General features: G+C 44.2%; 1 protein-coding gene across 3 annotated transcripts; it reads left to right on the forward strand.

The window, feature by feature from the left end:
• The first annotated feature begins 169,667 nt into the window (after positions 1–169,667).
• LOC144499613 (progesterone receptor-like) lies at positions 169,668–483,802 on the forward strand. 3 transcript variants are annotated; one of them, XM_078221768.1, is made up of 9 exons: positions 169,669–169,804; positions 170,289–171,519; positions 233,460–233,611; positions 336,610–336,726; positions 400,527–400,829; positions 434,089–434,233; positions 441,623–441,753; positions 477,689–477,846; positions 479,287–483,802. In XM_078221768.1, exons 2-9 carry the CDS (start codon positions 170,432–170,434, stop codon positions 479,440–479,442), a joined length of 2,250 nt encoding a protein of 749 aa, XP_078077894.1. In that variant the 5' UTR covers positions 169,669–169,804; positions 170,289–170,431; the 3' UTR covers positions 479,443–483,802. The 3 variants fall into 3 exon arrangements, with proteins under 3 accessions (XP_078077896.1, XP_078077894.1, XP_078077895.1); XM_078221770.1 differs by lacking the exon at positions 400,527–400,829 and having other exon boundaries at positions 169,668–169,804; XM_078221769.1 differs by lacking the exon at positions 169,669–169,804 and having other exon boundaries at positions 170,100–171,519.
• Positions 483,803–526,228: the final 42,426 nt, after the last annotated feature.

Here is a 526,228-nt window from a genome sequence, read left to right on the forward strand (position 1 = left end):
ACATGCATAGAATCATCGAATCCCTACAGTGCAGAAGGAGGCCATTTGACCCATTGAACCTGCACCGATAACAATCCCACAACCCCATTTATTTGCCCTGCTAATCCCCCTGACACTAAGGGGCAATTTAGCATGGCCAATCAACTTAACCCACACATCTTTGGACTGTGGGAGGAAACCAAAGCACCCAGAAGAAACCCACACAGACACGGGGGGAATGTGCAAACTCCACACAGACAGTGACCCGAGGCCAGAATTGAACCCAGGTCCCTGGTGCTGCGAGGCAGCAGTGCTAACTACTGTGCCACCGCACCGCATAGAGTAGCCCAATTCAATATGGTGGGTTTAAATAAAAGCAAATATTGCAGATGCTGGAATCTAAAACAAAGACAGAAAATGCTGGAAAATCTCAGCAGGTCTGACAGCACCTGTGGAGAGAGAATAGAGCCAACTTTTTGAGTCTAGATGACCCTTTGTCAGAGCTGGTTCAATATGGTTGATTCAATATGGTGGGTTCAATATGGTGGGTTCAATCTGGTGTCTGTTCACTTCCAGAGTGGTGCCGGCATGCTCTCCTACTTCAATTCACATTCTGCACACTGGCTTTGCATTCACCACCTTCCCATGCTCATTCCATTATACTTCCTGTCCAGCACTTAGCATATACACTATGTCCACCAACCCTACACATCCCCTCTTACCTTTTAAGTAGTCCCTCACTAACTCTCTCCTCTTTTGTTCTTAAGAATATAACTGCACGTAATGAATTGTGAAGCTTGTTAAATATTTTCTGAAGGCTTACTAGTAATATGCACACAACCTACTCAGATAAGCTGCAAACCTTACCATCCCTGATGCTCAAGGTAGCGGACAAAGAGAGGACAAAGACTCAAGAGGAATACCCAACATTGTAGCCTTTGTCCAAACAGAGCATTAAGGCCTGGAGAGTAATGACCTGAGTATAACCTTGAGCATCAGGGATAGTGAGGTTTGCAGCCTATCTGAGCAGGTTGTGTGCATATTACTAGTAAGCCTTCAGAAAATATTTAACAAGTTTCACAATTTTGAGCATCATTGTCAAACCTTACATGTACTGTTGCCCAGCCTCTCTTGCCTCCAGGTCCTTCCCAAAACCACCCTATACAGAAAAAGCCATCTCAGATGCTCCATCAAACACCTTCCAAGTATCAGCACAGATACTGACACGCCACATGTACTAGATATTGAAGCAAAGATGAAACACCCAGCAGCAACAGATAGGAGTGGCAGGGTCAGGGAGGAGAAATCTCGACAAAGGCCAAGGTCCTCTCTCAGCTCTGTAGATCAAGATAATACAAGGCCTCCCAGAGATAAGCCACAAAAAGAAAGCTGCTCATCTTTCAGAAGTAACTATATCAGATACTGGAAGATCTGTCAAGGATGTGGACCTCATAGAATACGAGCTCCCAGATTAAAGCGTCTGGGAGCCCCAGACGTGTTCATAATGTGGAATGTCAGGGTTATTGGTGCTCTGGGTTCAAACTCTGTACGAGGAAATACCTGTCTGAGTGTTGCTGACTATGTAAATAAAGTTAAATTTGGTGAAGGGACACCGGCTTCGGAGAAATTATTTCACTGAACAATTTGTCTTTCAGTTGATAATTTCATTGGAGGGCGCAAGCAATAGAAGCATGTACATGTGAGGCTGGACTCAAGTACAGCTCGGATCTGACACTGTAACAACTATTTGAAAATAGATATGCAAATATTGCTGATTAAATTGTATTGCCCAAGATTAAATATTCTCCTCTTTATATGCGTGTGCAATTGTTTCCTGCTTTGTCATAACTTTTCTTAGATGTGAGAGTTCGAGTTTAAAGAAAAGAGGTTGGATATTTCTTTTTGCTGCCAGGGTGATTGTTCCTTAGTTACGAATAGCCCATGTCTATTTTCCTGACCCTAGATGATTTCCCAGCATTAAAGTATTGTGGTTAATTCAGATAGCCTGGAGCAGTTTTCCATCACTGCCAGATTGCCTATCTTATGGTGAGAGGGCCAATTGGAGCAGCCTCTCCTAAAACCTACTCAGGCCTGCACTATACCAGCAGAAATAATAATGATTGAGAAACAAGCTGCTCTCAAGTTTAAAGACAATTGCTTGTATTAAACTTTTAATCCTGTACCTTTTCCTCCTGCCCACTACAATCCTGCCTCCCACCACCCAATGGAACAGCAACTTCAGGAACATTCAGCATTCCTAAAGGATAAATAATTGGGAATCTGTCATATGATAATGGGAATGTGACTAACCATATTTTGTCCTGCATCTTGTACAGGAAATCCTGGCACTTACATAGGCCTATCTGAAAAGATCATCATCCCCCAGCTGCTTTAGTATATCCAAACGGGTACTCCTTGAACATTGCTAGGCCTTTTGTATATCCACTGTGAAAGATGACAGTAATTTTAATATACTGATTTTTAAAAAATATTGCTCACTGAAAAAGGAGAATTTTGAGAATCCGCTCATCAGCCAAACTTGTGGTAGTCTTTTAGAAAGCTGGTAACAATCTGTCAATGACAAATGAAATATTTAATTTTTATTCAACGTAAGGGGAGAGGCTTTCATGGATTAGCTCTTTTCATAAATTTTGTACCACAAACTAATTTTCATTTAAATCAAAGATGTCACTGTAGCCATTTGTTAATAATCATTTCTTCAAAGTTGGACTCAGGATTTCTGCAGAGCAGTGTGGACTCCTCACATTCACTCCCATTGACCTGGTGGATTGCTCTGTCTGGCACACAGCAGTGTATTTCAGAATGGCACAGGGATTGAGGAGAACTGTGCCAGTATCTGGGATGTGAAATTGGATGTCCTGAAAGAGGAGAATAACAAGGAGGATGGAGGAAAGGTGTTACCTTACCCCCACTCCTCCCCCCTCCCCTGTTTGCCAACCACAGCTAGTGTTGGTTTACCTGGTATCACATCCTCCTCCCGTGCCTTATTCAGACTGCGGAGGATGTTTAGCAAAATGTCAGTGACCAAGCGCTTCCTATCTTCTGCTGACTTCTCTAAAGCATCTAATCCGGTGGAGTCGCACAGCACTTACTCTATTTAGGGGAAATTCTCAGAGAATTTCCAGAATAAATGGTGCCCTAGAAAGGTCAATATTGCCCTTCATAATTCCAACATAGACGGCGGAATTCTACCGCCTCACCCGCCACAGAATCGGAAATGTCCCTTGACCTCGGGTGGGAATTTCTGGTCTCGTTCAAGCGAGGCCATAAAATCCCACCCAGAATCTCTACAGTGCAGATGGAGGCCATTTGGCTGATCAAGCCTGCACCAACAACAATCCCGATCCCCGTAACCCCACGTTTTTACCCTGCTAATCCCCCTGACACTAAGGGGCAATTTAACTTGGCCAATCCATCTAACCCGCACATGTTTGGACTCTGGGAGGAAACTGGAGCATCTGGAGGAAACCCATGCAGACACAGGGAGAATATACAAACTCCACACAGACAGTCACCCCCAGGCTAAAATTGAACCCGGGTCTCTAGCACTGTGAGGCAACATTGGTAATCAATATGTGGTTATGAAATAGTCCTAGGGGCGGTACAGTGGCACAGTGGTTAGCACTGCTGCCTCACAGCGCCAGGGACCCGGATTCAATTCCGGCCTCGGGTCACTGTCTGTGCAGAGTCTGCACATTCACCCCATGTCTGTGTAGGTTTCCTCCGGGTATTCTGGTTTCCTCCCACAGTCCAAAGATGTGCGGGTTAGGTGAATTGGCCATGCTAAATTGCTCCTTGGTGTCAGGGGGATTAACAGGGTGAATGCGTGGGGTTACGGGGATAGGGCCTGGGTGGGACTGTTGTCAGTGCAGGCTCGATGGGCCGAATGGCCTCCTTCTGCACTGTAGGAAGTCTATGAAATGTAAGTCTCTTTAAGTTGTGCTCAAAATCATTATCAATGCCACTTTTACTCCCAAACAGAAGTAACTGTTAGGAGAGGATGTTAGTTAAACTGCTAGCCACCAAATGATTAATATGCTGACCATTCCTGGTGCTGCCATTATTTCTCCTTGCTAAACGTGGGCAAAATTGGCATTTTATCTTCAGACCCACATCTTACTTACCTCTTTTGTGCCTAAAATATTCAATGAAACTTTTACCCAATCTCTTTTCAAAAAAGATGTATGATGATTAACAACAAACTTGTAGCTACCCTTTCATTTGATTCCTGTTGCTACTTCAAGTGAATATATTTGTACCTGCAGTTATAATGTTTTACAGCAGCGTAGCACTGATCGCCTGGGTACATATCATTAGTTATTGAAATTATAAACAGGACTTTGGCTGCATCTGGTAAAACATCTTTATAGCATTAAAATAGCAATTACAAAGTGTGAAATATCTATGTTAAATAAATTATCATTTATCGAATTAAAGTGTAATTTAAAAGTTATTTTCATGTGAAAATATTATGGAAAGTATTCCTTTTTACAGGAATAGCAATGTTCTAATCATTACAAGTCAGTGAGTGTCCCTGTTACCAATCCTATGGAGCAATTAGAAGCAAAAGGTGCATAGCCAAAATAATCTCTCTATAAATGCGGACTCTCAGGATATGCAGTTCCAATATTTGCTGTTCGTTTCAGATTTTGAATAATTGCATTTTTCCCTTTTATTTTCCTTTTAATGTTAAACAAATAACAGGAAAGTTTTTTTAAATCTTGCATTTACAAATTACATTTTCACTTCCCCACAACATCCCAAATTGATTAATTTCAAAGTGACAGGAATCAAATGAAAAGCTAGCTGCAACTTTGTTGTGAATCATAATATGCAGTTTTTGAGAAGAGATTGGGTAGAATTTTCATTGAATATGTTCAGCACAAACAAGGTAGCCAGGAAGGCCTAATTTATCCCATTTCTCGCAATAGATACCATCTTGGTAAATAACCTAGCAACACAAATGGGTAGCTTATTAATTAAAGAGATGGTAAATTAGGCAGATAATATTTGTGCACTGAAAATAAATATGAACATGAAATCATCCTCGAATTTAACTTGGCTATGTGAAGGACAGATCTCCCTGGGGAAAATATTTATCTTCTTGTGGAAGATCACCCAGATAGAGCGCACAGAAGAAAACTGGGTGAGGAAGATCATCGCATCGAAAAATTCTGATCATTTAAATTATGTAATACAAAGTTGGCCTGGTTCTCGGAAGGATATGTGATCCTTCTTGCCCAGTTTTCTTTTAATCCCTGAGCCCAAGTAATCCTGCATGGAGAGGTAAATGTATCCCATAATATCCAAAACGTTACCCATAGGTTGCCAATACCTGCTATTAAAAAATTGTGAAAGGTATTGGTCATAGCTATTTGGATATATACCAGATGTCCATTGAAGCACAGGCCATCTTTCAAGCAGATTGGGTCAACGGACTCAAAACGTTAACTGTTTCTCTGTCCACAGATGCTGAATATTTCTAGCATTTTCTGTTTTTATCTCTCATGTTGGGTTTACTTATCCAAAGACAATATTCAGAAAATCAGTATTAAAAATACAAACTTATCTCTCTCAAAGGACAAGCAACCACAAAAGACTAGTCATTGCGAAAGAATGCATGGGATTAATAGAATCGCTACAGTGCAGAAGGAGACCATTCAGCCCATCGAGTCTGCACCGACAACAGTCCCACCCAGGCCCCATCCCAGTATTTACCCTGCTAATCTCCCTGATGCCAAGGGGCAATTTATCATGGCCTATCAACCTAACCTTACATGTCTTCCAGACTGTGAGAGGAAACCAGAACACCCAGAGGAAACCCACACAGACACAGGGAGGACGTGCAAGCTCCACACAGACAGTCATCCGAAGCCAGAATTGAACCCAGGCGCTGTGAGGCAGCAGTGCTAACCACTGTGCCACCGGGCCGTCCTATCCCACATAGGCTATATGGTACAGAAATAGGCTATTCGACCCAATCAGTCCACACTAGTGTTTTTGCTCAACTTTAGCCATTTCCCATCGTTCCTCTTTTAAACCTCCCTTTGAAATCCTCTATTCCTTTCTCCCTCATATGCTTGTCTGTCTTATCCACAGGTGGGATTTTCCAGCCCTGCAGTGGTGGGTTTTCCCACGGTGAGTCCTGATGAAGGAGCAGTGCTCCAAAAGCTCATGATTCCAAATAAACCTGTTGGACTTTAACCTGGTGCTGTGGGACTTCTTACTGTGCCCACCCCAGTCCAACGCCGGCATCTCCACCTCAAGTTTAGGTGAGTTAGTCTTTTCTCCAATTAAACATTCAGAAGACTGAAACTATTCTCTTCGGCCAAACCACAAATTCCATCCCCTTCTAAAGCAAGAGCTCTCTGGATGACTGTAGGTAGAATCATAGAGTCAGTATGACATAGAAGGAGAACATTTGGTGCATCAAGTCCATGCCGGCTTTCTGAGAACAATCTGCAAGTTTATTTCCTTCCAATTTTCCCATCCGATTTTCTTTTGAAATCATTGATTATCTCTGCTTCCACCACACTCACAGGCAATGAGTTCCAGATCCACTCACTGTGAAAACACTCTTCTGCACATCCCCCCTCATCTCTTGCCCAAAATCTTCAAACTTTATTCTCTAATTGTCATATTATCAACCACGGGAATCGATGATCTTGTCTAAACCTGTCATAACCAGATCAAATCACTCCTCCAAGAGAACAACCCCAGCTTTTCCAATCTCACCTCATTGTTAAAATCCCTCAATCCTGGAGCATTCTGGTGAATCCTCTCTGCAACCTCGCAAAGATCCTCATAAGGAGGTTAAAATGAAAAAGAAAAAGGAGGTTTATGATAATTCAGGCGAGATTCAAGCAGGAAACTGATTAAGGAAATAAAAGAGGAGGAGAGTGTTTGAGAAAATATTAGCAGGAAACATAAAATGGAACCTAACAGATTTTATAAACCTACAAATAGTTGAAGGAAAATCAAAGGAAGGATGGAATGGATTTGAAACAGAAAAGGACATTTACTTGATGAGGCGGAGGGTATGAATTAACTGATGAATGAGTATCTTTTTTCAAAGAACTAAGAGGATACTGTTAATATAGTAGTGAAAGGGCGATAGAGGAATGGGAAATGGTAAAAATAGATAAAGAGGAGGTATCAAAGGTTGGCAGCACTCGAAGTAGAAAAGTTGCCAGGTCCAGATAGGATGCATTCTATATTACTGAAGGATATAAAGATGGGGATAGCAGAGGCACTAGCCAAAATGAGAATGGTCCTAGAAGACGGGAGGATTACAAATGTTACGCTAGTGTTTGAAAGGAGAGGAATAAACACAATAGCCACAGCCTGGTCAGCTTAAAGTTGGTGGAAGGGGAAGACAATGTTATCTGGGGCAAAGTTAACGAGCTCAGGCTCAATCAGTCTGTTCTTAGCCCCAGTATTCTATTCAAACTCAAGCTTTGTTTCTGATCCTTTACTCTTTCCATTGCAAAGACTCCTTACTTTAACCTCTATAGCTTTGTCCATCTCATCCCCTACTTCAATCCCTCTGCTGCTGAGACCCACTTGATTGATTATTTCAGTGCATTCTAGGCTAGACTCCCTTCCACTCTCCACCCTCTGTAAATTTCACCTCATCCAAAAACATCACGACAGCATCCTATCTTGTACTAAAACTTGTTCACTTAACATCCATATGCTCCCTGACCTAAGTTCATGGCCAGAATTTTACCAGCACGCCAGACTGAGGCTCGTAAGATCGCGCCCGAGGCCAACGGAGAATGCCGTTCTGTGAGCATCGAGTGCCGGTAAAATCAGGGCCCACATCTTGGTTCCCCACATCCCCAGATTTAAAATTATCATCCGTACTTAAATCCTCTCACCCCCTATCCTTCCAATCTCTATAAGATTTTCCATCTCAAGAATCCCCCTAAACTCTCCATTCCTCGGACCTGCTTTCATTCCATCATTGGTGGACCACACACTTTGAATTCCCCTCCAAACTCTTTAATCCCCTCCTCCTCTTTAAAACGCTCTTTGAAACCTACTTCACAAACAAAGCTTTTGGTCAGCCCTCCAAATATTGCCTTCTTATCCTGCCATTGGTTTTCTGTTTGAAACTTGGTGAATCTCTTTGGGATGTTGTTCTATTTTAAAGATACCACTTAATTTCAAATTGTTTTTCCATCGTTGAACTCAAGTAATGCCATTGTAGGGTTCGAATTGGGGATCTACTCGATCTGTGTAGATTTGCTTCAGAGAAAGCACTTCATGAATGAAATAAAAAAGATCTATGCAGAAACAGCCCAAGTTTAGCAAATAGTACCACAGAGTAAAGGGATCCATTCTGCAGAGTTTCCCTCTCAAATTGTACAAACTAGGTATATGCCAGGACCAGGTATCTTTTTATTTGATAGAAACCCTACAGTGCAGAAGAAGGCCATTCGGCCCATCGAGTCTGCACCAACCACAATCCCACCCAGGCCCTACCCCCACATGAGATGGGAAGGGAAACAAAAATCAGAAGAGCTGCTAACAGATCATATAGCAGCCTGAAAAGAGGTGCAATTGGAATTAGACACAGGTCAGTTATAACATGGATTAATAAATATTAAACTACTAAACTTTAATTGCTAAGTAAAGCTTTAGAATACAATAAAACTGTTAATAATAAAACTAAAGTGTAATGAATTGTTAAGATACATGCTAATGCAGAATTTCCAGTAACTTAGCATTTTAAGTGAATTAAATTGTACTATTCTGTTAGAGATAAATGAAATCCATATAAACCACAGCCAGACTCCAGACTATTCTTTGATTCAAGCCCAGAACAAGACTGGCTCCAAACATCGTCAAACAAAATAGGGTAACAATGAAACAGAAATGAGGCATTATGCAGCGGGACTCATACTGTACCTGCAGAACATTGAGTGATGTCTTATAATGATACCTTAATAAAAAAAAATTAATGCTCCTCATGTCAGAGAAACTCCAAATTCAATGCTAGATTCATCTTTGTGATGGTGTAACATTTCATTTAATTTCACTCATGATGGTGAAGTTTTAAAGACATCAGTCTTCAGTTATATGTACAGATAGACAAGGCATTGTCGCAGGGAATCTTTTCAAGTTTCACTATAATTGGATACTCAGCATGAGGCTGAATTACTTTGAACTTTACCACTTAGCTCAGGTAAGTGGAAAGACTCTTGCGCAGTTAGAGTTTTTTTAACCTTTTGAGAACTGAGAGAAGATTTTAACAAAATAACTCAGTCTCGACACTGAAAATTGTTCTGCAGTTAATGTAAATTTTGAAACATTTGATCATTCTACATAAGAACGTAAGGGCCACATTTTTCCCAAAAAATGGGAGTTCTCCATGCCTGTGATCTGGGTGAGCTCAGCACTGCAATCTTCCAGCTCTCTGTCAATGTTTTTGACAGCTGGGAACTTTGCGCTGGGATGGGGAGGGGGGCGGTGGCGGGGTGGTGGTGGAGCCTAAATACGCTGGTGAAGCTGGCTTCAGAGCGCTCAGGCACCGTTTTGCAGGGTGCCCCAATCTGCTGGTGAACCAGGAGACTTCCTCTCACCACCCCCTACCCCTCCCGTCCCAAAGAACATTGGACCGACACCCCGCCTCCATCATTCCATCATTGGCTATCCCCTATCCCCACACAGGGGGGCATCAGGATCCTCCTGATGAGTCCCCTGGCGGACTCCCAACATGCTCCCCCCTGTCATGACCTCTGTCATGACACACCCCTGCATGATCCCTCCCCCTGCATGATCACCAACCCCACCCCCCCCCCTGCCCCCCCCCCCCCCCCCACATAGACCCCCATGCAGCAGCACCCTCCCATCATTGTGCATAACCCCCCTCCCCGGTCATTGTGCATATCCTCACCCGGTCATTATGCATAGTCCCCCACTGTGCATTGGCCGCCCCCCCCCCCCGCCACCCGCCACGCACCCCACCTCCGTCATATCCTCCCCGTCACAGCCCCACCCCAGCTCAGGCCAGACCCCCACTCAGGCCCCACTCCCTTGGCACTGCCCTAGCAAACTGCTAGAGTGCCAGGTGGGCACTGCCTGCCCATGCACCTGACCACCTGGGGGCTTCAATGGCCTCTGATCCCTCCCGGTGTTGTCATGGTGCCTGCTCTCTGCTACTGCAGAGCAGTAGCGATTCTCGCCAGAATGGGGCATCTCACCAGTAAGGTGGGAAGCATCCGGGAGGGGGGGAAGCAGCCATGCCAGATTCCCTAATACTATGGAGATCCAGGCAATCCCATGTAAATGAGCTTCACGCCCAGCCATTCTCATCAGTAAAATGGGGCCGAGAAGATAGCAATCTGATTTGTACAAATCGGATTTTCGGCCTCTCACGCCATCTTCCCGGCTCACCACACTGATTGATGGGTGCAGCGACCTGGTAAGATTGCGGCTAAGAAATAGAAGCAGGAGTTGGCCAATTGACCCCTCAGGTCTTCTTTACTGTTCAATAAGATCATGGCGGATCTGATTGTGGCCTTAACTCCACATTCCTGCCTGGACCCCCCCATAATCCTTGACTTCCTTATTGATCAAAAATCTGTCTAATTTAACCCTGAATATATTCAATGATCCAGCCTTCACTACTTCCAAATAACAACAACTCTCTGAGGGAAGAAATTCCTCCTCATCTCTGTCTCAAATAGGAGATCCCTTATTTTTAAACTGTGCCCCCTGGTTCTCAATTCCCCCACAAGAGGAAACATCCTCTCAGCATCTACACTGCCAAGCTCCCTCAGCATTTTACACGATTCAATAAGATTACCTCTCATTCTTCTAATCTCCACTTCAACTGGCCCAATTGTTCAACCTTTCCTCATAAGACAAACCCGTCAACCCAGGAATCAGCTCTGGGAACCGTCTCTGAACTGATTTCATTGCAAATACATCCCTCGATAAGTAAGGAGACCAAAACTGTGCACATATTCTTGAAATCAATTTTATATTCTCTGCTCCTATTGTGATCATCAAGGAAAAGGAGTTCGATGTTGGAACTAAAAAGCATCTTTTTATTTTTGGCATCCATTGTCAGCATCAAACACACTAAAGGTAGAGCATAGCTTTATGCAATAGCTATACGCCTTGTCCTAGCTGTGTGTCTTCAGACAATTCTATATGCAGAACTTTTCACAGCATCTCTGAATTTGTTTTTGTGTGCACCCTGAATTTCCACACACAAGCCATTTTTCTTTTTTGATGCCAACCAAATAAACCAAATTAAACAAACTCAGGGACAAAGCAACAAGGGCAGCAGCCCCCAAAAAGGGAACTGCCCAAAATAAAAAAACAAAGCAGAAAGGAAACTTAAAACATTAAATCAAAATGTGATTATAGGGGTTGATAACAAACCCCAATCCCCGTGGTGCCCAATGAGCTTGGAAGGCCTCGATGGTGCCCTCGGACACCACATTCTCCTCCTCCAGGGACACCCGGCTGCGAATATAGCCGCGGTAGAGGGGCAGACAGTCAGGATAGATAATCTCCTTGGCCGCCCACTGCCTGAACCTGTTTATGGCAAGCTTGGCTAGGCCCAGGAGCAGGTTCAAGACAAGGCCCTCTGCCTTCCCCACCCCTCCTCCGCACCGGGTGCCCGTAAATCAGGAGCATGGGGCTGAAATGCAAACAGAACATCAGTAAAAGGTTTTATTAGATAAAGGGAGTGTCATCACAAGCCATTTTTGTGTCCTTTGAGTCACAAATTATTGCTAATTAGTGTCAAATTAAGCAAGTGTGGGGTTGATTATGCTGTTGACTCTGATTAATAGTAACTGAATTGAGACTGTTACAAGCCATTTCAATTAAGATCCTTGCAGTCAGCAGACAGGGAGAATGGTTATTTTAATAGTGCAGTCTGAATTAAAATCACATCCCAAGAATGAAGAGATGATTTGCGAACTCATTGTGCCATCAAGTTTCCAACTACTTTGCTTTGCAATCTTCTATCCATTGGAGGTTTATTTTGGCTTGATGTCATTTGTTAATTTTTAAAAATCATGTCTCCACATACGCTGCAAATTAAATTCCGTCATCAGAACAATTTTGAACACATTCATTAGTGAAAACATGCTGCATTAGAATATATGTTACAATATGTGTCAAACTGAGATGAATGTTTCGAGCTTGTGGCATTTAATAAGTTACTTTAAATTAAAATTTATAGAATGTAATTTTTGTTGCAATACTGACAAAAATGTGACTAGAGTTTTGTAAAATGGAAGAAACAGTAATCCTAACTTGTGTTGACCAATTCAAAGTGTTAAGGACCGGATTAGAAACCCTGAGGTATTTTTTGACGTTAGCCTAGACCCTAACTTTTATATTTGATTTTAGCATTAGGGTGAGCATAAGATGTTTAGCTCCAGGTGTGATTCAAGTGACCCACTAGGAAGCTTTTATCAAAGCAAGCTTTATTTAAGAACATAGTTAGAATATAACAAAAATAATTAGCATAACTTTTACCAATTAAAATACTCAAACATGATAAAGTATAATTCCCAACAGCTAGCTGTCTGTTGTTTCAATTTAGCAGTATCCCCCACAGACATGAATCCCTTCTTTAGAACCAGTTAGCAGAGAAATCAAAGATGTTTATGTGGGTGCTGGATTTCGAGCCTTTTGACACTTCTGAAGAGTGATCCAGACAGACACGTGTCTTCAAATTCTCATGCAGCAACTTCCAGAGAAAGCTCCACCCAAAACAGTAGAATCTCAGAGGGAAAGGCTTATTTCTTGGCAGATTCCAGTCTCCACTTCAGACAGAGCAGAAAATACAGAGAAAGCTACATTGCTATAAAAATCCCAAAAGTGCACTGCCTTGAGTTCTCTGTGAAAGTCTGGTTGTACCCAGTCATATGACCTTGCCTGACAATCAAACTAATCAAGTCCCACTCTGCAATATCCCAGAGGAAAACACTAAACAACAGAACCCTGCATTAATTCAGATCAAAACAGACATTGCTTCAATTAATATCAGTTATGTTATTGCAGTAACAGTGCTTCTGGCTCCAGACAAAATGGCTCCAATAAAATGGAAGGGACTAGTAAACACATTCTGCATAGAAATATGACTAAAATACATTTCTTAAAGGCACAGTATCATCACAAAAGGAACATTACATCATTTGGTCAGTAATAAGACTCATTCAGACAACACTCTTTAATGACTTGAGCTTGGGTAGATGGCATAATTTCAAAACGTGCAGATAATACAAAACTGGCATTAAGCAATGTGGTGACAGACTTCAGAAGAATATAATGTGACATGGGTCTGAAACATGACAATTGAAATTTAATGCAGAGAAGTGCAGAGGCATGCATTATGGTTTGAAGAATGAGAAGAAGCAAAATAAACTAAAAAAGTGCCATTTCAAAGTGGGTGCAGGAATGGAGAGCTGCTGCAGGTATACGTACACAAATATTTGAAGGCAACAGAACAAGTTGAGAAGGTTATTAAAAAAGCACATGGGATCCTTGGTTTTCCTCATAGAGGGGCAGAGTACAAAGACAAGAAAGTTGTGCCAAACCATACAAAACTTTGTTTCGGCCTCAGTGAGTGCATTGTGTTCAATTCTGGGCACCACACTTTCGGAAGGATGTCAAAGACTTGGACATGGTGCAGGAGAGATTTGTTAAAATGATATCAGGCACAAAGGACTTCAGTTCTGTAAAGAGACTGAAGAAGCTGCAATTGTTCTCCTTCTAGCAGAGAAGGTTAGGGTGACATTTGATATTAATGTTCAAAATCACAAATGGATTTGATCGAGTAAATAGGAGAACAGGTTCCAATGCTGCAACGACACAGATTTAAAGTGATTGGCAAAAGAACTAGGGACGTCATAATGAAACAATTTACTTTAAAGAGAGAGAGTTGTCGTGATCAGGAATGCACTTCTTGATGGGGAGGTGGAAGCATATTTAACAGTAACTTTGAAACAAGAATTGGATGAAAACTTGAAGGATTTGTTTTCCTTTTGCAAGTCTACAAGGAAAGAGTGAAGTACATAAGAACATAAGAACATAAGAAATAGGAGCAGGAGTAGGCCATCTAGCCCCTCGAGCCTGCCCCGCCATTCAATAAGATCATGGCTGATCTGACGTGGATCAGTACCACTTACCCGCCTGATCCCCATAACCCTTAATTCCCTTACCGATCAGGAATCCATCTATCCGCGCTTTAAACATATTCAGCGAGGTAGCCTCCACCACCTCAGTGGGCAGAGAATTCCAGAGATTCACCACCCTCTGGGAGAAGAAGTTCCTCCTCGGTCTTAAACCGACCCCCCTTTATTTTGAGGCTGTGTCCTCTAGTTTTAACTTCCTTACTAAGTGGAAAGAATCTCTCCGCCTCCACCCTAACCAGCCCCGCATTATCTTATAAGTCTCCATAAGATCCCCCCTCATCCTTCTAAACTCCAACGAGTACAAACCCAATCTCCTCAGCCTCTCCTCATAATCCAAACCCCTCATCTCCGGTATCAACCTGGTGAACCTTCTCTGCACTCCCTCCAACGCCAATATATCCTTCCTCATATAAGGGGACCAATACTGCACACAGTATTCCAGCTGCGGCCTCACCAATGCCCTGTACAGGTGCATCAAGACATCCCTGCTTTTATATTCTATCCCCCTCGCAATATAGGCCAACATCCCATTTGCCTTCTTGATCACCTGTTGTACCTGCAGACTGGGCTTTTGCGTCTCATGCACAAGGACCCCCAGGTCCCTTTGCACGGTAGCATGTTTTAATTTGTTTCCATTGAGATAGTAATCCCATTTGTTATTATTTCCTCCAAAGTGTATAACCTCGCATTTCTCAACGTTATACTCCATTTGCCATATCCTCGCCCACTCACTCAGCCTGTCCAAATCTCTCTGCAGATCTTCTCCGTCCTCCACACGATTCACTTTTCCACTTATCTTTGTGTCGTCTGCAAACTTCGTTACCCTACACTCCGTCCCCTCCTCCAGATCATCTATATAAATGGTAAACAGTTGCGGCCCGAGTACCGATCCCTGCGGCACGCCACTAGTTACGTTCCTCCAACCGGAAAAACACCCATTTATTCCGACTCTTTGCTTCCTGTCGGATAGCCAGTCCCCAATCCACTTTAACACACTACCCCCAACTCCGTGTGCCCTAATCTTCTTCAGCAGCCTTTTATGGGGCACCTTATCAAACGCCTTTTGGAAATCCAAAAACACCGCATCCACCGGTTCTCCTCCATCAACCGCCCTAGTCACATCTTCATAAAAATCCAACATGTTCGTCAAGCACGACTTTCCCCTCATGAATCCATGCTGCGTCTGATTGATCGAACCATTTCTATCCAGATGCCCTGCTATTTCCTCTTTAATAATGGATTCCAGCATTTTCCCTACTACAGACGTTAAGCTGACCGGCCTATAGTAGTGGGACAAACTGGCACGATGGGCCCCTTTCTATGATACTTTGATCATTGCCGACATGGATTTATTGCTGTGTCATATACCAGATGCTTATGTAAATTTAGGATAAATGCATGCATCAATAATTTTTTTACACACACAGTGGTGACAAGTGTATGTCCATGATCATACTCCAGTACATTCTCTTCATTATATATCAATAGGCTTGCAGATTCATGCATTGATACAAAGCCTGTACACTTTTTGTCTTGACTGGACTATTGGGAAAGCTCTGAGCTATGACCACCTTTTAAAAGCCTAGAGGGAGAAAATCTACAGCCAACTTTCAGGCATTTCCTATTAGCTACCTCAGGACCAAACCTTTCCTGGTCTATTGAGGACTGGGAGTTAGTCACCTCTATGTTATTCAACTCAATGTTTAAAACCGGAAGGCTGTAACATGCCAATCAACTTTTATCTTTGGGTTAGTTTGAGTGTTGACCGCTCACATCGGGATTTTAGGAGTTGCCTAATGGGAAAGCAATAATGGGAGCAGCAAGGTGTGGTGACCTGGAGAGAATGCACAGGAAGAAGGCTGGAAAAGTCAGAGTGTGGGGCTTGGCACTTGGAAGTGTTCTGCCACTTACTTTTCCTGTCCTCCTGAGGTCATGGATTCTCCAGGTGCACCTGTCTCCAGGTTGGAGGAACTACATCCTTGCTGTTGGCTTCCCAAATGCACTTTCCCTCCTCATCCTCAGGAAAGGTCATAGAATCATAGAATCCCTACTGTTCATAAGAAGGCCACTCAGCCCATCAAGTCTGCACCAACTCTCTGAAAGAGCATTTTACCCAGGCTCTCACCCCGCTCTATTTACATAACCCCACACATTTACCATGGCTAATACACCTAATTTACGTATCATTGGACATTAAGGGGCAATTTACCATGGCCAATCCACCTAACCTGCACACCTTTGGACTGTGGGAGGAAATCAGAGCACCCAGAGGAAACCCATGAGGCAAACGTGCAAACCCCATACAGACAGACGGTCACTCAAGGCTGGAATGGAACCCGGTTCCTGGTGCTGTGAGGCAGCAGTGCTAACCACCCATGGTCACCTATTGCAACTCTTCAGATCCTACGGCAGGACCTCCAGGTAAGAAGGAAAGGCACAGGGAGCAGCCTTCCTATGTCTCCTCTCCAGGTTGCTGCAGCCTTAGAAATCTATGTGTAAGTGATGCATTTTAACTTATACTGGCATCCCTATAGTTGGAAAATCAGGTTGGCAGATTTAGTGAGTCACTCTACCTGCCCTCTCTAATTGGTCGGGGATAAGTTACCGAGCCACAGCAAAGCTTGCTGATGGTGTCAATGGATTCTAGACCCACTACATGTCCCATTGTCTTGCCTAGGCCTAAGTTTTTAAAATTCTGCCCAGCGAGTCAGTATTTAACTGGAATTTGCACAAAGACCAACCAAATGTTACGTTTCAAAGCTATCATTGCATATACAGCAAATTCTACTTCCAATTGAAGGCACAGCAGAAAGCTCTGGGTTAAATGCAAACACAAAATGGGTTTATGTGAATAAAACGTATTGTACTGACTGAGATCAGGAAAAATAATGTACCTTACTAAAATGGCTACATCTTCAAAAGCACAAAGTCAGGCATTCTGAATTAGAATGCTTCAGGCTTTCTGAACTAAAATTAAACTTATGTCCCACTTGATACCAAAAAAGAACAATGAGTCCTGACAACACAAACAAAGCGCAAGGGATGTTGCAAACCTTTGTGACCTTAAATTGTATCCAATGTGCTCCGTGCAAATTGCGAGAAACATTGCATGAGAGGTGGCAGAGTAACGCGGGAGGAAGATGTGAGCCGGAATTCTCTCAAAAAGAACTTTCCCAACATGGAAAATGGGAGTTTTTTTGCGTGATTTCCAGAATGAATCTCCGACATCACAGAGTGTTCCAGTGGGATTCGCTCTGGAAATCAGTGGACGGTGCCTATTCCCACCCAAGAGGCCGTCAGCATTGCGCTGAGCGGGCCACTGCTCATGTGCCAATTTGTCAGCGCAGCAATCAGTGCATACACAGTGGCCCCCATTGCAGACTTGCCGATCGCTGGCCAGCCTCACAACACCCCCCCCCCATCGCTGACTTTCTGACCTCCCCACCCCCAGATCACTGGCCTTCCAGACCTCCTCGACCACTGTTATGTCCCACACCACCACCCCCTGGCCAGCCCCGACCCCCGCCAACAGTCCCAACCAACCCCCTCCCCCCCGATGACCAGTCCAGACCCTCCGGCAGCGGGGTCCCCCCACCGATCATCCGCCCAATAGGTCCGGCCCCCCCAATATGTCCCTCCTCTGGCCTCACCCTCTTGGCACTGCCCGGTGCTTGATGGGCAGTGCCAAGGTGCTCCTTGGACAGTGCCAGTTTGCTTCTTAGACAGTGCCTAGGGCCAGGCTGGCACTGCCCAAGGGGCAACCCCCTTACGCCCAACCTCTCGGGATGGGCCTCAATGGCCTTGCTTTCCTCCAGCAGGGTCAGGCCACCTAGTTGGGAGCTAGCGTAAATCCCGCTGGAGTGAACCACTCCTGGCGGGGGGTGGGGGGGGACACTTCAGTCACGGGCCCGCTAATAAGATGTAAATTTGAATTTCAGTATTGAAATCAGCTCCACACCGAATTCCGGCGCGGAGCTGGTGACTCTGAAAATCTTGGACCTGGAAACTCTTGGAGGCCGTGATGCCCAGGGGGAAGCTCATGAAATAGCCGCCGCTGATGTCTCCCGGCCTGCTGCACTGCTCTAGTCGCACAACAGGCTGGGAGAATCGCCCCCATGGATTTGGGGAATAAAGATAAATTTAGGAAAAGAACCATTCTAAAGTTTTCAAATTTTCACTAGATTTTATGTGCACTTGTCTGAATGGTCAGATAATTCATTGAATTGAATAATTGAATCCCTAAGTGCAGAAGGAGGCCATTCGGCCCATTGAGCCTGCAGTGACAACAATCCCACCCAGGCCCTATCCCTGTGACCCCACATATTTACCCTGCTAATACCCCTGACACTAAGAGGCAATTTATCATGGCCAATTAACCTAACCCGCATATCTTTGGACTGTGGGAGGAAACTGGAGCATTCGGAGGAAACCCACGCAGACACGGGGAGAATGTGCAAACTCCATACAGACAGTCACCTGCGTCCAGAATTGAACCCAGGTCCCTGGTGCTGTGAGGCAGCAGTGTTAACCACTGTGCCATTGTGCCACCCTAAATTCCTCTATAGGTCTAACCTCTAGGATAAACCAGGTCGTAACCCCCATTTAAAAATAGGACTCATTATATGGTTTCTTAATCAATGGCCAATCAACTTAGTTAAAAAGAGGAATGCTATATGCTGGCAGCATGAGGTCAGGCCAGGTACAAAGGAGGCATTAAAATTGGTGGTAAAAACTATGCAGTCTACAATTTACCTGCTTAGTGCTTATTCTTCCTATAAATAAGCTTGAAAGATAGCAAGATTATTGCCTGTTAAGGAAGAATCACTTTTCATTCCTGTCATTTCATATTTTCAAATCACAGGATTTAACTCAGGAGGACAAACAGAAAAGAAAGAAGGCATGCCAATGAGATTAGATGGAACAAGAAACAGCTCCTATTGACCCAGCAACTATATTTACAGACACATATACAGCAGAACTGCTCAGGGTGCACAGGAGGTAATTGCAGAGCTGTGTCATCTACTACAAGAGGACTTTGAACCAACCTCCACTACAGGAACAACACTGCCACAGACAGAACTTTGATACCTATGCAGTTTTCAGGTTAGCTATGATTTCAGCCAATTTTCTGCACACAGATATATCACCACCATCCATCACCAGCCTTGGGTCATAAGATAGGACTTGCAGACCATGAAGGTACAAACAAGAGCTTTATTCCAAAGGTGTTCACTCTACAGGCTGTTGGGATAGACTGTCCGTTTGCCAGTTTGCCTGTGCAAGTGGCCAATGATGTCATCAATATGTCACGTGATCGGATTCTTAAAGTGACCTTGTTCCAACTAGGAATAAGCATGAATACGCAATACTGTAACTTTGTGGAGTCTGCATATTCTCCCTGTGTCTGCGTGGGTTTCCTCCGGGTGCTCCGGTTTCCTCCCACAGTCCAAAGATGTGCAGGTTAGGTGGATTGGCTATGCTAAATTGCCTCTTAGTATCAGGGTAAATTAGCAGGGTAAATATGTCAGGTTATTGGGATAGGGCCTGGGTGGGATTGTTGTCAGCACAGGCTCAATGGATCTTCAATGAAACACAATATAACGTTAACAATCAAAATTTACAATATGAACAATTAATAAACACAACAGTCAATAAATTAGACGTTCGAAGGATGCTGATTTCTGGGTGGTTGTTGGCAAACCTCATGCATCTGCTTTTTCGTACTGACTGCAACCTCTGGTGTTTTTAGGTGAGTTTGGATGTCTTCCATAGTTGTCTCAATTGGAGTTGACTTAGGATGTGAAGGTTTACCTTTTTTATGTGTTGAAGTGTCCTCAGCTGAGGTAATGTCTTGCACAGTTGTTTCTGGTATTGTCAGGTTCTCAGGAATGTCTAGGTCTTCACTTGGCACAGTTTGCTGTGGATTCTCAGTTGACTCTGTCACTGGCAAACTAGATCTAGCTAAAAGTTGATCAGCTTGTCGTCTCCACATTACATCATCCTGAGTTTGAATGGTGTAGGAGCCCAGTCCTGTCTGTGTTATGATTACTGATATCCACTTCTCACTGGTGGAATAGTTCCTTGCCAATACTTCCTGACCTTTCTGAAAAACACAGCGTTTAGCCCTGTTCTCACGTCACAAAACCCGACCTTACCGTTTCCATTGAACAATTTCTCTTGTCTTAGGTGGCTTCAGCAAATCAAACACTGTGCATAACTGACATTGAGTTGTTGCATGTGTTGCATTCCTGTATGTCATCAAAAATTGGCTTAGTCATTTATTCAATGATCCTTGCTCTTGAGTTACCTTCAATTATTGCGTCATTGTCTGAACAAATGTTTCAGCCAGCCCATTTGTAGCAGGATGATAATGAGTCGATCGGATAGCAGGGAAGACAGTGGAACAGCAATGGCAGGAGTTTTTGAGAATTACTCGGGAGGCACAACAGAAATTCATCCCAAGGAGGAGGAAACATGCTAAGGGGAGGACGAGGCATCCATGGCTGACAAGGGAATTCAAGGACAGCATTAAAGCAAAAGAAAAAGCATTCAAAGTGGCAAGGATTAGTGGGAAGCCAGGGGATTGGGAAGTCTTTAATAGGGAGCAGAGGACAACTAAAAAAGTAATAAGGTGGGAGAAGGTGAAATATGAGTGTAAGCTAGTTAGTAATATAAAACAAGATAGGAAGAGTTTTTTTTTCAATATATAAAAGGTAAGAGAGAGGCAAAAATAGCCATTGGACCACTGGAAAATGAGGCTGGAGAAGTAATAATAGGAAACAAAGCAATGGCAGAGGAACTGAATAGTTACTTTGCATCAGTCTTCATGGTGGAAGACACCAGTGGGATGCCAGAGCTCCAGGAGAGTCAGGGAGCACAGGTGAGTGTAGTGGCCAACACTAAGGAGAAGGTTCTGGGGAAACTGAAAGGTTTGAAGCTGGATAAATCAGCTGGACCGGATGGACTACACCCCAGAGTTCTAAAAGAGACAGCAGAGGAAATTGTGGAGGCATTGGTGGTGATCTTTCAGGAATCATTGGAGGCAGGGAGGGTCCCAGAGGATTGGAAAGTAGCTAATGTAAAACCGCTGTTTAAGAAGGGAGGGAGGCAGCAGATGGGAAATTATAGGCTCATTAGCCTGACTTCAGTCATTGGCAAGATTTTAGAGTCCATTATTAAAGATGAGATAACAGAGTACTTGGAAGTGCATGATAAAATTGGACTGAGTCAGCACGGCTTCGTCAAGGGGAGGTCATGTCTGACAAATCTGTTAGAGCTCTTTGAGGAGGTAACAAGGAAGTTAGATAAAGGAGAGCCAGTGGACGTGATTTATTTAGATTTCCAGAAGGCCTTTGACAAGGTGCAGCATGGGAGACTGTTAAATAAGTTAAGCGCCCATGGTGTTAGGGGTAGGATCCTGGCATGGATAGACGATTGGTTGACTGGCAGAAGGCAGAGAGTGGGGATAAGGAGTCTTTTTCAGGATGGCAGCCAGTGACTAGTGGTGTACCTCAGGGTTCAGTGCTGGGACCACAACTTTTCAGAATATACATTAACGATTTGGAGGAAGGAGCTGAAGGCACTGTTGCTAAGTTTGCCGATGATACAAAGGTATGTAAAGGACATGTAGTATTGAGGAAGCAGGGGGGCTGCAGAGGGACTTAGACAGGTTAGGAGAGTGGGCAAAGAAGTGGCAGATGGAATACAATGTGGAAAAGTGTGAGGTTATGCACTTTGGAAGGAGGAATGGAGGCATAGACTATTTTCTAAATGGGAAAATGCTTAGGAAATCAGAAACACAAAGAGACTTGGGAGTCATTATTCAAGATTCTCTTAAGATTAACGTGCAGGTTCAGTCGGCAGTTAGGAAGGCAAATGCAATGTTAGCATTCATGTCGAGAGGGCAAGAATACAAGAGCAGGGATGTACTTATGAGGCTGTATAAGGCTCTGGTCAGACCCCATTTGGAGTTTGTGAGCAGTTTTGAGCCCTATATCTGAGGAAGGAAGTGCTGGCCTTGGAAAGGGTCCAAAGGAGATTCACAAGAATGATCCCTGGAATGAAGAGTTTGTCATATGAGGAACGGTTGAGGACTCTGGGTCTGTACTCGTTGGAGTTTAGAAGGATGAGGGGGGATCTCATTGAAACTTACAGGATACTGCGAGCCTTGATAGAGTGGTCGTGGAGAGGATGTTTCCACTAGTAGGAAAAACTAGAACCAGAGGGCACAACCTCAGACTAAAGGGACGATCCTTTAAAACAGAGCTGAGGAGGAATTTCTTTAGCCAGAGGGTCGTGAATCTGTGGAACTCTTTGCCGCAGAAGGCTGTGGAGGCCAGGTCATTGAGTGTCTTTAAGATAGGGATAGATAGGTTCTTGATTAATTAGGGGATCAGGGGCTATGGGGAAAAGGAAGGAGAATGGGGATGAGAAAATTATCAGCCATGACTGAATGGCGGAGCAGACTCAATGGGCCGAGTGGCTTAATTCTGCTCCTATGTCTTATGGTCTTATGGTCTTATGGATGTGTTGGATTCTGTTCTTCTGAATTGTTGCTAGCAAGTTGTTCAGAGTGAACAAATCTTACAAAAATCTCACCTTGTCTTTCCATTGTTCACTCTGAGGATGTAGTCTTCATAATGGTGACTTCAGGCCATTTTGAGTGCAGGTCAACCACAATGAAATGGTTCAGCCTAATCTGTATGAACTCTTTGCCATGGTCCTTCTGACTATCCTCGTGGATCTAATAGCACTACTACTGACAGATTTTGAACTTTTGCACAAGCTGAATACATCCACGCCTTATCCTTGAGTTTGCTTTTGAACCCTGGCCACCAAAAATAGCTTCTGCTCTTTCTTTCTATTTCCTTCATCCTTACTATCCCACAATAACCTTCATGAAGTTGGCTGAGGACATGTTTCCTTAACAATGGTGGAATAATGACCCTCATTCCCCAGAGGAGACAACCAGCGTGTACAGATAGTTCAAGTCTTCGGGTGACATGTGACATGTGACCATGTGTTTGCTCCCACAGTCTTGCCCTGAAGTACAATGTCCATAACTCCTGACAGTAGTAGATCATTTCTGGTATACTTCTTAATTTGTCCTGTGGTTACAGGGCTGTTATCGACTTTGTCAAAATAAAAAGCATTGAATTATTCATTGATGTCTCATTAGGTAAAGGTATTCAGGAGTATCCATCAGCATTCCCATAGAGATTTGATTGATGATGTTTTATTGTGTATGTGTGTGCTGCCAACAGCAATGCCCATATCTGCATCCAGCTCACTGCTAGAAATGGAATACCGGTGTAGGGCCCAAGTATCATTGTCAGTGGTCGATGATCCGTTAGTAAAGTAAATTTCCTTCCATATAGGTATTGGCAAAAACATTTAGTCCTGAAAATGATGCCGAGAGCTTCCTTCTCTATCTGCTCATTTCTGCTTTGATGCAAGCACTATTGGCTTCACTTCACCAATGGGCATTATGTGAGAAACCATTAATTCCATCTCATAAGGTGATGCATTTCAAGCCAGTTGCAAAGTTAACTTTAGATCAAAGTGTTGTCAGTACTTCTGACTTTAATAATACCTCCTTAGCTTGTATGAAGGCTTTTGCGTACTGATTCATCCATTTCCATTTCCTGTTTTGACACAATAAGTTGTGTAAAAGCTTGAGAATAGTTTCTGGATTAGGGACAAATCTTCCATTCGAGTTTAATAAATCCATAAAAGATCAAAGTCGATTTATGTTTTGAGGTGCAGGTGCCTCATTTATGGCTTTTACTTCTGAAGCAATTTATGCAGTCATTTTGCACCTATGACATGACCCAGATATTCAGTCGAAGATTTTAAGAATTCACATTTATCCTTCCGTACTCGTAGCCCATAATCTTCTAACACCTGGAGTGTAGCACATAAGTTCTGAAGATGCTCTTCTTCATTCTTTCCAGTCACTAAAATATTATCTAAGTAGCACTGGACTCCTAGTCCACTTAGAATTTGATCCATGGCATGTTGAATATCATCATGCCAAATGGAAGCCTTTTATAACAGAAAAGACCCTTATCTGTCATGATTGGATGCCATTGTTTTTTCTTGGGGCAGCATGGTGGCACATGGTTAGCACTACTGCCTCACAGCGCCAGGGACCCGGGTTCAATTCTGGTCTTGGGTGACTGTCTGTGTGGAGTTTGCACATTCTCCCCCTGTCTACGTGGGTTTCTTCCAGGTGCTCCTGTTTCTGCCCACAGTCCAAAGATGTGCAAGTTAGGTGGATTGGTGATGCTAAATTGTCCCTTAGTATCATAGGGATTAGCATGGTAAATACGTAGGGTTATGGGGACAGGGCCTGAATGGGATTGCTGTTAGTGCAGGCTTGATGGGCTGAATGGCCTCCTTCTGTCCTGTAGGGATTCCATGATTCTATGATTGTCAAATATTGTTGTGAAGCTGGATCCACATTTATCTGGAGATAAGATTGACTAAGGTCAACTTTACTGAAATACTGGCTTCCAGCCAACCCATCAAATCATCAGTTAAAGGCAGAGAGTACTGCTCTGCACACAGCACTGGATTGATAGCTTTATAATCACCACATATGCTTACCAAATCATCTTTCTTCACCACGGGTACTATTGACGTGACCCAATCTCTTACATTACTGGGTTTGAGGACCCCTGTCTTGACTAGCCTCTCTAATTCTACCTCGACCTTAGGCCTGATGGCACACAGCAATGACCTAGCCTTTAAACACCTTGTTTGGCTTTCATCCTTAATTTTTAGCTTGACTGTGATCTCTTCCATGCTTCCCAGCTCTCCATTAAAGACAATGGCATGTTTCTTTAAATCTTCAGTAGACCGGCTTCAGACTCTGACATGAGATTCATCCCAATCCAGTTTAATTTGATTCTCTTCAGTCAGGATCTCCCCATTATGGCTAGATAGTTACCTTTAACGATGTGCAGGGACAAGTCCATGGTCTGTCCATTTAGCTGCACATTTGCATCGATACGACCCCTCAAAGGAACCATTTCACTAGTATAGGTTTTTAGTATTATCTTTGAGGGTTTTAAGGCGATATGTCATATTTTCTCTTGGTAAACAGTTTCTGGTAACAAAACTGCTGCTCCAGTGTCCACCTCCATTTTCACTGTTTGTCCATCCAGTAAAGGAGTGACCTAGTAATGGTTTGTTGCACCCGCAATGGCCAGTACGTTCACTGATAGCTCATCATCTGACTGTGACTCTGGCCCTCTTTCACGTCCTTTTTGTATCCCATGGATCTTTTTCCCTCTGTTTGTTTTTCCATTTGATATACTTGGTTCTTGTTTTTGATAATTAATATTTGGAACACGTTGTTTCTTTCTCTAACATACAAGTTTGATGTGTCCCTTTTTACCACAATTCCTGCATTTTGCCTCTTTGCACCAGCAGTCAATTGCTGTATGACCAATTTTTGCACATCAGTGGCAATATTGAACTTGTGTCTGTATTCGGGTTTCAGCTGATATCCTTAGTGTTCAAACTGAACTGTTGGATTTCCTTAGCTGCTAATTCCATAGAGATTGTGACTTCTAAAGCCTTGTTTAGATTAAAGTTGCTTTCTGTTAACACCCTTTTCTGGGTAGCTTTGCTTCTTAATGCACAGACTCATCTGTCTCTGATAGTGTCATTCAAGACATCTCCAAATTCACAGTATTCAGCTAATTTCTTCAAAATATCAAGGAAATGTGTGATTTAATATTTAGCATTTACACTAAACAAATAAAATATACTTACTAGGCATACTATAGCAGAAAAAACTCTTCTGAGTTAACTCTCTCAGGACATGGAATTCCTAATTGAAGAAATCTAGATAAATTTGGGTCCTGAGGTATAGAGAGTGAGTTTAGCTCTTTTTATGATGGCCATTTAATAATATTTTATTATAAGGTTAAATATCAGATTGCATCAGTAATGGTTGCAATATTACAAAGTGTAAAGTCAATAAAATTAACAAATCCATCTAAACTATAAATTCAAAATACAAATCCACCGAGAAGCAGTTGCAAGATACAAGTCCACCTAAAATAAATGTAAGATATTCAGACAAACAACAAAGTTTATGCTCACAATCAAAGTGTAAAGTGTATTTTCTGCCCTGTCTCAGCTAAGAGGATATTTATAAGATCCAACTCTATGGGCGGAATTTTCCAGCTGCGCTCGCCCCAAGATCGGAAAATCCCACCCAAAGTCATTTGATTTGATTTGATTTGATTTATTATTGTCACATGTACTAACATACAGTGAAAAGTATTGTTTCTTGCACGCTATACAGACAAAGCATACCGTTCATAGAGAAGGAAACAAGAGGGTGCAGAATATAGTGTTACAGTCATAGCTAGGGTGTAGAGAAAGGTCAACTTAATGCAAGGTAAGTCCATTCAAAAAAGTCCATTCAAAACAGCAGGGAAGAAGCTGTTCTTGAGTCGGTTGGTACATGACCTCAGACTTTTGTATCTTTTTCCCGAAGGAAGAAGATGGAAAAGAGAATGTCTGGGGTGTGTGGGGTCCTTAATTATGCTGGCTGCTTTGCCGAGGCAGTGGGAAATGTAGCCAAAGCCAATGGATGGGAGGTTGGTTTGCGTGATGGATTGGGCTACATTCACGACCTTTTGTAGATCCTTGCGGTCTTAGACAGAGCAGGAACCATACCAAGCTGTGATACAACCAGAAAGAATGCTTTCTATGGTGCATCTGTAAAAGTTGGTGAGAGTCATAGCTGACATGCCAAATTTCCTTAGTCTTCTGAGAAAGTAGAGGCATTGGTGAGCTTTCTTAACAATAATGTCAGCATGGGGGGACCAGGACAGGTTGTTGGTGATCTGGACACCTAAAAACTTGAAGCTCTCAACCCTTTCTATTTTGTCCCCGTTGATGTAGACAGGGGCATGTTCTCCTTTATGCTTCCTGAAGTCGATGACAATCTCCTTCATTTTGTTGAGGGAGAGATTATTGTTGCCGCACCAATTCACCAGATTCTCTATCTCATTCCTGTACTCTGTCTCGTCATTGTTTGAGATTCGACCCACTATGGTGGTGTCGTCAGTAAACTTGAAAATCGAATTGGAGGGGAATTTGGCCGCACAGTCATAGGTGTATAAGGAGTATAGTAGGGGGCTGAGAACATAGCCTTGTGGGGCACCAGTATTGAGGATGATCGTGGAGGAGGTGTTGTTGCCTATCTTTACTGATTGTGGTCTGTGAGTTAGGAGGTTCAGGATCCAGTCACAGAAGGAGGTGCCCAGGCCCAGACCATGGAGTTTGGAGATGAGTTTCAAGGGAATAATGGCTGAGCTGTAGTCAATAAGTACGAGTCTGACATAGGTATCCTTGTTATCTAGGTGTTCCAGGGTTGAGTGCAGGGCCGGAGAAATGGCGTCCGTGGGGACCTGTTGCGGCAATAGGCAAACTGTAGGGGATCAGGTAGTCCAGGAGGCTGGAATTGATTTGTGCCATGACTAACCTTTTGAAGCACTTCATAATGATGGATGTCAGAGCCACTGGCTGATAGTCATTAAGGCACGCTGCTTGGTTTATGTCTGCTGTGCAGATCTAATCTAATGTTTATCCCAGATCCTTACTAAAAGAAAATCTTGCGCTTTCAGAATAACATAACCATTATCTATCTTATTCTTAAGGGTTCTTTGTTTTAGAATTCCTGAAAGATCAGTTAATGTGCTTTCATGCATGCAGGTGTTCTTAGCTGATTGTAAACAGTCTCAAGCCTTTACTGGTGAAACCTTCTCAAGGCCTTTGTGACTCATGCTCCTGTACAATGGTGTCTCACTCTCTGCTGGTACAGATTCAGGTTTTTCATTAACCCTTTCATTTGTTGAGTTAATTCCTTAACAGAGCATGCTCCCAAGCAGTTAGGTCTGGGGGCGCTATTGCCTATTGGGCAAGTTTTTGCAGGAATATGTGGGGGCGGTGGGGGGGGGGGGGGGGCGGGTGGGGAGGCATGGGTGTGTGGGGGGAGACATAATGGTGATCTGGGTAGGCAGGTCAGTTGCCATGGCCATTGCCAAGTGGCCCCTTCCAGAGTAGTGTCCGAATGAGAGGCGAACCCTTGAGCCCACTGAGGGGGGCTGTGAGGGTTAATTTGGCAGTTGCCCCCTGTGGTGGCTTGCCCAGCTACTGCTGGTAAAATCTCAGTAGGCCAGGAAGAGCCCTATTTAAGTGGTCCAATTGGCCTCTGGTACTGTGGTCTGTCACCTTCCCCACCACTGGCAAAATGGCATTATGGCAAAACAATAACGTGCACTTTATCCTACCTTTCATTGCCATTTTACAGTGCACCCCCCCACCCCGCCCCACACCACCCACCCCTCTCCCATGGTTGTTCCCAGTGGGCTGGTAAAATTCAGCCCCTAATTTCACTTTGAACAATTTGTCTAACCTGTGACTGTCCTGATCTCAGCGAACCTGAATTTATTAGGTTATATCACTAGCATGGCTTAACTGGATGAGTAGCTCAACTATTTCACTAGACAGTGTCTTATGCCTAAAGGTAGAGGCAGTAATATTGGTGCTGTTGCGTGCTTGAGAGTAGGGTTAGGAGAGTTAGGGCTTGAGAGTTAGGCCCAACAAGATATATTCAGAGCAAAATGCCAACTTCTTCAACATGCCTGAAGCATGGCGTGCTCCCAGTAAGGTTTGAGGAACATGAGGTATGAAGGTCAGAAATATCCCTTAGTGTGGAAGCTCAGCCTATCCAGTTATAGAGGAAGGCCCATAAATCTCAAAGCAACGTAACAGGGACAGAGATCCAATATCACAGATATCTGCTCCATTTGCTGTACGTAGCACCCAGGGATTAAACGTTTCCAGGGGACAAATCGCAGGAATATTGTCTCCCTATTCATTTATCTTCACTCAGTTCCTCCAGGTAAAAGATGTTGCTGTGGGAACCCACATATGTCCCACCTATGCCTTTTTTGTCAGATGTTCTGAACAGTCTTTACTCCATCCCATTCAGGCCTTTCCTTGATGCCTTGTTTTGTTATATTTAGAATTGTGTTGCATTGCTTCCTCTGCCTGCTCTGATCTTAAAATAAGCAGAATTCTTACTTGCATCCATGGCTCATCTCTGTATGGCTTAGCTCTAGCTTCTCTCTTCTTCCAGAACATGTATGTGATGAAGGATAAAGACTCTCTGGATGTTCTTCCAGCGATATTTTAATGACGTAGAAATTGACATCCTCAAAGGGAATGAAGGGCTTGAAATTTCTGGGGCCTTTCTAGAGGGTCTATTCATTTCTACTGTGTCTGATTTTCTCTCATAGGGAGTAATTTTAAAGTGCTAAAACACATACCCAAACTGTAGCCTATACTGTATATTAGTAAGCTTTCCTGCATGAATCACCTTTAAGATTTGAGTGCAACAGTAGCTTAATAGGCAGGTTATGACCCATATGTGTGCTGTCCCTGTATGGTTAATTCACACCAACACTTAATAAGCAATAAGATTCCAGTAAAAGAACACATAGTTAAGGAAATGGTTTGCTGTGGGAAACTTTGGTACCTTTCCATCAATTATGCAAGTTTTTTTCTCTACAGTATTTACATTTAAATCTTCTGGATTTCACAAATAGCATTCACCCTGTCGGATATAACCTGCAAAGCACCTTTGGTAATTCTATTCTGTGTTTGAGTGCCAGTCTTCCTTTGTGTCAATAATAGAGTTCAATGCTCTTCATTGACTCTTGATTCAAATGGAAGCATTATGAATTTGGCCCTTACTTCAGATGCTTCAGATTTTGGTGCTAAATGGGAACAATTTCCTAAATGCAGCATGGTGGTTAGGAGCTTACATACATAGGAATTTGTGGTTGAGATCTTCTGCAGTGCATCATTCCAGTCACAATAAGGTACAAGCAAGAAGTTCAATACTTACCTTAGACACAGAAACACCTAATGAACTCTGAATTAATTTTCATCCTCCTCCTCTGTACTTTTCTGGCATGATTTTTCATTTCCTATTGAAGCCATAATATCAGGTAGATTTTGTTGTTTAAGAAATTATTTAATCATAATATTTATACTTGTGTTAAAGTTTAAAGAGGGGAATATCAGTGGTGTACTTTCTCTTGTTTACGTTCTTGGTAGTGGATCATTGTCTACTGGTTGATCATTTACATACAGAAAATAGGAGAGTAGGCCATTCAGCCCTCCGAGCCTGCTCCACCATTCATTATGATCATGGCTAATCATCCAAATCAATAGACAGTTCCCGCCTTCCCCTCATATCCTTTGATCCCCTTCACCAAGAGTTAAATCTAACTCCTTCTCGAAAACATACAGTGCGGGATTTTACGGCCTTGCTTGACCCAAAGCCGTAAAGTCCTGCCCGAGGTCAGCGGACCTTTCCATTGTCCGCCTTTCACCCGCTCCAATTCCCATGGGTGGGACAGTAAATTCCGGCCACAAAGGTTTGGCCTCAACTGCTTTCTGTGGTAGTGAATTCCACAGGCTTACCAGTCTCTGAATGAAGGAATGTTTCCTCATCTCAGTCCTAAAAGGTTTACCCCAAATCCTTAGACTATGACCCATGGTTCTGGACACTCCCACCATTGGGAACATCCTTCTTGCATCTACCCTGTCTACTCCTGTTAGAATTTTATAGGTTTCTACGAGATCCACCCTCCCCACCCCACCCCCTCATTCTTCTAAACTCCAGCAGATATAATCCTTACTGACTCAATCTTACCTCATATACCAGTCCCACCATCCCAGGAATCAGTCTGGTAAACCTTCTCTGCACTGCCTCTATAGCGAGAACATCCTTCCTCAGATAAGGAGGCCAAAACTGCACACAATGTTCCAGGTGTGGCTTCACCAAGACCATGTATAATTGCAGCAAGATATCCCTGCTCCTGTACTCAAATCCTCTCGCCATGAAGGCCAACTACTATTTGCCTTCTTTACTGCCTGCTTCATGTGCATACTTACCATCAATGACTGGTTTACAAGGAAACCCATGTCTCATTGCACACTCCCTCTCTCAATCTATAGCGATTCAGCTAATAATTTGCCTTCCTGTTTTTGCTACCAAAGTGGATAAGGTCACATTTATCCACATGATACTGTAATTGCCGTGCATTTGTCCACTTACTCAGCTTGTCCAAATCATACTGAAGCAGCTCTGCATCCCCCTCCCAGCTCACCCTTCCACACAACTTTGTATCATCTGCAAATCTGGAGATATTAGTTCCCCCCTTTAAATCAATAAAATATTTTGTGAATAGTTGGGATCCTAGTACCTATCCCTGCAGTACCCCACTAGTCACTGCTTGACACTCGGAAAATTAATCGTTTATTCTTATTCTTTGTTTCCTGTTTGCCAACTAGTTTTCTATCCATCTCAAAACACTACCCCCAATTCCATCGCTTTAATTTGACACGCTAATTTCTGATGTGGGACTTTGTGGGGAATATTGTTAGTTCTGCTAGGAGCTGTGAGTTGAGAATGTTTGCATTTTCTGGTGCAGAATAAATTCCTGAAAATGACTCCAAAAATGAGGGACTTGAGATATGAGAATGGATTTGAGAAGTTGGGCATATTTCCCTTAGAGAAAGGAAGGTTGAGGGGAGATTGGATGGAGATGTTCAAAATCATGAGGTGTCTAGACAGATTAGATAGAGAGAGTTTTTTCCCATTGGCAGAGAGGCTAGAATGAGGACATCAATATAATGTGAATGGCTAAAGAACCAGTGGCAACATGAAGAAAAACTTTTTAATTCAATGAGTAGTTAGGATCTGGAATGCAGTACCTGAGGGTATAGTAGATGCAGATTCAATCATGGCTTTCAAAAGAAAATCGGATAGCTACCTGAATATAGAACAAAAAAACAGAACTTCAGGTCAACAGCAGGCAGTGGGGTTCATTGATTTGCTCTTGCATAGAGCAACATGATGGGGCAAATGATATCCTTCAGGACTGTAACCATCCTGTAGTTCAATGATTCATAGAGCAACATGATTGGGCGAATGATATCCTGTAACCATCCTGTAATTCTATGATTTTATGGAAATTTACAAATTTACTGAAATTTACTGAATTCTGTTTTCAGATTTGAGTTTTTAAAAGCTAAAAATCAATAACTGCGGTTTGGATTGGAGCTTGTGCAGTTCTCTCAAACGACAAGTCGATGTCTCCACATTGCTATTCTGATGTCACTTTCATGTATCTCTGATGCACTATGATTTAGTGGTTGTAGAGATCAAAGTTAGAATGAATATCAGAGTTGTGAATAGAATTGTGTACCTTGAATTCATGCTAGATTGTGGGATATGATGTACTCATATTGGATTGTGTAGCATGTGCTTATTAAAGACCCATGTACACATATTCAATTGTGTAGTGTAGTGTAATGTCTCATTACAAATCCAATTCTGTGCTTGTTACAACTGATGCCTGTATTACTTGGTGTTTAAAGAAATGAAACAAATGACAAGAATCCCAGGAGAGATGGAGCAATTATTTTGAGGAAAACACAATTGAGATGGATCTTTCGGATGGATCTGTGAAGATTGGCTTTCTTCATATACGTCTACCTTATGATTTTATGGTTATGCTCACCAGAAAATCAGCCACTTCTACCAGTCCAAACACATTTCCCAGTCTCTCCTTTTTATTTTAAAGATTACAGTTCCTAATCTTCCAACCAACAGATGTTTGATTCTCCATAATCACTGTTTTAATCTCCATACAACCAGCAAGATTCTTTCCTAATCCACTGACATATGTCATCACTGCGATTTCTCATCGGAAACAATTTCATGTTTCTTTCCAGTCTCATTGCTGTCCTTCACAAAAAACCAATGCAGAGAAGAATGAGAGCTCATCGGACAGAATTTTACACTTCCCGCAGGCCAGTTTAACGATAGGAAAGCTTATAAAATCCACCATGTGGCCTTCCCACCACCTCCCCACCCACTCCCAACCTGTATGAAAAAATGGAGGTGTCAGATGGTCCACTTACTAAGGCTTAGAAGTGGCCAATTAATGGCCACATAAGGACCTCATCACATTCCCACTGCTATTTTACCCACCATAGGGTGAGACCCATGCCATGCAGGAAATCTGGCAGTTTTAAGTGCACAGACTGATGTCAGGCACATGGGGGAGCGACCTCTTTTGTGGCTCCCTTGTGCCCATTGAAGGAAAACCCTGAAGGTCACATTTTCCCCTGGGCTCTCGAACCTGGCTGCCTTACCCAATCACAACACCTTTCCAGGTCCTGTCAGCCTGGCTGCAGCGAAATCCCCTCTCTTAGATTGGAATTCTGCTCCAGCAACTAGCTCCACTGGGAACTGCCTGCAGCCCCAGCATGGCACCAGCTCCTGACTGGAAGTGTGGGATCCTCCCAGACATTTTAGCCGGTGGGTGGGGAACAGCTCCCTGTAAATTCCAGCCCATTGTCTCAGTTGCTTTTCACCTTCCACTTGGTTTTGCATCAAGCATGCATCCCTCGTACATAATCTTCTCAAAAACATCAAGGACAAAGCTATTCAAATTTCAGAAATTAACTAGTCTGTTAAGCAACCGTTGCTGATTTCTGTTAATCAGGCCTTATGTTTTGCAATGCTTTTAGGCTGAAATCTATCATTAAAAATTCACTCTCTGCTCTGAACTCGAATCTTTTTGACACGTGCAGGTTTCTCTCTCTTGAATTGCAAGTGGTACATTTTAGATCCAAAATGATGGTTTTAACTTAACAAGCTATGAAGACAGCTGGAAGATAGGAATTGTTGCAGTAATTATGTTCTATGGTCTACCGAGTGCATCTTTAAAGTTAAAAATTCAGATTTTGCCTTGCCTTTAATCTACGACTTTGAAAATAATCTGCTTCCTTTAGTTTTCTGCCCTGTAGCTATAGTTAAAACCGAATTCAAAGTATGTGGAGATGTTCTCTGGTGCTCATGTAAAAGCTGAGTGTATAATCCTGGAGATGTCAGTGATTCAATTTCATTGTCAATGTGTAAATTCCAATGAAAATTATTACCGATAAGTAAATGCTTAATAAAAATTATACATTTTTTCTTCATTTGTTCAAATTATTGAAGTGATCAGATTATGAATGGTAATTACTATGAATTCTTTAATGTTGTTGGTGTTCACTTTATTCCATCGCAGTGATCTTTACAGTAGGTAATCGATCATACATATTAACCCCTTATAAACATTACCCATGTAAAAGTCAACCCCATGGGCAAGCTTTTTCGCAAGCCCCGCCACTCGAAGAGTGGGCAGGGAACTTTTCCCCACCGAACACGACTGTCCCACATCCATTTGGACTGTTAAATTGGCTGGATCAGGACTTCCTCCCCTCACTTGAATGGAGGTCCTTCCTCAGAGAGCTGCTCACCAGTCTTGGAGTTTCCTGCAGCGCGAGTAAAGCTGTGGCCAAAGCTGGGATGACAAGCAGTCCACAGATTCTAAGGGCGGGATTTTCCAGACCCTCCCCACGGCAGGTTTAAAGGCAGGCGGGTAGGGGTAAGGGAAATAGAATCAGCACACGGGAGGCGAAAAGTTGGTTTCCTGCTGATGTAAAATAACAATGGGGAATGTGTGCTCCTGCCCATCATGGCTGGTCGGTATTCCTGCCCAGATACCATTGTAGATGAAGGCCCGACTGGAATCCTCCTTCTGTCTGGTTTACTGTACCTCCAGTGGAGTTTCACATCCTGTCCAGAACATGTCTGGGCCAATGTGGTGTGGAAATGTCTTATTTGCGAGGAGCAGCTTACGGAGATCAGAAGGGAAGGTGAAGGCATTGAACGATTGGACCCTGGAACACCATGTGGGGGAATGGCGCATCTACAACATGAATCTTCAATCTTCAGGATCTCAGGACATCTATCAGCCATCTTCAGGATCTTCCAGGAAGTGGATCTTCTGACTTCAATGCTGGGTCAGTTGATATCTGGGCGCCTTTTAAATATGATGCCCAGATATGATCATAGGGTGCAGGCCATCCAGCCTACCCACCATGTTAAACATCAGAAAACCCCTGATTGCATAACTATGCCAGCTTCATGCAATGTGGTATAAATTCCCAGTGGGCTCCGCAGCGGGAAGCTCTCCCCATTCTTCCCCCCTGCTGCAGGGGCAGGTGTCTCATGGTGGGGGAGGGAGGTGATGCTCAGGAGGCATAGGGAGGCCAGGGTAGGAGGAAGCTCATACAGGGACAGACCTTAGAGGAGGTAACTGATGTGGAAAGGAGCCATTGAGGACGATCCCCTGCAACCACCCCGCCCCCCCCCCCCCCCCCCCCCCCCCCACCTCACCTCCACCCCTGCCCTTCTCATCTGAGGCCCAGACAGGATGGCTGCTTAGCTTCCCCCCGTCCCCAAATTCCTCCTGAAATTCACAATATTGTGGCCAGGAGGGGAACTGCCCTTAAATGGCCAGTAAGTGCCCTGAAACATTGCCTGCTTCACACAAAGGGACAGACCGCAAACAGGAGAGCAGCATTAAGGGCACATGGGGAATTTTATGGGACCCACTGCCTGCAATCCCACTGGCAGGGGAGCAGAACATTCTGTCCCATGACTTTTGGCCTAAAAGATTGGCCTCAAAAAATAGATTTTCACATGAGTATATATGATAAATCTGATCTACAAGTTTAATTCTATGCCAGCTAACCATTTTCATTAATCAAGTATAGTTATTACAGTTGAACATTATGTACCAGTACCGCAACAAGAAATAAACAGCTTTCATTTATATAGCACCTTACAGTTTTATAGTTAATTAATTTGTTTTGGCAGCTGTCATTACTATGTTGATAAACCCAATGGCCAATTAGTGAAGAGCAAAACACAAACAAGCTAATTGCAACTTTTGGCAATCGTGTAAATATTTGTTATTGGATTGATACCCATGTCCCACAAATTAATTTTTTAAAATGCTGACCTTACCAGGGACAGAAAATAAAGACAAAAACACTGTTTTCACATTTATATGCTCCTGAGGTGATATAGTTCAATTTGATCTGCTTACTTGGACAATCAATGTGAAATTTTCTGTATACTTTGTGCCACCTCCGTGGATTTCGATTGCAATTCAGTTTCAGACCAGGCTTGCGGGGGATATCTAACAGGCAGTCAGCCTGTGCTATCCTCCAGTGGAGTGCCCAAAAGACAAGATCTACTGCAAGCTTTCACAGAGCACAAGAATAAGATTTTATTAAAGGAATACTACTTCCGGTCTAAAACATTCCCAAGTTCCTCCTGCCCAAAGCACCATTCCCAGCTGATTCTTCAGTCTTCCATTGTGCAGGTGGAGCATCAATTTGGTATCTGCAACTTGCGGGTTAAATTAAAAGCAGGCACAAACCTGAAAATGGTTCTGACATCTTTGTGGTGACGTTTGGGAGGCATCACAAATACACTGCCAACATTCTCGTCCAGACATTGAAAATTATTCCTTTATGCCAATCACTTGTTACCCATCCAGTTCACCTTTAGGTTTCTCTGCCATCCTTACCTGGTCTAGCCTACATGTGACTCCAAATCCAATAAAGTTGACTCTTAAATGCCCTCTGAAGTGGTAAGCCACTCAGTTCAAGGACAATTAATGATGTGCTACTAAGGGTGGCAATGGTCTAATGGCATTATCCCTGGACTATTAATCCAGAATCTCAACTAATGTTCTGGGAAACTGGATTCGAATCCTGCCACAGCAGATGGTGGAATTTGAATTCAACAACCAAAAAATATCTGAAATTAAGAAACTACCAATGACCATGAAACCATTGTCGATTGTCAGAAAAACCCATCTGGTTCACTAATGTCCTTTAGGTAAGAAAATTTGTCATCCTTACCTAGTCTGGCCTAACATGTGACTCCAGAGCCACAAGAATGTGACTGACTCTCAACTATCCTTGGGAAACCAGGGATGGGCAATAAATGCTGGCCAGCCTGCGACGCCATGTACCACAAATTAATTTTTTAAAATGCCGGCCTTACCAGGGACAAAGAATAAAGAAATAAAAAACACTGTTTTCACATTTATATGCTCCTGAGGTGATATAGTCCAATTTGATCTGCTTACTTGGACAATCAATGTGAAATTTCTGTATACTTTGTGCCAGGCAAAGCAACCTGAAAATGTGCTAATATCAGACCTGGTTCCCAAAGTCAGCACAAACATTAAAGTTTAGTATCCCGACTACCAGCCTGCTTCTTCTGGGATCAGTTTTGTACCAATCAAGGGTCAAATTTAAGAGAGGTTGGTCCAGTTTCACATTGAAGAGCTAGTTGGCAAAGCGCATAAATTTAGGTGTTAAATATAAAATAAAGTAAAATGGACAGGATAAGATAAATCTTGAGAATCTCATAAAAATAGAGCTGTGAAACTGTACGCCTGATTCATCAAGAATTTTCTGCCCATCGATTTGGCTGTGTTACTGACATGGATGGCCACATTAAAATATTGAAGTCCCATCGTAAATTATCAGTAGAGTTTTATGAGTTTGTGTGAACCTCTGCTTGAAGCATGAGACTTGTTCATAAAAATTCAATGTATTGAAATCCTGGGGAGCTTCACCGCTGAAGCTTCTTAAAGCAAAAAATTAAGTTTTCAATTTTTTAAATACATTTTTCTGCATCATTGTCAACGCTTGATGGGCCAAATTTACAGTCTCGATGGGCCAAATGGTCTCCTGCGCTGTAGGGACTCTATTGCCGGAATTTTACCGCCTCGCCCAAGGCTCGTAAGATCCTGCCTGAGGCCAACAGAGAATGCTGTTCTGCGAGCTTCACTCGCCCAGTTTTTGGGGAGGGCGTGTCGGTAAAATTCTGGCCTAAGATTCTAAGTTGGTTTTCACATCTTGCCTTACAAAGAGAACAAAAGAGATTATTCCCTGGAGCATTGAAAACTGCCGCATCATTGAGAAAAGGAACAACATTTTGTTAAGGGTTGAAAAATTGTATGCCCATCAATTCATGGGGAGTCCTGACTAACCTGCAACTACCCCAAACCTATACCTAGACCAGTAATAAGCTTTGATCTTTCAGAAGATAGGCTGGCAAAGAATCATACTATCTGCGGAAATGTGTTCTGTCATTAACATCGAAATCAGAGACTTCACTTCCATCGAAGGAACGGCCACAGCACGGAAATGTGATGTCGATGCACCCTTCACACCCCCTCACCCTTACATATTCCCCGTGCCTCATCCATGCTTCCCACTCAGTCCACAAGGCCCCTAATGTCAATTGATGGCACTTTCATGCCCATTCACCCAATATACATTCTGTAGAGAACCACTGAATCCTACATTAACAATAGCATGTATGAAGATTATTTTTTAAAAGTCAGCCATTTACAACGGTCCTCAAAAAGTGTCACTTATCCAAACTCTATAAAGTATCAGAAACAGCAAGCATTTGAAACCTCTTAATCTTGTGTGCGTAAACATTCTGCAATTGACAGAATAGATCAGAAAGAAAGGGCTGTCAATCAGGAAATGTTTTCCCTAAGATGCAACTATTTCAAGAAAGTAATGGATGTCTGGACTCTCAGCTAAGAAGGCATCATGAGGCTTGATGAATGGGCATGGATGTGCCACAGGTCGGCATGGAGGGTATAAAGGACCACGGAAGGTTGGATGGAAGGGCATAGATTGGCATAGAGTGTGTGAGGGGGCATGAGGGGTGGATGGGAAGATAGATTGGCAAGAGAGCAAGGGTAAGACTTTTTCAACTTACCTTTCAATGGGTTTTCTTTCCAGACAATTGTTAATGACTCCTCTTGAGCAGCCATCAAATTAGTAATTGAAAAGCTGGCCAGATTTCACAAAAATTGAGGAAGTCTAGAAGATGCAATAGTCCCGACAATAGAGCCAGCCAGGTTTGGAGTGCAGGCTCGCACCAGTTAGCACCCTTAACTTGCACTGGCGAAAATCAGGGGTACCGGGAATGGGGCCAGGACTCCAAGAATTGGGGCCCAGCTGTGATTTATAAAGGATAGCAGAATCTCCCTGACTCCGTGCTAGTCTGTTGGGCCTGAAGAGTCTAAACATTAAGCTTTATATCTGGGAAATATCTCAAAATGCATAGCTTGAAACATTTGATTACAACATGCACTTTCACCTGCCTGCTTCTGCCAGTGAGAGTGAAACAGCACAATTTCAAATCTCATCCTCAATCAGAGCTTCTCGGGAGTGGCTATGGCATTCCCCATGGATAGAATCTGTTGCCATTATTATGGCGCAGCATCAACATACAACGGAACTAAGGAGAATCAGTCATCCTAGAATTACACCAAGAATTATACCCCCACAGAAATACAGACAGAACAGATCGTATAAGGGCCATTCTACATCAATAGAATTAGCTTTGGCAGAGAAGCAATAGGATGGCACTGTGACATCTTGCTGGAAGACTTCAAACTGGACTCAGATGCTCAGAAGGAGGCCATTCAGCCCATCTTGTCCATGCCGATGCAAAGACACCGAGGTGCCCTTTCTAATCCCATCTTCTTGCACATGGCCCATAGCCCTGCAGCTTACAGCACTTAAGGTGCAGATCCAGGTACTTATTAAAAGAGTTTGGGATCGCTGCCTCCATCAGCAACTCAAGCAGCAAATCCAAAAATGTTTTTCCTCATGCCCCCTCTAATCCTTCTGCCACTCAGCTTGAATCTATGACCCCTGGTTTTTGAACTCTCTGCCAAGGGGAAAAGGTTCCTCATGTTTACTCTCTCCATACCCCTCACAACTTTGTATAGTTGAATCACGTCACCCTTCGGTCTTCTCTGTTCCAAGGAAAACAACCCCAACCTCTCCAATATCTCCTCGTAGCTCCAATTCTCCAGCCCTGGCAGCATTCTACTAAAACAAAAACAGAAAATGCAGGAAAATCTCAGCAGGTCTGACAGCATCTGTGGAGAGAGAATAGAGCCAACGTTTCGAGTGAGTCAGAGCTCTGACGAAGAATATCTAGACTCGAAATGTTGGCTCTATTTGGCTAATTTTGCCCTCATTGCTTCTATCGTCCCCTCAGTATGTTTAGGTACAGGTAAGAATCAAAAATTGGGACAAATGCCCCTTATTTTTCCTTCTCAAGACCTCCTTTTAACTTACACAAAGCAATGGAAAGGAGGGAGGTAGCTACCATGCCCCACTGTTAAAGGTAGTGAATGAGTCACATCTGGTGCAAATTTTAGATTAGCACTCAAAACAATTCCATTCAAGTAATACAAATGCTTACTCTTAATACTAGTGAAGAGTAAGTATTCCTGGCAAAAATTCCCACCACATTATCAGCACTTAAAGGTTACCATCGCAGAATAAACCTTGACAGAAATGACTTCAGTTCATACATATAGAATAATTCACAGGATTTACTGACTCTGTCTTGTCTTCGAGATCATTGGATTTCATTTGTAGGTTTTGCAGGAAAAGTTTAAACAAGTTCTTTGCTGCAATTTTCACCCACTATCTTTTTAACTGAGCTTGCCTTGGAATATAATTTCACTTCCTGCATATTTTAGACTTAAACAGTTACCGCCTTTCAAAGCAAATTGCAAATGAGCGCTTTAAAATAATTGAAAGATGCTGAACACTGCATCACAATGCAAAATTACATTTGTTCACTCCATTCCTCACCTTGTAATTTATTCCTCTTTAATCTAGATAAGAATCAGAATTCCATGTTTTTACATATCCACTCCTCATTAAATCATCTGATTTTCCACCGACAATTCCCCTTATGCATCCAAATTCATAGCTTTATCATTTAATGTAGCATAAATGGATGAATATGAAGACAACCTACAAATGTAATGGCGCTGTGCCAATTTTTCAGGCACCAACCCCCAATATGATTGGCAAGAAACATACACTCATCGTGATCTCGAAGTGTGCTGCCCGGCCAGTTGGTAAAGGCAGCAAAGCAGGCTCCCTGGGCCGGTGCTGAAATGGGTGATTGTTCACTCGCATCTGTAATGAAAGAGCCTTGTCCTGTTTGAAGGCCTCTGTGCAAAGTCATTTTTTCTTAAACGCGGCTAAGACCAGTCCTGATGCTTTCAGAAAAATCCAGTCTGCGTGCAACCTAACCAGTGGTCCTTAGTAGAACTCTGCCAAAGGGTCATCCAGACTCGAAACATTGGCTCTATTCTCTCCCCACAGATGCTGTCAGAACTCCTGAGATTCTCCAGTATTTTCTGTTTTTGTCCTTCGTAGAATTGCTGCAAGGCACCACACAAAAGACATGTTTTTTTTTTAAAAACCTGAATGTGGAGTTGGATAGTGTGATGGTGCTTTCCTCCAGCTCCATTGCGGTCAAACTGTTGCTAACCCCCCTGTCAGCACACCCACCCCTCCTGATCCCTTTCCTCTCGGTATTCACAAACCCCCACCAGCAATCACCTTTCCTCCTCCTTTGAGCACTGACCTGAAATCCTGCCAGCAATGCAGATGCTTGAAATTCCAAGCCTTTCTGCTGCTGAGCTACCTGAGATATCTAGCAGATGACAACATCACAACAGCCTCACCTTCATGAGGCTTGAAGCCTAATATAGTGATTGTCTTGGGGCCTACCTGTTTAGGCACAGTAGAAGATACAAATTACATTCCAGAAATAGAAGCTAACCAAGGGGCTAATGAGAGTGACAAACCTAAAGGAATTAATATCAGCAGATAAAGTATTTGAAAAAATTAAAGGACTATGCCTGCATTCTAGGGTTCTAAAGCAATAGCTGCAGAGATAGTGGATGCACTGGTTATGATTTTCCAAAATTCCCTAGATTCTAGAACAACCCTGGAAGAATTAGAAGTTAAAAAATGCAACTCCGCTAATCAACAAAGGAGCGAGAGAAAGAAAAACAAGCCAGTTAGTGTGGCATCAGTCATTGGGAAAATGCTGGAATCCAGTATTAAAGCAAACTTAATAATGCACTTAGAAAATCATAGTATGATCAGTCAAAGTCAACACGGTTTTACAAAAGGGAAATCATGTTTGTCATATTTATCAGGGCTTTTGAGGGTGTAACTGGTAGGGGAGATAAGGGGGAAACTATGGATGTAGTCTATTGGATTTCCTAAAGATATTCAATAAGATGCCATGCAAAAGGTTAATACACAAGATAGGGACTAATGGAATTGGGGATAATAGCACAAAAGATGGATTGGTTAATGGATAGGAAACCAAGAGTAGGGATAAAAAGGTCATTTACAAATTGGCAGCCTTTGAGTAGTGAAGTGTTGCTGGGGCCTCAGCTACCTATCCACATTAATGACCTAGACAAAGAGTTGGAAAGTAATGTTTTTAACTTCGCTGATTACACAAAGCATGATGGAAATTTAAGCTGTGACGAAGCAACAAAGAGGCTACAAAGAAATATAAACAGATTAAGTAAATGGGCAACAAGGTGGCAGCTGGTGTAAGATGTGGGAAAATGTGATGTTATTAAATTTTGTCATGAAGATATTAGAAATGTTAAAGATATATTTTTAAAAGTGGACCCTAAAAACAGTTTAAGATAGCTGAAGTATGTCATGCGGCTCATCAGTATATAGTTCCTGATACTCAAAAGAATGTCTAACCAAAGGATATGGACAATCACAGTTCCTTGTGAAGTTGATTTGTTGAGAATGGCCTATCAACAGAAAGGACGGTGGACAATAGAAACAACAAAACTCAATGAGCGCTAGACAAATATGAAATGGATTTTATCAACTTGTCATTGTATTGTGATGACTTCTAATCCCAAACACAAAGAATTTGTCTGTCTGAAACTCTCATGTGTGAAAAGTCACAACACACAATGTCTAACCTGCCACTCTATTTAGAAAAGAGCTTTGGACCTGTAACAGAAGCTGTTCTGTGTCAGATACCATCAGAAACATTATCTAAGCCACAAAACTAGCTGCGAGACAACTACCCAGCCAAGATAATATACAGCAATAACTTGAAAGTGGCAGAAGTCTCCCCGCAACGTCTTCCAGCCTCAAGTTCATGAGCAGCATGGTGGCACAGTGGTTAGCACTGCTACCTCACAGCGCCAGGAACCTGGGTTCAATCCCGGCCTCGGGTGGCTGTGTGGAGTTTGCATGTTCTCCCCATTTCTGTGTGGAATTCCTCTGGGTGCTGGAGTTTCCTCCCACAGTCCAAAGATGTGCTGGTTAGATTGATTGGACATGTTAAATTGTCCCTTAGTTCCAGAAGGATTAGTAGGGTAAATACATGGGGTTAAGGGGATAGGGCCGAAGTGGAATTGTTGTCGGTGCAGGCTCAATGGGCCAAATGGACTCCTTCTGCATTGTAGGGATTATATGACTTAAGAGTCACCTCCTAGCAATTCAATTATAAGACATTTTGCAGTTGACTGAGAATCCTCTGTTTTTATGAGACATTCCACTCCAGCTAAAGCATCAATTCATCAAAGAAACTATAGGCCTGTCACAAAAGAGACTGAAATAATTCAAGATTAGAATTGTATTGTTTTTTTCTTCACCTGTATCTAGTCTTTGTGTGAGTGATAGGGTGGTGAGGTGTTGTGTTTTAAACCTCCAAGGCAGGAATTTTACAATCCCAGATGATGCTACTACTGGACACTCAGGTACCAGAATGGAACACTGGCTCAATAGATTGTAGCCAGAATTTTCCAGCTGTTCCCGTGAGCAGAATCTTGCGGTCCCAGCGCCAAACCCCACCAGACGTTTCCTGGCATGAGGTGAAGAAAATTTAATCCCATAACATTTTTTTAAGTGATGTGGATGAACAGAGTCACAGGATTGCCAATTAGCTGTTAGCAAAAGAATAAAACATTTGTTAAAAGGATTGACTATAATATAATACTCCTTCACCCCACCTATATCTTCACAGATGTGCATAGATTTTTAAGGATAACACAAATTACAGAATATATCTTATACAGTGCACAATCCCTGTAAACCAATAGACCAACTGTGGTCAGGCACACACTACTCTGAAATCAACTGGCCAATGCTTATAACGCTGTGAGCCTACTGAACTCACTGGAACTCTGACTTCTACACAAGTGTTTCCAAACTCCATTCTTGAAAAAAAAACCCGCCTTGAAATCTTCTCCCAAACAATGCTTTTTCTCACTTGCCTTCACCAAGGATTCATTCCCAGCATTTTAATCTCCTTTCAGTATTCCTCTGCCTTGGATTTCCATGTTCATTCAAGCTTCCGTGCAAGCTCTCAGGTACCCAGTCATGCCAACAGAACTTCACTCCTTCACAGGCTGTATTAAGGGATCACAAGCCTTACGGTTACTTCAGATATCTGGCTTCTTGCAAACCAACTTCACCAGGTCTGCACCATTCAACTCTGTCTTTAACTGAGAGCCTTTCTCTGCCCTTTATTTAACTTCAATGAACAATACCCCATTCAAATTCCAATTCACTTTATCCATCAGACTTCAGTCTTCCTGGGATTTCTCTTTTCATTCTCTGGTTTCTAGAACTATCTGTTCTTTAGTTTCTGGGACTTACTTTCTGCCTCTTACTCCATTGTCCTATCTCTCCATTGACAGGTTCTGTGAGAGCTGATCATCTAAGGTGCCCGGTTCCAACTGCTCCTGGGTCCAACTTGAAACTAAACTCAAAGATACTTTCTAACCTGAGGTGGCTCCTGGTTTTTAAGCAACAGCCTAGTCTTTCTTTAAACTCTGTTTACTTTCACATTGCAAACCCTTTAATCACAATGCAGGAACAGTTTGAAATGAAACCAAAACCCCAGACATGCAAGCACATTCGTTTAACATGGAACTAACCAAAGTTTTAACCGTTTCTTACACAGAAATCTAAAATTAAACTCACTTAAAGCCATGCCTCATTTCTAATACCTGAAATACAAGTGTAATTATAACACTTTCCTGAGTAAAGTGTGATAATAAATAATCTTATTTATTTTTAAATTCACAAAATCCTGCTGCTTGAAATCATTTAAATTGGGACAAATCGCTCCGATGGTAAGAAAAGGCATTAACCTTACACGTTAAACACTTTGATCATGGAGGACAATGATATACATAAACTCTGCCATTGTGGTAGTAGAAATAGAAAAGCTGAATATTTTTTCAAGGCTTGACACATACCAATGTTGAAGTTCAGATAGACTTGGGTGGAATTGTACAAGGAACATTGAAAGTATGCAATTAGGCAGGCTACTGTCATACTTGCTTTTATTGCAAGGGATTGCAGTAAAAGAATAAGGAAGTCTTGCTGCAATTGAACAGAGTTTTGGGGACACCATACCTGGAGTGTTGTGTGCAGTTTTAGTCCCCATATTTAAGAAATGATATACTTGCATTAGAAGCAATACAGCAAACAGCGTTCAGTAGATTGTTTCCTGGGATGAGAGCATTATCCAATGATGAGAGGTTGAGTGGATTGGATCTATAGTTTTTAAGTTTATTTATTAGTGTCACAATTAGACTTTCATTAACACTGCAATGGAGTTACAGTGAAATTCCCCTCTGGAACTCAGAAGAATGAGAGGTAGGCTCATTGAAATATACAAGAATCTGAATGAGGTCGATACATAGAACATAGAACATAAAACATAACAGCGCAGTACAGGCCCTTCAGCCCTCGATGTTGCGCCGACCTGTGAAACCAATCTAAAGCCCATCTAACCTACACTTTTCCAATATCATCCATATGTTTATCCAATGACCATTTAAATGCCCTTAATGTTGGCGAGTCCACCACTGCTGCAGGCAGGGCATTCCACGCCCTTACCACTCTCTGAGTGAAGAACCTACCTCTGACATCTGTCCTATATCTATCACCCCTCAATTTAAAGCTATGTCCCCTCGTGCTAGCTATCACCATCCGAGGAAAAAGGCTCTCACTATCCACCCTATCTAATCCTCTGATCATCTTGTATGCCTCTATTAAGTCACCTCTTGACCTTCTTCTCTCTAACGAAAACAACCTCAAGTCCCTCAGCCTTTCCTCATAAGACCTTCCCACCATACCAGGCAACATCCTAGTAAATCTCCTCTGCACCCTTTCAAATGCTTCCACACCCTTCCTATAATGCGGTGACCAGAACTGTACGCAATACTCCAAGTGCGGCCGCACCAGAGTTTTGTACAGCTGCAACATGGCCTCCTGGCTCCGAAACTCAATCCCTCTACCAATAAAAGCTAACACTCCGTACACCTTCTTAACAACCCTATCAACCTGGGTGCCAACTTTCAGGGATCTATGCACATGGACACAGAGATCTCTCTGTTCAGCCACACTACCAAGTATCTTACCATTAGCCCAGTACTCTGTAATCCTGTTACTCCTTTCAAAATGAATCACCTCACACTTTTCCGCATTGAACTCCATTTTCCATCTCTCAGCCCAGCACTGCAGCTTATCTATGTCCCTCTGTAACCTGAAACAACCTTCCGCACTGTCCATAACTCCACCGACCTTAGTGTCATCCGCAAATTTACTAACCCACCCTTCTACGCCCTCATCCAGGTCATTTATAAAAATGACAAACAGCAGTGGCCCCAAAACAGATCCTTGCGGTACACCACTAGTAACTGAACTCCAGGATGAACATTTCCCATCAACCACCACCCTCTGCCTTCTTACAGCTAGCCAATTCCTGATCCAAACCACTAAATCACCCTCAATCCCATGCCTCTGTATCTTCTGCAATAGCCTACCATGGGGAACCTTATCAAACGCTTTACTGAAATCCATATACACTACATCAACTGCTTTACCCTCATCCACCTCTTTGGTCACCTTCTCAAAGAACTCAATAAGGTTTGTGAGGCACGACCTACCCTTCACAAAACCGTGTTGACTATCCCTAATCAAATTATTCCTTTCTAGATGATTATAAATCCTATCTCTTATAATCCTTTCCAATACTTTGCCCACAACAGAAGTAAGGCTCACTGGTCTATAATTATCAGGGTTGTCTCTACTCCCCTTCTTGAACAAGGGGACAACATTTGCTATCCTCCAGTGTTCTGGCACTATTCCTGTAGACAATGACAACATAAAGATCAAAGCCAAAGGCTCTGCAATCTCCTCCCTAGCCTCCCAGAGAATCCTGGGATAAATCCTATCTGGCCCAGAGGACTTATCTATTTTCACACTTTCCAGAATTGCTAATACCTCCACCTTATTAACCTCAATCCCATCTAGTCCAATAGCCTGTATCTCAGTATTCTCCTTGACAACATTGTCTTTTTCCTGCATGAATACTGACGAAAAATATTCATTTAGCGCCCCTCCTATCTCTTCGGGCTCCACGCACAACTTCCCACTACTGTCCTTGACTGGCCCTAATCTTACCCTAGTCATTCTTTTATTCCTGACATACCTAGAGAAAGCTTTAGGGTTTTCCTTGACCCTACCTGCCAAAGACTTCTCATGTCCCCTCCTGGCTCTTCTTAACTCCCTTTTTAGGTCCTTTCTGGCTAACTTGTGACTCTCAAGCACCCTAACTGAGCCTTCACGTCTCATCTTTACATAAGTCTCCTTCTTCCTCTTCACAAGAGATTCAACTTCTTTAGTAAATCACAGTTCCCTTACTCGACCATTTCCTCCCTGCCTGACAGGTACATACTTATCAAGGATACCCAGAAGCTGTTCCTTGAATAAGCTCCACATTTCAATTGTGCCCATCCCCTGCAGTTTCCTTCCCCAACCTATGCATCCTAAATCTCTCCTAATCGCATCATAATTTCCTTCCCCCAGCTATAACTCTTGCCCTTCGGTATATACCTATTCCTTGCCATTGCTAAAGTAAACATAATTGAATTGTGGTCACTATCACCAAAGTGCTCCCCTACCTCCAAATCTAACACCTGGTCTGGTTCATTACCCAGTACCAAATCCAATGTGGCCTCGCCTCTTGTTGGTCTGTCTACATACTGTGTCAGGAAACCCTCCTGCACACATTGGACAAAAACTGACCCAACCAAAGTACTCGAACTATAGCTTTTCCAGTCAATATTTGCAAAGTTAAAGACCCCCATAACAACTACCCTGTTACTTATGCTCCTATCCAGAATCATCTTTGCAATCCTTTCCTCTACATCTCTGGAACTTTTCGGAGGCCTATAGAAAACTCCCAACAGGGTGACCTCTCCTTTCCTGCTTCTAACCTCAGCCCAAACTACCTCAGTAGACAAGTCCTCATCAAACGTCCTTTCTGCCACCGTATTACTGTCCTTGACTAACAATGCCACACCTCCCCCTCTTTTACCACCTTCCCTGCTCTTACTGAAACATCTAAACCCCGGAACCTGCAACAATCATTCCTGTCCCTGCTCTATCCATGTCTCCGAGATGGCCACAACATCGAAGTCCCAGGTACCAACCCATGCTGCAAGCTCACCCACCTTATTCTGGATGCTCCTGGCATTGAAGTATACACACTTCAAACCACCTTCCTGCCTGCCAGTACACTCCTGCGACGCTGAAACATTATCCATGATCTCACTGCTCTCAACCTCCTGTACACTGGATCTACAATTCAGGTTCCCATCCCCCTGCTGAATTAGTTTAAACCCTCCCGAAGAGCATTAGCAAATTTCCCCCCCAGGATATTGGTACCCTTCTGGTTCAGGTGTAGACCATCCCATTTGTAGAGGTCCCACCTACCCCAGAAAGAGCCCCAATTGTCTCGGTATCTGAATCCCTCCCTCCTGCACCATCCCTGTAGCGACGTGTTCAATGGCTCTCTCTCCCTATTCCTCTCCTCACTATCACGTGGCACGGGTAACAAACCAGAGATAACAACTCTGTTTGTTCTAGCCCTAAGCTTCCACCCTAACTCCCTGAATTTCTGCCTGACATCCCCATCCCTTTTCCTACCTATGTCTTGGGTGCTTTTGTGAACCACGATTTGGGGCTGGTCCCCCTCCCCCTTAAGGATCCCGAAAACCCGATCCGAGACATCATGGACCCCGGCACCTGGGAGGCAACACACCAGCCGCGAGTCCCTCTCGTTCCCACAGAATCTCCTATCCCCCTAACTATGGAGTCCCCAATAACTAATGTTCTACTCCTCTCCCCCCTTCCCTTCTGAGCAACAAGGACAGACTCTGTCCCAGAGACCTGTACCCCATGGCTTACCCGTTAAGTCATCACCCCCAACAGTATCCACAATGGAATACTTGTTATACAGAGGAACAGGGGATCCAGGGGATCGCTGCTCTGACTGCTTCTTACCCCTTCTAGCCGTCACCCACGTATCATCATTTCTAGGAGTAGCTACCTCCCTGTAGCTTCTATCTATAGCTGCCTCTACCTCCCGAATGATCCTGAGTTCATCCAGTTCCAGCTCCAGATCCCTAACACGGTCTTCAAGCAGTTGGAATTGGGTGCACTTCCTGCAGGTGTACTCAGCTGGGACACTGGTGTCCCTCACCTCAAATATCCCACAGGAGGAACATTGCACTGCCTGCACTGACATCCCTGCTACTTCCCTTATTAAGAAACAAAAGAGAGAGAAAAAAATTAGCTTACCTGCTCTCACTCCGAGTCTTTTTTTTTAGGTTAGAGGAGGGGGAGGGTGGGGGACTCTACCCGTGTAGAGTCTCGGGTTACCTCCCCGTTCAAATTTATTGGGAAGAAAAAAAAACCTTCCCAGACTTCCCCGCGGCCTACTTCCAGTTTCCCGTTTAACTGAAAAAAAACTCCGCTAAAAAGTAAGATTTTTAAAAAATCACTCTTTCCCTCAGCCACTACTGACACAAATCACTCCCTCTCTACTTTGCTCCAGCGGAACAATGAGAGGTTGTTTTCACTATCTGGGGAATTTAAAACAAGGTGGTGGGTGGGAAGTCTCACGGTAAAGGGTTGATCATTTAGAACTGAGCTGAGGACAAATTTCTTCACCCAAAGGCTTGTGAATCTTCAGAGGGTTATGGATGCTTCATAGTTGACTCTATTTAAGGTTGGGACAGACAGATGTTTGGCCTCTTTATGGAATGGAGAGCAGGTGGGAAAATGGAGTTCGGGCCAAAGATCAGCCATAATTGTATTGATTGGTGCTCGAGAGGCCCTGTGATCTCCTCCTGCTGTTATTTCTTATTTTCTTATTTTCACAGGTATAAGTATCATCCCTTGCAGCCAATTTGTGGCGACCTACACATTTCTAGGCCATTTTAGGCAGTGACAGCACTCCAGAATTCCACCTATTTGTGAGTTCTCAGATAATAGCTGTGCAGACAAGAGTTCACTATGTATAATTATTTTTAAGGTCACATTGGAAGATCCGATTGAAGCAACTATGTGAAGTCAGCTGATTAAGTTTCTTACCATCCTCCTCTTCTGCCCAGAAGGGCATCATTACAACATCTCCACTCTTTACCACAATGCCAAAATCTAAATGGCTTCAGTATTTCAAACCATGATTTCCTCCATGTGCTTTGTGTAATAAAATCATATGTTCATTTATAAAGAACAGCCTTATGATTAGGCACTGTACAGCCTTCTGGACCCAACATTGAGTTCAACAAGTTTAGACTTTGTCTTCTCCTCCATCTTAACCCCTTTATTTTAATCTAAAAAACATGTCCCAACACAAACCCCACAGGGCCATCTGTCACTTGTTCTTACGTTTTACTTTCACTGAGCACTGACGTTTGTTCTCCCAGTATCAGATACTGCAATCTTACCTTTATGCCACTATCAGCACCTTCTATAGTCCTTCACACTGACATTAACACTTTCTTTGTCTTATGTCCTATACATCTTTGTGCAATCTCTGCTAGCTTCCACCTATCACTGATCTTCTACTGTGCTCCACCTATCCCACCCCCTCTCATACAATACAAATTCCATCACATTTCTCCCTCTCTCTAACTCTGAACAAGAGTCATACAAACTCAAAACATTAACTCTGTTTCTCTCTCCACAGATGCTGCCAGACCTGCTGAGTTCTTCCAGCATTTTTCTGTCTTTATTATAGCCGTATGATCTTGCTACATATAATGTCGGAAGAAATATTCCCTGTTAGATACTGGGCATGTGGTGTGATTTGAAATGCCAAATCTAATAACTTAGTACCTCAACATTTCTGAAGGGAACTCAGTGAACATCTTTTATGCAAACTTTGAAAACAGTCAATAAACCTAGGCTCACAAACATCCTCAACTATTTGACTTAACGTCATGTGTAAACAGAACAAACCGAATAGCGCAGCATTAAATAAATAACTGTAGCAAATCCCTCACTAATCAAAATCTTTGTTTCAATTTGAAAAAAAAATGCAAGAAGGAAAATATGGAAAATATACAGAGGTTAAAAAAAAAATCAAGTTAGTGTATTTCCAAATCCTGTCCTGACAGCCTTCACACGTTCAAATAGAGCAGCCATTGAAAAAAATAGTCTTAAGGTACTGGGGAAAAAGTCTGTCATTTGCAGAATAGGGAAAGTTATTGATTTGCTGCACTTCTGACAACTAACATAAAAACTCTCTGATAATATAGTGACATAACCTGATTGAAACAGCATAAATTTTAACAGCATGATTGCTAAAATAATAGACAAGAACCCTTCCAAAAAGGTGCAAAAAGTGCTGAAATGAGAGTCTAGTGACCACCAGATTTGATTTGATTTATTGTTGTCACATGTATTGGGATACAGTGAAAAGCATAGTTTCTTGTGCACTATACAGACAAAGCATACCATTCAGAGGGTGTTGTTAAGCAAGACATTGGCCTATTGAAGGTGCACGTCAGATGTCTAGAGAGGATTGTGAGAGCCTTCACCACCTAGATTGCAGTGATCCCCTGTTCAAAGACAACATGGAGTATAGAATAAATTCTGGCCTTCCCAACAACACTCCCACCCCAAAGAGGTTACTTTAATAATGCACATCATACATTACTCTTGATAATATACTCCATTTCCCAATTTCAGGCAAGAGCCATATAAAATAGATGCAAAGGGTATTCTGTGATGAAGCCTACTCAAGTAGATTTTTAAAAAGTAGATTAAAGTTGCACAGTTATAAAGAATGTGTCTTTTGCGGGTTCTGTGAATTTTTTTGTAACCAAGCTGAATTTTACCATGGACTTTGGGTTCCCATTGAGTCCCAAATGTGAGTCCCAAACCAACACTTGCCAGCAATGGGACTGGCCATGTTACCATAGATAAACTTCTAATTGGTTACCTGCGGGCACCCATCCAACTGCAGAAGGCAGACGGACAGTTTCCTGGTGCTGCCGGCCCCATCAGAGGGCTGGCTGCTCTGAAGCCTCAGCAGATAGATGCCAATCCTTGAACCCTGGATAGTTAAATAAATGAAAAACACAAGAATTCAGGGCACTGATAGTCATTGAGCAAATCCCTCCAAGGCGATCAAGGAAGCTGTCTTTTCTGCCCAGAGTCAAATCTTTGGCCCATCTGGCTGTCTTGGTTCTCAGACTTAACACAGGGAGGCCATCTCCTTTAAGTTGGTGACCCCCCTCCCTCCCCAATCAGTAGGAGCGCACTACCATTGGCAAAATGCCATTGGTGCTGTAAAATGGTCCTTTTTAGATCCTTAAGTATGCTAATTGCTGCCACCTCCTCAGAGAAGCAGGACTATTCAGGGAGATTGGGAGAGTGGAGGCTTAGATGAGTGCATTACTTTAACAGTTATTGTGAGAGCGTTAACGTTTTTCCAATGCTGAAGCCAGGGCCTTGGATTGCTCCAACTGGCATTAACCTGTTTAGCCATCTCTCTCTTTTGCTATCGAGTAATTTGGCTGCAAAAATATTGGAGCTCTGCATGCTCTATGAGTACGTCCATTGCTGCATCAAAGAATTGGGCAGAAGAGTCTGTCATCAACCATAATCACTAACCTTCTTTGCAAAGTTTATTTTTCCTTTAAGGCATAACAGGCGTCGACTGGCTTAACTCAACTACCAAGTATTGAGCTGCCTGTGAGAGGTATAATTAATGTTTCCTCGGCTTTTTGGCTAAGATCAAGTGTAGTTTTGGCATCCTGCACTTGGTTGAAGTCATGAGGTTACACTGAGGCTGCATTTGAAGCAATTTTTTAAAGCGGCACCTAGGCCTTTTGGCTAAGATGCAAATGAGATCAAGCCTTGGAGAAGGTGCAATGCCTACTCCAATCAGCTTGGATCATGTAGATCAAGCCCAAGACAGGAAGGGGTGAGCCTGTCTTGTCAGCTTGGATCGGGAATGTCTCACTTGCTGAGACTTTGAACTGGACTTTGATTGGGTTGAATTGGATATAAACAAACAAAAAAAAATTAATGTTTCCAAATGAAGCCAGACCACAATATTTGATTGAGGCTCCCCTGACCTAATCAGAGAGGCAGAGCAGTTGCCACCTCCTGCTTAATACTCCACTCAGTGGGGGAAATAAATGTTGTAAACTGCAAAATGACGCCAGTGGGCACAGAGGGTTTAAAACATCAGAGCTTTATTTACAGGTGTGTGTTCTCTTACATGGCTGCTTCTTCTCTGCCTGTTTCCCTCCAGTGAATACATGAATACATTAATACAGCAGAGCTCAGTAAGCTGATAAGAATTAATACTGTTGTGTATTCGGCTATTGGGGTGTATCCCAAGAACTGACTCCACAGATAGACATCAGGGAACATAGGTATTTATTTGCAGGTCTCACTCTAACTCCTACTGCCCTCCCAGGATGGTCGCCGGAAGATCTCCAGGCACCCAGGGTCACAGGAGCTATTCCCTTAAAGGGGTTACTCCCAAAACATGCATAATAAATACAAATACATAACATTTCCTCCCCCTCTTAAATTGAACATTCCCAGCAAGTTCAGAGCAAATTCAAAATGAACAATAATCAATAGGTCAGTAACAAGTAATAAGTCAGACGGTCTGGAGATTGTCACTCTCAAAACAGTTAATGGCGGACTTCTGCGTCTTTTTCTTTGCACTGGCGGTAACGGCGTTGGTGGTTGGTTTGACCAGTGTTGACATAGGCTCCAGAGGTTGTCTTTGTGTCTGCAAGAAGCTTTTTTTCAACTTTTCCTGACTTTTCCTTCTTCTCGGGTGGCTAGCAAGCACTGTTGGTCACCCTTACTGCCAGTTTTTATGTTGTATATTGGAGAATGGTGCTAGGGAGCATGGAGGGTGTAAAACAATGAAGCTTTATTTACAGGTGTGCATTCTCTTACGTGGCTGCTTCTTCTGTCTGTTTCCCACTCTAGGGACTTACGATGGCACTTCTGGTGAATACATGAAGACATTAATACAGCAGAGCTCAGTAAGCCAATAAGAATGAATACAAATACATAACAATAAGCTTACACTGGGTAGTGCCAAAGGGGATCCAAAAGTAATTGGGAAAAATTTAGCAGCATGTTCTCATAGAAAGGACATCAAAGAAACCGCTTGCCGGTGGTTTAAATACAAAAACCTGATTTTCCATTTGAAATGTTTAACTTTAAGGGAGGCAGAAATGTGTTTTTTTGGAAGACTTGTTTCCTGGAATAACTTGGTCCAGAAACACTTACTTCAGACGTGCCACACATGACGTCTCAGCAATTCTGCCACAGTGCAGGTCATTGTATTGCTGATCCCATCTTAAAAAAATAATGAAGTTACCAGATCCAAGCATGAGTCACCATCCAAAGAAAACTGATAAACCAGAGGGCAAAATATTGTCAAGCTGTACAATAGGAACAAAAATCAAACACAGTGAGACACTTGAATACGTTTTTCAAAATTGCTGAGCTGCAGGATTGTGCTGAGGTTTCAGTCGATGGAAATGTAATGGAGAACCAAAAAAGAAATTAAAAATCACCGTGGAAAGTTTATACAACATGGGCACTATAAGGGCACAAGGGTAAGCTTCATGAGCATACCAATATGGAGAGGTGAATAAAACAAGCTCACTCAGTAAGATTTTATGGAGTTCAGAGGTACAGTGGAACATTTTTCAGGGGAATGTTACTATTTGGGACAAAATGGATTTATTGGCGTCAGCATAAAAATGTAGGCATGTGACCGAACATCTGGAACATCAAATCCAGGCTGCAGAACAAAGGACAATTTATGTTGATCAGCACAACTGCTTATTTCAGCACAAGGGTTTTAATATATTTGTACACATGTGAACAAGAGGCTCTGCAAAAATTATCCCTTCTGAAGATTTTACAATGAGAAATATTCCTTGGTGAATCCATTAGTTCTTTGAGGATTTGTCTCAGGTCGGTCAGATGGAATCCTAATAAATATAACACACCTATTGTTTTGTTCTTTCATAAAATATTAATTCGGAGATTAGTTGCAAGGTCAAAATGGGTGGAAGAGAAGGGAAGTTTCGATGTGAATCATCAGCTAAATCAGAGCGTGCAAGGCAAACAAGAGGTGGTTGGCGGGATAACACAGAGATCATTGTTTCTTTTATTTGGAGGAAAGAACTTGTGGCAAAGCTTACAACGTTTGCCAGTGATACCAAATTAAACCAAGTCATAAATAATAATAGTCCAAGGTGAACAATTGAGCCAATAAAGTTGCAATGATGTAAAGAAGTGGAAAGGCATGAAGTTAGAAAAAGGGGAAAGGAAAGTAGGAATACAAAGTAAATAAAAGTTACCGGAAATGTGGCTGGAAAGGGATCTGTCAGTTTTAGAGAAGACATCCTTATATACTTTTTGCAGTAATGGATAAAAGCAGGATAGAAGATGGGATGGATTGTCTAAAGTCTTACCATAAAACAGAAGCTGAACCATGCACCTTGTGCTCAATACAGCGCAGGATCATGTTGTATTTGTACGAGAAAGGTAAAGCTATCATAAAGGATAAAATCCACACTCAGGAGTTGCTGAGTTGATAAGATATAAAATATACTTTTAGAATCCTATTGTATCCGATTGCTTTACTCCCTAGTAATATCCACAGGACCAGGCTGATCGTCTGTTCTCAATCTCATCCGTTTTCTTTTCTGTGCAGTTACCATGATGCTTTTGTAATGTGACAGTCCACCCTCCTACACTAAGGCATTGCAAACCCCAACAGCACATGCACACAGGGAGAAATTGGTCAAACCCGGGCATTGACTTGTCTCAGTTCTGAGACTTGTTTATTTCCCAATGCCAAATCCAAATCCTTCAATTTGCACGGTTGGACTGTTCCTTTAAAGACTGGTGATAAGATCGCAGTCTGCAGGTCCAGCTCATGTCCACTCCCTGAGCTGGGTGGAAGACACCAAGTAAAATGATAATAAAGTGGCTGAGTTAAAAATCCATGGACAAACACACCACACCTATGTCCAGGCTATCCAAAGGCTATTATCATCCCCACCCAGTCCCTAAAACCCAGCCCAATAAATCCAGATGCTTATACTGAGAACATCAGCTAAAAAAAACTGTGATTTTATACGTCATTATAAATGCACTTTAGAGTGCCACTTAATGATTGCACACGTATTTTAATTAATGTTTTAAGAAAGAGTACGTTATAAATTAAATGGACATCACAGTTGTTTCAGAATCAATAAAATCGAGTAAGATTTATTTCTCCTTTATTTCTAGGAGGATCTAATTTTTGTTAATGTTTCTTTAGTAAAACTTCAGTGTACTTACATTGGAGGATTTGCGCCATGATGGTTGTAAATGAATTGAAGGTAAAATTATCTGCATTTTGGTGTTTCTTATTTTATGGAGCATCCAACCAGGAAAACTCCAGATAATGGCGTTGACTCACCTCTAACTCCTTTAATAGGGATATCAGAGCTAGAATTAATGTCCAGTGCTCCAATTTAGTTGTGAAGTGTAGGTTTTGGTGCGCTAATGGAGGGAATTAAACTCATAAAACAATGCTTTGACTGAGCAAAGCCAGAAGCAACAGAGAAATGCAAGGAGCTGTGAACCTGTTTGAGGGAGTGGCAAATTGGGCAACTCTAATGCAATTTAAAGGCAATCTGCACTTTTTAAATGGGAAATTCCTTATTGCTGCCAGAGATAATGGGTAGAATTTTTCACCAGCGTGAATCTTGATGGGTGGGGGAACTTAATTTGACGTGAGGCCAAAAATCAGTTTGCCAATGTCGGAATTGTGTTCTCAGTAATTTAAAGGCATAGTAAAGGTGGATCAACCTTCTCAGAGAACAATATTGGAGAGCCCTCCTGGAAGTATTTGCATGTCATACATATGCATTAAAAGGCCACCTCGCTGGGATTAAGTTCTCCTGCCAGTGGGAAATTAGTATGTTCACTTCCACGACTGTACACAAGTGTTGTGCACCTGGCAAGCTTCAATTATTAAATGACTTTGAGGTCAGTAAAGATGTTTTCCCCTCCTTGGGATTGTTCATAACTTCAGTCAAATCAGGTACCAGTAACATAAGCTGCACCAAGGCCAGAGGGGGGGGAGAAAGTGGGGGTGGGAGGAATACATTCGGTGGAAGGTTGGAACTGAAGTTGGAGCTGGGAACCAGGCTAAGGTGGAAACTGAAGGAGACTATCTAGGTGCCTGTAAATATGGTGCCCAGACCTTTGAGCACATAAGATTATAGCATGGAGGGCCACTTCCTGCCTACCCCTACCACAAGATTCACTGTGCCCCACATGGATGCAAAAGTAATGAGATGAACAGGGTGAGATCACTCTAGCCCCACACAAATCAATGGGAATCATTCCCACTTCCGCAAGCACCGCTGAACTTAGACTTCAGAGCGGAAGTTTCCACCCACTGCTTCTGAAGAGGAAAAAATGATTGCAAGAGCTGTAGGAGAGGTTACCAGGTTGTGTGAGGTTGTTTTGGAGATACCGGTCCAGGCAGTGGATGTGCTTCTCTTGACTTGAACAACCACATTTACAGGAAGTGTTATCAACTTCAGCAGCCCGAGTTCTGGATTTCAGAGATTGAGCAGCAGCTGATGTCACTGAGGTGCATCCATGAGGTTGAGAGTTTCATGGATGCGTGTTTCTGGACGTGTGGAGTGATGCGCGATTAAATCACTCGGGAGGCTAGATTGTACCCGGGAAATAAAGGCTTTTATTACTAACAAGAATGGAGCATTCTATATACAATACAATCCCAGACTAAAGGGTCACCAGGCAGTGCAGTGACCTTTATACTCCTCCAGGTAGGCGGAGCCAACTGGATTGTTCCACAGAACAATATCAACAGGTAGAACAGCCCAACCCTAACCCCAACAGTGACAACAGTAACATATCTACAAACACCCATAGTGCTGACCAACTATGGTTCAGTACTCATAGTGGTAACCATCTATGGTTCACCACATGGAGTTTGCACATTCTCCCCATGTCTGTGTGGGTTTCCTCCAGGTGCTTCAGGTTCCTCCCACAGTCCAAAGATGCGCTGTTTAGGTGCATTGACCATGCTAAGTTTTCCCTCAGTGTACCTGAACAGGTGCTGGAGTGTGGCAACTAGGGAATTTTCACAGTAACTTCATTGCAGTGTGAATGTAAGTCTACTTGTGACACTAATAAATAAACTTTAACTTTTTTTCTCACTCTCAACCTGCATTCAGCCTGAATACTGGTGAGAGTGATGGTTCAAAAAACAAAGAACAAAGAACAGTACAGCACAGGAAACAGGCCCTTCGGCCCTCCAAGCCTGTGCCACTCCCTGGTCCAACTAGACCAATCGTTTGTATCCCTCCATTCCCAGGCTGCTCATGTGACTATCCAGGTAAGTCTTAAACCATGTCAGCGTGCCTGCCTCCACCACCCTACTTGGCAGCGCATTCCAGGCCCCCAGCACCCTCTGTGTAAAAAACATCCCTTTAATATCTGAGTTATACCTCGCCCCTCTCACCTTGAGCCCGTGACCCCTCGTGAACGTCACTTCTGATCTGGGAAAAAGCTTCCCACCATTCACCCTATCTATCCCTTCATAATCTTGTACACCTCTATTAGACCTCCCCTCATTCTCCGTCTTTCCAGGGAGAACAACCCCAGTTTACCCAATCTCTCCTCATAGCTAAGACCCTCCATACTGAGGAGTGCAGCCAGAGTGCAGTCCACAGAACCTCAGCTGTTCAGGGGAGCCGGAGGGAAAGGTCGGGAAAGCAACAACGATAGTGGATATTCAGAGAAACATTCAGGCATTCTGGTAATTACAGCGCAAATCCCAGATGGTGACTGAATGGCTGGGGAGGGGGAGTGTGAAAACAAGCAGTCATTATCCAAATCAATACTGATTACATAAGTAGAAAGAAGGTTGACGTTAAGGAGCTAGGAAAGCTTCAATGAGCACTGCAATTAATCTATCATAATTTTATATAAGTCTATTGTAAAATGCAGGGCCATCTCAAATCCAATACGCAAGCTCTGTGCTAGTTTCCCATTTCTGTTGTATCCAATGCATGCTTTGCCCAGCAGAATTTCAGCACTTCATTTAAAACCTTTTTGGGTGAGGCCACAAGGGTGTCTTTGTGAGGAAAATGCTAATGTGAAATTGTATTAGTACAGAGGGCTCCACTGAGTTAAGGGGCAAATTTTACCATCCCATCCGCCATGGGAATCAGAGCAGGGGAGGAGCAGACCATGTAAAAGTCTGTGGACCTTGGGTAGGATTTTCCCATTTCGGGCGAGCGAGGCCGGGAGATCCCGCCCTATGATTCAAGTAGCAATATATTGCTGTGCTGATGCAAAAGGAGCTTTCTACCGGTCTAATCCAGTCCACACCTTACTTGGGAGTGGTTTCAGACAATAGATGACCAGGAAATGTCAAATATTCTACTCCCCAGCACTGCCCTGATTGAAAATAACAAGATTGTCGTAAGAGCTTGAACAATGATGTCAAAAAGGGTCACAACGACATTTATCACAATGGAAAACAAATGAACTAGCTCCATGTGAAAATAAACCTGAAGCATTAGTTTCTTTTGAAACATGGGTCATGTTTGCATATTCATGTCTAATCTTCTGTTCCAAGTGAATGAGTTCTCGGATATGAAACAGAGAATGACATCTATTTATTTTTCAGACATCTTGGCTGTGATTCTCCCAAAAGCGCAGAATTGTTCTAGATCCGACTGTTTTCTCAGTTCAACTTCTCACCTGAATCTCCACACTCTGTGCACTGCAGAGGTCCCAGTCGGGAATATTATTAAAAACCCAGGGGGACAGGGCCTATTCGCACCGGAGTCTGACGGTACTGGAACTCTGCGCATGCGCAGTGTCTCCCCATTTGCTGGCCAGCTCCATTGCTGGCCAGCCCGGGATCCCTGCAGTGCTGCACCTCCAGCCCCCCCACAGCCCGATCGCGGCCCCCACAACAATTCCTGGGCCAGCCCTGATTCCCTCTGCCCTGGAACGCCCCGATGTCCAGACCCCCCCCCCTCCCCCCTGCAGTGGCGATCCCCCCACCCCCCCTCACACCAGCAGACAGCCCCCGGCTGACCGCCTCAGGGTCAGAGCCCCCCCCCGGGAGGCAGGCCGCCTCCCCCAGCAGACCACCCGCCCCAATCATTGCCCTCCCTCCATCCCAGACCGATCGCCATGCGGAGTGGCAGCGGGGCCCCCCCCATCCACACCGATTGCCCCTGGGCCCCGACCATAATAGGCCCCATCCCTTTGGCACTGCCCGATGCCCGGTGGGCAGTGCCAAGGTGCCCCTTGGGCATGGGCACTTTGCCCTTTGGCAGTGCCGGAGGCTCAAGCTGGTGCTGCCAGGGTGCCCATGCCCAGGGGACACCAACCTTCACCGCCCGACCCCCTGGGGGGCCCCGATTGCCCCCTCCTTCATTCCAGTATGGTCTCCCACTAGTTCCCCGAATGTGGGGAGCTAATCTAAACCCCGCCAGAATGAAGTACTCCCTGGTGGGGTGGGAGATTCAATCGGGACCATAAGTTCCTGATAATTAGATTTAAATGACATTTAAAACATATTAAAAAAAGATTCAAATGACTTACCTGCCTTGCTGCCAGTTCCCAGCGTGGTCTGACCAGCGATTGTTTGCCAGCTCTGGGAGATGCGCATGCGTTCCTAGCACATGCGTAAATCCCGGAACAAGGCTGGCGACGCGTATCTCCCACCCCGACCCGCCAGAACGGTTGTGGGTCTCGGAGGGAGAATCGCAGCCCTTGTTTCCTCAAATCAATTTGACTTAGTTCATCAAGTAACAATGCTCAAAGAAGAGTCAAACACTGAATATATTTTGGCAACTTTGTTTTCCTGTGACTCTGCTTTAACCTTTTAACCCACTGAATGCTTTTACATGGCTGATGCGCGATAAATCACACGGGAGGCTGGATGTACCTGGGAAATAAAGGCTTTTATTGCCAACAATAACAGAGCTACTATATACAATATACAATCCCAGACTAAAGGGTCACCAGGCAGAGCAATGACCTTTATACCTCTCCCAGGAGGCGGAGCCAACTGGGGTGTACCATAGGACTATATTAACAGGTAGAACAGCCCAACCCTAACCCCAACAGTGACATATCTACAGACTCAAAGTGCTGGCCAGACCATGGCTCAGCACTCCTGGTGGTAACCAACAATGGTTCACCACATTCACCCCTCCTTTTAAAACAAAGGCCGGCGGGGCACAAAAAAAACAGAACAACTGTTCATCTGTCTATAAGTTCAAACGGTTTGGGGGACCGCACCGTTGCTGCGACCTCCTCAACACCGGCGATGACACCGGTTCAGGCAATCGCGGTGACCCTCTCTCCAAAGCGGTGTCCAGTGACTCCTCCAGTTCCTCACGGGCCGGTAGACCACGAGGTGGTGACAATCCGCTGGACTCGAGCACGCCTCGAGGTGGCGACAATCTCCTGGACTCAGGCAAGCTGTACACGGGAGTAAGAGGGTTAAGTGGTGGTCCCGATACTGCCCGCGCCATGTCAGGAGAAGAGATAATGGTCGGGGGGTCCCTAACTGGGGGTGTGGGAGCGACTGGGGTTTCCAAGCCCCCTGCCGGCACCAGATCTCGAATCGAGACCGTGTCCTCTCGCCCGTCAGCATATGCCACATAGGCATATTGAGGGTTGGCGTGGAGGAGATGGACCTGTTCAACCAAAGGGTTGGACTTGCGGGTCCTAACATGCCGCCGCAGGAGGACAGGTCCCGAGTACATCAACCAAGACGGTAATGAGGTCCCAGAGGAAGACTTCCTCGGGAATGAAAACATTCTCTCATGAGGAGTGGCGTTGGTTGCCGTACACAGGAGTGAGTGGATGGAATGGAGCGCATCAGGGAGTACCTCTTGCCAACGGAAGAATGGAAGACTTTTAGACCTCAACGCCAGTAAGACAGCCTTCCAGACTGTAGCATTCTCTCGTTCAACCTGTCCGTTACCCCTTGGGTTGTAGCTCGTGGTTCTACTAGAGGCAATCCCATGTGAGAGCAGGTATTGCCTCAAGTCGTCGCTCATGAACGACGAGCCCCTATCGCTGTGGATATAACAGGGGTAACCGAACAGGATGAAAAGATCCCGTAATGCTTTGATAACCGTGGCAGCGGTCATATCAGAACAGGGAATGACAAAAGGGAATCGTGAGTACTCGTCAATCACATTGAGGAAGTACACGTTCCGATCTGTCGAGGGAAGGGGGCCCTTGAGGTCCACACTCAGTCTTTCAAAAGGACGAGTGGCCTTAATGAGGTGTGCCTTGTCAGGTCGGTAGAAGTGCGGTTTGCATTCCGCGCATACCTGGCAGCTTCTGGTTATGGACCTGACATCCTCCACCGAGTAGGGTAGATTCCGGGCCTTTATAAAGTGGAAGAGCCGAGTGACCCCCGGATGGCAGAGGTTATTGTGGAGAGCCTGTAATCGATTCTCCTGCACACTAGCGCATGTTCCACGCGACAGGGCGTCCGAGGGCTCGTTGAGCTTCCCTGGACGGTACATGATATCATAATTGTAGGTGGAGAGTTCGATTCTCCACCTCAAGATTTTATCATTCTTGATCTTACCCCGTAACGTGTTGTTGAACATGAACGCCACGGACCGCTGGTCCGTGAGCAGAGTGAACCATTTTCCCGCCAAGTAATGGCACCAATGCCGAACGGCCTCCACAATGGCCTGGGCCTCTTTTTCCACCGCAGAATGCCGAATTTCAGGGCCTTGGAGGGTGCGAGAGAAAAAGGCGACGGGCCTGCCCGCCTGGTTAAGTGTGGCGGCCAGGGCGAAATCAGATGCATCACTCTCCACCTGGAAGGGGATGGACTCATCAATAGCATGCATCGTGGCTTTCGCGATGTCGGCTTTTATTCCTGCAAAGGCTAAGCGAGCCTCTGTTGTTAGGGGAAAGGAGGTAGACTTGATGAGCGGATGGGCTTTGTCCGCGTAATTGGGAACCCACTGTGCATAGTATGAGAAGAAGCCTAAGCATCCTCTCAGTGCTTTGATGCTAGTGGGCAGGGGGAGTTCGAGGAGGGGACGCATACGGTCTGGATCAGGGCCAAGGACCCCGTTTTCCACCACGTATCCGAGGATAGCTAGGCGGCGCTTGCGAAATACACACTTCTCCCTGTTGTAGGTCAGATTCAGGCGAGATGCAGTGCGTAAGAATCTGAGAAGGTTGGCATCGTGGTCCTGCTGGTCATGGCCGCAGATGGTGACGTTATCCAGGTAAGGGAAGGTAGCCCGCAGCCCGCTCTGGTCCACCATTCGGTCCATAGCACGCTGGAAGACCGAGACCCCATTCGTGACACCAAAGGGAACCCTTAAAAAGTGGTACAGACGACCATCCGCCTCAAAGGCCGTGTATTTTCGGTCCTCTGGGTGAATGGGGAGCTGGTGGTAAGCAGACTTCAAGTCAATGGTGGAGAACACCCGGTACTGCGCAATCTGATTGACCATGTCAGATATGCGCGGGAGGGGATACGCATCCAGCTGCGTGTATCTGTTAATGGTCTGACTATAGTCTATGACCATCCGGGGTTTGTTCCCATTCTTAACCACCACGACTTGCGCTCTCCATGGACTAGCGCTAGGTTGGATGATCCCTTCCTTGAGGAGCCGCTGAACTTCAGATCGAATGAAGATCCGATCCTCAGCGCTGTAATGCCTGCTGTTTGTTGCGATGGGCTTGCAGCCTGGCACGAGATTCTGGAATAGGGAGGGTGTGGTAATCCTGAGCGTCGAGAGACTACATGTGGAGCGCGTTGGGCAATTTAGAGGCTGCAGTGCTCCCACTGAAAGCGGAGGGAGTGGCCCATCGTACTGCAGGGTTACACTCTTCAGGTAGACCATAAAATCTAGTCCTAGGAGTATCGGCGCGCAAAGGTGCGGTAACACAAGGAGCCTGAGGTTCTCGTAAACTGTGCCCTGCACCATCAGGTTGACCACGCAGCTCCCTAGCACGGTGACAGACCGGGACCTTGACGCCATCGAAATTGTCTGCTTGACAGTCCGAATCTGGAGACCGCACCGCTTCACGGTGTCAGGGTGAATGAAGCTCTCCGTGCTCCCGCTGTCAAACAAACAATAAATCTGGCGTCCGTTTACCTGTATGTCCATCATGGACTTGTCGAGTCTGTGAGGCTTGGCCTGGTCCAGGGTGATTGACGCCACCGTTGGATCGTGGGTGCAACTGCAGGCAGCTGAGATGGTTGATGACGGCCCCTGCTGGTCATTTGCGGTCGGTGCCAACCAAAATGGCTGCCCCCATAGGTCGCACATGGTCGACGGCGCCAAAAACGGCGGCCCCTGCAGGTCGCACGTGTCTTGCGACTCCGTCGTTAGGAACGGCGACGCTCTGGAATCGCATGTGGTGGAAGACCTCGAAGACGCAGAAGACAAGGAGGCCGGCTCCGGGGAACCACACGCCGCACTGCTATGTTTGGAGGGTGGTTTGGTCCGGCAGACTTTAGAATAATGCCCCTTCTTGCCACAGGCGGAGCACAATACCGCTTTAGCTGGACATCGCTGCCGAGGGTGTTTCACCCCCCCACAGAAGTAACACCGCGGGCCACCTGGAGCTGCTGCCGTCGTCAGGTCCGAGGCTGGAAACGCAATCGCGCAGTTTTTCGAACCCGCCGAATAAAGTGGAGTCTGCGGCTGCACCTGCCACAATGTCTCCACGCGATCGTCGGGGTACATCTCCAGACTTTTGGAGGCCGTTTCTAGAGCGTCAGCTAATTCTACGGTTTTAGTGAGGTCGAGGTTACCTTGCTCCAACAGCCGAAGGCGGATGTACGACGAGCCGATTCCCGCCACGAACGCATCTCAAACAAGGTCGCTCATGTACTGGGCCGCCGACACTGGCTTGCAGTTGCAGGCTCTGGCTAGCTGCTGAAGTTCACACAGGTACTGTTCCGTCGTTTCGCCGGGCTGCCGCCATCGAGTGGCTAGAAGGTGTCGAGCATGGGTCTCATTCGGCGGTTTGTTGTATCGCTTTTTGAGAAGCTCGAGGGCCCCTTTGTAGTCTTGGGCCTCACGGATCGCTAAGTATACAGCGTCGCTTACCCTTGCGTGGAGGACCCGGAGTCTGTCGGCGTTGTTGTGGACCGCTGTGGAGGCGTTGAGGTAATCTTGGAAACACTTCAACCAATGGTCGAAAGTGTTCGATGCTCCCGCCGCACGTGGATCCAACGTAAGCCGTTCGGGTTTCAGCATTTGCTCCATGGTTTTCTTTTGGTTTTTTTTGTTAAAAAAAAAAAATTCTTGTTGGCAATAAAATTGATGCGCGAGAAATCACATGGGAGGCTGGATGTACCCGGGAAATAAAGGCTTTTATTGCCAACAATAACGGAGCTACTATATACAATATACAATCCCAGACTAAAGGGTCACCAGGCAGAGCAGTGACCTTTATACTTCTCCCGGAAGGCGGAGAGGTATAATAGGACTATATTAACAGGTAGAACAGCCCAACCCTAACCCCAACAGTAACATATCTACAGACTCATAGTACTGGCCAGACCATGGCTCAGCACTCCTGGTGGTAACCAACAATGGTTCACCACAATGGTATAATGAGGAAATGGCAGCAGAACAGTTCCAATTACAAGATGGGATAAAGAGAGGGGTCAAAATGGAGGGAAGTCACAATATTGGTTAAAGAAACATCACAGCTGTCAGGAGGAGTGATATGGTCGGCAAATTATTGTGTGAAGGCACATGAGTGGATCTTAGCATTGTTATGGGGTGCCACGGTGGCACAGTGGTTAGCACTGCTACCTCACAGCTCCAGGGACCTGAGTTCAATTGCTGGCTTGAGTCACTGTCTGTGCGGAGTCTGCACATTCTCCCTGTGTCTGCGTGGTTTCCTCCAAGTGCTCCGGTGATGTGATGGAGTCCAAAGATGTGCAGGTTAGGGGGATTGGCCTTAGGAAATGTGTGGGTTACAGGGATAGGGCCTGGGTGAGATACTCTGTCAGAGTGGGTGCAGACTCAATGGGCCAAATAGCCTCTTCTGCACTGTAGGGATTCTATGATTCTATGATGATTCTATGACAAAGATAGGCCAAGATTAAAATTTCTAAATGGCAAAGGCCAAGTTGACTAAGTTGAGAAGTGATTTGGCAAAAGTGGCTGGGAAACAAGAGTGGGTGATATGCGAAGAGGAGATTGTAATAGTGGGGTCTGGCCCATACAGGGTTAATGTGGGACTGAGTACAGTATTGCTGCATAGTGATGTAAGGCACATGGCCCAGAGCCAGGGTCAGTTTAGAGATGGACAGAGATGTGTAAAGATCAGCGATGGAGTCAGCTCCATACCTGTACTCTCTACTGTATATGTCTATATGGAAATGAGTTGTTTATAAAGACTTGCTGTTCATAAAGTCAAGACTGATGGCAGCATCCACATCAACAACCTTTATCCACGCTAGAATACACAAACATTAAGAAAATGGCACCTTCAGTGGATTCTGAACCAAACTAAACTCCCAACTGAAGTTATAGATGTGGAGGAAATCGCTGGAAGGTAAAAACTCCAGAGAGAGAAGAGCCCGGAAGCAAAATGTCATAACTCAAGGCAAGTCAATGTAGCAAATAACAAACTAAATGATTTATTGAATGACAAGTACCATATACAATAAAGGTTTAACTTTTAGCAATGCCCTGATTCCAACTGCAGCCTTCAGCCCCGGGGATGCATGCTCTCACTCCCAATAAGCCCAGGATCACGCACTCGCACTCCATTGGTTCCAATATATTCCCACAAAGGAACCGCTTGGACTTCCAAATTGAGACCACCCTGGATGTCAACGAGAATACAGAGTAGGGTCAGGTGGAATAAAAAGCAAACTCTGGCAGATACTGAGAGCTCAACATCACAAAAGGCCTAGAGGAGTAAGGAAAACACAAGGAGAGAAATTGAAAAGAAAATTAGGAAAACGAATGGAAAAATTGGTCGGAAATCTCCAGTCTCGTAGCTCTGCCACCACTGCCAGTGAGAATGGAGAATTTGGTGCTCAGCCAAATCTCCATTCATAGCAGTGAATCTGGAGGATCACAGCTGCAGGTGAGTTTGGAGAATTCCGGCCATTGTCAGACGAGATCAAGGAAAACCCAAAGGGTTTCCTCCGGGTGCTCCGGTTTCCTCCCACAGTCAAAGATGTGCGGGTTAGGTGGATTGGTAATTTGTGTCAGAGGGATGAGCAAGGTAAATACAGGGGGTTATGGGGATAGGGCCTGGGTGGGATTGTTGTCGATGCAGGCTCAATGGGCCGAATGGCCTCCTCCTGCTTTGTAAGATTCTATTCTGTTCTTTGCTTTATTTTTGTCCATTTAAGGGATGTGGGCATCGCTGGCTAGACCAGCATTTATTTTCCAGCCCTGGTTGGACAGAAGGTTGTGGTGAACTGCCTTCTTAAAATATGCATAAATACATAAAGGGTAAGAGGATAACTAAGGAAAGTGGAGGGCCTATTAGAGGCTAAAAAGATAACTTGTGTAAGTTTATTCTTTCATGGGATGTGGATGTCACTGGCTTGGCCAATCAATATTTATTGTCCATCCCTAAATGCTCTTGAGAAGGGAGTGATAAGCTGCCTCCTTGAACCTACAGATAAGCCCTCCGTATACACAGGATCTGCTCAGTTGAGAAGGATCGCAACAGACACCTCCAGACGCTGAAAGACACCCTCATAAGAACAGGATATGGCGCTCGACTCATCGATCAACAGTTCCAATGCGCCACAGCAAAAAACCGCACCGACCTCCTCAGAAGACAAACACAGGACACGGCGGACAGAGTACCCTTCATCGTCCAGTACTTCCCCGGAGCGGAGAAGCTACGAAATCTTCTCCGGAGCCTTCAACATGTCATTGATGAAGACGAACATCTCGCCAAGGCCATCACCACACCCCCACTTCTTGCCTTCAAACAACCGCACAACCTCAAACAGACCATTGTCCGCAGCAAACTACCCAGCCTTCAGGAGAACAGTGACCACGACACCACACAACCCTGCCACAGCAACCTCTGAAAGACGTGCCGGATCATCAACACGGATGCCATCATCTCACGTGAGAACACCATCCACCAGGTACACGGTACATACTCTTGCAACTCGGCCAACGTTGTCTACCTGATACGCTGCAGGAAAGGATATCCCGAGGCATGGTACATTGGGGAGACCATGCAGACGCTACGACAACGGATGATTGAATACCGCTCGACAATCACCAGGCAAGAGTGTTCTCTTCCTGTTGGGGAACACTTCAGCGGTCACGGGCATTCGGCCTCTGATCTTCAGGTAAGCGTTCTCCAAGGCGGCCTTCACGACACACGACAGCGCAGAGTCGCAGAGTAGAGACTGATAGCCAAGTTCTGCACACATGAGGACGGCCTCAACCGGGATCTTGGGTTCATTTCACACTATCTGTAACCCCACGACTTGCCTGGACTTGCAAAATCTCACTATCTGTCCTGTCTGGAGACAATACACATCTCTTTAACCTGTGCTTAACGCTCTCTCCACTCACACTGTCTGTACCTTTAAGACTTGATTACCTGTAAAGACTCGCATTCCAATCATTATTTTGTAAATTGAGTTTGTGTCTTTATATGCCCTGTTTGCCACTCACCTGACGAAGGGGCAGCGCTCCGAAAGCTAGTGGCTTGTGCTACCAAATAAACCTGTTAGACTTTAACCTGGTGTTGTGAGACTTCTTACTGTGTTTACTTCTTGAACCTTGGCAGTCCATGTTGTATAGATACACCCACAGTGCTGTTAGAGAGGGAGTTCCAGGATTTTGACCTGAAGGAACGGCAATATATTTCCAAGTCAGGGTGGTGTGTGGCTTGGAGGGGAATTTGCAGCTGATGGGGTTCCCATGCATCTGCTGCCCTTCCCCTTCTAGGTGCTAGAGGTCACATGTTTGGAAGGTGTCAAAGGAACTTTGGTGAGTTGCTGCAGTGCATCTTGTAGATGGTACACATTGCTGCCGTGTTGCATTTGTGGTGGAGGGATTAAATGATGAATGTTGTGGATGTGTTATTAATCAAGTGGGCTGCTTTGTCCTGGATGGTGTCAAGCTTCTTGAATGTTGTTGGAGCTGCACCCATCTGAGCAACTGGAAACTACTCCGTTACACTCCTAACTTGCGCCTTGTAGATGGTGGACAGGCCTTGCTGAAGCAGGAGCTGAATTGCTACCATAAAATTCTGATTTGCTCTGGTAGTCGCAGTATTTGGTATGTCTAGTTTTGTTCGGTTTCTGGTCAATGGTAACCCCCAGGATGTTGTTAGTGGGGGATTCAGTAATGCTAATCCCATTGAATTTCAAGGGGCAATGATTTGATTCTCTTTTATTGGAGATGGTCATTGCCAGGCACTTGTGTGGCACGAAGGTTACTTGTCACGTATCAGTCCAAGCCCGGATATTGTCCAGGTCTTGCTTCTTATGGACATGGACAGTCTCAGTACTTCAGGAGCTACAAATGGTACTGAACATTGTCCCACATATGACCTTATGATATAGGGAATCTCTTGATGAAGCAGCTGAAGATGGTCAGCCCTCGGACATTACCCTTAGAAACTCTTGCAGCAATGTCCTGGGTGTGGGATGATTGATCTCCAACCACCGCAATCGTCTTCCTTTGTGCTATGCATGACTCCAACCAGTGGAGATTGGTTCCCCCTAATTCCTGTTGACTTTGTTTTTGCGAGGCCTCCTTAGTCAAATGCTGCCTTGACCTCACCTCTGGAGTTCAGCTCTTTTCTCCATGTTTGGACTAAGGTTGTAATGAGATCAGGAACTGAGTGATCCTGGTAGAACTCAAACTGAGCGTCAGTGCCTGAGAAAGTACTGCTTGATAGCGCTGTCAATGAACCCTGCCATCATGTTGTGAGTGAGAGTGGACTGATGAGGTGGCAATTGGCCTGGTTGGATTTGTTCTGCTTTTTGTGGACAGAAATTGGATTCTTGCTCCTGGTTCAGTAGTCCAGGCATCTGAATTAACCAGAACAATAACATAAACACTCTTCGACTGTATGGCTGAAATTATAATTACTTGACTGCTTCTTTGATAGCTGTGAATTATATGTGAAGTTGTTCTTATCTAATTTTCAAATCAAGGCCAACTTGGGGGTGGACATTCTTATTTTCTTTAAAACTGTGAGGATGTCACACTTGTCCCATAAATAAGATTATTTTCCACATCCTTCAGTTTTTGAGCTACAGATTCCTGGAAATACAGGCAAGTAACTGTGCATTGAAGTCAGTGGGACAGATAGAATCTTGATGAAAGTCAGAACTGATAGGCTATCTCCTTAACCAGTGAAATGTAAGGATTGAGAAAGGAAGAGAGAAATGTCAGAGAAGTCAAATTAGATTGAGAAGGAGAAATACAAAGAGGGCAAGAAAACTTGCAATAATATAGAGTAAAAAGCGAAACAATGGAAAAGTAAGAAAAGGTAGGAAGTTACAAATTTAATGCCATACGGGAACAATTTACAACATACAGGAGTGAGAATTTGCAGTTCCAATTATTCTTTTTCAAGCCTTCCAAATTTGAATGGCTTTGCAGAACCATAAATTTCAGCATTCAAAGAACACAAGTTGTGAATTTCTGCAACAAGTACAATTCATATTTATAGCGCGAATTCAGCATTTTTTGAAACTCATTGGTAAATTGTCAGTGAGATCTCATTGTTGCATGACTAACGGAATAGTGACACAAATTCTCCTGTCATCTGTGGCCACTCCGAACTCACCAGGTATCTTTTCCTTGCTCTTAATAGATTTTTTAAACTTATGAACTCTCGATTATTTTTCCCCGCAGATTCTGGGTCCACCAATCAGGCCAGTGTACTGATGGAGCATATTTTTTGATGGAAAGGATGATATGCAAAGGAGTGGGTCAGTGTGGGAGCAAAGGGAGAGATGGTGAACTCTGTGTCAACCACAAGAGAACTACGGCATAAAGAGGAAGAACTTGCATCATTTATGAACGAGCTGATTAGGAGTATGCACATCAAATGTTGTAATTTTAAAGATATTCACAAAATTAGCGGTGCTGACAAAGAGAAATGTTCCAGGAAGTGAACCAGTAAAGCATCCAACAAATGAAAGTAACAGGATTGTTCAAGTTTCAGCACATTTGCGGGAGATATTAGTGCCCAGCGGGCAGGAAAATGGGAGATTTTCCCACCCGTTCTTTGGGTGCACAGAGTTGAATGGATTTACAGCACTCTGTGCTTTACAGAGTCCGCCAGGGGGATTCATGTCAGAAAGTGGGGGGGAAGGGGGGGGCGGGGGCGGCGGGGGGAGGTCAGGGCCTAATCCCGCCTGAGAGGCCGGCATCAGTGCACTGAGCAGGCCACTGCGCATGCACCAATTTGTCAGTGGGGAGATCAGCGCATGTGCACTGGGCCCCCCCCCCACCATCGTCGGCCTCCCGATGTCATCCCCAACCCCCCCCTCCCTTGATCACCGGCCTCCCTGATATCCACCTCATTGATGGCCAGCCCTGACCCCTACACCCTCCCATGGCCCGCCCCTCCACCTTCTCCCTAATGCAGAGTGCGCAGCAGTTACCCCTCACCATCATGTTTGGCCCACCTCCAAGTACGTCCCACCGCTTCAAGCCCCGCCCACTTGGCACTGCCCAGCATCCGGTGGGGAGTGCCAGGATGCCCGGTGGGCAGTGCCAGGATGCCCGGTATGCAGTGCCAGGGTGCCAGGTGGGCAGTGCCAGCCTGGAACCCTGGCACTGCCCAAGGGGCACTCCCCTTCCCCGATCGCTGGGGGGGGCTTCAATTACCTCTGCCCTCACCATTGGTGGGGACCAGCTTTAATCCCCGCAGTTGGGAACCTCCCCTGGTGGGGGCTGAAACATTAGCGAGCCCAGATGATACCATCCCGATCTTGCCAAAGGCAGGGAAATGAAGATTTCCATATTGTAATCAGCCCTGCGCTGATTTCTGGCGTGAGGCTGATTATGAGAAAAACATGGCCCGGGAAAGTCGCGATTGGTTGGACGCCGGTCGCAAATCCCATTACACTTCCACCCCCTCTGGCTGACATTTCCTGGCCCGTTGCGCTACTTGAACAGTTCAGCGGGCCGGGAAAATTGCGCGTTTGGATTTGCTAAATGTCCAGATTATTTGCAATGATATAAACATGTCTTTGCATTTGAATTCAAAATACACTGGAAGCTGCCATGATACTTTTAGACTTTGCCAGTCCAGTTAACAGCTTTATTTTAATAACAAGAACAAAAGGCAGAATGGCTGCTGAGTGGCTAAGGATACTCCCCTGGATCCCATCTGATCGGACCATCACTGCTGCAGAGATAATGCTACAATGAAGCACATGTCAATTCAAAGATAAGAACTGACTAATTCATTGAGATGCTCAAAGGAAGATTCTAATGCTTGGAGAGGATAGCTGGCTATATGTACCTAGCATCATCTTAAGAATTATGATAGGACATTGTGTGCTTCATAGCTTGTCAATCAAGAAAGGATGGATTCTATGTACCCTGGGAAACGCCAGACAGTCTGATAAAAAGGTGGTGATGCTGAAGACCAGACTCACGAAGAAGCCAATGCAAGTACAATACCTAATGCTGCAAGATGATTGGCAACCTCCCTCATTTGGCACACTTTCACAGATGCATTGAGTGATATATTTTGAGAAGACTTGGTCCGTCAAAGATCTTTTTCCTCCCATCAAATACTCCATAATCTAAGAAAAATCCTTCTCGTCTCACAGCTATCCATCACATCCCAAACCTGAGTTTGAACATCAAGATATTACCTGCTTCCGCATTGTCTTACAAGAGATCCAACTCACAAGCAGCCCTTGCATCAAACAATCTATTGTTTACTCAAACCATTTACAAATACATTGGTCTGGATTTTGAGGATTTCTTGACAGTGGGAAGACTGTCAATGCTCACCATCATTAGTCCTGTGAAACCTGAGCCCAACTTCAAGCTCTAATGAGAGGCAACATTAATGAAGAATTCCTGCACTGTAATCTGCTATTCACTCGGTCGGTCACAGATTGTGCTGTGGATGACATCTCCCCTCCCTCCACCATCATCCCAACTCTACCTTGTTCACCTTGTGAGATCATTAATTATGTTTTGACACGGCTTTGGAGGTAACACTCATAACCTTCCTTTCCACATGGTTTCTTCTCAGCTCCTGCATCAATTTATATCCATCTGTTTCTAATTTCCAGTGGCACAACTTTAAATAAATATAGGCATTCACATGAGAAGCTGCCTTTGTTCTGTCACCTTCCCAAATGTTCTGATTGTGGTACATGCTCTTGTCCTGACAGAATGATGGAAACAAGTTGACCAATGGAATTCCAACAGGATCAGTCTTCTAATCTTTCAACATGAAGGCGGTACGGTGGCACAGTGGTTAGCACTGCTGCCTCATAATGCCAGGGACACAGGTTCAATTCCGGCCTTGGGTGGTTGTCTGTGTGGAGTTTGCACTTTCTCCCCGTGTCTGCGTGGGTTTCCTCCGGGTACTCCGGTTTCCTCCCACAGTTCAAAGATGTGCGGGTTAGGTTGATTGGCCATGCTAAATTGACCCTAGTGTCAGGGGGATTAGCAAGGTAAATGTGTGGGGTTACGGGACTAGGGCCTGGGTGGGATTGTGGTCGGTGCAGATTCGATGGGCTGAATGGCCTCCTTCTGCACTGTAGGGATTTTATGATTATATTTTTGCCATATTACATTCATGCTGTTGCATAAAGGAGACAAGGATTGTGGAACGGTAGCACAGTGGTTAGCACTGCTGCTTCACAGCTCCAGGGACCTGGGTTCGATTCCCAGCTTGGGTCACTGTCTGTGTGGAGTTTGCACATTCTCCCCGTGTCTGCGTAGGTTTCTTCCGGGTACTCTGGTTTCCTCCCACAGTCCAAAGATGTGCGGGTTAGGTTGATTGGCCATGCTAAAAAAAATTGCCCTTAGTGTCCTGAGATGCGTAGGTTAGAGGGATTAGTGTGTAAATATGTAGGGATATAGGGGTAGGGCCTGGGTGGGATTGTGGTTGGTGCAGACTTGATGGGCCGAATGGCCTCTTTCTGTACTGTAGGGTTTCTACGAACCAAGAGGTTTACTTAAAAGGAACAGGGATGGTGGCATCCATTCACCTTGGCAGACAATGGACTGTACCCATGGTGTATATCACCTTCATATTGAACATCGTCTGTCGTGGCTGTCAAGGAAGATTCATTAGTGGCAGTTGACATGAGTGAATAATGTTGGCCCAAGATCAACAAATGTTTTTTTTTCCCTTTCCGGTGAGCTCTCTTTCCCGCCATCTGGTAATTTCTTTTGTCTTCTACTTTTTCCATCCCCTTCCTCACTACTTGTCTCCAGGTACACCAGTCATCAGTGAGGACTTCCACACACCAACTTTGATCCTGGTCTACTTGAAGTCCTACTGTATAGCTAACATGGCTGACCATTTGGTGTCGTGCTGATAACAAGCTCACCATAGATCATGTCTCTGGGGATGCAGCCGTCATCCTTTCAGTTCACATGACCTAGCCATCAGAGTCACCACTGACTCGAGAGAGCAAACATGCTAGGGATCTCTACACGATGATGTACTTCCATATTGGATACCCTATCTTGCCAGGAGATGCCCAATATCCATCTGTGGCAGCAGAAGTGGAAGCCACTTTTTTTGGCTTGGGTAAGTTGTCCATACCTCGCTGCTGTAAAGGAGGCTGCTGAGAACACAAGCCTGGTACACATGGAGCTTTGTATTTTCAATTATTGTTACAAAACATTCTGCAGTTATCATGCCAAAACAAATTTATTGCAAAGCTAGTCAAACAGGAAAAGTGATACACAAATTCAATTCAAATTTGTCTTGATAATTTGTGTTTTTTTGACATACTTCAAGGCATTTTGCGTGGCTCACTTTTCTGAGAGGCACATTATATGATTTTTTTGTGCCTTGACAAGTTTACATTCATATCAAAAAACAGCATTCCTCTCATTTTTATTCACAAATGCAATAGCTTGAAAATGATTGCACTTAACTTGATAAAGCAGAGTATTAAAGAACTTTCATTATTGATTATGTTGCTGACATAAACTGACTCGATATCAGTGGTAACAACTGATACTGATGTTATAATATGGGTTCTTTGGACATCTCAGTGATGAGATCTTGAGACTTGTATGTTTAAACGTGAACCATGTTGTATCTTGAAGCACAGGTGAGCACCAAGTAGATGAATGAATAAATGCTTTATTGAGGTAAATAACTACTTACAGAGAGTGATGAAAGGGTTATCGTATTCCACAACTCCAGACTCCCAACAATCAGGGAAACCCTGTGTTCTATTCTTGTTCCAGCATGATTGGCCAACTGGGTTACATGACCCAAGGAGAGCTCGCTCCTTAAAGGGGCACGCTACCACAGCTACCCCCCTCCACCCCTCTGAAGTTACAGACCAATATTTCAATAACAATTGAACTATTTATATTATTATACATCAAATGGAACTCAAACACAGTTTCTTATAAAGAAGGTCAGTCCTTTTGGGAAGATTGCAATCCACTCACGGCTACCCCATCAATAGAGGTAACTTTGGTTTGAACCTCAGTGGATTGACTCTCAACTTGCAAAGATGCATCAATGCAGATAAGCTCTCCGGTTTCCATTGGAACATTAGTTGTCTCTTTCTCAAGGCAGTTTGCTGCAGCAGTAGTCTCATCCGTTGCAATGTCACTAACAGGCATACTATGGGCGGACTGCCCACTGGTTCAGTGGACGATTCTCTTCCTCTCAAATGGTCCAAGTGTTTCTTCACTCTTCTTCCCTGGACAACTATTTCATACAACACCAGACTGTCCTGGCCACAACCATTCCAGGAATCCAATTCTTCACATGTACTGCGTCGTCCACCTCAAATACTCTCCCAGTTTGTTTTGAGCAATGTCATTTCTTCTATATGTTCTGTCTTGCCTCCACCCTCCCTGCAAGATTTGGAAATACCAGATCCAGCCTTGTTCTAAGAAGTCTGCCCATTATTAACTCTGTGGATACGACACCCATGGTGATATGAGGTGTTGTTCTGTAAGTAATCAGGAAGTGGGCCAGTTTGATTCGTAGAGAGACTGATGACTGTTTTTTCATGGCAGCTTTGAATGGCTCTCTCGGCCAGTCTGTTCGAAGCAGGGTGATCACGAGTTATGTGACTATGTTTGCTTCGCATGAACTGCTGGAATTCTTCATTAGTGAAGGCAGTCCCATTATTAGAGACCAGCACCGCGGGCAATCATGAGTTGTAAATGTTGCAATTTCTCCACCATTGCAAATGAGGTCATAGATTTCATTTCATACATATCCAACCATTTGCCATTTGCACCTATTATGACGGAGGACATGCTGCCATGAATGGGCCAAGAAAATCAATGTGAAGTCACACCCGAGGCCAACCTGGCCACTCCTGAGGGTGTATTACAGTCGCAGGTGGCAATTTTTGCTGTATTTGATATTGGTCACATTGTTTGTCTATGTCGGTATCTATCCTGGGCCACCACATGTAACTACATGCAAACATCTTCATCTTTCTCATCCCAAAATGGGCACTGTGTCAGGATGGGTGCTGTGTAACTCTTGTAATAATAACCTTTGAGCGGGGATGGGAATGATCACCCTTGCTCCCCATAATAATACACCATCTTCACAACTTAACTCATCATTTCTTATCTGAAGGGGTCTGAATTTCTCAGGCCTGTTATCACAATGCCAGCCGTGGAGGACCATATGCTTAACTTAATATGGGGTCCTTCTGGATCCAAACCTTAATCTGTCGCATCAGTATGGCAACGTAGCGAGAAGGTTTAGAGCAAGAACAAGTTCCTATGGTAGAGGCAGCGGAGGTATACTGTCTGGTAAGGGAAGGTGGCTTGAAGCATTTGAGTTTGAAATGTGTGTGCCTGGCTTAAGTTGAAAGGTATACTTGTCGGCAGCTAACAATAGAGCCCAGAGTTGAACACTAGCAGAAGCTATGAGAGGAATGACCTTTTCCTCCCTAAATAAAAGACTGGATGACTGCAAAGCTACCTTTTCAAAGGCTTCTTTTTGATATTCTGTCTGGTGTTTCTTAAGCAATGTGTGTAGGGGTGCCAACATTATAGAAAGATTGGGACTAAATCTGCCATAATAGTTCACCATTCCTAAAAAAGATTTCCATTCTGATACATTTTTAGGAGCCGGTGCTTCCTTGATTGCTTTCATTTTTTTCATCTATATTGTGCAGTCCTTGGGTGTCAACTTTAAACCTAAGTGCGTTATTTCATGAGCTTTGAACTTGCATTTTTTCCTTTTAGGCCTTACTCCAGCCTTCTTAAATCTTTGAACAACTTCTTTGAGATTTAGTACATGCTCTTCGTAGGATGCTCCTGCAATCAGTGCATCATTTGGTAGATGACCACCTTAGGTAGTCCTGTCGTAAATTTTCTATTATGTGCTGAAAAATTGCATGCACTGATGAGCCTCCTGAGGGTAACCGGGTATACTGGTATTAGCCTTTGTGCGGATTTATAGTCACAAATTCTCTCGATGTCTCATCTAATTCTAATTGTTGATACTTGTGGCTCCTATCAAGTTTTGTGTATGTTAAACTTCCTGTTCATTTTGTATATAAATTTTCAATTCTTGGTATTGGGTCTAATTTAGCCACCTGATTTATGGCTAATTTGTGGTCCCCGTTTATCCTGATGGTTCTATCCGGCCTGCGCACTGGCACAATGGGAGCCACCCACTCCGAAAATTGCATAGGCTTCATGATACCTAATTGTTCCAAATGTTTGAGTTTAGACTCAATCTTCTCATGTAAGGCATAGGGTACTGATCAGGCTCTGTGAAACTTGGTTGTGGCCTCAGGACCAGTGAAAAGCTTTTTTTAGGCCTTGCATCTTGCCTAACTCATCTGGGAACACGTTCCTGGCATTTTTTAAGATGCATGAAAATCTCCTTCATTAATTGGACAATTTTCCCGATATCACAGCATTCTCTTTTCTCCTGAGCCTCTTTGAATCATGGAATCCCTGCAGTGCAGAAGGAGGCCATTCGGCCCACTGAGTCTGCACCAACTCTGTAAAAGAGATCTTACCCAGGCAGACTCCTACCCTATCGCCGTAACCCCACACATTAATCTCTTAATCTACACACTTATGGACACTACGAGGCAGCGATACTAACTGCTCTGCAACCGTGCTACTTATTACTCTCCGCACCCTCAACCCTGGCGCCATGACTCCTGGTGGCTTCCCACCAAATCTGGTGGACCTCATCTGCCTGCATGCTCTGCAGCTCCATCACCTCCCCCCCCCCCCCAAAGGCACTTTCCACAGCCTGGGCCATCTCTAAAGCAATTTCTGCTTCTGTTAATAATTTTTTAATATGGCCATGTTGTTAACACCACAGACTAGCCTATCTCTCAAAATGTTGTCGAGTGCAAGCCTGAACTCACACTGTTCAGCCATTTGTTTTAGACACACTACGAACACTGCTATTGCCTCTCCTAGGGCTCTTGTTGTTGAATTAAATTTGTATCATTGCATTATCACCAATGGTTTCAGGAGATAATGTCCCTTAATTAATTCCGCAAGCTCCATGAAAGTTTTGGAGTCGGGAGCATCTGAGGAAGTCAGGCTCCTTCTCTGGTTATAAGTTGGAGACCCGCAGGCTTTTGGTAGGATAACCTGATGCTTTTCTCCCCCCTTGCAATTTTATTGGCCTTAAAGAAATAATGGAGACATTGAACTGCAGCCCCCCACTGTTCCATGTTAAGGTCAAATGGGTCTAGTTTACCAAAAAGGATCATTTTGGCACTTACCAACTGCTGAAGGGATTTGCTTCAAAAAGCTGCCACACAAGATCTGCTCTCCTGATTTCTGTTGCAGTATAAAATGATTCTGTTTGATCCTCATCACCAAATGTAGTATCTCAAATGACAGGCAACCACTAGGTAACTTAATGAATAGACGGCTTATTGAGATAAATATCAATTTACAGAGAGTGATGTAAAGGCACTCCATAACTTCCGATTCCTAAACAACCAGGGAAACCTTGGGCTCTGTCCCTGGAACAATGCGCTCTAGCCCAATTGGCCAATTGGATCACATGACCTATGAAGTGTATATGCCTTAAAGGGGCATGCCGCCACCAACTATTTATTGTTAACCTTTAACTACTTACAGATCCCAGATATGGTCATGTGTGGAGCTGCTTCTCCTTGCAGGCTGCTTCCAGAGTGTTCTCTCTGAGTTTATTACCATGTGACTCTATGCATCTTACCATGGGTGCTGCTATTCTGTCCCATGTTAACCCTTGTTCTGCTAAGCAACTTTACATTACAATGACATGCAGGCATAGAATGCAACAATAGGATTTCAGAAAGAATTAATAGCTATGGTATTGTTTTTATTAATTTGCCAAAACCAATGCTTATGAATGTATACAAAGGGTGAAATTCAACTTCAGTAGAGAACTGAAATGGGTGATAAAGGACTGACCACCCATTCTGTACTTCAATTGAGTTCCTTTTCCATTAAAGTCAAGCAGGAGTACAACGGCCATTGTCTTTTTTGTGCCCCTGTTAAATTTGAATTTCATCTTCCCCTATATTTAAATAAGTAAATTCTACAGGATTTGGATTCAAATCAATGTGGCACTGAAGGTAACTGCTGTGATGAAAACCCAGTGTCACTTGGTGTTTCAGCTGATAGTAGCATGGAGCTCTGCTTTAATTGCAAATCCTAGAACGCTGCACGCTTCAGGAAGAGGTTTGAGTTCAAACAATGCTAGCACCATTTAAAACTATTTACAGAAGGAAAAAATAGGAAAAACTGGGAAATAAGAATACTATTCTAAACTGGTCTTGTATACCTTAAAATGGAATATTATTTTGGTGCTCTTAATTCCCAGTTTTTGCTGTTTTTTTGCTGAAGAAAAGGCAACAGTTACTGGAAGTGGCTGGGGATGGGGTTCTGACTTGGATGAAGAAGGAATATGACAGAGAGCAACCACCTATTTCCCTGATGTTGCAGTGAAGACCTTGATTCAGGAGGTTGACAGGAGAAGAGAGCTTCTTCATCCACAGAGATCCAGGAAGTCCTTGAAACAGATATTCAGGAGGCAGGGGGAGCGATAGCCATTCGGTTAGTTCCAGCTGTGTACCTCTGAGGACCTGGGTGCAGTGCAGGAAGGAGTTTAAGTACCTCACACAAGTGGTCAAGGTCAGTAAATGCATCTTCAAATGCCATTTGCTCACCAATGAGCCACTAGCCTCACATTCTACTCAATTCACCATGCTTACTTCAGTCAGCTGCCAACAATCTCTTATGTGACTTATAATTCCCATTCTTAACCTGACCAATATTTAGTACTAAACAAATCTCACACCCACAGCTCAAAGTCTGAACACACTGCCAGCTATTCAACAATGACAGATCACTCAAGTATGAACCACATTCCCATGGATGGCACAGAAATCATCGAAGATGATGGTGTGTTCCTTCTGTTCATCCATTTGGTGAATGTGGGCATCGTTGACAAGGTCAGTGTTTATTGTCTATCCCTAATTGTCCTTGAGAAGGTGGTGGTGAGCTACCTTCTTGAAACATTGCAGTCCATGTGATGCAGGTACACTCACAGTGCTGTTAGAACCATAGAACATTACAGCACAGAAACAGGCCTTTTGGCCCTTCTTGGCTGTGCCGAACCATTTTTCTGCCTAGTCCCACTGACCTGCACCTGGACCATATCCCTCCACACCCCTCTCATCCATGCACCTGTCCAAGTTTTTCTTAAATGTTAAAAGTGAGCCTGCATTCACCACTTTATCCGGCAGCTCATTCCACACTCCCACCACTCTCTGTGTGAAGAAGCACCCTGAATATTCCCTTTACACTTTTCCCCCTTCACCCTTAACCCATGTCCTCTAGTTTTTTTTCCCCTAGCCTCAGTGGAAAAAGCCTGCTTGCATTCACTCTGTCTATACCCATCATAATTTTATACACCTCTATCAAATCTCCCCTCATTCTTTTACGCTCCAGGGAATAAAATCCTAACCTAACGCGGCACGGTAGCACAGTGGTTAGCACTGCTGCTTCACAGCTCCAGGGTCCCGGGTTCGATTCCCGGCTCGGGTCACTGTCTGTGTGGAGTTTGCACATTCTCCTCGTGTCTGCGTGGGTTTCCTCCGGGTGCTCCGGTTTCCTCCCACAGTCCAAAGATGTGCGGGTTAGGTTGATTGGCCAGGTTAAAAAAAAAAAATTGCCCCTTAGAGTCCTGGGATGCGTAGGTTAGAGGGATTAGCAGGTAAAATATGTGGGGGTAGGGCCTGGGTGGGATTGTGGTCAGTGCAGACTCGATGGGCCGAATGGCCTCCTTCTGCACTGTAGGATTTCTATGATTCTATTCAACCTGTCGCTGTAACTCAGTTTCTCAAGTCCCGGCAACATCCTTATAAACCTTCTCTGCACTCTTTCAACCTTATTAGTATCCTTCCTGTAATTAGGTGACCAAAACTGCCACAATATTCTAAATTCGGCCTCACCAATGTCTTATACAACCTCACCATAACATTCCAACTCTTATACTCAATACTTTGATTTATAAAGGCCAATGTACCAAAAGCACTCTTTATGACCCTATCTACCTGTGACGCCACTTTTAGGGAATTATGTATCTGTATTCCCAGATCCCTCTGTTCTACTGCACTCTTCAGTGTCCTACCATTTACCTTGTATGTTCTACCTTGGTTTGTCCTTCCAAAGTGCAATACCTCACACTTGTCTGCATTAAACTCCATCCGCCATTTTTCAGCCCATTTTTCTAGCTGGTCCAAATCCCTCTGCAAGCTTTGAAAACCTTTCTCACTGTCCACTACACCTCCAATCTTTGTATCATCCTGTTGGACTTTAACCTGGTGTTGTTAAACTTCTTACTGTGTTTACCCCAGTCCAACGCCGGCATCTCCACATCATTCTTCCATTGAGCCAATGTCTAATCCAATTTACTACCTCTCCATGTATACCTAGCGACTGAACCTTCCTAACTAACCTCCCATGCGGGACCTTGTCAAAGGCCTTACTGAGGAAGAGAATTCCAAAATTTTGACCTAGCGGCAGTGAAAGAAAGGTGAAATATATCCAAGTCAGGATAGTGAGTGGCTTGGAGGGAAACTTGCAAGCAGTGGCATTCCCAGGTGTCTGCTACTCTTGTCCCTCTAGATAGTAGTGGTTTGGGTTCGGATGGTGCTGTCTAAGGGGCCTTGGTGAATTCCTGAAGTGCATCTTGTAGATGGTACACACAGCTGGTACTGTGTGTCAGTGGTGGAGAGAGTAAATGTTTGTGGATGGGGTGCCAATCAAGCTGGGTTATCTTGGATGATGTCAAGCATCATCCAGGCAAGTGGAGAGTATTCCATTACACTCCTGATTTATGTCTTTTTGATGGTGGACGTGCTTTGAGGAGTCAGGAGGTGGATTACTCACCACAGGATTCCTAGCCTCTGACCTGTTCTGGCAGCCACAGTATTTATATGTCGAGTACAGTTCAGTTTCTGGTCAATGGTAACCCCCAAGATGTTGATAGTGTGGGATTCAGTGATGGTAATGCCATTGAATGTCAAGGGACAATGGTTAGATTCTGTCTTGTTGGAGATGGTATTGCCTGGCACTTGTGTGGCACGAATGTTACTTGACACTTGTCAGCCCAAGCCTGGATATTGTCCAGGTCTTGATGCATTTGGATTGGACTGCTTCAGTATCTGAGAAGTTGTGAATAGTGATGAACATGGTGCAGTCACCAATGAACCCACTTCTAACATTATGATGGAAGGAAGGTCATTGATGAACCAGCAGTATATGGTTGAGCCCAGGACACCTATCTTCTCACTAACAATAGACTTCCTCTCATCCTATTACAAGCTTCAGCTGGTGTAAGCATGGATCACTTCCTCTCCCCCATTTTCTTCACTACAATCCTACCCTTGTGCTTTTCTCCTTTCAGATAAACAAGAATTTCAAACTGGCTTGGCAGTGGTGTGGGGCATGTGTTCCAAGAGGAGCAAGAGACTGATGATAATCAAACACCATCAATCAACCTTGCAGTTACAACCACCAGCTCAGATAGTGGAGTTGCGCAAACTCTAAAGTGTAACACAGAAGCAAGATCGGCACATGGTGCGTCACCAGAAGTGAGTGGGCCACAGCCAGGTGACGGGATAAAGGTTCATGCAAGTGCCTGCCTCCCAGAGGATAGGATCAAACAGGAGTTCTGCTCCAGAGCACTCAGTTGAGGACTTGGTGGGATAGTGTATAGAAAAGGACTGATAGTTATAAACAATGAAATGCTTACTGAAAGCCTGCATTCACTGCCAAGGAGCATGGAGGAGTCCAGGACCAATCTGGCACAATCCTTTTCATTGTGATAGTCATGACAAATTTCATGGGAACAATTACGCACCAAACCATGATATTATGTGTGGCAGCCAATGCTTTAACTAACATTGCAGCACAGGCAAGCAGCACTCATCATCAGAGTACTTCAGTGGATGCTGAGATTAAGATCATGCAATCTCAGTTTGTTGCTTTGCAACTGCAACTTGCTACCAAGTAGGTTTAGATTACTTTTTTTAAAGTTTAAAGTTTATTTATTTGTCACAAGTAGGCTTACATTCACACTGCAATGAAGTTACTGTGATAATCCCCTAGTCGCCACATTCCGGTGCCTGTTCGGGTAGACTGAATTTAGCACATCCAATGCACATCTTCAGACTGTGGGAGGAAACCGGAGCATCCGGAGGAAAACCATACAGACATGGGGAGAACATGCAAACTCCACACAGACAGTGACCTAAGCCGGGAATCGAACCCAGGTCTCTGGCGCTGTGAGGCAGCAGTGCTAGCCACTGTACCACCGTGCCGCCATGTCTGCTGACACCAGTGCTGAATGGAGTATTTGGGTGTCACAGCAGCCAAACATCTGACCTGCAGGTTACTCAATTGCTGAGGTAGTACCCAGGGGAGTGTCAGTGGCTCAGTGGAGGATGAATCTGAATTCTCTTTCAGGATGTCAGACTTTTCAGACCCAGACCTGCTTGAGGATGAAGTGTCGGGTCATTATAGTCTTCCCCAATCTAAGTCAACAGCCTTCCACCAGCCACTGGGGTAGCACATGCATAGCAGCACTCGGACAGGCAAAGGCACCCACAGGACAGGCACTAAGGGAGTGCACAAGGGTGGTTGGTTCACTTTTGTATGAAATATGGATGGTTTGTTTGAGAAAGTTAGTTTGGAATGATTGTTTTGTGGTAGCATTTGTTTCAGGGTCGTGTCCGAGAGAATGCTGTAATGGTCAGTGACAAAGGGCAGGGGAGTTGGGGGACTGGTGATTGGTGGGGAATTGAGGTCACCACAGTTGGATGAGGCAATCCCGGACAGCCTACCTGGAAAGAGGATATGTTGCTTTCCTCCTCCCCGCTCATGCTCCTTCGTTTCTTCCACCTCGCCCTCTTCCTCAGCTGCTTGCCATATATGTGATGCCATGAGTTATGCCCTCATGAGAGTGAAATTGCGTGGCATACAGCAGACCATAGCGAATCATGGCACATGAGGTGGCAGGTAGTGCATTAGAGGCAGTGAAACTGTTCTTTCAACACGCCAGTTGTCAACTCGCTGAAGTTTCTTGTGGCAGCATGGCTCCTGTGATAAGAATGTTGTCCAATTGTGATTGTGCACCAGAGCTATGAAGAAGGTAGCTAGTGGATAGCCCATGTCACCCAACAGCCATTCATTTGCTTTGACATGGTGGCTCAATTGCTGCTTGAACAACAGAGTGGTGCAGAATAAATGCATCATGACTGCTGTAGAATCCAAGCAGTGACCTGCATGATGAACTCAACATGGCCATACACCACTGAGGGACTGGAATCACCTGCGATTGCAGTACATCTCTACATTCAGATGTGGAGCTCCTAAAGATGGATATGTACAGTCGATGGTATCTAGAGATAGAGAATTGCAAAAGTCCTTACAGGAAACCGGGCTATGAGGAAGTTTAGTCAAAGTAGCTGTGGGAGTTACTGGACTTATCGTGCACATTGCTCAACAGCCTATCACTAGAAATAAAGACAGTAAGATAGAGAAGGGAAGAGTTGAAGATACACTGTTTGAAGGCAAGGATATGATTGAAATCAGAAGCAAATTTGATGACATTTTCCAGTTTGACTTGAAAACAGGAAATGACACTATTTCAGTCATAAATGTACTGGAAAAAGAGGTGAGGAAGGGGACCTGAGTATGACTGAAAGAAAGAATGCTCCACATATCCCTCAACAGGTAGAATTATGGATCTGCATAGCAACACCTTTTAACTGAAGTGAGAGGAGTCAAAGGAGAAGTAGTTTAAGTTGTGAGAACAAGTTTAACTAAATGGGGGAAGGTGGTGGTGAATGGAGACTGGTTGTGCCTCCTAACAAGAAAGAAGCAGAAAGCTCTCCGATCATCCTGGTCAGGGATGAAGATGCAGATGGATTGGATGTCCATGGTGAAAATGAAATAATCAGGAAATAAAAATATGAGATTGTAAGAAATAAAAGCTGAGATAGGTAGAAATTCAGTTGGAATCTGTATGGAACCAGCGGATCTGGAAACAGTTACGCTCCTCTTGTAAACATGGTGCTGATATGGCTGAATCAATTCAGCTAAAGGTGGGGGAACTCAGAATGATGGTGACAGTTAGCAGGAGGTAGCTGGGCCTTTGAATGTTGGGTTGTTGGATTGTGGTCATTGCCTGGAATCTAAGGGATATGCATCTTAGCTGCCATTTCACAGCCCAAGCCGATATGATGCCCTTTATATAAAGACACAAACTCAATTTACAAAATAATGGTACGCAGGGATCTTGTAAACAGGACGCAGACCAGCTGCAAAAATATTCTCAACATGTGAAACTCTGCCAGTGATATCTTGAGATGCAGTGATTGGCTCCAAAGTTGGAAAGAAGCAGCTTAGAAGCTGGAAACTCCTCAATTCAAACAGCACCAGAACAATCAACTTCTCTAGTCCAATAACCTGAAGGTGAGTGATCTTTATAATGCTTCTTGAGGAGCTTAAAGATCAATGCTAATAGGTTTATTCATGGCGAATTACATTAAGGACCCCAATTTGTAAATATCCATGCCTGTTAGAGGTAGTGCATTAGCTAATTGTGTGGTTAAAATGGCAATCAGTGTGAACACAGTAAGAAGTTTAACAACACCAGGTTAAAGTCCAACAAGTTTATTTGGTAGCAAAAGCCACACAAGCTTTCGAGGCTCTGAGCCCCTTCTTCAGGTGAGTGGGAATTCTGTTCACAAACAGAACTTATAAAGACACAGACTCAATTTACATGAATAATGGTTGGAATGCGAATACTTACAACTAATCCAGTCTTTAAGAAACAAAACAATGGGAGTGGAGAGAGCATCAAGACAGGCTAAAAAGATGTGTATTGTCTCCAGACAAGACAGCCAGTGAAACTCTGCAGGTCCACGCAACTGTGGGAGTTACAAATAGTGTGACATAAACCCAATATCCCGGTTGAGGCCGTCCTTGTGTGTGCGGAACTTGGCTATCAGTTTCTGCTCAGCGACTCTGCGCTGTCGTGTGTCGCGAAGGCCGCCTTGGAGAACGCTTACCCGAATATCAGAGGCCGAATGCCCGTGACCGCTGAAGTGCTCCCCAACAGGAAGAGAACAGTCTTGCCTGGTGATTGTCGAGTGTGAATGCAGAGGAGAAGTATTCTGAAGGGACTTTAACTCCGTGCCTTCATTGTCCTCACCAGGCAGGGTATGTTAAAATTGCCCCAAAGGATCCAGTTTTGCACAGCTCATAAAGAATGATGGAATTAGTTTTAACTTCATTGGGGGTAATGACAGATGAATGCTAGTTTGAATGACCATGATCATAAATGAATCACCCAATGAAGTTACCCATGGAACTCATCATGTTATCAATCACAAGGATGAATAATGTAAGTAATGCTGTAACATACACAGCTGGTTGATTGGCGCCAAAAACCTCATAAACTCATAATATATCATGGCTGGAACAAAGCAATTGGCCTCATGCCTGCTTTTACCCAGTGAGTACAAACCGATGACCCAGAACAGGTTGAAATCAGCATGCAAGCGATTGAATTTGTGTGATTCTGTGTGTGTGAGATGCTGTGAGTTTGGATAATTATTTGCATGGCAAAATTTTCTGAATTGTTACCAATAGGCAGACTTAATGAATAGCAAATATAACTGCATTGATCTCTATGGAACAAGAGTGCAGAATATATCCTATATTGCCTTAAATAAGAAGCAATCGAGGATACTCTCACATTTTAAATCAAGGAAGCTGCAGACTTAACAAATCATTTCGAATTGATGTCTAATTAAAATAAAGCAGTCTTTCCGTCTTTAATTCTTTTAATGCATTTAACTCCTTGTCCCAGATGCTCGCTGAACTGTTACATGGTGCCTTTACATGGGAATTCAAAACCTAGAATTCTGGACCACGAGTTGATAGCTACACTTAGGTCATCCACTTTTTTCTCCAATTACAATTTTGACTCAGGTATCTCAAACAAAAAGCAGCATATTGATGTAGGAAGAGGTTCTGTATTCAGTTTACACAGCCTGTAAACTATGATGTGAAATTAAAGGCAATGATAAAATGAATGCACGTACCAGCTGCTGGGTATAAGAAGCAGGCATCAGACAGGGTAGATGCAAGGATGTTCCCAAGGGTGGGAATGTCGAGAACCAAGAATCACAGTCTGAGGATACAGGGTAAACTGTTTAGGATAGAGATGCAGAGAAATTTCTTCACCCAGAGTGGTCAGCCTGTGCATTCACTACCACAAAGTAATTGAGGCCAAAACATTGTGGCTAGGATTCTTCCAGCCCACTGCACTTCCCAAGCAGCGCAGCGAGCCGGGAGACACGAGGTTTGAGACTGGAGTAACGGCAGTCACAAGTCTCCCAGGTGCTTTTTTGAGTGTAATCAGCTTCATGCCGGAAATCAGGGGTCTGCACATGCGCAATAGCTCCCTCGGCTGCTGGCTGGTGAATTAAGCCCTGCCCACTGCCTGTACATAAGAACATAAGAAATAGGAGCAGGAGTAGGCCATCTAGCCCCTCGAGCCTGCCCCGCCATTCAATAAGATCATGGCTGATCTGACGTGGATCAGTACCACTTACCCGCCTGATCCCCATAACCCTTAATTCCCTTACTGATCAGGAATCCATCCATCCGCGCTTTAAACATATTCAGCGAGGTAGCCTCCACCACCTCAGTGGGCAGAGAATTCCAGAGATTCACCACCCTCTGGGAGAAGAAGTTCCTCCTCAACTCTGTCTTAAACCGACCCCCCTTTATTTTGAGGCTGTGTCCTCTAGTTTTAACTTCCTTACTAAGTGGAAAGAATCTCTCCGCCTCCACCCTATCCAGCCCCCGCATTATCTTATAAGTCTCCATAAGATCCCCCCTCATCCTTCTAAACTCCAACGAGTACAAACCCAATCTCCTCAGCCTCTCCTCATAATCCAAACCCCTCATCTCCGGTATCAACCTGGTGAACCTTCTCTGCACTCCCTCCAATGCCAATATATCCTTCCTCATATAAGGGGACCAATACTGCACACAGTATTCCAGCTGCGGCCTCACCAATGCCCTGTACAGGTGCATCAAGACATCCCTGCTTTTATATTCTATCCCCCTCGCGATATAGGCCAACATCCCATTTGCCTTCTTGATCACCTGTTGTACCTGCAGACTGGGCTTTTGCGTCTCATGCACAAGGACCCCCAGGTCCCTTTGCACGGTAGCATGTTTTAATTTGTTTCCATTGAGATAGTAATCCCATTTGTTATTATTTCCTCCAAAGTGTATAACCTCGCATTTCTCAACGTTATACTCCATTTGCCATATCCTCGCCCACTCACTCAGCCTGTCCAAATCTCTCTGCAGATCTTCTCCGTCCTCCACACGATTCACTTTTCCACTTATCTTTGTGTCGTCTGCAAACTTCGTTACCTTACACTCCGTCCCCTCCTCCAGACCATCTATATAAATGGTAAATAGTTGCGGCCCGAGTACCGATCCCTGCGGCACGCCACTAGTTACCTTCCTCCAACCGGAAAAACACCCATTTATTCCGACTCTTTGCTTCCTGTCGGATAGCCAGTCCCCAATCCACTTTAACACACTACCCCCAACTCCGTGTGCCCTAATCTTCTTCAGCAGCCTTTTATGGGGCACCTTATCAAACGCCTTTTGGAAATCCAAAAACACCGCATCCACCGGTTCTCCTCCATCAACCGCCCTAGTCACATCTTCATAAAAATCCAACATGTTCGTCAAGCACGACTTTCCCCTCATGAATCCATGCTGCGTCTGATTGATCGAACCATTTCTATCCAGATGCCCTACTATCTCCTCTTTAATAATGGATTCCAGCATTTTCCCTACTACAGACGTTAAGCTGACCGGCCTATAGTTACCCGCCTTTTGTCTCCTTCCTTTTTTAAACAGCGGCGTAACATTAGCCGTTTTCCAATCAACCGGCACTACCCCAGAATGCAACGAGTTTTGATAAATAATCACTAACGCATCCACTATTACCTCTGACATTTCTTTCAATACCCTGGGATGCATTCCATCCGGACCTGGGGACTTGTCCACCTTCAGTCCCATTAGTCAACCCAGCACTGCCTCTCTGGTAACATTAATTGTATTAAGTATTTCTCCTGCTGCCAACCCTCTATCGTTGATAGAGGGTTGGCAGCAGGTAGTGGCTAGAAACAGTCTAGCCCATCTTTTTTATGGACTAAGTGCACAAGATTGGGTGTAAACTCACCCAAAAAATGGATCTGCAACTCTCCCATTTTCATGCTAGCTGGACACTTAGATTTTTTTCTGTAAAATTCCGTCCCATGGGTTTTCTTATTGGCACTGATTATCAAGTTCATCCACTTCATTTGTAAAAAGAAAGTGACTATAGCTTTACCTCTCAATTTCCCCTAATGTTATGCTAAGGGTTGCTAAACAATGTGCTGTGTTATTCAGCCTTATTCAGGTTAAAAAATATATTTTCTTCACAGCGTACACTGATGCAAAGTAACAGATTATATCTCTATAGCCTTTTACAACAGTAAAACATCACAGGAGGTATTTCACAGGAGGATTATCAAATAAAAATTGAATCACAGCTAAATATTAGGGCAAAAATAAGGTAAATTTTAAGGCACATCTTGAGATTGGATGGCAGAGAGTTTTAGGGGAAAATGCATAAACTATGCGAAGTGCTGAAATTCATACATTTTCTTATTGTTTCAATAGCTGATTTCTATCTAAATATAAAGTAATGGGGTGATAACATCATAGGTGAGGGAAAACATTTGTTCACTGCTTATTCATGTCTGAAATATGTTTCATGAAAATAGATGGAAATAGTCAGTGGTTTCATGACGGTAGAAATAATTTGGATTAAGGGGGAGCACTCTCCAGAGGCTGGAGACAGTGCCACTACAAAGGAAGATGGTTGTGGTTGTCGGCATCCAGTCATTTTAAACCCAGGTCATTGTAGTAGGAATTCCTTAGGGCAGTACCCTGGTCCAAATGTCTGCGGCTGCTTCATCAATTATCTTCCCTTCTTTAAACCATCAGAAGGTCATTGGGGAGAGGGCTGTTGCTGCTGATTGCACAGAATTTAGTTCCATTCGTAATTCCTCAGATAATGAAGGAATTCACATGCACATATTGCAAAACTTGGGCAACATTCGGGGGTTGGGATAATAAGCAAAAATAGCACTTGTGTCACATAACTGAATCCTCTTGAAGTTCAATGGCATTACCATCACTGAATTCACCAACCTCGTCAAGAACAGCTACTTCCCTGCTGCCATCAGACTTTTGAATGAACCTACCTTTTATTAAGTTGATCATTCTCTACACCCTAGCTATGAATGTAATACTACATTCTGCACCCTCTCCTTTCTTTCTCCCCTATGTACTCTATGAACGGTATGCTTTGTCTGTATAGCACACAAGAAACAATACTTTTCACTGTATCCCAATACATGTGACAATAATAAATCAAATCAAATCATCAATATCATGGAAGTTGTCATTGAATTGTAATTGAACTGGGGGGAGAGGGTTCAGTTGAAGGAAAACTTAGAAATCTAAAGCGAAAACTTGAAGCAATGAGCAATCTAGTGATTTGGCTAAAAATATGTGGGGCTGGAAGAGGCAGAGAGTTTAATGGCGATAGTGGATAAGGTCCACAAAAATAATAGTAATATAAAAGAAAAGTAAAGATTTTTTATCTGAATACACAAAGCATTCACAACAGGATAGATGAACTAACAGTTCAATTAGAGGTAAAGGGTTTAGATCTAATCATCATTGAAACATGGATACAGGGTGACAAAGATTGGAAAATGAATATTCCAAGATATACAATATTTTGAAAAGGCAGCAGAATGGAAAATAAGCAGTAGCCTTGATAGTAAAGAATGATATAAGGATAGTAATAAGAAAAGATCTAAGCTCAGAAAGTCAGAGTGTAGAATCAGCATGGCTGGAGATTAGGAATTACTTGGGTCAGAAAATGCTGGTCAGAGTAGTTTGTGAGTCCCTTAACAGTAGTATGATTGAACAGGGTATTAACAAGAAATAACTGGAGGTTGTAACAAAGGCAGTGGAAAAAAAATTATGGGGAACTTTAATCTTCATATGGACTGGACCAATCAAATGACAAAGATAGTCTGAAAGTTGAGTTTATAGAATGCTTTTCTGTCAGTCTTCTGGAGCAATACATTGTGAAACCAATTAGGAATAAAGGCATTTTAGATCTAGTATTGTGCAATGAGGCAGATTTAACTAGTAATCTCATTGTAAAAGATCTGCTGGGAAAAAGTGACCACTATACTTTTGAATTCCGTTTTATTTCTGGTAGCCATCCACCCCGTAAGACAATGGTTTATGCGGCAGTGGTCCACTCTGTGTCAACTATCGTATGGTGTGGCTAAGGAGTTCCACTTAGGCATGGCAATCTCTATTATATTTGATGAAAAGAAAGAGAGGGTTTAAACTAGTCTGGCAAGGGGGTGGCACGCTAAAGAATAGTGAGACAAAGGGGACATTGAGGCTAATACAGAATTTAAAGAGTTAAATAGACAAGGCAGGCATAAGCATGGAAGGGAACAAGGGAGGAATAATGAATTAAACTGCATTTATTTCAATGCAAGAGGCCTGACAGCGAAGGCAGATGAACTCAGAGCATGGGTGGATACATGGGACTGGGATATCATAGCTATTACAGAAACATGGCTGAGGGAGGGACAGGACTGGCAGCTCAATGTTCCGGGGTACAGATGCTATAGGAAGGATAGAAGGGGAGGCAAGCGAGGAGGGGGAGTTGCATTTTTGATTCGGGAAAATATTACGGCAGTACATAGGGAGGATATTTCAGAGGGATTGTCCAGTGAGGCTATATGGATGGAACTGAGGAATAAGAAGGGGGTTATCACTTTGATGGGGTTGTACTATAGGCCCTCCCCAATAGTCAGTGGAAAATTGAAGAGCAAATTTGTCAGGTGATCACAGATTATTGCAAGAATAATAGGGTTATAACTGTGGGGGGTTTCAGCTTTCCATACATAGACTGGGACTGCCGCAGTGTTAGGGCTTGGATGGGGAGGAAAAATTTCTCAACCAATCTATAGAAGGCCCTACTAGAGGAGCAGCAAAACTCAACCTCCTCTTGGGAAATAAGGCAGGGCAAGTGACTGAAGTGGTAGCGGAGAACACTTTGAGACCAGTGACCATAATTCGATTAGTTTTAAAATAGTTATTGAAAAGGATAGGTCTAGTCCACAAGTTAAAGTTCTAAGTTGGGGCAAGGCCAATTTTTATGATATTAGACAGGAACTTTCAAAAGTTGATTGGGGGGAGTCTGTTCACAGGTAAAGGAACATTTGGCAAGTGAAAGGCTTTCAAAAGTTAGATAACGAGAGTTCAGGGCCAGCATGTTCCTGTTAGTGTAAACAGCAAGGCTGGCAGGATTAGGGAACACTGGATGATTGAGATATTGAGACTCTGGTCAATAAAAAGGAGGAAGCATACGTCAAGTACAGGCAGCTGGGATCAAGTTAATCCCTTGTATTGGGGGTTTAGGAGTACACTTAAAAGGGAAACTAGGAGGGCAAAATGGGGACATGATATATCTTTGGCAGGGAAGGTAAAGCAGAATTCGAAGAGATTCTACAAGTATATTAAGGGCAAAAAAGTAACTAGGGAGAGAATAGGATCCCTTAAAGATCAGCAATGCTGTCTAGTTGTGCAGCCACAGGAGATGGGTGAGATCCTTAACAAATATGTATCATCAGTATTTACTGTGGAGAAAGACATGAAAGCTAGAGAACTCGTGGAAGTAAATAGTGATGTCTTGAAAAGAGTCCACATTACAGAAGTGGAGGTGCTGGAGGTCTTAAAATGCATAAAGGTAGATAAATCCCTGGGACCAGATAAAGTGTATCCCAGGACATTGTGGGGAGCTAGGGAAGAAATTGCAAGGCCCCTGGCAGAGATATTTGTATCACCAACAGCCATGGGTAAAGTGCCCAAAGACTGGAAGGAGGCAAATGTTGTGCCATTATTTTAAAAAGGCAGCAGGGAAAAGCTAGGGAACTACAGACCAGAGAGCCTGTCAGTGGTGGGTAAGTTGTTGGAGGGGATTCTGAGAGACAGGATCCACATGCATTTGGATAGGCAAGGACGGATTAGGGATAGTCAGCACGGCTTTGTGCATGGGAAATTGTATCTTACAAATGTCTTCGTTTTTTGAAGGGGTGACCAAACAAATAGATGAGGCCTGTGCGGTAGAATGTTGTCTACATGGACTTTAGCAAAGCCTTCGACAAGGTACTGCATGGTAGACTGGTCAGTAAGGTTAGATCACATGGCATCCAGGGAGAACTAGCCAATTGGATACAGAATTGGCTTGCCGGTTGGAGATAAAGGGTGGTGGTAGAGGATTGTTTTTCAGACTGGAGGCCTGTGACCAGCAGTGTGCCGCAGGGATCGGTGCTGGGTCCACTGTTGTTTGTCATTTATATAAACGATTTGGATGAGAATTTACCAGGCATGGTTAGTAAGTTTGTGGATGACCCAAAAATTGGTGGTGTAGTGGCCAGTGAAGAAGATTATCTGAAACTTATCTTATGCATATTCAGTTTGCAAATGACTATTCTGATCCAAACACAAATCGTAAACTTAAACAAAATCTATTGCAAAGGAATGAGGGGACAATATGGCAATAAATAAACATTTTAAAAAATAGTTCAATTAAGATACTCTATTGAAAAACAAAAAGTCTGAAGAAAGATCCTGAGGATTTGAAATTTTAGAACCCAGCATTGGGCTACCAAAACATTGATAAATAGGAGGGAGGGGAATAGAGCATGACAGTCAATGAGGTAGAAATGCAAGAAATTTAATAACTCAGAAGTTATTGCAAATATATAAAAGGAGATTAACTAAAATAAACATGGAGGCAAAATTAGAGGAATTATCATGGGGAATGAGAAAAGAGCCGAGACATTGAACAAATATTGTGTATGTCTGCACAATAAAAGACACAAATTATATACCAGAAATAGATGGTAACCAAGGAACTAAAAAGATTGAGGAACTTAGGGTAATATCAGCAGAGAAAAAGCATTGGAGAGAAATTTGAGGGACGAAAATCCAATATATCCCTGGGATGGTCTATAGGATCTAAAAGAGATAGCTGCAGTGTTGGTGGACGTGCTGGTTATATTTTTTTCAAATGCCCTGGATTCCAGCGTGGTCTGAAAGTTAGCAGATGGAAGTCTGCCTATTCAAGAAAGGAGAGAAAGAGAGGAACTACAGGCCAGTTAGTCTGACATTAGTCATCAGGAAAATGTGGAATCTCCAATAATGGCAGTCTTAACAATGCATTTAGAAAAGCATGGAATAATCAGTCAAGTAATTTTATGAAAGGGAAATCATGTTTGAAAATTTTACGAGAGTTCTTGAAGATCCAAAGAATAGGATGGAACCAGTAAATGTAGAAGATTTGGAATAATATATTAGTCTGCATTTGAGGATTGGTTAACTAACAGAAGGGATGATGAAAGATTGAGTCAATTGTATACTGTCTGGAGTTTAGAAGAATGGAGAGTGATCTCATCAGAACATACAAGATTCTGAAGAGTTTTGATAGGGTAAAGATTGAGAGGTTGCTTCCTCAAGTTGAGAAAATTAGAATGCAGCCAAGTCTCAGGATAAGTACCAATCATTTAGGACTAAGATGAGGGGAAATTTCTTCAACAAAATGGTTGCGCAGCTTTATAAATCTTAACCCCAAAGCATGGTGGATGCTTCATCATTGAATATATATAAGGCTAAGATTTCTGTCCTCAGGGAATCAAAGGAGACAGGTGGGAAAATGGAGTTAAGGCTCATGATCTGCTATGGTACTATTGAATGGAATGGCAGGCTAAAGAGGCCAAAAGGTTTACTCCTGTCCAAATTTCTTGTCTTGGATCAATTGCTGGTAGACACTGTGTACTCATACCAACGTGATCACTTCCTGATTCCCAAAAGTCTCGCCACCGCCTTCAAAACACAAGTCAGGAGTGTGGTAGAATACCATAGAATCCCCACAGTGCAGATGGAGGCCATTCGGCCCATCGAGGCTGCACCGACAATGATCCTACCCAGGCCCTATCCCCATAACCCCACATATTCACCCCACTAATCCTCCTGACACTCAGGGTCAATTTAATGTGGCCAATCAACCTATCCCATACATCTTTTCAGTGTAAGAGGAAACCGGAGCACCCGCAGGAAACCCACACAGGAAGAACGTGCAAACTCCACACAGTCACCCAAGGCTAGAAATGAACCTGGGTCCCCAGCGCTGTGAGGCTAACCACTGTGCCACCATGCCGCCTCTTGCCTGGACAGATGCAGCTGCAATAATACTCAAGAATTTCAATATCATCCAAAAAACAGTGTTCTACTTGATCAGCAGTCCAACTGCCATCTCAAGCAATTATTCCCTCTGTAGTTTACCCACCATGGTTTCCGTGTTTATTATCCACACCATGTACTGCAGCAGCTCACTGATGCATCGTCAGCAGCACCTGCCAGAATTGTCACCGACACCACCTCAAATGATAAGGGCAGCAGATGCAGGGGAACACCATCACCTCAAGTTCACTCCCAGTTTGGTTATACATCACCATTACCTCATGGCAGCGATCTACTGTGTAAGTATCTTTAGCACATGAAGTACAGCAGGTTAAGAAGTTTCCTGTTAGACCTGCAAGGTGCTCATTTCCCCACAATACATTTTTTAAAATGTGGATCCTAACGCTATTATGGAGGATGGCACTTATAGCATTTGATCAAGATCAGTCACAGCTTCAGGTCATCAAAAGTTTATTTATATTTATTACAAATGATAAAAACAGTATGCACTTTCCAAATCGGAAGGAACAGATTTCCCTATGCAATTAAGACAGAAAACGTTCGAAATACATAGTAGGTCAGGCAGTAGCTGTGAAGGGTGTAACAGAGTGAACATTTCAGGAAGAATCAAAAACCAGAGGCCACTGACTTCAGGTGGTTGGCAAATGAAGCCATGGCAATATGAGGTAGAACTTTTTTATGCAGTAAGGGTTAGGATCTGGAAAACACTTCTTCAGAGTGTGGTGGTGGCAAGTTAAATTGTACAGGACCAAAGAGGATGGTAATGTGACAAGAAATAAGTGAGATGTCCCAAGTGTGAATGGCAGAAGGAACAAACTCAAGCAGAATCTAGGGGAAAACAAGACTAAAACCAACATCAAAGGGAAAGGAAACAAAATGGGAAGAGAGATTGCAGTATGAAATTGTGGAACTCGAATGTTGAGTCCAGCAAGCTGTAGAGTGCCTAACCGGAAGATAAGGTTCTGTTCCTCATGTTTCCATTGAGCTTCATTGGAACACTGCAGTTGGCTGAAGACAGGAACATCTGTGTGAGAGAAAAGAATTAAAGTGTCAGGTGAACGGAAACTCAGGGTCACACTTGCAATCTCAGAGTTTTCCACAAAGCAGTCACCCAATCTACATTTGATCTCCCCAGTATAGGGCAGGCTGCATTGTGAACAGTCAATACAATAATTGAATTGAAAGTAATACACCCTGTTTCACCTGGAGGGAACATTTGGGGCCTCGGATGACGAGGAGAGAGAAGATAAAAAGCAGATTTTGTATCTCCTGTACTGAGAAGTAAAGCTGTCAGGTGTAGGGGAGGGGGCATTGGGGGTTCTTGAGGCATGGACCTGGGTATTGCAAAGGGAATAATCTCTTTCAAATGCTGAAGGGGGAGGACGGTGGAAGATGTGTTTGGTGGGGCAGATGTGGCAAAGGGTGATCAGTTGAAAATGACAGCAGTTGGTTTGGAAGATGAGGACAAGGGCAACCATAACATAGTACCTGGAGGGAGGGGAAAGGATGAGAGGAGAAGTGTGACATTTGGGACGGAGGTGGTCAAGGACCCTGTCAACGACAGTCGGGGAGAAGTGGGTGAAGATGTTTGAGATGTGGGTCGTTATATTAAGGGTATTAAGGGAAATGAAAGAATGGGAATTGAGGAACAGCTCAGACATGATCTGAATGAATGGTGGAACAATCTTGAGTGGCTGAATAGCTGACTCTTACTCCTATATTCCTGAACTCCAAAAGGTAACTTGCAGGATCTGCTTTTAATAACACCATTGAAAACAGATAATTGGAATCACTTTACTCAAAGGTGACATTTGAAAGTTTGTAAAATCCAAAGCCTGTGAACTCATGCACTTTCTTGTTTGACATTAAAGCAGGTTCTTCTTTTCTACATAGTTTCTTTAATTAGATGCAATACTGGTGTAACTGGCAGGATTTTGAAAGTAACTTATGCAACTTGGATTTTTGTACACTTTCCCATGAAAAGGATTTAGACATAAATTATATGCAAATGCACTAAGTTAAAGCATGATGTAATGAAGTAAAATTCACTGGTGTACAGGACCATATGTGGCTTATTGATTTTCACATGAAGCATTAGAAACCTGCATCCAGAGACAATATTGTATACTATAGTTTGATATTCCAGGTTGTTTCAGCGATTATATTAATTTGATGGATCTTTGCCATTGTGATGCTAGCCTCCTGGATCTCATTATTTTGTCTAACAGTTGATACAGTGGTCAGAATTTTAAATGTAAAAGACCAAAAAGTAGACACAAATCACAAACAATCTTTGAAAACAGCACCATACAAAATGTCACATAGCAAAATGTGATAAAGGGAGAGGATAGCTTCCCACAAATAAAGGACAGAATGCAGAGAGGTTAATCAATATAAATATAATTAAGATGGCCCACCACCGTGAAATAATAATGTGCATTCATCATTTTTATTTTATTGCACAAAGACAAGTTATATTTATTGAATTAAATGATTGTGACCTTACTTACCATCCTATATATGAACCATCTCGGCCTCCTCTGGATGTCAGTCTTCAGCCAATTTGATTCACTCCACATGATATCAAAAAATGGTTGAAGACACTGGACACTGCAAAGGCTATGGGCCCTGACAATATTCCAGCAATAGTACTGAAGACTTGTGCTCCAGAACCTGCCGCTCCCCTACCCAAGCTGTTTCAGTACAGCTAGAACATTGGCATCTACCTGGCAATGTTGAAAATTGTCCAGGTGTGTCCTGTGCAGAAGAAACAGGACAAATCCAACCCAGCCAATTACTGCCCCGTTAGTCTACTCTCGAATGTCAGAAAATGATTAAAGGGGTCATCAACAGTGCTATCAAGTGGCATTTACGCAGCAATAACCTGCTCATTGATGCTCAGTTTGGGTTCCACCAGGGTCATTCAGCTCCTGACCTCATTACAGTCTTGGTTCAAACATGGACAAAAGAGCTGAACTCCAGAGGTGAAGTGAGAGTGACAGCCCTTGATATAAGGCCACACTTGACCGAGTGTGGCATCAAGGAACCCTAGCGAAACTGGAGTTAATGCAAATTGGGGGAAAACTCTCCACTGGTTAGAGTCATACCTGGCATAAGGGAAGATGGTTGTAGTTGTTGAAGGTCAATCATCTCAGCTCCAGGACATCACTGCAGGAGTTCCTCAGGGGAGTCCTAGGCCCAACCATCTTCAGCTACTTTGTCAATGACCTTCCTTCTATCACAAGGTCAGAAGTGGTTATGTTCATTGATGACTGCACAATATTCAGCACCATTAGTGATTCCTCAGATACTGAAGCAGTTCATATCCAAATGCAGCAAAACCTGGACAATACCAAGGCTTGGACTGACAAGTGACAAGTAACATTAACGTCACACAAATGCCAGGCAATTACCATCTCTAACGAGAGAGGATCTAACCATTACTCCTTGACATTCAGTGGCATTACCATTACTGAATCTCCACTGGCAACATTCTGGGGTTACCATTGACCAGAAACTCAACTGGACGAGCCACTACTCTGACTACAAGAGTAGGTCAAAGGTTAGGAATCCTGTAACTCACCTCCAGATTCCCCAAAGTCTGTCCACAATCTACAAGGCACAAGTCAGGAGTGTAATAGAATATTCTCCCCTTGCCTGGATGAGTGCAGCTCCAAAAACACTCAAGAAGCTTGACACCATCCAGGACAAAGCAGCCCACTTGATTGCTACCCCTTCCACAAACAATCCCCTCCACCATGTCACAGTAGCACCATTTACAAGATGCACTGCAGGAAATCACCAAGACTCCTTAGGCAGCATCTTCCAAATCTATCTATAAGGGTAAGGGCAACAGATGCCTTGGAATACCAACACCTGGAAGTTTCCCTCCAAGTCACGCACCATCCTAACTTGGAAATATATCACTACTCCTTCACTGTCACTGAGTCAAAATCCTGGAATTTCTTCTCCATCAGCACGGTGGGTGTACCTTGAACTCAGGGACTGCAGCAGTTTAAGAAGGCAGCTTACCACCACCTCCTGTGTAATTAAGGATGAGCAAGGAATGCTGGCCTAGCCAGCAATGCCAACATGCTTTGAATGAATAAAACAAGTCTTGCAATGAAACAAAATGAGTTTCTAAAATGAAGAAAAATATGCCTTATCCACTATTCAATCTGTCCAGCGTCAAAGAAATTGAAGTAGTATTCATATATAAAATATGCAAATGTGGTCCAGATTGCAAGATAGTATCATTGTAACACTCCCGGTTCTGACTCTCATTTAATAAATAACGGGCATTGTGGGTGAAAACTTGTTGAGGTGTTGGTGGTCTCGTCTGCTGGCTATAGAACTTGGAATCATATTCTGATGTGGCAAGGAAACACCCAACCCAGTCAGCCCTGCAATTTCCTCCTCGCTATCATCTTAGGGCCATGGTCCAAAATTGGGACAGCTGTCAGAGACCGGTCAACCAACAGCCTGATATAGTCATGCTCATTGCATCATATCTTGTAGTCAATGTACCAGATCTTCCATCATCATCCCTGGGTATGTTCTATCCCAATGGCAGGACTGACAACCAATGATATCAGCACAGTAGTAAATAGCCAGAATTGAGGAAGCATCCACAAAATTGATTCTAGACAACAAGAAATCTCATGGCAACAGATAGTACTAATAATCACATACTGCCCTCCTCCAGATTACTCCTCCAGATTAATGCCACCTCGTGCTGAGGGCAAAGAGGTCCCAGAACTGGTTTGGTTGGGAAACCTCAAGTTCATCATCAAGAGTGGCTGGGTGGCATTGGTATTGATCAGGTCTGGAAGGACATAGCTTTTAGATTGGGCTTGCGGCAAATGGTGAGAGAACAAACATGGGAAAAACCTTCTTGATTTCCACCTCACCAATCTACCTGTGTCTAATGTCACTGCTCATGACAGAATTGATAGGAGTAACCAACATACAGTCCTCATTGAGACAAAGTCCCAGCTTCACATTAAGTTCACCTTCTATTGTATTGTATGGCTCTACCATTGTACCAAATGAGATGCTTTCAGAACACATCTGGCCATTCAACCTGGTCAGTTGTGTGGTCTTGTGGGCCATCAGCAGCAGCAGTATTGTATTCCACCACAGTCTGTAAACTTATAGTGCAGCATATCCCTCACTCTACCAATACAATCAAGGCAGAGGCCAACCCTGGCTCAATGAGGGGTGCAGAAAGTTATGCCAGGAACTGTATCAGGCACAACAGGACTACATGCATGCTGAACAGTGGAATCACAGAATTGTTACAGTACAGAAGGAGGCCGTTTGGCCCATTGGGTCTACACTGGCTCTCCAAACAAGTATCATGACTTAGCACCATTCCCTGCGTTTTCCTCATACCCCTGCACCTTGTTTCTATTCAAATAAACATCTAGTGCCCCATTGAATGCCTCAATTGAACCTGCCTCCGCCACACTTCCAGGCAGTGCTTTTCAGACCTGAACCAATTGTTGTGTAAAAATGTTTTTTCTCATCACATTTGCTTCTTTTGCAAATCACTAAATCTGTGTCCTATTATTCACGACCATTTTACAAGCGGGAACAAATTCTCCCTATCTATTCTGTCCATTCCCCTCATGATTTTGAACATCTCTATCAAATCTTCTCTTAGCATTCTTCTCTCCAAGGAGAACAGTCCCAACCTCTCCAATCTATCCTCATAACTGAAGTTTCCTATCCCTGGAACCATTCTTTAAACCTCTTCTGCACTCTCTCCAATGCATTCAGATCCTACCTATAATGTGGCATCCAGAATTTACATAGCATAGTAAAGACAGAGGTAAGCAACTCCACAACCAATCGACCAGATAAAACCTATGCTTTTTTGCCAGATCTTGTCATGAATGGTGATGAGGAACTCAAGAAGTAATGGGAGGAGGAGCATCCCAATCCTGAGCAAATGTGCTCAGCACATGTGGACAAAAAGTTTAAAGTGTTTGCTACTATCTTCAGCCAAAAATGTTGAGTGACGACCTAGCTTGGCCTCCTTCTGTGGTTCCAAGTATCACCAAAATCAGTCTTCAGTCAATTAGATTCATTCCACGTGATATCAAGAAATGGCTGAAGGCACTGCATATAGCAAAAGCTCTGTGTCTTGACACCATGCAAGGTGTGCTACTGACGACTTGTGTTCCAGAATTAACCCTGCCCAAGACAAACTATTCCAATACTGCTATAACACCTCCGTGACAAAGTGGAAAATTTCCCAGATGCATTCTATCCATGAAACGCAGAACATAATTCAATCCACCATCCTGTCAGTCTACTCTCAATCATTAGAAATTTGATGGAAGGTATGGTTGACAGTGCTATCAAGTAGCACTTACTCAGCTGCTCGCCAATGTTCGGTTCAGGTTCCAGCAGGACCACCTGGCTCCAGACCTCATTATGGCCTTGGCCCAAACAAGGACAAAAGAGTTGAATTCCACAGGGGAGATCTTAATGACTGAACTCAAGGCATCATCTGACCAAATGAAGCATCAAGGAGTCCGGCTGGAATTGAAGTCACGGGAAATCAGGATAAAAGCAGCCTGGCTGCAGCACGTACCATCTATAAGGTGCAGTCAAGGATTCTTCCACAGCACCTCCCAAACCTGCAACCTATACCATCTTGATCAGCAAAAGGAGCAGACCCACTAAAGTCGACCATTTGCTGCAGGTTCACTGGCGGTGGGGCAGACAAGTCACACAAAAACCAGCAGACTGCAGCGGGACTGGATGGTCCCACTGATGGCCAACAGCTCACTGCATCCTCCATGGGAAAAATCAACACGGGGGCCAGAAAATAGCAGCCTGAGACTAAATAAATCCATTACACCGCCGGTTTAACCATACTATTACACTCTCAATTTAACACTTTTATTACAGAACTGTGCCCCCAAACGCTATCCAGAGGATAGCAAGATGAAGGATTTTCCATCTTGTAGTTAGAATTCTTGAGGCAAGTATTTATTTCTTTTTTGCATATGACCATTGTGTAATCAGAGACAACTATCACAACATCTGCCTTGAATAGAGAAATAAAATGGAGAAATTGTATTGGAGTATCATGTCAGAGATCGCTTAGAAAACGCTTTACGTTTTAACAATCTTATTAGTGTAAGTGATGGATGGATCTGTCCTTGTCTTTAAACTCTATTCACAAAGAACCACAGTTCCAACTGATGACACTATTTGGAGATAATTCTGTGATCAGTAGAAGCAAAATGCAAATTTTTGATGCTGGTTGTTTGTGAAAACGTTTAGATTGGATCAGAATGCTGGGGTAAGTTGACAAAAAATTGTGTCCCTACGATATTCTGGCCGAATCATAATCTTGTAGATAGTATTCAAGGTCTAAATGTATCTCATCAGAGATATGGATGGTGACCTATGACGTTACCTTATTAACTCCACTGACGTATACGGCTTTACACTGCACTAAGTCTGGGAGAGAGATATGGATATTTTGCAGAGCTTATTAATCACAAAAATAAGTTTCTTCACTGGGGTCATGTGGACAAAGTTGGCAGATAACACTGTGTTTAGGAATGCTCCACTCTTCTCAAACTTTCCCAGTTGTCTCATCACTTGTTTATCCAATACAAATCAGAAATAACTAGCAAGTCAATGAGTTATATATCCATAACTGAAGACAATTTGTAACCTTATTGAGTTGCAATAGCTAACACGTATTATTGTTATAAAGGACAATATGGTTGATAATAGTGTTGCTGGAATTTTACCGGCACGCTCGCCCTGGAATCGGGGCAGGCAAGGCTCGCAGAACAGCATTCTCCGTTGGCCTCAGGTGGGATCTTACGAGTCTCGGGCGGGCGAGGCGGTAAAATTCCGGCAACTGTCCAATAAATTAAGTTAAGCTGACCTCCTGCCCCAGATCTGGAACTGGTTTCTCCTGCCACTATAATAAGTGAAGTGGGGGATCGTCACTTGTCAAAATGAATCTTGGAGCAGCTGCTGTTGTATCAGTTGATGCCGACTTTACCCCCTCACTTCTCTTGTCCTTTGGATTGGACAGCTCTCCTGTCTTGCATGAGTTAATTGGCCAGCTACAGAGAGATTGCACGTATCTGGTTGCTAAAGGACAAAATGGAAACATTGATACTTCCAGTACGTGCTGCTGGAACCAGAATCCTTACCACTAAATTCAGCCTGGGGTCTGTTTGGAAGTGCGACCACGGATTCTGGGTTCAAGTTAATGCATACTTGCCCTCCCCTTGAATAAGACAATTTCTCCTATCAGCATTAAGCATTTGCAAGTTATGTATATTGTGCATTGCATCATAATTTAAAACATCTTAAATCCAGGCAGCTCTCTGTCTCAGGAGAATGTTTCTACTTTGGTGGCCAACACTGTGTTAAATAACGGGAAGGATTCTCTGGTCTTGTTCACCCCGCTACAACTGCCAGTGAAAACAGAGAATTTGACATTCAGTCAAAACTCCATTCACTGCAGTGGGACAGGAGAATCCCAGCCACAGGCGAGGTCGGAGAATTCCGGCTATGGCCTGGTTTATCATAGAAATCATAGAAATCATAGAAACCCCACAGTGCAGAAGGAGGCCACTCGGCCCATCGAGTCTGCACCGACCACAATCCCACCCAGGCCCCACCCCCACACACTTACCCACTAATCCCTCTAACCTACACATCCCAGGACTCTAAGGGTCAATTTTTAACCTGGCCAATCAACCTAACCCGCACATCTTTGGACTGTGGGAGGAAACCGGAGCACCCGGAGGAAACCCACGCAGACACGAGGAGAATGTGCAAACTCCACACAGACAGTGACCCGAGCCGGGAATCGAACCCGGGACCCTGGAGCTGTGAAGCAGCAGTGCTAACCACTGTGCTACCGTGCCGGCTCCTTGCCACACTAGCTGCAGATGAAAGTAATGGGCTGAAAAGTTGTATGATTCATTGGCCTCTGTTTTCTCTGGACTCTCTTCTCAGCCAGCTCAGCTTTCTGTTTCTCCTGTATTTTCCATTGTCCTTCCGAATAGTCAGCTTCCAGAGCAACTTACTGGCGGCATCAATCTCCCTATCTGTGTTGGAGGCCACCATCTTCATTTGTAGGGGAGGTATGGTGTCCAGCAGGCTGAGGGCCCACTGGCTAGTTCACTGTACAAAGGTCCTTGAGTAAACGGACATGGTCCATCTGATGAACATGGCTGAAACTTTGTAGATGATATTGGCTTAATAATGAGTGTATGCTGATGGAATTGGCACTCTCCAGTGTTCATTACATAAATTAAGGGTAAGGATAAGCAAGTGCAGGGCATTCATTATTTGAGCATAGAGTAAAGAGACACTTATTGACCCTGGGATGGTGAGTAGGATTAGCAGCGACACACTAGTAAATGTTTCACTTTGTGAAAGAATCTAAACACAATGAAGATTGACTTCTGGACTTCTCATTCACCAAATGACTGTTAGGAAGTTCACTTGGAAACATAGATTGGTGTGCCTGCTTGACCAAGACCGCAAGAAAGGGCTGTGAACATAGCCCAGTCCATCATGCAAATTAGCCTCTCACCCATTGACGCCATCTACATTTCCCACTGCCTCAGAAAAGCAGCATAACCAAGGCCCCATGCACCCCGGACATTCTCTTCCACCTTCTTCTGCTGGGAAAAAGTTACAAGAGTCTGCGATCACATACCAACCGAATCAAGAACAGCTTCTTGCCTGCTGACGTCAGACTTTTGAATGGACCTACCTCGCATTAAGTTGATCTTTCTCTACACACTAGCTATGACAGTAACACTACATCCTGCACTCTCTTGTTTCTTTCTCACCTATGTACTCTATGAATGGTATGCTTTGTCTGTATAGCAAAAGAAACAATACTTTTCACTATCTCAATACATGTGACAATAGTAAATCAAATCAAATACTTTTTTTAAAAGAGAAAATTGAGTAGTTTTTGTGAAGAGTGTTTGAAAGCAACTGTAAGTTGTCAGGGTATGATTACCCACTGAGTCTCAGAGTCTGAATGAAGTGGAAATGTGGACATGGGTTACATCCCCACCAAAGAGGCGACAGGGTATAGCCTTGGCAATGTCGCTTCCCAACAGAAATAAAGTCAGAAATAAAGTATTTTGTGAGCTGGAAGCCCATCAGGTGGGTACTGATGAAGGTTTGGCCCTTCTATTAGGTTTCATGGATGAAACTTACAGAAAGATGATCTATTGGATGAGTACAAGGTATAGTCAGACTTTGGTAGCTTTCAAAAGGCTGTCAGTGTGGTAGAGTGGCCCTTCAAGGGCTTTTTCTGAGGGCCATACGATTAGCGAAGAGCCTATAGATCATCCGGTGGGAAGCTGAGCCAATCGGCAGGAGGGTGCGTACCATCGATTAAGTAGGGACTGTAAGAAGTCTCACAACACCAGGTTAAAGTCCAACAGGTTTATTTGGCAGCACTAGCTTTCGGAGTCTCAGGCTCCTTCTTCAGGTGAGTGGGAGTTGTGTTCACAAACAGGGCATATAAAGACACACACTCAATTTACAAGATAATGGTTGGAATGCGAGTCTTTACAGGTTATCAAGCCTTAAAGGTACAGACAATGTGAGTGGAGAGAGGGCCAAGCACAGGTTAAAGAGATGTGTATTGTCTGCAGCCAGGACAGTTAGTGAGATTTTGCAAGCCCAGGCAAGTCGTGCACATTACAGATCGTATGACATGAACCCAAGATCCCGTTTGAGGCCGTCCTCAACGGATGAATGAACACCACTCGACAATCGCCAGGCAGGAGTGTTCTCTTCCTGTCGGGGAACACTTCAGCAGTCACGGGCATTCAGCCTCTGATCTTCGGGTAAGCGTTCTCCAAGGCGGCCTTCACGACAACGCAGAATCGCTGAGCAGAAACTGATAGCCAAGTTCCGCACACACGAGGATGACCTCTGGCAAGTTTAAATGCTGGCTAACTGGACAAGAAGTGAGACTAACCTGGGATTCCTGACAATTGAGAAGTCTAGCTATCTGAAGCTATCAACATCCTGTAGTGTCACATTGTCAATGCTGATTGATGGCAGAACGGCAAAGTCCTGGACCATGATATCTTAAGCAGAACAGGAAAAGAAGCCTTACATTTAACTAAAGACCAGAATTCAGCAGAGCTCATGAATTCACACAAACTCCACCTTTTAATCTGTTAAATGATGCCACAACTACCAATCAATGAACATTTCCATAATTGCCTTTCTTCGGTGAAAATCAAGCAGTGCTTTTCCAATTATCACAGGAGATTGCTTGTTGATAATTTCACAAACAACCAACACTTCTTACAAGACTCTCATTAAACACAGCAGACAGATTCTAATTCACACCCAGGGAACAGACATTGTTGAATGTGAAGATATAGGGTCACTCCAACAGCCCATGGATGCCAATGACAATTTACAGGATGATCTTTCTCAGGCAGGTTGTTGCTTAAATATAGAAATCTGGCTCCCATAGCCGTTGTGGGGAGCCGGTTAGCTCAGTTGGCTAAGTGGCTAGCATGTGGATCAGATTAATGCCAACAAATTCAATCCTTGTCCTCACTGAATTAGATTCAAAGTCTGCCTCCTCATCTTAATCTGCCGTAAAACAAAATCATGGCATTTTAGTGTGATTTGGTGAATAAACACCAAGAACCTGCTTCAGTCAGAAAACTCAAGAAGAAGAGAGCAGTTGCAGAACCCCTATTGAAATGTTCAGGTAGAAAGGGGCAGAGGTTGCTCCTAGTTTATTCCACCCATTTGTACCAGGCTTAGCCAGTGGTCTTTGAAGGAAGCAAATGGAATCTGCTCCACAAAGGGCCCATAATTTTTTGAGGGGAATTTTTTTAGAGCTAGGAACAACTGACATAGGAGCCCAAGTTTCAGTTCGCCACAACCAGTGAACTGTAGCAGCTGTTTGCTGCTCACAACTTGGAGGCTGCATTCAAATGGGGTTTAAAGCAGAAAATGGTTTGAGCCGGCAGTTCTTCTTACATCATGCCTGTTTCAGGTAGAAGTCGAATATCCTTCCATGGTTATAACCCATGGTTATAAATTCACCGCACAGTTTGTTAAAACTCAAATGAAGCACTGACTTGAAGTGTTATGAATATATCCGATGTAAACTAGAAATCATAGAAACCCTACAGTGCAGAAGGAGGCCATTCGGCCCATCGAGTCTGCACCGACCACAATCCCACCCAGGCCCTACCCCCACATATTTTACCCACTAATCCCTCTAACCTACACATCCCAGGACTCTAAGGGGCAATTTTTTAACCTGGCCAATCAACCTAACCCGCACATCTTTGGACTGTGGGAGGAAACCGGAGCACCCGGAGGAAACCCACGCAGACACGAGGAGAATGTGCAAACTCCACACAGACAGTGACCCGAGCCGGGAATCGAACCCGGGACCCTGGAGCTGTGAAGCAGCAGTGCTAACCACTGTGCTTCAGTTTCTCATTGGTGATTTATGTATCACAATTGGGGCAGTTTCAGTAACCATGAAAGAATGGCTAATCTTTTAGAATATCTGCTTTTAAGATCTAATTTATTAACTTCTTTCCTAACTTATTTTCCAGGGCAAAGTAAATTACTTAAGGATACTGAAGCTGAATTTCTACCACTGATGAACATTTTATATTTTTATATTTTTGCATAGGGAATGACATAATTTGCTGTAAAGCAATGAGATCACACGAAGTTTGTATAAAAGCAAGGTTAAATAAAACAGAAATGCCAGGTGATAAGATTTAAATTCTTTAAGCAAAGAATCAATGAAATGCACATACATGTTGAGATGTTGGATGCGTTGACTGCCCTGCCAGGCAGTCTTCTGTCACAGTTAAGGAGCAGGGAGGAGTCCAGCTCCAACTTAGCAGAGGGGATGTTGCAGAGTTTATCCTCTCTCCAGCCTCTGCTCAAATCCTGCAGGCCTAGAGGCAGAGCCCCCCTACTTGTTGCAACCTTTCTATGGACAGGTCGCCTACTGCTCTGTGCCCCTGCCATCTCCCCCACCCTCCTCACCATCCACCTACCACTCCCCCATCCCCTTGCCCCACATCTCTGTAATAATGCTGCAATACTCTCTGGCAAATTCAGGAACTCATCAAAAATCTTCAAAAACATTCCAAGAATACTTCCAGATGCTTTACAATAGAAACAGTACCAAAATATTATCCAACTGAAAGTAGCACGACTACCTTTAAACAACAATAATACATGGCCCATCTTGCAGCTTCACACCATTTTTGGTCTGATTAAATCAGCCAGCTGCTACCTGGACATTCATTACCCAAATTTGGGATCTTGGTGGCCCAAGAAATAGCTGCTGGTGGTGGCTGAACACAGTAAAGTGGTGCAGGGCCTCCATAGCACTGCCAGAAATGACACTTCACAGACCAAATTCTTGCCCAAGTGTTCAATGGTACCGTGTTCCTGTGTATGTGAAAACTGCACTGGTATCATAAGTCAGCTTAAGGAGGGAAATTCAGAGCTAAGCCGGGCATCACAATGGAATCCTAATTCTATACAATTTTTTTACATTTTAATTCCCAGGCAAAAACTAGGGATAGCAAATTGACCAACCATTCCCTTTACAACTGCCTCATTTTCTTTCCTATCAATTCTTGTGCTTTTTTAACCTCTATGATTTCTATGGCAATTGTGACTGGGTACCGGAGAATTAGATAAACCATTATCTTTCCTTGTTTAAACTTACAAAAAGCCACTGGGGTCAGAGGCAGTCATGATGTGGAGATGCCGGCGTTCCACTCCATCTGACGAAGGAGCAGCACTCTGAAAGCGAATGGTATTTGCTACCAAATAAACCTGTTGGACTTTAACCTGGTGTTGTTAAAACTCTTACTGTGGTCAGAGGCAGTGCCAGGTTCATTTATCTTCACCACCAGTTATAAAGATGTACTCCCAGACGCTTCTTTACTTGAATGAAATAACTTTATTTACAAAGCTGCACACTTGCAGCAAGTCCATAATGCACTCTACTACTAAGGAACTCTTCCCCAGAAGGGGTTCCCTGTACTAAGTCTTGATTGGTTGTTCTGACCATGTGACCCTTATTCGGTAAGGTTGCTCTTAAAGGGACAATCACTACATCCCTTCCCGTTTAACTCCTTTTTACAATCCTCATCCAACAATTTACATAGTCCTAAATTCTAATTATACACTGTGTACGTAAGTCCGACAATTATAAATCGAGTCTTTGAGGGTATTTTCTGTTTCTTGCAGAGAGGTGTAATTCTGTAGCCCGTGATGCTTCAGACAGGATTGATAGTAACAGGAACTGCAATAACAGATAGCCCTTCTGGCACAGGCAGTTCATCACTATTTACTTCCATGGTGGCACTAGTTATGTTTATAACAGGTCACTCAAGCACTTTGGTGTTAATAGACTCCAAAACATTTTTGATGGCAATGTTGATTGCTGGAGTGTTTCTCTACTCCTCAAGTGGTCCATGTTTTAATGATCTATCCCTCCATGTCTACTTGGTATGAAAAGGGTCCAGTCTGAGAAACAGCAATCCTTAGGATCCGACTTGGTCTATTACCAAAACTCTTCACATATACGGCTTTATCTACTATAAATTTCCATGATCTATTCTGCGAATCATGGCTGGTTTGTTGATTACTTTGGCTGGACTCTACCCTCCCCATCAAATTTGGAAACATGAAACTAAGTCTCGTTCTGAGATAAAGTTCCATTCACAGTTGTGCTGTTGGAACTCCTGTTGTTGTATGTGCAGTGATATGGTAGTTAAGGAGGAAGCAGGGGACTTTGACTTCCAAGATTCCTCCAAGGTTTAAACCTGACTTGAAAGTTTGGACAGTTCTCTCAGCTAGTCCATCTGATGCTGGGTAGTGAGGTACAGCTCTGATATGTTTAATGCCATTGAGACTGGTGAAGTTTTGAATTACTCTCACACCACAAGAAATTGTTACGGCTTTAAATGTTTTAGATAAATTACCAGTATGTGCGGAGCAGATCAGGAACTGGACCAATTGAGATCCATTTCTGTCCAAAGTGAGAGACAAGGTACTTATAGGATGGGTAAATGAGCCAGTTTCTGAGAAAATGCAAAAGTGAATTGAGTTGTCAGAATGGCATCATATTCTGTAATTTCATTTAATTACAAACCTGTAAATACACTTTGATACATCTAATGAACTGATATAGATCTGCGACACCTCTCCATGTGGTGTTGGTGCGGTGTTGTCCCATGAGATGGGCGATAGCTCTTAAAGGCTGATAGGGTATGTGTTGGTGTTTTTTTGCATAATAAGCATCGACAAGTTGGGGAAAAAAACATCCATAGTAGTTTACTATCCTCAAAGGTTGTTTAAGCTTGTTCGTGGGGGAAGGCACCTCCTTTATTGTCCTGCCCTTGTCTTCCACCGTTTACACAGTGTCCCCTCAGTGAGGTGAACTTCTCTTTCTTGAGGTAAACACCAGCCTCTGAAATCTCTTTACAGAATCTCTACAGTTCAGAAAGAGGCCATTCAGCCCATCGAGTCTGTACCAACTCTCCGTCAAGGATCCCAACCAGGCCCATAACCCCACATATTTACCCCGCTAATACCCCTGTGCTACACACCTTGGAACACTGAGGGGGCTGTGGGAGGAACACCTGAAGGAAAGCCACACAGGGAGAACATGCAAACTCCACACTGACAGCCACCCAAGGCCAGAATTGAACCTGGCTCCCTAGCACTGTGGGGCAGCAGTGCTAAGCACTGTGGGGCAGCAGTGCTAACCACTGTGCCACCGTGTCGCCCTAAGTTCTTCTAAGTTTGTTAGATGCTTGGCCTTTGTGAATCCAGTTAAAAGGACATTATCAGCTCGTGGTAGCACCTATAGCAGACTTATCATCATCTTTTAAAATATTGCACATGCCGGAGACACTCCAAGAGGCAGGTGTGTACACTGGAATTGGCCTTTGTGTTTTTATTGTGACATACTCCAGGAACTTGCCATTTAAATTGAGTTGCTGGCACACATGACTAATTTCCAGCTTTGGGTGGGATTAAACTCCTTCTCGATTTTCATTCAGGTCTCCTGTTCTTGGGACTGGATACTTATCCAGCTGGGCAGCCTGATTAACTGTTTGCTTATAATCACCGCCTATGTCAAATATAGCCTTTGATTTTGTCTAATTAATCACTGAATACATTGTTGTATTTTCATGGACATAATGCTAACCTGGCAGTGCCAACTTGTGCCATGGGGCAGGTCCAAGTTGGAGCCTCATGGGGGAGGGGGGAGTCATTCAGATTTGGATCAGTGGAGGTTGGAGGAACCAGCGATGACTGTAGTTGGCGGGGTGGGGTGGGGGGGGGGGGGGGGGGGGGGAAGGTTGGTGGGGGGGGAGGTGTCGGGGCTGCCAGCTCTGACAGTAGGGTGGAGGGAAGGGGACATGATTGGGGTGAAGGAGGGTAAGGAGCCGATGATCTGTGTGGGGGTGTGGGGATAGGGGCCGATGATTGGGGGGAAGGGGGAGATGGGCCAATGATCCCGGGAAGGGGGGACGTGAGGGGAGAGGAGTGCCAACTCCGATCGGAGAAGGGGAGAGACCTCCGTGGTGGGCTGGGGGGGAGGTTTATCCTTTATGATTGGGGCGCCCTTCGAAGAATGCGTCCCGATCTCAGTGTAGTTGAGTTTTGCTGGCGTGTTAAGGCCCTGGTCCCCACCCCAGCATGACGGTTATTTTTGGCAGAGTGTCATAAGATCTGGAAAAGTCTCACTGGAAACAATACTCTGACATTTTTTGGTAAGATGTCTTCCCATAGTCTGGGATTTAATAGCATGCTGCGAGATGGGGACATAAACTCAGGTGGAATTCTGGTGCGTGCGTGCCTACCTGTCACATGCCTGTTGCCACTGGCATTTTACCCGCGGTGGGGAAAGCAGCTGAGGTCCCATCCAACATTAGGGAAGATGATGGCTAGTGGTATTATCGCTAGACTATTAATCCAGAAACTCAGTTGTTTTTCTGGAGATCTGGGTTCGAATCCTGCCTCGGCAGATGGCGGAATTTGAATTCGATAAAAAGTATCTGGAACTAAGGATCTACTGATGACCATGAAACCATTGTCGATTGTCGGAAAAACCCATTTGGTTCATTAATATTCTTTAGGAAAGGAAATCTGCCATCCTTACCTGGTCTGGCCTACATGTGACTCCAGAGCCACAGAATGTGGTTGGCTCTCAACTGCCCTCCAAGGGCAAGTAGGGATGGGCAATAAATGCTAGCCAGCCAGAAATGCCTCTGCCCCACGAATGAATTTTTAAAAAGTGATCAATTAAGGGTTACTTAAGGGCCTCTGCACTTCGCTGGTATTGTCCCAGCTGTGGGTAGGCACTTCACCGCCTGTGGAAACAGCTTGATGTATCCTGGAGGCCTACCTGGGGGCTCTGGTGAGGAGGGGCCTCCTAATCAGGCACTCAGTGGCACCATGGAGCGCATCCCAGCAGCAAGAGCCACTTTGCTGAAAGACCTCGGAAAGTCAGGGGTAACTCTATTTCAGCTGGTCATGGACTCCTGGACTGAATTTTATCAGTCTGGATTTCACTAACTTTAAGGATCCCAACCTCAGCACCTGCTAGAGCTGCTGGTCTTCCAATCAGACCAGCAGCTCTTCAGTCCCTGCAGTGCCACTGGGAATGGTGGCCACCATGACTGACTCTCCACCCGTTCCTCACTTTGAGCCCACCAACTCACCTTATTCTGGAGTTGTTCGGGACCTGCTGCAGTCCCAGCAATGGCCACCATTCCCAGTAGCACTGCAGGGACTGAAGAGCTGCTGGTCCTCTGATTGGAAGACCAGCAGCTCTAGCAGGTCCTGAGGTTGGGATCCTTAAAGCTAGTGAAATCCAGACTGATGAAATTCAGTCCAGGAGTCCATGACCAGCTGAAATGGAGTTGCCCCTGACTTTCCGACCAATGGCGGGGCAAATTCCAACTGGTAAAATGATGGCCATAATATGACTGTGACAGTGAAAAGTTATACTGTCACTTCAACAGACTCATGTGGAGAAAAACAATACTTTAGAAAATCCTAACAAATCCTAACAAAGAACAGGATCTCTTCCCTTATCCCACATCACTACATTAGGTATCTGAATATATAGGTTTGGTTAATGTAACTAAAGGGATTATTGATGGCTGTAATTCTTGACAAAGTGAAAAGCATTTCATTTAATTGATAGTTGGACTCAGCTTTATCACTCACTCACCCTTTTCAAAGTTATTATTGAATCTCCTTCCTTTTAGATAGGGCATTCCGAATCATAACTCACCAAATTATGCTTTCTGAATATTTGTAATTATCTTCACAGAATTATGAAATCAATACTTGCTTCACGATGTCTTAACTTTAAGTCAATCTCGTGTCTGCCTAACGGCTTCCCCATTAATACAATCCGCTACAGCGACTGCTGAGTGTTTGAGCTCCACCTTGGTTCATGCAAAATTGATAACTTTCAAGGACACCAGCTGAAAACAGATCAAATGAAATTCATACTTTGATCGGAGTGATGAGTGACTACATCGGCAGTATGCTCAAACACCTCGCCACGTCTGGTGGCACCATGCAGCGAAAGAGTCAAGGACAATGCCACTTGTATAACCCGAGCAGAATGTGCATTTTCTGGCCTATGTGTCAGGCATCAACATTGCAGGTGGGAGCTGGTGTGAGGTTATAGGGGAGGGTGGGGGGAGCAGTAGTCCAGACCCTGGCAGACTACCATCATCAATGTACATAGCCATGGCTATAGATTGGTGTGACAGTAAGTGAAGCCTTGCCAATGGCTCTTTTTACGCAATTGCTATTCCACTCTGGGACAACAGATCTCTCTGGTAACAATCAAGCAAAATTGCCAACTGCTCTGAGGACCTTTGACATAGTGATGGGTGTGAGTTAGGTGGACTATGTAGTGGAGTGGATTATAACTCTGATGTTGCCATGCGCTGTATGGTGGACAGTGCTGTTGTATATGGACATAAATGTGCATTTAATAGATTCTTCTTTCCAAGTCACCATAGACATCATGCTCCTTGGCACTGTTCCTGATGACTGCAGCAAAATGAATTCTCAGAAAGCATCAATCTTTACAGGCCTTTGAGTTGAGGATACTCAACAAACCAGTGAAGGCAGCACATGGTATTCTAGAAAGCCACTGCCTTATCCTCTACATCCAGTTCCTGTCCACTTGTGCCTCCCTCTCACCTGTGCCTTCCACCCTTCAACTCAATCTCTAAATTCCCTCATGTAGATGTACCTAAGCTAGTGCTTGGGAGTGATGGACTAAAGACTCGAAAGAGTTGGTAAGGACAGGTGCAGTGGGCCTTGACTTAAGAGAAAGAGATGAGAAGCAGAGATAACATTAGTATCCTTGACATCAACCTTCAACTTGAATGAGAGAGAGCACCCTGAGGAAACCCACGCTGACATGGGAAGAATGTACAAAGTCCACACAGACAGCCACCTGAGGCCAGAATTAAACCTGGTACCTGGAAAAGTGAGGCAGCAGTGCTAACCACTGTGCCATCGTGCCACCCTGGATCTGGAGAGGTTTGGTTAATCCACAGCTTGTCAGAAATCCCCATGGTGAACATTTTACATGAACTGAGGTTGAGAGAACTGCTCATTTGGGATGAATGAATGCAAGTTTGGTTAGCTCCTGTAATGAGAGCCTGAATGCATCTAAGATGTGAGGAACAATGAGATTTCTCAATATTCTTTCAATCTCACTGTCATATACCATGAAACAGACTTGTGTGTGTGAGTATGGGTGTGACTAGTTGAATTAAACTGAAGACAGTTTAACGGCAAGTGTCAAAACGTCAACAGGGACTAGGTGTGAATGCAAGTGGTTGAAGCAGAAATGCTCGGGGGTCAGCATGAATAGGAGGCAGATAGGAAAATGATTTAAAGTTAATGGTTATATTTCAAAAGGAACAATCAGGAGATCAGAAATAGGTGAGGTAAAGTAGTAAGTTTACCTTTATAAATATAGGGGGAGTTCTTGAGTCCACACTCTCTGTCCGTGGGAATGGCAGTGGGGGCTGAAGATGCGGCAAAATCCAGAAATTGCAAATCTTGCTGGCAAGATTGTGATTTCCGATTTTTGGTGCCACACCCTTGGTTACAACACATTTAAATATATTTTAATGTAACTAATACCCTCCTCGCCATCTATTGACCCCCTAGCCATATTTTCAAACCTTACCGATGTGACGTCATATCAGCGAGGTTTACAACAGATTCACCCAGACGGTGAACCTGTCGTGGGGATCCCACCAGGCATGTAAAGGCAAGTATCGACTCCCGGGAAACAGGGACATGGCCAGGCGGTGCTCAGACATCATCCCCTGGCAATGCCAACCTGTGCCAGGGTCAGTGCCTGGGGCAGACCCCAGTGGGAGACTCATGGAGGGGGAAGCTCATTTATTTGTGATGGTGGTGATGGGGGAGTGGACATGGGAGTGGTGGAGTGTTTGCGGGGAAGGGGGTCCAATGCTTATAATGTTCAGTGGGAAGGCAGGAGGGTTGCTGGCAATGGCAGTTTGGGGAAGGTGGGGAAGGAATCTGATGCTGGAGATGTTCGGAGGGAAGGGTGGGCCATATAAGTCATTTCAATGACAAAGAAATGCCCCTAAAGTATCAATTTTACAAAAATGGGATGTTGATTTTGCTCCTTATGAAATAAACTGCTGTTTATTTCTTGGATTGGTGGGAGTAAAATTCTATTTGTTCAATCATTCCTTTTTGAAAAGGAATTACTGTGATTATTCTGTGATTGAAGTGGAACTATTCTCCTGGCTTTGTGAGCTGGCCTTGTCTGCCTTCAGCTTTTTGCCACCATTTACTGTCTTTGGCTCTGAGTGCTTTGAGAAACGAATAATGCAGACAAGTGAAAGGTAATCATGCCCATACGTACACACAAGGTGCACTGCTTATCGGGTGTTCGCACTACATGCGTTGGGGAGGAGAACTGTAATTCATGCAGCAACTTTTGTGCACATTATAACAAATGTTGCTGCAATCCAAGAAGTGTTTCTATGAACTCATTCTGATTAACAGTTACAAAATCTGCTGGCTTTCTTGTCTTCTTTGAAACAGCTCATTTAATTTCCTGTCGACAATATGCCCTCCAGCTTCTTCAGAGCTTTGATGAACCAGCACCTCAAGTCCTGCACACAACTCACAAGCTGACGTATTGGTGCCCAAGCTAAAATATTGGTGCCCAACATTTTCTTGGCATGAATTACAACTGCATGCTGCAGTTGGCTTGATATTCCCTATCTACCATAGGATACAGTTAGTTAAAAGAGGTAAGGCAATGGAGTTTACTTTATCATTTAATTGTTTGCAATTCATAGAACCGGGGTCAAAGTCTGAGGATTCGGGGTAGACCACTAAGGATGGAGATGAGGAGACATTTTTTCACCCAAAGAGTGGTGAGCCTGTGGAATTCATGACCACAGGAAGTAGCTGATGCCAAAACATTGAATGTATTCAAGAGGCATCTAGATATAGCACTTGGGGCAAATGGGATCAAAGGTTATGGGGAGAAAGCAGGATTAGGCTACTGAGTTGGACGATCAGCCATGATCGTGATGAATGGCGGAGCAGAATCGAGGGGCCAAATGGCCTCCTCCTGCTCCTATCTTCTACGTATCTGTGTTTCTATAGCAACCGGGCCACAACTATTTGTGATTCAGCATTCCGTTTCAGCTCCTGTTATGATCCGTCAAGTGATCCATTTCCTTGAAATAAAAAAATGTATTTCCTACGTTTGGATTGATATTTCTAACAGAATTCATTCTTGTGTCCATTGGGAATGAGGAAATCGCTGCAAAATCTACAGTTTCAGAAAATATCCCGAAATTCCATGTATCCTGGGGTAGAATTTTACATCTGCCAAGTGGGCACCCAGAAGCACGTAGAATCGCCTGTGATGACGTCGGGCGCGTATTCCGATGTCATCGCACACTCGCGCGACATTTTGGTGGGCGGGCAGAGGCATGGATCGGCAATTGCCCAGCTTGTCGAGGGGATTAGATCCTCAATTAACCAAAATTTTACGTGCCCCATGCAATTTCACACTCGGGCAGGTGGACCAATGACTCGATGGGCCGAAGGGCCTCTTCTGCACTATAGTATTCTGCGATTCTGTAAACTCTTTTTTAACTTTCTGGATTCAAGGCAGGATGATTTGATTTGATTTATTATTGTCACATGTATTAGTATACAGAGAAAAGTATTGTTTCTTGTGCGCTATACAGACAAAGCATACTGTTCATAGAGAAGCAAGGGAGAGAGTGCAGAATATAATTTAACAGTCGTAGCTAGGGTGTAGAGAAAGATCAACTTCATATGAGGTAGGTCCATTCAAAATTCTGATGGCAGCAGGGAAGAAACTATTCTTGAGTCAGTTGATATGTGACCTCAGACTTTTGTATCATTTTCCAGATGGAAGAAGATGGAAGAGGGAATGTCCAGGATGCGTGGGGTCCTTAATTATGCTGGCTGCTTTTCCGAGGCAGCAGGAACTGTAGACAGAGTCAATGGATGGGAGGCTGGTTTGCGGGATGGATTGGGCTACATTCACGACCCTTTGTAGTTTTTTGCAGTCTTGGACAGAGCAGCAGCCACACCAAGCTGTGATACAACCAGAAAGAATGCTTTCTATGGTGTATTTGTAAAAATTGGTGAGAGTGGTAGCAGACCTACCAAATTTCCTTAGTCTCCTGAGAAAATAGAAGTGTTGGTGGGTTTTCTTAACTATAACATTGGCATGGCGGGACCAGGATGGGTTGTTGGTGATCTGGACAGCTAGAAATCTGAAGCTCTCAACAATTTCCACTTCGTCCCCATTGATGTAGGCAAGGGCATGTTCTCCATTACGCTTCCTAAAATCGATGGCAATCTCCTTAGTTTTGTTGACGTTGAAGGAGAGATTATTGTTGCCGCACCAGTTCACCAGATTCTCTATCACTTTCCTGTGCTCTGTCTCATCACTGCTTAAGATTCAACCCACTATGGTGAAGTCATCAGCAAACTTGAAAATCGAGTTGTAGGGGAATTTGGCCACACAGTTATAGGTGTATAAGGAGTATAGTAAGGGGCTGAGAACACAGCCTTGTGGGGCACCGGTGTTAAGGATGATCGTGGAGGAGGTGTTGTTGCCAATCCTTACTGATTGCGGACTGTGGATTAAGAAGTCTAGGATCCAGTTTGTGAGGGAGGAGCCAAACACCAGGCCATGGAGTTTGGAGATCAGTTTTGTAAGAATACTGGTGTTGAAGGTTGAGCTGTGGTCTATAAATAGGAATCTGACATAGTTTTCTTTGTTATCCAGGTGTTCCAGCATTAAGTCAAGAGCCAGGGAGATGGCATCTGCTATGGACATGTTGCGGCGATAGGCGAACTGTAGTGGATCCAGGCAATCTGGGAGGTCAGAATTGATTTGTGCCATGACTAACCTTTTGAAAGACTTCATAGTGATGGATGTCAGAGCCACTGGGCGATAGTCATTAAGGCATACTGCTGGCTTTTCTTTGGTACTGAGATGATGGTCATCTTGAAACAGATAAGGACCTCAGATTAGTGTAAAGAGAGGTTGAAGTTGTCTGCGAACAGCCCTGCCAGCTGGTCCGTGCACGATCTGAGTGCTCGTCCTGGTACTCTATCCGGGCCAGTCGCTTTCCGTGGGTTGACTTTCAAGAAGGCTGCTCTGGTCTGCGATGGTGACCTCGGATATGGGTTTGATGAGACTTATGGGGTGGAGGGCGTGGTCTCACTGACCTCTTGCTCAAAACGGGCATAGAATGCGTTGAGCTCATCGAGGAAGGGTGCATTGGAGCCAGCGATTTTACATGCTTTCATCTTGTTGCCTGTTATGTCTTGCAGACCTTGCCATAGTCTGTGCGATGCCGTGTGGCTAGCCTAGGACTCTAGCTTGGTCCGGTAAAGGGAATGGAGGCAGTGCTGGGTGAGGTGTTGGGAGTTTCAGGGAGTGAATTGAGTTGGTGGCTCGGGATTCTGAGAGAGTGATTTCTGTGTCGGGTTCAGCACAGTGTGGTGATGTCTGGACATTGCAATTCTCAGACACCGGATATTTGGTTCCCTCCGTCACCGTTTGTGCACGGGTTAACCCCACTAACAGGTATTGTTTATTCATCAGGGAGCTCCTCCTTCTCTGAGGATGACAGGGAACAAAGAGAGAGGAGACCTGGTGGTCACAGGCATCCCCCCCTCAGACAGAGGCCCAGACATAGGATCATGAGGGAGAGCAGGGAGTGTGTGACCCTACAGGAGACTCCATTACCCAGCTGCCAGGGTGTACAGGCCATGACGACCATCTGCCAGATGATTGGCCCAGAGATAACCTCCATTGTGTGGGTGGACATCCAAAGCCTGTGACTTTGAAGGTCATAGTGACACTAAACTTTTATGTCTCTGGATCGTTCCAGGATGCAGTTAGTGATCTTAGTAAAGTCTCGCAGCCAGCTGTACACAGCTGTGTCAAGTTAGTGACTGCTGCTCTGTTTAGATGGATTTCAGAATGTTATTGCCCGTGTGGAGGAAGGAAGCAGCATCCAGTCTCTCCGATGGGTGCCCATTGTTCGTTGGTGAGCAAGGAGGTGAAGATGCAGCCCGCAGTAGCAGATAATTTGGCTGTTGTCTCTGGGGGCCTCTTCTCCTGGCGGCCTTGATGAGGGCGGCATCTCCTCTGGCTCTCCGCCAGTCACCATACCATCCTCTGAATCCGCAGTGACTGAGGAGTGCCCGGCCATATTGCTGAGCGAACACTCCGAGGTGGAGCCTGCTCAGGCCCCACCCGCCAGAGGATGACCGCCACGGTCATCTACACCAACAGGGCATCGGCGTTAACAACTTGCCTTTCAGGCCACTGAGAGTGAGGGGGAGGCACCATGACATAACATCACAAACATAAGCTTAGACACAGTGAGCAAAGCTAGGGTGGTTTTGATTTCCTTCCCTCACACTATTTCTGTAGATTATTCAGCTTCAAAATGTGTTATGTGATTGTTGTCACCATTAAATCCTTATTGTTCACAAAACATCAGTGCCCTGTGTGCTCGAATGGTGTCAGCCTCATAAATGGACATGGAGAGACATCCAGAGTATCAATCTTTATTAGTAAGGCAATTAGGCTCATGGACTAGTTAAGTGTGAGTGAGGTGTTTGGGATTTGGAGTGGTGCCCACAGACTCTGTGGAAGAACAGGGCATGCCAGCCTAGCCAAAGCAGCACTGAATCAGGGTTGTATCTCTCTTCTGCCTCTGTCCTCTAGAGCCTGAAAAGCAACATCAGCCACCCCTTCAATGGATGCCCCTTGTTACCAATCAGCCACCCTTCGAGGCAAGCCGGTCCAGTGAAGAGCCTTGGCATGCGCGAGTGATGCAGTATGTAGGCATCGTGGGAGTTGCCCGGGTACCTTGCACAGAGCTGCAGAATCTGGGTCTTGTGCTCACAGACTATTCATGGAATCAAGGCACCAGCTGCCTGGCTGGTGCCTTGATGGTCACATGGGTACAATCAATGGCACTCTGGGATGCAAGGGGAAACTTGCAATGGCGATGAAGTCTCTGGCCCACTCAGCCTGGCTAACTTGGTCCATCCTGAAATGAATAACCTCCTGAGATCCATCTAAACAGAGCATCAGTCACTAACTTGACACATATCCTGAGGTTCATCAGCAATCCCATTAACCTGGCATAGCCATATGCCCTTTGTGATGACCTTTGAGCCGGAAGCAGTTACAGTCAGGAAAATTTGTAATTTATTTAATGTTTGAAAAGGACTTAAATGAGTTTGCATCAAATATAAAGGGCTCAGTTGTACCCTTCTTGGATAATAGGAAATACTAGTCTATATGGTGACCCTTGACCTGGATGAAGTCCCAACAGGAAGTTAAAATACAGAATTTGGGTGCGGTTAGTCATAAAGGAAAACTGGAGGCTGAAGGTAGTCAGTGCACAGATGCAGACACAGACAGACTCCAAAATCTTGCTGTGGTTTAAGCCGGCGGATCTTACAGTCCTGCCAACGGCGCATCCCCAACACAGGTTTCCTCGCGGCAAAGGGTACATTCAACAGGAAACCCCATTGACAATGGCAGGACGATAAGATCCTACCACGAGCAAGGGGTGCACCGCCTCCCACCACAATGAAACACACCACAGACGGAAAGTAAAATCCCACCCAAAAAGGAGAAAACAGAATTCATGTGAGGAAAAGGCAGAAAAACGCGTTATTGAAAAGGTCAATTTTGTGTTTGGCAGTACAAAGAAAAATAGTATCCCAGGTGCATTTGGGGAGCCAATGTGCAGGCGGGCTAGAGGGATTAAATCCTAAATGTTCTATAATTACCTCAAATGTGCAAAAGCGCAGAGAGTCTGTATCAGAGAATGAGATTGTGAATGGGTGTCATTGGTTGAAAAGAAACACTGGAAAACTACGACCCACATGACCCCAGTGAGAAAGGGTCTGTAGACATGTGGCTTATTGGTGTTAGGCATTTGTGGGGACCTCACTTAGAATACAGTTGTGCACAATCCAATAGATTTTTTAAAAACACAGAAGTATCGAAAACCACAATACAATCTTTTAACAAGTTGTTGCAGTGGAGGTTGATGCTGCAGCCATTTACATTAAACATTGTGCATGTTGCCAACCAAAACAATATTATTGCAGAATCCCTGCTGAGAGTTTAAAGAACAAGGGATGGTAACAATGCTTCAAGCCAGGAGAGTGTGTTAGAATTTATAAGACTGTAAAATAGCACCGTATGTTTGCAATGAAGCTTGTTTTGTAAATATGACGTACCATTGTGGTGACCTGTCGAATACGTACAATGTTTGTTGTTTATGTTCATGATTTTAAGAACTTGCTATATTTTATATATTGTTGCAAAGAAAATGTTATTGTGGTAAAGCTTTCTTTTTCCCAACAAGGACAAATGTAATGACTTTTGACCCAGAAGCAGTGCAGTAAAGGAAATTTGTAATTCCTTTAAAATGGCTGTGGAGTCATTGTTTTTGAGAAAACTTAAAAAGGACCTAAAAAAGTTTGCATCAATTTCAAAGAGATTAATTGTACCATTCTTGGCTAAAAGCAGCGCTGGTCCATGTGAACTGGTGACTGGTGACCTGGAAGCAGTACCAACAAGAAGGAAGTTAAGAAACAGAAGGTGGGTTTGGCCAGACACAAAGGAGAGCTGCGGATACAAAGAGAAAGTAGACAGAGACTGAAAGGGGAAAACAGAATTCATGTGAGGAGAAGCCAGCGGAGCTGTCCATCTGTAGAAGGGTCACTGGGGGCTTGAAACATTAACTCAGTTTCTCTCTCCACAATGCTGCCAGACCTGCTGAGTTTATCCAGCATTTTCTGATTGTACTTCAGTTTTCTGTTTGTATGTAAGGAGAAAAATTGTATCCCAGAAACATTTGGGGAAGCAAGGTACAAATGCCCTCAAAGGGACAAATCCTAAAAGTGCAAAAGAACTGAGAGTTTGTATTGGAGGAACAGACAGTGAACCAGGATTTGTTGGTTGGTTGAAAGGGGACTCTGGAAAGCTCTGCCACCAAGACTGATATGCCAAATCCATGCTGGTCCTCTCTAATCAGCTGAAAGTTTTCCATGTATTCAGTCACACTATCCTTATTTAATGGGGTTTATTCTCAACAACAGGCATTAGGTGAACACATCTATAATCCCCTGGTTTCCATTCTCTCATCTTTTGTAAATAACGGAGTGACAAGCATAAATTTCCAATGGTTCCTGAATTGACAGAACTTTGGAAAATTATATTTAGGGCATGTATAATGTTCTCGCCTACTTTCTTTAAAACTGGGATCACTGAACCCTGAAAATTCAATTACTTGCTCAACCGCTGCACAATGGACATTTGTTTTCTGCATATTGGAAGGCTCAACAGGACAACTGGCAATACGCTGGTCAATTTGATGTTCTGCACATCCAAATCCAAGCTGCAAAGCAAACTTAATTATACCAGGTATTTAATTCAGTTCCTCAGGGTGCGTTTTGGCAAAGAAACATGTCCACTGGTACACTCACTTTCTGCACTGAGTCATTAACATGGTCAATAGTATGTTTAGTTTTATAAATGGGGGCATAGAGTGGAACAGCAAATAGGTTATAATAAACTTTTACAAGAAAACTGTTGGGCTGCAGCTCAGAGTACTATGTACAGTTACAGTTACTGTGTGCAACTATTCAAACGGGAGGAGAAGGTGATCCATTTTGTAGAGAGCATTTGTTAAGCCCTTGTGCCACCTCACATCACCTGCAGATTTAGATAATAATCCTGGGGTTAATGCTTTGGTGGAATCCCTCCATCTCTCATGGATGACCTCTTTTTCTACCAATGGTTCACAAGGCATTTGGGTGGAATTTCCAGGGGACTTCTCTCAATCTCCTGCTGGAATTTCAGTGAAAAGTCCAGAACAACAGCATGATATCGACCACTTAGTGACCAAGATTGGCAACTAAATATTCCAGGGAGTCTGACGTTTGGAAAGGACAGACAAGATGGAAAAGGAGCAGGGATAACCAGGATAATAAATGATGACATGAGGATAGCATTGAGGAAAAGGGGGTCTGGAAAAGGAGGACAAAACCAGAATCAGTATGGGCGGAGATAAATAATAAAGGACAGGAAAATAAAGGCTTCACAACTACTCAGTATTTCTAAGTGTTTTACAGCCAACAAGATACTTTTGAAGTGTGGTCACTGAGGTATTGCAAGAATTGCAACTGCAAACTCCCACAAACCATGATATAATAATGGCTGGAAGTCTGTTTTTTGTGATGTTGATTTAGAGATAGATATTGGCTAAGGCAATTCTCTTCTTTGAAATAGTGCCATGGGATTTCTTACTCCCACCACAGCAAGCATCTGGGGTCTCCGTTTAATGTTTCAACCAAAAGACAGCACTACCAACAGTGCAGCACACCCTCAGCTTTGCACTGGATTTTGTGCTCAGGCCCTGGAGGGGGACGTAAACCTGAAACAATGTGACTTAAGAATGAGAGTGCTACCAGTTGAGCTACAGATAGAAAAAACACATGGAGATAGATTCTAGGTCCCCTAATGGTATCCATTCTATTGGACTGAATAGAGAGCAAGAAATAAGAGAAGCTTGTAACAAAGGCAATGTAATAATCATGGGGTCTCTAATCTTCATATAGACTGGATAAATCAAACTGATAACAGTAATTTGGAGGATGTGTTCATGGAATTGTGACAATTCCTTTGGACAATATGTCATTACTATAGATTTTGTCTTTTGTAATGAAATGGGTTAATTAGTCAATTTGGTAATCTCATAATATGGGATCCTCTGGGGATGAGTGATCATAATATTAAAGAACTTCATGTTAAGTAAGAATGCTATACTTAAGTTTGAAACTACAGTATTAGACTTGAATAAAGCTAATTACTTGGAATATGTGGTAGAGTTTGGCTATGATACTATGGGAAATTAGATCTAAAAGTACGACAGTAGATGAGCGATAATGAAGATTTGTTGAAATCTGTAATGTTCAGGTTTTGTCTATCAACTGTTTTGATTGATTAATTTAAGGGGTGCATCTGTTGATGAGTTTAGTTCATGGGCAATGCCTTAGTACATGCAGAGACATGTGAAACACATGGAGAATTGGAGCACGTGAGACACATAACAACTGTCAATGGTTAATGGCATCCAAGGCAGTGGTGGGATGGAGAGTTAGTGAATAAGAAAAACAGCAGAATCCAAGGGGAACTCAACAACAAAGATAATGTAGCTAAAGAGATTGTTTCCATGGGGAATGGGGTGGGATTAGATTAAAAAGAACAGGATGAAACTGACATGAGAAAGAAACAGAGGAAATGGCACAAGAGGAATAGCATGGAAAAGCAGGCGCTGGGGATGGCATGGGAGGGAGGGGGTGCCATGGGAGGGGTGAATGACATGATGGATTTTCTTCAAAATAGCAGGAACAAATATTTGATACAACTTAATATTTGAAAGATATTCTGTGCGCTGTAAATGAAGATTCACTAAATTTTAATTTTAAAAAAGTTTTAGAAAAATTATCAAATGAGTTAGAAAAAGACATCAGCATTGATTTTATAGATGCTGATTGATTTATACCCTCCAGATTGTCTACACAGTCCACCTCCAATGGGCATGTCACTGTACAAACGTGAACTCAGAGAAGGAGCACTTTTAATGTTGCCATGAAACTTGAATCCTAATCCAGGACTTTGTCATGGGAAAGGACAGTTAGTTAAGAAGCTGGTTTCTTTGGAGATAGATGCTGAAATTACAACAGGCAGATTTCAAGGAAATAAGTGCTTATTCCTCAAATAACATCAAGGTCAAGAGATATGAACCCACCTTTTCAACTCAGCAGAAAACTTTCAAATTCCACAACTAAAAATAAGTCACAAGGTCAAACTCTCACCAAAATTTAAATTTTTGTTTCTAGGCCTGTTTTCCCACCTGCGCAGCTTTAGGCAGCTTTTTGAAGATTTGATTCTGTTAATGTTTTTGGTGAAACAATAATGAGAAATCGTGTATTAAAAGAAGTATGATTGCAATAAAGATACCAACATGACTTCATATGTTTTGTGGGTCTCTGATAGTATTTCATAATTCTCAATGAGTACATCTTCCATTGAGAAATAAAACCTTGATGGGAAATGTGATCCATCCATGGTTAACTAAAGAGATTGAAGATAATTTGAATTAAAGAAAAAGAGGCTCATAAGATTGCCAAGAAGGTTAGTAATCATCAGGATTGGGAGAGTTTTATGAACCAGTGAAGAATAAGAGAGAAATAGAATGAGAGTAAACTAGCAAGAAATAAAAACATTACAAAAGCTTCTTTGTAAAAGATCTGTAAAAGGAAGAGTGTAGCAAAAATAAATGTGGGCCTTACCCTTAGAGGCTTAAACAGGAGAAATTACAATGAGGAATAAGGAAATGGCGAAGATGTTAAAAAAATATTTTAAATGTTTTCACAGTAAAACACACAGAAAAAAAAATGGAGAACCAACAATCTCTTGAGAGTGAGGAACCTGTAATCAAGCTGAATAGAGAAAACATCAGTAATTGTTGCCATGGAGTTGGCCACCACTTCCCTTCTGGGAAGCATAGGTTTTAACTACATGAAGTCAATTGTGCCAATTTGCCAGATCACCTGCCATGCATCTTGACATTGGCTGCAGAATTTCTGGCAGGTTTGCCAATGCACGATACATTCTTTGAGCATATTCACCAGCCTTTGTTTGTATGCTAGTCCATCAAGGTCTGCAGTAGAATTCATGTTAGACCATGCTCTAGAGGGAAATGGAACCTGTGTTATCCTTTCCCTGTTACTGGCTGCGGGTCACTCAAGCCCCATATTCTGATCCCACTTCTATGCCACTCTGTAAGGACATGCTGAGTGAATATGCAAGCTGGTGACTGCGGGCGTGAGATCAAATGACAGTGTTCCATCATCATCAGTATCTGGTCCCTGTTGCACTTCACACCCCTGTACTAATGCACAACAATGACTCTAAGCATGCAAGAAATGACCATCTTCGATAACAAAGGAAAACTGACAACGAATATAAGCCAATGCACTTTGTGACAATTAAAGGTTAATGTTTTACAACTGTTTATCTAGGATTCTTATCCAGAATAATGAAGCCTGGAAATTGGTATTGGTGATATTATTGGATGATTTTTTAGCACATTGATGTGACCTTCCTTTGTCTTTAAACCACTTATAATAAATGCATGCGTTATAATAGCACTGGAGAAAAAACATGAATAAATTAAGCATTTTACTGCTTTTATCACAAGCAGTATTTTTTATTCTATAATAATTTTTAAAATCTGTCACAAAAATGTATCTTTCAAATCTCTTGGAGAGATTTATCACAAGCAAGGAAGGCATGTTAGAGTTCAGAAGTAAAGATAAAAGTTTTTCTGTCAAATACTTGCCAAATAAATATTGATGTTAGTGAGGAGTACTTTTGTATGTCAGTTGTCTTGCCTGTAAGATAATCTTCTTAAATTTAATGCTAGTTACCTCGCCACTAATCTTCACATTCCCATTTCAATTCAACTTCATGTGAATTACCAAAAATATTCTGCCTGCTTCTTTCATCTCGTTCTCAAGGCACTGCTTTTGCCCTCAGGATTAGAAGGTCTTGTGCCATACTGGGCAGTATCCCGGCTTCTGCATCTGAAGCTCTGGTTTCAAGGCCTACACCATGGCTTGATGGCCAGGAAGGTGCAAGGTAGCATGGTGGCACAGTGGTTAGCACTGCTGCCTCACAGTGCCAGGGACCCAGATTCAATTCCAACCTTGAGTAACTGTATAGAGTTTGTATGTTCTCCCTGTGTCTGTGTGATTTTCCTCCGGGTGCTCCGGTTTCCTCCCACAATCCAAAGATGTGCAGGTTAGATGGATCGACCATGTTAAATTGCCCCTTAGCATCCCATGATGTGCAGGTTAGATGGATTAGCTATGCTAAATGTGTGGGGTTACGTGGATAGGGTGGGGAGAGGATCTGGCAGAGTGAGTCTGACAGAGAGTCAGTACAGACTTTATGGGTCAAATTGCCTCCTTCTGCACTGTAAGGATTCTACGATTCATAACATGACCAAACAGGTTGATTATCAACCTGCAAATCCTTCAACATATGCCAATGATAGGTGGTAAGAGAGGGGAGGTCCCTAGACAGCCATGTGATGGAAGAAAGCTGGAGCTTCTACTGTCACTATCCATAGCTCCAAATTCAAACATGTACAAGTGTATATCGCCACAGCAACTCAGACTCCCTGGTTGATATGTAACACACCACCACAATCTACAGGATTACTGCTAGAAATGTTACGCATTGCTATGATAAGTATTTCACTTTACACTCAGGCTTCAACATGATCAGCTATTCTTTTTGAACTTTTCCTCTAGGTGACATACCGGATATCTCCCATTCGCGGCGGTACATGCTAACAGTAATTTGCATGAACATTCTTTGCCAATTTCTCTAAAAGAGGTCATTGTGTTAGGAGGAAACCAAGCATAACACTAATAAATTCTTTAAGCAGCCAACAAATGTCATGACATCAAAGCATGAACTAGGAACAACATTTCAAAAACATCGTAACATGAATAATGGAACTTTTTCACAAGTACATTTTTGTATAAATTATTTGCCTGAGAAAATACTACAATGCTTTATTATATATTAGTGAGATCTAAATGAATCATTGTGAGCTGTCCTAATCTTTTGCCTCTGCAACTTTGTGCCTGTAACAGATTTAATAAACAAAAAGGATTAGAAATTGGCATGAAGAAATACTGGAACTAAAAAAATCAGCAGTTTTGGTTGATTTTGCCATTTGGAAGCCAACTCTGACATAAATAAAGAATACATTTCAAAATCTATGGCAGCGTAACAGCAAAACCATGTGTTTTGTGGAAAGTTTGAATTCAGCTTCAATTCCTATCTCACTTTGTTGTTCTTGCAAAGAGAAACTCAGCAGAACCACAAACTTTCTAAAAGTGAAGAGGAAACTCATAAGGAGTTTAATTTGCTCATACAACAGCAGGTTCAGCCTCACAGGTGAATTGGTGAAGAATAGAAGCAGAATAGATGCACTCATTTTTCTCTGCTTGGCTCCAATCAATGTACAGCCAAGTGAAAACATGAGGGGAGCACTAAATTTATCAATTTCACTAGCTAGACTTTCTACTCCGATTAATATGCAGAAAATTGATAAGTCTTTTTTCAAAAGGGCCACGTAAGCAAAATAATGCAATGGTGATGGTCTTCTCAAAGCATCTTGCAAACACAATGCAGATGGGTTAACAATTTTTATGCATGATGTGGTGATGCCGGTGTTGGACAAGGGTGGGCACAGTAAGAAATCTCACACCAGGTTGAAGTCCAACAGGTTTATTTGGAATCACGAGCTTTTGGAGCGCTGCTCCTTCCTCAGGAGAGTCTCTCACCTGATGAAGGAGCAGCTCTCCAAAAGCTCATGATTCCAAATAAACCCGTTGAACTTTTAACCTGGCGTTGTGAGAATTTTTATGCATGCATTGGGCATATTTGATATTGAATAAAATAAAGAAAAGAAACTATGGGGAAATAATTGACAGTAAGAAGTCTCACAACACCAGGTTAAAGTCCAACAGGTTTATTTGGTAGCAAATACCATAAGCTTTCGGAGCTTGCTGCTCCTTCGTCAGATGGAGTGGTCTCTGTTCTCCAACAGTGCAAGACACAGAAATCAAGTTACAGAATACTAATTAGTATGCAAATCTCTACAGCCAGCCAGGTCTTAAAAGGTACAGATAATGTGGTTGGAGGGAACATTAAACACAGGTTAAAGAGATGTGTATTGTCTCCAGACAGGACAGCTGGTGAGATTATGCAAGACCAGGGGCAAGCTGTGGGGGTTACTGATAATGTGACATAAATCCAACATCCCGGTTTAGGCCGTCCTCATGTGTGCGGAATAACATGCTCCAGCAAGATAACTACAAACGCACATTCGATAAAGATGTGTATTTTCATTTTCATAACATTCAAATTTGAACAGTTAATGAGATTGTCCTGCTGCATTTCCATTGCTTTAAGGACCCACTCTAACACCGGGCCATGTCTAGGCAAGGAAAGATTCCTTTCCCTTCATCCTGGCCTGTCACTGCATAATTTCATGCCCTTCAGCTGGTAGTGGTTGGTTCTGCATCACGATGACGCCTAATGTTCGCCAAAGGTTTGTCTCCCACTTTGTGACACTCTCTTTTAATGGTCTGCATCCCTTTAAATTTGCCTTACTCTCAATTTTCCTAACACACCTAATGATGTGTGAATGAAATTAGGCTGGAAAATTGAGTGCCTCGAGCACTTTGTGCTGGATTTCCCCATTGATGTCACAATTCCAACATGAGGTGGAATTTTCAGCTTTTCACACTTAAGTGTGGAGATAAGATCGAGATCAGCACTGATCATACTCATTGGTAGGTGGGAATAACTTCTTCAATTACACAGTTCTCAGCTTCTTACCTACTCATGTGCATGAAAGGCAGTGAATCTCGAAGTGGGACAGGAGGAAGTCGACACCACTCTGGTTACCTCGCAGGTTTGAAGGTCTGGATGCCCTTTTTAAAGTGAACCCAGAGAAATATTAATTACAATCCAAGAATGGCTCCTTTATCAAATACGCCCCCTCCCCATCTCAATTGACAGTCTTATATTATGTTACCCTCTCCTCTGTCAAACGTTGACCATGTCCCTCTGGACACACTCACCCTAATCCTGGGATCTTAACTCACACCCTTCCGTGTCCATTTGGCCATCACTGAAACTATCTCCTTGCCTTCCCAGTTGCCTGTGTTCAACCCCTGTGATCCATTTGCCAGCCCAACTAACCAGACCCATAATTCCATCCCTACTTGACACCCATATTGTCCCACATTTAGCTGCACTATTGAAGTTCACAATCACCTTTCTCCCTTCCCCTGGATAGCATTCCAGGCATGGGCCCATCCCCCTCGTTCCTTGGGCAGGTTGCAGGTTCCTTGGACAACAACCCACTCCATGCAACAATGTCCTGCCACCATCCATTATGAATAGTCCAGCAATGAAGAAGTCTCTGAAAAAAGCATGAAGCAGCATGCAGTCACTGGAGCATCCAGGAAGAAGTCTACTTCACCCTCCAACATATAGCTGGGTTTCTTATACGCAGTTTTTCTTGCTCATTTACTAATAAGATTGCAACCATGAACATAATACTGGTGGGCTGGGGTTTTAATGAGTATCATGACATGCTAATGAATGCTAGAGTTTCTCCACCATCAGCTTCAGGAAGGTCCACCCACCTAAGCATTCTCCTATCTTGATGTCAAAAGATTAATGTGACGTTGGGAATTGGAATTCTGTGCAACTAAGCTCTTCCTCCTGCCTTTCCTGCCAATCCATGAGGGCCTGAAAAATTCTGCCCATGGACCTTATCACTTTGGTGGTGACCCGCACCATCTTCCCAGAAGTAGCCAATTATGTAGCCACCTCTGGGAGCCCCGTCGAATTAATGATGATGGGCTGACCAGTGATGTTGGAGGCCCAATAGGAAGGTTCACAGCACTAGGAGAGGCAGGCACTGTGGGACAGGCAGCTGCATGGACACCTCGCATTGGAGGCACTCTCTGCAAGATTGTAAAAACTTCAAAATCCCACATTGTCACCACTGTTAGGCCAATCATGGCCACGGCTGGGGCTATCATATTCCAGCGAGTTTGTACTGGGGTGATGGACAGGAGGGTGTTGATCACCCCCTCGCTGCTGCCGGGAGACCACCTCCTGATAAATGAGAAGTTCTGGCCTCAACGGAGAACCTGGCAGCCAACAGAAAGACCCCAACAGTGGCATGTCTTTGGGAAATGGCCTGATAATGAACCTAACTGGCTATCAATTGCTGATGGACAGGTGGCCTTTGCCCCATCTCTGACAGGATTGCTCAGTGGTGGGAATGCATTGACAAGCTGACCCAGTGTGCTCCAATCTGATTTTGCTGCCAGTCGCACCTCCTAACCTGCCTTCATGGAAGTGGAAAAATTCAGCCCAGGTGTCAAGCAAAGTCAAGTCTTTAGGAGTGCAAACCAAATGAAAATGAATTTTCTCCTGAAAGCTCTGATGAAGGGTCATCTAGACTCAAAACATTATTTCTCTATTCTCTCCCCACAGATGCTGTCAGACCTGCTGAGATTTCCAGCATTTTTTGTTTTTGTTGTTGATCTGGTTTGCAAAATGGCTGATTCCAAACGGCAAAGCTGCCTGGCCAGATAGCGATCACTCAGATCATTGCAAACTTGGTATTCTCATTTCCTGGGTACAAAAAGCTGTTCTCCCAAATGAAGCTCAACTCTTGAAGAATGTTTCTCTTTCTTCACTGATTGAAAAATCAAAACATTTGCTGACGATTGCCATGATTTAATTGTGTTTTGAAAATGCACTTAGCTTTTATTTCATTTAATTTATACTTTTTTCAATTTTCATTGCTGCTTTCCCCATTTGATCAAAATTAATTCCTCAACAGGTCGTGAACTCCTTCATAAGCACCAGAACTACTGGTTGTGCAAACTCTTACACCCCCAGCACTTTAGCTGCTATCAAGATGCAACATGGGATGTGAGCACGCGGACTGCACGGAAGTTAAAAATACAAGCTTATTTTATTCTACCGGCATCAAAACTATATAAACTTGCAAGTTACAGAGAACATTCACCGCCAATGCTCCAGATCTCTGACCTATTAGTTGTTTCGGCTCCTCAAAGCAGTGACTCACCAAATTTTACTACTGTCCAGCTCCTTTGACTTTCTGGTTAAACTCCAAATAGCAGGTTAAGACGGTGTACAGTTTTTCACAGGTCTCTTTGAAAGTTCAGCCGAAGATAAGGATATCATCCAGGCAGAGAAGGAGGGACTGGAAATTAAAAATTGCCCAAAACCTTATCTATCAGACACATAAAGGTGGCTGCGGCATTACAAAGCTGTGTCCGGCAAAGAGGAAATCTGGAGCAGGGAAGAGATGGCGATCAACTCACATCCTTCAGCAAGATGCTCTTGGAAGAATTGATGAGCAATGGTTGACACAATACCTCCACTGTGCCAAATCTTACATTCAGCAGAGGACAAATCCCTATCTTTCTGCATAAGACCGAGCTTCTTTCCGAAAGAACCTTCTCTCCTCCCTCCGGCCGTTCAAGGGAGACCCAATTAATTGTTTAACAACCGTTGGGAAGGGGGGGCTGTTGTAGATGGGGTCTCTGTACTTTGCGCAGGATTGGCCAAGAGGTTTGCCTTGGAGTTAGGGCAGCAAAGACTGGATTTTGGATTGTGAAGTAATCTGTTCTGCTGGCCTCCTCAGCCTGAGATATATCCCTGTCCACACCAACAGTCACCTCCCGGATGGTGGCTTCATTCCTGGTCTTAGAAGTCCTTTTTTCCCCATGATCTTGATGATATGGTGCCTTGCACCAAAGAATGATTTGTCACTAATAAGCTTCCTCAACTCCATCCAGATGGTTCCATCCCTATGCAGTCAAACAACTTAACTGGCTGCAGGATACGGGGACCAGATACTCTCCCTCCTGTCCTCTCTCTCCATTTGCTTGTACGCATATAACTTCTGTAGTAACTGTGGCATGCTACTGACCAACCCCTTATCCCCCCACCCCACCACCACCCAGACCGATCGCAGCCCCTTCCCCCTTTCCCCCACTGATCTCAGGCAGAGTGGCAGCGGACCCCCCCCCTTCCCCCCCACTGATCACTGGAGAGTGGCAGTAGACCCCCGCTTCCCCTGCACTTACCTCTTCACTAACTGGAGCACCCAAATCGGACTTTGTGGAGCATGTCTGTTTCGTGCCGATTCTGGATGGGTGAACGCAATGGTAAAGGGGGAAGTGCCGGTAAGGTTGGGCGTGCAGCCCATTAAGTCAATTTAAATGCATGCAAATACATTTAAATGGCCATCATGCCCGTTTCAGGCATGGTCCCAATTGCGGCCATTTTTGGGTCTTGGAAAAGGGGAAACCAGCGCGAAGGTGGGCGCGGATCACACTACTCGCCTCACACCCGACTTTACCAAGTTTTCGCGCCCAAAATCGGGGCGCAACATGATGATAAAATTGGACCCTTAGAATCAATCTTGTAAAATTCCACCCAAGGAATTCCACCAGCATCAAAATGACATAAACTCTCAAGAGAAAGTACAAGTCCAAGAAATAAATTATTTACAGGGAATATTCACTGCCGATGCTCCAAATCACAACTGTGTAAACAGACAGCTAATGTTTCTATAAGTAACTGTGTAAAGACAGCTAATAATTCTATAAGTAACTGTGTAAAGACAGCTAATAATTCTATAAGTAACTGTGTAAAGACAGCTAATAATTCTATCGTTAAGTGTGTGTAAACAGACAGCTAATAATTCTATAGGTAACTGTGTAAACAGACAGCTAATAATTCTATAGGTAACTGTGAAAACAGACAGCTGATAACTCTATAGGTAATTGTGCGTAAACAGACAGCTAATAATTCTATAGGTAACTGTGTGTAAACAGACAGCTAATAATTCTATAGGTAACTGTGTAAACAAACAAAAGAACAAAGAAAATTACAGCACAGGAACAGGCCCTTCGGCCCTCCAAGCTTGCACCGACCATACTGCCCGACTGAACTAAAACCTCCTACCCTTCCGGGGACCATATCCCTCTATTCCCATCCTATTCATGTACTTGTCAAGACGCCCCTTAAAGGTCACTACCGTATCCACTTCCACTACCTCCCCGGCAACGGGTTGCAGGTACCCACTACTCTCCGTATAAAAAATCTGCCTCATACATCGCCTTTAAATCTTGCCCCTCACACCTTAAACTTGTGCCCCTTAATAATTGAAAACAGACAGCTAATAATTCTATAGGGAACTGTGTAAACAGACAATTAATAATTCCATAGGCAACGGTGTAAACAGACAGCTATTAATTCTATAGGTAACTGTGCGTAAACAGACAACTAATAATTCTACAGGTAACTGTGTAAACAGACAGCTAATAATTCTACAGGTAACTGTGTAAACAGACAGCTAATAATTCTATTGGTAACTGTGTAAACAGACAGCTCATAATTCTATAGGTAATTGTGCGTAAACAGACAACTAATAATTCTATAGGTAACTGTGTAAACAGACAGCTCATAATTCTATAGGTAACTGTGAAAACAGACAGCTGATAATTCTATAGGTAACTGTGAAAACAGACAGCTGATAATTCTATAGGTAACTGTGTAAACAGACAGCTAATAATTCTATAGGTAATTGTGCGTAAACAGACAACTAATAATTCTATAGGTAACTGTGTAAACAGACAGCTCATAATTCTATAGGTAACTGTTTGTAAACAGACAACTAATAATTCTATAGGTAACTGTGTAAACAGACAACTAATAATTCTATAGGTAACTGTGTAAATAGACAGCTAATAATTCTATCGGTAACTGTGTAAACAGACAGCGAATAATTCTATAGGTAACTGTGTGTAAACAGACAGCGAATAATTCTACAGGTAACTGTGTAAACAGACAGCTAATAATTCTATAGGTAACTGTGTAAATAGACAGCTAATAATTCTATCGGTAACTGTGTAAACAGACAACTAATAATTCTACAGGTAACTGTGTAAACAGACAACTAATAATTCTATAGGTAACTGTGTAAACAGACAACTAATAATTCTATCGGTAACTGTGTAAACAGACAGCTAATAATTCTATAGGTAACTGTGTAAACAGACAACTAATAATTCTATCGGTAACTGTGTAAACAGACAGCGAATAATTCTACAGGTAACTGTGTAAACAGACAGCTAATAATTCTATAGGTAACTGTGTAAATAGACAGCTAATAATTCTATCGGTAACTGTGTAAACAGACAACTAATAATTCTATAGGTAACTGTTTGTAAACAGACAACTAATAATTCTATAGGTAACTGTGTAAACAGACAGCTAATAATTCTATAGGTAACTGTGTGTAAACAGACAGCTAATAATTCTATAGGTAACTGTGTGTAAACAGACAACTAATAATTCTACAGGTAACTGTGTAAACAGACAACTAATAATTCTATAGGTAACTGTGTGTAAACAGACAGCTAATAATTCTATAGGTAACTGTTTGTAAACAGACAACTAATAATTCTATAGGTAACTGTGTAAACAGACAACTAATAATTCTATAGGTAACTGTGTAAACAGACAGCTAATAATTCTATAGGTAACTGTGTAAACAGACAGCTAATAATTCTATAGGTAACTGTGTAAACAGACAGCTAATAATTCTATAGGTAACTGTGTGTAAACAGACAACTAATAATTCTATCGGTAACTGTGTAAACAGACAACTAATAATTCTATAAGTAACTGTGTAAAGACAGCTAATAATTCTATAGGTAACTGTGTAAACAGACAACTAATAATTCTATCGGTAACTGTGTAAACAGACAACTAATAATTCTATAGGTAACTGTGTAAACAGACAGCTAATAATTCTATAGGTAACTGTGTGTAAACAGACAACTAATAATTCTATCGGTAACTGTGTAAACAGACAACTAATAATTCTATAGGTAACTGTGTAAACAGACAGCTAATAATTCTATAGGTAACTGTGTAAACAGACAGCTAATAATTCTACAGGTAACTGTGTAAACAGACAGCTAATAATTCTATAGGTAACTGTGTGTAAATAGACAGCTAATAATTCTATAGGTAACTGTGTGTAAATAGACAGCTAATAATTCTACAGGTAACTGTGTAAACAGACAGCTAATAATTCTACAGGTAACTGTGTAAACAGACAGCTAATAATTCTATAGGTAACTGTGTGTAAACAGACAGCTAATAATTCTATAGGTAACTGTGTGTAAATGGACAGCTAATAATTCTATAGGTAACTGTGTAAACAGACAGCTAATAATTCTATAGGTAACTGTGTGTAAACAGACAGCTAATAATTCTATAGGTAACTGTGTGTAAACAGACAACTAATAATTCTACAGGTAACTGTGTAAACAGACAGCTAATAATTCTATAGGTAACTGTGTGTAAACAGACAGCTAATAATTCTACAGGTAACTGTGTAAACAGACAACTAATAATTCTATAGGTAACTGTGTGTAAATAGACAGCTAATAATTCTATAGGTAACTGTGAAAACAGACAGCTGATAATTCTATAGGCAACTGTGTAAACAGACAGCTAATAATTATATAGGTAACTGTGAAAATAGACAGCTAATAATTCTATAGGTAACTGTGTGTAAACAGACAGCTAATAATTATATAGGTAACTGTGAAAATAGACAGCTAATAATTCTATAGGTAACTGTGTGTAAACAGACAGGTAATTATTTTATAGGCACCTGTGTAAACAGACAGCTAATAATTCTATAGGCAACTGTGTAAACAGACAGCTAATAATTCTATAGGTAATTGTGCGTAAACAGACAACTAATAATTCTATAGGTAACTGTGTGTAAACAGACAACTAATAATTCTATAGGTAACTGTGTAAATAGACAGCTTATAATTCTATAGGTAATTGTGCGTAAACAGACAACTAATAAATCTATAGGTAATTGTGCGTAAACTGACAACTAATAATTCTATAGGTAACTGTGTGTAAACAGACAGCTAATAATTCTTTTGGTAACTGTGAAAACAGACAGCTGATAATTCCATAGGTAACTGTGTAAACAGACAACTAATAATTCTATAGGTAACTGTGTAAACAGACAACTAATAATTCTATAGGTAACTGTGTGTAAACAGACAGTTAATTATTTTATAGGCAACTGTGTAAACAGACAGCTAATAATTCTATAGGTAATTGTGAAAACAGACAGCTAATAATTCTATAGGTAACTGTGTAAACAGACAGTTAATAATTCTATAGATAACTGTGTGTAAACAGACAGCTAATAATTCTATAGGTAATTGTGAAAACAGACAGCTAATAATTCTATAGGTAACTGTTTGTAAACAGACAACTAATAATTCTATAGGTAACTGTGTAAACAGACAACTAATAATTCTATAGGTAACTGTGTAAATAGACAGCTAATAATTCTATAGGTAACTGTGAAAACAGACAGCTGATAATTCCATAGGTAACTGTGTAAACAGACAGCTAATAATTCTATAGGTAACTGTGTAAACAGACAACTAATAATTCTATAGGTAACTGTGTAAACAGACAGCGAATAATTCTATAGGTAACTGTGTAAATAGACAGCTAATAATTCTATAGGTAACTGTGAAAACAGACAGCTGATAATTCCATAGGTAACTGTGTAAACAGACAGCTAATAATTCTATAGGTAACTGTGTAAACAGACAAGTAATAATTCTATAGGTAACTGTGTAAACATTCAGTTAATTATTTTATAGGCAACTGTGTAAACAGACAGCTAATAATTCTATAGGTAATTGTGAAAACAGACAGCTAATAATTCTATAGGTAACTGTGTAAACAGACAGTTAATTATTTTATAGGTAACTGTGTGTAAACAGACAGCTAATAATTCTATAGGTAACTGTGAAAACAGTCAGCTAATAATTCTATAGGTAACTGTGTGTAAACAGACAGTTAATTATTTTATAGGCAACTGTGTAAACAAAGAACAAAGAGAACAAAGAACAGTACAGCACAGGAAACAGGCCCTTCGGCCCTCCAAGCCTGTGCCGCTCCTTGGTCCAACTAGACCAATCGTTTGTATCCCTCCATTCCCAGGCTGCTCATGTGACTATCCAGGTAAGTCTTAAACGATGTCAGCGTGCCTGCCTCCACCACCCTACTTGGCAGCGCATTCCAGGCCCCCACCACCCTCTGTGTAAAAAACGTCCCTCTGATGTCTGAGTTATACTTCGCCCCTCTCAGCTTGAGCCCGTGACCCCTCGTGATCGTCACCTCCGACCTGGGAAAAAGCTTCCCACTGTTCACCCTATCTATACCCTTCATAATCTTGTATACCTCTATTAGATCTCCTCTCATTCTCCGTCTTTCCAAGGAGAACAACCCCAGTCTACCCAATCTCTCCTCATAGCTAAGACCCTCCATACCAGGCAACATCCTGGTAAACCTTCTCTGCACTCTCTCCAACGCCTCCACGTCCTTCTGGTAGTGCGGCGACCAGAACTGGACGCAGTATTCCAAATGTGGCCTAACCAGCGTTCTATAAAGCTGCATCATCAGACTCCAGCTTTTATACTCTATACCCCATCCTATAAAGGCAAGCATACCATATGCCTTCTTCACCACCTTCTCCACCTGTGTTGCCACCTTCAAGGATTTGTGGACTTGCACACCTAGGTCCCTCTGTGTTTCTATACTCCTGATGACTCTGCCATTTATTGTATAACTCCTCCCTACATTATTTCTTCCAAAATGCATCACTTCGCATTTATCCGGATTAAACTCCATCTGCCACCTCTCCGCCCAATTTTCCAGCCTATCTATATCCTGCTGTATTGCCCGACAATGCTCTTCGCTATCCGCAATTCCAGCCATCTTCGTGTCATCCACAAACTTGCTGATTACACCAGTTACACCTTCTTCCAAATCATTTATATATATCACAAATAACAGACAGCTAATAATTCTATAGGTAATTGTGAAAACAGACAGCTAATAATTCTATAGGTAATTGTGAAAACAGACAGCTAATAATTCTGTAGGTAACTGTGTGTAAACAGACAGTTGATTACTTTATAGGCAACTGTGTAAACAGACAGCTAATAATTCTATAGGTAACTGTGAAAACAGACAGCTAATAATTCTATAGGTAACTGTGAAAACAGACAGCTAATAATTCTACAGGTAACTGTGTGTAAACAGACAGTTAATTATTTTATAGCCAACTGTGTAAACAGACAACTAATAATTCTATAGGTAACTGTGTAAACAGACAGCTAATAATTCTATAGGTAACTGTGAAAACAGACAGCTGATAATTCTATAGGTAACTGTGTGTAAACAGACAGCTAATAATTCTATAGGTAACTGTGTGTAAACAGACAGCTAATAATTCTATAGGTAATTGCGTGTAAGCAGACATCTAATAATTCTATAGGTAACTGTGTAAATAGACAGGTAATAGTTCCATAGGTAATTGCGTGTAAGTGGACATCTAATAATTCTATAGGTAACTGTCTGTAAACAGACAGCTAATAATTCTATAGGTAATTGCGTGTAAGCAGACATCTAATAATTCTATAAGTAACTGTGTAAATAGACAGGTAATAGTTCTGTAGGTAACTGTGTGTAAACAGAGAGCTGATAATTCTGAGGGAACTGTGTGTAATCAGACAACTAATAATTCTGTAGGTAACTGTCTGTAATCAGACAGCTAATAATTCAATAGGTAACTCTGTGTAAACAGACAGCTAATAACTCTATAGGTAACTGTGTAAACAGACGGTTAATAATTCTATAGATAACTGGGTGTAAACAGACAGCTCATAATTCTATAGGTTACTGTGTGTAAATAGACAGCTAATAATTCTATAGGTAACTGTGTGTAAACAGACAGCTAAGAATTCTACAGGTAACTGTGTATAAACAGACAGCTAATAACTCTATCCATAACAATGCTACCAGACAGCTAATAACACTATAGGAACTGTGTAAACAGACAGCTACTAATTCTATAGGTAACTGCGTAAACAGACAGCCAATAATTCTATAGGTAACTGTGTGTAAACAGACAGCTAATAATTCTATAGGTAACTGGGTGTAAACAGATCATAATTCTATAAGTAAATGTGCAAACAGACAGTTAATAATTCTATAGGTAACTGTGTAAACAGACAGCTAATAATTCCATAGGTAACTGTGTGTAAACAGATCATAATTCTATAAGTAACTGTGTAATCAGACTGCTAATAACTCTATAGGTAACTGTAAACAGACAGCTAATAATTCTATAGGTAACTGTGTAAACTGACGGATGCTAACTGCCAATGTTAGAGTATTGCCAACAATGTGTTTTTGTGTCAGTAAATTAATAATGCAGATTACAGATCCATTTACATGAGGAATTTCTAAAGTGTGCTACCCAAAACATTCAGTACAAGCCATGATTTTGTGAAAAAAATGTAAATAAGATTTGATTAGTCTGGCAGCACCTAAGGCATGAATTAAAGCAGTCAAGAAAATAAAAGAAGCCTGCTATCCAATATAATCGTTACTTACTTGAATAGAACATCTTCAGCTCGCTACATTTCAGCCACATCAAAATCACTCAGTGTAAATATGTAATCTATACATAGAAACAATAAAGTGTGATCTTGTGCCTTATCCCAGAAGCACAGAATTGGGCTAAATTCCACTAACTTCAATTTTACAGCTGTCAGTGGCTTTGCTCACACTTTTCAAAACTTTTGCTGCAAAACTTGGATGTGTTGCACCCATTTCTTTGGCACTTCAAGTGGGACCAATATGGCCACTGAACTGTGCATGCACATTTCCCAACACGTCAACTGAACTGTGCATGCACATTTCCAAACATTGCAACTGAACTGTGCATGCACATTTCCAAACATTGCAACTGAACTGTGCATGCACATTTCCAAACATTGCAACTGAACTGTGCATGCACATTTCCCAACATTGCAACTGAACTGTGCATGCACATTTCCAAACATTGCAACTGAACTGTGCATGCACATTTCCAAACATTGCAACTGAACTGTGCATGCACATTTCCAAACATTGCAACTGAACTGTGCATGCACATTTCCCAACAAGGCAACCGAACTGTGCATGCACATTTCCCAACATTGCAACTGAACTGTGCATGCACATGTCCCAACATTGCAACTGAACTGTGCATGCACATTTCCGAACATTGCAACTGAACTGTGCATGCACATTTCCAAACATTGCAACTGAACTGTGCATGCACATTTCCCAACACGGCAACCGAACTGTGCATGCACATTTCCAAACATTGCAACTGAACTGTGCATGCACATTTCCAAACATTGCAACTGAACTGTGCATGCACATTTCCAAACATTGCAACTGAACTGTGCATGCACATTTCCCAACAAGGCAACCGAACTGTGCATGCACATTTCCCAACATTGCAACTGAACTGTGCATGCACATGTCCCAACATTGCAACTGAACTGTGCATGCACATTTCCGAACATTGCAACTGAACTGTGCATGCACATTTCCAAACATTGCAACTGAACTGTGCATGCACATTTCCAAACATTGCAACTGAACTGTGCATGCACATTTCCAAACATTGCAACTGAACTGTGCATGCACATTTCTGGATGGCCATGCCACAAGGTATTTCGAGTAGGTTGTTAGAGAAGCTTTGGGAAGTGCATAGTCAGGATGCAAGCTGTACACGTCATTCAGCCTGTAATGCTAATTTTACACCAGCAGTGGCATTTTCGACTTCAGCACTCCAGCCCTATCTTCACCTTGCCCAGCTCATCATCAAATCAGCAGCACAAAGGCCCCTTTTTGTCTCACCAATCCGATTTAAAGTCATTGTTAACCACTTTCAAGATAGTTGCTGATTGATTTCCATTGCTTGTTGTGGAATTAGAGTTGTGTGCTGGTTTCTGCGACACAATATTACTGAAGTCTACAGCAAGTGGTGCAGCAGATGGTAAAGGGCTGGGTTCTCAGTAAGGTTGCTGCCAGGAAATCTTGCTTCCAGTCCATCCCTCTTGGCCTACAGCATGACAGGAAGAATGAGCAGAGACAATACAGAGGAGGACAAAGTCCTCGAAGAGGATGGAGGAGGAGTAAGGCTCTCGAAAAAAGCCAGACACGTGGGCCGGAACTCTACCACCTCGCCCCCGCGGATTCGCAGCGGGTGAGGGTCCGACAACGGAAATCTCCATTGACCTTGGGTGGGAATTTCCGGTCTTGCCCAATCGAGGTTGTAAAATCCCACCCATTGTATTTAGGGAGCAATTCTGCTACTTCAACCTCAGCAAGGAGCAGGATGAATGATGTCTCTGCCTCAGTAAGGAGATGTTTGAATGAATGAAAAGCAGCAAGTGGTGAGGCAGAAAGAAGAGGGCTTGGACAACCAGCATTTTTCTTCACCTTGCTTGAATGTGGCATATCCCACAAGGTAGGGGAGTCTAAAACTCGAGGGCATAGGTTTAAGGTGAAAGGGGAGAGATACAAAAGGGTCTTGGAGGCAATTTTTTCACACAGAGGGTGATGAGTGTCTAGAACAAGCTGCAGAGGTAGTAGTAGTGGTGGTTACAATTTTGTCTTTTAAAAAGCATTTAGACAGTTACATGGGTAAGATGGGTATGGAGTGATATAGGCCAAATGAGGGCAATTGGGACTGGCTTAGTGGTTAAAGAAAAGGGGCGGCATGGACAAGTTGGGCCGAAGGGCCTGTTTCCATTCTGTAAATCTCTATGACTCTATATCCCAGCTTGCACTGATACGACTTGATAAGCTGGTCCTGATCTGGCCAGGGTGACAAGCCACAGGGCTGCTGGGGTCAGAGGGTGTAAGGACCTCAACATCTCTAGATCCAGGGTATATATAGCAATGTTGACTGTGAAATGAGCTGTCAATGCATGAGCTGTCTGTCAAGTTGTTATTTTTTGCAGCGGCAGCATCTGTTGACTGTCTCAATCTCTCATCAGCATCTTCTCTTATGTCTCCCGCAGGGTCAACTGCAGAAGGGCAGGAGCCCCCACGCAATGCCAACAATGATCCGAGAAGTCAGAGGAAAAGACACCTTGGAGCCAGTGTTATTACAACTTTCTTGTGCCCCTTCCACCAGCGCAAATACTCTCACCTCAGTGAGTCCTGGCAAAGTACTAGAGAAAGTGGCACAGGATGAAGAACACATTACTTTGGCGTTGGGGGTTAGAGGGAGGCAGGGTGAATTGTGGCAGGTCTCAAAGAATCGAGGACAGGGACAGCCATACTCAGCAGGCCAGAGCCTTGTAGTCACAAAACAGGTGGTTGGACCTGGAGAAGCAGTTTGAGATACGTGCCTACATGTTGGAATTACCTGAGGCACTGCAGGGCTATGGGATGAGAATGGAAGGAGTCCATTTTTCACATGTGCTCAACAACGTCTCAGTGCTTTGAGCACATGACCTCCTCAATTGAAAGAGTGGCTAACCGTATGGAGAGTTAATTCCCAGCGTGGCTGCAGGAACAATGCATTCACATGCACAGAGTGCATTGCCACAGTTAGTAGGAGAAACCAGTCAGTGTTGTAAATGGCACATTGAAGCATAGGATGGATGCCAGCTGATGTTTCCCTCCAGGTATCAAAGGTGCCCTAAAAGAATGAAGAAGACAGACAATGATGAGAGGCCCACCCCTCATGAGACCCCATCAGCATCTTCAATCTCCGTGTCCCCTTTGATGGAGGAAGCATCTGCAGAGCTACACCCTATGACAGAGGCTCTCCAGGGCCAGTGCAGCAGCCTTTGGAAATGCCCCTCTGGCACCTCCGTATTGAGGCTGACTGCCACAGACATCTCCGTCACTGACAGGTGCAGATACATGTATCAAGGGTGCTCAGTTATCAGCACCTTCAGAAATCTGGGCGGCGATTCTCCCAAAAGTGCTGAATTGGTGGGAAAACTGTTCCAAATCCCGGCTGTTTTGTCAGTTCAGCTTCTCACCTGAATCTCCGCATTCTGTGCTCTGAAGAGGTCCCAGTTGGGAATCTCATTAAAAACCCAGGGGGGCGCGGCGCCTATTCGTGACGGAATCTGACAGTTCTGGAACTCTGCGCATGCGCAGTGGCCCCAAACTGTCAACCTCCTGTTTGCTGGCCAGCCCGATCACTAGCCAGCCTGGGGCCCCTGCAAGTGCTGCCCCTCCAGCCCCCACCACGGCCAAATCGCAGCCCCTACAGCAATTCCCGGGCCAACCCTGACTCCCCCGCCGTCCCGGAGTGCCCCGATGTCAAGGCCCCACCCCCCAGCAGTGGCAATTCCCCCAACCCCCCCCCCCCCCCCCAGGTCAGACCCCTTCTGAGGCAGGCCTCCCCGGCAGACCACACCCCCCCCCTCCCCCGAACCTGCACCAATCGCTGCCCTCCCTCCAGCCCAGACCGATCCTGTCTGCAGAGTGGCAGTGGGACCCCCCACCCCCACCGATCACCCTAGGCCCCGCCCACTTGGCACTGCCCGATGCCCGGTGGGCAGTGCCAAGGTTCCCCTTGGGCATGGGCACTTTGTCTCTTGGGCAGTGCCGCGGCACAGGCTGGCACTGCCAGGGTGCCCATGCCCAGGGGGCACCCTGCCCGCCACCCAACCTCCTGAGGGGCCCCGATTGACCCCCTTCATTCCGGCGGGGTCTCCCGCTAGTTCCCCGAACATGGGGAGCTAGTCTGAACCCCATCGGAATGAAGTACTCCTGGCGGGGTGGGAGATTCAGTCCCGATAATTAGCAAATATGCATATTTAAAATACATGCAGAAAAGATTTAAATGACTTACCTGCCTTCCCGCCAGTTTCCAGCGTGGTCTGACCGGCGACTGTTCACCGGCTCTGGGAGATGCGCATGCGTTCCCGGCGCGTGTGCAAATCTCGGAACAAGGCCGCAGATGCGCGTCTCCCACCGTGACCTGCTAGAAATGTTGCGGGTCGCAATGGGAGAATCGTGGCCCTAGTTTCTCACATTTCTCTGACGTGCTGGGTGAAATTTTACCGGTTCACCCCGTCCATCAATGGGTGGAGCAAGCCGGCAAAATCACATGAGATCACACCCGATTTCTCAGCTCTCGCAATTTTACAAGACCAGATTTCTGGAGAGGTCAGCCTCTCACCGGAAATGGGCGAGAGGCCGAATAAATTATTTAAATTGATTTAAATCTTCCTTTATATCTGCTTCGCGAACCCGGCACTCAATTGTCCGGCCTTTGTGGTCTTGCCACGAGAGGTTCTCTCCAGCAAGAAAATCACCTGCTCTCCAGTCGTGTTGACCTCAACGGTGGAACCGAAGGCTATTGAGGCGCCATCTGGGAGGCCGCGGGAAAGGGGTGCCCCTTGGGCAATGCCAACCTGGCAGCCTGGCAGCTGGGCAATGCCCACAGGGCTCCTTTGGGCTGCCCATCGGGGAATGCCAGGCGTGAGGCCTATGGTGGAGTGGGGTCTATGGGGGTCGAGGCCCAAAGTGGGTGGGGCCTGAAGGGTGTGGCATGATGGGGGGGAAGGGGGCCCGCTGCCACTCTGCAGGCAATCAGATCAGGGAAGGGGGAAGGCGGCACTATTGATCTAGGCAGCAGGGGGAATGGCGGGGGCAGCATCTCAGGTGGTGTGGGGCTCACGATTGGCCATGGGCCCCTGTAATTGTGGTGAGGGGGAGAGTTTGTGAGGCTGCCTACAACAGCAGGGGCCTGACAGCTCTCTCTGTCTATCAGATCCCTGCTGTTGGAATTGCACATGTGCAGTATCAGAGGTCTGCACATATGCAATAGCTCCCTGTACGGCTGCTATTGTGCATGTGCAGACACAGAGGTCCTTCTGCAAGTTGGCTGGCGAATTAAGCCCAGCCCATTGCCTGCAGCAGCTGGAAACAGTCTAGCCCATATTTTCAGTGACTAAGTCCATAAGATTGGGCATGAGAATTTACCCAAAAAACAGATCAGGAATCACCCATTTCCACGCTAATTGGATAATTAAAATCAATCTTGTGTATGTGTAATTTGTAATTCAAGGATTTGTTACGATTCTACCTGATGTTCTGCTTTTTAAGATTGAGATCTATATTTTCTACACTACTTACGTACTCTGAGCAAAGTGCATGCAAGCTCCATAATGTATCTAAAATTAAGCATCTTGTCCGCAAGATGTTTTTTCCGCAAAAATGTCATCAATCCATTCACCTCTAATCACATGGGTTTGTGGTCATTGAGCTTCCGACCAATTAATTCATTCTTGATATTCCGTTTCGCACAGCTATGTGGATAATTTCAACTGCTCCAACCAGTAACATCTGCGCTTTTAATCAATTTGTGGTCTGGCTCTCTCAGCAACATCTCGTAAATGGCTGTTTCTGACTCCAAAATATTTGTATCACAAATCATGATTCTTTTAGTTTATTAACATCATTTTTTCTCTGCTGCCTTGAACAGAAAGCTAATTTCTCAAACTCCCTTTATCTGCAAAAGTCTTCTTTCCCTGAATGACTTGTAGTACCTTTCATTTTATCCACCTTGCCTTAACTTTGAGCAATTCTGTGCCCCGTTTCCAATTAAGAACTTGAATTATTCAAGAGGTGATCATCCTTACGCAGCCATTTCAATGAGCAATTTTAAGCCTATAAAGTGTTTATGATTCAGAATTCACCGAGTAGATTATTTACTCTTTTGTTTCCATTATTATGAACAACTGCTTCTTAAAGCAGGCAACTTAATTAAAATAAGGTGACTGGAACTGGTTTGAATCAGCTTGACTTAACTTTATTATGTACCGTGACTTATTTTAATGCCAGCAGTACAATACTATTTAAAATTCTTGAAGTGTCTAATTAGAACTTTGTTTAACACTGTTACAGAAATCTGCACAAAGGTTACATCTCTTCACGTGGAGCCTGTAACATACACTGTTCGTAACATTGCAAAACAGTCATTGCGATGAAATTGTGCCTCTATCACATCATGGTTGTCAACTAAGTTCTCATGACTTTTTTTGAAAATTCATTTGTGGGACATGGACGTTGCTGACTCGGAGAGCATTTATTGCCCATCCCTAGTTGCCCTTGAGAAACTCTAGGCTAGAATTTTCAATTGCCAGTAATGAGAAACAAACACATGATACACTCACGATGTTCAACGGCCATCATTTTAATGGTGCAGGAAGTCATTCAAGCGGGGTGAGTGTAAAGGAATGTGGTTCTGATAGGGGACAGTATAGTCATGGGGATAGATATTGTTCATAGTCATGACAAGGCTTCCAAAGATTGTGTCGTTACCCGATGTCAGGGTTTCCGATACTTCCTTTAGGCTGGAGATGGACTTGGAGTGGGAGAGAGAAGATCCAGTTATTGTAGTCCACACAGGAACTAACGACATAGGTAGAGCTATGAATGATCTTCTGCTGAGTGCATTTAAGGAGTTAGGGTCCAAATTTAAAAAGGGAACCTAAAACGTTATAATTTCTAGATTGTTACTGGAGCCACATATCACTTAGTATAAGATCACGGAGATCAGAGAATTAAACCCATGGCTCAACGAGTGGTGTGGGAAGAAGGGGTTTTGATTCATCAGGGAAGAGGGAGTTGTTCCGTTGGGATGGGTTCCTCTTAAACTAGCCTTGGTTGAATCAGCGTCCTAGCTGTGAAGAGAGAGCTTTAAACTAAGAGAGAAGGGAAGGGTTCAAGTGAAAAGAGATTTAGAAATCTGAAGAGAAAAATGTAGCAATTTGGATGAAGACATGCAAGGTGGGGCACAAAGAGGCAGAGAGTTTAATATGATCATCAATGATCCTTGACCTCAACACTATTTCGCTGTCTGTCCCTACAATTCCTTGATTCCATGTGGCCAAAATGTTGTCCATCTCAACCTTACATATATTCAATGATGGAGCATCCACAGCCCTGTGGGATAGAGAATTCCATGATTGTACTGACCGGCAGAGTAGGTTTGAGGGCCATGCAATATACTCCTGTCCCTGTTTCTTATGTTCCTGTAAGATAAACAGATTAATATCTTCATTGAAATACTGGATAGAGAATGTACATCAATAAGTACATTTGTTTTCTGTTATCGCCACAGTAATTGCTGACCTAACATTTAATTCTACTGTTCCACATTTAGCCACTTCATAGATATCATGACATTTTACTCATTGAAGCATATAAACATAACATGCAGTGACAATAGACCTCAGCTCTCGATATGAAAGTGAAAAAAAAACTATTATTTGGGAATTTAAGCATTTAATATAACTTACAAATTATATCAATTAAAACGTAACTGCTCTCTCCTATCATTGTAAAAAATGTCAGGACAGTCAAAGGATGGTAATTCCGCCTGATCAGCAAAACAGGAAAATAGTTTCTTTCCCAGTATTAAAGAGTTACGTTGAGCTGCCACAGGCTTTCTTAAAGCTGGAAAGTTAGAAAATTATAGCAGAAAGCTGAAGAGAAATGGAGTGAGGTGCACTATTACAACAGGGTGGTAAAATGAATTTAGAGAGCCATATAGAACCACTGCTTGTGTAATGAAAGCAGCTCCTCAGTCTTACAAAGTGCAGACTGATGGAGAACATAGGGGAACAATTTCTCAACCCATCTTCCAGTTGGGGAAGGATCCAGATCAATATCGAGGCTCAGTTTGTGAATCAGCCCAATCCACCACAGCAAACCTTGGAACTGCAGCAGTCCCACAAGCTCTGAATCAAGAAATAAACACTTTCAATAGAACAAAGATTTAATAAACAGCAAACCTCCACTGCAGCTGAAGATTTATTTCGTCATGATGGGCCAAGTTAACTAACAGCAGTGAAAATCAATTGGTTAATACGTGAATTGAGACATTGGACCAGCGTATACAAAGCTATTCCACTCACATTGAAACAGTTCAAAGTGAGGACAGTTTAGGAATCTTGCCATCATTGGATGGAGGAAATTCTCAACAATAAATTCCGGCCTAGTCCAAGAAGGGAGAGGATCAAACTGCAATCTGCCTTTCTACTGAGTGCATCCTCAACTATTTTGTAATGTCCCAGTTATATTGCACCAACTGATATGTTGCCAACGACATTTTAGCAGCAGAAACCACATGCTCATTGAGTCGGATGTTGAAGTTCAAATCTGCAGCCAGGGCTGGAATTGAACCCGGGTCCCTGGTGCTGTGAGGCAGCAGTGCTAACCACTGAACCATGTACCACCCATCTCTTAATCAACGTCCTAAAAACAGTCAAACTGGTCATTATTGCATTGCTGATTGTGGGAGTTTGCTGAGTACAAATTGGCTGTCCCATTCCCCGCATTACAAAAGCACCTCATTGGCTGTAAAGGGCTTTGGGATGTCCCTAGGTGCTATATAAATGCAAGTCTTCCTTCCTCCCATGGTTTTTCTATCAGTGCCAATCAGCATCATTCTAATCCAAGTTTCCATTGGTGTGACACAAAAGAATATATTGCAGAATTTCCAAAGTTGATTTGTGACTGAGAAGTAAATATATTCAGATCAAATCCTATTAGAGACCAACTTTTATTCTCCATTATGCATTAAATTAATAACCAAATATTTAGATTGAAATACACTTGATGGGGATACACTGGGGAGGTTTCCTAGGCCATTAGAGACAGGTTCAGAGTTGAGGGAGGCCAGGAAAACCAGGAGAAATGCTATTGGATAGGTTGAACACGTCCTGATGTGTCCCCATCTCCTCCTGCTTTTCTCAGATGTGGATTATGTGAACTGCCAGCCACTTGGCTGAGGGCAGTGAGAAACTAATTAAGTCTGAGAATTTTCCCAGCGCTGTCCCTCTTTGCTAACCCAACAGTGAGGAGAAGGTGAGAGCACAGCGGGAGGGCCTGTCTCAGTAACATTGACAAAGTGTGATGGCTTTGATCAGTTGCCATTCTAACATGCTCCAGATGTAGCAGTGCCAATGGCAACATCCCCTGTCTTCTATGCAGCCACATGTCCCTCCACAGAACAGAGGGAATAGTCACTGAGGTGCAGATGGAAGGTCCCCTCATGGAGGGTCTGAAGTCAGTGGAACATCCATCATGATTTGTTTGAGCAGCAGGCCCAGACTCTGAAGGCAGGTCACTGCTGACACCTTCATCCTCATGATGCCAGACTGAGGTCCTTCCGTGGACTCCTCCACAAGGTTCCAAAGAGTCTCTGGCACCTCTGTCAGATTTTCCCCTGCCTGGGCTGGGTCCCTAACAGTGAATCATTGCTCAGTGGGAAAGGAGATAACAATGGGGGAATGTTGGGGACACTGGGAGATGAATGGACTGTCAGAGTGGGAGGTTGGGGGAGGGGGGTTAGTAATTAAAGGGGGTGCCAGGGATTTGATTAAAACAGTGAGGGGGGAAAGATGGGGGTAGAAGTGTGACATCTTCCAAGAGGAATGAAGGCTTCGCTTGAGAAACATAAAATTCCTCTTCTGAAACTTTTAGCTCTGAGCTAACTTGTCCCATCTGCAGAACCAACATGCTTGTCCACTCAATTCTAACACAGACCATCCCAGACACGCAAATTAGTCACCTGACGGCATGCTCGAACACTTCTTGTTGAACTCCACCAAGTGTTTGCATGCACCCCATGTACTGCCAACTGTCCTTTATATATTTTTCAGATCCCAACACACAAGTGACACCCATTTCCATTTCCTCTTGTGCCACCAAGTCCCACATATTGTGTGTTGTTTGTCTGCAGAGGCAGAAAGGCATTTGCTAAATATTCTTCCATAAGATTACATGGATGATTCTCTGCCTGAATGTAAATTTTACACTTCCATTCTTTTGTATAATAATCATGTCACATTCAGGTAGTAGCAGCTCTGAATACAAAAGTTGATATCACGTAAGCACGCCAGCAAATTTCTTATATCAGTAGACTAAAAACACAATTGGTTGCTTTTCCAAAAACTCTTCCACTTCTACTGAGGAGGGTGAGTACCCCAAAACACCAAAGATCTGGTCCACAAAAAGGAAAGGAAGTTTTGTGTCATATAGTGTCTTTGATGACCAGGTCATAGCAAAACACACTGCAACTAATGAAATGGTTATTGTTGTAAAGTAGGAGACACCGCAGTCAATTTGTATACAGCAAGTTCCCACAAGCATTAAGGAAATAAATGATCAGATAATCAATTTTACTAACGCTTGTTGAGAAGTAAATATTAACTCGGACACCAAGAGGAGTTCCTCCGCTCTTTTCTGCATTAGTGTCATGGGATCTTTTCTGTCCGTCTGAAAGACGGATAGGTTCTTAGTTTAATACCATACGCAAAAGATTCATTGGTTGTTGAAACACTTAGCTCTGTCTATCACTTGCTGTATATGCTGTTCGGTGTGCAAGAAGCCCTGTGTTGTAGCTCCACCAGGTTGGCACCTCATTGTCAGGTATGCCTGGTGTTGCTCCTGGTATCCCTCCTGCAAATTTCATTAAACTAGGGTTGATCCCCTGGCTAGGTGGTAATGGTAGATTGGAGAATATGTAGGAAAATGAGGTTACAGATTGTGGTTGAGGACAATTCTGCTGCTGCTGATGGCCCACAGCCTAATGAGTTTAAAGTTTATAAGTTTATTTATTTGTGTCACATGTAGGCTTGCATTAACACTGCAATGAAGTTACTGTGAAAATCCCCTAGTCGCCACACTCCGGCGCCTATTTGGGTACACTGAGCGAGAATTTAGCATGACCAATGCACCTAACCAACACGTATTTCGGACTGTGGGAGGAAACTGGAGCACCTGGAGGAAACCCACGCAGACACGGAGAGAACATCTAGACTCCACACAGACAGTCACCGAAGCCAGGAATCAAAACTGGGCCCCTGGCACTGTGAGGTAACAATGCTAACCATTGTGCCACCATAATGGATAACTAATCTTAAGTTGCTAGATCTGTTTGGAGTCTATTTAGCATGGTAGAAGTGCCACACAACACGATAGAGGGTATTCTCGATGTGGAGATAGAGCTTTGACTCCCCAAGGACTGTGCAGTGGTCACTCTTACCAATATTATTATGGACAGATTAATCTGTGGCAGTCAGGTTGGTGAGGATGAGGTCAAGTATGTTTTTCCCTCTTATTAATTTCCTTATCATCTGCTGCAGTCTCAGTCTAGCAGCTTGAGTAGCTCAGTCAATAGTGGTGCTACCGAGCCTCTCTTGGTGAGCGACATTGAAGCCCCCACCCAGAATACATTCTGCGCAACTGCCACCCTCAGTGCTTCCTCCAAGAGATGTTCAACATGAAGAAGCACTGATTCATCAGCTAGGAGGTTCGGGATGGGGACAGTATGTAATAATCAGCAGGAGAATACCTTGCCCATGTTTCACCTGATGCCATGAGACTTCATGTAGTCCAGGGTCAATGTTGAGGACTCCCAGGACAATTCTCTTCTAACTTTGTACCATTGTGCTGCCACCTCTCCTGGGTCTGTCCTGCTGGTGGGATAAGACATACCTAGGGATGGTCATGGTGATGTCTGGGACATTATCTGTAAAGAGCAGCATGGTGGCACAATGATTAGCACTGCTGCCTCATATCGCCAGGGTTTAACTCCAGCCTTGGGTGACTGTCTGTGTGGAGTTTACACATTCTCCCCATGTCTGCATGGATTTCCTCCGGGTGCTCCAGTTTCCCCCCACAGTCCAAAGTTGTGCGGGTTAGTTTGATTGGCCATGCTAAATTGACCCTTAGTGTCAAGGGAATTAATAAGGTAAATGTGTGTGTTACTGGGATAGGGCCTGGGTGGGATTGTTGTCAGTGCAGGCTTGATGGGCCGAATGGCCTCCTTCTGCACTGTAGGGATTCTATGATTGTTTGATTCTGTGATTATCACTATATCAGGCTGTTGCTTGATGAGTCTATTTGGCAACTCTCCCAATTTTACACTAGCTCCCAGATATTAGTAAGGAGGACTTTTGCAGGGTCAATAGGGCTGAGTTTGCTGCTGTCATTTCCAGTGTCTAGTTTGATCCGGTAGTCCAATTAACCGGATAGGTGGTCCATCTGGTTAATTCCTTTTAGGATTTTTAGCAGTTGCTCAGCCATTTCAGAGGGCAATTAAGAGTTAACCACATTGCTGGGAGTCTGGAGTCATATGTAGGCCAGCCCAGGTAAGGATGGCAGATTTCCCTTTAATTTCAGACCTCTATTGAATACAAATTGCCCCATCTGCCATAGTGGGATTCAAATCCAGGTCCCCAGAGTATTACCCTGGGTCTCTGAATTACTAGTCCATGATAATAGTACTGCACCACTGCCTCTCCTTAAGAGCAACATATTTTTACTGATTGTTTTCAAAATTGAACTTATTTAAAACAAACTTTATTTCATAATTACCAGACTGCTGGTGCTCTGGGGCAGATTTCTTGTTTATGTTGTATATACAATGCTTTTTACTGTCTCAAACTTATGTGCTACACTGGATTTCACTTTGTGTTACCACACCTTTGAAGGTAATCAATTCTCTATGACCCTGGTACATTTGTGGTCTTCTGAAGGCTTTGTTAACTTTTATTCATTTCCACATTCTCTGCACATCTTTACACTTTTGTAGTTGGCATCATTGATTTCATGCTAATGGTCTGTCCATTTAATTTATGCTTTATTTCTGAGCAAAAAGGATGGTTTAGAATATGGTTATCATTCCACACTTTGCTTCTCCCTGTTAATTATATTGGCAATCCTTAGAATGTATTGTATTAATGGAGGATTTCAAATTTCTCCTTTTGATAAATCAAAAAGTACATTTTTTTGGAACAGGGATGGAGAGTGAGGACAGATTTCTATCCATATCAAACATTTTAATCATTAATCAAAAACGAATAATGAATGCTAACAAATAGATATTAGAATCCATTACTTTCTGTTAAGGGCCAATCATTTACAATATAAGACTCTGGCAAAAATAGGTAATTAAAGGTGGAGTCTTCTGAGTTTGTACTGGTAGCTCGGAAGTTCAGGCGCTAGTTTCATGATTTCCCTTTCATTCATTTTAATCAAGGTAAAATTATCGGCCAAATACCCACAAATTCTCAATGTGCACAGCTCGCTGGTGAGGTTCCTCACCAGTAGCACAAATTGAGGAAATGTCTCCCTTAATACCAGGTCAGACCTGGTGTGAATCAGTTTAACAACCGTGCGGAGTTAAAACCATCAGTACAGCAGTCACAATTACACAGTACAGTTTGGCATAATCCTATGTTCCAGCTGAGAACATTTTCAGCAATATGCAACATGGATTCAAAGAGCATTGTTGGCTTCCCTGTTGGAGAAGAGCAGTGTGGCCTTAGAGCGAAAGAAGTCAGCTGAGGTGTAATTTGGCACCATGAGCTACGCCAGGCAGCTGATTTACCACAACGTAGTCCGCTGCCGGGACATCATGAAGAAGCTACGCTAAAGAAGGTTAAGACAGAGCAGTAAGGCATTGACTGAGGTGTGCCATTTGGTTCAGCAAGAATAATCAAATAGTCATTCTGCCCTGGTTCCCGAATGTCCTTAACTTCTATGTCACAGTGAGATTCCAGGTTTTGATCGGAAATATCCCGGGAGTCTCAGGTACTGCTTCATTAAGCAGGTTACTATAACCCGATTTTCTCATTCTTCCATTTACGTACACTTAGAACATAGAACATAGAACATAGAAAGCCACAGCACAAACAGGCCCTTCGGCCCACAAGTTGCGCCGATCACATCCCCACCTCTAGGCCTATCTATAGCCCTCAATCCTATTAAATCCCATGTACTCATCCAGAAGTCTCTTAAAAGACCCCAACGAGTTTGCCTCCACCACCACCGACGTCAGCCGATTCCACTCACCCACCACCCTCTGAGTGAAAAACTTACCCCTGACATCCCCCCTGTACCTACCCCCCAGCACCTTAAACCTGTGTCCTCTCGTAGCAACCATTTCAGCCCTTGGAAATAGCCTCTGAGAGTCCACCCTATCCAGACCCCTCAACATCTTGTAAACCTCTATCAGGTCACCTCTCATCCTTCGTCTCTCCAGGGAGAAGAGACCAAGCTCCCTCAACCTATCCTCATAAGGCATGCCCCCCAATCCAGGCAACATCCTTGTAAATCTCCTCTGCACCCTTTCAATGGCTTCAACATCTTTCCTGTAATGAGGTGACCAGAACTGCGCGCAGTACTCCAAGTGGGGTCTAACCAGGGTCCTATAAAGCTGCAGCATTATCTCCCGACTCCTAAACTCAATCCCTCGATTAATGAAGGCTAGTACGCCATACGCCTTCTTGACCGCATCCTCCACCTGCGAGGCCGATTTAAGAGTCCTATGGACCCGGACCCCAAGGTCCTTCTGATCCTCTACACTGCTAAGAATGGTACCCTTCATTTTATACTGCTGCTCCATCCCATTGGATCTGCCAAAATGGATCACCACACACTTATCCGGGTTGAAGTCCATCTGCCACTTCTCCGCCCAGTCTTGCATATCTGTAGCCTTATCTGTAGCGGAAGCTCAGGCAGTAAGCATTTATCCAAATTCCTAGCAAATTCACAATAAAGGGAGAAAGAAGAAATTATATTTATTTAAATCCTTTCTGACCTCAGGATGTCGCAAAGCGTTTGTCAGCCAATGAACTACTTTCGAAGTGTAGCTTCTCTTGTAATGCAGAAGGTTCGGTGGCCTTTTGTGCACAGCAAGCTCCCTATGCAAGAGCAATTCATCTAATGCCACTCACCTGCCTTTTCCCTGGAGCTCTGCAGATAATGATCCAATTCCCATTTCTATGTCAGGATTGAATCTGCCACAACCACATTCTCAGGCAGTGCATTCCAGATTCTAATCACTTACTGTGTAAAAGGTGCCCCCCTCCCCTCCCTCCCGCCCCCCCCCCCCCCCCCCCCCCACTCGCCCACCTGCCCATGCCATCACTGCTTCTTTGGCCAATCACCCTAAATCAGTATCCTCTCCTCTATCCTTCCACCAATGGGAACAGTTTCTCTACTCTGACTTGACCACTCAATTTGGTACAGTTCTCTCAACTCGCTTCTCAATATTCTCCTCTTTAAAGAGTACAGCCAATCTATCCATGAAACTGGGAACACCACCACCTGAAGGTTCTCCTCCGTGTCACTCACCATCCTGACTTTAAAATATATCATCATTCCTTCACTATCGCTGGTAATTCTGAGCTGGTGGTACAAACTGTCCTGGAATTCCCTCCCGAACAGCACTGTGGATATACCTCTACCAAGGGACTGCAGCAATTCAAGAAAGCAGCTCACCACCACCTTCTGAATGGCAATTAGGGATGGGTTGTGAATGCTAGTGCAGCCAGCAATGCCCACATCCCATAAATGATTTTTTAAAAACAGTCCCTCATCCCTTCATTTCTCCACCCTGTGTCATGCCTTCACATCCTTCCTAAAGTGTGGTGCCCAGCATGGAAGTAATCCTTCTGTTGAGGACAAAAGGTTTATCATAATTGCTTTGCTTTTGTACTCGACACCCTTATTTATAAAGGCCGGCATCCCATCCGTTTTTTTTTAAACAACGCTCTTACCCTCACCTCTGTTTCCTTTAATAATGTGTGCACATATATGTTGTCAAGTTGTTTGGTGTCTCACAAAGTGGTCTGGAGCCTTGTGTGGTTTATTTTGCGCTGTTTATTGTTAAAACTCAGTGAAATACACATCTCCAAGCTATAGCCCTACAAGGTATTATCTTAATGCCAACTTCTCTCAGACTCTCTCTACACACAGGCTACCATCATGTAACTCTCTACAACACAATGTGGACAGTGCTATTCTCCAGTCCCACATTAACTCTTGCTATGAGGAACATCCTTATCCTCCAATATATCCCAAACTCCCTCTGCTTCTGTACTCCTTTAAAATTGTATTCTGTATTTTGTATTGCCTCTCCCCATTCTTCTAATCAAAATGAATAATTTTATGCCTCTGCATTAAATTTCATCTACCACTTGTCATCCCGTTGCATAAGCCTGTCTATGTCCTTTTCTTCCTTGCCCATTTTCAGGGAAGGAATTGGCAGCAGGAGCGGGAAACTCCCAGGAGAGTCCCAAAGTGCATTTTACACTAATGGAATTTCCTGTTGCGATTATCCCCTCCCACCCATCACCACTGACGTAACGTGCATCCTGACGTCAAATGTCAGGATCCCCTTTGACTCCTTTGAATACATTTAAATATAATCATCTGGTCTTTACGTCAATTATCATTTCCGCCCCCCCCCCAACTCCCCCCTCCCCATTAGATTGTCCATTCATGTTGGTGTGAATCTTCACAGGTCGCCTATGAGGTGCACCTGGAGACAGAACCCACTAGATATGCACAGGTGAGCACATCCCTCAGGAGGGAATGAGTCATGCCAGGGGGCAGTGGCCAGGATGGGGGGGTGGGGGCGGTGTTGCATGTTGGGGGTGGGGAGGATTTTAGTTCTAATTTCTTTGTATTGGGCGTCCTTAACCTCTTAAAAATCGAAGTTACTGGTGGAGCCGACCCTGCCCACTCCCAGCAGCATGACATCATGGGACACGCCCCTTTTCTTTGTCGATGTTCCTAAAAATACAGCAGGAGAAGCAACACTTGGAGCTGGCCCTCGGGACTGGCAGCTTCCACCCAGTTTTTCTCTCCCACTGTCCGCCGCCCCCCCCCCCCCCCCCCCACCCCCACTGTGGTTTACAGTGCTTATTTATTTATTAGTGTCACAAGTAGGCTTACATTGACACTGTAATGAAGTTACTGTGAAAATCCCCTAATCGCCACAGTCCGGCACCTGTTTGGGTACACTGAGGGAGAATTTAGCATGGCCAATGCACCTAACCAGCTCATCTTTTGGACTGTGGGAGAAAATCAGAGCACCCAAGGAAACCCACGCAGACACAGGGAGAACATGCAAACTCCGCACAGACAGTGACCCAAACTGGAAATTGAACCCGGGTCCCTGGCACTGTGAGGCAGCAGTGATAACCACTGTGCCGCCGTGGTGCCCTTAGTTTTAGGAGCTGCAGGAGATATGCAAGACTGGATAAAAGCAAATTACTGCGGATGCTGGAATCTGAAACCAAAAGAGAAAATGCGGGAAAATCTCAGCAGGTCTGGCAGCATCTATAAGGCGAGAAAAGAGCTGACGTTTCAAGTCCAGATGACCCTTTGTCAAAGCTCAATATACAATATGTTCAAAATGCTCGATATGCAAGACTGTTGCTTCACCAAGTCTGTCTCACAGTCACACAGTCAGCCATTCAATGAAATGTGCAGGAAGGCAGGCCTGGAGCAGCAGCAGGAATGCCTAAAAATGAGTTGTCAACCTGGTGAAGCCACAACACAGGATTGCTTACATGTCAAACAGTGAGAGCAACATAGAATAGACAGAGCTGTAGATTTCCACAATCAACAGATCAGATTAGAGCTCTTCAATCCTGGCACATCCAATCATGAATAGTGGTGGACAATTAAATAACAAACTGGAGGAAGAAGCTGCACAAATATCCCCATCCTCAGTGATGGAGAGCCAGCACATAAGTGCAAAAGATAAGGCTGAAGCATTTGCAACCATCTTCAGAGAAGATAATCATCTCAGCCTCCTGCTCCATCACAGATGCCCATGCTGAATTCACCCCAATGATATCACATTAACAGCTGAAGGCACTGAACACTGCTAATTCTCTGTACCTTGACAACATTCCAGCAATCGTAATGAAGACCTGTGCTCCAAAACTAACTGCAACTCTAGGCAAGCTGTTCCAGTTCAGCTACAACACTGGCATCTGCTCAGCAATGTGGAACATTGCCCAGGTATGTACCGTACACAAAAAGCAGGAGAAATCCATCCTGCGTAAAATCCACCAATCAGTCGACTCTCAATCATCAGCAAGATGATGGAAGGGAGCTACCCGGCAGCTGCAGCACAGTTTTTACTGGGAGAGACTACAGATTGTCTTGGAGGAAGCTTTCAAGTATCTCTGAGCCTCAAAGGCCTGGCTCTGGACTGCATCATCTCGGCCTGGGTGGCCTCAGTCTGGGCTAGTTGACTATGGGCAACAACAGCTGCACTGGCAGAATGGCACTGGTGGGGGTTTGAATGTTGCCATCCTGTAAGAGTCATGATGTGGAGATGCCGGCGTTGGACTGGGGTAAACACAGTAAGAGTTTTAACAACACCAGGTTAAAGTCCAACAGGTTTATTAACTATTAATGTACCACTAGCTATCCCTCAATCGCTCTTAACCCAATTAAAAAGCAAACTGTTGCAAGGCAGCCGCCTTGGAGAATGCTTACCCGAAGATCAGAGGCTGAATGCCCGTGACCACTGAAATGCTCCCCCACAGGAAGAGAACAGTCTTGCCTGGTGATTGTCGAGTGGTGTTCATTCATCCGTTGTCGTAGCGACTGCATGGTTTACCCAATGTACCATGCCTGAGGACATTCTTTCCTGCAGCGTATCAGGTAGACAACGTTGGCCGAGTTGCAAGAGTAGGTACCGTGTACCTGGTAGATGGTGTTCTCACGTGAGATGATGGCATCCATGTCGATGATCCGGCACGTCTTGCAGAGGTTGCTGTGGCAGGGTTGTGTGGTGTCGTGGTCACTGTTCTCCTGAAGGCTGGGTAGTTTGCTGCGGACAATGGTCTGTTTGAGGTTGTGCGGTTGTTTGAAGGCAAGAAGTGGGGGTGTGGGGATGGCCTTGGCGAGATGTTCGTCTTCATCAATGACATGTCGAAGGCTCCGGAGGAGATGCCGTAGCTTCTCCGCTCCGGGGAAGTACTGGACGACGAAGGGTACTCTGTCCACCGTGTCCTGTGTTTGTCTTCTGAGGAGGTCGGTTTTTCGCTGTGGCGCGTCGGAACTGTCGATTGATGAATCGAGTGCCATATCCTGTTCTTATGAGGGCATCTTTCAGTGTCTGGAAGTGTCTGTTGCGATCCTCCTCATCCAAGCAGATCCTGTGTATACGGAGGGCTTGTCCGTAGGGGATGGCTTCTTTAACGTGTTTAGGGTGGAAGCTGGAGAAGTAGAGCATCATGAGGTTATCCGTGGGCTTGCGGTACAGGTGAGGTGCTGAGGTGACCGTCCTTAATGGAGATGCGTGTGTCCAAGAATGCAAACGATTCCAGACAGTAGTCCATGGTGAGTCTGATGGTGGGATGGAACTTGTTGATGTCATCATATAGCTGTTTCAGTGAGTGTTCACCATGAGTCCAAAGGAAGAAAATGTCATCGATGTATCTAGTGTATAGCATCGGTTGAAGGTCCTGTGCGGTGAAGAAGTACTTCGTCGTCCAGTACTTCCCCGGAGCGGAGAAGCTACGACATCTCCTCGGAGCCTTCAACATGTCTTTGATGAAGACGAACATCTCGCCAAGGCCATCCCCACACCCCCATTTCTTGCCTTCAAACAACTGCACAACCTCAAACACACCATTGTCCGCAGAAAACTATCCAACCTTCAGGAGAACAGTGACCACGACACCACACAACCCTGCCACAGCAACCTCTGCAAGACGTGCCAGATCATCGACACGGATGCCATCATCTCACGCGAGAACACCATCTACCAGATACACGGTACCTACTCTTGCAACTCGGCCAACGTTGTCTACCTGATACGCTGCAGGAAAGGATGTCCCGAGGCATGGTACATTGGGGAAACCATGCAGACGCTACGACAACGGATGAATGAACACTGCTCGATAATCACCGGGCAAGACTGTTCTCTTCCTGTGGGGGAGCACTTCAGTGGTCACGGGCATTCGGCCTCTGATCTTCGGGTAAGCGTTCTCCAAGGTGGCCTTCACGACACACGACAGCGCAGAGTCGCTGAGCAGAAACTGATAGCCAAGTTCCGCACACGTGAGGACGGCCTAAACCGGGATCTTGGGTTTATTTCACACTATCTGTAACCCCCACAGCTTGCCTCCTGGACTTGCAGAATCTCACTGGCTGTCCTGTCTGGAGACAATACACGTTTCTTTAACCTGTGCTTAATGCTCCCTCCACTCACATTGTCTGTATCTTTAAGACCTGGTTGGCTGTAGAGATTCGCATTCTAATCAGTATTCTGTAACTTGATTTTGTGTCTCTGTATGCCCTGTTTGAGAGCAGATATCCACTCCATCTGACGAAGGAGCAGCGCTCCGAAAGCTAATGGCATTTGCTACCAAATAAACCTGTTGGACTTTAACCTGGTGCTGTTAAAACTCTTATCCTGTGAGACGACAGCAGCGTAGTGTTCCTTGGAACTACTGCCACACCCCTGGCTGGGGCAGTCCCTCAGCAATCCGAGTAATGTGTTGGAGCACAGGTTACTGGACTGCTGTGACAGGCTGCAAAGCCCTTTGAGCATCTACATCCATTGGAAATTTGCCTGACCTCAGCTTCAATGTGACACACTCCAAGTTATGCAAACAAAAAGGACTGACCTCACTGCTGACAAAAACTTATTTGTCCTTGGTTCTTCATCTACTTCTATTGTTTCCTATGTGTGCGCAGGCATTTCTTTTCCATGACCTTTGTTAAATTGTTGCTCTTTCCACACTTGTTGCACATCATCCCAAAGACTGGACACAGCACTCTCTTGTGGAACCTGTGTGATTTCTCACAATCCCAGCACTCACAAACGTTTTTGTTTCGCAGAACCATGCCCCTTTAAAGCTTTGAGATTTTCCCTGCCTTTAAGTACCAAACTCATTTTGCCCAGTGAGTGTGAGTTGCACCACCCTGTAACAAATCATATTCATCATTAACAAGGCTAGGTTAGTCTCCTGAAGTAGTTTCCCTCCCAGCCTAAAATCCACAATTCCAAACATAAATTGGTCTCAAGCTATGTCTTCTGCTGTTTTGGCATTGAACTTGCATCCTTCAGCAAGTTGCTGTACTTTACTGGTTATATGTTTCAACAGTACCTCCCATTGATTCTTCTTTGAACATGTGTCTCTCAAAAGTTACATTCTTATACAATTGGCAATACTGTTGGCTTCCTCTGCACCGGCTCCATCTAGATCCCGTCTCCTACAGTGCCCCAATACGTCCATGTGGAGTAAACTTTGTCAGCATCTTCTCCAGTCTCTGTGAGAACCTGAATGCTTTCCAACTCCTAGTCAAGTTCAATCGCAGGCTACTTTTCTGCAGCATTTGTATTGTGGATTGGGATAGTCATAGGTGGTAGAGCACCTCCTGACACCTTGTACACATGCTTTAGTTTTCACATGACTTTAAAACTGAGCTGGTTACCACAACGTCCACCAAAATAGTGAAAGTCACTTTAAATAATCACCACCAGCTCTGACACATGTGGTAATCAATACCTCTTTAATAGGCATAGCCCATGAGTGGTTAGAAAGAGTATCAATGTTTTATTAAGCATACCACATAAATACCTTATAATAGTTTCAGGCACTCCACGAGTCTGCTGCTTTACTGGGACATGTACACACACATATACACACACACAGGCAAAAGAGAAAACAACACAAACAACTTATATGATAAATCATGATGATAACTCAAATGGGATGCAAATACAGCCAGCATAGAAACCCAGCATACCCCAAGATATACTTGAGTTGCTTGTGGGATAAAGGTCACCAACTATGATATTAAAATCTATCAACACTCCTATAGCTTAAACAGAAATTGCTATTATTGGACCAAGGTGTAAATGGTATGTAAACATGAACAGAAAATATTACACGTCAATGCATACTTTCTTTTCATGTTGATGAAATTGAACTCAACAAGGGACTTAAAAAAGATGCTGGATGGTTCTTAGTGGTATGTAAGATTTGATTGTTAATAAAAGCTCTGTATAACCTTCTATTTTCACAAATATAATAATGCACATTTGTAACCAGCCACTGAACAGAAATTTTAGGTTGAACCAATTTAGTACAGCTAAATTTGCAGATGAAACTAAAATAGGTGGGAAAGCAAGTTGCAACAGAGAAATAAGAAATTTACAAATGGGTATGCTTAGGTTAGATGAGTGGATGAAAATTTGGCAGATGGAATTTACCATCGATAAGTGCAAGCTTATCCATTTTGGTCAGAGAATAAAAAGGCAACTTATTATCTAAATGGAGAGAAACTTCTAAATGTTTTGGTACAAAGGGATCTGGTGTCCCTGTACAGTCCAAAGATGTGCTGGTTAGATGGATTATCCATGCTAAATTGCCCCTTACTGTCCAAAGATGTGTAGATTAGATGGATTGGCCATGGTAAAAACAGGGTTATGGGGGGGGGAGGGGGTAGAGGAGGGGGTGGTGCTGGGTAAGATATTCTTTCAGGGAGTTGGTGCAAACTCGATGGGCTGAATGATGGGCTGCACTGACAGGATTCTATGAATCGCAGAAAGTTAGTATACAGGTGCAGCAGGTAATTAGAAAGGTGACATGTCCTAACTATGTTAGAGGTTGTGGGTTTTAAGCAAAAGTAAAAGATATGGTTGGCACATCAGAACATAAGAACTAGGAGCAGGAGTAGGTCATCTGGCCCCTCGAGCCTGCTCCGCCATTCAATAAGATCACGGCTGACCTTTTCATGGACTCAGCTCCACTTACCCGCCTGCTCACCATAACCTTTAATTCCTTTACTGATAAGAACATATAGGCAACTTTTCTGGCGGGTCGCGGTGGGAGATGCGCTTTGCCGGCCTTGTACCGGGATTTGTGCATGCACCAGGAACGCATGCTTATCTCCCAGAGCCGGAGAACAGTCGCCGGTCAGACCATGCTGGAAACCGGCGGGAAGGCAGGTAAGTAATTTGAATCTTTTTAAAATGTATTTTAAATATGTTTTCATGTGATTATCAGGAACTTTCAGGTCCTGATTAAATCTCCCGGCCCGCCAGGAGTACTTCATTCCGGCGGGGTTTAGACTAGCTCCCCACATTCAGGGAACTAGCAGGAGCCTCCGCTGGAATGAAGGGGGGCAATCGGGGGGCCCCCAGGGGGTCAGGCAGCGGGGGAATGCCCTCTGGGCATGGGCACCGCCAGCCTGTGGCCCCTGGCACTGCTCAAGGGGCAAAATGCCCATGCCCAGGGGGCACTTTGGCACTGCCCACTGGGCATCGAGCAGTGCCAAAGGGGCAGGGCCTATTGTGGGCAGGGCCTCAGGGCGATTGGTTGGGGTGGGAGGTCCAGCTGCCACTCTGCAGACAGGATCGGTCCGGGATGGAGGGAGAGCAGCGATTGTGACAGGTTGGGTGGGAAGTGGTCTGCCGAAGGGGGGGGGGGGGGAGGGGGGGTTGGGGGGGGGAGGGGGGGTTGGGGGGGGGGGGGTTGGGGGGGGGCTGCCTCCTGGGGGGTCTGACCCTGGAGTGAGGGGGATGGGGGGATTGCCACTGCTGGGGGGTGCTCTGGGACAGGGGGAGGTCAGGGCTGGCCCAGGAATTGTTCTGGGGGCCATGATTGGGCCATGGGGGTCTGGAGGGGCAGCAGTGCGGAGGTCCCTCGCTGGCCAGCAAACTGGGAGTCTGACAGATCAGGGCCACTGCGCATGTGCAGAGTTCCAGGTCTGTCAAACTCCGGCTGGGTTTTTAATGAGATTCATGACTGGGACCTCTGCAGTGCACAGAGCGCGGAGATTTGAGTGAGAAGCTGAATTGAGTAAACAGTCAGGATCTGGAACAGTTTTCCCACCAATTCAGCGCTTTTGGGAGAATCGCAGCCGTAGATTCAAACCAACAACAACAGGTTTATTCTCGGATCTTTTGTCTGTACAGCGAGAAACTGAAACTAAAAGCAGGAGCCTCTGAAGCACCCCAATGACTTCACCATCAAATCATGCAACCAGCTCTTAAAGCAATTATGCAACTATTTAAATATATAACAGAAGGCAAATGGAATTTTGGCATTCATGTCTAATTGAATAGAATAGAAAAATAGGAAAGTGCTGTTGCAACTGTATAGGGTATTGGTGAGTCCACATCAGGAGTACTGCGCAGAGTTTTTAGTTGAATTGGCCATGATAAATTCTCCTTCGGTGTACCCGAGCAGGCGCCGGAGTGTGGCAACTCGGGAATTTTCACAGTAACTTCATTGCAGTGTGAATGTAAGCCTACTTGTGGCTAATAAATAAACTTTACTTTACTTTACTTTGGTCCTCTTACTTGAGGAAGGATGTACATACATTATAGGCAGTTCAGAGAAGGTTCACTAGATTCTTTCAGGGATGAAGGACTTGTCTTATGAAGAGAGATGGAGCAGTTTAGACCTATACCCACTGGAGTTGAGAAGAATGACAGGAGATTTAATTGAGGGATATAAGATGCTGAGGGGAATTGACAGGCTAGATGTAGATTGGATATTTCCCCTTGTTGGACATTCTAGAATGAGAGGCCATAGTTTTAGGCTAAGGGGTGGCAGATTTAAAACAGAAATGAGGAGGAATTACTTCACCCAATTTTACCTAGGTGTTCTGCAGTTATTATTTATTGGGTATGCCAAGGCTGATTTTTAAGGTTTCCCTCAGCTGTAAGCCTTAAAACGGGCTAAAATTGGGGACATTTTCCTTCTCCATGTCGATGCCTTTGCATTTCTACCAGAATCTTTCTTAATTTAAAATGTTGCCTGCGAATTGCATATTGTGATATGTGTTTATGGTATCGTCCTTACCTCAATTATCTGGACTAAAAAAAATATTGGTAGGCAGACAACCATTGTGGCTTCTGAACATAGCAACTGGTTTTGTATTAAGTATCTGCTTTTAGAATTGAAATAGTCACAAAACTTTTGATGGCATTTGTAAAATATAATGAACAATGATGGTTCTGCAAATAAATACATTGCATGACATATAGCCCAGGGAAGTCTCAGATCAGTCCCGTGTTGTGTATTAAGTGGTTGAAAAGATTGTGGAATCTTAAGCATGAGTTACACGCGTAATTACAATATGTCCTTTAACCGAATCGTTTAGATCCATTCGTGCGAATGAATCTCTGCCTACAAAACCAACTCTGAAACGTGAGTGGTCTCCAATTGCGCTTGTTCCAGGGTATCTCAATTTGACAATCATATCTGGAGGGAAACAAAGGCAACTTGCTGCCTTATAATTGCAATTTTAAGAACGCTTTAAAAAAATAATGTATCACGACTGAAAACTGTATGTTTGTTTCTTTTAATCTGTATCGTAAAATGTAAATGAATTTTTTAAAAAAACTTCACTAATTAATTGCAGCTTCTTAAAATACTCTGCCTAATGTGAACGAATGGGAATTGTTAAATGTGTTCAATTTTATGCCTCAAAGTTTGGTGTTCCATAGACCCCTCCAACCGTTTCCGTTAGCTTGCACAATTTACATAGGTTTTGGGTTTGAGGGCGAATTCTAATAACTCGGGGGGAAATTTCCCATCATCGGCAAAATGAGTGCAACTCCAGCTCTGATTTCTGTGTTGTAGGCCGGATTGAAACTCCGGGTCTTCGGTGTTTAAATTTAAACAGCGAGCACGACAAAAACTTTCCTAGATGGGGAACATATTCATTGTTAGCCATAGCCATTGACCTCAGCTCCCTGCCCTGGGACATACGGTTAAGAGTACCTGCTCCAAATCACTATCCGCTGATCCCAGAGTGGAAAACCTGGAGAGACCAGAACACCAAGCTCACCTGTAACGCTCCCCTTATATGGCGTGACCTTGTTGAACTCGAAACATAGTCACTTGGTTGGATGTCAGTACTGGAATTCAAGAAATACTACATGGAAGTAAACTCCAGCATTACTTTCGGACAGCGGGTACGGGGGGGGGGGGGGGGGGGGCGGGGTGGCGAGGAGAGGATTAGAAAAAAGTATCATTTAAAAATTGTGCACTATACAGTCAACTATTTATTTCGCAACGACTCCAATATCTTTGATAAATAAATCCAGTGACAGGTTGTAATTGAGCGATTTTGTTATGTTCAGATGATATCCTTTTAGCGCTCATTCGTCCCCTGAATCTGGAGACATCTATTGTCTGAATCTTTCAAACGTGCAAACCTTGTCAAGCGCGTCGTCTCAAATCAGCGCTGTTACAGGGACATGAGAGGGATTGTTGCTTCACACATCACGTCTGTAGATCTTGGGCGAGACGATGTTAATTTCTAAGGGAGAGAAAGTCAAGTCCCTCCCCTTGTTGATCTGTTAAGTACAAGCCACCTTCTATGATCCATTGTTTTGCCCCTCAGGGGGCAAGACAAAACTTTCAATGTGCTCCTGGAACTTTGACAAATAGAAACAGCGGCTCTTTCTGACATACGACATTGGACTTTCACATGACGACTGCTGGTTTGTGAGTAAATCCTACATCCAGTGAACCCACAAGCTTCCGCCTTGTTAACAATCCGAGAGACAGGTGTCTGTCCCTCCCCCTCATGACTATTTGGATAATACGTGTGGCATTTCGGATTTGTGTTTAGAAAATACTGCGGCTCGATTTAAAAATATTCTAAACGGTAGCTGTACAGTTTATTGTTTTTAAATCTGGAGAATTGGCGATCCTCTCAGCCAGAGTACACCCAGTGCCTTATTCAGTCGCTCCACTTTTGGAATGGTCTCTCTCATCTTATGGAGCCGCTCCTCTTGTGTGTGGGTAGCTGAGTGAGTGGGTGGGGGAAATAAAGAGCTTGAAGGCAAGAGGAGGGGAGGAAGGAGGGTAACAAACAACAAAAAAAAGCCACCCCGGATGTTTCTACCTTGTCAGTTAAAATTTCAGGAGTAAACTTTTTTTGTGACGTGTGATGATCGCTGTACAGTACGTAAAGTCTCCCATCTTCATCAACACGTGACACAGGGAGAGCCGGAGACAGAGAGGGGGAAGCAGACAGAAAGCAGAGAGAGAGCAGGACGCCAGCACACTCTGTCATACCTTCAGGTAGGCACTCTTCAACCAGACTCAATAATTAGATCAATATATTTTACATGAACACCTTAGTTATGAGCGAGGAGATGGTAGTGTACTAATATATTTCGCATGAGTCTAACTCTTAAATAAAAAAAACTCTTCCAACAACACTCTGTTTGTTTAATTCTCTATGGGGGGCAGGGGGAGGTATCTGTAATAGTTAAATTGCAACAAAATATTCGGGGAGGGGCTTTCAATTGGGTTGACTTGTTATTTATAAAGATTGACGGGGATTTAAATGTTTGCAAACTTTTTAAGATAAGTGGCCCCCGAGGAGATGAGTGTAAGGCAGCGGCGTTTCACACTGACAATCAGCATTGGGAGCCTTAAGTGATGAACTTGCCCCATCTGGGCGACTTGGCCGCTCTTTAATGCCAGGTTTAATGGGAATGAGTTTACAAGGGTGACAGAGGGAGCTGGAAGTTTGGTGTTAAGATCTGTCTCTCTTTGCCAGGGGAGGTGACCAGCTCGTTGGGATGGAGTTGATGCGGGAGCAGAGTTGCAGAGTGGCGGTTGACGGAGTTGAAACTTGAGTGCAGGGGCCAGACAGCGAGAAAGCAGTATCCATCCCGCTGGCTATACTCTCCAGCCACAGAGATGGAGCAAAGCATGGAGGAGAAGGAAAGGACGGACAGGGTTCTCCCCTATCCTCCTGAAACTGCTTCCAGAGATGGGTGCAGCACAGACCTGCTGAAAGCCGTCTCCGACTCAATGGGGCTTTACATGGACGACTTGCTCCCCCAGACTGAGCTGGCGGCAGCTTTGGATAGGAAAGTTGAGAATGACTCTGAGAAAGGCAAACACCTGGATAGCATGGGCTTATCTGCTGTGTCCAATCTGAGTGACGCGGCTGAGCCTTCCACCTGGGCAACTTGTGGTCTGAGTTTAACTGACAGCAGCTCGGATGGGATTGGAGCGGCCAAACAGCCCTTGGCCACAGTCCCTGTCACCTCCTGGTCCCTCATGCACACCGATAGGAATCTCCCCAGTGAGGTCAAGCTGCGGAAAGTGTGTGCCAGGGAAAGTCTCAGCCCAGTGGAGGCGGCTGGATCTGCTGCCCTCCTCCAGCCCCTCAAATCGGAAAGCTGCCAGGACAGGGAGGAGGCCTGCAACCCAGCCCCCCGAGGCCAAGTCTCACCCCTCAATATCTTCCGTTTCCCCTTCCTGCCTCTCAACCCCATCTATCTGGCTGCTCGCACTCACCAGCTCCTGACCGCGGACGACTGCGACCACGCTCCATACATCCCGGACATTTCCAGCTCCTATGGTTTCTCTGAGTCCGCAGGCTCCCCCACTCCCAAAGCTGAACGGAACATCCAAGCCGAGTCGCACCAGGCAATGAACATGAACCAGGAAGCCAGCAACACCTTCGGCTACATGCCCAGCGGCTACTCCCCCTATTCAGACTATTCCGTCCCCACCCAGCAGCAGAGACCCCCCATGAGAGGAGAGCCACTGGAAGACGCTGTCATATTTAAGACCGAACCTTTAGATTCCTATGGCCTCTCGCACCATGAATCAGGACTCAACTGCAACTTCTTAGTTCAAGATGATACCATGCCGTCTACTTCAGCAGCCCCTGTGACCTGGTACCAACCCATTACATATCTGGGCTATCAAGGTGCAACTAAAGTAATGTCAGATACTTATTCGCAAGGTTACTCCCAGTACAGTGGTTTGATAAGGTAAGAAGTCCAGTATTATTTATATACCGCTTTCACATACTCGTTATTTTGATAACAACCCTTAGTTTATTTGTTTGGCTGGTGCTATTTTTTTCCACTTTTCTAAATCAAACCCCAAAGCGGCTCTGTTAAACTTTGGGTGAGCCCTATGTTTGGAAGCATCGAGACAGAATTCACCTCAAATTTCCAATGGCTACATTCAAAAGCTGAGATAATTGGCCACACTTTTCTAAGTGCCGTCAAAAGAGTTTGCACAGCTGAGTTTAGAATTATTCTTAAAATTAAAAACTTTTGCAGCCGACCTTCCAACGTTTTGCCCGTGTTTTCTGTTACTGGTAACTAGTTTACATTCCACTGGTTACTGATTTTAACTAAATATTGCTGTCCATTTGTAGGTGGCGGAGATTGCAGCTTTTTCCAAATAATATTGTCGAACGAATCACTTGTAGCGCTTTGATCTCAGCGCAGCTTTTTCAGAAGTTATATTGTCCCCTGGTTCCTCAGATTTCCTTAGCTCTCGTTCTCATAATTCTGCTTCCATCCACACCAAATATCCTTTTAAAAAAGACATAGGCAATTGTAATTTAGTGAGTAAAATTCTCTCCGTCTTGTACTTTGAGCCATTGTTAGTTCTACAGCAATGGTTGATGCAACTTAAAATAGTAAATGTTTCCACCTCTCTTCTGTATTGCATTCGGGTAAGATAGACAAAAGGGTTTTGCAAATGGGTTATGTTTGATTAGTTAAATCAGGCATTGAGAGTGGTAAGTAAGGACAACAATTGTTGACACTGACCAGCAACATAATTAGGATAAATACCGGTTACTTCATAGGAAATGAAAAAGGATGTGTAAATTCATTCTGATCAGACTGTTATTAATTTGACATCTTGGAAAATAAATATTTCCATTAAAAAACAAGTCACTTTAGAATGGTGTTACATCTGTATGACAACTGAAGCTGCTGTTTGCAAAGATTTAGAACAATTTAAGTGAAGACTGATTTGAGAAGGCATAAGTTTAATTATCCTTGTTTTGAACACTCCTTACCCTCGTAAATATGTTATTGTAAAAATAAAAATCAAGTGAACTTGTTAAATAAGACTCTGTTAAAGGTTAGGAATGAGTAACCAGTATAAAATTCATAATCATGGATACAGATTGAGAGCGGAGTTCAACATTGACAAAAATGAGGATGATAAATTTGAAGAATTATGAGTATTGCGACAATGATTAGTGCTGCTGCATTTTGAGTACAAGCATGGGTGCTGCAGCCCGTCAAGCATTTTATAATGGATAAAGTAGAGAGAGAAACAAAGTTGAGAACACACAGGTCATCAGGGGTCCCTAAGTCACAGTGAGTACTACATCACGCAACAAATCTACCACAACAGAACCAATTAAACTGGAATATAATGGAGAAACACTGCTTGAGGATGCGTGTGACTGAGACATTTACCTGATAGATGTAAACCTGAGGGCTAGTTGACCACCAGTAATGTGTGGTCGGTGGCAGCAAGGAGTGTTGCTACTCTTCACTTTGATGCCACAGACATCATATTGTTCCCTTGGCTCCTCAGATTTCTTTAGCTCTCCCCGTTCTCATAATTCTGTTTCTATTCACACCAAATATCATTTTAAACAAGACATAGGCAATTGTACTTTAGTGAGTAAAAGTCAGGAACTTTACCCCATTAAGGACGGAACTGAAGGCCAGTTTTGCCTCACATGCACCCTAAATATACCAACTACAGCTAGACCAAGTAACTGAACTGCCAGAGTAGGCAGCAGGAAGAGTACAATAAGGTCTTATTCCTCCATTCTTCCAGAGAGTTCTGCAATTTGGTGCTAATATTTTCTGTTGGATAGATTGACAGTCACCACGGTCATTCATCATCCCCATTTTTCTTTGCCAACACATGGGTCTTGTTTGTGTTTTATGATATTTTATTTTCTGCACGATGAAAGAATAGCAAATTACAACATAGAATCGGGGTGAATTAAGTTAAATTTTGCATTGCTTATGGCATATGTGTTTAATATGTTTTAAAGTGCTACTGCACTTATTCTTTGTGTTGTGAACTTCTCCGTGCTGGTTGTAGATGTGCCTTATTATTAAATGCTAGGTTAAAACAGTAACATTAGTGGCAGGACATAACTATTACTGAAGGGTCAACTTTAATATTGGCAACTTCAGATACCATCGGCACAGCTTTCAGATATGCTACATGGTGAAAGGCACCTTGTCCTGAGGTTGACCTGTTTGAGCGCAGAATTGTAAACATTTATGAGATTTTGGAGTTTCAACCCAAAAGTGTCCATGGCAGTAGCAAGAAGACTCCTATTATACCTGTGGCTTGAGTAACGACTGTCTCCACTGCATGTTTCCATATGTGGCAGTCTGTGCTACAAACAGTTGTTGTTATATGCCATTACACTAGTGTGACAATGTATAGCTGGAAGTTGGACTCCTCTAGACTGCATACCGTCGTGTCATGTTTAAGGAAGCAAATAGCTTCTCAGTCTGGGCATGCTGATCTAACAATAAGGTATGAAAGCAGGGACAGTAAAGTTTGAACCACCATATAAGTCCATTGTGGATTTTTTTCCTGTGCTATCTGGCTTCTTCTCCCAGTAAACATCAAGGCTGCTAAACCTTTCCTCAGTAAGAAGTTTAACAACACCAGGTTAAAGTCCAACAGGTTTATTTGGTAGCAAAAGCCACACCTAAACCTGTTGGACTTTAACCTGGTGTTGTTAAACTTCTTACTGTGTTTACCCCAGTCCAACGCCGGCATCTCCACATCAAACCTTTCCTCACCAGAGCTCAGTGCTTCACCAGAACCCAGTCCCTTACCCTGTGCTGCATTTTATTCTTTTACTTTTTAAAAATGTATTTATTAGTCACAAGTAAGGCTCACATTAATGCTGCAATGAAGTTACTGTGAAAATCGCTGAGTCGCCACACTCCGGCGCCTGTTTGGGTCAATGCACCTGACCAGCATGTCTTTCAGACTATGGGAGGAAACCGGAGCACCCGGAGGAAACCCACGCAGACACGGGGAGAACATGCAGACTCCACACAGACAGTGAACCAAGCCAGGAATCGAACCCGGGTCCCTGACGCTGTGAGGCAGCAGTGCTAACCACCGTGCTACCGTTAATCACCATCAACCTCTTCCGTAATGTGTTTACCTCTGATGCAGCCAGATTCGATTGGAGTTGTGACAATAGCTGACAAGGTCTGCTGCTCCTTAGATGTGGCTGTGCCTGACTGGGTTCTCTTTGATTTATGCAGACAACCGATAGTATATTAACAGTAGATGAAAATACTTATCCAATTTCTTATTAACTTTGCTCTTCTGAAATTAATAGTTGAGGCTTATTGGCATCGGCTGCATATCTTTTGCCCTTGTACATAACTAATAGCTGTGAATGCATTCATGAAGCACGCCACACAAGCCTTAGAATGGCTGATTAATTTAATTGATTAATTTGTCACAAATTCCTTGTGATATTCCAATTTCCACAGCCTCAATTCATTTCAAACTCTTAGCTAAACAAATTCATTTATTCCTCGTCCATTGTAGGTGTCCACCATTTGTTATATATTGTGAGAGTTTTGGCTTTAAACATTGGAGTTGTGAGTTTGGAGTCATAGTGATTTGCCCATTGAAAATTATTTTACACCTTGAATTTTTCCCGATGTGTAGGTAGGTTTTCTGTCCTGATTTACAGTGATATTCATCTTCCACTGTTGCACTTTTTTTGATTCTACTTTTGGCTCTCCTGCAAGTTCTTTTAAAGTGGAGAGAGAGACCACAGAGATGTTCAGTAAAAGTAATAAGAAAATCAGATGCAGGAGATGAGGTGGTGTCATCAGTTTAGCGCGTTGCCTTTTCACTTGGGGCCAGCATTCGAATCCAATCTAGTCTAATGGGATTATAATATAGTCTGTCTCTCCTTTGCTTATGTGAAATAATAATGTGAAATAATAGATTGCAGTCACAATCGGGCTTCTAGTGGAATATTATAGCCTACAAAAGGTAAAACTAATGGTAGCGCTAAATTGACGATCTTACACATAGAGTCCATTAGAAGGGCTTGTGTGGGAAATTGAAATGTGACAGGGGTGGGTTGTGGGGGGGCACTATTCTGAAATTAAAGATTAGAGGGGGCGATTCTCCCAAAGAAATTCTAAGTGTCGATTTTGTGTAAAAGCAGAGTAAACCAGGTTGTTTTTTCTCAGTGGGATTTTCAAAATGAATCTCCCACTGCTGAGTGCCCTAGCATGATTCACTCCAGAAATCTGTGGGCAGGGCCTATTCCTGCAGGAGAGGCTGGGAGGATAGCACGGAGCGGGCCACTGTAAGCCATCTGTCAGTGCCAAGATTGGCGCATGCGCAGTGACTCCTGTCTCCCAGCCTCCCAATTTACTGGCCAGCTCGAGCATGCCCATGCCAACCTTGACCCCCACACCCCCCCCACCCTCAGCCCACCTTGATATCCCCCCCAACAGACCCGACCTCCTGATCCCTCCTCCCGAGCAACCCCGACACCCCCAGCAGGCTGACCATACCCCACCCCGATGGCCAGTCTCAATCGCTGGCCCCCTTCCTCTGTTGCTCAACGTAAATACAGACTGGCAGCAGGACCCCCACCCCCACCAATTACCCTCAGGGGACCCCACCCCAGTAGGCCCCACTTCCTTGGCACTGCCCGATGCCCAATGGTTAGTGCCAAGATGCCCCCTACAGGAGAGGCTAACGGGCCCGGAGACCTTAGTCTCAGGATCGCTAATTGTACTTAAAATATATTTAAATTTGACTTTGCATAATTTACACCGGAAATTGGTGTGGTGCTGACAGCGCCGGAACTTCAGCTGCCAGAGACGCGGCGTGGCGCCCAGCAGGGAGCCCGTGAAACGGCCTCCGCTAGAATCTCCCAGCCCGCTGTGCTACAAAAACAGCGCAGTGGGATGAGAGAATCGCGCCCTATATTGATATGCCCGGTCAGAGGGATGTTTCTGCTGAACCCTTCAAGTCAGAAACAAGATGTTCTCAAGGCGTCACTCCCTGTTGATGTCATAAACTTCAACAAACTCATCAAATCACTAAAACTTCCACTAACTCAAACAGAACCAGTAGAAATTAACCTATTGGGGATGGTAGCTGAAGTGACAGTTTCACTGCCTGGACCAATTTGAAGTAGTCTTGTTGTACTTGTTGGAGCATGTATTCTGGTTTATGGTGGTCTGCTATATCCTCCACAGTCTGACTATCATAGGATATAGTCTATGCCACCAAGGATGGCATGATCAACTCATGAGGAGAAGAAACAGGAATACAAGCAGGAGGAGGAGGAGGAGGAAGTAAGGAGAGAGCCAGTATGTCTTTGTTCTGTGTCTGCTGTCTGTAATCATCTCATTTGAATACATTTCCCATGGACACAACCTCAAATCCCCTATTGCACAGCAATCCCATACCTTATCATCCCAGCATCCATGCCCATGAAGCTTGAAATAAAAACCACCAGAAAACAACTTTATTCACCAAAATATCCAATATTCTCCACACAAGTCAGCCAGTAACACGTATGAATCTCCTTAGTTTCTGTCATGCAGGTGCCTTTGTTGGCTTTGAACTCCTACACAATGCTATCCCTTGTGAACATAAGAACATAAGAAATAGGAGCAGGAGTAGGCCATCTAGCCCCTCGAGCCTGCCCCGCCATTCAATAAGATCATGGCTGATCTGATAGTGGTTTAGTTCCACTTACCCGCCCGCTCCCCATAACCCTTAATTCCCTTATTGATCAGAAATCTATCGACCTGTGATTTAAACATATTTAACGAGGAAGCCTCCACTGCTTCAATGGGCAGCGAATTCCAGAGATTCACTACCCTCTGAGAGAAGAAGTTCCTCCTCAACTCTGTTCTAAACTGACTCCCCCTTATTTTGAGGCTGTGTCCTCTAGTTCTTGTTTCCTTTCTAAGTGGAAAGATTCTCTCTGCCTCTACCCTGTCGAGCCCCTTCATTATCCTATATGTCTCTATAAGATCTCCCCTCAGCCTTCTAAACTCCAACGACTACAGGCCCAATCTACTCAATCTCTCCTCATAAGCTAACCCCCTCATCTCCGGTATCAACCTGGTGAACCTTCTCTGTACTCCCTCCAAGGCCAATACATCCTTCCGCAAATAAGGGGACCAAAATTGCACACAGTACTCTAGTTGCAGCCTCACCAGTACCTTGTACAATTGCAGCAAGACCTCCCTGCTTTTATACTCCATCCCCTTCGTGATAAAGGCCAACATTCCATTTGCCTTCTTGATCACCTGCTGCACCTGCAAACTGAGTTTTTGCGATTCATGCACAAGGACCCCCAGGTCCCTCTGCACAGTAGCATGTTGTAATTTTTCACCATTTAAATAATCGTCCATTTTACTATTATTCCTTCCAAAGTGGATAACCTCACACTTGTCAACGTTATACTCCATCTGCCAGATCCTCGCCCACTCACTTAGCCTATCCAAATCTCTCTGCAGACTTTCCACATCCTCCACGCAATTCACTTTCCCACTCATCTTTGTGTCATCCGCAAACTTTGTTACCCTACACTCGGTCCCCTCCTCTAGATCGTCTATGTATATGGTGAACAGTTGAGGCCCCAGCACCGATCCCTGCGGCACGCCACTAGTCACCAACTGCCAACCAGAAAAGCACCCATGTATTCCAACTCTCTGCTTCCTGTCAGATAGCCAATCCTCAATCCACGCTAACACTTTACCCCCAACTCCGTGTACCTTAATCTTCTGCAGCAACCTTTTGTGAGGCATCTTATCGAATGCCTTCTGGAAATCCAAAAACACCACATCCACCGGTTCCCCTCTGTCAACTGCACTCACTACATCTTCATAAAAATCCAGTAAATTCATCAAACACGACTTTCCCTTCATGAATCCATGCTGCGTCTGCTTGATCGAACCATTTTTTTCCAGGTGTCCTGCAATTTCTTCTTTAATGATGGATTCCAGCAATTTCCCAACTACGGACATTAAGCTAACCGGCCTGTAGTTACCCACCTTTTGTCTACCTCCTTTTTTAAACAGTGGCGTCACATTAGCTGCTTTCCAATCAGCCGGCACTTCTCCAGAGTCCAGCGAATTTTGATAAATTACAACCAACTAAGCTATTACTTCTGCCATTTCTTTCAGTACCCTGGGATGCATTCCATCCGTGCCCAGGGACTTGTCTACCTTTAGTCCCATTAGTCTACCAAGCACTACCTCTTTAGTAATAGTAATTGTTTTAAGGACTTCACCCCCTACAGTCCCACGACCGTCAATTTTCAGTAAGCTATTTGTGTCCTCTACTGTGAAGACCGACACAAAAAACTTGTTTAAGGCCTCGGCCATTTCCTCGTTTCCCATTATTAAATCCCCCTTCTCGTCTTCTAAGGGTCCAACATTTACTTTAGCTACTCTTTTCCTTTTTATATATTTGTAAAAACTTTTACTATCAGTTTTTATATTTTGTGCTAGTTTAGTTTCATAATCTATCTTTCCTTTCTTTATTGCTTTCTTAGTAGTTCTTTGTTGTTTTTTAAAGCTTTCCCAATCTTCTAATTCCCCACTAGTTTTGGCATCGGTTTTTAATTTAATGCTCTCCTTTATTTCCTTAGTTATCCACGGCTGGTTATCCCTTTTCTTACATTCCTTCTTTATCACAGGAATATATTTTTACTGAGTACTGAGAAAAATCTCCTTAAAAATCCACCACTGTTGCTCAGCTGTCCTACCAGCTAGTCTGCGCTCCCAGTCTACATTAGCCAATTCTGCCCTCATCCTATTGTACTCCCCTCTGTTCAAGCAGAGGACACTGGTTTGGGACCCTACTTTCTCACCCTCCATTTGTATTAGAAATTCAACCATATTGTGATCATTCATTCCAAGAGGATCCCTCACAAGAAGATCATTAATTTTACCTGTCTCATTACACAGGACCAGATCCAAGATAACTCGTTCCCTCGTAGGATCTGTAACATACTGTTTGAGGAAACTATCCCGACAGCATTCTAAGAACTCTTCCTCAAGTCCACCGCGTCCGACTTGAGTCAACCAATCAATATGCAGGTTAAAATCCCCCATGATTATTGCTGTTCTGTTATTGCACGCATCCATTATTTGCTTGTTTATAGCCCGACCCACCTCAAAGTTATTATTTGGGGGCCTATAGACCACGCCCACCAGTGACTTTCTCCCCTTACTATTCCTTATCTCCACCCACAACGATTCCACATCCTGCTCCTTAGAGCCTATATCGTCTCTCACTACTGCCCTGATATCTTTAATTAACAGAGCTACCCCACCTCCTTTTCCTTCCTGTCTATCCTTCCGAAATGTCTGATACCCCTGGATATTCAGTTCCCAGTCCTAGCCACCCTGCAACCACGTTTCTGTAATGGCCACTAGATCATACCCATTTGTACTGATTTGTGCCATCAACTCATTCACTTTGTTTCGAATGCTACGTGCATTCAGGTAAAGTGTCTTTATGCTAGCCTTTATATGGACCCGATTTGTTAGTGCATTCTTTTGATTGCACGCTCTGTCCCTACCTGTCGCAAACTGGTTATCCTTCCCCAGACCATCTCCTTGCACTGCGTTAACCACCTCCCTTTTTTGTTTGTCACCTTTTTTACTCTGCCTGAGCCCTTGACTCCTTTAACTAGATGAATGTCCTCATCATTAACCTGCACTCGTACTCTCTCCTTTACCTTTGGTTTTGTAATTCCCCATACCCCTGAACCCTCCCCCCCACTATTTAGTTCAAAGCCCTATTTACAGCTCTGGTTATATGATTCGCCAGGACTCTGGTCCCAACACGATTCAGACAAAGACCATCCCATCTGAACAGGTCCCATCTTCCCTAATACTGGTGCCAATGTCCCATGAATTCAAACCCATTCCTCCCACACCAATCTTTGAGCCACGCATTTACCTCCTTAATCTTATTGACCCTGCGCCAATTCGCTTGTGGCTCAGGTAGTAATCCAGAGATTACCACCTTGTTGGTTCTGCTTTTTAATTTGGCTCCTAGCTTTTCATACTCCCTCTGCAGAACCTTTGTTCCTGTTCTGCCTATGCCATTGGCACCTACGTGGACTACTACAACTGGATTCTTATCCTCCCACTCCAAGTTCCTCTGCAGCCCAGATGAGATATCCTGGACCCGAGCACCAGGCAGGCAACACAACCTTCGGGATTCTCGATCCTGGTCACAAAGCGCAGTGACAATGCCCCTAACTACACTATCCCCAATTACCACTACATTTCTTTTTTCTTCCTCCTGTGGCTGCAGCACAGCTAATGAAACTCATTAAGTCACCAGAGAGAGGCGAGACGAATTGGAAATTGAGATCTCCTTGGCAAGATTCTCATTTTCCAAGTCTCACGAGGTTTTGCACCCACATTGCTGTTTGTGCTGGCATATTTGAAAAGAAGGGATGCTTTGCTGGGGTCGATTAAAAAATACATCAAGTCAACGGTCTCCAGGGTAGAAAGGGGAGTACTGGGAAGACGGTAAAACAATGTACTGACAGTCTCAAGTTGCTAGTGCCTGAAAGAGAAATGGCAGGTCAGTTAGGATCCATGGATCTTTTCAATGAAGATAATAAATCATGGAGTTCCTATGCCAAGCATTGTACAAGCAAATAAAATTGCAAAATGCGTTGCTCGTCCCAGCTTTTCTCAGTACAGTAGGAAGTAAAACTCTCAATTTGCTCCAGTGCTTAGTTCAATCTGCAAAGCTAGGAACCAAACTAACGATGAGTTGACAAAGATCCTTGAAGATCATTACTCTCAAGTGACTGATCATCATGGAACGGTTCAGGTTCCACAGAAGGAATCAAGTGGAAGGCTCAATCTGCGGCAACTTTAAAAAGGCTGGTACAACATTGTGAGTTTGGCAAGTCATTAGAAGATACTCTTCGAGATCATCTAGTTTGTGGTCTCCAAAATGAGGCTATCTAAAGCAGATTGTTTACTGAACATGATTTTCCTTTAGCGGTGAAAGTAGAAATCACAGTGTCGATGGAGCTGGCTGCTAAAGAGGCTTCATAATTTGGCGCGGGAATGAAGATCCACGGATTGGGGACTGCCCATAACAAGTCAAAATAGCAACAAGCATTTCACAGATGCACCAAAATGGCTCATTCTGCGAGTGAATGCAGGATTAAGAATAGTCAGTGCCGGAATTGTGGCAAAATGGGTCACATTGCAAAAGCTTGTTGGGATATACCAGCTTCCCCTGAGAAGAATATTCAGAAGATGAATCTGGGTGCCTGCAAGAAAAATAACAAGTTGCATTCTACAAAAAGAATTTACAACGTGGAAGAAAAGAATTATGACTGTGAAGAAGAGAATGTCCAGAAATATGATGAAGAGCTCCAACTGAATGTCTTACCTATAAAGGGTGAATTCACATAGATTCTGGGTGATTCCGAAGTTAAGTAGACAAACTATTAGGATGGAGATTGAAAATGGTGCTGCTGTAACTTTAATTCCTAAGACTATATACCAATGAAAGTTGAAGCGTCTTTCTTTAAAACCAGCTGATGTGATTTTAAGGACATACATGGAAGAGATCATACCATTAAAAGATTACATCACCGTCAACATAGAGTTAAGTGGACAAACAGCAGAGTTGCCTCTCCATGTGATCCATTGTATTTTTCAGCTCCATTTGGTTGGAGAAGATAAAGCTTAACTGGAGTGCTGTCAACCGATTGGTCGATGCCAAAACAGACCATACTTCTGGATAAGTACAAGAGTGTATTCGAAGAGACATTTGGCTCAACAAGGGAGGTCAAATGGAAGGCACGATTAGGCATAATAGTCAACCAAAAAATCTCGAAGCAAGACCGGTGCTGTATGCAATTCATCCCAAGGTAAAAGAAGAATTCGTACAACTTGCTAACACTGGTGTGTTGGAATGGGTTACAATGGGTGACTAGGCTATCCCCACTATACTTGTCATGAAACCAGATGGTTCAGTTTATATTTGTGGTGATTTTAAAACAACCATAAATCCAGTGTTGTGTGCTGATTAATATCCGCCTCCTTTAATTGAAGATTTGTTTGCTGGATTATCAGCTGGGCAGAAATTCAGCAATATTGATCTTTCTCAAGAATATTTATAGATAAATGTAGCCACTGAATCTCAACGATTGTTTACCATTGTTACTCATAGAGGTCTTTTTCATTTAAAAAGATTGCCTTTTGGAATAAAATGTGACCAGCACTATTCCAAAGATCGATTGATCAGATTTTAAGTGGTCTCTCTGGTGTACAATGTTACCTGGATGATATTCTAATTACAGTGAACAGGAGCACTTGAATAATTTAGAAGCAACAGTGGGATGTCTTCAAGCACATGGTCTACAAATCAAGAAAGAAAAATGTGACTTTTACAGACATCAGTCCAGTGTTTGAGTCACGTTATTGATGGCAAAGGCCTAAACAAAGCACCGAAAAAGATGGACATTATTTTAGAAGTACCATGTCTGATGAATGTGACAGCTTCTCAAGCTCAGAGACATACCAGAAATTATCCCGTGATGGGGAAGGTGATGAATATCATATTGAAAGGAATGATAGCTGGAATGCATCTTACACATTCTGATTTGAAACCAGATGTGTCAAGAAAACCTGAGTTGACCATCCAAGGTCTATTTTGGTGAATCCAAGTGATCATTCCTCCAAGTCCGCACGGAAGAGTTCTTGAACAAGTACATGAAGGGCATCTTGGTATAGTCTGAATGAAGGAATTAGCATTTAGTTATGTTTGATGACCGGGTCTGGATACTCAGATTGATAAAAAAGTGGGACAGTGGCAATCCTGTGCACGAATACGAAATACACGACCATTGTCCCCTTTTCACACTTGGGGGTGGCCTAAAATACCATGGCAATGATTGTGTGTAGATTTTGGTCGTCCTTTTAAGGGTTACATGTTCTTAGTCATAAATGACGCACACTCTAAGTGGCCAGAAGTTGTTATTATGAGATCTGCTACAACTGAGCAAACCACTGAAAAGCTTGATGGAACCTTTGCAGGATTTGGTAAACTGCAACAAATTGTTAGTGATAATGGTTCACAGTTTACTTCACAAGAGTTTGAGGATTATCTCAAAGTAAATGGTACTCAGCTTATAAAATCCGCATCTTATCGTCCATCAACCAATGGATTAGCTAAAAGGATTATACAATCCTGGAAACATTCCTTAAAAGCTTCAAGAGAGCAAGGTTCATTATCACATTGTGTGAATAGCTTTTTTGACACCTTATAGAAACACTACTTGTGTGATGACCCAAAGTTCACCTGATACTCTCACAGAGAAATTTAAGAACTACATTTGATTTGTTATTACCTCCAGAAACTTCCAAGATAGTAGAGCCTCAACAACAATCTCAGGTTGCTAGACAAGAAATGAGGGCAAAACAATGCTAATTCCCACAAGGAGATCAAGTGTTAGTGTGCAATTACGCCACGAGTGAGAAATAGCTATCAGCCATAATTTTAGCAAAAACAGGTCCAATTTCCGACATGGTTCAAACTAAAGATTAACTAGTTTGGCGATGCCATGCTGACCGATTGTCATCTCAAATTGATTTCTTTGAATCATCTCCAGCGGTACCACTTCTTTAGTTCCTAGTGTTGTGAATACTAGTTGAAGCTGAGTTGCCTGATGATTGTATCTTACCTGCTACACTATGTGAGAATGATGCAGAATTGGTTCCAAGTGAAGAAATGTATACTGAAGATACAAATCATACTTCTAGGGTCAAAGACAGCCAAATTCCAGAAAACTTGTTTACAGCCAAAGACATCCTCCTAATCAACTTTCATATTGACCATGTATAATGATTGATGATGCATTGTACTGTGTCTAGAGTATTATTGATCCTATGTATAATATCGTAACAGTTTTTGTCATAACCACAGAAATAAAAGGGGAATCATGTTACGTATTTAAATGGTTGTATGATTGCTTTAAGAGCTACTCACATGATTTGATTGTGATGTCATTAGCGTGTTGCACAGGTTGCTGTTTAATTTCAGTTTCTGTTATGTGCAGACAACATCTTTTTCAATAAACCCATTGTGTGTTACTTTGACTCTACGTGTGTAAACCACATATTTTCTTTTTTGTTTAAAACCCACAATCCCTAACTTAGTTAGGACACTACAATAACAATGGGTAGAATTTTTTCCATTCTGGGAGTAAGTCCCATGGTGGAGCAGGAACCTGGAGCGTTTCCCATTGTGGAGGCCGGTGGGAAAACACACCAAATCCTCCAGCCCCAAACTCATTAGCTATGCAAACATGTGTTTTGTGCCTGTAGCAGGGCAGACCTGACTGACTGTCCCTAATCAGTCCTTGTCTCTCTAAATGCCTGTAGATCCTGTCTCTCAGAATACCTTCCAACAGCTTACCCACTACAGACATTAGGCTCACTGGCCTGTAGTTCCCAGGCTTTTCCCTGCAGCCTTTCTCAAACAAAGGCGCAACATTTGCTGCCCTCCAATCTTCAGGCACCTCACCTGTGGCTGTCGATGATTCAAATATCTGTTAGGAGATCTGCAATTTCCTTCCTAGCCTCCAACAATGTCTTGGCACACAGGGTTTTATCTACCTAGATGCTCTGTAAGACTTCCAGCACCTCTTTCTCTGTAATATGTACACTCCTCAAGACATCACTATTCATTTCCCCAAGTTCCCTAACATTCATGCCTTTCTCCACAGTAAATACTGATGAGAAATATTCATTTAGGATCTCACTCATCTCTTGTGGATCCACACATAGATGACCTTGTTAATCCTTAAGAAGCCCCACTCTCTCCCTAGTTACTCTTTTGCCCTTAATGTATTTGTAGAAGCTTTTTGGATTCTCCTTTGCCTTATCTGCCAAAGCAACCTTTTTTGCCCTCCTGATTTCTCTCTTTACTCCGACACCCTCTATACTCTTCAAGGGATTCACTTGATCCCAGCTGCCTATGCATGTCATATGCCTCCTTCTTCTTCTTGACCAGGGCCTCAATATCCCACGTCATCCAGGGTTCCCTACTTCTACCACCCTTGCCCTTCACTCTAAAAGGATTGTGCTTACCTTGAACCATGGTTAACACACTTTTGAAAGCCTCCCACTTACCAGACATCCCTTTTCCTGCCAACAGATTCCCCCAGTCAACTTTTGAAAGTTCCTGTCTAATACCATCAAAAATGGCCTTGCCCCAATTTAGAATTTTAACTTTTGAGCCATAGCTATCTTTAAACTAATGGAATTATGGTCACTGGTCCCAAAGTGATCCCTCACCAACACTTCTGTCACCTGTCCTTCCTTATCTCCTAAGAGGAGGTCAAGTTTTGCCCCCTCTCTAGTCAGGCCATACACATACTGAATGAAAAATTCCTCCTGAATACACTCAACAAATTTATCTCCATCCAAGCCCCTAATGCTATGACTACCCCAGTCAATATTGGGGAAGTTAATGCCCCCTACTATTACCTCCCTATTTTTCTTGGAGCTATCTGTAATCCCCTCACATATTTGCTTCTCAATTTCCTGCCAGCTATTTGGGGCTCTACAGTACAATCCTATCAAAGTGATCTCCCGCTTCTTATTTCTCAGTCCGACCCATGTAGACTCAGTGGCCGAACCCTCAGAAATATCCCCTCTCAGTGCTGTCGTGATGATTTCCCTAATCAAAAATGCAACTCCCCATCCTCTCTTATCTCCTGTTCTATCTTTCCTACAGCATCTGTACTCTGGAACATTGAGCTGCAAGTCCTGTCCCTCCCTTAGGACATGTTTCACTAATAGCTATAATATCCCAGTCCCATGTACCCATCCATGCCCTGAGTTCATCTGCCTTGCCCGTCAGGCCTCTTGCATTGAAATAAATGTAGTTTCATCTAGACTTCCCTTGCTCTCTGCCCTGCTCTTGCCTGACCTGTCTAGCACTAGGATTACTGACACTTCCTTTACTATTTGATGTGCTCTCTCTAACTTCCGTGCTGTCTTCAACCTACTCTTCTGTCTTCCTACTGCTTTTGGCTCCACCACCTTGCCTAACTATTTTAAACCCTTCTTAATGGCTCTAGCAAATCTCCCCGCCAGGATATTAGTCCCCCTCCAATTCAGGTGTAACTCTTGAACAGGTCACCCCTGTCCTAGAAGAGATCTCAATGGTCCACAAAGCTAAATCCCTGCCCAGTGCTGCATCAGTGAACCTTGGGGTTGCTCCATGGACTGTTACATTATTTATGCTTTGCTTTCTGCTCAGAAATTCTTGCACAATGACTTCCAGGAGTCAAAGCGCCCTTTGTCTTTAATAGGTGCAAGCTGACATTAAGTAGTTCAGGCAAGTTGAAAGTATCGGGTGCTATAGCTTCATATTAACTTGGGCCTCCTGCTGTGGTGAGCAGCCTCTCAGCAGCATGCTTAGCCCTCAGTTGCAAGCCATGTTATTTGAATTAGCAGATATCACAGACTTTGCCTGCTGCTTGTGTTGCTATGAACGAGTGCAGTTAATGGTACATCACAATACCTGTGCCCAATTCCTAGCCTAATGCAATTCTCCCCTGACAGTGTGTGACATTTGAGTGAACAAGATTGACCAAAATCCTTGAGGAATGCTTTGTCATTTCCGCTACTATTTCAAATCCTTCCATCTTTTCACATCTTAAAGAAAGTGAACACAATCTGGTTCATGGATATTTAGGCCTTGCTGAAGACCAGCAAGTTGAAAGAAACTAATGGAGAATGTACAGGATCCGAGGCTTCTTGACTCCAACATGACATGGACAGGATTTTACGACTTGCAACAATAAAATCCCACCTGAGATCAACAGATCTTCCCGTTATCCGCCCCTCACCCGCTTCAAATCCCATGGCAGGCAGGGTGGTAAAATTTTGGCAATGGGGTTCAGTGGGACAGGGTGTCGGGGGCAGGGGAGGGGGGACACAAGATTTCAGGATATAGTCGCAGGCTTTACTTCATGCTTAAGAAACATCTGCCCAGTGAAAGAGTCATAAAAACTAAAGATAAAGTGAATGTGTTTTGGCAAAATTGTAACTATATAATAAAGATAATCTCATGCAAGGCTTTATTGAAGATGATATGAGCATTTTATGAGGTCAATACATAATTAAAACTTAATTATAGTTTGTTTGATAGAAATGTATAAATTAATAAATTACCCCAAAATGACAGATGGCACAGTGGTTAGCACTGCTGCCTCACGGTGCCAGGGACCCGGGTTGGATTCGGCCTTGGGTCACTGTCTGTGTGGAGTTTGCATGTTCTCCCCGTGTCTGTGTGGAATTCCTCCGGGTGCTCCAGTTTCCTCCCACATGTAGCTTAGGTGGATTAGCCATGGTGAATGCACAAGGTTTCAAGGATAGGATGGAGGGGAGGACCTGGGTGGGATGCTCTTTTAGAGAGTCGGTGCAGACTCGATGGGCCGAATAGTTTCCTTCTGCACTGTAGGGATTCTATGACACATTAATGATGTAATATAATTTAACAAAGGATTGTATGTCCCAAAATTTGAAATTATTTTGCAATATTTCAAATCTTTTTATACAATCTGTCGAAAGTAATAGTAAATAAAATCAGAGACTTTTTTATTGCAAATTCAAACTACTGATTAAACAATTATGAAAAAATATATCTGGGCTGAAATTTTCCAGCCGTTCCCGCTGGTGGGATCTTCCAGTCCCGCCCACGGCAATCCCCCACCATGGGTCCCCGGCAGAGGAGGGTGTGAACAATGGGAAAATCCATTGGCAGTGGTAGGACCGGTAAATCCTGCTGCCAGCCACTGACGGGCTACATTCACCACTGTAAAACACATGGTGGAGTGGGTGGAAGTTCCACCTCTGGACTTCTGTCAGGTTCATTGTGTTACAAATAACAAACCTTGCACCCAGAATAGAAGAGTGACTATAGTATGAGTGTTATTATGCAAACTGATCTTAACTCTCACTACAGCATTAAAGAGATTAATCTTTCCTGTTCATGCCAATAATTCATGATTACCCTTGGCATTATTTCAAATATATTTCAAGTTCCTTTGTTCCTAAGATAGTTTGAGGTTTGCTTTGAAGATACGTGTAAGATTGGGAATGTTAGATTTTTAAAAACTCTCTAGATATAAAATCCTTCAAGTAAAAGTGCATCCATTAGAAATTAAAGTTTATATCATGTTTTCCTCAATGTGACTTAATATTGCATTCTTAAAAAAGAAACAAACTACAACGAAGCAGATAATGAATCTGCCCGTGGAGAAATAGCACCTTAAGAACATGATGAGAAATAATTAGTGACAAATTGACTTCACGATGTATCTAGCAGTATATCACATCTAACTGATCATAGAATGTATCTATTCAAAGCAATTAGACTTTGTGGCCTTAAAACCACAGGTCCATTCAACACAAGGGCACCTGAGCATTATAATAATAGCTTGTGTTACATAGAAAATAGGAGCAGGAGGAGGAGGAGGCTAGCCAGTCCTTCAAGCCTGCTCCGCCATTCATTATGATCATGGCTGATCATCCAACTCAATAGCCTGATCCAACAAAGAACAAAGAACAAAGAACAATACAGCACAGGAACAGGCCCTTCGGCCCTCCAAGCCCGCGCCGCTCCCTGGTCCAAACTCGACCATTCTTTTGTATCCCTCCATTCCCACTCCGTTCATGTGGCTATCTAGATAAGTCTTAAACGTTCCCAGTGTGTCCGCCTCCACCACCTTGCCTGGCAGCGCATTCCAGGCCCCCACCACCCTCTGTGTAAAATACGTCCTTCTGATATCCGTGTTAAACCTCCCCCCCCTCACCTTGAACCTATGACCCCTCGTGAACGTCACCACCGACCTGGGAAAAAGCTTCCCACCGTTCACCCTATCTATGCCTTTCATAATTTTATACACCTCTATTAGGTCACCCCTTATCCTCCGTCTTTCCAGTGAGAACAACCCCAGTTTACCCAATCTCTCCTCATAACTAAGCCCTTCCATACCAGGCAACATCCTGGTAAACCTCCTCTGCATTCTCTCTAAAGCCTCCATGGCCTTCTGGTAGTGTGGTGACCAGAACTGGGCGCAGTATTCCAAATGCGGCCGAACCAACGTTCTATACAACTGCAACATCAGACCCCAACTTTTGTACTCTATGCCCCGTCCTATAAAGGCAAGCATGCCATATGACTTCTTCACTACCTTCTCCACCTGTGACGTCACCTTCAAGGATCTGTGGACTTGCACACCCAGGTCCCTCTGCGTATCTACACCCTTTATGGTTCTGCCATTTATCGTATAGCTCCCCCCTACGTTAGTTCTTCCAAAATGCATCACTTCGCATTCATCTGGATTGAACACCATCTGCCATTTCTTTGCCCAAATTTCCAGCCTATCGATATCCTTCTGTAGCCTCTGACAATGTTCCTCACTATCTGCAAGTCCAGCCATTTGCGTGTCGTCCGCAAACTTACTGATCACCCCAGTTACACCTTCTTCCAGATCGTTTATATAAATCACAACCTTCCCCCATATCATTTGATCCTCTTCGGCTCAAGTGCTACATCCAACTGCTTCTTGAAAACATTCAGGGGGTGATCTTACTGCCTCGTCCCGCTGGTCAATCGGCATAACGAGACGGCAAGATCGCACGAGAGGCGAAAAACCGCGTTCTTGCCCGGTTTCTCATCTCTCGCGATAGTACCAGCCCCAATCTGCCGGTCGCGAGGCTGATTTAAAAATTCAGTTGGCTAATTAAATATTATTAGGGAGTCGGGGATGTAATCGTCTGGGCACACTTGCCTTAATAGCCTCGCCGTTGGAAGTCCTCACCGGTGAGGATCATGTATGGTTTCCACCAACTGGGACCAGATGTGATGGTCTCGCTGTGGAACTGGAAGCCATTGAAGCCCCTTAGATGGTCAGCGATGGGGGGGCAGTGCCTCTTGGGTAGTGCCAGCCTGGCACCCTGGATTGCGACTCAATGTTTTGGCCTCAACTACTTTCTGTAGTAGCAAATTCCATAGACTGACCATTCTCTGGGTGAAGAAGTTTCTTCTCATCTCTGTCCTAAACCGTCTACCCTGTTTCATCAGACTGTGAACCCTTGTTCTAGACACCCCGCCATTGGGAACATCCTTCTTGCATCTGTCCTGTCTAGTTCTGTTAGAATTTTATAGGTTTCTATGAGATCTCCCCACCTCATTCTTCTGAACTCCAGTGAATACAATCCTAACTGACTCAATCTCTCCTCATATGTCAGTCCCACCATCCCAGGAATCAGTCTGGTTATAACTGCCCTGTCTTTTCAAAGCAGCAGGCCTGATTTTGCCCATACCTGTCAAACAGCAAATGGTTAAGATTGGAAAACTGATTTACTGCCCCATTCCTGCCAGAAAACAGCCAATCATCATTTGAACTTCAGAATTCTGTTTAGCTTTGGATTGAAAAGTCACCAGTTCGAATCAGTGAGTGCCTCATAAATAAATTCAAGTAAGGTTCCAATAATGCATTATGCAATTTTAACTGGGCAGATGGAAGTGTATGGTACAGGGGCAAACCTGCTAAATAAGAGCCAGCAGGATTGGCTTCACAAAGCTTTTCCGAGACAGCGGGAAGTATAGATAGAGTCAATGGATGGGAGGCTGGTTTGAGTGATGGACTGGGCTTCGTTCACGACTCTTTGTAGTTTCTTGCATCTTGGACAGAGCAGGAACCACACAAAGCTGTGATACAACCAGAAAGAATGCTTTCTATGGTGCATCTGTAAAAACTGGTGAGAGTCGTAATGGACATGCCAAATTTCATTCGCCTTCTGTGAAAGTAAAAGCGTTAGCATCAGTGTGAAGAGAGCAGGACAGAGTGTTGGTGATTTGAACATCTAGAAACTTGAAGCTCTCGACCATTTCTACTTCATCCCTATTGATGTAGACAGGGGCATGTCCTCCACTACACTTCCTGAAGTCGGTGACGATCTCCTTCGTTTTGTTGACATTGAGGGAGAGATTATTGTTGCCACACCAGTTCACCAGATTCTCTATCTCATTCCTGTACTCTGTCTCGTCATTGTTTGAGATCCGACCCACTACGGTGGTGTCGTCAGCAAACTTGAAAATCGAGTTGGAGGGGAATTTGGCCACGTAGTCATAGGTATATAAGGAGTATAGTAAGGGGCTGAGGACACAGCCTTGTGGGGCACCAGTGTTAAGGATGATCATGGAGGAGGTGTTGTTGCCTATCCTTACTGATTGTGGTCTGTGGGTTAGGAAGTTCAGGATCCAGATGCAGAGGGAGGTGCCAAGCCCCAGGCCACGAAATTTGGAGATGAGTTTTGTAGGAATAATGGTGTTGAAGGCTGAGCTGTAATCGATAAGTAGGAGTCTAAGATAGGTGTCTTTGTTATCTAGGTGTTCCAGGGTTGAGTCTAGGGCTAGGGAGATGGTGTCTGATGTGGACCTGTTGCGGCGGTAGGTGAACTGTAGTAGATCCAGGCAGTCTGGGAGGCCGAAATTGATTCGTGCCATGACTAGCCTCTCGAAGCACTTCGTAATGATAGATGTCAGAGCCTTAAGGCATGCTGCTTGGCTTTTCTTTGGTACCGGGATGATGGTCATCTTCTTGAAGCAGATAGGGATCTCAGATTGTTGTAAAGAGAGGTTGATGATGTCTGTGAATACCTACACCAGATAATCCACACAGGATCCGAGTGCACGTCTGGGTACCCCATCCGGCCAGTTGCTTTCCATGGGTTGACCTTCGAGAAGGCTACTCTGACATCTGCAATGATGACCTCGGATACAGGTTCATTCGGGACTTTCAGGGTGGAGGGCATGCTCTCGCTGACCTCTTACCCAAAACAGGTATAGAATACATTGAGCTCATCAGGGATGGGTGTGTTGGAGTCGGCGATTGTACATGCCTTCATCTTGTAGCCTGTTATGTCTTGCAGACCTTGCCACAGTTGGCGGGGGTCGGTGTGGCTAGCTTGGGACTCTAGCTTTGGCCGGTATTGTCTTTTGGCATCTCTGATGGATCTCCTTAGATCGTATCTGGCTTTCTTGTATAGGTCAGTGTCGCCTGACTTGAACTCCTCAGACTCAGCAAGCAGTGGATATCCCTGTTCATCCATGGTTTCCGGTTGGGGAACACACGGATTTGCTTCTTTGGCATCACAGTCTCCTACACACTTACTAATGAAGTCAGTTACTGTAGTGGCGTAGTCGTTCAGGGCTGGTTGCAGAGTTTTTAAATACTGACCAGTCCACTGACACCAAGCAGCCCCGTAGGAGATAATCGGATTCCTCAGACCAACATTGCGTGATTTTCTTTGACGGATTCTTCCGTTTCCCTTTTTGTTTGTAAGCAGGAGCACAGCTTGTGGTCCGATTTCCCAAAGTGTGGGTGGGCGACAGAGCAATAGGCATGTTTGATATTTGTGTCGCAATGGTCAAGGATGTTTGGGCCTCTGGTTGTACAGAAAACATGTTGGTGGTATCATGGTAGGACGCTCTTGAACTTGGCCCGATTGAGGTCCCCATCACAATGAACAAGGCCTCAGGATATTTTGTCTCGAGACTATTTGACGTGGTGTATATTTCATCTAGCGCGGACTTCACATCTGTGTGGGTGGGATGATAACTGCTGTCAGGATAGCAGAGGTGAACTCCCGCAGAAGGTAGTAGAGGTGGCATTTTAGCGTCTGGTATTCCAGGTCCGGAGTGCAGAAACCCACCAGTGTTGTTACGTCTGGGCACCATGAGGTATTGGTTAGGAAGCAAACCCCACCTCCCCTAGCCTTGCCTGAGGCCACTGTATGGTCCATTCAGTGGATTGAGAAGCCCTCTGGCTGTAGCGCACAGGCTGGTGAAGCAGGAATGAGCCGTGTCTCCGTAAAACAGTACACAGCAGTCCCTCAGGCCTCTTTGAAAAGTGAGTCCTTGGTTATCCCTGGCAGCTGTCCCTGCTGCTTTTCCCTTGTCTGGGTATTCCACAACGTGCAGATTCCTTTGATATTTCACAGTATTTGAGTAAGTCATTTAGTTGAAATATCTGTTGTATTCTAACAGCTCTTGAGGGGTTTCCACTGCTTGCTGCTCCAGCCCCAATAGTACCGTAAGTTAGCTGGCCCCTCCGCCTGCTCATTCTTCTTCTCCTCATTTTGTGTCTGTTCCTTTGCTTAGTCCTGCAATGAGACATGATGGAAAAATTCTAGATCACAACTGAGGCTACCTCTAACTTGTCCATTTGTGGTTTTAACCGATGTGGGATGAGAGGCCATTTGTCAACCTGCTACTTGGTAAAAGCAGAAAATGCTGTAAGTATGAGCAGGTCTGGCAAAATCTGAGCAGAGAAAAAGGTATTTAAAGTTTCGGGTTTGTGCCCTTTCATCGGAGATTAATAGAAAATGGGTTGGTCATTTTAACATTCCAGTGAGGCTGTGTGCGTTTTTAACAGTCATTCTATTTTTGACCACAGGCAGCTGAGTTTCCTAGGCCCCAGGAAACTCAGCAGTTTAAAGAGATAAGAAGGGCTGAATTCATAAGGTAAGTACTTTTAAAGCACTGCTTGTGGGACACACGATGTCAGAATTTTCAACAAACTACCCGATAAAATCCTTCTCGTAATCTGTCTGCGTCTCCAAACCACCACTGGACCTCCCGATTTCCATCGGAGACCCCCAGACCACCATTGGAACCTTCCCCTCAATTGGGATCCTTGAACCCTCCATGATTGGAACATTCCATGGTTTGAACCAGCCACCACAATCTGGAGCCCTCATCCCAATAACCCCTTTCACTCCCCAAACACAGCCACTTGCTGAGGTAGACTTTCAACCTGTGAAGGAGGCTACGCATCTGAAAGGCCTCCAGCTTGGTGGGTGGGACCCCCTCCAAAGAAATTGAGGGGACTGGGTGGGCCGCAGGACCTCTTCTGCGCTGTATGATTCTATGATTCTATGAAACAGCCCTGCAATTAAATTCTGCAGGACGCTCCAAAAGCTAATTCTTCCAATCTTCACGATCTCAGAGCAGCCATCACTGCTCGACACCATCCCTACTTATTGCCAGCTTATACTGGGGCACATTCAGAGGAGCATGGAAAGCTCCCACAGAGTTGCATGTTCTATCATTCGAATAAGTTAAGACCGAAGTAATTCTGACTTCAGCACAGCATTCTGGACTTTACCAACCAGAGCACGATTTTTCCCAGTTGCTCAAGGCTCACCAAGGCAGGAACACAACGGTGACTGATAGCTCTGTGACCTGACAGGTTGGGAAGCCGTTAAAGAGTGGAATTGCATCGCTGCTTCCCTGACTCAACAAAAGGCGTTTTGCTCACGGGACTTGTTGTAAGAATGTGCTTTCACTAATTTACAGGCGATTTCCAGCTTTTTGGATGTTATTTCATCAATCTTGAACTTCAGTACCTTGATCTGCACGTCCCTGCTTTCAGCATTCACAGCAGCACTGCCCCCAACAGGGGGTATGCAGGCAGAGGATAAACTTTCCCGCTCGACAGGCGAATGGTACCTAAGGTGGCTGAAGCTTTCACGGCAGGTCATCGCTGACATCTGTAGCCTCCTGAGACAAGAGTGGGACAAAATTATCAGTCACTTAGATAAATGTGGATAATTAAGAAAAGCCAGGGTGGACGTGTTCAAGATAATTTGTGTTTAACCAACCTGTTTGAGTTATTTGATGAGGTAACAGAGATGGTTGAAGCAATTGACATGGTGTACATGGACTTCAAAAGGCATTTGAAAAAAATGCCACACAATATGGTTGCCAGCAAAGATGAAACCTGTGGAATACAAAGGTCAGTGGCAGCATAGATACGAAGTTGGCTCCATGACAGGAAACAGTAATGGTGAAAGGTTGATTTTCTTGGACTGGGGGAAGGTATAACATGGTTATACGCCCCAAAGGGTTGTTGTTTTTCTTGATTTATCATTATAGACCTGGACTGGGTGTACAGGACAACATTTTAAAATTTGCAGATGACATAAAATTTGGAATTATTGTGAACTCCATGGAGGATAACGATAAACCTCAAGAGATCGTAGTCAGGTTGGTTGAACTGGTGAATACACATAGCAGGTTAAACTTAACACAGAGAAGTGTGAAGTGGTACATTTTGGAGGAAGAATGAGGAGAGTCATGTAACACATAAAATAAAAAGTACAATTTGAAAAGGGGTGAAGGAAGAGAGAGACCTGGAGATACATGAACTCAAATCGGTAACAGTGGCAGGGTAGGTTGAGAAAGTGGTTAGAAGAGCATATGGAATCGTGGGCTTTATAAATGAGGCATACATATCTCAAGCAGGGAAACTATGATGAACCTTTCTGACACCTCAGCTGGAGTATTGTGTCTAAACTTGGGCAAAGGACTTTAGGAAAGACGTGAAGACTTGAGAGAGGATTCAGAAAAGGTTTGGGAGAAAGACTCCAGGGATGGCTATGTGAACAGACTGGAGAAGTGGAGTGTTTTCTTCCTACATAAGAGAAGGTTGGGAGGAGATTTTATAGAGCTGTTCAAAATTATGTGGGGTCTATCTCGAGTAGACAGTGAGAAATTGTTTCCTTTGCTGGAAAAGTCAAATACCAGAAGAAATTGGCGTAAGGTGAACAGCAAAAGAATTAAAAGGGACATGAGGAAAAGCTTTTTGCAAAGTGAGTGGTTATGAAAAGCACTTTGTGAGAAGGTAGTGGTGGCAGATTGAATTGTGGCTTTCCAAAGTGAATTGAATGAGCACCTGAACATCACAACATTGCAATGTAGTAAGAAAGGGCAGTGAAATGGTACCAGCTGATTTGTTCTTGTAGAAAACCAGCACAAATACAAAGGGCCAAATGACCTTCATTCTGTGATTCGTTAAGAAATCTTTCCAAATGGCCAGGTGGGCACACCATTGCCAGTGGTAGCCAAGGTCACCACAGCCCTGAGTTTCTTCACCTCCAGTCCCTTCCTGGAATGTGCTCATGACCTCAGCAGGATCTCACCATCAGCCATCTACAGGTGCATCTCCCAGGTGAGCCATGCCATGTTGACCAGGGTTGCAAATTATGTCCACTTTGTTGCTGATGAGGACAGCCAGATCCAGAGCGCTCATTGTTTCTGCAGAGGGCGGGTTCCCACAGGTACAGGGCATCATAGACTGCACACAGGGGCGATCAAGACTCCCTCAGATCAATCAGCAGTCTATGTCAATTTAAAGGGAGGCACGGTAGCACAGTGGTTAGCACTGCTGCTTCACAGCTCCAGGGTCCCGGGTTCGATTCCCAGCTCGGGTCACTGTCTGTGTGGAGTTTGCACATTCTCCTCGTGTCTGCGTGGGTTTCCTCCGGGTGCTCCGGTTTCCTCCCACAATCCAAAGATGTGCGGGTTAGGTTGATTGGCCAGGTTAAAAAAATTGCCCCTTAGAGTCCTGGGATGCGTAGGTTAGAGGGATTAGCGGGTAAAATATGTGGGGGTAGGGCCTGGGTGGGATTGTGGTCGGTGCAGACTCGATGGGCCGAATGGCCTCCTTCTGCACTGTAGGGTTTCTATGGTTTCTATGGTAAAGAGATTCCAGTCCATCAGCGTTTAGCTGGTGTGTGACCACTGGAATATTTTCATGCGTTAATGTGCAAAATATGTGCTGGAAACCTCCGACCTCGCTCACGGTTGGGATTCTCCGGTCCCACTGCAGTGAAAGGAGTTTTGGCTGAGCACCAAATTCTCCAATCTCACTGGCAGTGGAGGCAGAGCAAATGTGATCAGAGAACCGTGCCCGTGGTTTCTGTAATGGACAGCCGATCCATGATGCCAGTGTTAACGCCTGGGTGGTAGATCAAAAATCTATCCCAAGGAGTCCAATACTAGAACTGAGAAACTAATAGTTAATGACTGTGTCTTCTCTCTCTCTTGCATCTTTCTGTACTCCAGGATTTAAATAGTTTAATTGAACTTGTGCCATAATTGAACTGTCAAATATAGCTGGTAACACAGCGTGTTTGAATACTGCCCATTCATCTCTGGGACCTGTATTCAAAAGACTTCTAAATGAAGTGATCTTGCCCAGATCTATGTTTAGTCCTGAATGGAACAGGCTCACAGCACAAATTATCTATTCAGTGCAAATTGGCACTCAATTGGCCATTGCACTGAGAGATATTACAAGGTGGTTGATTTAGAAATGGAAATATTACAGAGGCAGTGTACAGCATTCACCTGAGGCTGAGGTTGATACATGTTGTATATTGACTTTATATCTGACAGAGGATCATTTAGACTCGATATTAAACCCCAAGCATTGCTGGGAGATATTTGGAGGTTAAGAATGAAAGAAAATGAGGGAAGCCTAAATTGGTGGGCCTTGCAGATTTTGCAATGAATTTCATATCCTTGTGGATAGGCGGAACACTTCATTGAATCCTGGAGTAAAGCAGGAGCTGTGGGCTTAAGAATGTATGAAACAAGTGGGAGGAGAGGAAGGAATGCACCTTCAAGGAAACCTTCAGCCTTTTGCCTACTGAATGTGATCTGAACCCTGGTGGGATTGCAGACCTTCCTATCTCATGCCAAGTATTAATGGCCACTTCCATTCCGCTTGAAGCATCAGTCACCTGTAAAGGCCTCAATCCCCTCCTCCGCAGCGCCCCAATCCTATCTGCACTTTCCTCACCTTCCCGAGGACCACCTCAATGAGTTACCAACTGTATGTTCCTGCTGCTGGTTCCCACTCCCAACCAGCTTATCCAGCTGGGAAACAGAAGAAAATAATTATCCCAAGTTCCTGCCGTTAAATGTGACAGGACCTCTGCATCCTAGCCCCTACACGGTCCCCGGCCATTTTCTCAGTCCTGATAAGCCATCCCACCTCCCCACAAAGATCGGGGCCTTTGATTTTGACACTAGGGACAGAGTTTTGTTTCAGGATAGTGTCTCCAAAGTCAGAATCATTTCCTGTTACCAACCCCGCATGTCATGGGCGGGGCATACTCAAGGTGATTTTACTGGATTGGCTAATTAATAGACACAAGCTGTGCGCACTGTCCTATTATGGTTGACAGGTTGGTTCCTGATGCTGGAAAACCCGCAGGAGGCCTTCCGGCAGAGAGAAAGCTGCAGCCTGTCAATGTAGAAAATACCTGAAGATGTGGCCCCCCCTCTCAGCACGTTTAGGATCTTTGAGAAAAAAGAATGGCCACAGCTGCCTGACTGTCTGTGTGGAGGGGACGCCTCCACAGGGTGACCTGTGGCCATTTGTACGTCAGCTGCATGGGTTGAGGTTTTGTTTGCTTAAATAAGGAAACAGTTATTAAAGTTTATTTATTAGTGTCACAAGTAGGCTTATATTAACACTGCAATGAAGTTACTGTGAAAATCCCCGAGTTGCCACACTCCGGCACCTGTTCGGGTACACTGAGGGAGAATTTAGCATGGCCGATAAACCTAATCAGCACGTCTTTCAGACTGTGGGAGGAAACTGGATCACCCAGAGGAAACCCACGCAGACATGGGGAGAAGCTGCAAACGCCACAGAGACAGTGACCTGAACCAGGAATCGAACCCTGGTCTCTGATGCTGTGCAGCAGCAGTGCTAACCACTGTGCCACTGTGCTGCCCAGAAAACTGGCTTTTCAGTCTGCCACCAGAAGGCTGCCTCCTTTTTCTGGCCATGTTTCGGGGTAGTATGGTGGCACAGTGATAAGCACTGCTGCCTCACAGTGCCAGGGATCTGGGTTTGATTCCCAGCTTGGGTGACTGTCTGTGTGGAGTTTGCACATTCTCCCCGTATGCATTTTGATGCATTTTGGTAGAAATAATGTAGGGAGGAGCTATATGATAAATGGCAGAACCATAAAGGGTGTAGATACGCAGAGGGACCTGGGTGTGCAAGTCCACAGATCCTTGAAAGTGACGTCACAGGTGGAGAAGGTGGTGAAGAAGGCATATGGCATGCTTGCCTTTATAGGACGGGACATAGAGTATAAAAGTTGGGGTCTGATGTTGCAGATGTATAGAATGTTGGTTCGGCCGCATCTGGAATACTGCGTCCATTTCTGGTCGCCACACTACCAGAAGGACGTGGAGGCTTTGGAGAGAGTACAGAGGAGGTTTACCAGGATGTTACCTGGTATGGAGGGGCTTAGTTATGAGGAGAGATTGGGTAAACTGGGGTTGTTCTCCCTGGAAAGACGGAGGATGAGGGGAGACTTAATAGAGGTGTATAAAATTATGAAAGGCATAGATAGGGTGAATGGTGGGAAGCTTTTCCCCAGGTCGGTGGTGACGTTCACGAGGGGTCATAGGTTCAAGGTGAAGGGGGGGAGGTTTAACACAGATATCAGAAGGACATATTTTACACAGAGGGTGGTGGGGGCCTGGAATGCGCTGCCAGGCAAGGTGGTGGAGGCGGACACACTGGGAACGTTTAAGACTTATCTAGACAGCCATATGAACGGAGTGGGAATGGAGGGATACAAAAGAATGGTCTAGTTTGGACCAGGGAGCAGTGCAGGCTTGGAGGGCCGAAGGGCCTGTTCCTGTGCTGTATTGTTCTTTGTTCTTTGTTCTTTGATCTTTGTTTGTATCTGTGTGGGTTTCCACCGCATGCTCCGGTTTCCTCCCACACTCCAAAGTTGTGCAGGTTAGGTGGATTGGCCACGCTGAATTGCCCCTTAGTGTCCCAAAATGTGTAGGTTAGGGGGATTACTGGGGTAAATACTTGGGGTTACGGGGAACAGGTCTGGGTGGAATTGCCCCTTAGTGTCAGTGGGGATTACGTGGGGTTACAAAGATAGGGTGTGGGTGGGATTGATGAACTGAATGGCCTCCTTCTGCACTGTAGGGATTCTATGCCAACTGAGTGAGACAATAATTTCCAGCTCTGGTACGCTTCACTTTCTGGTGAATTATTATAAGTGTAACATTATAGCTACAACCTGATTCTGTTTCAATAGCAACATCTGCTACAGAGCCAGATATCTCAACACAAATTGAATTCCTGAGGGTAGTTTGCATTCTGCTGGAGTTTCTTTTCCCCCAAGTTAGGGAAATGTTCTAGAACTAGATTTGAACTGGTACAGTGTGTGGGTTTTAAACTGCAACCCAGTATAGAGTATACAGGTTTATGTAGCACCGTGCACACAGCACTGATGGCGGTAGTTTCACAACTGCAGAGAAGCACCAGCACGAGGCTACATTTACACTAAAAACACATGTCAGTGTGTTTTAATTATACAGACAAATGAGCCATCTGTTGTCTCAACAGAGCCGCAATGAATCATAAGCATTAGAGAAGAAAGTGTTGACGGTTGTGTCTTCTGAAGTCGCATGATTTGAATCTTCGGTTTACATTCCAGTGCAAAACTGATTAAAAGAGCTTGTTCTGGGTGGTATTAAATTAAAGGAAGCATAATTTGACAGAGAGCTCTGCAGTGGGGAATCATACATACCTAGTTTATGGAACAAGTGCCGAATGGGTCCCTAATTAAAAGAAAATACTAAATACCACTGAGCTGTACAGTGTCCTGAAAGCCAATGCTCAGCAAAGGGTGCTTGTCATGCACATTAAGCACTAATCAACCATGAAAGATGATATCAATTAAATAGCCTTGAGTGCAGTTTGAAATTTAATGTCTACTTATAGTTCTCCATTTTATGTGCTATAAAACTTTTGACAGGATTATGGCTCATGGAATAAATATGCAGGTTTTTATTGTTATCATCAATAATAAAATAAAAGAAAATATACAAAGCAGTGGATGATTAAATTGAGATAATAATATTAATTGAGCAGATGATGATGTCACAAATTTAGCAGGTTATAAATAGGGTCAGCAATAGATTATATTACAACCATATAACTAATTTTGTAACATTAGGTATTTTATGATTAAATCATATTTATCATTACTAAATCATTATATTACGATTACTCCAAAAAGTCTGCAAACTATCTCAGCTGTTTTCCGCCGACAGTTACAATCATACGATACATCACATCATCACTACAGCATAAGACAGATTTAAGATGCTGCAAACCAAGCCAAAATAGATGGGGGTTAAAGTTTTCAGTCAATTTGAAATATCTCAATCCAATAAATATCAACCAACAGACAAAGCAGCCACTAATTCAGCACTAATTGACACAAAATTGGCAATTGCACCTCATAAAGTCCACAGGATACCTGTGAAAAATGGGACAAATTCTCCATGCTGAGGATGAAGCTGAGAGATGTATGTTTGGGGCAGGGGAGAAGAAGCTGCATTCTGTATATAACCAGGAGAAAAATGATCTGGAAGTGGGTGGTGCCTGAAAATTAAATATCTTCTTCCTCAGCATGAATAAATTAGCACAAAATGCGCAAAAAATATATTTTTAAAATTAAGTTTGACTGATGCATAACTTGCACATCCTTTTTATAGTTTTAACATCTAACCACCTTCAGAGTGCAAGTTATTTTGAATACCACCCTCCCTGATATCAACAATTCAACATTACATCATCACACGAATTGGGAAAAGAAAAACCTACATTTTCCTCCCAGATTATCTAATTGTTACTGTTCAGTGTATGTTGCTGTACAATAATGTTAAAATTAGGGGGGGGGATTTTCCCGTCCCGCCCACCACAGGAATCGTAGCAGGTGGGGGTGGGGGGTGGGTGGGGGGGGTCGGTGGGAGGTAGGGGGGGTAGTGGGGGGGGTGGGGGGGTGACCATGCAGAGGTCCGTTGACCTCGGGCGAGATTTTCCTGTTTGGGGCCGAGTGCAGCTGGAAAACCCTGCCCTTTTTTGAAATTGTAAATAATTCAATTGTCAGCATGTGTCGCATAACATGGGCAGCACGGTGGCACAGTGGTTAGCACTGCTCCTCACAGCGCCAGGGACCCGGGTTCAATTCCCGGTTTGTGTCACTGTCTGTGTGGAGTTTGCACATTCTCCCTGTGTCTGCATGGGTTTCCTCCAGGTGCTCAGTTTCCTCCCACAGTGCAAAGATGTGCAGGTCAATGTTAGATGTTAGAGAATGCTAAATTCCCCCTCAGCATATCCGAATAGGCGCCAGAGTGTGGTGACTAGGGGATTTTCACAGTAACTTCATTGCAGTCAGTAAGCCTACTTATGACTAATAAATAAACGTTTTTTTTTAAATGTCGGCCTACAACACAAAAACATTGTGTTGGGGGAAAGGTTATTGGTTGGTCAGTTTTAATGTCTTCTGTACACGTTTATGTACAGTATATTATTGCAGACCCCATGCCGACACTATAGTTAAGAAAGCCCACCAACGCCTCTACTTTCTCAGAAGACGAAGGAAATTTGGCATGTCAGCTATGACTCTCAGCAACATTTACAGATGCACCATAGAAAGCATTCTTTCTGGTTGTATCACTGCTTGGTATGGCTTCTGCTTGGTATGGCTTCTGCTCTGCCCCAGACCACAAGAAACTACAAAAGGTCGTGAATGTAGCCCAATCCATCATGCAAACCAGCCTTCCATCCATTGACTCTGTCTACACTTCTCGCTGCCTCGGCAAAGCAGCCAGCATAATTAAGGACACCAAGCACCCCGGACATTCTCTCTTCCACCTTCTTCCTTCGGGAAAAAGATACAAAAGTCTGAGGTCATGTACCAACCGACTCAAGAACAGCTTCTTCCCTGCTGCTGTCAGACTTTTGAATGGACTTACCTTGCATTAAGTTGATCTTTCTCTACACCCTAGCTATGACTGTAACACTACATTCTGCACTCTCTCGTTTCCTTCTCTATGAACGGTATGTTTTGTCTGTATAGCGTGCAAGAAACAATACTTTTCACTGTATACTAATACATGTGACAATAATAAATCAAATCAAATCAGAAGAATTCTGACAAGTGGCAGAATTAATTTTGACACTGTATTTTCATCTCTAAGACCTGGGTTTGAGGCAGCAACCAGGCAGTTGGGATGAAACACTTCGAAAGAGGTAAAAGCCCCTTTCTGAGATTGCCAGTCAGAGGTGTTCACCCAATTCACATAAATGGCTTGACACCTCCACTCACATCAGAGAATGACATTTTAAACAAATTAGTTAACTATTTCTATATTTGTATCATGTAATGTAATTGTAAGCCCAAATGCTGTATGCAGATAAAAATTTCAGTGTCCATCTCTGACATTTCTTCACCTCAAAGTTTCACCATTAGGCACATAAGAATCGTCAACACAACAAAAACAGAAAATGCTGGAAAATCTCAGCAGGTCTGACAGCATCTGTGGGGAGAGAATAGAGCCAACGTTTTGAGTCTGGATGACTCTTCGTCGGAGCTAAGAGCAAAGAGAACCAGCAGAGATTTATACTATCGGGGTTGGGGTTTGGGATAGGGGGGTGGAATTGGACAAAGGGAACATAAATGTATGGAAGGCTGAGAAGGTGCGAAGAGTGTCTGAATGGTCCAACACCTGCAGTATTGTGCTTTTATCTTAGTGTAAAAATTGTCAAGTGTTTCTGTCTCAGTGGCTGTGACTTAGTTTGTCAATGCTCATTCTGTGGTAATTTACTAAATAATAATTGCTGCTTTAATAATATTTACCATTGATTATTTGGGGATGAGTTTCTGTAGTGATTTTCTTACCTCTCTGCTATCGCTTTGGTGGAAATGCTGCAGGAACGCACAAAGTGAGTGGCTTCCAGGGTTAATGCGGTTTTCTGAAGTTACAGCAAATTTGAGTTGGAGATCCCCCATTCGAAATTCATTTTTTAAAATAAATATTTAAAAGTCAGCCATATATTAGGCAAATATCAATGAGTTTATTAGTTTTGTTTATTTATCAGTGTCACAAGTAAGCTGACATTAACCCTGCAATGAAGTTACTGGGAAAATCCCTTAGTCGCCACACTCCGGTGCCTGTTCGGGTACACTGAGGGAGAATTTAGCATGGCAGTTGGGATGAAACCAGCACATCTTTCAGTCTGTGGGAGGAAACTGGAGCACCCGGAGGAAACCCACGCAGACACAGGGAGAACGTGCAAACTCGCACAGACAGTGACCCAAGCCGGGAATCAAACCTGGGTCCCTGGCGCTGTGAGGCAGCAGAGCTAACCATTGTGCCACCGTGCCACCCCAAAATCAATGTCTATTGAAATAGTTCTGAGTTGTCAAAAGTTGCAATCACAAGCAATAACTACATTTTACAAGCACAATTTTTAGAAGACACAGACGGACTACTTTTCTACTTTGTAGAGCATTTCCCAAAAGTTTTTGGAAAAATAATTGTGCATTTGGAATTTCTTTTATTATAAAAAGGGCTATTAGGTGTCCATTTTCCATGTACGAACATCCATCCCGAGAGGTCTACTAAAACATGCCAATATCTGGTTCTTCTTAGGTTATGTAACTCCCTGCTATAATCAACTTTTATGTTTATTTGGACAACACCCATCACTTTTAAAACTTTGCTGTAACATCTTTATAGCAGCAAACTAATTTGAAACATTGCAGAGGGGCCTGAAGCCCGAGACTGCCATTACAGATCGTTGATGTCAATAGTACCCTCATAGGATGGAGCCAAAGGGGGCCAGGCGGTCTCCCTCTATGCCCTGACCACCCTCCGCACCCCCGTAACAATCATGTATGACCGAATGTGCTGGATCTGGTAGCTTGGACAGAGAGAAAATGTTCTGGAAATATAAATTGTACAAAATTATTTATCTCATTTCAATTTGCAACATGTCCTATTTCTTATACTTTACTGAAAAATGTTCACTTTGATTTCAGCAAACCTTTTGGCTCCGGTTAACTGTTGGTATTGTGTATGTTGTGTCTGTATATTTTGATGGTGATGGGTCTATTATTAGTAGCAGCTGGGATTTACTCCCACTCAGTGGGGTGAATTTTACCACCTGATACAAAATCGGAGCGGGTGAGGGGCAGACCATGGAATGGTGCGTTGACCTCGGGTGGGATTTTCTGGTTTTGGGGCCAGGGAGGCCAGAAAATCCCACCCAATGTTTTTAAAGGGTCGTACCTTGTCGAGGATGATTTGTTTAAGGAATAGAGTGCACCATAATTTCTGCTGTCCATTCATAATTAACTCCAGACTGACAAAGATTCAGAGATTAAATAGGGAAAATAAGAACATTTCTTATTTTATGAAAAACATTTTTCACAAGGTGAATTTGCTGTCCAAGCTTCTATCTTAGCTGTGTTAGATTAGAATCCTACAGTGCAGAAGGAGGCCATTCGGCCCATAGAGTCTGCACCGACCACAATCCCATCCAGGCCCTACCCCACAACCCCATGCATTTACCTTAGCTAATCCCCCTGACACTGAGGGGCAATTTAGCATGGCCAATCCACCTAACCCGCACATCTTTGGACTGTGGGAGGAAACCGGAGCACCCGGAGGAAACCCACACAGGCACGGGGAGAATGTGCAAACTCCACACAGCCAGTGACCCAAGCTGGGAATTGAACACAGGTCCCTGGCACTGTGAGGCAGCAGTGCCATCCACTGTGCCACCATGTCGCTCATTTCAGTGCAAAAGAAGTCAAAGTTTACAACCAGAAGCAACAAGTACCCAAAATCACAAAGAAGATCTTCATGTTCAGAGATTAATATAAGAGGTCAAAATGATATGGAAAATGGGAGTTAAGAGTTCTTCTCTGGAAATTAGGCATCTAAGAGGTGATTTTGCACAATAAAGCAAATGGTATTGATAAGGTAAATCTGGAATATTATTGTCAGCAACGCACTCCACAATGATCGAGAGTAGACTGATGAGTTAGCAAGTTGCAGGGTTGGATTTGTCCTGCCTTTTGTGGACGGAACATACCAGAGGAATTTTCCACATTGTTGGATGGATGCTAGTGTTGTAGCTGTATTGGAACGAATTGGCTAGGGGTGCAGCTAATTCTGGAGCACAAATCATCAATGATGTTGTCAGGGCCCATACACATCTTGAGACACTAAGGGGCAATTGAGCATGGCCAATCAACTTAACCTGCACATTTTTGGACTGTAGGAGGAAACCGGAGCACCCGGAGGAAACTCATGCAGGCAAACTCCACACAGTCACCCAAAGCCGGAATTGAACCTGGGTCCCTGGGTCAATGCCCCGACCACCAGCTTCAATGGCTTCTGATCCCTCCCTGCGTACCCATCACTCCTGGTCTCCACTAGCAGAGACCAATACTAATTCGCACCAGTGTGACCTCCTGCCAGAGAGGTGGGAATATTCTGGGAGGGTGGATGATTGCATGCCAAACTCACCATTGAGATTGAAATCCAGTCAATCTCATGCAAATCCGCCGGCATGATCTGGTTTGTGCCAGTAGAAAGGGGCCAGGACAGTTGCAAACCTTTTAGTGCCAGGCACAGAACCAATATTTTAAGTCCACGGTCTGTTTTGCAGGATCAGTGCATTTTGCACCAGGCATGTGGCATGGTCAGGAAATTCCCCCCATTGCTCAGTGTTATAGGTCTAAATGTTTTTTTCCTGTACAATTGTTCATAGATTGGACTATTCGGAAAAAAAACCTGCTGAGGGAGATAAAAACAAAATACCGCGGATGCTGGAATCTGAAATAAAAACAGAAAATGCTGGAAAATCTCAGCAGGTCTGACAGCAACTGTCGGGAGCTCTGACGAAGGGTCATCTAGACTCAAAACGTTGGCTCTATTCTCTCCCCACAGATGCCGTCAGACCTGCTGAGATTTTCCAGCATTTTTTGTTTTTGCTGCTGAGAGAGATGTTTCAAAGTCATAACTTAAACATTAATCATTTATAAATATTAATCATTTAATAATTGTTGACATAAAGTGATGCAAATAAATCACGTTGCTAAGCCTGGTCCAGCATTTTTATCAATTTAAAAGGTACGAGTCAGTCTGCCTATGGCGTTGCAGAGGCAAATTGATTGAAGTGTCACCAGGTTCAGGTGATGTAGGGTTAGAAGGCAAAAAGCAATTTGATGTAAATAAGATAGGAGATCTGCTATGACTTTCAGTCCTCCACTGATTGGTGTTCTGGTTTGTCATTGTGACCTTTATTTCTCCATATTTGAAGTTGTGGTTTTATTTGTGATGTCTTTGCTTTCTTTGCGGTATGAATATGCCCTGAACCTTTTCTTCCACTCATTGTCACTCCATTACTATTTCTGCCTGCGTTCTGATTTTGTTTCATTTATTCTTGGAACTTGGGCACCATAGGCAAGGCCAGCATTTATTGCCCATCCCAATTGCTCTTGGGAAGGTGGTGGTGAACTGTCTTCTTAAACGGCTCCAGTCTATCTGTTGTAGGTACACCCACAGTGTTATTAGGGAGAGAGTTTCAGGATTTTAACACAGTGACAGCAAAGGTTTGCAATATTTTTCCAAGTCAGGTTTGTCACGAACCATGCTGATGTTACCTGTGAGGGTGTCCCAACTTGAAACACCAGTTCATGGTGGTGTATATTTTTGTTAATATTCTGAAGAGTCACATAAAACTCCAGTGAGGAAACAGTCCAGTTATTGTATGACAATTATTAAAGAATATTTATTAACTTGAAAGAAAGTACACACGAAAAGGACTACAATACTTTAAGACACTTAAGTATGTGAGTTTAAATAGAAATTGCCCCTTGTTCCAAAATATATCTACGATCCCTGAATTTACTGAGACTTCCCATTCCCAAACAACATCCAAATTAAATAAATCTATGTCAAGTCCAGCTTATAGTTACCACACAATACAGGGCTGATGATCAAGTCTGGGTAATGTCTTTCTTTGTCCAGCAAAGATATTTAAACTATCTTTCTGAAGGTTTCTTGCAATATCTGGACTCAAAGGGCCTGATTTTAAAATGGGTGCGAAATCGCGGTAAAGTTGGGCGTCGGGCCTATACCGCAATCTGCACCCGATTCCGAGCAGATCGCGGCTTTACCGACACCCGATTCGGGCACGGGTCTGGTGCGCGCTCGAATCAGGCGGCCCGACGATTTAAATGCATTTGCATGCATTTAAATCGACTTAATGAACCGCGCGCCCAACTCTACCGCCAAATCCCACTTTACCGTCTTCTGGCCCTATCCGCGTCCGCGCTGTTACCCACCTGCAGAATAAAAGTCCGAAGTCACCACCGCAGCCTCCGAAGAGCGGGGTCAGAGACTGCAACGGCTCTCAGACCCAGCTCCTCCGCTGGTCGGGGCGGGAGGGGGGTGGGAGGAGGAGACGGGGTGTGACGTCTCATCCCCTGGGGGGGGAATGGGAGGGGAGAGGGTGTGATGTCTCATTCTCTGGGGGGGTGGGAGGAGAGGGGGTGTGACCGATCATCCCCTTGGGGGGCAGGGGGTAGAGGGGGTATGACGTATCATCCCCGGGGTGGGGGGGGGCGGGGTGTGATGTATCATCCTCTGGTCGGGGGGGGTTCCGCTGCCTGTCTGCAGCCGAACCCTCCTGGCACCATCACTGGTACACTACCAGCCACAGATTACTCTTCCCTGCAGGTGTGAGAGAGCGGGAGAGATGGCTGTGGCTGGTAGTGTACCAGTGATGGTGCCAGGAGGGATCAGCCGCAGACAGGCAGCGGAACCTCCCCCCCGACCAGAGGATGATCGGTCACACCCCCTCTCCTCCCACCCCCGCAGAGGATAATACGTTACACCCCCTCCCCTCCCACCCCCCACCCCCCAAAAGATGAGACTTCACACCCCCACCTCCTCCCCCCCCCCCCCCCCCCCGCCCCCCCCTGACCAGAGGATGAACGTCAGAGAGCCGGTCTCTCCGCTTTCTGCTTCTTTTCGCCCCCGGGCACGCTGTCAGATTTTTTTCGAACTGCGCATCCAATTGGTCCGCCAGCGCTAAGCCCCGGCCGCAGCGCGGAGCGGGCCGGAGCCGGCAAAACGCGTATGGGCGCGTTGGAAAGAGGATTCCAGGCGCGGATTTATTTGACGCTCAGATCCAGCACTTAGACTCAAAATGGTAAAATTCCACCCCTAAGACTTAGATGTAACACTACCGCATTTCTGAGAATTAAAAGATGTGACATGACTCCTTGGCTGTGAAATGGGTTCTCACCTCCTAGCTATGAGTTACTCCTGGCTGTGAGGTGTTTGACTGGCCTTGTCTGCTTCTGAGGGGGTAACAGTTATATAGTTACCCCTTTTGTTATTTCAGACTTGAAAATCGGCTGTCGACAGATCTCAAATTACTTCCTTTTGTGGAGCTTAGTGTTTCTCTCGCCCTGAATCACCCAATCATTTAGGTCAGCTGTTTCTACTTAGAGAACTTAACATTTCTACAGTAGTTATCTAAGTAATCTGTTTCTACTACTAGAGAATTCACATCTGATCATCTTTTGGTGCTCTCATGCCTTTGGAATGTCCTGATCATTTTTTGCCTGCCACTAAAAATACTGGCTGTTACTGTTACAAGGCAGATTTCTATCTTTCAGGCCTATTAAATTCTTGTTACTGCTGCTGGGCAAACCCTTAACAGGGTGGTTTGTGATTGGAAGAGGAATTTGCAGGTGGTGATGTTCCCATGCATCTGGTGCCCTTGTCCTTCTATGTTGTGCATAGGGTCACGGTTTTGGAAGCTGCTATCAAAGGACCTTTGTCTGAGTGCTCGTATTTTATTTCTGTGTTATTTTGTCTGATTTCCCTGTCCTTGCTCCCCTGATGTATCTCGATCCCAATTTCCTCTTTTTGTTTATGTGTTCCCTAAATTTTCCATCCATGTTTTCCTTTGTTGTTTGTATGCGTCCCCAGTCTGGATTTGATTTCTGTCTTTTGCTGCAATCTTGTTCTATGATGTCCAATGAATCCCCATTTCTTTTTTCTTTCTCTTTGAGTGTCTCTATCCCTGTGCCCATCCTTACCTTTCTGCCTCTGTCTCCCAATTTTAATCGCCGCTCCCAAATATTTCACTTTTCAATTTCTGATTCCTAAACCCCTCTCTATCTCTAATCAGTCTTCCTTTATTGAGATCAAGTCACCTTTTACTCTGTCCCTTAATATAATCTTTTATATTTCTGAATATCATTGGCTCTAATCCGTTTAGTTTCTTCAACCGCTTTGTCTGTGCCTGCAACATTTGACTACCCTGTCTTCCAATCCCTGAGTCTTTCCTTTCCCTACTGTCTCTGTAACTCCCATTTGTCTTTGTTTCCCTGTGTCTCTGTGTCCTTAAATCATACTGGATTTTCTGTTCCTGATGGGGGCAAGCACGGGCGCAGTTACACATTGAAAATTGTGTTCTGGAGGATGGGGTTCACCTCCATTTTCAGATTGACCAATGCAGACACAAAGGGTGTTGGTGTTTGCCCCCATTGATGGGTTCCCTCAGGTCCAAAGGGTCACCCGTGACACCCACATAGTCATCAAAGCAACAACAGACTAGCTGACCAAGTTCCAGAACAAAAAAGGCAGGGGGTGAGTTACTCGTCACAGGATTCCTAGCCTCTGACTTGTTCTCATAGACAATGTCTTGTCCAGTTCAGTTTCTGGTCAATGATAACCTTCGAAATGTTGATAGTGCGGGGATTCACTGATGCTAATGTCATTGAGTGTCAGGGAACATTGATGAAACTCTCTTTTGTTGGAGATAGTCATTTCCTGGCACTTGTGTCCCATGAATGTTGCTTGCCACATATCAGCCTCAAGCCTGATCTTGCTGCATATGAACACAGACTACCTCAATATTTGGGGAGTTGTGAATGCTACTGAACATTGGGTAATCTTCAGGGAGCATCCATGCTGCTGACATTATGATGGAAGGAAGATCATTGATGAAGCAGCTGAAAATGATTGGGCCTAGGGCACTCCCCTGAGGAATTCCTGCAGGGATGCCCTGGAAGGGGTTTCCATCCCTTACCCCTAACAGGGATTCCTGGACCCCAAAATTACAAGAACAAAATAAATGCAAAAAAGAGGTTTGGCTCAACCTCAAACTTGTTAGTTTATTAAAGCAGCAAAATGCCAGTAAAAATCCCTGTATGATTTGACTGAAACTTACACTCAGCCATGTGGCGGCCACTCATTAATGGTGTTGATGTAGGCCTAGATCTGGAGAGGGCCGGTTCCCACCCTGCTTCACCTGACTGCAATCCCCAAGCGCTGATGCTATCTTTTTTTGCAGTGTGCCAGTCGTGAGCTCACACACCGGGGCCTCACATAATAGTTCAGTAAATAGCCTGCTCGGTCACCATGTCTTTCATATCTCTTTATCTTGGTCTTACATTCTCCTGAGCTATGCAAGACTGCAAGGTTAGAGACAATTCCTTATCTTCTCCCCTGCTGTTTACACAACAGAAGATAATGTGATTTCCCTCACAGTGATGAGAGCTTAGCTCATAGCATTGTTCCGATGTTAATGCTTCTTCGCTTGTTGCCAGGTACTAATGGTGATTCATAATTATAATAACATAAATGCAATTCATAATTGCAGTTTGGCTTTTTACAGCCTTCTGGATTTAAAATTGAGTTCAAAAACTTCAGACCATGAACTCTGTCCTCCATTTTCATTTTTCCCCAACCCCCAAAGCCCCCCTCACACCCCCACACAGGTCCAATCTGTAATTTGATCTTATGTTTTGCCTTCAGACAGCACTGACCCTTGTTCTGCTATTAACACATTCTGCTATCTGGCCTTTATGCCGCTATTAGCACTTGCCTTTAACAATATCATTAACTCTCCCTTTGTATTGTGCCCATGGCATCATTGTCAAATCTCTCCTGAGCTCCCAGATATCCCTAACCATCCATTTTGCTCCACCTACTCTACTTCCCTCTCTTCAGAAGTATGAGATCAACTACATTTCTACCTCTCTTCACTTCTGAAGAAAAGTCATATGGGCTTAACTCTGTTTCTCTCTCCACGGATGTTACCAAACCTACTGAGTTATTCCAGCAATTTCTGTCAGATTTCTAGCATCTGCAGTATTTTGCAGGAGGAGGTTCATTAAGCAAATACTCTTGGGGCTGCTGCCTAGGAACCTCCAACGGTGCCCAGGCATTCTGAGTCCCATCTGTGACCCTATAAGCTCCTGACTCTGGGACTGCTGTGGGTGCATCTGCCTCAGCGCAAGAGACCTAAAGAAAGCTGGGGTCCTCCGGGTCTCAGAGGACAGTCACTAAGGTCATCGGAGACAAGAGGGCATTGTAGTGAGCAGGTTGCCTCTACCTCTGCGGCCAAGTGGATAATTCAAGGGGAACACTAATGTGCTGCCCGAGCAAGGAAAAGGTGTTTCTATAGACTCGGCAGTGGAGGGCAAGGGAAAGGCATGCATGTGGGGTTTTTCACACATGGGTCACAAGAGCCCTGGAAAGATCAATGCCACCATGCACAGGCATGATTCAGGGGGACATAGACCCAGTCTGGGCAGGCCCCTTTAAAAGGGGGGCATGGGGCAGGCATACAGCGTTAACATGAACAGAGGCAATAGAAACCCAGCACTCTGTAAAGTGCAATTTAACATACAACTGTACAACAACTATAAGCAATGCTTGTACACTTGTGTTACCTGAGTGAGCGCAGATCTATTAACTTTCCTTACACTATCACTACATCTAGGTGCTTCCTCACCATTGGCAGCAGAGGTCAACCTGTGGGTTTGAGCCTAAACTAGATCCTTGACCCGCCGATATGAGTGTCTCTGGAGTGGTGGAGGGTGAAGGTGAACACTGTCACGGCTGTCTAGGTGAGAAGGCGTTGCCACCATCATTGCCCTCAGTCCTCGCTGAGCTGGTGCTGAGGCGGAGCTCAGAATCTGGCCGCACCCGCTTACTTCTGGCACCAGCAATGGAAAGAGCAAAGAATGAGTAAGTGCATGGGCTGCCTCTCACATTGCACAGAGTCTCACTTTCAACTTTCCACGTGCAGAGGTTAAGCTTCCTGAAAGGATGCTTGCGGAGGCTGACCCCGCTGACACCACATCCCATCAGCTCAGCTCTTTACACTGCGTGAGGGGGCAGGCATTGGGCATGTCCCCTCCCACCTTCTTTTTCTCTCACGCCTATTGTGCATTGTCTTCGCCAGCCTGAGGATGGAAGATGATTTGTGAGTACTTTTGATGCATGTACCGTTCACTTGCTACCAACCTCCACCACAAACCCATTGACAGTTGTGTGTACATTATAAAGGAGACACTGCTGCTAGCCCCAGGTGGTTTCAGCAGCACCTTCCAGACCCAGAAACCCTAGCACCTGGAAGGACAAGGATGGCCGAGGCATGGCAGCAAGAGCAATGTCCACTGCTGCCCTTTATGCCAAGCCCCTCCCTGTCCCATCCCCAAGATTTATTCCTTCCCTGTGGCTGGGTCAGCAACCCGCAGTCACCTCCCTACCAGCACACCACGTGGACCATGAGGCATGAGGTAGCCACCCTCCCACCCCATACCTTATGGAGCACATTTATGCATTGTGGCCTTGCCATTGAGGCCAATGTCCCAGTTCCCATCCAATGAGATGACGATGTAGACTAGAAGGTTCACCTAATCTGGTGGCATGAATTACATCATTCATTCTTTTACTGCACTGCAGGGTGGTCCTGCTCTGAATGGAAGTGCCATTGGCCACTCTGGCCACCTCCTTCCATCTCTTGGAGAAAAGACTGTTCCTCCAGGGCTCCATGCCTTGCAGCAGCGTGGCCTGCGAGACATTGCTGAACCCAATGGCCAGTGCTTGGTGTTTCCTAGCAGCCAAATGTAGGTCCAAACTCTTGGCACTGTGAATGAGGAGCTGTCTGACTATCTTTTAAATATTGCTAGTCGGATTAGATTTGCCCTGCTTTTTTGTGGACAGGATATAACGGAACAATTTTCCACATTGTTGGATAGTTGCCAGTGTTGTAGCTGTACTGGATCAGGTTGGCTATAGGCACGGTTAATTCTGGAACACAAGTCTTGAATATGATTGTCGGAACATGGGGTTTCCCACTGTCCGCACCCTCCGGTTGCTGGGGAACCCATGGCAGGGGCTCGCTGCTAGCGGGACCAAACGATCCTGCTGATAGGAACGGCCGGAAAATCCCGCCCTGTATTTGCGGAATGTCATATTTCTCCATGAGGATAATGGAAACCTGAATTTTTAAAATAACAGAAAAATATTTTCCTAAAGCTTGTTTATAATACTTCAGTGTCGAATATGTATGTCCCGGTCTTTATTTGTCGTTCAGTAAACTGATTAAAAAGTGAAGAATAATCCGTGCTTTGTTTTCCTGGGTTGGTATCTATGAAAACTTATTCAGTGTGATTGCCTGCTTGATCTGCTTGATGATGTCACTGATACCTGATGTCAATGGTTCAGCTCTGATGAAGAGTCATCCGGACTCAGAACATTGGCTCTATTCTCTCTCCACAGACGCTGTCAGACCTGCTGAGATTTTCCAGCATTTTCTGCTTTTGTTTCAGATTCCAGCATCTGCAGAATTTTGCCTTTATATCAATGATTCCTCGTTGTTGATGTCAGGATGAGATTACCATCAGGGAAGGTGAAATTCATGCCAGAGGTTACTACTTCTCCTGATGTCAGCAGTGAGCAGGATTACTTCATCACTGACCACAAAACCTGGGCCTTTATGTTCACAGCCCTAGTCACAGGTTTAATATCTGAATATTGTGACCACTAACTGTCTTAACGGCGTATAGATAGGTTTTGTTGGAGGATGAATTGTGGCAATTCAGAAAAGGGAGGGATTTCTTTGCTGGGTAATATGGAATGGATTTAAGACTCTATGGTTTCTCGGGTCAACAGATTGAAGCCAATTTTCCAAAGCTGAAAAGACAATGTGCCAGTCTGTTGAGTCATCTAATTCATATGCAAGCTCTTTATAGCTCTGCTTATTTTGTACTACCTCAACCAGACACCTTTAATATTGTAAAATGCCCCATGACGCTTCATCAGATTATTATTAAACACAATTCGACACTGGACCACATAAAGAGATATTAAGACAGCTAAGTAAAAGCTTGGTCAAAGAGGTAGATTTTTGAGGAATGACTTAAAAAAGGAAAGACAGGAGAGATGTAAAGGCGTTCAGGGAGGGAATTCTAAAACTTAGGACTGAGGCAGTTAAGGGCATTGTAAGGTCCTAACAATGTTAGGGGTTAAACAAAAAGAAAAGACATGGTTTGCGCTCGTAGATTCCATATAACAGCAACAGGTTTATTGAAAGAGGTGTTCTCTGAACAGAACAGAAGCTGAAACTAAACAGCAGCCTGTGAAAAATTCCAATGATGTAACCATCAAATCATAAGGCTTTAAAACAATCATGCAACTATTTATATATATAATGAGCACTCTGACAGTGGCAGAGCGCAATGAAGATCAGGGATATGTAAGAGGCCAGAATTGGAAGAATGCAAAGACCTCAGAGGGTTACAGAAAAAAAGCATAAAAACATAAGAAGTAGGAACAGGAGTAGGCCATTCGGCCCCTCGAACCTGCTCTGCCATTTCGTAAGAGATTGTGGCCATAACTCCACTGTCATGCCTGACTCCATAACATTGGCTCCCTTATCAATCAAAATTCTGTCGCACTCAGTCTTGAATATATTCAGTGACACAGCCTCCACTTCTCACCGGGAAAGAGAAGGCTGCACACTAACAAGAAGAAATTCCTCACCTCCTATTGAAAACAGAAGACCCCTTATTTTGAAACCGTGCCTCCTAGTTCTAGATTCCCCCATGAGGAGAAACATCCCTTCAGCATCTACCCTGTCAAGCCCTTAGGATCTTATAGGTTTCAATATGATAACCTGTCATTATTTTAATTTTAAAGAGCCCAACCTGCTCAACCTTTCCTCATAAGACAAATTCCTCATCCCAGAAATCAGCCTAGTGAACCTTTTATACCCTGTTTCCTCTGCAAACATGTCCCTCCTTAAGTGACCAACACTGTTGTAGTATGACTTCCCTATTCCATTCCCCTTGGAATTAAGGCCAGGAGTCCGTTTGCATTTCTAATTACTCGCTGTACCTACATGCTGACTTTTTGTGATTCATGTACAAGGACGCCCAGGTGCTAAATTCTATCTGCCAATCTAACTGGGTTCTGCCAATATAACTTATATCATTATGAAACAGAAGCAACTTAGAATGGCAGCCAAGGGAGACTAATGCTGAGATTTTAAAGGTGTTGCGCTGTGTTTTATTGAGCTGTTATTCAGAGAGCAATAATTTTCCTTTTTATTTTGGAGGTTCTCGGCTTCATTTGGTTATTTCTTGATAAGGGAATTCATGTAAAAAGAAAGAAAAACTGCAAAATTATTGTCCCCATGGGAGACCATTTATCATTATGGAATTTATTTGCTGTAGGATGAAGTAGAGAAGGAACAACATGACCTCGGAGATTAGGCTGATAACACATTACAACAGCAGATTCGGACACTCCTACAAGTTCCTAGTTACCAATATATTTAATCTATGAATTTAATGCTTCATTGAATCCAGGAGTATGCTTTGGAATATATTTGAAAGTTACTGGAAGCTCCTACCCCTTGTTCTCGATTATATTTCCATGTTGGTACATCCACTCCAGGTGTCCAAATGTTTGCATTTGATCTGAGCCTTTGCAATGCCTTTGTTTGATTCAGATATTTTACACGCATTTGTCCTCTCAAGGTAGGGCCCCTGAGGTGATTGTGTAAACATTCAACAGCCATGTCGGAATTTTACCGCCTCGCCAGCCCAAGGCTCGTAAAATCCTGCTCGACGCTAACAGAGAATGCCGTTCTGCGAGCCTCCGGGTCAGGCGTGCCGGTAAAATTCCGGCAACAATGTTTGATTCTAAGGCTCATTTCTAGCACATCATTCTATACCTCTGATATCTCATGTTCTAGCTTTCTTGTTGGTTGCGAATTGCCCTATGTCAGCTACTCATTCAGGCTATCTGTAATACTCCTGAGTTAACCTATCAAAGACGGTTAGTGCAAGTGACAGGATTCATGGCTAGTTTCTACAGGCTGTATCAAGTGATGATGTTTCCAGTATGATTTTCTTCACAGTAACTTCACTGCAGTGTTAATGTAAGCCTACTTGTGACACGGATAAATAAAAACTTTTTAAAAATTCTCTTTTTCTGAAACACCATTCTGTCATATTTTTATAATGATATAACACCAACCATTCATAAGGGAGTGGGTAAACATGGATTTATTTAGCCTAGTCAATGAGAATAGGTTTACAATAGTAGAAAGCTCACAGGCCAAAGTGAAATTGAGACTGGATCACATGACACATTTCCTTTCTAGTGATGGCATGCTGCTATCTATTAAAAACATTTACAACATCACCCTTTCTTTTTAAAGGTACCCCCCCCCCCCGACCCCCGCCTCAACTCCTTCCAAATAAGTATAAGTATTTACAATACATGTTCATGTTTAGCAACCAGTACATAAGTATGTAGGACTGGTAAATCTATCAGTCTCTAAAGTGTAGAGGTAATCTGCTGGTACAACCAGATTTTGTAATGATAACCTTTTCTGGAGCTTTCTTTAATTGTTCACAGTGGTCTGTGAGGTTGACATTTTTGTTCCTGTTTGCATTTGGGATCTTGTTCTTGATGCAATAGGACTGATCAGTGGTTGAGGAGATGGAATGGATCTGGTTTGTCCTCAGTTATGCCTTACCATTGCACCTTTGTGTGTAATGACTCCATAATTCCATGGATCTGAACAAATCCTTGTCATTTCAGCTGGTTGCCACATACCTTCAGTGGGAACTTATATGCAAACTTTTTATCCAAACTTTAAACTTGGCAATTCTGTACCTGCATTTTTATCGTGCACATTAGCCATCTTCTTTTGTAGTTTTAAAAGTTGCTTGCTAGTTTCTGAGAGTGTAAAATGGGTAGGAGTAGATAAATTAGTATGCACTGGTCTGCCAAACATGAACTCTGCTGGTGATGGAATAGTTGCACTTGAAGGTGTCGCTGTCAGATGTAACATTACAATGTGTAGATCTTGCTTCATCTGTCTACATTTGAGAATTAGGGATTTCATTAAGTGAATTATTCATTCAGCTAGATTGTTAGATATAGGGTAATGTGAAGAAGTAGTGTGAATAATGTTCCACTTCTCACACATATCCTAAAATGGTTTACCAATAAATTATGGATCGCTATCTGTAATGATCCCTCTAGGCATACAAAATGAACTGAAAATAGAACTGTGTCTGACAGTTGTGCTTGAGGTATTGCACAATTTTCAAATAATGAGCTACATGGTAATCAACAATGACAATGAAGTCAGTGCCATGGACATGAAAGGAGTTGGATGTGATTTTGGACCAAGGATCAATAGGAGCTTCATGTGGAATGCGTGGTTCTTTGTTTTGACTTGGCATTAGCTCTTGATATGCCTCACAGATCTTGAAAACAACTTCAATGTTATTGTTCTTACCCGGTCAATAGTCGCTGTCTCTCTTATAAATCTTCTTGTCAGATCTATACCCGTGTGAGTGATGAAACCGTTGAAGAATATCAGGTCATAAAGATTCTGGTATGATGAACTTCCTGTCTTTACTCTGTCTCGTGTTTGTGGACATCACTGAATCAAGGCAAAGCAGGCCATCCTTTAATGATGGTTTTCCACAGTTTCTTTGGTGTGGAACCTTTTGCTGTTCCTTCTTGTAGCTTCTGGCATTTATGTTGAGCAAAATGTACCAGTTCAATTGACGGACATGCATTCTCCTGCATAATGTTGCAACTCGCTTGAAACTGGCAATTTCATCAAAACATTCAGGATATTTTGATGTTGGTTATGAATTGAGGGGAAGGGAGTAACTCCTGAGGTTGAGCTGCTGCATGAGGTCTAACTAATTCCAGTGAAGGACACAGCATGCTGGTAGACCTGTGATCACCAGGCCTTTAGTCTCCACGATATAGAACATTTGTGACACCCCAGAGAATTGATTGCACTTGCACTCCAGGATTGTGGATCTTGCACATATAAGTAATAAGCAAACCATTATACGCTGAGTGGTGGCAGTAGGTTTCATCACAGTCTTCTTTGTCTGTGGATATATGTCTTTTAGAATTTACAGCAATAGTTTGTTGGCACATGGCCTGGTGCCAATCTGGGCCAATGTGAATAGTTGCCAACTTTCTTAGTGCAGATAACTTGAATCTTGGCAAACACTTTGGGTGGTGTGATGGTAGGTACATTTTTCACGAGATTGATGGTATGAAATGTGTTCATTGCTTTGTGTCTTATTGTGCACATCATTGTCATTGTTTAATTTGTCAACAGCCCATGTTTCTGATAGGATACCAGGCAGTCAGCCCTATTGCTTGAATGTACCCATTGTGTATGCTATGTTTGGATCAGTACATTGTAGCTGCACCAGCTTCTAGTGCACTGCTGTTGCCAGTGACCCTTTCTGCCACATGCTCTTCAGAATTGCTGGAAAGTTGGCATTTCCTTAGTGCATGTAGAGGGCTACATCTTCCACAAGTCTTGCAAGCTTCAGATGTTTGAATGAGTGGGTCAACAATTGGGGTTGTACTTAGGACCTGTAAGCTTCATTGACATGCAAGGGTCACTTCCCAATTACATTCCCACTTACAGGCAGCATGGTGGCGCAGTCGTTAGCACTGCTGCCTCACAGCGCCAGGGACCTGGATTTGATTCCCGACTTGGGTCACTGTCTGTATGGAGTCTGCACGTTCTCCCCGTGTCTGCGTGGGTTTCCTCCCACAGTCTGAAAGATGTGCTGGTTATGATGCAGTGGCCATGCTAAATTCTCCCTCAGTGTATCCAGACAGGTGATGGAGTGTGGCGACTAGGGGATTTTCACAGTAACTTCATTGCAGTGTTAATGTAAGCCTACTTTGACAATAAATAAACTTTTTTAAAAACTTAAACATTCATCCTTGTGTAAATCATCAATGCTGTACGTTTTGGGTTTCTCGAACAGACCTTGCTGGAATGTTTTCATGGGATTGGATGTAATCACCAACTCAACAATTCTGTCTGCTAGTTTGTGTCTAAAAAAAACACAGTATCTCTGCACCTGGTAATGAATTGGCCAATGGATTCTACAGGCTGTTGTTGAAATGACACGAAGTAGTTGATGAATATGAAAGTTTAAATCTGATTCTTAACTGATCTTCCATTGTAGCCCATATCTTCTGGGGATCCTTCAGTTCTTCTGCTGTTAATCCTGATGTGATCAGCCTGTGTAGACCTTCATTCCCAAATGCTGGTTGGAATTTTATGTCTTGCTTGTCTGGTTCTGACACACCTGAATCAAGAAACCATAGCTCTGGGACTGTTTAAACATTCTGAATTTGGATAGTGTGTCAGCTGCAGCCCAATTCAAATTGAGGAACTTAGTGGACTTTTTGACAATGTCCCTTCCTTCTCCCATAGTACCTGGAATGGGTGTCACTGTAGCCACCTTTGTGTGCTTTTCCGAAGCTCCGCCCATTATAATGGCAATCTCCTCTGGCCTGATTTTTATGATGGTTTCATTTTGTGTCTTTATGTTTGACTCTCCCTCAATCACTATTGATCCACTGCCTTGCTCAACTGAACTAATCTGGTGCTGGTGCTCCTGACAAGCTATCCCACTCACTGAACTGACAGATTGTGCTGCCATCTCACCACAAGAGATACGTTTGCTTACCAGCTGTTTATTTGCAGGCTATCAGAGCCTTTGTACAGGGCACTACGCTGCTTTTGCAACACCCTCTGATGCTATGAAACAATTGTGGTCTGACCAGAATGTCAAGAAGAATGAAAATGTACTGAGTCTCTGTCTGTATGCTGTTTCCTTGCTGTTAGTCTCATAATAGGGTGACCTCAGATTATGAGCCTCACAAAAGAGACCATTTCTGATTGTTGACTATTAGTATTTAGTCAACACAAACCTCTTTGGGTATAGGCCCTCCCACGTCTTCATCTCTTACAGAATTAGCCTAGTCCTCAAGTGTTCTCTGCCTCCTCCACTTGCTGTCCCTGTTCCTGCAATCTGTCCCTTCTTAGAACTCTGTGGAATATTTGCCTGCATGCGAAAGAGTGTTGGTTATTGTCAGTCACAGACTTTAATTTGACAAGTGTTTAAAAATCTCTTCACTTATATAATTTCCGTCACAGTAGTGATGTCTCAGTAAGCTGGCGTGAACTGCAACAATGGCGCATCCATTTAATAGACGTCTTTCTAGTGTGTGTGTCACTACAGAACACTTCATACATCGGTTGATACTCTGGGATTAGTTCATGCATTTTACGGTAAATGTCAGCACTGTCCAAAATGTATATCAAAGCCAGTTTGTAGTCTTTTCACTTTTACTAATCTTCTGAGGTCATTAAGCCATTGGAGAGAGGGTAAGGAGTTGTCACAACCTGTGTCACATGATCTTGGCTGCTTATAATTAAAACAACCTGACATTGTTAATATTTCAACTTAATACATTACATTTCTTTAATAAACAGTTGAAACAAAATTACAAAGACATAATTCGCTGTCATCAAAGGGTACCTTTTTGTGCTACTTTCCTTCAGCAAAGTCTTACATAGATCAGGGTTTTTTTTAACAAACTGAATATTATTAATTTTTTCCTGTAAAATGAAATCATTGTTTCTAAAGTATGGAAGGAGCTTTTGAATCCCTTACTAAGTGATTTACTAAGTCTTCTCTCCTACTAACCTCAGAACTATACCTGTCATCATGTATGTGCCTCATTTCAGCTTTTAGACTAGTCTGTCAGCATACAATCAGTGGCAGTAGTTATGCAATACTCCTCCATTTTGCTTCAGATATTATTGTTTTGTAAAGGATGTCTCCTGTTAGTTCCTAAACTATTAATCACCCAGTCTGTAAAGAGGACTTGTGTTTTATAATGTATTCTGCGAGCAATGTGTTGATGTCCTTTGTGTTGCCTCTTTGCTTTCAAAGGGGCAAAATCTACACATATATTTTTGGACAGGAATGCCTCTACCACAGGTGACAACTGCACACAAAAATTTTTTCACACATTTGTTAGATTGTACCAATTTAAGTAAATTGGCGAACAGAAAAACACATTTAGCCCAGCAAAGCTGATTCCTAATTAAATTTTCCATATGAGCATTGAACAACAATCCCACCTCCATCATGTTTTGTTACTACAGCATAACTATATCTCATTCCTGCAATTTATCATCCTGAATAAAGAAACTCCTGTAAAATCTGCTTTAAATTGAAAATATATGGGGAAAATTTTTGTGGGATTTTCCTGATAGCCCCAACCATAACTTTGGTGGAAGACTTACAGGGGTCCCTGAGAAATGGCATCATGGCAATTTTAACCTGTTTCTGTCATTCCTTTGATGAGCGTTTCACCAATCTTCAGGTGGAGCCAAGTACCATTCCCCTCCCCAACACCTGAAATTTCAGCCTCCTTTTCTCTACTTTGAAATCACCTTCTGGATTTAGCTGACGTATGCTATTTAATATTTTATATACATCTAAACTGTCTTCTTTCTTTAGCAAGGCAGCATCGCATTGTGACAAGAAGACAGTTATTTTTCACTTCATTATTGATGGGACGGGAATGAAAGCAATGACAATGCAATACCGAGATATGCACTCACTTCCACACACTTCTAACTTTATAACTGAATTATAGAGAATCAGTAGCAGTATTTTTAAAATATGATATGCATCAGAGCAGCAAGAGACGCCACATGATTTACAACTCTACTATTACAATATAATATCAGCACACAGAGATGGGGTTTGGGTGAGGGGTGATTTCTGTGTCACTGTTGATCCATTTGAATATAAAATGAGGCAGTACGGGGCGGCACGGTAGCACAGTGGTTAGCACTGCTGCTTCACAGCTCCAGGGACCTGGGTTCGATTCCCGGCTCGGGTCACTGTCTGTGTGGAGTTTGCACATTCTCCTCGTGTCTGCGTGGGTTTCCTCCGGGTGCTCCGGTTTCCTCCCACAGTCCAAAGATGTGCGGGTTAGGTTGATTGGCCATGCTAAAAATTGCCCTGAGTGTCCTGAGATGCGTAGATTAGAGGGATTAGTGGGTAAATATGTAGGGATATGGGGGTAGGGCCTGGGTGGCATTGTGGTCGGTGCAGACTCGATGGGCCGAATGGCCTCTTTCTGGACTGTAGGGTTTCTATGATTTCTATGTATTGGAACCAGAGCAGTGGAAACATTGAGAAACTGATAAGTTACTGACTGTTCTGATATTCAGATGCTGCTCAGTGATGCCGGCCAGACTCCGCTGTAGTAGATGGGACGCTTTTACAGATAGATAAATCGGACGCAATTTGGGCTCTTGCCTGTTTTAATTCTGGCCTACCTGACTACCTCCATTTTGTTCTACCCTCCACTAACCAGTGGTATGAATTGGGAGAAAGTTTCAGCAAAAGTTCAAGGAATAATCGGCAGAGGTCAGGGAAAGCCAGTTGGAGTTTTATTATGGATTTTGCATCAAAAATGTTTTCAGATTTACTGCACTTGATGCTGTGGGCATTCCCAAGTGGCTCAAAAGTGCTGCTAGTTTTCATTCCCACTGTTAAAATCCCTTTCCATTAGGGGGCTGCAGGTTCATCTCTCTCTGTCTGTTAACCTCCATCAATCTGGCCAGCTGCCTATCAGACAATGTATTTCATGTTAGTCGCTTGCCAACCACGCTAGAATGAGGATCCAAGACTAAAGCAAACCCTTTGCCGACTCCTCCAGACAGCTGCTGTGTATGCCCGGCCCACTGCCCACCCGATTAGCGCTCGAGTGTAAAAATTACGCCTAAGTGTTTCTTTGACATTCCTGTATTTATTTCTCATACGAAAAGAAGTCAGAGCTGGGCTGGTCAGACTGACAATTCGAAAAGCCAATAAATAACTAATTCCAGAACTTAACATTAAAAGAGAATATGTTGTATTTTGCAATGTCACTGAACAAAAACAGCTAACTTGTTTTTAATTGTAATCTTGTTTATTTGAAGCCAAAATTTCAGTATGCAATAGGTCGAAGAAATTGGGGTTGTTTTGCTTGAAAAAAATGTCGATCCAATGGTGAAATGAGTAGATGTTGTCTGGTTGGATAGGTTATCTGAACTGCATGTGGATGGATGTACATAGCGATAAAGTAAGAATACAAATAGTTAGCCTAGGTGGCAGAAAGTATTTATCTTTTGCAAAATATCGTCCTCTGGAACAGATAACTGAAACATGTGGCATATATTTGTTCACTGCTATTCTTCAAAGGAGAACGGAATCGTTTTTTGGGAATGAAATTATAGAAATGACAGAGGGTTAGTGAAGATTACTGATATGGGAAGTTTGCTCAATTACCATCAGGGATTAGAGAGGAATTTCCAGTATGATTTTTTTCTTTCCTTTGTTCTTGTTTTGCCTCTCCCAAGGGATTGCATGACTTGGGTTGGGATTAATGGTGCGCACTATGGCACAGTGGTTAGCACTGTTGCCTCACAGTGCCAGCGACCTGGGTTTGATTCCCGGCTTGGGTCACTGTCTGTGTGGAGTTTGCACATTCTCCCCGTGTCTCTGTGGGTTTCATCCGGGTGCTCCGGTTTCCTCCCACAGTTGAAAGATGTACAGGTTAGATGGATTGGCCATGCTAAATTCTCCCTTAGTGTCAGGGGGCCAAGCTAGGGTAAATGTATGGGGATAGGGCCTGGGTGGGATTGTGGTCAGTGCAGACTCGATGGGCCCAATGGCCTCCTTCTGCACTGTAGGATTCTACGAAAGGGTACATATTATGTTTTGGGGATTTTAACTAGTCCACCAAGATGGGACTCATGCGCGGTGGAAGTTAACAATGCTACTATTGAATGAACTGTAACTCTCAAGGGGAAGAGTGGATCTGAAGCACTAAATTTACCTGAGGCCTTTGTTCAGCTAAACTGCTAGATTCTTTTCTCTGAGGGGAAATAGTCAATTTTTTGGTGACCACTGCCAGAAGCCAGGAATACTGGATACAGACCATTCTCTTGCAGACCTGCCAACTATTGTCCATGTGGATTTGCAAAAATAGCTGCAGGCTTCAGGCTTGCCAATAGAAAAACAAGCATGACATGGAGGACTGCATTAATCACAATTGTTTTAGTTTAGGTAATAATTACCAACAATAAGAGGAATAATAACTAATGTACGTAGTACAATAACCAATGTATCTAGTATTATACAGACTTGGAAATGATTTTCAATGGCTGATGTCGGTAATAACTAATGAGAATGATAGAACAACATACGAACTAGGAGCAGAAGAAGGCCACTCGGCCCCTCGAGCCTGATCCATCTTTCAATAAGATCATGGCTGATCTGATTGTAACATTATCTCCATATTCCCACCTACCCCTAATAGTCTTCTGCCTCCTCGCTTTTCAAGAATCTATCCACCTTTGCCTTAAAGTTATTCAAAGACTCTGCATCCATCACCTTTTCAGTAGGAGACCCTCTGAAAGAAAAGAAATCTCTTCATCTCTGCCTTAAATTGGCAACCCAATATTTTTAAATAATGACCCCTGCAAGGGGAAACAGGGATTAGGTTCATGCCCAGAGAGGGCAGGAATCTGATTTCCATGAATTTTAATACACTACTATCTAATTACTGGGCTTGCCGCTATAACGTCCGCCCACGACATAAACTCCCCAACTCCCCCACCCCCCCCCAAGAGTTACGGTGCCCTGCCAGCACAAGTCTTTGTGGTCCAACACTTCCAATCTTTTACCAGCCTGAGTAACTACTTCAACTACTATGCTCTGTGTCAAGCAATGAGCAAATAGCAATCGTCATGTAATGCAACACAACACAGGAATAGTGCATGAATAAGTGAGGCGAAACACAAAGGTGGTGGCTGACTGGCCTCCTTATATTGTATGATAGAACTCAATCATCCACACTATACCACTAGTAGCAGCAAAGATTATCGGCAGAAACTTATGCCACAGTGACCTTTACAGGCATTGAAAGGAAATATCACTGGAGTCCATCAGTTTGCCAGGTCTTTTAAGCAGGCCACCAAAGGCCAGATTTGTTATAGAGCTACCTATATAGAAGTGAGTGCCAACAGTACTGCTCGTATCAAAGGCAACAGTAGTTTGTTGATTGTGCACCTACTGAACCATGACATATTTAATTGAAAAAGGCTACTTTTTGATCAACAGTTGTACAGCCACCACCTGAAAGTAATGCCTGCCAATATACATTTCTCAGGAGTACGCATTACTTTTATTCTGAGGCAAACGTTTGAAGAAACAAAGTACATTTGGCGCCTTAAAGATCTGGGTTACATGCACAATGTAGTTCCAAGTGTCAGCATGAATTGGCATAGATGAAGGGGGGAGAAAAATAACTTAAATTATTATCGTGGCGGCACGGTAACACAGTGGTTAGCACTGCTGCTTCACAGCTCCAGGGACCTGGGTTCGATTCCCGGCTTGGGTCACTGTCTGTGTGGAGTTTGCACATTCTCCTCGTGTCTGCATGGGTTTCCTCCGGGTGCTCCGGTTTCCTCCCACAGTCCAAAGATGTGCGGGTTAGGTTGATTGGCCATGCTAAAAATTGCCCCTTAGTGTCCTGAGATGCGTAGGTTAGAGGGATTAGTGGATAAATATGTAGGGATATGGGGGTAGGGCCTGGGTGGGATTGTGGTTGGTGCAGACTCGATGGGCCGAATGGCCTCTTTCTGTACTGTAGGGTTTCTATGATTCTATGATTCTGATTCTTAAATGAGGGTGGGAGGGAGAACATTTTGAGCATAGTGGGGTTACTGAGTAGGTAAGAGTGTCAACGTGAATTGAATGAAGAATGGGGAATGGAGAGAACTGGTACCAGAATAAACTATGAGAGAGACAGAAAAGCGTCTGATTCATCTGGTTGTGCTTTTTTCATTCATCAGCAAGAGAAGTATTTCTCATGAGCCCTAGCAAAATTGGAATCAATGTGTATCAGGGGGCAAACTCTCCGCTGGTTGGAGTCATACCTGGCACATAAGAAGATGGTTGTGGTTGTGGAGGGTCAGTCATGTCAGCTGCAGGAGTTCCCAGGGTAGTGTCCTAGGTCTAAACATCCTCAGGTGCTTCATCAATGACCTTCCCTCCATCATAAGGTCAGAAGTGGGGATGCTCGCCGATGATTGCACCATGTTCAGCACCAATCGCGATTCCTCAGATACTGAAGCAGTCCATGTTCCAATGCAACAAGATCTGGACAATATCCAATTTGGGCTAACAAGTGACAAGTAACATTCACGCCACACAAATGCCAGGCAATGACCATCACCAATAAGAGACACTCCAACCACCGCCCCTTGACATTCAATGGTGTTAGCATCACTGAATCCCCCACTGTCAACATTCTTAGGGTTACCATTGACCAGAAACTCAATTGGACTCACCAAATAAACACAGTGGCTACAAGAGCAGATCAGAAGCTAGGAATACCGCAGTGAGTAACTCACCTCCTGACTTCCCAAAGTCTGTCCACCATCTACAAGGCACAAGATGGAGTGTGATGGAGTACTCCCCACTTGCCTGGATGCAACTCCAACAACACTCAAGAAGCTTAACACCATCCAAGACAAAGCAATCCACTTGATTGGTACCACATCCACAAACATCCACTCCCTCCACCTTCCAAACCCATGACCACTTCCATCTAGAAGGACAAGGGCAGCAGATACACCACCACCTGCAAATTCCCCTCCAAGCCACTCACTATCCTGACTTGGTTCTTCCACTGTTGCTGGGTTAACATCCTCAAATTCCCTCTTTAATGGCATTGTGGATCATCCACAGCACGTGGATTCAAGAAGGCAGCTCACCACCATCTTCTCAAGGGTAACTAGGGATGGGCAATAAATGCTGGCCAGCCAGCAACACCTATGTCCCATGAATGAATAAAGAAAAGTGAGCATAAAAAACAGAACCTTTACAAGTTTTGAGTGCCCCTCCAAACTCCAAATGTCTGTACCTTCCAAACTCTTTCTGGAAAGATGTGCTATGATAGCCTTGCCATTTATAGTTGGAATAAGAACAAAGAACAAAGAAAATTACAGCACAGGAACAGGCCCTTTGGCCCTCCAAGTCTGCACCGACCGTGCTGCCTGACTGAACTAAAACCTCCTACCCTTCCGGGGACCATATCCCTCTATTCCCATCCTATTCATGTATTTGTCAAGGTGCCCCTGAAAAGTCATTGTCGTATCTGCTTCCACGACCTCCCCCGGCAGCGAGTTCCAGGCACCCACCGCCCTCTGTGTAAAAAAACATGCCTCGTACATCTCCTTTAAACCTTGCCCCTCGCACCTTAAACCTATGCCCCCTAGTAATTGACTCTTCCATCATAGGAGAAAGCTTCTAACTATCTACTCTGTCCATGCCCCTCACAATCTTGTTGACTTCTATCAGGTCGCCCCTCAACCTCCGTCATTCCAGTGAGAACAAACCAAGGAGATGTACGGATATTCATCATCTTGCACTTTTTTCCCTGCCTCCTAGTTACCATGTTTATGGCATGTTTTGCTTTGGTGCATCGCCAATATGTTATTTCTATGCTCGATAACAAAAGACTTGAGAACATCTAAAGCTGAGTCTATAAATTTTGCTTTGCAAAGTTACTGAACTTGTGTTAGCAATAATTAAATATGCCACAGCTGCATCAACAAACCTTTCATTTTTAATAAAAGTAAATGGTTCTTTTGAAGTTCCAGTAGTATTTGAAGATCTTTATTGCATCTGCATCATTCTAATTGCCAATTGTCTTCCCACACCTAGTGGTGCACTAAGACAGACGTTTGTCTGTTTCCATAGCTAGTAATTCCCAGAACAGGTTGCTAGTCTGTCGTCAGGGGCTTATAGCTTGAGGGATGCCACTCCACAACAAGCATGGCTGACCAGGAGTCTCTCCTGCTCTTACCACCAGCTATTGGCGTGTTTGGAAGAATTTACAGGTTGACACACTTAACCTGTTTAACTGCGTTATGAACACACCTTCCTTGGTCATCAAGTCCTGGGTGGGACTTGAACTCAGAGCTCCAGGCTCAGAGGCAGGCACTGCACCACGAGACCTCCAGGTGCATCATTACCAGCTGTTTTTTGTCCCTTAATACAATCAAAACATTATAACATGTTACCTCATTTTCTTAAGTGATTTAGAAACATCACCAGTAAGACTTTGCAATTTTTATCAAAAAGGAATTCCATCACAATTATCAGTGAATCCAGTGGAATAAAGTTACTTTTCTAGATTTTTAAATCCCTATGATCTGATTTATAAACCTGTTATTGCACAGCCCATCACCTTGTCTGGGAGAATAAGGACTCAAATGCTCATGGAATTAAAACCGAGTTTTAATCATTAAAGCTGGAAATATTTGTGGTCGAATTTTGTGACTAGAGGAGGTTTCTGCTTGGAACATTTAGAACTTTGAACACAAACTGACAGAATCCTTCCATCCTCACAAAGTTTCAAAGTAGTCGACAATGAAAGAAACAAAAGTGTTTTCAAAGTAGATAAAAGAATGGAATGCGGGACTTCTGTAAAGATACTGATATCATTGTTGATGTGTCAGTCTTTGGATATTGCTTTCGGTAGAAACGATGACGTCTTCACGTCTTAGTTCTTCTTAAGTGGTCAGTAAAACAGAAAATATGATGCAGAACTCTATTTACTTTGTTTCCTTCTGTCTCTCTCAAATGTGTGTCACACATGAATGTTACACATGATCAATCAAGTCCTTCATAGTGAGAACTATATCTCCACTAGTATCTCCAAGCTGACACAATGCCTCACTGTATTTCATACTGTATTGATGCTAACGTGCCAAGTAACATTTTAGAACAGACCAATATTTGGTCAAAGCTTATGTCATGGGAGAAGAGGTTATTTTTTTAAATGATACAGTGTACCCTTCCTTAATACTTCAAGTAAAACAGATAGATTATCCTGGACATGAGGTGCCATATTTTGTCCTTGGAATTTACTATTTCTGTTTTCCAGTACTTCAAGTTGAAACACAAATGGAAAGTTAACATGTGAAAATTATTTCCCAAAGCAGTCAAAAGAACTGGTTCAACTGAGCTAAAACTTTCCAACACTAGACTTAGCTAAGTGAAGCAAATGATCTTTGTATTTAATTAGGCCAGCAGCTCATGTGCAAACATAGGGGGTGGAATGATGGTAGGAAGGGGGTCATAGAATGGGTTCACAGAGATACAAATCACTGGTTCCCCCCCGCCCCGCCAACCCAGACCCCTCCTCCCACCAGGGGCTCACAAACAACCACACCAGGGTGCTTCCCGCGTGGCAAATCCCTCACCCAGTGCTGGATTCATACCAGCAGCGCAGGATGAGGTCCTTAAGTGGCCATCTTGCCCACTTCAAGGTCTCAATTGGCAGCAAGGAGAAAAGGCTGTCCACTGGCCTTTCTGCCACAGACATCTGAGTGGAGGCAGGAAAGCACCCTCCACCTTTCCACCTGATCAAATGCACCCTGCCTCCAAACTTGCCATGGGGAGGGTACAACATCGCGCCCATCGTGAGAGCAGCAATTTTTATTTAATATTAAAATGTCTGGATTAATTTAGGTCGGTTCATTAGTCCTGACTTGCCGCTTTTGACAGTTTCCCCATGAGAACTAAAGGAGGCAAAATTAGATTGCCCCTGAAATCGATACTGGGATCACAATGCACACTTAACCTGGAGCTATTCAAAGCAATACAGGCAGCTGGCAAACTTGGCGCTGCCAACTGATTATAATGATTGTAATGGTTTGTGGCGTGCAGCCCAGCGCTGAACGTGCTATTGAGTAGCTGTATGTCTCAGCATGAGGCCCAAGTTCTTGAGAGGCCAACACCATGAAAAGCTAGCCTGCTGTACTTAAAGCAGACCATATCTCTCGAAGGCAGTGTGCAATCTGACTGCAGCATGGCCTACAATTGGTTCAGGAAGAATTGGAAAGAAGTTTAAGGATCTCCTATGTACAGTCAAGGACCGCGAATGCATCCTCGCAAGCCATATCCCACCAGCTGCACCACCAACCTCTCACACACTATTCTACTTACCAAAATCTCTTCATTCTCTCACAGATAATCTCTATCAACCACAACTTATGCCTCATTGTTTGACACACCCTCCCACACTTAGCACTGCTGCAGCCCAGACACACGGCTCACAACTCGCATACACTGTCAGCCAGTCAACAGGGAGATCTTCCAAGCATATTGCTATGCACTCACTGACTCACATTATTTTCCCTCACAAGATACAGTGGCCCATAATAGACAGCAGCAGCTAACTGGTATTGGATTTTACCTTCTCACGCTCCATCTGTATTTTAAATTCAACCATATTGTGATCGCTCCTTCCGAGAGGAAAGAGCACTCATTCTGCTTCTGTCAGTTCTGAAAGAATACAGTGAAATCACCTTTCCTGGCAGTTATATTCCTGATGGAGCAATGCACAGAGTGCTGGAGTATTTTGGCTATGTTGGCAGTAAGAATCTTGAACCATCCAGTCACAAAGAAATCGAGAGCCACTGGAAGTAGCAATCTCATCCCGTTCTGATTCCCCCAAAGGGACCTTAGTGAACCAGATGGGTATTTATGACAATTGACACCATTAAATCTTTTAATTGAAATCAAATTTTACCATTTGACGTGGTGAGGTTCGAACCCTGAGTTTCTGGATTACTAGTCCAGTAACAACATCATTACACGACTGCCTCCCCTGAACACACTGCTCCTGCTTAGGTGGAGGTAGGAAAAATTCTCCTGGGAGACTCAAGGTGGGCAAGGCCTCCTTATGAGAGACTTTCTCTGCCTATGTCTCCTCCATCTGTGAGCTGCGTGTCCCCTTATTTGCTGCCTCTGCACCATCTCCCTCTCATGCTGCAGTCCAAGGGCGACTACAATTATAGCCCCCAGCACTCAAATCAAGTGCTGTGCTCAGAGACCTTGCAGCCACAAGAAATGCCTTCCCTCAATGCAGCGCAACACAATGCAGAGTTTTCTAATGGTAACCAATTGCACCAAACACTTCGCACTACCACAAGTACAGTGCCAATAGAAAATAATCAGCATCCATCCTGTAAGTTATCTATTATTCCTTTTACATATGCAACTTAGTGTTTTTAAAACAGGATGTTACCCAGAGTGGTGGCATCCAAAATGGCAGGTTTGGCATCAAATCAGTAGTATAGACATGACTGACTTTACATTGTGCCTCGTCTGCATACTTCTGGTAATTGCACAGAAAGTTATTGCACTCAACAAGATTGTGTTTGGCATTGGCCATGCGGGAAGTGAAAGAAAGTGGTGTAAACTGAATTTTGCTAGTGAACTGATACCTATAGCATCAAAACCATCGACATTCAGGAGCAGAACTTTATGACTAAGGTATTAAATTCTGGATAACATGAACAGATTATTATAAGTCACTTTTTAACCTCGTGGCTCTGTTTTATGTGTGTCGTGCATAATAAATGAACATTATCCCAATAATGATTGTGATTACTGGATCAGAGATGTCATCAAAGATACTTTTGGTTCTACCACCGCTGCAGAGCCATTAAAAAAAACTTCAATTGGTACTGGCCAGAAGACAGAGAATCGAACAAAGTAAAAAACACCATTCAAATCAAAAATGGACTTCAAAGAGAATCTGCCAATTAGCTGATTTTTGTCAATTAAAAGACTGATGTTTAACAGAGTCTATTAGCAGCAGATTGTTTCCGTGTGAAATTGAGTCTGTTCCTTCACAAGTGCATGACCTGAATGTAACTAATGCATTACATATGGAAAGAAATGTGACACAGGAGTGGTGAATTTTCACAAAAGCTCTATGTAAAACTCTTAAAGCTAATATTTTGTTGTAATTATTTTTAATGGTGAGTCAATCCACTTTGAAATCTGTTCTTTTCCTTTCTTTCTCAAAGGCCAGAGAATGGAAGAGGCCATCTTTCTCACTTTGCCCCTGGACTGAGTCTGCAGAAGCTCTGTCTGATCTGCGGTGATGAAGCCTCAGGATGTCATTATGGAGTTCTTACATGTGGAAGCTGTAAGGTTTTCTTCAAGAGGGCTGTTGAAGGTAGAACTCTTGGTACATTTTTTTTCTTGATTCCATACTTAGCCCAGCAACAAGTTTGTGAAAATCTGTTCATTTTATTCTGAAGATTATATTTGCATATCCATTGATCTACATGTTTTGAACCTGCATCAGATGAGGTCTGTTGCAGGATATATAATTGCATATATAATTTGGGCAGCACGGTGGCACAGTGGTTATAGTACTGCTGCCTCACAGTGCCAGGAACCCCAGTTCAATTCCGGCCTCAGGTAATTGTCTGTGTGGAGTTTGCATATTTTCCCCGTATCTGTGTGGGTTTCCTCCGGGTGCTCCGGTTTCCTCCCACAGTCCAAAGATGTGCCGGTCAGGTTGATTGGCCATGCTAAATTGTCCATTAGTGTCAGGGGGATTAGCAGGGTAAATACATGGGGTTATGGTGATAGGGCCTGGGTGACATTGTTGTCTCTCGAAGGGCCAAAGGGCCTCTTTCTGCACTGTAGGGATTCTATGATTCTATGGTATGCTGTAAAGACGTTTCAAAAGAAATAGAAAGAGGATTAAATCTTCATCTCGAGCTGTTTCCTTAGAATTTAGACTTCCTTCCAATCACATATTCGGTGTAAAAGATCCAGTGTTTGATTGGATATTTTCGATCCGCGTACTGTACTTATTGGTGCAGTACTTGACAACATGTTGGCAGTAGGTGAAGGAAGAGCTACTGTTTCATGGTTCACTTATACCGCGACTGGAAGAATGAGGATCTACCCGGAAGCATTGGAGGCTTTGCTTGCTGATCTCTTATTCAAATCAGCTGAGAGGAGAATGAGCAGGACAATCGGCTCACCTCAAAAGGTAGAGTGTCTTCTTAGTGACAGAATTTAAGAAAATTGTCAAAGAAGGACAGCAGTATTTCAAACAACTTATACCGTTAAATAAAGAAGGACCTTTAACAAGTGACATTGCTCATGCCAGTGGATGCCTACTATAGGAACATTATGAATGGAATCTTATGCCTTCTCCTGTGGTGAGTTTGGTGGTGGGGGGGCATTCAGTGATGGAGATGGGTGCCTCCATACCAATTAGGTCTCATCCACCCACCAATTGAAGCCCTTAAATGGGCAATTAATGTCCACTGAAGGGTCTTGTCCCTCTGGTATTAATCCAAGGAGGGCAGGGTAATTACCATTTGGAGAGTATGACGATCAAACCCAGGTGTAATTGTCCAAATGCAACCTCACCAGCAACACCCTCTCCCCCTAACCATCTGCTGATCCCGGTGCTGTTTCAATTGGCTCCTGGACAAAGACAAACTCTCAAACAATTTTGTTTGAATTTCAGGGTCTAGATCATTTATGAGATGCCGATTTTACAATGGAGCACAGAAGTCTGTCTGGTGAAATCGGTAACCTCATCTCATGTGGTAAGCCAGCCATCACTGATATGACAGGACCCGATCCATGGTTGGAAGTAGATTCTCCGAACCGAGGGAATTCTGCCCCTAGTCCCAGGTCTGGCCCACCATTTGTCTTTTTGAACATCATCATTGAACATCAGTGTTCACAGCATTCGTGAATGTTGATGACACAATGGGTAGAAAGCCATATAGTTCAGAAGACTGACTTGAGATAGTCAGACAGTTAGCAGAACCTGCTAAATGAAGATTTATTAGAGGCTGCTGCTGAAATTTTTATTAGAACACGTGTAGGGGAAAGACTATCGCCTCTCACTGGAGAGTAAAGGATGAGGAGTTGCTCATTCAAAATGACAATTAAGGTACTGAGGGGAGAGATTAGGAGAATCTTTGCACAGAGGAGCATGCAATGCTTTGCCTTAGGGAATGGTTGAAGCAAAAACTATGGTGCCTTTTAATTAAAGACAACTCTTCAAAGGGGAGGAAAATAAAAGAGTATCATGAAAGAACAGAATAATGGGATTAGTTTAGGATTGTTCCAGCAAAGAGCTAGAACAGGCATGATGGGATGAATGGCTTCTCTCTGTGCAATTATGTGTAAAGTTCTGCAAATATCCCTTTAAAAGTATTGTTGCAATATTATACATACAGACAAAACATTCCTCTGTGTAATCTACCAGTGCTTTAGTTGTGTCAGAGTAATGGGATGTCAGGTAAGTGGTTGTTGTCTCTCGAGGAACCACAGCAACTAAAGTGTTTTTACTTTATTCTTTTATCTCCATTTAAAAACAAATTATTGTTCTATTGTATTGGATAAATGGCTGCATTGTGATAATTTGCCCATACTCGTGATGTGTCTCTCATCCTTGGCAGTCGAGTGGAGAGGAAATATAAACTCTGCTTTAAGCCTAACCCACTAATAATGTCACACATTCAGATCCATGTCTAATTTATCTCATTCAACTACCATTCATTGTAGACAGGATCCAGTAAGCCTCATGGACTCCCTCATTCCACCAGACCTGCTCACTTAGCCCTATTCATTTAACATTGCACTTCTTTCAGCCTCTGGAAAAACCTAAAGCTTCAACAAGCTTTGTGTTCATTTAGTTACATGCTCTATTACCACTAACTAGTCTTTGATTGGCAGGTTGGACCAATTACCCACTAGCCAGGAGCTTTGTATGTTTTTCTTTCCCTTCACAGTTGAATGCATCTCAAGTGCCTGTCTTTATTCCTAACCGCAATATTTATAAACATTCTGCCGTTGATTGACAGCTTGAAGAAACAACCCCACCAACCAAGAGGTTTCACTTCCTCTTTACTATCCGCTATATTTAGAAAGCGCTTGAGATGCATTCAACTGTGAAGTGACAAACAAAAGAGCTCTTGGCAGTGGATAATTGTCAATCAAAGCACTTGACAGGGGTCAGACACCAGGTTGCAAGTGAAAAGAGGAGCTCCCCAGTGAATCTCAATCCCTGCTGTCAATCAAAGCACTTCAAAGGGGCCAGGCAGCAGGTACAGATTTTCCAATGTTAAAAGGAGATCTCCTCAGTGAATCTGACAACCTGTTGCCCATCAAAGCATTTCAAAGAGGTTTCAGAGCAGCTGAGTCAATAAGAGAAAGCAAGGGGATCTCCCTGATAAAACTGACAGGTCCTTTCTATTAGAGCATTTTAAAGAGGTCATTTAACACCGGGAGCTTATGGCATTGACCAGGGCCAATCCTACTATGGAAAGGAGAGCTGTGGTACTTTTGAAGGCTTCAAACTGTCCAGGGGGCATGGCTTTTTAATGTGACCAGGACGCTTAAAAGATTTTAAAGGACCGAGACGATAATGAATATCTTTACCAGAGTAAGAAGTCTCACAACACCAGGTTAAAGTCCAACAGGTTTATTTGGTAGCACGAGCTTTCAGAGCGCTGCCCCTTCATCAGGTGAGTCTTTAGCAGAATGATGGCTGAAATCACCATCCTGAGAGTGAATATAACTTTTACCAGGACAACAAGGACAAGTGCAGCCGCTATGGACGGTACAGTGGCACAGTGGTTAGCACTGCTGCCTCACAGCGCCAGGAACTCAGGTTCGATTCCCGACTTGGGCCACTGTCTGTGCAGAATCTGCACGTTCTCTCCGTGTCTGTGTGGATCTCCTCCGGGTGCTCCGGTTTTCTCCCACAATCCGAAAGACATGCTGGTCAGATGCATTAGCTATGCTGAATTCTCCCTCAGTGTACCCAAACAGGTGCCGGAGTGTGGCAACTAGGGGATTTTCACAGCAACTTTATTGCAGTATTAATGTAAGCCTAATTGTGACACTAATAAATAAACTTTATCTTTAAACTAGACCACTATTTCAGGGGAGAACCTGAGGTCAAGTCCGAGCCCCCTCAGCCCCCATGTCCCTTCAGGGGACACCCCCTGCAGCCTTGCAGCAGCATAGGGACACAGGGCCACAGTTGGGGGCTACAGTTCCTTCCTTGCACCCCCTGCCCCAGGAGTCCATGGCACCAGGTTCACGCTTCTGTGGACTAGGTGTAATCGGCTTCGGGCTGGGGGTGGGGGGAGGGGGGGGGCGGTGCGGGTTGGTGCAGAGTGGAACGCTGGAGCCTGTTGAATTGGGCTTCAAGCCCGCTAATGACATTAAAATGAATAGGGATGGATAGATGCCCAGCAGAAACCCTGATTTGGCCCTCTCACCCAATTTCAATGGGTCATCAGGAATCCCGGCTAGGGTGACCGGACCCGGAGAATCTCAGGTACAGTTACCAGCCGGAATATTTTGAATGGCAGGATTTTCCTTCCTGTTATCTGAAGATTCAATGGGGAGTACCTCCTCCGCAGATATTTAACCGTCAAATGCGCAATATTTGGGTAGAGGCGAGAATTCCGCCCCTCACTTGGGAGGAAGTCCCAACTTGGAGAGCTGCCGGTCACTCTGATTGGCCAGCAGCTCTCTTACCTCTGCAGCAGTAAGAGCTGCGGTGGACAGGTGTGCTTGAAGATGCCTGAGCCGAAGTCCTGGGAGTGGATGGATGTGAAGGAAGGTTTTTGGGATCCCAGGGCGGCGAGGGTATGGAACACCAAGGAGCGGGTGGGGACATTGAAGGTGGGTATTTTGGGTGTTGGGGGAGGAGGGAGTTCCAACAGCCACGGACCTTAAGGAGGGGTGGGCTGGCACCTAAAATCAAAAGGGTGCTTCTGATGGAGACATTTCACCCCCCCCCCCCCCCCCCCACCGACTGCCCCTACGCCTTCCTGCCTGAGACCTAAGCCCAATCATTTTCGAGCTTCCAACGCACAAGTCTGAGGATGCGTACCAACCGACTCAAGAACAGCTTCTTCCCTGCTGCCATCAGACCTTTGAATGGACTTACCTTGCATTAAGTTGATCTTTCTCTACACCCTAGCTATGACTGTAACACTACATTCTGCACACTCTCATTTCCTTCTCTATGTACGGTATGCTTTGCCTATGTAGCACACAAGAAACAATACCTTTCATTGTATACTAATCCATGTGACAATAATAAATCAAATCGAATCAAACCAAACACCTGGAATCCTGCCCTCAGCGTAAAGATTGAGGCAGGGTGGGAAACAGCCCTTAAAAGGCAAGACCTCACTTGGGGCAAGGGTGAACGGCCCATGCAAGGCCTTGCCCACCCCAGCATTAACTCTCTGTGAGGTCGGGACAGGAATCTTAACTTCATTTTGCTCACCACAGATGCTACCTGACCTGCTGAGTATTTCCAGCATTTTCTGTTTTGCTGTGAATGTGTTCAGTCTTTATTACATACTGGGATTGGAAAAGTTAGGTTGTTGAACATAAATGGGAGCTGGTGCAGCCCATGAAGCTACTTCCCCTTCCCTCACTTTTATTCATTCAAAACCACAGCAGTGCAGCTGCTCAAGAGATAATTGCAAGCTATGAAATCTATGTGGTGTGGTACTTCCTTCCACCAGTGCATTCCGCCATCAATACCACAACAACTCCGTTTCAAACAGGGCCCCCGCAATGTGTTTTCCGGCAGTGGAGGCAGCTCGCCATTGGCCACCGGTAGGATTTTCTGATCCCGCCAGTGTCTACGGTGCTTTGCTCGACTCTGACCCGCTGCCACCAGAGAACCCATTACATGGAGTCGCCATCGGCGGGACCAGATGATCCCACCATCGGGAAGGGCTGGTAGGTTCAGCTCATAATTCAGGTGCTCCCTATCATTTCTGTCATAGTAATAATTTCTTGGCTATTGAACCATCTCTTGGGCTCTTGAGATGTGATAAGAATCCTTATAATCCACCTCAAGATAAGACCATGATACGCAAGAGCAGAAGTTGGCCATTCAGCCCATCATGCATTATCATGACATTATTTTGTTTTTCACAAAGTCCGTAATTAATGAGGCTAAAATTACAAATGCTGATTCGCCTTACCCATCGGACATTCAATAAGATCTTGCCTGATCTGATATGACAAACCTGAACTCCACTTATCCCCACAACCCTTGATTCTCTTGCTGATTAAAAATGTAGAAATCCTTTTATTTTTTCTTAAACCATGCCCTCCAAGTGAAGCATGCCCAAACGGTGGGTCAGTCTGTATTTAAATACTGCGAATAGCAAACTTATGGGTGAATATTTCTACTTATTGAGTGTTCACCGTATCATAAAAATGTCCTTTATCTAGGTGATGAATTTTTTAAAAATATCTCTTATCATGATATTTCAAGCATGTATGTGAGGGGAGGAGAGAATAAATAATTCTTATCTGTGCACTGTAGTCTGTCTCCTGCTGGAACCTCATAGACCACACAGGCTGCTCTTTGTTTGCAACAATGCAATTTTTAAAGCTTGCATCTGGAATAAACAAAAAACAACACAACAGTTTGCAAATCATGCAAAAGTATGAATCTTGGTCAAGTAAGTAAAAGATGCACTGTGCCAAAATTATTGCTTCCCCCCACATTGGGAAAGTCTAAGATATACAATTTGTAACAATATGGTCTCTCAACATATCGCTTTCGGATGTACTGCACCCTGCGGTAAAAGTTGCATTATTTATAATTTCCTTGGTTAAAACAAAACTATACATTTTTACAGCATATTTTTGAAACATGTATCATATTTGTGCATATATGTTTCAATAGCAAGAGAGTGTCCTGTACTTCTAAACCAGGAAATGATTTTGCAAGATTCTGAAATGAAGTATCGTACTTAAAAAAGTAAAGTTGAAAACTGTTTCATGCTTCAATATTTTCACTTGTGAAGTACATTAGGCTAAGAAATGTATTGTGCTGGCAAAGATCCAAGGGAGTCTGCCTTTCACAACCTTGACTTTTGGAATACTTTTGCCCAAAACTGCTGTGTTTCTGTCTTTGGTTTGAATCAAGTTTTCTCAATTAGAATTTTATATCGAACAATAACAAATAGCAGACGGATAGATAAAATAAATTCTACACTTAGAGTCTTTTTCCCCCAAGATGTTTTTTATTTGTCTCTCAAAGTAAATGTGCAGCTTTGCTTCAAACTTTTCCACCATACGGTGTAGCAGGAAGATCTCTTTTCCCACTAGAGCCTTGAAGCGGTTATATCGCATGTTGAAAGGTTTAGCTGACCTGACAACTATCTGCCTCTGGGTATCTGAGGTAGTCCTTTTACGAGAACTATTTATAAAATCAAGATTTAAAGAAAAATACATTCTGAGATATAAGCATCAGTCCCATGGAACTTTATCAAAAAGATATTAGGATTAATACTGGAATGTACGTATGGGATCTTAAAGGATTTTAATTTTTAGTAAGGCATAATCAGGCCTTTCAATTGGGATTTTCACTGCTTCAACAATCAAGCACTGGCAAATTCTGTTTACTATATCCCCATCAAACTGGAGTCATACTTAGCACAAGGGAAGATGGTTGTGGTGTTGGAGGCCAAGTATCTCAGCTCCAGGACACCACTGCCAATTCCTCAGGCTAGTGTCTTAGGCCCAACCACCTTCAGTTGCTTCATCAATGGCCTTCCTTCATAAGGTCAGAAGTGGGGATGTTCGCTGATGATTGCACAATATCCAGCACCATTCGCAACTCCTCAGACACTGAAGCAGTCCCATGTACAAATGCAGCAAGATCTGGGCAGTATCCAGGTTTGGGATGACAAGTGGCAAGTAACATTTGCGCCACACAAATGCCAGGCAATGACCATCTCCAACAAGAGATAATCGAACCATTAATCCTCAACCTTCAATGGCACTACCATTGCTGAAACCCCACCATTAACATCCTGAGGGTTACCATTGACTAGAAACTGAACTGGACTAGCCATATAAAGCTGGCTACAAGAGCAGGTTAAAGGCTAGGAATCCTGCAGCGAGTAACTCACCTCCTGACCCCACCAAACCCCGTTTACTATCTACAAGGCACGGGTCAGGAGTATGGCAGAACATTCTCCTGTTGCTTGAATGAGTGCAGTTCAAATACTCAAGAAGCTCAACACCATCAGGAAAAATCAACCCAGTTAATTGGCGCCCCATCCATTCCTTCCCCCACCAACATACAGTTTAGTGGTCTTATGTAGAGACAGCAACTTAGTGCCAGTTATTTTAAGTGGCTTGGACAGTTCTGAGATGCCAGTCACCTTATTGACTGTGAGATTGCCAAGTGCCATAGTGCCCACATATTTGGCGGTTGGGTGGACCACTTGGGGAGAAGGTGCAATCTCCTCCAGCTCAGCATCCATAGTGATGGGGCAGCAACTTTCAGAGGGGCAGCAGCTTCCTTCTGTACAGCTACACACAGCATCACTGCATAGAGTGGGTGGCGACAGGGCAGCCCCTCGAAGGAGTCATGTGATAGTGTCCACTTAGATGTTTATCTTGTGAGGAGCCAATTGCCTCCTCACCAACATTCTTCAGCCGCTACAGGAGTTAGCAGCAGGTGATGAACAACAGGTATGTGGACTGCCCCTCGGTGAAATTGAGTTTCAATTTGGGATAGTGCAATATTCTGGTGACACTGATTCAACATAAATGACAGATTAGTGCCACGTGGCAATGTAATATCTGATGCTTTCACCAGATCTTTGTGCCATCCCCTCTCTCCATCGCCAATCACTCGCACTGCTGCCATCCTGCTGATCTCCAGAGTCTCCTGGTCAGGCTGGTCATACATGCAGCTACACCCACCACCACCACCCCCCCCCCCCCCCCCCCCGCCCCATTCTCTGTCTCTCTCTACAATGAGGACAGGCAAGGAGTTAGGCATGAGAGGATTAGGTGATTGCTGAGGATGGAGATGAGATACTTAAGGGAATGACTGTGGGCTTGGGTGTGAGAGGGCATTAAGTTGGTTGCAGGTTAGTGTTAATGTTGTCTGTTGGGGACTTAAGGGGGAGTCTAAGGAGAAGGGAATGAATATGGCAGCAAATAGCCGACTCCTGCTCCTCATTCTGATGATCTTACAACCTTACTTGATGTGCCTGTCATGGCTGAACAGCTGACAATGTTTGAAAGCTGCGAACTTGTGCAGCTTGTATATCAGAAGAAATTGTGGGATGAGGGTGAAGTGAGAAGGAAGATTAGGTCTCCAATGTTTTCCATGTTGCCAATGTGGGTCTTAGACAGGGAGCAGTGCTCAATGAGTGAGAGTGAGGTGAAGTTATCAATGTGAAGTATGAGGTGTACTTTGTCAGATTGTTGGTAGTTAAATGAGGGGGTGATTGAAATTGAGCAGTGTATGAGGCTTGAGGCTCATTAATAAGAGTATGATTCATTTCCTGACCTTGACAATCATGTGAAGTCATTGAATACGTAGCCATACTGTATTCAAGGCTAGACAGTTGGTATTGACCTCAATGACAATCTGTTCCCACTGGCTTCACAGTAACCATCTGGAAAGCTTCCTCATCCTCCATGGCAAGAGGAACTCTCTCCTCCTATTCATCTCCTACACTAAGGGCTGCAGTGAGACACTAGAGAACCTTGGAAGACATTCGCCATCATGTCTTCTTCTCAAGGCTAGAGTGGCTTCCAGTAACTGTTCCAGTCAGAAAGTCCTTCCCCTTTAATTCGTGCTGGCTGGCTTTTGTTGGAGCTAGCCTCTCAACATTTTCCACTGTCTGCCCAGCCATCCAACACAATGCTTAACACAGGCTGCAGCAGCATGGACGGTCATCATGTAAATAAGCAGGCTGCACAGTCCCTGCAACAGGAGCAGCGAACAGAAGTTAATTACACATTGTACACCCCTTGCCAGTTTTTGTGCCTTATAACATTTTGTGGCCAATGATTCAAATCAATAATTTTTTATCAAAACTGGAAAAGAATAGAGATGCAACAGGCTTCAAGCAGTTACAGACACAGGGTGATAAGAGGTGTGGAGGAAAGGTCTGTGATAGTCAGGAGAGACAAAGTCACAAAGAAATTGATCGTGAAAGGCCACAGATGCTGAGTATTTCCATTTTCTGTGTTTTCTCTTGTCCCACCTCTTTTTATTCCGATCATTCAGCCACTTCTGTTCATTCCCATTATATCCATCCTCCTTTCTTTTAAAACCTTCTCAATGTTTTTATTAAACCATGCTACAGTTGCCTCATACATCAGTCCCTTTCTCTTTCTGTTTGGTGTCCATTTGTTTTGTCCTCCTAATGGTAAATACTTTGACACATCTTCTTGTGGCGAGCTCCATAGAAAATCAATAAGGTGGGGATGCTGGTGTTGGACTGGGGTAGACAAGATGAGAGGTCACACGACACCAGACTATAATCCAATAGGTTTATTTGAAATCACAAGTTTTCAGAGCACTGCTCATTCGTCAAGTGAAGTGGAATGAGGTGCGCAGGCACAGAATATATACAGTAAGGAGTCTAACAACACCAGGTTAAAGTCCAACAGGTTTATTTGGTAGCAAACGCCACTAGCTTTCAGAGCGCTGCTCTTTCGTCAGGTGAGTGGGAGATCTGCTCATAAACAGCAAACAGGGCATATAAAGACACAAACTCAATTTACAGAATAATGAATAATGATTGGAACGCGAGTCTTTACAGCTAATCAAGTCTGAAAGGTACAGACAATGTGAGTGGTGAGAACATTAGCACAGGTTAGAGATATGTATTGTCTCCAGACAGGACAGCCAGTGAGACTTTGCAAGTCCAGGAAAGTTGTGGGGATTACAGATAGTGTGACATGAACCCAAGATCCCGGTTGAGGCCCTCCTCATGTGTGCGGAACCTGGCTATCAGTCTCTGCTCAGCGAGTCTGCGCTGTCGTGTGTCGTGAAAGCCGCCTTGGAGAATGCTTACCCGAATATCAGAGGCCGAATGCCCGTGACCGCTGAAGTGCTCCCCAATAGGAAGAGAACAGTCTTGTCTGGTGATTGTCGAGCGGTGTTCATTCATCCATTGTCGTAGCGTCTACATGGTTTCCCCAATGTACCATGCTTCGGGACATCCTTCCCTGCAGCGTATCAGGTAGACAATGTTGGCCGAGTTGCAAGAGTAGGTACCGTGTACCTGGTGGATGGTGTTCTCACGTGAGATGATGGCATCCATGTCGATGATCCGGCACGTCTTGCAGCGGTTGCTGTGGCAGGGTTGTGTGGTGTCGTGGTCACTGTTCTCCTGAAGGCTGGGTAGTTTGCTGCGGACAATGGTCTGTTTAAGGTTGTGCAGTTGTTTGAAGGCAAGAAGTGGGGGTGTGGGGATGGCCTTGCCGAGATGTTCGTCTTCATCAATGACATGTTGAAGGCTCCAGAGGAGATGTCGTAGCTTCTCAGCTCCGGGGAAATACTGGACAACGAAGGGTACTCTGTCCACCGTGTCCCGTGTTTGTCTTCTGAGGAGGTCGGTGCGGTTTTTCGCTGTGGCGCATCGGAACTGTCGATCGATGAGTCGAGCACCATATCCTGTTCTTATGAGGGCATCTTTCAGCGTCTGGAGGTGTCTGTTGCGATCCTCCTCATCCGAGCAGATCCTGTGTATATGGAGGGCTTGTCCATTGGGGATGGCTTCTTTAACGTGTTTAGGGTGGAAGCTGGAGAAGTGGAGCATCATGAGGTTATCCGTGGGCTTGCGGTACAGTGAGGTGCTGAGGTGACCGACCTTAATGGCGATGCGTGTGTCCAAGAATGCAATCGATTCCGCAGAGTGTTCCATGGCGAGTCTGATGGTGGGAAGGAACTTGTTGATGTCATCATATAGTTGTTTCAGTGATTGTTCGCCGTGAGTCCAAAGGAAGAAAATGTCATCGATGTATCTAGTGTATAGCATCGGTTGAAGGTCCTGTGCGGTGAAGAAGTCTTGTTCGAACCTGTGCATGAAGATGTTGGCATATTGAGGTGCGAATTTGGTCCCCATGGCTGTTCCATGTTTCTGGATGAAGAACTGGTTGTTGAAGGTGAAGACATTGTGGTCCATGCAGACTCATCGATCAACAGTTCCGACGCGCCACAGCGAAAAACCTCACCGACCTCCTCAGAAGACAAACACGGGACACGGTGGACACTCACCTGATGAAAGAGCAGCGCTCCGAAAGCTAGTGGCGTTTGCTACCAAATAAACCTGTTGGACTTTAACCTGGTGTTGTTAGACTTCTTACTGTGTTTACCCCAGTCCAACGCCGGCATCTCCACATCACAGAATATATAGGCAGAGTGAAGATAGCCCAACACTACGAGAATGTCAATGGATAAGTACTGACAGTGTAGTGCAGTGTAGACTGACTGAATAACAAGTCCTTACATGGTGGCACAGATTCACTGACTCACTTCTCCCTCATCCCACAATTCTTTCTGATATACAAGCTGACAAGTTTGCAGCTTTCACACATTGTCAGCTGTTCAGCCATGACAGGCACAGTTAGCACTGCTGCCTCACAGCACCAGGGACCCAGGTTCGATTCCCAGCTTGAGCCACTGTCAGTGTGGAGTTTGCACATTCTCCCCGTGTCTGCGTGGGTTTCCTCCAGGTGCACCGGTTTCCTCCCACGGTCCAAAGTTGTGCGGGTTAGGGGGATTGGGCATGTTAAATTGCCCCTTAGTATCAGGGGGAGTAGCTAGGGTAAATGCATGGGATTGTGAGGATTGGGCCTGACTGGGATTGTGGTCGGTCATTGAAAGACGCCCTCGTAAAAACGGGATACGATGTACAACTCATTGAGTGATTGTTCCGACATGCCACAGCGAAAGACCGCAACATCCTCCTCAGGAGTCAAACACGGGACAAGACCAACAGAGTGCCCTTCGTCATCCAATACTTCCCTGGAGCGGAGAAACTATGCCTGGTTCTTCGCAGTCTTCAGCATGTCATCAATGACGATGAACATCTCGCCAAGGCCATCCCTGTGCCTCCACCACTCACCTTCAAGGAGCCACCTAACCTCAAACAGACCATCGTTCGCAGCAAGCTACCCAGCCCTCAGGGGAACAGCGACCACAACACCACACAATCCCGCCACGGTAACCTCTGCAGGACATGCCAGATCATTGACACGGATACCACCATCGATCACATGGGGGAACACCACCCATCAGGTACATGGTACATACTCATGCGACGCGGCCGACGTAGTCTACCTCATTCGCTGCAGGAAAGAATGCCATGGGTCATGGTACATCAGCGAGAGCATGCAGCAGCTACAACAACGGATGAACGGACACCGCACAACAATCATCAGGCAGAAGTGTTCCCTTCCAGTCGGAGAACAATTCAGTGGCAAGGACATTCGGCCTCCAATCTTCGGGTAAGCGTTCTCCAAGGTGGCCTTCGAGACAGTACAGAATCACAGAGCAGAAACTGATAGCCAAGTTCTGCATCATGAGGACAGCCTTAACTGGGTTCATGTCACGCTACATGTAACTCCACCATATGGTTCTGTGGGGGAAAAACCTTCCTAACTGTCCTGTTTCTACTTCATAGAAAATTAAGTTGTTGGGGTTATTGTCAATGTGAAGTAAATAAATGGTGGCTGATGAACTGGAGAGGTGGCCAGGTAGAATTCTCAAGAGAACTTGTCTCTGCTTGTCACCATTAGCAACCTGAGTATTCAGAAGTGTTTTTATCCAACTCGTGAGGCAGTGTTTTATCTCTGCCTGGTTGCTGGAGAGAAACTCCATCTGTTACTTGTGCATTCAGTCCAATTTAACATTACACAGACCACCAGATTTGGGAATTAGGCTGGACACCCCCAGAGTCTCCTGTGTGGGAGCCCCAAGCTGTGCACCAGATGACCCTCATCCCTTCAAGCATCTGGTGTGCCCGCTGGACTTCCATAGGATAGAGGGGCAGCTGGAGTGAGGTCCAGAAGCCCCGCCATCCTGTGGCGTTGACAGTTGTGGATTCCCATCAGTCCCTGCACCATGCAGTTGAAGCCCTCAGACATGAAGGTCATGAGCTGAAGAAAAGTGTGGACATCCCCCGCAGTGTTGGTCTTGGTGATGGCACCATCTCCTCAGACAGTTGGCCTTGCAGGTGAGGAGGCATAAAAACTTTTGTCAATGAGGCTCAAGATCCGATCAGAAATTACGCCGGAGCTGTCGGGTGATTCACTCCATTTTTCTCACCAGAACTAACATTTTGCCAAACTCTCTAAGATCGCCCCACTGTCTGTACTTCCTTCTTTGGCTATTTTAGAACAATAATTAACCTTTTGAAAGTAAATGTGTTCACAATTCTGTCACTCTGTTATGGTCCTCAACCTGCTCCCTTAAGGAAGCAGACATAATCCAAGTTGATGCCATTAAAATTGAAACCATCTATTCAGCTGCCTCTTCCACAGTGGGTGGCACGGTAGCACAGTGGTTAGCACTGCTGCTTCACAGCTCCAGGGACCTGTGTGGAGTTTGCACATTCTCCTCGTGTCTGGGTGGGTTTCCTCCGGGTGCTCCGGTTTCCTCCCACAGTCCGAAGATGTGCGGGTTAGGTTGACTGGCCATGCTAAAAAAATTGCCCCTTAGTGTCCTGAGATGTGTAGGTTAGAGGGATTAGTGAGTAAAATATGTAGGGATATGGGGGTCGGGCCTGGGTGGGATTGTGGTCGGTGCAGACTCGATGGGCCGAATGGCCTCTTTCTGTAGTGTAGGGTTTTTATGATTCTATGATCCCTCCTTTCCCCAGCCCAATAGGCCAAAACATTCTCTAAAGCTCATCCTTGCTCTAACCTTGATCTTGTATCTTTATCTAGTTTTTCTTCAGCTATGCATTTCTTTTTGCAAAACAATTCCAGAGACTTCCTTGCTCTCCGATAGCTGTTTTAAGCCAGCAAGGTCAATCAGTAACGTTTTCTTAGTCATACTTAATGGGAAGGTTTATCCCACAAGGAGCAATAATCTATGTAACTACAGTACACGCCTTGTGCAGAATCTCACTGAAAATGTTTGATAAAAAGAATCCCATATCCACTGTCTCCAGAAGAACCAGTGTTTTGTCAGTCAGAGTAGAATCAAAAACTCTTTTTATTTTCTTAGCTTCCCAATCTGAAGGACAACATTTCCCACTCTCACTCATTGGAAATATTACCTGTCAGGAAGATAGTGTGTGAAGCATCACTAAATATCATTAGCTTCATGTTCTTGGGGTCACCTGAGAACTTAAGTACGCATTTCTCCGGATTTAATTTCTTCAATCTTTCATTTGCCCTTAAAACTTTCTCTATCTCAGAGTATTTCTTAGTTGCACTTAACTCCAACAAAAACAATTAGCAATGGTTCTATTCTGACTTCACAACTGGTTCAGCTGACCAATCCAACTTTGCAATTACTCTGTTGTTCTTTAGATATAGCATCATCTTTATGTGATGGCTGATTACAATGAACTGGGATGAAACACTCTCCAAATAGGATTGCCAGTTTAAAGTCATTACAGATCTATTTTGCTTCATAACTCACTCAATACATTTAAAGTCATACTAGCCTGACTCCAAATTTTACATTATTCTCTAATCTTATTAATAATATATTTCTGAAATTCTACAGCACCAACACAAGAGAAATCATCAGCATACTTCATTGAGATGCCTGAAAATGTTCCTTTATGATTCCGATAAAACATTGTGGGATCTGCTTTCAGTTAACACAACCTATTTTCAGCAAAACAGGTCTCAGTGAAAAACCACACCTCAGCTGCGTCATTCAGACCATGGACACATTTATTTACTTTCCATTGTTTTCCTTTCTGCATCTGCTGCCTCCGTAGGTGGTTTTGGTAAAGTATCACCCTGCAGAAATACGACTTTGATGTCAATTGATATAAACTCTCATGAATATGTGGTCAAACAAGCTAAAAGAATTCTTCTGACTACATGTACAATTGTGTGTGAGTCACACCTATATCACACAGTCCAGCAACTTGCCTTTCTTTGGCTTCCTATGTCTCACCTGCAGGGGCTTTTTCAGTACAAATTCACCTGGGTGACAATGCTGGTTGACCCTTACCTGGTATCTCAGATTCGTCTCCAAATACTCTCTGGTCATCTATCTCCCTTGTTTTAGCTGTATCATTGGTTTATTCCCAAGTTTATTGGCAGCCACTAAAGATTTTTGATCATGAGGATCTCTGCTTTTACATCTGTTCCCAGACTGTTCTCTTGACTTTATTTCATTCCTACAACCTCGTTACTACAACTTGTGCGACTGTCGGATGACTACTGCACAATCATCCTTTCACAGACTCTTTCTGATCATCTCTCCACTTTTCCATTCTGTGGATCTCGCTTCTTGGTCATCATGCCGAACATAAGCAATATTTAATGTTGCCAGTAGTGTTATCTGCATGTCCCAATATTGCTGCCCCCCACCATTCACTAGACCCCTCGGGAATATATGTCACCCAAGCACCGACTCTGAGCAATTGGTCTCTGGATGTGATTGTTTTGGCCTGTGTGTCATTATCACTCATCTTACACCATCAGGCTCTCCCTTATCTATTATACTCTGTTCCTCAGGCCCTTCATCACAAAACACATGAACATTTGAGGTACGGGGACATCATTGTTTATTTCTATCAGAATCCGAGATTGCGGAATTTAATTCTAACTACTTGTGAGGAATGAACCATGGCTGTATTGTCTTACCATCATAACATATCACCTTACCAGGCATTTCTATTCCTCTATGACCTTTCCTTTCATGACACAACAAATCCCCTGAAATAAATTCCGTCTCAGATGTTGTTACAGATACCTCAGTGAATCTAATCGTCCCCTTCAGCCTTGATGAAAGCCCTTCCTCCTGCGCATAAAACATTGAAATGTGCAGAAGAAAATGTCCAAAGACTAATTGATAGGGACTATACCCTCTCTTATTTGCATAAACCACCTATGCCAGATCAGTTCAACTTGACATCTTGGGTGAAATTCTCTGGCCTCCCAGTTACATGTTTCCCGCCGGCGGGAGGTGGCATGTTGTTTGCCAGCGGCGGGATTCTCTGGTCCCGCTGCTGTCAATGGGAATTCCCATTGATGTCATCCCACGTCTACGGGAAACCCACGGGTGAGATTGTGCTGCCAAGGAGAATTCTGGCCCTGGTTTATCAGCTAAAATTCTATGCAGCATTTAATTCGTTACCACATGATTCCTTTCACAAAGTTAATTGCTGTAAAGATGTTTATATTTTAAAACATGTTTCTGAACTCAGTATTGGTAAATTCAACTTCATATTATCAGTCAGAAATTGTTGGTGCATTTTTCTAGTCCCTATCCATTTCCACATGTTTCTGTCTCTACATAACACTTATATCCTTATTATGTACTGTTGTAGAAAATCTAAATCTGGTTACCAGGTCCAGACAGAGTAGAATTAAAATATTTCTATCCTTGTCTCATATCCAGAGATCCATGGAAGCTACCAATGGAAGGCATTTATATAAGGCATGGTGGCAGTGGACAGGGTGGGATTTTAAGTATTTTGACCCAGTGACAGGGAAGGAACCGCGATATAGTTCCAACTCAGCAAGTACGTGGCTTGAAGGGAAACTTGCAAGTGGTTGTGTTCCCATACATCTGCAGCCCTTGTCCTTCTGGTGTTAGAGATTACAGGTTTGGAAGATGCTGTTGAAGGAATATATAATGTAGATGTTCTTCGCTCTGTATGTATATGTCTTGTCTGTTTGTTCCCTTCTGTTTCACCTGTAGTAGCAGTGCCGGTGTAAGAAATGATGGGCAGAATTTTATGGCCCCTCCCACTGGTGGGATTTTCTGGTCATGCCAAAGTCAAGGGATTTTTGATCGGTGCGACGAGGCTGCAAAACTGCATCCCAGATCCAAATCAGAATCTAAACAGTTATCAGTAATACATTGGCCTGAATTGTCTTGCTATATTCAGGGTGTGGGATCAATGGCTAAAGAGTGTGATTTCTGTGCCTTGACTCAAGAGTTCACCCAGCTGGGAAGCTATCTCCTACCTATCATGACACCTTTGCACAATTCTGTTGGCAGGCATTGAATCACCTCATTGATGTGGCTGAGTGCAGAAAATCAGCATGGACACAGCAGACCAAATGGTCTGCTTTTGTGTTGCACCAATTTTATGATTCAGTATAACAATGATTTTACCATATTGGTGTTCAATATAGCTCTCATGCCTGCAACCGAATACAAATCTCACCAATTCACTTTCTAACTCTGGTATTGCTGCATCTTCTGTGCCAGGTATTTGCTTATGAAACTGTGGTATGTTAACTGGTTTCCTTCAGGTGCTTAAATTTGTGTGTCAGTGCTTATAAAACTGGTATTTGTTTGTAGAAGTTATTCTGCTTACTGTTACTATGTAAACCAAATTTGCCTCTGGGAATAAGTGATGTGCATTAGGAATGTTTGTAAGCCATTCATTGCATATGATCTGATTTTTACCTAAATGACTTAACATTTGTATTCATGTTGCCTATTTAAAATTTTGTATATATGTATCATAATAACATATATTTATCAGACATGGGCTGGAATTTGCCAGATTCAGTGGTGGTATCTCTGAAGTCATCTCTTCAACACAGTCCAGGCTGTGAGTAAGGAAACTCCATCCCCATTATCCTATTGGTTTTGCAGTCTTGCACAACTTTCTCCATACTGCATGTACTCATTATTAAAACATGCCTTGACCTTGTGTTGGATCACCTTCATCTTGTAATATTGGTGTGAAACTCCCCATGTATTTGCTCTCAGAAATAAAAGTAATTGAGGCATAAAGGAAATATCCAGGGTAAAACCTTGAGGGAAACTGACGCACAATCGTATGGTGGACATAATTGTGCTTTGCCCACATTTATTCACTCTTTTATACCCACCTCTGGGTCCCTCTGACAGAACACATCATGATGCATTGTTATGGCTCCACCCCCAGGCTAAAGAGGAAGTACACACAAATTTCCTGCACTACACAGGTTGTAAACTGAAACCCTGAATTTTAGAAACAGCTGAAAAATTCATTTTTTTGCATTTGTTTTGAGCAATTTTTAACAAATTTATCCTCATTGAGAATTGCACAATTTAATCCAATAGATTAAACTGTTTCTTTCAATGCATTTTTATACCATTAATATAAATCACTAATAATTAAAAATCTTCTAAAGTTGCATTCTCTTAAACATCCTGCACTTCATATGCATGAACGGTAGATAGCTTGCAGCTTTATTTTCATACTTAAAGAAGTAACATGTTGTGATTTACGTGCTTTACTTGGGCTTTGATGGTTTATACTGATTTCCTCTTGCTTACACCCATATTTGCAATCCTGCATATTGGCAGGAAATTTGGGTGCAAGTAAATATTGACAAAATGGAAAGATGTATGGGCATAATTATTGGGTATAACTTCCTGAGTAAGCCCCCACGGGAAATTCCAACCTAATGTGCTTGGACCTTAAGTGATTTCGACACAGCCTTTCATCCAAGTCCTTAGTTAAGAAAGAACATAAGAAATAGGAGCAGGAGTAGGCCATCTAGCCCCTCGAGCCTGCCCCGCCATTCAATAAGATCATGGCTGATCTGACGTGGATCAGTACCACTTACCCGACTGATCCCCATAACCCTTAATTCCCTTACCGATCAGGAATCCATCCATCCGTGCTTTAAACATATTCAGCGAGGTAGCCTCCACCACCTCAGTGGGCAGAGAATTCCAGAGATTCACCACCCTCTGGGAGAAGAAGTTCCTCCTCAACTCTGTCTTAAACCGACCCCCCTTTATTTTGAGGCTGTGTCCTCTAGTTTTAACTTCCTTACTAAGTGGAAAGAATCTCTCCGCCTCCACCCTATCCAGCCCCCGCATTATCTTATAAGTCTCCATAAGATCCCCCCTCATCCTTCTAAACTCCAACGAGTACAAACCCAATCTCCTCAGCCTCTCCTCATAATCCAAACCCCTCATCTCAGGTATCAACCTGGTGAACCTTTTCTGCACTCCCTCCAATGCCAATATATCCTTCCTCATATAAGGGGACCAATACTGCACACAGTATTCCAGCTGCGGCCTCACCAATGCCCTGTACAGGTGCATCAAGACATCCCTGCTTTTATATTCTATCCCCTTCGCAATATAGGCCAACATCCCATTTGCCTTCTTGATCACCTGTTGTACCTGCAGACTGGGCTTTTGCGTCTCATGCACAAGGACCCCCAGGTCCCTTTGCACGGTAGCATGTTTTAATTTGTTTCCATTGAGATAGTAATCCCATTTGTTATTATTTCCTCCAAAGTGTATAACCTCGCATTTCTCAACGTTATACTCCATTTGCCATATCCTCGCCCACTCACTCAGCCTGTCCAAATCTCTCTGCAGATCTTCTCCGTCCTCCACACGATTCACTTTTCCACTTATCTTTGTGTCGTCTGCAAACTTCGTTACCCTACACTCCGTCCCCTCCTCCAGATCATCTATATAAATGGTAAATAGTTGCGGCCCGAGTACCGATCCCTGCGGCACGCCACTAGTTACCTTCCTCCAACCGGAAAAACACCCATTTATTCCGACTCTTTGCTTCCTGTCAGATAGCCAGTCCCCAATCCACTTTAACACACTACCCCCAACTCCGTGTGCCCTAATCTTCTTCAGCAGCCTTTTATGGGGCACCTTATCAAACGCCTTTTGGAAATCCAAAAACACCGCATCCACCGGTTCTCCTCCATCAACCGCCCTAGTCACATCTTCATAAAAATCCAACATGTTCGTCAAGCACGACTTTCCCCTCATGAATCCATGCTGCGTCTGATTGATCGAACCATTTCTATCCAGATGCCCTGCTATCTCCTCTTTAATAATGGATTCCAGCATTTTCCCTACTACAGACGTTAAGCTGACCGGCCTATAGTTACCCGCCTTTTGTCTCCTTCCTTTTTTAAACAGCGGCGTAACATTAGCCGTTTTCCAATCAACCGGCACTACCCCAGAATGCAACGAGTTTTGATAAATAATCACTAACGCATCCACTATTACCTCTGACATTTCTTTCAATACCCTGGGATGCATTCCATCCGGACCCGGGGACTTATCCACCTTCAGTCCCATTAGTCTACCCAGCACTGCCTCTCTGGTAACATTAATTGTATTAAGTATTTCTCCTGCTGCCAACCCTCTATCGTTAATATTTGGCAAACTATTTGTGTCCTCCACCGTGAAGACCGACACAAAAAACTTATTTAAAGACTCAGCCATATCCTCATTTCCCACTATTAACTCCCCCCTCTCGTCCTCCAAGGGTCCAACATTCACTCTAGCCACTCTATTCCTTTTTATATATTTATAAAAACTTTTACTATCATTTTTTATATTAATTGCTAGCCTAGCTTCATAGTCTATCCTTCCTTTCTTTATCGCTTTCTTAGTCTCTCTTTGTTGTTTCTTAAATTTTTCCCAATCACTTGTTTCTCCACTATTTTTGGCCACTCTGTACGCAGCTGTTTTTATTTTAATACTCTCCTTTATTTCCTTCGTTATCCACGGCTGGTTCTCCCTTTTCTTACAATCCTTGTTTTTTGCTGGAATATATTTTTGCTGAGAACTGAAAAGGATCTCCTTAAAAATCCTCCACTGTTCCTCAGCTATCCTACCTGCCAGCCTGCTCTCCCAGTCTACCTTAGCCAATTCATCCCTCATCCTATCATATTTCCCTCTGTTCAAACAGAGGACACTGGTTTGGGACCAAACTTTCTCCTCTTCCATCTGAATCAGAAATTCGACCATATTGTGGTCACTAGACCCAAGAGGGTCCTTCACAATAAGATCCTTAATTCTACCTACCTCGTTACACAATACCAGATCCAAAATAGCTCGTTCCCTCGTCGGTTCCGTAACATGCTGTTCAAGGAAACTATCCCGACAGCATTCTAAGAACTCTTCCTCCATTCCACCCTTACCGACTTGAGTCTGCCAGTCAATGTGCATGTTGAAGTCCCCCATGATTATTGCCGTTCCGTTTTTACACGCATCCCTTATCTGCTTGTTTATAGCCCTCCCTACCTCAACATTATTATTTGGGGGCCTATATACCACACCTACTAGTGTCTTTCTCCCTCTACTATTCCTCATCTCTACCCATAATGATTCCACGTTTTGTTCCTCAGAGCCTATGTCATCCCTCAGTACTACCCTGATATTATCTCTTATTAATAGCGCGACCCCACCACCTTTTCCTTCCTGTCTATTCTTCCTAAACGCCTGATACCCCTGGATATTCATCTCCCAGTCCTGGTCACCTTTCAGCCACGTTTCTGTAATGGCCACTAGATCGTACCCACTCGTGCTGATTTGCACCATCAACTCATTTACCTTGTTCCGAATGCTTCGTGCATTCAGGCAAAGTGTCCTTATTCCAGCTTTTATCTGGACCCGCTTTGATGAGTCGCGAACACCCTCTCCCTCTACTCCCTTATCTAAATTACCGCCTTCATTCACTTGCACCCTCTCCTCTACCATTAATTTTGTAATTCCCCTTACCCCTGCATCCTCCACCCCATCAATTAGTTCCTTGATCCTAGTCAACTCTTCTAGCTCCCCTCCCCCCAACCTATCTAGTTTAAATTCTCCCCAGTAACCTTAGCCAACCTACCGGCCAGGATATTGGTCCCCGTGTGATTCAAGTTCCACCCGTTTTTTGTATACAGATCACCCCTGCCCCTAAAGAGGTCCCAATGGTCCAGGAACCTGAATCCCTGCCCCCTGCACCAGTCCCTCAGCCACACATTCATCTTCCACCTCACTCCATTCCTGCCCTCACCTTCCCGTGGCACAGGTAGTAATCCTGAGATTACTACCTTTGCTTTCCTCTTTCTCAGCTGTCTCCCTAATTCCCTGTACTCCCTTTTCATGACCCCTTCTCCCTTCCTACCCACATCAGCGGTACCAATATGTACCGCTACCTCAGGCTCCTCTCCCTCCCACCTCAGGATTTCCGGGACGCGACTAGCGACATCCTGGATCCCGGCCCCAGGGAGGCAGACCACCATGCGAGAATCCCGCCTACCTCCGCAGAAACGCCTGTCTGTCCCCTTCACCATCGAGTCCCCGATTAATACCGCCTTCCTCCTCTTTTCCTTAGCCCTCTGAGTTACAGGGCTGGACTCCACTGCGGAGACACGGCCACTGCTGCTTCCCCCAGGCGGGCTGTTTTGGATGATTGCAAATGGTTCCAAATATGGCAACAGGTTGGGCTTCACCAGTTGTAACTCTTGCTCAGTTTTGATGAGATATACCATTTTCCCAATTGTGTCTGGCAGCAGTGTTATTTATAATTGAATTACTTAGAGTGGTCAAAAGGTTAGATTCCTCTCTGTCTATGTATTTAACAATGGCGTTAAATGACTGCAGAGATTTAACTAGACACTGACAGTCAATTAGAAGCCAATGGAGCCCAAAATAAATTAGAATCAGTGCTCTAATTGTGTCCTAATGCCTGGCTATCAGACAATCGAGTTATTTATTGTTTGGAATAGTAAGCTTTGTTTTTTCACTTAATAACTTGTTACTTTTGAAAGAAAAAAGGCTAAGCTATAGAATAATTATTTGGTGATTTAGTGATCTAACATTAAGTGCATTATGCTCATCCCTGTATTACTTCTAGAACTCCTAAATATTAAGAACACAATTTTAAACTACAGAATATGAATCAACCCACAGCTCAGTCCACTGATGCAATTTGGTGTTTTTTTGGGAGAGTTTGCTGGATTAAAACTATGATGGGTGCCTAATTTGAAAGTGCCTTTGAATACTTTTTCCTTAAAAATAGGAATGTTTAAGTTCATTGCATTTGTGGTCATGTTGGTATCATTCTGTGTTTTCCAAAACGGGTTAGATTAGCACGTCATCATCAAGCATAAAAAAACAAGTCTTAACTTGTTACCTATGCAGCGCCTCATCAGAGAAAAGCATTGCTGTAATAAAATACAACATTGAAATAAAAATCATTGTTCCAGCAAAACTTTTGTTTGCGTCGAATCACTAAACTAATAGATTATCCTACGTCACTTAATACAATTCAAAATATTGATTCCAAAGGTGGGCTGTTGTAATTAGATGGCAGTTGAATTTTAATCAGTCAAATCCAAACCATTGACTTTTATTATTTAAATATGCAAAACTTGAAGGATACCCCGACCGTATAACTGTTGTACGGTAGTTTCACTTTCCATTAATGCTGTAAGTGGTCTATGTTGATGTTTATACTCAACACGAGCTTCCATCCCCTATTTCATTTAACCCTGTCAGCCTGTCAGCATGTAATTCTATTGCTTTCTTCCTCATGTACCTTCCCAGTGTCCCCTTAAATGTATTGTTATTGTTTGCTTTAAATACTCAATGTGGTAGCAATTTCCACATTCTGACCACGTTCCAAGAAGCATTTCTCCTGGATTTCTGATTGGATTTGTTAGTAAACATCCCACACTAATGAATCCTGGAGGAGGTGTGGATTCATTCAAAATGAGACTAAAAGCAATTTGGATCTCATTTTGCTGTGCACTGCCGCCAACCCCCCCGCCCACCCCCTGCCCTCCTTCAACCCTGATTCCCACAAGGCTGATAGATCCCATACTATCCCTCTGCCCAGTATTGCCAAGTCTCAGGAACCCCAAAACATTCAAACCCTTGTCTCCCAAAGTTTCATTCTCTGTCCTAAAGAACCTTTGGACTCCCCAGATTACAAACCTATCTGTCATTACTGTATAAATACAGCCTGAACCTGAAGTCGGGGCCTGGCTTGAATCCAAAGGAACTCCTGAGAAAGGAGGAGGAGGATCATTCCATTTTTACTTAAGGTCAGTTCGAGGCATAAAACCTGATTTACACTGCACTACTGAAGTGTGTGTGCTCCCTAACTGTTGTTGGGGAAATTGTATTGCATGACATTCAGATCTTGATCTAACAAAACTCAATTTCATCTAACTTGAATATAGAAAGATATATAGATATTATATATATATATATATGGATATATGTGGAATCCGTGCTATGTTACATTTTTATTCATTATAAGGATATGGGTGTGGCTGACAAAGCCAACAGTTATTATTGATCCGTACTTTCTCTTGAGAAGGTGGTGATGAGTCTTCTTCTGGAACCACTCTAGTCCATGTTGCGAATGCACTCCCACACTGCAACTGGCTATAGAATTCCAGAAGTTGGAAGAATGGCATTATATATGCAAGATGGTATTTGGCTTGGATGATAATTTGGAGATGATGGTGAATTTGCTGCCCTTGTTTTTCTAAGTGGTGCCAGACACAGATTTGCAAGCGGAGAAGCCTTGGTGACTTGCAGCAGATAGTACACACTGCAGTCACGATGCACAAGCAGTGAAGTTATTCGATATTTGAGCTAGTGTGTGGGATTCCTATCAGGAGGGGTATTTTACCATTTTGAGCCTAAGTGCTGAATCTGGGCATCAAATAGATCCGCGCCTGGAATCCTCTTTCCAGCGCGCCCATACACGTTTTGCCGGCTCCGGCCCGCTCCGCGCGGTGGGCAGGACTCAGCGCTGGCGGACTGATCGGAGCTCTGAACTGCGCATGCACAGTTCGAAAAAAATCTGACAGAGTGCGCCCGGGCTTGAAAAAAAAAAGCAGAAAGCGGAGAGAGCAGCTCTCTGACGGTCATCCTCTGGTCGGGGCGGGGGTGTGACCGATCATCCCCTGGGGTGGGGGGGGGGGGGGGGCGGGGGGGGGGTGGAGAGGGTGTGTGACGTATTATCCCCTGGGGTGGGGGGCACGGGGGGGATGAGGGAGTGTGACGTATCATCCCCTGGGGGGGAGGAGAGGGGGTGTGACGTCTCATCCTCTGGTCGGGGGGGGAGGTCGGCTGCCAATCTGCGGCTGATGCCTCCTGCCGGAGTGGACATGCGGCCATGCCATCCCACGAAACCTTCAGGATGAAGCGATTCCTCGCTAAGAAGATGACGCAGAACCGGCCGATTCCACACTGTAAAGGGATACACCATCACTGGTACAGCCATAGCAATCTCTCCCGCTCTCCGAGTAAAGTGGGATTTGGCGGTAGAGTTGGGCGCGCGGTTCATTAAGTCGATTTAAATGCATGCAAATGCATTTAAATCGTCAGGCCGCCCGATTTCGAATCGGTGTCGGATCTGCTCAGATTCGGGTGCAGATCGCATTAAAGGCCCGACACACAACTTTACCGCGATTTAACGGGTGCAAAGTTTTGGTAAATTCAGGCCCCAGGCAGACTGCTTTGTACTGGATGATGTTGAACTCCACGTGTTGTTATCGGGTTGCATCCAGCCGGATATGTCAAATTTTCATCTCACTCTTGCTACGTCTTGTAGATGATGGTGAGACGTTGGTGGGGGCAGGGTGAATGTTCAGGAGGTGAGGAGCTTGTTGCAGAGTAGCCAGACTCTAACCTGCTATCATAACTGCAGCAATTATCTGGCTAATCCAGTAGAGTTACTGGTTAATTGTGATTCCCAAAGATGTTAATAATGAGAGATTCAGTGATATGCCCTTGCATCTCAACATATGCCAAGCTATCTTTGTCCTTAGGCAATAACAAAATTCATACGATTACAGATACATTTCAAGAAAAGCTACGAGTTCCTAAAACTATATAATTGTGTCTGGAGTATTGATTTTGTATTCAATGCTAAACCTAGATTTTGTAATGAGAGTTATTTTAATACCAATAGCAACCCATTGTTTCACTGAGTTATTGCTGGTGTTAAAGTAATGCTGTTCGGAAAAGCCGTGCTTGAATGTATTCATATCGCCATTTGTTCCTTTAATACCATGGACAAGGTTTTCCAGCCGCGCTCACTGCGAAACTGAAAAATCCTGCCCGAAGTCAACAGACCTTTCCATGGTCTGCCCCTCGCTCGCTACGATTCCCGTGGCAGACGGAATGGAAAAATTTGCCCCAATGGCTTTGCTTTTGCTGATAAATTTATTATGAAATTTTGTTAAATGCCTTTTGAAAATCTCAGTGGCAATTAGAGATGGGTAATAAATGCTGACCTGACAAGACTGCGTGGGTTTCCTCCGGGTGCTCCGGTTTCCGCCCACAGTTCAAAGATGTGCTAGTTAGGTGGATTGGCTGTGCTAAATTCTCCCTCAATGTATCCAAACAGGCCCCGGAGTGTGGCGACGAGGAGATTTTCACAGTAACTTCGGGCCCGATTCTCCCATCGCGACCCACAACTTTTCTGGTTGGTCCGGTCGGGAGAATCGCGTCATCGGCCTTTTTCCGCGATTTGCACATGCGCCAGGAACGCATGCGCGTCTCCAGAGCCGGAGAACAGTCAGAGTCCAGACCGTGCTGGAAACCGGCGGGAAGAGAAGTAAATCATTTGAATCTTTTTTTAATGTTGTTTAAATATGTTTTGCATGTCATTATCAGAAACTTACTGGTCCTGATAGAATCTCCAACCCCGCCAGGGGTACTTCATTCCGACAGGGTTCAGACTAGCTCCCCACATTCGGGGAACTAGAGGGAGACCCTGCCCGAATGAAGAGGGGGCAATCAGGGCCCCCTGTGGGGTCGGGCAGGGAGGGGTGATGCCCCCTGGGCATGGGTACCCTCGCAGTGCCAGCCTGTGCCCCCTGGCACTGCCCATTGGGCATCGGGCAGTGCCAATGGGGCAGGGCCCATTGTGGGCGGGGCCTAGGGGGCGATTGGTAGGGGTGGGGCGATCCCACTGCAACTCTGCATTGGGATCAGTCTGGACTGGAGGGAGGCCAGCAACTGGGGTGAGCTGAGGAGGGTGGTCTGCCGGGGGAGGGGGGGGGGGTCTGCCTCCCAGGAGGGGTCTGCCTCCCAAGAGGGGTCTGACCCCAGGAGGGTGATCTGACCCCAGGGAGGGGTCAGCGGGGTGGGGGTCTGCTGGGGTGAGGGGGTTGGGGGATCGCCTCTGCTGGGGGGGTGGGCTGGACATCGGGGCGCTCCAGGGCGGGGGGGGGGGCTGGCCCAGGAATTGTTGTGGGGGCCACGATCGGGGCGTGAGGGTGGACTGGAGGGGCAGCACTGCAGGGGTCTCAGGCTGGCCAGCGATCGAGCCGGCCAACAAACGGGGAGTCTGACAGATCGGGACCACTGTGCATGTGCAGAGTTCCTGAACTGTCAGACTCCGGCGCAAATAGGCCCCGCCCCCCTGGGTTTTTAATGAGATTCCCGATTGTGACCTCTGCAGTGCACAGAGTGCAGAGATTCGAGTCTGAAACTGCACTGAAAAAACAGTCGGGATCTAGAACAGTTTTCCCACCAATTCAGCACTTTTGGGAGAATCGCCCCCTTCATTGCAGTGTTAATGTAAGCCCACTTGTGACTGATAAATAAATAAACTTATTTTCCAAGAAAGATTTCTTTTAAATTACACATTAACTGCACTAGTCTCAGCAACCTCTTTGTTATTTAATCAAGGAACAAAGTCAAGTTAGTCAAACATGATTTGCTTTTAACAAATCCTCAATGACTTTTATTGATTGGCCCATGCTTCTCCAAATTACTATTATTTTTGCCCCACATTATTGTCTCTTAATGTTTCTCCACCACCAAAATTTGATTACCTGGTCTGTTAATGTTGCTACCCTCTACTTAATTAATTTCAATTTCATGCCCTTAGATCTCATGAATTATTGGGATTTTTTATAGATTTACTGTTGCCCTTGCTTGAAAATACTTAACACCTCCTTCCCACTCACACCAAATTCCTGTTGTCACTTTGTTTAGCAAATCAATGGCCCGAATCTTCTGATGTCCAAATTGGCAAAATCTGGATTTAGTCTGTTCTGTAGAAGTCTTGATGCTCGCACATGCACTGTAATTGTCCGGGAAGCTTAAACTTCTGATCGACTGATTTGCACTGCCTGAAGCCCTTCACTCATGTCTCTTATACTGATCCAATGTCCAAGACTTGGGCTGGACACTTCCCTTGGAAGTATTACGTTGGTCAATATCTGATGTAATTCAGTGATAGTGTAACTGAACTGAGCGCCACAAATGAGCTTTCCCTGATCCAGTTACCCCCCCCCCCCCCCCCCCACTCCCTGATCCAGTTACCCACCTCCCCCACTCCCTGATCCAGTTACCCGCCACCAGCTCGACCTGACTCTTCCCCATCACCAATCTCCCAATCCACCCCAATTCTCTCTCCTACTCCCAGCTCACCCCCGCTGATCTGACCCAACCGAATCGACTCTCTCCCACAATCCATCCAACCTGACCTGACATTGATATTACCAATACCTTCTTAATGGCGGCCTCTCTGCTTTATAATGCTGTAGCCAGTTTTGAGTGTGTGTATTCATGTGTGTTTGTATGTGTTCATGTGTGTGTGTGTTCGTGTTGTGTGTGTGCGTGTGTGTGTTCGTGTGTGCGTGTATGTGTTCAACATTTTATGTTCGCGTGTGTGTGTTTTTGTGTTCATGCGTGCGTGTATGTGCGTGTGTATGTGCGAATGTTTATGTGTGTGTGTGTGTTGTGAGATTACTTTTGAAAGTAGTCCATAAGGGATAAATGGCCTGTTGGTGTCTGGAAAGGGCACCTACTGATAACAAAGACATTACTTAGATGAATATTCTTCCCAAATCGGTATTCAATGTTGTACAAGATTCCCTGTGTAACCTTTTAACTCTGTGGTTCATAATTTGGTGCTTTTTGATGAATTATTGCCACTCTGCTCCAAGATAAGGCCAGAGCAATGTCTGTGCTGTTTCCTAACCCACGCACTCACTCAGACGCTCATTCACTAATGCACTGAAAAGATTTTGGATCTTTACCTTACCTTAATGTGGTAGCTGATGTCGGGAAAAATGGGGTGTCCTCTACATTTATTTTCTTCACTGGTTTCTCTGCGGATTCCTGTACAAGGGATTTATGCCAGATTCAGGATTGGAACTTTGGCCTTAATAGATGTAGGCAGTTTTCTATCTTGCCAACACTGGGCCCAATGACACCAATGCTGACTGTAAGATCCAGAGCACTCTGATTAACAGCTACTCCTGCTGTATGTGGCTCTCCAGCTTTTTAAATTGTCCTCGTTTGATAGAAGTCTTCAAAATCATTTCAGGTGGAGATGGTGACCAACTGTTTCCAGTCATTGAAGGGGATCGAGAACAAAGGAATGCAGATGTAAGATTGAAGAGTTGAGATTTTGGACAGAAAGGAAGAGAAACCTAAATGAATTACCAGAAATACTGATTGAAGCAGAGAGCATGTCAACATAGGTTAAGTGTTTTAAGATAATGAAACATGGAAACAAGGCAGTTCTACTAAAATAGGAAAACTGTAAGTGAAGAGTCAACATCAACAGTAACTGACTGGACCAAACAGCCTGTTTGGTGATTTCTATGTAATTTTATGATATCACAGAAAGTTACCTATTCACTGTTCAGGTTCTGCCACATTCCCTTTATTATGTCACATTAAATCAATGCCTGACATCATCATTTCAAACGCAGAGGCCTAACGAACAACTTCCTGTTTCCCTGACAACATGACATCGCCATCCCAACAAAAACTTTTGAAATTGGTCACGTGACTCACATCTTGTTGCACAGCGTAGTCCTGAGCAGACAAGATGTGATAAAATGTCAACCCCTCTCATGAGGTCCTAGAATCATAGAGGTTTACAACATGGAAACAGGCCCTTCGGCCCAACTTGTCCATGCCACCCCTTTTTATAACCCCTAAGCTAGTCCCAATTGCCCACATTTGGCCCATATTCCTCTATACCCATCTTACTCATGAAACTGTCTAAATGCTTTTGAAAGACAAAATTGTACCCGCCTCTACAACCATCTCTGGCAGCTTGTTCCAGACACTCACCACCCTCTGTGTGAAATAATTGCCCCTCTGGATCCTTTTGTGTCTCTCCCCTCTCACCTTAAACCATCTAGTTTTGGACTAGTTTTGGACTCCCCTAACTTTGGGAAAATACATTGACTATCTAACTGATCTATGGCCCTCATTATTTTATAGATCAGGCAGTTAATTTGAGTTGGTTAAAATCAAGCAAGTTCCCCTGTGTGCAATAGGGGCTTTTCCTGAGCTTTATTTTTTGCTAACCTGGACTGAAACCTTTCTTCAGTTCACATTCCTTCCCTTTCTTCGGCAGTTCCTCAGGATTGAGGATGATTTGCTTCTTCTCTGGTCTGATGGGTTCTGAAATGGCTGATAAGTCTAGTGCGTGATTTACAGCCTGTGCACATGTGAGGCAGGCGATGCTTGAAGAGTTTGATAGATTGGTTGTTTGGAGGACACCTCAATTTCACCTCTGCACATTTCCGATTAAGTCTCTCGATGTAATCAGTGTCTTCCTGAATGAGCCTTCCCTATTTTGGTTCGTCACAAGTCAGGGTTTCCCATGAGTCGGTTGCGGGTATGTTTAACTTCTTCAGGGATGCATTGAGGACATTCCTAAGACTTTTCCACTCTCCTCCTGGGAGCCTCCTGCTATGACTGAGTTCCAAGTAGAGCAGTTACTTTCAGAGTCTGGTTTCAGACATGTGAATGATGTATCTTACTCAGCGGAGTTGGTTTTGAATGATTAATGCCTCAATGCTGGGCACTCACTCACGTCAGACAGAGTTCGGATGTAGCGGATATTTTCCTGGATCTGTGTACTGAAACAGGATGCAGTGAATGTCAGAAATGGGGCTGTAGAGGAACTTTTAAATAGAAGGAGAATCAGGCATGTACTTGCACTATTTTGCCCAATTTTCCAATGTTCCAGCTACCAGGTAATCCAGTGTGCAGACTCAGGAAAAGCACCCCTTATACCCTGATAGGAAAGATCTGTACATTCTATAAACAGAAATGGATTTCTCAGTGACTTGTTCTGGAAACTTTTAGATAAGGTGAAGTGTGACATCTGGCCAGTGAAGAAAGGTGCTATTGTGTGATAAGAGGAATCTTAAAAACCCGCAAAACATTTGTGGTCAAATGAGCATCATTTTGGAGCAGTACTTCTCTGAGTACAGGATTTCTAGTTATTCTTTCAACGAAGACTTCAACTTCTGACTCTAGAAATGTCTGTCTCTGGAATAGCCATCATCTCATCCAGTTCTCTCATGCCATCCCTATTTCATGCCATTCCGTCCTTTCCATGCAATGCTCTCTTGCCATCCCATCACTCCCAACCCATCCCTCATGGAAATAATCCTTCCAGCGAGGATAACGTTGTTGTTGGGCACCATGTTCCCCACCAAATCCCCAAGTCTTTCTCCCTCTCTACCTCACATTCCTTCTTTAATACACTCCTTAAAAGCCACCTCTTTAAACAAGCCTTTGGTCACCTCACCTAATATTTCCTGATGTGATTGGGTATAAAAATTTGTTCGGTGACATTCTTGTGGAGCACCTAGGGATGTTCCATTGTGTTAAAGATGCTATGTAAATGCAAGGTGTTGTTGAGGGCTTCTCTTTGTGATCCAGATGGGTTGGAGCAGGTGTTTGGTCACAGAGAGGGATTTTCTCGCTTTGTGATAGGGAGATATTGGCCAGAATTCTTCGGCCATTCACACGCTGCCGTCGCTGCCAGCACGAACAGAGAACTTGGTGCACAGCCAAATCTCCGTCACTGCAGGAGGACCCAACTGCGGGCGAGGCCAGAGAATCAAGTCCATTGTTTTTTTTTCAGGAGAGACAAAGGTTAATGTCTCAACAGTTGGCAAAAAGTTTTTCGATATTTCCCTTGCCTGCTTACAAATAGGCCATGTCTCGAACAGGGCAGGTGGGTCGTTTGTGTAGTATTGTGCTTTGTGTGGATCACAAACAGTAGAATATTAACAACATTCGGGAACACATGCTAAAACAGCAAAACTATTTATTATTCAAAATGTCAGCAATAAAGATTCGTCTTGACAATCCTGGCCAGTTGCTTAAGAATGATAGGTGCCTTAATATACTTTCTGGCCCCACAAAACATCGTCTTGCCACTTGCTTGCTCCTCTGTGCCTGTTCTTGCTATCAGTTCTCCTTTCCCCTTTAAATGCCTACTTCTGATACAGTTCTGCAGAGGAGCCATCCAGTTTCCCCCCTCACTGATCATGCTGAAATCCAAACATTAAAATGATTTGAGCCTTTCATTGGTGTCACTGGGCTGTCAAAATGAAAATCAGTTTCCTAAACCACACCTCAGGAATCTGTAACACGAGTTTCATATTAGGACAGTTTGCCCTTGGACTTTAGCTATTCAAGAATATGTGGGTTCCATGCACTCTAATATTCATTGGCAATGAGTTGACATCATTATATTCTCTCCAGGTGCAGCCACCAGGAAGCCATGACAGAAATATATTTCCACTCCTGTTCAGCAATAAAATGAGAACAAAGAAATTATGTCAATTTTTCCCCACAAATGCATCCATTGTTGGCTGTTATTTGGAAGCAAAACAAAGGAACATCAGCTCTTAAACTGGGGTTGTGCACACAACCATGACTCAACTACTTTGCACAATAGTTTTATTAACTGAACAAACGGATACCAAGATGCTGATGAGTTACCAGCTGTATTGCAACACGACTCTCCAAATTGGCGCCATCTTTATTTTATTGATTCCCTGAAGCTTCTTGCAAAGCGAGATGTAACAAACTTTCAGCCTCAAAGATGTTCACTGTTTTGTGATTGGATTAATATATTGAACACGGCATATAAGAAGGGGTACAAATAAAGTGAATTGTGATGGTAGACTAACTAGATCTTGAAAAACAGCCAACTGCATTCCTGCCAAGATGAGAACTTCATAGAATTTGATCATAACTTTAGCTAATTAAAGTTCTTATCACTTACCACACCCTATTCCCTTTCAGCTGAGAAAGGGCAAGTTATCTTGACCTTACGCTTTCTTCAAGCTAATCTGCAACTGACCATTAATTAGAAAGTAAACAAGAGAGTTGACTATTCGAATTGTCCTGCACCATAGGCCCTGCCCCACTGGGCAGTGCCAAGGTGCCTACTGGGCATTGCACCACCCCATTGTCCTCGGCCACCCCAGGGCCTCATTCATAGAATCAGAGAATCCCTACAGTACAGAAGGAGGTCATTCGGCCCATTGAGTCTGTACCGACCATAAATCCCACCCAGGCCCTATCCCCACAACCCCATGCATTTACCCAAGCTCGTCCCCCTGACACTAAGGGGCAATTTAGCATGGTCGATCCATCTAACCAGCACATCTTTAGACTGTGGGTGGAAACCAGAGCACCCGGAGGAAACCCACAGAAACACGGGGAGAATGCACAAACTCCACACAGACAGTGACCCAAGCCGGGAATCGAACCCGAGTCCCTGGCACTGTGAGGCAGCAGTGCTAATGGTCCCTGGCGCTGTGAGGCAGCAGTGCTAATGGCCTCCAGTTCCACCGGTGAGGCCAACATGACTGTTCCCCGTTCATGGGGAGCAGGTGTTTTCCTCATCGAAGAGAACTTCTCCCAGTGAGGCAGTAAAGTCAACTGAGCCCGGAGGATCCGGCGCCAGGCTCGCTAATGCCATGTAAATCAGGATTTAAATACATTATTCAACCTCTTGGAAATGGGCGAGAGGCTGACCTCGCCTGAAATCAGGCTCTCGTAAAATCGCGAGAGCTGAGAAATCGGGGTGGTCCTGATTTCTCGGCTCTCTCACGACTTTACTGGCTCACTCCTCCCATCGATGGGCGGGGCAAGTCGGTAAAATTCCACCCAGAGTGCAGAGAATTCAGAGGGTGAAAATGATGATAAAAGTCAGTCTGAACTCATCACAATAAGCTTCAGTCTGGTGATGGTTACGGATTCATTTAACTGTGTGGTGTTAGGTAGGGTTTGCAACTCAACAGTGTGTGGAACAGATTGGCTAGAATGTTACTTCAATTCACTCAGTAGTGAGGATTGATGTAAGGTCAGGGAATATAAAAGTTCTAGATGGGCGACTGATTAAGGTGAATGAACCTTCTGGGGTTAACTCACTTGCCTTTCAAGAGTTCTAGGCTTTGTTGGAAGCTCAAGGGGGCTGGACTGGCAAAAATCCTTTTAAGACTTTATAATGACCAACTGGATTCAATTCCTGGTGTGGAGATGCCGGCGTTGGACTGGGGTAAGCACAGTAAGAAGTCTCACAACACCAGGTTAAAGTCCAACAGGTTTATTTGGTAGCAAATACCTGGTATTCCCTGGTATGGAGCAGACCAAAACTCCCTTCATTGATTTAGGGATTGTAATGCATGGAGAAGTTTTACTCTCTCTATTGGAAGTCGTGCTGAACTGGGTTCCATCCCAAAATCCCAGCATCTTAAACAGAAACTTTATTTTTTCCCCTCCCTAACTCAGGAGATACAGCTGCTGTATCCATAAAACTTGTCGTATAAATACACGATACAGGCACAGGTTATATTGTCTGCTTCTGCACCAGACTGAGTTGGCTCTTTAAAGAGGAACTGAGTTTGAGTTGTGCTTAACTCACTCTGAAGTTTCTACAAAAGCCAGGAATAATTAGTTCTCACAGTTTAGCATATTGTCTGCTTGCACAGCTATCCTGATTTGGTTGTGAAGGTATGAAACTGATTATAGTACTTTTCAGATTTTTCAGAATTTCATGTGTGAAAGGCATTTAGTGAAAAGGGCCCTTTAAAGTTAAATCAGCTTCTTTTAGACAAATGTCAGGTATATTGAGCTTTCTAAATGAACTTTGAAGGCAACTATAAAGAAGAATATTGCCATGAATAAGTGAGCTAAGTGGAATAATTGGTAATTGAATAATTCTGTTGAAATTGGAGTCCAGATGAAAATATTCTCACTAAAAGAGAAAAGAAAGGCTTATAGTTATGTCGGACTTCTCATGACTACTGGACATTTCAAAGTCTCTAACTGCCAATGAAATACTTTTGACATGTAGTCATTGTTGTAATGTAGGAGCCAAGGGAGCCAATTTGTAGAAAACCAGCTCTGACAAAGAGCGGTGTGATTAGGAAATAAAAGGAAAATATTGCAAATGCTGGAATCTGAAACAAAACACAGAGGAAGCTGGAAAAACTCAGCACATACAGTAGCATCCACAGGGTTTGGTTTGATTTGATTTGATTTGTTATTGTCACATGTATTGGTATACAGTGAAAAGTATTGTTTCTTATGCACTCTATAGACAAAGCATACCATTCATAGACTACATAGGGGAGAAGGAAAGGAAAGGGTGCAGAATGTAGTGTTATAGACATAGAGAAGTGTTATAGTCATAGAGAAAGATCAGCTTAATATAAGGTAGGTCCATTCCAAAATCTGATGACAGCAGGGAAGAAGCTGTTCTTGAGTCGGTTGGTGTGTGACCTCAGACTTTTGTATCTTTTTCCTGACCCTTTTGAGTCTGCATGACTTTTCATCAGAACTAAAGAGAGGGAAACATGTTGGATTATATAAGAGGGGGTAGAACAGCTAGAACAGTGATTATTGGGAGCTGGAGAGATTGCAACAAAGACATAGCAAAACTTAAGAACAAGTGACAGATGGCCCTGTGGGGGAGGGAAGTTATGATTTTTTTACTGCTCTGTGATATTGATGGAAACATAAATATTAGCCAGGGTGATGGGGATAGCTCCTATTCTTCAAAATAGTATCGTGGGATATTTTACTTCCACTTGAGAAGATTGACAGCCTCGACTTAACAACTCATTTGAAAGATGTGCTTCTGACAATACTGCACTTGAGTGTCAGCATCGACTCTTGTGCTCAAGTCTTGGAGTAGGACATTAATCCAGAAACTTGTGACTTGGAGGCAAAACGTGCTGCCAACTGAGCCACGACTGACACTGGAACATTATATCTTTATGGTGGCTGATAAGAGAGCTCAACTCAGGCCAGTCAGAATATCCCTTATCAAATGTAAAATAATGGACTACAGTACAGTTTCTGCTTAGCTGTTCTTGTTCTTTAAATGCAATTCACCTAAAACCAGTGCAAACCATTGCAGAACTTTGAGCGCAAGTTACATTCAGTGCAAATCGAGTTTCCACATTCATTTAGTTAGTTTCAAAGACATCACAGTCCAAACTGATCCCCATCACATCGCTGCTAGGACCTCTGGGGTGAATTAAGTGAGTTTGCTAATTCCACTCATTTGCAGGTCTTCAAGGAAGATCTAAAAATCAAGTTGGCCTTTTAGGGCATGAAGATATGGCTGAACAAGTTTTAGATGTTTAAAATAATTGACTAAAACTTCACTAACATGCCTTGATATAACCATCAAATGGTCCTTTCTATTAATTTTATAAGTCATTCTCAGTAATTTAAGCTGAGTTACTCAGAGCTGATGGTTCAATCCTGACTAAAAATGCTAATATTGTGTAATAAACATACTTTTCGCTGTTTTTATAGAACTTCACCAGTTACTACTTGTCAATATGGCAAGGATCTTTTTATTAAGCAGAAGTTTTTTTTAAATTACATTGTAAAACGCTGCATGATTGCACAGGCTCATATGAATTTTGGTACAATGCAAATGGGCTGGAGCAGAAACTTTAGAAAGGAAACATTTTTTGGAGCGAGCGCCTTTTGAGCACAGCTTATATCCAGATTGCCAGTTGCACCAAAACAGAAATTGTACCCTCTGATAAATTTCACAAATTCAAATTAATCACATTAAGCAAATAATATATAGTTATAATTTTAAACCCTGAAATTTTGACATCTTCCCTCATAGTGTTGAATGTACTGTGAAACCTCCCCTAACAAACTTTCTGTCTTTAGCTCCTGTTATCAACAAAGGAGAAAGGTAACCCAAGCTCCTTTATTTTTGTCACCATTTCCGTGAGCAGAGGTGTTTTAATTTTTGAAATAGACTGTGGTATTTCTCCCCAAACCCTGTTTGTGCTGTTAAATTTAAAGTGACTCATAACTAACTCTTTTTAGGGTTAAATCAGAAGTATTGTTTATTCATACATTCAAACCCAAGGAAGGTTTGAATGTATGAATAAACTTAATACACACACATATCTAGACAACAAAGACACCTATGTCAGACTCCTATTTATCGATTACAGCTCAGCCTTCAACACCTTTATTCCTACAAAACTCATCTCCAAATTCCGTGGCCTGGGGCTCAGCTCTTCCCTCTGCGACTGGATCCTAGACTTCCTAACCCACAGACCACAATCATTGAGGATAGGCAACAACACCGTCTCCATGATCATCCTCAACACCGGTGCCCCACAAGGCTGTGTTCTCAGCCCCCTACTATACTCCTTATACACCCATGACTGTGTGACCAAATTCCCCTCCAACTCCATTTTCAAGTTTGCTGATGACATCACCGTAGCGGGCTGGATCTCAAACAGTGATGACATGGAGTACAGGAAAAAGATAGCGAATCTGGTAAACTGGTACGTTGACAATAATCTCTCTCTCAATGTCAACAAAACGAAGGAGATAGTCATCGACTTCAGGAAGCTTAGTGGAGGACATGCCCCATGAAGTGGAAATGGTCAAGAGCTTCAAGTTTCTGGGTGTCCAGATCACCAACAACCTGTTCTGGTCCCTTCTCGTTGATGCTATAGTTAAAAAAGCCCACCAATGCCTTTACTTTCTCAGGAGGCTAAGGGAATTTGGTATGTCTACGATGACTCTCACCAACCTTTACAGATGCACCACAGAAAGCAGCTTGGTATGGCTCCTGCTCTGTTCAAGACTGCAAAAAACTACAAAGGGTCGTGAACAAAGCCCAGTCCATCACTCAAACCAGCCTCCCATCCATTGACTCTGTCTACACTTCCCACTGCCTCAGAAAAGCAGCCAGCGTAATCAAGAACCCCATGCACCCTGGACATACTCTCTTCCATCTTCTTCCGTCGGGAAAAAAATATAAAAGTCTGAGGTTACGTACCAACCGACTCAAGAACAACTTCTTCCCTGCTGCTGTCAGACTTTTGAATGGACCTGCCTTGTATTAAGTTGATTTTTCTCTACACCCTAGCTACGAATGTAACACTACATTCTGCACTCTCTCCTTTCCTTCTCTATGAACAATATGCTTTGTCTGTATAGTGCACAAGAAACAGTACTTTTCACTGTATACTAACACATGTGACAATAATAAATCAAATCAAATCAAAAGCACTGAAGAGGGAGCTAGAAAATAAAAGAGTTTTACAATTCATAATAACTTAAAACAGAAAAAGATATATTAATTTGAGTCATAGAGATTTACAGCATGGAAACAGGTCCTTTGGCCCAACTTGTCCCTGCCGCCCTTTTTTTTAAACCCTTAAGGTAACCCCAATTGCCCGCATTTGGCCCATATCCCTCTATATCCATCTTATCCATGTAACTATCTAAATGCTTTTTAAAAGACAACATTGTACCTGCCTCTACTACTATCTCTGGCAGCTTGTTCCAGACACTCACCACCCTCTGTGTGAAAAAATTGCCCCTCTGGACATTTTTGTATCTCTCCTCTCTCACCTTAAACCTATGCCCTCTAGTTTTAGACTCCCCTACCTTTGGGAAAATATATTGACGATCTAGCTGATCTATGCCCCTCATTATTTTATAGACCTCTATAAGATCACCCCTCAGCCTCCTACGCTCTGGAGAAAAAAGTCCCAGTCTATCCAGCCTCTCTCTATAACCCAAACCATCAAGTCCTGATAGCATCCCAGTAAATCTTTTCTGCACTCTTTCTAGTTTAATAATATCCTTTCTATAATAGGGTGACCAGAACTGCACACAGTATTTCAAGTGTGGCTTTACCAATGTCTTATACAACTTCAGCAAGACGTCCCAACTCCTGTATTCAATGTTCTGACCGATGAAACCAAGCATGCCGAATGCCTTCTTCACCACTCTGTCCACCTGTGACTCCACTTTCAAGGAGCTATGAACATGTACCCCTCGATCCCTTTGTTCTGTAACTCTCCCCAACACCCTATCATTAACTGAGTAAGTCCTGCCCTGGTTCAATCCACCAAAATTAATCACCTTGCATTTGCCTAAATTAAACTCCATCTGCCATTCGTCAGCCCATTGGCCCAATTGATCAATTGGAGATTGGAGATAACTTTCTTCACTGTCCACTGTGCCACCAATCTTGGTGTCATCTGCAAACTTATTAACCATGCTTCCTAAATTCTCATCCAAATCATTAATATAAATGACAAATAAATAAACAATAAATGACAAATAAATAAACAATAAATAAATAAATGACAAAGGGCTTACCTTGGAGGTTTCAGCCTCATTGTTCCACAGGAGCAGGCTGAGGGTAAGAGAGTTTGTTTCTACACTTGATTTATTTATTTATTTATTTTTCAGTGCTTTTTGTGTTTAAAATCGGAGGTTTTTTTCTGAAACCAGATGTAGGCCCAGGAGAGGCCTGGGAAGGTTTTTGGTGGGTTTAAAAGCAGGCCGCACTTTTGAGCGGGCAGCGGGCAGCTGAGTAAGCTGGGAGCAGAGTGAGAGCTGTAAGGGCTTTGGCTCTAAGGGCTTAGGCAGAAAGGGTGAGGCGGGGTAAGTTTAATTTGTTTTGTTGTCTCTTCAATTGCAAATCCTAAGTTCCGTCCGTGTGGATTCTGAGGAAAAGAGGGGGAAAATAGCTCATTGTTCCATTGGAGCAACGCTATCTGCTAGTGGTATTGGCAAGGTATCTCGAGGGGATGGGTGTGAAGGCAGTGCAATGTTCCTCTTGCAGTATGTTTGAGGTGAGGGACGCCGTCAGTGTCCCTGCTGATTACACCTGTGGGAAGTGCACCCATCTGCAGCTCCTCCAATACCGTGTTAGGGAACTGAAGCTGGAGTTGGATGAACTTAGGATCATTAGGGAGGCAGAGGTGGCCATAGACAGAAGTTTCATGGATATAGTTACTCCAGGAAAGGAAAATAGATGGGTGACAGTGAGAGGGGCTGGGAGGAAGCAGTCAGTGCCGGGATCCCCTGTGGTCGTTCCCCTTAGCAACAAGTATTCCGCTTTGGATACAGTTGAGGGGGACGACATACCAGTGGTGAGCCACAGTGAGCAGATCTCCAACACTGAGTCCGTCCCTGTGGCTCGGGAGGGTAAGGGGGAGAGCGGGAGGGCTATAGTTATTGGGGACTCGTTATTTAGAGGGATAGATAGGAGGTTCTGTGGCAGCAAAAGAGACTCATGGATGGTATGTTGCCTACTGGATGCCAGGGTCCGTGACGTCTTGGACCGTGTTTTCCGGATTCTTAATGGGGAGGGGGAACAGTCACAAGTCGTGATACACATCGGTACCAACGACATAGGTAAGAGAAGGGACGGGGATTTAAAACAGGAATTTAGGGAGCTGGGCTGGAAGCTGAGAGCCAAGACAAAACATGTGGTCATCTCTGGTACGTTGCCGGTGCCACATGATAGCGAGTTGAGGAACAGGGAGAGAGTGCAGTTAAAGATCTGGTTGCAGGGATGGTGTAGGAGGGAGGGTTTCAGCTATGTGGATAATTGGAACACATTCTGGGGAAGGTGGGACCTGTACAAACAGGACGGGGTGCACCTGAACCAGAGGGGCACCAATATCCTGGGAGGGAAATTTGCTACGGCTCGTCAGGGGGGTTTAAACTAATTTGTCAGGGGGGTGGGAAAAGGAGTTGTAGTCTGGAAGTCAGTGTTGAGGGTAGTGAGGTATTGGGGAAGGTATCAAGGTCAAGGGTGGGTACCAGTCGACAGGAAGGTGGGTTAAAGTGTGTCTACTTCAATGCAAGGAGCATCCAGAACAAGGTAGATGAACTTGGGGCGTGGATTGGTACTTGGGACTACGATGTTGTGGCCATTATGGAGACATGGGTAGAACAAGGACAGGAATGGTTGTTGGATGTTCCGGGGTATAGATGTTTCAGTAAGTGTAGGGAAGCTGGTAAAAGAGGTGGAGGAGTAGCATTGTGAATCAAGGATAGTTTAACGGCTGCGGAAAGGCACTTCGAGGGGATCTGCATACTGAGGTAATATGGGCTGAAGTTAGAAATAGAAAAGGAGCGGCCACGTTGTTAGGAGTTTACTATAGGCCCCCAAATAGTAATAGAGATGTGGAGGAAGAAATTGCTAAGCAGATTATGGATAGGTGTAGGGGTCACAGGGTAGTTGTCATGGGGGACTTTAACTTTCCAAATATTGATTGGAACTTTTGTAGGTCGAATAGTTCGGATGGGGCAGTTTTTGTGCAGTGTGTGTAGGAGGGTTTCCTGACACAATATGTGGATAGGCCGACAAGAGGTGGGGCCACATTGGACTTGGTACTGGGAAATGAACCGGGCCAAGTGTTAGATTTGGTTGTGGGAGAGCACTTTGGAGATAGTGACCACAATTCGGTGTCTTTTGTTATTGCAATGGAGAGGGATAGGGCCGTACGGCAGGACAAGTTTTATAATTGGGGGAGAGGTAATTATGATGCGATTAGGCAAGAATTAGGGGGCATATGCTGGGAACAGAAACTGTCAGGGAAAGGCACCAATGAAAAGTGGAACTTTTTCAAGGAACAAATACTGTGTGTCCTTGATAGGTATGTCCCTGTCAGGCAGGGAGGAAATGGCCAAATGAGGGAACCATGGTTCACAAAAGAGGTGGAATGTCTTGTAAAAAGGAAGAGGGAAGCTTATGTAGGGATGAGGAAACAAGGTTCAGATGATTGAGGGTTACAAGTTACTTGCTAACTTGTATGAGCTGAAAAAGGGGCTTAGGAGAGCTAGGAGGGGGCATGAGAAGTCCTTGGCGGGTCAGATCAAGGAAAACCCCAAGGCTTTTTACTCTTATGTGAGGAATAAAAGAATGACCAGGGTGAGGTTAGGGCCGGTCAAGGACAGTAGTGGGAATTTGTGCATGGAGTCAGAAGAGGTAGGAGAGGTGATGAATGAATACTTTTCTTCAGTGTTCACCAAGGAGAGGGGCCATGTTTTTGAGGAAGAGAAGGTGTTACAGGCTAATAGGCTGGAGGAAGTAGATGTTCGGAGGGAAGATGTACTAGCAGTTTTGAATAAACTGAAGGTCGATAAGTCCCCTGGGCCTGATGAAATATATCCTAGGATTCTTTGGGAGGCAAGGGATGAGATTGCAGAGCCTTTGGCTTTGATCTTTGGGTCCTCACTGTCCACGGGGATGGTGCCAGAGGACTGGAGAGTGGCGAATGTTGTTCCTCTGTTTAAGAAAGGGAATAGAAATGACCCTGGTAATTATAGGCCGGTTAGTCTTACTTCGGTGGTTGGTAAGTTGATGGAAAAGGTCCTTAGGGATGGGATTTACGACCATTTAGAAAGATGCGGATTAATCCGGGATAGTCAGCACGGATTCGTGAAGGGCAAGTCATGCCTCACAAATTTGATAGAATTTTTTGAGGAGGTAACTAAGTGTGTTGATGAAGGTAGGGCAGTTGATGTCAGATACATGGATTTTAGTAAGGCGTTTGATAAGGTCCCCCATGGTCGGCTTATGATGAAAGTAAGGAGGTGTGGGATAGAGGGAAAGTTGGCTGATTGGATAGGTAACTGGTTATCTGATTGAAGACAGAGGGTGGTGGTGGATGGAAAATTTTCAGACTGGAGGCAGGTTGCTAATGGAGTGCCACAGGGATCAGTGCTTGGTCCCCTGCTATTTGTGATTTTTATTAATGACCTAGAGGAGGGGGCTGATCAGTAAATTTGCTGATGACACCAAGATTGGTGGAGTAGTGGATGAGGTGGAGGGCTGTTGTAGGCTGCAAAGAGACAGTGATAGGATGCAAAGCTGGGCTGAAAAATGGCAGATGGAGTTTAACCCTGATAAATGTGAGGTGATTCATTTTAGTAGGACAAATTTAAATGTGGATTACAGGGTCAAAGGTAGTGTTCTGAAGACTGTGGAGGAACAGAGAGATCTTGGGGTCCATATCCACAGATCTCTGAAGGTTGCCACTCAAGTGGATAGAGCTGTGAAGGAGGCCTATAGTGTGTTCGCTTTTATTAACAGGGGGTTGGAGTTTAAGAGCCGTGGGGTTATACTGCAACTGTACAGGACCTTGGTGAGACCACATTTGGAATATTGTGTGCAGTTCTGGTCACCTCACTATAAGAAGGATGTGGAAGCGCTGGAAAGAGTGAAAAGGAGATTTACCAGGATGCTGCCTGGTTTGGAGGGTAGGTCTTGTGAGGAAAGGTTGAGGGAGCTCGGGCTGTTCTCTCTGGAGTGGAGGAGGTTGAGGGCAGACTTAATAGAGGTTTATAAAATGATGAAGGGGATAGATAGAGTGAATGTTCAAAGACTATTTCCTCGGGTGGATGGAGCTGTTACAAGGGGGCATAACTATAGGGTTCATGGTGGAAGATATAGGAAGGATGTCCGAGGTAGATTCTTTACTCAGAAAGTGGTTGGGGTGTGGAATGGACTGCCTGCAGTGATGGTGGAGTCAGACACTTTAGGAACATTTAAGCGGTTATTGGATTGGCACATGGAGCACACCAGGATGATAGGGAGTGGGATAGCTTGATCTTGGTTTCAGATAAAGCTCGGCACAACATCGTGGGCCGAAGGGCCTGTTCTGTGCTGTACTGTTCTATGTTCTATGTTCTTAATAACAGTGGACCCAGCACTGATCCCTGAGGCACACCGCTGGTCACAGGCCTCCAGTTTGAAAAACAACCCTCTGCAACCACCCTCTGGCTTCTGTCAAGAAGCCAATTTTGTATCCATTTAGATACCTCAACCTGGATCCCATGAGATTTAACCTTATGCAACAACCTACCATGCGGTCCCTTGTCAAAGGCCTTGCTAAAGTCCATGTAGACAACATCAACTGCATTGCTCTCATCTACCTTCTTGATTACCCCTTCAAAAAGCTCAATCAAATTTGTGATACATTATTTTCCACTCACAAAGCCATGCTGACTGTCCCTAATCAGTCCTTGCATCTCTAAATGCCTGTAGATCCTGTCTCTCAAAATACCTTCCAACAACTTACCCACCACAGATGTGAGGCTCACTGGTCTGTAGTTCCCATGTTTTTCCCTGCAGCCCTTCTTAAACATAGGTATAACATTTGCCACTCTCCAACTTCAGGCACCTCACCCGTGACGATTGATGATTCAAATATCTCGGCTAGGGGACATAGATTTAGTCAGACTCCAAAATGTCAGAGTCCAGTAAGGGTTCCTTCATGTTTCAGTAGCTCAGTTCAGGTTTAGGCAGGTCCAGCTGGATCTGAAAGCAGGAGTTGCCGAATTCCTTCAAAGTTGGTAATGACAGTAAAATGAGCTTGCTCTCCAGAGACTTGGTCCACTTTACAGGCGATGGCAGGAATTGTCCAGAGACCCAGACTTCGGGGTGGATAAGACGTGAGGTGGCAATTTGTTGTCAGGCTGAAATCCTGCTTTGGTGTTGACAGGCTGGATGTTAATTGTAAACAGCCCTTGGAGTCCAGAAATGTAACATTAAAACTTTCCAAAGGCCAGAGGAGCTTAGGTCAGGTGGTGTTGTCCATTAATGAGCCAGTTTCAGGTTAACAGACAGTTTTATTGGCTGGAATTTTCCAGCCCTGCCTACCGAAAGAATCTACCAAAGTTAATGGATGTTTGTTTGGCTGCCACATCCACTGTAGGAGAACTGCCACTGCGGACAGGTCTGAAAATTCCAGCCTATGCTTCCGGTCAAAATCCATTTCTTGGGTCAGAAGATAGATGGTGGTCATTAAGGTATCTGCAGGTACAATGAGTTTTGATGGCACTCTCTCTTTGTTATAAGTCCAGGCTGGGGAGAGAGAATGTCTGCTGTCCCCTTGTTTCATTGATCATAATAGACCCACATAATGATAGCTGTGAAATTCCACAAGGATGCGAGTTGAGTTTTGTCCTGTAATTAATGTTAGATGTTTCCAGAACTATCGCCAACTTGCAACTCATGTGACCCGTTCGTAGTCATATTTTTGGCCCAGCAAAATCCTATTTTAAATTATCACAAAGTAAGGTTTGATTTAAACAGTTTATGATCTCATTCATGTCTTATGAACTCCTTTCATTATACTTTTTAAAATTCAAAACCAGGATCTGGTTAGGAATAATTAAATAAATGTCCAATTAATCTGTTTAGTGATGTTGGGGATAAATGTTGGCCAGGACAGGGGAAAAATTTCCTGTACTTCTAAATATTGCCTTGGGATTTTTTACATCTACCTGGCCGCATTTAACATCTTGCCTGTAAGATTGCACTTCTGACAGCTCAGGATTCCCACAGGACTGAATTTGAGTGTTAGACTTGATTAAATGACGGAGCTGCTGTGGTGGAGCATACATGTACACCCACACCCCCAAACCTACTGAGTCAGAGACAAGAATGTGAACACTGGACCACTGAGCCATGCCTGTCACTGGATGAGTAATGCATTGCTACAATATTTTGCATTAGTATGAGTAAAATATCAATTTATCTCAAAAACTGTAACAGTCCCAAGTAACTATAACATTTCAGTATATTGAATCTTGGTTTGCATTGCTTTGTGCTTTAGTTATATCCTCCCTGTATCCTTTTTAATCCTTTTCAAATCCACAAACGTACTTACTCGTCCATATGAAGTCAAGCATCAACAGTATTCCTTGTCAGTTTAACTCCATTAAACATTGTTGAGGGATAATAATTCTGTTGTTGCTGATTTACACTGAATTGTCTAATGTGTGTTTATAATTTTGCTACAGGAAATTATTCCCTTTGTTGAATTTGTTACATGATGAAGCCCATTTTCTGGATTTCCCAGACTCTGGGAGCTCGATACTAACCTCTCCTCCATCCTACTTCCCCCCTCCCCCGAAGGGAGACGGACGAGAGAAGGTTAGGAGAAGCTAAATCCTAACAAAAATAGAGAACTAATCGCCAACCTGCCACATAATGTTTTTTATAGTGGCCGGGTTCAAGCCATAAAAACATTCCTTAATTTAGAGGCAGGACATTTTATGAACATATTTAAATTAGGCACCCACTGTACAATTGGGAGCCTGATTTAAATTTAACTGCTGCTGTGTTTCACAAGGTCTCTGGCCCCTGTCATGGTCAGTCCATAGCCTGTCCTGAGATTACAGTTGCTGCGATCTGTCCCCATAGGTTTTCCTGCCTAGCAACTGGCCAGCTTTTCAATGTGGCTGGATACCAGGCAGGGAAAAGTGTATGTAATGAGGTCCTTTTTGCCTTGCCCACTTTCACTTTCCGTCCTGGGCTTGTTTCCACTGGAATTTAGAAGAGTCAGGGTGACTTTATTGAAATATCTAAGATCCTGAACTGTTTCGACAAGGTGGATATGGAAAGGATATGGGTGAGTCCAGAACTAGGGGAAGCTTTTAAAATTAGGGGTCATAGGAACAGAGGAACTAGGAGCAGAAGTAGGCAGATTCAGCCCTTCAGCTTACTCCGCCATTCAATCAGATCATGGCTGATCTCTCCCTGGTCTCAAATTCACCCCCCCCCCCTCCCCCACCCACCTGTTCCCCATATTCCCTTATCCCTTTTTTTATTAGAAATATATCCATCTTTTTTTCTTGAAACCATTCAATGATTCAGACTCCACTGTGTTATGGGGCAGCGAGTTCCATAAATTCACCACTCTCTGTGATAAGTAGTTCCTCTTCATCTCAGTTTTAAATCTATCGCCTCTCAACTTATACTTGTGACCACTTGTTCTAGGTTGCCCCATAAGAGGAAATATTTGGTCTACATTTACTTTATCAATCCCTTTTAAAAGTTTATATACTTCGATCAGATCCCTTCTCATTCTTCTAAACTCCAGCGAGTATAAGCCCAAACTGTTTAATCTCTCCTCATACGTCAACCCTTTCAGCCCCGGAATCAATCTGGTGAAGCTCCTCTGAACTGCCCCCAATGCCACCACATCCTTCCTCAAATAGGGAGACTAAAACTGGACACACTACACTAGATGTGGTCTCAACAATACCCTCTATAATTGTAACAACACTTCTCTACTTTAATACTCTGGTCCCTTTGCAATAAATGCCAATATTCCATTTGCCTTTTTTATTACATGCTGCACCTGCATATCGACTTTCTGTGATTCATGAACATAGACACACAGATCCCTCTGCCCGGATGCATTTTGAATCTGCTTTCCATTTAATAATTTGCCATTCACCCTTATACAACAGATATGAGGAGGAATTTTTTTCTCTCAGAAGGTTGTGCAACTTTGGAACTCTGCCTCAGACAGCAGTGGAGGTGGGAACATGAATATTTTTAAGAGGATGTGGATAGATTCTTGTTATGCAAGGGACTGAAAGGTTATCAGGGATAGAGGGGACTGTGGAATTTTAAACATTATTGAATGGTGTAGCAGGCTTGAAGGGTCAAATAGCTTACTTCTGCACACATATACATATTATCATTCCTTCAGCATAGCTGCAGCCCACCCACCCATGTCCAGTGACTCTCTACTTGCTGATCCTGACTCAATACTCCCTTCGAAGGTATGCATTGAGCCATTGTCTGAATTGGTATCAGGGAGTGTGGAATCAAGTGGGATCAGAGGTCAGTTGTATCTGTTGCTCTTCCTAAAGAGGCTGTGATAGCTGGCAATGTAACGATCCTGGGCACCTGAAAGCAGAAATGGAGTGAGGGAAAGGGGGATGGTGATGGAATGGACAGTAAGAGGTCCATGGTTATACTATTGAATGCCTAATCACAGGATGAGAATGAAAATTGAGAAAGAACATAATGTGGGAACATAGTGTAATTCTCAGCAATATCACATGCAATAGTCTTTGTTACGACTGGTCCCATTATAGGGAGCACCTTTTCATCCAGACAACTCAGGCCCTTGTCCCCATCTGGCTCTGCTCCGTTCCATCCTGTTATGAGCCACCTTTCCCTGCAAGAGAGAGGGGTGGATGCCAGTGCATGTGTTTCCATGGGTGATATGCCTGCCATAGCGAAAGAGATGGAGGTAACTGGAAACAGGAAGAGATGGGTGGGAAACTGACATCATTCGTATGTGTGTGGGACTGAGGTGGAGTATCTGAATGTTATGTCTGAGTCCTGAGTACTAGGGACTGCTGATGGGTGAGTGATGGGGATTGAACAGCAAGAATAGTTGTTGATGCAGTGGACAGGACATATCATGTAAAGATGCATTTACTGACCTTGACCACCCATGTCAGGTCATTGAACTTCTGGCACTGCTGTTAGGTCCTTAAATCCAGGCTCGAGGAATTGGCCTTGCTGATCATTTGCTCCCATTCCTTCTCATTCCTGTTCCTGTGGAAATATTAAGCACAAGTACTTTCTACCTCCTGAACAAATGCTTCCAACTCCACATCAGGAAAACTGAGAGCTCTCCCTTAACTGTTGTTCCATTTTCTGTGCTTTTCCATCTCTGCCCATCTTCCACAAACAATTTGCAACAATTTCTGTACAGTGAGTGCACTTCCCTGTTAAAAGGGACAGGCTGCCTTGAAGACATGCAGCCAAGTTGAAACGTGCTAGCCACACCACTCACACCCCTTTTTAATGTGTGGCCAGTCAGCAATGCGATCCACTGTGGCCTGCCTACCAAAACCACTTGGATGAAGAGGTAGCGCAAAGTTTGTGTGCTGCCTGCTTCAGTAGCATAGCGCACACGGTGATCCCCCACCCCCGCACCCTTAAGTTTAGAATAAAGTTTAATTATTAGTCACAAGTAAGGCTTAAACACTGCAATTCAGTTACTGTGAAATTCCCCTAATCCACATAGTCCGGCGCCTGTTCGGGTCAATGCACCTAACCAGCGTGTCTCCAGCGTGTCTTTCAGAATGTGGGATAGAAACCGGAGCACCCGGAGGAAACCCACGCAGAGAATGTGCAAACTCCTGACAGACAGTGACCCAAGCCGGGAATCGAATCCAGGTCCCTGGCGCTGTGAGGCAGACACGGGAAGAATGTGCAAACTCCACACAGATAATGACCCAAGCCGGGAATCGAATCCAGGTCCCTGGCGCTGTGAGGCAGACACGGGAAGAATGTGCAAACTCCTCACAGACAGTGACCCAAGCCGGGAATCGAATCCAGGTCCCTGGCGCTGTGAGGCAGACACGGGAAGAATGTGCAAACTCCTCACAGACAGTGACCCAAGCCGGGAATCGAATCCAGGTCCCTGGCGCTGTGAGGCAGACACGGGAAGAATGTGCAAACTCCACACAGATAATGACCCAAGCCGGGAATCGAATCCAGGTCCCTGGCGCTGTGAGGCAGACACGGGAAGAATGTGCAAACTCCACACAGATAATGACCCAAGCCGGGAATCGAATCCAGGTCCCTGGCGCTGTGAGGCAGCAGTGCTAACCACAGTGCCACTGCCAAGTTTGTGGAGGGACCTACAAATTGACAATTGAGACAGTTGTGATATTTCTTCTTGGCAAGCAAATTCCTATGGAAAAATGGCACGTCAATGATGCCCATGTCTTCCTTTCTTGAAAATGCTAAGACAAAAGATTTGGTGCACAAGCTGTTGTTGAATTGACATTAAACTAGATCAGGCTTCAGGGGCTGGAACAGGGTTTTAGACACCAAAAGCACAAGTCCACATAAAAAGCTGGTTTCCCCGGCTGCCAAATTCATTAGAGGTTGTTAGTAGCAAGTCAGCACTTATCTCTTGTATTTGTATTCCTGTTTGAGCACAAACAGTACCAGTCAGGAATGTCGCAATGGTGCCAGTGCAGATTTCTAGCGTCACACAGCTGTTATTGCAGGAAAACTGCATTAAACTTTAAAAGCTTGCCAAAGAAAGCAATTTAAGAACAAAATATGAATAGAAACATATTTAAAAGAGTGTTATATAAAGGCATCACATTTTAGCAAAGACAGAGGAAGCAGAGGAGTACACAATTTTATCATCTTTAAAATCAAAAAGACACTCGAGAAAATAAGTTATGCTAGGCAATAAAACAAGGTCCTTCCTCGACAAACCATAAAGGTCAGCTCCGAAGCACCGGTTTTACCGACGTTACAAGTACTATTTTGTGTGCAAAACGTTGTCAGTGACCATGCTCACACTCTTGGTGCATGCCATGTGAGATGCTTTGTGGTGAAGCCATTCGTGTGGGCATCAGAAGCGTGTGCCTGAAGTGTACAAAGTAGACAGATCATGATATCAATCAGTGTGGAGCAGTGAGTTAACTCTCGTGGTGTCATTTTCAAACCCATTCATTCCCGCTAACATCCTCTCTAAACCTTGTACCTTTGAACATGCGATTGACGATAGAAAGGACACTTCCCCATCAGCGTTATATAGTGAGAGGGATCATCAGTTACCCTGAAGTTAGTTGATAAAAATACTTGGAGGTTTCTATTTAAAGTTGATGAAGCCTCCAATGTTGTTTTGAAGGTCTTCTCACTTTAAGGGTTCTAATGACGATAATTACTTCCAGGCCTGATGGTCATTGTCCACTTTGGCTTGCAGCTTGACAGGGAGTTTGAACAGAGACCACACCAGTGAGGCCAAGCTGCTCACAGATTGAGAAGGAGGGAGGGAAGGGGTCTCAGCAGGAAGGTATATCCACCCTAGGTTTTCAGGGAGAAATTAATTTACCTCAAGGTTAATGCGGAACAGTGTGTGTAATATCTCCATTTGATGAAAAAGGTGCTCACAGAAATCTGCCATCTGTGTCTCGGAGCAGAGTGAAGGCAGTATTGCCAGTAGCTGTAACGGTGTCTGTAGCAATGATTTCTTTGTGACAGACTCCTTCCAGGCTTGGACATGCATCATCTCCAACTCCTTGAAGTTTGCCATCCACTGCCATGCAAGAGAGATGATGCAGTGTATGCCAGAGAGGGGAATGCATTGCACTCTCTCTTTGCAGAGAGAAGCAGGTGGGGTATGCATGTTTGCTACAATAGCAAGCTTCCCCTTGACTGCCCACATGTGGTTTTGCAGGTGCCGTACCCAAGTACAGAGTTGCACGGTAACCACAAAGACTTTCAATCCCTGAATGTGTAGCTGTGTGTAACCATGCTCAGCGCATCATCCAGTATCCTGCCATTATTTATATTGCCTTTTTTCAGCACCAATCCACAGTGTCATCAGTTTTTGAGCCACTACATCAAATGAGAGAATGGCTACTGGGTGGCAAGGATTATCTGCTGACCACCTGGCTCATGACTGCAATGTGCATTGATATCTACAGCCACTATGGCCACAGTCTGAGCTTGCATGGCTGTGACCTGCACTTGCCTGGCAATAAACCGAATTTGCATAACTTTGGTCAGACCTTCCAATACACACATGCGGCATCTCCCTGAGAGCGATGGAAGCTGAGACATGAGCCATCATTCACAACAAACATGGTTGAGTGTGCAAGTGTTACCATTGGAGTTGATCATCACTTCCCATCTGGAAAGAATGGGCAGCGAACATTGTGCAAAGCCCTGGACCAAGTCAGATGTCTCAAGCTCCTTGACCAGAATCATAGGTTTTCTGACAAAACGTCTTTAAAAATTCAGTCATGTGATGTGGGTGTCACTGACAAGGCCAGCATTTGTTGCCCATCGCTAATTGCCCTCGAGAAGTGGTTGTGGCCGACCTTCTTGTCTCCAGTCCATGTGGTGCAGGTGCTCCCAGCTGCCAATGCACTAAGCCTGTTCTTGTCCTGCCTATCAGTCTTTTACCCTATTCTGCTCCAACAAAGCTTTTCCTAATACATATGCAACCTTTCCCTCCGGTGAGCAGACACGTACGCTACCCTTTCCCTCTGCCCTGCTTGCAGGGCATTAATGCCCAGCAACCTGCCATATGTAGATCCTGCATCTATGCTACCCTAAAGGTTCGCACAGTGCCAGTATCCAAGTTGGTGGCTACAAATGTCTTATCAACTGGCGTTGCTTCGGCAATATCACTCTCTTCAATTTTATGTTCTTGCACCATCAGCTGGACAAGTGGCAGTTCTTGGGGGCATGATATTCTGGTTTTTCATGCCAGCGGGATCTTCTGGACCCACTGATGGCACATCCCCGCTGCGTGTTTCTCAGTGGCGTGGGGAGGGGGGGGTGGACATTAATGGGAAATCCCATTGACAGCAGAAGGACCCGAAAATCCCTCCACCGACCAAAGGCATGTTGCCTACCACCGCCAAGAAAAATACCACGGGGAGGCCAGAGAATCCCAATGTTGGAGTCTGAAAGGAGAACATCATTGCAGTGAGGGGTGAGTATAAGGTGGATGCAGCTTGTGAATCACAAGAGGTGTGACATGAAGGTGAAATGGGGTGTGAGGAATGTGATTATGTATGAGAAATACCTTAATCTCCACACATTTCAGATCCCCCGCTGGCCAATGCCTCATTCGTGGCAACTCTAATCATTTTATTATTTTATGGAATGGAGGTGTCACATTTGTTGTCCATCTCTAATTTCACTTGAGACGGTGGAGGTGATGGGCTGCTGCCTTTTAGGACTTTTGCAGCCGCTTGGTAGAGAGGTTAACTGCAGTTAAGGAAGGGAGTTACAGGATATCGACCTAACAGTGAAACAACAGTGATATAGTTCCAAGCCTGGATGGCGTGTGGCTTAGAGGGTAATTGCAGGTGTTCCCATGTATCTGCTGCCTTTGTCGTTCTGGGTGGTAGAAGTTATGGGCTTGGAAGGTGCCCTCAGAGGAAGCTTGGTGGATTGCTGTAGCACCTCTTCTAGATGGTATTCACTGCTGGAAATTGTGCACCAATAGTGCAGGAGGTGAATGTTTAAGGTGAGAGGTGGTGTGCTGATCAAGTGGCTGCTTTGTTCAGGATGGTGCTGAGTTTCTTGAGTGCTGTTGGAGCCACACTGATCAAGGTAGGTGGGCAGTATTCCTTCACACTCCTGACTTGTACGTTGCAGATAGTGGGCAGGGTTTGTGAAGTCAGGAGTTGCATGAGTTGCTCGCTGCAGAATTCCCATTTTCAGACCTGCTCTTGCAGCCACAGTATTTATCGTTTCTGGTCAATGGTAACCCTCAGAACGTTGATGGTGGGCGATGGTGCCACTCACTGAATGTCATGGGGAGATGTTTAGTTTCTGTCTTTTTGGAGATCAGCATTGCCTGGACTTGTGTGGTTTGAATGTAACTTACTGATCTCAACCTCAGCTTGAAAGTTATCTGCGTCTTGTTGCATGCAGACGTGGATTGCTTCAGTATCTGACAAGCATCCCCACTTCTGACCTTATAGTGGAGGGAAGGTTATTGATGAAGCAGCTGAAAATGATTAGGCCAAGGACACTACCCTGAGGAACTCCTGCAGTGATGTCCTTGGACTGCAACAACCACAACCATTTTACTTTGTGCTCAGTATTACTCCAACCACTCGAGAGTTTCCCCTTGATTCCCATTCACTTCAATTTTGCTCAGGCTCCTTGATGCCATACTCGGTTAAATGCTGCCTTGATGTCAGGGGCAGTCGCTCTCACCTCACCTCTGGTGTTCAGCTCTTTTGTTCAGGAATACCATCACCTCCATGTGGATGAGGTTATTCAGCCATGCCCGTCCAAACAGGACCTGTTGCCCCCGGTTATGCGCCACTTTGTCCTGCAAGAAGGGAAGTGGTGGAATGAGTTGTGGTTTGAATAGTTGGTAGTGTGTGTGAACTGTGAGATGTGGTTGTGTGGTGAACCATCGTTGGTTCCCACTAGATAGTACTGAGCCAGGGTCTGGCCAGTACTACAAGTATGTATATATGTTGCTGTTGGGGTTAGGGATGGGTTGTTCTACTTGTTGCTGTTGGGGTTAGGGTTGGGTTGTTACACCTTGTATTATAGTTATTGTGGTACATCCCAGTCGGGCTCCGCCTCCTGGGAGAGGTATAAAGGTCTCTGCTCTGTCTGGGACCCCCTCAGTCTGGGATCGTGTATATAATTAGTAGCTGCCTTGTTACAACAAATAAAAGCCTTTATTTTCTGAGCATCAAGCCTCGTGTGTGATAACGCGCATCAATTTTATTTGCTGTAAATAAACTCTCGTCGGAAAAAAAAAGAGTATGGAGCAGATACTGAAGCCTGAACGCCTTACACTAGATCCACGCGCGGTGGGTGCCTCTAACACCTTCGACCACTGGTTGAAATGTTTTGAGGACTACCTGGCAGCCTCCGCTGCGGTCACCACAGATGATGACAGACTCCGGGTCCTCCATGCGAGGGTAAGCGACACCGTCTACCTCGCGATCCGTGCGGCCACCGACTACACAAAGGCCCTCGAGCTTCTGAAGAAGCGTTATATTAAACCGCCCAACGAAATACACGCTCGTTACCTCTTAGCCACACGACGACGGCAGTCCGGCAAAACGATGGAGGAATACGCGAACGAGCTCCTACAGCTAACCAGGGGCTGTAACTGCAAAGCAGTGTCGGCTGAGCAGAATATGAACGACCTCGCTCGAGATGCGTTTGTGGCGGGAGTCGGATCATCTTACATCCGACTCAAACTACTGGAGAAAGGTAATCTTGACCTCACCCAGGCAATAGAACTAGCAGAGATGTTGGAGACGGCCTCCAAAAGTATTGTATCCTGAAGACCACGTGGAGACAACGTGGCAGGAGCAGTCGCCAATCCCTCCTCGTCCCTCGGGTTCGAAATGCTGCATGATGGCGTGCTCACACTCGGGCCAGACGATGGCAGCAGCTCCGGGCGGCCCACGGTGTTACTTCTGTGGGGGAGCGAAGCATACTCGGCAACGGTATCCCGCTAAATCTGTGTTGTGCTCCGCCTGCGGTAAGAAGGGGCACTATTCGAAAGTGTGCCGCTCTAAATCTGCTTCTCGGAACAGCAGTGCGGTCTGCGATTCCTCAGCGCCCGGTTCTTCGTCGTCGAGGGTTTCGTCAAAGTGCGAGGCCAGGACGACGCCATTACGGTCGACGGAGTCGGAGATGTGTGACCACCAGGGGTCGCTGAGTTTGGCGCCATCACCCACGTGCGACCTATGGGAGTGGCCATGTTGGTCGGCACCGACCGCGAATGACCAGCAGGGGTCGTCCTCGTCAATCTCAGCTGCCTGCAGTGGCGCTCATGAACCAACGGTGGCGTCGATCATCCTGGACCAGGCCAAGCCTCATAGACTTGACAAGTCTATGATGGACATTCAAGTAAACGACCACTTGATTTATTGTCTGTTTGACAGCGGGAGCACTGAGAGTTTTATCCACCCAGACGCTGTGAAGCGGTGTGGACTCCGGATTCAACCTGTCAAACAGACAATTTCTATGGCATCAAGGTCCCAGTCTGTCACCGTGCTAGGGAGTTGCGTGGTAACTTTAACGGTGCAAGGCACAGTTTACGAGCGTTTCAAGCTCCTAGTGTTGCCCCATCTTTGCGCGCCAATACTTCTCGGACTAAACTTCATGGTCCACTTGAGGAGTGTAACCCTACAGTACGGTGGACCACTCCCTTCGCTTTCAGTGGGAGAACAGCAGCCTCCAAATTGCCTGTAGCCTCTCGACGCTGAAGATCACCACACCCTCCTTGTTCCAGAATCTTGTGCCAGGCTGCAAGCCCATTGCGACTAAGAGTAGGCGTTACAGCGCTGAGGATCAGATCTTCATTCGATCTGAAGTTCAGGGGCTCCTCACGGAAAGGATCATACAACCTAGCGCTAGTCCGTGGAGAGCGCAGGTCATGGTGGTCAAGAGTGGGAACAAACCCCGGATGGTCATTGACTATAGTCAGACCATTAATAGATACACGCAGCTGGATGTGTATCCCCTCCCGCGCATATCTGACATGGTCAACCAGATTGCGCAGTACCGGGTGTTCTCCACCATAGACCTCAAGTCTGCCTACCACCAACTCCCCATTCGCCCAGAGGACCGACAATACACGGCTTTTGAGGCGGATGGTCGCTTGTATCACTTTCTCAGGGTTCCCTTTGGTGTCACCAATGGGGTCTCGGTCTTCCAGCGTGCTATGGACCGAATGGTGGACCAGAACGGGCTGCGGGCTACCTTCCCGTACCTGGATAACGTCACCATCTGCGGCCATGACCAGCAGGACCACGATACAAATCTCCTGAATTTCCTACGCACTGCATCTCGCCTGAACCTGACCTACAACAGGGAGAAGTGTGTGTTTCGTACGCGCCGTTTAGCCATCCTCGGATACGTGGTGGAAAACAGGGTCATTGGCCCTAATCCAGACCGTATGCATCCCCTCTTTGAACTTCCCCTGCCCACTAGTGCAAAAGCACTGAGAAGATGCTTAGGCTTCTTCTCTTATTATGCACAGTAGGTTCCCAATTACGCGGACAAAGCCCGTCCGCTCATCAAGTCCGCTTCTTTTCCCCTAACGCCAGAGGCCCGATTGGCCTTTGATAAACTAAAAGCCGACATCGCGAAAGCTACGATGCACGCTGTTGATGAGTCCATCCCCTTTCAGGTGGAGAGCGATGCATCTGATTTCGCCCTGGCCGCCACACTTAACCAGGTGGGCAGGCCCGTCGCCTTTTTTTCCCGCACCCTCCAAGGCCCGAAATTCGGCATTCAGCGGTGGAAAAGGAGGCCCAGGCCATTGTGGAGGCCGTCAGGCACTGGCGCCATTACTTGGCGGGAAAACGGTTCACCCTGATCACGGACCAGCGGTCCGTGGCGTTCATGTTTAATAACACGCTGAGGGGCAAGATCAAGAACGACAAGATCTTGCGGTGGAGAATTGAACTCTCCACCTATAACTATGACATCATGTATCGTCCAGGGAAACTCAATGAGCCCTCGGATGCCCTCTCGCGTGGAACATGCGCCAGTGTACAGGAGGACCGTTTGCAGGCTCTCCATAATGACCTATGCCATCCTGGGGTCACTCGGCTCTACCACTTTATAAAAGCCCGCAACCTGCCCTACTCGGTGGAGGATGTCAGGTCCATAACAAGAAGCTGTCGGGTATGCGCGGAATGCAAGCCGCACTTTTACCGACCTGACCGGGCACAATTAGTCAAGGCCACTCGTCCCTTCGAGAGACTGAGTGTCGATTTTAAGGGCCCCCTTCCCTCAACAGATCGGAATGTGTACTTCCACAACATCATTGACGAGTACTCGAGATTCCCTTTTGTTATTCCCTGCTCTGATACATCCGCTGCCACGGTTATCAAGGCATTCCGTGATCTTTTTACCCTGTTTGGGTACCCCAGCTATATTCACAGCGACAGGGGCTCGTCGTTCATGAGCGATGACTTGAGGCAATACCTGCTCTCATACGGGATTGCCTCTAGTAGAACCACGAGCTACAACCCTAGGGGTAACGGACAGGTGGAACGTGAGAATGCTACAGTCTGGAAGGCTGTCTTACTGGCGTTGAAGTCAAAAAGCCTTCCAGTCTCCCGTTGGCAAGAGGTGCTCCCTGATGCGCTCCATTCCATACGCTCACTCCTGTGTACGGCAACCAACGCTACTCCCCATGAGAGGATGTTTTCATTCCCTCGGAAGTCTTATTCTGGGACCTCATTACCGTCTTGGTTGACGTACTCAGGACCTGTCCTCCTGCGGCGACATGTAAGGGCCCGCAAGTCCGACCCATTGGTCGAACAGGTCCATCTCCTCCACGCCAACCCTCAGTATGCCTATGTGGCATACCCTGATGGGCGAGAGGACATGGTCTCGATCCGAGACCTGGCGCCAGCAGGGGATGTGGAAACCCCTGTCGCTCCCATACCCCCTGTTACAAACCCCATAACTCTTGTTTCCCCTCCGGACATGGCGCGGGCAGCATCGGGACCATTACTTAACCCTTTTACTCCCGTGTACAGCTTGCCTGAGTCCAGAGGATGGTCGCCACTTCAGGGCGTGTCGGAACTCCATGGATTACCACCACCTCAGGGTCAACCGGCCCGTGAGTCTGTGGAGGAACAGTTGGACATCGCCTTGGGGAGAACGCCACCGCGAGTGCCTACTCCGGTGTCATCGCCGGTATTGAGGAGGTCACAACGACGGTGCGGTCCCCCTGACCGTCTGAACTTATAGACTGATGACAAATTATTCTGTTTTTTTTGTACCCCGCCGGCCTTTGTCTTCAAAGGAGGGGTGAATGTGGTGAACCATCGTTGGTTCCCACTGGATAGTACTGAGCCAGGGTCTGGCCAGTACTACAAGTATGTATATATGTTGCTGTTGGGGTTAGGGATGGGTTGTTCTACTTGTTGCTGTTGGGGTTAGGGTTGGGTTGTTACACCTTGTATTATAGTTATTGTGGTACATCCCAGTCTGGCTCCACCTCCTGGAAGAGGTATAAAGGTCTCTGCTCTGCCTGGGACCCCTCAGTCTGGGATCGCGTATATAATTAGTAGCTGCCTTGTTACAGCAAATAAAAGCCTTTATTTCCTGAGCATCAAGCCTCGTGTGTGATAACGCGCATCAGGTTGTGAGACTTGCAGCATTTCTAATTGCATGAGGGTGATGAATGCTATGAATGTTAGGTGTGAGTTGAGATTGATGGAGATTGTTGGTAGGTGAGTGTTGGGGATATGCTGTATTGATCAGCGTGTGAAGCTTATGGTGCAACTGGTAGAATATGGCATTTGAAGATCCATCATTCACTCAGCCTGTCAAGTCCTGTGAGCTTATTGCTATCCTGTTGGATTGACCCTGCTCCCATTGCTTTCTCAGAGTTTATTTAGAGGCCATTGTATCTCTCTGGGGATAGAGGGATTCCTTCCCTCTTTCCAAGGTCCCTACTGCTGCGTCAGAGAACATTGGAACCCTCTCTTTGTCATGTTGTGCCTTTCCAAGGTTGCACAGGACACCCAGCATCTGCTCCAGCTAAAATGTAGCTCCTCTTTTAGGGAATGCAGACTTGTTTAAGTGGCTTAGACTTGTTTGAATTCATGCTAGCTTCTCAGCTTTTTGCCCCATACTCAGGCATGTAGCCAGTCAACAGCATGCCCCATGTGGTTACACACTGCAACCATGAGCAGATAGCCAGAGGTTTGTGAGGAGTGAGGGCTGGTTAATCACACATTGTGTTCCTTCCACCTGTTCTTAGGCCTTATCCAATATTCCTTCCCAATCAGCTCCATATAGCTGAAGATATAACCAAAGCAGAAAAACATGAGTCATCTAAAGTGTCAAGACACTTATTGATACATATGAAAATTAACTTTAATCGCTCTTTGTTCAAGATCCGTTCAACAATGTACAATTACTGATCTTTTTCCCTTTTATTTCACAATACAAGTCTAATTTTGTTCAATCTTTTGGAGATGTCAGATTGACATGACCACTGAGCTGCACCGACACTCCTTTCACTCTGGTCTCCTCCACATTTTTTCCATTTGATCCAACAATTGGCAAGAAACAGGAAAGGCGTGGACAGTGTTCTTTCACCTTTTAAATGCCAAAATTGTTCTCCATTTAAAAACCGTAAAATAGCCCCAACTTACCACTTGAATATAATGGATGTGTCATTTTGTGTGCCATTATCCAACACAAATTGATAGCAAGATCAAGATGAACATGATTGCCAGTGACTATTTTATAAACACATAAATGGCCATAATTATATCCCTGCCACCACAAACTGAAATCAGTTTAGTAAACATTTCAGTAAACTTCAAAATGATATGTTTTCTGACCCAGTTCATAAACATGCCTGAATCTGCCCCTGTTCCTTTCTATGTATTTCTACATAGTTCAGACTTGCCTACTGTGATTTAGTATTTGTGTACATATCGCTCTGTTAGAAGTTATACCAATATAATGGTGATGATTACTCCAGAGACCAGTTACAACTGAAGAACAGAAAGAGTTCAAAAACGAACATCAAGAATAAAAGAGTACAAGCATTGCTTTGGCTAAAAGTGTCCTATAGCCTGATTAGATCATTGATAGTGCTTTAATATTCTGTGTTGCAATAATATTTCACTATTGGAACATCCAGTCGTAGTGATATCAATAGACACGGTTTTCTTTTAAGATCTGTTCTCTTTTTAAATGGTTGCACAGACTATCCTGTAAGAAGGCTTTGTCCTAATTCCTCGGAAAGTTGTACCTCTACATTGCCTGGTCTTCCAGATGGTTCTTGACACAAAGCCATCTCCATTTTCAACAAATTGTGTTCTGGATTTTATGTTGGGCCAGGCCACATTTTTAAACACCTTTGAGTTCAAATATCAACACCAGTTCATAACTTTCAACTGGCAAAAATAAATGTACATTAAAATACAGAAGCAGAAAGGCAGAAGAAACAGGCAATGCAATTGACATTAATCTAACTTAAAACCATAAGTGATTTATTTCTTTTTCCATGCAAAGGCCATGGCTCAGGCATAGCCTCTGAATCAGAAACTGATGGGTTTAAGCACAAGTGCTGCACCATTGGAGATGGCGTCTTTTACATTAGGTGTCAAGCCAAGGGTCTTTCTGCCCTGTTGGTAGGTATGAAAGAACCCATGGTTTTCTTTCAAAGAAGGTCAGTGAATCTGTGGGTTGACCTACAATACCGTTAGGGAGGGAATTCCAGGATTTTGACCCAGCGACTGCGAAGGAATGGTGATATATTTCCAAGTCAGGATGGTGAGTGACTTAGAGGGGAACTTGCAGGTGATGGTGTTCCCATGTATCTGCTGCCCTTGTCCTTCTAGATGGAAGTGGTCATGGGTTTGGAAGGTGCTGTCTAAGGATCTTTGGTGAATTGCTGCAGTGCATCTTGTAGATAGTACACACTGCTGCTACTGAGTGTCGATGGTGGAGGGAGTGGATGTTTGTGGATATGGTGCCAATCAAGCGGGCTGCTTTGTCCTGGATGGTGTCAAGCTTCTTGAGTGTTGTTGGAGCTGCACCCATCCAGGCAAGTGGGGAGTATTCCATCACACCCCTGACTTGTGCCTTGTAGATGGTGGACAGGCTTTGGGGAGTCAGGAGATGAGTTATGCACCGCAGTATTCCAAGTGGTAAAGGAAAAAGTAAGATGTGTGTGTTTTCACCATCTGCAGCATGTGGGTCAGAAGAGATTGTGGGATGAGGGAGAAGTGAGGTGAGGGAAGGAGGTCTAGGTACGCAATCACCCTCAGAATTGATCCCATCAGCCCCATCAATGGCCATGTCTTCAGCAATGCCCCTTCACATTCTGATCAGCACTGTCTCCTCCATCGGATTAAAACATGCAGGTGTACTTGTTCTTCTCCATTTCTTTGCTGCTACCTCCTCAGGTGCCCCAGAAAGAAAGAGCAAAATGCTTCAGTGAGTGCCCTGTAAAATATTTGAATAGTGTGGCTCCCATGGTTGAGCAGCTGCCCATGTTTATGTGAGTGGAGTCGTGAGTGCAGAGCTTAACAATGTGCTAAATGAGAGTGTATGTGAGGTAAAGAATATGAATTTTAGGTTTGAATACTGATTGGTAGAGATTGTTGCTGGGTAGGTGATGGGGATGTAAGAGAATTGAGTTGTGGATGATGTTAGTTGTTCAGGTAGTAGGATATGCCATTTCAAGGTGAACCCACTCAACTTGACAACTTGTGACAGATCACTAAACTTCTTCCTGCACTGCATTTATCATTCTTGGAGCAACAGTCTTGGAATTGCCCTCCACTGATACTTCTTCCTCCTAAGCATCTGTCAAAAGGGTCTCCTGCATTCTTGAGGGCATAAGATGTCTCCCTTTTCCATGAAAACCTCCAATGTACTGTCAATACATGTTGGTGCTCAGTTTCTTACATGCACCAGCAATTTCTCAAGGCATCATAGCATTAACTGACTTCTAAAGAAACATCCACCGTTTCTAGCAGCTGCAATGCATCTCCCCTTTTCGAGGTATTGGCTACTTGTAAGTAGCACTAACTATGCAAAATATTGGGCCCGCTTCCAATGCCTGCAGCCAAGGAGCAGTGCATGGATTGCTGCCTGCAAACAGCAATCTTGAAAAGAGTTGGCAACATCAGTTTACCATACGGCCTAAGTAAGATGAAGGGGTATGGGTTAATCTTACACCACAATATTTTTGCCTTTTAGCCAGTTACTCCCCAATATTCTTACAAGCATTCTATGCATTCTGGATCTGCAATATTGATACCAAAGTTAAAATACTCAGCCATAACTAACACCTTCATGTTGACATGCATGAAAATACCATCACTACAATGTCATTAGCTAGCACACCAGCTGACACCTGTTCTGAGCATTGAGCATTTTATATCCTAAATTCTCTATAGGAGCCAAGAGAAGCTGGAGCCAGCTAACAGCTTGGTTTTAAAGATACCGGTCTTCACGGTAGAGGACACAAATAGCTTACCGAAAATTGATGGTCGTGGGACTGTAGGGGGTGAGGTCCTTAAAACGATTACTATTACTAAAGAGGTAGTGCTTGGTAGGCTAATGGGATTAAAGGTAGACAAGTCCCTGTGCCCGGATGGAATGCATCCCAGGGTACTGAAAGAAATGGCAGAAGTAATAGCGGATGCGTTGGTTGTAATTTATCAAAATTCTCCGGACTCTGGGGAAGTGCCGGCTGATTGGAAAACAGCTAATGTGACGCCACTGTTTAAAAAAGGAGGTAGACAAAAGGCGGGTAACTAAAGGCCGGTTAGCTTAACGTCCGTAGTTGGGAAATTGCTGGAATCCATCATTAAAGAAGAAATTGCAGGACACCTGGAAAAAAATGGTTCGAGCAAGCAGACGCAGCATAGATTCATGAAGGGAAAGTCGTGTTTGACAAATTTACTGGATTTTTATGAAGATGTAATGAGTGCAGTTGACAGAGGGGAACCGGTGGTTGTGGTGTTTTTGGATTTCCAGAAGGCATTCGATAAGATGCGATGCCTCACAAAATGTTGCTGCAGAAGATTAGGGTACACGGAGTTGGGGGTAAAGTGTTAGCGTGGATTGAGGATTGGCTTTCCAACAGGAAGCAGAGAGTTGGAATAAATGGGTGCTTTTCTGGTTGGCAGTTGGTGACTAGTGGCGTGCCGCAGGGATCGGTGCTGGGGCCTCAACTGTTTACCATTTACATAGACGATCTGGAGGAGGGGACCGAGTGTAAGGTAACAAAGTTTGCGGATGAGACAAAGATGAGTGGGAAAGCGAACTGCGTGGAGGATGCGGAAAGTCTGCAGAGAGATTTGGATAGGCTAAGTGAGGGGGGGAGGATCTGGCAGATGGAGTATAACGTTGACAAGTGTGAGGTTATCCACTTTGGAAGGAATAATAGTAAAATGGACTATTATTTAAATGGTGAAAAATTACAACATGCTACTGTGCAGAGGGACCTGGGGGTCCTTGTGCATGAATCGCAAAAACTCAGTTTGCAGGTGCAGCAGGTGATCAAGAAGGCAAATGGAATGTTGGCCTTTATCGCGAGAGGGATGGAGTATAAAAGCAGGGAGGTCTTGCTGCAATTGTACAAGGTACTGGTGAGGCTGCAACTAGAGTACTGTGTGCAATTTTGGTCCCCTTATTTGCGGAAGGATGTATTGGCCTTGGAGGGAGTACAGAGAAGGTTCACCAGGTTGATACCGGAGATGAGGGGGTTAGCTTATGAGGAGAGATTGAGTAGATTGGGCCTGTACTCGTTGGAGTTTAGAAGGCTGAGGGGAGATCTTATAGATATATATATAAGATATAAGATAATGAAGGGGCTCGACAGGGTAGAGACAGAGAGATTCTTTCCACTTAGAAAGGAAACAAGAACTAGAGGACACAGCCTCAAAATAAGGGGGAGTCAGTTTAGGACAGAGTTGAGGAGGAACTTCTTCTCTCAGAGGGTAGTGAATCTCTGGAATTCTCTGCCCATTGAAGCAGTGGATGCTACTTCGTTAAATATGTTTAAATAACAGGTAGATAGATTTCTGATCAATAAGGGAATTAAGGGTTATGGGGATCAGGCGGGTAAGTGGAACTAAACCACTATCAGATCAGCCATGATCTTATTGAATGGCGGGGCAGGCTCGAGGGGCCAGATGGCCTACTCCTGCTCCTATTTCTTATGTTCTTGTGAAATCTCCAATGTCATACGCCATTGCTGCCAGCAAGAATGGAGAATTTGGCACTCAGCCAAAACTCATTCATAGCAGCGGGACCAGAGACTCCCAGCTGCAGGCAAGGTCGGAGTATTCCAGCCACAGAGTTGAACTTAATTTGACTACTGTTTTTTTTACATAAAAGGATTGTGATTGAGACTTTTTTTCAACACTCTTTCGTGCTTCTCATGTTCATGGCTGGCCATAGGTTTGTATAAACAGACCAACCCACCCTTTGAATCACAAATAACATCTTTGTCATCCATAATAAAATATAAGAACAGCACGGAACAGCAAAACCAACACAATTATGGTAAGTCCCCAGGAGGTTAATATAGTCTTGCAAGATCCATTTTTTCTTACAGTCCCTTTTCCGCAAACTCTTGGAAACACAGAGAGGGCTATTTGAGGTTGTGAGAGAACAGGAGGTCGGTTGACTGGTGGGGTGTCAGAAGGTGTGTGGTCCCCGGACAGGGACCAGATTGTACCAGCAGAAAGCCTGAGTATTTTTGCGGAACCAGGAGAAGCGATCCCAATCTTCCTGTCCGCACAATAAAATAAGGTTCGGAACCTTTCTGTGGGGTGGTCTTTGAGGATCACTGGTTAAGCTGTTTACTGCTTCATGCAAATAGTCCAAGAATGCACAGTACAAGTTCAATCTGCTTGTAGTTCAGATTTGTATCTGTGATTCTACAACTGTGTCAGACCCTGATCTGTATTTTTAACCAGCCTGTCAGTTACACGCCTGCCTGAATATTATATCAGGCAGGCCTTATCTATCCAGCTAAGCTTCCCTCCTGCCCCATCCGCACTGAATTTTCCAGTTAATAGTAAGAAACAAGCAGACATCACCAACACTATTTTTCATCGTAAGTGGCCGAGAACCTCTGTTCACTCTGGGATATGTCTGTGATGAGGGAGAATAGCCAACAAGACCCGTGTGACGACCCATGGGTAATATAGGATATGAATATCCTTTGAAGATTTCAACTTAACATAAGCACCATACAACTGCACGAATACTCCATTGTGCAAGTTGTATCTCAGGGATTTTCACATCTTTCCAGTTGCATTTACTCTCAAAAGCTAATAGCAGTTGAAAATCATAATCCCATTTATCGACTCACATTAACAGATGCAGCAACCAATTCAAATATAATCCCGGCAGGTCTCTCCTTCTCATGGAAAAACCAGCTGCGGTTTTTAATTTTGATTTTTTAGTTAGGAGGACAGCTTCTATTTGTTTTTTAATATTTTTTTAAAAAGTCAATATTCATTATCTACAGTTCAGTTCTGCACTCTTAGGTGTCATTAAAATTAACAAAGGAACTGTAAACATGGGCTGTACAGACATCCTCAGAAGAAAATTAAGACTACGACTCAGTGCAAGAAACATGCTGACATTGTTTTTTCAGTAAATAATTAACACTTCCTAAAATAATTATGCACACGATTTTTAATGGAATTATTTTTGGATTTAGCACTGTGAGATTTAACTACAGTAAATATGCTACATAATTGCAAGTTGATGTTGGTTCAAATAAATAAAAGCAAATTACTGCGGATGCTGGAATCTGAAACCAACAGAGAAAATGCTGGAAAACCTCAGAAGGTCTGGCAGCTTCTGTCAGGAGAGAAAAGAGCTGATGTTTTGAGTCCAGATGACCCTTTGTCAAAGCTGAAGATGTTGATTCAAGTAGATGAAAGGTAGCCCCCTGAAAAACGCTTGAGGAGCACAGCATATGTCTGACCCATGTTCCAGTACTCTGGCGGAGCTAAAGCCCTACTCATTTCCCCATGTCTTCATGCTTTTCCTGGTCTTAGCCACTTGAATACTAGGCTGCTACAATGGAGCCCAGAACTCAAATCCACCAGAATGATGCTAGGGTTAGAAATAATAGTTACAAAGAAAGATTTAAAAGGTGGGATTAATTCCACTGGTGCAGCGACAGTTAAAGATGATTCAATAGAATTTTTTTAAGTTATGAGTTTTGACAGTGAATAGCGAAAGATTATATCCTGCAGCTGGGAGTCAGTGCTGTGGTTGCTCCAAAAACAAGAAGAAAGTTTTGGAAAAAGAAATCTTTACACAGAGGGTTGGTGGAAATTGGAATGCTTTGACTCAGGGGACGTGATTTTCTGGCTGCGCTCGCCCCAAAACCGGAAAATCCCACCCAAGGTCAACAGACCTTTGCATGGTCCCTCCCCCCTATCCGCTACAATTCCCGTGGCAGGTGGAACGGGAAAATTCCTCCCAGGGTGTGGTTAAGGCAGAGACCTCTGCATCTTTAAGGAAACATTGTTTCAGTATTTGAAGCAGATAAGCACCCGTATGTTGCTTGCATGAAATACCATATTTGGCTGTATTAACAGAGCAGTGCAGTGGCATTAATTTTGGATTGCTGTAGCATATAGCTAGCATTTACTTAATTATCTAAATGGCCGCCTTCTGTGCCCCAACCTAGTTACTTCTAGTATAAATGCGAATAAAAGGGGACCATTCAAGGCTAGCAATCTAAATTCAAACTCACACAAGCCAGTTGTCATCCTGCTGACTGGTGAGGATCTAAGCAGCAGATCTGAGCAACAGGGAAGGGCAAAAAGAATGTTACAGAGTGGGATGCATCGCTGTCCTGAGTTGGCACCTATGCTTTGCACTTTGATGGAACGCTGTTCAGGAAAGATTTGCATCCTATTCACTTCCTCAACAGTTGCATTACTGCCTGTGAGTGTATGATTAAGTGAACATGCATTAAACAGGAAACTGCAGAAACATAGTATTCAAATACAGAAATGAAGCACTTGGTTAACATGTTACGAAGAAGGTCATATAATTCTTAACACGCAATAAGAAACCACCGCAGAAGAGAAATGAGCCTGGGTCCATTTTTGGCAAATGTATGGAGGCAATGTGTGCCCGAACTGAGGAGTGATAGAAATTGGCCCCCACGCCTCATGTGAGTCAGTGAGGTAAGTTACTAGAGCTTGTTACATCACCACAGACAGTGAGACAGGTAGAGGGAAAACAAATAAGATAAAAGTAAATATTGCGGATGCCGGAGAAGGCTTGGACGAAGGATCATCCAGACTCGAAACGTTGGCTCTATTCTCTCGCAACAGACCTGATGAGATTTTCCAGCATTTTCTGTTTTGTGTGAGGCGGAAAAACAATTTAGGGTCACCAGTCGCTCTGACGATGGCCCTCAAGCAAGTTCTGGGAGGGGACGATGTTACAGGAAATGGGATACCTGATCACAAGTACTAGCAGGGGATCACTCCCACTTCTCCTGGCTTTACCAAGAGGTTGTTTTCAGATGTTGACTTTCAGATATTTCAAGTAAAGCGTTCCTTTAGTTAGCAGACGGAGGGGGCTGCTGAAGAATCTTGAGTGAAAAGTCTGCCCCAGTCATCAAGGTACATTTCACACAGGGTTCTTTCACTATGCATAACATCCTTAATTGAAATGGTCAAAGAGCCTAAAAAATAGGCCCCACAAATTTAGTGATGGGACCACGCCTGTACAGACTGGATACTGGTTTGCCTCATAACTAAATTGGCATGTGTTACGCCTATTTTGTGCTCAAAAATGAGGTGAAATAAATATTAATTTCTACCCACTGAAGTCTTTAAAGCTGTAAAACATAATGCAAATACTTTGACAAAATATTTCTAAAGAGCATATCCCAAGGAAGGAGGTCCATCACAGCAAAGGATAAATGGAAATAAAAAATCAGGCAGGTAGAAACAGCTGATTTGCCAGCACCCATTCTGTGCTATATAGATTAATTTTCTATGTGTTTTTTCCTGATCCTTATACATAACTAGTAAAATAAGCTTCACCTGGGCTTGATAGTTTTCTTCTTGCAATATACAAATGAAAACCTAATCATGTTTGATTTGACTTAATTTGACTTGAATTATTATTGTCACATGTATTAGGGTACAGTGAAAAGTATTGATTCTTGCGTGCTATACAGACAAAGCATACCGTTCATGGAGTACATTGGGGAGAAGGAAAGGAGAGGGTGAATAATATGTTGTTGTATCGAGCAGAAAGCACAATCTAAAGTCAGAATTTCAACGTTCTAACCTCTCCTTCTAACCTCCATGACAGATCATGTATTGAGTGGTATAACACACATTTTTAACTTCTGTAAGTGGATTGTCAAAATAAGTTAGAAATAACAGGTGAACATCAATCAGCAACTCAAACAGAAAGAAGTATCACATGCGATCTCACCATCCGGGCTGTTAGTCCTTTCCTTCATTACGAATATAAGTAACTGGGTGTTATTTAGTTTGTTAATTACTATACATTATTTATTCATCAGTGAAATTTTGCAGCTTTGGAACAGTAGAAGATGTATTACCGTGAACAACCAGAGTTTTTCTCGTTGTATAAACAAACATACAAGATGGAGAGACTCATCATGGAAGGAAGCATGAGCAATAGAGCAGCAGGGGAGAAATTGTCCAATAGACCAAGAGCTTCAAATGTTGAGGGCAAAGATGGGAAAAGTAAAAAAGTCACATGAAAACACTTGCAAATAATAGATAAAGGCAAAATACCGTGAATGCTGGAATCTGAAACAAAAACAGAAAATGCTGGAAAATCTCAGCAGGTCTGACAGCATCTGTGGAGAGGGAATAGAGCTAACGTTTAGAGTCTTGGAAGACCCTTCGTCACAAATAATTAATGTTGGATTGGAGAAATTGCCTCCAAGAATAAAGCTTGTTTACTTTTTAAACATTATTTTTACTTTTTCATTGTGATAGATCAAGGCAATGAAGCAAGTTAAGAGCAATATCATTTGGGTTTTTTTCTTGGTGGACCAGGAGATGTTTGCTGGGAAAAAGGTTTTTGTATTTTGTACTTTTAATATTCAGACTTATAGAAGTTCTTTATAGATTGCTGGTTAAATTGGAAAAGCAGTGTGGTGATTGTCTCATTCAGATTAGGATTAAGATAGGGATTAGGTGGGAGGTCAGGTGTTTCTCGCATGTCGGTGCAGACTCGATGGGCTGAAGGGCCTCTTCTGCACTCTATGATTCTATGATTCAATTATTAAGGAACAATTTGCACAGTAAGGGTCACGTGATCTGGTGAACCAATCAGGGAGTGCGGGGCCGGGGTGGGGGGGGTGGGGTGGGGGGGCAGGTGGGGGGATCATCCTGCTAAGTGTGGATTTCTGTGCTCTAACTATTCTTAGGAATTAATGACAGCCACGAGACTGGAAGCCTCTGTATTGTTTTAATCTGTAAATAAACATGTGATTTCCCTAAACTGCTGAATAATCATCTTTACATTTGGTGGCAAAGATAAAAGAAAAGGATCCTCAGATTGTGAATTTCCAGTTTGCACAGAAGTTGAGTGATGTGGAGAAAAGAAAAAAGTACGTATCAAGATGTCCCTCTTGGATGGATAGATTCATTTGAGTCCTCTGCAGAGAACTGAACACAATACATAGAGTGCCTTGGGTACTACTTCCAAGCAAATGAAATAGAGGAAGAGGCAAAGCGCAAGGCAATTCTCTTGAGTGTGTGTGGAACCCAAATTTATAATCTGACTTGCAGTCTCACAGCCCCAAGCATGCCCGATCTAAATCATTCTGTGAGTTCGTGGAATTGGTGAAGTCAGCCCGAACTATCAGGATAGTCCAAAGATTTAAACTTAATCAAAAGGGGGGAGTCCCAGGTGAAACAATCATGACTTATATCACTATAATGAAACAGGTATCAGAGAATTGTAATTTTGGAGTCACCTTGAATGTTGCGTAACGGGACAGATTAGTCTGCGAATGAATAACTAGGCAATTTAATGGAGATTATTTGCACTGGTCAATATAAATTTTAAATGAGCCATGGAGATAGCGCAGACAATGGAAAGTGCTGAAAAAGGTGCACAAGAGTTACAAAGTGCACAAATTGATGCCTTTCACCAGTTGGGAACCTACAATCAGCAATGGTACCAAAACCAAAGAAGTAGCCATGAGGCGGGAAACAAGTTCAGCCATAAATAAGACAAGAAGATTTAGAAGAAGCAATCAATCAGCCAATCTTTAGGCAGAATGTTAACAATGTGGAGATAACCACTTCCCTGAATTCTGCAAGTATAAAGAGACTGAGTGTTTTTTATCATAGGACAGGCCACTTAAGACATAGGTACAGAGCCAAGTCTACCAAGTAGCTGATTAAATAATGTGTCACCAGTATGCAATGTGGAAGAGCCTAGCACCAACGATTTAAACATTCACTCACTGTTTAATATAAAGCAGGCGAGATAGCCCCTATTACCATAATGCCCCGGATAAATGGGAAGCCTCTTTAGATGGAAGTTGACACAGGGGCATCAGCTACTGTAATAGGTGAGCACACATATCGCTGCTTGAGAGGAGTTCAACCATTTAATTTGAACAGTACTGTGGTCAAGTGAACAACTTATACTGGAGAAGCCATAAAAATAGTGGGCACTGCAATGGTAACTGTAAGCTGTGGGCAACAGTTTGACCAACTCCTAGTGACCAAAGTGACAAGCAAAGGACTAAGCCCTCTTGGCCACGATTGGCCTAAGGAAATCAAGTTACATTGGACCAAGATTTTCTAAACGCGGGAAGGAGGATTCCTTGAACTGATGAAGAAATATGAGAGCATCTTCAAGGATGAATTAGGCAAAATAAAAGGCCTGCAAGCAAAGATAGGTGGTAACCAGAGGTGACCCCTCAATTCTTTAGGATGAGACCAGTACCATATGCTTTTCGAGAGGAAGTAGATACTGAATTAAAGTGGTTGGACGCATTATCCAACCAGTTCAGTTCTCGGAATGGACAGCATCGTATTGAAATCAGACAAGACTGTCTACATTTGTGGTGTTTACAAATTAACAGTTAATCAGGCTGCCAAGTTGGATAAATTCAATCCTGAAGACTGAAGATCTGGATGCAAAGCTGGCTGGAGATCAGTCTTATACAAAGCTAGATATAAGTCACACATATCAGGAACTCCAAAGATGTGCAGGTTAGGTGGATTGACCATGCTAAATTACCCCTTAGTGCCAGGGAGATTAGTGAGGTAAATGCTGGAGTTACTGGGATGAGGCCTGGATGGGATTGTTGTCGGTACAGACTGAATGGGCTGAACGGCCTCTTTCTGCACTATAGGGACTCTATGATTCTATGATGATGCTTCCCGAGGTTGTCATGATAAACACACGCAAAGAGTTGTTCCAGCACTGCCTTTTGACATGTCCTCAGCATGTGCAATTTTCCAGTGGATGATGAGGAGTCTGCTGCAGCGGCTGCCACGAGTTGTGGTATACCTTGATGATGTTCTCATAACGAGACTCACAGAAGACGAGCATCTCGCAAACTTAAAGGAGATGCTGAGGACATCATCTCCTCAGATGATGAGAGACTGGTGTTTACCTTAACAAAGAGAAATGTACTTTATAAGCCATTGAGGTAACATTCCTGGGGTACTCTGTTGATGCACAAGGATTATACCTGGTGGAAGACAAACTCAAGGCCATAATGGAGGCACCGGCCCCCAAAAACACCTCTGAGCTCCAGTCATTTTTGGGAATGATAAATGACTGGGTGTTTTTTACAATCATATTGACATTATTGGTCCCCCTGCATATTCTGGTGAAGAAGCACAAGCATTGGTCTTGGAAGACCAACACAGGAAAACAATTGCTGCATTCTTCAAACTTGTTCGTACATTTTGACCTATCTAAGGAACTGGTGTTGATCTGCAATGCCTCTCCACATTGCATTGGTGCAGTGTTGTCCCGTGAGATGGATGATGGGTCTGAAAGACCAATAAGCTACGCCTCAAGAACCCTCTCAGAGGAGGCCAACAAAGGCTACTCACGAATTGAGTATTAACATTTGTATAAAGGGACTAAGAGGGGAGGGATGTGGTGATTGTCCCTTTAAGGATCAATCTGCAGAGTAAGGATCGCATAATCCAGGGAACCAATTGGGATCAGGGTGGAGGATTGTCCTGGTTAGCGCGGGCTTCTGTATTCAGAGTCATCTCAGGAGCTGGTTGCAGCCACAAGGCTGCAAGCTTCTGTATCGTTTAACCTTTAGGTAAACGAGTTGTGTTTTCTCAAAACAGGTGAATGAGCATCTTTACAGGCAGATACAGCAAAAGTCAAGTACTGCCAGTGAAAGTGACTTTTTCTAATAAGGTGTCTGAACAGTTGGTGTTTTTATAACATGGGTGAAGTAAAAACCAGAGCATTAAATCAAAATACAAGTAGGACCAGAAGACAAATTTGAAATGAACAAAAAGTAAACTTAGAACAAATGTCAGAAAGAATGTATCAATTCAAAAAGTGATGAGTAGCCTACCAATGAGTCATTGAAAATGTAATTATATCCAATAGTGGGAGAATTAATATATTAACAGGATGAGCTTTCATATGCCGAATGGATTTCTAAAAAAATACTTCTGACATTCTTTATGTACCTACTTTCAAGAATATTCCATTTTCATTTTTTTTTATTCATTCATGGGACATGGGTGTTGCTGGCTGGCCAGCATTTATTGCCCATCCCTAGTTGTCCTTGAGAAGGTGGTGGTGAGCTGCCTTCTTGAATCGTTGCAATCCCTGTTCTGTGGGTTGACCCACAATGCTGGGAGGGAATTCTAGGAATTTGACCCAGCGACTGCGAAGGAACGGTGATATATTTCCAAATCAGGATGGTGAGTGGCTTGGAGGGGAACTTGCGGGTGGTGTTCCCATGTATCTGCTGCCCTTGTCCTTCTAGATGGAAGTGGTCGTGGGTTTGGAAGGTGCTGTCTAAGGATCTTTGGTGAATTTCTGCAGTGCATCTTGTAGATAGTACACACTGCTGCTACTGAGCATTGGTGGTGGAAGGATTGAATGTTTGTAGATATGGTGCCAATCAAGCAGGCTGCTTTATCCTGGATGGTGTCAAGCTTCTTGAGTGTTGTTGGAGCTTCACCCATCCAGGCAAGTGGGGAGTATTCCATCACATTTCTGACTTATGCCTTGTAGATGGTAGATTGTGGATCTTATGAGCATTTAGATATGTTGACTGTTAAATTAGGGAGTAGAGTTTGGTTGATTGGGCCTATATTCACTAGAATTTAGGAAAATGAGAGGGAGATCTAATCAAAACGTATAACATTCTGACAGGGCTGGACAGATTGGATGTCGGGATGTTGTTTCTTCTGGCAGAGGGTTCTAGAACAAGTGGTCAGTGTCTCAGGATACAGGGTAGGCCATTTAAGATTGAGATGAGGAGAAATATCTTCCTCAGGATGGCTAACCTGTGGAATTCTCTGCCACAGAAGGCAGTGGAGGTCAAGTCACTGAATATATTTAAGAAGGAAATATATAGATTTCTAGACTCTGAAGATATTAAGGGGTAAGTAGAGAGTGTGGTTGTATGGTGTTAAGATGAAGGATCAGCCAATGTTATATTGAAAGGCAGAGCAAGCCTGAAAGGCCCTATGGCCTGCTCCTGCTTCCATTTACTATGTTTATAATTTACAAAATAGCCATTTTAATTACCCTGTCAAACCAGTACCTGTGAGTTATCCAATTTTAAGCTACTGAAAATGACTTAAAAATTGAACCATTTGCTGATTAAAATGGTTTTTGGTGGCTGGTTTCTTAGTGAATTTAAGCAAAATCATATTCAGTGGCTTTAATAACATGCCCATCATTGCCCCGAAGAAACAGCTTTATTCTCTTACCTCCTGGAAGGCCTACAAACAAGCACAGTTAGCAGCAACTCCGAATGGGACTGAATGTAACCTGGGGGCATGGCCAGTTTTGTTGGTGAGGCCTCTGACCGACGTAATGTTTCTTAAAATAGTGTAAAAGTTTGCGGAAAGTTGGTTGCTGCTTAGCGTAATCTGCACTTAAAACTTTGCCATCGTGAACAAGGGCCAGAATTCTCCGGCCATTCACGCCCCGCCGTCATTGCAGGCGAGAATTTGGCGCTCAGCCAAAACTCCGTTCACTGCAGCAGGACCAGAGAATTTCACCGGTGTGAACAGCTGGAGAATTCCGGCCAAGGTTTAAAGCAACTTCAGGCGAATTGAGCCAAAAATACAATGCAAATAAGCAGAAACTCTAAACCTAGCCATGATTGGAATTGTATTAGACTTTTTGATTTTTCCAGCATTTCATGTCTTGAATGTTTCAACTGTTCATTTCCCACATTAAGGATAAGCATTTTTCTATGAAGAACATTGGTGGGTTTTCGATAAGGCTGTCAGTAGAAATAAGTGTGTGATAAAGTGGAGAAAACCCAATTTACACTAAAATATCTTTCAAATGTTCTTTGAACTGTTCCTTTTATTTCTTGAAAAATGACAATAATGTTAGATGGATTTCAAATTTTGCAGGAATATTCTTTCTTGTGGAGCCAAGTGATATTTTATTGTTGTTTGACAAGATATTTTACTGTCAGAGATTATCTATATTTTCCAATTCCTCCATTTGTAAGATTAATACTTTCATGCTGTTGCTACACCAAAGTTATTTTTATCCTTATTATAATCTGCATTCAAAAGTCATTTGTTCAGAGACAGTCCTGATAAATAATTCCCAATCATATTAAAAGCTGAAGAAACAACTAGTAAACTCATGTTCAACTCGAAATCTAGTACAAATAGCCATATTCACAGGCAAGTTATGAAAAAATATAACAGAACATGGATGTGGAATTGAAGTAGTTTTGCATTGAAAAATAAAAACGTGTTGATTGGACATAGGTATTTCACTTTTGAAGATTACTGCTTGGGGGAAATACAATCTAACACTCACGCAATCGTGAAACCAGTGAAGGCAACTGGGAATGGTGCTGCACATGGAGAAGGCCTAGGTTCTGATGTTAATTGTTCCATTCAGACCTCTTATTCCCAACCCTGGGTGACTTAGTAAGAAACCCCCTTGGCCTGCAGCTTGAGGGAGATATTGAACAGAGGTGGGATAACAGAGGACACGTTGCTCACAGAGGTGAGAGGAGGAAGGGGAAGAGTGCTCTCAGCTGGAATATCCCTGTCTTCTGGGAGCATTTCTGTTGCCTCAACTTAAACCAGGAACAATATCTGAGTTGACTCAGTTTTACAATGGAGATTTTGATGGAGATCTACCCCTTCTTTCAAGCAGACCTCCAGCATCAGAACAGGGCAAGGACAGTGCTATCTAGTGGCTATGAAGGTGATCATACCCCTGGATTTCTTTGTGTCGGGGTCTGGAGCAAGTGGCATCAGTAATATCCCCCACTTTGCTCTGATTGCCAGGGCAGGAGAATTCACTCTGTTCTACCAGAGAGAGTAAGAAGTTTAACAACACCAGGTTAAAGTCCAACAGGTTTATTTGGTAGCAAAAGCCACACAAGCTTTCGAAGCTCTAAGCCCCTTCTTCAGGTGAGTGGGAATTCTGTTCACAAACAGAGTTTATAAAGACACAGACTCAATTTACATGAATAATGGTTGGAATGCGAATACTTACAACTAATCAAGTCTTTAAGAAACAAAACAATGGGAGTGGAGAGAGCATCAAGACAGGCTAAAAAGATGTGTATTGTCTCCAGACAAGACAGCCAGTGAAACTCTGCAGGTCCACGCAACTGTGGGCGTTACAAATAGTGTGACATGAACCCAATATCCCGGTTGAGGCCGTCCGCGTGTGTGCGGAACTTGGCTATCAGTTTCTGCTCAGCGACTCTGCGCTGTCGTGTGTCGCGAAGGCCGCCTTGGAGAACGCTTACCCGAATATCAGAGGCCGAATGCCCGTGACCGCTGAAGTGCTCCCCTACGGACAAGCCCTCCGTATACACAGGATCTGCTCGGATGAGGAGGATCGCAATAGACACCTCCAGACGCTGAAAGGTGCCCACATAAGAACAGGATATGGCGCTAGACTCATTGATCAACAGTTCCAACGCGCCACAGCGAAAAACCGCACCGACCTCCTCAGAAGACAAACACGGGACACAGTGGACAGAGTACCCTTCGTTGTCCAGTACTTCCCCGGAGCGGAGAAGCTACGGCATCTCCTCCGGAGCCTTCAACATGTCATTGATGAAGACGAACATCTCGCCAAGGCCATCCCCACACCCCCACTTCTTGCCTTCAAACAACCGCACAACCTCAAACAGACCATTGTCCGCAGCAAACTACCCAGCCTTCAGGAGAACAGTGACCAAGACACCACACAACCCTGCCACAGCAACCTCTGCAAGACGTGCCGGATCATCGACACAGATGCCATCATCTCACGTGAGAACACCATCCACCAGGTACACGGTACATACTCTTGCAACTCGGCCAACGTTGTCTACCTGATACGTTGCAAGAAAGGATGTCCCGAGGCATGGTACATTGGGGAAACTATGCAGACGCTGCGACAACGGATGAATGAACACCGCTCGACAATCACCAGGCAAGACTGTTCTCTTCCTGTTGGGGAGAACTTCAGCGGTCACGGGCATTCGGCCTCTGATATTCGGGTAAGCGTTCTCCAAGGCGGCCTTCGCGACACACGACAGCGCAGAGTCGCTGAGCAGAAACTGATAGCCAAGTTCCGCACACACGCGGACGGCCTCAACCGGGATATTGGGTTCATGTCACACTATTTGTAACGCCCACAGTTGCGTGGACCTGCAGAGTTTCACTGGCTGTCTTGTCTGGAGACAATACACATCTTTTTAGCCTGTCTTGATGCTCTCTCCACTCCCATTGTTTTGTTTCTTAAAGACTTGATTAGTTGTAAGTATTCGCATTCCAACCATTATTCATGTAAATTGAGTCTGTGTCTTTATAAACTCTGTTTGTGAACAGAATTCCCACTCACCTGAAGAAGGGGCTTAGAGCTTCGAAAGCTTGTGTGGCTTTTGCTACCAAATAAACCTGTTGGACTTTAACCTGGTGTTGTTAAACTTCTTACTGTGTTTACCCCAGTCCAACGCCGGCATCTCCACATCAAGACTACCAGAGAGAAGCAGGCAGACTATGTAAATAGCTTTGTCAGGATGACAGGCTATTGGTACATGGTGACACCCACTCTGCACACACATATGATTTCACAGATGCAACATCTAAATCTAGAAATGTCCAGCAACTGTAAAGGATTCTACTTTCCGCATATGTGACCATGCTCAGCATAGCATGCAAGCGAATGACTGCTGTACTGACACTTATGCTATGTCAGTCTACTGAGCCACCACAGTAAACCAGAGGATGGCTGCTGGGCGATAAGGGCTCTCCACTTAAACCTGCTTAGGGACTCTGCTGTGCTCTTCGATCATAGTTGACCAGTGTGGTCACTTCATTCAACTCGAGTTCCACTAAGCACAATCTGAAATCCCAACTGAACAGCAATCACAAATCATATCTTCACTCTGTCACTAACCATCACAACACCCTCTTGGTCACAATTCTGAAATAAAATTCACCACAGAATAACTATCCTAAACGAATTTTATCAAACAAACATTCTAATATTCCATACAAAAATCTTCCTTGTGCATCTGTCTTTCAGGTTACTCAGAGACTCCAGTCTGGAGGAGTAGGGTACTGTTGATGGAAGGTTGCTGATTTGCAGTGAAGGAGACTGCAGATGGCCCTGCTTGGACAACCTCCTACAGCTCTAGGCCCTGAGACTCAAACCATGGCCAGGGCGGCAGCAGTTTGGGCTGGCTGACCGAGGGGTAACAGGAAAGTTAATGGCGGAGTGACAGTGGAGAGAGGATATAATCTTGAAAAAGGACAGCAGCTTCATATTCCATGGAGTCACTCCCCTGTGTGGCACTTCAACAATCCGAGTCATCTGTTCGACAACAGATTATAGACTGCAGTGAGAGCCGACAATCCCCTTTAACCACTGCTACCCATGGCCATAATGGCAACAAGCAGAGATTTCATTACTTCTGTCTAAACTTTCATCGCAACACCCAGATGTTTGACGACTTTTACTGATGTTGAATTGGAGGTTAAAACTGCAACCATGAGATCCTGCATCATGGATGGGTCCATAGATGGTATCAGAAAGTTGGGCACCACTTGCAAGCTCTTTACCAAGCTGTATAAAAGCCCTGTGCCAAATGGCTGCCAGACTCCTTCATGCTTTTAGACAGTCACTGCAGATGTTCCAGCAAGCCAATCAATGACTGAACTATTTCATAGTGCATGTCCTGTTACTGTGCATTCCCTGTCATAGTGCGTGCCCTGTCATAGTGGCGTGCCCTATCACAGTGCATGCCCGGTTATTGTGCGTGCCCTGTCATGCCTTTTCCTGTATGCTGTCACATCAAAGTCCTTATCTGAGTTCTCTGCAGCAGACCTTGTGTGTGACCTTGCCCTCCAGGGAGCTGGCACATGCATTACTTTTTCCTCCTGACCTGGCTGCTGGCAGCTTATGCCTGGTGACTCACACCGTGCAGATCCCCACTCTGTGCTGCTTACGAAAGTTTATGCAATGCTAGTATCTGAGCTGATGGTTACTCGTGATGGCATTTCATCAACAGTATCCTGCTCCTCTTCCACTTCACATTCCCAAACCTGTGCTTGACAATTCTTGGGGATCTGAAAGGAGAAAAACATAAGGGTGGGGTTGCAGTGAGGAGGGAAAAGCAAGGGCTGTATGTTTACACCATGCAGCTTGTACATCAGAAGAGATTGAGGTTTGAGGAGGAAGTGGAACGTGAAAATGACTATCTGGTAGGAACATCTAATCATTTTCTCTAGTTTCAGCCCTGTCACTGGCCACAACCTCAGTTAAACCTGTTGGACTTTAACCTGGTGTTGTGAGACTTCTTAATGTGCCAACCTCAGTCACGCAGCTTGAGTGATGGCCAGCACTGTTTCCTCCCAAAGGGTGAGAGCCCATCCATCCACCCCTGATTTGATGCTATTGCCTTTGGCTACGTGCTACCCTGTCCTGCAAGAGAGGGGAAAGTGTATCATTATAGTACAATATGTTTGTGACAGTGTATCCACTCTGAGCAATATTGGTGTGAATTTTGCAGCCATGTTAAGTGTGTGAAGGTGAGATAAGGTTGTGTATGTGAGGTATGAGTCATCCTTGGTAGAGAATCATGACAGGTGAGTGGAGAGATAGATGTGTGAGGCTAGTGGTTCATTTGTAAGGATATGGCATCTGAAGGTGCATTCACTGACCTTGACTACTCATGTGAGATCATTAAACTTCTTCCTGCGCTGCGGGGTTCTTGGGTGTGACGGCACGCACGGCACTGCCTTCTTTGCCTATGTCTGGAGGATCACCTAACTGGTTGTGGTCACCTCCTGCACCCAGGCCTCCAGGACTATATCAGTGAACTATGGAGCACCATTCTGCCCCTTGTGCCATTTCACTCCTGTTCTTGCTTAGATTCTTTTCCAGAAACAGTTCCAGTAGCTATTGCAGTCAGAATATACCTTCCCTGCAAGGAGTGCAATCTAGCTTAAAGAAGTTCGGTCTAGTTTTCAGTGGCTTCCCATGAACTTCCCAAGAACATTTCTTAACGAGACATACTAGCCACTCAGCAGCGCAATAGTGCTGGGTTGCGTGTCACCATCATTACTATAAGCAATAAGCAAGATTTTTGCATGAAGCTGCAACACAACAAGCGAGTGTGGGTTAATCACACATCCATAATCCTTGTGCCTGTTGTTGAACATTATTCAGTTTCTCCCCAAGAGACTTTACAACATGTGACTTACTCCAACATTTCTTTTACTTTTCTCTATTTCAGTTGATTTTGCAATTTCAGAGTATTTTTCTTTTGTATAGATATCATTGATTCGATCATTGAGGAAAATGGATCGAAGTGTTATTGGTGGGAAGTTTCATTCTACAGTAATGATAATGACCAGAATTCTCCAACCTTGCTCGCGGCTGGGATTCTCCAGTCCCGCTGCAGTGAATGGAGTTTTGGCCCAGCGCCAATTTCTCCTTTTTCACCGGCAGCAGTGGTGGGGAGTATGAGACCAGAGAACTCCAGCCAATCTGTTTATATAAATATCTTTGTTCCCTATTCTAAATAATTCACTGGCAATAAATAGGGTAAGACCCACATAAAAGAGCAGGTAAAGCAATTCAACATAAAATGTATTCATACATTTACAGCTAAATTCAAATTGTGAGAATTCAATTCAACCCAGTCTGATAAAAAAAATTAAATGAATCGTCATTCACTGACCATGTTACTTCAACTATCGATATATTAAACTCCCTCAAACTGTCAGCATTATGATATGGTCCAAGTCAGCTCTCTCAGTGATGTCAGCAGAAAAATTAGTTCGGAAAAAAAAAAGATGTTAAAGTTGATCATAATTCATTGTAAATTTATTTTTTTGAGGAACTACTGATGTGACAACCTATGAAATTAGAGGTGAAAAATGCATAATAAAATGGATAAATCATTCTTGCAAGTTAGCTACAAAGCCATTTTTAAGCAGAGTTCATAGTCATTAAGTCAGGATAATGTCTGGCTGAGCCACTCATCGAGAGGATACCTATCACTGTAATAGCTTCAAAAACTATCACTGCTTAAAGCGCTTCCTTTCAAAATATCTGACCTTTGACTGGGAAGTTCTTTTATCACCAGTCCCTCATTCCAGTTACAAATGAGAAGTTTGAGTCTGATGTAAATTTAACTGAATCTGAAGTTTGTTTTTTAATGACCCCTGAAAGAACTCAGCTTCGCAGAGCATTGCCTCTGAGTCCAGGATGAAGTTGAGTCATAGAGCCATCGTCATGGAGGTTTACCGCATGGAAACAGGCCCTTCGGTCCAACTTGTCCATGGCACCCAGTGTTTACCATTAAGCTAGTCCCAACTGCCCGCATTTGGCCCATATCCATCTACACCCATCTTACCCATGTAACTGTCTAAACATACCTTAAAAGACAAAATTGTACCCGCCTCTACTACTACCTCTGGCAGCTTATTCCAGACACTCACCACCCTCTGTGTGAAAAAATTATCCCTCTGGACCCTTTTTCATCTCTCTCCTCTCACCTTAAACCTATGCCCTCTAGTTTTAGACTCCCTTACCTTTGAGAAAAAATGTTGACTATTTACTTTACTTATGCCCCTCATTATTTTATAGACCTCAATAAGATCACCCCTAAGCCTCCTACGCTCCAGGGAAAAAAGTCCCAGTCTATCCAATCTCTCCTTATAACTCAAACTATCAAGCCCCGGTAGCATCCTAGTAAATCTTTTCTGCTCTCTTTCTAGTTCAATAATATCCTTTTTATAATAGGGTGACCAGAACTGTACACAGTATTCCAAGTATGACCTTACCAATGACTTGAACAACTTCAACAAGACGCCCCAACTCCTGCATTTAATGTTCTGTAAGAAGTTTAACAACACCAGGTTAAAGTCCAACAGGTTTATTTGGTAGCAAAAGCCACACAAGCTTTCGGAGCTCTAAGCCCCTTCTTCAGGTGAGTGGGAATTCTGTTCACAAACAGAGCTTATAAAGACACAGACTCAATTTACATGAATAATGGTTGGAATGCAAATACTTACAACTAATCAAGTCTTTAAGAAACGAAACAATGTGAGTGGAGAGAGCATCAAGACAGGCTAAAAAGATGTGTCTCCGTTCTGACCAATGAAACCAAGCATGCCGAATGCCTTCTTCACCATCCTGCCCACCTGTGACTCCACTTTCAAGGAGCTACGAACCTGTACCCCTAGATCTCTTTGTTCTGTAACACTCCCCAACTCCCTACCATTAACTGAGTAAGTCCTGCCCTCGTTCAATCTACCAAAATGCATCACCTTGTATTTATCTAAATTAAACTCCATCTGCCATTCTGCCCACTGGCCCAATTGATCAAGGTTCCGTCTTTACAAAACAAAGGCATAACACCTTATTATTAATCTTCCTGCAGCCAATGGGTACAGGAGGAGACTAGAAGACAATCTTTACTCAGACTTATTCACAAAGTGAAACATTACAAATGTATAACTGCCATCACCATTGTCAATGAGTGTCACTGTATACCTTTTTGATTATATCAATTAAACAAATTGACTTAAACAAACCCATAAAGGGACACAGCAACAAAAATCAAAAGCTTCAGCAGAACCTTATCAAATTCAATTCACATTTCCAGGGCTGATGACGCGTTCCAGTTGCTGCCGTGCCCAGCAGATGAGGAAGGTCTCAGCATACTGCTGGACAGCACGCATTCCCTCGCCAGGGACATTCAGTGCCAATATTATCATGAAAGAGGAGATGTCACTATATGCTCTTTTAAATTAAAGAGACATATAAACAAAAGAAATATTGTAGCAAAAAGACAAACCCTTAAAGAAAATTTATCAAGTTAACTTAAAATAATATTCCTGGAGCTGATGGTGCACTCCAGCCCCTGTGGCGCTCACTTCAAGTGTACTAGCAGATACAGTGTGCTGCCTCTCAAGGACCACCTGGGCACAAATGTAACCACAGAATAAGGGCAGACGGTTGGGTCTAACAACCCTACCCATGGCCCCTGCCCAGATCTGTTACCGTTCATCTTGGTCAAGCCCAGTAGCGAACCTACAAGGAACTCCTCCAATCTGCCTGCTCCCTCCACACTGGGTGACCAAGGATCAGGAGTGTGGGTCACAGTGGCTCAGTGGCCAGCACTGCTGCCTCACAGCGTCAGGCACCGGGGTTTGGTTCCTGGCTTGGGACACTGTCTGAGTGGAGTTTGCATGTTCTCCCTGTGTCTGTGTGGGTTTCCTCCAGATGCTCTGGTTTCCTCCCACAGTCCGAAAGACCTGCTGGTTAGGTGCATTGGCCATGCTAAATTCTCCCTCAGTGTACCTGAACAAGCGGCGGAGAGTTGGGATGAGGGGATTTTCACAGTAAATTCATTGCAGTGTTAATGTAAGCCAACTTGTGACACTAATAACTAAACCTTAACTTTAAGTGCAAACAAAACTTGAGGAACAGCAGTGTTGCTCTATACATGTCAGTATCCAATGGGCTCCTCCAATCATAGACGCTTAACTTTAATTCATACAATTGACAGATTTCCTTAATTTCCTTAAGTAAAACTTAACAGATAATATTCACACACTGGCCCGGAGACTTCAGTCCTGGGCCCGCTAATCAATGGCAATTTGAATTTTATTTTTTAATCAACTTCACTCTGATTTCCAATGTGGAGCTGACAAAGCCAGAAATCCGGTGGCTGGAGACACATGGAGGCCAGCAGGGATCCCGCTAAACAGCCTCTGCTTATTCCTCCCAGCTCACTGTGCTGCTATCGCCCCCAATATTTCAAAACAATTTGAAGAAGAAATGGTTTTCCATATTCTCTATAAAGCTTTAATCTTACCAATAATATAGTTCTCAAATCCCACAATATAAGCCCATAAGAAAATCATCAACATGCATCAAGAAATTGTCTGAATGTTTCCCTTTTTAATATTAATAGAACATTGCAATATCTACTTTCAGCATAACAGATCGCACCAAAAAATAACTCAGACTGGGGGCTTCATTCAGGCCATAAACACATCTTTTTCTTGTCCATAGATTCTCTTCTTTTTTGCTTGTCTATTTAGGTGGTTTCAGAAACATTTCTGACATTCTTCACCCTGCAAAATAGCGGCTTTTAGGTCAATTGATCTCCACTCCCACAAGATTTGGGCAGAAGAACTAAGCAGATCCTCAGGATTACTTTTCCTGCTGTCGGAGAGTCCACTGTAACATCTGTATTTCCGAGTCTCTCTTCTAAACCCTGAGCACAGTGAACCATCCAAAGCCCCAAATACTCCTTCGAGGTGAAGCAGCATTTCACTTGTTTCTCCTTCAATTCAATTTGGTTGACTGTATTCGCTGCTCCCAGCGCAGCCTCCTTTGCACCGTGGAGACTAAACGCAGACTGGGTAATCACTTTGCAGAACACCTTCACTCAGTCTGCAAGTATCACCCCAATCTTCCTGTCGCTTACAATTTCAAAACTCCTCTTGCTCTCAAGCCCACATGTCCGTCCATGGCCTGCTGCAATGTTCCAGTGAAGCCCCACGCAAACTGAGCAGCACCTCATCTTCCAATTAGACATCTATAACCTTCTGAACCAAACATTGTCTTCAACAACATCAGACTGTGAACAGCTCTCCTCCAACTTGACCGTTGAAGGTGGGGTGATGGTGGGGGAGGCGGGGGGCAGGGGAGGGGGGGGGTAGTCTGTGCCTCCATAAAGGGCTCTTGATGGGTGGTGCTGGTACCTTGACAGTTGCTATTTGTGCTCTTAACATTGGAATAATTTTACATTTTCCAAGTCTGATACTTTTCAGACAGTTTGAACACCATTAAAGTATTTGGTCGTGAGGGAGAGTGTTGCACCTGGAACATCAGATCTACCTATTGGATCTTACTGTGGAGATTCAGTGTTTTCTGTTCTGATGATTGTGACAGATGATAAGGTTCCTATGACAGCCAAGCTCTCCTGCATAGTAGGCACGTTGTTATTTATTATACAGCTTTTGCCACTTCAGATCAGTACCATGATTCTCAGAACACGTGACACTGCTCTTCACCAACTCTTGCAATCAGCTGTGAGATGTTCCCAGTTGTTGACAGTATTAGATCATTTGATTTGTCTTCATATCACTTTTCCTATTCATCCTGATTTGCTTGTCATTCCAGTTTGCTACACAAATGCAGCTTGGTAATCTTGAATCATCTCTGTGAATGAGCAGAATTGTGCCCTTATCAGTATTTCACTGCAGATAGTTTTGATGCATTAGTGGATATCTCAATTGCTCATTTGTCCTGCTATTAAATACACATAAAAGATAGCAAGATTTACAAGAAAGGCAGGTCCGAGGGTAACTGAGTGTGAATCCAACATTTTAACCCAACATATCAATTGTGATCATTTACATTCCACAAACCACTTATCTGTGTTCATCTGTGTCTTTATTCTTATTGTTGATAATCTCTGTCCCTACACCTTATTGAAAAGGTTAATTGACACAGCATCATGTGCTTTGGGACTGAAGGTGGTTGCTAATTTTGTAGTCATGTTCTGTGATTGCAATTTTATTAATACTTTAACGTCTCCATTGTCTCTCGTGATATTTTTAAAGATTTAAATTGTGTCATCTCTCAATCATTCTGCACAGTAAAACCAAATCCGTTCAGATACTTGTACCAACGGTGTGCTATTGGTTGCAGCTTTTCAGGACTAACGCAAGATGAAGAAAAGTGGCACATTTCTGACAAGCAGTTTTTATCCCGACATCAACAGCATAGATGCAAGTTGTTCTTGAGTGATGTGATGGATTTGAGTCACTCTCTTTATACCTAGGAGATGCTTAAAGGCAAAAACCAACAGTCAGTTAGAACAGTGTTTGTAAAACTTTGACACCAAAAGATTTAAGAATCCTGTTCAAGATCACGTTGTGTTGCTAGTATGGACTTCGCTGCATTACAAGCATTAATTGCATTGAATGTTTTGGTGATTTTATACAAATTCATTGGTCCACATTCTTAACATGGTAGTAGAAGGTAAACAAAGGGAAAACTAATGTTTCCTTCCACTTGGAGCCTAATAATTTCACCCATGTTCCCCAGAGCATTAGCCTGGGCCTCTGTATTACTAGTCCAGTGACATTACCACTACCTGAGTGCAGACATTGGATTTAAGCAACAGATTTGTGTGGCATTTTAACATTCACTCTAAGGGCATTGCAAATCTTGGCAGTGTGGAATAAAATCTAAAATGCCAGAAATACACAGCAAGTTTTAGATTAAAGTTTTAAGTGTGTTAGACCCACTGGGACATTTGAATCAAAATGTCATATTTGCTATTTATAGATGCTTACGGACCTGCTGTGTCCTTTCTGTTTTTATTTTCGACCTGACATCGAGGACTCAGGATCTTATAGGTCCACTTATATCACCATTTTGAAGATATGATTCTTGAATAACTAAGAAATGTTAACAATCTGTATTCTCTGGAAAAAGCACATCTCCACACAACAGCTTTCCCTTTGATTCTTTTTACACTCAAACAATAAGGAGAACTGTGCTAACCACAATTGAACTGTAATTATGCAGTACGGTGGCACAGTGATTAGCACTGCTGCCTCACAGCTCCAGGGACCTGGGTTCGATTCCCGGATTGGGTCACTGTCTGTGTGCAGTTTTCACATTCTCGTTGTGTCTGCGTGGGTTTCCTCTGGGTATTCTGGTTTCCTCCCTCAGTCCAAAGATATATGGGTTAGGTGGATTGGCCATGCTAAATTGCCCCTTAGTTCAGAGTGATTAGTTAGAGTAAATGCATGGAGTTACGGGGTTAGGGCCTGGGTGGGATTTTGGTTGGTGCAGACTCTATGGGCCGAATGGCCTCCTTCTGCACTGTAGGATTCAATGATTCTACAATAGTGCACCAACAAGCAGGAGGCATCACATTCATTTCCTAAAAAAAGCTTCAAAATGCCTGAGCAAGTGTTTGAAGGTGCAAGCATACAAGCATATCATTTCCCTTGTATTTTGCAGCTTGATTCTTGCTTTATAGAGAACACTTTCTGCAAGTTTCTTCGAATGTAGTCCAAAATCTCTCCACAGGTTGGAGCCATACCTAGCACAAAAGAAGATCATTGTCATTGTTGGAGGTCAAATATCTCAGTCCTGGGCCATCACTTCAGGAGGCCCAGCCATCTTTAACTGCTTAATCAATGATCTTCCCCCCTTCCATCATGTCAGAAGTCAGGATTTTCATGGAAGATTGCACAATGTTCAGCACCATACATGACACCTTAGAGACTGAAGCAGTCCCACTCCATGGTATTCAATGGCATTACCATTGCTGAACCCCACACTATCAATATCCTGGGGTTCCCATTGATCAGAAACTGAACTGGGCTAGCCATATAAATACTGTGGCTACAAAAGCAGGTCAAAGACTAGGAATCCCACACTGAGTAACTCACCACCTGACTCCCTGAAGCATCTCCACCATCTACAAGGCGCAAGTCAGGAGTGTGATGGAAAACTCTCCACTTTGCCTGGATGAGTGCAGCTCCAACAACACTCAAGAAGCTTGACACCATCCAGGACAAAGCAGCCCACTTGTTTAGCATCCCATCCACCACCTTAAACATTTAGTCCCTCCACTACCATCACACAGTGACAGCAGTGTGTGCCATTTACAATTTGCACTGTGACAACTTCAGCAGCACCTTCCAAACCTCCAACCACCACCTTGAAGTATAAGGACAGCAGATGTATGGGAACAGCACGACCTGCAAGTTCCCGTCCAAGTCACTCACCATCCTGATTTGGAACTATATTGCTGTTCCTTCACTGTTGCTGGGTCAATATCCTGAAATTCTTTACCTGACAATACCTGGGTGTTCTTACAATACATGGACTGAGGAGGCTCCAGAAGCATTTGATCAAGGACACTTAGGGATGGTCTAGCCAGCCATGCCCACAGCCAGTGAAAGAATTAAGAAAAAAAGGGAGAAGGAATCTCAGCAGGAGGCCATATTCATCTAAGGTTTTCAATGAGCAATTCTCCGACCTCAACCTCAGAAAGGAACAATGTGTTCAACACTTCCACGTAAGTGCGACCTGTTGTAACCTGAGGTCAGCCTCAGACAAGGTGAGGACTTCTCTGCCAATCACTATGATGGTGATCATGGTCTTATATGCTGGCCTGCTTCCAGCCCTGAGTAAGCAGTATTTACAACATCCACTGAAGGAAGTCTCTTGCAGCACTGTCTGCTGAGGGAGCTAAATGCCTGAGAGCAGGGGATGGGAGTCAGCACACAACATCACAGGGACTGGATGCCTCCCCATGATACAGACTGTACACATGTCACTTTGCCAGCACCACATGTTAATCCTGAGAGCTATCTCAAGAAAAAAGGACTTCACTCGCTCCTGGTCCATGGCTAATGCCCCTGGTGCCAACCTATTTTCCCTCATCTGCCCATTGCCCTGCACCTTGTCTAGATACCTTCCTGTCACTTGATGAGAAGAGGGCATATCTCCTCCTGTTGACCTCATAGAATCCCTGCAGTGCAGAAGGAGACCATTTGGCCCATCAGGACTGCACCGACACCAATCTCACCCAGGTCCTATCCACATAACCCCCCATATTTACCCTTCTAGTTCCCCTGACACTAAGGGGCAATTTAGCATGGCCAATCAACCTAACCCGCACATCTTTGAACTGTGGGAGGAAACTGGAGCACCCGGAGAAAACCCAGGCAGACAGGGGGAGAACGTGCAGACTCCACACAGATAGGGACCCAAGCTGGGAATCAAACCCGAGTCTCTAGCACTGTGAGGCAGCAGTGCTAACCACTGGGCCACCTTGATATCAACCACTAATGCCTCCAGTGCAGCATCCGAGAACTGGAGGGTACTCCAAACTTCTCCTTTCGTTCCCATTCTGAGGAACTTTCCATGATATCTTTAAGAGGTGCAAGCTGACATTAATGAACTACCCCCTCAGCAATAACCCCCCCCCACCCCATTAATTAGACAAGCTGCCAATCAATAGGACTAACAACATTACTAACCAAAATATTTAATGATGAAGGCCACTGCTCAATTTTCCTTGCTAGATGTGCCCATTGTGTGGGTGGTGCCTGAGAGGTACTGATTTTGCTCCCACAAATATACTCAAATGAATTTATACCCCTACTTCCAGATAAATTTGTACCCCTACTATTTAAAAAACACAATGAGTGGAATTTTCCCGTCCCGCTCACCATGGGAACCGTAGCGGGCGGCTTATGGACCGTGCAAAAGTCCATTGACATTGGGCGGGATTTTCCAGCATTGGGACGAGCGCAGCCAGAAAATCCTGCCCAATATGCATAATATTTATGATGCTGAATTTAATGTTATATCTAGGAATATAGGGTACATCTTGCACCTTGAAAGTAATCTTGCACCTTGAAGGTGAAAGTAACAATAAACTTCATAGAATGATGGGCCTACATCACCAATAAAGCAGGATTAAATTCAAAAATAAAGTAATGTATTCAAGGATTAATTGTTATCACCTGCAGTCAGACATTAGTTCCTGCTGTAAATGAATCTCAATCCATCCAGCCCAAAAGGAGAAATGCATAAAAGAATAGGATGCTGGTAACACTTGCACATACCACATGGCAGGATCCGCCATGCAACCTGTCACATGTTTCGCGGCGGTGGGGGTGGGGCAGCCCACCATTAGCCTGCGGCGAATCTCAAAGGGGTTTTCCGTTGAATGCACCCTCCACTGCTCTGAAACCTGTGGCAGGAATGCACCGCCGGCAGGAGCAGAAGATCCGGCAAAGTTGTAAAGCAAAAGAAACATCATAGTTCATATGTCTGGCACATTGTCGGATAATAGTCACTGTGGGCCTGGTAAAGGAGTCCTTCCATTCCTGAGTTGCAGTTTAGAAGAGTTCAAATAGCTGGAGTCTGATGTCAGGATTTTTGCAGGATTTCCTTGATGTTCAGCAAGCCATGGAGTTGAGCACTTATGGTTTTTGTATCAGGAGGTCTCATTTCTTTGCAAGTCGGCTTGAATTTAGAAATCAGACGAGGAGGCTTTTAGATTTCAGATTCCCCTGTTCTTAATGGCAAAGATAATACTGCACTTTACCACTGCTGTTCTTTCGAGGTCTTTGGATTATAAAGCACTTTGTTTTCAGAAGTCACTTTCAATCATGTGATTAACTGTTATTGTCTGCCCTGTATGATTTATAGCTGACAGGCATTGTTATACAATGAGGATTCCACAGTTTCACTTCCCTTTGAGCGAAGAATTCTTTTCTCACTTCAGTTCCAAATGGTCTGCCCCATATTCTGAGATTGTGTTCCCTGCTTCTAGATTCCCTAACCAGGGGAAACATCCTCCCTGCACCTAATCTGTCCAGCCCTTCTGGATTTTTATACATTTCACTCAGATTTCCTCTCATCCTTCTAAACTCTAGTGAATGCAGGCCCAGTCAAATCAACCTCTCCTCATAGGACAGTCCCACCAATCCTGGTATTAGCCTAATGAACCTCTGCTACATTCCTTCTATGGCAAGTATATCCTTTTTCAGGTAGGGAGACCAAAACTGCACACAATACTCCAGGTGTGGTCTTACCAAGGTCCTATAAAACTACAGTAAAGCATCCCTACTTCCAAACTCAAATGCTCTTGCAATGAAGGCCAACATACCAATGAAGGCCAATATGGAGGGGGCAGCACTGTGGGGATCCTGGGCTGCCCAACAAACCATTTACCTTCCTAATTGCTGGCTGCACTCTCCTCTCCACTTTCATTGACTAGTGTACAAGGACACCCAGATCCCTTTGTACATCCAGGCTTTCCAGTATATCACCATTTAAATAATCCTTTTCCTTTCTGTTTTCATACCAAAGTGTATAGCTTCACATTCAGCTACAGTGTACTCCAGTGGAGGGCAACCTGTGACCTGGGGGCCATCTGTGTTCCGAGTATGGCCCAGAGGACATTTTGTTGACCATTGCCCACACTCAGGGTTGCCACATTCTGCTGAATTCCGTCCATGTAGTTTTCTTTCCCCCTGGTATGACTGCAGTGAAACATGCGTAAAGCAAGGGCAAGTGAAGTATATGTTGATTACACACAACATTGACTGTGAAAGCCATGCACTCCCTTTGCGTCTAAATGTAAATATTTATTTTTGTTTTTACCATTTGTAGTTAATGATAGTTCTATTAATATATAAATGATTAAGCATTTTCTATGACTCATTACAAAATATTCAGCATGTATTAAGTCTTATTCAAGTGCCAATGCCCGGGGAACCTTGGCACTACCCATCAGGCATGGGGCAATGCCAAAGGGGCAGGGTCTATTGGGATTGGCCCTGTGGGGGCAGGGCCCAGGGGTGATCGGTGGGAGTGGAGGGGTCTCGCTGCCATTCTGCATAGGGATCAGTCGGGGCAGGAGAGAAGGCAGCGATCACGTGGGCTGCGGGGAGGGGGGTGGGTGGTCAGCCAAGGGGTTGGTCTGCCGGGGTAGGAGGTTAGCCGGAGGGGGTCTGCCTCCTGGGGGGTCTGCGCTGCGGGGAAGGGGATCATCTCTGGGGGTTGGGGGTGGCCGGAGATCACGGAGGACTAGGCCCGGGGATGGTGGGGAGCCGCAATTGGTCTATGGGGGAGTTGGGGGACAGCACTGCGGGGGTCCCGGGCTGGCCAGCAATTGAGCTGGCCAGCAAAGAGGGAGGCTGACAGTTCTGGGCTACTGCGCATGTGCAAAGACCCACTAGTTTCAGCCTCCTGGGCGGGAATAGGCCCCGCCCCTGAAATCTAATGATATTCACGCTTGTGACCTCTGCATTGCACAGAGTGTGGGAGATTCTAGTGTGAACTCCACTGAAAAAACCAGCGTGAATTACTCCAGTTTTCCCGCAAATTCGACACTTAGAATTATTTTGGGAGAATTCCGCCCTTAGAACATAATTTTAAAGAAATTTATTTTATTTCATCTCTGCATGGGACCTGAGGTCTGCCCACGGTGGATATTCAGTGAGTTGGCATGGTCAGTGTTATAGTAGGCATCTTCCTATCTGAATGTATATACTGATGTCTTTAACAGGTATGAACATGCACGAGAGACTTAACAGTAGCACAGGTTTTCAACAGGTCTAGTCTTACCACAAGGGACCTGCGCATTAAGCTGCCTCCAGTTCTGAGTCCATGCTGTACTGTATTTCAATATTCTTACAGATAAATAGATTGAATATTACAACGGTTCGACAACCTTTTCACAGTAAGTTACCACAATAGGAGTAATGGAAAAGATTGTTCGGTGGAAGGTCATGGGTTGGTATGGGTTGGAAATAAAGTTGGCATAGGGCTATAAAAGGCCAGGGGGTGGGTGAAAGTGCATAGGTTGGCATTGGTGCTGTAAAGGACCATGGGGAGGCTGGGCAGAATGGCATAGGTTGGCATCGTTGGAGCATGGGGGAGTGTTTCAGCAAGTGAAACGAGGTCAGAGGTGAGGACTGGAGAGATATTTCATGTTTTGATGCTTATTTTTAAACTCTGGGCACAGTTCCAGAGCCTCCAAGGGCTTCTGCTCAGTCGTCCTCCACATCTGGCATTCATAGAATCATGGAGTGATAGAATCCCCACGGTACATAAAGAGGCCACTCGGCCCACTGAGCTTGCACCAATAACAATCCCATTCAGGTCCTATCCACGTAACCCCATGTATTTACCCTGCTAATCCCCCTGACACTAAGGGGCAATTTAGCACGTCAAATGCTTGTTTGCTGTCAAGCACAGTCACCTTTACCTCATCTCTGAAGTTCAGCTCTTTTGTCCATGGTTGGACCAAGGCTGTAATGAGGTCAAGAGTTGAGTGGCTCTGGTGGAACCCAAACTGAGTGTCAGTTAGTAGGTCATTGTTGAGTACATGCCGTTTGATAGCGCTATTGCTCCATTACTTTACTGATGATTGAGAGTAGACTGATGGGGCGGTAATTGGCCAAGTTGGATTTGTCCTGCTTTTTGTGAAGAGGATATACCTTGGCACTAATCTGACAATGTGGAAAATTGCCCATGCTGTAGATGTACTGAGCAGGTTGGCTCGGGGCATGGTAAATTCTGGAGCACAAGCCTTTATACTGCTGGAATATTGTCAGGGTCCATCGTCTTTGCAATATCCAGCAGCCTCAGCTGTTTCTTTGGTAAGTGGAGTAAAATCAAATTGTCTGAAGACTGGCATCTGTGATGCTGGGGTCCTCAGGAGGAGGCTGAGATGAATCATGTATTTGAACTTCTGACTGAAGATGGCTGCAAATGCTTCGGCCTTATCATTTGCATTAATGTGCTGGGCTCCCCATCACTAAGGACGGAGATATTTTTAGAGCCTCTCCTCCAGTTAGTTGTTTAATTGTCCACCACCATTGACAGTTGGATGTGGCAGGACTGAAGAACTTAGATCTGTTCCATTGGTTCTGGGATTGCTTGGCTCTGTCTATTGCATGCTTTTGCTGTTTGGCATGCAAGCAGTCCTAGGTTGAGGCTTCACCCAGGTGACACCTCATTTTTCGGTATGCCTGGTGTTGCTCCTGGATTCCTGCCCTCCTGCATTCTTCATTGAACCAATCTCCTGGCTTGGTGGTAATGGTAGAGGGGGAATTTGCCAGGCCTCGAGGTCACAGATTGTGGTTGAGTACAATTTGTTGCTGTTGATGGCCCACAGTGCCTTAAGGATGCCCAGTTTTGAGCTGCTAAATCTGTTTGAAATCTATCCCTTTCAGCATGGCGGTAGTGCCACACAACATGGTGGAGGGTATCCATAATGTGAAGGTGGGACTTCGTCTCCACAAGGACTGCGCGTTGGTCACTCCTACCAATATTGTCATGGACACATACATCGGCAACAGGCAGATTGGTGAGAACGAGGCCAAGTATGGGGGCGATTCTTCCAGCCCGCTGCACTGCTCTAACAGCACAATGGGCCGGGAGACATGAGTGAAAGCCATTTTACGGGCTGCCCGCTGGGCACCACAGCCTTCGAGTCTCCCTACCCAAGATTTTTAGCATCATCTGCTTCCGCCGTGGAGCTGATTTCAATAATTAAATCAGAATTTGCATCTCATTAGTAGGCCCAGAACTGAAGTCTCCGGCTCCCTAGCATCTCCCCCCACCCCCCCGGGAGTGGTTCACTCCAGTGGGGTTTACTACTGCTCCACATGAATGGGGAACAGGTGGCCAACCCCACTGAAGAGAACAGAGGCCATGGAGGCCCTTCCAGGAGGTCGGGTGTAATGGGGGGGGTGCACCCTGGGCAGTGCCAGCCTAGTCCCCGGCACTGCTCAAGGACAAATTGGCAATGCCCAAGGAGTGCCTTGGCACTGCTCACCAGACATAGAAACCCTACAGTGCAGAAAGAGGCCATTAGGCCCATCGAGTCTGCACAGACCACAATCCCACCCAGGCCCTACCCCCATATCCCTACATATTTCCCCGCTAATCCCCCTAACCTACACATCTCAGGACACTAAGGGGCAATTTTTAGCATGGCCAATCAACCTAACCATTGGACAGTGCCAAGGGGGCAGGGCCAGAGGGGGAGGTGGAGCCTATTGGAGGGCAATCAGGGAGGGTGGAGGGACCCACTGCCACTCTGCAAGTGGGATCACAGGCAGAGGGAGAGAAGATGGCAATCGGGGCTGGCCATCCAGGTGGGAGGGGGGTGGGTTGCCGGGGAAGGGGGGAGGTGGGGGGGGTGCAATCGGGGAGATCGGTGCTGGCCAGGTGGGGGGGGGGGGGGGGGGCGGTGGGAATATTGGGGCTTCCCTTCATCTGGTAGTCATGATGTGGAGATGCCGGCGTTGGACTGGGGTAAACACAGTAAGAAGTTTAACAACACCAGGTTAAAGTCCAACAGGTTTATTTGGTAGCAAAAGCCACACAAGCTTTCAGAGCTCCAAGCCCCTTCTTCAGGTGAAGAAGGGGCTTGGAGGTCTGGTAGCCCAGCGATCGAAGGGTAGGGGGGTCAGTAGGCCAGTGATGCGGGGTTGGCCAGCGATAGGGCTGGCCAGTGATCTGTGAGACCGGCAATGCGGGGCTACTGCGCATGCGCCGATTTCGGCGCTACCAGATCAGCGCATGCGCAGTGGCCCTCACAGCGCTATGCTGCTGGCCTCTCCTGCGGGAATAGGCCCTGTCTCCTGATTTTCAGAATGAATCACGCTAGGGCACTCTACTGTGCTCAGAGTGTCAGAGATTCACTCTGAAAATCACTCTAAAAAAACCAACAGGACTTACTCCTGTTTTCACATGGATTGGGGACATTGAATCTTTCTAGGAGAATCCTGGCCTATGTTTTTCCCTCTTATTGGTTCCCTCACCATCTGCTGCAGACCCAGTCTAGCAGCCATGTCCTTTAGAACTCAGCCAATTCAGTCAGTGGTGATGCTACTGAGCCACTCTAGATGATAGACATCCCCCATCCAGAGTACATTCTACACGCTTGCCTCAGAGCTCCTTGAACATGATGTTCAACATGAAGGAGTACCGATTCCTCAGTTAAGCTGGTGGTCAGTAGTTGGTTATTGGCAGGCGATTTCCTTGCCTATGTTTGTTCTGATGCCATGAGATATCATGGAGTCTGAAGTTAATGTTGAGGACTCCCCGGACAACTACCTCCTGACTGTATACCACTGTGGTGACACCTTTGGTGAGTCTAACCTGTCAGTGGAATGGTATTTATTGTCTGTAAGGCTAGATTCTGTGAGTAAGACTATACCAGGCTGTTGCTTGACTAGTTTGTGGGACAGCTCTCCCCATTTTGGCACAAGCATTTGTTAGTGAGGGGAACAGAGCTGGGTGTTCCATTGTCATTTCTGGCAGCCTAGGTTGATGGCGGGCAGTCTGTACAATTTCATTCCTTATTGATTTTTCTGTAGCAGTATGAGTGGTTTACTAGGCCATTTTAAAGGGCATTTAAGGGTCAACCACATTGTTGTGGATCTGGAGTCAGCGGAGCTGAGTCCATGAAAAGATCAGCCATGATCTTATTGAATGGCAGAGCAGGCTCGAGGGGCCAGATGGCCTACTCTTGCCCCTAGTTCTTCTGTACATGTAGACCAGACTGGTAAGACAAGCAGATTTCCTTCTCTAAAGGACATTAGTGATTCAGGTGGGTTTTTATGACAATGGTTTCTTTGCATCATTACTGAGAATTAATTCCTGATATAATTGAATTGAAATCGCACCAGCTGCCATGATGGGATTTGAGCCTGTGTCCCCAGAGCATTAGCTGGATTACCAGTCCAGTGGCATTGTCACTACACTCCCACCTCCCCAGTGCAAGACCTCAATGCACAAAAGCAGGGGTCCTTCCTCTTTCAGTGGTTAGAGTTCAACTTTAGATATCCTGTTGAATTATGCCCAGAAACTGAATCCTGCAGAAAAATAATCCCTGTTATTTGCCAGCACATAGAATGGCGTAGCTCCCTCCTGAACACAGTAAAGTGAACATTAACTCCTCCTCTACAACTTTCGAATGCTGTCTATCAATTTTGTGAGCTTTGTTGTGGACTATTTTGCCGTCATGTCTAAGGAAGGTTGTATTTGCCTTCGAGGGGACGCAATAGAGGTTTACTGGATTGATTCCAGTAGATTACAAGTAGAACAGGTGGAGGAGAATAGGCCTGTACTCTCAGGAATTCTCATTCAAACATAACATTCTGAAATAGTTTAGAAGGGGAGATGTCGAGAGACTGCTTCTCCTGGCTGGAGAGTCATTGTTACATTGCAAACAATATCATGGCAGGAATGTTTACTGGTACTGTTGTAGAGGGTTTAAACTATATGACTGAGAGTCGGGAACCAGAGCATAGATTCAGGAGGGAGAGAAGCAGAGCTGGAAATGGAAGGCAGAAATCAGTTTGTGAGTATGGGAGGTCAAGGAAACAAAAGCAAACAATAGAAAACAAAGGAATTGTTTAGTGATTAATAGTATATACTTCAGTGCAAGAAGCTGAGTGAAGGGGGCGATTGAGCTGGCGGCACTAAAAACACTTAGAGATAAGACATCTTTGCTGGCAGCACGGTGGCACAGTGGTTAGCGCTACTGCCTCACAGGGACCTGGGTTCGATTCCCAGCTTGGGTCACTGTCTGTGTGGAGTTTGCACATTCTTCCCGTGTCTGCGTGGGTTTCCTCCTGTTGCCCTGGTTTCCTCCCACAGTCCAAAGATGTTCGAGTTAGGTGGATTGGCCATGCTAAAATTACCCCTTAGTGTCGGGGGTAAATGCATGCGGTTATGGGGATAGAGCCTGCGTGGGATTGTGGTCGATGCAGACTCGATAGGAGGCCATTCGGCCCACTGCGCTGTAGAATTCTATACTGAAACATGGTTTAAAGAAGGGCAGGAATGGCAACTCAACATTCCACATGACTGACATTTCCAGACATTTATATTGTGCCTTTCACAGCCCCCAGACGTCTCAAAAAACACTTTGCCACCACTGAAGCACTTCTGAAATGTAAATCATTGTTTAAATGTAGAGAGGGGAATAAAATTATGGGTCGCTATATTGTTTCAAGAAACAATCATGGTTGTGAAGTGGGATGCTTTGCTAGAAGTATCACCAAATTAGGTCATGTGGGTTGAACTGTGGAACAGAAAAGGGGTGATCACATTATTAATTGTACACAAATTGCCAAGATGTGCAGAAACACTAGCAGAGGAATTTAACTGGGGGTTAGTTAGCTCAGTTGGCTGGATGGCTGAGTTATGATGTGGAGAGATGCTAACAGTATGGGTTCAATTCCCATATCAGCTGAGGTTAGCCATGAAGGCCTCGCTGGAGATGTAATGATCCTCAGGTGAAATCACCACCAGTCAGTTCTCTCTCAAAAAGGGAGAGAGCAGCTAATTGCCCTCTGGGACTATAGTGATGTTTATTAACTGAGATAAAATCAGTGCAAGAGGTATTGAGGGCACAGAATTCTCAAAATACATTCAGGCAAACATTTTAACTGTGTTAAAATTTCATTTCAGCTTATCAAGAAAAGGGACAGTTCAGGACCTGGATTTAGGAAATGAACCTGGGTTGAAGGGGTATTAATGTTTTGGTGATAATGATCATAATTCAGTTAGATTTAGGGTAGTTCGGAAAAGCTAAATAGACGGACCACAGATAAAAGTTTTAAGCTGAGGAAAGGCCAATTTTACTAAGCTGTGGTGCGATTTGACTTTGGGGGGCTGTAAACAGCTGCTAAGGGCAGAACTTTCCCATCCCGCCCACCACGGGAATTATAGCGGGCAGGGACAGACCATGCAAAGATCCATTGACCTTAGGCAGGATTTTCTGGTTTTGGGGAGAGCGTGGCCGGAAAATCCCACCCTAATTGTCGGAACAGAGGGAGACATTCAAGAAGTAGAGAGGGTCCAGAGCAAAAATGTTCCCACAAAGACTACAGGGTGGGACTCCCACACCCAGACCTCCCTGCATGTTCATGGACATAACGATTGGGTAAGACAATTCAGGAAGCTTGTGCCAGAAATAGAGTGCTCAGTACTGCCAAAATCCTAGAGGAGTATAGACAGTGCAGGAATGGAATTAAAAAGGAAATTAGGAAAGTAAAGAAATGACATGAAAATGTATTAGTGAGTAAAACGAAGAAAACAATTATTTTTTAAATACACAACGAGCAAGAGGAAAGTTAAGAAGTAGGGTCGATTGGAGGCCAAAAGGAAACTGGTGTCTGAATGGAAGAACTTTGTGTCTATCTTCATAAAAAAGGTCCATGATGTAGACATTGTAATTAAGGTGGAGGAGTGTGAAATATCAAGTGGGATAAAGGGAGATAATAGAAATATTAAGGGATTTAGCATCTTCAAAAATCAATCAACCAGCAGGCCTGAATGAAATGTATTGCAAGCTGCTAAAAGAAGCAGGGAAGAAATAGCAGCCACTCTGACTCTAATTTCCGATCTGCCTGACTACTAGATTTTACATGGTGGGGGTGGGTGCAGCAACTGACAGCTCACCTCCCTTGAAGGAAAGGTCACTTCCAAACAAACCAATTTTAAAGAAGGCATCCCGCAGAGTGTGGATGGCCAAAGCAGCTCAGCGGGTCCAAACACCCCTCGGTGGGAAGATGTCCCATCCCACTGGTGAGTCCTTGAATGGGGATTGAGTGGAAGGCTCAGACCTCCAACTTACTGAGAGCACGGAAGGGCAGAAGGGGAGCAGGGTTTTAAAGCCGAAACAGTGAGTTGGAGGCCAAGACATGGAGCTATAATCTACCTTGCAATAGATCAGAATTTGTCTACAATGACAAATAAGTCAATCTACAAAATAAGCAAGGAATCAATTTCTTGAAAAGCAAGCTGTGATTCAGTGAAGGGAGCTGCTTTAACTGTACTCTGGTCAGTTGCTGTTTCAAAAATGAAGTCACTTTGCAATTCAGGTCTCATCTCGCTCAAGTTTTTTCAATCCACCTGTTGAATGATTGAAGCACACTTCAGGGCATCTGTGAAAGACACAATAGTTCAGATCACAATACCATGAGATATTGAGAGTATGGGCACAGTACTGTATGCATGACACACAGACCATTTACAGGAGTGAATAAAACCACTTTGCCAAAGAAAAGTCAGAACCCAAACTTGTACCAGGTTCCTTCCTGCACAGGTTTCAATTATGGCCCTCGGAGTGGCAATCACTGGCGAATTGCCACTCTGGATGGACTTACTCCTGCTGAAATTCCAAAGCCCCTGTCTCGCCCAACCTTCTTCGCTCAGGCTGGGTGAGACAGGAGCAGCAAAGCGTGCCCCTGGCTGCATCAGTGCAGAGTAACTGGGCCACAGAGAAGAAAGATACCGCCTTCCCCCCTCCCACCACCCCACCATCACCTTGTACAACACTGGCTATGAGGTACTGGGGAATGGGCTGCAAGGCAGGGGAGAATGCAAAAATGGCAGGGAGATGGGGTGGTGTGCTCCCTTCCCTTCTCGCTATCACTGGTATTTTACAATGATGGAGATGGTGGTGAACAGTCCTGGCCTTGGGCCACTTTAGGTTCGCCACTGGGCCCTCTGTCTCATGAGGAGACCTCTCAGGTTTTCCTGATTGGACACTCTGTGGTCCACAGAGGGCCTCCCAGTGGGAAGGGCAGCCACTGAGACACTACCCCTTGCCCTCACAAACATCTCCCCTCTCACCAGGACCTGCCTGACTAACCCCAACGAGCCCCACAACAATCTCTTGAATTCCAGGGCTCCCTCCATGTTTGCCCAGGTTGGTTGCAGTCCCAGCACTGGTCACTGCTCACTGTGGTGCTGCTGGGGCTGAAATGCTGCTGATCCTCTGACCGACAGCTCTTGGAGGTGGAGCCTAGTTCCTTAAAGGGGTAGAAACTCCAGCTGCTAATAATTAATTGCCTGCAGATCGCAAAATCGATGTCGGGGCTTCCATGACCAACCAAGACAGGGTTGCTCCCCAATCTTTGGGCTGGTGGATGGAGCCGTCACATCCTGGCCCATGAGTGCAATCAGTTCCAAAATAGAATAGCTTTCTGAGGTATGCATGTAACTGTAATTTTTGATAATTTAATGATAAAGATAATCAGGAAAGTTATACCTGAATGAATAATTCTCTACTAAAGGCTGAATGTGGTATGCTGTCAATTTTCTTCACAGACATAAGTCTGCTTTACAATGTGGGCTTGGAATTTTGCATTGTTTGCTCAGTAAATATTCAGTACAAAGTGTAATAATTGAGTATTTACATGGAGAATGTTAAATTTTATATTTACAGCATTATAGTTGAAGGAATAATGGCATGAGTGTTTCATGCTAATTTTAGAAGCTTTCAATTGTTTAAATTGTGCTGGCAATTACTGTGATTTCAATGTGATTGTTATATACAGCACTGTTTGTTAGCTGTAAGAACAACATGGCAACACTGTATCATAGAGAACAGCATAGCAACATACTGAACAAAGCTCCCCTTTGCAGCAGTCATTCTAAAATTTGATCACAAATTGTTTGAAGTGGCAGATTTATGTAAATAATGGCTGATGATTAACTTAGGCCTAGACTCTCCTTGACCAATAGTATGTGGGCTACACTCACAATCCCTTAAGAGTGGACCAGTTAAGTATTCCACGGTGGCTTCATGTTGTCAAGTCCTTGTTTCTCACTCAAAGGAAAGGAAATCGGGTGTTGCAGCAGCAATTAAAAGACTTGCAGCTTAAAAATCCAGAGACTCTGCAGGTGTCGAGGAGGCTGAGACAGAGCAAAATAACAGGGAGAGGACATGGCAGGAGGTGGACGAGCAGGGAGATGTCAAAGATACAAACATCTGGCAGCAAAGAAGGCAAGGGATTTGGAACCCTACACAGGAACTGACAGAGGACGAGGATGCAGGAGTTCAATTTGCACCAGAGACTTCATCAACATCCACCCGCCCCCACCCAAGCTGCACATCCCTCTCCCACCATTCCACAGTTCCTTATCCCACTCTCTGACAGCAAGCGTGCTAGTGACTGAGTGAAAAGTAAATGCTGCATCTGAAAGCTTAGTCATTTGTGGAATGTTTGAGGACACCTTGGTGATATTTTATTTGAAGTGAATTAGTCTTTCTATGTCATCCTATTATTTTCAGAAAGAAAGGGTCTCCCATAAGCAGTGACGGTGAAGTGCCACAAGTAGAGGAAGGGCAACCATAGGTAGGATAGAAGCTCTGCAACGCCTGGGCAGACACACCAGTAATGGTCGTGCATAGTGCGAGGGTGGGAAATGGATTCATTGGAGATGAGCTGTCAGATTAAAGTTGATAATTGGATGGCGGTCTACAGCAGTATTGAGATTGATTACGTTTCATAAATTCTCACCTAATATTGATCATTCTTTCCTTGACTGAAATTTCACCTTCCTAAAATGAATGACCTCATTGCTGCTGCACTTTACAAAGAGTGATGACAAGTAGCCTGGGTACTCCAGAGAACCCATTCTGGCATTCACGGTCCAACTTTTCTAATGGCAGGTGGAGATTGCGGGGCAAGCAATACTTCCCATCCTCGCTAAATTCACCCTGTTATTTGAGTACCAATGCACCAAGTTGGGAGGATATAACTGGTGAGGCAAAGTGTGCATCATAAGGTGAACAGGAGCAGCAGGGAGGAGATGGTTATGAACCAAGGGCAGAAATGATTGGATTCAGCCACTGCAGCAGGGGACTCAGATTTAAAAGAAACGTTAGCCGCCTGCGCAGGGAATGGAAAGTCTTCTTTCATGGCAGAGTTGACAAACTACACCTGCAAAGCAGCAGATGTCAAGGTGTGCAGAACAGTGTGGTGAATATGGTAGTCCAGTGGACCTTCAAAACAACAATCAGTTTTTTTAAGACCCTAGGGTAAAAGCTGTCTGGTTCTGGGGAGTTGACAGCCTTTGGGTCTAATAGTTTTCCCAGCACCTTTTCCCGAGTGATGGTAATTGTTTTAAGTTCCTCCCTCCCTTTCACCTCTTCATTTCTAAGTATCTTTAAGAAGTTCTCTAAGACTTCGACAATGAAGACAGACACACAATACCTGTTCAATGTCACTATCATTTCCTTGTTTTCCATTAACAATTCTCCAGACTCGCTCTACAGTGGACACTAGCTTTAGTTCAAAAACAGATGTTAGCCAGGTTTACATCTCTCCCAATTTTTATTTCCATTCAAGTTAGAATGAATGCTAAATACATACCCCTTCCTTTGTGTACTGTTGACCGTATCTCATTTCATGCCCATGATCTTGTCATGAGATGTTTCGATGTATGCTCCAAAAGTTTTTGAAAGTAATAACATCAACTCACTTCTGTCTTTCAGGGCAACATAAGTATCTGTGCGCTGGAAGGAATGACTGCATCATTGACAAAATTCGAAGGAAGAACTGCCCAGCCTGCCGCCTCAGAAAGTGCTATCAAGCTGGAATGGTGTTGGGAGGTAAGAGAAAAAAGTTCTTCGATTTAAATCAAAACAGGTAAATCAGATCTAATATACTCTGCATCCTAGCAAGATTGTATTGAATACTTTGATGTATAAATGTAGAATTATAAGTGAATGCATATTATTTTATGGAACTAAAAATTATATTCCTTGCCCAGTGAACCTGTAATTCACACAAGTGGAAACTGGAATCAATAGTAAGTGTGAAATTTCACTGAATAGTTCAATCTTTTCTGTTAATTTTCTCCAGTGTGCCATGTCATTTATGTAACATATTTTATGTAGGATTCTATATGCCATATGAATATGCTCATTATACACAAACTGTGGCACAATATTTGTTTTACACTAGTGCAACCAAATCACATTCCTACATCTCACTCCCCTATCTCTTACCATCAGTGTGTCATTACTGAGAAGTGTGCAGTACTGGAAGAAAATGAAGGTATGGGAGAATGCCACCCATCAAGTTTTTCGTACTTTATTTTACAATTCCATTTTCAATGAACAAAACTACGAAAAAAAAAATTAACAGTATGGATAGAGCAGGGCTTCTAAATGGTTCTTTGCCATTTCACCAATTTACAATTCCAGGCGGAATTCTATTCAACAACCATTCTGAATTCGAAAGTTTTGTTTTGAGTTTGTTATGATTTTTTGGGAATGGCGGTGTAACTGCCAACTAATTGTGTGAACACTTCCCAGTGAATTTTCTGATACAAAAATAGATCTGGCTGAAAATTGCAATTTACATGTGCATCCAGCAATACTTAGAACCATATCAGATCACTTCACAGAGACTACAACTTCGATACTGTTTTCCACAAGGTGGCCCATAGCTCACTAATAATGAACTGAACTCAAATAATTTGCAAGGGGCAAGCATTGAGAACAAGCCAAGCTAACTTGGTCCACTTGTGTTGGAAAGGCCTGTTTTTTTAAATAATTGAAATGTCTGTGTACGGTGGACAATTTGTCTATTATTCTTTTTGTACATATATGCAATACCACTTTGGAAGTTATGGCAGTTGTTTATGCTCCTCCCTTTCGCATGAACTGATGATGCCAGTGACTGGAAGAGAGTGTTGGCAGTAAATAGGTAGGTACTTTAAAAACTGAAACAGCTATGCATTTCCCCTGATGTTTAGTAGCTGTGTATTTGTCCAAACGGGGGTCTTTGTCTGAGTTAACTAGCTATCTGGTGAAGCATGAATCCAATTTGTCAGATTGGCTCATTGCAGTTTTTGTCTGTGCCCCTTATACTATGTTTACATGTCATCTACTAGAACATTGCTGACAGCGTTTTCAGAGTGATGCTGGAGGGTAGCTGTAGTCATGCTGCCCATTAGCATCATTGCAATCTTGAGCGATGCGCATCTGCAGTCACTTACTACCAATTGTAAAAAGCATCTGGGACACTCATGCTTTCCAATTGATAGAAATGAAAAGACAGCTTGTTACAAAACAGTTTTTTTTTAAGGAAAAGTTAATAATAAGCTCCTAATGACCCAATGAGTAAAGGCACCACCTAAAGTCGCACTAACCATGCAGGTTGCAAGTTCAATTCCTGACCTGTGCTGAATTTTTATGATAAGAAAAGGGAAGATTGATAATTCTGGGTGGTCGGGAAGTGGGAGTTTAAAAGTTAGGATGCTTGGATGCTGCACTAAGGACCTTCACTCATTCTCTTACGCCCATTCTCCTAACTTTTACAAAACATAATGCCTTCAATAGTGGCTACCTGGCTCTTGCATTTCTCAAAACTAAGCTCTTTGATGTTGTGCAGCTTGGATTGAGATTGCCAGCACACACTGTACTCTCAAACCTGAACAGCTGAGAGAGCAAGAGAAACTTTATCCCCTTTCTCAGGGTTAAAGAACTAAACTCAAACTTGGATTGCAGAAGGTGAACACAATGTGCCTCAAACACTGTGTACCGTGTGTTAATGTTTAACAGCGCATTATTTTCTAAACTATTCATTTTCAATTCACAGAACATGGCCATCTTTACTAAGAGAAAAAACAGCAAAGTGTCTAGTTAGCTACTTAGGTCGAAACAGGTTATTACTTTTGGACAAAAAAAATGATGTAGTTATACCAGATTCTACTTAATAAATACCATGAAACCATTCTTTAGAACCAATGTGATTGGTTTATATAATTTGCAACGTGTTTGTTATCCAAATCAGATGCAAACATTTGAGCATTTTGCAGCTTTAGGAACAACAGTTATTTTTCACAGCTGTTTGATAGCACACAACCAACTTCATCACCTCAACCCTCAGGGTCACAAAAACCTACAGCTGTCTCTGCAAGGAATGACAGCTATCCTGTGCTTGAGGTTCCTCACCAGTGTACATCTGCTCACAGAGACTGCGAACTATCTTCCTCTGGGTGTACATGCAAAATGATCAGATAAAATAGATTACTGAAGCATAGAGACAGCCATTTGTGTGATCAATTTACATTACTCCCCACATATGGATATTCAAATTCAGTATGCATATCTGTTCTGGAGGCACTGTCAGTTCTAAACACTCAAAGTTTAAAGGGACAGCACGGTGGCACAGTGGTTGTCACTGCTGCCTCACAGTGCCAGCAACCTGGGTTCGATTCCTGGCTAGGGTCATTGTCTGTGTGGAGTCTGTACGTTCTCCCAGTGTCTGCGTGGGTTTCCTCTGGGTGCACCGGTTTCCTCCCACAGTTCGAAAGACGTGCTGCTTAGGTGCATTGGTCATATTAAATTCTCCCTCAGTGTACCCGAACAGGTGCCGGAGTATGGCGACTAGGGGATTTTCACAGTAACTTCATTGCACCGCGGCATAAGCATAGTTGCAGCATTTAACCGTCCCTGTGCATAAATGTTTGTGCATACAATTTATTAAATCTCAAAGTCTTGTCATTATTTTTTGCTTTAACTCACCTGTATATTTTAACCTTGGTGATGTAATGCCCTATGGTCACTCACTATCCTTCTGTTAATGGACTGGTTTCCTGGAAGGAAGAGATCAAATAGACTCTTGGACCTTCTTCATCCAAATCTATTCCACAATCTTATGAGGGGAGACAAAGTCTTTGTGGAACTGTTACCTCTCAGCAAATATAATCAATTGGAAGTTCTTATGTTACTACTGAGCTACTGAATTGATTTTTATCAAATGGAGCTCCTGGCATGGAACCTTGCAGCCCCAAGAGCAAATATTGGGAAATCAGGATTTTTGGAAAATCAGGATAATGTTCTCCAGTGACCAAGATTACTGATTTATGCTGCACAGTTCCAAAATTGACTGCGAGGACTAAGTTACAGAAATTGAAGTTTAATTCTCGCAATCACAAAACAAGCTCAGGAGAATTTTTTCTTTGAAGGGAGATAAAAGCAATTTCTGATAGATCATGTATTTTATCACCCTGATGTGAAAAAATCATAAACAGGACAAAAAGTAAATCAGTACTAGGTTAAATATCTTATCTCACAGAGGGAGAATCTCATAGAACCCTACAGTGCAGAAGAAGGCCATTTGGCCCATCAAGCCTGCACCGACAACAACCCCATCCTATCCCCACATATTCACCCTGCTAATCCCCCTGACACTAAGGGGCAATTTTAGCATGACCAATCAACGTAACCTGCACAGCTTTCCTCACTGTGGAGGAAACCGGAGCACCCAGAGGAATCCCACACAGACACAGGGCGAACGTGCAAACTCCACACAGTCATCCAAGGCCAGAATTGAACCCGGGTCCCTGGAGCTGTGAGACAGCAGTGCTAACCACTGTATCGCCCTTATTATGTACCAATAGACTTAATAAACTTGATTGCACAAATGAGCAAGCCTGCAGATTTTCATTATGTGTAAGGGACAAGAACAAGTTTTGTTAACAAGTGTAGTGTACATGCATCTTCACGAGGCAGTTAGAGACATAACCCAAAAAAAATCAACAGCAAGTCATTGAAATCTTTGTTTTTCACTGCAGGCATCCCACCAAGCCTGTCTTGGACCTTAATTTCCAAATCAGTGTAAAGCATAACCTTAGCTCACCTTGTGGGCCACAGCTACAGTCAGAAGTACGTGATTCTATTATCCTACCAATGTAAGATTTTATACTGCTGAGTCCTGATTTTGAAAGCATCTATGCTGCCAGCAGTGCCTCACTGAGGTGAGACTGTCAGAACTGCAAACTAAGTGATGACCAGTACATTAAATTTGGCACTGCAAAATCATTGTCAGTCTGGTATGGCTGGGCTGGTGGTCAGTGCTAGCTTCATTGTAATCTATAAATGTATCCCTGAAGTCCCACATTTCCCTTCTTTGCCCCAGGTCTCGCCCCACTCACAAAATATGGGATCTGGTCCTTTAATTGGCCTGAACTGCAGGAGAGAAAACAGTTTTTAAATCGGCAAGCAGTAATGTTAATTGCGTTTTGTTCCTTGTATTAATTTCAATTATTGTGGACACTGCCATTCCTGCATGAGTTTTTTTTTCCAAAGTCTTGTCAGCAAATTGTTGGCATTTCTTCAGGAATTCCACTAGCTTTGCATGAATTGAATAATTAAAATCAATTTATGTTATATCCATCTTGGCATCACTTCTTAGACATGCCAGAGGTGAGCCAGCTTTGCCACCGTTGTGTTATTGGATGGGCTGTCACAAAGCCATACCATCTGCCCCAGGAATCTTTTGCAACAAATACAACCCTCCTGTAGCTGTGAACATTGCTGCTGGATTAAGCTCCTATTTATCTAATTCTTCAAAGCTACAGATAAGAATCCACTGGATTGACTATATATGCCTCAAGCTAGGAGCACCAACAACATGTATTTATAGCATTCTAAATGTGGTAGTGCATCCACAGATGAAAAGAACTTGGTGAAAGATAAGGACTATCTTAAAAGGAGAAGAGAGGTATGGAGAAAAGAAAGGTTTTGGGAGAGAACTCGTGACCTCAAAGCCTTTGCAGCTGAATCCCAGTTGCCATCTTCATCCCAGAAATTTCAGTATAGGGCAAGGTTATCAAGAGCCCAGAGCATCGTAAATGTGAACATCAGGGCTCTTCACATTACCTCAAAACTCAGTAAACATAAACAGAAATGGCTTCCCTATTCGACTAAAGTACATGTAGTGTCTGGTCACATAAAAGGCAAAAGCAGTAAATATCCGTTATTCAGGGAGTCTGTATTATGTAGCAATCCACAGTGCCCACATTATTTCACACAGACTAAATGAATGCTAGTTAGAAAACGAGGACCATCCTCAATAGTTTTGGCTGATAATCCTTCTGAGAGTCACCTGAACAGTAACATGATATCATTACAATGAAACTCGAGCCTCAACTAGTGCACATCATTTTCAACGCTACCATAATGACACCGCTGTTTGGAATAAACAGATAAATAGCCCGGCACACGTGTTCAAAGTGTGTGCGTTTTGCAATACAAAGAGATACATGAGAAGAAACATTACATTTTCAGGGTTTTGAGATTTGTGTTTTGAAACAAGATACCTTCTAGTAGAACATGGAAGGACATCATTGTGCAAAAAGGGCAAAGGAGGAGGGACTGAAGGAAGCAGAGGTGTAGTCAGCCAGATTGGTTCATCCAGTGCTCTTTCCTCAAACTCATTATCTAAATGTTAAGGATAGCCTGGATCCTCAATGGTGTCTGCACCAGATGGAAAGCATGGTGTGACATGTTGTAAATTGCTGAATTCTTGGCTGCTGCTGCAGCAAGATCCTGAACAAAGAGAAAATGAGTTACAAGGATTTCAGGGACATGTTCGAAAAGTGATAAAATAATATACTGCACGCCATGGCACTGCTGAGCAATATATGGTCATAACGTTCCTTAAGGCTGCTTCCTCTCTGCTGGCACACAAACGGGGATTCTGTCACATTCCCTGTGAAGGTGCTGATAGTGTGGGAGCAGCTCTGAGGAATTCCCAGCTGTCTCTATTACAGGGAAATAAGCAAGGATAACAGTGAGAACAAAACTATAGATAGCACACAACCAACTCCGTCACCTCAACCTTCAGGGTCGCAAAAACCTACAGCTGTCTCTGCAAGGAATGATGTGGACACTCTGTTTGTGAACAGAATTCCCACTCACCTGAAGAAGGGGCTTAGAGCTTCGAAAGCTTGTGTGGCTTTTGCTACCAAATAAACCTGTTGGACTTTAACCTGGTGTTGTTAAACTTCTTACTCTGCAAGGAATGTCAGCAACCATGCACTTGAGGTTCCTCACCAGTATACATCTGCTCATAGGGGCTGCGAACTAGCTTCCCCTGGAAGGATATGCAAAATGATCAGATGTTATAGATTACTGAAGCATAGAGACAGCCATTTGTGTGATCAGTTTACATTACTCCCCACATATGCATATTCGAATTCAGTATGCATATCTGTTCTGCAGGCGCTGTCAGTTCTGAAAGCTCCTTTCAATATTTAAGTGTCACAGAGAAAGTTACCTATGTGCCTCACAAAATGTGTGACCTTCAGCTTCTCTGTTAAGTTCACTCGGAAAAGGATGTTTCGAATCTTGGCATTGCTCACAAATTTCCATTGGTCTCAGAAGCTCTACATCAATAATCAAATAGCAGATGTTACATTGGATGCCCATATATACAGGCACTCCACCGGTTATCATTAAACATCCTATACAAATATTTGCAGGTCCATCAGGCTTTAATATTCTTTCAATGAAGTTAAATACTGCCCCCTCTTCCTGCCTCCAGGGAAATGACCCAGGGATGGATGGAACCAGGGAACCAGCCTGCTGGCCAGCTGCACAAATTTATGTACCCTTCCCCCCAACCCATTCACCCACCTCTGTGCTGCCTCATCAAGGCCTAAAATTCCCCCATGTTTTCAAGCCTCTGACCTTTTGTCAGAATACAACTATCTTTAGCCTCAGTGGAGGGCGGACTTCTGTTCTAAAGAGCCTCCTTGGTGTGCCTCTGCAACAACATTATTAAAATCTCCTTCACCGGTGGCACAGTGGTTAGCACTGCTGCCTCACAGCATCAGGGACCAGGGTTCGATTCCACCCTTGGGTGACTGTGTGAAGTTTGCATGTTCTGTACATGGGTGCGGAGTTTGCATGTTCTCTGGCTGCTCCGGTTTCCTCCCAGGTTACGTGGATTGGCCCTGCTAAATTGCCCCTTAGTGTCACAAGATGTGTAGGTTAGTGGGATTAGCAGGGTAAATATGTGAGGTTACAGAGATCGGGCCTGGGTAAAATGCTCTGTTGGAGAGTCAGTGCAGGCTTTAAGGGCTGAATGGCCTCCTTCTGCACTGTCGGGATTCTATTAAAGAGTAAAATGTCTCATTTAGATGCTTGTGGACATTTCTCTGGCATTGAGTTCTGTCCACAAAACCTCCCCGCTCCCCTACTTTGCTTGCTTTCCCCATACCAGTCAGTGATGCTGCTGACCAGGCCTCTTCAGTGCAAATTATACTGTGAGGATTGCTTGGATGGACTAGACATGTATTCCTTGAGTGCAAAAGATTAGGGAATAATATAATTAAGATGATTAAAGAATTTAATTGGGCAAATAAAGAGAAAATATTCATGCTGGCGGGGAGTCCAAAACAAAGGGCTATACCTTTAGAATTAGGGGTAGTCAGGGGTGATGTCAGGAAGCACTCCTTCACACAAATAGTGGTAATCTTGAACTCTGCCCTCTTTAAAATAAATCTGTTGAGGATAAGGCATTTGAAAATGTCAAAATTTAGATTGATATATTTTTGGTTAGAAAAATTAGTTAGTGTTGTGGAACTGAGGCACGTATGTGCAATTGAGATACAGGTGAAATATACTCGAATGGAATGGTCAAACTAGCTCCAAGGGCTGAATGGCCTCCTCCTGTTCTGAGGCTAGCCACAGGGTTGTTTGCACCAAGGACAGACACAGCTTCAATTTTGCCAGTGTTGTGGCTGTCTTGGGCACCGAACCAACACCAAAAGAGTGTAGTAAAAAAACTGGCAACTACACATCAGTGAACACTCAGTCACAGAGGTTGTCTTGCACCAGTAGGAATGAGCACTGATTGTAGCATGAAAGTAGCTGGTGCAAAGCCCTGCCAGATAGACTGAGCTTTTCAAGTCAAAAGAAAGCCTTTGGTGGCCTCCGCTATCAGCGCTCAGATTTTAATGATTGAAAAGAACTGTCTTGGTAGTTCTTTCCAGTCACTGAGAATCACACCAAATGTACAAGGCCATGGGATTGCTAACACATATGGGGAACTCAGATTTCTTGAACTTCACAGTGGGAATAAAATCAAACAGTGTGAACCACCACAAAAGTAGAAACCATCTACTGGAACCGAACCAACAGCATTTTCAGAGTACTGCCTCTTGGGAACTGTACCACCCACTGGCAACATTTGGAAAGTAAAGGAAGCAGGACTCCATATATGCATATTCAACTAGATGCACAAAGTGTTTAGAGCAAGATCTGGTATTGCATTCTGAAGCTTATACGAGTGACCTTACTCTTTGTTTGTCTCTATCTTTCTGTTTTCACGTTGGCTTCTTTTTATTTTGCTCTGCAATATGCCAGTGCCACTATGAATTGCTATTTTCTTTGTCTTTTGTTGAACAAAGGGGAAATCTTACTGGGATAGAATTATTTAGGATTAGTCTAATAAAGGGCAGTGATACAACGCTGAGGTTTAGAACTGAATAATCTCATTAGCGATAGACAACATGGTTTTGTACAAGGGAGGTCATGCCTCACAAATTTGGTTGAGTTTTTTGAGGAGGTGACAAAAATGATTGATGAGGGAAGGGCTGTGGATGTCGTCTACATGGATTTTAGTAAAGCATTTGACAAGGTCCCTCATGGCAGGCTGGTGCAAAAGGTTAAATCTCACGGGATCAAAGGTGAACTAGCTGGATGGGTACAGAACTGGCTTGGCCATAGAAAGAGTTTTAACAACACCAGGTTAAAGTCCAACAGGTTTATTTGGTAGCAAATACCATTAGCTTTCGGAGCACTGCTCCTTCGTCAGATGGAGTGTGTTGTGGGAAAAATGCCACTTTGAGAGTTAGGCTTGAAGGTTTCAACAATACAGTTTTATTTTAACAAAGCTTTGTGGAGAAAAGGCACTGGCACTCCGCAGTGCTTCTAGACAGCTACCTTCTCTCAATGAGACAATAGGAGCGGTCCATCTTTATACCCTTTACACAATAGATGGACCGGACATCTAGCCATTATCACATCGTTGTAATCAAGCAGGTGATCGATCGTTAAACACATCGTTATAGACAAATACAGACAGATACAGACATAAGCATGTTAACATCACATTGTTCTATGAATGGATACATTTCCTACGTCAGTGACTATCAATGACTTTAGTTTCGGCCTATTCATACAGTAGTTTACAGTAATTGGTTTTCCTGCATTTTGTATTCCCGATCCCACCTGTAGCTAATCTCTTTACCAGACCCTTTTGTCCCTATTTCCACTGGCTTTCTGCAGTATCTAATTCCTGCATATTTTAATTTACAAGTAGTTGTCTGAGTGTCTTTAATCCTAAGTAATTGTCTGGGCTAAGAGTCAGTGCCTGTTTGTGGTCTTAACTCTTTATGTGCCAGGCAGTCATTTTTAAAGTGTACTCTTCTGTATATTTTTCCCACTTCAAGTGGATTTCCACTCCATCTGACGAAGGAGCAGCGCTCCGAAAGCTAATGGCATTTGCTACCAAATAAACCTGTTGGACTTTAACCTGGTGTTGTTAAAACTCTTACCGTATTTACCCCAGTCCAATGCCGGCATCTCCACATCTTGGCCATAGAAGACAGAGGGTAGCAGTGGAGGGGTCTTTTTCTGATTGGAGGTCTGCGACTAGTGGTGTTCCGCAGGGCTCTGTTCTGGGACCTCTGCTGTTTGTGATATATATAAATGATTTGGAAGAAGATGTGGCTGGTCTGATTAGTAAGTTTGCAGACGACACAAAGATTGCTGGAGTTGCGGATAGTGATGAACATTGTCAGAGAATACAGCAGGATATAGATAGGCTGGAAAATTGGGCAGAGAAATTGCAGATGGAATTTAATCCAGATAAATGCAAAGTGATGCATTTTGGTAGATCTAATGCAGGGGGAGCTATACAATAAATGGCAGAACCATCAGGAGTATAGACACACAGAGGGATCTGGGTGTGCAAGTACACAGATCCTTAAAGGTGGCAGCACAGGTGGAAAAGGTGGTGAAGAAGGCATATCGCATGCTTGCCTTTATTGGACGGGGCATAGAGTATAAAAGTTGGCATATGATGTTGCAGTTATATAGAACGTTGGTTAGGCCACATTTGGAATACTGAGTCCAGTTCTGGTCGCCACACTACCAGAAGGACGTGGAAGCTTTGGAGAGAGTGCAGAAAAGGTTTACCAGGATGTTGCCTGGTATGGAGGGTATTAGCTATGAGGAGAGATTGAGTAAACTAGGGTTGTTTCCCCTGGAAAGACGGAAGTTGAGGGGCGACCTAATAGAAGTTTATAAAATTATGAAGGGCATAGATAGGATGAACAGTTGGAAGCTCTTTCCCAGGTCAGAAATGACAAACACAAGGGGTCACAAGTTCAAGATAAGGGGGGCAAGGTTCAATACAGATATCCGGGGGACATATTTTACACAGAGGGTGGTGGGGGCCTGGAATGCACTACCAAGCAAGGTGATTGAGGTAGACACGTTAGGATCATTTAAGACTTATCTAGTTAGCCACATGAACAGACTGGGAATAGAGGGATACAAACGGATGGTCTAGTTAGGAACACATGATCGGTGCAGTCTTGGAGGGCCGAAGGGCCTGTTCCTGTGCTGTATTGTTCTTTGTTCCTAGTCCTTCACTGGAAAACATCCTTCACCAGAACTCTCACAGGATTAGACAGAATAGATTGAGAAAGAATGTTCCCAATGGTGAGGGAATCCAGATGTAGAGGTCACAGTTTGAGGATAAGGGGTAAACCATTTAGGACTGAGCGGAGGAGAAATTTCTTCACCCAAAAGGTGGCAAATGTGTGGAAATCACTACCACAGAATGTAGTTGAGGCCAAAACATTGTCTGATTTCAAGAAGAAATTAGATATTGCTCTTGAGGCTAAAGGGATCAAGGGATATGGGGGGAAGGGGGGAATCAGGATATTGAATTTGATGATCAGCGATGATCAAAATGAATGCCGGAGCAGGCTCGCAGGACTGAATGGTCTACTCCTGCTTCTATTTTCTATGTACGTTTCCCTGATGGAAATCATACTTCCCACAATCTTCCATCTTACCAGCATTAGTACCATAAGTTATATGCCCCGGCATTTAAACTCAATGCCGGGGCATTGAGTTTAAAATTTAGCAAGTCATGTTGCAGCTTTATAGAACCTTAGTTAGGCCACACTTGGAATATAGTGTTCAATTCTGGTCGCCACACTATCAGAAGGATGTGGAGGCTTTGGAGAGGGTACAGAAAAGATTTACCAGGATGTTGCCTGGTATGGAGGGCATCAGCTATGAGGAGAGGTTGAAGAAACTTGGTTTGTTCTCACTGGAATGACGGAGGTTGAGGGGTGACCTGATAGAAGTCTACAAGATTATGAGAGGCATGGACAGAGTGGATAGTCAGAAGCTTTTTCCCAGGGTGGAAGGGGGCACAGGTTTAAGGTGTGAGGGGCAAGATTTAAAGATGTATGAGGCAGACTTTTTACACAGAAGGTGGTGGGTGCCTGAAACTCATTGCCGGGGGAGGTAGTGGAAGCAGATATGATAGTGACTTTTAAGGGGTGTCTTGACAAATACGCAAATATTAACATTAGCAACAGGTCTTTTCATTGTTAGATTCAGCCAGGATTAGGCAAGCCATGCTGCTGACATTTTATATTGATGTTAGGTATACGTGAGATGTGTTTTTGTCAAATAGGATGGAATAGAGGGATATGGTCCCTGGAAGGGTAGGGGGCTTTAGTTGAGTAGCATGATCGGTGCAGACTTGGAGGGCCGAAGGGCCTGTTCCTGCGCTGTAATTTTCTTTGTTCTTTATAAGCACTTTTAATGCACACTCAGGATGGAAGATTCAAGGAAATTTCAGTATTTTTTTAATTCTTTCATGGGATGTGAGCACTAACATTCGTTGAGAAGTGGTGGAGAGTCACGCCTTGAACCTGGGCTGTCCATCTGGAGCAGGTACATTCACAAGTTGTTTCATTTATTTTCTTTCTATGGTATTTCAGGTCATAATGAAACACATGTGTAGCTTCTTTGCAACATCAGTCCTTTTTTGTTCAAAATCTGTCCGTGATCTGAAAAAGAGAGAAAGAAATGTACTAGTAATAGGAGAATGAATAGGTTTTACAATAGTGCCACGGAGGTAATGCCGAGCTGCGTGTTTCACCTGTGTCCCACAATATTAACATTAGCAACAGGTCTTTTCATTGTTAGATTGAGCCAGGATTAGGCAAGCCATGCTGCTGACATTTTATATTGATGTTAGGTATACGTGAGATGTGTTTTGTTCAGTGGTTCTGAAATGCAAAGGAGCTTAACGACCCTGCTTTAAACCTGAGCCACAGTTAGGGCAGCATGTACCTGCTCACTGCACTCAATTACATTTCACAGACTCCTGCTGTGAGTAAAAAATGAAATTATCTTGCCAAGAAAAAAGAAATCAGGTTGTCTGTAAACAAGGTTGAAGGAGGTAATTGTATTGTGTGACATAGCTGTCCACATGTATTTTTGAGACTTAAAGAGATAGTGTGCCATTGTCCAAAAGTCATCTTGCAGTTTAAGTAAAACGCTATAGAAATAAAATTATATACCATGGAAGTGTGTATTCATTCAGATATTTTGAAATTTACAATGTGGATGCTAGAAACCTGAAGCGAAAACAGAAAATGCTGGAAAAACACTTGATTGGTTATTTTTTCTTATTTGTTCAGTGGATGTGGGCATCGCTGGCTGGGCCAACATTTGTTGCCCATTCCTGAGGATATTTAAGAGTCAACCACATTGCTGTGAGTCTGGAGTTACATGTTGGCCAGACCAGATCAGAATGACAGACATTAGTGAAGCAGATGGGTTTTTACGACAATTGACAATGGTTTCATTGTCATCATTAGACTTCTAATTCCAGATTTTTTATTGAATTCAAATTTCACCATCTGCCATGGTGGGATTCGCAGAGGGTCCCCAGAGCATTACCCGGGGTCTATGGATTACTAGTCCTGGTTAAGGAGCATTAGTAGAGAGAGAAATGTTTCAGATCTGTGACCTTTCATCTGAACTAGGAAAAGTTAGGGATGTAATCAGTTTTGAGCATGGGTGGGTGAGAGGAGGAAAGGATGGACTGTGATAGGGTGGAAGACAGGAGAGATTGAATGACTGAAGAGTTCATCTTCCAGGGCCAAAGAAAATGGTAATGGGGCAGCAAAAGCAACAAGGAAAGAAAAGACGTGCCTTGAGCAGGGGTGTTGCTGTCTGAAAGAAAGAAAAACAAAACAAGGCAAGCCAAGAAACTAAAACAAAATGGGGAACTGTGCTTACAGTCTAAAATTGTTGAACTCAGTCCAGAAGGCTGTAGCGTGCATAATCTAAAGGCGAGGTGCCTCAAGCCTACATTGAGCTTCACTGGAACAGTACAGCAGGCTGAAGAGAGAGATGTCAGCATAGGAGCAAATTGGAGAATTAAAACGACAGGCAACCAGAAGCTTGGGATCTTGCTTGTGGACAGAAGTATGCAGAACTTGCTGTTTCACTCTACGTGCAGAGCTTGCTGTTTCACTCTATCTGCTGACATACGCTTGAAGGCTTCCAAATGTGATTTAGTGCTGCATGACTGAATTCACAACTGTCCATTATCACACGAGGGTGGGCAGAGGGGCATAAGTTGGCATGGGAGGCATGACAGGCCATGAGGGTGGGTAGGGGCATAATGTAGCATGGGTTGACATGGGATGGGGCATGGAAAGTATGTGGTAGGCAAGGACAGGAGGGATGTTTCATGTTTTATTCTTTATTTTTAAACTTTGGACACAGTGCCAGAGGCCGCCTGTGGAAGACATTCTGTGCATGCCTTCAGTCAGCAGCCTCCTTGATTCTTCCATGTCGCCCGGCCAGACTTCCTGAAAGTTTAAACTTTAATTATTAGTATCTCAGGTAGGTTTACATTACACTGCAATGAAGTTACTGTGAAAATCCCCTAGTCATCACACTCTGGCACCTGTTCGGGTACACTGAGGGAGAATTTAGCACGACCTAAACAGCACATCTTTCGGACTATGGGAGGAAACCGGAGCACCCGGAGGAAACCCTTGCAGACACGGGGAGAATGTGCAAACTCCACACAGACAGTGACCCAAGCCAGGAATCGAACCCGAGTCCCTGGTGCTGTGCAGCAGTAGTGCTAACCACTGTGCCACACCAAGGAGCTGGGAATTCTCCTGTCTTTATGGACCCAATCTGGGAGCAAAGATCTCGTCCGCTGTTTCTTTCTCTACTAACTTGCTGAGATTTTCCCAGCATTTTCTGTTCTTATTTTTAAACTTTACAATATTTGGCAAAAAATTGTTCCCTCCAAAGTGTGAAAATGAGTTTGAAATTAATATCCCATTAGAACCTATTAAACATATTCCTTTAATGTCAATTCTCAGGGGCAATTTTATAAATTAGCAAACGCTCTTGAAATATCATGTGGTCAACAGAACTAACAATTCCCATCTCTGAGATTTAAAGCCTATTGTTCAAATATTTACTATTCTTAATCTTACAATTCAAACAGCATTTCAAAAATAATAAAATTCCCCTCCAGCCAAATTAACTCTTCCTAATTGAACATATATTAATAAACTTGGTGTATTTGCCTTGAATTCCTATGGGATTCTTTCAGTCGCCAAACATAACTTCAGGGGAAGATCAACCACAACAATTAGCGCCTCCTCAACGTGGGGGATGGTCCCAAGACACTTCCCACCAACAGACAAAGATTGACCAGGCAAAGAAGGAGGTAAGTGACAAAACCCCGGTTAGTCACAAGAGGTAGGTTTATAACAGGCCTGTCCACCCTTTTTGCATGAGGAGCCACATTTCAAAATATTTCTTACTCATGGAGCCAATGAGCAAATTTCAGAACGTTAAAGTTTGGCACAGAATTAAATATGACTTTCAAAACAAAAACTGAGGAATGAAAATAAACTTGCTGAACAAAAGAACGAGCAATAAATAAGGATGAGTATGATAGTGTAAGTTTGTGAGTGTGCGTGCTTCTGGCTCACCCCCAGGCTCAAAGTGCTCACTTAGTCAGCCTCACCCATTGTCAGAGTGGATCACATGGCTGTGTGTGGGTAGGTGAGGGTTAGTGAAGCCCCTAATACTGCGAGTCAGCCAGAGTTCTGAATAAATTCTTCCCCCTTCCCCCACCACATTCTTAACCGTCCCCCGACACACTCTCCCTCCGACACCCTCTCCCCCCCGACATTCTCTACCCCACTCACACTCTCTCCCCCCACTCACACACACTCTCACCCCCACTCACACACACATTCTCCCCCCACTCAAACACACACTCTCCCCCCATTCACACACACTCTCTCCCCCGACATGCTCCCCCCCACTCAAACACACACTCTCCCCCCCACTCACACACGCACACTCTCCCCCCACTCACACACACTCTCCCCCCGACACTCTCTCCCCCACTCACACACACACTCTCCCCCACTCACACACTCTCTCCCCCCACTCACACACACTCTCTCCCCCCATTCACACACACACTCTCCCCCCACTCACACACACTCTCCCCCCACTCACACACACTCTCCCCCCACTCACACACACGCACACTCTCCCCCCACTCAAACACACTCTCCCCCCGACACTCTGCCCCCACTCACACACACATTCTCCCCCCACTCAAACACACACTCTCCCCCCACTCACACACACTCTCTCCCCCGACATGCTCTCCCCCCACTCAAACACACACTCTCCCCCCCACTCACACACACTCTCCCCCCACTCACACACACTCTCCCCCCGACACTCTCTCCCCCACTCACACACACACTCTCCCCCACTCACACACACTCTCTCCCCCCATTCACACACACACTCTCCCCCCACTCAAACACACACTCTCCCCCCACTCACACACACGCACACTCTCCCCCCACTCACACACACTCTCTCCCCCACTCACACACACACTCTCCCCCACTCACACACACTCTCTCCCCCCACTCACACACACACTCTCTCCCCCCATTCACACACACACTCTCCCCCCACTCAAACACACACTCTCCCCCCACTCACACACACTCCCTCCCCCGACATGCTCTCCCCCCACTCAAACACACACTCTCCCCCCCACTCACACACACGCACACTCTCCCCCCACTCACACACACTCTCCCCCCGACACTCTCTCCCCCACTCAAACACACACTCTCCCCCACTCACACACACTCTCCCCCCACTCAAACACACTCTCTCCCCCCACTCAAACACACTCTCTCCCCCCACTCACACACACACTCTCTCCCCCCATTCACACACACTCTCCCCCCACTCAAACACACACTCTCCCCCCCACTCACACACACACTCTACCCCACTCACACACACTCTCTCCCCGAATCACACACACACTCTCCCCCCACTCACACACACTCTCCCCCCACTCACACACACTCTCCCCCCACTCACACACACGCACACTCTCCCCCCACTCACACACACGCACACTCTCCCCCCACTCACACACACGCACACTCTCCCCCCACTCACACACACTCTCTCCCCCCACTCACACACACGCACACTCTCCCCCCACTCACACACACAGTCCCTCCCCCCACTCACACACACACTCTCCCCCCACTCACACACACACTCTCCCCCCACTCTCACACATACTCACTCCCCCCACTCACACACACACTCTCCCCCCACTCACACACACTCTATCCCCCGACACTCTCTCCCCCCATTCACACACACTCTCTCCCCCCACTCACACACACACTCTCCCCCCACTCACACACACACTCTCCCCCACTCACACACACACTCTCCCCCCACTCACACACACACTCTCTCCCCCCACTCAAACACACACTCTCCCCCCACTCAAACACACACTCTCCCCCCACTCACACACACTCTCTTCCCCCACTCTCACACACACTCTCTCCCTCCATTCACACACACACTCTCCCCCCACTCAAACACACTCTCTCCCCCCACTCACACACACACTCTCTCCCCCCATTCACACACACACTCTCCCCCCACTCAAACACACACTCTCCCCCCACTCACACACACACTCTCCCCCCACTCACACACACGCACACTCTCCCCCCACTCACACACACGCACACTCTCCCCCCACTCACACATACTCTCTCCCCCCACTCACACACACTCTCTCCCCCCACTCACACACACTCTCTCCCCCCACTCACACACACACTCTCCCCCCACTCACACACACTCTCCCCCCACTCACACACACACTCTCCCCCCACTCACACACACACTCTCCCCCCACTCACACACACACTCTCCCCCCACTCACACACACACTCTCCCCCCACTCACACACACACTCTCCCCCCACTCACACACACACTCTCCCCCCACTCACACACACACTCTCCCCCCACTCACACACACACTCTCCCCCCACTCACACACACGCTCTCCCCCCACTCACACACACACTCTCCCCCCACTCACACACACACTCTCCCCCCACTCACACACACACTCTCCCCCCACTCTCACACATACTCTCTCTCCCCACTCACACACACACTCTCCCCCCACTCACACAGACTCTATCCCCCGACACTCTCTCCTCCCATTCACACACACACTCTCCCCCCACCCACACACACACTCTTCCCCCACCCACACACACACTCTCCCCCCACCCACACACACACTCTCCCCCCACTCACACACACACTCTCCCCCCACTCACACACACACTCTCCCCCCACTCACACACACACTCTCCCCCCACTCACACACACACTCTCCCCCCACTCTCACACATACTCTCTCCCCCCACTCACACACACACTCTCCCCCCACTCACACACACTCTCCCCCCACTCACACACACACTCTCCCCCCAGTCACACACACACTCTCCCCCCACTCACACACACACTCTCCCCCCACTCACACACACACTCTCCCCCCACTCTCACACATACTCTCTCCCCCCACTCACACACACTCTCCCCCCACTCACACACACTCTATCCCCCGACACTCTCTCCTCCCATTCACACACACTCTCTCCCCCCACTCACACACACACTCTCCCCCCACTCACACACACACTCTCCCCCCACTCACACACACACTCTCCCCCCACTCACACACACACTCTCCCCCCACTCACACACACACTCTCCCCCCACTCACACACACTCTCTCCCCCCACTCACACACACACTCTCCCCCCACTCACACACACACTCTCCCCCCACTCTCACACATACTCTCTCCCCCCACTCACACACACACTCTCCCCCCACTCACACACACTCTCCCCCCACTCACACACACTCTCCCCCCGACACTCTCTCCCCCCACTCACACACACTCTCTCCCCCCACTCACACACACACTTTCTCCCCCCATTCACACACACACTCTCCCCCCGACACTCTCTTCCCCCCCCATTCACACACACACTCTCCCCCCGACACTCTCCCCCCCACTCACACACACTCTCTCTCCCTCCCCTCACTCTCTCTCCCCCCTCTCACACTCATCTCTCTTCCCCTGACGCACTCTCGCCCCCACACACTCAACCTCTCTCCCCACCCATTCACTTCTCTGCCCTGTCCCACACACCTCTCTCCTCTCTCCCATGCTGTCTTTCTCTTCCCCCTCACAAACTGTCTCTCTCTCCTCCTCCCATTTTCTTTCTCTATTCCCCCTCACACGCTCTCTCCTCCCCCTCACATTTTCTCTCTCTCTCCCCGACATGTTCTCTTTCTCTCCCTCACACACACTCCCTTTCTCTCCCCCTCACACAGTCTCTCCTCCCCCTCACACGTTCCCTCTTTCTCCCTCACACACTCTCCCTCTTTCTCCCCCTCACACGCTCTCTCTCTCTCCCCCTCACACACTCTCTCTCTCCCCCTCACACGCTCTCTCTCTCTCCCCCTCACACACTCTCTCTATCCCTCTCACACACCCTCTCTTTCTCTTTCTCCTCACACATTCTCTCTCTTCACTCTCACACAATCTCCCTCTCTCTCCTCCTCATACGCTCTCTTCTCTCCCTCGCATGCTGTCACTCTCTCCCCCTCACACTTTTTCTCTTTCCCCCTCAAACTCTCTGTCTTTCCCCCTCCCACACTCTCTCGCTCTCTCTCCCCCTCACACGTTCCCTCTCTCTCTCACTCAGACATCAATGGGCTCTGCTCCTGCTGCCTTGTGCTCTACTCTGGCATGCCCAGGGCTTCTTGGCTCACCGGCCCCAAACTCCTCACCATTGGTGTTCCTCGATTAACAGATGGCTTTTCTGCCATATTTGCTGCCGTTGGGCTCATTAGTGAGTCCCTGAGCAGCAAACATGGGAAAGAAGCAGCCTGTGATTGGAGGAAGAGCTCTGTGCACATTCCTCCCATCAGGCTTGCTTGTTTGAGCAGGATGTTGAAGACTGGCTCCAGGAGCCACATTCAGCCCTCGGGCCGCAAGTTGGAGCTGTCTGGCTTAAAGGAAGTGAGTCGGATGTGAGGTAGAGGTTTAGGGAGGAAACTCTGGACCTTACAGTCTGGGTATTGAAAGATGGCTGCTCATGCAGGGGGCAAAGGAAGCAAGGATACACAAGATACAAATTTGAAGGCATTATAAATTATTGGAGAATTCTGTAGCTGGAGGTCACAGAGAGAGGAATGAGCAAATCTATAGAGAGATTGAAGAGAAGATGAAAATTTTAAAGCCTGGGCTTTGGTAATGGGTAAGTGGGATTTGGTGAGGGTTAGGATAGGGGCAGCATAGACTTGGATGAGCTGCGTTTATACAGGCTGGAAGATGGAAGACTTGCCTGTACAACATTGGATAATCAGGTTTTGAGGTAACAGAAACATTGAAGAGAAAGAAGTAGAGGGACTGAGATAAGAGTGGAGATGGACAATTCTGCAGAGTTGGAAATAGACGATCTTTGTGATGGAGAGGAGATGAGGGTGAAATCTCAATTTAGAGTAAAATAGAATGCCAATGCTGTGAATACTCTCGTTCAGCATTGGTGGCCAGTGAGGGGTGTGGATTCTGTGGAAAGAGAACAGGATTTGTGACAGGCTCTGGAGGCAATGATTTTGTTCTTTATGACTATTAGTTGACTTAAGCAGCCTGAGTCCACAGAAACAGTGTAGGAGTCGAGTGAGTTATCAGTCAGGTACAGCTGGGTGCCAGATCTCGTGGCTTTGGATAATATTGCCAAGGGACAGTATGTGGATGAGAAATAGAAGGGATTCAAGGATAGATCCCTTGGAAGTCCAGAGGGAATAGTTCTGGATTGGAAATGAAGCCATTGCAGCAGAAATTGTCCATTTCTAAATCTCAGTTTCCATCTTGTTCCCCCTGCCCTGCCCATCTCACTGGGGTCATCTGCCACATGCCTCAGGTTGTCCTTTGACACTCTGCACCTTTGTTCTGCCATTTACACATTCCAATCTTTTAATGACTGCGATTAGCACAATTCTCAGCTTTTATAACCACCATTTACATTTTCTTTGTCCGAATGTCAATCACATTGTGGTCAATAACACAATCCCCGCCCCCCACTCTTCCAGTAAAATCCTGTGTTACTTTCTTTGTCTGTAGATAAATGCGAGGTGATGCATTTGTCCGGATTAAATTCCATCTGCCATCTCTCCGCCCAAGTCTCCAACCAATCTATATCCTGCTGCATCCTCTGACGATCCTCATCACTATCCGCAAATCCACCAACCTTTGTGTCATCCGCATTCCACCAACATTTGTGTCATGTTCTTCTAAACACCTAGAATCATTTTGATTCAAGCTTCTAACTGTGAGCTACTCAGAAAGTTGTAAAATGTCACAAATTGTCAGTTTGGAGAACAATAATTTACGATATTTTAACTTTAACCAAGAACAACAATAAAAATTCACCAAATACAATTGGCTTTATTTTCGCCCCATTTTTCCACAAAACATGAAGGCCTAGTTTTTCACTCCTGAAGCAGGTAGTGCCAGTTGGGAAACTTCCAGGCTCGCTGCACATGCCTCAGTATAGATTCTCCTGACTGGTGCTTGGGGCAGTAGCGGAATTGACACCCCCCAGATCCTGGTCAGAGGTGGCCTCAGGAGCTGCCGGTTATCAAGGCGAGCTGATTAAAAGGTCCACCACAGTTCTCCGGGACTTCATCCCAGTTGGTTTCAATGCATTTTAGACCCTCACCCCCTCACACCCAATCACTTTCCCAGCCGCTCTCCATGCCACCTCCGTCTCCCCTTGCTAACCTAATGCCAAGCCATGGTCCCACACTCTCTCTCCCTCCCCTCACTGGTCCTTTATTGGTGAATTTACAAAGTATAAAATAATCGCACAAAATGGCATTTTTAAAAAAATGTCTAAACCAGTCAAGAAGTAGATTGATCTTAAATAAGTCATCAATTACATCTACAACTGCATCACACAGTGTGGAAACATCGCCATTTTTGCGAAAAGAAAGTCAGTATAAATAAATGAGATTTCTGGCTATCTGATGTGTTGTCTAAAAGATTAGTTAGGCGTTATAGTTGTTTATTACATTTAACATTGGTGTTTGGTTTATTATAGGTGTTTCTTCTGGAAATAATTGGCAATTAAATCTAACCCTTAGGTTTCCAACAGGTTGAGGGAAACAATTGACACATTGGTCTTCTGGTTTTTGTTTGCTTTGCACTCATGTGCTGTCCTGTTAAAGAACTATTACAGTACAAAAGCTACTCAAACACATATTACACCTGTAAAGTTAACAGTGACTCTAGTTTTATGTTGAAATGAAAGAGATGAACAATTTCCCTGTCCAACTGTTCTTTACTCTTTTCCCCACAACCCAATATTTTATTAATCTTGGCTTTAATTACATTCTCTTTCTTGCACTTTGCACTCTATTCCAGCTATTCTTGCCATACATTTCCCACAGTGATATTTCTGACTCACATATTTTGCCTATTTCCCCTGGTCACCAGAGCATCTGTTTTCAACATGGGGAAAACTTTACAGTAATTGATAATTGAGTGGCTGAAAAGAAGACTTCAGGGATATTTTTCAGTCAACTAAATGGCATAGTCATAGGATTGACAAGGTCGTGTTTTCAGCATGATAAGTTGGGCGTACATTTCAGCCTTAAAACTAGATTTGCTCAGTATTCAGTGTTAATTTTGAAGGATCCTTCATAGGTTTCTGTAATATGTTGCAAAAACCGTCAGTAGTCAAGGCACAATTGTTGTACAGACTAATGCCATACTTGGTGATTGGTCTCTTGTGTAATCCAATGCTTGCAAACAAAGGAAAAATAAAATCAGAGCAATTGATTTTCAAGGCCCCAAATCTCCTGCATCATTGCTTTGGGAAATTGGCAAGATCTGTATTTGTGGGGCAGATAGTCTGGGTCCCTGCCCCTTTTTACCTCCATCAAAAACGCTGCTGGATGTAGGAGTGGGCAGGTATTACACCTGCCCACATATCAGTAAGGGAATTAGCGCTGAATGAAATGAAGTAGATTTGACATTTTTCCTATTTTAAATTTCCAGAAGAACTCCAGCTTCTCCAGTGTCTCCATACTTCCATTCTACATTTCAAAATAGATTGTAAAACACTGTTATCCTCCTGAAAGGAACTATAAGGGGTTTGATTTTCTACTTGCTGATCATAGAATGCCTACACCGCAGAAAGAAGCAATTTGGTCCATTGACGCTACACTGACTCTCCAAAAGTGCATCCCACCCAGGCCCTCCCCTCTGCCCTACCCCTGTAGCTCCATGCATTCACACAGCTCCATGTAGCTCCCAGTGAGCCTCACAGCACCAGGGACTCGGGTTCAATTCCGGCCTTGGGTGACTGTGTAGAGTTTGTACGCTCTCCCCTTGTCTGTGTAGATTTCCTCCAGGTGCTCTAGTTTCCTTCCACAGTCCAAAGATGCACGGGTGAGTTTGATTGGCCATGCTCAATTGCCACTTAGTGTGAGGGGGATTAGCAGGGTAAGTATGTGGGGTTACAGGGATAGGGCCTGAGTGGGATTGTGGTCGGTGCAGACTCAATGGGCCAAATGGCCTCCTTCTGAACTGTCGGGATTCTATGATTTACCATGGCCAATCCCCTAACCTACACATCTTTGGACACTAAGGGGCAATTTAACTTAGCTAATCCACATAACCTGCATATCTTTGGACAGTGGGAAGGAAAACAGAATACCCGGAGGAAACCCATGCAGACATGGGGAGAATGTGCAAACTCTGCCCAGGCAGTGACTCAAGGCCGGAATTGAACCCGGATCCCTGTCGCTGTGAGGAAGAAGTGCTAATCACTTAGAATCATAGAATCACTACAGTGCAGAAGAAGGTCATTTGGCCCATCGAGCCTGCACAGACAACAATCCCACTCAGGCCCTATCCCCGTAACTCCACGTATTTACCCTGCTAATCCCCCGACACTAAGGGGCAATTTAGCATGGCCAATGCATCTAATCTGTAAATCTTTGGAAACCGGAGCACCCGGAGGAAACCCATGCAGACACGGGGGAGAATGTGCAGACTCCACACAGACAGTGACCCAACCCGGGAATCGAACCCGGGTCCTGGTGCTGTGAGGTAGCAGTGCTAACCACTGTGCCACCGTGCCACCCTTGTGTCACCGTGCCACCAGTGATCATTTTACTATTTGATTTTTCAATGCCTTTGGACTAAGAACCAGATTAATGCTAATATCACAGCCTCCATGGGGACATGGCATTATAAGGGTGCAGTCGCGTAGTGGTCACGTTACTGGACAAGTAATTCAGAGGCTTGAAATCATAATCCAGAGGATAGGAGTTTGAATCCCACCATGGCAGTTTGAGAATTTGAAACCTTTTGGAAAAAAACACTGGAAATAAAAGAGGGTGTAAGTAAAGGTAACTAAAGGTTGTTGTAAGAACCTGTGAGCTTGAGAGAAAGAAATGGGCTATCCTTACCTGGACTGGACTATGTGATTCCAGCCCCACAACACAAATAGCTGACCTGCCTGAGGATGTATTGTTATAAAACAGCCAAAAAGAAAATTTTAAGAAGTTACAGTTTTAAAAATTATTGGGTTTGTACGCATAACAGGTGTTGAGTTATAACCTGAGAAACAGTGTGGTTTCCTGATGATAAACCAGTTACTAAGATGCCCAAAGTGGCATCCACAAAACAGTAATACATTGAAACAATAAGCCTGCTGGTCCACTACTGCAAAATGGAGGGAGCCACTGATTGATTGTAACAATTTTCTGCCGGCAGGGAGGTGATGCTACTTGCGGTCAGGTCTTTCCTGCCCAATCTGATTTTGAGATATTAGTAGGTTATATCACACCATTCAAAAAAAATCTTACATTTTAATCAGCAGACCTCTTAAAATTACTTTAGTTAATGATTAGTGGAGAAGGAGTTCTCTATACATCAATGGTCATCAATATCATCGTGTAAGAAAACAAACCAACTTAAACCAACCAAACCCAGTTACCCCGGCCAGCAACAAGCAGTGGAACATTATCCACTGATGATAAATAGCTGGTGGCAATGTCTCCCACACAGTTAATGGCTTCTGCCAGGTAAATGATAATCACTCACTCCACACCATTGTTTTTCATTTAGATATGCAAATATGTTAGTATTACTGGAATGGTGTTAACTAAGACATTTCACAGTGCTGGGACATGGGCTGATGCATGCTATTTTCCAAATTGCTAAATTCCTAATCACACGTTCAGTCGGCAGTTAGGAAGGCAAATGCAATGTTAGCATTCATGTAGAGAGGGCTTGAATACAAGAGCAGGGATGTACTTCTGAGGCTGTATAAAGTTCTGGTCAGACCCTATTTGGAGTATCGTGAGCAGTTTTGGGCCCCCTATCTAAGGAAGGATGTGCTGGCCTTGGAAAGGGTCCAGAGGAGGTTCACGAGAATGAACCCTGGCATGAAGGGGTTGATATATAAGGAACAGTTGAGGACTCTGGGTCTGTACTCGTTGGAGTTTGGGAGGATGATGGGGGATCTTATTGAAACTTACAGGATACTGCGAGGTCTGGATAGAGTGGTCATGGAGAGGATGTTTCCACTAGTAGGAAAAACTAGAACCAGAGGGCACAACCTCAGGCTAAAGGGATGATCCTTTAAAACAGAGATGAGGAGGAAATTCTTCAGCCAGAGAGTAGTGAATCTGTGGAACTCTTTGCCGCAGAAGGCTGTCTTTAAGACAGAGATAGATAGGTTCTTAATTAATAAGGGGATCAGGGGTTATGGGGAAAAGGCAGGAAAATGGGGATGAGAAAAATATCAGCCATGATTGAATAGCGGAACAGACTCGAAGGGCCGAGTGGCCTAATTCTGCTCCTATGTCTTATGGCCTTATGTATATCATTCTGGGAAAGCACTAAGTGAAGACCAAGTGCTCATCTGTACAATACATTGCACAACGACTGAATTATATCCATTCATGGAACATGAGCATCGCTGATTGGCTAGCATCTATTGCCGAATCCTATTTGCCCTTGGAGTGCAGTTGAGAGTCACTGTAGACCAAACCAGGTAAGGACGGTAGATTTCCTTTCCCAAAGAATATTAGTGAACCAGATGGTTTTTTCTGACAATCGACAGTGGTTTCATGGGTCATCAGTAGATTCTTAATGCCAGATATCTTTTATTGAATTTAAATTCCACCATCTACCATGAATCTTGTGTGTATTAACCCAAGACATTTGAAGTGTAGCTTTCTTTATTTGGGGTGTTTTAAAGAAATGGTTCAGGGTAAGACTTTATAACAACTAAATGAGAGACTTAACAGGGCCAATTTTCTTGATCTGAGAAAGGGTCATCCTGACTCGAAACATTGGCTCTATTCTCTCCCCTCAAATGCTGTCAGATCTGCTGAGATCTTCGAACATTTTTGGCTTCTATTTTCTTGATATTTGCCCACAGGGAATATTCATTTTCTCCAGAATAAAGGTCATGTGCAGAGATTTCCCAGAAATTTGCTGGCGGGAAAGACAAGATCTTGCTGTGTGAGGAAGAACAGATCAGTCAGGGCAGGAGGGCTAACATCTCATTTAATGGGCAGGATTTTCTCTTTCCACAGCGTGTTTCGTGGTGTTGGGAGGTGGCATGCTGCTTGCTGGTGGTGGGATCTTATGGTCCAAGGGGTTTCCCTCTGAACGCACCCCTCACTCCCGGGAAACTCGTGGTGAGGGTGTGCATCAGCGGAATCATATGAACAGCAGCAAGATTTTGGTGTCTGTTGTGATCTTTTGTTATTCTGGCATAGAGGTGCCAATAAAACATGGTACTGTGGTTGGTGAATGGATAGACTTATAGTTAAAATGCACTTTTCATAATCACCAGACGTCTTAAAGCATTTTATCGGCACAATGCTGGGATTTTGCAGCTCCCCCCGCACCGTCCCCCTCCCCCCCCCCCACTCCCCCCAAAAAGCAGGTTTTCCAACAGTGGATGCGGCTCACCATTGGCTGCTGGCAGGACTGAAGTCAATGGCCATTTGTGTGGCTCGCCACCCATACGGCTGGAGAACCCACCATGGGGCGTCACCTTCAGCAGGACCAGAAGATCCTGCCAGCCAGAAAGGCCGGAAAATCCCGACCAAAGTAATGCCATGGGATCTTTTACATCAAAATACCAAAATAAAATGTGGGCCGGAATTTTACTGTCCTGCCCGCCACAGGAATTGGAGCGGGCGAGGGGCGGAACATGGCAAGGTCCGTTGACCTCAGGTGGGATTTTACCATTTTGGGACGAGCGAGGCCATAAAATGTCACCCAGTGTGTTATAATAGGTCATAGATGCAGTAATTATAGTGTTATACCCTGGAATATTTATTTTAATATCCAGCAAGGAGTATAAATATTCCTATCCCAATTGCCCTGGCTAAATTGGCATGCAGTTCCCTAAAGTGAAAGGATAATTTTCTAACCCACTGATACCATCCAATTTTCTCAAATAAACAAAAATGACATGACATCATTGCAATGTGGTAGGTCGTACAATTTTCTGGGACATGTTTCAATGGCTATTTGGAGAATGAATGTGTCTTTAACAGTAACTAGACTAAAAAGTATTTTTAGTATCATCAGAAACCTTAAAAGGCTTTAGAAGTGTTGAAGTGAAACCAGATGTATATTTTGAAGTTCTATTAAATAGTGTCAGTATTCTTAAACCATGATTATGGTCTTCTGAAGTGTTGCTTATGGTCAGAATCCATTGAATCTCCACAGTGCAGGAGGCCATTCAGCCCATTGAGCCTGTACCAACCACAATCTCACCCAGGCTCTATTCCCATAACCCCACATATTTACCCTGCTAATCCCCCCTGACACTAGGGTCAATTTTGCATGGCCAATCAACATAAGCTGCACATCTTTGGAGTCAGAATAGAAGTCATGCCTCTCAGTAACTAAGGGCCAGGCCAATGGAATTCCCACAGGAATTTCTCTGGTTATCCACCATAACTTTGGAAGGGGAACTGGAGAGAGCATGGACAAATGTTGAACAAGTTTTATTTTTTTTTCCAAGATTTCTGCAACCCTTCTGCCATAGTGTTCAAGAAGGGGAGAACCCTTGTGGAAATTCAGCTCCAATGGCATTGTCTTTTCCATAGAACATAGAACAGTACAGCACAGAACAGGCCCTTCGGCCCACGATGTTGTGCCGAGCTTTATCTGAAACCAAGATCAAGCTATCCCACTCCCTATCATCCTGGTGTGCTCCATGTTCCTATCCAATAACCGCTTAACTGTTCCTAAAGTGTCTGACTCCACTATCACTGCAGGCAGTCCATTCCACACCCCAACCACTCTCTGCGTAAAGAACCTACCTCTGATATCCTTCCTATATCTCCCACCATGAACCCTATAGTTATGCCCCCTTGTAATAGCTCCATCCACCCGAGGAAATAGTCTTTGGTCTTTGGAAATAGTCTTTGGAAATAGTCTTTGGAAATAGTCCACTCCTATTGTGGTGGGACACACCAAGGTGTATTCAGCAACCCGGCCAAAGTCCATTGACTTTCGGTGGGACTGGATGATATCAGTGGCGGGTGGGGATGGGAAATCCCACCGTATGTTTCCACTTCTCCTGTTCTCTTTTTGCATCACATCTTTCCTCTTCTCATTGTTGGACCCTTTTCCTTACTCCTTGAAGTCAATATCTACTCCATTTATCTGGTGCTAACCACTTCAAAAGTGGATCAGGACTCTCAGTGCTCCAAGCATAGTGAATGTCGGCTGTTTAAGGTAATATGCCCCTTTTTACACTGTAACAGTGGTCCCAAGACCAGTTCCATAGTCGACAGAACAGAAGAGGCACTGTAAAGGTAATGTGAATTATTTAGTGAATTATCTCCGAGGAGCAATAGTGCATGGCTTTCCCCCTCCACCACCACACTTTCTATTCCTGCTCTCATCACCTGACCTTCCTGGTGGAACAGCTTAGGCATGCTTTCCTTAGCTGAACGTGTCTGACCCTCGAGCTTACCCAACAAATATCAATGAGGCTAGAGCGTCAACATTAACAAGGCCACTTGTGCCCATCCCCATCCCCACCCTTCACTGACTGAGTCACCAGTCTGCATAAACACCCCACTGGTTGGCCATCCATAAGTAAAAATGTACCCATGTCTCTCCCTTTCTGTAAATCTCATTTCATCCCTATCTCTGTTCTAATTTTCCCACAATCTCTCCGTGTATCATCAGACATGCCTCAGAAATGCTTAAGCCAACTCACTTGTGGTGAATTACTTTGAAATGCAGGCCCCAGGAGTATGGGCAGTGTGCTGGGTGATGTGCTGGGGAAGCCTAAGGATTTGGAGGCCCAGTAGATCTTAATGGTTGGACCTCCAAACCACAGCTCCTATCGGCGTCCGATCCGAGTCCAGCCTAATGCACTCTCCTGCCAACAGCAGGGACAGAGGTCATAGGCAAGGAGGCCCCAGCTAGGGACTACCAGCTGCTGCTCCTCTTGAGCCCAAAAAGAAATCTAAAAGCTGTGAACTTAGCTGCCTGGACCTCTTCTGGACCAGGATCAACCTCCCAACAGGTGTGGTTTGGCAGGGAATGCATCACTGCTGCCCAACTCAGGCCTCTGACTTTGATTGCAGTCTGATCCTGATGAGGTATTTTAAGGAGTACCCCACTTCCTTCCAGTGGGTGTCCTTCTTGTTTGTACAAAAGAACAGTTTAATGTCAGGTCACAGACGCAGCAGAATCACAGTGGGAAAGCCAATGACCTTACTTTAACTGGCCCCCGTCCAGTTTCTGTCAGAGTTCAAGTTGGTGCCAAAGTATTAGCTAAAACAATGTACTAATATTCAACAAGTTGTCAGCGTATTCATGAGTTTTTTAAAAAATGGAGGAATGATTTACTTTAATTGATGGGCAAACAATGGATTGCAGAGCGAAAGAAGATGTAACGGGGGAAGCCTCAGCTTAACACCGTGAAGTGACTTACAAAGAGCTGGAAGCAATTTACACCCAGGGGGAAAAAGACAGGGACAAGTATGTTCAAGCCACAGTTGTTATTTGAACCTTGTCATGAGGCAGCCTTGAAACTGTACCCATATCTTCCCTCCCACAGTTACTTTCAACTGCCCTTGGCTTCTGATCCTCTGTGAACAGACAACCTTACTGCATCAGAAAGTTTACTGAACTGCTGCTACCTCTAAGTCACCAGTGATCTTGGCTTCTCTGTTTTCTCCCCTGGCCTTCACGCCAGATAATCTGTGCAATATTGTTGTGTTGAGCCCATGCCAGTTCAAGCTGATTTTTCTTTTTCTTCCTGGATAATTGTGTTCCATCAGCAGTCGTCACTCTTCAGGATGATTTTTTTCTCTCAGCGTTGTTTTTGCTCGTGACAGGGAAATTGGGCACCTGGGTAAGCTAGGAAGCAGGTTACTTGGGCAAACTTGGAAGTGGGCACTCAGTTAGGCCAATGAGCTTTGTATTTGGATGACCAACAAATCAATATAGGAGACAGTGACACAGTGGTAGTATTGTGGATTAGTAATCCAGAGACCCAGCGTAATGTTCTGGGGACCGGGATTCGAATCCCACCATGGCAGGTGATGCAATTGAATTCAATAAAAAAATCTGGAATTAAAAGTCCAATGATGACCATGAAACTTTTGTCGATTGTCATAAAAACCCCTGACTAATGTCCTTTAGGAATGAAATCTGTTGTCCTTACCTGGTCTGGCCTACATGTGACTCCAGACCCACAGCAAAGTGGTTGACTCTTAAATGCCCTCAGGAATGGGCAATAAATGCTGTCCCAACCAGCGACACCCACATCCCATGAACGGATAAATAAAATAAAACACATAATGATAAGCAGGGGGTTAATAAAAGTGAGAAAAGTCTCTGAGCGACGGCTAAAAGAAATGAAGAATAAAAGGCCTCCTCTGTTATCATGTACTCTTGGAGTTTCAGTCACAGTGGGTTTTTTTGGTAGTTGCCCCATTCATCTCCAACACAAGTAGCTTTATCACAATTAGCAGCTTTAACCATCGGCACTGAGGTTAGAAATTGATTTCTGTACAATTCAAACACTGGACACAACAGCCAGTGAGAGGAGGCTAGGAGCAGCTAATCTGACAATCATATAATCTAGCTGTCACTTGTGTACTCAAACCAATAAGCCTTGTAAATACTTGCAGCGGACAATCTTTGTAATAATATAAGGCTAGAATTTATTAATGGATAAGCAGAATACATTGATGTGACATTCCATATTTTAACAGAGGCATTGACCCATTTAAAATAATACATTGGAATTTTGTTTGCGTGCATTGGATGTCCATTTATTGAAATTAAAGCTAACAATTATTTCTAGTCTATGGGTGGGATTTTATGGCCTTGCTCGAGTGAGACCGGAAATTCCCGCACGAGGTCAATGGAGATTTCCGTTGTTGGACCCTCGCCCGCTCCGATTCCGTGGTGGGTGAGGTGGTTAGGGTTCCAGCCCATACATTAGTTACAAATGGAGGATTGCTGTGTGAGCAGCAGGTCTGTCCGTGAGTTGTAGCAAGAAGTCGAGATGATAGATACAGGCCTCAATAACATGCAAATGGATGACTGTCCAACAAAAAATGACAAGGAATTTTCTGCCAGGCAGTTTTCCTGCCCACCAACCAGCACAATTGACAGGATGGCTGGCCGGTATTTTATAACCTCGCCCATCCAAGGCTCGCAAGGTCCCGTCCAAAGCCAATGGAGAATGCCGTTCTACGAGCCCTGCCGCCCCGATTCTGGGACGGGCGAGATGGTAAAATTCCGATTGCTGTTTATTAGGCTGGAGAGCATGCAATACCGGGCAGCAGCCACGGGGCTGGAAGGCCTCAAGGGAAGGAGCAGGATACGGTGACGAGAGATTGTGTTGGTGAGAGGGTGGTGATGGGGAAGATTGGAAGTTGGAGACCATTGGAAGTTGGGGAGTGTGGGGGGCGGGGGGGGGTGGTGGGAGATCAGAGACAGAGATCACTGGAAGTGTGGGGATGTTGGACAGATCATATGGGGGTTTCTTAAGCAGCTGAACGGGCTGATGGAGGGGAGGGGAGACACACCTCTTCCTCTTGGCCCAACAGTGCGGTAAAAATGCTAAACTAATGAATCCAACCCATCTCCTGAGTCCTGAGATGCGGAGGTTAGAGGGATTAGCGGGTAAATATGTGGGGGTAGGGCCTGGGTGGGATTGTGGTCGGTGCAGACTCGATGGGCCGAATGGCCTCCTTCTGCACTGTAGGGTTTCTATGATTTCTATGATCTCAGCTTTCACCTGCCAGATATCACGAGGCCAAGGAAACCCAGACAATGTAGGTTAAAAAATGTTAAAATGGAGGCATGCAGCTTCCTTAAAAAGGCTTTGTCGGCAACAAAACTCAATAGGTGCATTTCCAAAAGATTGGTATTGAATTTAATTATTTAAATACTTTCTGTTTCCGCCTAACACAATCCTACCAGTTTTAGGAGGTCATGTTGCTCACAGCAAACATCAAACATGAGGGGCCCGATTCCCCCCAAAAAATTCTAAGTGCTGAATTGGCAGGAAAACTGGTGTGAATCACGATTGCATTTCTCAGTGGGAGTTCAGACTCAAATCTCCACACTCTGTGCAATAGAGAGGTCACAATCGGGAATCTAATTGAAAGCTCAGGGGGAGCCTATTCAGGCCGGAGTCTGACAGTTCCAGAACTCTGTGCATGCGCAGTGGCCCCGATCAGTCAGCCTCCCACTTGCTGGCCAGCTCAATTGCTGGCCAGCCCGGGACCCCAGCAGTGCTGCCCCAACACTCCCCTCTTTGGCCCGATCGTGGCCCCCACGACCATTCCCAGGCCAGCCCCTCTCCCCCCCGCCCCCAGCAGTGACGATCCCCACCCCACCCGGCAGACATCCCCCCCCATCGCCAGGCAGACCCTACCCCAGTAGGCAGACCCCCCCCGTAGACAGATTCCCTCAGCTGGCAGAGCCCCCCCCCCCCAGCCTGCCCTGATCACTGGCCTTCCTCCAGCCCCAACTGATCACCATGCAGAGTGGCAGCGGGACCCCCCACTGATCATCCCTAAGCCCCGTCCCAAGGCCCCGCCCTGTGCTCTGACTCCTTGGCAACGCCCGATGCCTGGTGGGCAGTGCCAAGGTGTCCCCTAGGCATGAGCACTTTTCCCCTTGGGCAGTGCAGAGGGCATAGGCTGGCACTGCCAGAGTGCCCATGCCAAGGAGGCACCGCCCCCTGCCCACCGACCTCCTGGGGGGGCCCCCGATTGCCCCCTGTTCACTCCAGCGGGGTCTCCCGCTAGTTCCCCGAACGTGGGGAGCTACTCTAAACCCTCCTGGAGTGAAATACTCTTGGCGGCATGGGAGATGCTATCAGGCCTGGAGAATTCAGTCCCGGGCCCAATAAAGACATTTAAAATAGATTAAAAATAGATTTACATCACTTACCTTGTCTTCCCGCTGGTTTCCAGCATGGTCCCGACTGCGCCTGCTCTCCGGCTGTGGGAGACACGCATGCGTCGGGAACGCATGCGTGAATCCCGCGAAATGACTGACACACACATTTCCCAACCTGACAGGCCAAAATATGCGTGTCAGGACGGGAGAATTGGGCCCGATTCTAAGGAAAGCTAAACTGTACATTTTTACACCAGTAAATAATATTCACGGCCAGAACTGTGCTGTGTGTGAAAATTGACACAACCACATTGGTGTTTCCTTGATGTGCTTATGACTTAAGAATTTGTGTGTGGGTATGTAGCCCCCTTTACATTCATCAGTGGCTTAATTTAAAATAACCCAACAGATAAGTTTTAGTCTCAAACAAGATAAAGGCTAGTTTATTACAAAACTACGACTGTAAGTTACTTAAGGAAAAGTGATAAAGTTATTAAATAAATACAGATGCAAAGATTAAAGCTCAGATTAAGGGAAAAAGAAACTTAAAGATGAGATTTCAAATCAATCTCTCTGAGAGATGTCTTTACCAGCCTATTTCTTGAATTCCTTCTTTCCGAAATGAAGGGGTTGAAACTTGAGGTTCACTTCGGCAGCTGTGATGGCTTCTGTAAGTGAAGTGTTGGTGTTTGCAGAACTGGTCCAGGAGTGAGTGAAGGCTCTTGTTTTCAATTTTGCAGTACTGCAGGTGGTGACTGTTAGTAACCTCTACTAACATGTTAGTACGTGTTGTACGTGTTAGTACAATGGTCCGATAACTGTTTCTGGAAACCTTCCTTGTTCTCTCTCTCTCTCGGTTGAGAAGCAGTTTCTGCTTCAAGATGTCTCTCTGCTGAATCATGCTTTGATATTGGGTGTTGGTGATTCAAACCACCGCTCTCCCACCTGAGGTTTTCTTTTGTCTTTATAGTAAGGTCTTTATCAGTTAATTCAGCAGTGGTTAGCGCTGCTGCCTCAGAGCACTAGGGACCCGGGTTCAATTCCCAGCTTGGGTGACTGTGTGCGGAGTCTGCACATTCTCCCCCTGTCTGTGTGGGTTTCCTCCCACAGTCTGAAAGACGTGCTGGTTAGGTGCCTTGACCATGCTAAATTCTCCCTCAGTGTATCCGAACAGGTGCCGGAGTGTGACGACTCGGGGATTTTCACCGTAACTTCATTGCAGTGTTAATGTAAGCCCACTTGTGACACTAATAAATAAATTTTAATTGTCATCGATCTGAAAAAAGACCAGCAAGTGGAAGGATTTAATTTACACTTGTGGAACACTCATTAAGTTTCGAAATGTCTTTTGTGATCCTTCTTGAGATAAGCGGTCTGATAAGGTTTCGAACCAACACAGAAAGATGCCAAGTTGTCTGTGCACACATCCCTTCTCCAAACAAAGACTTTTTTAAAGATCTTTTTTTAGCAAAGAGTTGCCCTTAAATGTCCAAAATATCATAACTACACATTCGTGACTAAATATTACCCCATATTTACCTCATTTTATGGTGTGATTCATTTTACTGTCATTTGACTTTATGATAGGTAACACTGCTCTTTATTTTCCACATTGATTTTAGCCCATAATGAATTAGCGTACAATGAGTAAGGCACAGTTAGTTCACTCAACAAGGGAAACCTGAAAATTAAAATAAGCCAAGCTGTCATTGCACCGATTTTAATGTCTACTAAATATTCACACAATAAGACACTTTTTGAAGAAGAGTTTAATGACTCCCATGTGTTTGGCTAATATGTAGTCATAAATATGCCATATGTTTTCAAAGAAATATAAATCTGCTGTGATTTATATAATTATAAGGAGCCATTAACATTCGGTGCAATGCACTCTTGACAGATTTTCAGATTTGAAGCAATCCATAAGTTTCAACACAGCCCACAATCACCAGTCCACATGATCAAGTTCACTTGAAAATACAGTGCAAAATAAAATAATTTCTACCCAGTATCATTATTAGCAATGAATTATCTGACACAAGGCAAGCCATTTTCTTTATGGATATAAGGAAATGAGGGCGGAGAGGATACACATTCCATGTGTATCAAATTACCTCCCAGCATATATTTTCCATTTGTTCTTCTTGTATTACAAAACTGTGGCAATTTCAGCAATAAAAAATATAAGACTAGTAGTTTGCAATGCTCTCCCTTTCCAGAAGGTATAGATTTACTAAGATACAGGTCTTAACCATCAGTAGCCTTCCAGAACCTTGCCCAAATGGTCATTCAACGTTTGCGATACGAAATAGTGATCTCCAAAAGGCTATTTTTCTACAGCCAAGGCCTTATCCTGTTTCTGTCCACCATCTACACATTCCAGCAATGATTTATTAGATAGCAATCGGGAATGGAGATATGGCTCATCACCTTATTCCAAATTCCATCCCAGGTACACAGAAATTCATTTCATTACTTGAACTCCTGTCTTACTTGAGATCAGGATATTCATAGACTGGTAATAAAACCCGAGACCTTCTGGTGATTAAGCCACACACCACTAGAGAGCATTGCACCACTGATATTTTATATAGTACCGTTCGCCCAAAACTCTGCTGCCTGTACCTTAACTCATGCCAAACCTGTTAACCAGCAGCCCTGTGCTCACTGCCCTACATTGTATCCAGGTAAAGCACAGCATCGATTTTAAAATTCTCATCCTTGTTTCCAAATGCCTCTGTGGCCTCACCCATTCCCATCTCTGTAACGTTCCCCAGCTCCACCCCATCTCTGTGCTCCTTCAATTCAGGCCACTTGCGCATCCCCTCATTTTCTTCACTGGTCTCTTACCTGTAAACCCTGGAACTCCCTCTCTAAACCTCTCTGCCTCGCCAATTCACTATCCTCATTTTAATGCACTTCTTTGAACCTGCCTCTTTGACCTAGCTTTTGATCATCTGCCCTCACACTTCCTGCTTACAAACAGAAAATACTGGAAATACTCCACTGTATTTGTGGAGAGAATTGGCCCAATTTGAACTCACTCAGAACCTTTTTATTTATACACAGTTAAAGTCAAGGGTAGGGGCTCGAGGACTGAGATGAGGATAAATTTTTCAAAGGGTGTGGATGCTCCCCGTATCCCGCAGAAGGGAGTTGAAGCCCAAAATCAGCCATGATCATGTTGAATGATCGAGCATGCTCAATAGGCCCTTCGGTCCAATCCTGCTCCTGTATGACCTCAGACTGAGCTTCCATTGCAGCAGTCCAACATTACGTGGCTTCTACTTGTGCAGCAGTGGAGGCTGAGACCTTGAATTCAGACGCTACATCATGCCTGGGCCCACACTTCTTCTCATGGAATTGGCCAACACTTTCTCACTGCTGGACTCCAAGCTCTGCACAAAGCCTGCGCCAAGTTGGAGCCAGACTGCTCCTCGCCCCCTGAGAGCGCGTGCAGGCTTTGCAGAATCTCTGTTAATACACCAAGTATTTCAGCATTCATATCCATCAGCCTTTTTCTGTACGCTGCCCCATCAAAACACTCCGCGGAGGCCTCTGCAGCAGGAGTCATGTTCTAATTCACCCTCTGATGAGGTAGAAGCTGTGCTATTATCCTTTTTCTCCGCCTTGACCCACACATGCCTGAATGAAATTTAATAGTCATACCCCCCACCCCCCGCCCTCCCTGTCCAACATGCCCCACCACCCAACGCCCCCCCCATGGGCCTATGGCTTGAGGTGCCCAACAAGGCCTTCACTAACAGCAAAGACTGTTCCCAAGAAAGACCCATTCCTCTCCACCCTCTAAACTGGCAGCCTCCTGCCTCAGATAAGCCAGTAAAGCAGTCTCTGGTAGACTTGCCTCACTTACCTCTGCTCCAGAGCTTCCTGTGCTATTTTCTGCTCCTGTGTGTCCTACATTCCCCCATTGGCTAGTTTGTAGACGGGGGTGACTGTAAAATCCTTTGGATATGCTTCCTGTTGGGCTCTCAATGACCCCTGCCCCCCCCCCCCATACAATGTTCAGCACTTCTCAGATACTGAAGCGGTCGATATCCAAATGCAACAAGACCTGGACAATATCCAGGCTTGGGCTGACAAGTGGTAAATAACATTCATGCAACAGAAGTGCCAGGCAATGACCATCACCAACAAGAGGGAATCTAACCATCGCCCCTTGACATTCAATGGCATTACCATCACTGAATTCCTAACTGTCAACATTCTGGAGGTTACCATTGACCAGAAACTGAACTGAACTAGCCATATAAATACTGTGGCTACAAGAGCAGGTCAAAGGCTAGGACCCCTGTGGCAAGTAACTCATTTCCTGACTCCCCAAAGCCTGCCCACCATTTACAAGGTACGAGACTCAATGTCATATTCACAGCCACCAGTTCAGATACTGGAATATTCTCCACTTGTCTGGGTGAGAGCAGCTCCAACAATATTCAAAAAGCTTGACACCATCCAACAAAAAGCAACCCGCTTAATTGCAACCCCTTCCACAAACATTCAAACCCTCTACCACTGACAAGCAGTGCCAGCTGTGTGTAACATCTACAAGATGCACTGCAGGAACTCACCAAGGTTCCTGAGACAGCACCTTCCAAACCCACGACCACTACCATCTGGATGGACAAGTACAGCAGACACATGGGAACACTACCACCTGGAGGTCCCTCTCCAAGACACTCATCATCCTGACTTGGAAATATATCACTGTTCCTTCACTGTTGCTGGGACAAAATCCTGGAACTCCCTCTCTAACAGCCGTGTGAGTGTACCTACACCACATGGACTGCAGCTGTTCAAGAAGGCAGCTCATCACCAACTTCTCAAGGGCAATTAGGGATGGACAATGAATGCTGGCCTTGGCAATGCCCTGAGGGGAACCTCGGCCATCTGAAATATCCAGGCCTGGGAGCTGGCTGCACCAAACCTGGCACTGAAGAACTACCAACCTCTGATGCCTGATTGAGATTTAATCCCATTAGGATCCCCAGAAATGGCTGTGGTGGGATTAACGTCAACTTTCCAGCTAATAGCTGAGCCTTCAACCAGTCATAAAATCCATTCCATCATGTAAAGATCCTGTTTCTATGCTACCTTCTAAAGTTCAGTGCCAGTATCTGTGAATGTGAGATTGAGTGAAGATGTTTCTTCTCCATCATAGAATTTCTACAGTGCAGAAGGAGGCCCATGGAGTCTGCACCGGCCACAATCCCACCCAGGCCCTATTCCCGTAACCCCTCACATTGCCCTGCTAATCCCCTTGATACTAGGGCTAATTTAGCATGGCCAATCAACCTAACTCGCACATCTTTGGACCCGTGGAAGGAAACCAGAGCACCCGGAGGAAACCCACGCAGACACAGGGAGAAAGTGCAAACTCCACACAGACAGTGACCCAAGCCAGGAATCAAACCTGGGTCCCTGGCGCTGTGAGGCAGCAGTGCTAACCACTGTGCCACCATGCCACCCGTGTCTTGTTCCTCTTGAACTTCACAATCTCACCAGTTCTTGACCAGATGGCAGTTTACCTAAAAGGAGACAGGCACAAGAGTAGTGCTGGGGTGAAGGACGCTGGGAGAAAACAAGAAATGCAAATATGTACTATCTACAGCTCGTAAATCAGAGGGACTGTGGGATGAAGGAGAAGCAGGATGTGAGAAAGTAGATTAGATAGGAGCATACTTTTAGTTTCTATAGTTTCATTCATGGCCACACAATTGATTGCTAGCACTGTCTCCACCATGGGGCTAAGACAAGTCACTTCACCCGTTCCTTGCTACTTCGGATTATAGGCAACGCTGACTTGAAAGAAAAAGAAAAGTGTGCCATTGAGTTTGGTGCAGTGTGTTTGGGCAATGTGCCTGCCACAGTTGAATAGCTGGTTGTGGATATAAACTGTGAGATGAGCCTTTTAGCAATGCACAGTGTGGTGTGAGGGTAACATGAGCTAATGACTTGTATGGGTCATTCTTGACAGAAATTGTTGATAGGTAAGGAATGGGATGGGGTGAATGGAACAGCTTGCGAGGTTAGCGGTTCGTTTGTCGGGGTATGGAATATTGAAGTTACATTTACTGACCTTTGCCACTTGCATGAGGTCGTTGAACATTTTGTGACCTTGCATCTAGGGTCTTCGGAGTTAAAGACTGCTGGCATTGACTGTGACAATTACCTGCTCCCATTGCCTTCATAACGCCTGTCTGAATGGCCACCCAGACCAGTGGGGAACAGAATGTCTGTCCTGTCCATTCCCTACAACACGGTCTCCAGTGCTGCATCAAGAGAACCGATATGATTGCTCTCTGGACTCTTGTGCCATTTCTCCTCCTCACTCTGCTCCGAGGTTCTTCTTGAATCAGTTCCAGGTCAAATACTCCTCCCCGTTAAGAGGTGCAGCCTGACATTAAATGGTGCACACAAAGTTTAAGTGGCGTTAGGCTTGCCTGAACCTGACCCCCTTGCTGAGGTATGCAGCCACTCAATAGCACACTTAGTAGTGGCCTGCCTGGCACTGCTATTTCAGTTAGCAAGTATCACAAAGTTTATGTGCTGCCTTCCCATGCAGGTTAATTGCTTATCACAAACTCGGTGCATGACTTATTCGATATTTCCCCCCAATATTTCTTTCTGCAGCTCAGTTAATCACTCCTGTAAGGAAGCTGGGGCATTTTTACTGCATCAAATAAAAAATGCAGGCTTTGCTGTTGTTGTTTGAAGTTAGAGCATTGTCTCTAAACTGGTCGCAATATTACATCCATTTATTTCCATATGCAAAATTGTCAGTCTTTGTGTCAAAATAACTCCTAACAAAGCTTTTATGGAACAGCATATATTTTACACAAGTGGATTAGAAACATTGGCCGCAATTCTCCCAAACGTGCTGTTCTAAATCCGGACTGTTTTCTCAGTTCAGCTTCTCACCTGAATCTCCCCACTCTGTGCACTGCAGAGATCCCAATCGTGAATATCATTAAAAACCCAGGGGGCGGGGCCTATGGCCCCAGAGTTCTGGAACTCTGCACAGTGGTCCCGACCTGTCAATCTCCCCATTTGCTGGCCAGCCTGGGACCCCTGCAGCACTGCCCCTCAAGTGCCCGTCCTGGCCCGATCACGGCCCCCACAACAATTCCAGGGCCAACCCTGATGCCCCCCCCACCCCCGCCATCGCGGTGCACAGCCCACCCTCACCCTGCCCCCCCACCCCAGCATGGAGATACCCCCACCCCCCCTCACCCTGGCAGATACCACCCTCCATGTTGACACCCCCCCTCACCCCCACCGAGCCAGGCCCCCCCCCCCCCCCCCCGGCAGACCACCCCCCCCCCCCCCCCCGGCAGACCACCCCCCCTCCCACCAGCCTGCCCCAATCACTGCACTCCCTCCATCCCAGACCAATCCTGTCTGCAGAGTGGCAGCCGGAACCCCCACCCCCATCGATCACCCTTAGGCCCTGCCCACAATAGGCCCCACCCCTTGGCACTGCCCAATGCCCAATGAGCAGTGCCAATGTGCCCTGGGCACAGGGAACTTGCCCTTTGTGCCAGGAGGCACAGCTGGCACTGCCAGGTGCCCATGCCCAGAGGGCACCAACCCCCCCCCCCCCCCCCCCCCCCCCGCCGCCCGACCTCCTGGAGTGCCCCGATTGCCTCCCCCTTGATTCCTGTGGGGTCTCCCACCAGTTCCCCAAACATGGGGAGCTAGTCTGAACCCCACCGGAATGAAGTACTCCTGGCAGGGTGAGAGATTCAATTGGGATCTGAAACAGGTACATTGTTTTAGATAGTGTGGAGGAGTGTGCCTCTCCAGGGGTAAGACACAGTGACCAGGTCACTGGCACACAGTCAGGCTCTGTGGCCCGGAAAGGGAAGAGAGGGGTTAGGAGAGCGATAGTGGTGGGGGATGCGTCAGTTAGAGGGACAGACAGGCGATTCTGTGGGGGCGAACGGGACTCCAGGATGGTAGTCTGCCTACCTGGTGCTGGGGTCACGGATGTCTCCGAGCGGATAGGAGGCATTTTAAAAGGGGAAGATAAAGAAACGGATGTCATTATACACATTGGTGGAAATGACGTAGATAGGAAGAGTAGGGGGGTCCTAAGGGAGCAATTCAGGGAGTTGGGAAATAGGTTAAAAAGTAGGGTCACTAGGGTGGCCATCTCTGGGCTGCTCCCAATGCCTCGTGCCACTGAGGATAAGAATAGGGAGTTGGTTCAAATGAATGCCTGGCTAAAGGACTGGTCCAGGAGGGAGGGCTTTATTTTCATAGACCAATGGGAGGTTTTCAGGAGAGGATGGCACCTGTACAAGAGGGAGGGGTCACAACTAAGTTGGAAGGGCACAAATATCCTGGCTGGGAGCTTTGCTAATGCAGTTCGGGGGGGTTTAAACTAGTATGGCAGGGGGGTGGGGATCAAACTATTAGGTCTATAAGTGTGGTGGCTGGGGACGAGCTTGGGGCTGGGACAAGGCTGGCAAAGAAGAAGAGCACTCTGGGGGAGGACGACCTCACTGAGCCTGGGGGTCTGGAGTGCTTATACTTCAATGCAAGGAGCGTAGCAGGTAAAACAGACGAACTTGGGGCCTTAATGCGCACGAGGAATTTGGATGTGGTTGCGGTGACGGAGACTTGGTTGAAAGAGGGACAGGACTGGCAGCTGAATATTCCAGGGTACAAGTGTTTTAGGCGAGACAGAGGAGGGGCCAAAAGAGGTGGGGGAGTAGCGGTATTGGTTGGAGAGCATATTACAGCGGTGCAGAGGGAGGACAATTCGGAGGAGTCGTGTAGCGAGTCACTCTGGGTGGAGCTTAGAAACAGGAAAGGCGCAGTCACTATGTTGGGGGTGTACTACAGGCCCCCCAACAGCCCAAGGGAAGTGGAAGAATGGATATGTCAGGAGATACTGGATAGGTGCAGGAAATATAGGGTTGTTGTAGTGGGAGACTTCAATTTCCCTGGTATAGACTGGAAATCGCTGAGGGCAGGGACTCTGGATGGTGAGGCATTTGTAAAATGTGTACAGGAGGGTTCGTTGGAACAATATGTGGACAGCCCAACTAGAGAGGGGGCTATACTGGACCTGGTGCTGGGGAATGAGCCCGGTCAGGTCTTCAAAGTTTTGGTCGGGGAACATGTGGCAAATAGTGACCACAATTCTGTTAGCTTTAGGATAGTGATGGAAAAGGATGAGTGGTGTCCCAAGGGTAAGGTGTTGGATTGGGGGAAGGCTAACTTTATTGGGATCAGGCAGAAATTGGCAGCTCTTGATTGGGAGAGGCTGTTTGAGGGTAAATCCACAGCTGGTATGTGGCAGTCTTTTAAGGAACGGTTGTTAGGGCTACAGGACAAGCATGTGCCTGTAAAAAAGAAGGATAGGAAGGGTAGGATTAGAGAACCGTGGATAACCAGGGAAATTGAGGGACTGGTCAAAAGGAAAAGAGAGGCGTATGTTAGGTCCAAGCAGCTAAAAACGGAGGGAGCTCTGGAGGAGTATAATGAAAGTAGGAAAATACTCAAACGGGGAATTAGAAGAGCAAAAAGGGGTCACGAAATGTTCTTGGCAGACAGGATTAAGGAGAATCCCAAGGCATTTTATTCATACGTTAGGAACAAAAGGGTTGTAAGGGAAAAAATCGGACCTCTCAGGGACAAAAGTGGGGACTTATGCTTGGAGCCCAAAGAGGTAGGGGAGATCCTAAATGAATACTTTGCGTCGGTATTCACTAAGGAGAGGGATGTGTTGACTGGGAGTGTCTCGGAGGGGAGTGTTGAACCGTTGGAGAAAATCTCCATTACAAAGGAGGAAGTGTTAGGTTTGTTAGAGAATATAAAGACTGACAAATCCCCAGGGCCTGATGGAATCTATCCAAGGCTGCTCAGGGAGACGAGAGGTGAAATCGTTGGGCCTCTGACGCAAATCTTTGTCTCGTCACTGGACACAGGTGAGGTCCCAGAGGATTGGAGGATAGCCAATGTGGTCCCGTTATTTAAGAAGGGTAGGAAGGATAACCCGGGTAATTATAGGCCGGTGAGCTTGACGTCCGTGGTGGGGAAGTTGTTGGAGAAGATTCTTAAAGATAGGATGTATGCGCATTTAGAAAGGAATAAACTCATTAACGATAGTCAACATGGTTTTGTGAGGGGGAGGTCATGCCTCACGAACCTGGTGGTGTTTTTTGAAGAAGTGACCAAAATGGTTGACGAAGGAAGGGCCGTGGATGTTGTCTATATGGACTTTAGTAAAGCATTTGACAAAGTCCCTCATGGTAGGCTAGTGAAAAAGGTTGGATCCCATGGGATAAAGGGGGAGGTGGCTAGATGGGTGGAGAACTGGCTTGGTCATAGAAGACAGAGGGTGGTAGTGGAAGGGTCTTTTTCCGGCTGGAGGCCTGTGACTAGTGGTGTTCCGCAGGGCTCTGTATTGGGACCTCTGCTGTTTGTGATTTATATAAATGATCTGGAAGAAGGAGTAACTGGGGTGATCAGTAAGTTTGCGGATGACACAAAACTGGCAGGACTTGCAGATAGTGAGGAACATTGTCAGAGGCTACAGAAGGATATAGATAGGCTGGAAATTTGGGCAAGGAAATGGCAGATGGAGTTCAATCCTGATAAATGCGAAGTGATGCATTTTGGTGGGAATAATGTAGGGAGGAGCTACACGATAAATGGAAGAACCATAAAGGGTGTAGAGACGCAGAGGGACCTGGGTGTGCAAGTCCACAGATCTTTGAAGGTGACGTCACAGGTGGAGAAGGTGGTGAAGAAGGCATATGGCATGCTTGCCTTTATAGGACGGGGCATAGAGTATAAGAGTTGGGGTCTGATGTTGCAGATGTATAGAACGTTGGTTCGGCCGCATTTGGAATACTGCGTCCAGTTCTGGTCGCCACACTACCAGAAGGACGTGGAGGCTTTGGAGAGAGTACAGAGGAGGTTTACCAGGATGTTGCCTGGTATGGAGGGGCTTGGTTATGAGGAGAGATTGGGGAAACTGGGGTTGTTCTCCTTGGAAAGACGGAGGATGAGGGGAGACTTAATAGAGGTGTATAAAATTATGAAAGGCATAGATAGGGTGAACGGTGGGAAGCTTTTCCCCGGGTCGGTGGTGACGTTCACGAGGGGTCATAGGTTCAAGGTGAAGGGGGGGAGGTTTAACACAGATATCAGAAGGACATATTTCACACAGAGGGTCGTGGGGGCCTGGAATGTGTTGCCGGGCAAGGTGGTGGAGGCGGACACACTGGGAACGTTTAAGACTTATCTAGACAGCTATATGAACGGAGTGGGAATGGAGGGATACAAAAGAGTGGTCTAGTTTGGACCAGGGAGCGGCGCGGGCTAATTGTTCCTGGTTTCTCGTTTCAAGGCTTCATTCTACGATCATCTTGCTGGTGCCAGTACAGAGTGAGACTGCGGATAGTTGGGAACCTGTCTCGGGGGCAGGGAATTCAAATGGTGTTCGTGGAAGTGGAAATGACTAGGGTTGGGAAGCATTTTCCGATCGGGGCCATTGTGATCTCCTGGACTCGTTTCGATCGCCTCAGGGGGTCGGAGAGGAATTTCCCAGATTTTTTTTTCCCCATATTGGCCCTGGGGTTTTTCACTCTGGGTTTTCGCCTCTCCCTGGAGATCACATGGTCTGGAATGGGGGGGTGGGGGTGAGTTAATAGGTTGTAATGAACAAAGCATCGTAGCTGTGAGGGACAGCTCGGTGGATAGGATATTGGTATGTAGATAGGCTGGAAAATTGGGCGGGGATCCTGGATTCAGGATTCAATCCTGGACCGGGGAGCGGCGCGGGCTTGGAGGGCCGAAGGGCCTGTTCCTGTGCTGTATTGTTCTTTGTTCTTTGTTTCCGATAACGAACTGATAAACATATTTAAAATACATTTAAAAAGATTTAAATTACTTAACTGCCTTCCCGCCGGTTTCCAGCGTGGTCTGACCGGTGACTGTTCTCTGGCTCTGGGAGATGGGCATGCGTCCCCAGCGCATGCGCAAATCCCGGTTCAAGGCCAGCAACGCGCATCTCCCACCTCAACCCGCCAAAAAAGTTACAGGTCGCAATGGGAGAGTCGCGGCCATTGAGTAGGGTTTTCAGGCTGTTCCTGTTGGTGGGTTCTTTCAGCCCCATCAACGGTGACACCCTACCCACCACCCCCTCCCCCCGCCCATCCTCCACCACCATCGCAGGCTCCCCAGCGGCAGAAGGTGCTAACAATGGGAAGCTCCGTTGGCAGCGGCAGCACCAGAGAACCCTGTTGCCAGCTTACAGCAGGCCACCTTCACCACCGGAAAACATGCTGCCGGGGGCATGGAAAATCCCACCCTTGACATGCTCTAGTTATTGGGATCAGGTCCCACAAGGCCCACATGGGAGCAGAAAATTATGAACATTTGCATGATGTACTCTGCTGGAGATGTAAGTCGCATTTGAACTAGGATGTAATGTAAAGCAGTCCATCAAAGAATTGCTATGTTAGAGCTAATGGCATAATGGTCACATTGACTGCAGAAACCTTCACCCTCTCAGAATAGAAGAAAGATACAATTAACAGCAACAGCTTGCACATGTGGGCCGGAATTTTACCGGCACATCCGCCCCGATTCCGGCTCGGAGAACGGCATTCTCTGTTGGTCTCGGGCGGCATTGTACAAACCTCAGGCAGACTTGCCAGGAAACTTCCGCCCGCAGTGTGTCCAACGGAGAGGCCTTAGCGTTTTCCTCCCAGGACTATCAGAGGAGAAGAGGGGGTTTGGGGATTATCGGCAGAATGTTCACTGCTGAAACGCGATTTAAAGAGAACATGAAATAGTCCCTGTTTTTATGTTTGTGAATGTGTATTTGATAGTGGTTATGATTGTTATGGCTATTAGATCTTTCCAATCAGTAGGGAGTGATTTTTCTGGCATTGAAAATATATTATCCGATAAATTCAGTACACACAGCATCCTTTATCCAGTACTAACTGGCCTACAACGATAAAAACAGTGCATATTTCCAGCAAATAATGAGCCAAGCGCCATATTGGGCAGATGAGAAAAAAGGCCTCTTTATTCATGCCTGTGTGTTTTTGCCACGCATATTGTCCATATATTGCCTTTAGTACCAACATTCCCAACACTTTCTCCCTCAGTAGTTTTCAATGTGCAACCCTGCAGAATGTTGCTTGGAAATGCCCCAGCCCAAATTCACGATGGTGTCCTTGTGTCTATTAAATTATATTCCCGTTCACATTCCCGTATATGTGGCTCATTTCAACCACAAGCTTGCAGGTTGTTTCTCTGGTATCTTCATTCAGATCATTAATAAAGCTGGGGATGAACAAAACCTTGTCAATGATGCCTGCAGGATCCCCCTCAGTGATGAGCCCTCCACAGATTTGTTACCATTAACAACTGCCCTTCATCAATGAAAGAAACAATCTGTTTTCTACCCAGAAGGAAAAAACAGTTCACACCAGTATTCTTATTTCCCCTTTTTTCTTCTGGTAATCCAGGCCAAACAGACACCAAAAGATGGAATCTCTATTTATCAAAGGCTCATCCAGCACTGTGTGAATCCTACTACATTGCTCATTCGTGATCCTGACAATACACATGACTTGTTTAGATTGCCATGTGCTCTAGAGATGGAATTCCAGGAATTCAAGTGGAAGAAATCAGTCCTGTCTACAGTCCTCCCCATCTGGCATAAAGCAGCACATGGACATTCCTCCCACTTTGTGCAAATTCTCCAGGATAGGTCTTTTGAGATGGAGAGATCCTGCATTTTCAGGTCCTGTCAAATGTGTCCTCCCCCTCACACCTGACTGATTCATGCCTAGAGTGTTCTCCAGGGCATAATTTGCTGACACTCTGTTGCTCCAAGGCTATCTCAGGAACCACCAGAGCAACCATTCCAATGATGCCATGGTTCACGTCAAATACACTGGTCTCTGTATCTTGCCTTTTTTACGCTTTATATTGAGGGATAGTATAGGGCCTGCTCTTGCATTCCAGATGGTCCTGGCTAATTTGTGGACACCGAGCTGGATTTTGCTGTCTCGACATGGGGAAAAGCTGCGTTGAATGGGAAGACTGAAATTGAGGTAGCATTCCCGCCAGCCACCATTTTGCCCAACATGGGAAATGTAGATGGGTTACTGAAGTCTGTCTGAAACATGTCAGATCACAGGCATTGTTAACCATGGGGGAAATACGTTCAGGGAATTGTGACAGACAAGTTTAAAAGTTGTTGGCAACTTTTCATGTCACAAGAAAATGCTGTATGATTATTTAAATATATTATTAATACAATAGTTGATGATAAGGATTTGTTCTTAAGAGATAAGTGATTGTTAAATTGACCAGTATTGCGAAAGTGTTCAGATATCTTTGAATGCATTATTGATTGGATAATTGGCTCTTTTTCATTCAGCAGTATTGACTTCAGATTTTAAAGCACCATTTAGACATTATGCTTGAATCTTTATATTGATTGGCGGTTCAGGCATCTGTTGAACCTTAGAAGCTGTGGAACAGATGGTTGAATTCTTTGATTGACCTCCCAGCCATCTGGTGAGTGGCACCCCAGCCATTTGGTGAGCCTTGAAGCAGTGAAACTGATGTGGGAGAAGTGGGTTCTGATTCCTGGGAATTGGCTGCAGGATGACATTGATTAGGATCTGTATATTGAAAGGTATGTTACATTTAAGAAAGTACAGTAAGAAGTCTCACAACACCAGGTTAAAGTCCAACAGGTTTATTTGGTAGCAAATACCATAAGCTTTCGGAGCACTGCTCCTTCGTCAGATGGAGTGGAAATGTGCTCTCAAACAGTGCACAGACACAGAAATCAAGTTACAGAATACTAATTAGAATGCAAATCTCTACAGCCAGCCAGGTCTTAAAGGTACAGACAATGTGGGTGGAGGGAGCATTAAACACAGGTTAAAGAGATGTGTATTGTCTCCAGACAGAAGAGCTAGTGAGATTCTGCAAGACCAGGGGCAAGCTGTGGGGGTTACTGATAATGTGACATAAATCCAACATCCCGGTTTAGGCCGTCCTCATGTGTGCAGAACTTGGCTATCAGTTTCTGCTTAGCGACTCTGCACTGTTGTGTGTCGTGAAGGCGGCCTTGGAGAACGCTTACCTGATGATCCAGGGCTGAATGCCCGTGACTGCTGAAGTGCTCCCCCACAGGAAGAGAACAGTCTTGCCTGGTGATTGTCGAGCGGTGTTCAATTATTCGTTGTCGTAGCGTCTGCATGGTTTCCCCAATGTACCATGCCTCGGGACATCCTGTTGGACTTTAACCTGGTGTTGTGAGACTTCTTACTGTGTTTACCCCAGTCCAACGCCGGCATCTCCACATCACATTTAAGAAAGGCAGGAAAAGGGGGAGGGGTGGCTCTGTTAATTAATGATGGGGTTAGCATATTGGAGAGGGGTGACCTAAATTCAGGACACCAGGATGTAGAAGCAATTTGGGTTGAGATAAAAAATGATCAAGGCAAGAAGTCATTTGTGGAAGTGGCGTATAGGTGGTCTAATTATAAATACATGGTAGAACAGAGGATAAAAGAAATAATGGGTGCTTGTCAAAAAAGTATGTTACGGTAGATTTTAATTAACATTTTGATTGAAAAAATCAGATGGGCAAATGTAGCGTAGATCAGGAGTCGATAGAACGTTTTTAAGGTAGTTTTTTGGAAAACCAAATTCTGCAACCAACCAGAGGATGGTTATACTAGCCCTGGTATTGTGCAATGAGATTGGATTAATTGATAACCTCATAGTAAAGGCACTCCTAGGTAGCAGTGATCATAATATGATTGAATTTCACATTCCATTTGAGAGAGAGAGTGCATCCAAAACTAGTATTTTAAACATAAATAAGGGCAATTTTGAGGGCATGAAAGCAGAACTACCTGAAATGAACTGGCAAATGTACTTAAGAGATAGAGCAATAGAGGATCAGTGGCCGACATGTATAAGGGATATTTCAGAATACACAGGATAGACACATTCCAATGAGAAAGAAAAATTCCAAAGTGAGGGCCCATCATCTGTGGTTAACTGAAAACGTTTTATAAAGACGGAATCAAACTTAAAGTAAAGCAATATATTTGCACAAAGATGCGTGGCAAGTCAGAAGATTGGAAAGAATATAAAGAACACCAATGAATGATAAGAAGATTGATAAGGAGGGCAAAACTAGAATAGAAAAAAAGCTAGCTAGTAATATGAAGACAGATGGTGAGAGTTTCTGAAGATATTCAAATAGGAAAAGAGTTATCAAAGTGAGCATTGGTCCTCAATAATTGTGTCTGGGAAATTGATAGTGGAAAGCAAGGCAATGGTGGATAAATTAAACAGGTATTTTGCATCGGTCTTCACTATTGAGGGCAAAAGTAGCATCCCAGAAATGGCTGAAAATCAGGAAATGGAAGGGAGGGAGGAACTCAGGAAAATTACAATCATCAGGGAAATGGGACTGAGCAGAGTTGTGGGTTTGTGGGCTGGCAAATCCCTGGGCCCGAATGGACTTCATCCTAAAGCCTTGAAAAAAGTGGCAAATGAGTTAGTTGATGCATTGCTTTTAATTTCACAAAGTTCCCGAGATTTGGGGAAGGTTCTGTTTGATTGGAATGCAACAAATGTAACTCCTTTATTCAAAAAGGAGAGACAGGAAACTGCAGGCCAGTTAGCCTAACATCTGTCTTAGGGAAAATGTTCGAAGCCGTTATTAAAGATGTTATAGCAAGGCACTAAGAAAAATTCAAGGCAGTCTGAGTTTTGTAAGAGGGAAATCGTGCTTAACTAATTTATTTGAGCTGGAATCATAGAATCACAGAATCCCTACAGCGCAGAAGGAGGCCATTCGGCCCATCGAGTTTGTACCGACTGTCTGAAAGAAAATTCTATCCAGGCCCACCCACACCATCCCCCTAACCCCACACATTTACCTAATCTGCACAATCTGGGACTGTGGGAGGAAACCAGAGCACCCAGAGGAAACCCACGCAGACACAGGGAAAATTTTCCAACTCCACACAGTCATCCAAGGCCAGAATCGAACCCGGGTCCCTGGCACTGCGAAGATGCAGTGCTAACTACTGTGCCATCATGCCGCCCATTCTTTGAGAGTCACATGTACTGTGAATAAAGAGGAACAAGTGGATGTACTGTGCTTAGACTTCCAGAAGGCATTTGATAGGGTATCACATTAAATGCTATTGCAGAAAATAAAAGCTCATGGTGCAGGTGATAATGTATTGGTATGGATTGAAGATTGGCTATTAACCGCAAGAGAGAGTTGGTATAAATGAGTATTTTTCTGGCTGCTGGGATGTGTTACAGAGATCAATGCTGGGCTTCAACCTTTTACAATTTATATAAATGACTTTGATCCAGGGATTAAAAGTATGGTTGTTAAATTTGGTGACACCTAGATAGATAGGAAAGTAAATTGTGAAGAGGACATAAGGAGGCTACAAAGGGGCATAAATAGGTGAAGTGAGTGGGCAAATATTGGCAAATGGAGTGTATTGTGGGCAAATGTGAAATTCTCCATTTTGGCAGGAAGCATATAAAAGGAGCATATTATCTAAGTGGTGAGAGATTGCAGAGCTGAGTGTGCGAGTGCATGAATCACAGAAAGTTAGCATACAGGTACAGCAAATAATTAGGTAAATAATAGAATGTATTGTTTATTATGAGGGGAATTGATTACAAAAGTAGGGAAACTATGCTTCAGTTTTACAGGGCATTGGTGAGACCACATCTGCAGTATTGAGTACAGTATTGGTCTCATTGTTTAAGGAAAGATGTAAAAATGAAAGAAGCAGTTCAGAGAAGGTTTAATGCCAGGAATTGGTGGGTTGCGGTATGAGGAAGGGTTGGGTTTGTATCCACTAGAGTTTAGAAGGGTGACTTGATCAAAACTTTTAAGATCCTGAAGAGTATTGATGTGGAAAGTTTATTATTTATTCATCACAAGTAGGCTTACATTAACACTACAATGAAGATACTGCAAAAATCACTTAGTCACCAAACTCTGGCACCTGTTCGGGTACATTAAGGGAGAATTCAGCATGGCCAATGCACCTAACCAGCACATCTTTCAGACTGTGGGAGGAAACCAGAGCACCCGGAGGAAACTCACACAGACACAGGGAAAATATGCAGACTCCGCACAGACAGTACCCCAAGCCGGGAATCGAACCTGGGTCCCTGGCACAATGAGGCAACAGTGCTAACCACTGTGCCACCCCTAAAAGTGAAGCTCCCAATGCCGTGTCACTACCATCCCGCAATGCTGTGACTCGTAAAGTATGTTTCCTCTTGTCGGAGAATCTAGAGCTAGGGGTCACTCTTTCAAAATAAAGAGCCAATCATTCAAGACGGAGATGAGGGGAATTTTCTTCTCTCGGAGGGCCATGAGTCTTTGAAACTCTCTTGCTCAAAAGGCAGGGGAGGCAGAGGCTGGAATTCTCTGGCTGTTCACTCCTCGCTGCCGCTGCCAGCATGAACGGAGAATTTGGCACTCAGCCAAGTCTCCATTCACTGCATCAGGACTGGAGAGTCCCTTGCAGGCAAGGTCAGAGAAGCCGGCCCATAGCCTTTGAATATTTTTAAGGCAGAGCTGGATAGATTCTTGATTAACAAGGCTATCGGGAGTTGGCTGAAGTTACCATCAGATTAGTCATGATCTTATTGAATGGCAGAGCAGGCTCGAGGGGCTAAGTTGTCCAATCCTGCTAAACCATTTTTACAAAATGATTTGTGGATTTACTGGAGTCCTGATTATATGCTGCAGATATCATAAAATATCAAAGTTAGCTCCCCACCCACCTCCGCCAGAGTCCCTTCAGTCACTGGGTTTCTACAATGGCTACTTCCTGCCCCGATATTAAACTGCTGCTGGAATGTTATGGCCGCTCACCCGTGGTGGTGAATGGGGATTAGGCTGGACGCCAAATTCTCCAAATTCGCTGCAGCGGGAGCGTGGTATGAATGGCCAGGAAGAATCGCAACCGTAATCTTTGCGATCTTGCTTTTGCTGTTGTGACAGAAATGTTTCCTGACCAATAGCCAGCTGTTCTTTTTATTTGTAGACATTGAATCAATGACCTAAAACTTCCCACAAAGCCTCCTTCTTAGTGTGTAGCTTAAAGCAAATTCAGGCCAACTGCAAACATTCCTTCAACTTTAGGCAGTCTCTTCCACGCTGAATGTTACCTACTTCAAGTGAGTCTACCTCTCCTCCTTTTACAGTCACAATACATTAGTTTCCAACCAATTTTACACGGTGCATTTCAACACAGGTAGAAGCGCCTCACTTTCTGCTGCACAGGGACTAAACTATATCTGACGCAGCCATGTGCTGATGAGGAATCATAACTACAGGGGTTAAGCTATTCATTGGCGTTTAGAATATATTACTTGGACGCTTTCTTATATTCAGTCTTGATATGTAGGCGTAACTAACAAGGCCAGCATTTGTTGCCCATCGCTGATTGCCCGTGGCAAGGTGGTGGGGAGCCGCTTTCTTGAACCGCTGCAGTCCATGTAGTGTAGGTACACCTACAGTGTGGTTAGGGAGGAAGTTCCAAGATGTTCATCCAGTTGCGTGAACAGCTATAATGCTATCTAACATGAATGTGCCGTGATGTTGATCCCATAAAATCTGTTATCTGCAACTTGGGACCAGCCCCTGACAGCCATGTCCAATACTGCTTCACCAAGGCTGCTGGTCTCAGTTTCTAAGGAACTCTGACTAGAAACATCCATGAAGAGGATAGCTGATTATCAATGAGTGTCATTAACCTTCTTTTCCATGAATCATGGAACATTAAATCACCATGTCTTCCACTACTTTAGATCCAACAGTTGTTTCCTTTGTCTAGGAACAAGACATTAACCCAACTTACAACACCCAACCAGAAGAACAGGCTAGATGTGATATTGTTGTTGGTATGGTTTGGGAGGTGGATGTGGGGACAGGTAGCCACTCCACTCCTATCAGAAATCAGTTCCCCACTGGATAGTAACCCAGAGTCTGGGAATCGGATTTTCTCTATCAAGGTGGGCATGTCCACCTCAATGTAATAGGCCCCATCACACGCAGATTTTGCTCCAAGGAGGCGAGGGCAGGATTGTATCAGGCCTTCTGACCCAAGAAGCAGATCAATTATGGCCACGGCAGCGGGCAAGTTTAGTGGCTGCCTGGTTAGAAGGCCCAGTTGTTTCTATAGCTTTTAGGCATTCTAAACTCAATCCTCACATCCCACCCTCATTTTCCCTCCCCTATGCCCCTCATATAATCTATGCCCCCCCCCCCCTTGCTAACACATGTCCCAACCCATCCCCCATGCCACCTCATATCCCCATGCCAGCTCCATGCTGCCTTATACCCCCATACCTCTCCATTTGACCTCAGACTCCCTAAGCTACCTCCATAACTACTCACCCAGCATCCAACATGGGTAGACTTCAAGAGCCATGTAGAGATGAAGAAAGTAAATTTCTAAAAAGTCAATAGAGCTTTCGCTCAATTTTTTTTCTGTATCAAGCGTGTATTGTTCATGAAACCCATTCAAAGATTTTAAAGCTCCTTCAGTCATCAATCTGTCATGAAACCAAACAAACTTTTATTCTGTAATCACATCAAAGACAGTTAATTATTCAACAACACTTAGCAAATGTCAACAATCAGCTCTATTGAAATTGCAGGAGAAGATGGTAAGTTTTTTTTCTAAGCTACACCTGATGGCCTGACAATCAAATGAGTCCAGCAGAAACTGATTACCGGCTGCAGCCTGTTTTTCTTCACATTTAAAGTGCAAGGGGTCTAATAATTTCAGATCGTGACACTTAAACAGACTATCTCCACCTCTGAAGTGTGTTTGCATCTTCCCCGTTTATTTGTGACTCCCACAATGTGGATTAAGGCCCTTTGAACATTGAAAATGGGGTCTGTTTGAACTCAGCACTAATCTCAAATGGTGCTGCTGAGTTTGGGTCTTCCACCTGTGTGACTGACGTCCTGCCCCCTCTCCGCTGTCAACAAAAATAGGAGCAGGACATCTGCACCTGGGTCCCGCCTGCCATTTTTAAAGCTCTCTGGAGTCTATCTGGCTTCATGAAAATCTGGCCCCAGAATGCTTGCCTCTATTCACTTTAGACTGATAATATGAGCATTTTGTTAATTTGTGTACAATAATTCAAATAACTGAAATGGTAATTAGTGCAAGGTAGCTGGCATAGCATCCAAAATTCACGAGGCTTTATGGTTTCTGAAATGTTAAGATGTGTGGTAAGTAGCAGATCTGTGCTCCTTATCACAAAAACATTACTCACATTTTTCTTTGGCAACACAGGAATCCTTCTACAAATTCAAGCTTTCTAGCAGGGAGATTCACTCTCAGGAGGTGTGCATTTTAGAATTTCAGGCCTGGGCTGCACACAGTATTCCAACCAAAATAATGGGAAAGTCAAGCACACCAGAATCATAGAATCCATAGAGTCCCTACAGTGCAGAAAGAGGCCATTCGGCCCATCGGGCCTGCACCGGAGCATCTGGAGGAAACCCACACAGACACGAGGGGAAAGTGCAAACTCCACACAGTCAGTCACCCAAGGCTGAAATTTAACCTGGGTCCCTGATGCTATGAGGCAGCAGTGCCAGCATGCCGCCCAGAAACCCAAATTACTGAAAGGTATGTCGGTGAATGAGGACCCCACCGGAAATACGTACGCCAAAATCTTGCTGCCGTTTACACCGGCCAGATCTTACGATCCTGCCGACGGTGTACTCCCCCCCCCCCTTCCTGATGGCGAGTGGTGCATACAACGGGAAACCCCGTTGACAACAGCAGGACCATAAGACCCTGCCGCTAACGAGCGGCGCACTGCCTCCCGCTGCCGCGAAACACACCATGGAGGGGGAAGAAAATCCCCCCCATAGTCAGAAAATGACCCCTCATAGTCCTGGTCCCATTCCGTTGAACTTGATGCACGGCAATTATAACTAATTTGCTGGTTCTAAACACAACATTGTCTTCCCATTTATAACATATTGTTACCAAAAAAAATTGTGTCCTTTCCTCTGAAATGTAGCACTTGTACTTTACCACGTCATATTTCTTGAATTACAGCTAGTGGAAACGAGAAACCATTAACAAATGTCAAATGGTTCATTTCCCGTTATTCGTTCATTTAATTAACATAATTTATTCAAATTACTCATTGGATTGGTTGACTTTTAGTTGGTGGTAGATTTCTGTTGGTGAAAAACAAATGCCTTTCCTTTTAGCAGCAGCTATCAGTGAGATAGAGACTGGGGTTAGACTACACACAATTTCTCTGAGCAATCGCATGGTAGGTTGTTGCAGAAGGTTAAAATCTCACGGGATCCAGGGTGAGGTAGCTAAATGGATACAAAATTGGCTTCTTGAAACCAGAGAGTGGTTGTAGAGGGTTGCTTTTCAAACTACAGGCCTGTGATCAGCGGTGTGCCTCAGGGATCGGTGCTGGGTCCACTGTTATTTGTCATTTATATTAATGATTTGGATGAGAATATAGGAGGCATGGTTAGTAAATTTGCAGATGACACCAAGATTGGTGGCATAGTGGACAGTGAAGAAAATAATCGCCGATTGCAACGGGATCTTGATCAATTGGGCCAGTGGGCTGACGAATGGCAGATGGAGTTTAATTTAGACAAATGCGAGGTGATGCATTTTGGTAGATTGAACCAGGGCAGGACTTACTCAATTAATGGCAGGGTATTGGGGAGAGTTACAGAACAAAGAGATCTAGGGGTACATGTTCATAGCTCCTTGAAAGTGGAGTCACAGGTGGACAGAGTGGTGAAGAAGGCATTCGGCATACTTGGTTTCATCGGTCAGAACATTATATACAGGAGTTGGGACATCTTGTTGAAGTTGTACAAGACATTGGTAAGACCACACTTGGAATACTGTGTACAGTTCTGATCACCCTATTATAGAAAGGATATTATTAAACTAGAAAGAGTGCAGAAATGATTTACTAGGATGCTACCGGGACTTGGTGGTTTGAGTTACAAGGAGAGGCTGGATAGCCTGGGACTTTTTTCTCTGGAGCGTAGGAGGCTGAGGGGTGATCTTATAGAGGTCCATAAAATAATGAGGGGCACAGATCAGCTAGATCGTCAATATCTTTTCCCAAAGGTAGGGGAGTCTAAAACTAGAGGGCATAAGTTTAAGGTGAGAGGGGAGAGATACAAAAGTGTCCAGAGGGGCAATTTTTTCACACAGAGGGTGGTGAGTGTCTGGAACAAGCTGCCAGAGGTAATAGTAGAGGGAGCTACAATTTTGTCTTTTAAAAAGCATTTAGACAGTTACATGGGTAAGATGGGTATAGAGGGATATGGGCCAAATGTGGGCAATTGGGATTAGTTTAGGAGTTTAAAAAAAAGGGCAGCATGGACAAGTTGGGCCGAAGGGCCTGTTTCCATGCTGTAAATCTCTATGACCTCGTGACTATGACTCTATGACTAATCAATTTGATATGTTAGGATTTTTCTCATGTTTGTTGTTTTCTGGGTTGAATTTTTATTTACCTGACCCACCTGCAGCACAGGGAGGGTGTGAAAGCTGTAGAAACATAGAAGTGAGATTCCCCCGTATGCTGCGGAGATTTAAAACCACTGCAGGCTGTGACTTCATCAATTGTTTCCCTTCCCTATGGGCAGCAAGGTAGCATAGTGGTTAGCACTGCTGCCTCACAACGCCAGGGACCCGGGTTCGATTCCCAGCTTGGGTCACTGTCTGTGTGGAGTTTGCATGTTCTCCCCGTGTCTGTGTGGGTATCCTCCAGGTGCTCCGGTTTCCTCCAGAGTCCAAAAATGTGTGGGGTAGATGCAATGACCATGCTAAATTGCCCCTTAGTGTCCTGGGATGTGTAGGTTAGAGGGATTAACGGGGTAAATATGTGAGTTTACAGGGATATAGGGTCTGGATAGGATTGTTGTCAGTGCAGACTTGATGGGCTGAATGGCCTCTTTCTGCACTGTAGGGATTCTATGATTCTATTATTCCCAGAAACCAAGTCTAATTGACAGTCGGGCCAGGAGACAGTCAGAAACGTTTATCGGACAGGGACCTCCCTGTCTGAAGAGGTCGATTCAGGTTGAGGAGTTAGGGGTGTCAATAATGGAAGGGTGTGGTCAATCTGAGGAGGAGTCCATCATGCAACTGGGGCAAGGAGGGTCCATCAGGTCCTGGAGGAGAATGAAGGGGTCAGGGGGAAGGGGTCCTGGGAAATGGGGAGCTTAGGGTCCTGGGTGTTAATGGGTGGAATCAGTGTCCTGGAAGGGGTTATGGGGAGGAGGGAGGTAAGGGTCCTCAGGTGGAGGAGAATGAATTAGAGGGCTGATGAGAGGAACTCAAGTCTGAAGACGATATTAGGGGCCTGGTGGAGGAGTGAATCAAAGATCTTTTGAGGCACATTGGATGATGGTGTTGGGGGAGTGGGATTTGCCCAATTGCGTGGATTCTTTAGGCAGGCATACCGGATCCATGAGATAGGGATGCTTACCTCTTGGATCTGCTAAGTCCTCAGCTAGATGTAGCTGCTTTCCCTGAGGCTGGAAAACCCAGCCAACTGCAGTTAAAACTGAGAAGCTGAATAACTCATAGCCACTTTGGAGCTGGTTGGGTACCTCGCAGCCTGAGTTAAAGCCATGTGGACTGTTGGAGGCGGGTTTGAGTCAGGAATCTGATTTCCCTGCCCCAACCCAAACTTGGCCATCTCCTTTTAGCTTAAGATTCACCCTTTTTTTACACTCACATATTTAATTATTAAAACAACTTTTATATTCATTGCCAAGATAGAAAAATGAATTTTTGGTCATTTGGCATATGGGAAAATGCTGAAAAACATTTGTGACTTCACTAGAGATTTGAGAGGAAATCCTCACTCCACCCCACCACCCAGGTATGGACATTCCATTGTTATACCGCCCAATGGCCATTTTAACAGTTATTTGTTGGGTGGTTGAGGCACCCACCTAACTCAGCAGACGCATCATGAATATGAATTAGGCTCCCCTGATGTCAGCCAGACCTCAATTCAATTTTAACTGTCTGCTGATCAAAGTCCACCGTGGAACTTCCACTTGATAAATGCTGAAAGTTTGCCTGTTCTTCTGTCTCCTCCAGCAATCCTTTGGGTGACTTTATACTCAGCTAATTAGGTCACCACAGAAAAGAGAAGTTGAGCACAGCGTACACACTGTTTTTCGTCGGTTCAGTTTGACATTGGGGGTTCTGCAGCAGGCATTAGATTCCTGATTCAAGGAGCCTACAACCAGCCCTGAAATCTGAGGTCATTGGCCATGAAGTTACCAACTGGTGCAGATCTGAGGTCATTGGATGCTGTTGATATTGCCAAGAAATTTGTCCCTCGCAACATCTCCAATAGAAATGCCACCATGACTGCTCCCCACTCCCACATGCTGTTTTTGCTGAGATTGAGGGAGTTTTCCCATCCCGTTTGCCAGGGAAATTGTAGCAGGCAGGGGGCAGACCATGCAAAGGTCTGTTGACCTCGGGTGGAATTTTCCAGTTTTGGGGCGAGTGCGGCTGGAAAATCCTGCCGTAAATATTTATGAGTGAGGAGGACAAAGAGCAGGAAAGTAGGCTTGCAATGATTATCTCCAATGGAGTTAGCATCTGAACAGACATGATGGACCAAATGGTCTCTGTGAAAAATTCACTGATTCTTATAGTGGAGTATTTTTGTTTTTTTTACTGAGAAAGTTTGCTAGTACAAGATTTTAAGTAGCTCTGAATGAATGATACAAGTGCGCATTATTATCAGTTTCCTGCAGCTTACTACATTAATTCATTGCCTCCTCGCACGCCACAAAGTCCATTTAAATATTGCTCTGACACTGCTGAGCTTCTTTTGTTTATGATCTTGAGCACTAACCTTTTCAGTAACTGGTGTCTTAGTTAAATTATGATCAAGAGTTTTGAAGTTCATTAGCAGAAGTCTTATTGATTCTTTCTCCAAGTGCTGCATCTACAGGGGATTAGTGTGAATCTTGCTGTACTGAACAGCTCACTTTAATGTGCTATTTAGCAAGTTCTTCAGCCTCACCAGGGATGCTTGTTTGTCTCGGGTAAGGATCCCTCACTAATATCAGATGGTCATTCTGACTCAGATTTATATCCTTTTTAGGATATGGTCCCTCTGCTGTCTGGAAGATGTACCCAGCTAAAGAAATGTCGCGATGACCAGACATCATGGCTTTTGCTCCACTGTGGCCTTTAAGCTCTCTAATTGTACTATAGACTGAGTGAATTGGTCTAATTTTGATGTCCCATATCCTAAAATAAATTACAAACATTTAATAGATCAGTAAAGATAGGTTGAGCCCTCCCTCCCTTGGTATTAGGCCTGGAACATAACTTAATGTAACATATTGCCCTCTCAATTTAAAGCTAACTCTCATGACATCTCAGTAACTGGCGAGAACTTAATCAAACATAGAAAATGCTGATCCTCAAAATCAAATTAATATTATGTATAGTTCCTAGTTTACTGTTGAATTTACCCTTTGTTATTTAAGTGCATCTTTGAATGCACCTTACAAAGTGAGGTTAGGTTAAGTCAAGGTTGAAATAAGAGATGGAGCTGTAACCAGCCAGAAACATGTGCATTATTTATTTAAACTCTTAAGAATTTATTTATTCCCTCTAAACATTGTATCATGCCCGAGATATACAGTGATACTGTTCTCTCCTGCTTCGTATCGTGCCAGTACCGATGTATTTATATCACATCGTGATAGAGCAGATATAACACAAAGTCAAATAGCTTTTCCACCAAGTCTTTCACTTTTTCTGTCCCTGTAGTTAATTATGCCTGGGACTGAACCAAACGTTCAAGATGGAATTATCTCCTCTGCCAACTCTGTGCATTGTACTATTTTATCACTGCCCATGTTAACGTAGCACAGAGCAGCAATCGAACTTGGAACCATGTGGTGCGTTTACTCACTGAACCATTACTAGAGCTAGTACCATTCTGGATTAGTAGAGAATATGTCCTTGCTCTGCATGAATCAATTCAGCACATTGGAAGCTTTTGTCTTCTAATTTCGGGTTCCGTTCTCTTCTAGTGTTTTTTGAGTGAGTCCACTTTCTATGAACCTGTTGGACCAATTTGTTTTTGACTTGTTTAGCAGTTGTGTCATCATGCTGAATTATATCTGAACACATCTATTTTCCTCAAACTCCATCTTAACATAAAATATTGATAGATCTGGGAAGTTTTTATGTAGGAAGCATGCAACAACTGAACTGTTTAGTGGAAAATGGTTAGCATAGTGCGAACGGCCCTACTCATTAAAAATATTAGAGAGAAGCATTGTGTCCTTATCCCATGCATATCATTACCCCTACTACAGTTGCCAACTCTGGCTGGATGTAACTCCTGGAGATTTCACCACCTGTCTCCAACTGCCCCGCACAGTAACTGGCCTGTTCCTTCTGGCTTCAATACTTTTATGAATAGGAAATGAAAGTTTTCAAAGAAATTGAAGTAAAAAAACAGTTTTGTTTTTTTAGAGATTTTTCTCCCAGAGTTGCTCACTGCAGTGTTGGGCAAGCCTGGAGAATTGGTAACCTTAATCCCTGTCTGAAACAGTCCTCTATAAATACATTCCGGTAAAGAAGACTGGGCTATCATGTTTCACAAATCCATTTTTCAGGCTCCCTGGCCACCACAAAACAGGAATCTTCATATCAATCCATTGGGAAAATATCTAAACCAAAGGTACGTCTTTACCTTCTGCAGTCATTAAAAGAGTCACAAGGTTTGTGTGAGAAATCACAAAGAGCAGTATTTTAATACTAATTTCTTTTGGAACCATTATAGCCTTGCTGGGTATGGTTCCATAGGCTCTTGAACCTTTTTGAACCTCGACAGTGAGTGCAGCAGAGCATTTAACTGAAGGTGCAATCAGTTGGATCCAACCCCATCTTTCTTTGACGTTCACACACACTCATTTCCAAAAGACGTTACTGAAAAGTGGGAATTCTCAGTCACTTTTCTCCCCTCCACAGCAGGCATGGGCAGGTGGGTAGAGCAAGAATTGAGGCCAACTCTCTCAGCTGGAATGAGCTGACCTCCAGCCCAGGCAGAGTTCAGACTAGAAGATTAGGGTTGGGGTATTGGATAAACATTCAGATCCGGCTGGCTCGGCACAGAACAATCACAACAACATCTTCCAATCTCACTTTGCCATTAGCTTCTGACTCAAAGATAGCAACAAGAATTTCAAATTTAAACAAGTAAATTGTACTCACTCAATTTTGGCCAAGTTCTGACATGAAGATTCGGCTGACCTCAAAATGATTTGTTGAGGGAGTGGGGGCGGGGGTGTTGGTGGAAGTGGTGTCATGTCCCCACCAACCCTCCCCACTGGCCCCACCACTGTCCTTTAGTGTCTATAGTTCTCAGTTTCATCATTTGTTGCCTTTTTGCTCTATGTAAAATTTGCCTTTCGACATACAAGCTCTGGGGTTTGAGAAGCAATGCGTTGGCCCAGAGAAAAAAAAATCCTTCTTGTCGTGCAATTACTTCCCCAGCATGAAATAACGTAATTTGCATGATTCTGCTTTCCCCCACCCCACCTTTCTAATATCTTACTTGCTATATACCTGCTAACATCTGTGTCAGTGAAGCATTTTGCGTTGCCATGTACAACTACAACTTTCCTTCTTGTTCAGAAATGTCTTGTGCTCCTACTTTACAACAATATTCATGCTTTAACTTTGTCCGCCTTCTTCCAGACCTCCTGCCAGGTCGTCCTCTGAGTCGTGAAGACAGTGCTGAAAAAACTGCAATGCTTTGTGCCTACTTTACAAGCTAGGGGGTTTGGCCTCCCCCATGAACAAATGTGGTTGCGTCACTTCATGATGGTGTCTACCTGCACTTGCAGACCCTCTTCATTCAAACTGGCTTGGCGCTACAACCATTTAGCTCATTTTAACCAGCAATAGTGTGTGCTCCGCTGCAAGCTTTTCAAAATTTGTAGAGATCGAATGGCTCTCGCTGCTTTAGAAGCGCAAAAAAGATCTTTAATGCTGAAGTACCGCAATTGGCTGATATTTGTCTTTTCCACTAATGACCGCAGTTCACTCTCGGTATCTATGTGCTTTGCTCAGATTTTGGTACAGTGGTTGCAAAAGGCTTTTTGGTCGTTTTTTTTTCCGACCAAAAATTATGTTGGTCCCTGACTTAATAAATAATTCTCAACAAAACAGTTGTAGAAGTCCATGTTTTTCTTTCACAGCGATCAATTAAAAATAGGCACCGATTTTTAAAAAAATCTTGTATGCAAAGATAGCGCAAAGTTCCATCCATGATTCTTCTTTTATAACTGGCACTGGGGAAGCTCGAGCTCTTCGTGCACACGATAAGCAGACTGAATGTGAAATTACTATATTGCAAAATTGACTCCGGTATGAAAATCTCCTCCATTTTAGGCTGAAAATGGAGCTAAAATATTGGTGCGCAAAATTGGGTGGAATTTACCATTTCATGCTTCCGGCACACAGAGCATTGTGCCTGGTTCGTGGATTTGTAAAATCTATCTTTTGAATCAGTGTGCTCTGTATATGATAACATTTACCAGGGGGGTGTTAAATCCGGATGAGATATATGCAAACCATATGTTACTTGCAATGAAGTTTGACAGATAATATTGCCAGGCATCAGAAGGTTTTTCTCCCTGACGGCAACTTTCAGGGGTGTTATTTTTTTTCCCTGTCCTGACTTCCTACAGTCATCAGCTAATACACTCCCCTTTTGTTATTTTTTTAACCAAATTTACATTAGAAAGTTTTTGTAATGATGGGATGTTTTCAGTAGGTTAACGAGAGACATTGGAGCCTAAAGAAGTCAATGGCAGCTGGGTGTACCTGTATACCCAACTGGCACTGACTTTTCCCAGCTCGTCTGCTTCCCAACCTGCATCAAGGTTGGCTTGGATGCTAATGGTACAGGGTTCTCTATGAAGGCAGTCACTGCCACTCCCATAGCTGACATCTTCAGAGTGGCTCCCTGCAGAGAGGGGAGACCCAGAATCAGGGTCTGAAAAATTGAAATGAAAATAAGGACTTCTCCTGAGAGGTAAGAGATATTTAAATTTTCTCTTCTAAGCATTGTTTAGCTAGGAAACGTATTTTAAATTGAAAGCACCTCCCCACGTTTTCTTTCTCAAAGTAACATTGTATGAAAGCGTACTTCTTGTAATATAAATGCCTTTGATCTTGCCACATAATCTCACATGACTTTTGCCTCGTCAGAGCCAAAGTGCTGATGCCTGGCAACATCACATTTTATCTCTCATTATATCTCCTCACATAAAATGTGACTTACCAATATGTTTAAGAGACAGCGGCTTATCCATTTACACATTCAGAGGAAACTGAATTTGGAAACTGAGAAAAGTGAGATCAAACAAAATCCAACCAATGTAGATGTTGGTTTGGATCATTGTGAAGTATAAGTCTGTAAACTAAACAGTGATGGACGTTGGATTGAAAGGTCAGTCGTTGAACAGGCAATTATCTTTTGTTTTTCAGCCCGAAAGCTAAGGAAATTCAGTAAACTAAAGAACATCGGAAACAACTCATCTTCTCTGCAGTCCGAAATGACACTATCTAGTGTCAGTCCAGTTGCAATGCCAAAGGTCTCATTACACTCAGCTCGAGGGGTCCAGTTCACGCCGACACTCGTTTCCATTTTACAGATAATTGAACCCGAAGTTGTTTATGCAGGCTATGATAACAGTCAACCAGACTCGCCTAACTATCTGCTAACCAGCCTGAACAGGCTATGTGAGAGGCAACTTGTAGCTGTTGTTAAATGGGCCAAATCTGTACCAGGTAACCATATGAGTTTAAGTGATAAAGTTCCAATCATTAGACAACATAGTGCACACTACACTCTTTAATTCCTTTGTGGTGATATTTATGGTCATCAAGGTGATGGGTTTAATCGCTGAACAGCAGAACACACTTTTGAGTTTACTGTCACCATTGAGTACTCATAGATAAAGTAAAAGCAGATGCCTGTACTTACTTGATCTTAAATTGTGCCTGAATCCTTAACCTGAGTGGAGCATCTCCTACTTACAACAAAACGATATTCTGGTTTCCCACATCAACTACGAGTGGAATTCAACTCACCATACAATCCATTTTCCCAAGCAATTTGTTTCTATGCCAAAGGTTAAAATTGGCCCTCCTGTGTTCATTGCAAATGTTGTTAAAGTTCCCGTACCTGGAGAAATTTCTGTTTAAGTATCAATTCCTAAGAATGCATACGTGAAAACAGATTCGCTCCTGGATGAGTAGCAGAGCATATCAAAGCAGCAAAATACACTGTCAAAGAAGTATAGATGGAGTAGGAACAGGTCTTGTTTTGATCCCCACATCATGAGGGAGCAGCTGAAAACTGTGTTGCTGTGAAGCACATTTGATAAAAGCTAGGGGGCCTCCCACAAGAAGGACAGAAATATTAGTGGGTGCATTCATACTGGGCTGCTCTCTGATGCCTGGCTGAGAATATATTCGTGGGAGTTTTGAAGAAGACTTCCTGGCTTCCTGCTGTTACTTCCACAGCTAAAATGTGACTGTCAACCAAAGGAAATGGGACAAAATAAAAGGATCGTACCCTTATAAAAATAATAAAAAGCGTAGAATAACATTTTCCTTGGAGATGGACAGTAATCACACTTGCAGCAGAATGTTATGAATAATGTCAAATTCATAAATTTCACAAAATCCTATTGAATTTTTTCAGGCTTTAAAAATAGGTTACATGGTTCCTAAATAACAATTTCCAAACCGTAAAGCGAATACAACATTATAGAACAGTTTTGTCATTCAGAGAAAGAGAAATATAGAATGTAGTTGAAATAATTATATGCTTGTTAAAAGAAGAACCAGTGATCCCTTGAGGAGTCACATTCACAGGGATCATGGGAAAATAAGGCTATTTAATGGGGGTGTTGCCCACTAGGCCCCATATCGTCTCCTCTCAGGAAGCCCCAGCGTATTAAGTACCAAACAAGCAATTAACTGAACAATGCTAGGAATTCCCTCATGGACTCCGGGGCATTAATCTGGAACCCCCCCCCCCCCTCCCTCCCCCCACCCCCAACCCCCCCTCCTCCCCAGCCAGGGACTGCACACCAATCACAAGCCATTATCTGTGCATTACTTGGAAGCATCACCAAGGGACCCAGGCCACAGCTGAGTGATGGTATGATGGGGGTTGTGGGGTGGGGGAGGGGACCGGGGTCACAAGGGGAGAGTGGTCAGCAAATAGGAGCAAGGCATGGCTCACAGCAGGCCCTGCTCCTCCCAATGGTAGGTCTCCCGATCAGATACTGAGTGCTTTGAACGAGGAACCCCACTTGAAGGTTGCAAGCAAACGAATCATGGACTGATTTCCGGATTTTCCATGGGCCGATTGCTCCCTGCTGCTGGCAAGGGTACCAACTGGCAATGGGGTGAGAGGATGTCTGTGAACCTTCCCATCCTAATCTTAACCAGGACAGAGGTGGGAAAGTGGCTGATTCCCCACCTGTCAAAATAAGTGCCCTCCTCATGACCAAACTCACCTTACAGGAAGGCATTAAATTCGGCCCTCTATATATTATATATCTGACCCACACTCTCGGCATCGATCCCTTGCTGGGTGTACACGTTAGCTCTCTTTTTATTATTCATTCATGGGATGTGACCGTCGCTGGCTAGATCAGCATTTATTGCCCACCTCTATTTGCCCTGGAGAAGGTGGTGGTGAGCTGCCTTCTTGAACCGCTGCAGTCCCTGAGGTGCAGGTACATCCACGGTGCTGTCCGGGAGGGAGTTCCAGGATTTTGACCCAATGACAGTGAAGGAATGGTGATGTATTTCAGAGTAGTGAGTGACTTGGAGGGGAACCTCCATGTGGTGATGCTCGCTGGTGTCTGCTGCTATTGTTCTTCTGGATGGTAGTGTTGTGGGTTTGGAAGATGCTGCCTAAGGTACCTTGGTTCCTCAGTGTATCTTGTAGATAGTACATACTGCTGGCAATATTCACTGGTGGTAGAGGGATTGAAAGGAAGTAGAGAGTACTTTATCACGCTCTTGACTTGTACCACGTAGATTGTGAACAGGGCTTTGGCGAGTCAGGAGGTGAGTTACACATCACAGGATTCCGAGCCTTTGACCTGCTCTGGTGTTTATATGGCTCGTGCAGTTTAGTTTCTGGTCAATGATGTTGATAGTGAATTGCTTTCATGAATTCAAAGGTGTTAATTTATTAAGAACTGCTGCATTTAATGATTTTTATTGATTCTAGGCATTATGTATTAGTTTCCCATTACAGTTTAAGTTTGCACTGTGCTCAGAATACATGAAGAATATAAGAACCAGAAGCAGGAGTAAGCCACATGGTCCATCACATCTGCTGTGGGCCTATGGGGGGCGATCACTGGGGGTGGGGGTGTCCCGCTGCCACTCTGCAGTCAGAATCAGTGGGGGAGGGAGGGAGGCCAACAATTGGGGCTGGCCTTTGAGGTGTTGGGGGTGGGGAACCTGCTGGGGGGGGTTTGGGCCGCCGGGGTGGAGGTGGGGGGGTTCAGGTTAGGACTGTCGGATTTGGGGGGGCTAGGCATCGTTGGGGTTGGTGCTGGAGATCGGGGCGGGCCAAGAGGAGGAGTGGGGTCGAGGCTGGGCATGGTTGGGAGGGGGCCAGCGATCGGCCCGTGGAGGGGTGAAGGGCCGGCGACGTGGGGTTGGCTCGTGATCGGGAGGCCGGCAGACAGGGGCCACTGCGCATGCACCGATCTTGGCGCTGAGAGATCAGTGCATGCACAGTGGCCTGCTCAGCACTATGCTGCCGGCCTCTCCAGCAGGAATACCTGATTTGTTACGTGATTCACACTGGTGCACTCAGCAGTGCACAAAGTGTGGGAGATTCTTCTCTGAACTTCCACTGAAAAAACCAACGTGATTTACTCCAGTTTTCATGCGAATTCAACACTTAGAATATTTTTGGGAGAATCCCGACCAACATTTCCAATTGATGCTGCCAGTCCCACTGAGTGTATCCAGAATGTTCTAGTTTTGTACTGGTTTATATTGCAGTTGGTTGAAGTTGACATGGGGAGATAGAATTGAGAATGGGTTTTGAAGTGTGTTTTGTTGGACTTTCATTTCAATTTTTAAACTTTAAAATTTAGTTTTGTTAAATTCAGAAGTGTGGTTTACCTTGCTGAATGGCTTACCTTTCTCAGTTTAAGCTGAACAAAAATATTTCATCTACTAAACTTAATAAGAACATAAGAACATAAGAAATAGGAGCAGGAGTAGGCCATCTAGCCCCTCGAGCCTGCCCCGCCATTCAATAAGATCATGGCTGATCTGACGTGGATCAGTACCACTTACCTGCCTGATCCCCATAACCCTTAATTCCCTTACCGATCAGGAATCCATCCATCCGCGCTTTAAACATATTCAGCGAGGTAGCCTCCACCACCTCAGTGGGCAGAGAATTCCAGAAATTCACCACCCTCTGGGAGAAGAAGTTCCTCCTCAACTCTGTCTTAAACCGACCCCCCTTTATTTTGAGGCTGTGTCCTCTAGTTTTAACTTCCTTACTAAGTGGAAAGAATCTCTCCGCCTCCACCCTATCCAGCCCCCGCATTATCTTATAAGTCTCCATAAGATCCCCCCTCATCCTTCTAAACTCCAACGAGTACAAACCCAATCTCCTCAGCCTCTTCTCATAATCCAAAACCCTCATCTCCGGTATCAACCTGGTGAACCTTCTCTGCACTCCCTCCAATGCCAATATATCCTTCCTCATATAAGGGGACCAATACTGCACACAGTATTCCAGCTGCGGCCTCACCAATGCCCTGTACAGGTGCATCAAGACATCCCTGCTTTTATATTCTATCCCCCTCGCGATATAGGCCAACATCCCATTTGCCTTCTTGATCACCTGTTGTACCTGCAGACTGGGCTTTTGCGTCTCATGCACAAGGACCCCCAGGTCCCTTTGCACGGTAGCATGTTTTAATTTGTTTCCATTGAGATAGTAATCCCATTTGTTATTATTTCCTCCAAAGTGTATAACCTCGCATTTATCAACGTTATACTCCATTTGCCATATCCTCGCCCACTCACTCAGCCTGTCCAAATCTCTCTGCAGATCTTCTCCGTCCTCCACACGATTCACTTTTCCACTTATCTTTGTGTCGTCTGCAAACTTCGTTACCCTACACTCCGTCCCCTCCTCCAGATCATCTATATAAATGGTCAATAGTTGCGGCCCGAGTACCGATCCCTGCGGCACGCCACTAGTTACCTTCCTCCAACCGGAAAAACACCCATTTATTCCGACTCTTTGCTTCCTGTCGGATAGTCGGTCCCCAATCCACTTTAACACACTACCCCCAACTCCGTGTGCCCTAATCTTCTTCAGCAGCCTTTTATGGGGCACCTTATCAAACGCCTTTTGGAAATCCAAAAACACCGCATCCACCGGTTCTCCTCCATCAACCGCCCTAGTCACATCTTCATAAAAATCCAAAATGTTCGTCAAGCACGACTTTCCCCTCATGAATCCATGCTGCGTCTGATTGATTGAACCATTTCTATCCAGATGCCCTGCTATCTCTTCTTTAATAATGGATTCCAGCATTTTCCCTACTACAGACGTTAAGCTGACCGGCCTATAGTTACCCGCCTTTTGTCTCCTTCCTTTTTTAAACAGCGGCGTAACATTAGCCGTTTTCCAATCAACCGGCACTACCCCAGAATGCAACGAGTTTTGATAAATAATCACTAACGCATCCACTATTACCTCTGACATTTCTTTCAATACCCTGGGATGCATTCCATCCGGACCCGGGGACTTGTCCACCTTCAGTCCCATTAGTCTACCCAGCACTGCCTCTCTGGTAACATTAATTGTATTAAGTATTTCTCCTGCTGCCAACCCTCTCTCGTTAATATTTGGCAAACTATTTGTGTCCTCCACCGTGAAGACCGACACAAAAAACTTATTTAAAGACTCAGCCATATCCTCATTTCCCACTATTAACTCCCCCCTCTCGTCCTCCAAGGGTCCAACATTCACTCTAGCCACTCTATTCCTTTTTATATATTTATAAAAACTTTTACTATCATTTTTTATATTAATTGCTAGCCTAGCTTCATAGTCTATCCTTCCTTTCTTTATCGCTTTCTTAGTCTCTCTTTGTTGTTTCCTAAATTTTTCCCAATCACTTGTTTCTCCACTATTTCTGGCCACTCTGTACGCAGCTGTTTTTATTTTAATACTCTCCTTTATTTCCTTCGTTATCCACGGCTGGTTTTCCCTTTTCTTACAATCCTTGTTTTTTGCTGGGATATATTTTTGCTGAGAACTGAAAAGGATCTCCTTAAAAATCCTCCACTGTTCCTCAGCTATCCTACCTGCCAGCCTGCTCTCCCAGTCTACCTTAGCCAATTCATCCCTCATCCTATCATATTTCCCTCTGTTCAAACAGAGGACACTGGTTTGGGACCAAACTTTCTCCTCTTCCATCTGAATCAGAAATTCGACCATATTGTGGTCACTAGACCCAAGAGGGTCCTTCACAATAAGATCCTTAATTCTACCTACCTCGTTACACAATACCAGATCCAAAATAGCTCGTTCCCTCGTCGGTTCCGTAACATGCTGTTCAAGGAAACTATCCCGACAGCATTCTAAGAACTCTTCCTCCATTCCACCCTTACCGACTTGAGTCTGCCAGTCAATGTGCATGTTGAAGTCCCCCATGATTATTGCCGTTCCGTTTTTACACGCATCCCTTATCTGCTTGTTTATAGCCCTCCCTACCTCAACATTATTATTTGGGGGCCTATATACCACACCTACTAGTGTCTTTCTCCCTCTACTATTCCTCATCTCTACCCATAATGATTCCACGTTTTGTTCCTCAGAGCCTATGTCATCCCTCAGTACTACCCTGATATTATCTCTTATTAATAGCGCGACCCCACCACCTTTTCCTTCCTGTCTATTCTTCCTAAACGCCTGATACCCCTGGATATTCATCTCCCAGTCCTGGTCACCTTTCTGTAATGGCCACTAGATCGTACCCACTTGTGCTGATTTGCACCATCAACTCATTTACCTTGTTCCGAATGCTTCGTGCATTCAGGCCAAAGTGTCCTTATTCCAGCTTTTATCTGGACCCGCTTTGATGAGTCGCGAACACCCTCTCCCTCTACTCCCTTATCTAAATTACCGCCTTCATTCACTTGCACCCTCTCCTCTACCATTAATTTTGTAATTCTCCTTACCCCTGCATCGGTTGATGAAGGAAGGGCCGTGGATGTCGTCTATATGGATTTCAGTAAGGCATTTGACAAAGTCCCACATGGCAGGTTGGTTAAGAAGGTTAAGGCTCATGGGATACAAGGAGAAGTGGCTCGATGGGTGGAGAACTGGCTTGGCCATAGGAGACAGAGGGTAGTGGTCGAAGGGTCTTTTTCCGGCTGGAGGTCTGTGACCAGTGGTGTTCCGCAGGGCTCTGTACTGGGACCTCTGCTATTTGTGATATATATAAATGATTTGGAAGAAGGTGTAACTGGTGTAATCAGCAAGTTTGCGGATGACACAAAGATGGCTGGAATTGCGGATAGCGAAGAGCATTGTCGGGCAATACAGCAGGATATAGATAGGCTGGAAAATTGGGCGGAGAGGTGGCAGATGGAATTTAATCCGGATAAATGCGAAGTGATGCATTTTGGAAGAAATAATGTAGGGAGGAGTTATGCAATAAATGGCAGAGTCATCAGGAGTATAGAAACACAGAGGGACCTAGGTGTGCAAGTCCACAAATCCTTGAAGGTGGCAACACAGGTGGAGAAGGTGGTGAAGAAGGCATATGGTATGCTTGCCTTTATAGGACGGGGTATAGAGTATAAAAGCTGGAGTCTGATGATGCAGCTGTATAGAACGCTGGTTAGGCCGCATTTGGAGTACTGCGTCCAGTTCTGGTCGCCACACTACCAGAAGGACGTGGAGGCATTGGAGAGAGTGCAGAGAAGGTTTACCAGGATGTTGCCTGGTATGGAGGGTCTTAGCTATGAGGAGAGATTGGGTAGACTGGGGTTGTTCTCCTTGGAAAGACGGAGAATGAGGGGAGATCTAATAGAGGTATACAAGATTATGAAGGGTATAGATAGGGTGAACGTTGGGAAGCTTTTTCCCAGGTCGGAGGTGACGATCACGAGGGGTCACGGGCTCAAGCTGAGAGGGGCGAAGTATAACTCGGACATCAGAGGGACGTTTTTTACACAGAGGGTCGTGGGGGCCTGGAATGCGCTGCCAAGTAGGGTGGTGGAGGCAGGCACGCTGACATCGTTTAAGACTTACCTGGATAGTCACATGAGCAGCCTGGGAATGGAGGGATACAAACGATTGGTCTAGTTGGACCAAGGAGCGGCACAGGCTTGGAGGGCCGAAGGGCCTGTTTCCTGTGCTGTACTGTTCTTTGTTCTTTGTTCATCCTCCCCCCCATCAATTAGTTCCTTGATCCTAGTCAACTCTTCTAGCTCCCCTCCCCCCAACCTATCTAGTTTAAATTCTCCCCAGTAGCCTTAGCCAAAATTCACAGAGAGGAGTCAAATGCAAGCAGACTGGTTACTTAATTTACCATTTTTGGCTAAGTCTTCACTCAGAACCTATATTTATTTTGTTCAGTTTTACATTCCACAAGAATATGCACGTTACTTTCAAAAATAAGATCAACTGTTTAATTCTTTCTTTATCCCGTCAATAATCTGATTTTTGCTTCTAATTCTCATGAAGTATATAAAATCCTATATTATTACAAAGAGAGAGAGAGAGGATTCAGATGGTGGTAATAATTTACTTCAGAAAAACAGCATGATGGATAAAATGGAGGGACTGATTTCATTGTGGACATGGACTGCAGGAAAGCCTTTGACAAGATACCATCTGGGATATAATGAGAAAGGAATAAGGTAAAATTGGTTAGAAGGTAGAAATGAGTACAGGAGTTAAGAAAACTTTTTCAGAGTGGTTAGTAGTGGATAGTAATCCACAGGATTCAGTTCGGGGACTACTTCTATATCACTGAACTAAATATAGGCCTGGAATGATTGGTGCAAAAATTTACAGCTATTCCACAATCAGACAAGGTTAGTGATTGTGACAGAAACTGTACAAAAGGGGCTGAAGGGGCAGAGGAACAAGAAGTGTTACTATGATTATAGAATCATGGAGTTGTTACAGCACAGAAGGAGGTCATTTGACCTGTCAAGTCTGTGTTGGTTGTCTGCAAATGCAGTTCACCTACTGCTACTCCCCTGCCTTCCTCCCATAGCCCTACAAATTTTACTTTTTCAGATAATGATCCAATTCCCTTTTGAAATAATGATTGAATCCGCCGACACCCACATTCTCTAGCAGGATTCCCGACTCACTACATAAAAACATTCTTCTTCATGTTGCCTTGGCTTCTTCCGCCAATCACCTTAAATCTGTGACTTCTGATTCTCGATCTTTCCACCGATGGAAACAATTTCTCCCTATCTACTCTGTCCAAGCCCCTCATACCTCTATCAAATCTGTCTGTTTGGAGTTTGCACATTCTCACCGTGTCGTGTCTGCGTGTGTTTCCTCCGGGTGCTCCAGTTCCCTCCCACAGTCCAAGGATGTGCAGGTTAGGTGGATTGGCCATGATAAATTGCCCCTTAGTGTCAGGGGAATTAACAGGGTAAATATGTGGGATTACGGGGATAGGGCCTGGGTGGGATTGTTGTCAGTGCAGGCTCAATGGGCTGAGTGGCCTCCTTCTGCACTGTCGGGATTCAATGAGGATTCTCCTCTCAACCTTCTCCAGTCTATCTACATAACCAACTTTCCTCATACCCAAAACCATTCTCATAAACCTTTTCCACACCCACTCTAATGCTTCACATCCATCCTAAAGTGTGGTGCCAAACCAGTGTTTTAAATATATTTATCATAACTTCCTTGCTTTTGTATTCTATGCCCCTATTGTATAAAGCACAGAGTCCTGTTTGCTTTACTATCCATGCTCTCAACCTGCCCATGCCACCTTCAATGATTTGTGCACATATACCCCAAGTACCTCCGCTCCTGCACCCCCTTAAGAATTGTAACCTTTGTTTTACATTGTCTCTCCATGTTCATTCTCCAAAAATTAATCATCATAGAGTCATCATAGAATCCTACAGTGCAGAAGGAGGCCATTCGGCCCATCAAGTCTGCACTGACCACAATCCCACCCAGGCCCTACCCCACAACCCCATGCATTTACTCTAGCTAGTCCCCTGACACTAAGGGGCAATTGAGCATGGCCAATCCACTTAAGACGCATATTTTTGGACTGTAGAAGGAAACCAGAGCACCCGGAGGAAATCCATGCAGACACGGGGAGAATGTGCAAACTCTACACAGACAAGCCGGGAATAGAACCCGGATCCCTGGCACTGTGAGGCAGCAGTACTAACCACTGTGCCACCATGCCGTCCACTTTACACACTTCTGCATTAAATTTCATCTGCGACTTGTCCGCCCACTCCTCCAACTTGTTTGTGTCCTGAAGTTTAACACTATCCTCCTCACAATTCACAACACTTACAAGTTTCATGCCATCTGCAAATTTTGAAATTATACATAACATGCTAGGTTATTAATGTATATATATTAGAAAGAGCTGGGATCCTAATACTGAACTTTGGGAAAATCCACTATAAACCCTCCTACAGTGTGAAAAACAACTGTTCACCACTACAATATCACTCTGCTAACTTTATATCCATGTTGCTATTGTCCATTTTATCCCAGGAATTCTAATTTTGTTCACAAATCCATTGTGTGGAATTTTATCATACGCCTTTTGGAATTTATGTAGACCACATCAATAACATTACCTTTATCTACCCTCTCTGTTATTTCATCAAAAATCTCCAAGTTTGTTAAGCAGTTTGTTAAAAGCTAATTTGCCCTTAACAAATCTGTGCTGGCTTCCCGTAATCAATGCACATTTGTCCAATGATTGTTAATTTTATCCGGAATCATTGGTTGGAATTTTCCAGACTTTCACACTAGTGGGATCTTTCCAACCCGCCAACATGAACAGTGCCTCGCTGGCTCTGTCACAGGGAAACCCTCCATTGGCAGGGAGATTGGAAAATTCCATTCATCATTCCTAAAATCTTCCCCACCATTGGTGTTAAATTGGCTGATCAGTTGTTGGGCTTATCATTACAACCTTTCTCGAATAAGGGTGTAACATTTACAATTTTCCAGAACTCTAGCACCACTCTTACTTAAGGAGGATTGGAAAATTATGGCCAGTATGTCTGCAATTTCCATCCATCTGATCCGGGTGCCTTATCAACTTTAAGTACAGCCAGCCTATCTAACACCTCCTCCTTCTCAATATTAAACCCTTCGAATTTCTGAACTATTTCCTCTTTCACCATGACTTGGGTAACATCTTCTTCCTTGGTAAACACGTATGAAAGTATTCATTTGGTACCCAGCTATGTCCCTTTCCTCCATATGTAAGTCTCCATTTAGGTTTATAATGGACCCTACTCCCCCTTTCACCACCCATTTCTTATTTATATGTTGAAGAAGACATTTAGATTCACTTTTATGTTAGCTCCAAGTCTCTGCTCATACTCTTCTTGCTTCTCTTATTTGCTTTTCCAATTCCCCTCTCAACCTTCTATGCTGAACCTGATTCTCAATTGTATTTTTCATCTGACTTGTGTCATAAACACAAGTTTTTTGTTTCATTTTACCCTCTAACTTTTTTGACATTCAGGGAGCTCTGGATTTATTTGTCCTGCCTCTCTTGGTGCAAACGTAATTTGATTGTACACAAACTATTTCTTTTTTTAAAGGCAGCCCATTGTTCAGTTGCAGTTTTTTCCAGCATTCTGCCATTCCAATTTATTTGGGTCGGATCTATTCTCACCTCATTGAGGTTGGCCCTCCTCCAAGTGATTAATCTTACTCTGAATTGCTCCTTGTCCTTTCCCATCGCCAACCTAAATCTTATGATATTATGACTCTCCCCTAAGCTGACACTTGATCCACTTGTCTCACTCCATTCCCAGGAATCAGGTCTATTCATGCCTCCTTTCACGTTAGATTGAGAACATGCTGATATGGAAAATTCTCCTGAACACACTGTGGAAGCCCTTGCCCCTCTCTACCTTTTACAATACTACTACCCCAGCCTATAGTCGGATAATGAAAGTCCCCCATTATTTCTACACAATAGTTCATGAATTTCTCTATAATTGTCCTGTAAATTTATTCGTCAACATTCTTCCCACTAGTTTTTGGCCTATAAACTACACTGAGCAATGCAATTGTTTCTTTATTGTTTCATGATTCTATCCAAATAGATTCTGTTCTTGACCCGTCAAGGACATCCTCTTTCTCCACCACTCCTTAATTAATACTGTCATCCCTCCTCCTTTCCTTCCTTCCCTATCTTTTCAGAACACCTCGCAACCAGGAATATTTAATAAAAGCAAATTACTGTGGATGCTGGAATCTGAAACCAAAAGAGAAAATGCTGGAAAATCTCCGCAGGCTTGCAGCTTTGTCAAAGGGTCATCTGGATTCAAAACATCATCTCCTTTCTCTCCTTACAGATGCTGCCAGACCTGCTGACATTTTCCAGCATTTTCTCTTTTGGTTTCAGGAATATTTAAAACCCAGTTCTGCCCTTTGTTAAACCAGATCATATGGCAACATCAGACTTCCACATAGCTGTTTGGGTCTGCAATTCACCAATCCTATTTACCACACACTGTCCATTCACTTACTATCATCCTCTTACTCTGATCTCACCTCGAATCTTTATATTTCCTATTCTGGTGCTATCTGTCTCTCCCAATTCTCGGTGTACCTTTGTGTTCCTCCCTAGTATTACCGCCTGGTTCCCACATCCCTGCCATGTTAGTTTAAACTATCACCAATTGCTCCAACAAATCGCCCCAGAAGGAAATTGGTCTTGGCTCTATTTAGGTGCAACCCATTCTGCCCGAATAGGTCCCAGCTCTCTCAGAATTGCTGTCTTTGTCTTGGGAATCTAAAACCTTTGTCTGTACAGCGCGCAAGAAACAATACTTTTCACTGTGTGCTAATACATGTGACAATAATAAATCAAAACAAATCAAATCAAATCAAAAAACCCTCTCTCCTGCACTATCTCTCAGCCATACATCATCTGCTTTATCCTCGTAATTCTGTCTTAACTTGCAGATGATATTGGGAGTAATTTGGCGATTACTACTTTTGAGATCACGCTTGTCTCCTACTTAGCTTCCTAAATGGTGACTGTAGGGGCACATCACTCTTTCTACCTTTGGCATTGGTACAGATCTGGACCACAACCGCTGGTTATTCATCCTTTTCACTCAGAGTGCTCTGCAGCCATTCAGTGACATGATTGATCCTGGCACCCGGAAGGCAACAAACCATCCTGGATTCATGTCTGACCATGGAAACAGGTTTCCCCCCTAACTATCCAATCTCCCATCAATAGTGATGTATTGTCTAATCTTCTTTGTGCTTGCCTGTACTGCTGAGCCATCTTTAGTGCCTTGGATTTGGTTCAGGCTGAACTCTCCAGATGAACCATCACTTTCAGCAGTTCTCAGCACTGAATACTGGTTGGTGAGTTTGGTGCACTCAGGGGATTCCTGCAGTACCCGCCTCTTTCTTCTTGACTGCCTCTTTGTAAGAGACCAGATCAGAAACTCCAAATGTATAATGAAGTTAGCCTAGACACCAATTTTCTTTTTGATTTTGGCATTCGGGTGAGCATAAGGGCTTTTGCTCCAGGTATGATTCGATTGACCCACTGGGAAGCGTTTATTAAAATAAACTTTATTTAACAACACAGTTAAAATGTAACAAAAAGAATTAGCTTAACGTTTACCAATTGGTAAACACACCAATACTAATGGGGTGGCACGGTGGCTCAGTGGTTAGCACTGCTGCCTCACAGCGCCAGGGACCCGGGTTCAATTCCAGCCTTCGGTCACTGTCTGTGTGGAGTTTGCACGTTCTCCTCGTGTCTGCATGGTTTCCTCTGGGTGCTCCGGTTTCCTCCCACATTCCAGTGATGTGTGAGTTAGGTTGATTGGCCATGCTAAGTTGCTCCTTAGTGTCAGGAGGACTAGCAGGGTAAATTTGAGGGATTACGGGAATAGGGCATGGGTGGGATTGTGGTCGGTGCAGACGCAATGGGCCAAATGGCCTCTTTCTGCACTGTAGGGATTTTATGATTCTGTGAATTGAAATATTTAAACATGACAAGCTTTAATTCTTAACAAGTAACTATCTCTATAGTTCCAGTGTAAGCAATATCCCCACAAACATAAATCCCTATTCTGACCAAGTCATCAAAAAAAGAACATAGGATGCTTGATTTCCAGCCTTTTAATCCCTCTGATCAAATACAGAAAGACACCTGTTTTCTGACTCCTATAGGGCAGCCTTCAGAGAAAGAGACTTACTTTCTGGCAGATACCAGTCTCCAAATCCAGAGAGAAAATGAGACGCAGTGAAAGCTACCTCTCTCTAAAGATCCCAAGCAGCAACTGACTTGATTTCTCTGTGTAAGCCTGGTCCTGCCCAGTCATATGATTTTTTCCTGTCAATTAACTAATCAAGCCCTACTCTGAAAAATTCCAGGGAAAAACACTAAAATAACAAACATTCCAGAAATTAGGAGCAATTATGCTTCTGCAGTATCAACGGGGGCTGCCAGTTACAGACAAAGCAGCACTGGTTAAGAGAACTGACTACTAAAACTGAGGGGCGGCACGGTAGCACAGTGGTTAGCACTGCTGCTTCACAGCTCCAGGGACCCGGGTTCGATTCCCGGCTTGGGTCACTGTCTGTGTGGAGTTTGCACATTCTCCTCGTGTCTGCGTGGGTTTCCTCCGGGTGCTCCGGTTTCCTCCCATAGTCCAAAGATGTGCGGGTTAGGTTGATTGGCCATGCTGAAATTGCCCCTTAGTGTCCTGGGATGTGTAGATTAGAGGGATTAGCGGGTAAAATGTGGAGGGATATGGGCGTAGGGCCTGGGTGGGATTGTGGTCGGTGCAGACTCGATGGGCCGAATGGCCTCTTTCTGTACTGTAGGGTTTCTATGATTTCTTTCTATGATTTCTAAAACAAATCCTGCATAAGAAACATGACACAAATACATTTCTTAAAGGCACAGCATCAACACACTCTACATACCATACCCCTAAGTTTAGAACTATTTGCTCACACATTGGAAAACTGCTAACATGGCTGATTGGTCTAAATGGCCCCTTGTCCGTGTTGCAGTTTGCTGTATTTCTGTACAAGCATAGAATCATTACAACACAGAAGGGTGCTGTTCCACTGATCTTTTTTTTGTAATGCTGCACTGATAATCATCTTCAGTGATTTTGATCCACCTTTGACATTGATCGCACTAAGCTTTGCTCCATTGTGTGAAATGCCTTTTCTCTCATGCTGCTACTCATTTGTTTTGTTATTGTCACAATTCCCAAGGCAAACTCAACATGATAATAACAATCAAGTTTTAAAAAAAGTAACCTTTATTTCAAAGATCTGAACTTGTTACAATCTCAGGCTTCTGCTGTACAGATAAACATTTTGTTCCCTGCAGTAACTATTCTTTAATTAAACCTTTTACCTAACACTATTAATTTTCTTGGAACTGCACACACTTCTTGTTGCCCTCTGACTAGAATTTGTTTCAGTAACCAGACAGGATTAGAAACCTAATTGAAAAAGGTACTGTTCCAAATCCTCCACCCTGCAGAAACCATTAATTCCAGTCCCTAACTGGCCCAGGGTTTTTTAGGCTGAGATTTGCCAGTTCTTCCTGCAGGTGGGATCTTCTTGTCCCACGTGAAAGGGATCCTTCCCCCACCTCACCCCCTTGCGGAAGGATGGCCGAGCCATGCAAAATACTGTAGGGATCTTCTGGTCCCACGTGAAAGGGATCCTCCCCCCACCTCACCCCCTTGCGGAAGGACGGACAAGTCATGCAAGATACTGTAGGGATCTTCCGGTCCCACCGACAGCCAATAGTGAGCTGCCTTCATCACCAGAAAATGCTGCAGAGGCTGGAGAAACCCGGCCTTAGAAATATTCCATCTCTGCCGGGAGCTGGGTTCAGCCTTATAGTTGCTGTTTTCTTAGAAATAATTCTTTTTGTTTCACAAATGAGTCTGTGAAAGTGCACCATTATATTTGCGGATGAGGATGAATTATCTTGAAACTGCCTCTAGCCAGACATCTGTGAGTATCCTGTTTTAATGGAAATCTGGAGAATCAAACTCACCTGAATGCCTCTCTTTGGGGGAATAGACCCATTTGAATATTGCCAGAGTAATGTGGGTTCACAAAAGATGGATAGTTACAAGATGCATGCATTAAAGAAACTGAAAGACAGATGTAGAAAAACAAACCTGTTAAAGCTGGCAGAGCCAAATGTTTAAAAAAGAAACTTGCAGAGTAAAACAACAAGAAAAGATGGCTGTGCGGAGCTGGCAGCTAGAAGAGCTGTGGCTTCAAATTTAAAAGGAAGGAATTTGGATAAAAGACAAATAACTGCTGCAATTAAAAAAGTTCAAAAACTTTTTTAAAATGGCTGGCACTAGAAAGCAGTGCTGCAGCTTTAAGAGTAAAAAAAAAGAAACAGCCCGAGATACTCTGTACCTGCATTGATATATTTGTTGCAAATTAGGGAAGACCTCAGATAGAGGGCAATTCTCAAAAAGGACTCTCCTTAAGCAATGAAAACCTCAAAGAAGAGACAACAGAAAACCTTAAAAGATGCAATGAAGACCTCAAGGTAGAGGCAATGGAAGACTGCAGAGGAGGCAATGAAACCGCATGGAAGAGGCACTAGAAGTCCTAGAGAAAGCAATAGAAGACCCCAGAAAGATAGCAAATGAAGAGGTCCGATAGGAGGCAATAAAAGGTCCCAAAAAGAGGGCAAAAGACAGACCTCAGATAGAGGGCAACTCTCAAAAAAGATTCTCCATATGTAACAAAAACCTCAGAGAAAAGGCAATGGACAACCTCAGTGGAGGCAATGAAGACCTCCAGAAGAGGTAACAGAAGACATCAGAAGAGGGAATGAAGCAATGAAGACCTCAAAGAGGAGGCAATGGAAGATGCCAGAAAATGGGCAATGAAAGACCCCAGAAGAAGGGGGATGAAAGATCCCAGAAGGAGGGGGATGAAAGACCCCAGAAGGAGGGGGATGAAAGACCCCAGAAGGAGGGGGATGAAAGATCCCAGAAGGAGGGGGATGAAAGACCCCAGAAGGAGGGGGATGAAAGACCCCAGAAGGAGAGGGATGAAAGACCCCACAAGGAGGGGAATGAAAGGCCCCAGAAGGACAGCAATGCAATGAGAGAATTGCAAAATGGAAACAAGTCAACACTTTGTCGGAGACGGACCTAACCAATGATGAAGCCAAAAGGGTTTGGCTAAAGTTAAGACAAGTAGAAATGAAGGTTCCATTTGTGAAATGTATATGTCCAGTAAGAACATGATGGATTCTCCTCATATGAAACACAGAAATGAGAAACTTTGAAATAAATTATGAATTATTAAACATAAAGAGGAATCAGCAAAAATAATTAAAGCCCTAGAGAAGTAATTAGAACAGCAAACTGAAATGGCTGGCAGCAAACTTGGGAAAAAAGTTGCAAAAATGTATAAAATGAAGTTAAGAAAGGAGAAATTAAGGAGACAATGGAGAATAAGAAGAGCTCCATGAAAAAGCAACTAGAAAATAAGGCCATACCCACTGAAGAATTGAGTCGAGAGAATAAGAGTTTGAAGAAGGAAGCTTGGCAATAAAAAACTAACCAAAGAGATAAAAACATTGAAATTGGCAGCAGAATCAGCAATTCAGGCAAAGAAAGGAACTGAGATTACGTACCAGAACGAAGAGGGTTAGGATCAGACTACTGGAATGGCCACACTAATGGAAAAGTGCAAGAACCAATTTGATAAAATAAGCAATGAAAACGATGCCAAATTTAAGTGCTGGAAAGAGAAGAAACTTTATCACACGACCCAGTACCAGAAACAGAAAACCATGACCATTCATGTGACAGACCAAGATTGTGAAAGAACTGTCAAGACATAAGACTTTGTTGCATTGTGATGATATGTGCCTGCATGTATTATAATGTAAGGTATTCAGCAGAGCAAGGGTCAACATGAGACTGGAGAGAGGCATTACCCACAGAGTAACGTATATAGTCACAGAGTAATGTGCAAGTGTTCATGTTTAGACACACAAGCCTCAAGATCTTATCAATGAGCCATCACCACTGCAACATAAAAAAAACCCATATTAAGTACATAATGTGAAACTTCAGTCGTTGATCAAGTTAGATCCCTGGAATTATTGTCTCTGGACCCCTCTTGTACCAAGTAGTCATGAAAGGATGGATCGTTCATAAACACATGCACCACTCGAGGAGTAGAGAGATGCTCCAGTAGTCAGTGTTGCCATCAAGAAATGTTTTCAAACCCATAAGCATCAAAGTACCTGATCGTCTTGTTATAGACATAACTGATATCTCTGTGGAAGCAAGCAGTAATCTGCCTGTGCCTGAAGAGGGACCTGTTATTGCAGTTCCTGTTAATGTCGATCCTGTGGAAGTATCTCAGATGACAGAATTACACCACTCTACAAGAAATAGAAAACCCCCCTTAAAGATTTGATTTCTAATTCACCAACTCATGTATATAATGTTTAATTAGAATTTAGACTGAATAACTTGGTTACTGGAGATTGTATAAAGAGAGTGGGATGTTTGTCCCTTTAAGGGCAACACAGCAGATTTAAGGGTCACCTGTCCTGGGGACCAATGGGAACTCAGAGTTGGGAATCACCTCAGGGGATGGAGTCTTAGGCAGGAGAGATATGTAGGGAGCTAAGTACAACCATGAAGCTTAGTAAATCCTTTTGTATTCACAAATCATTCTGTCTCTGTTACCTTATTGATGAGCTGGTGGAAAGAATGGAATCAGCCCTTTCATCGGTAATTGCCATCACTTCCTCAGCCCACAGATAGAAGAGAGGTCAGCACAAGGGCTGTTTCTATCTAGAACAATGTCAGCACTGCCATTTGTGGCACCAGCTTCTCAGCAAACTTATTTTTCTGAAACTACAATTTTTGTTGGTGCATATCATTCATGTTTCTACAATTGTTTTATCCTGCAAATTGGGCACTTTATCTGTCAATTGTGTCCACAGTAGTCAGGTGATCAGATTTATTGCATATGCTATTCTGAATGTCTTTCATTACCCAGACACTCTACTGGGACAATGCTCAAAGGATCACACATTAGCTTCTTACAGACATGTTATTCACCAGATTATTTTGCTTTCTTGCCAGATCTTAGTGATTTTAAAACTGCCTGAGCCAGGCACTGCCATCACCCTCATTCTAAAAACGATGGGGTATAAATTTATAATTTTTGTCTGTTTTATGCTCCCACCAGTTTTATTTCCCATTGAGTTCATAGGATGGGGTGTAAAACAAACTGCCAATTCATTATTGTCTGATTTACACCAAAGCTGAAGATGGATTTAACAACTTCATAACAATTTTTTTCAGTAGCTGTACTAAAGCCTTTGCTTTATCTTTCAAATTCTGAACATAAACATAGATCAAAAATTGACATTAGTAATCCATTTCTTCCAAGCAAACCATGCTTTCTTTCAATTCCATACTAGAAAATCTTACCAGACTGACAACATATAGTTGTAAAAGTAAACTCTTGCAAACCAGCATACTAAGCATTTCATAACAATGGAATTAATTCAAAGCAATTATGTTATAATAAGCATTATTTTTGTTGCAAACTCAAAGTGAAGGTCAATGCCCACCATGGTTGAACAGAATAAAAGAGAAGATTGTACCTGAGCAGCATGGTGGCACAGTGGTTAGCGCTGCTGCCTCACAGTGCCAGGGACCAGGATTCAATTCCAGTCTTGGGTGTCTGTGTGGAGTCTGCATGTTCTCCCCGTGTCTGTGTGGATTTCCTCTGAGTACTCCAGTTTCCTCCTACAGTACAAAAATGTGGAACTTAGTTGGATTGGCCATGGTAAACTGCCCAAGGATGCCAAGATGTGTAGGTTAGTGGGGCTAGCGGGGTAAATATGTGAGGCTATAGGGGAAGGGACCTGGGGAAGGTGCTCTGTGAGAGAGTTGTGCAGATTCGATGGGCTGAATGGCCTCCTTCTGAACTGTAGGATTCTATTTATCCAGCATAAGTTAACTTTGACAGAAAGTATCAAATTAATGCTGATGTGTTGCTTCAAAAGCCTTATGATTGTGGGAGGTAGGAAAAGGTTAACAATGATGAGCGGTTCCAGAGTTTGAGGTCCTGAAAAGAATGAATTAACGGAGGAAGTAATGCAATGAATTCTAATTCCAGTGCAGCAGGACTATGTCGAGAGGAAGATGAAGATGTGGGATGGTGCTTTTGAAGTAAGAAGAAACAGTGTGGAAAGTTCTGATGATTACTGAAATGAAATAGAGAAAACAAAATTGTGATTGTGTGGGAGGTCAGAGGGAAGAGAATTGCCTTTTTGATGACAACTACAGCCTAGAGAGATGTAAGAAGAAATGAAGACTATGAGCACAGTTATGGTTGGGAGTTGGGAGGTAGCTGATAATCTTTTTAGAAGATTACAGTGCTCGATGCTGTTAAAATCTTTGGGAATGTTCGCAGGAAATCGATTCCAGAGAGAATTCCAGGGCGTGTAGCATGAATAACAAGAGGATTAGTGAAGCAATGATGCCAAGAAGTAGTGTTGGTTATGAAATAAACCAAACACATACGAAAAGTTATGTGAAGTTGCTATTCCTTCCAAACCATGTCCTGTGAACCAATGGATATCATTGGACATCTGGTATACAAATGACTTGATACTTGTAACATCTGCTTGTTCACTATCACAATCCAAAGATTCACTAGATTGATTCCAGGGATGAAGGACTTGTCTTATGAAGAGAGATGCAGCAGTTTAGGTCTATACTCACTGGAGTTTAGAAGAATGAGAGGAGATCTAATTGAGGTATATAAGATGCTTAAGGGATGTAGGTTAGATGTTTCCCCTTGCTGGACATTTTAGAATGAAAAGCCATAGTTTTAGACTAAGGGGTGGAAGATTTAACACCGAAATGAGGAGAAATTATTTCACTCAAATAGTTGTGAATCTGTAGAATTTTCTATCCCAGAATGCAGTGAACACCGGAACACTAAACAAATTTAAGGAGGAGATAGATGGGTTTTTAATTAGTAGCGGGATAAAGGGTTATGGGAAGTGGACATGAAGGTGGCGATGAGGCTGAGATTAGATCAGCCATGATTGTATTGAATGGCGAGGCAGGCTGGAGGGCTTGAATTGCATACTCCCGCTCCTAGTTCATATGTTCTTCTTACAAAATGTCTGAGTTCATGTTATCAGGTTGGGTTGATTGGCCATGATAATTTGCCCCTTAGTGTCAGGAGATTAGAAGGGTAAATATGTGGGGCTACGGGGATGGGATCTGGGTGGGATTGTTGTTGGTGCAGGCTCGATGGGCCAGTTGGTCTCGTTCTGCACTGTAGATTCTATGATTGAAATTCTTTACATATTGGAGATGGCTGCACGATTTTGTGCTTTCAGCAAGGAACTGTGCTTGCAAGAAGCACATTGCATGAAGTAATGAGTGGGATTCTCCGGCCTCCCAGCCGTGCGTTTCTCGGCGGCAGGAAGTAACATGCTGGTGAAGGGATTCTCTGGTCCTGCCACCGTCAATGGGATTTCCCATGAGTGAAACCACCCCATGTGTGGGGTAGTTTCATATGTGTGGGGGTGTGCTGCCAGCGGGACCAGAGAATACCGCTGGCGTGAACGACCGGGGAATTCCAACCAATGCCATTCCCAACCATGCGTTCTCACAATTAGGGCCCCCTGCCTCGGAACACGGGGTGGCAGAAATGGCTCCCCAGAGTAGACATTCCTCAAAGTACAGGTTTTATGTTAATGTTGTAGAATCCTTTGAACGAGGGGGTGTGTGTTTCTAAAATGTAACCAACCATGCAACTGAAGGTAAATAAATAGAAAATGAACCACAGCAAGATATTTTCATTTTATCTTTGAGAACTGGAAGGAACTTGCATTTGATCACTCAAAAAAAACTAAACTGGTTAGTTTAGCAGCCTATCTGGGGCTTCTACTTTCTGATAAGCTCCCCTGACTTTTCTGGCCGTGGTTTGGGTATTATAACTGAATTAAATAAATCATTAGTCATATGTTTAACAATAAGTTTTTTTCCCTTTTAACATGATTAGCAGTAATGCATTATACATCTAAAAACTGGGAATCAAATTAGCCAAACTTCAAGATTCCCTTTGCCAGAATCAAATAAGTGCCCCAATATGGAAAGCACATTCACAGCTGAAGTTCTGCTTTTGGGAATTGAGCAAGGAAGTAGAGTTTAGGCATTCAGAGATGTTGTCAGGAAGCCCTTCATCATGTAAGGGATAGGGGAATGTGGGCTCTCTCCCCTATAATCTGCTGATTCTGAAAACCTCAAAGCTGGAATTGATTAATTTTAAATATGGGTAATAAGGGATATGGATCCAAGGTAAGTAAATGTAGCTGAGATACACATCAAGTGTAATTCAATTGAATGTTGAATAGACTTGAGGTGCTATATCAGATGTTCCTGATCCTTTTCTTTCTTTGGCCACATATGTATTAATATAATGACGTCTGACTTTCTGCACCAAACTCAGGTTTAGTCCTGAAAAGCAAATTTTCATAACAAGAGCTCTGAAGAAGAGTCATATGGACTCGAAACATTAACTCTATTTCTCTCTCCATAGATGCTGCCAGTCCTGCTGAGTTTTTCCAGAAATTTTCTGTTTATGTTTCAGATTCCAGCATCCGCAGTATTTTGCTTTAATCCTATTTTTAAATGCTCTCTTTCACACCACAATGGTTTCCTCGTCCCTTTGTATCCCTTCAGGACCATGCTGGCTACAATAAGGCCTTTCTTCAGAAGGACAGAAATATACGCCGGAAATTTAACGTCCCGCCTGCCACGGGAATCGGAGTGGGCGAGGGGCAGACAATGAAAAGGTCTGTTGACCTCGAGTAGGATTTTACAGTTTGGGATGAGCAAAGCCGTAAAATCCCGCCCTTCGGACCGATTCCCGTGGCAGGCAGGATGGTAAAATTCCAGCCATACATATAGTACATTTAACATAGGGAAACTTCCCAAGTTGCTTCAGAAAGTGCTTTAAAAAAATGCCAAGCCAATATGGTATATTTTTTCCAAATTATGTTTCTGTCACAGAGCTTCACCCATGGAGAGCATACATCAGGAATTTGACCAAGAAGTTCAGTAGGATTTTACTTCCATTAAAACTAATTTGCAACGATGGTCAATTTATAAAATCTTAAGACTTTTTTTGTTCGCAAGCAGAATGAAGTGAAATCATTTTGGAACTTCAGTCTGAATTGCTCAGAATTGTTTCAGGTGCTGTACACTGCACAAGAGGCCTTTATATGCCCTGATGGATATCTCTATATCAGTGTAAGCTGCTCTGAAATATATGGGAGATATTGATCTACGTCCACATCGATATAAGTGAATTTTCCCGAGCCTAATGATCAAACAAGTTAGGAAAATTTTCAAAGGTTAAGGAAATGAAAAGCCAAACGCAAAGGGAAGAAAAATAACATCAGAGACAATGATGTTAGAATCAACACTGCTGTATTGACATGGAGGCAAAAATATCAGCCTGATATCCCTAATAGTCTCAGAAGAAGGAGCCAAATGAAGATCTGTCAAAAATTGGGTCTCCCATTATCAACTGCAGTTGGTTGGCTGGTATATGTTGGCTAAGTCACCACTGAAGAATGTTCTTCATTTTCATTTCATTTCAGGATACCTTCTGATCTAACAAAACAAATGAATAAGCCTAATTAAAAGCAATTAGCCTGGGAACACTTTATTGTGCTGAATAAATGAAACTATGTGCTCCATAGCTAAGCTATTGTCTGATGGAAGAAGCTGGCAAGCTGCAGCTTTGGTGGCCTTTTCATTATTACCTTGATCAGAGATGCATCTCAGCCGCACCAAAAGTCACAGACATCAATTGCAGATACCCAGCAGAATCCACCACAAAACTGAATATATTGAAGCAAAGCAAAGTTATCAGTAAGTCCAAGCATTGTACAGCCACATCAGCCATCAGAAGGCTGTACATAGGCTCAAGAAAGTGAAGACAATCAAAAGAATCTCTTCCTGGAAGAGCGAAATGTGAACCTGATGTGTTTCTGTTCAAAGTATCTCTTGAGCTGTGTTTCTGACTGGTTGTTAAGTGACATAATTTTTTTAAAGAATGTATTCGCCTTTCATCTCGATAATTGGGTGTAGTTGTTTTACAAACTCATTTATTCTCTTTGAATCACCCTTATTTCTTTGGAAAAGAATTTATTTGGAAAATATGCATTCTGCTGACATGAATCTCAGCAAGGTTTGGTGAATTACAAGATTCTCTGTGGTGACTCATTTAATCCTGGTTCTCTTTGATGTCCCCAGTCGCATCCATGGGGTAAATTCCCATCTTCAACACAAGGCCCTTAATCTTGTAAAGAGTATCACCTACCATTATTGACCCCACCAAAGTTTTATTCCATTGATCCATTCCACCAGATTACTGCACGTTCAGTGAAAGTGAACAGTCAAACTCATGTGTCTTGGAAGCCCACTATTTTCAAAAATGTAATTAAATTAATGTGTATCAAGAAATTTGCTTTACCATATCATCAAAGTGTCAAAATTCATATTTATTTCCTAAGATCTAGAAATGGTTTACAATTATAACTCTTGTGTAATATACAATCTTGTATATTATTGCTATCATTTTTTTATGTTGGACTTAAAGCAGTGTCATGTTTCCAGTGCTTCCCTTAAAATTCTTCCATTGCATTGGCAGCAATTACAAACATTAATAGGAATGCTATGAGTAACTCAGCTTTAATATACTAAGATCTTGTTAAAAAATAATTAAATGTATTCCATGCATACTTTTGGTGCATTCCTTTTGGTACAAATAGTTGTACATATTTGACTCATTGTGCAGCTATACACAGTGCCCTGATCTACATGAACAGAAAGATCTACAGTTTTATTATTGTACAGGTGTATGCGACCAAAGTGTGAGAATTGTGCACTCCAAACACCAATTTGTTCATTTTCTTGGAATATCAAGATTTCTACTTGTCATGCTTCCATGAGAACTGTGTACAAATGAAACCTGTTAATTAGGGACACCTAAGGTACACATCAGGTGTCCTTTATTTACAGGTGTCCTTATTTTCAAGGTGTTCATTTTCTGTACAGCAAATCAAAAGAATATATCCTGGAATATTTGCCTCAATCTCCAGTAATGTTCCTTTATTCTTTTGCTCTCACCTGGGATTGTGTTTAATTTTGGAGTTCCGCCAATGGGATGTAATTTCCATTCATCTTCTGGCCATTGGATTTTCCAGCTCATTTCCTTTCCATAGTCCTTTCGTGAGGGAGGGATGCCCTGGTCCTGAGGTCTGCAACATAGTGACAGAGAAACCCCTCTGTCCCTCTTATTAAGTGATAGAATGGTTACAGGATAGAAAGAGGCCATTCGACCCATTGTTTTCATGCAGCTCTCTGCAAGAGCTGCTGGTCCCACTCCCCAACCTTGACCATTGGCCTTGCAAATCTTTTCTCTTCAGAAAATTATCCAATTCCATTTTGAAAGCCATGATTAAATCTGCTTCCACCACATTCTCAAGTGCATACTAAATCCTCACCATTTGCTGTATGAAAGGTTTTCTCTCATGTCACCTTTGGTTCTTTTGTCAAACACTTTAAATCAGTTTCTTCCAGTTCTTGATCCTTTCATCAATAGAAACAGTTTCTATCTATCTATTAGATGACACTAAAGTCGGTGGAGTTGTAGACAGTGCGGAGGGAAGTGGCAGGTTACAGAGGGACATTGATAAGCTGCAGAGCTGGGCTGAGAGGTGGCAAATGGAGTTTAATGCGGAAAAGTGTGAGGTGATTCACTTTGGAAGGAGTAACAGGAATACAGAGTACTGGGCTAATGGTAAGATACTTGGTAGTGTGGATGAACAGACGGATCTGGGTGTCCATGTGCATAGATCCCTGAAAGTTGGCACCCAGGTTGATAGGGTTGTTAAGAAGGCGTACGGAGTGTTAGCTTTTATTGGTAGAGGGATTGAGTTTCGGAGCCAGGAGGTCATGCTGCAACTGTACAAAACTCTGGTGCGGCCGCATTTGGAGTATTGCGTACAGTTCTGGTTGTCGTATTATAGGAAAGATGTGGAAGTGTTGGAAAGGATGCAGAGGAGATTTACCAGGATGTTGCCTGGTATGGTGGGAAAATCGTATGAGGAAAGGCTGAGGGGCTTGAGGTTGTTTTCGTTAGAGAGAAGAAGGTTAAGAGGTGACTTAATAGAGGCATACAAGATGATCAGAGGATTAGATAGGGTGGACAGTGAGAGCCTTTTTCCTCGGATGGTGTTGGCTAGCACGAGGGGACATAGCTTTAAATTGAGGGGTGAGAGATATAGGACAGATGTTAGAGGTAGGTTCTTTACTCAGAGAGTAGTAAGGGCGTGGAATGCCCTGCCTGCAGCAGTAGTGGACTCGTCAACATTAAGAGCATTCAAATGGTTATTGGATAAACATATGGATGATATTGGAATAGTGTAGATTAGAGGGGCTTTAGATTGGTTCCACTGGTCGGCGCAACATCGAGGGCCGAAGGGCCTGTACTGCGCTGTAATGTTCTATGTTCTATCTATTCTCCAGACCATTATGAACATTTTGAACACCTCTATTAAATCTCCTCTTAATCTTCTCTTTGAAGAGCACGGGCCCAGTTTCTCCAGCCTGAGGTCATCCGTCCCTGGAACCATTCTCATAAAGCTTTTCTGCACCCTCTCTAATGCTTTCACATCCTTCCTAAAGTATGGTGCTCAAAATTATAATAGCGGAACATTAAGAAATGCATAATATAATCAAGCAGAGTCAGCATGGCTTCACAAAGGGGAAATCATGCCTAACAAAATGTATTACAATTCTTTGAGGTGGTAACGAGCAGGTTAGATAAAGGGGAACTGGTAGATGTAATATACTTGGATTTAGAAACAGCATTTGATAAAGTACCGCACAAAAGTCTACTTAATAAGATAAGAGCCCATGGTGTTGGGGGTATATATTAGCATGGATAGAAGATTGGCTAACTAATAGAAGATAGAGAGTTGAGATAAAAGGGGCACTTTCAGGATGGAAATCTGTAACGAGTCTGGAATATGATAATTAATGTCTCCGATTAAAACTACTTAATTTTTACACCTCTCTGTAAGTTTCTTGCAAATTTGTCCCTTCATATCTTTCCCATTCGATGATAGTCAGAAGAAGGCGCCCTATCATGCGAAGGTACCTCGATTGTGTCTTTGGTCTCACCAAATAGATTCTGTCTTTGACCCCCTTTAGGGCATTGTCTCCCTACAGCACTAAAATACTCTCCTTAATACTCCTCAGCTTTCCTCCCTTCTTTCCATCTTGTATTCAGGAATATTTACTAGCCAGTCCTGTCCTTTTTTAAGGCAGGTCTTCCCATCATCTGGGTATTATATTCCTCCTGGCGATCTGCACCGACAGTTCACCGACCTATTTACAACACTCCATGTGTTCACATTCATACACCATAAACTTAATGTGGACCCTAACTCTGGCCCCAACTAATATCCAGCTATTTATTACTCTGTGCTACCTTCCTTTCCAAATTTTTGTGCACCTTAATTTTCATCTTTAATGCTATGTCTTGGCTCCTGTCCCCTGCCAAGTTAGTTTAAACCCTCACCAATAATACTAGCAAACCATTCCACCTGGATGCTAGTTCACCTGCAAATCACCTGCCTTTTTAGGTTCAACCTCCCCCCGAAATCAATCCCAATGTCCAAGGAATCTAAAGGCCTCCCTCCTGCATCATTTCTCCAGCTACACTCTATCCTCCATATTCGCTAGCATTTGGCACCATGAGTAATCCAGAAGTTGTTACCTTTGAGATCCTGCTTGCCAGTTTCTTTCCTAGCTCCCTAAACTCTGCCTCCAAGAACTCATCCCTTGTTCTACCTACCTTGTCGCTACCAATATGGACCATGGCCTCTTGCTGTTCACCCAGTCCTATTTCAGGGAGATCTGCAGACGCTCAGTGATATTGATGACCCTGGCAACAGGGAACATACGATCCGGGATTCAAATCAGCAGCTTCAGAAACACCTACCTGTTCCCCTAACTAGTGAATCCCCGAGCACTATTTGCTACACTTCTGCGCCCCAACCCACATGAGCCAGCCATAGTGCCATCTACTTATCTCTGGCTGCATGATCAAGAAGAACCGTCGTTTTGACTAGTGATTAGAACTAGATTCCAGTTGGATGATGAGATACACTCACGATTCCTGCACTACCTCCCTGCTCCTCTTTGACTGCCTGATGGTCACCATTCCCTCTTTATCTGCACAGAGCCAGAAATGGATGTTTGCATAGCATACAACTTTGCAGACGCGCCATTGGGACATTTACCTGCTGCTCAAGCTCCTCCATCTGACAACAAGTATTGCATGTCTGGTTGTCCAGGACATCAATATTTTCCTGGAGATTCCACATGAAACACAGTGTGCATCGAATGGAATGGGGAGCCCTGCTGTGTCTATCCCTATTAGACTATGAGCTGACTTAGTAAACAAACAATCGCTCGCGACGCACCAAGCAGCTGCTTCCACACTCAGTGAGACCAGGACCCTGTCTCCCAATCTATTCACTGCTGCTGCTGTCGCTAATCTTTGCGCTCTGTGTGTCTGGGCTCTGTCTCCCACTCTATTCACTGCTGCTGCTGCCACTAAACTCTGCGCTCTGTGTGTCCGGGGCTCTGTCTCCCACTCTATTCACTGCTGTTGCTGCCACTAAACTCTGTGTGTCCGGGGCTCTGTCTCTCCCTCTATTCACTGCTGCTGCTGTCGCTAAACTCTGCGCTCTGTGTGTCTGGGGCTCTGTGTCCCACTCTATTCACTGCTGCTGCTGCTGTCACTAAACTCTGCGCTCCGGGCTCTGTCTCCTGCTCTATTTGGCGCTCTGTCACTCTTCCTGTTGCCGCCTCTCAGCTCTACGCTCTGAAAGAGCTGTTCAAATGTTCAATCCTGGAGACAGAGAGGTTTCTCCGCCACTAATGCAGCCTGAGTGAGGAGATCTTCTTCAAACCAGTCTTTTTAATTTCTCATTCTAACTAGCACTCCAATATTTTCTGTTGTCAGCAGATTTGCTGCCTTCAGGGTTGTCCATTGTGTAATTTGCAACCACGGTTTTAAGAAGCAGTTTGCGTAGACCAAAATATAGGTTATTTGGGATAGTCATTTCAGAATTCATTTTTATTCAGGTTACTGCTTTTGGGGGTGTGTCCATTTGTACAATGTATGTGCTACTGTAAAACTACATGACAGCTTGTGTGTCAATTTATTTCGGTAAATAGCTGTGACCTCTGAATGTTAATACTCCAGTGGGCAATGTGGGGAAGCAGTGCCAGTTTGTTGAATGTGCTGTACTTAAACTCTACGTTTAACATTTAATGAAATCTGCCTGTTTAGTTGAATGCTAAATGTCCCATGCCCTATTCCTAGAACAGGGAGTTAGTCAACATTCTTCTTCCAATTAACACCACCAAAAGCAAGTTGACTGCTTATTTATCTCATTGCCATTTATTTGATCCTTCTTTGCGCAAAATGGCTGCTTTGGTTTTGCAAATAATGAATCACTGCATTTCAAAATAATTCATTGTTTGTGAAGTGCGGTGAGGCACATTAGACACCATAAGAATGAAAGGGTTTCCCTTTGCCTGTACATGTCCTCGAGTCTGCCCCAGTAAAGCAGATCTGCAGGTAGGCACATGGATACGCCATAAATTGAACAAACAATTGGCCTGTTCAAAAAATCCTTCAGATGTTTGGAGGTTTTTACAATTTACCCCAGAGGAGGTAAAGAAAATGTCGATATGCTGTATGTTACAAAAGATTTCTTTCAACACAGGCATCACTATGGAAGCCACTGAAGAACAGCAGTAAACTATGACGAGGAAGATCTAGTTAAGTATAGGCTATTGAACTGCTATGCAATCACTCAAAATTCCCTTATACTTATCTGCATTCTGTCTTCCAGTGCATTTAAGGTAGCCATCAATGAATGTGAATCCTAGCAGCTCAACAGTAGCAGTGGGAGCCTTCATGGGAGACCTTCCCACTCTATACTCCATGCCACCAAGATCTCCACCGCATATGCTAATGATGCTTTTGTTGTTCATTAGCAGAATACAATGCAAGCACCTTCTGTGTAACAATAGCTCTCAGGTTGAAACATTCTGGGCCAGAGGGCTGGATTATATACTGAGGGCAGGCTCCCCGCACTCCAGCACAGATTATGGGGAACACCCACTGTCTTTTGGCCAGCTCGCCCCTCTTTGATTTTTCAGGTGACAGTTTTTAAGGTGAATGAGGCAGGACTGCTGCCTGTCTCCAAGAGAAAGTCCCACCTCATAGAATCATAGAAACCCTACAGTACAGAAAGAGGCCATTTGGCCCACCGAGTTTGCACCGACCACATTCCCACCCAGGCCCTACCCCCATATCCCTACATATTTACCCACTAATCCCTTTAACCTACGCATGTCAGGACACTAAGGGCAATTTTTAGCATGGCCAATCAACCTAACCCGCACATCTTTGGACTGTGGGAGGAAACCGGAGCACCCGGAGGAAACCCACGCAGACACGAGGAGAATGTGCAAACTCCACACAGACAGTGACCCAAGCCGGGAATCGAACCCAGGTCCCTGGAGCTGTGAAGCAGCAGTGCTAACCACTGTGCTACCGTGCTGCCCCATAGAGATGCCAGCCAAATAGAGGCAAACAGCTCTGTGCCACACCAGGCTCAGTGGCCACTGCCAAAGATGCCCAAGAGAAAGAGAAACCACGGATACCCCAAAGCCAGGAAACTGCTGAATCTCTCCCAGGCCAGTAGACAGACTCTAGTGAGGGAGCGGGGGGCATGGTGGATAGGGAAATGAAGGAGGGTGGACACAGGGAGACAAAACTGTGCCTTCTCTTGGCACAGGGGGTCCAAAAAGGAGGCACCTTCACTTTGTCTTTCACTGACCAGCAGCTCACAGAGTTAAAGCTGCCAGGCTACACATTGGGTGCAAGCCTCTTCTGCCTCCCATTAGCTCGCAACAGCAGCAAAATGAAGCCCTTAATGAGGCATTAATGCCCACTTAAGAGCTTTAATTGTGCCACAGGCAGGTGGTCCATCTGATGTCTCACAAAAATTGTGGTGAAGGCAGGTGGGCCAATGGTGGGCATGGCACCAATGGCAGAGCACCCTAATTTATGGGCCTGTCCACCTGTTTGCCCACCTGCAAATGGTCCATTATCCATGGGCTCTACCAGAATACTAAAATACTCTCAGTATGTACTCCACAAAGACAAGTGATTGACCTGTATTTGCGCTTATGTAAAATCCCCTGGGCAGTACTCATTTATCTGAAAGCACGCTTTTGAAATCACCATGGCAATGCAACTCAGTATGGTCAGTGAGCACGCTAATCTGCATTATTCTGCTCAGCAATGCTACCCCTCGCTTGCCCTTTCTTTCTAATTCTGCAACCCCTTTGGAAACTCATTGTCATCCTCCAAGATGCATAGTTCTGAGCTAGTGCTTGCATCAGGTGTTAAAGTGAGCTCAGATAATAGTGCTAACTCTGAAGAATAGTCACAATGCATGAGGAAGCAGCCTGTTTGTGTGTGAGAGACAAGTTTCCTCTTTCATGGATTTTCACCTTTCTGTCAAGGGAATAAATGGCAAACTATTTTGAGATTAAGTTGATTTGTGATGGGATTAAAAATATGATGAATTCTGCACCTGTGCTATGGCACTGTACACCCAGCTGACGTAAACATTAGGAATTAAGATGCCATTTTACTGTAAAGATTGCAAACCAGCAGCTTGTTGTTAACCTGGGTCTTCACCTTGTTGTATACCTCATACTATACCGCTATTCTACAAACTGCATACTGATTATTATAAAAGAGGCCTTTCATCATGGGGACAGATTCTGAACTGGAAGAACATTAGGACATCCTTCCTAATCATTAAATGCTACTTTTTTTCCTTCTCCAGCAACAAACATGTTCATGAATTGTTATAATGTAAGTGTGCTTCACACTGCTTCTGCCATCACGTATGGTCCAGTGCTGTTTCTATAAGCATGTTAGATAAATTAATGCCAATATTGTTCTCTCCCATTCTTGCAGCATTTTCAGTTACCTAGACTTGTTGTATTTTAGTCATAACTCCCAAACTTCTCCACATATGTGTACTCAGAAGATTAAGCTTGGTTTTCATTGTATGTCTTTGACCTGTTGTAAGTTTTGATCACATTAAGGTATTTTCACTGCTATCAGAGTACAGCAATATCATTATGTGTAAAAGCACATGAAACTTAAAGATATGTCCTTACAGAGTACCCTTTAGACTTTAATGCATATATCATAAAATTTCCCAAATTTTTATGTGACATGCATTTTGTCATCTCTGTGACCATGCCTGGTAAACTCATTCTTTGTTACTTACCCTTTTTCCTAAGACTAATGATGAGGGCATCATCATGCTAAATGCTTCAATGCCTCATCCCAAACCATTTTCCACAGGCACAGCTGGACTGAAGGCAGTTCACATCTGGTGTCTGTTAAAGAGTTGGATAACTCATCAATAGATGACTTGCAGCATTATAGCAAGTGAATTCTTGTCAGCGCCTGAATGCAATGTAATGAAGGACACGTCACCAACAATATTTGCCACAGTATTTCTGAGGTTTAATAATTTCAGCACAAAAATATTCTTATGTCAAAATAGGAATTCCTACCGCCTGGTGTTATTTTTCCAAAATTTAGCCAGGTCACTGGGAAAAAAATTATTCATTGTTAAGCATTCAACACAATGAAATCCAGGAGGTACAACCCAGAACAAGACACAAAATTAATTTACCATGTCACACAAATAAAATCCTTTCAAAAATCTATTGCCTTCTGTCAAAATAGCCACAAATTTGGCTAGCATTGCTGCCTTAATACGCCTTCCCCCAGAAGTCTACAGGTGGGATTCTAGGTAGAAACCAGGTGGAATGGGAGTTAAAATAGAACATATAATTTCCTGCTGCATATCTGCCCAAGACACCAACCTGGATCAGTAGATATCTCCTATAACTATACAAATTGAGGTTACAATGGCACACTTAATGGGGAATGTGTCTTATTCCTGCCATTTGAAAAACAATTCAATAGGTGGGAAGGTGCATGGGATGCCTGCTATATTTCCGGTGTAAACTCCCAGGTAAGTGGCAGCTCACCCACCACTGATCTTCTCAAAAGTTGTTGGTAAGGAAAACTGTCCCTGAACCTTTCTGTTTCTATGAAACATCCTATATTAGTAAGTAGAATAATTACTGGATACAGGTAATATTGATCATCTTGTATTATTGATAAGGTTCAGGTTAACCATATTATTCTAATGAGAATAAGGTGGTGCATGTGGCGCCGGCAAAGTCAATTTATCATGGATAGAAGTCATGCATACTAAAGAAGCATGATTCTTGCTATTGGGAGTATTGCCTTTGAAACAATGGGACCTAGATCTGGATAAATTGAGTTGCTCTGAAATGCAGGTGAGTTATCTGTCAATGTAAAACTATTAATCCCAGTCAAGTGGAAATACAGGATGACTTACTCACATGGTATATGCTTTGGTAAGGTGATCTCCACACATTACAGTGCTGATCTTGTTAGTGTTACTATTATGCCACTAACAAAGATATTTCTTTTTTACCTTTGCATGCGTATTTACAGGATTCCGGAATTTGCACATAGATGATCAAATGACTCTCATTCAGTATTCTTGGATGGGCTTGATGGCATTTGCAATGGGATGGAGATCATATAAACATGTCAAAGGAAAGATGCTGTACTTTGCTCCAGATCTGATATTCAATGAGTGAGTAGATCCAATCTTACACACACTGAAATAGTTGTACTACATTAGCTTAATGGTGATCATGCTGCTGGTCACTGTTTATTTCCATTCGGATTACATATTGAAGAACCAATGCAGCAGTCTTGTTGCATTGGTGATCAACTGCTAAACTGTGCAGGTCCATCATTTGGAGGTCCAACCTTGCTTGAGTCCATGAATACAGGTCATTTAAATAATTGGACTGTGCTTTCTATTCACATTGACCCATGTGTATGCAGCCCTATTCGAGTGAGAGTAGGATATGCAGCAGAAAGAAGTTTAATGGGTGCTGTCGGGTAAAAGGGAAGTGCCAGCACAGCAGGGCAAAAATTCCGTCAAAAGGTTGAAAATAACTGAAAAAAATTGTCAGCTTTTCCAAAAGCTGTATTTGGGGAAAGAAGAGGTGTCAGAAAGGCAAGAGAAGGCAATGTAGAGGCATGTAGCAGAATCTATGAGCAATTAGCAGAATATTCAGCATCCATACCTTGTTTAATGTGGGAAAAGTAATCAATATTGCTATCCAAGGTGAATGTGAAGAGGGTTTACCTGTTTTGTACTCCAAGCATCCATCATACAAGACAACAGTGCAGCATGCCCAGAAAAAAGTGGCAGCCAGGCTTAAACCTGCCTACAATACCAGTAGAATTTGTGAAGCAGGTGATTGAATTTTGGGATGCGAACAAGCTAAATGAATCAGCTGCGTACCATAGGGCGAAATCTTACCAAAACAATTCTAAGCCTAATGAGCGTGAAAACAGGAGAGAATCACACCCATTTTTGGGCGAGTTAAAAATCCAATCCTTCCACACTCTGACCAAAAAAAAGAAACAAGATCTGTTTCCTGCCAGAAGGGGGAGGTGGTGTGGCCTACGCTCGCCAAAAGCCAGCAGCTCACAGCATGCGCAATTGCGCATGCACAGATCTCACTTCCTTTTTATATACTGTTATCATCTGTACATATATTCTATATCTATATAGCTCTTATCATCTGTATGTATATTCCTGACTAGTTTACTCTTATTCCATTTTTCCCTTTTATTATCAACTATGGTGGCTCTTTGCTGATTACCATAACATTTATAATTCTCAGATTTACTACTATTCCTTGCATCATTATAAACCTCTTCTTTTAATCTAATACTATCCTCAACCTCCTTAGTAATCTCACTGAGACTTTATTTTTCAATTTAATGTATTTTTGTTGAATTATTTTAATTGCTTGATGGCAGTGGTCAGAGTGTGAGATATGCTGAACCATGAGATTACGGATTATCATGGAATATAATTCTGATGTTGATGGCTTGCAGCACCTCATGGATGTCCAGTTTTGAGCTGCTGGATCTGATCTGATTCTATTCTAATTGGGGGTAGTGCCATAAAACATGCTGGAGGCATCCTCAGTGTGAAGATCGCCTTCATCCCCACAAGAACTGTGCAGTGGTCACTCCTCCCAATACTGCCATGGAAAGATGCATCTTCGATAGGTAGATTAGTGAAGACAAGGTCAAGTCTTGCCATCTGTTGCAAGGCTGGTCTGCCAGCTATGTCTTTCAGGCCCAACCAGCTCAGTCAGTAATGGTGCTACCAAGCAATTTTTAATGGTGGACACTGAGGTTCTCCACCGAGAGTACATTCTCTGCCCTTGCAACCCACTGTGTTTCTTCTAATTCTTGTTCAACATGGAGAAGTACTGACTCAGTAGCTGAGGGAGAGCAGGTGGTAATCAACAGGGTGTTTTCCAGTTCTTGTTTGACCTGATGTTGTGCAGATTTCATGGTATTTGGAGTCAATGTTGAGTACTCACAAGGTCACTCCCTTCTGGCTGTATACCACTGTACCACCCCTGTGTTAATGGTGAGTGTGCGTCATGCCTTCTCCTTCCTTCGATTCTCCTGCAGGTGAATGGGTGGGTAAGTGGGTGGGTGAGTGAGTGGGTGAATTACACACTCACCCACTCACTCACCCATTCATTCATCTATTCACTAACCAACACTCATTCATTAAAATATTTGAGACCTTTAAAAACTTACATGAATATGGCAACTAATGTAGCCTTCAACATGCTTGTGTGTGAATGAGAAGGTTGATGGGTGAATGAGTGGGTAGGTAAGTGTGTGGGTGAATGGGTAAGTGAGGAGTGAAGAACAACCAGATCAGGTGGGAAGTCTGGTCGGGTTAGGTAGTTGGGTTGGGGGGAGATGTTGTCGAGTGGGGGGTGGCTATCAGTTTGGCCAGACACATTTTAGTCAGATGGGCAGTCTGATCAGGTGGACAGTCGGGTTGGCGAAGGTGGTTTTGGTTGAAAGGGATGGTCGGGTCAGGTTGGAGGGTTGGTTGGGTCGGGGGTCAGGTTCTTTTGTAGTGGTGGGGGAGAGGGTTGGGTTGGGAAGCTGATGGGGAGGGGTGGGGGTTCGGTTCAGTTTAGTTGTGGTACTGAGTTCAGTTATGCTGGCTTGTCTCTAAATTAGGCCAGGTACTAACTAGCGTAATGTTCCCTGGGCAAGTATCCAGGTAAGTCCCACATATCCAGCCTGAGCTCAGTGCCGGAAACATTCAGGGAGGGTTTCAGGCAGCAAAATCAGCCCATTGGAAATTTAAAATTCCCAGGCAATTAGAGCGTACGGGCGCACACCACTTCTTCTACTGGACCCTGACACACAACACATACTTAACCCCAGATCTCACTGTTGGGAAGATTTGGACTATTATATTTGTACTTTCAAGAATCACAGTACATGTTTGGAAATATTAATCCCTTGTAATTTATAAGGCAGTTCAACAGAAGAAAACAATTAAAGAAAAATATTCACCCCCAGGTTCACAGGGTGACTAAAGATGGGGATTTAGTGGTAATCTTGCCAGCATTGCCCCCATCCTGAGAATGATATATTTTCTTAAATTATATTTAATATCAATAACATCTTTATTTAAACTGCAGTTTGATTGACTTGAGTGTAATGAGATAGATTTCCTGTCATGGAGAATATCTGACTGGAAGATGGCAGGAAATCATGGAATCCTTACAGTGCAGAAGGAGGGCATTCGACCCATCGAGTCTGCACCAACTCTCCGACAGAGCATCTTACCCAGGCTCACTCCCAGCCCTATCCCCAGAACCCCGTGCATTTATCTTGCTAATCCCCCTAGCCTACACATCTTTGGACACTGAGGGGCAATTTAGAAACATAGAAACATAGAAAAACTACAGCACAAAACAGGCCCTTCGGCCCCACAAGTTGTGCCGAACATATCCCTACCTTTTAGGCCTACTATAACCCTCCATCCTATTAAGTCCCATGTACTCATCCAGGAGTCTCTTAAAAGACCCTATTGAGTTTGCCTCCACCACCACTGACGGCGCTCGATTCCACTCACCCACCACCCTCTGTGAAAAACTTCCCCCTAACATTTCCCCTGTACCTACCCCCCAGCACCTTAAACCTGTGTCCTCTCGTAGCAGCCATTTCCACCCTGGGAAAAAGCCTCTGAGAGTCCACCCAATCTATGCCTCTCAACATCTTATATACCTCTATTAAGTCTCCTCTCATCCTACATCTCTCCAAGGAGAAAAGACCGAGCTCCCTCAGCCTATCCTCATAAGGCATGCCACTCAATCCAGGCAACATCCTTGTAAATCTCCTCTGCACCCTTTCAATCTTTTCTACATCCTTCCTGTAATGAGGCGACCAGTACTCCAAGTGGGGTCTGACGAGGGTCTTATATAGCTGCATCATTATCCCCGGACTCCTAAACTCAATCCCTCGATTGATAAAGGCCAGCCCACCATACGCCTTCTTAACCACCTCCTCCACCTGCGGGGTTGATTTTAGAGTCCTATGGACCCGGACACCAAGGTCCTTCCGATCCTCTACAGTACTAAGAGTCTTTCCCTTTATATTGTACTCCTTCATCTCATTTGACCTGCCAAAATGGACCACTACGCATTTATCTGGGTTGAAGTCCATCTGCCACTTCTCCGCCCAGTCTTGCATCCTATCTATGTCCCTCTGTAACTTCTGACATCCCTCCAGACTATCCACAACCCCACCAACCTTCGTATCATCGGCAAACTTACCAACCCATCCCTCCACTTCCTCATCCAGGTCATTTATGAAAATGACAAACAGCAAGGGTCCCAGAACAGATCCCTGGGGTACACCACTGTTGACCGACCTCCATTTCCCATCTATACCCACTCTCTGCCTCCTTTGGGCAAGCCAGTTCTGGATCCACAGGGCAGCACCCCCTTGGATCCCATGCCCTCTCACTTTTTCGAGAAGCCTTGCATGAGGGACCTTATCGAACGCCTTGCTAAAATCCATATAAACCACATCTACCGCTTTTCCTTCGTCAATGTGTTTAGTCACATTTTTGAAGAACTCCACCAGGCTCATAAGGCACGATCTGCCTTTGACAAAGCCATGCTGAGTATTCTTGAGCATACTAAACCTCTCTAAATGCTCATAAATCTTGTCCCTCAGGATCTTCTCCATCAGCTTACCAACCACTGAGGTTAGACTCACCGGTCGGTAATTTCCTGGGCTATCCCTATTCCCCTTCTTGAAAATAGGAACCACATCCGCAATCCTCCAATCCTCCAGCATCTCTCCCGTCTCCATCGACGACACAAAGATCATCGCCAAAGGCTCTGCAATCTCTTCCCTCGCCTCCCACAGTAACCTGGGGTACATCCCATCCGGACCCGGAGACTTATCTATCTTGATGCCATCCAAAGATTCCAGCACAACCTCTTTGTTAAAGTCCACATACTCAATCTTTTCAGTCCACCGCAAGCCCGCAGTACATCCACCCAGGTCCTTCTCCTCTGTGAAAACCAAGGCAAAATACTCATTAAGCACCTCTGCCATTTCTACTGGTTCCATACAGATTTTCCCGCCTTCACCTTTTATAGGCCCTATGCCTTCACGTCTCATCCTTTTACTCTTCACATATTTATAGAACGCCTTAGGGCTTTCCTTAATCCTACCTGCCAAGGCCTTCTCATGACCCCTTCTGGCTCCCCTAATTTCCTTCTTTAGTCCCTTCCTACAAGCTGTATACTCATCTAGATCCCTATCTTCGCCAAGCTCTCTGAACCTTTTGTATGCTTTCCCTTTCTTCTCGACTAGGTCCCGCACAACTTTCATGCACCACGGTTCCTTTAACCTGCCAATCCATCTAATCTGCACATCATTGGAATGTGGGAGAAAATCGGAGCACCCAGAGGAAACCCACACCGACACAGGGAGAATGTGCAAACTCCACATAGAGAGTCATCTAAGGCTGGAATTGAACCTGGGTTGCTGGCACTGTGAGGCAGCAGTGCTAACCACTGTGCCACCGTGCTGCCCTAAATGTGCCTGAGAGCCATCTTACTGCCTCTCTGATTTTCATTGCCACCTCCAGAAGAAGCAGTGACAAAGGAGAACTTACACGACAGGTTGTTATGATTTGGAATGCACTGCATGTAAGGATGGTGAAAGCTGATTCAATAGTAACTTTAAAAAAAAATAGGATATATATTTGAAAAACAAACATTTGCAAGGCCGCGGAGCCTGTTTTCCTTGTCCTCCACTGCTCACACCCTGCTCCCTCCTCACCACGGGGGCTTCATTCATCAATATGTAGCTCAATGGGCACAAATCTACATGTGAAAATGCCTGTTACCAAGGTTACCAAGGTTTACCCCAGTCCAACGCCGGCATCTCCACACCAAGGTGAGAGCCAGGATTCCTTTATCATAGGATCATAGAATCGCTACAGTGTAGAAGGAGGCCATTTGGGCCATTGAGCCTGCACCAACAATAATCCTATCCAGGTCCTATCCCCATAACCACACCTATTTACCCTGCTAATTCCACTGACACCAGGGGCATAACCAGTCAACCTAACCCACACATCTTTGGACTATGGGAGGAAACTGGAGCACCCAGAGGAAACCCACGCAGACACGGAGAATGTATTTCTCCATGTCTTACTGCAATTTGTAGTGGCACCATTACTTCTAAGAATGCATTACTGGTGCATAGGAAGCAAGGATACGCCCTGCAACCAACATTCACACTTAACATTAGATATGAAAATTAATTTGTAATAAGATATAAATAGCTGGAATCAGTAGGATTTGAATTAGCCTTCCAGCCAGCTACAGGGATTATGTGACAAGATATTGTGGGGTGAATGTAGGGTAGATTTTCTCCAAGCAACACAGTTCTGTCTAAGCTGTGAAGCTGCACGGCCCTGCAGCAATCCAGAATGTTCCGCGCAGTGAATAAACAGACTGTGCACAAGCAACATTCCCTTTAAGATGTGTGCATGCACAGCTACGTGGCAATCTTAAAGGGACCACATGGAAATTGTGCACAACAAACAGAAATGAAAGAGAACATTGGATGGCACCAGATTCAGCCTCCTGAGCATTGCCCGGCACACATCAATCTTCCTGCTCTCAACTGTCCCGGTAGTGCCAGTTTACTGGTGTAACTGAAGGAGAATAGCTAATGTTATATCTTAAACCGTTTTCCTGCAGAGTGGTGGTTAGCAGTGCTGCCTCAGTGCCAGAGACCTGGGTTCAATTCCAGCCTGGGCTGTGTCTGTGTGGAGTTTACACATTCTCCCATGTCTGCGTGGGTTTCCTCTGGGTGCTCCAGTTTCCTCCCACCCTCCAAAGGGTTAGATTAATTGGCCATGCTAAATTGCCCCTTAGTGTCAGAGAGATTAGCAGGATAAATACATGGGGTTAAGGGGATAGGTCGTAGGCGGGATTGCTGTCGGTGCAGGCTCGATGGGCCGAATGGCCTCCCTCTGCACCCTGCACTGTAGGGATTCTATGATCCTATGCTAGGATTTAATTCCAATGAGTAAGATAGAAGAGAGAGAAAAGATAGTAAGAACAAATTAATGTACCAACTCCTCGATTAAAAGATAATTGTTCAAAAAGAATATTCCTCTGATTTTCTCTTCAGGCTGCCACATTGAGGTGGTCTTAGAAAACTTTGCAATTCGAAAATGTTTAATCAGCTTTAATTTAAGTAAAGGCTGTTTAAAAGCTCTCTGTTCTCTAGCTATTTGATTTCACTGCCACCGCATATTGCCTACATGCCGGCTAATTAGCACAGGGAGTAAATAAAAATTATTAAAATGAGCTAATGTCAATAAATAACATGTGAGCGCCTTTACACACAAATTGCACATCATATGGGTGAAGCACAGTGGTGTTGCTGCCATCACAACTGGAGCAACTATATGTCCCAGAACAAACAACTGGTTTGGATTTACTTTTCTTTTAAGTAATTAATGCTAGAAATGACAAGAGTTGGGAACGCTGCATACATTTTATCTGACGTTTACTTAGATGATTATCCTTTTCAGGCAACGAATGCAAAAGTCTGCAATGTACGACTTGTGTATAGCAATGCGGCAAATCTCACAAGAGTTCATTCATCTTCAAGTGACCCAAGAGGAATTCTTGTGCATGAAAACCTTAATACTCCTTAACACAAGTAAGTGAGAATAGAAATTGACACAAGGAAGCAAACCAGCATTCCTTTGCTGAAATTAATTTATGAATTTGATATTTGAAGGGCTTGTCGCATTCCCTTATGAATTATTCTCTGGTTAGATCCTTAAAAGTAATCTGATGTACTCCCCCGTTTGACTGTTTGGGCTTTGAGATTTATCCTGATAATATTGTCAATTACTCTAAGATTTTGGAGCATTCTGAACTGTCTCATGGTGTACTATTATCCCGGATAGTGTCTCAGCTTAACAGCCACAGCAAATACAAATAATAATTGCTCATTCTTTGGATGACCCATGGGGTTGGTTTGATAGCACACTTGGCTTAATAAAGATGTGTTCTCAGTTGAGATTATTGCCTATTTAAGGAAATTTTTTGAAAAAGAAACTTGTCGGAGAAATCAGATGTTCCTGGTCATGTCCGATTTTTATGGAAACCAGCCATTTCTGGTTTCAAAACTTGTAACTCGGCCACTCAACTAAGATCAGTGGCAGCTCAAACAACATTCAGCATCAAACTACTGCTCAGTTGCAGCTTTCTAATCTGCAGTTGTAACTGAGAAGTAACAGAGACTCGGAGGACATTTTAACCCAGAAAAATGGACAGGCTTTGAGTCAACAATCGGGGGTTACCATTGACCAGAGGCTGAACTGAACTGCCCATATGTGGCTATAAGAGTAAGTCAGAGGCTAGGAATCTTGCAGTGAGTAATTCACCTTCTGACTCCCCATAGCCTGTCCACCATCAACAAAGCACAGATCAGGAGTGTGATGGAATACTCTGCACTTGCCTGGATGGGTGCAGCACCAACCACACTCAAGCAGCTCAACACCATTCAGGACAAAGCAGTTGGCTTGTTTAGCACCCGCATCCACAAACGTTCAATCCCTCCACCACCGACAAACAGCGGCATTTGTGTGTACCATCTACAAGATGCAATGCATTAAGACTGCACTTTCCAAACCCACGGCCACTACCATCGAGAAGGGCAGCAGATGCATGGGAACACCACCACCTGGAATTTCCCCTCAAAGTTACCCACTATCCTGGAACACATCACTGTTCCACCATTACAACTGGGTCAAAATCATGGAACTCCCTCCTTAAAGTACTGTGGGTGTAACTATACCACATGGACTGCAGCATTTCAAGGAGGAAGCCCACCATCACCTACTCATGGGCAATTAGGGATGAGCAATAAACGCTGGCCCAGCCAGTAATACCCACAGCCCATGAATGAATTTTTTAAAAAGGTAGAATGTTAAAACATTAAAAATATAAATCCTGATCCAAACCAGTTTTAATGGAGGTAGACAATAAGATAAAAGCAAATAACTGTGGATGCTGGAATCTGAAACAAAAAAGACTCAAAATGTTAGATTTATTCCCTCTCCACAGATACAGTGTGGCCTGCTGAGATTTTGCAGCATTTTCTGTTTTTATTGTTAATGGAGATTGGTTAGGGAGCAGGCAAACAACTCATTCATGTGCTTCATATTTAAGAATCATTTTAAATTTAACTCTGGTTGGCCAGATTTTTCACCGACCCCAGTAGCAAAGGGAAAGTGAGGGCTGCGGGATGCAGAAGCAAAGCGCCTTTCCAATTACCTGCCGGAGCCAGTGTACCTGCTTCTCCAATCCACAGTGATCAGGCAACCCGCACACTCGCCCATCCTCCCACTACTCTTCCGATCACTCCTCCTGACACTACTGATCTCCTCCCCAAGGCCTTCAAACTTTCTTCTCTTCTCCATCCAACCCTTCCGATTGCTCCTGATCCTAACATCCATTCTGCCCCCGACCCCAGTCTTCCCATGCTTCTGGTTCCTTTACCACTCCCCAGCCCTCCCCGATCTTCCCCAGCTCTACCCTACTCTCTTACCGCTCTCTGGTTCAAGTTGCCCCCCTGCACAACAGCACAGCCAGCCTCTCAAACTGGCTGGCTGCAGCCAGAGAGACAAAACAGTAATCGGGTCCTCCCAATAAATCAGAGAGAACCTGTGGGAAACCTGTTCTTCTGACTTTCCTGACCTCAACAGACTTCCTTGCTCCCTCCCTGCCTCTGAGTTAATATCCAGCCCAAGGAATTTGATACTGGTCACAAGATATCAAACATCCACCCTCTATGTATGTGTGTCAGATACCTCTCCACTAGCAAGCTGAACTATAAGAAGCTGCTTGCTAAGGCTGACTCATAGCTCACATCAGCGAAGTACTTCTGCTGGCAACATTGAGAGTGGGTGACAGGCCACTGAGGCAGTGCAACAATGATGTTAACCATCTGTTTTTATGTGGGAAGAGCTTAATTGAACTGATTTAACTGCTGAAAAATGCAGCCTATTATTAACAATCGTGACCTGTATCATATTGCACTTCCACTTTGGAACAATGTTTCAAATTGCATAAATGAAAATGGACATTGGCAAAAAGGAAACAGGCTAACCAGATAATGGCTGGAGCAGCCCCATTCTGCATGAGTAGCATTTCATGTAGAGTTGTCACGGGAGGGACAGCCAGGAGAGCATTTGTAAAGACACCCTTTCGGAAGTTCAAGCTAAATAAGGTTACATTCAATTATTCACTTCTGTACTTACTATTGCATTCAAAAAAATCCCAATAGCATTTATAGACGATAGTAATGATTTGGAAATTGGCGCATGGAAGCTCCGGAGGCCAGTGGAGTCTTAGTTTCTTGAAGACAAGCAAGGAAAAGCGGCACAGTGGTTAGCATTGCTGCCTCACAGCGCCAGGGACCTGGGTTCAATTCCAGCCTCAGGTCACTGTCTGTGTGGAGTTTGCACGTTCTCCCTGTTTCTGCATGGCTTCCTCCAGGTGCTCCGGTTTCCTCCCATAGTCCAAAGATGTGCGGATTAGGTTGATTGGCCATGCTAAATTGATCCTAGTGTCAGGGGGATTAGCAGAGTAAATACGTGGTGTAATGGGAATAGGGCCTGGGTGGGTTTGTGGCCAGTGCAAACTCGACGGGCCGAACGGCCTCCTTCAGCATTGTAGGCATTCTATGAAACAAGGTAGAATGGATTAAGGTGAAGATCCAAAAAGGCAGTTGTAACGAAATGCCTCCATTGTGGTTTTGAAGACAAGAAAGGAGAAGGCAAGGTAAAGAGATGTTGGGAGAGTATTCCCAATGGGATGATTGAAGAGGAGTGGACCAGTCATAGACAAGTGAAAGATATGAACGGAAACAGAAAGCTGAAAGGGATCTCTGAACGTAGCAAAGTAAATCCAAGCATTTAAAGATGACAGTAATGCCTGGGAAATTGACCCATGGGATCATCTGGGACCAGTGGAGTCTGGTGAGGACCAGACTAACCAGATAATGGCTGGAGCAGCCCCATTCTGCATGAGTAGCATTTCATGTAGAGTTGTCTTAGGGAAGACCAGCCAGGAGAGCATTTGTAAAGGCACTCTTGAGGAAGTACAAGCTAAATAAGGTTACATTTAATTATTCACTTCTGCAATTACCATTGCATTCAAAAAAATCCCACTATTTTCTTTTTAGTTTCGATACCTGTAAATGAACTAGCACAAGGCATGTATATTTATAATTCTAAATTGTGCTGTGCTGGATCGTCTGCATGATTCAGCAAGGAACAACGTTGAAATGTTTCTGTGGTATCTTGGTTTATCTGTGCCGATCAAACACTATTCAATAGATAAAAGTAAAATACTGTGGATACTGGAATCTGAAACAAAAACAGAAAATGCTGGAAAATCTCAGCAGGTCTGACAGCATCTGTGGAGGGAGAATAGAGCTAACATTTCAAGTCTGGCTCTGACAAAGCGTCTTCCAGACTCGAAACATTGGCTCTATTCTCTCTCCGCAGATGCTGTCAGACCTGCTGAGACTATCCAGCATTTTCTGCTTTTGTTTCACTACTTAATAGAACTGTTTTGAAACAATTTTGCACTATCTTTTTATAAAACAGAAGTTGTAAGATATTATTACAATCTGTTCAATTATAACGTGTTTCACTTTCAGGAAAAATCTTTTATCCAACATGCAGAGTTGTTTTAATTGGAAATGGCAATTATTCATTTCAATTTAAACTATTACTTTTTTAATGTAACTCTTAAAATGAGCACTATTTCATGTGTTGAAATGGGTTTGCAAAATGTGCAGTCTTACCTTTGTTGATCATAAGATCATCAGGAAAGACAGTGCATTTATTGGTATGTTTATCAGTACCACGAAAACACAGGGGATCTCAGAAGTCAAGTAACAACACTGCTGACAAACCAGGAGTGTGAAACCAACAGGAGCAGAAGCACTTTTTTTCCAATACATAAATCTGATAGGCATATAGCTTTGGAATGGCTGGATGTGGAATGTATCCTGCAGGTAAGGAGGACTGAATAGCTCATGGGCAGCATTTGAATGTGATAAGATTTTTTGGTTTGTCTTCTAAAAGGTGAAGTCATGTTTATTGTGTAACCTGGCATTTGGGTTCCGAAAGGAGCCCCATCACTTTGAGAGTAAATTGCAAATGTTCAAAATCTTTGCAAATTAAAGGCTTACAGTGACCTTAATGTTAACAGCCCTACAACTGCTGGAGGGTTGAGATGGAGGGGGTTAAAATAAAATAAACATGGACACATCCCAACTCACTGTATTAGTATCCGTTGCTATTTTTATGACAGCAGGTTTTGTGACATGACAGGACAGTTCATTAACATATTTAAATTGGACAGTGTGATTGGGAGGCCGATTTAAATTTGAGCGTTGCTGTGTGGGTTTCCCAGCTCCCAGGATATCTGGCAGAAAAAGGGTGAAGGCAGTTGCTGGCACAAGAAGACATATGCCATGTGGGGCAAGAGATCTGCTCCTTAAGGCCCCACCATTAACCCATCGTCCTCCTCTTTGCCTATCATGGTCTTTCTCTCTCTTTCCCCACTGCGAACACAGATTTCTCAGCCATCGAAACATCAACACCTGCTCCATGGCATGTTTGCAGCCGACCTTCTCTACAACCCTAAGATCCAATCCAGCTTTCCCCATTCAGAATTGTCCCTCTCTTCTCCTGTGCTAAGTCGCAATCTCTGACCTCCCCAGTCCAGAATCCCAAGGAATTCCAAAGACTGTCCTCAGGGGTCCCCAGCTTCAGCCTCTTCCAGGGTTTTCCCACCCACCAGCCAGCCTGGCTGTGCCCATCGGTGATATGTTTCCACCCGCGAGGCCAATACGGCTCTTCCCTTTTCGTGGAGAGCAGGTGTTTTCCTCGCCAGAGAGAACCTCCTCCAGCGAGGCCATAAAGTCAAGTGAGCCCAAGTGATTGAGCGCTGGGCTCACTAAACACGTAATTAAACGTTACTATACATTACCTTAATTTATTTAGCCTCTTGCCCATTTACGGTGAAAGACTGACCGTGCCGGAAATCCAGCTCTCGCGAGAGCCGAGATCTCCAGCGTGATCCTGATTTCTCGGCTCAATGGGCGGGACGAGCCAGTAAAATCCTGGCTGTGGTGTCCATGGAAGCACCCAAACTGAAAGTGAAAGGATAGGGTTATGTGATGCACTGTCTATGTGAAGGAATAAATAACATTAAACGACCAAAGCGGAAGATTTTTAAAAATATTTTATTGATAAAGTAACCAAATTGATGATTCTAGAAGTCAAAGTACAAAATATGGAATAGATGTGAGGCGTGAAACGTCGTATCTTTTGCAACTGAGACATTCAAAATATTCCACATCCCAAATTAATCAAATCCTGCTTGGCTCACCTGCTCACTTGCTAATGCAAGTTTTAGTATTTTCTTAGCTTCCTTAAAACTATCCTACTTATATAATACAAAGAACATACGCTAACTACAGAAGGAACCTGAAATTCCAAGTCTTTGTGTTTGAATATTATATCCATCGTTCCTCTGATACCAATCACCCTCCTGGTATGTTTCACCCTCCTGAGAAGGGCACCCACAGGCCCTGTGTGCTCTGGTGGTAACTAAACCACACTGAGCTTTCCTGGCTTCACACGATCCAGCTGGCAGATATGATGCACATTGCTCTAATGTGGAATATGCAGGTCCATTCATCATACAACACTCACCAAAGAAAAAGCAATCTGTTGCAGAAGGGCGGGTCGGCACCATGCATTATTTGAAGGGTTGGGCACCCAACTTGCAGGTAAGGTCAATTTAAAGAACTTGTGCTATTGTAAAGTGTCAGGATGTACTCTGATTCCAGAGGAATTATAGGGAATTCCTGGATTTGTCAGGCAAATGTCATTGTATTATCACAGGAAGGACAGAGGATCCGATGACCGATTCACATACAGGCTGCAAGAGGTATGACAGCTTCTGGGTCTGCAGGATGGCAGGGAGATGGAGCAGAACTTTAGAGAGGGCAAGCTGTGTGTGATGTCCTTTGTAAAGTCAGAGCCAGATTCCTCCTTGCACCTTGACAGTGGCAGCAGGCTGTCTGCCAGGCCAGCCAATGCACTTACCAATTTGTGAGCATGTCCACCAGTATTCTCCTGCATGCCACACTGTCAAGTTCTTCATCTGAGTCCCCTGTACCAGAACATGCCTGCAAACTTGCCCATTGGTGACATGGCAACCAAACCATCCTTTAAACCTTTACCTTGGCTGCAACCCACTTGGGACCAAGACTCTCAATATGTAGGTTCCATATACCAGCCTCTGTGCTACACAGTTGGTGGTGTTAAGTGTCAGATCAAATGATGGGATTGCTTCATCGATGCAGTGCTGCTGCTATCTCCTCAGGCTCAAGAGGCTGATCGAGTGGCCTACTTCTGTTCCTAATTCCTATGTTCATATGTGTGCTCTCCTCTTGAGGTTACTGGGGAGGCAGCACTTCTTGTGTGTCTGAAAACAGGAAATGCAAAACAGAAGGTCGGGTGAGAGAAGTGAGTTAGTGTGGAAAGCACACCATTTACAGCTTACTCATAATGATGGATAGCAGGATGAGGGTGAGATGGATGTTGCAGAAATGCATAAGGAAGGATCTCAATGTTCTCAGAGATCCTAGAGCTCTGTTATGGTTGGTCCAATAATGCTGAGAGATGTCTTCTCGAGAAGGCTCAGGAGATGCAGGCACCATTGTCTCCCGCTGGTTTTACTCTGCTGTTTTCTATTGTGTGCCACCTTGTCCTGCAAGACAGAATAAGGAATGCCAGTGATCGGATGGTATGGTGTTGGATGATGTGCATCCCTCTGCTGAATAGTTGGAGGTGTGTTTGTGCAAGAGGTGAAAAGTGAGAAGCTGTTGTTCTTGGGAATTTGGAAGTGAATGTTCACTGCCAGTTCTTCCACATTGTGGGGCCTAATCCAGAAATTTCCCTGAATAGTAGGAAAATAAGCTGTGAGGATGATGCAATGAGATATATGGACCGGTTGTGAATGGGAAAGAACATAACAGATTGAAAATAATATGGAGAAGTATGAAGTTATCCACTTCAGGAGGAAAACTAGAAAATTGCTGTGAAGCGTTTTATCTTGCACTCATCAGGACACATGTAATAATGGCAAATTTCAAACAATCACAATAGTTTACTTGTAAACCAATCAGCACCCAATTTCTCTTGTCATATAAGATTGTTTGAAATTTGACATTTTTGCATTTGTCCTGATGAGTGCAAGAAGAAAAGCTTCAACAACACATTTTTATTTTTAGCAATATTCAAGTTCTGTACTTAAAATAGAAACACAGAATGTTTTTTAGATGGTGAAAGACTAGGGATTGTTCCAAGGGACCTGGAATGTCCTTGTACATGAATCACAGAAAGTTAACAAGCAAGTACAGAAAGCAATTAGGAAAACAAATGTTAGTCTTCATTGCAAAGGGATTGGAGTACAAGAGTAGACACATCTTACTGCAGTTATATATAGGGTCTTGTGGGGCCTTACACAGAGTATTTGTGCAGTTTTGGATTAGGAGTGCAATCAAATGTTCTAAACTGATTCCTGGCACGAGGGGATTTTCCTCTAAGGAGAGATTGAGTAGTTCACCCATGTGCAGTCATTAGAATTCTTGGGCTTACTGATACTGGGTCTTTGGGTTCAGATTCTGGACCTCCCAGGTCACCCGCTTGTGAGGACAGTCCTGGCCCCATACAGATCCATGGCCTCTTCCATCCCTTCCATCTCCACCACAACAACTAAGGCCTCCAGTCCCTGTGACCCTAGAGCCCTCACTCTGCCCTGCTGTTCCTTGTTTGGAATTAACATTGAACATAGAACAGTACAGCACAGGAACAGGCCCTTTGTTCCACAATGTTGTGCCAAACATGATGCCAAATTAAACTAATCCCTTCTGCCTGCCCTTGGTCCATATCCCTTTATTCTTTGCATATTAATTTGCTTATCTGAAAGCCCCTTAAACACCCTTATTGTATCTGCCTGCACCACCATCCCTGACAACATGTTCCAGACACCTACCACTGTGTAAAAAACCTTGCCCCTCACATCTCCTTTGAACTTTCCCCCTCTCACCTTAAGTCATGCCCCCTAGTATTAGACATTTCAACACTGGGAAAAAGATTCTGACTGTCAACCCTTTCTATGCCTCTCATAATTTTATTGACATCTATCAGGTCTCCCCTCAGCCTCCGCCACTCAGAGAAAACAACCCTAGTTTGTCCAACCTCTCCCTATTGCTCATTGGAGCAATAGTTTTCAGCAGTAGCCTCCTGTAATTCAGCACAGCTTCCCTTTAAGAGGCACAAACTGTTGGCAGATTGCACCATACCCTGTGAGTACTCATTGCTGCACTCACTGCTGAATGCAGAGGCAGTGTAGGAACCATTCAGCCCAGTGCTATCTCTATCAGGTAAACCAGGTAGCAACAAATACATATGGTGCCTACCTCCACCGGAATCAACAGACATGTCAAGAATCATGGACCCTATGCCCACTCAGGGAGACAGTGGTGTAGTGGTAATGCCACCAGACAAGTAATTCAGAGACGCAGGCTAACGCTGTGGAGAAACTGGTTCAAATCCCACCACAGCAGCTGGTGGATTTTGGAATTCAATTCATAAAATCTGGAATAACAATCTAGTCTCAGTAATGTTGACCGTGAAGCTATCATTGATTGTCGTAAAAACCCATTTGGTTCACTGATGTTCTTGACGGAAGAGCATTTGCCATCCTTACCTGGCCTACATCTGATTCCAGATCCACAGCAATGTGGTTGAATCTTAATTGTCCTCTGAAATAGGCTGGCGAACCACTCCATTCAAGGGTAAGTAGGGATGGGCAACCATTGCTAGAAGAATAAAGGAAGAAAAAGAAGTGGGACAGGCCAATTTTTTAGCCCCTTGACTCCAATTGAGGTGGCCCTCATGAACATCCTTGTTTATAAGACCATGAGATCTTAATGGGAAGTGAAACATCCCCCAGTCTCAGAGCTAACATCATCTGACTCTTGTTAATTCTTATTCCCTTCTCAGTGGAATATAAGCATGTACATGACTACACAAACCTCATACACAATATCTTGCAATATCTGCTTGAAGGTATCTCTTGGAGCCCAGTATTCTAACATTTTCCGCTTCTGCTCTAAGTCTGCCAGCAGTACCTTCATCCAAGAATAAGCTAACACTTCACAACATCTTGCATTCCTCACACCAAATTTGCAAGTAGTAATAACAGCAACTTGCATTTGTTTAATCCCTTTAAATGTTGAAAACCATCCCAATCTATCTGAAGCCTTTTGTTAGCTATATCAGTGCTATCTGCTTTAACCACTACATGTGACCAGTAAGTTGCACAATTTCCCCACTTTCTGTCCCTCTGTGTAAATAAATTCCTCCTAAGTTCGGATTTGATCTTTTAGAAGCTGTCTTATATTTATGCCCCCTCACCCATCCGAAGTGGAGACATTTTCCCACACCCTTGCTATTGAACTCTTTCAGAACATTCAGAGTCTTTCTCACATCTCTTCAGAGTGTTCCCTTTCCCAGAGAAAGGAGATCCAACCTTCTCAGTAATTCCAGATAGCCATATTCTCTCAATTCTTGTAAACCTTTACTACACTCTCATCAGAGCTCCCACATTCGTAGGATGGAGTGTTTTTTTATGAGTGTAGAGAAGTGCTCACAGTACTCCGTGTAGTGCAACTAATGTTCCATATAAATTTAATATTGCCTCCTTGTTTTTGTATTCTATTCCCCTAGAAATAAAGCCAAGTACTTTTCTTACACTCTTTGAGATCTTATTAACTAGGGTTGCCACATTTATTGATCATTATGTTTATCCCAGATTTCTTTGCTCCTCCAACTTATATTTTTTTAAATTTTCCAAGCCACACAAAGCTTTCTCATTCCCCTACTGAAAACTCTACCACACACTTATCTAGACAGCCATATGAACGGAGTGGGAATGGAGGGATACAAAAGAATGGTCTAGTTTGAACCAGGGAGCGGCGCGGGCTTGGAGGGCCGAAGGGCCTGTTCCTGTGCTGTATTGTTCTTTGTTCTTTGTTCACCTTACTCAATTGAAGTGTATTTGCTGTTTTCCACCCACTCTGCAAGCTTGTTTATATCTTCCTGTTCTTTGATGCAGTCCTCCACATTATTGCCTCTACTCTTTCCCCACACTTGGTATAACCTTCAAGATTGAACACACTTGTGATTTCTCAGTAGCTATCATTTATTTGTATTTGGTGACAAAATGCTTTGTCATGTTCCCTCTGGGACAGTACTTCCTACATTCTGACAGTCCACAAGTTTATCTCAACTCCTACCCCTTTGCTTTCTGTTTTGCAGTCACCTGGCATATGGAGGGCAGAATTTAATGTCACCTCCACCCCACCCACATAAGCCCGAGGCAGATTTGGAGGTAATGAGTGCAATTTGATCAGGCAGGATGGCACAAGGTGGAGACACTGCCAAGCTCCGGGCAGTGAGGATGGAGGGCTGCCTTCCATCCGAGGGCTAATTTAGGCCATTAGGTAACCACTTAAGGCCACTTAAGGACCTTATCCTGCTACCTCCGACATTCATCCAGCAGTGGGAAGGGAACAGTCCTTTGTTCTGGGTGCATTGTGCCTGATGGAGGAATCTGGCATTGGGGGAGGATGCCACGCAAAGCTATCAATACCCTTCCCCCTCCCCTCGCCAGCGCCATCTCCCAGCAACACTATGACACCCAGACTTACCTTTCTCCAGGGATCCAACAACAAAATGTCCATGTGCAATGCCAGCAGTGACCACTGATTCTGGCGGCACTGTTGGTCCCGGAGAGCTGCCAACCTCTGACTGGCCAGCACCTCTCAGAAGTGGGATTTCCATCCTGCTAACGTGAGGCCTGATGCTGTCCAAGTAAGTGCCTGATTGCCTTGAAATACCATTGGGCCTCCTTTATTTTAGAGTTCATATTGGTACTCCAGGCAGTGGACAGGTATGGGCACACTGATAAGGACCAGTTCGGGCAGATGACCTGTTCCGGTGCTGTACATTCTATATAATTCTATGTCTTGGGATATCATGCAAAGACTCATTTCAGTATAGTATACTAAAGGCTGCACAATGTAATGAAGCTCACACAGGAACATTTACAACAGCCTGAAAGAACTGCCAAAAATGTAAGTGCCGCATTATTCCAGCAGTTACCAATTTCCTGACTTCTGCATGTTTGTTGACTCAGTGGTCAGCACTGCTGCCTCACAGCGCCAGGATCCTGGGTTCGATTCCCGCTTGAGTCACTGTCTGTGTGGAGTTTGCATGTTCTCCCTGTGTCTGCGTGGGTTTCCTCCGGGTGCTCCGGTCTCCTCCCACAGTCCAAAACATGTGCAGGTTAGGTGAATTGGCCATGCTAAATTCACCCTCAGGCACTGGAGTGTGATGACTCGGGGATTTTCACAGTAACTTCATTGCAGTGTTAATATAAGCCTACTTGTGACTAATAAATAAAATCTACCTCCACCTGAAACATGATCCTGTCTTTCATTTACCTCCAGAATTGACTGTTTCCCCACCATTTTTATTCTGTGAACACACAGTAGCATTGAACATTGTCAACATCAGCTGTGTTTGGAGGTCATTGTGATAAAAATAATATATAGGGAGACATTAATCAGAATAATTCAAGGTAAAGTGTGCCATTTTGCACTGAACTATACACTGTGCACTTTGACCATTAGTGAGCAGTACTCTCATCTTTACAAATGGTAACCAGCCAGTGGTTCACTCAGAGGTGGTTCTGCTCATCACTCCTTGTCATATTCAAAGGCTTGGAATTTCACTCTTGGATCGGGAACGCACAGCCGGCACAATTCCTGACTCCACAAACCCGGCCTGGCAGAAAGTGCCTCGGAAGTTGGAATTTTTGTTTGGGCTGGCGGGTGGCATTCTCTGTGAGTCGGGCAGGGTGATCCCGGAACAAGAGCAGAGGCTGCCGGCTGAGGAGGCGAGATGGGCGGAAAGCCTTCCTCAGTGCACCAGCACTCTGTTGAAGTTATTTATAAAGTGAATAAAATTAAAAAGAAACAGTCGTCCACCTCTCGCCCATCACATGCCCTCACCACCCACCATGCACACATCATGCCCTATCTATGCCACTTCATGCACCCACCCATAATCCAGTGCCCCTCATACAGACCAACCATAAGCCCCTCATACCTCCAAACCACCCTGTACCCTGGGTGGGAATCACTAATCCCCATAACCCTTTATAGTCCATACGCTAACTTAATGCCAACCCATGCCCCCCACCCATTACCCTATGCCTTTAACCCTTCCATGCCAACTCACCTCGTATCCACCATGTGCAAATCCCAGGAGACATGCTGACAGAAAAGAAAGTTGTGTCTATTGATTTACAAAGAAACACACGAGTAAAGCATTTGATACATTGAAACTATATATAGCTAATTTCCGATGAAAACAAACAAATCCACAAGGATCAGACCTGTTCTTGCCAAATCTAATCGTGCACTTCCGGTTTCAGGCACCTACCTCACCAAAATCAGGCATGAGTGGAGGGAACTGCTGGTTAATATGAGCCGCTCCTCCATGAACCACGGATGTGCAAGTTAGAATTGGCCCCCTTCCCCTCCCACTCCCTACGGAAATGGCAGAGGCCACTTTCAGGGCAGGACTTCCAGATTTGGTCTTTAGCTGGCATTTCCCAAAGGCTCCCCATCTGCCCAAACATTCAAGCTGAAGTGTCCACTCAGAGTAAATCATTAGCTTCATAAAATTAATCTAAATTGACTTATCAAAACAACTTACTTTATTGGCCTGCCATGGACCGCTTTGAACTGTATGTTCTTTTCAAGTAACATTTTCTAACAGTGATTTCCCTCCCATTGCCAGCAGTGTGACTGTAGAATTTGTCTGACTTCCTCAAGGCACATTAATAATATTCTCACACTAAAATTGCTTGATTAGAAAAGTCAGGAAAATCATTTAATATATTCTGAAACATATATTTTCCAGAAATAATCTGCTTTTCAGTTAGAAATAACTTGATACTTCTACACATGGAAATTTCTCAAAGTCCTTTACTCTGAACTGTGAATTACCAGGTTGCTTCCCTTCTCTCATGACCTGGTAATGTTGCATATTTCCTGCCTGGATAGAGACCAAAAAAGGAAAATTTAATGAGAAGAATTGGCCACCAGTTAGGTTTTCACCTGACCACTCTGACGAAGAGTCATCCAGACTCGAAAAGTTGGCTCTATTCTCTCTCCACAGATGCTGACAGACCTGCTGCGATTTTCCAGCAATTTCTGTTTTTGTTTTAGATTTCAGTCTCTGCAGTATTTTGCTTTTATCCACCTGATCTTCCTTTGTTTTGTGGCTGTCTAATTGTTCCAATACCTTATCTAAGTGGCTCCCTCGAGGCAGGAACAGAGAATAAGAAGAGCAGCTGGTTGTCAGAGGGGAAACTGATAATAGTGAGACTGGAGGCACCTGGAGACAGAACCAGTAATCATGCTCCTTTCAACTTGCTGCTCTGTGAATCGGCCCCGGAGGCATCAGAGAGGATTTTCCTGATGATGATATTTGAGCTACCTCTTGTATCCATCTGCTTGTCCATGAAGGATGCCACAGCACAGCCGAGGAGCCAGCTTTGCTAAGCGCTCCAAGCATTCCTGAAAGAAAAAACCTGGCAACACAGCCTCAGTTGTGAAATACTGCACAGCAGATGGCGCTGAAGGCTGCCACTCATTCTGAAGATGTCTGAATGTTTTCACTACTGCACAATAGCATTTCATACAGTCAGAATATCGACTCTGGCCATCAACATGCGGAAGCTGATTGACACATCACCCAGTTGTCTAGATAGTGTGGTAATTAAAAGCTGGTTACCATCGATCCCTTTGCGTTCAGAAGTAGTTACAATTACTGTGAAAGTGGTGCTATTTTACTGGTCTTCCAGAAATTAGATGCTTGCAGATTGGAATGAGTGTGAGTAGTGAGTGAATTGTTAAGTGCGTGCAGCTGTACCATCCCTACTTCAAACGTTTTAAATTGGCAGGTTACACTGAGTGATAGAAAACATTTAACTGCTGTCACATTGACTGAAGCAAAACTGGGAAAAGTTCACGCTTCCTCTTGGCAAGGTCAATTTTTGGTGTTAGCATTTGTAATCCTCCATCCATGATGAAGAAAGAGGGAATCTTTCCTTTCCCGCACTTCTTACAACAATTGTTCAGTTGTCTCATCAAAATAAGGTTCCCCTATACAACCAGCCTTCTTTACTGGCATATTGATGAATTGCAAACTTTTCTTTGCTATTCTAAAATAGTGCTGCTTTAAAATTGTCTTGTGGCAAATATCAGTTTTCAGAGCACTTGGCTGCTAATTGTAAGTTTCACCTGTCACTTAAGGTTAGCTTGCATTGTTCACGTCACCAACTCTTGTGACACCCCTGGATGAGCCAATCATTTCAAACAGCCAGCTGCAACACTGCTGCAATTTCCTGTGCCTGACCCAGCCATGATCTTATTGAATGGCGGGGCAGGCTCGAGGGGCTAGATAGCCTACTCCTGTTCCTATTTCTTATGTTCTTATGTTCTTAAGTGACCTTAGTGCCCACCCACAGAATGCCTATGACATCATCAAGTAGATATCAGAGAACAGGGATGTGGTTAAGCGTGTTGCTATTCCGGTGCACTGTCCACAAATAGGGAGGGAGTTTTGACTGTGCAATGTTGTAAAACAGGTGATGGCTAATCTGCAGCCCAGTTCCCATCCCTAGCAATGTTTATTTTCTTGTCTACGATGGATTTGTTCTCTATCACTTGTTTATACCATAACGCAATCCACTCCCTAGTGCTCAAATCCATGGGCCCCAGAAAATCAGCCCTTTCAAGTTAAATGCAAGTTGCTCTCACTTGGGATAGATCATTGGTGATTGCCACAGTTCCATGATTGCACCCTCATCCCAACTCCTCCCTGTAGTAGGAAACAATATTAGAATTACAATTTGTTAAAATATATGTTTGCAGAATATTCAGGTATTAGCAGTTACTGAATTAAAGTTGCTATCTTTGTTAACTATAAACTAATCTAATGGTATAAAAAATATACTAATTTCAGACTACGACTAAATATTTGCGAGAGATTATTGGCCAGAATATACTTTGACTAAGTATGTTCAATTTTAATTACCATGCAATACCTTGCAAAAAAGCGGAGTAAGATTAGCCTCACAAGTAAAAGGAATGAGTTATGAAGAAAAATTAAGAAGGTTTGGGCTTTATCATCAGATTGTTCAGAGGAAACCTCATCAAAAAATATCTAAAATATTAATTGGAAGTCATCTCCTGTGTTGTAATTCATGAACAAAAGTTTCTCTCTCATCATGTAACTGTATTTCTTTGGGCGGGATTTTATGGCCTCACTCGTCCCGAAACCGTAAAATCCCACCCGAGGTCAATGGACTGTTCCATGGTCCGCCCCTCGCCCGCTCTGATTCCCATGGTCCGCCCCTCGCCCGCTCTGATTCCCATGGTCCGCCCCTCGCCCGCTCTGATTCCCATGGCAGGCGGGGCGGTAAAATTCTGGCCTTTGTTTCTGACCCTCTTATTTTCTGTGTCTGGTGTTTAGATTTTCTGCTCATATTTTAGTCTTCCTATATCCTACTTTTTTTTCTTGGTCATCTACATAGTTATCAGGTACTTTCTCTCTTTTTCTCTCCCTAGTTCATACAAGAAAAGTAAGTACTCTTAAGTACATTTATATAACCTTGCTGCGGCCCGATTGGAGTTGCTAAGTGAAAGTCATTCCTAGTAATTGGAATTTTTTTTTAGCAACTAAAATTTTATTTATTAGTGTCACAAATAAGCTTACATTAACACTACAATGAAAATCCCCATGTCACCACACTCCAGCACCTGAGTGTACCTGAGGTACACTGAGGGAGAACCTAGCATGACCAATGCACCTAATCACGTCTTTTGGATTGTGGGAGGAAACCGGAGCACCCAGAGGAAACCCACGCAGAACATGTAAACTCAGCATAGACAGTGACTCAAGCCGGGAATCGAACCCGGGTCCCTGGCGCTGTGAGGCAGCAGTGCTAACCACTGTACCACCTTTCTCAGACAATTTCAGAAGTGTACTTTATCTGAACCTCGTTCATTAGTCTTCTTGCAGTTTGTCACCACCTAAGTCAATCATGAAGCATTCGTTATGTTCTCTTTTTGATTGAATTGTTTTGAGGCATGTTGTACATTACTTAGATGAAATAAAAACTGAAAAGAAATCAAGGACACCACACCACATAGTTGAATGAATACTTAACATCCATCTTCACCCAAGAGAATGAAGACGATGGTATAGAATTCAGGGAGAGGGACTGTGAGGTTCTTGAGCAAATTGACAAAGGGAAGGACAATGTATTGGACATGTTGGCAGCTTTAAAAGTAGATACATCTCCAGGCCCAGATTAATTGTGCCCTAGGCTGCTGTGGGAGGCAAGGGAGCAGACAGCAGGGGCTCTGACCCAAATTTTCAATTCCTCTCTGGCCACAGGGGAGATGCCAGACGACTGGAGAACAGCTAATGTGGTTCCATTATTTAAGAAGGGTTGTATAGATAAAGCAGGGAACTAAAGACCAGTGAGTTTCATGTTAGTAGTAGGGAAACTATTAGAAAAACTTCTGAAGGGAGAGCATCTATCTCCACTTGGAGAGACAAAGCTTGATCAGGGATAGTCAGCATGGCTTCGTCATGCCTAAAAAATTTGAATGAATTTTTTGAGGAGGTGACTAGGTGTGTAGACGAGGGTTGTGCAGACGATGTAGTTTATATGGATTTCAGCAAAGCCTTTGACAAGGTCCACATGGGAGACTTGTAAAGAAGGTAAATTCACATGGAATACAGGGTAATTTGATAAAGTGGATTCAAAATTGGCTCAGTTGTAGGAGACAGAGGCTGATGAGAGAAGTCTGCTTTAGTGACTGGAATGATGTGGAGATGTCAGCGTCGGACTGGGGTAAACACAGTAACAGTTTTAAAACACCAGGTTAAAGTCCAACAGGTTTATTTGGTAGCAAACATCACTAGCTTTCGGTGCGCTGCTCCTTCATCAGGTGAGTGGGAGATCTCCCACTCTCCTATAAAATTAACATAATCTGATTAATATACTATGGTAGTCAAACTGATTTAATGCATATCCTGACAAGCAAACAGGAAGATGAATCAAGCTAATCCTGGCTTGTATATTAATCATTGAATTGTGGGATATGAGGAAACAATCAGCTCAGGGAAACACAAGATACCAATCGATACTCATGGTTGAACAGATTATGGATCCAAAAATCTGCGAGACGTGATCTCTGCGGTTACACCGGGGTCATGCTCACTTAGACAGTATAATAATGACCTTGCTGGAACAAGTGGGGGCATACGTGATTTGCATAGGTCAGCCAAGCTGAAGCATCAGTGCTGACATCTTTGCAAGAAACTGCCCTCAGAACCCAGAACATCTGGTGCCTGTTTGCTATTGTGGGGGGATGAGGGCTGTATGTGGTGGGGATTGCTCAGGACATCCCAGTGCACAAGCAGATCTCCTTTGACCATCTCTGTAAGGGGCCCCATCAGGATTTTTTCAATTTAAAACCTCAAGGGTCCAGAACACTTGCCAATTCCACTTCTGTCCTTGTAGAGACTGGTGTGCCTCCTCTCACTCAGTATCACAGCAAAAAGCAGAAAGGCTCCGCATGCCAACCCACCCCCTCCTCCCCCACTTTGTGGCAAATTGGTGCAATCATGTCCCAGCTATTTTGCAACAGTATCTCAGATGGAGTTCAAGCATAACTTCCAAAGATCCTTGGCTCTATTGCTGCAAATTAAGACAGGACAGTGGAAAAATATGGACCAGGATTTTATGGCCCCTCCCGCTCAGCACAATATTATGTTCCTGCCAAAGTAAACAGTAATTTCAATTGCTCACCACATCCACCGGGGGGAGACACGCCATCACAACACCATAAAATCCTGGGCATGGCATTGGTTAAAAGATCATTTAAATGCTTACCTGGCAGGGTGAAACTAAGATCATGCAGGTAGTTCACCCAGGCTGGGGTAGAGTCAATGATCAGGTGGGTTGACCTCCTTGGCTGGGATACAGTTAATGATCAGAGAAGCCAATGAGGTTTAACGGAAGCGTCGCCTGATGCAATTTTTCAAAGCCATCTCAGCCTTTTGGCTAAGATGTAGCGTCAGATCAAGCCCAAGATGGGATGCAATGCCTCATCTTATCAGCTTGGATCTTGTTTTGTCTCTCTTGTGGGGGACCATGAATTGGATTCAATTTGAATTTGACTTTTTGGATGGAATAAACATTTTAAAGTATTGTCAAGAGGAACAACATTATTCAAAGATGATATGCTAAGTAGCAATTTATTTTTAATTCTTTCAGGGATGTGGTTGTTGCTGACCAGTTCAGTATTTATTGCCTATCCCTAATTGCCTTGAAGAAGCTAGTGATGAGGTGCCTTCTTGAACTGCTGCAAAATAGCTCGGGCATGGTTGCACCCACAGTGCTATTAGAGAGGGATTTTCAGTATTTTGACCCAGCAACAGTGAAGGAACGGCAATTTATTTCCAAGTCAGGATGATGTGGTGCTTGGAAGGGAACGACTAGGTTGTGGTGGTTCCATGCATCTGCTAGGTGTTAGAGGTCACTGGTCTGGAAGGTGTTGTCATGAGAACATATGAATTAGGAGCAGGAATAGGCCCCTCGGCCCCACTCCGCCATTCAATAAAATTATGGCTGATCTGTTTGTCAGCTCACCTCCACATTCCTGCCAACCCCCATAACCTTTCACCCTCCTTGCTCATCAAACCCTATCTACCTCTGCCTTAAAAATATTCAGAGACTGCTGCCACTACCTTTCGAGGAAGATAGTTCCAAAGACTCACAGCTCTTGGGGCGAAAAAAATTCTCCTCATTTCTATGATAAATGGGTGCCCTCTTATTCCTAAAAGGCAAACCCTTGTTCTACATTCTCCCACAAGAGGAAACAGTTACACTGTCAAGACCCCTCAGGATCTTTTATGTTTCAATTAAGTCACCTTTTGTTCTTCTAAAGTGCAGTGAATACCAGCCTAGCCTATCCAGCCTTTCCTAACCTGGTTAAATTGCCAAAGTGCTCCCTTTTGTCACCAAATATTGCAAACTCATACATAATATTCATTGCTTCAGCTCACCTCATACAATCGGCACTCAAACCCGCATCTCACAGCGAGCAAACACTGCAGATACTCAACCATGGTAAGAAGTCTCACAACACCAGGTTAAAGTCCAACAGGTTTATTTGTAGCAAACGCCACTAGCTTTCAGAACTGGCTGTTCCTTCGTCAGGTGGGTGGAAGATCGCGCACACATCATGATATTCAACCATGACAGACATATCACCCAAACACATTGCTCTCATTGACGTACTTGCTGGAAATAGCAGCACCTAACCAGGCACAGCCGCATATCCTCACCCCAGTGCAGAAGATGGCCCTCAGCATTCTTTGAGTGACCATGAGTGAGGCAGTGACCAGCAGCAGGGCAGAAAGGATTGAAGATTATTGTCCACTCAGACCTAATCCTCACTTAGATCTCCTTGCACTATTTTATCTGACTCTCAAGTTGACATGCTGCAAGCATGCACTTCTCACTTCACATCCTTCCCCTCTTTGCAATCCTTTCCTCGTGCATTTCTCCTTTCAGATACCCAAGAACTGCCGTTTAACCCTGACAGGGCTGAAGGGGCCTGATGTCACTGATCTCACACTCATACCCACCATCGTAACACTGACCCTGATACTTTAGAGGGTAACTTAGAGATGGGACCTGGATGTGGTGAGAAACTGCAGATGTGGCTTGAAGCTAAGGCAGGAAATGAGGATCGTACAGGTGCCAACCCATTGGGTGGTGAAGCATCACACCCGTCCTGCTGCGGCATACAGGAAAATGCAGGTGGTGTACAAAATGAAATGGCTGATGTAATGGCAGGTCATGAAAACATGTTGCCACTATCAGGGAGCATGGAGAAGTCCAGCACCAACTTAGCACAGCATTTCACACAGAGTTTGGAACTCATCCTTTTCACTGTGGAAGTAGTAGTGAATTCAGTAAAAGACAGAACTACGTTAGAGTTTCTGGTGGCTGGTATCTCAGCTTTCATCGGAGCACAAACTGAAACCATCCAATGTGTAAGTGCTGCAGTGGAATCTCTGACTGGAACATTGCAAGCTCAGCTTCCTGCAGTGCAAGCACTCCTTCAGGCAGTGAGGTTGTAGTAATGGTATCGGACTAATCATCCAGAGGCCCAGGCTAATGCTCTGGGGAAAGGGGTTTGATTCCCACCATGACATCTGGAGAATTTACATCCAATTCATAAAAACCTGGAATTAAAAGCTAGTCTTGCTAATAGTGACTATGAAGCAATTGTCGTTTGTTGTCGTGGCTCATTTCCCTTCAGGGAAGTAAATCTGCTGTCCTTCCCTGGCCTAGCCTACAGTGATACCAGATCTATAGCAACGTGGCTGACTTTTAACTGCTCTCTGAAATGACCTAGCAAACCATTCCATTGTATCAAACTAGTCAAGAAACAGCCATTCTTACGGAATCATCCCTTAAAGACAATGCCCAAGACACCACCATCACTGAGATGCCTATATACGCTCTGGATTCCATGAAGTCGCATGCCAACAGATTAAACATGGGCAAGAAAACCACCTACTACTTACCACCCACTAAAGGACATAGCTATTTGACTGGATCTGCGGCAGGTGGGAGGGAACCATCAAGAGGGGAAAACTTACTTGATCTCATCCACACCAATCTACCTATTACAGATGCAACCCATGACAGTACGGGTAGAAGTGACCATCACACAATCCTTGTGGAACAAGGCTGGCAGCAGGATGGGCATTAATTGCTCACCTATAGGCCTAAATTTACAACTGTGTGGAAAAGCCATCTGCGAACATTCCTGACCTGGAGTTAATTGGGCAGAAGTGGTGATCTGTGTTCAAAGACAGAAATGCTTCTCAGTCTGTCTCAGGGAAAGATCTTTATTGAACTGATCTCAAAGATGGCAGCGTACATTGCCATGTGACTATGGCAATCCAGATAGGACACGTAATATTGTTACATTTCAAAATCCCAAGTGGGAAGGCAATGTTCCCACTCAATGATATGGATTCACCACATTCTCATAATTATGCAGTTTCATAGCTTCAGACAGCACATATGAAGCAAGCACATTATTGATGAAAGTGGAAAATTGTAACATTGACAAAAATTAAAAATATGCAGGCAAAGATAATTTTCAGAACAGGGAATCAATATTCTTGCTGTCTTAGGAAAAGGAAATCCTCAAAAACATTCCTCCCTCTTTTTTGTTTATTCATTCATAGGATATGGGCATCGCTCGGTGGCCAGCATTTATTGCCCACCCCTAGTTGCCTGTGAACTGAGTGGCTTGCTCAGAGGGTAGTTTCAGAGGGCAGTTGAGAGTCAACCACATTACTGTGGCTCTGGAATCACATGTAGGCCAGACTGGGTAAGGACAGCAGATTTTCTTCCCTAAAGGACATAGTGAACTAGATGGGTTTTTTCGACAATCAGCAATGGTTTCATGGTCATCAGTAGATTCTTAATTCCAGATATTTTTTTAAAATTGAATTCAAATTCCACCATCTGCCATGGTGGGATTCAAACTTGGGTCCCCAGAACTTCAGCTGAGTTTCTGGACTAATAGCCTAGCGATAATACCACAAGGCCATCACATCCCCCCTCTTGATGGCCTTTGCCAAAGGTGAAAGAAAGTGAAGAAGAAGCAATAGGCTAGCCAAAGTGACAAGAAACCCACTGTGCAAAGACAAATCTACAGGGAAGTGACAGAGCAGTCCAGTTTTGTATTATTCGTTCATGGGATGTGGGCCTCACTGGCTGGGCCAGCATTTATTGCCTGTCTCTAATTACCCTTGAACTGAGTGGCTTGCTGGGCTATTTCAGAGGTCATTTAAGAGTCATTCAAGAGACATTGCTGTAGTTCTAGAGTCACATGTAAGCCAGACCAGATAAGGGTGACCAATTTCCTTCCCGAAGGACATTAGTGAACCAGATGGGTTTTAATGATAATCGACAATGGTTTCATGGTTATCAATAAACTTTTAATTTTTTTATTGAATTCAAATGTAGCCATTTGGGTTCCCAGAACATTACCCTGGGTCTCTGGAGCACTAGTCCAGTGACAATACCACTTCTCCACTGCCTCCCCTGTGACCTTTTGTTTGATGGCTGTGTAAATTGGCATGCTGAAGATTGAGCTGGTTGATCACAGAATGGCCTGTTTTGCCACATCATCCCCAGGACAGCATTGTTGCATCTCTAAAAAGAGGATGCCCTCGAGGCAGATGGCACAGCCCTGCATCAGTCTCTCCAATGATCTGGATCCTGTGAAGATAATTCCCTACAACCATTGCCAACTGCATGCATCAGTCCCTGCAGATACAGTTGGTGGTATCCTGGCATGAAAACCCACCCAACCTATGTGCTGTTGATCACCTTGGCATTCTTCTTGTGCAGTACTATTGAAAGCGTGACAGATTGTGATTGGAATCCTTCTAAATAATCATCCAGCAGTTAAGTGAGTGAGCTATTCACAAACTGTATTTGTGCCACTTGAATTGGAGCCTTTATATGCACCAATCCTCCTCCAAAACTAGGTTTGTGAACCTCTTGTGAGAGTAGGTCACAACTCCATTCAGCCTCTCCTGTCTGGCATCTTCCCCTTCCCTCAGAAAGCTCCAAGAGGATATTCCCAGTGGGAAACCCTTTACAGTAATAAAGCTGAAGGGCGGAAAAGAAAGCAAAGAATTGCCCAAGACCTTAGTGACAATACAAAAAAATAAGAACAAACGGACACTTCCAACCACCAGAAGTGATGCAACAGTGGACAGATTTCTAGCATAATGGATCTCTTCACACCCTTCTTGTTGCTTCACTGAGTTAACAAATTAGGTGAACTACAGCAGAGAATTCATGCTGGTTAATTATAGTTCATTTCCAAGGTGATGTTAATAGACCAAAAGAAATTATGGATCAGATTGCTCCATTGCCATCCTGAGGACATTTGATTATCAGAACCCTGGATACAGGATATCCAAGTGGTAATGAGCAAAATGATGGTATGGGAGCAAGCCTGGCTTTCTATCCATTTGATACTTAAATCATCCTAAAGCTAAAAGGTCTGCATACAGGCCAGACATGTCACCATGCTGGAGATACATCCAAATTCTGCTAAAACAAAATATGTGTATCTGAATGGCTGAGCAGAGGGCACGACAGAACATAAGTAGCTTTGACAAAGGGTCATCTGGACTCGAAATGTTAGCTCTTTTCTCCTTACAGATGCTGCCAGACCTGCTGAGATTTTCCAGCATTTTCTCTTTTGGATAACATAAGTAGGATTGTCGTAACCCTAATCCTGGACAGGGCCTGTAGCTCTGTAGCTTCACTGTCCTCTATTCTGTCAATAGTACTACAGCCAGTAATGTGCAACCTGACCTCCTCGAATGGGATTACGGATTCAGCCTCCTCTTGTTTTCCTGTGCCCCCTGTTATTACACAACTATCCTATTAACGAGCAAAACAATATGGGGGAGAAATTTGTTTGCGTGCAGCTGCTTTTAGCAGTGCTACCCTGTCCCGGCGGCAGGCAAGATGGCAACTCCATGTTGGCATGGCAAACTACATTGATATTATTGAAGAATGCCATGCAGGTGGCAGCCCATGGCATGTCTGATCCAATTAAACAACTTAAGACTGAGTGATACCATTAGAATGTGCAAATTTAGTTCTTCCCCACAGGGACCAATTTTAACCTGTTCAAGACCCAACCACTTACACAAGAGTTAAAATCTGGCTCTATCATCATCTTCAATTTTGTTAGTTTAGGACAGATAGTTGCTTATTCTATCTCGTACTAGCTTAATGAGCAGCAAGGTTGACATACAAGGGTTTCCTGATCTGAGTCCAATTCAATTTTCCGTGATTATATTTGGAGGTATTAGTTACTCCCTGGTCTTAACGCATGCTACAGTATGACCATGTATGGTAAGCATTCTGCACCCTTTTAGTCTCATGACAGGACTGTACAGGATGAGCGTTAATTGATATTGAAGCTTTTTCAGCACAGATGCTACAAGAGGTTTGAGGTTAATCACATGGGACAGGTTTTAGAATTGAAATGATATCGTAACATCCATTTATCAGACTTCTGAAGGCCAGTGATTTTCTTCCTCAGCTTAGTCCGCTGAGCTCTGGGCACAGCCATCTTAAATATTCTGATTTCAAGGAAGTAAGGTGTATATTTGATATGGCCTCTGCCAAATCTCTGCCCAGAAACATCGATTTGGTTTCAAACTCAAACTCAGCAATCAACCTGACAGTGTGTTTGAGCTTTTAAATTTTAAGGCTGTGAAATTTGGTCCATATTCCCATTGGTGCCAGCGTAAGGGCAATCCCAAACTTCAAGCATGCCAGCTGAAAACTTTCAGACCACCACAGTGCAGCATGCATGGTCACCCTGAGGGGAGGGTGAGTGGTGGTGGGGGGGGGGGGGGGGGGGGTGAGTGTGCCAGCACAGCATTGCCCTCTGCTCGCTGGAAATGTACTGAATGGATATGACATCAGAAGGCCTCAAATATTGATTTGATGCACAATCTGCCATTTTGAATTGTTCACATCCTCACTTAAAAACTCCTGCACAAGGGACCACCCTGCCCACTTACCCCTGTGCAAGGGACCCCCCTCACTTACACACCCCTGTGCAAGGGACCCCCCTCATTTACATACCCCTGTGCAAGAGTCCCCCCTCACCTTCACACCTTATGCAAGGGACCCCCCCAGTTACACACCCTTGTGCCAGAGACCCCCCTCACTTACACACCCCTGCACAAGGGACCCCCCCCTTCATTTACACACCCCTGTGCAAGAGACCCACCCACCCCACTAACATTATTTAATAGGCCAGCCATCCAAGCTCCAGATGAGATGCTTCTTGCCTTCCATTTGCAAGTATAGAGTTAGTGAAAGTTTTATGTTCTGTGTTATTGGATAGGTTTTGCAAACATTTTAGATTTGTAGGAGTGTGGTGTTTGACAGAGAGGAGTTGGCAGGCCTTTTAGGAAAAAGTCTTCAATAATGAGGATTATGGTTGGAGACCCTATTGGTTTCCAGCATGAATCGGAAATGGGGCACAGACATCTGAGGAGAGGAAGTGGACAGAAAGAGGAAGAAGGGAGGGGGCAACCAGGACTCTTCCCTCAGGATGAGCTGTCTGTGAGGGAAGGGATAAGGTGTTGAAAGCAAGAGGTTAATACTCACACAATATGCAGCAGGTACTTAATGCTAGTTGGTAATGTACTGTTGGCCCATCACAGCGGGCAACATGATGCTGATAGCCACCTCTTCGAGAGGGCTCAGGAGATGCAAGCACCCCTGTTCTCCATCGGCTCTGTTTTGCTTTCTATTGTATGCCATCTTGTGCTGAAGAGAGAGGGAAGACTATCAGTGAGTGTATAGCATCTCCCTGTATAGCTGAGGTACATGGAAGCAGAGAGAGGTGAGTGTGAAACTGGCATTATTGGCATGTTGTGAGGGTAAGATGGAGCATTCAAATATTTATCTAAGACCTGATTGCTGATGGTGAGTGATGGGGTTGTGCTGCATTGAACAGTTTGAAAGTTTGGTGGTGTAGCGTCATATGGAGATCCCATTCCTTGATCTTCACCACAGGTGTAAGGTCACTGAACTGTGCAGTTCACTGTTGCCAGGTCTCAATGTCAGATTCCAGGATCTAAGTCCCTGGCCACCTGCAACCATTCTCTTCTCGTGGTGTGCTGTGAGGCTCTCTGGCCTTCTTGTGGAAATACTGCTTCTCTCATCCTTTATTATCTCTCCATCATTAATGCCTTTAGTGCCACTTCAGAAATCCTGGGAGCCTCTCCCAGGCCATGTAGCAAATCCTAGTCTTGGCTGCTTGCTGAAAGTTTGTTATGTGAAGCCTCCTTCCCATACCACCAGGAATGAATAAGAATTCCCTGTGTCCAGTGTTGCTGGGGTACAAATGACAGGAAGAAGTCAGATGACATGTTTGTTCATTTGTATATTCTCATATTCCTAGCTGCATATGTTTGATGTGTCCTCTGTCACTTCAGTAAGTAATTCCAGAAATATTGGTTGGTGAGTGGGGAGCCAGTAGATCAACTCTCATTGCAATTCCCAGCTTAATGATACTCAAATGGAAAATCCAGGCCGGAACTTACAGGAACCTATTCTCAGTTTGCAACAATTCATTTTTGGGGTAGATCCCTTCCTGTTATACAAGGGAAATCTCTCTTTCCCACACTTAATAGAATAACCATTTCCATTGTATGGTTATCAAATTTGGCCTTTTGAGGTCTTGCTACTTTTTTTTTGGAGTGTAAATTGCAAGATGGCCTCTCTCATGCAGATGCCTTCTTATCCCATTGAATTGTTGTCTGTTGTAACCCTTTCTGACACCGCACAAGTCAGCCCACTCGTACAGACAGTCCATATCACATTTTATACTTGAAGCAAAAGAAGCGAATAACAAGCAGGCAAGAACCCTTTCATTAATTTTTAGATAAACAGTTTCCAATCAACAGCAGTTTCTAAGCTACAATTAACAAAGATAATCATGTCCCATTGTATTTCTTCTTTGAAGAAAAGTATATTTAATTATACATTAACAACAAAATACTGCAGATGTTGGAAAGCTGAAATAAAAACAGAAAATGCTCGAAATACTCAACAGATTAGGTAGCATCGGTGGCGAGTGAAATAAAGTTGACATTTCAGGTCAATGACCATCAGAAGTGGAAATGGTTAGTGATGCATCAGCTTTAAAACAGGTGCTGAAGCAGGGAAAAGAAGGAATGAAGGAAAGATCAAAAGGGAAGGTCTGTGATAGGGTGGAAGGCAGGAGAGATTAAATGGCAAAAGTGGATGATAATGCAACAAATAAACTAGAGGAGGTGTAAATGGCAATGGAAACAACTGTTGTCCAAAAACAAATTGGAGTAATTGTTGTGATCTGAAATTGTTGAACACAATGTTGAGTCTGGAAGGTCCTAAAATACTTCATCAAAAGATGAGGGGCTGGATTTTCACCGAGTCAGGTGATTTGGTAACCCTTTAAAAATTGCAGACGGGTCCCAATTCCAGAATTCCAGACCTCATTCCCGAGGTTTCTGATTTTTAACAGGTCCTTAAAGGGTGTGTGCTGGTTTGGGTCACAAGCACTTCAGACCTGGCTGGTTCTTTTGCAGGTTCAGGCATGTCCTGATCCTCTGTAATTTTCATGGAGTTGGGCCAATCTTTCAAAGAGTCATGATTCATGGCACCTGAGAGATGTTGTGAACCAACATCTGTGTGAGGGAATGTTAGCAAAGTTTAAGGAAATCAGGCAGTGTCAACGTGGTTTTGTGAAAGGAAAATCATATTTAACTGATTTATTGGAGTTTGTTAAAGGAGTCACATGTTATGGATAAAGGGTGGATATACTGTACTTAGATTTCCAGAAGGTATTTGATAAGATGCCACATCAAAGGCTATTGCAGAAAACAAAAGGTGTAGGGGGTGACATTTTGGTATGGATAGAAGATTGGCAAACTAACAGGAAACAGAAGGTAACCAAAAGTGGGTCATTTTCTGGTTGGCGGTTTATAACTCGTGGTGTGCCACAAGGAGCAATGCTTCAACCTTTTACAATTTATATAAATGACTTGGATGAAGGGGCGGCACGGTGACGCAGTAGTTAGTACTGCTGCCTCAAGCAGCAGGGACCCAGGTTCAATTCCCGGCTTGGGTGACTGTCTCTGTGGCATCTGCATGTTCTCCCCATATCTGTGTGGATTTCCTTCAGGTGCTCCGGGTTCCTCCCACAGTCCAGAAGGCGTGCAGGTTAGGTGCATTAGCCATGCTAAATTCTCCCTCAATGTACCCGAACAGGTGCCGGAGTGTGGCACGTAGGGGCTTTTCACAGTAACTTCAATGCAGTGATTATGTAAGCCTACTTGTGACACTAATAAAATAAACTTTAAACTAAACTTTAGATAGTATGGCTGCTAAATTTGCTTACAACACAAAAATAGATAGGCAAGTAAGTTGTGAGGAGGACATGAGGAGGCTCCAAAGTGGCATAGATAGATTCAATGAGTGAGCAAAGATCTGGCAAAAGGAGTATAATATGAACAAATATGAAATTATCCATTTTGACAGGAAGAAAGAAAAGAAGCATATCATCTAAATAGTGAGAGCTTGAGATTCAGAGGGATCTGGGTGTCCTAATGCATGAATCACAAAAGGCTAGTGTGAAGGGGCAGCAAGTAATTGCATAAGCTAATAGAATGTTCTTGTTTGTTGTGAGAACTGATTACAGAATTAAGGAGGTTGTGCTTCAGTTATGCAGGGCGCTGATGAAACCACACCTGGAGTACTGTGTACAGTATTGGTCTCCTTATTTAAGGAAGGATGCAAATGCTTTAAAAGCAATTCAAAAGAAGGTTTGCTGAAGGAATACCTGAAATGGACAGATTGGCTTAGGAGGAAAGGTTGGACAGGCTAGCTTGTATCTGCTGGAGTTTAGAAGCGGAAGAGATGACTTGATTGAAACCTTGAAGATCCTGAAGGGTCTTGACAGAATGGAGGTGGAAAGGATGCTTCCTCTTGGGGGTGAATCAAGAACTAGGGGGCCACAGTTTAAATGAGTGACAGAGATGAGGGGTGGGACTTTACGGCCTTGCTCATCCTGAAGCCATAAAAGGTCAATGGGCCTTTCCATTGCCCGCCCCTCGCCTCTTCCGATTCCTGTGGTGGACGGGACAGTAAAATTTCATTTTTTCTGAGAGTGTTGTGAGTCTTTGGAACTTACTTTCACAAAAGGCAATGCAAACAGAGTCTAGATAGATTCTTGATTAAGAAAGGAGTGAAAGATTATTGGGGATAGGCTGGAATATGATTTGGAGGTTACAGATCAGCCATGATAATATTGAATTGCGGACTACTTTCGAGAGGCTGTGTGGTCTATTCCTGCCCCTAACCTTTATGTTTGTATGTATGTTCATATGTTTTAGAAGCTAATTTCTCTCCATGCCCCCACCTGCTCCCTATGTTCCCTAATGCTTCCCATGCCAAGATATGGCCCCCAATTATAGCCCCTCATGCCTCCATGCCAAGCTATGGCACCTCCATGTTCATTCACCCATTATACACTGTATAGAAGTGATGAACCCTATGGTGACAGAAGAATGTGTTCAAAAAGGTTTAAAAAGTCATTCATTGATAACTTTCCACTTCCTTAACAAAAATTCCTCTTTACTGCAGCCCAATTAAAGCCAATCATCCAGACCCCTTAAAGTATCAATAGCAGAAACTGCAAGCTCTTGAAACCACATTTTCTTGTGTAACTAAACATGTGAAATGAATAGCAGAGATAGAGAGCTGTCAATCAAACATTGTTTTCTCTCGGACTCAGATGTTTTAACAAGCTAATGGATGTTTGGGCTCTGAGGCAAGCCTCACTATGTAGTCTTGGCCCTAGAGGACGGTTGGGGATCATACCTTGACTTAGAGATGGTATGAAAGGCCATATGGTTTGTTTGGGTGCAAACCATGGCATAGAGGACATGAAGGGGCTTTGGGGTTGTTTGGGAGGACATGACTGACATTTTCCCAAGAGGCGGAAGGGTCAAGTTTGGAATTTTCCCACTACTTGCCTGGAGGCTGAAAATGCAGCCTGAGGTGCTACTCTTCAAGCTTATGTTGAACTGTATAGGAGTCCGAGGTCAGAGAGGTCAGAGCTGGAGTTCAGCTGAGAATTACAATGACAGATGACCAGAGGCTCAAGGTCACGCATGCAGACTGAATGAAATGTTCTGAAAAGCATCTAATTTGCATTTGGCCACCCAAATGAGGCTGCCTCATGAACAGGGAATGTGAAATGTTAAATCATTAAAAGTAAATTGTTTCAAACTGAAGGAGTGCTTTGGGCCCAGGACAGTGAGAAGGGAGAAGATGAAAGGAGAGATGTTGCATCTCCTATGCTTGCATGGGAAGGTTCTGTGAGAAAGGGAGGGCTTGCTGAGGAAGAAGGAAGACATATTGGAAACAGTGGTGTAGAACGAGACATTTTCAGAACAGATGCAGCAAAGATGGAAATATTGGGAGGGCAAAATTAGTTTTACAGCAAGTGGGGTAGGGGGAAGTGTAATCAAAGTAGATCTGGAGTCAGAGGGTTTATAATAGATATAATAGATAGACAGTTTATGCTCTGAAATGGAGAATGAGAGGTTTATGAAGAGAGGGCAGATCCACAGGTCAAGATTTTCATCATTGGGTCAGCAGTCAGGGATGTTCCCGGCTGTCGAACCCGACCTTTAAACATATCCGCCTGCAGGTTGGATTTTCAGTCATTGGGTGGGGTAAGTGGTGGGGGGTCGGGGGGCGCTCCATGCAGGCTAAAATTGGAGCCAGGGCAGGTGGGGCAGAAGTTCTACCTCTCCAAAACATAGCCCACCCCCACGCACACTTTCTATGCTCCATTCATGCCAATCCAAGTAATCCATGCTCCTACCAACCGCCATGTCTCCTCATGCCACAGTGCCAACGCACCACCCTTAGACCTTCCATGCCAACTCACCTTGTATCCATTGATACTGATAACTTTGACGCTTGACAGGTTTGACAGTCCCTTGACAGTTGGATAATTCTTTGAAAGTTCCAATGAGTTTGTGCATAAAACATACTGAATTATGTTTAATTTTAACACTTCCAAATGCTCCCAGCACATTATCCATGAATACCTTAGGTATTCATAGGGTTTCCCTAGCTATCCAAATTAATCTATCAAGTTCAGTTCAGCTTTAACCTGTGCTAATCTGCACATGTCGGTAGCACTAGGGGCGGCACGGTAGCACAGTGGTTAGCACTGCTGCTTCACAGCTCCAGGGTCCCGGGTTCGATTCCCGGCTCGGGTCACTGTCTGTGTGGAGTTTGTACATTCTCCTCGTGTCTGCGTGGGTTTCCTCCGGGTGCTCCAGTTTCCTCCCACAGTCCAAAGATGTGCGGGTTAGGTTGATTGGCCAGGTTAAAAAATTGCCCCTTAGAGTCCTGGGATGTGTAGGTTAGAGGGATTAGCGGGTAAAATATGTGGGGGTAGGGCCTGGGTGGGATTGTGGTCGGTGCAGACTCGATGGGCCGAATGGCCTCCTTCTGCACTGTAGGGTTTCTAGGATTTCTATGATGTTGGGTTTCATGCTCCTGGCCCACCAATATCCAACTCGTGATTTAAATGATCTGCTACCTCCACAAATCGTGCATGCGTGAACCCTAGCCCGCCTCCAGTCCCCGCTCCGGCAAAGATAGGAAACATCATGTTCACGGTCGGCAATTCAAATTTTCAGCCATTTCTGGGATTTCTACCATGATGGACATGCTCAGAACCTCAGACTCCAGTTTCCCTGAGGTGTCATCTTCATATCACAGTTGCTCCGCAACTCCCCATCTTTCAACCTTTCTGCTTCTGATCCTTTTGACCAAAACTCAGAAATAAAAGCCAACACAAAACCATTCCATAAAAAAATTATCCAACAATACTTCCATAATACTATAATACAACTGAACTATTCACCCTAGTGCCTGATTTAAGGGTGTTTTTGCCTGTCCTGTGTTTTCACTGGGACTGCAGGATAACCAGGGGCTAGTCTGGGCCTTGTGGGGCCAACTTCAGAGTTCACCAGCTTGGCATGGGTGTGAGCAGTCTGGGCTGGCTGAAAAGGGATAGTGCCAGTGCTGGCAGCAATAGTGTTGTCATCCGAAGGAAGGACAACAGGCGCATGCACCATGGAGCCACTGTCACTCCCCCAGGGTGGTGTCACAGTAATCCTAGTAATCTGCTGAAGCACAGATTACTGTAGTACAGTGGCAACCTGCAAGCCTCTTTGGAGCATTGGTATCCGTAACCATGATAGCAGCAGTGTGAGCCTGCATCCAATAAGCTGGGCTTACATGTCAACACGCATGAATCCCATGACCCCAGTCTGGGCTTTCACCATGTCACTAGACATCTGGGTGTTTTCTGCCTGTGCTGCTCTAGAAGCTGAAACATCAGTAACCGAACGCTACATCTCAGGTAGCTGCTCAAATATTATTGCAGAGTTGGCCATCACTTCCATACTGGAATGAGTGGACTTCAAGGTCTGTGCAAAATCCTGTGCCATGTTAGGACCAGAAACCTCCATGCTCCATAACAGTGACAACAAACTCTATTGTTGGCCTTTCAATACACCATGCACTAATTGTGAATCATAGAAAGAATCATAGAAACCCTACAGTACAGAAAGAGGCCATTCGGCCCATCGAGTCTGCACCGACCACAATCCCACCCAGGCCCTACCCCCATATCCCTACATATTTTACCCACTAATCCCTCTAACCTATGCATCTCAGGACACTAAGGGGCAATTTTTAGCATGGCCAATCAACCTAACCCGCACATCTTTGGACTGTGGGAGGAAACCGGAGCACCCGGAGGAAACCCACGCAGACACGAGGAGAATGTGCAAACTCCACACAGACAGTGACCCAAGCCGGGAATCGAACCCAGGTCCCTGGAGCTGTGAAGCAGCAGTGCTAACCACTGTGCTACCGTGCCGCCCAACAGTCCAACAGTATTTGCCTGTAGGCCACCCCTTTGAGGATTTCACCCTCGCTCGTACAGGAGGACCTGTGTGTGTGACCTCACCATAAGGGACCAGACATTCAAACCATCTTTTCCCACTGACATGGTTGTAGCCCATCTCTGGCTGTTGGCTCACCACATACTGACCTGACTCAACAATACCTTCTCAAGTACACACAGTGCCTATCGTTGAGCTGGTGGCTGCGATTGTCAAGTCAAGAAATAATTCTTCTTCATGAAAGGTCCTTCCCTTCTTCACGAGGCTGCAATGGCTGCCCACGCAGCAAATCCTGGGTAAACAAAAGCCAAAATGCAGCAGGAGGGGTTTGGAGTGAGGGACAGGAAGAGGTTGAAAGCAAGAGGTTAATGGTTAGTTTACTTTTCGTATCAGATTGCAGGATGAGGGTGACGGAATTGGGGAAGGGGAATATATGGCAGGAACACACCATCATTCTCAGTGTTCTCGGTGATGCTGGATGCAACTGCCAAAGTCTCATGGTGCGTAGCACCATCTTCTCCAGAGGAATCAAGGGATGAAAGTGTTTCCCAGCTATTCTCTGTTGCTCCCTGAGGCTACATGAACTTGTTGTGTAAGTGAGCGAGAGGACTATCAGTGAGTGTTGCAGTGTTTGGGTATATGGAGACTGGGCGAGGTAGTGCGCCTGGCAGCATTGGTATGTATGGAAGGATGAGATGGAGTATCTATATGCATGAGTTTTGATTGCCAATGGCTGAATGATGAGGGTTGATGTATTGAACAACATAAGAGGTTGATGGTTCAGTGGATCTGAGATGTCATGTGAAGATGAGTTTGACCACCTATATCAATACAGCTAGCTGCTGCGTCCTCAGGGTCAGACTCCGGCATTAATCTTACTCACCACCCACTCCCATTCCCTTCTCAGTGTGCACTTTACAGGGTAGCAGTTAAAATAGTTGTTTGTTGACATTACCTCAAGAGTTTTATTATACCATTATTAATGGTTGGCTGATTTCTATGATCTATAATTATTCCAGCAGGGGGTTGTAAATTCACGGTTTTATTGATAACTCAAAGAGGCTATTAAAGGATTAACTGGCTTTGATGTGAGGTTATGGATACAACTCTGTTTTGAGAGATTAAGTACTTGAAGGGCTTTTAACATTTTGCATGGGCTTTCATGAATGGGAGTTTTTTTTAGTTTAGTAAAAACTAACAGATGTTTAAATATTTTATCTCAACATGTCTCCGAAGATCTGTCTATAGTGGATATTGGGTGCCTGGGCATGGAGTGTGTAAGGACAAAGGAGGATGTGGGTGGGAACATGGGTACAATGAGCCAGGAGATCTCTCACCTTGTGCTAACTAACCCAGGAATGAAAATCCAGGCCTAAGAATCAAGGGCCAGAATTTTCCAGTCGTTTACGCCCCGCTGGCACTGCAAATGAGGACAGAGAATTCGGTGCTCAGCCAAATCTCCATTCACTGCAACAGTACCAGAGAATCCGGAAAATATCGCCCAAGGTGGTTACATAGATACAGAAACCATGGACAGAATTTAAGAGAGTGGTTGTGGGTTGGGAGGTCTTAATGGAGAGGCTGGGAGTGTTGTTAGTGGTGGGGGGGGCTGGGGGGGGGGGGGGAGGTTGCGATAGGGACCACCTGGCAGAGAAGATCTTGGGGGGTCCATTGAGGGAAGACACCCTTGAGTCCTCGCCCACTCTCACAAAATTGAGGACAGATGGGAGGGTGAAGGGAAGGCCAGCCAATTTTTACGGGCCCTTAGAATCCCACTCACATTATCTACTTGAATGGTGAACCAAGCAAGAGGAACTGAGTGATCTCAGCCTGTTCTCATGCTCTCATTTTTTAAGTCATAAATATCTGTAGGAAAAGAAGTACTTATGCACTTTTAGGAAAAAAAGTCCAAATCACACTCTCCCCTGAGTGACATATATTTGCTCAGTAACCACTTTACATCCCACTCAATAACTTCACTCATTGTAGGTAGCAGAATGCCATCCAGGAATGTCTAAAAATGCCACATCACTGATTCAGCAGTAATCACAGAAAAGTCCTTAATTGGTGTACATTATTTAGTATATCTTCTCGCGTGCATAATATTAAACAACTTTGTTACAGGAATGTCATTATAGGTTTAATTTTCAGGCCTACATTTCAGGAGGTTCGTCTTGTTCACTGCCAATGTCTATCACGAACTCAGGAGTGCGCAGCACATAATTTCCCAGCCCTTTAAGTTAATGGAGGGAAAATTGTGCTCAGCGATGCCTGAATTTCCAAAAGATGCTGCGAATGGGTGAGATTCCTTGCTAAGAGTTCCAAATTGGAAAAATGATCCTTTATCAGCAGATGATATTAAAAGAATGTTTCTCAATTTTAGCACAAGGGAAAATGCATCCCTCAATATCTCAGCAACAAGGTGCAGCTAAAAATAAAATTTACTAAAACTCAAGCTACTGTGTTTCGCACATGGCATAGATTTCCCCCTGCCACTGGTAAAATATCAGTAATTGGTCACTTAAGGGACACACTTAAATGTCTCCCCTGCCACCCACAAAATTTCAGACAGGGAGGCAGGTAGGTGGTGGCGAGGTCTGCCTGCTGGATTTTATAAACCTCCATCTTCAAACCTACCAGCAGGGGAATGTAAAACCTGGCCCATCATTTTTCTCGGGAAGATTTATGTAGAGATTGGCATTTGTTTTTCAGTTCCCTTGGAAGGCCTCAAAAGCCAATCCTACTTTGAGGAGATGCGGAGAGACTACATTAGAGAGCTAAGTAGAGCCATTAACTTGCAGGAGAAAGGTGCACAGAGCAACTCTCAACGTCTTTACCAGCTCACTAAACTCATGGATTCAATGCATGAAGTAGGTGTGGTTGTTTAATGGGATATGTATTGAATAGATTCCTTTTTAACTAGCTTTGGTCAGTAACGATTATTATCTTGGTGTCTCATGCCAGGCCAGAATTCTCCGGCCATTCAAGCCCCATCACTGCTGCAAGTGAGACTGGAAAATTTGGTGCTCAGCCAAATCTCCATTCACTGCAGCAGGACCGGAGAATCCCAGCCACGGGTGAGGTCAGAGAATCTGGCCCCATATGTTGAATCAATTCATGAATGAACTTTACCAACTGATCTTAAACTCAAGGTTCCTCTCTCTGTCAGTCAATATACAGCGATCTTTCCAAAGGGAGAGGTGCTGGCTGCACCAGTCATATGAATACAACTAAATTCTCTATGAATATATAAATGACCTGCCTTTTTTCCTCGTCCAAAATTGATGACAATGGCCTCACTCGCCCCAAGATTGGAAAATCCCACCTGAGATCAATGGATCTTTGCATGGTCCATGTCCCGCCCACTACGATTCCGTAGGGTGGGAAAATTCAGCCCATTGAGTGCTTGCTAGGCTATTGTTCCAAGAACAGCAATCAACTTCTAGCACCTCAGCCATTGTTAATGTGTGACTCTGCATTGTCCGCAGGCTGCTTGACCTCAGGAAAATCATAGTCAAGGCCTATGCAGTCCTAGCCTGAAGTCTATACAGCCGTCCTTTCAACAGGGATCATCACTGGATAGCAATTAAGAATGTGGGAATCTGAAATAGTTTTCCATTCGCTCATTCAGTGGCACTGAGGCCATTGTAGCCCTCTTAGTACCAGGCTGACTGAGATCAACAACCACCACACCAGTTGAGGATTGAATGAGGGACCTTCCTGTTCTAATGTGGCTCAGCTACTTATTTGCTTTGTCATTTTGCATATTAGAAAAAGCGTGCTACGTCAAATTAATTTTTTCTTTAAATATTCATCATAATTTCTCACATAATTTCTGCCATGTAAGTTAAAGGGTGGAGTGGGCTAAATTGCCCCATCTTTTTATATGTTCTGTCTGTACACACACATGTGGGTTTCACCCACCCCTTAGTGTTTTTTTTTACTTTCATGATGTAGTGGCAGCCTGAAAGCAAAGGTTTTGTGCAGAACCATGACAATTGTAACCTTCATTCTTTATTGAAAGAAATCAGATCAGAAATAACTGGTGCTGGATGCCAGCTAGCAAAATGCTTAACACGTTCATATGATGTTTCCCCTGCTCGTTACTATGGTGGGAGATTTAAAATAAAGGATTGATTGGGATTGGCCTCGGAATATATTAAGTGTTTGGCATGACCATCACCAAATAATTTCTGGCCGTGATCTGTTTATGTCAATTGGTATGTGATAGAGAGCATTCAGAATATTGAAGCTTAACAGGTAACGAAAACACAGTCGGAATTGGTAACTCAATTTTTTCTTTCCAATAGCTTGTCAAGAAACTACATCAGTTCTGCTTGAATACCTTTGTTCAGTCCCAGGCACTGAGTGTGGAGTTTCCGGAGATGATGTCAGAGATTATAACAACACAGTTACCCAAGATCCTGGCTGGGCTGGTGAAGCCATTGCTTTTTCACAAGAAATGAGTACATTTCTCTCTTTGTTGTGCCTGGCTGCATTGATTCACAGGCAGCGTTTGTTTATTGCATTAAGCAAGTTGACAGCTTTATTCTATTTTTGTGACCATGACAGTACCGCGAATGAAGATTGTTTTCAAATTTATTACAGAAGAATTAGCAATGCTGTTTGGCATACAGTTATAGTGGAAGTCCAATGCCATAGCTGCACTATATGTTTTATAAGCAATGAAATGTGAATTTAGTCTTATTGTCTAATGTGTAACTTCCGGATCAAAATGATTTTGTATCTTTCAGTACTTTCTGGCATTTTGTAACGTTCAAAGTTATGTAAAATTTCTGCATCTGTTATAATATTAAACAGAAATGCTTATGCTCTTCAGTTTGAAAGCTGCAGAACCCACAAAATTTCTTTATTCATCATACTTCATGTGCCATAAATGATGCCAACCTTTTAATGTAGATATTTAAGTGAATCTCGTGACCATCCTTTACAATGCCCAATCAGTAAACCTCTCCTATCCTTGCTTTCTTTTTCTTCTGCCCAGCCATCAGTTTAATTGGGTCAATTATATTGGGTGTGTTGTACTGGGTGCATTGTACCGAGTCAGTTATATTGGGTGCATTGTATCGGGTCAGTTACATTGGGTGCGTTGTATTGGGTCAGTTATATTGGGTGCATTGCATTGGTGCATTGGATTGGGTGCGTTGTATTCGGTGCATAGTTTAGGGTCAGTTATTATGGGTGCTGCTTCAAAGAGAAGGTAAACACTGCAAAAATGACTGCTTCATGAGTTTTTTGTTTTTAATGTAACATATTCAGTGTGTACATAATTTGGGAACTTGGAGGTTGCCCTGACATTTGAAAGTCTGCATTGACTATAAGAAACCTTTATCTGCCTTCGACAGTCACCCTCGATTCTCATCCAAACACGAGTGGGCAACATGCAGATTTGTACCGTTGATAAGGGCGATCAAGTAAACAGAGATTCTGACGTGCTTCAAGCCAGGGTGTCTGCATCTAAATGTCTGCACATCAATAGCTACAAAAATAAGGCAGTTGCATTGATATCAGTTATTGGGTGGAATTTTATGGCCCTGTCATGATGGGGGTGGGGCCAGAAATGCGCCAAGCCATTTAAAGGTCCATGAATTTGACGTGACTGGAATAGCCCCCCGTCGGGTAAGGTCATAAAATTCTGCACCACCATGTTTGTAAATCCCAAATTGGAGCTTTTAATGGGTCTTTGAGAACACAATGTGGTAGCCCTGTGCTCTCCTAAATATCTTTCTTTCTTAAATCAGGCCAAGGAGGTTAAATTGGTTAATCCTACTCCCATAAAAGACAACTGACTGCTAAAATGGCATTTTACGTTTCCTTACAGTTTCCTTATAAGCTACTCTTCCCTGCTGTCTTTCTCAGATAATCACCATTAATGCTCTTAGGCTAAGAACCAATAAGTAAGTGTATCCATTTGAAACAAACTAAAAATCTGGATAAGGTGGTGCTGCTGCAACACTCATATTTCTAAAACTTTAACTGCACATTGTGATGTGGAAACCATGAAATCTGTGTAACTCCCAACGTGGTTTCAGGATGAAGGAATTGACTTCCCTGCATGCTATGACATGCTCCTTCTAGACACTGCTTGATGAGAGGTTTAAACTGACCTCAGTTGTGGCTGCAAAACTATCATTGGAGATATAAAGAAGCAAATGAGTGCTCAGTTGTACTTTGAGCGTACTGCAAAACAAGATGTGATATAAAAGGCCCATTGCTTTTTGACTACCAAGAAAGTGACATTACAGAGAATGTAATGGCAGGTTTCCCTCAGCAGAAATAGACACACTCTATCCCACAACATAGTGGCGATTTTCAGGAAGCAGGATCAAGGAACAATAGGCACCACATGAATTTCCCCATGTTTTAGCAGGGCTTTCTCCATGAGGGGCTTAATTACTGTTCAATTTAGATATGCTTTCTTGACCAACTATTCCACGTAGATATCTCAGGAAAGAAATGAATGGTTACCAAGTTAATGAATAAGGCCTGGGAAATTGGATCTTAATTTCTCCCCATGTCCTCTGTGACAGCCAAACATACAGGACAAAACAAATTGCATCATCGATCTTCAAAAACAGTCAAGTTAATGAGTACCACAGAGTAACATTCGGGGCAATCCAGGGGAAATGGTACTGTCTATATTTAAATAGTATTAAGTCAAGCAGCCATTCCCCGATTTACCTCTTATCTGCCTTGTTCAGCTCATTGTGAATCTTTCAATATAAGGTGGTCATAACTTAATGACTAGTCCTGAGACCTTGTGGTCAGCCACTTTTCCTTGCAACTCATAATAAAACCCCAGGTTATAGGATGGTTTTTAATGAGACTGCACAGGTCTTTTATATTAAGGTTCCAAGGAAATATCAGGATGTAAGGAGCTCGTTTTGAAATCACAGAAAGCAGTTCCTTCAGGCTAAGCTCTTTTTAAGATTCACTTGACCTGATTCATTTTGTGAAACAATGTTAAGATGAGCCACATTTACATGTCAGGCCAAGGCTCACTTCTCTGATAGTTCAGGACTAAGTTGCCACATTTTAGTTGGAAAGGTGATAGGGATGCTGCAGTTGGCCTCTCCACTCCTGATCTAGTTAAAAGGACTAAGATAGGGATTGCTGCTATTGGATTGTGATTTGGTAGTCCTTCCTTTGAAATGCCCTTGCATGGAAATTGGACGAGTACAGAATTGCTTTGACTGAATCGTCCTTTGCCACTCCCTCAAGTTCAAAGCACACACCATAGTCAAGGCCCAAGAATAATTGTTTGAGCAAAATCCCAGAGGACTAGAGGCTAACTAATGCCCATAGAACTGTATACTTGCAGCGATCCCACGCTAGTAAGAAATAAACGTTGAGGGCAATCAAGTGAAAATTGGTAACAGAAACACAAATTATAATGCTTACAATCCTCATTCTGATGTTTTGAATTAAAATCCACGAGCACCCATGGTGACATCCACTTCTGCAAGGGAATTGCAAAATGTGAGTCTCTATATTTAAAATGATAACATTCATTTTCAAGAGAAAAGTATTTTAAGATTACAAGATTTTGTGAAGAGAAGTGCTGATGTTGTTCAGAATCTCTGAGGCTTGGTCCCTTGACGGTGGCACGTAAATTATAATACCTCCAGAAAGCTGTCCTGACAGAATTGGTTCAAACTTTATCGCTTCTTCAAATATCTTTTTGTTAGGATAGTTCTGTATTCCTATTTTGCAAAGATGTGAATGCAGACATTTAGAGTTTCTTGATTAAGAAGTGCTTAGTAAACAAACAGAATATGAAAATTTCCTATTTAAACTGATGCGAAGCTCAGTTTTACAAAAAAGTGGCATCTTGTCATCTAACTATGCCACCTTACCACACGTATCCTTCATTAACCAATGTTTGTAATTGATTTGTCAGTATATTGGAATAGAGTGTTGCTCTTGTTTCTTATCTTGGCTTCTTAAATCAATATTCCTAGTGTTTAAACAACTCAGTCTAATTTGGCGTGTGATTTTCCATCAGTATATTAAAATCTTGTTTATGAAACACATGAGCATAGCTTCAAGAGCCAGAGATGGGAGTTGCTTTTACCTGAGTTTCTCCCTCGTCCATGCAAGGTACCTGTGGCATTTACGGTTAACACAATTTTATTTTGGCATAGCGAGAAATTTTATTCAAAGAAAGTTACATTTCACATACCATATATTGCCCTCTTCCACTACAGACTGATTTGTTGAAAATCTGCTGGGAAATAAAGTGGGACTGTATCACCATTGACTTTATTTGCGCATGCTATCTGGATTTGAGATTCAGTGCTAAGCTGCTCATTTATTGTCATATTTTATCATGTCCAAATGTTCAGAATCTTTGATGTGCATACTATCTCATTTATTGAGTTTCAATGCTTTTAAATTTTTTCTCTTTCTCAGGCTTTTGAATTTATTGATGCACTTTCAAACGTTTCTGAAATACTATTGCAATAACCTTTTTATGAGCTGTAGTTTCTGCTTCAGCATGGCACATGGAATAGAGTTTCCTTACCCATCCTCATTTATTAGAGCTAAGCAGCATAATCGCACGTTGAATCTCATGCTGAGATTTTTCATGTGGTCAATGACAAAAAAAATGACAAAAACTTACAAAATGGGGCAAAGCCATTTTACTCAGCTGGCAACTAAAAAGTTTCTTAAAGATTTTCACAATTGACTGGCATTCTTCATGGTACCTGGAGAGTCAAATAATTTTGACTACCAAAATTTAACCTTAAATAGTCTAAGCCTGGAGCTTATCATATTGAAATCTCAGCATGTCAAATTCCTTTATGTTTTCCTCATTAGCATAGATTTATGCCTCTATTAAAACAGCAGTAAAAGGGATTTGAACATGCTAAGCATTCATATGATAATATCACACAGCAGAATTTTAATTCCTTCACCATTTACTAGACGTTTTGCACTCTGAAAGCCTTAAATTAAATTTAATTAATGCAATAGTTATGTTTGTACGATATTTGCCTTTAAAGATGTCGGGGATCCCAGGTGAACTCATGTTCAAACCAACATTGTTAATGAGCAGCTTTGAAGGTAAACTTGGACAACAAGTGTTACAGCAGTACAGCTGAGTAGAGTCTTTTGACTGTTTATATTTATTTGATGAAATACATTTGAATTAATAAAAAAAAGGCATTATAAGAAAATAAAAAGCCTTGAACTAAAGAAATTTAAACGTTAAAGATTCCATCATGCCAATTTATGCTGCCTCTACTTTCCTTCATGTACCGTGTTTTGTTAACTGTTCCTGGTCATGCTTTTAATTTTGAAAAAAATAAATTGAATAAAGAAAATTTTGGGATCATCATGCAGCTTTACGTTTAACACCTATCCTGAAGGTTCTGGCAATTAATGTGGCTGGAAATGTAAGAATGTGGGAATAATTGATCTTTGTTATTCTTCCTTTAAATATGAGGCCGAAAGGAAATATGTTATGTGACCCATTGCTTAGGCATTGATTACTGTTAATTTATCTGATCCTGCAATTACTTTCCACAAAACAAAGACAACGGACACACATGACCGACCCCAGCAACACACCACATTTTGGAAAATGCACAATTCACCAAAATTAAAATCCCTGCACACACTGGGTGGAATTTTCCTGTCCCGCCCACCATGGGAATCACAGCGGACGGGACACGGACCATGCAAAGGTCTGTTGACCCTGGGCAGGGTTTTCCAGTCTTGGGCCGAGTGTGGCTGGAAAATCCCGCCCACTGACTTTACAACATCAGTGCAACAAAAGCAGCCCTGCTCATGAAGTCTCTCTTATTCCACAATGGCATAATAGTTTAGTAACATCTTAAAATGTTTAACTGTAGAAAATGAATGGGAAATATCTTTAGGGATAAATATTCCCCGATCATACTCCTAATTAGCTTCGCACATTGTGAAAGCAGTGAATCAACTAATCTGGGTTGGAATAAACAATATCGAATAAATTCCTGCAGCCAACCAGAAAAAAAAGGATTTGTCATTCAATTATGTAACCAATTTTTCCTCAGTCCTGCCAATTACTTCTTCAAAATCAATGAGCTTAACTTTGTGCAAGATGACAGACACTGTTCAAACTAAGTTCAGAAATTGTGGGAAAAGAAAAGGATATGCAAGGTCACAAAATATGTGTTCTCCTTGCATCCCGTAAATGAAATGTTAATGTGAACTCAATACCTTCTGGTTTGGCAGGTGAATGCATTGTGTGATCACACAAGTTTAATGACAAAAATATCCAGTACTATCCTTGAAATTTTGGTGTTTTCACCAATATCTGTCAAGTTTTAGGTTTAACTATATTTCAACTTGACCCATTGAAAAAAAAGCTTTAGTTTAGTTCCTTTATAATACCACACAGCAGGTCCAACTTAATGAAATATTTACCATTACTACGCAGAATATAATAGTCCCAGCAGAGACAATGGAGCAAAATTTCCTTTGTACACTTGACGTAGCCAATGATCAGTCACTCGTTACACATTTTTACTCCATCTGCGGCACAATGGAAATCTTCACCCAAGCTGGCAGAGTCCGTTGATTCCCACACACACTAAATGTTGACTTCTGTTGTTTAACAGCTATATAAAGGGTTCAAATTGACATGAGCTTGAAGTGAACATATCTAATCTCAGTGGATCTTCAGCAGATTTAACATTAATCAACACAAAGGCAAAGATATCTCACACTGATGATTCATCAAGAGTATTTCATGTTCACTCTGTCAAAATGTATCAAAAGTGAATGGAGATTCTTTAAAGTCTGCATTTATCCCTACATCTATGGATACATTTTAAATACTTGCAATTTCAAAACTCTTTAATTTGTGTAAAGAACTTGTAAATAATTAATATATATAACTTGGCAAATGTGACTGCCTTAATTATCCAAAAGTGCTATGGGGCAATCATATTTATAAAGAAGCCTTTGCTTGCAATGGTTGACATGGTGTAAACACCAACTTGGCTGCACCAGGAAGTGGTTCTGAGACAAAAGCATAAGCATTTCTGGGATTCTACAGGAAATAGGAATGTAGCTGACGTGGTTCCCATAGTTAGATAAATATCAGTGATTATTAGCATTTGTTTCAGTTCAATCATCCAGACTACAATTAAAATCAAGTGTTCCTTTGCTCTGGAATTCTCTTTTGCATTATTTTTATGTTTTTGATCTAATCTTTGTAAATATTCAATTCATGTGCACCAATTTCATAACATTATTTGCAATAAAACAGATTGTCGTTCTTGTCATCTAGTGTATGTGTGTGTAAATATATATATATATATTTATATATGTATATATTTAAAATATATATACACACATATATATGATATATTTATATAATATATATATATAATTATATGTCTTTGCTGCGATACATTTCCAGTTTGGTGTTGCAGGTAATATAAAGTGCTGAAAGTTGGACAGAGTTGACCCAATCAGATGCATAACTTTTGTACAATTTCTACCACAAGAGGAATACAAATTTCTAATGCACTTTTTTAAACTGACAGCTCAGTACTTGGCCCTCAGAAAGGAAACAAATCCTAACTTTTTCATAAATTCCCTTTATTTAACAGACAAGCCTTTGGATAGGGAGAGTAATCATTGAAAGTCTCACCGATGTATGGGGAAACTATTAAAACTGTAGTTAGGTGAATTAGGTCCAATATAATTTCCGATATTCATTCACCTCCATTATGCCACACTTGTTCCATGGTGTACGGGGTGCAAAACAGAATCAAATTCATTTCCCAGCACTGTTGCCTCACCTTAGTGAACACATATAGAATAGTTTGATGAAGGGCATTTCAACCATTGAAGAAGTGCAGCTGATTGCATTATCAATATTATCAAGTACACACATTTTCAAAGCATGGTTAATATGAATTATAATTAAGACTGGCCAATATTTTGTCTGTGAGCTGAATTGTGGCCAAATTTACATTTGCATTATTCACCCAGCGGAATATTTGACTCCATTAGTGCTATTTTATTATGTGCTGTAAGTCAAATCCATGTTGTTCTGGCACATTTTAAAAATCAGCAAATGGCTTTCATTAGTCATTGTTTTTTTTTCATCAGACATACGTTGCAAGTAATGGTCACCTCCTAACCAATCAACAGCTTTCAGTAAGCTGCATGTGGCAGTATTCTATTTAATAGAAGCTTTGTCTTCATCGGTTGTATCTGTTGCTTTTGATTGATACTTTCTGGCACCCTTGAATTGTTTTAATTGTTGATTTTTGTACATACCTGTCAGTTTGTAGTTGTTTTGTATGGAGCAACAATATGGCTGCTTGCTAATGTAAAGTTGACAGGTTCTAAAGATTAAAATCTTTGTTTAGTGCTTGTCTGGCTCTAAAATGAAAACAGGTCAAAACGTAAAGTGTATTTTGTGAGTCCTTTTATTGTGTCATTCTCAATTTTTCCAAAGTCCGTGTTTGAACAGCTATATTCTCACTTTCACTTCACATTCCTATAACAGTTCAGGAGGAAAGGCAAAATAATGTTGGTATGTGTTGGAGAGAAGACCATAAGCTTATTTTTCAGCACACCACGGAAATGTTCAGAACAAAGAACAAAGTAGAGCATAGGAACAGACCTATGGCCTGTGCCGATCATGATGCCCTAATTAAACAAAAACAAACCTTCTGCCCTTTCTCGGTCCATACCTCTCTATTTCCTCCCTATTCATGTACCTATCCAGATGCCCCTTAAATGTTGCTAATGTTGCCTGCTTCCACCAACTCCTCTGGCAACGTGTTCCGGGCACCCACCACTCCCTGTGTGAAATCTTCCCTTGCACATCTCCCTTAAACTGTCCCCCTCTCACCTTGAACCTGTGCCCCCTTATAATTGACACTTGCATCCTGGGAAAAAAGCATCTGACTATCCACCCTATCTATGCCTCCCATAATTTTGTAGATCTCTATCAGGTCTCCCCTCAGCCTCCATCTTTCCAGCGCAAACAATCATAGTTTATTCAACCTCCCCTCATAGCCAACACTCTTGAGACCTGGTGAACCTTCTTCGCACTCTCTCCAAAGCTTCCACATCCTTCTGATAGTGTGGTGACCAGAATTGCTTGCAATATTCAAATGCAGCCTAACCAAGGTTTTATATAGCTGCAACATGATCTTCCAACTCTTGTGCTCAATTTGCCAATTCTGGTACTCAATATGTTGGAATTCAGTGGTTACATTTTAAATCTTGACGTCACGTTACAAAATGCTGCAATTAAAATATTTTAAATTAAATTGCCACTTTGAATGTATGGGTAACCCATTCACAATCCTACGGGTAACCCAGACAGGTAATCCTGGTAATTTAGGATTCCAAGTTCTCTTTTACTAGCTAGCTTTGAACCAGTCACATGTCAGCAAAGGTAATTACTCCCAAAAACGCTGCCTGCCTAAATTTTAAGTGCAAATTGAATTCAGTTATGTGGCGAATGCATTGGGGTTAATGCATTGTTTGGTAAGCCATTAAAGACTTTCATCGGATCAGCAAGTCAAATTAGTTCTTAAACATGAACATTATTCACTTAAGTAAAAAACTCCAGAGCTGATAAAATTGGAGTACCTGAGTGAAATTTTGCTTGAAATCAAACAAACAAATTCTTCTCAAAGAGGTTCGTATAGTTCCCTTAAACACTGAATGCTAACTCCAGAACAGTATGATCAGAGAAACGACATGAAAGTGCAAACTTAATTGACTTATTGAAAACTAGCCTAAAGATTCATTGCAATTGCATTGTCAATTGTATCTGGGGGAGCAGTGTCATCTTCAGTTTACAATTAACCTTTGTCAAACCTGTGTCTTGCATCTTTTTGTGTTGATGCTTTGTGCCCAATATCAGCAGACATTACACTCAAATCTAAAGAAGTAAAGAATGTGTACATACATCAAAATAAAAGCAAAATACTGCAGATGCTGGAAACCTGAAACGAAAACAAAGTGATACTCAAGCTCAGCAGCTCTGTGGAGAGTTTTGAGTCCACTATGATTTTACTTTGGAACTGGAGAAAGTGGCAGAAAACACTTGGCCATAAAACAGTCAAAACGGAGGACAGAGTTCATGGTCTGATGTTGTTGAACTCAGTGTTGAATCCAGAAGGCTGGTTTCCCATGGTGAGGGGTGCATTCAATGGGAAACCCCATTGGCAACAATGAAATTAAAAGATCCTGCCATTGGCCAATGGTGGGCCCCCTCCGCCACTCTGAAGCATGCAGCAAGTCGTATGGGAAACCCCACCCAATATTGAGTTTAACAACTTCAGACTATGAATTCTGTCCTCCATTTTGATTACTCCCCCCACCCCCCCAAACCCCCACCCCCTGTCAAGTACCAGTTAGCATCTTGTTCTTGTGTATTTGCTTTCAGATAATGCTGATCCATTTTCTGCTATTAACACATTCTGCTGTTTGCTTTCAGACAGTGCTGACCTTTATTCTGTTATTAACACATGCTCTGGACCAAAGCTTATCATTTCCTTTGTCTTGTGTTGCATAACATCTTTGTCATTTAATTTTTCTGCCCTTTTATCTATCTCTGACCTTCTGTTTTGCACTAGGTGCCCTTCCCCCTTTATCAACAGCACAAGGCCTATCACATTTCTACCTCTCTCGAGTTCATAGAATCCTAGAATCACTACAGTACAGAAGGAGGCCATTTGGCCCATCAGGTCTGCACCAACCACAATCCCACCCAGGCCCTCGTCTCACAACTCACATTTATCCCGCTCAGCCCCCTGACACTCGGATCAATTTGGCATGGCCAATCAGCCTAACCTGCACATCTTTGGACTGTGGGAGGAAACTGGAGCACACAGAGGAAACCCATGCAGACATGGAGAGACAGTGCAAACTCCGCACAGACAGTGACCCGAGGCTAGAATTGAACCCGGGTCCCTGGCGTTGTGAAGCAGTAGTGCTAACTACTGTACCACCGTGCCATCTGTAGTTGCAGAGTTGCATTTTACTCAAACCATTGGAGGTGATTTTCCAGCCCCATTACGGCCAACGCAAATCTTGTTATGGCTAGAAACTGTCACCAGAGGACCATAATGGCAGTCGCGCCAGAATGAGTTCAGAATGCAATGTTCCTGCGTCCTCCCAGCAGACATAATCAAGTTCACACCCTTGATAAACTTAGATGTAATTACATAGTCAAAATCAGCTTAACCTCGAATCTTCCAGGCATGTCATATGTTCCCACCGACAAGTGTGATGGAGTACCAATGGTAATCGCCACTGAAGTCCACAAACAGAGAGAGAGACAGAGCTTGGCACCCTGGCACTGCCAGCCTGACACCCTAAAGCTGCCCATCAGGCACCGGGCAGTTGTAAGGGGTTGGTGCCTAAGTGGCAGGGTGGGGCCAAAGGGATGGGGTCATGATGGGGGTGGGGTCATGACAGAGAGGCAGGGAGATAAACTCTGCCATGGCGATTAGCTGGAGGGAGGTTATAAAAGTCAATAATTGACCGGGGTGGGGAATCAGGGCCAGCGATTGGGGGGGAATCAAGGCCAGTGATCGGGGGAGGGGGCATGGTTGGTGGAGGGCGGGGGGGGGGCAATGTCCGGGGTTGATCAGCAGTGGGAGGAGTGGGATGTCCGGGAGGGGTGTTTAGGGGACTGGCTTGGGGGGAGGGGGGGGAGGGGGGAGCAATGTACATCTAGGGAAGTTGGGAGTGAGAGATCTATGCACAGGTGAACACAGTGCACTGGGAGATTGGAGTGCATGCGCAATAGCGAAACCTAGCAGTCAGCAGCTGGCTTCCTGGCGTGAATAGGCTCTGCCCACTCCCTGGAAAATCCCGTCCATTGTTTCTCTCCACAGATGCAGTCAGACCTGTCGACTTTTTCAAGCACTTTCTGTTATATACTTGCATTTCTATGATGTCCACTGTATATAGTAGACTCTCAGCCAATGAATTATTCGTGAAGTGTAATCACACTGCTTTTTAGGCAAACACAATCATCAAATTGTACGCAGGAAGCTGAAACAAAAAACAATGAGAATCAAGAATTAATCTGGTTTGATACTGTTGGCCAGAACATTGGGAAAATTTCCTGATTTGCTTTGGACAATTGTGAGTGGATTTTATATGTCCTAAACAGCCATACAGAGTTTTGATTTAACAAGCTATCTGACAGCACAACATCTCCCTCAATGTGGCATTTCTCAGTACTGCACTATCTGGAGTGGGGCTTGGAGACACAATCGCTGTCCCAGTGGTAAACATACTACCAACTGAGCCAAGGTGATGTATTTTAGAATGCAAAGCCATACATTTAGGAGAGCCTTGGTCCTGGATGATTTTCCGCCCTCATCTCCAATCCCACTGCTGAGCACCAAACTCTCCATTCCCACTGGCAGTGACGGCAGGGTGTGAACAGCTGGAGAACTCCAGCCTATATTCCACATAGGGCCATTAATTTTTCACTTGCCACAGTTACATAACCTGAAAAGAATACGTGCTTTATACCAAATCCTAATCTGAATGCATAAGAACTGTGCACTATAACAAAGAAGAAATATAAGCATTTCTAAATACTTCATAAGTAATTACTCCAGGAAATTGTTTCTCACCATCACTGTTATGTGGCTGGTTATGTATCAAGTGGTATTAGCATATTGTGCACTCCTTTAAGGGATTCTATTCTATTGTAGTATGAAGTATTTGTCATACCAATAATACAATATCTTCATACAATTAAACATCACAGGACTAAAGAAATATTAGGGTTCTGTTTCTGAAATCTCAAACAATGAATAACTTCTACAGTGCAGGGACTGGTAAGCCATCTTTGTAAACCGCTGCAGCTCATGTGATGTAGTTACCTCCACAGTGCTGTTAGGGATGGAGTTCCAGGATTTTAACCCAGTGTCAGTGAAGGAACAGCGATATATTTCCAAGTCTGATTGGTGTGTAGCTCAGAGGGGAACTTACAAGCGGTGGTGTTCCCATGTGTCTGCCCCCCTTCTCCTTCTAGGTGGTAGAGGTCACAGGTTTGGAAGGTACTGTTGAAGGAGCGTTGGTGAGTTCCTGCAGTACATCTTGTAGATGGTACACACTACTGCCAGTGTGCATCTGGTGGGAGGCAGTGGATGTTGCAGTTGCAAGCGGACTGCTTTATTCTGGATGGTGTTGAGCTTCCTGAGTGTAATTAATGCCACACTTATCTTTGCAAATGGAGAGTATTCCACCTCACTCCTGACTTGTACCTTGGAAATGGCTTTATGAAGTCAGGAGATGAGTTACTCTACAGAATTCCAAGCTTCTGACACGCTCTTACAACCGCAGTATTTATATAACCAATCCATTTCAGTTTCAGCAATGAAAATGTCATTTAAAGGTAAGGCAGGATGCCTAGACTCTCTCCTGTTGGAAACTGTAATTGTGTGGCACTTATGTGGCAAGTGGCAAGTAACGAATGCTACTTGCCATTTGTTAGCCCAAGCCTGAATTTTGTCCAGGTCTTGCTTCATATGGACACAGACTGCTTCAATATCTGAGGAGTCATGAATGTTGCTAAATGTTGTTCGCTGATGATTGCACATCACCACTTCTGATCTTATGAGGGAGGAAAGGTCAATGATGAAGCAACTGAAAATGATTGAGCCTTCGACACTACTCAGAGGAACTCCTGCAGTGATGTCCTGGGAGTGAGATGATTGACCTCAAACAACCACAAACACCTTTCTTTGTGCTCAATATGACTCCAACTTAGGGTGAGTTTTCCCCCCGATTGCCATTTACCTCAGTTTTTCTTGATGCCACACTTGGTCAAATACCCATTTATGAAGCCTGATGGAACTAAGGCTGTAATGAGGTTAGCAACTGAGTAGCCCTGGCGCAATCCAAAGTGAGCATCAGTGAACAGGAGTTACTGCAATGTACATGCAGGTTGATATCAAGGTGTCTATAACAACTTCCATCACTTTGTTGATTATTGAAAGTAAAGATTGATGGGACAGTAATTGGCCCAGTTGGATTTGTCCCGCATTTTTTTGGACAGGATGTACCTGGGCAATTTTCCACATTGCCGGGTAAATGCTAATGTTGTAGATGCTCTGGGACAGCTTTGATAGGGGCACAGCTAGTTCTGGAATCAAAGCTTGAGTGCCGTTATTGGAATGTTGTCAGAGCCTTTGCAGTATCCAGTGCCTTCAACCATTTCATGATATCACATGGAGTGAATCGAATTGGTTGGAGATGACATCTGTGATGTTGAACACCTCAGGAAGCTGAGATGGATCATCCGCTCAGCATTTCTGGCTAAGGATGATTGCAAATATTTCACCCTTGGCCGATTGAAATCTAAGTGCTGCAGCCAGCAGGAAGATCGGAGCGTTTCCCACTGTCACTGACTGCTGAGGTGGGATTCAATAACTTGAAAATTGAAAAAAAATGCCCAACGTGAATCACGGTGGGCCAAACGCACCTGCTGTGAGAGGCTCCTGAATCAATGATCAGCTGTCCAGCTGACTTTCAAAAACACTTCCTGCTTATCCTTCTCTCAGAATAACTGAAGGGTGAATAACCCAGTCTCACATTAATGCAGGGAGCATTTCATGTTGGATCTTTTATGACACCAACCTTTTGGAGTTATAACTGACTGCAGCAAGAACCCAAAAACATCATTGAAGCCTGTAACCGAACCGCTCCCCAAAAATTTAGCTCATCACAAGATTAATGAGATATTCCACACAATGTCCATTTATTTGATTCGATTTGGTTTATTATTGTCACATGTATTAACATACAGTGAAAAGTATTGTTTCTTGCGTGCTATAAAAGTACACCGTACATAGGGAAGGAAATAAGAGAGTGCAGAATGTAGTGTTACAGTAATAGCTAGGGTGCAGAGAAAGATCAACTTAATGCAAGGTAAGTCCATTCAAAAGTCTGACAGCAGCAGGGAAAAAACTGTTCTTGAATTGGTTGGTATGTGACCTCAGACGTTTGTATCTTTTTCCCGACAGAAGAAGATGGAAGAAAGAATGTCCGGGTGCGTGGGGCCCTTAATTATGCTGGCTGCTTTACCGAAGCAGCGGGAAATGTAGACAGAGTCAATGGATGGGAGGCTGGTTTGCGTGATGGATTGGGCTACTTTCACGACCTTTTGTAGTTCCTTGCAGCCTTGGGCAGAGCAGGAGCCACACCAAGCTGTGATACAGCCAGAAAGAATGCTTTCTATGGTGCATCTGTAAAAGTTGGTGAAAGTCGTAGCTGATAAGCCAAATTTCCTTAGTCTTCCGAGAAAGTAGAGGTGTTGGCGGGCTTCCTTAACTATTGTGTCAGCATGGAGGGATCAGGACAGGTTGTTGGTGATCTGGACACCTAAAAACTTGCAGTTCTCAACCCTTTCTACTTCGTCCCCATTGATGTAGACAGGGGCACATTCTCCTTTATGCTTTCTGAAGTCGGTGACTATCTCCTTTGTTTTGTTGACATTGAGGGAGAGATTATTGTTGCTGCACCAGTTCACCAGATTCTCTATCTCATTCCTGTACTCTGTCTCCTTAGCCTCCTGAGAAAGCAGAGGTGTTGGTGGGCTTTCTTAATGATAGCGCGGCATGGAGAGATCAGGCCAGATTGCTGGTGATCTGGACATCCAAAAACATGAAGCTCTCGACCCTTTCTACTTCATCCCCATTGATAATATGACAGGGGCATGCCCTCCACTACGCTTCCTGAAGTTGATGATTATCTTATTAATTTTGTTGACATTAAGGAAGAGATTATTATCATCGCACCAGTCCACTAGATTCTCTATCTGTTTCTGTACTCTGTCTCATCATTGTTTGAGATCCAACCCACTACGGTGGTGTCATCAAAAAAACTTGAAAATTGAGTTGGAGGGGAATTTGGCCACACAGTCATAGGTGTACAAGGAGTATAGTAGGGGGCTGAGAACACAGCCTTGTGGAGCACCGGTGTTGAGGATGACCATGGAGGTGTTGTTGCCTATTGTGGTCTGTGGATTAGGAAGTTCAGGATTCAATCAAAGAGGGAGGAGCCGAACCCCTGGCCATGGAATTTAGAGATGAGTTTTGTAGGAATAATAGTGTTGAAGGCTGAGCTGTAGTCAATAAATAGGAGTCTGACATTGGTGTCTTTGTTATCTAGGTGTTCCAGGGTTGAGTGCAGGGCCAGGGAGATGGTGTCTGCTGTGGACCTGTTGTGGCGGTAGGTGAACTGTATTGGATCCAGGCAGTCTGGGAGGCCAGAATTGACTCGTGCCATGACTAACTTTTTGAAGCACTTCATAATGATGACTGTCAGAGCCACCGGACGATAGTCATTAAGGCACACTGCTGGTTTTCCTTTGGTACCGGGATGATGGTTGTCTTCTTGAAGCAGATAGGGATTTCAGATTGTTGTAAAGAGAGGCTAAAGATATCTGTGAATACCCCTGCTAGCTGGCCATTCAGTTATATCACATATTTAAAACATGTAATATAACTGAATCAAACCTGTAGTTTTCCCCATGACAACTGCATCGCAATGATTCTATCTTTCCTATGATAATAGAATGAGGCGTAGTTCTGAAATTGTACCGAGTGCAGAAGAATCAGGGTGGCACAGGACACTAGGGTTTTGAGCTTGTATACAACAGAGAGATACAGATCAGCACATATAAAGCCTCATGAGTTTCCAATCTCATCTAATCATTGGAAGGCAAACACTCCCCATAGAGGGAGGGAGAGTTGCCCCAATTACAGCCTTCCTAGTGACCAGTTGCCCATCATCTCACTCATAGATGCTGAAAATCTTGAGAAAACCATCATATAAAGACTGTGGTAAGCTGAACCATAGTATTACTCAGGAAACTATACTTTGCTGCAGCATCTCAAGATTAAGGAGGTATAAACTGACCAGAGATCCTGAAGGAAAAAAAAGTTTGGACCAGAATTATTCGTTTGACTGTTTTTTTCCCTTCTGGGGAATTATAACCATTCATTAACGTGTTATGAGCCCAGCTACGAGAATGTTGGACAAACCTGATACGTGTTAGGACCTGGTTTGATGGATCATAGGGCGGCATGATAGCACAGTGGTTAGTACTGCTGCCTCACAGCGCCAGGGACCCAGGTTCAATTCTGGCCTCGGGTCACTGTCTGTGTAGAGTTTGCACATTCTCCCCGTGTCTGCATGGGTTTCCTCCGGGTGCTCCGGTTTCCTCCCACAGTCCAAAGATGTGAGGGTTAGGTTGATTGGCCATGCTAAATTGCCCCTGCGTGTCAGCAGGGTAGATATGTCAGGTTACAGGGACGGGGCCTGAGTGGGATTGTTGTCAGTGCTGACTCAATGGGCCGAATGGCCTCTTTCTGCACTGTAGGGATTCTATGATAATCATTAAAAGAATATAATGCATGGAAGAGCCATAGGGAAGGAAATAAGCAGCAGGACTTAAACTCAGTCCACTGACTAAGTATATACACTGAGCAGGTACGATAAGGATTCAATACAATATGAGTTTCTACCTTAAACACAATCCAACAGACATAGCCAGCTTAACCTTTTTACTGTGGCTTTCACCTGATAAGACTTTTATACATACGCATACTCTGGGAGGCAGATCCCTTTTCCTCTTGGTCTGGTTGCACAGGTCACAGCTCAGGTCTATGGCATATCTCTACCAATATGACCTCCTGATCCAAGTATAGGCATTGCTGATGGTCACACTCCACAATCCACCTGACACACTCCCATGGTGTTTATTCTGTGGCTGGACTTCTCCCCTCTTTACAGAGGTTACTTTACTAACTGAGTTGACCTAAGTGAATGGAGGAACAAGTTTGAGGGGCTGAATGGTCTACTCTTATTCTTACATTCTTACAAGGGGAAGCTGTGTAGGAAGGGTGGGAGGAGTTCATCAATAATTTTGAACGAGGGCAATATTTTCAAAGAGGGCCTGAACTTCCATGGAGTAGCAATCACAACCATTTTAGAATCAATAACAGAAGCTTTACCTCACTTCATACCACTTGGGAGTGGACAATGCTCCCCCACCCCTCCCGAAACCCACAGGTCCATCGGCACTGTGCCGACTAGGATCCTGGCTGCCCGCAATGATAATACACTGGTGACAACCTTCATTGATTTGGGGCTAGACTTCTACCCTCATCCGGGAGGTGGGGGGGGAATTAATTCCCACTCGAGAGAGATGTTGAAAAATCTGATTAACCAGCAGATCCGGGCTGGAAATTTCCAACCATTCATGCCCTGCTGCCGCTACAAGTGAGGCAGCGGGTTCCGAGAATCCTGCCGGCATGAAAGGCTGGAAAATTCCAGCCCTGTAGTCCCAGCAGCACAGAAGTATACAGCGGCCATTGCTGGGTCTACAAGCAATCGACAAAGAAGAAGAAGGATGCACCTCAATTCAGGAAAGTGAGGATTTTGGACGGGCTTGCTGTAAAAGGCTCGTTTATTCTTACTGTCAGTTCTTGACTTTAGGAATTTATAAAGAACAAACTTGCACAGGCACAGGTTTTTAGGCTAAACCAAAAATGTTTTATTAACAGGCTTAAACACTCCTAATACCTAATACAAGAGCTTTAAACTAGTGTAATAACACTGCACAACACTCAAAACAATGGGCCCGATTTTATCATTGCGACGTGCCCGTTTTCGGGCGCAGAAACTTGGTAAAGTCAGGCGTGAGGCGATTAGCGCGATCCACACCCGCGTCCACGCAGATGCCCACTTTACCAAGGCCCAAAAATGGCCATGATCCAAACCGTGCCCAAAACGGGCACGATGTCAATTTAAATGCATTTAAATTGACTTAATGAGCTGGATGCCTAATCTTACCAGCATTTCCCCCTTTATCATTGCGTTCGCCCGTCCAGATTCGGTGCGAAACAGACCTGCTTGGCAAAGGTCTGGTTCGGCACTTCAGCTTCTGAAGAGGTAGGTTCAGAGCTTCCAACGACTCTCTGACTCAGATCGGTGGTGGGCGGGGGGGGCGGGGGAGGGGGGGGAGGTGGGCCAGGTCATTCTCTGGTGGGGGGGGGAAGAGAGGACGAGGTGGGTCAGATCTATTACTGGTGGAGGGGAGGGAGGTGGAAGAGGGAAGCCCAATCATTCTCTGGTGGGGAGGCCAGATTGTTCTCTGGTGGGGAGGGGAGGAGGGAGGGCCAGATCATTCTCTGGTGGGGGGGGAGAAGAGGGGGCCAGATGGATCACTGGTGGGAGGGGGGAGGAGGAAAAGGGAGGCGGGCCAGATCGTTCTCTGGTTGCGGGGGGGGGGGGGGGGGGGCCGGGGGGGGGGGGGGGGGCAGGAGGCCCGATTTTTCTCCGGTGGTGGGGGGGGAGGGAGGGAGGCCCGATCATTCTCTGGTGGGGGGGTTGGGGGGCAGGGGGCTCTGCCACTCTGTGGGCGATCGGTGGGGGGGAAGGAGGGGACCGCTGCCACTCTGCAGGCGATCGGTGGGGGGAAAGGGAGACAGGGGGTCGTGATCAGTCTGCGTAGCGGGGTGGTTGGTGGATAAGGAGGACAGTTGTGTTGTGGGGTGGGACGATGTCTGTGGGGGCCATTGCTCCCGGGCCGCTTTATCCACTTTTTGCGACCCGGAAGCGATGTGACAGGGGCACGTTTTTCAATTTTATTTCTCACTGCGCATGTGCAGTTCAAAGCTCCAATCAGACCAGCAGCATTTCGGGTGCACTAAGCCCCGCCCACAGCGCGATTCAGACTCGTGGCTTTATTTTCAGGCTAAATGCGTATGGGGGCGCCTGAGAGCAGATTTCCAAGTCGGATCTGAATTGCGCCCAGATTCAGCACTTAGAAACAAAATGGTAAAATCGGGCCCAAAGTCTCCACTGAAAAGCCACAGGCAAAACCCTACATTTCTACCTAAACCTCAACTCAAACCCTACTCTTAGGATTCAGTTGCTACCTCTAAACTGTCTTTATACCTCAGCCCTCTTATCCCTCAGATCTGGCTGATATTTCCGGTAGGAGCTGTAGGCCATGAATCAAAGTGACTACAAAGTGGGCGACACGGTGGCACAGTAGTTAGTGCTGCTGCCTCACAGCGCCAGGGACCCGGGTTCGATTCCTTTCTTGGGTCACTGTCTGTGCAGAGTCTGCACATTCTCCCCGTGTCGGCGTGAGTTTCCTCCGGGTGCTCTGGTTTCCTCCCAGTCTGAAAGACATGCTGATTAGGTGCATTGGCCATGCTAAATTCTCCCTCAGTGTACCCGATCAGGTGCCAGAACATAGCAACTAGAGGATTTTCACAGTAACTTCATTGCAGTGTTAATGTAAGTGGACTTGTGACACTAATAAAATAAACTTTAAAACTATTCCTGACCCTTGTTTGTGCTTGCAGTACAAGATTCAACTGTCTTGCTCTTTTTGTTACAAAATTTTATCAAAAATATCAAAGCATATTCCTGGAGACATCCTGTTTGGACGGTCAGTGCTTAGCATTTTTCAATCTCTTTAAGCCTGGTTTCTGCCTTAGTTTAGGTGAACCAATCATCATGATGTTGTTTCCACAGCTAAAACAACAGGCACCATTCAGGTATGATGTCTCGGTGCCCAAGCTGATATGTGTGTGATAAAGTCCATTCTCCTTAGCTGTTGTTGATGCTTGTTTGTATAGTGGCTAATGTTTGGGGCAATCAGCTCTGATAGCTAAAGAAGAGAAAATGCTGGAAAATCTCGGCAGGTCTGGCAGTATCTGTGAGGAGAGAAAGGAGCTGACATTTCGAGTCCAGATATAGTTCTGATAGCTACCCAGCTTCTTTAGTTGAATTGTCTGATGGCCTTTGAGATGGTAGCATTCCAATGTATTGGTCTCAGTATCAACATGTTTTGAAGATTACCCCCTTACAGTACAGTTGAGGTTTGGCATGAGAAGAGATTGGCAGCTAATATAAAAGGGAATCCACAAGGTTTCTCAGCATATGAATAGAAGAAGTTTAGTAACTAGGGGCTAATTAAGAATGAAAACAAGATTTATGCATGGATGAAGAGGGCATGACTGAAATCTTTACCAAGGCGGAAGACGCTGCGAAACTCATAGTGAAAGAAGCGGTGGTTGAAACACTGGATGGGCTAAAAACTGATAAAGGGGAGGTAATAGGTAGGTTTAAAATGGATAAGTCACCAGGACTATATCTGATGCATCCGAGAATATTGAGGGAATTAAGGGAGGGATTTGTTGAGGAAACGGTTAAAATCTTCAAGTCCTCTTAGATAAAGGGGCAGTGCCAGAGGACTGAAGAATTACAAATTTTACACTCCTTTCAAAGAAAAGGCAAAGATTAACTCAGCAGGATGAGATCTTTAAGTGGCAATTAATTTGTTGTTAGTTATAATCAGAGTATAGATCACACTCAACCAGCATACACTTGCAAAACTCAAAACAAATTCTCTTTTAGATGTGATTCTGCAATTGGGCAGCACATTCTGAATAATCCCAAGTGCACTAATAGCTACACTAACAATAAATATAAGATAAGCAGTTCAGCTCTAAATGCGTCTCATTTGGTCTTGCTAGAAGCGACATACATTCATATGCAGGAACCTGTTTTCTGCAATAAAAAACATGTTTAAGCCTTACATCTTTTTCCAATTACCCATTTCTGAAAATACCATGCTTTCTTCATGGTAATGCCACAGCAGAGTCAATTGGCCAATCAGTCAGCACACTTTTCTCTTGTAGTTTCAACTGTTGTGATCATTTGTAATTTGACATTCTGCATTTGTCCTGATGTGTGCAAGACAAAATGTTTCAGCAACAAGTCTCACATTTCAGCAAGTTGTAACTTTTTACTGGCTTTTGAACAGTAAGGGTGTTGAAAAATAGAAAAGTTTTCCATTCTGTTTCTGTAATAGGATCATAGAATCCCTCCAGAGCAGAAGGAGGCCATTCGGCCCATCGAGCCGGAACCAAAAACAATCCCACCCAGGCCCTATCCCTGTAACCCCACATATTTACCTTGCTAATCCCCCCTGACATTAAGGGTCAATTTAGTATGGCAAATCCAACTAACCCACACATCTTTGGAATGTGGGAGGAAACCGGAGCACCCGGAGGAAATCCACGCAGACACGGGAAGAACGTGCAAACTCCACACAGACGGTGACCCAAGGCCGGAATTGAACCTGGGTCCCCGGTGCTGTGAGGCAGCAGTGCTAACCATTGTGCCACCGTGCCACCCCAGCATGACGACCTTTGGTGTAGGCAAAGTTTGAACACAACAAAGATCTCCCGCACATTTTCCTGACAATCTGCTGCAACACCCACCTCAGAATGCATCTTTTGTCAATCCTTTCAATTAGATTTCTTGGTTTCTTGCCAAGTTCCGCTGAATGGGAGATGGTTTTGTGCTGAAGGCTTGATTGAGATCATCTAAACAGATTCCAACTGGAGCGCTTCATCAGTATCAAAGAAATAACATGCTAATTCCATCTGTCTGGACTGGATAGGGCAGTGACTACCAGCTGCGACATTAACCTTCAAATGGGGAACTTTCTAAGGTAACGTCAATCGCCCTTTTCAATTTGAACAAACTGCACACATGCTGCACCTGCCTGCTACAGCATATTAAATTGCTTCCTTTCAGATCCAGGGATTGAAATATTTGAAATACAAACCTCATCACAACAATATTGTGTTTAAGAAAAAAGAAAAAGATTGCTTATTGCCAATTCAGTAGATTAGTACGTTCAATTAGAAATAATATAATGCTCTAGGCAATGGAAAAGTACTCCTTGTCAGAAGCTTTGTATCTTATCAAGGGAAAAGGTGACTAACTTCCCATGTAACAGTTGTTCTGACGTGTGTTGCATAAAACTCGAATTTCTCAGAAAATGCCAAACCAAGCTGGCCAGATATACTGTAAAATAAATTGTCTCAAAGAACCCTATTAGATATTATGGGCTTTTATAATTATTTATCAGGACAAATTGAATACAAACTTATACAATTGTATTTAATACAATTAAATAATGCTGTTACAAGGGGCAACGTTTTTAGATCCTTATCTCTTTTTGTTGGTTATTATAAGACAACGTTTTACATTGTCTTAAGCATATGTTTATGATTACCTGACACTAGACCTTAGGAAAGTTACAAATGATGGCTTGAAAATATTGTGCATGAGCAGTTTATGTTGAGCGCAGTCTTGCGTAATCCATGATGCCATATAAATGTTACCAAATTCCACAATATCTAGAGACTCAAACAATGACTCGTAACTTCCTGGCATCGGATTTGGAGGATACCCCAAAGATGCGTGGGCAATCCCTCTTCAAAATTCCCAGGTAAGATTTTGCGCTGTAATTGTCCAGAAGTGTTAACTTCCCCTGGACAACTGTGCAGCGCTGTGAACCATCCGACAAAGCAATTTAAACCGTTAGCTTCTGATGGCTTTGCCAGGTTTACACTAATAGTTACTCATAAAGAGTTAGAAGAAATAAAATCACTTCTACGTTCAGAGTAACTATCTTAAATACCCAGACTGAGTCCCAGAAGGGACACCCCCCACACTCCAGACCACCACGCCAACCAATCAACCCCCAGAGTATTGGCAATCCAACCCACCGATCCCTCCCATGGGATTTCTCCCCACACTATGACCCCAACACAGCAATCCCATGCCCGCTCCTACCTGCAGGCCTGACTCAACCTGACCCAACCCGCGTGATCCCTCCCCCGACCCAATCCACCACCCTGAAATACCTCCCGGTGAGCACACAATGCCATCCCCACCTCTCCCAAGAGCAGACCCCACTGCTGCACCAGCAGATGTCCCCACTGCAGTTTGCTGGGGTTGCACTTCACTGGAGCTTGCATGGATTCTTTGGCTGCAGGTCCCAAGCAGCTCCAGCCAGCAGAGGCTGCAACCAAGTTTTCCAGAGCATGTCAGTGTGCTATAAACTCTTGTAATTCCAACAGAGGCCAGGACATGCTGAGTGGAAATGATGACCCAATATTATGAATTACTTTTGAAAGCACTCTATAAAGTAAGTGGGCTACCTGTCAATAGACAGCAGCTCAAACCTGGAACTCTGAAGGAAACAAGAACAACCTCTTGTTAGCTCAGTTGATAATTCATACAGTGTATGTACCGTAAACTGACTATTATAATGTCAAAGCACCAACTATTCTTCAAATCAATATTATAAAGAATTATGCTAGACCTGACCAAGTTGGAACAATATTCTCTGTGACTGTGACCTGGGTACCTTATCCCTCTTTGTCATCTTTCACCTTTTGGCAGCAGTGGTAACCTGGCCCCTTTAAGGGGGTGACTCTTTGCAGGCTGTCTGATCAGGCCGGACCCTACGGAGAAGCCAAGTCAATCAGAAGAAAGGGTGCCTGTCTTGGGACTGGGAGGAACGTCAGTTGGAGCTAGGAAGGAGAAGAGGGTAGACTTGCCTATTCGTTCTGTCAGACCCTGAACTTGTATATATATTATAGTAGTGATAAACCGTTCTTTGGTGAAGCTACAAGTTGCCTTCAAAATTACGACACTGGCATCGAGGAAACACTACATCAGCCATCAGGAGATCACAGTACGCAGTTAAAGGGAGAGGAGAGTGATCATTGAAGCTACGAAGAGACTATTACAGGCATCCTAAAAATGCCTTAAATCAGGAAGATTGAGTGGTTTGACCCAGATATTGAAAGGTGGGAGCAATATATCAAAAGGTTGTGTTTTTTTTGCATAGCTAATGAGATCATATCAGAGGAAAACCAAAAGATGATACTACTCAGCCTGTGGCGCACAAGCTTACTGCCTAATAAGGAGTCTAACATCTGCTGCAGATGCAAGTCTTTTAACCAGATAGTGGAATTGGTCAAAAACCCTTTTAACTCCCAATCTTCAATCACCATATCAAAGTATACATTTCAATCTGCTGTGATGGAGCCAGGGGAGATGGTCTCTAGGTTCATGGCCAGATTGAAAGGTTAGCAGAGCACTGCAAATTCGGCCCAGCTTTGGGGGAGATGTTAAGAAACAGGTTGGTCTGTGGGACCAACAGCCTCACAATACAGAAAAGGCTATTAGCTGAGACTAAAATATCTTTGGAAAAAGCTGATAGCGATGGCCCAGGAAACTGAATGCACTGAACAGCGGATGAGTGAACTATAGGGTATGCCCAATAAGGTGAACCATTTGTGGCAGGTCATTAACAGGCACGGTGTAGAATGAAGCAGGCAGAACAGAAAAGACAAAGAAAACCAACAATGGCTAGTTTAACACTGTTAAAGCAACTGGCTGAGGAGTCCCACAAGTCTCATTCTTTAAACCAAGTCTAACTCAATAAGGTGCCTCCTATAGAAATAGCCTTGATGTCAACAGCAAACCATTTAAAATGGAGATAGACACTGGAGCCATGGCCATAGTCATTGGGGAGCAAGCATTCCAATATCTTCAAAAATGGTCTACAGCTCTTGAGATTCAGTAATTCAGAAGCCAATTTGTCTACATATACAGGAAGGAAGTACAGTCAATAACAGAAACGGTATCCTGCAGCACAAACAGCACAATTACCTGTTTTAGTGATTGAGGGTTGCAGAACTTGTCTCATGGTCAAGACTGGTTGAAACAGGACTGGCTGGAGAAATTGAATATTTGGAAAGCGAGTGTGCAGATACTCTGAAGTTTTGCAGAAGGTACTGGGATGAAGAAAAGGGGCTAAAGCCAAAATTTATTTGAACCCCGAGGCAATGTCTAAATTTTTTGAGCCCGCCCAGTGCCTTATATAAGGTGAAAGTGGAGCTGGGAAGATTGGAAGATTTGGGTGTCATAGTCCCTTTTTTGAAGCCAGATCATACTGTGAGAATCTGTGGCGATTGTAAATTACCTGTAAACCATGGAGCCCAAGTAGATAGATACCTCATTACATGAATCAAGGACCTCAATGCAAAATTCGGAGGGGTTTTAAGTATATCAAGTTAGATCTCAGTTACGCCTACCGGCAGCTGGAGTTGGATTAAGATTCCCAGAGGTTGCTTACTATCAATATCCACAAAGGGTTATACCAGTACACATGTTTACCCTCTGGAATCTCATCAGCCTGTGCCATTTTCCAGTGTATGATGGAAGATTTACTGCAGGGCATCCCCAAAGTAGTGGTGTACCTGGATGGTGTCCTAATTACTGGAGCGTTCCCTGAGGAGCACAGGGCAAATGTAGAAGAGGTCTTTAAAAGGACTTAAAGAAGTGGGTGTTTGTTTAAAATGAGAGAATTGCATTTTCCAGGCCGATGAAGTTACATACCTGGGGTTTCAGAGTTGACACCAAAGGCCTACAGCCCTTGGAGGACAAGGTTAAAGCCACAAAGGAAATGCCACAGTCTAAAAATGCATTGGAATTAAAATCACTCCTCGGGATGGTGAATCATTACGGCAGATTCCTACAAAATGTGTCTGCAACTTTAGTCTACTACACCAGCTTTTGAAGAAGCAACAACAATGGAAATGGGCAGAGGCATAAAAAGAGGCATTTGCTAAAGTAAAGCAAGCCTGACAGTCATCAACACTACCATACATTTTGATCCAACCAAACCATTGTGATGCATGTGATGAACAAGAACCTTTTAAGATGCTGAGAATAGTCTCAAATTGGCAAAGGGAGTCTGGTGGTAATTTATGTGGCAAATAAGTTTTATCAATATATATATACATACGGTAGACATTTCATCAAATTATCAGATCACAAGCAATTGTTGGGTTTATTTTAAGAGGATAAGCCAGTGCCACTAATAGCCTCAGCAAGGCTGCAGAGATGAGCTCTATTGCTAACTGTGTACTCTTTACAGCTATTCTTTCTAGCATAGACCAGGGACACAGATATTGAATGCGGACACAATCAGCCACCTCTCTCTGCTGCAGACAGTACAGTCACCACCTGTACCACAAGAAATAGTGTTGGCATTGCACCTGATAGAGACATTGACAGTCTCAGATACCCATATAAAAACTTGGACCAAAGGGACCCAGTGCTATCAAAAGTTAAGAGGATGGTGTTACAAGGTTGGCACCATGATAAGTCAGAGCAAATGAGACCCTACCTGCTGCGTAGGACGGCGATAACATGTGAAGACGGCATACTATTGGTGGGGGGCTCATGTTATAGTGCCACCACATGGCCTATGGCTTTTATTAGAGGAGTTGCATGATGCACACCCCGGACAAAGAAAGATGAAAGCACTGACCAAAAGTTACATTAGGTGGCCGGACATTGATAAAGAAATTGAAGGAATGTCAGCCAGTGCGCGAGTTGTGAAGCCCAGCAGTCATGGCTGCCACCGGCAAATATGCATCGATAGGAGTGGCCGGGTCGGCTGTGGTCAAAACTGCACATAGACTACACAGGACCATTTATGGGACAACTGTTCCTCAGCCTGGTTGATGCTCATTCTAAATGGCTGGATGTCCAATTGATGAAGTCTACAATGGCCACAGCCACTATTGACAAGTTCCAGCAGATTTTTTGCCATTCATGGCATTCCCGATGTCTTTAGTGTCAGACAATGGCACAACATTTACAGTGAAGGAGTTTCCTAAATTTGTCAAGGGAAATAGCATTCGCCATGTTCGGTCAGCCCCTTACCATCCAGCTTCCAATGGTTTAGCAGAACGAACCATACAAACATTCACATTATCGATGAAAAAGCAAGTTCACAAGCCACTGCCTTTATATTTGGCAAGTTTCTTGTTGTCGCACAATACCACTCCAAATGCGACCACAGGGGTTACGCCAGCTGAATGATTAATGGGACGCTGCCTATGAACCCATTTAGATTTGGCATTTCCATTTTGGGAAGGGAGGGTGAAGGCTAGGCAAACCTCCCAGAAAGAAAAACATGACTCAAGAAAAAAGGACAGAGTTTTCCGGGTTGATGATTTAGTTCTGGTCAGGAACTTTGCAGCTGGATGACATGTGTGGCAGGCACAGTTGTAGAAAGAACAGGATCAGTCTCCTACGCTGTGGTAATACAAGGTCGCCATCTGAAATGAGGATCATTTGAGGAAATTTATTTATTAGTGTCACAAGTAGGCTTACATTAACACTGCAATGAAGTTACTGTGAAAAGCCCCCAGTTGCCACACTCCAGTGCCTGTTCAGGTACACTGAGGGAGAATTTAAGCATGGCCAGTGCACCCATCCGGCATGTCTGTCAGACTGTGGGACGAAACCGGAGTACCCAGAGGGAACCCATGCAGACATGGGGAGAACGTGATGACTCCTCACAGACAATGACCCAAGCCGGGAATTGAACCCAGGTCCTTAGCGCTGTGAGGCAGCAGTGCTAACACTGTGCCACCGTGCCACCCTAGAGAGTTAGGCCAGATACAGGGGACCAACAGGTGTGTTATGCCATGGACTTGGGCATGCCAGCTACTGATCGAATGATTCCTGTGGTTAACATGGAGCCTAGGAAGCCAGTGGTTTCTGAAGCCATGGAGGAAGAAGCTACTAAAGAGGATGTTGACCCGGATTGATGAGTTTGCCTTTTGCATCTGCCGCTAGATTCGATGCTCATTGAAGGACTCATTACCATGTTGAGATGTTCCTCCAGAGTCCAGAAGACTCCAGGCTGATTGTCTTTGTGAAGGACTTTTTTTTCCATTGGGTGTCCCTGATGTGTTATTGTGTCTATATGCCTATGTATAATGATGTTTCTTTCGTTTTCATTCATAGCTGGTCTCAGGAGTTAGGGAGGAAGGAGTGTGGTAACGCGACCCCTTTAAAGGGGCGATCCTTTGGGGGCCACGTGATTGGGCCGGACCCTATGGAGGGGCCATGCGGGAACCTGAGCCAATCAGGAGCAAGGGCATCCTGGGACAGGGAGGAGCCTCAGTTGCGGGCAGGGAGGAGAAGAGAATAGACTTGTGTACTAGGTCTGTCAGACCTTTATCTTGTATATCTATTATATTAGTAATAAACCATTCCTTGTTAAAGCCATAATGAGTCAACTTCAGAATTACTACAGCAGCTTTTGACACAATCATAAGATCCTTCTTCTTCCCACTGTGTGAGGCTGTTGTTGCCTGGTTCCATTCTTAACTCCCAGTTATAGCAAGAGAATCTTTAACAAAGTATTTTTTTCCACGTACACTCTGTCACTACTGGAAAGTCCCGAGGATACATCTTGCCATCTCCCTCATCTTGTTTCTTAATGCCATGGTGTTGATGGGGGTGTGAAGTTATAAATTATTAAGGTGGGCAGCTTTCTGTGTGAGAAGTAGGTTAAAATAGCAGAAACTGTTGGTGTGTTGGAAAGCCCCAAGGAACCGACTGACTTCAGCATTTAACCCAAACCTGTAAATTGGTGGAAACTCCCATGAGACAGGTAGATCCGAAATACAAATATGTTAAATGAGAAGTAAGTGCAGTTTTAGCACATGATTCTGCCTTTAACCCTGAATACACAGGTTTCCCAGGCTTCTTGGAGATCTCCAGGTAAAACAAGCTGAGAATGCAGGTCGACAAGACTGAGCAACTGACAATCAACAAAACCTTTAAATATTAAGATATGACAGTTTCTTCCTTAATATAAAGGCAAAATCTTGCAGATGCTGGAATCTGAAACAAAAACAGAAAATGCATCCAGATGCAAAACATGGGCTCTGATCTCTCTCCACAGATGCTGTCAGACCTGTTGAGTTTCTGCAGCATTTTCTGTTTTTGCTACAGTTTCTTCTTTGCCTGAGTGAAAGGCTTTGCTCAGAGAATGTGCTCTGAGAGTGCACTTTCACTGCTTTGAAGGTGATCTATAACATTTTGAGGTCATTTCCACTACCTTGGACTTTTTTGCCTTTGATCTACGTTTCCCAGCTGTTGGCCTTCACTGAGGCTCTTTATGCAGTTCCACCTTGGATCTCTGATCAGGAATAAGAGAAGCAGCACCAGCTACCTTCTCCTCAACTACCTGCGCTACAGGACACACAACTTCAGCTTGTAGGAGGAAAGATCGGGGATTCAGTCAGAGAATCAGCTTTCTGCAGATTGCTGAGCACCAATGCCTCAGGAAGCTCAGGTTTTCCCATCACATATTTGTAATCTCCTGGAAGCGAACCTTCTTCCATGTGGGCCAAGTGGGCATGCATTGCCTGTGGTTGCTAAGATCACCCAAAGTCCTTAATTTCTCTGCTTTTGGTTCCTTCTAGAAATCTGCTGCTCAAATCTGTAGAATCTCAGATTACAAATGTATAGGTCCTAACTCACCATCAGTGTTCATAAGTGGCTCTTTATACACTTTTGGAGAAACCAATGAGAATTAAACATTTAAATAAACAAATGATCAATGCCTTTTAAAAAGGGGTACTTTTCAGTGTTAAAGTTTTTTAGGTTTTGTTGCAATAGTGTAACAGACAAGGCGAGAAAGAATTGATGAAATCCCTGTTCCCTTTTCTACTCTCTGAAATCAGTAAGCTTTTTAGAGGAGGATGTACCTGTTTCTTAATCAGAATGTGTGAACAACTTGAATAAGTAGCAGCGGGTTTTTTGTGGGTTTAAATAAAGAGGATTATTTATTTACATGCTCAGCCTCAAATCGAAAGCTCTGGAACTCACTCAGACAATCACACATACACACAAACACACTCAAGGAAAGAATAGTTGAAGGGAAGAGTGATCTTTTAAAGGCTATAGGCAAAAGGACAGTTTCTAATTCATGTGATCACGTTGCAGACTTGATGAAAAAGATGACTTAACTCCTGAAGGGTAGTTTCAATGAATTCAACAGCGAGAATCTTATGCCAAAGTTATTTGCTTGTAGTTTTGATACAGGAGGTCAGTTTGCTGTATCGATGGACCTGAAAAGGAACAGGCTGGGAGACCTTGCAATGTTACAGCCTCCGGTTCTTAGGGCTTGGGGCTTATTGCCCTTTCTGCTGCTGCATCCTTCTGCAATCAGCCCTGAAAGATTATAAAGTGACAAACAGGCTGCCTTACTGCATGCCTGTTCACAGTCGTAGTTTCTTTTACAAATATGGTGGTGGTCTTGTGTTGATAAACCACATCCTGTTGTGTTCTTCAAAGACATTCATCCTGAAAGGATTTGTTTCAAAAAAGACCCATTCAATTCAGGAATGTCTCTTGGTGGTCTGAGGATGAGTGCAGTTGGCACCTTTTCATCTGGGATATCCTCTTTTATCTCTGTTAGATAGCAAGTCCATTTTTGAATACACAAGGCAGTTCATCTGACCTTCAATGGTCATTTTTGCAGCTCATTTTTAAAGGAAAAGTCAACTTCAAAGTTTCCATGTTGAATCAGTTATGTTTCTTAAAACCTAAGAATATGACATGCCTTTCCTGAGCATACATAATAAACTGAAACTTAAAGAAAAGTGGCTGAGGGAGCTGGAGGGTTTTTTCATTCATTTAAGGGATATGGGTGAGGCAGGCTGGACCAATGTTTATTGCCCATCACTAATTGTCCTTGAACAGAGTTGCTTCCGAGGCCATTTCAGAGCTCAGTGAATAGGTTATTACTGAGTAAAGTGCCACTTGATAATGCTGTTAAGTAAAGTGCCACTTGATAATGCCCTCTTTCACTTTACTGATGATCAGTAGTAAACCGATGGGGCGATAATTGGCTTTTTGTGTACAGGACATACCTGGGCAATTTCCCACATTGTTGGGTAAATGCCAGTGTTGTAACTGTACTGGAACAGCTTAGCTAGGGGAGCGGCAAGTTCTGGAGTACAAGTCTTCAGTATTATTGCTGGAATATTGTCACTACCATCGACACCGCAAACTGCTGGTTCCAAGTGGAGAGGATCTCCAAGAAGATCGCGCATATCGACACATAAACTTGTTGGACTTTAACCTGGTGTTGTTAAAACTCTTACTGTATTATATTGTCAGGGCCCCAGTATCCCGTGCCTTCAATTATTTCTTGATATCATATGGAGTGAATTGAATTGGCTGAAGACTGCATCTGTGATGCTGGGATCTCCAGAGGAAGCCGAAATGGATCAGCCATTCAGCACTTCTGGCTGAAGATTGTTGCGAATGCTTCAGCCTTATCTTTTGCACTGATGTGCGGGGCTCCTTCATCATTGAGGATGGGGATATTTGCGGAGCCTCTTCCAGTGAGTTGTTTAATTGTACAGGTGGGGTATCGGGGCTTCCACAGAAAACAGTTCAGGGGTTGAACTAGGATATCAACAGCAATCCCAAAGGGATCCAAGATTAGAGGGGGAGGAAGGAGAGTGATCAGAGGAAGGGAAACCTGCGCATGATGCTCTTCCAGAATGATAGGAGGAACTTGGATGGTGGTTGGAAATTAGTCTCCAATTGCAAGCTGACCATCACCATTTTGTCAGCCGATGCAATGATGCAGTTGAAAATAATTGGAAACATATCATCAGGAGACTTGGTTTTATTGGTTAACTCTGTTGCTTGGCACATTTTAATGGTAACTTTTATTAAGTATTCCTTTTTATAATTATCACTTTATTGCTTTGATTTCTTTTTCTACAATTCATGGCCAGGATTTTTCGCCGCAGGGTGTCTGGCAGTTGAGGTAAGTCACCGTTAGCTAGTGTGTTGCCTGGCGGCACAGCTGATGTGGAGGGGGGCAGAAAGTCCCAGCCCATATTTCACGTTGTGTCAAACCTAATCTTGCTGAAATTTGCTCTTCAATCCAACAAGTGCGAAAAAAATTAAATTGTTGTTGGGCCGAATGCTCCTGTTCCTATTTCTTATGATCGCGTTACTGACAAGGCAGAGAGACTGCAAGTGACACAAAGAAGGTCTTCAGGGGGTTGCCCAAGGAAGTCAACAACAGAAACAAGAAAATGAAGAAAAGAAATGCTTGCTTTTATAGAATCATAGAATCCCGAGAGTGCAGAAGGAGGCCATTCAGCCATCGAGACTGCACTAACTCCCTGGCAGAGCATCTTACCACGGCCCTTTCCCCATAACCCTACACATTTACCATGGCTAATTCCCCAATCCTACACATCTTGGAAAAAATTTACTACAGCCAATGCATCTAACCTGCACATTTCTGGACTGTGGGAGGAAACCGGAGCACCTGGAGACACGGACACAGGGAGAATGTGCAAACTGCAAACAGTCACCCAAGGCCGAAGTTGAGCTTGGATCCCTGGTGCTGTGAGGCAGCAATGTTAACCACTGTCCGGCTGTGCCACCCATGTAAGCACTTTTCAGAACCATTGCATGTCTCAAACTATTTTACAGTCAATTAAGTACTTTACTTTTAAAGAGTGGTCACTGTTGTAATGGAGGAAACTCAGCAGCCAATTTATACACAGCAAGCTCCCACAAACAGCAATGTGATAATGATCAGATAATCTGTTTCTGTGATGTTGATTGAGGGATAAATATTGGGCAGGACATTGGCAATATCTCCCCTGCACTTCTTCACAATAGTGCCATGGTATCTTTTATACCAACCAAAGCAAGCAGATAGGGTTTGATTTAATGTCTCGTCCTAAAGATGGCACCTCTGACAGTGCAGCTCTCCCTCGGTACAGCAATGGAATGTCAGCTTTGATTTTTGTGTTCAATCCATGGAGTGAGACTTGAACCTGAACCTTGGGACTCAGAGGCTAGATTGCGACTACCTGGTGACTGAATGAAACATCACACAGCCACATAATAGACCGCACTCAGTCCCATTGACTTAATGCCAACAGCTACTGAAATATATTCAGAATGATAACTTCAAGAATTCTCACCTTCACAGTACTCTTTCATCTCTTTTATCTCTCATTGGGCCTGGCCACGGTCGCCCATGACGATGATGACTCCTCAGGGGGAGGTCACGCTAACTGGTGCGGCATCACAGGTCTCATGCAGACCCTGCACCAGTTCAGGCTCTCACACTTTGGCAGGATTAGGCAGAGAGATTGTTGGGGTTTCGCATGGTAATTCATTCCCTATAATTGAGCAATATTGTATGGTGGAGTCAGGTACAGCAGTGGAGAGTCCACTTCAGAGGCCGCAGGACATTCCAAGCTGTGTTCAGCTGGACACAGAAACTGTGCGTCGGGGACCACTACCAAGCAGGATACTTCCAGAGCAGCAGTAAATAATGTGCAAAGTACTGCCGGGTTTTCAGTCACATGATTGGAGGAATTCATTTCAAGCACATGTGGTATAATGTCACGGGCCTTTGCAGTGATATCGTCACCTCCAGTGGTCAACGATGCGAAGCATTGAACGCAACAATCAAATGAGTGCATGCAGGCCTTCACCACTGAATACTACCCTAAAAAGGATGAATGATAATCTAATGTTGGCCACTCACTGCCCCACTGATCTCAGCAAAGTGTTCTCCAGTACATCGGTAGTAGTGGAGTGCAGCTGTGCCATGAGCGAGATGTTGGTTAAAGAAAACATATAAGTGGCGACTTATTTCACTCAGAGTGCGTCAACCTCTCACCCATTGAGCCCCTGGCTGGTCAGGGCATCCTCAGATCTGTCCAGAGGTCTGAAGTGCAAGTGAAGTGAAGTCAAGTGAAGGTGATAGTCATCGACTTCAGAAAGCATTGTGAAAGATCGCAAGAAACTTCAAAGGATCGTGAACTAAGCCCAATCCATCACTCACACCAGCCTCCCATCCATTGACTCTGTCTACACTTCCCGCTGCCTCGGAAAAGTAGCCAGCATAATCAAGAACCCCACGCACCCCGGACATACTCACCTTCTTCCATCAGGAAAAGTTACAAAAATCTGAAGTCATGCACCAACTGACTCAAGAACAGCTCCTTCCCAGCTATGATCAGATTTTTGGATGGACCTACTTCGTATTAAGTTGATCTTTCTCTACACCCTAGCTATGACTGTAACACTACATTCTGCACCCTCTCCTTTCCTTCTTTATTTACGGTATGCTTTGTCTGTATAGTGCACAAGAAACAATACCTTTCATTGTATACTAATACATGTGACAATAATAAATCACATCAAATCAAATCAAAAAATCTAATCTTCAACATCAATAGGCTTGTCAATGGTACATAGTGGCCGTATGACACTCATTGGGTGGAATTTTACAAGAATGATTCTAAGAGCGGAATTTTACCGGCATGTCTGCTCGAGGTTCGTATGATCCTGCCCGAAGCCAACAGAGAATGCCGTTCCCCTGGAATCGGGATGGGCGTGCCAGTAAAATTGCGGCCTAAGTGTCCAGCTAACATAAAACTGGGAGAGTTTCTGATCCATTTTTTGAGTGGGTTTTCACGCCCAGTCCTGTGCACTTAGTCATTGAAAAAATAGACTAGACTGTTTCTAGCTGCTGTGGGCAGTGGGCTGGGCTTAATTCACTAACCAGCCTGCAGAGGGAGCCATTGTGCACGTGCAGACCTTTGATGCTGCACATGTGCAATTGTAAAGCAGGGGTCTGACAGTCAGAGAGAGAGAGCTGTCGGGCTCCTGCTGCTGCAGACAGCCTAAACCAGTTCCACGCTCCCTGCAATCACCGGGGCCCCTGACCAATAAAAAGCCCCACAACACATTGGTATCTAACTCTAGCCACCCCCACCAACCACCCAGACCAATTGAGCCCCCCCTCCCCTGATCCAATCCCGTTGCAGAGTGACAGCAGGCCCACCCTCCCGCCCCCGATCCAATCCCGTTACAGAGTGGCAGTGCCCCCCTGATAGGGGTGCCACCTTCATGTCCCACCCCATTCATACCCCACCACATCATGTCCCCTTTCCTGCCCCTTTCATGCACTGCCCCCATAGGCCCTGCCCCTATATATCCCACGCCCTTCAGGCCCTGCCCCCACATAATCCCCACCCCTTCTGTGTCCTACCCCCTTCATTCCCCACCCCATATGCCCCTCACCCATAGGCCCTGTCCCTTCAGGCCCCATCCCACCCCTCATGGGACCCGCACCCTGGCACTGCCCAGTGGGCTTGCCCATGTGCCTGTTTTTTTTAATTTCAAAAATATACTTTATTCACAAAAGAAAACTCTCCAATAAAACATTGCAAAATTACAGATCCAAAAGTCATAAACAGTGCAAAAAAGAATCATTTTTACAGTACAATACCGTGCTTATTTACAAAACATTACATTTCGTTACATTTCATTTCTGAAAACTATATACATGTGTCAGAGTTTACTGTGTGCTGTTATTTTTCAGGTTGGCACACAGTTACGCAGGCTGAGGGTATTCTGCAGTTACCCGGCCCTCGGTCTGCCTCGGTTGGAAGGCTTTACACGGTGGCCTTTCCCCATTGTGCCTTTGCGGCGGCTGCCCCAAGCTTGAGCGCGTCCCTCAGCACGTAGTCCTGGACCTTGGAATGTGCCAGTCTGCAACACTCGGTCGAGGACAAATCTTTCAGCTGGAAGATCAGCAAGTTTCAGGCGGACCAAAGCACGTCCTTCAACGAGTTGATGAGCCTCCAGCAGCGGTTGATATTTGTCTCGGTGTGCGTCCCCGGAAACAGCCCGTAGAGCACAGAGTCCTGCGTCACCGAGCTGCTCAGGACGAACCACAACAAATACCACTGCATCTCGTTCCAGACCTTCTTTGCAAAGGCACATTCCACAAGGAGGTGTGCGACCGTCTCATCAGCCCCGCAGCCACTTCGAGGGCAGCGTGCGGTGAGGTAGAGACCTCGGGCGTGCATAAAGGATCTGACGGGGAGTGCCCTTCTCACCACCAGCCAAGCCAGGTCTTGGTGCTTGTTTGTGAGTTCTGGTGATGAGGCATTCTGCCAAATGACATTGACAGTCCGCTCAGGGAACCATCCGACAGGATCTGCCGTCTCCTTTTCTCTCAGGGCCTCAAGGACATTACGTGCTGACCACTGCTTGATAGCCATGTGGTCAAAGGTGTGTTTCCGGAAGAATTTCTCCACGAAGGACAGGTGCTGCGGTACGGTCCAACCACTTGGAGCGTTCCGCGGCAATGTGGCCAGACCCATCCTCCGCAACACTTGGGACAGGTAGAACCTCAAAAAATAGTGGCACTTGTTGTTAGTGTACCGAGGATCTACACACAGCTTGATGCAGCCGCACACAAAGGTGGCCATCAGGATGAGGGCGGCGTTGGGAACGTTTTTCCCTCCGTTCTCTGGAGATTTGTGCATCGCCTCCCTCCGGACACGATCCATCTTTGATCTCCAGATGAACTTGAAGATGGCCCGGGTCACTGCTGCTGCGCAGGACTTGGGGAGAGGCCACACCTGCGCCACGTACAACAACACGGACAGAACCTCGCATCGGATCACAAGGTTCTTCCCAGTGATGGAGAGGGAGCGTTGCTCCCACAATCCCAATTTTTGTCTGGCTTTGGCGATGCACTCTTCCCAGTTTTTGGCGCATGCCCCTGCCGCTCCGAACCATATCCCCAGCACCTTGAGGTAGTCTAGCCTAATGGTGAAGGGGACAAAGGATGTGTCAGGCCAGTTCCCAAAGAACATGGCCTCACTCTTACCCTGGTTGACTTTGGCTCCCAAGGCCAGCTCGAACTGCTCACAGACTCGAAGAAGCCTGCGAACAGACGAGGGGTCCGAGCAGAAAACAGCCACGTCATCCATGTAGAGGGAGGCTTTGACTTGCGTCCCTCCGCTGCCTGGGATTGTAACCCCTTTGATGCCTGGGTCGCTTCCGGGCATTGCCCTGGTGCCAGGCTGGTAGTGCCAAGGTGCTAGGGTGGCACTATCAGGCTGGCACTGCCCAAGGAGCACCCCCTTGCCCACAGGCTGTCCGGGAGTCTCAATGGTCTTTGGTTCCACCAGCAAGGCCAACACAACTGTTTCCCATTCATGGGGAGCAGGTGTTTTCCTCGCCAGAGAGAAGGCAAGGGAGCCTGGACGATTGAGTGCTGGGCTCACTAAAAACATGCAAATCAGCATTATAATATATTTCAATAAATTATTCAGTTCCTCGCCCATTTCCGGTGAGAGGCTGTCCTTGGCAAAAATCCAGCTCTCATCAAATCACGAGAGCTGAGAATTTGGATGTGATCCTGATTTCTCGGCTCTTGCACGATTTTACCTACTTGCCCCACCCATCGATGGCAGGGCAAGCCGGTAAAATCCCACCCATGGTATCAATCCTTGTTCCTCAGATTTCTCAGGAGTTTCATCAGCCACATTTTCATTGAATCCCTAGGGCGGAATTTTACGAGATTGATTCTCGGTGTCCAGCCAGCGTGAAAAGAGTTCCTGATCTGTTTTTGGGTGAATTTTCACACCTAATCTTATGCACTTAGTCACTGAAAATGTGGGCGAGAGTGATTCCAGCTGCTGCAGGCAGAGGGCTGGGCTTGATTCCCCAGACAGTCAGGAGATGGAGCTACTGGTTGTAATGAACAAAGCATCGTAGCTGTGAGGGACAGCTCGGTGGATAGGATATTGGTATGTAGATAGGCTGGAAAATTGGGCGGGGATCCTGGATTCAGGATTCAATCCTGGACCGGGGAGCGGCGCGGGCTTGGAGGGCCGAAGGGCCTGTTCCTGTGCTGTATTGTTCTTTGTACTGCGCATGTGCAGACTTCTGATTCTGCACATGCGCAATTTCAGCAGCGGGGCTCTGACAGACAGAGGGAGGAAGCCTGAACCAACCCCCCACTCCCCACAATTGCCCATGGCCGATCGTGAGCCCCACAATGGATGAGCATCCAGCCTCCACTTACCCCCCCCCACCCACCCCACCGCCCAGACCGATTGGCCCCCCAACACCTGATCTGATCACAACTGCAGAGTAGCAGCGGGACCCCTCCTTCCCTGATCCAATCCCATTGCAGAGTGGCAGTGGGCCCCCCCTTCCCCTCCCCAATTCATGGGCCCCCTTCACGCCCCACTACCCTAGGCCCCACTCACAATGACCCCCAGTCCCACCGGCAAGGCCAAAATGCCTGTTCCCCATTCATGGAGAGCAGGTGTTTTCCTTACCGGAGAGAATCTCTCCTGGTGCGGCCATAAGGGCAAGTGAGCCCGGACGATTCTGCTTACGAAACACATGTAAAACAGAATTTAAATAAATTTAAATATATTATTCAGCCTCCCCCCAATTTCTTCGCCAGAAGTCCAGCTCTCCTGGTTTCTTGGCTCTCGCGCGATTTTACCAGCTCGTTCCGCCCATCGATGGGCAGGGGTAGCCGGTAAAATCCTGGCCTTAGAGTGCAGAAGCAGGCCATTCAGTCCATCGAGTCTGCACCGACTCTCCGAAAGAGCATCTCACCAGAGCCTATCCATGTAGCCCCATGTATTTACCCTGCTAATCCCCCAACCTACACATCCTAAAACACTAAGCGGCAATTTAGCACGGCCAATCAACTGCAGTCTTGTTGAAGTTAAAGGACACAATATCCTACAGCTTACTCCAGATAACGTGGGTTACAACTTTCTCAAAGACGTTTAGGAGTTTGGTAAGGCAGGATCTTCCATTCTCCACACACCATCGCCTCCAACATATCCGACATTGTATTTCAGTATCCTTCCCTCCAACTAGTCGGCTCACCCCACTCCTATTCTCGGAGACCAAATTGGATCCTGGTTTCCCATTGCCTCAAATTTAACATTTATTTCCTGATACTTAAAAGCATCATGGCCTTGCATTTCCCTATCCCTGTAACCTCCTCCAGCTCTACATTTCCTGCCTGAACTCTGTTCCTCTGGCTTTAACTTCGAGTGCATCTCTCACCTGTTGGCAGCTGTGCCTTTAGGGACTCAGGCCCATATTGTCGTATTTTCTTTCTAAACCATCCCCTGCATCACCACCACCCCCCACCCCCCCCCCTCCCCCCCCCCCCCCCCCCCCGCAACCCTCACCCAGCAAACCCCATTTCCCCCCCCCCCCCCGCCCCCCGCAACCCTCACCCAGCAAACCCCATTTTTCCCTTTACCTTTCCTCCTTTCTTCCTCTAAGGGGGCGACTTTACCAGTTTTCTTTCTAAGGGTGGGCTGACTTGAAACTGGGAGAGTTTCAGATCCGTATTTTGGGTGTGTTTTTAGGTCCTCTCCATACACACTCTGCCTGAAAATATATCAGCAAGCCTGCTGCTCGCTGTGAGCGGGGCTTAACGCGCCTGAAACCCTGCAGAGGGAGGTAGTGCGCATGTGTAGGCCTCTGATGCTGCACATGCGCATTAACAGCAGCAGGGATCTGACAGAAAAGAGAGAGCTGTCAGGCCCCTCTAGTGCAGGCCGCCTGAAGCAGCTCCCTCCCTGTGGTGGAGGCCCGTGGCCCGAGATACAGCCCCCGCCAACCGGGCCCCCCCCCCCCCACTGCCCAGACCGATTGCGGACCCTCCCTCTCCCGCCGACCGTGGACCCACGGCCCTCCCCCCACTAATGACAGACCTGCCACCCTCCTCCCACCAATCACTGCAGAGTGGCAGCGGGCCCCCTCTCCCTTCCTCCCGCAACACCCCCCCCCCCCCGACCGATCACTGCAGTGTGGCAGCGGGCCCCCTCCCCATTAGCTCCTCCCTCACATTAGCCCCTCCCCCACTGGCCCCACCCCCATTGGGCCACCCCCCGTTAGCCACACCCCCTGGCACTGCCCAGTGGCCATTGGCCAGGTGCCCGGTCATCACTGCCCAGGTGCCAGACTGGCATTGCCAAGATGCCAGGGTGGCACTGCCAGTCTGGCACTGCCCAAGGGGCATCCCCCTTGCCCTCAGCCTCCCGAGGGGACTCAATGGCCTCCAGTTCCACCAGCAAGGCCAAATCGACTGCCCCCCCGTTCTTGGGGAGCATGTCTATTCCTCGCTGGCACAAACCTTTCTCAGTGAGGTCATAAAGGGGGGCCGAGGCTGGACAATTGCGCGCCGGGCTCGCTAAGCAGATGTAAAGCAGCATTGTAATAAATTTCCATATGTTAATCTGCCACCCACCCATTTCTGCTGAGAGGCTGACCAGCCAGAAATCCAGCGCTCATAAAATGGCGCCAGTCATGAAAACCGGCGCCAACCACGCTAAGCACTTGATGCCCGACTTTATCACTGCGTCATGCCTGAAAACAGGTCCAATGTGATGGTAAAATTGCCCCCAACGACTTCATTTCAAATCTACCCCTCTGACAAAGGTTTTGGTATTTCCTCTTAATATATCCTTCCTTGGTTCAATATTTTTTATTAGATGTCTGTGAAGCACCTTAGACTTTATCTACATTAAAGCACATTATTACTCCAATTATTGTCATTGCCATCCTCATAAAGGTGGGACTGGGACTGTGATCATCAATAGCTTTAGCTATTACAATTTATTAAGCAACTTCAGAGGCTATCAAGAGGGATTAGAATCACATGTAATGGTGCCAGAGTCATGAAGCTCTGTTCCCTTCCCTGAAGAATATTAATGCACCAGTTGGGTTTTTACAACGTTTAGTCGCCTTCATGATTACTTGTACTAATCCTGTACCACAATTGCCAGGATATTGAATTCAACTTCACAACTCTACAGTGTGATATGAAGCCTCAACATCTGGCCTCCTTGTCCAGAATCGTAACTATCACGCTGCCATAGCCCTCACATCCGGAACTGTTGAAGTGGCAGCTGACTGTTATGATGCAGTGACTGTCGAATCGTTCCAGAGATGCAGATAACTTCTCATTCTTTTCCCCTGCGCCATTTGGATTTGCTTCATTTCATCACAATAAAAATGACACATTTTATCCCTCTTCCCTGAACATAAAAAATTTTGTTGGGCATTCTTTCATAAAGAGAGTGCTGCTTGCAAAATGTGTGCTATTCCCAATGGTGTGCTGACATTGCTAAATGAATATGAAATAGTTCCATACTGTCCGTTGCAGCTCCCACTGCTGTAAAAATCACTCCACTTATATAGAATCCGATCTAAATTTGCATTGCTATTCACGTTTGAGATTATCTCAGGTAGGATTCACCCATCTGTGCTCCAAGGCCAGAATTCTCTGGCCATACACGCCCCACTGCCGCTGCCAGTGAGAATGGATAATTTGGCCCTCAGCCAAATCTCCATAAACTGCAGCGGGACTGGAGAATCCCAGCTGCAATGGCGGTGATAAATGGCGCATTGTCAGCTCCCCACCTCATTCTGTGCGCACACAGGAAAACTGGCGAATCACAGACGGGCAGTCAAGGATTTGCCCACCCTGTCATCAGCTCACTGGTACCTCACTCTGGGCGCTGGGCAGAATGTTCTCATTATTTGGCAGAGTGGCGAAGCGGGTGGGAAAAATGGGCAGGAAGTCTTCAGCCCCGAGGGCAACTTTCTCCGCCGCATAATCAGCCTCTTGGTGAAAAAAGGTGTAAGGAGCGGGTCCCACAACGTCACACTGAGCCCACCTCACCAACAATTTAGGTTTTTAAAGAGGATTTAAAAAAATAAAAATAGGAACAACCCCCTAATGCCTCACTCCCACGCAAACCCCCCCCCCCCACCACCACCACCACTGTGGAGCTTTCCTCCCTCCCAATCATGGAATGCCCCCCCCATGGACACATGACCCCCCCCGCCCCCCGGCCCCCACCCCCATGCAACCCACATGGAAATCCCTACTATGGAATTCCCTCCCCACACCCCTCCATGGAGTAGCACCACAGTCAGTGCCTAGGCAGTACCAGGGGCTGTGCTTGGCAGTGCCCAGCGATGGCCCTGTCTCCCCTTGGTGACTGCAATGCTGTAGAGCCATGACCAGAGGCTGTGTCTTCTAATGTGAGATGCCGGAATGCCTTCATCCAGGTTGGACATCCTCGCAACAAAGACACCATATTGAGCCTTCATTATCTCTCAATGGACCAGGAAAAAAGTTGACAAAATTATTGCTTCCTTACTCTCAGGTTGAAGTGCATGGGTGCAAGGAAAGGGTGTTCTTGTGGGTCTATGAGAGAGGACACTCGCCCAAAAGGACATAGACCTCATCATCCTCCTCATGCAATCTTATAGCTATGAGATCCTCATGTCCATACTTCTCTCTTCCCCTGCAGCATCAGCCTCAGCCTCCTCAAACTCTTTGCCCTCATCCCTTTCAATGTCCTCCTCATTAGCTCCTCCATGTCTGCATCTGGATTTCCTTCCCCGCTCCCCCCCGCCCCCTCCCCCGCCCCTTTGCAGTACCAGCTTCTGCAACGTGCAGCAGGTGAAATGGCCTGAGAGATCCTGTGGAGTATATCCTGGAGTGGGCTACTAGATCTGTCGAGACATCAAAACCAGATCTTCACGATGTCAGTGCTCTGCTCTACTGGAGTTTGGGTAGCGATATGAACATCATTGTACCTTCTCTCCAGTTCACACATTCCTAAAGCTTCCCTCTCTGCAGCATATGTGAGAACAATTAGTGAGTCAGTATGAGCCTTCAAAGCCTCAATTTTTCTATATTTCTAGTCAATGATGGTTGGTTCAAGAGCTTGGATCCACTGACAGTGCCAACCCAATACTGAAAGCTTGGCCATTGCGAAGAACATTTGATGTATACCAGCATTGCCCACTTTGACATGATCGGTTGCTATGCGTTTGCTTTGGCTAGACATTCAGGTCATCAATCACTGCACTTCTGAGGTCGAATGTTGATCGAGGAACAGTGGTTATTGGAGATGACTCTGAGTCTTCTCAAATGTGAGCCTGCCAGCTCCAAGTCTGAGCTCCTGCTTTAAATACGCAGCTGAAGCTTTCCCCGTCGCCTGGTCTCGACCTCATTACCTCCGTGGGCCACTGTCACACTAAAAAGAAGGGGTTAAAGCAAATTGTTCTATTACTGCCATGACTGGTCATTAATCTCACATCAATGTGCTTCATTTCTTCACTCTACTGATTCCCTGCGCTATCATTAAAATGCTCCTAACGTGACTCAAGTGTGCATTTATAAGACCATAAGACATAGGAGCGGAAGTAAGGCCATTCGGCCCATCGAGTCCACTCCACCATTCAATCATGGTTGATTTCAACTCCATTTACCCGCTCTCTCCCCATAGCCCTTAATTCCTCGAGAAATCAAGAATTTATCAATTTCTGTCTTGAAGACGCTCAACGTCTCGGCCTCCACAGCCCTCTGTGGCAATGAATTCCACAGACCCACCACTCTCTGGCTGAAGAAATTTCTCCTCATCTCTGTTCTAAAGTGACTCCCTTTTATTCTAAGGCTGTGCCCCCGCGTCCTAGTCTCCCCTGTTAATGGAAACAACTTCCCTACGTCCATCCTATCTAAGCCGTTCATTATCTTGTAAGTTTCTATCAGATCTCCCCTCAACCTCCTAAACTCCAATGAATATAATCCCACGATCCTCAGACGTTCATCGTATGTCAGGCCTACCATTCCTGGGATCATCCGTGTGAATCTCCGCTGGACCCGCTCCAGTGCCAGTATGTCCTTCCTGAGGTGTGGGGCCCAAAATTGCTCACAGTACTCCAAATGGGGCCTAACCAGTGCTTTATAAAGCCTCAGAAGTACATCCCTGCTTTTGTATTCCAAGCCTCTTGAGATAAATGACAACATTACATTTGCTTTCTTAATTACGGACTCAACCTGCAAGTTTACCTTTAGAGAATCCTGGACTAGGACTCCCAAGTCCCTTTGCACTTTAGCATTATGAATTTTGTCACCGTTTAGAAAATAGTCCATGCCTCTATTCTTTTTTCCAAAGTGTACGACCTCGCACTTGCCCACGTTGAATTTCATCAGCCACTTCTTGGACCACTCTCCTAAACTGTCTAAAACTTTCTGCAGCCTCCCCACCTCCTCAATACTACCTGCCCCTCCACCTATCTTTGTATCATCGGCAAACTTGGCCAGAATGCTCCCAGTCCCGTCATCTAGATCGTTAATATATAAAGAGAACAGCTGTGGCCCCAACACTGAACCCTGCGGGACACCACTTGTCACCGGTTGCCATTCTGAGAAAGAACCTTTTATCCCAACTCTCTGCCTTCTGTCTGACAGCCAATCGTCAATCCATGTTAGTACCTTGCCTCGAATACCATGGGCCCTTATTTTACTCAGCAGTCTCCCGTGAGGCACCTTGTCAAAGGCCTTTTGGAAGTCAAGATAGATAACATCCATTGGCTCTCCTTGGTCTAACCTATTTGTTATCTCTTCAAAGAACTCTAACAGGTTTGTCAGGCACGACCTCCCCTTACTAAATCCATGCTGACTTGTCTTAATCCGACCCTGCACTTCCAAGAATTTAGAAATCTCATCCTTAACGATGGATTCTAGAATTTTGCCAACAACTGAGGTTAGGCTAATTGGCCTATAATTTTCCATCTTTTTTCTTGTTCCCTTCTTGAACAGTGGGGTTACAACAGCGATTTTCCAATCCTCTGGGACTTTCCCTGACTCCAGTGACTTTTGAAAGATCATAACTAACGCCTCCACTATTTCTTCAGCTATCTCCTTTAGAACTCTAGGATGTAGCCCATCTGGGCCCGGAGATTTATCAATTTTCAGACCTTTTAGTTTCTCTAGCACTTTCTCCTTTGTGATGGCAACCATATTCAACTCTGCCCCCTGACTTTCCTGAATTGTTGGGATATTACTCATGTCTTCTACTGTGAAGACTGACGCAAAGTACTTATTAAGTTCCTCAGCTATTTCCTTGTCTCCCATCACTAGATTACCAGCGTCATTTTGGAGCGGCCCAATGTCTACTTTTGCCTCCCGTTTGTTTTTAATGTATTTAAAGAAACTTTTACTATCATTCCTAATGTTACTGGCTAGCCTACCTTCATATTTGATCCTCTCCTTCCTTATTTCTCTCTTTGTTATCCTCTGTTTGTTTTTATAGCCTTCCCAATCTTCTGACTTCCCACTACTCTTTGCCACATTATAGGCTCTCTCTTTTGCCTTGATGCATTCCCTGACTTCCTTTGTCAGCCATGGCTGCCTAATCCCCCCTCTGATAACCTTTCTTTTGTTTGGGATGAACCTCTGCACTGTGTCCTCAATTACTCCCAGAAACTCCTGCCATTGCTGTTCTACTGTCTTTCCCATTAGGCTCTGCTTCCAGTCGATTTTTGTCAGTTCCTCCCTCATGCGCCTGTAATTACCTTTATTTAACTGTAGAACCTTCACATCTGATTCTGCCTTCCTTCTTTCAAATTGCAGACTGAATTCTACCATATTATGATCACTGCTTCCTAAGTGTTCCCTTACTTTAAGATCTTTTATCACGTCTGGCTCATTACATAACACTAAGTCCAGAATAGCCTGTTCCCTCGTGGGCTCCATCACAAGCTGTTCCAAAAAGCCATCCTGTAAACATTCACATTAGGTAATGCACAATTCAGTTGGGTGCCACTTTAATCGGCCCACCAGTGCACCAATTCTCCAAATGGTTCTCAAAGCTCTCACCAGCTGAACTATTTCACAGGTCAATTTTGTGCTGTGCTTTCGGTTTGCAAGTTGGTGGTTCTACACCTCATTCCCAGGCCAGCTTTGACCCTTCCTTGTGTGAATGTGGTAGTCCCCGCCATTGTCCTGGCATTATGTTCAAATTTCCATCCCTCCAAGAATTCTCAAGCCCTCCCCTCCAAAGCTTTATGCCATTTTGATTGTGGAAGATATCCCTGTGGAACCCCCTGAATGCACTGAGGCAGACACACCTATCTCCTACTGGCAGATTAGTTCACCCCTTCTTGAACTCTATTGCATAGTGGGCTTTTGAGACCACCTTTGGGCAACACTATGGCCCGGTGGTTAGCACTGCTGCCTCGCCACGCCAGGGACCTGGGTTAAATTGCAGCATTTGGTGACTGTCTGTGGGCAGTTTGAGGGGGAATCTGCCTACTGAGGTAATATGGGCTGAAGTTAGAAATAGGAAAGGAGCGGTCACGTTGTTAGGAGTTTTCTAGTAATAGAGATGTGGAGGAAGAAATTGCAAAGCAGATTATGGATAGGTGTGGAGGTCACAGGGTAGTTGTCATGGGTGACTTTAACTTTCCAAATACTGATTGGAACCTTTATAGGTCGAATAGTTCGGATGGGGCAGTTTTTGTACAGTGTGTGCAAGAATGTTTCCTGACACGATATGTGGATAGGCCGACAAGAGGTGGGGCCACATTGGACTTGGTATTGGGTAATGAACCGGGCCAAGTGTTAGATTTGTTTGTGGGAGAGCACTTTGGAGATAGTGACCACAATTCGGTGTCTTTCTTTATTGATAGGGATAGGGCCTTACGACAGGGCAAGGTTTATAATTGGGGGAGGGGTAATTATGACGCGATTAGGCAGGAATTAGGGAGCATAAGATGGGAACAGAAACTGTCAGGGAAAGGCACAAATGAAAAGTGGAGCTTGTT

This window comes from Mustelus asterias, chromosome 10 (genome assembly GCF_964213995.1).
Source record: "Mustelus asterias chromosome 10, sMusAst1.hap1.1, whole genome shotgun sequence".
Taxonomy (NCBI): Eukaryota; Metazoa; Chordata; class Chondrichthyes; order Carcharhiniformes; family Triakidae; genus Mustelus; species Mustelus asterias.

Bases quoted from the DNA above. Each gene is read 5' to 3' on its own strand.
- LOC144499613 (XM_078221768.1), top strand. From the start codon at position 170,432: ATGGAGCAAAGCATGGAGGAGAAGGAAAGGACGGACAGGGTTCTCCCC. The intron at 233,612-336,609 runs GTAGAACTCTTG...TCTGTCTTTCAG, and splicing joins CTTCAAGAGGGCTGTTGAAG to GGCAACATAAGTATCTGTGC. The intron at 400,830-434,088 runs GTAACCATATGA...GCGTATTTACAG, and splicing joins ATGGGCCAAATCTGTACCAG to GATTCCGGAATTTGCACATA.